The sequence below is a fragment of the Pinus tabuliformis genome, chromosome 1_2 (genome assembly GCF_031772625.1).
Source record: "Pinus tabuliformis cultivar Carrire ecotype Pingquan chromosome 1_2, CPIR1, whole genome shotgun sequence".
Taxonomy (NCBI): Eukaryota; Viridiplantae; Streptophyta; class Pinopsida; order Pinales; family Pinaceae; genus Pinus; species Pinus tabuliformis.
Window position 1 is genome coordinate 592,787,602 of NC_142298.1, and position 576,716 is coordinate 593,364,317.

The 576,716-nt window shown below is 39.5% G+C and overlaps 1 protein-coding gene across 3 annotated transcripts; it reads left to right on the forward strand.

Moving 5' to 3' along the window:
* The first annotated feature begins 15,654 nt into the window (after nucleotides 1-15,654).
* On the forward strand, nucleotides 15,655-428,315 carry LOC149207043 (sulfatase and phosphatidylinositolglycan class N domain-containing protein). Of its 3 annotated transcripts, none has more exons than XM_089395652.1 (18): nucleotides 15,656-16,064; nucleotides 73,033-73,224; nucleotides 144,398-144,553; nucleotides 182,242-182,535; nucleotides 218,386-218,603; nucleotides 218,722-218,796; nucleotides 219,050-219,116; nucleotides 219,906-220,234; nucleotides 229,919-230,152; nucleotides 230,288-230,475; nucleotides 287,909-288,053; nucleotides 288,154-288,262; nucleotides 328,433-328,535; nucleotides 328,658-328,880; nucleotides 366,505-366,603; nucleotides 366,708-366,766; nucleotides 367,424-367,529; nucleotides 427,588-428,315. In XM_089395652.1, exons 1-18 carry the CDS (start codon nucleotides 15,689-15,691, stop codon nucleotides 427,750-427,752), a joined length of 3,138 nt encoding a protein of 1,045 aa, XP_089251778.1. In that variant the 5' UTR covers nucleotides 15,656-15,688; the 3' UTR covers nucleotides 427,753-428,315. The 3 variants fall into 3 exon arrangements, with proteins under 3 accessions (XP_089251779.1, XP_089251778.1, XP_089251780.1); XM_089395654.1 differs by lacking the exon at nucleotides 15,656-16,064 and adding an exon at nucleotides 49,624-49,762; XM_089395653.1 differs by lacking the exon at nucleotides 328,433-328,535 and having other exon boundaries at nucleotides 15,655-16,064; nucleotides 328,747-328,880.
* Nucleotides 428,316-576,716: the final 148,401 nt, after the last annotated feature.

The following is a 576,716-nucleotide window of genomic DNA, read 5'->3' on the forward strand; positions in this document are numbered from 1 at the left end:
GTCTTTAGCAAGAGAGGAAACCTTCACGCATACTGCCGTCACTGCTTCCAAAGTTTCCTCTCTTGCTAAAGACAACAAAATTAAATATTTGGAGGAAATGGTGATTAAAGTAGGTTTTGATCCTGGCAATTCAAAGGCCTTGGAAGAAATTATCAAGAAGAAGAATGTTGACATAGCAGCCCTGAAGAAGCAATTGAAGCTCCCTGCGACTGAAGATCCCCAAGCAAAGGAGTTAGGAGAGACAAAGTTACAGAAAGAAGAAATGCTCAAGCTACTGGTGGAGCAGAGTGCACAAATCAAGGAAATGGAAGCAGAGATGGATAAGATGATCAAAGAGAAGGAGAAGAGATCTCAACTAGCAGTGGTTCCTCTTGATGCAATACCAATTGCATCCCTACTTCAAACAGGTATTCCTACAACAGCTACAACAGTAGGAGCATCCTCTTCTGCAGTACCTCCTTCTTCAACTGCAAATGATTCAATTAAGTTGGTTGAATCCCTGGAAAACATGTCTATACAGGGAGAAGAGATAAAGAAACTAAGATAGGAGGTGAAGACCTTACAGGAGCAAAAAACAAGATTTGAGAATTCCCTCCTAACAAAAGTACACAAATCCCAGACACTTTCCCAGAGATTGCAGCAGATGGAGAAAGACACTGCCATGGGTAATACCTTGGCCCAGGTCAAAGAAAATATTTGGAAAAGGATCAATGAAGATATGATAGACATCTGGCCTTCAATACAAATCATATTTGAGCAACAAGAACTAATTGAAAGATCTAATGAAGCCATTGAAGAAGTCAGAAAAAAAAGTTGGTTGACAAACCCAGTGAAGCTACTGAGCTCATCAAATTCCTTAACTCTAAAAACAAACAGGAATTAGAAGAGCTAGAAATTGAAGATGGAACATAAACTATACTAGAGGTCAAGAAGGTGCTGACCAAGAGAAATTTGGTGAGACAACTTAAAGAAAAGTGTCAGATTCTGGACACTGGTGTATAGAGATTCTTTAAAAAGTTAGAAGCCCTCTACAAAAAGGGACTTCCTAATTTATTAGTAATAAATGATAAACTCAGTATGTGGTTTGACTATAGTGAGAAATTGATGACCAAGGCCAAAGACAATTCCAAAATTACAGGTGGAAGAATCAGCATGACAAGAAAAGCATTCTTGGAAGCGTTGTCATATGACCTGGACATTCAGTACGAAATTAAACACTTATTCATTTCCAAACCAACTTTTGCTAATTATACTGAAGTGGATGAGGTTTACATAAAGTTATTGAAGACTTCTATTCCTAGTGAGGAGCGTTGGGATAAATTATGTGAATTACTGGAGTAAGCAGCGAATTCGATTGTACAACTCAGCATGAACAACATGGCAAAATTCAAAGGGCCAAACTGTAAGCGATTCCACGAATTTAGTGCAAGCACTCTAGATAGTTCAAATTTTCTTAAATTTTTGAAATAAGTTAGATAGATTTAGTTTAGGAATTCCTAAATACATCCTAGTCAGTTTTGACATGATTTTTTGTAAACATCTTATAAATACTTCTCTCTTAGAAGTATCAAGGGTTGATTACTGCATGGATTTTTGCATTCCAGAACGCTATTGTACTCTTTTCTATTTGATGGGTTGATCAGTAATAAAGAGGACATTCTTCACAAGATTCATGTGTTAGATTATCTGGTGATGTGCTTCTTATACTGTTAATGATTTACTATGCTGTTTCGATACTTGTGTCTTCTAAATCTGAATTATTTTACAAAAAATTGATGTATAGAATTTGTTGAAAAATACACTCTGTTTTTGGCTGAAAATAATTTCTATGTTTTCTTCTGATATCATGTTAAGGAATTCTTAATTGCTCTTTAACTTCTATTGAACTTATATATTTTCTTCCATTCCATTTCACTTATATATAAAGGATCCAGTTAGTTTAGCTACCCTGCCCTGTGAAACTCCTTTCTAAAAGCTGAAACAGACCCCCTTTAAACAGTAGAATCTATAGCCCAATAGGTTCAGGCACTTAATCAACGAATCAATTCAAAACCAAACTTTGAACACTCATAACTAGCCTAATATCTCAATATAAACAAAGCTAAATCTTACAGAGAGAGCCCTCTCTGAAGCTGGCAGGGATAGATCCCGGCTTCCAAAGTAGGTTTGTGGTTACCTTTGTGATTTTCTTTTGTAACCTTGGAAAATTACAGAGTGATAACACATATAACATAAGCACATAACCATATAACCATCATTCTACCTAGAGTTCAGTCATCAATGCATGACCATATCAACTACACATACCATGACCAAATGCATGACAACAACAACCATACCAATGTACGCTGACAATACACAAGCATAAACAACATGTAACCAATCATACACTCATGACGACACACTTCACAACAACAACATCCTCATTCACATGGTGACATCACTACAACCATGACCGATACCATGCATATGAAAAAAGCATATAGACCACAAGGAGGATTAACACACGTGCAACCAACATGAATGCATGACCAACACACGCCAGTCATCCAGTCCTAGGGGTGAACCATGCTCTAATACCACTCTATAACACCCTCCTCCCACATCTACCCAATTAACCAGCCAGCCGGGGTAAACATATGACGAGAAGTTACTATGATATGATTCAACCTCCTAAGACACCTTAAGGAAGTGGAACCAATAGAAACACACCATACATACCTTCCACATTAGCAACATGACTCCTAAGAACCATCCCAACCTCTTAGGTAACCAACCACTTTGTCTCACTGAGTTTTTAGGCCATTTAACTCCTGAACGCTCTCTTGATATGGGCATGCATGCGTCCAGGGGGCTTAGGACGCTCCCACAACATGGTATGCTAGTGTCTAGGGACTTTTCTGCTTAGTGTTGTGCCTGCGTCCCCGGGATTTGAGCCACTTTTTCAAGCCTAGAGCCCAAGTCACCATAACTAAATGACACCTTCAGAACAAAAAGATAACAATGGAATAATTATACAAATGCAATCACTTGAACAAGGGCTTAACTGGACCCCTACTAGCCATGACAGACATTTCGTCAAACATGTCACAAATATGTAATCTACAGATGCAAACAATAGATCTGAGCATAGGGGTCTCAAACTTATCTGAGAATCACTAAGAAGCATTGTTCCCTTATATCATTAGCTGCATTATCATATATTAGGTCATAGATACATTATTCATTCATTTACAAATAAAAACATGAGGAGAGCCATACATCATCATTGTCATAAAGCATGGTTATAACCAACATAATAACAACATAAATGTCAAGGATATATCAGCCATAGAATACACATAATAACCAATACATTTATACATAAGATATCAAGGAGAGAACCTCTTATTAATGAATGCAAAAGCTAACCCGTGATGGGACTACCACATTCCACCTGTCCATAGAATGGTTGAGCCAATTCTCTCTTTAGCCATTCACCCCTGTGGCATATTCCAAGCATGAATGTGGGACTCAAACCAAAAAAACCAACCAAGGCATCAACCACCTCACCCTCATCAATAGAAACCATGATTTAATGTAATCCACACCAGATCACTAGGCCAACGCAATAAACATGTAATAGAAAGCTTTACCATGATCTCCACCATATCACTAGGGCGAAACAAGCATGGATGCCACCAATTTTATCCACCTAGACCGTGAGGAATTTTCCTGTCTCTTAGACTCTCAGGATTTACCGCAATCCACAGTCTAATCCAGGGATCACTAGGCCCTAAACTGAGACACCACCTTCTAGGATTTACTATATATCTCGCCATTCACCGGTCGAGGATTCCTAGGTCCACCAAGGCAACACAAAATCTGGCTTTACTACAACCAACCGCCCGGTTCAGGGGTTACTAAGCCATGTGTTCTATCATTCGAAGATCCACCTCACTCAGCTTCAAATCCATCCGACAATCCAACTTAACCAAAACATGAGAACCCCATTACACCATGGCTATCTGGAAATGGCAAGGATAGGCTGAAAATATTATCACCCTGGCAAAACCCATGCCATAACAACAAAGAACCACATGCAATACCATGCATGCCAAATCTAGGAAGGAAAACACACATGTAAATCGATACTTGCAAAGAATCGTGCTGTAGCTACTTGATCATGCTCTTCCTTGCTTGCTCCTTCCTTCCTCTTGCCTTCTTTGCCTTTCTTGATCCAATTTCAAAGTGCTCCAAGAAAACTCTAAGTGTCTAAGAGTGGGAGAGAGAGAATAATGAGAGAGCTCCAAAACTAAACTGACAATAGGTACCAACTGATCCTCATAAGCCTTTTTATCAATTAGGCCTCTATTTTCTTCATTTTCCATTATTTTCCTTCATTTTACTCCTCACATGCAACTTGTGACCTTCCACCTTCCTTTTCTCCTAATTTCCATTATTTTCATAAATAAATCTGCCCAAAATGCCATTTTGTCTTTCAAAGCTTTAGCTGTTTCCTTTGCCAATTTCCTTAGCCATAATAAACTAATGAACACCCAATAGGATGTCTTGCCCAACACTCAACTTGGAATAAGTGTCCCATCAATCATGGATATTATTTTAGCCTTTATTAACTTTTATTACATGGATTTTTCACTAGGGCTATTACATTTTAGCAATTTTCTTCTTGTCTCTTCTAATTTTTTCAATTTAGTTTTCTTAACTCTTGAGAAGATGCCTTTTTTAGTCCCACTAAACAACAATATATTTTGCTTCTTTATTTGTACTAGATATTTTGAACTTACTATGCTCTCTCTTGCCCATTTTTCCACCACTTTCACGGCTCTTCTCAAATTCTTTATAAATTTAAAGATTGTCGTTTCTCCTACATTTTGTTCAAATTTCCTATAGTTAATGGTGATCAAACTTTGGATTCCCTCCTCTTCTATCCGGGTATGATTAAGTTTGAAGGAGCCTAGAGGCTTTTGGTCATCCTTTCCTATTTATAGCAATATAGTTAGATGGTTAGAGCCACTTCCTTCTCCCACCCATGAATTTAATCTATGTACTTCTTTCATAACATTTTTTTGTAGCTAGAAATCTATCAAATATTCTCTTCCACTTCTTTTCTCCACGTTGGAGCCATCTCATCATGTTCCACATCACATAGATCTAGGTATTCAAACAATTGGACAAAGTAGCTAGCAAGGAGATCCCATTTGGTTCCTCCTCCTTGTGTTTTCCCCTCCTTCATTCTCAAATTTAAATTACCTTTATAGGATTATACTATCATATTTGATCCTATGTAACCTTTTAAAGCTTTCCCAAAAGATTTTCCTATAACCATATGCATCGTACATGCTAATGGTAGAGAAATCTTTCCATGATTATTTATATTCTACATCTACCCTTGTCCTTACAGGTAAGAAGGACAAATTAGTGAGATCCATTGTGTCATTCAAGTGGGTGAGAATTCTTCTTGATCTTCCTTCAATTTTTTTAGAAGCAACACTAATATAACCTCTATTTTATTCCCTTTGCACATGGTTTCTTGTAGCAATATGACATCCAGTTTGAATTTGGTAAACATCTTTTGAGGGATAATTTTTTGTGGGAGAACCCCACCCCTCTCACATTTAGTGGCATCATAATCAAAATTTCATCCTCTATAGATTTCCTTGCTTTAAGGCCCCTCTTTATCATCACTTATTTTCATTGCTTAATCTCTTTAACGAATTTCTTCTTTTCTAGGGTCAAATGGGATTTTTGACCCGCTGATGGTATAAAATCATTTTATTTTGCTAGAACTCATACATCATCTTCTTTTTTTTTAGAATTATCTCTTTTAAGTCCTAAATTGTACATGGGATTCCCATAAATTTCCATTGAATAATCCTCAAACTCTTAGGACAAAGAAGCCTATAAAGTTTTCCTTGTAAGATTCTTATCATTAAAAAAAACCAAAGGAGTAGTTTCTATCTCTTAATATGCTAATGTGGGAATCCTTCTAGTCTACTATCCCCTCCCCTAACTTAAATAACAACTTGAGAAAAACATTATTCCATCTTTTGAATTATTGAATAAAAAATGGTTTAAGATTTGGAATTAGTTTTAAGTATGTTCATAATTTTTTTCATCATCTTATTTGTTATTGATCCAGGCACATCCTTATATTGGACTTGGCCAACTTCTTTTATGATTTCTTCCATTCCATATTCATTAAGCTCTCTAGTTATGAATTTTTTTATTTGTATTTTGTTTGGCTCACTTACTTCCATTATAACCCTTAAGACCTCCTTTGGCTCCACATATTTTTCTACATTATTGTAGGAGTCAATGGATATATGAGCTTCTTTGTCCCCTTCCATACCTAGTTCCTACTAGGATAATGACAATCCTTGTAGACATGGCTTATTGCATGGCTTCTTGAACACTTAAAGGGTGTTTTGCAATAATCAAGTACTTGAACAAATTAATATGTTACCCATGTAATTTCTAGAGCTTTTGGTAACCCTTCTCTCAGGTTGGTTTTGACTAGGATATTTATCACCCTTTTACCAACTTTTAAGTGAAATCCCTCATCTAAGTTAATTAATCTTCATAGTCCATCTCCCAAGACTTTCAACATCTTTTTATTTCACAATTTCAACTACAGGCCATGACGTTTGACCCAAATATGTTGTAGATATAGTTACTCTTTCCTTGGATTGAACCCCCAACTTTTACCTTTGGATGTCAAGGTATGTTGGAACCCAAATCTTTAACAAACTTGGTGAAAATTCCATGTAATAAAAGTTAATAAAGGAAAAATAATAACCATGGTTGATGAGACACGTATTCCAAGCTGAATGTTGGGCAAGACATCCTAGTGTGGGTGTTCATTTGGTTTATTATGACTAAGGAAATTGGCAAAGGCAAAGGCTAAGCTTTGTAAAGGGAAAATAGCATTTTTGGCACATTTATTTATGAAAATAATGGAAATTAGGAGAAAAGGAAGGTGAAAGATCACAGGTTGCATGTGAGGAGAAAAATGAAGGAAAATAATGGAAAATGAAGAAAATAGAGGCCTAATTGATAAAAAGGATTTTGAGGATCAATTGGTACCTTTTTGTCAGTTCAGTTTTCGAGCTCTCTCATTATTCTCTCTCTCTCTTTCTCTCTCACACACACACTTTTGGACACTTAGAGTTTTCTTGGAGCACTTTGGCATTGGATAAATAAAGGCAAAGAAGGCAAGAGGAAGGAAGGAGCAAGTAAGGAAGAGCAAGATTAAGCAACTACACCAAGATTCTTTGCAGGTATCGATTTGCATGTGTGTTTTCCTTTTAGTATGCATGGTATTGCATGTGGTCATTTGTTGTTATGGCATGGGTTTTGCTAGGTGTGACAGTGTTTTCAGCATAGCCTTTCCATTTCCATATATCCATGGTGTGATGAGGTTCTCGTGTTTTGGTTGATATGGATTGTCGGGTGGATTCGAAGGTAAGTGAGGTGGAGATTTGAACAATAGAACACATGGCCTAGTAACCCTTGAACTAGACTATGGGTTGTGGTAAAGGCAAATTTTGTGTTGCCTCAATGGGCCTAGAAATCCTCGAATAGTGAATGACGGGATATACAATAAAGCCTAGAGGTGTTTTCCCTTGATTAGGCCTAGGAATCCTTGTCGGTAAATGGCAAGATATAGGTAAATCCTAGAGGGTGGAGTCTCGATTTAGGGCCTAGTGATCCCTAGATCAAACTGTGGATCAAGGTAAAGTCTGAGATACTAGGAGACAAGAAAATTCCTCACGGTGTAGGTGGAGAAATCCGGTGGCATCCATGCTTGTTTTGGCCTAGTGATCTGGTGAAGATCATGTTAAAGCTTATTGTTACATGTTTATTGTTCCGCCCTAGTGATCTGGTATGGATTGCGACCTGGTTTCCATTGATGAGGGTGAGGTGGTTTAGCCTCTGGATGCCTTGGTTGGTTCTTTTGGTTTGAGTCCCACAACCATGCTTGGAATATGACATCGGGGTGAATGGATGAAGAGAGAATTAGCTCAGCCATTCTATGGTCAGGTAGAACGTGGTAGTCCCATCTCGGGTTGGCTTTTGCATTCATTAATAAGAGGTTCTTTCCTTGGTATCTTATGTGTAAATGTACTAGTTTATATGTGGATTTTATGACTGATGTATCCTTGTGTTGTAACAGCTACAACCACCCTCCAAAATTTTGCCTTAGCCAGTTTTGGAGCCTCCCTACCAACCTTCACAACAGCTTGCCTTGCTTCGTCAAGTCCTCAAGCTTCGGTGTCTTTCTTGCTCAAAGGCAGCTTGTCGATCACAGTTTGATCTTTCCCTTCACAAGTTGCTCACCCGGACTTGGTCCAGTTGCAGGCTGAGGAGCTTCCCCTTGAAAATTGCACATTTATGGAGGGAAACCAGCCTTCCCTCCGGAAATTGTGCTCTCACAACCTGTTGGGCTCTAGGATTGCGTAATCCTGCCAACCAAGCCTCCCAGTAGGATTTGCGCAAATTTTCCCATAAGCAAGCTCTTCAGCTTAGGATTTGTGCAAATCTGGGCAATAGTTAGCTGCTCTCCCCATAAATTGCACAAATCTCCTCGGCAGCCAGCCCAGCTCCCAGCGAGAAATGCACATTTTTCTCTAGCAGTTGAGCAGTGTCTTGCATGTGCAGCTGAGTTGACCGGTTCCCTCCGGGGCTGAGCAAAAAAGACTTGCATGCATGGGTTGCTTCTTCCAAGACAACATGCAAAGGCATCCCATGTTCCAGGGATCTATGTTTAGCAGTTGGAGGTTACATGCAAAGAGCAATTCTGAAACCTCCCACCAAGTGTCGCTTCCCCTAGATTCACGGCATGCGCATCACAACCTCGATGTGATCAAAACTCATAAACCGGACACTGCAGAGCTCATTCCTCACATCAACCTTGCAACTCTAACATCCCACATCGCATCTAAGAGCAGTCGGCATATTTAGCTCAACTGTTTTGGGGTAAGCCCGCTTCCCATGCCCTGTGTTGCATTTCTGTCGCTTTTTGTGTTTTCGCTTGTGTGAGTACTGTTTGCTTGATTCCTTTGAACGCTTGTTGTCATTTACATGTATTCTAGCTTTCCCTAATTCTGTTTCAGTTTTCGTTGCTATCTCATTGTTGTTGCATGCATGAAACTGTTTTGCACAGACGTTCGCCCAACATGTGAACTGCCTCACCCACATGCATGTTGATCTGTTTACTGAATCATTCATTCATGTTTTGCATGCATTGTCAATCACTTCTCTTCTGCTATCACTTAGTGTTGCCATGCATTTCATTGAATTTCTTGCTTTTAGTTGCCCGTCGGCGAGTCAGGCCAACCTTGGCCCGGTCTCTGTCTTCAGCAAGGCTGCATTACGCAATCTGGAGAAGGAAGGCTCACTTTCCTCTCCAGATTTGCGCATTTTGGCCCAGCACTGGCCTCCTAGACCAAATTGCGCATTTCTGGAGGTCAGTGGTTGCTTGGCCCAAAAAATTGCGCAAATCTGTCCCTGGGCTAGCAGTGTTTCCCAGCTGGAATTGCGCATTGTGCAACCCCAACAGCCAACTGCCCAACTGGATTGCACATTTCGCAGTTCCAGCAGTCAGCCAGTCTCCCAGCAGCCCAGACTGTGCCTTGAGCAGCCTTGGCAGTCTGTCTCCCGACCTCCCAGGCGAAATGGCACAACCTTCATGATCATTCACCCAGGTATGTTGCAAGTCAGTTCTCATGTTCATTTTGGTTTTCGACTGACAGATTGCTTGCTATGACTGTTGCCATGTCTCCAGGTATCACAGGTGTTCATATGCCTCTCAGCAGTACAAGTACAATGGTTTCCAGGAGAGCAGAGACGAGGACACCGTTCAGAGCACGCTTGGGGATGCAGTCGATCAAGTGTCTATGAGCTTGCCTACCCACAAAGACATCAAGTTGTTCGTAGACAAGGACATCAAAGTATGACAACAACAACATCACAACGAACATCATCATGAACAACAGCTGAAGACAGCATACCAAATGCAACGAATGCAAGATGAGGGTTGTTGACAACATGAAGGTGGAACAAGGTTGCAAGCTCAAGTAGGTCCATTGATGATGAAAGCAACTTTGAAGACTTCGGCTATGAAGTGACGACATGACATGAAGATCGCGCGAAGTCAAAATATGGATCAAAGAAAGAGTTGCATGTGCTGAAGTAGCAACTCAGGAAGAACATGAAGCTGCATAGACAGACGAATGAGTTGCAACAGAAACAAGAACAACAGTGGGTGCAACATGCACTCACGGATGAAACTGTGCCCGTACAAGTTAAGGATCCATCCCAGCAGCTGACATAGAGCAGATACGATGAGCAGTGTTGTTGATCACATGCAATGGATTCAACAACATGCATGTCGTTGATCATATGCATGCAATCCAACCCATTCAACACACTCACCAAGGCGAAGACAAGAAGTAAGTCCAACTGGGGCTAAACATGTACTTCGGCAAGTTGATGCGCATGACCACCAGCACACACTTGAAGATCAACACAGACACTATGCATTAGTGTGTTGCCGGTTCAACCATACCCAAGAAGACCATGCGCATGTTAGCAGACGAGTTGGATGAAGGGGCTGAACAAATGCACTGGTTGCAACGGAGGCAAGAGTTTGCTTCAACAAGATGTCACCATGAGGTGCATGCACACCGTCACAGACGACCAAGCTTGGCATCAACTCACCACCTTCACCATCACAAGCATGTCATAGAGTTGGTCTCACCACAATGGACTGGGTGTCAGTGATGTCTTGCTTGGCTTGCTCAAGCCATGTTGTTTCACATGAGTACATGTGCATTGTAATGTTGAGTCATGTCAAGTGTAAGTCTATCCATAGTTGGACGTAACAATCATAAAGTAGGTGAAGAGTCATGAGGGTAGTTGAACTGTCACAAAGGGGAATGTCAAGGGTCACCCCACCCTTTGCTATAAATAGTCCCTCATAACTCATTGTATGGGCTTTTGGTCAGCCAAGCTTCTACTAAGACTATCTTGAAGAAGACTTGGACAGTATTGTAATGCGCCTTGGCTTCTTCACTGCATGGAGCTAAAACATCTCTTTAGAGGAGCAGGCGGATGTGGCTGTAACGTTCCATTGTTGGGGCTAGCAGGTTTACATGGTGTATTGTATGATTGTGACTTACACTTCTTTAACAATAAGAGCCATCACATTTTCATGCATATGTTGTTGTTGTAGTTGGACTGTTCCGGTTGCCTTAATGATATATGTTGTTTAACTTACGCACTTGCATATGAACTGATTTGTATGCAATTATATGAATCTTGTTGTTAATGTGTTGCATATGTTGTTAATGTTGTCACCGTCTGTGTCGACTACTTTGCCAAACATCAAACAGACCTTTCTCATGAACCTTGCTATATCAACCATCACACTCGTCTCAGACTGATCCGTGAGTGTTGTTCGTGTTATCTTACATTGTTGTTGTGATTGCTGCATCCGAGTGGACTACTCCGCCAGAAGCTGTGCATGTCCTTTGTGTGGTGTGTTCCTAGCCGAGTTGGGATTGATCCCTTTCAACCTGGAACTCACCTTCACCTTCCTCTCCCTTTGAAGTGTTGGAACCTCTCGTACACATTCCTTGACTCTCTGCATCAGTCACACCCTTGCTACCGATAGGGTTATCTTACTTGCCTTTGTGCGACATCGCGGTCAAGGCATTACCTTATGAACCATTGTTGGGACTCCTGCACCAAATGGTCTGAGGTCTAATTGGGACTTCTTACCAGGGAGATCCCCTTGACATGTTGGCAGGTCCAACACCGTCAACACCTTGTATTTCTGTTGTTATTATGCTGGTTATGAATATGTATTATGACAATGATAATGTATGGCTCTCCTCATGTTTTGATTTGTAAATGAGTGGATAACGTATATATGACCTATAAGATGATAATGTAGCTAATGATATAAGGGAACAATGCTTTTTAGTGATTCTCAGATAAGTATGAGATTCTTATGCTCAGATTGGTTGTTTACACCTGTAGATTACATATTTGTGACATGTTTGATGAAAAGCCTGTCATGGCTAATAGGGGTCAAGTCTAGACCTTGTCCTTGTTTTTGCAAATGCATTATTGTTATGTGGGGTAAATACATTTTTGAAAGTGTCATTGAGTTATGGGAAGTGACCTGGGTTTTAGGCCTATAAAAGTGGCTCAAATCCTGGAGACGCAGGTACAACACTAGGCAAAAAAGTCCCTGGACGCATGCATCCCCATGCCATGGGAGTGTCTAGAGCCTCCTGGATGCATGCTTGTCCATATCAAGGGAGTGTCTAGTATTTAATAGTCTAAAACTTCAGTTGGTCTGAGGGGCTGGTTACCTGAGTGGTTGGGATGGCTCCTAGGAGTTTTGGTACTGATGTGGAAGGTCTGTATGGCATGTTTCCGTAGATTCCACTTCCTTAAGATCACATAGGAGGTTGAATCCCATTATAGTGGCCTCTCATCGTATATTTACCTCGGTTGGCCGATTACTTGGGTAGATGTGGGATGAGGGTGTTACAAAATCCACTTCCAAGCTAAAACTTTTTCCACATTGGAATTTGATTGGAACTAAAAGGCAAGCCACCCACTTATTAGAATGTGATATTTTGGTAAATAGCTAAAAAATTCCAACAAGCTATTTGCTCCCCACCACTTCATTCCATCTTCTAACACTGATTTTCCCATGAAATGGCTAGTGATGGCTTTATTCATTAAGTTTGTGATGTCCTCTAATCCCATGTCTTTGCCCCTTATGATATTAACCTTCTTCTTACACAATGTCACACATTTTGTTCCTTTTTTGTTTTTTCATCTAAATGGATTCCAATTTAGTTCGTTAGCTTTGGGCTCTCTCAAACCCTCTCCAACCAATTTCTCCAATGACAGATCTCCAAATCTCAACCTTGCTTTTCCTTTAAACCTTTCAAGTTGTAGATTTCTCCTTCTTCTTCCCTCAGTGGAAATTAGATTTATTGGTTGTGTCTCAACAATGAGATGAGCTAGTCAACATAATCCTTCATTTTCGAATTCATGCTTATGTGATCCATATTAGACAATTAAGAAAAAAAACTTTCGGCAACAATCACATAAGAGAAGTTTTATCGACGCATTTCGAACCATCCAATGTGGTTCATCGTCAAGACAAGATGGAGAAGCAAATATTGACACCTTCCATTTATCCAAGGGACCACTGACACGATTGCGAGAATCTTAAGGAAACATACAATTCCCTCAACCTTTAGGCCTCTAAATACCATCCAGAGCTCCCTAAGATCTGTAAAAGACCCAGTGGACCCTAAGAATATGAAAGGTGTTTCTGTTATCCCATGTTCTTGTGGGACTTCCTACATAGGTGACACTGGTCACTCAATTAATCAAAGGATTCATGAGCACACTGCTGACATCAAGCATGGTAGGACTAACATGTAGAAAAGACTAAGCATCACATTTGCATTGAAGAGACCCAAGTCATTGCTAGGATTAGTCATTTCCATCATCGAAAATTCAGGGAAGCCTTAGAAATCGAAAGAAGGCCTAGTAATCCTAATAGAGACGATGGTTGGAAAATTAACAGATATTGGGCCCCTGCCCAGTCTTCCTAATTTATTTTAATTTAACTTAATAATTTTAACTTAATTGAATTTATATTTCTTTCTATTTTAGTTTCTCTTATTTTTATTGCGGATTTTTATTTGTATGTTACATTGTATCTTATTTTATTTATTTATTTTTTATTTTTAACTACTTTATTTTTTTATTTTATTTTTATTGATTATTCAAGCGTTTTTATTAATTTTAATTATATTTTCATTGTTTTTATATTGTTTATTCAAGGAATTTTTACAATTTTAATTATTTTATTGATTATTAAAAAAAATCATTATTATGGTCTTGACTCCTTTATTTTTGATTATTTTTTAGGGTTTTAACTCCTTGTTTTAAGTTTGACTTTGAATTTTTAATTTTATTCTATTTATTTGACTAAAAATCGAACCATAACTTAATATTTGATTTGATTTAATATATTAAAATAATTGATGTTATATATTAATTTTTTCTTTCTTTAAAAAACTAGCTGTTTATTATAACTGTTAACATTATTAAGGGTCTCTACATTGCTCTCTCTATTTAATCTGGTGCCAATATATTCTTTTCCATTTTGTCTTGACGATGAACCACAGTGGATGGTTCGAAACATGTCGACAAAACTTCTCTTATATGATTATTTTTATTGCGGATATATATATATATATATATATATATATATATATATATTTACATTGTATCTTATTTTATTTATTTATTTATTTTTATTCATTATTCAAGGGTTTTTGTTAATTTTGATTCGTTTTAATTATACAAGGGTTTTTATTTTTTGGTTCAAAACACGTCAACAAAAAATTTCTCTTATGTGATTTCTACTGAAAAACTTTGCTTAATAAAATGATATTTATTAACCTCAAGAAAATGACATTTATTAACCTCAAGAGAATCCTGTATTAAACAATTTAACATTGTTACCACATTATCAATTAAATTACCAATATGGGTCTTAACGCTTTCCCTTAACAAAATCTAACTAGTCATCTGTAGTGTAATCATTACAAAAATCCTTAGACCTTTCTAGGAATCAAGTAACTCATGACTAGTCACGAAAATTGATCTTGAGAATGCTTCCTCTTCCTCTTTAAAATAAATTCACTATATTGTAGAAATAAAGAGAAATTATTTTAACGTCCATGAGGCTAAAGATAACCTATGGGACAGATTGCTTGATGTATTCGACCCTTTTTTTGCGAAGCTTCAAAATAAATGCTCCCAGGTTCTCGACAAACCCCTCGCTAAATAGATTATCCCAAGAGCTAGCTGCCAGCATATCTGCATAACTTTCCCTATTGTGTTTAAAGGCCTCACATTCTAAAATGAAATGTTTTTCTGTTTCCACCTTTCCGGAAGAACAAAAAATGCATACTCTTTCCTCCCACACTTCCTTTGGCCTTTTCCAGTGCCCTATTTCAAATCGGAGTTGATGAAAATTAGTCTTTAACTAAGCAATAAGAAATTTGGCTCTCCAAGAGATATTGGCCTCTATGTATGCTTTTGGTTGATGACTATGATTGAGATTAAACACTTCAATATAGTAATTTTTCTTTCTTTCTAGTTCCTTATCCCAAGTACGTTTGTGGAACTTTTCCATAACAAAAGCTTTTATCTCTTTGCTGTTTATGGGACACACGTTCAAGCAAATACCTTATTTACTAAACCATTTGTTATTTTGCTCTTGCACAATCTATCATTAAAGACAACCTTAGGCCATCTACCCTCTTCCATTTGCTCAATTTTTTTTAAATACCTTATGACTTGCACTATAGCAATTGCTTCAATAAGAGCAGTCCTAGTTTCACTTAACAAGATATCATAAAAAACTACTCTTTTAATCTTATTTTTTTTTTTGTAATGAAACTCTTTTGAATAATTATATCATTAACCCACAACTTAATACTACTTTGTTTAAATCCATATCAATCCAATCCATATTATTTAACAAGGTCACAAACCAATTAATCCAATCCATATTCTTTGACAAGGTCACAAACCAATTACACTTTCGTACTCTTTCGAAGGAAGGAAATGTGGGCGTATGGTGGTTTCTCCACAAAATAAATGTCAAAAAATTACTCATCGGTTCCCAAGACTTGAAGATCCAAACAAGGAAGACAAACGTATAAGCTATGCGCGGGTCCATAAGCGCATTTTGAAGCTTCTCGGCCCTGGAGAAATCTCAATGAGGAACGGATCAAGGATTTCTACGGCACTACCACTGAGCGCGCGGGACGAAACAGGCGAATCATGGCGGCAGAAAAAGGAGAAATGGCTTATTGTGATGGGTATTGTACTGCACGCGGTTTACATGATGAGTATTTTCGACATATACTTCAAGAGTCCCATCGTCCATGGAATGGATCCTGTTACTCCTCGCATCGACCCTCCCGCCAAACGACTCGTGCTTTTCATTGGTACACAACCCTCCATCTTCACATATTTTTAAATTCTTTCTTTCTTCAACAGATCAGGAGAGGAGAGGAGAACTATTGTTTTGATGCATACATGATATATTAAAGCTATACTCTCGCAAAGAAACAAAATATAGTGGTGATAGCCTGTAAAAATCGTTCACGTGGTCATGAATAAACTTAATGTAGAGCGAAATCCCAACATAGGGATATGCCATTATACAGATAATCTTCGCATCGACCGTCCCGCAAATCGATCTGTGCTTTTCATTGGTACACGGCCCTTCATCTTCACATATTTTTAAATGCTTGTTTTCTTCAACAGATCAGTAGAGGAGAGGAGAACTATTTTTTAATGCGTACATGTTATGCTAAAGCTAAACTCTCACAAAATAAATAATTTATATTAGCCATAGCCTGTAAAAATAGTTCAAGTTGTCATGACTAAAATAATGTAAAATGAAATCCCTACATAAGGGCAATGCCATTATAAAAATACCATGTAACATTACATATACTCTCCTACTCAATGACTCACTCATGCTTTTCATTGGTAGGTAACCCTCCATCTTCACATATTTTTAGATGCTTGCTTAAGCAAGTGGTCACAAATAGAATTAATGTAAAACGGAATCCCAACACAGGGTTATGCCACTATAAAGATAGTATGTAACACCACGTATACCCTCCCACTAAATGACTCATGCTTTTCACTGGTACACAACGGAGGAGTATGCTATTATAAAGATAGTATGTAACATCGGATATACCCTCCCACTAAATGACTCATGCTTTTCATTGGTACATAACCCTCCATCTTCACATATTTTTAGATGCTTTTTTTCTTCGACAGATCAGTAGAGGAGAGGATAACTATTGTTTTGATGCATGCATGATATGTTAAAACTGCACTCTCACAGAAAGAAAAATATAGTGGTCATAGCCTCTAAAAATCGTTCAAGTGGTCAGAAGTGGAATTAATGTAGAACAAAACCCTAATGTAGGGGTATGCCACTATAGAGATACTCTATTACATCACATATACCCTGTGATATAACATAAATAACAACCAAAGTCAGAGACTGTCCACAAGTAATGACAAACTACCATGTTAGTACCATAGATCTGTCATTGTTGTAACAAATCTTAGCATGTCATGATCTACATCTAACTCTTTAGTTTTAGTACCAGATGTTGTTTTTTGTATGGAACACTACCTTTTGGTTGAATGGTGATTCGGGGTACTTGCCATGAGGACACCTCGTTTCAAATTTTGCGGAGGCCCATTACCGGCCAATACAAACACTAAGAATTTAAACATTCATAGCCAAGCCATATACTGAAGATTGATCACTTTGCTTGCTTGGCATCTTATGCTACCTTTGCATGAGTTCCTAATGGTGCCAAGTTGTTGTGGCAAATAAAACTTCTGACGGTGTATGTGTATTTACTATTTGGCATCATTTCCAACTACGAGTGAGTTCATGTGAAGTGTTGTTTTGAGATTATTTCGAACTTTCACTAGTTAAGACCTTAATTAGCTTTTAGTTAATTGTGTTTGATTAGCTGATTGTACGTGCAACACATGAATCGTTGAAATCAAAGCAAGAGTTGTTCCGTTTATGTGTACATGCCACAAAGGGTACATGACTTGAGTGGATCACTTGGTTACAATTGGTCAACCAAAAAAACTCGAAATATTGTCCAGAGAGATTGAAGAGTGTTCAAAGCTACTTTACGAGAAGTATGAAACACAAGTAGAAACAAGGTTGAACTGAGAAACATCATGTCTAAGGTTTTGGGGACAAGCAATGTTTTAGGGTTTTGACCCTAGGGAATAGAGTTTTAGTTACCCAAGGGCCTTGTCACTGTAAAATCTAGCAAGCCTAGTGCAAATCCTCACTAGGCAACCTATGTCTTATTGCAACGAACAGATTAGCCACCATTGTCACCTCAACGACCTCTCTCTTACTATTTTGTGGTTGGATGTTATCCCCACAAGGGAGGTTTTCCTAGCAAGACTTAGAGGTTAAATGACTAGGGTTTCAAGCCAAATGGCTTCCTAAGGAGCTTGCAGATAAATCACCTAGAATTGTATCAAATAAAGGAGGGTTCAAGGGTGACAAGAGTCTAATGGTTATGGAAGAAGGTATCAGCTAAGCCTTAGAGGCCAAGAGAGGACTTACAAATGTTCGAATACACTTTTCTATCAACCTTAATAAACTAAAGAAAAAGCTATTACAAGCGAGTGCTTTTGTGATATGCAAATTTGCAACATGCAATAGTATATAACAACAAAGAAATAACCTTCTAAAGGTTAGGACCAACAAAGGACTATATGCTATTAAATATGTAAGCAAGGGATAGGTCAAATTTAGGATTTGAATGGTTGAAGATGCATGCGACAACCATAAATATCTTGACGTCAACCCTATTTTTAGGATAAAACATGCAATTAATGGTAGATTTTGCCTTCTAAATTTTATTAAATGCAATTTCTACCAATAGGACAATAACACATAGATGTAAAATTACTATAAAATGTAGATTTAGACCAAATCCTAACCCTAGTTACCAAGAGATAAAGAGGAGAGAATTTTTAAAGGTGATCCCACAACTAGACTTGTGCCTCTATTCAATTGGGCAATGGAGTCAAATAAGGCGAGGTCAATGATGGAAGGGCTTGGAGAGAGAGGGTGGGAGTTTAATTCGCTTCTTAGAAACCCTAATGACTTCTTTCATAGGAGATTTAAAGTTAAAGGATGCATGAAAACAAGTTTCTTTGATGGATTTTTCAATGACGGATTTTGCATAATTGCATAGAAACAAGAGTTCAAGAAAGATATTACATTTTTTAATATGGCACAAGATAAAACCTAATTTCAGATGATAGCATGCAAAATGGAAGAATATAGCATTAAACTTACACAAATCAAGCAAGAATCACGTCATCAATCCATAAGATAGTCTCTCCATGCAAACATTTAACATATCCTCCCCAATAGAATTTGCACCATCATTTAGCAATTGCATCAAAGAGAAAAATATAAAAGAGCTTGGGTGCACTTACTCTAGAGAAGAGAGACGAGTGTATGTGATGATGATCTAATGAAAATGACTGTCTTTTATTTACACGTGGGCAATCAAGTCATTTTTCATTAATTTACAATGAGAAAGCCTTGAAAGTTTGCTTGAAGTGTTCAACTAGGCTAATAGGTCACAAGTCGACCTAAAGATAGCTTTACAAATGATAAATCATAATAAATATGTCAGAAATCCTCCACATATGTGGGAGGAAGGGCTTTCTAACATGACATCATTCTCCAAATGGGCATTTACATCAAGCAAGTGACAAAGTGGGTCCATGAGTGCTCCTGACTCTAAGGGACATCATCAAAGTGCATGGGTACATCTCCAAGTAACACCTCCTCCAGTATGACGTCACCGTCAAGAAGGCTTATGTCATCCTCTAGGGCATGCATGGGTGACGTGCCAGCCTGTTGAAGGCTCGAAAATCTTTGCCTACAACATTATAAGGGATACCACCTGGTCGGGAACTTAGAGGAGCTCCTTTTTCGTTGAAATGGTGGTTCCCACTGGTTAAACTAGGTCGAGTTACCTTCTCTCTATCTCCACTGGCTTAAAAGATGACTTTTCCCTACCAATAGAGAAGAGACATCAGATCATCCTTCTTGCTGATTAGGCAAGAAAGTGATCCTTAAGCTGATATGGGGCTCAGCCAAGCCACAACTAAAGTTTGTCCCTGTATGAGGGGACTTCTAGAATGCAAAAAAAAGAACTAAATGCAAAGTATAATCTAAGATGCATCTAATCCTAGACCTATCTTGATTGAAGGAAGGATTAGTCCTTCTCTCAATCAAGAGCAAGCTAAAAGGATGGGAAAAGAAACAAAAGTATGTTGAAATTGGAATAAGATAAGGGAAATAGTTCCAAGATCTAATTCTTGTTCGAGCAAATGTAAGCAAATAAATGCCTATTCAATAGTTAACAGTCATCCAATTGCAAACACCTCCAATTTCTAATAAAGCATATGCATGAGGACCAAAAGATTCATGCCATAATAATGAAATAGTTCAAATACATGATATGTAGAAAGCAAGACATCTATAAGATTAAACTGTTAGATAGCTAGCAGCTCAAAGAGATAAAGGTCTGTCCTTATACAAGTTCCAGTTTTGAATCTCATTTTTGATTAACCCTGCAAGATAGCTTGACCAGATTTCTAAAGGGGCATTTTAGTAAACAGTCAACAGTAGTGTTGAAAAGCCACATACATACTCATACACCATAAATGATATTTGAAAGTTGAAGCATTTATTTTTAATAACAGAGCAAGCAATAGTGTTATGCAATCAATTACTAAAATAAATATTATTATAAAGATGAATCAAGTTATAGAAAACAATAGAGAATTACAATAGTGCAAGTCCTCTGTTGTCTCTAAACTTGATTCCTTGCCTGCAAAGATGGATCGACTCTCACTACAATAGTGTAAATGAATCCCAAACTCCCTTCTTACAAACAGGTCATAAGCCCAAGCATTACTCTACCTCTCTTCCTCTTGGATTCCAATCTTTTATTCCTGTCGAGGAGATTGTATTTATACAGAGCTTAAGGTGAAATCGTGAAAATAACAACAACTCCATGTATCTCTCAACAACCGAGATAATAATAAAAGCAATTAAATTAGGTGTCTGCTTTTGTTGAATCACAGGGCAAATGTAGATCGCCTTTGTTTGAAAAAGTGCCCAGTTTAGCTTGTTGTTGAGTTCGATTTATTTTTTGTTGATAACCACTGAGCAGATTGCCTGACAAGATCACGCGCTTCATGGTATTAGCCTTCGTTTTTGCTTTTGCTTCTGTCTATTTTGATCTGGATCTCAACACGTGGTTGAGTGGTTGTTTGGAAGTCTCGGATCGAGCGGTTACTTCCTCTTTATCGACCCTGGATTTATCCCAGTTTCAACTTTCAGCTAAACAGGGCTTATTAATTCTATTCAGACGAAAATAGATTTGAAATCAAAACATAACAAACTTCCCACAAAACCAATGAAAACAAACTTTTCAATATTATAACGTCGGCCCCCATATGGAAGTGACAAGTGGCAAGAACCATATGGTATCAGAGAAAGGCTCATCGCAACTTTTAAAATGAGACAACATGAAAAACTTGCGATATTGGGTAGCTCCGATATGGAGTGGATGCGAAACCATAATGAATTCGTTTTAATAACTATATCAGATCCATTATATTAGAGCTTTGTTTCGGCGATGTGATATTGGAGGTTTCATTCAAAAGTTCCGATTAGACAGGCGGACACAAAATTCTTATTAATCAACATTAAAACACATATCAGATTCGGATATCAGAGATGGGAGTAAATCGGAGGTCGGAGATCTTGATATATCGAAAGTCGGAGGTCGAAGGTGAAGGTTATATCGCTATCGGAAAATTGATGGGATTGGCATATCGCAATATCGACGATCAAAGGGAATCGGAGGTCGGAGCGGGAGATGCATCGCAATTCGTTGGAGTAACATATCGGAATATCGACGGGATATGAAAATCAGAGTTTTAAAGATGTGACACAGTTGAAAACCTCCGATCGCCGATATTCTAAAGCAGAAGTAATGACGTGGAAGTGGGTCCTCCCGTCGACTATATTATACTATGGTCAGGTTTTTGGTTTTACGAAGTTCGAACCATTTGTTTTATTAAACCCTTCCAATAAACTACAACCACTTTAAATGAGGTCAAGAACTTGGATATCAAAACTTTTAAGAGGTGACCCAAAACAAAACTCCAATATGTGATTTCTCCGATAAACTATAGCCACTTTATCAAAAGACATATCTGCTTTATAAGCGAAAGCCACTATTTGGAAAATATAGCCACTAATAAATAATAATGAAGATCTTGGTCTTGGGGGCTATGTTTTATTCATTAATCTAAGATGTTTAGAAAAATTTATTTATAAAGTTTATTAACAAACAAACTTAATCAAACTTAGGCAAACTATAAAAATAATACAAATGTAAATAAAAGGCACATTAGACTTGAAATGAAGTAAATACACTCAAAGCTTACATGCAATGCAAAAAGGGTCCCCATAATTTTATTATATGGCTAAAATAAAAAATTAAATGGGAGTTTGTTGAGTACTACAACAATTGGCGACACACCGGGCGAAACAATTATCTTTGGGCAAATATCAAGGAAGTTTAAAGAAAAAGGAATAGAGATGAGATGCTAGGACTCAACTTTTCCTTTGAAAAATATCTATATAAAAATCATTTAGAATTCAATATATGCATAAAATCTCTTGTATTAGATATAAGAGTATAATCATATTTTAGACAGCTATGTATAGATGTTAGCTTGAACTAAAGAAAACAAAGTTTATGTATGAGTTCATCTTAAAGATATACTCGAATGTCATAGGTGGTGCCACTACTGCCAGGAGGCATTCATAGTCTCGACAGGGTCACCTTTTAACCCTTGGAAGTATCAGTATCTCATCCATTAGTTTATATTTTAGAGGAATAAGTAATAATTATTTTATTTCTTTTTAGTTACTTTGAAAGCCACTGTCCTGACTTGGTGACCAGATATTGAGAATGCCATACACCAGTACTAATAATAGCGAACATGCCGGCTCGTGATGAGACCTCCGGTCTTATAACCGTTTGGCTACAAGCCATTATCTAGCCTCGATAGAGTCACCTTTTAACCCTTGCAAGTATCAATACCCCATCCATTAGTTTATACTTTAGAGGAATAAGTAATAATTATTTCATTTCTTTTTAGTTACTTTGAAAGCCACTGTCCTGGCTTGGTGACCAGATATTGACAATGCCATACACCAGTACTAATAATAGCGAACATGCTGACTCGTGATGAGACCTCCTGTCTTATAACCGTTTGGCTACAAGCCATTATCCTGGCTTGGTAACTAGCTATGATAATGTCACCACTATCAGTGCCTATGATCATGGTAGGCTGGCTCTTGGTGAGACCCCCTATCTTTCAAGTCTTTTATTATTTTTGAATTACACTCTAAAAATATTTTATTAATGGATGGGGAGACAAATCCACTCCTTAAGAGATCAAGATGACAAGAAGAGTCATAAGATGCTAAACTTTTATTGATGAACTTTGTTGCTTTAGTAGCTAAATATGTTATAACTTATCATATGATAGAATTAACCCTTAAAGTGTTAAGTTTAAAGATCATTTAGTAGAATGATGATTAAGTAGTCAGAGATTATAGTGAAGTGAAAATCTGAAAGATAACATAATGATGTTTCTTTTAATAATCTTCCTTTTGGAATGAACTCTGTTGGATCACACAGATGGAAATATAGCCCAAGTATAAAACCAAAAGAAATGGTACTTCAACAAACAGAAAACACTCTAGTATATACATATGATTATGTGAAAATGAAATAAAAAGGAAAGCACCAAATGTTAGCAAATTAGCAGGGAAGCCAATTGGGAGAATGAGCTCTATGTAAATTTTCTACAAGATATAAAAAGTATGTCAAGATTAGAGCTTTTATCTTGTAAAGAAATTTGTTAATTGAGGTTTATTAAATGATAACTCATTGATGTGCATTTCTGGGGACTTTTTCCTTTTACAAATCCTGTTCTAGAAATTTAAATTGAAAGTCTTTAAATATTGTTTTGTTTTAAGAAAAAGATCATCAATTAGAATGAAAATCAGAAACAAGAAAGGGAAGAGGAAACTCCTTGACTATTCTTCCTAGCTGCTTTTACTAATCTCTTCAAACAAAATAAATCCTTAAACCAATGAAAACCTGCAAAACAGAGGAGACAAGGATAAGGGAATATAATTGGAAGAGAAAACAGAAGTAAGGAATTCAAGCAAAAAGAAAAAATGTAGAAAATAAAAGGATGAGAATGGGCATATGAAACTTACCACTGGAGAATTTTGTTTGATCTTACCTGAGAAAAATGTTTTTTCCAGCCAAAGTAACCTCTTCTTTTAATTGGAAGTAAAAACATGAAGAAGTGGCTTTGAATGTAATTTTTATTGGCCCAAAATCATAATTTATTCAATTTAAAATGCTAAGTAATGAATTATTAATCATATCCACTTCAAATTTCTATCGGAGGATCAAAGTGATAGAAATTTTGGTAGGTCTTGATTAAATATCATAGTCCTTGTGCATTCTTCAATGGTTCTATTCTTCCTTTCTGCTACTCCATTATGTTCGGGGTTGTAGGTGTTAGAAAATCAGAAAGGCATAATTTTTTTCTTATACTTGATAATTTCTTGTGATGATCTTAACTTCTTATTAAGTTTTATACATTTTCTTTTAGTTCATCAAGCAATTACCAAAGCAAAAGCACATAAAACTATGGACACCAGATATAGGAACTATGGCAAGGCAAAACCCCCCTTGAGGGGAAAACCTAGTCAAAATTCTCTTCCTTTCAATAGTATTCTTTGAGACTCTTCACCCTAGACAAAGACCAAACCTTCCCTCCACACCAAGTCAGCCCCCCCAGATCTTCGACCTCTCTTCCAACAACTTCGACTATGTAGCAACTTCCGGCATCAGGCAACTTCCGACATCAGGAAAACTTGGAAGACTTTGATCTCCCAAACTAGGGCATGAAACAAAGAGGGAGAGGCACCAAAATTTCGTTTTTCTTCTTCTCGTTAGACTCCACCCAACTCACACTTCCTTTGGCTTCCTTAGACCCAATTCACACTTTTCCGGCTTCCTTAGAGATATCGAACTTGCTTGAGATGAGATCCTCCAAATGAATTTGACTTGCTACTATTTATAAGCTTCAAGGGAGGTCGAATTGATGTCTTTAGGCCGACTTCATCTCTTTTAGGCCGACATGATGTGGAGGATACATAAATTATATTTGACTCCAATACTAAACCTTTTTACATGATTCAAAAGCCCAAGAAGGGTCTCTTTAAAAGTATAATGACTCTATTGACTCAGAATAAATCCTAGAAGTCCTCAATAAGGACTTCGACCTAAAACATGGTGACACAAGCTTTAATAAGTTACAATAATAATAATAAAAATTCTTTTCTTTATTCTTTTGACGAGTACATTATATGATGACTCAAATACATTAAACGAACACTGAACGTAGTCACATTTTCCAACACTCCCTCTTAACTAGGGAGGTATTCATCATATACAAGTACAAGGAAGATCTCAACTATATGAACCATGAAGAACTTTTAGGCACCGCAATGCCACAGACTAGATTCCTGACTAGGGCAATCTATCCGGATGGGATTAAGATGGACTCAAGCTTTCAACCTCTCTAGGTGCCATTAGGATTACTTGCTAACCATCAACCCAAAGGTCCAGGTGTTATCCAAAAACAAAGCTCTATAATCAACACCACCTTTTTCAACTTCGGGACCTAGACATCAACACAAAGTGCGGGCCAGATGTCCTGCCAGCATTGATTCACTCACAAAGCCTCAACACTCCTAGATCCAACAAATCAAGGATAACCAATCTCTCCCAGTCAAACTGATTGGTAACCAACATGCTATCAACACCTTCGAGAGATTTACCTGTACAAACACAACCCCAATCAATAATATACTTTCATATGTACATAATCAAATACAAACCTCCAGGGTCTTCTAGACAACTTGATGTTGCTTCTCAACTTTTCATAGTAGGACTATCAACCGAATCTCTGACAGAATATTCCTCAATCATACACTTTCCTATTTCTCATGCAGCAACATATCCTCCGAAATTCATTCTTTAATCAAAACCAAGCTATGCCCTCCCTCTCAACCAGGGAGCATCTCTTTATCCAGACTCCCTCTTAATCTTAGGGAGATCAACTTCTTCTTTTCGTCATCAGAGAATCTTTCGTGGCTTCCAACCATTTCATCAGAGTTATCATCATCCTCATCATGCTTATCACATCAACGAACATCTTCACCATATTGAAGATTGTGTACCTGCACAACTTAGATAGCAAGTACAACCAAAACTATAGAAGCATGAAGTTAGCCATATTAGAATTATAGAAGCATTTCAACCTTACATATATCAGATACCCAAACTTAAACAAGAAACACATATTCTTCAACATCTTGCTAGGGACTTTGTCATAAACCCTAGAATACTTCATAACAACTTTTATTCCATCTAGGGTTTCAATGTTTCTTTCAAGGGTATGACATACCCTACTATAACATATAACAAACCCTAGAGACAATTCAAACAAATATAGATCTACAAGGCATCTAACAATTTTCCGAATTCATATGTTAGATTTTCCACTAGGGTTTCATACAAATCCTAGATTTCATACAAGAGAATCAGTCAAAACCAATCACAACTTAGTTATTAACATGACCCACTTCCACTAGGGTTAGTTGCAAACCCTAGATTTTTCAAACAAGCATCAATCCCAACTAAAAACTCAGATTTCAACAATCTTACACAAATCTCAAATTATCATATTGTCATCATTCATCAGACATTTTCACTTCTACTAAGGTTTAACTCCAAAACCCTAGAATTTCACAAATACTATCATCCTAGAAAGACAAACTTTGACTAGAGCTTAGTTCCAAACCCTAGGATTCATGGCCACTGATAAACAGGTCAGCTCATACATCTAGGACTTCATCATCATGCGTAGGCTTTTCATATCATGTGTTAGTTAATCCCAACTTCACTAAGATCAGTAAGAGTTAGGCATACAACAAACTTGATTAGACTAGGGTTTGATCAGACAAACACACACATACCAACGAAATCATTTCTAAGACATTATAAGGGTCTTGCTTGCACATTCCACCGAACCCTAATGAGTTAGGGTTTCAGTGTAGGAACATAGTAAACCCAAGATTACCAAAACTTTCAAAGGTTCAGGATTTTAGACTTTATCATTCAACCCTAACAAGTTAGGTTTTCTTGACCATACCAAAATCCTGAACATGACATCATCAACAAAAATTTCAAATAACATTTCTCAATAATCCTAAGCAGTTTTAGGGTTTTAGACATTAACATTAGCATATCCTTAGGTTAGAGTTTTCCAGATAAGCTGTCTAGGGTTCTATAGAATGAGTTAAGAGTAGGAGTGGGGTAGATTTATCAAGTGATGAATCTTCCAAAATAAGAATCAATATGATTCACTATAGCTAGTCACAACAATGTTAGTAATAGATTGTCAAATGAAAAAACATTCATTATAAAGAAATTAATGTTTCAAAGCATACCTTTGTTCCTTGACAAACCTTGTCTTGCGAGGTCCTCTTTCATACTCCTTGAGAATATAGCAAATGTTTTCCCAATCAAGACAATAGTGTTAAAATTGGCAACTAGGGCCAAACTCCATGTGGGTCATCTTATTCATGGCTAATAATATTTTTATTAGATTCCTCTTGTTGAGAGGTGTAGGATTGATTTAAAGATCATCCGATTCCGATAAGTATTTATGGAGATCTGAATTTATTTTGATTATGGAATAATTATCAAGCCGACCAACAACTCATGTAGGCTCAGAAGTCCAACAGTCGCATCTATTCAATCATCAACATTTGTATATAAATACAGGAGGTCTTTTCCTCATTTGGACACACTCATCTCATCACATCTCTCTCTCTCTCCTGCGCAGAAAAGAGGCTCTTCTCCTACTGCGCAGAAAGAGACTCTTCTCTCACACGTGTGGAAGGAAGGACATAGATTTAGGGCTGCAACTGCAGATCGGAAGTTTGACCAACGTTGACCATCAAACTCTCTCTCAGAACTGTGCTGTAGGTGGAACTGACTCTCCTCAGAAGGCCACATTTTTTGGTGAAGGAATCAAGCCGATCCGACGGTCGGTTTGCAAGATATTGTCTGCCCTAGTTGAGGGCTGATCTAGGGTTTGCTGCTGCTGATGTAAATCAAATTTATGTACTATTTCTCTCTGCTGAATTATTGAAGATAAAAGAAGATTTGACTAAAGGGTTCCCCATATTGAGGTTTGTCCTTGGCTAGCCGCCACATCTTGTGTCTCTTGTCTTGGCTTGTTTTCTGTCATTTAATGTTCTATCTGCACTTTACTTAATGTACATGTGATTGCTAATATGTGGATAATAATAAGAAAAAGAAGTAAACTGCTCTAAGCATAGAACATACCATAAGTTAACATGGTATCAGAGCTGAGGTGAAGACAAAGCCCGAGCAAGAGCAAGAGCAATCACTGAAGAGAAGATTGGCAAGGCTATCCTTCAAGAACTATGGGGTCCTCAACACTCTTCCTTGCCGAAGACAAGCTTCGTGAGAAAGCTGACTATCACGGATGGAAGTTGTCTCTCGATCTAACCTTAGAAGATCAAGGAGTGTTGGACCATGTGAGAGGCAATATTGTTGAGCCTCTATCAAATGCACCCGCTGTTGCCAGGAACAAATGGAAAACTGGCGAAGTCAAAACAAAGAAGATCATATGGGACTCTATCGACAAGCGCTTGGTGGCCTACATCTCTGACCTGAACACCTCCAAGGAATTCTACGATAGACTGGTGAGTTTATTTAAATTTAATGATGCAAATCAAGTCTTGTTTCTTAGAAATAAGCATAAGGAAATTAAGAAGGGCAAAGATGAAAGTATGCAAGCATACTTCTTAAGAATCACCTAGTTCAGGAACGATCTCCTATCTATTGGGGAGATTATTATTGATAGGGAAATGGCTCTCACGACTCTTGGAGGATTACCATCCGAATAGTATGTGTTCAGGACTACTCTTCTCAACAATAACGTAATTCCTGGTTTCGAGGAATTAATGGCAAGATGCATTCAAGAAGAAACAAGGATACAAGAGAAAGAAATGCCAATGCCTAAAGGTCCTCCTGCTGCCTTTTCTTCTCATGCTATAAAAAAGAAATAATTCCGGGACCAAATCAAAAGGAAAGGCTGGACCTAAGGGTGGAAAAAAAGGACGATGTTACATTTGCGATAAAGGAGGTCACTATGCAAGGGAGTGCCTTGATAGAAGGGACTCACACCGGGACGATGATCAAAATCCCTCTCATGGCAATCAAAGGAATGACAAATTTAATAACAGAGGTAAAAGGGGTGTTGGAAATCAAGGAAGAGGACAATCATTCAAGAAGGCTAGAAATTCCAGGTATGAATCTAACACTGTCGATAATAAGCAGGATGAATATTATCTACCAGCTACTCTATCTACTTGCTCCTTCAGACTCGTTGGGAATTTGGCTTATTGATAGTGGTGCCTCAAGGCACTTCACTGGTTACAAAGAAGCTCTCTATAATCTGATAGAGAAAGAAACTAACTTGGAAATTGTCCTTTAAATTGAATCAAGGTAATACGATCCACTTACAGGATGTATTATATGTACCTGACCTCAAAAAGACCTTGGTGTCCATCTCAGCAATGGATGACAAAGGCTACAAGGTCAGTGATGGCAAGGTACGTATATGGAAAAACAATGTTAAAGATGCCTTCACTCTTGGGTTTCGAGTTGATTCGTTATATCAGGTCGGAGGAAGTCTGCTAGGTGTCATGTCTTGTGACACATCTCAAGCCTTGATTGAGAATCAAACCGAAAAGAAGATCAAGATCATAAGGACTGATAATGGAACTGAATATGAATCTAACGAGTTTCATGACTTTTGTAAAGAGGCTGGCATTAAGAGGGAGACTGCTGCACCATATACTCCTGAACAAAATGGTGTGGCGGAAAGGAAGAATCGTACGATTGTGGATGCTGTCCGTGTCATGCTCCATGACCAAAGACTTCCGAAGTTTCTATGGGCCGAAGCTGCAAACACTGCCATATATGTACAAAACTGATGCCCTCATCAAGCATTGGGTTCCAAGACTCCTGAAGAAATGTTCACCGGTAAGAAACCTGACGTATCTCATTTTAGAATTTTTGGAAGCCCTGTATATTTTCATGTGCCGAAAGAGAAAAGGAATAAATTGGGTGCATCTGGAAAGAAAGGAATCTTCGTGGGCTATGGTGAAAATACTAAGGGCTATAGAATCTATGTAGCCGGTCAAAGGGAAGTCGTGATTAGTCATGATGTCACCTTTGACGAAGATATGGCTCTCAGCAAGGTGGACAATCTTCCTACTTTGAGGAGCTCTCAAGAAGCTGACACCAGGGAACCGAAAGAAAAAGATGATGTAACAATGCCTGATGTGGATGAACCCATGGATCCTATTGATCCACCCGAGCCTTCCTCTTCTAGGAAGAGGCCCTCTTGGCTTAAGGGGCTACTCGATGATGCCGAAGGACACACTGCACCCCTAGGAACCTTCCGTGAAAGTAAGAAACCTAACAGGTATTAGGGATACCTGACCATCATGAGCACGATCATACAAAATGAGCCTTCATCATTCTCAGATGTCGTCAAGCATCAAGTATGGAAGGATGCTATGACCGAAGAATATGAGTCTATTATGAAGAATGATGTCTGGGAAGTAGTTACCAGACCCCAGGACAAGATAATTGTCGCTTCTAAATGGCTTTACAAGATAAAGCATGTAGCAGATGGAAGTACGGAAAAGTATAAGGCTCGTTTTGTCGCTCGTGGCTTCTCCCAGAAGGAAGGTATAGACTATGACGAGATATTTGCACCTGTTGCCAGATATACCACCATTCGCTCAATCATAGCCCTTGTGGCTTCACAAGGATGGAACCTACATCAGATGGATGTCAAGACCGTGTTCTTGCATGGTTCGATCAAAGAAGAGGTCTATGTGGAGCAACCCGAAGGATTTGAGATGTATGATCGAAAATCTCATGTATGCAGGTTGAAGAAGGCTCTCTATGGGCTGAAGCAAGCACCCCGAGCATGGTATGAAAGAATCGATAGCTACTTGATGAAGTTGGGATTCACTAGGAGTGAAGCTGACCCTAACCTTTACTTTAAGGTTGAAGATGACAAACCTCTCATACTGGTGTTGTATGTGGATGACCTCTTTTTAATAGGTGCAGACCCTCTCATTTACAAATGTAAGAGGGAGTTGGCTTCTGAATTTGAAATGAAGGACCTAGGATTAATGCACTATTTCCTAGGACTTGAAGTGTGGCAAAAGCCAGGGGAAATTTTCCTATCTCAAGGAAAATATGTGGTGAAGATATTGGAAAGATTCAGTATGGTGGATTGCAAGTCTGTAACTACCCTGATGGAGCTTGACTTCAAGAAGTTAAGCGGTAGTGCTGCTGGACCTGTTTTACGAAATGCCACCGAGTATCGGCAACTCGTCGGAGCATTAATGTTCTTAGTGAACTCTCGTCCAGATATATGCTTTGCAGTCAACACATTAAGTCAACATATGGTTGAACCTCACCACATACATTGGATTGGTGCCAAGAATCTGTTAAGATATCTTCGTGGCACAATTACATATGGGTTAAGATACACTGCCGGAGATGTGAGACTACTTGGATACATTGATGCTGATTGGGCAGGCAGTGTGGTGGATCGTAAGAGAACTTCCGGGTGTTGTTTCTCCTTGGGATTTGCTTCGATATCCTGGATGAGCAGGAAGCAGAAGTCGGTGGCTTTGAGCACCGCCGAGGCAGAGTATATTGCTGCTAGCATGGCCTCTTGTGAGGCAGTCTGGTTGCGAAAGCTCTTCAGTGAGTTGTTTGGATTTACATTGGATACCACTGTGATCCTATGTGACAACCAGAGTGGGATTCGTTTGTCAAATAATCCCGTATTTCATGATTGCTCCAAGCATATCGATATCAGGTACCACTATATTCGAGATATGGTGCAACGAGGAGCAATAAGTCTCCAACATATCGGTATAGATGAACAGGTCGTCGACATTTTGACAAAGCCCCTAGGGAAGGTCAAATTCCCGACTTTCCGAGAACGACTTGGTGTTGTTCAAAGACCCTCTGATGAGGGTCTTATATGATGTATTGAGCTCTGGGAGCTCCGGGGGGGGAGGGGGCAGGGTACTTCTTGGAACGACATATGACTATAGGGTGACTCACCATCCCCTGGTGGTGTACGTGTACAGGGTAAAAGAATCAAAACTTTCCCTGTGACACCCCGTGGTGACTATGTAGCAGGATGATTAGTTCTCCTGTGAGGTTTGGATGATGTGTTCTCCATGACGGTTATGCAGCAGGTTGATTAGTTCTCCTGTGAGGTCTGGATGATGTGTTCTCCATGACGATTATGTAGCAGGATGATTAGTTCTCCTGTGAGGTCTGGATGATGTGTTCTCTATGACGATTGTGTAGCAGGATGATTAGTTCTCCTGTGAAGCTTGGATGATGTGTTCTCCATGGCGATTGTGGATAGGATGATTTGCTCTCCTGTGGACAAAATGATTCGCTCTCCTGTGGACAAGATGATTCGCTCTCTTGTGGGACAGGATGATTCGCTCTCCTGTGGGCAAGATTGATTAGTTCTCATGTCGTGGCATCCTACCCATGCAGTCTAAGACTCATGGGAAGGACCTCTCAGGCAGAATAAAGTAGAGCAGAGCAGGGGTCAAGCTGTACAGGGCAGTGCATTTGATGGATGAATAGTAGCGACCGACAGACAAATTGCAGATGGAGTTCTCCCTAGTTGAGAGGGAGTGTTAAAATTGGCAACTAGGACCAAACTCCATGTGGGTCATCTTATTCATGGCTGATAATATTTTTATTAGATTCTTCTCGTCGAGAGGTGTAGGATTAATCTAAAGATCATCCGATTCCGATAAGTATTTATGGAGATATGAATTTATTTTGATTATGGAATAATTATCAAGTCGACCAGCAACTCATGTAGGCTCGGAAGCCCAAAAGTCACATATATTCAATCATCAACATTTGTATATAAATACATGAGGTCTTTTCCTCATTTGGACACACTCATCTCATCACATCTCTCTTTCTCTCTTGCGCAAAAAAGAGCCTCTTCTCCTACTGCGCTGAAAGAGACTCTTCTCTCACAAGTGTGGAAGGAAGGACGCAGATTTAGGACTTCCGAAGATTGACTTACGTTCGAGATATCATCAAATCCACGTTCAAGAGAAAGATGTGCTGAAGACAACATTCTGATGCCACTATGGACACTTTGAGTTCTTGGTCATGCCATTTGGTCTAACCAATGCCCCCCCTTCCCACATTCCAATCTTGCATGAATAATATCTTCAACAAGCAGTTGACGGAATTCTTACTAGTATTTTTTGACGACCTTCTAATATACAACATGTTGAAATTTGGGCAGCATCGGGATGAATTTCCTCATCGTACCCTAAAGAGGATTTATGTTGAATTATTATTGTGAAAGGGAAATAATATTATTATTATCTTGACAAAAAATTGGGAAAGAAATTAATTGAAAAATATTTAAAGGAAAATTGAATTTGAGTTTTCCTTTCAATGCTCAAGTCAGCGTCACAAGCAAAGGCCCTCCATTGATTTGTATAAATAAATGATCTCTATGACTTATTTGGATTACCACATCATTGAGAACGATGGTTTCTGTGATTCGCTTTATTGGTTCGTTGACTCTGTTGGTTTGTAGATATCATATCTGTAGATCGTATTAACTCACTTTCTAAAGTTCGTATTAATTCCGTGACATCTCATATTGTGACAAAGGCCCGTATTATATATCTCAGAGATCACACTAGGATTCACAGAGGCTCGCATTATATATTTTTTGGGATCACACTATATTTATGGTTCAGAGGTATCTTTTGGTCGCATCCCATAGTTTGGACTACGACATCGCATTGTTCTACATTTCATGTGGCTCAATATTTCCGTGGCAACGCATAGTTTGGACCGCGACATCACATCGTTCTACATTTCTCATGGCTCAATATTTCCATGGCATCGTGATTCTTGGCTCGCTACGCATAGTGACATCACCTATGATGTTATTACAATGACATTGTGGCTTCAATTATGACATCGCATAATGGTATTGCATCTGTGGTTTAAGTATGGTTTGATCCTTATCTCCAGGGCTCACCTTATTATCTGAGGTTCGCTTTCCTTAAGTATCTCACCATTGTGGGTCACATTACTAATCTCTGGCTCACATTAAACGTTCTTTGGTGGTTCGAACTAACCTACAAAGGCTCGCTCTTCTGTTACATTACTTTATAGTGGCTCAGCTCGCTTTGTTTTTTCCCATAGATCGAAATTATGTGGCTCACATGCTTGTGGATCAACACTCTTATTTGTGACAATACCCCTGTCACTGATTGTGACTTGATCTCTCTCTCATTACCAATGACATGGATCTCACTCATGGTATATACCTTACTCTGTGGTATAGGTTCGCTCCATGCTTTGTGGCAGGCTCACACTATATCGTATTACAACATTATATTGTATTGCATTGTATTGCTTTGGTTCAAATAAAGTTACAGTGACCTACGATTTCTATGGCTCGGGTTGCATATGGCTTGTACATATCTCTATGATATATTTATATATGTTGACAGTGTCACTGTAGGAAACCCTACTTACAATAGTATATTTGGCATAGTTTCTTTTAGTAATAATCTTGATAGTGATGATGGTAGTAATCATGCATGACATCAGTGACCCTAATGCATGACAAATATCTTAACAGCAAACCTGAGGCATATGTGCTCTTGAAATCTTGATATATGACAATGATCTATGTGTATACCAGTGGTACATATGATAATGACTTGGAGATGTCTTTATACTAGTCACTTTGATGATATAACACATAATGATGACCCTACTCTCTTGATAAAAATGATACTCATAGTGGCAGTTACTAATATTGATACAGGACGTATGATGACAATATATGTTCAATTGTTACATGATGACAATGACCTTGCTTATGATACATGATGACAATATCCATGATACGACAACATGATTGTGACAATGACCCAAATGGGAAGACGCTCTTGATGATAGGGATAACATGATGGATGACAGATTTGATAGTGTCTCTATAGCAGTGATATGATAATAGCTCTCTTGGACTTCTTTTGTTCAATTCACAAATGAAGTTGTGAATTGACTTGGGTTGGCCTTAAAAGGCATGATGTAATTGATGTATCTCATTGTACTTTGTATCTTGGTTGAATAATTGATGAATATCTAATAGAAGAAGAAGAATTGATTATGGGTTTTCCCTTGTGTGGGGTTTTTCCCTGGTCTCTGACCTAACTCTTAGTGTCTCTATTGTGTATGCTTTTCTTCTGCCGTTCTTTATTGTACTGCTACAGTATTGATATTATTGTTCTTTCTACATAATTGCTAATGTTATGATGTTATGCGCTGAATGCAATATGCAAATGATGAAAAAGGTTGTAAATGCAATTATCTAATGCAAAGAACAATCTAGCCCTAAAAATTAACACAAGAAGGCATGGGAAGATCACTTGGGGCACTTGGATGAAATTTTGAGCATAATGCAACAACAAACACTTTATGCCAAATCATCAAAATGTGAATTTGGAATGACAAAGATTCTCTATCTGGGACACATAATTAGTGTGAAAGGAGTGTAGGTACATCAAGAGAAGATTCAGGCAATATTGGATTGGCCAACACCCAAGAATTTGATTGAGTTGCAAAGATTTTTTGAAATTTGTAGCTATTATTGGCTATTTGTCAAAGGATTCTTTCAACTAAGTGCACCATTAACAAATTTGACAAAAAAAGGAGCGTTCAGGTGGGCGGAGGAATTAAACAAGACATTCAATAAGCTCAAAGAAGTAATGAGATCATGTCCAGTTTGAGCACTTCCCGACTTTAGTCATCCCTTTTTGGTAGATTGTGATGCATTAGGGGAAGGAATAGGAGTAGTGTTAATGCAAAAAGGCCATCCAATTGCATTTGAAAGTCGGAAACTCTAGGACATAGAAAGACTTTACTCCATATATGACAAGGAAATGTTGGCTATTATGCACGCTTTGGCAAAGTTTAGACAATACTTGGTGGGAAACCGATTTGTAGTGAAGACATATCACAACAACTTGCAACACTTCTTAGAACAAAAATACTTGAACGAATGACAACAAAAGTGGGTAAGCAAGCTACAGGCTTATGGTATTGATATTGAATATGTAAAAGGAAAAAGGAATATTGTGGCCAATGCACTCTCCAGAAAACCAACAACATGTTCTCTCATGGAGCTCACATAAGACTGGAAGGATCACCTTTCGGTGGAATATTCCAAGAAAAAATTTGCCTGTGCTTTAACAGACAGACTCATTCAAGATGACAAGTACAAGATAGTTAATGATATTAAATACTATAAGGATATGATATACTTGGTTCTTGAATCTACGCTTAAGGAGAAGATCTTGAAGGCTGCATATGACATACCATTAGCTGGACACCAGAGATTCTTCAAAACTTACTCGCAAATCAAGGAATGGTTTTCATGGAAAGGTCTCAAAGAAGATGTATTAAAATACGGTAAGGAATGCATGACATGCCAACAGAATATGGTTGAACACTCATATCTTGCAGGTTTATTTCAACCTTTACCAATTCCAGAACAAAAATGGGAAAGCATTTCAATGGACTTCATTACAGGGATACCCAAAGCAGAGGGAAAAGATTACATCTATACAGTGGTTGACAAGTTGACAAAATTTGCACATTTCTTTGCGATTCCCACTGATTACTTGGCCAAATAGGTAGCAAAACTTTTCTTTAGGGAAGTTTTCAGGCTTCACGGACTGCCTAAAAATATAGTTAGTGATCGAGATAGCAGATTTATGGGGGCATTTTGGTAGGAACTCTTCAGGCTAGTCGGGATAGAATTAACCCTAAGCACCAACTATCATCCACAAACAAATGGCCAGACAAAGATCGTGAATAAATGGATTGAGGGATACTTATGTAACTATGTGACTGGTTAGTAGAAGGCATGGATCAAATGACTATACCTTGGGGAGCATTGTTACAACACCACTTATCATTTGTCTATTGGGATGACACCTTTTAGAGCACTGTATAGTTATGGTGCTCATCCTTTCTTGACGTTGTCTTTGGAGACAACATGGCCCCATTAGCTAAAGATTGGATATAAGAAAGCTAGGATTATAGGACACAACAAAAACATGTAGGTTGCCCAAAATTATTGAGATTTGGTAGCTTGGGAGGTACTCCAAGCCCTAGGGTTTAGGGTTTGGAGGTTGGAGCGCCACAAAAGTACTTTGTGGGCTTGCAACAAGGTGTGGGCTTTGCACCCACGCTTGTGGGTGTGAAACACTAGTGGATTTTTGACATGTGATGATTTGAGATGATAGAGGACCTCAAGAGGAGAAAAAAGCATAAAAAATCACTCAAATCCAAGCTCCAGAAGTGGAGAAAATAACTTTTATGCGTAGTTGGTGGGTTTTGTGGCACATAGAGCAGGTCCGCTCGGGTTATTATATGCCCCAAGACATGTTTCGATGACACCACATGAAGCCACACCTTAACATATAAATAGAAGGTGTGTGAGGAGGCAAAAGAGACATCAAAGTGCATCCACATCAAAGGAATAACTCTGAAACAGGACAACGATGGAGGGAACAAGGACACAAGGGTAGGAGCACAAGTTTTTGGGAGGCTACTTTTGTTTTGGTGCAAGTTTCTTTGTGAGGAAGAGCTACAGCTCTGAGGCACCTTGTGTGGAGGCCAGGAGGATTGTTTTGGGGCAGTGTATCTCCTAAATGTGGTGCGAATTCCTTGTAGGTCCTAGCCGTAGTCAAAGGTAAGTTTTTGGAGTGTTTTTTGGTGCTAGATTGTGTGTGGGAATCTCTGTTACAGGTTTCCGCAGAGTGATGTAGCAAACAATAACAGTTTGGATGAGGTTGGCAGGCCGTGAGGCCTTGTGGAGGAAGGTCTCTCTAGGCTGCAACCTCTAGGAGGACCAACGCAGGTGTACAAGGGTTAAGAAGCCTTCAAGTAATGTTTCTCTTGTGCCTTGAGGCAACCCTAGATTGTTGTAGTAGTTTGAGATAGTTGAGAGCCTTGTGAAGGTGCCTAAGGTGCCTTGAAGGTGAAGGAAAGGACAACAAAATAGGTGGAAGTTTGGACAAGGCAAGCAATGGTTTTGGAGCAGTGGTTTAGGGTTGTTGTGTGCCCTAACCAATCTTGTGAAAGCATAGAAATCGAGGTCAAGGAAGCAACAACACTGAGTTGTAGATGTCACCTTGTTGATGGATGGGTGTTAGTGGATGAGAGGTCCTAAGAGAGGACATTGGTATTAGACGCTCGTGGTTTGTTGGAGGGAAGCATAAGAGTGGACCAAGTGGAGCCAATTGCAACACCTTGATGGACTAAGGTGGTTGCTAGAAGAGGCAATGAAGAAGAGCTCAAGGTTTGGCTAGCCAAGAGCAGTTGTTGTCTAGCTCGTTGTCATTGTTGGAGAAGAAACATTTGATGATGATAGGTGCCAACCTTCCTACCCTATGTTAGTCTTCATTGGAGCAGTGCGAGAAGATTATAGTTGGAAGAAAAATCCCAAAAGAGCTGAGGAGCAACAATGGGTAGAAATCTCAAAGTGTTGTGGCCTTGGGACGAAGGAGCATCTAGTGAGCGCGAAGACCCTATGTGTTGGTTGTAGATGGACTTCTGATGAGCGAGAGGGAAGATTGGTAAGTCGAGTTCAGTGGCCTAAAGGAGGTGGTGCATTCATAGAGGCAGGTGCTACAAAGCAGAAGCAAAGAACCCGCAGTGTACAAGATATGACAAAACAACTATGATCGTCGACTACATCAGCTAGAACATTAATGTATCTTGTATATTATATTCTTGTATTAGTGGATGTATGAGGGCCATTATCCCTGGTACAGGAACCCTGGTCTGTTGTATTACTAGTTTGATTAATATAACGAAGTTGGGTTGTTGTATACATTTGTAAAAAGTTGTGTATATTTTGTGCACTATTAGATTTATTGTTGTACATAATTCCGCTGTGCAAAGTAGACTTGTTGTGATACTTGGATTGGTAGCATTAATGATTTAAGATTCTATCCTAGACTCCAGTATCGTGGAAAAACAACAAAAATCGAAAGATGTACACAGACCAATGCCAAACATAACACAGTTTTGAGGTAGGAGACCTCGTATTTATGAGATGGCAACCATATAGCGAATCTACACTCAAGAAAAGAGGTGCAAAAAAGTTGAAGCTGAGGTTTTATGGACCCTACAAAGTTCTCCGAAAAATAGGAGAAGTGGCATATGAGTTAGAATTGCGAAAAGAAAGTAGAATTCATAATGTCTTCCATGTTTCCTGTCTCAATAAGGCCGTCAGGTAGCTGGTCACTACTATCGATCTGCCTCCTTTGGATGAAGAGGGATAGCTGGAGCTAATCCAAGAAGCAATCATGGCAGTACGAGAAAAAAAATAAGAGGCAAAGTGATTTCATAATATCTTATTAGATGGAAGAAACTTTCGGAAGAAGACACAACATGGGAAGGAGAACAAGTCCGACAACATCCCAATTTACAGTTGCTTGAGGGCAACTAATTTCGGGAAGGGGAGAATGTAATGTCCTCTCCAAATTGATAGGCTAATGTGTTGATTTTTGGTAGCATCGGATGTGCTCTAAGTCTCAAAATTTGCAGGGAGGCTTAGACACATGCAATCTCCAATACCCATAAATCGTTTTGGGAAATTCCACTCGGAGACTGTTTTATTAAATTAATTAATTATTTTTAATGGGACCCTAGGTTTAAACTTAGGAAATTAAAATAATTAAAGGGTATTAATCTAACTGTGGGTGAAACTTCTAGAAGAAGACGATGATCAAGCCATTGATTAGAAGTTAATCTGGGCCGTTGGTTGTCCAACAGAAAGATATAAGAAGAGGCTTGAGGGGCACTTGGAGAACACATTGAGTGAAGATCAAAAGATCAATTTTCTGAAGCAGAGTAGCTACCAGAGAGAATTTCGAAATGATCTTTTGCAGTGAGGGGGAAGGATAGTATTCGGTGAGGAGTCTTCCTAGGTCGAAGAGTACAAGGCAGAGAGGATAGAACGACGTCCAGAGAGACGCTGACGCTGGCCCACGCAGTGGCAACACATAGCCTAGAGGGAGATCGAATTCCTGTTGAGGAAATCGAGTTTCAGAAGCCGGGAGATAGGGAGGCTGGAAAGCGAAGTTTCTGGCCAGCAGAGGGTCCGAAGGAGGACTTGCGCAGTCCCTAGCAGAGGTGATGCAAAGATTGCGTGGGGTTGACGCAGTTCTGCGTAGAAGCTGATGCAGTTTTACGTAGAAGCTGACGCAAAAGGGACGCAAAGCCTCTATTCCAGCGATATTAGAGTCAAATTCTTCCATTGACAGGGTGAGAGCATCTCACTACTTGTTTTGTCTAGTTTCTCTCTGTATAGGATAGCCAGTTAGGCATCCAATGAATTGCACTCATAATTACTACTGCATAATAATAAAAGCTCAACTGCTGCACTGGTTTTCCTACACTGGGTTTATCTGGGGACATTTGTCCAAAAATAACTATGTATATGTGTTGTGTATTTCTTTCCTGTTTAGTTTCTTGTTTCTGCATTTTATTTAAATGGTGAAGGTTGTAGTGTATTAGTTTTGGTGTTTACTATAGGAAATAATAAATAATTTTGGAAGAAATGTAATCAGTTGTTGTAGTAGAAATTTGGGCTTCCAAATTTTCACATGGTATCAGAGCCTCAGGTGAAACAAGAGAGCAGTGTCGGAAGAGGTCAACGCTTAAGGAAGAATGGAGTTCGAAATTCCTGCAGAGGCGGCAATTTGAATCCCCAGAGGGATTGTGCAGTCAGGCCTGGAGGGCTAGATTTTTGAGGTAAATCTCTCTCTGAATAAGTCGACAAAGAGGTAGGATTTCTAGATTGAAATCTATCAGCGAAAGAAGGAGTAGCGCAACAGTAGATTCAGCGAAGCGGGGTTTCTGGTGTGACGTAGTTTTCTGCAGGCAGTTGTTGGGCAGAAAGACGTCAAAGGGAAGAAGAGACACTTGAGGGAATTTCTTCCTCAGAGAATTCCTAGCCAGGGAATTCGAATTCTCATTTGCTGAGCAACAACAAGAGAGAGGAGGTCATTTGACTTTTTCGATTGGTAGAGATGGCAGCCAGTGGATTGAGAGATCAGGATCGGTTGGATGGTGCATCCAACTATGTGATCTAGAAGACAAGGATGTTGTGCCTTTTGGATAAACATTTTCTCAAAATCTACGTCAACAGCGTGGTAGTTGAGCCCGCGGATCCAGATCCGCTCAAGAAGTACAAGGGAGAAATGGCGAAGACCAAGAGAATGATCCTCGATGGAGTGAAGGATCATATAGTCTGTCACATCGCTGGCAGAGACATTGCCAAGGAGATGTGGGATGCTTTGTTGACACTATATCAGGGATCTTTCGAGCAACGAAAGATGTACTTGGAGCAGAAGATGAGATCTATGTAGATGCAGAAGGGGGAACACATTGATCTGTTCCTTACTAAGCTTTAGGAGACCCGAGACGAGCTGGCAGCTGTGGGGTCAACACCTCAAGGTTCCGAGATGGTAAGACTGGCCCTGAATTCAGTTTCTGAGGAGTGGCAAGTTTTTGTCCAGAGCATCCTGGGCAAGGTGACTTTGCCAGACTGGGATGGAATGTGGGCAACTCTTAAGCAAGAGGAGCTGAGGAGAGACTTGGTCAAGTGTAAACTTGACGGAAGCAGCAACAGTGGGTCGAAGCCCAAGGAGGAGGAAGAGAATGCAACCCTCGCATCCAAGGGGCAGCAGGAGCAGCGGAAGAAGAAGAAAGATGTTTCGAAGATCAAATGCTTTAGGTGTGGTGAATTCGGTCACTACGCAACACAATTTCCTCTTAGGAAGAAGAACAAAGATGAGAAGCATGATCTGTAGGTTGCAGCCATGTAGGTCGAGGAGAAGTTCGCCATGACAACCCAGGCATCTCTAGGAGGGAGGTGGGGAGATCTAGAGCTGTAGTTATAAAGGATTGCAGTTGGGTAGGATCCTTGAGGAGCCCACCTCTTAGATCAATTCCTTGCTCCGGGAGCCCAGATCAAAAGTAGCAAGATGGACCTGTGTCAGTTGATGCAGAGGAGTGCTAGGAGAGATAGTTATAGTGGTTAGGAGCGCCAGACACTGAGCAACATAGAGCAGAGTTGGCAGCAGTGCAGTGGGCACAAAGCAGAGGTCAGCAACAACGCAAAGGCTTCAGTGGGTCAGTGTAGAGACTAGTAGCCGTCAGAACTCTAGCAACGAGATGCATCATACTGAACACTTGTTCAATAATTTGGGACGCTTTTCCATTGCTGATGCAATAACAACAACAATTGGAAGAGGTTGCAGTGCAGATGTAGTATTGGCAGTGGTAGGGTCAACAACAATACAAATGCGACATTTTTGCAGTAGTTGGTGGGCCGTGATGTCAGACATCAGCAACGCAGAAGGAGATGTTACAGAACAGAGTGATGCTTCAAAAGGTTGCTTTGCTAGAGCACATTCCTCGCTAAGAGGGAGTGTTGATTTCTGGTAGCATTGGATGTGTTCTAAGTCTCAAAATTTGCAGGGAGGCTTAGACGCATGCATTTTCCAATACCCAAAAATCGTTTTGGGAAATTCCACCCGGAGACAGTTTTATTAAAATAATTAATTATTTTTTATGGGACACTAAGTCTAAACTTAGGAAAATAAAATAGTTAAAGGGTATTAATTTAACTATGGGCGAAATTCGTAAAAGATGACGAGGATCAAGCCAAAATTATCTAAGCCATTGATTAGAAGTTAATCTGGGCCATTGGTTGTCCAACAGAAAGATATAAGAAGAGGCTTGAGGGGCACTTGGAGAACACATTGAGTGAAGATCAAAAGATCGATTCTCTGAAGTAGAGCAGCTGCCGGAGAGAATTTCAAAGTGATCATTTGCAGTGAGGGGCAGGGATAGTATCCGGTGAGGAGTCTTCCTAGGCCGGAAAGTACAAGGCAGAGAGGACATAACGACGTCCAGAGAGAGGCTGATGCTGGCCCACGCAGTGGCAACGTAGAGCCTAGACTTTAGAGGGAGATCGAATTCCTGTTGAGGAAATCAAGTTTCAGAAGTCGGGAATCGGGGTGTGGGATCAGGAGGCTGGAAATCGAAGTTTCTGGCCAGCAAAGGGTCCAAAGGAGGAGCAACATAGTCCCTAGTAGAGGTGACGCAGAGACTGCGTGGGGTTGATGCAGTTTTGCACAGAAGCTGACGCAGAAGGGACGCAAAGCCTCTATTCCAGCGAGATCAGAGTCAAATTCTTCCATTAATAGGGTGAGAGCATCTCACTACTTGTTTTGTCCAGTTTCTCTTTGTATAGGATAGCCAATAGGGCATCCAAAGAATTGTACTCATAATTACTATTGCATACTAATAAAAGGCTCAGTTGCTGCATTGGTTTTCCCACACTAGGTTTTTCCGGTGACATTTGTCCAAAAATAACTGTGTAGATGTGTTGTGTATTTCTTTCTTGTTTCCGCATTTTATTAAAATGGTGAAGGTTCCAGTGTATTAGTTTCAGTGTTTATTGTAGGAAACAATAAATAATTTTGTTCAGAAATTAACAAATAGAAGAAACGTAATCGGTTGCTATAGTAGAAATTTGGGCCTTCAAATTTTCACATAATGGAGGACGAGATAGCCTATTTAAGCCCGTAGGCTATAGTCTTGATAAAAGGGTAAAATCTCAATTTTTCCTACGTTGGGGCAACATTAGGCAAAAGTTGGTTCATTTGGGGCTAAAAAACCCAAAATGAGGGGTTGCACACACAACCCATCGCATTTTGGAGCCCATAGAAAATCTATAAATAGAGGAGAGTTGAGATCAAATGAATCATCATCAATTGTGGATCAAAATAATCTGTTTTCTTGAGCTAGAGCTCTAAGTGTTTTTATATCCATACTCTTCTTCTAATTTCGGTGGTGAAAGATTCCACCCTAGTTAGTAACTTTGTTTTTTATCTTTTCTATTTGTTTCTTCTGGTAACAGGGAAGACAATCTACCTGAAGGCAGTAAGTTTGTGGTCGAAATCTGAGAAAGAAAAAGGACGGATCCATTTGAGGCTAGACATATTTTCCAAAGGGTCTAAAGACCTCAGGACCAAGTGCAGGAGGAAAAGAGGGCCGCAATTGAGTTAAGGAAGTTGCAGGCAAAGGGATTGAGGGTCGAGAGGCCTCAGGAAGCTTGTGGGACAAGGCCAAAGGGCTTCAGGCTTGCGAGGCTAGGATAAGGGATTTCGTTGAAGGATTAAGGCTGCTGTCCATGAAATGAGGGGGTTGCTGAGTGATATTTATGAAGTCTGTTTACTAATGGAGGTGTGAACAACAGTGTTCGAAGTTGATAAATGCAAGTGGTCTAAAGGATTTGATCTTTGTGAGCAACTGGGTATGTAGAGAAATCAAAGGAGCCATTTCCTTATGAGTTTGTAGGCAAAGGACAACCATGTAATAGTTTACAAAGAAGAACTTAAAGGACTGATTGTGAAGGGCTACATCAACAAGATTGTTTTGTCATTGTTTTGGGATTGAAGGTCTAAGGGAATTGACCTCAAACGGAGAGGCCTGAGGAAGCTTGTGGGACAAGGCCAAAGCGCTTCAGGCTTGCGAAGAGGCCCGAGGAAGCTTGTGGGACAAGGCCAAAGGGCTTTAGGCCTGCGAAGAGGCTTAAGGAAGCTTGTGGGACAAGGCCAAAGGGCTTCAGGCCTACGAAGAGGCTAGCGAGGCTAGGATAAGGGATATTGCTGAAGGATTAAGGCTTGTTGACCACTATGTGTCAACCACCCATAGCAGTACACTCCCTTTTTTCGCAAAAGGGATAGCGCCTGGTCGATGTCACTTGCAAGATGTTATGTAAACCCTTTCTGCATGTGTATAATGTAAATAATCTCAGCAGACCCGTGTCATGTATGTAATGACCTGGGTAAACCTACCTTTTTAGTGACGATCTCCATTTTGGGAGGTTTTTTGTCTCACCAATCCATTTTCCGGTGTTCGACAAAGTTTTCCTCCAGTCTTACCTCAAAGCTGGAATGGATTTTGTCGCTAGGATCTTAGGCGAGTCCTAGTGTTCTAGATTGAGTTCATGTAAAAGTGATTTGGGAATAATCCTAACTATTTGGTTAGGTTATTTTAATACAAATTGCTTGGTCCGCTGGATTATATTTGTGTCGCAGAAATGGGTAGTCTGTGAGGGTCTATTACAAATGGGTTTTCCCTTTGAGATGTAAAACATATGAAAATCATGATGTAAAGTGTTTTGAGGGTTGGAAAATAATTTATCCGCTCATTGGTTAATTCATTAAATTTTCTAGCCAAAAAGTAATTAAAATCCTAAGCCATAAATTTAATTAATTCTAGGTCCTAGGTAAATTTAAATTCTCCAAAGGCAAAATTTGTTGGTCCTTAAAAATTAAATTTTAAGAGGTCCAAGGACTAAGGTAAATTAAATATTTTGATAAATTTTAAACCTTTGATCTGTGGAGTTAAGTCAAAGTCAAAATTTTGGGGAAATTAACTCAAAAATTTATTTTGAGTTAATTAAAATGCATTTAATTGAAAATTTCGAATTTCCCCAAATATTTAAATATTTTGACGGATGAGATTAAAAGAACTTTTAATATTCATCAACAGTCGAGATTACTTTGACGAGGATCACTTGAACTAGCCATTGGAGGATTTATCTTTAAATAGGAGGTCATTTGTCAGTTGATCCATCCGATCTCTGAGTCGTGTGCTAAGCAAAAAGCTCTTGTGTAATTTTTTCCTGGATAATAAAGAAAGACTTTGGGGTTAAATTTTGCTGGTGTTACTCTTCATGGAAATACTGTAAGATGTGTTGTTTTCATGCATAATTCTTTTTTAGCCATTGATGATAGCTTCTGAAGAGTGATTTGAGTATATGTATTTTTCTCAGTTGCTGGGGTTTAAGTGATAATTTAAATTTTGAATGTAATAGTAGGTATCTCTATTTTAATGGTTGGATTGTGTTTTGTAGGAAAATATTGATTTTTTAGATCCTCGGGCGTTAGGGGAAGTTTCCATTTGGACCAGCCAACTCCCGATCTGTGTTTTCTGAAGAGCCCAACGAAATTAGCTCTGGGCTTATTATAAGATTTTATATGTGATATACAAAAGGTTCAGTTAACCACCTCCTTTAAAATTTAAAAAAATTAATTTTTGTGCGGGAAATTGATAGATCTGGTTGTTGAGAGCCTTAGATTATCAGATCTGAGAGCGGAGTTGGACTCATACTCCTCAGATCTGATAGATCTACCAATCTTGTGCATAGATTTGTAATTTTTTTTGGTTTTCTGACTTGGGTTTCTGGGGTTTTATTTGTTTTTTTTGTATATCTGAGTTCTGGGTGTTTTTGGTTTTCAGGAATAGTTTGTAGCTCTGAAAGAGAAGTTTGAATTGAATCAAGATCTAGGCCCTGGAGGGTAAGATCTGGTCTCAAAATCATTTTTACAGGGATATTATCCAACTTCTTTGCAGTCCAAGTTTTTTTTTTGTTTTTGTTTTCCTTAATTAGTAATCTGGAATTTTTTTTAAAGTTTTTTGGCTACCATTTTTCTGTCTGTTGCCGTATTAAGCCTCCATTTTGCTGCGTTTTTCCCCTTCGAAAATTTCGAAAAATTTCTTTTGTTGTGCGTTTTGAGGTTTTCTGGAAAATTTTAGATTTCTTTTTCCGTCACTCTCTCGCCTTTCTCGCTGCCCCATCAATTTGCAACTGCTGCCTTCAAAATATGCCTTCACTGCTCCTCAAAGCTGCAGCTACAGCTCTCGCAGTCTTTCCCTACGCCCAAACCCTTCGCTGCTTTCAAACGACTCCATTTGCCTTTCCATCCAAACCCTAACCTGCAACAAAATAACCCCATGCCATTTCGAGTCCCTTGCTCCTTCAAATTCTGCATACGTCCACACTGCCTGTCGTTCCTCCATCGAGCTACAAACCCTGTCCACAACCCTCCTCTCCTTCCGTTGTCTTCAGATCTCCTTCCTCGAGCTCCTTCCACGCATACCTGCAAACCCTTCCATGCAGACCCGCGGATACTCCATCAACCTGCAAACAATCCGCGTAGTATCCTCCATCCTTGCCGTCGTCGAGTTGCTCACTGCTGCCGTCAGTCTAACCTGCAAAACAAATTACATTTTTTCTTTTGTGTGTTAGGTTTAGACTTTAAATTTTTTAACATTTCGATTTTTTTATATTTTCATTTGTATTGTTATGATTTAGGTTTGATTTTTATTATTTCACTTTAGTTTAGTTAAATTCATTTTAGTTTAAAATTCTTTTGGTCATTGGTTTTTTGAATTTTTTTATGTTTTTTGATTTGATTTGATTTTAGATTTAGATTTTATCATTTTTTGATTTTTGATTTTCATTTTAAAACACATTTCAAAAACATAAAAATTTAAAAATTTAAAAAAATTAAATTTTTTTAAAAAATTAAAAAATCTAAAAATTGGAAATGAAATAAAATTAAAAGAGGATTTGCGCTTTCACATTAAAATTTTTATTGTGGCTTTTGGCCCATTAAAATTTCAGTTTATTAGCCCTTTTGATTTACTTTTGTCATACTAAAAATTTAATCTCTTCATTTTACCACATTAAGTTAATTGTTTAAGGGATAATTAAAATTAAAATTTAAAGTTCCTTGGCGCCCTTTCGTGGTAAGTGATTTATCTATTGTCTGGTGCGATTAATGTTTCAAAATCATTGACTATAGTAGAAAGATAAATTCTTCTAAAATATGGGATTTGATTGCTAGAAGCTCTTACATGATAAAGTTTTAAGTGTTCACATTTAATTGTTCATGATCGTCGCTTTGCCACACATATAAATTACTTGGGATATCTTGTTTCTGTTCAGTCTATGGATAATCGAATACTAAGGCACTAGTCTATAATCATTTCTATCCTATGGTTGTGTCTTGTGTTTAATTCTCTTCATTTTAGTTGACCAAGTTTTGTTCTAAATTCATCAGGTTGTCCATCTTCAGGTCTCCTAGAGCTTGTGTTTCATAGGCTATTCTCATTCATTCACCTTAGGGACTGCCTCCTTTGACTTGTCTAGGAGAGATTCTAAACGGAGTGAGTAAGGATTAGAGTGACAACCCTTACTCTGAGCATTGTTGTGGTGCCTAGACACTTTGTGCAACAACAAGGCTGTTTTCCATGAAATATGGGGGTTGCTAAGTGGTATTTATGAAGTCTGTTTACTAAAGGAGGTGTGAACAACAATGTTCGAAGTTGATAAATGCAAGTGGTCTAAAGGATTTGACTATTGTGAGCAACTGGGTATGTAGAGAAATCAAAGAAGCCATTTCCTTGTGAGTTTGTAGGCAAAGGACAACCATGTAATAGTTGACAAAGAAGAACTTAAAGGACTGAATGTGAAGGGCTACATCAACAAGATTGTTTTGTCATTGTTTTGGGATTGAAGGTCTAAGGGAATTGACCTCAAGCCCTACTTGTACATTAGTCTTGAATCAGGGTTCATAAAGGGCCATGATCTCTGGTATGAGGGCCCGATGTTTGTTTTATTGAAAGATAAATAATAAGAAGTTTTAGGTCATCTATAAATCTTTTTACTTTTTTGTTTCACTATTGTTATATTTCCGCTTTGCAAAATTGTTTTTGTTGAACACTGCTAGTGTGTTTGTGTGCTAAGTCTAGCCATTGACCAGACCTAGGGTGTAAGGAAAATTCAACACACTTTGTTTCATATATACTATCCAACATAGATATGCATTTCCCTTTCATGTGCCTTTCGAGTACATCCCTTCTATAAGTCACTACACTTTTGGTTTGTTATCCATTTATACACATGGAATGCACTCAACTTTCCCTACTTTCATTTGTCATCAATATTTCCATTTACTTGCTAGAATCACTCCCTTAGTGCTGCAATATATTCCCACTAAATTAAGTATCCAAATGATGGCACACTCTACCTTATCTCTTGATTTTTGTATACTTTGTTCCATTTTATAATTTTTCTTCACTTCATTGGATAATTTCCATGAAATCTGTTCTATTCACCAAGAGAAATCCATACACAATGGAGTGCTTTATTCCTCCACTGGCACCTTTAATGTGAATGGAAAATTACTTTCACTATATTCTTTACATTTGAGTTGCTAATTCATAGCCTTCAACTCTTCCAGGGATACATACACTTACCTACAAAGATGGTTTAGCCATCACTTTAGGAAGTCCTTGTGTTGGCATTGTTGTCATTGATGGCAAAGGAACAAAAAAGGAGCAACATCAAGGTATGTTGTAGAAGCTATATTGAAGGTATGCTTGATATGTTGATCAGAGATGTGCAACAAAGGAGCAACAACAAGGTATGTTTGATGTTTGTAATGTTTGAGGTATGAAGGTGATGGCAAAGGAACAAAGGAGCAACAACAAGGTATGTTTGATGTTTGTGATGTTTGATGCAAGACATCTTTGATTGAAGAGGTACAACACAAGGCATTATGTGGTCAACAAGGTATACTTGTACAATGATACATTTGTGATGCTCCATATGATGTCTTGGAGATGTCAATGAGTTGATGTCAGATGTTGGCTTGGTTATGTTCCTATATGCATATGATGGTTGAGCTGAGATGTTGTGATACAAGGCAAAGACAAAGACAAAGATGTTACAAAGATTGTTGTGATGCAAGGGAAAGACATGATGCAAGACAAAGGCAAAGGTATAATGCAAAGACAAAGGCAAAGGCATGAATAATGCTTTTATGTTTGTGATGTTGTGGTGTGTTATGGTTGCTTATGTATTTGCTAATATATGTTGCAAAGTCTATGGTGCTATATTGCTGATCTAATATTACAGGTGGGTGAATTTTTTTTTTTATCTAGTGAAGCGTTTATTTTTACAAAGATTGAAGAGGTACAACACAAGGCATTATGTGGTCAACAAGGTATACTTGTACAATAATGATACATTTGCGATGCTTCATATGATATGTCTTGCAGATGCCAATGAGTTGATGTTGGATGTCAACTTGGTTATGTTCCTATATGCATATGATGGTTGAGCTGAGATGTTGTGATGCAAGGCAAAGATGTTACAAAGATTGTTGTGATGCAAGGCAAAGACGTGATGCAAGACAAAGGCATGAAGAATGCTTTTATGTTTGTGATGTTGTGATGTGTTATGGTTGCTTATGTATTTGCTAATATATGTTGCAAAGGCTATGGATGCTATATTGCTGATCTAATTATTACAGGTGGGTGAAAAAAAAATATATTTAGTGAAGCGTTTATTCATTTTAATATTCAAAGTCTCAGAAGGTGTGAAGCGAATGAATGGAATGCAAAAAGAAAAGTCCTTTCACTTCATATTCATGTTTGGAATAATAACAACCATCAAAGCTTACTTATAAAATCTGTCAGGTCGCAAGGCTAAAGTGGAGAATTAGAGAATGTGAGAACTGATTAAGATGTTCTTCATTTATTACCTGCCACATATATAAAGCTAATGTGAAGCAAATTTGAGGAGAAGAAGAAGCAGGAACATAGATGTAGGTATGCAAATTTATAGACCAGGTAACCAACACACTGTTGTTTCTTGTTTCTACTAGGGGATTGTAGTCTCCTTTCAAGTTGTAGCTTGATAAATAACAGGTTGGAGCCTATTGAGCTAGGAGCCTCCCATTGAAAAATGTAACTAGGTTCAATCTTCATAATGACATATGTAATTGTGATTTTATGTAATTGACGTAAAGAAGGAAAAATAAAATTATTATTGTAATGCTTGTCTCATGGGTTTCATGAGCAAGGAATTTTATTTTTAGTAATGGCTCCCATTGTGAGCCCTTAGGATTGGTCATAAAGTCAAAGAGAATCAATGCCATATATGAAGGACCCTTCTTGGGCATGTTACATTTGTATATGAGTCAATGAAAGTGTCAAATAGCCCTCCAAGTCCAAGCTCAAGCATCCCCTTCAAGTCGGCCTTAAATGAAATGATGAATTTGCTCCAAAAGACATGTTGGCTCACCCTCAGTTCAAGTCCGCTTATTCTGGAGGCTCCAACGACTATAAATAGGGCAGCTTGGCCTCATTTCAGAGACATATTTTCGGTCAAGGTCTGAAGCTAAGAAGTAGTGCGAAGGTCATTAAGAAAAAGCCTTATAACCAACAAGGAGAAGGGAAGGAAGAGCGAGGTCTTTGGCATTGATTTGGGACTATTTTTGGGCCAAGTAAGCTCCACACATGCGAGATTACAGACCTGTCTATTGCAGGAAGAAGGCTGAAATATGACAGTCACAGTAAGAGAGTATTTTGGGTGAAGAACAAGGAAGATATCAGGCTGAGTTGTCAAGTAAGTAGTGTCCACCTAAAGCGAAGGGAATCAAGGTTCCAAAGTTGATACCTCATACGTGCTAGGGTTTCTGAAGGAAGCTGAAATCTGAAGTATAAGGAAGGCAAGCAGTTGGACCAAGTGTTGACTTGGGCACGAAAGAGAAGCAGTGAAAGGGAACTTGTGTCTTGGTCTTGGAGAGGCAAATAGGTCAAGGGTCATGGTCCTGGTATTCGTCAATTGAAGGCAATATAAGAAGACGATTTTTTTTGGGTTTTCCTCTCAAGTGGGAGAGGTTTTGGCCCTGATTGATAACCTACATTTTGTGTCTCTTGCCTCTTTATGGTTTATGCATTGGTAGCTGTTTGATGAAGAAAAACACTAATATCCTAAGTAAAAGAAGATCCTAATCTAAGAAAGTAAAAAGAATTGACAAGCAGTTATCGAACAAAGAGAAATCACTTAATATTGATGCCCTAGATTTCTCAACATGGTATTAGAGCTAAGGTGACAAAGTCAAGGAAGGGCGTCTTATCAAGGGACACTCAATGATCAATTCTCGAAGAAGGTATCAAAGCGAATCTAGAAGATCATCGTGAATTCAAGATCTACGAAGAACTATCGAAACCCTAGATCGAAGAAGAAATCTACACCAAAAGAAGTCTTGGGATCATCATCAAGAAAAGAAGGCTAAGACCCTACATCTACTTAAGAAGTTGAAGAGATCTACGAATCAAGGTAGCTTGAAGTTTATTCATCCAAAAGAAGCACTTCAAGATCAATATCACGTCATCATCTTGAAGAAAGTAAAACCCTAGCTCAATCAAAGGAGCATTCCTGGAATCTGCTCCTAATCATTTTGAAGTTGAAGTATCTTGAAGACTAGTCACCCAAATGAAGCTACATCAAAAGACACTATCATCATTAAAACGACAATCTCCTTTTTATTGAAGCAAGGATTTCATCTGGAAGAAGATCATCCAAAAGGCATTAAGACATCTTCATCAATCATCATCATCATAGGGATCAAGTTGAAGATTTCATCTTTACTTGACAAGTAAGTATCTTTTCTTCTATAATCTAATCTAGTAAAATGACTTCATTTTGCAAGGAGATCTATAAGCTGGTTGGGTCATCGAACTTCCTTGCATTGAAAAGGCGGATTATACATAGTCCTCAAAGAAAATGAAGTCATTGATCATGTCAATTGAAAAGTATCCATACAAGTACTATCTGAATACATGGAAATGGATCTAAAGGCTCAAGATATTCTTATGGAGTCTGTCAAAGATCCCCTGATTCCCTATATAACAGAGACAGAGACATCAAAAGAGATATATGATAAGCTGGTAGAACTATTCTCCGAAAGTGCGTAAGAAAGATCATATCACTTAGATCTGATCTATACAAATTGAAGGTATCAAAGGATGAAGGGATATCTACATGTCTCTCAAACGAATCTCAAATAAGCACTCAACTGCAAGATCTAAGAGAGATGATATCTGATAAAGAAATGGTCTCCATTTTTCTAAATACATTAACTGATGAACAAGGTAACCTTGTATCAAATGTCTGCATGGAGAAGAAAGCTATCCCATTCAACAACTTGTGGTTTCTATGCAAGATAGAAGAAGACAGGTTGAAGGCAAAAAGTGATGAAGGACCAAGTGAAAGGGGTCAAACATTTACTAAAAGGAAAGGGAAGTTTAGGAAGCATAGTTCTCAAGAAAACATGGCTAAGATTCAATGCTATGGATGTCAAGAATATGGGCATTACAAGAGATATTGTCCTAAGATCAAGAAGGACAATATCAAAAGAGGAAGAGAAGAAGCCCATATCATCGAAGAAGTGGAGGAAGCTGAAAAGAAGAAATCCAAGAAAGAGGAAGTAAGAGATCTCTACTATGACTGAGATAGTCTTCCTCACCTAAGTTCTTTTCAAGTTCTTGTTCTCAAGTATTCTGTTGTAAGATATGGCTATCATGATTCACTAAGAAAAATGATGGGATGCATCATGGCATCATAGAAGCATTGAAAGCGGGATCTCATGGCATCATCATAGAGAAGCATGAAAGATGGTTGAAATTGAACTTTATGGTAGTCAACTATGGAAGGATATAGCTCTTGGGAACCTCATTGGAAACATAAGTGGCACTTATGGAAAGGAAAAAATGATCCAGGACAAAGCTCAACATACACCAGTCAAAAGGAAACATTTGCTGGATGGGGATACTCTAGATCCTCAAGATTCTCTGATGGAATCTTCATCGAAAGGTTCACTGATCAAGAGGGGAAGCAAGTGTTTCATCAGGAAATCCAACTTGTGGAATTCATGGGATGATGGTATGATGAAAAAAGAGGTGAAGAAGATCAAGGGATTGGAGTTCCTTCAAATCAAGGAAGCTGCTAAAGGAAGTCTGGATGACATAAAGGAAAATGAGGTATGTATGCTTATATTCGATATTGTAGAGTCATGTCATATGGTTTCAAATAAATATGGATAAATGCTCTATCTCTAGAGCATGATCAATTATCTCCTTCTTCGTAAGGATGCAGGCAAGTATGAGTCACACATTGTCTAGATGAGATCAACATAATATGTCCTCATATGAAATATGAGGTGGTTGACCGTTATTGGAGGAACTCTGATTAAAATATCACGGGAAGAGAAATATGTGAAGAAAGAAAGGAAGGAAGAGATCATGGAATATGCAACCATGGAAAAGGCAATCAACATCCAAGGACTAGAAGATTTGACTAGGATATCTCAATGAAAGATATGAAGACTCTGATGTAGTCTGGAAAAGAAAGAGACCGTTGACAATATATATCTTTTGGAGATGCGTCAATGTGTATGCAAGATGCTGATGCAAACTAGAAGATGTCATGATGAAAGACCATCACAAAGGTATTTTTGATTTAAGTGTTCATTTTTTATTTTTGAACAAATATCTGGATGGGCTTATGCAGAGTTGTCGTGGGAAGATCTATGGATATCTTCCACCCATAACGTCCATGTAGAAGGATGAAAGATCCTTAAGGAAACATGACATGAAGAAGGCAACGTGGCATGAAGGAAGACTAAATAGGAACTAATGAATCACTTTCCGATGAAAGGAATGATGACATGAATAACTCATAGATGAAAGTGATGGATGGTCTATGCCCTATGAAGAAGTACCAAACACGAAGACTCCTGAATAACGAAAAGAAGTTCATGACACCGTGAGGAGAAGTTCTTCAAGCAGTTGGTTATCCCATCATCTCCACCTGAGGAGATACTGTAGGTCCCTAATCAAGAGGGAGCCTGGAAACAAGTTTCTTACTTGGTAGAAGCTTGGAAGCAAAATTCCTAAGCCAAGAGGGATCTTAGGCACATTCCTTCATTGGAATAGGTATGTCCTCCCTAATTAAGATGGAGAGATAGACACATCTTTTTTGTCTTCACTCGAGAAGACAAAATGGAGGATTGGGTAAACATCTGGCATTTGATGCTCCTTGAGGATGAGTTAGGGCATCCAGGATAAGAGTAGTCGTAGAGGACCAATATTCTTTGAGGACTGGGAATCCAAGATAAGAATAGTTCTGGTGGAACACACCTTGAGAACCTGGGTCGGGTATGTTCCGAGAGAGACAATGATGAGGGTGTCTATACATCATTGGTCTCGCCAGCATTGAGCTCAAATCTTGTGGAGAGATAGAGCTGTTAGTCAAGGCCTTGCTATATTACAATGCTGGTTGATATGATGCTAAACAGATGAGTTACCAATTAGATTCTTATGAGAAAATTTTCAGATTGACAATGACCAAGTATCATTATGAATACCTCCCTAATTAAGAGGGAGTGTTGAAAAATGTAACTAGGTTCGGTCTTCATAATGACATGTGTAATTGTAATTTTATGTAATTGATGTAAAGAAGGAAAAATAAAATTATTATTGTAATACTTGTCTCATGGGTTTCATGAGCAAGGAATTTTATTTTTAGTAATGGCTTCCATTGTGAGCCCTTAGGATTGGTCATAAAGTCAAAGTGAGTCAATGTCATGTATGAAGGACCATTCTTGGGCATGTTACATTTGTATATAAGTTAATGAAAATGTCAAATAGCCCTCCAAGACCAAGCTCAAGCATCTCCTTCAAGTCAGCCTTAAATGAAATGATGAATTTGCTCCAAAAGACATGTCGGCTCACCCTCAGTTCAAGTCGATTTATTCTGGAGGCTCCAACGACTATAAATAGGGCAGCTTGGCCTCATTTCAGAGACAGATTTTCGGTCAAGGTCTGAAGCTAAGAAGTAGTGCGAAGGTCATTAAGAAAAAGCCTTATAACCAACAAGGAGAAGGGAAGGAAGAGCGAGGTCTTTGGCATTGATTTGGGACTATTTTTGGGCCAAGTAAGCTCCACACATGCGAGATTACAGACTTGTCTATTGCAGGAAGAAGGCTGAAATATGACAGTCACAGTAAGAGAGTATTTTGGGTGAAGAACAAGGAAGATATCAGGCTGAGTTGTCAAGTAAGTAGTGGCCACCTAAAGCGAAGGGAATCAAGGTTCCAAAGTTGATACCTCATACGTGCTAGGGTTTTTGAAGGAAGCCAAAATCTGAAGTATAAGGAAGGCAAGCAGTTGGACCAAGTTTTGACTTGGGCACGAGAGAGAACTAGTGAAAGGGAACTTGTGTCTTGTTCTTGGAGAGGAAAATAGGTCAAGGGTCATGGTCCTGGTATTCGTCAATTGAAGGCAATATAAGAAGTATTTTTTTGGGTTTTCCTCTCAAGTGGGAGAGGTTTTGGCCCTGACTGATAGCCTACATTCTGTGTCTCTTGCCTCTTTATGATTTATGCATTGGTAGCTGTTTGATGAAGAAGAACACTGATATCCTAAGTAAAAGAAGATCCTAATATAAAAAAGTAAAAATTATTCAGAAGTAGTTATCTAACGAAGAGAAATCACTTAAATATTGATGCCCTAGATTTCTCAACATCTCTTCTGGGTTGTAGCTTGCAAAATTTTTTTGCGAGTTGGAGCTTCCTTGCATGTTTTAGCTTGTAGAAAAATTGAGGTAGTAGGCTTTTGTAGGTTGGAGCCTACAAAAAATTAGATGTAATAAGGGAGTAGGAGTTTGCCTTTGCATCACAACAATAACAAATCGTGGTTTTCTCCCTTTATGGGTTTCCACTTATATCTGGTGTCCATATGTGTTGATGTTATGTGTTTGTGTGATGTTTTGGATTACTTATTAGTTGCTGTTCACAAATTCAATCTGCTGCTCACTATGTGTTAAGTTGCTCATTTAAAAGTTCAGCTAATGAGTTTTAAAGAAAATAAATTAATGTCCCTGATTGTACTAAACTGATTCACCACTCCCCCTCAGTTTAGTCAATTTTCCATCAATCGGTATCAGAGCAAGTTCGTTCTGTGACAACCTAACAACTGGAAGGTAGATTTGGTTGAATATGGATTATCAAAGTGTACCTGTGCTTAGGACAAAGAAGTTTTTTGAATGGAGAGATAAGGTAAAATTTGAACTGATAGCTTGTGGACCTGATGTATGGAAGCTAGTATGTTGTGCAAGAACAATAGTGCAATGTATAACAATTTTTATAACAAGGATCTTGATACAATAGTAGATATAAACTCTGCAAAAGAAATCTGCAGAAGAAAAATCCTTGTCAAAACAAAAGTGTTCAGTTAAATGAAACCTCTGCATGTGTGAATGTAGATATCTGACTCTTATGAAGAAAAGACAGATGAAAATCAAGTTAGACCTGACTTAGCATTGGTCAGAATAGATAGACAAGGAAGAAATTGTTAATTTGAAGACACAACTTGAAGAGGCAAGGAGAGTAGAAGAGGAAATTGTTTCAATGAGGAACTCAGAAGAAAAGAGCAATAGCTCAAAGGCAAAATGAAGTAACTCTGAAAGGACATGTAGAAGAAGGTACCGACAACATGACTAGTAAGGAAACAAATAAAAACAAGCATCAAAAGCTAAAGAATGAGGTGAAGAAAGGGTTCTTTGCAAAAGGGTCATTTTCTCCTAGAGAGGAGTTGAACAAATTTGGAAGATCTCAAAGGAGATTCTTTGCTCATGTGAAATATATCAAGTGTTTTTCTTGCCATGGACCTGGACATGTAGCAACAGATTGTAAGAGAAAGCAAGTCAAGACTAATCAGCGTAAGGTGCAGTGAGCAAGAAGATATCCTTAAACAAACAATCAAAGAAAGTTCCCTCAAGCAAGTACGTAGAGAAAACAATCATCCACCAGGTACACAAATTATTTTTATGGTTACTGTTATCTGTGCAATGAATTTGGACATAAAGCTATTGAATGCAAATTGTACATAAAGAAAAACTGAATGCAAGAAGAAACACACCATTTTCTCTATTTCTTGGCCACACAAGATGTTTTGTGTGTGATAATATTGGTGGCCACAAAGCCGAAGATTGCAAGCTGACATATACCCTAAAGAACTCTAGACAGAAGATAAAAGCAATTCCAAGCAAACCAAACAATGAAGGAAATGCAGGTAAAAGAAGGCAACCAACTAAAGTATGGAAGTGGAAGAAAAATGAGAAACCTGTGACCTCAATGATGTAATAAAGTTATCATGGCCTCAGGGGGAGCTACTCATGTAAACCATGAAGAATCTTGTTAGAGAAGCAACATCTCAGGGGGAGAGCAACCCCAATAGTTTCTTGACAATATAATACATATGTTGGAATGATTTTGCAGTAAAACTTAAGCAAAAGGAATAAGAAAGCAACAATAAATCTTTCCTCTATTGAAAAATATAAGGAGTATTGGATATTGCATATGTTTGTTGAGCTAAGAGCATTGCATAATCGATTTGCTCATGTGAAATATATCAAGTGTTTTTCTTGCCATGGACCTGGACATGTAGCAGCAGATTGTAAGAGAAAGCAAGTCAAGACTAATCAGCGTAAGGTGCAGTGAGCAAGAAGATATCCTCAAAGAAAACAATCAAAGAAAGTTCCCTCAAGCAAGCAGAGAAAACAATCATCCACTAGGTACACAAATGATTTTTATAGTTACTGTTATCTGTGCAATGAATTTGGACATAAAGCTATTGAATGCAAATTCTACATAAAGAAAAACTTGAATGCAAGAAGAAACACACCATTTTCTCTATTTCTTGGTCACACACGATGTTTTGTGTGTGATAATATTGGCCACAAAGCCAAAGATTGCAAGTTGCCATATACCCGAAAGAACTCTAGACAGAAGATAAAAGAAATTCCAAGCGAACCAAACAATGAAGGAAATGTAGGTAAAAGAAGGCAACCAAATAAAGTATGGAAGTGGAAGAAAAATGAGCAACCTGTGACCTCAATGACATAATAAAGTTATCATGGCCTCAGGGGGAGCTACTCATGAAAACCATGAAGAATCTTGTTAGAGAAGCAACATCTCAGGGGGAGAACAACCCCAATAGTTTCTTGACAATATAATACATGTGTTGGAATGCCTTTGCAGGAAAACTTAAGGAAAAGGAATAAGAAAGCAACAATAAATCTTTCCGCTATTGAAAAATATAAGAGTATTGCATATTGCATATGGTTGTTGAGCTAAGAGCATTGCATAATTGATGCAAGTCAAGCCAAGGATGACTTGATTCTATATTGACCATTCTCCTATAATGCTCTTTTAGTTGATATTGCAATCAACTAAATGTTTCACAAGACAGGTTCATTCTCTTGTGGCAGCGGTATACAAAAAATGTCTTCAAGATGTGTGAACATTTGGGCTTGAAGATGTAACAAATGATAGACTCAAGGCAATGATGATATCCTCCTATACCTACAACAGTTCAACCTGAGATCAAAGAGCAAAGCCATTGGTGGTTAATAGAACAAGAGACTTGAAGTCCCTAATCTTGCAACCACAAGCTCTAATGTATAAAGCCTCAGTCTGATAAAAAGGGCAAGCAATCATCTCCTCCTATTATGTATGTAATAATAAGGATCTAAAGGTAGCAATATTAGATTATGACGATGATGAAGATGGAAATGTTTCACAATGCAAAGCAACACAACTGACATCTTGTTAGCATAATGCACATGGACATATTCTGGAACACAAATTAATATATATATATATATATATATCTCCAAGATGCAGTCAGATTGAAGTGAATGGAAGAATCCATTTTTTTGTGATTGAAGACAAAGTTCATCCATAAACTGAGGACATATATGCACATAGGCAAATGCTTGACAGAGGATCATCAACAACCATTCTCTGAATGGTTGTGCACTCATGGAGGCTTTTGGGCATTGTATCAATGCAAGAATCACAAGCCAACCATCTTGGGCACGCAATAGTTTAAGGATATCTCAAGTTTTAACCAAAAACTAGCTGGAAAGAATGAATGAATGAGAATGAGGTCTAGTATTTGAAGAAAATTTGACACTATATCACGCAATACCAGTATGCAGAAATAATACGTGTGAGCTAGGTGTGTGAACTAGAAATCATTGTGTACGGGCTAAACAAAGAACCTTGCGGAGAAATATGGACACTCATATTAAATCACAAGGAAAAAATCTTTTCTGATAGGAATACTAGTCCTCAAAGATTATGCAGAGCAAAAGATACTGATGTTAGCGGATCTATGGAAGTGAAACGGTTTAGTCAGAGGACAAATGACAGGACATAGAGGGACAGACAGAGGCAAAACGAATATAACGGACAATTGTGACAAAGAATTTGTGCATTGGCATTATATTATTGCAACATGCTACATGCGTTATGGTATCAAAGTTATTGGCAGTGTTTAATTATGGTGGTAGTCGCCGATATGGTAGCGTTTACAACGTTAATATGTTGATACAACGTTGACAGTGTTAATGCGTTGATATTACAACAATGTTTACAACTTATTGGATTGTTGGCATTTGTTATAAATGGTGCGTTTCACTAACATTAGGGTTTTGTGCCCTAATCCAGTTCAAAGATAGCATTGCATAACACTGCCTTGGAACGAGAATTGGTATATGAAATGCTTGGTGGTCGTTGCACTAAATGCAAATATTAATTGGAATTGAATAACTGAATCAGATATCTTCAAGAGGGCGAGGCTAAAGAGGGAAGTGTGATAGTGCTTGATGTTTTGTATGAATGCATGGAGACCTATCCAAATCTGGGTTCATTGATGTGATTTACGTCACATATATTCCAAGAGTTAATATATCATGCCAAGCGTTAATATAATGCTAATGCCAACTCATTGGTTTAATATTTGTTGTCTATGCGTTTGATATGGTTTGTAAATGTTTTCAATATATTAGCGTTGGCACATATTTGATATGGCAGCATTGGCACATATATGACAGTTTCTTGGTTCACAGCATTTTCACATATTTGATATGGTAGGGTTGGCACATATATGACATTTTTTTGGTTGGCAGCAGTTTCACATATTTGATATGGCAGCATTGGTGCATATATGACAATTTCTTGGTTGGCAGTGCTTTCACATATTTGCTATATATGACAATGTTATTTGACATATACACATCGTTATTTGACAACTTTGATATATATCCCTTGGTATATGGCTGTTATTTATGGTATGCTTTGGTATATGCTTATGGCTATCATATATGTTGCGTTATGGAGAGAGTTAATGCTGCGTTTATGAATTATGACTATAATATATGTTGTTTATTATGGAGAGAGTTAATGTTGCGTTCAAGATATAATATGTCATTTTCAACACATACAACAAGGAATGTGGGTTAATGCAAGCGTAATTGGTTAAGAGTGTTAATGCTAATATACAAGGAGTGTGCTTTCATTAATACAACATGGAGTGCATCGGTAAAAATAGGGTTTTGTGCTCTGATACATTCTTTCAGCAGTGTTTACCAAGGTTCAATATGCTATGCATTTATATATGCTATGTGTTCAATGCTTTGGTAATACACTCTCCAATGCTATTCAATACATGGTCAGCGCTCTTAATGGTTCAACCAACAAATAACCAATGTTCTAATGGTTAATATGCAACGTTAATCCATATTATGGTTAATATGCAGCACTGATGGTTAATATGCAACGTTGATTCATATAGCCAATGTTATACGTCAACAACACTCTTAATGGTTCAATGTTGATTCATATATATGCAGTGCTAATTCATCCCTCTTGGAGCAACATTGATACATTATTTATGCAGTGGTTACAGTCATTGCTTCTATCTGGGATGAAATCTAGAGGAGGGGAAGAGCTACGAGCATATGCCCTAGAGCAGCCAAAACCTCTTGTATGTTTTGCACTTTGCTCTGGGAGTTCCTTTGATCCAGCAGTACGTGTTTGCACAACAAAGAATGTCTACCAAGAGCCTGAATTTGCAAAAGAAGAGTACCTTCAAGTAAGCATTAGCATTAGGAAGGAAAACAAAATTCTGCTTCCAAGGGTTTTGGAGACTTTTCTCATGAATCATCTCTGAGATTATCCAAACTTGTGAATGTGGCATGCCAGACTCTATCTGAAGCACAAAGAAATGCTATAAGAAAATGTTCACAAACCAAGCCTCATAAAAGCATTGAATGGTTGCCTTACAATTTCAGCTTCCGATACATATTTTCTAGAGAATTAGCTAGATGGAACCTCCCCACTTATTCCATGATGTGAATGAGCAAAGTGATTCTTCATTTGCATATTGGGTTTTGTATTTGATCTGAGTCGAGAATGTTGCAGAATTCTTACTACTTTCCAACTACTTTGTGGAGTAAATATTGAAAATGAAAGCAGCACAAGAAGTTGTACTTCTACATCAAAAGTTGTACTTCAGAACAGTGGTCTTCAGACTGTTTTCTTTAGTGTAACATTATATATATATATATATGCAATGAAGTGTTAGAAGGTCACAAGCAACATTTTTGATGCTAATTTCAATGTGGCAGCATGGGGGTTTACCATGTTTTCAAATCAATGAAGGAATCAATTTTTGTGTGTTGGTGCTAGAAGGATTTCTTTGCTATAGGATTGAACTGCTAAGTGCCTGTTACACAATATTTCTTGGATTATGGAGCCCTGAAGAATACTATCATTTGATGAGCGCCTTCAGTTGTGTAACTCCATGCATGATATTTCTTTATTGCATCTATCCATAAATTTTATAGAAGATCTCCTCATAATTATGCTATGATTATTGGACCATGAAAAGCTTTGAACTTGAGTACCACTGTGGGGAATTTTTTTCTAGCCTCCTTGCCATTGATGTCAAAGGGGGAGGTAAGCAAAAGTTAGGAGCAAAGACGATAAATCTTTCTCAGGACAAAAGGGGGAAGACTGTTGAAGAATCTAGGGCGTCTAGATTAGGATGAGATTCTTCTGACGATGATAACAATTTGTGAAATACTTTTACTTTTCTTATCAACACAATCTTCTTATTATTATTAGTGTGTGTTCTTCTTGCTTCATCAAACAACTATCAAAACAAAAGAGACAAGAACACAAGATGTTGGCTCTTAGCCAACGCAAAACCTCTCTCTCCTAGAGAGGAAAACCCTTTCTACAAATTCCTCTTATTGAAGCTTCAATTGACAAATGCCAAACCCTAGACCCTTGACCAGTAGATCCTCCAAGTACAAGACACCGTCTCTCTTTCTTTATCCTTCAATTGATTCCTTCTTTTGGTTTGCACCTAGATCTTCTTCCTTTACACTTCTTCCTGCAACTGGCAGCTCTTTTTCCGGCAACTGCAGAAACCCTAGGTCTCCTTAGAGACCTCTTCTTTAGTGTCCTTTTTTCCTTCTCTACCTCGCTTGGTAACTTTCCTTCTCCTTGATACTTAGGTTGGAGAATGAGGCCTTTCTTGAGGTATGTCCTTGAGGTTAGAGGCTGATCCTCTTAACCCTTACTGCTGCTTTGTTTTCTTCGCACGTGTAGCTGATCTAGGGCACAAGATTTCCCTTCTAGCTTGCTCCTTTCCTTCGCTTGAGATGGGACCCACTTTGCTTGATATGGAGGCCTATTTGAGACCTCTTTTTAGACCTACTGAAACTTCTTGTAGGGCTGCAATTTCTCACTTGTTGCAGCAGCAGAATGTCCTTCTTTTCCTTCGCAAAACTTCGGATTTCTTTCCTTTCTTCTTTGCTGCCCTAGAAGTACCTTTCTTGCTTGTTTTGGCACCTCTTTCTTGCCTGTTCTCCCCGCTGACTTCAGAGATCACTTGATAGTCTAATGGTGAGGTCGTACTGCTTTATATATAGGAGTTTGTCCCTCCTTTTAGGCCGACTTGATCACGTGGTGAGGCCGACTTGACATTTGTGCATAAAAATTCATTTCTTGAGCCGACTTGAAGAGGAGACTTGTCGTTTGTTGATTTGGGGTAGTATCAGATGTGCTCTAGCCACGAAAATTGGTGGAGAGGCTAAAGCACATGAGATCTCCAATACCCAGAAATGGTTTGGGCAGATTCCAAACAGTTTGGGAGATATTAAAAGAATTAATATTTTTAATGGAGTCCCTAAGTCTAAACTTAGGAAAAATAAAATATTAATGTGAATTAATATAAAACTGTGTTAGAAGAGTCCAAAAGTCATGGATCAAGCCAAAGTTAATCTTAGCCGTTGATTAGGGATTTAATCTTGGGTGTTGAATTGTCAACGAGAAAAGTATAAGAGGAGGCTTGAGGGTCACTTGAAGAATACACTAAGAGGTCAAGATTTCGACTTTTTGGGGTTGGGTTTGCTGAGAAAGTTGAAAAAGTGATCAGAGTTGCCGCTAAGGGACAGTGAATACAGAAGCAAAGAGGCAGAGATAGTGCTGGGAGGATCAGTGTAACAACCGGGAAAGCTGCCGCAGAGGCAAAAGCCGGAACTATCAGGAATAGCCGGGAAAGCTGACGCAGAGGGCAGAAGTCGGAACTACTGGAACAACTGGGAAAGCTGACGCAGAGGCAGAAGCTGAAACTGTCGGAACAACTGGGAAAGCTAACGCAGAGGATAGAAACTGGAACTGTCGGAACAACCAAGAAAGCTGACGTAGAGGGCAGAAGTTGGAACTGCCGAGAAAGCTGACGCAAAGGGCAGAAGCTAGAACTGCCGGGGTTTTAGCCGGAACATTTGTCTCAGATTGAGAGGTGCTACTGCCGAGATTTTTTCTCTGTTGGGTGAGTGGGATTTGGCACACAGATTGTATTCTGAAACTGCTTAATAAATCAAACCCTCAGATAGTTGCACCGATTTTCCCGCATTGTTTTTTTTGGGGACATTAGTCCAAAAATAACGGTGTCATTTGTGTGCTTGTTTTTGTTTCCTTCAGTTGACGAACTGTAATGTGTTTGAGCATGTACATGTGTTTATTTTCAGTATTTACTTTGTAAATAACTTGTTAATTAATTAGAACAAGTAGGAAGGAATAAATCAAAAAGTACATGAAGGGTTTCTAACATCTGTCTCAGACTGAGAGGTGCTACTGCCGAGATTTTTTCTCTGTTGGGTGAGCGGGATATGGCACCCAGATTGTATTCTGAAACTGCTTAATAAATCAAACCCTCAGATAGCTGCACCGATTTTCCTGCATTGGTTTTTTTCAGGGACATTAGTCCAAAAATAATGGTGTCATTTGTGTGCTTGTTTCTGTTTCCTTCAGTTGATGATCTGTAATGTGTTTGAGCATGTACTTGTGTTTATTTTCAGTATTTACTTTGTAAATAACTTGTTAATTAATCAGAACAAGTAGGAAGGAATAAATCAGAAAGTACATGAAGGGTTTCTAACAGTTAGACTTATAAAATTCCAACATCTTTGCTTTGGATGATCTTTTTTGACATATTTCTTTGACTCTAATACATATGTTTACATAGTGTAACATGCCCACATGGGTCTTCAACAATTACATTGACTCTTTGACTTTCCTACAAACACTTAAACATGTGCTTGGCCTATAAAATGGGCAAGAAGCTCATTCTTGATAATGACAAAAATAATAATTCTTTTCTTTTACAAGTACAAAGATCAAAATTACATTTAGGAAGACTGAACCTAGTTACACTTTCTTCAACAAGGACGAATGTGTTTCCATCAATGCCAAAGGGGGAGATTGTTGGCATTGTTGTCATTGATGGCAAAGGAACAACAAAGGAGCAACAAGAAGGTATGTTGCAGAAGATATATTGAGGTATGCTTGATATGTTGATCAAATATGAACAATAGAGGAACAACAACAATGTATGCTTGATGTTTGTAATGTTTGAGGTATGAAGGTGATGACAAAGGGACAACAAAGGAACAACAATAGGGTATGTTGGATGCAAGACATGTTTGATTGAAGAGGTACAAGGTGAGGCATTATGTGGTCAACAAGGTATACTTGTACAATGATGCATTTGTGAGGCTTCATATGATATGCGTTGGAGATGTCAATGAGTTGATGTCAGATGTTGGCTTGGTTATGTTCTTATATGCATATGATGGTTGAGCTGAGATGTTGTGATGCAAGGCAAAGATGTTGCAAAGATTGCTGTGATGCAAGGCAAAGACATGATGCAAGATAAAGGCAAAGGCATGAAGAATGATTTTATGCTTGTGATGTGTTATGGTTGCTTATGTATTGCTAATATATGTTGCAAAGGCTATGGCTGCTATATTGCTGATCTAATTATCATAGGTGGGTGAAAAAAATAAAATTTAACGAAACATTTATTTATTTTAATATTCAAAATCTCAAAAGGTGTGAAACAAATGAATGGAATGCAAAAAGACAAGTCCTTTCACTTCATATTCATGTTTGGAATACCAACAGCCATCAAAGCTTGCTTATAAAATGTGTGAGGTTGCAAGGCTAAAGTGTTAGAGAATTAGAAAATGTGGGAGCTGATTAAGCTGTTCTTCATCTATTACTTGGCACATATATAGAGTTGATGTAAAGTAGATTTGAGGAGAAGAAGCAGGAACAAAGATGGAGGTATGCAGATTTATAGACCAAGTAACCAACACATTGTTGTCCCTTGTTTGTATCAGGGGGTTGTAGTCTCCTTTCAAGTTGCAACTTGATTAATATAGGTTGGAGCCTATTGAGGTAGGAGCCTCCCGTGGGTTGTAGCTTGTAGAAAACTTTTGGGAGTTGGAGCTTCCTTGCATGTTGTAGCTTGTAGAAAAATCGAGGTTGTAGCCTCATGTAGGTTGGAGCCTACAGAAAATCAGATGTAATAAGGGAGTAGGAGTTTGCTTTTGCATCACAACAGTAGAAAATCGTCTTTTTCTCCCTTTATGGGTTTCCACTCATATCTAGTGCCCATATGTGTTGATGTTAGGTGCTTATGTGATGTTTTGGATTACTTATTACTTGCTGTTCACATATTCAATCTGCTGGGCATTATGTGTTAAGCTGCTCATTTAAAAGTTTAGCTTATGAGTTTTAAAGAAAATAAATTGATGTCCATGAATGTACTAAATTGATTCACCCCCCCTCTCAGATTAGTTAAGTTTCCATTACCTTGTTCTCTTTTTCCTTTGTGATCCTAAACTACCATCACTTCCTTCTTTGCAATCACGCTCTACAACTATTATTACTTTTGTTTCTCTCTATATTTTGGATTGAGGAACTTTTATTACCTTATTATGCATTTTGATATCCTTCTTTACTTGTTGGCTTGTTCTATGATTTTTGCTCCTATCATTAGTACATGGTTTCACACAATTACCAATTGCAATGTTCACGACGCTTACAATTCTTCTCTACATGTTTGTATCTTCCATATTCTTGGTAATTATCTCTTGTGGCATCCAAATCCAACAACCAAGAGTTCTTATGACTCCTTGGCATTGTTCTTTGGTTCATATAATACAACTACCTTAGCTAGATCCTTTAGTAGCTCTTCTTTTTCAATTCAGATTGCACTTACTACTTACAATAAGTATTTGTATGCATCCTTATTTAAGACCCTAGCTTTTGGGTCCCTCCATTCTTCATGATTGATCCCAGAATCAATATTCAAAGAAGCCCTTAACAGTCTTCATTCATGGCGTTCATCCATCTTGATATTAACATTGCAATAACACCATTAGTTGGATCATCCTTGCTCCTTGGTTGAACCTTTAACTTACTATTAAACACAACCATTTTCACTGTAATGCTTGTGCACCTCTAAATGTGCCCTTACACCATTGCATAAGCACCATCATGAGGTATTTGCAATTTTCCTTGTTCAATGATCACATCTGGTATGCACCTCTATCATATAGAACTCTTTTTCCAAAATTAAAACTACTTTGGAAGTCTTGCACATTTGATAGTTGCATTGCTCACTCAAGCAAAAAGGTCCTGTTCCTGCAAATTTTTGAAACAATTAATTGCATCTTTTGAAGAATTAAACCTTCTATCATTTTCTCCTTTGAATTATCTTCCAATGGCTATAACCATGTTCCATATTAAGCTCCGAGCTAAAAGTTATGGCTCTCTAAATTTGCCACTTTTGTTCAGTTTCTACATTTCCTCCAAGCTCTCTCTCTCTCTCTCACATAGACACACACATATTTCAATTAACTCACAACCATCATGAATTTTTAAACATGGTTTCTTGATTTGACTCCTTTGTGCCTTAATTTACTCCCCAGATGGAACCTTGACACCATCTCTATGAATTCAAATTTATGCCATCATCAAAATTTTGGCATTTTAACTGGTTTCAATTTTTTTTCTCAATTTATCCATAACGCCTAACTTCACCCATTTCCCCATGAAATTAAACTTTGCAATTCAGGAGTTCCACGAGTTGACATTATAAAACTAGGAACTCTCAATTACGACTCTGTACAGTTTTTCTTCCTTGTGGACATTTTGTCAAACACATCTTGCAAACTGAATTTCTACTCAATTTTCCATGGAGCAGGACTCTACTATGAAAATTACATGAATTGTTCCTCCATATGCTTTAACAGGGATCCCATTTTGGAATTTGAGCCATCATTTCAACAATTGTCATCTTCAAAATGCTTACTCAGTTATTCTCGTTCAGGTATTTTGTCAAACACTTGACTAGCAAATTGCGATTTCTTTATATACCAGTTGACAACTAATAGCTTTGATACCATGTTGTAACAAACCGAAAACCCTTTGTGTACTTTGATGGTATGGGGTATTTTTTGAAACCACCAATTTCTATCCAAATTTGTTTCTTTGATACGTTTCCTCATTGTCGTGCTATTAATTAATTAACAGATGTAGGCATGGAAATACAAACTTACACAAGAATAATTAGCCATTTAGTCACATTGGCACCATAAATTATAATTGCCAACTTACACATGGAAAGAGGACTGAACAAACTAGAGAGTAATAAAATGCATGGTGTAAAATCATTAATTCAACACAATTAATAGGTACATTGATGAACACTTATTTGTTTGGAAATTGTCCACCATTGGTTGTAGAAGGAGGATGTTCCATGTAGCCATAGGCTCCTCGTTGGACCAATTCTCTTTGCAATAAAGGCAACCCTTGAGTTGAGGCTTGAATCCACAAGGGCAAACTTTTACTATGGATGCCTCTAATCCACAACCCTCTTTCTCCATCAACTTGCATAACCCAAGGAATGGGATCCCCTTCTTTGCTAAACAATCTCTCAAGCTATCCCACTTCCTTTTAGGGCTCTATTATAAGTTGGCTAGGAAATATCACTACTAAGGTTCCAAGGATTATCAACTGTAACTAAATTTCTCCATGAGAATGATTATCATTTCATATAGTCATAATTCTCTTATAATTCATGGTTGTAGCTTTTCATAACCCTTTATAGTAGGTCTATGGTTGTTCTAGCTTAGGAAGTAACTCTCTCAAATTTCCCCAACATGATGGCATTTTGAGTTCTCCCAAATTTGATAACTCTAATTTTGCCACCAAATGGTAACTTGAGCAACATGGAGATTCAAATTGGATTGATAGTCTTCAAAATGTAACTACTGTTGGTCTTCATAATTGTATTTTGTATCATAACTTGATGTAATCATTGTACTTGTCAAAAGAGAGAAAAAGAAAAATCTATTTTGTAAAAGAAAAACTATTTATTGTAAATGGGTTTCTTGCCCATAGTTTTGGTCCTAGGTTAAGCACCCATTGTGTGCTCTAGGGTTTGTACAATAAGTCAAGTCAAAGTCATGATGTAAAGTCCCTTGGAGGGCTCATGTATCAATGTAAAGAAATAATTTTATGTCATGGAAAAATCTAGAAACCACCCAAGAGATTAGGTTGGCTAGCCCTAAAGGTCAGCCTAGAAGAGGCTTGAGGACCCACCCTAAAGGCTATAAATTAAGGAGAATTCATCCTCCATTTACACACTTAAGCATTGCTTTGTTTTGGGCATATCCGAGGCAAGCGCACGAGGAGGAGAAGAAAGCCAACGAAGAAGGAAGAATCTCTCTGTTTGAGTTTTTGGTGGAACACTCTCTCTCTTGGCAGTCGAATTTCTTGAGGAAGGCTAGAAGTTGCACAAATCCAAATTTGTGCAAGAAGCAATAGATCTTGTTTTTCCATCTGTGTGGCTGGTCTAGTCTCTTGGTGAATGGTCTAGTGTCTTGGTCTTGGAAGTCTTCATTGAAATTCTATAAGGAGTTCTCTGGGTTTTCCCATGTGGAGGGGTTTTGCCCTCGCTTGGAGCCTATCTTTGGTGTCTTTTTTGTTGCATTTATGATCTTCTTGTTTGGCATTTATTTGATGATGAAAAGAACATAATAATGACGATGATGAAGTAATAATATATCACAAGTAAATGTCAATGTTAAAGAGAAATCATGTAATAATGTAACCCTAATGAATGCCCCAAATTTCTCAACAGATAGTTCGAATAGATTGGTCACTCACTCTTGGTACTTGGAACCAGTGTTGTGAAAATCGCGATTTAATGAAAAAATAGCGATTTTTTCAGCTTGCCAATCAAATCGCAATTTTTATACAAAAAAATCGCCTACCTTTTTTTTTGCCGATTTTTACTGAAAAATTGCGCTTTTTTCAAAAAATCGCGATTTTTACTGAAAAAATCGTGCGGGGTCAGGGCAGCACGATTTTATAAACTTTTTTTTTGGTTTTTTAGTTGCTCATTTGGACAGTGGCGCACGCGATCTTATATATTAGTTTTTTTATCGTATTTATGTGTCAATGTATTTATTTTATGTTGTAGATGGTTTAGATATTAAAAAGATTGAAAAAAATGAAAAAAAAGAATATTTTTGTACCAAACGATTTTTTCCCTATTTTTCCCGATTTTTCTGATTTTTTCTGATTCGTTCCCCGCGCCGATTTAATCCCGATCGCGCTTTTCACAACACTGCTTGGAACCCCCTAATAATAGACTCTTGGTTAATTTGAATTCCCCCCCTTGGACTCTAATTCAAACTGCTCCCAAAAACCTTCAAACTCTCTCCTCCCTGCATGATTGAAAAAGGCATAGTTAAAATTGCATGTGAGTGAGAATCCATGTTTTTTCATAGAAAGTACACTTTTCCCTCTTTTATCACTAATGCCAAGGATCAAGGAATACTAATTAAGCAAGTTAAAAAACTTATGCTTATAAAAAAAAACAATATTATCTTTCTTTAGTCCCCTTGAGCCCCTTAACTCCCCTTTCTTTCCCATCTAGTCCCCCATTCTTTTGTCCTCCTCCTTTGGCAGCCTATGATCTATTTTTTTATTATCATTCAATGTATGGTTTTACATATTATATTGTTCGACTTTTAATCATTCATCATGTACACATACATTACTGATGGGAATTAAAACTAGTGTATTATATTTTTAGGTAGAGCAATGTCCTTAATCTGGTCTAGCATGATGTCCATCTACTCATATGCCTCTCCAATGACTGGCTGATTTGAATTTGAAAACCAAATCATGTTATAAATTGGCTTGGAGAATTGTATAACATGCGTGCCTTATGACTAAAAATGACTATAAAGGCGTGTTTCCCTCATTGGATTAGCACCATCTTTATCACTACCATAGCACCATCACTCATCACCTTAGCACCCAAAGCTTGTCTTAGCTCTATTAGGCGTTGGAAGGTGTAGAAATAACTATCAGATCTAGTCTTTGCAGTCTAAGTAGCTGCAACCCAGAGTAAGTGTAATAAACAAGCAATAAGACCATGTTGCCCACTTCAAGCTCAAGCATGTAAAGATGAATGTAATGAGGAAAATAGTGGGGAGAAGTGTTTTTGTTTCCCCTTGTGTTTACCATAAAACTTGAACCTACACAAATCCCCGCCTTTAAAAGAAAACCAAAAAAATGGTCTTTTTTGCCATTTTTGTGGGAGTGGGCAGGTGGGGTTAGTAGGAGAGTGTGCAAGGACAAGGGTAGGGATTGTGTAAGGCCGTGGGGGAGCATACTACCAAGGGAGATGATGAGATTGGGCATTGGAAATGTGTTTTCCTCTTTTTGGAGCTAGTTATCCAGGCAGGAGGCGTTCAAAACATAACTGACATCCATTGCTCAGTGCTAACCTCTTAAACATGACTCACATGGTTGGCCACCAGTTCCAGACTTTACAAATAAACTATTCATTAACAGGATACACATCAACACCAAAGACATCTGGTTCTGTTAACTGAACTTAGCATTTGTAAAAGCATTCAATGTGGAGATTTCCTGGGTTGTTAATGAGGATCTTAAACTTTCATTAATTTCAGAAAACCACTGTGCAAAATTGACTGCTAGACTTTTGGATACTCTGGCTCTCACCCTTTTTCTCTTTCTTCCTCAGGTAAATACCTATTTTTATACATCCTTCTATCCTTCTACGTCAAAGTCAACTGCAAACTATTCCCATAGATAATATTCAAAATGCATATCTCAAGAACTGTTGTTATTTGAGTCCACACTGCCTGAGCTGCCATATTTCAATATTTTGTGATATAGTCGTCCAGAGTATTCTTAATCTGCATGCCACCATCCTGCCCTGCTACTGCTCATTTCAATTTGAATGGGTGATGAATCCACATGTACCAATCTGCTGAACAAGACAGTTTGCATCTTTATCGCACAATAATCCTATAATTTTGTACTATTTGGGATAGAGAATATGCTAACAATTTTACTTTTAGGTGATCATCTATAATGAACAAGTTCATGCTCTTTCTATCAATACCAATATTATATATGGCTATCTTTTGAAGCTATTATTAATTTACGACATAGCATGAGAAGATGCATATGAACAAGTTCTTGCTCTTTCTACCAATACCAAAATTATGTATGGCTACCTTTTGAAGCTATCATTAATTTATTACATAGCATGAGAAGATGCATTTTGATTTATGTAGTTCAAGACATATTTATTTTAAACAAACTTTGCATCTTCTTTGCTTTTGAATCTACTCTGTTTAATGAACAGTAAGACTAACATGCTTTATTTCAAGGCAAACCTTTGGGACCCAATACAAATTGATAGCATCAATTCATCTCTGGTCAGATACACATCATCAGACAGAGACTGGCTTGTATCCTCCTTATAGCTGTGCTATATCCCGAAGGACAAAATTTTATATTTCATCACATGAACAATTAGGCCGTAATCTGAATATTAAGCGTTACATTGTGGATCAAAGGATTTGCATTACATTTGTGTTGCGTAAATTGGTACTTACAAATGTCAAGATTCCCTTCACATTGATATCCTGGCTGTCTTACAGCGGATGGCTTGCGTGCTGACAAATTCTTTGAGCTGGAGAGTGATGGACAGCCTAGGGCTCCTTTTTTAAGAAGCATAATCCAGAAGAAAGGGCGCTGGGGTGTTTCACATGCACGGCCTCCTACAGAATCAAGGCCTGGACATGTGGCAATAATTGCTGGCTTCTATGAGGATCCTAGTGCAGTTACAAAAGGTGAGATGTTAGTATATAATTTCTAATATGCTGTTTGCTGAAGTATCCAAGTATCACTGATGGTCATTGGTAAGTACTTCAGAAAAAGTATTATCCATCAGATTATTTGATTCTGGCATGCATTGTAAACTGTGAAGGGAATCATCATGTTGGAACATAGTTTTTACCATTTATCATGTAATTCTGATTTTCATAGTTATAAAAAATTTAAATGATTTCTTCTGTGTCGTGTATATTTCACATTTAAAAGATCTTTCATCATATGTATATGTCTGTGTGTATGTTTTGTTACTAGCTGTATATGATCCAATTAATCATGTTTATTAGAAAGAACATAGAAACCTGAAAGTCTTGCAAGTATATTTGGAATGCAGATTCTTTTGGATTCTGCCCAGAATCATCCGTGGCCTCATATGAATGTTGAAAATACTTTCTTTCACACAAACATGCATAGATACGTACATACTACAGACATATACCTGTGTATATGTGTGCATACTAGAAAGTATTTGCATTATTCAGGTGTGTTTGGAATTCAGATTTTGCTATTGTGAAAATCTTATTTTCAATTTTGGGCTGGTTAGACTCAGGGCCCAAACATCACTCTAGTTAGTAGGCGTCCATGTTCTCTTTGTGGCTTGGGAGGTGTTGACCACTACGTGTCAACTACCCATAGCAGTACACCCCCTTTTTTCGCAAAAGGGATGGTGCTTGATCGATATGTCCGTGCCATTCGACAGTCATCGTTGACCCGATCTTGTTATGTTGTAAACCCAGTCTGCATGTGTAAATTGTAAATAATCTTAGCAGATCTGAGTCATGTATGTAAATTGCCTAGGCAAACCTAATTTTTTAATGATAATCTATGTTCCGGAAGGTTTTTTGTCTCGCTGATTCATGATCGGCAGAGTTTCCTTTAGCCTAACCCCAACGCTGGAATGGATTTTGCTATTAGAATCTTAGGGGAGTCCTAGTGTGCTAGGTCGAATGTATGTAAAAGTGATTTGGGAATAGTCCTAACTATTTGGTTAGGTTATTTTATTACAAATTGCTTGATCTGCTAGATTATATTTGTGTCGCAAGACTGGGTAGTCTATGAGGGTCTATGTCAAATGGGTTTTCCCCCTTGAGATGTAAAATTGTAAAAGTCATGATGTAAAGTGTCTTGAGGGTTAGAAAATGTTTTATCCCCTCATAAGTCCTAAGTCTTAGGTCCTAGGTGATTTTTCCAAAGGCTAAGTTCGAGGATCCAAAAATAAAAAAATTAAAAAAAAGAAGAAGTAAAAAATAAAAAATAAAATAAAATTAAAATAAATAAATAAATTAAAAAATAAATAAAAATTTGAAAAATGAAATAAAATAATAATAAGTCAAAAGTTTTGAGGAAATAAATGCAAAACTTAAATTTTTTGCATTTAAAAATTTCGACGGATGAGATTAAAAGAGATTTTGATCCTCATCGACGGTCGAGATCATTTTGACATGGATCACTCGAACTAGCCATTGGGAAATTTTCCTTTAAATAGGGTGTCAGGGGTCATTTGAGATCATTGGATCTGTGAGTCTTGTGCTGAAGAAAGCTCTCTTGTAATCTTTTTCTTGTACAATAAAAAAAGACTTTGGGGTTAAAATCTCGCTGGTGTTACTCTTCTGAAATGCTGTAAGATGTTTCATTTTTCTGCATAAATTTAATTTCAGCCATTGGTAATAGCTTAATGAAGAGTGATGTTGAACATGGGGATCTTGTTTACTCACTAGGGTTTGAATGGTAATAAAATTTCTGAAAATAATGGCAGGTATCTCCATTGGATTTGGATTTTAGTATTGTTTTCCCCTCTCTATTGACAGTCGAAGTGAGCTATGCAGGAAACCTAGATTGTGAAGATCAACGGGCGTTTGGGGAAGTTCTTGGGATGTGAAACCCAATAGTCACAACATGTACTATAAATGTAAATCATTTGTTAATAAAAATTGCACTCTCATGTTTTATCTTTCCTTATTGTTGTTGCCCATGTGTGTGTTTAACATGGTATCAGAGCAGGCGATCTCCTGCTCTGCTCAAGTGTGAGCCACCTGTTTCTGTGGCCTTTGCAAACCAATGCTCTCCTCCTGATTATACTTTTTTGAGCATTTCTTAGAATAGAGGTTGTTACCTCTATCAACGCGGCCATTCCTCTGCTGTGAGCAGTCCTGGCCCTTTGCGACTTAAATTCTCTATTCTGAAATCCTATCAGCCATATTTTAGCTGCATTCTCTGCGCACAATAACCCAAATAGAAAATCCTGGCAGCGCTGACGCTTCCACTGACTTGAAAGCATCATTATTCCCCTGCGACTCACTATTATTCCATTGGCCTATTCCTTTTGCTATGCTGCTCCCCCTGCATACAAAAAGCTGCTCTCTCCCATACGTTGCTGAAATTTCAGTGCTTGAAACGCTCCATACGCAACACTCATATATAGCCTGTTCCAGTTCTTAAAACGCTCCATATGTTGCTCTCTCCTATACGCATAGTGCTCAGCCTCCCTTGACTGCATTTATCATTGCTCGTACGCAGTACTCATATATTTGTAACTCCTACCCTGCCATAACGCGCCCAGGTTCATCGTCAGATATTGATTGCTCTGCTCCATTTTTTGAAGTTGTTGATGGGAAACCGATGGCCTCTTTCGTTGTGTCTGACTTGTACTTCTTATTCTGCTGCAACATGGTGATTCAGATTATAACATTTACAGTTCAAGAATAACCATCTAAGAATGCATAGAGCCATTTGAATTCTCTGTCGATTCTCTATCCCTCTAGTTGATTTATTAATTAAACTCTATCTCTTGTACATTGAATGTTTGCGTTTATTGAATGTTGGGACTGTGAACCCTCTACATTTGTTAAACGTTGAGACCGTGAGAGAAGCATTGAACCCTTTGCGTTTGAGCAAACTTTATTATGCTAATTGAACTAATTGAATGCTGCGTTAAATGTTGAACGCTGTTTTGTGGAAGAGCATGAATGTTGCATAGCCATGGTGCGGTGAATGTGCACTGAGACTCTGCGTGGCGTGGTTGCTGGCTCGTAGTCCGTGCATGTTGTATTGAAGACCAAACGACTCTACTACAGGCCAATAGTTGTTAATACTGGATTGACTATGGTATGCGTTGGTCTCTGCATTGGAAAGTTCATTGAAGACTCCAATGTATGATGCGTTGAGAACTGATAAGGATCGAAATCTTTGGATCCAGGATCGAAACCCCGACCAATCATTTCCTCCAGTAGAGAATTTGCCTGGTATATGTAATAACCACTCTTGTCTGTCTTCTTGGTTAATACTTTAATGATTGCTGAAAAAGTATAGGCATCATGTTGAAAACCCTCGTTCAGCTCCAATCATTCAAAGAATTTCAGAGATAATTTAGGGCCATGTATTCGTTTAATAACCTGAACATCTATTTTGGTGGTAAGTTGAGATGAAGCCACAGATAATATTCCATTTACACAGCTTTCCCACCGTTCTGTTCTTTCCACTATGAAGGCAATGCTCCTCACTAGAATATTTAGCGACATTTTATCTTCTTGCACATATTTTCTATGTTGCGAGGTTGAGACTCTCTAGATGTGGGGATTGGGCGAGAGCTGCCGGCTTTGGATGACCATGATGTTGAGGCTAAAGCCTTTGAAAGCTTGAGAGTTGAGGATCTCATTGCCTCTGAGTAACAGAAACAGTTGAAATTTGAAAGTAGAATCGAAAAAGACATACCAGATTGCCAGTGCTCGGTTGCCATGGTAGAATTGACCTTCTACCACCTCTCTCATTCATATACACGATTACAACAATGGGCTTTAGGTGTCTGTTTACCAGAGCAGGGTCCAAACTGCTGAGACGTGTCTCTGGACCAAAACTAGAGACCAAATCGAGTGGAATATCAGCCCATCTTGCTCGCTGATTGAACATGGAAGCTGTTGGTGCAATTCGCATATGACTGGGACGAGTTTTAGAGTTAATAACACTGCTGGACATGGCCAATTAAAAGCTAATATGTATGGTTGTTTGCCCTGAAAGGCACTGATAAGTTGGAGACATCTTTGCTGCCATTCACTACAGTCTTGCTTATTTTATATGAAGAAATTGATGATATTGTAAGCACTTCATCATTTGCCGTTTCAAAATTGGCAAATGTAAGGTGCTTCTTATGTGCTTTCAACTTTGCAGTTTATGAGATTATGTACATGTTTGTAAGCCACCTTTTATGTGAAAAAAAATTGGGCACTGTTTATTTTCTTTAAAGTTCCAGCAATTTGGCAATATTTAGGAGTTCAATGGAAATTGTTCCAGAGGCCAAGACTATCCTTTGTAGATCGAATTGATGTATTTTCCTAAAGGTTGTTCATATCAGAGATTGATTTGAAGTTGTTGCCTTAAGTTTATATAAAAGAGCAATTGGTGTCCATCTTTTCCTCATTGTTTTACTATTTTTGAGGTTAAAAATGGCTCCAATTGATGCAATATTAGAGTTACTCGACAATCTAATACTCTCTACTATGGATAATACAATCAAAATCAGCAAGGATTTTCTCACCGATATTCACAGTTGTTTACAAGATGTACATGACAAGATTGAATTTTTGTAGCTCGAATCTCAACTACAACAAGAAGAATTAAAACAGAGGAGTCATTCTGAACATGTTTCTGTTAAGAACATTGAGACTGCAACCCATCAGAAGCAAGTCAATAATGTTACAGTTGGTTCAGATTTAGTACCGAATAAAGCAGCAGTTGTACATGCAGATGCAGAAACTCAGTCTGCACTTCCCAAGCCCATCATCAGACCTTGGGAACAACTTGTCCACAACAAGCACAGAACTGGTCTTGGATATGAAAAGGACTTGTCCTTTCATATTCCAGACTACTCAAAGCCAATTCAATTTCAAAGTGCTGGATTTCTTGAGGATGATTCATCTCCACCTGTTCTTCATGATAGTTCACCTCCAGCTGTTCCAGATTCTGCCCCTCTTCCACAGCAACAACAACAACAACAGATTGTGAAATGCCAACACTGTGACCGAGTTGGCCATTTGAAAGATCACTGTTTTGATCTTCATCCATGTAAGCACTGTCATAAAACCAACCATTCTTCACACAAATGCTTAAGAAACAAACGTCCTGCAAGAACAAAGATTTATTTTGGATGGATCACTTCTTGGCAATGGGCATCAACAGCCAAGAAGATATTCCAGTCACATGTCAGAACTTGTTCCAGAGTATTGAATAGTCTTGCAGTTGAGTTTTCTCCATCATCTCACCTTGTATCTGACAGGGGGGAAATGATGGTCATCTACAAGCTTCAAAGCCACATCAAGCGAGCCTGAGCCACAACCTGCCATACCAGATTCAGAGTTGTAGCCAGAGACAAAGATGCCCCTGAGCATGCCTTCAGTTGGTAATCTGGGACACTTCCTCTAGTAGAAGACTTCAGCTTCTTGCTAGTTTCAAAAGAATTCCAGGAACAAAATTGAGAACACTTCCTCTAGCAGAAGACTCCAGCTTCTTGCCAGTTTTGGAAGAGTTCCAGGAATTGCATTAAGCATTCCAGAGTTGTTGGTCATCCTTAAACCATCACAGGTTGAGACTTCCCTTTTCAGGTTGAAGTTCTCCATTTTATGCGGGGTGAGACCTCCCTTTCATGGTTGAAGGTTTCCCTCTTTAAAACAATAGGAGCACTTCCTCTAGCCGAAGACCTCAGCTTCTTGCCAATTTTGGAAGAGTTTCGGGAACTGCACTAAGCGTTCTAGAATTGGTGGTCATCCTTAAAACACCGCCCTTTATACCAACATTTCAGAGAGCACATTCAGCCTAGTGCTGCCATGCATTTTTGCACATTTTGTATTATAGCTCTCTTCTTGGACTGATACATAACCCTTCGGATTAAGGGGGGGAATGTTGGACACCTAATCCTCAATGGGTTAGTGTGGAAGCCGAATAGACAAAAGCAGTCCAAGGGACCTTGGGATGTGAAACCCAACGGTCACAACATGTACTATAAATGTAAATCATTTGTTAATAAAAATTGCACTCTCATGTTTTATCTTTCCTATTTGTTGTTGCCCATGTGTGTGTTTAACACCAACCAACTCCTGAAAAGCATTTTCTTGAAGAGCCCATCCAGTTTTGATCTTGGGTTTATCATTTAAATTTATCTTTTGAATGCATGAGAAGTTTTCTGAAGTGTCTCATAGTAAATCTAAAGTTCTGAAAATATTTCTGTGCATTATTGACAAATCTGGCTGCTTAGAGTCGTAAATCTGTAAATATTGTAATTTTTTGACTGGTTTGTAGGGTTTTAGTTTTAATTCCTGCATATATTATTTCTAGGTGTTTTTCTTTTGCTGTTACAGGTTTCAGATCTGAAGATATAATCTTGTTCTGAAGCCAGATCTAGGCCCTGGAGGGTAAGATTTGGCCTCAACATCATTTTGCAGGGATAATCTTCAAAGGGTTTTTCAATTTTTCTGAAGAAGGTCGAAGCTATCTGCTTGCTGGGGTTTCATTTCCAGGAAAATTTTCGAAATTTTTTTTAGGGAGGCTGTGTGGAGCTCCTGGATTGTTGCCAAGTTTCAGCATTGCCATTTTTCATTCCAGCGCCTGCACTGCTCAGCTCTCTGCGTCCAACCTGCAAGCAGATCCTCATTCATCGCATCTGCTGCCAAAGCCTTGCTTCTCGCAGCCAATTTCTCTCCACGCGTGGTCCATTTCAAGGTTGCTTGTACGCAACTGCTTACTTTCTCATCCAGTGTTTTCATTCATCTGTTGCTGTCCACGTTTCACGCCTTCGCTGAAACCTGCAATCCCACCTGCGTTAAATCCCTGCATCCCCTCACCCTCTCTCTCTCATCGTTTTCTCCCACGCAGCCATATACATACGCTTCTGCCTGCGCCATCCTCTCCTCAATGCTGCCACAGTCACGCTCCATACTCTGCGTCCAACCTGCAAAATAAGCTTCAGCTCCTTAGTCATCTGTTGCCTTTCCTATCCAGCGTCATACTTGCCCGCAGCACCTTCAATCTGCATCTCGATCCTTCCCCTCCTCCGTACGCAACGTCCAAAACCTCCCTACGCTCCTCAGCAATCTGTCCACTCTGCATTTCCCTCACCCACGAGCTCCTACGCTGTCTTCTCATCTGCTCAAAAACCCTCAAACCGCAACTCTCAACCCTCTGCATCATGCATCCTCACGCTCTCCTCACCTTGGCCATCGACTGCACACACGCAACAGTAAAAAAACAAAAATTCGACTTTCGTATGTATGCGTTAATTCAAGTTAGGCTAAAGTTTGTGTTCCATTTAGATTTTAATTAGAATTGATTCTATTTTTTTTTATATAGTTTAGAAATCTAAAGTTCCGTTTCTTTTTTTAGATTTAGTTTTGATTTCAGTTTTATAAAAATCAATAATAAAAATAAAATTTTAGAGTTGATTTAGGTTTTAGCTTTAGATACTTTAGATTCTAGCTTTGTTCTATTTTGATTTTAAGTTTAGAATTTAAAAAAAAATTTCAAATAAAATAAATAAAAAATATAAAATTCCAAAAAGCATAAAGTATTTTATCCTTAGGTTTTATTTTAATCTTGTTTCATTTTTCTAGTTAAATTTTTTTTTTTTGAAATGTTTTGTCAGAGTTAGTCTTGGCTCAAGGATTTGTCATATTTACGATTTTAGTGTATCTTTTTCGTTAAGGCAAAAATTTTGATGTGGTTAAACATACGTAAATGTTCATTTGAAGATTAACTATATGAAAATGATAACTGGTTAGCATTTAAAATTGCGTGGTTATTTAAAGCATTTAATCTTTTGAATTTTAATTGCTGGATCATTATTAAAGCATTGTGAGTTTATTGAATAGCTTATATTTCTTGAGATATTTGATGACAAATGATTGTTAATGGTGGAATTACCAAGTTCATATTTCTGCAGCGATAAACAATTATTTAATCATTAACTCCATAAGGCACTGGTACATTAACTTCTAAAATCAATCAGGTGCTAATTTGCCTTGCTGTGTCTTCCAACCCAACTGGTCCATAGTTGGTCATCCTTTATCTCATAGGGTCTACCCCCCTTAAGGGAAACGAGTTAAACGGAGAGATCGGGGATCAGGGTGACAACCCTTGGTCTGAGCGTTGTCGTGACAATCTGTGCGACAACAGGAGGTTTGCAATAGCAGCTGCATCTAGGAGTGAATGGTTTTGGTGACTCGGGGCATATTACATTTGCCATCTCTTTTGAGAGGATGAATGGAAATGCATTCCCTAAAGGAAGGATTGGTATTTGGAGGCCCTGATAAATTCAAAGGGAGAATGCTATTCTGATAGCCATGGGCCAAAATGTCTAGGAATGAGGCTAGGACTAGCGAACAAGGGACAAACAAATGCATGGTAAATGGAAGGTCAAGAAGCTTGAGTAAAAATCATGGTGGGATTACACATTGAAGGGAAAAATTTGAGTAAGTACATGTGTTGTGGATATTGGGTGTCACAAAGAGCTGTTTAAAATTCCACAAGCTAGAAAGTCACATTTTGAAACTTTTGTGAAGGGGCACAAATGTTGAAAGTCAAGGTGGCAGGGAAATGGCAATATGGAAGTATCCAAATTATCAGAATGCTAAAAGTTCAATATGAAGATTATGGGAAATCAATGTGCAAGAAATTAACTGAAATCCCAAAGAGCAGAAAGTGCAAGTTGAGAAATTAATTAAGGACTTGAATTTCCACATATCAACACATAGGAAGTTGCACAAAAGCCCACATGCAAGACGTTTCACTCAACATTGGAGTTGTGGGAATTTATGCCACATGAAATTTGTCATCGATAAGTAACCTGAAATATTGCAAAGTCGAGGATTCCATGATGTACCAACATCACGAAGGTTACATAGTAGGAATAACACCAGAGTTTTTGTCCAAACATCAAAAAAGCGTTACTGAATATTTTTTTTTTACTAAGTATTTGTGCTACAAAAATCAACATCCCATTGAGTGTTTGAAATCTTGTAGCATAGAAAGCCGCAAGTTGTTGAATATTTTGATAAGTATGCATGCTGTGGAAAATAAGCTTTGCTAGCAATTTACCTACAATTTTTTTGTCAAAATCTCATGGCCAGAAACTCCCAAGTCAAGAATAATATTTTTGCTTAATATGGCATTGGTGGAGTGTCAAAGAGCATTGTGACAAAATAATCTAGTAGAAAATTCTTCCTAGTCTTGTAGACAAAAATACTAATGTTTCACCAAGTTTCTAGGATGAGGGAATGTGGGAATGAGGAGATGCATAGGGGGGGGGGGTGTCTGGGAGCACCCCCAAATTTTAGGGAAATTCAGGGGGGGCATCGGGTATATATATATATATATATATATATATATATGATTCAAATTCACATTCAATATTGAAATATAGTGATTCATACATCTTAAGGGATCCAATGAAATAGAAACAATAATATATTGTATACTTTGATTTAAATTCATCATTCATCATTCTAGAATTTACATTGATTTAAGTTTATCAGTCATCATTGTAGAATCTACAATGCTTTCAATACTGTATTCATCATTCTAGAATATATATATATATATATATATATATATATAATTTCAATTCATTATTCATCATTCTAGAATATAAATATATATATATATATATATATATATATATATATATATATATATATATATATATATGATTCAAATTCAAATTGAATATTAAAATACATTGATTCATACATCATAAGTGATCCAATGAAAGAAATAGTAAAATATTGTATACATTGCTTTAAATTCATCATTCATCATTCTAGACTTTACATTGATTTAAATTTATCATTCATCATTGTAGAATCTACAATCATTTAAATTCATTATTTATCATTTTAGAATCTACATTGATTTAAATTCATCATTCATTATTCTAAAGTCTAATTAGTACCAAGTAACATATTAGATACTAGAGTCTGAAGACTGGAATAATAAATTGAAAATACTCAAAATGAAAATTAGTAAAATGTGATGAGTGAAAGACTCGGTTTGTGGTCAGTAGTACATAGAGTCAAGACTCAAAAGTTAAAAATGAAAATGAAAAATGGACAATGAACCAATGTTATTAGAATTGGGTGTGTCATCTAACTGGTCGACTCTAGTGAGAGGGGGGGGTGAATCTGTATTTCTTATCAATTAGCACTTAATTAATCTTTTGAGAGCATTAGTTAATCTTCATTGATTCTTCAACAATATTACAATTATTTAGTAAAGCAATAAAGAACAATGCAAAAAGATAGAGACAGTAGGCATAAGATTTTTAGGTGGAAAACCCCCTCTAGGTCAAAAGCCACCGAACACTTCTCTTTAGCCCCAACTGAAAAGAAAGCTACAACTTCCTAGAATTCTAGAAAAACATTCTTCTCCAGCTCCCACTGGAAGGACACCCCAACGCGATGGTTTTATTAGCAGTCAGCTGAAAAGATGCCCCAACACCCTAGCGAGCCACAACTTGCCCTAACACCACCATACCACCTTGAAGTATTTATAAGCTCCAACCTGAAGGTGATTTCATTCCCCTGCCTAACACCATCCTGCCACCCTATAAAGACAAAGATTAAATACAACAAGTGTGGACTCCCGTACCAGGGACAATGATCCAAGTTACAATGATCTTTCAATGATTTCCTTTGACTGACCAATAACACTAGGGCCTAAACCCTTTGTCCCGACAAACCAAGAACCCTTGTCCCAACAACAAACTAAAGCTCTTTTCCCAAAACAAATTTTCCTTCTTCAACTCTAGGCAATGACATAGACTTTTATAATTACAATGATGTACATTGTTTGACTTCAATTGACAAAAAGGACTCTAGAACAAACTCTTTACAATGCTTACAAGACATGACAACGACTCTATAGATTATCCTTGATGCTGATGATGAAACTTGCAGTAGAAAGTGGTAAAGAATGATGGACTGCTCTGCCTGTTGATTGTTGATGTCGCTGTTGGCATTATGACATAGGTTTGGCGCTATGACACAGGTGTTGTCCTTGATGGAAACTCACTCAAATGATAGATCACAGTTCAGGCTCTCAGAATGAAGGAAAAAGAGATATACGCAGGTTCCTCTTAACCAAGTCGCGTATACACGTGGGATTGCCGATCAAAAGGTGCGTATACGTATGCACGCACTTTCATGCAAGGAAAAGCGCGTACATGTGGAAAACTTATTTTTAGTCCATGGTATTTAGTCCTTGGTATTTGGACCTATGGTTTTGGACCATGGTATTTCGTCCGAAGTGTTGAACCCAGCTATTGGGTCCATGGTATTGATTCTCTATGGTTTTGGACCATGGTATTGAGTAAGGCCTAAGACTATAAAAGGGGAAGGAGATCATTAGGCAAAGGCATTCACTCAAGGATTGAATATCTTATGAAGAGCAAGATCTAGAATACTGGTCATTGGGTTATGGTGCATAGCTGGATCTGAATCAAGGAGGAACCTGAGCGCAAGGAGAAGGATAAATTCTATTGATGGGTCAAGATCTTAAGGCTTGAAGAGAAGTATCTTTGTGTGATTTTGATCTGTTATATTTGGCGCATGACTTGATCTTTAAATCTGATGATCTAGATATTACTGATGTCTGAATAATTGAAAATGGTAAGATTATCTTTTATAGATCTGTACGCAGGTTTAGCATAGCAAAGGCGCGTATACACGTTGGTTTGGTAATTCAAAATAGCGTATACGCAGGTTGGCCTTAACACAGAAGCGTATGCACGTAGGTTCTACATACTGAAGTAGCATATGTCTCATGAAATATGTTTTAGCTACTTCTGTTTATTGCTGCAGTGTTCTGGGTTCAGGATTGGTTTCTGGTTACTGTTAATGTATTCTGGTTACAACATTCAGAGAAGTAATTGTTTGATTCAGTTTTGATTGAAGCAAAGGAGATTGGTTGATGCAGATGTATTTGATGTTTTGTTATTGATGGATCCAGTCTGAAAATTTATGAAACATGGTCCCTGGAAGAAAAGAGAAGGTTGTAGCCTTCTGTAGGTCAGCACCTACGTACTAGTACATCAGCTAGTACAAGAGCTTAGGGGGTAGTAGCTCCCTTCCAGGAGAGTCTGGAGAATGAGAGAAGGTTGTAGCCTTCTGCAGGTAGAAGCCTACGTACTGGTATAAGACTGCACCAGTACAAAACTATTGTAAAAAGAAGTTTCTCATTAAAAGAAGATAGAGACGAATTGCAGCAGGTGGTTTTCACCCACATTGGGTTTCCACCTTATATCTTGTGTTCTTGTGTGTGACTGTCTGATCTGTTTTACTGTTCTTGGTTACTGTCTATATGATTCTGATGCACAGATTAATGATCAACATCTGAAGAATAAATCAAATTATAAGTCTGCAGGTTATACGCTAGTTTCCTTAACTGTAGTTGCGTATATACGCAGTTTTCACTAACTGAAGTAGCGTATACAAATCTGATTGTGAAATGAAAAATAATTGACTTGATAACACTGATTCAACCCCCCTCTTAGTATTATTCCCAACAATTGGTATCAGAGCCAGGTTCTTCAGAAGAAGCTTGATCGCTTGAAGGAAGATCTATCATCATGAGCAACTACGAAAATGAGGCATCTATCAGGCCACCAATCTTTGATGGGAGCAACTTCGTTTATTGGAAGGTAAGAATCATAGCCTATCTTCAATCTCTTGGTACAGAAGTTTGGGATATTGTGGAAGGAGGATACACATTTCCATCAGCAACTCCTACAGATACGGCTGGTAAAAACCAGTATGAAACAAATGCAAAGGTTGTCAATACTCTATTGGGGAGTCTATCTCAATCAAAATTAGTCAAGGTTATGCAGCTCAAAACCGCCAAAGAAATATGGGACAAGATCGTTCTAAGCTATGAAGGAGACGATCAGCTAAAACGTGCAAAACTACAATCTTTTGGAATTCAATATGAAACTCTCAGAATGCACAATGATGAAAGTGTGGCTAATTATTTCTTACGTATAGATGAGATTGTTAATCGTATGAAAAACTTGGGTGAAGAGATAAAAAAAGTTACTTTGGTTGAAAAGGTTCTAAGATCTTTGTCTTCCAAGTTTGAATCAAAAGTTTCTGCCATAGAAGAAAAGTAGAATCTACAGAGCATTACCATGTCACAGCTGCATGAAATCCTAACTGCTTTCGAAATGAGAAAAGGGGGACCATCAGACAGGAGAGAAGCCGCATTCAAAGCTTCAGGAAAAGGAGATTACAATGAGTCAGGACATATGTCAGAAGGAGAGGAAGAATCAAACTTTGTCAAGAACCTTCAACGGGGTTCTGGAAGATTCAGAGGTAAGCTACCTTTCAAATTCTTTGCTTGTGGAAGAGTCGGTCACTATGCAGCCAAGTGTCCTCATAAAGATAAGCTTGACAAAGGTAAGGAACCAGTTAGATGGAACAGAAAACATAATGTAAGTAAGAAGAGCTATTATACTCATGAAGACAGTGATGGATTTTCAATTAGTGATGAAGATGAACAACGTAATGATTATTAGACTTTTGATGGCTTTTCAAGATGATGATTTCTTGGATGCTATAGATGAAGATGATCTCTATGAAGAAATTTCTAAACTTAAAATCTGTTTAGAAGAAAAGAGTATGATCATAGATACTCTGACATTCCAACTTGCTGAAAGGGAAAAACACAATGAAAAGTTAGAATGTGAAATTGTGGGACTTAGAAAAGATATTGAGAAAATAGAAGCTCTTAATCTTAGATTTGCTAAAGGATCTGAAACTTTAGATGAGATTATCAAAATGCAGCGTTCTCCTCTAATCAAGACAGGTCTTGGATATTCTGAAGAGGCATCTCAAACACAGAAGCCATCCACCTCCAAAAGTTATCTTGATGCAGCAAAGAGAAGTGAACAGGTTGACACTCGACAGCAAAGGCGTAAAGCAGATCACCAGGTAAATCAGGGTCAATCTACTTCAAGGATGAACATAGATCACCAAGTAAATCGGGGGCAATCTACTTCAAGGATGAACAGAAGCTACAACCAACCACAGGTAAATCATTCTCAATTTGCCTCAAGAATGAATGTCTATGGAAACTACAATCACCTGGACGGTAGGTTTGATAATCGCAGGAATTTCTTCAATGGCCAATGTTTCTCTTGTCATAACTTTGGACACAAAGCAACTCAATGTGTTGCCTACAAGACCATCATGACTAGAGAAGCACGAAATCAAAGGAGTGTGACTGGGATCATGAAAAGGACCTACAATAACTTTTCTGCTCTTGAAAATGAAATAGAATGTTCTATTTGTAACAACTTCGGTCATGAAGATTCTGAATGTAGGAGTAGGTTTCGGCAAACAACTCAGAAGGAGCAAGCTTCATTGAGTCCCAAAACATGGAGAAAGAAAGAACCGCAACCAGAAAGATGTGGTATAGCCTTATATGCAGAAGGATAGGAAAATCAGTGGTACATCGACAGTGGATGCTCGAAACATGACAGGTGATAAAGAAAAACTTCAGCCATATAGTGCCTTAGAAAAGGAAAGGAAGGTCTCATTTGGAAATGACACCTCTGCACTCATAAAAGGTAAAGGTTCTGTTCTTTTGAAAGAAAAGGTCAAAGCTGGAAATGTTATGTATGTTGATGGCTTAAATCATAATTTATTGAGTGTCAGTCAAATGTGTGATCAAGGAAATGAGGTAATATTTCGATCAAATGGATGTATTGTTCGTGAGCTTGATACAGGAGAAACAGTGATCAAAGGCATAAGAACTCCAAATAATTTATACATACTCAAGGGAGGACAACAACAATGCTATCTAAGCAAGAATGATGAACACTGGCTATGGCATAGAAGATTGGGGCATCTAAGCTTCTCTCAGATAAGGAAAGCATGCAAATATTAGGCGGTTCGTGATCTCCCTAACATCAGAATTCTAGACAATACAATATGCAAATCATGTCAGTTTGGTAAGCAAACCAGAACTAATTTCCCTGAGAAGGAAGGATCAGCTAGTAAGCCACTTGAACTTGTCCATACTGATTTATGTGGTCCATCCAGGAAAAAGTCACCTCGAGGAGAAGAATACTTCATATTGTTCATTGATGACTTTTCCAGGATGTGTTGGATAGGACTTCTGAAGCATAAAGACGAAGCTTTCGAAAAGTTCAAAGCATTCAAAGCCTTGGTTGAAAACGAATCAGATCGCAGAATCAAATGCCTCAGGTCTGATCGAGGAGGGGAATTTACCTCGGATGAATTTTTCAATTTTTGTGAAGAACATGGAATAAGAAGGGAATTCTCTACTGCAAGGACTCCTCAGCAAAATGGAGTAGTGGAAAGGATGAACATAACGGTTCAACAAATGGCTCGTGCTATGCTTGATGAGTCTGGAACTCCTGCAACCTTCTGGGGTGAAGCTACATTTGCTGCCGTTACTATTCTCAACAAAACAAACGTCCGGGTAAATAGCACTCAAACTCCTCATGAACTTTGGTATGGTAAGACTCCTACGGCAAAATACTTAAAAATTTTTGGAAGCAAATGTTACATCAAAAGGACTGATGAAACCTTGGCAAGTTTGAACCTAGAGCAAATGAAGGCATTCTCCTCGATTACTCTTCTCGAAGTAAAGGATATAAGTGTTACAATAAAAGACTTGGAAAAATTGTTGAAAGTATTCATGTAGTGGTTGATGAAGCAGGAAACAATCCAAGGCAGGTAAAATCCGAAGATTTCGAAGATGATGAGGACTATCCTTCAACATCAAATCAGACTAATGATGAAGAAGAAACCTATGAGGCACCAGAAGAACAGATAAGGGTAGAAGAAAAGACTCCATCCAGGTATGTCTAGAAGAATCATCCAGAGACTCAAATTTTGGGGTAGAAAGAGGCAGGTGTACAAACAAGAAGAACTATTTCAGAAGCTTCAAGCTATCTAGCATTGCTCTCCTCCACTGAACCACGAAATGTAAGTGAAGCATGCAAAGATGAATGCTGGGTCAAGGCCATGAATGAAGAACTTGAGCAGATTGAAAAGAATAACACTTGGGAGTTGGTTCCTAGACCAAATGATAAGAATGTCATAGGGACAAAATGGATATTCAAAAACAAGCTGAATGAGAATGGAGATGTTATTAGAAACAAGGCCAGACTTGTTTGTAAAGGGTATGCTCAACAAGAAGGTATAGACTTTGAACTTTTGCACCAGTTGCTAGACTTGATTCCATTAGATTGTTCCTTGCTCTTTCTAGCTTTCAGGTGTTCAAAGTATATCAAATGGATGTGAAATATGCTTTTCTAAATGGAGACTTAGAACAAGAAGTGTACATTGAGCAACCAGATGGATTCATCCTTGGAAATGATCCAAAACTTGTATGCAGACTCAAAAAGGCTCTCTATGGCCTTAAACAGGCTCCAAGGGCTTGGTATTTTCGGTTGGACAAATATCTCCATCAACAAGGTTTTTCATAGGGATCAACAGATAGCAATCTATATGTAAAAAGACAATTATAAATTGCTAATACTTGTTGTGTATGTTGATGATATCATCTTTGGTAGCAATGAAGAAACCATGAGTCAAAACTTTGCTTTGGTAATGCAGAAAGAATTTGAAATGTCCTTACTTGGTGAGCTCACATATTTTCTTGGTTTACAAGTCCAACAAAACAAAGACGGTATTTTTCTATCACAAACCAAGTACCTCAAGCAGATCTTGAAGAAATATGGGATGGAGGATTTGAAACCAGTATGTACCCCTATGGTAACAGGATGCAGCCTCGGCGCAAATGATGAATCAGCAGCAGTACATCAACCAACCTATAGATCCATGATTGATAGTCTGCTCTATCTGATAGGTACCTGACCAGACATCATGCATGCAGTGGGAATAGTTGGAAGATTCTAGGAAAATCCAAAGGAAGCACACCTTCAGGCAGTTAAGAGGATTTTCAAATATCTTCAAGGAACGCAAAATTATGGCTTATGGTATCCTAGAGATACAAATCTCACACTTCATGCATATACAGATGCAGATTGGGCAGGAAGCGTGGATGACAAAAAAAGCACTAGTGGTGGTGCATTCTTTATGGGTTCCAGATTAGTATCTTGGTTTAGCAAGAAACAAAGCTCAATCGCATTATCTATAGCTGAAGCGGAATATGTGGCTGCTGCATCTTGCTGCACACAACTCCTTTGGCTGATGCAAACATTGCAAGATATTCAATTCACTTGTATTCCACCTATCTCCATTTTTGTGATAATACAAGTGCAATCAGTATTTCAAAGAATCCAGTCATGTGTTCGAAGACCAAGCACATACCTATCAAATATCATTTTCTCCGGAAACAAGTGCTTGAACAAAAGGTCAAATTGGAGTATGTTCCCTCCAAGGAACAAGTTGCTGATATATTCACCAAACCACTATCCAGGGAAACATTTGAATACCTCAGACAAAAGCTGGGAGTAGTTGATGCATCATCTTGCTGTTGAAATTATTTGTTTCAGAGAACAGTGGTTGTACGCGAGTTTCATGAAGCGTATCCGCGTACGTACACCTTTTTCTGTGGATACAGTGGCGTATATGTTGGTTTGAAGACAAACAGTGGGGCCAGACTCAAGATGAAAAGAGTCTGATATGGGTTTGACAGAGACCATCTGGCACAGGTTCAGGGGGAGCATATAATTCTAATAATGCATTGTTGGCATTATCTTAGAAGATCTTGGTTCAATTTCACAGATGTTTTTGTTTCAGGTGGAACAGGTGCAGAGGGAGATTATGGTTACTGGTCTGAATGATGATTGATAGATGCTGCTGATGACTATCATAGTCTTGTCTTAGATATTTAATCTGTATGTCATGTATTTCTTTTATTATCAAGGTCATGTAACGGCCTATGTTGGTTTCCCCACTATCCCGGGGATGGATGATGTAATGTTCTTGTTTTATCATGTATAAACTTTTGGTGTATCTCCACTTGGTTGGGAGATGGATGTATGTATGAGTCTTTGGTGATAGGAAGGTCACTTATGATGTATAGAGTCATGTTCTTTCTTGTAGAACATCTTTTTACAGATCTTGCCTACAGTCAAGGGGAGCATGGACAACATAGCAGAGTAGAGATTTTAGTATGTACTCAGGGGGAGCATAACCCTTTGCACTTGATGATAAAGGGGGAGAATGAATTTGAGTGACTTGGGGTTGCCATAAAGTCCAAAAGGGGATATTGTTGGCATTATGACACAGGTTTGGCGCTATGACACAGGTGTTGTCCTTGATGGCAACTCACTCAAATGACAGATCACAGTTTAGGCTCTCAGAATGAAGGAAAAAGAGATATACGCAGGTTCCTCTTAACCAAGTCGCGTATACACGCGGGATCGCCGATCAAAAGGCGCGTATACGTATGCACGCACTTTCATGCAAGGAAAAGCGCGTACATGTGGGAAACTTATTTTTAGTCCATGGTATTTAGTCCTTGGTATTTGGACCTATGGTTTTGGACCATGGTATCTCGTTCGAAGTGTTGAACCCAAGTATTGGGTCCATGGTATTGGTTCTCTATAGTTTTGGACCATGGTATTGAGTAAGGCCTAAGACTATAAAAGGGGAAGGAGATCATTAGGCAAAGGCATTTACTCAAGGATTGAATATTTAATGAAGAGCAAGATCTAAAATACTGGTCATTGGGTTATGGTGCATAGCTGGATCTGAATCAAGGAGGAACCTGAATGCAAGGAGAAGGATAAATTCTATTGGTGGGTCAAGATCTTAAGGCTTGAAGATAAGTATCGTTGTGTGATTTTGATCTGTTATATTCGGCGCATGACTTGATCTATAAATCTGATGATCTGGATATCACTGATGTCTAAATAATTGAAAAGGGTAAGATCATCTTTGATAGATCTGTAAGGTTCAGCATAGCAAAGGCGCGTATACATGCTGGTTTGGTAATTCAAAATAGCGTATACACAGGTTGGCCTTAACACAAAAGTGTATGCACGCAGGTTCTACATACTGAAGTAGCATATGTCTCATGAAATATGTTTTAGCTACCTCTGTTTATTGCTACAATGTTCTGGGTTCAGGATTGGTTTCTGGTTACTGTTAATGTATTCTGGTTACAGCATTCAGAGAAGTAATTGTTTGATTCAGTTTTGATTGAAGCAAAGGAGATTGGTTGATGCAGATGGATTTGATGTTTTGTTATTGATGGATCCAGTCTGAAAATTTATGAAACGTGGTCCCTGGAAGAAAAGAGAAGGTTGTAGCCTTCTGTAGGTCAGCGCCTACGTACTAGTATATCAACTAGTACAAGAGCTTAGGGGGTAGTAGCTCCCTTCCAGGAGAGTCTGGAGAACGAGAGAACGCTGTAGCCCTCCGCAGATAGAAGCCTACGTACTGGTATAACTCTGCACCAGTAGAAAACAATTGTAAAAAGAAGTTTCTCATTAAAAGAAGATAGAGACGAATTGCAGCAGGTGGTTTTCACCCACATTGGGTTTCCACCTTATATCTTGTGTTCTTGTGTGTGACTGTTTGATCTGTTTTACTGTTCTTGGTTACTGTCTATATGATTCTGATGCACAGATTAATGATCAACATCTGAAGAATAAATCAAATTATAAGTCTGCAGGTTATACGCTAGTTTCCTTAACTATAGTTGCGTATATACAAAGTTTTCACTAACTGAAGTAGCGTATACAAATCTGATTGTGAAATGAAAAATAATTGACTTGATAATACTGATTCACCCCCCCTCTCAGTATTATTTCCAATAGTTGTTGCAAGTGATACCTTAAGGCTCTACTTATCTCCCTTTACTACTTGTGATAGATGGCCTTGGCTTCTACTCTTTGATGTTTAGACCTTGTCTAGCTATCAGTTAATGCTGTAGGATTCATTACTTGGAGAGACTTCAATTCGAATTTCTGAGCTGTAAATATCTTGTACTTGCAAGAGAAAATGCTTAAACGGACCTCCCAATTTCCAAAACAAAACAAGGAATACCTTTTACCCAACAATGCTCTCAACGACTACTAGGACCCAAAATACAATTGTGAATGGTATAGCATACAATTAAACCTTATAACTTAGTTCTTGGCATGTCCTATAGTATCAAACAAAATACTATGTGAAAACATACTTATGTAAATTTAAAAACCAAATTGATCTGGTATAAGATATATTCTACCTGCAACATTAATCACAATCCAGATTCGAATTAATAATAAATATATGTGAAAATTTCAAGTCTGAAATCCTATTGCAGTAACTGGAATTAATTCTTTTAATTGTTAATTAATTAACAATTTATTTGCTACGACAAATATCGAATAAATCACACTGCAACCTTCACAAATAAAATTGCGAAAAATAATAGCATTGGAAATTGAGAAATATGCTAGCGCACACGAAAATTTGACACTTATTTTTTGACTAAAGTTCCCGGTAAAACCCAACTTGGGAAAACTGGTGCAGCAGTTGAGGGTTTTATATTATTATGCAACAATGAAATAATCTCAGTACAATCTGGATGCCGAAAACTAGCAATCTTGTAGAGAAAATACTCACAAAAATTATCAGAGGGAAATTACCCTCACTTTGAGCAATTTTGGCACTATCTGACCTCTGAAAAGCAAGCTGTCCACCTAGCCCTACACAGGCCTTGCGTCACCTCTACGCAGTCCCTTAAACACTACAACTTGGGAACTTTTCCAAATCAAGTTGTCCTTCCTACTACTGATTGGGAAACTGTCTCTCTAGCGCTCTGGAAATATCTTCCTGCCTTTGGAATTGATAACCAACTTCACCCCAGCAAAATTGAATTGCTTACTTGAGGCTTCCATGCTGTCTTTGTGCAACATCCTGGAGAAAATCTTGGCTTCTTTGCAAAGTACTCACCGGATCTGGAAAACTTTCCTCCGACGTCACTGTCCTTGCCCCTCTCTGTCTCTGCTTCCCTTCTAAAGCTCGAACTCTTCCGACAACTGACTGCTACTCTCTGCAATATCAAGCTCTTCCAAGGAATCGAACTTTATGTGTGTGTGTTCTCTGTCTACCCATTGACTTCTTATAATCTTCTGTTGGGCATCCAACGACCAAGTTTAAAACTTAATCAAGGGCTAAGATCATATCTGGGTCGATCTGTGTGAGTTTCTAGATAATTCACATTTTCTCAATCAATTATGATTAATTAACCCCTTTTCCTAAGTTTAGACTAAGGAAATATTTAAAAATAGGCTAATAATCTAATTGAGACACTTCTAGGTGGAATTTGTAGAAACGATCTTTGGGTTATGGAAAACTCTTGTGCTTTAGTCTCTCCACAAAGTTTCGAGACTAGAACACCTTCGATGCTACAAAAACTAACACTCCTTGGCGAGGAAGGTGTTCTAGTGTTGCATCACTGCTACAACACCTTGTCTCTGTATCACCCTTTGTCACGTTGTTGATGTGATGTCTGGCCACTGTGACTGTCTACCACTGCTCGCCAACCACTGCGCAACTTTGATGCTGCATCCGTGCTGCTGCTGACACTGCTATATTGCTGCCAATTCTGCATCTGCACTGCAACTCCTTCTCTTGTGTTGTTGTTGCAACTGAGAAGCATCCTAAATACTGAATCAACTATGTTTGCTGCAACTGTCTCTTGAGTCCTGATTGCTACTAGCCACTGCACTGTCTAGTAAGGAATTCATGTTGCTTCTAACTCTGCACTGTGCCACTATGCACTGTTGCCAACACTGCACTGCACTCCTCAGCCCCTGACTGCTACTATATAGTAACTGTCACTACGGGATCTGACTACATCACTGACACTGATCCATCTTGCTACTGAATATTGTGGGCCCCGTAGCAAGGTAGTAAATGATCCATGTGGAGGACACCTCAATGGACCCTGCCCAAACTCTGCAACTTTGGGACTATAACTCCAGGTCGCCCCATCTCTCTCCTGGAGGTATAGCTGCAAACATCACGAAATCTTCCTCCAGCCTGGAGGACAACTTATCTATCTCTGCAGATGCTGCCGCCTAGTCCCGCTTCTCTTGCTTGTCCTTCTTCCTGAGAGGACACTGCGTATTGTAGTGGCCGAGTTTACCACACCTGAAGCACTGGACCTTAGATAGGTCCTTTTTTTCTTCTTCTCCCCCTGTCCCTGACTAGGACCCTTAGATGCTAGGGACACATTCTCCTCTTCCTTCTCACCTTTCACGCCCTTGCTGTTGCTCCCGCTGATGGAACTCTTCAATAGAGCATGCCTCAACTCCTCGTGCTGTAGGTCTGCCCACATCTTGTCTGTGAAAATTCAGAAACCCGAATCCTATTGCAGCAATTGGAAATAATTCTCCTAATTGTTAAATTATTTTTTAACAATTTATTTACTGTTTGCTACAACAAATATTGAATCAATCACACTACAACCTACACAAATAAAACTGCAGAAGAAATAAATGCTGGAAGAAATGCTAGCACACACACATAAATTTACACAGTTATTTTTGGACCAATGTCCTCGGAAAAACCCAACTTGGAAAAACCGGTGCAGCAGTGAGGGTTTTAGTTATTATGCAACAGTGAAATCTGAGTACATCTATGGATAACCAACTGGCAATCCAAACAGTAAGAAAATTTGAGTCAAATACTGAAGGGGATTACCTTTCTCCCACAGACAATCTCTGGTTGGACTTTCCCTATCAAAACTCGACCCCCTGGAGCACTGTGTCAGCCTCTATGCTGCTCCATGTAGCTGGCTGGACGACTTGCTCTGGACTGGGCTCAAATGAAGTCGTTTTGCTTATGGACGCTGAGAAAATCGCCTCTTTGGCCCTCTAAGACTCCTTCTCGACCTTTGGAACTGAGAACGAATTTTTCTCCTCACCAAATCAATCTGCCTGATTGAAGCACTGCGCAGTCCCTTAGTGCTGCCTCTCTGGGATAATTCAACTCACTTGTTGCTGCCTCCTTGGATCTGGAAAATCTTTCCTCCAGCTTACTGTCCCTGCATCTCAATCACTGCTTCGATCTCACTGACTCTCTCTTCGATAACTGATTGTTGCTACCTTGGAAATCGATCTGCACATGAAATTGAACTGCGGAAGTATATTTCCCCAAGCCCCATCGACTTTTTATAATACTCTGTTGAGACTTCAATGGCCAAGATCAGATCTTAATCGATGGCTAGGATTAACTTGAAGTCGATCCATGTGAGATTCTAGAACATTCACACCTTGACTTAATTAATTCTGATTAATTAGTCATATTTCCTAAGTTTAGACTTGGGAAATATTTAAAAATTGACTAATAATCTAATTAAGTCATTTCTAGGCGGAATTTACAGAAACGATTTATGGTTTTTGGAGATCTCATGTATTCTAGCCTCTTCACAAAATTTCAAGGCTAGAACACATCCAATGCTACAAAAACTAACACTGTCCCATCCAGGCTATGTGTCTCTGCCCAAGATACTTTGGACGAACACTTGCCAATCCTTTGAGACACTATTTAGTGCCAACCGTATGAGCTTTGTGGGTTGGGGTGTCTCCCCAACGACTGCTAACTAATCTTGGACCTCCTGAATCCTGGTGAGGAAGGGATCTATGCTTTCGCTTGTCTGCATCCTAATGCTTCTTAGCTTCTCCTGGACGAACATATTCCACTGCTCGGAAGTGCCCCGATATAGTTGGACGAGAGCATCCCACATTTCCTTCGATGTTCCTTTTTCTGCCACATGTGAGACTACATGATCTCGAACTCCATCTAGGGTCAATCTTTTCGCCTTTGCCATTTCCTTTCTGTACTCCGTGAGTTGATCGACATCTTGGGGTACTATTACCACATTGTCCACATAGGCTTTTAGGCCATGTTCATCTAGTAGGAAGGACATCCTAGCCTTCCAGATGACAAAGTTGGAGCCTCCCTCCAACCTATTTCGATCTCTAAGCCTAGTTGTGGCCATCTCTAAATCTGGTTGAAAATATCCCTCTTGACCTCTGCTTGGCTGTTGATTTGCTATTTGCATTCCTTTCTGGAGTGAGGAAATCTACTCATAGCTCTTGCCAATCTCCTACAAAAAAAAATGATTTCTAAAACTCGAAATCCCCTGAGAGAAATGTTCCCTCAGTGTGTGCTATTTGTCTTCCACCCGAAGTTGATTCTGCTTTTGCAAACTGTAGCAACACCCTCTACGCCTAAACAAAGAATCTACTCGGTGAAAATACTGGACTGCTGCTCCCTCTACTTGCTGGAATCACTCTCTCTAGCAAGCTGAATTTTTCTGCAACCTTGCATTGAAAAATTGAACTGCCCAACAATTCACACTGCCTATCTAGGCACTGCGTAGACCCCAGAAAAATTCGTCCTGTTGCTCCCTCTAAACAAAGAATCTTTCCGCTTCTGCTTCTGAGATTCCCGTTTGATCAAAATCACTCTGATACCATGTGAAAATTTCAAGTTGGAAATCCTATTGCAACAATTGGAATTAATTCTTCTAATTGTTAATTAATCAACAAACTATTTGCTACGACAAATATCGAATAAATCACACTGCAACCTTCACAAATAAAATTGCGGAAAATAATAGCGTTGGAAACTGAGAAATATGCTAGCACACACACACAAAAAATTGACACACTTATTTTTGGACTAAAGTCCCCGAAAAAACCCAACTTGGGAAAACCGATGCAACAACTGAGGGTTTTATATTATTATGCAGCAGTGAGATAATCTGAGTACAATTTGGAAGCTAACAACTGGCAATCCAATAGAGAAATACTGGCAAAAATTATCTGAGGGAAATTACCCTCACTCCGAGCAATTCCGACACTCTTTGACCTCTGAAAAGCAAGCCGTCCACCTAGCCCTACACAAGCCTTGCGTCACCTCTGCGCAATCCCTTAAATGCTATAGCTTGGAACTTTTGCAAATCAAGCCGTCCTCCCCGCTACTAACTGGGAAACTGTCTCTCCAACACTATGGAAATATCTTCCGGCCTGTGGAACTCATAACCAGCTTCACCCCAGCAAAATTGAACTGCCTACTTGAGGCTTCTGCGCTGTCTCTATGTAGCCTCCTAGAGAAAATCTCTGCCTCTCTGCAAAGTACTCACTGGATCTGTAAAACTTTCCTTTAGCTACACTGTCCCTGCCCCTCTCTGTCTTTGCTTCCCTTCTGAAGCTTGAACTCTTTCGATAATTGACTGTTGCTCTCTAAAAAATCGAACTCTTCCAAGGAAATCGAACTCTATGTGTGTATGCGTTCTCCGTCTACTCATCGACTTCTTATAATCTTTTGTTCGACCTCCAATGACCAAGATTAAAACTCAATCAAGGGCTAAGATCATATCTGGGTTGATTCGTGTGAGTTTCTAGATAATTCACACCTTCCTTAATTAATTCTGATTACACTTCTAAGTGGAATTCCCAGAAACGATTTATGGGTTATGGAGTACTCCTTTGTTTTAGCTTCTCCACAAAGTTTTGAGACTAGAACACCTCTGATGCTACAAAAACTAACAATATACACATAAAGCTTACCTTGATGCCATGATCAGTTCTTGAGATATTCGAGACTTGAAAAGTGATACAAAACTGAACCTATTGAAGCAAGACTTTGCTTCATAAACAGACCTAAATGGTAGCCCTAAACAAACCTAAAATTAGACTAAAAGCTAGTCCTAATAGAATTGAACGAACTCTATAATAAGCATCAATATAGGCCTAACACCAAACTGAGATCCAACCTTTTTGTTTTATTATTATACCTCAGGTCTGAGACCTGGAAGAGGTACATTACTCACTCTACCTATAGCAACAATAAGTCCAAAAGAACCTAGATTGAGACCTAAAAGGAACATACATGTTTAGGTGCTAAAAAGGATGATCATGCCAAATTTATGCCAAGCCAACAAACACGCACAACAAGAATCCTTTGCTTATGCTTCTATGATGAAAAATAAATTCCTCGTTGTTCTAAGATAGTGATCGTAGATCCGAAGTGGCTTGTATTTTGAAGCCTAAGACTTTGCTCTTCCCTTACAATGCATCCTGCAATGATTCGATTCTCAAAAGATCATCTAAGAATGACATACCAAAAAAAACCCTTCCTAATATTTATGCGTTAGATGCTCAAGAGTAGGTTGAAACTACAATTCACCTTCCTCAAGATATTCGTTCAAGTTCATATTTGAGAATGATGTGTAATATTAATTTTATAGGATAATGTTTGATTGGAAAGGGGCTCTAAAGGTGACCATTAGATATTACAAAGGGCTTCAATAGGAATGATCGTATTAAAACATTAATTTATTTTTGTCTTGTGTGCGAAGGAAGGGGCTTCATGTTAGGTTCATTAGAATCTTAACAATATATGGTTTGTAATTTAAAAAAATAAAAAAATGGCCACTGGCCTGAAGGGAGAATATCTTGTTCCATATTGAAAAGCTAAAGGACATACCCTAAATATATTTAAAAAATAAATAATATCTTATCATAATCATATCATAATAATAACTAACCCTTAAAACCCTATTTAATATTTGTGTTAAGGATCTTGCTTAGAAATATTTTCAATTCCACTAGAATTTGAAATCAATGATTGGCTTAGTGCATTTGGTCCTACCAAGGTTGTGAAGTCAATGATTGGGTTATTGCCTTTGGTTCTTGAAGTTATTCAACTTATACAAAATGAGATTGCGGTGAGAATTACTGTCATATATTGACAATTGTAGGTGAATAAACTTCCTATACACTGCTTCTTACTTTGTTGAGTACCTTCAGTTTTCAAGAGGAGACATCACTGTCAAGATGAGCAGGTCAAACCCTTAAATTAATGATAAAGTGTCATGTCACTACCCCCTGGGGTTTTAGCCCACAAAACTGGGTCTTCAACTTAAAATGCAAATATCTTTTGAACCATAAAGAATTGCGTGGGGTACCACATATCATCGGAAATATTTTTTTAAGGAGAATCTAACAAAAGTGATTAGGAGACAAGAAACCACGAATTTCCATGCCAAATTTGCCGACGAAGATCGGGGTAGCTCCTAGTGTTGCTTGGGTTGATATCAATGACAACCACTTACCAACATTCAGAATTGAGAACCGGGGAAAAAAGGTAGACCAAAAGCCAACCAACCAAAATATAGATAAGTATTCATGTGCGTCCATATGAATCCAAACCATTATATGCAAAATATGCAGAAGTTTCACATATATGTTGAAGTTCTTGGTAGCTTCAGAAGGTCTTCTACATCAACTTGGTTTCTTAGCATGTAGAAGATGGTTGATTGCCTCTTTAGGTGCTTGCCTTTTCTAAGTCTAGCTTAGGAAAAGTACAATAATTTAAAGTCAATTAATTATTGTAGACTATTGATCCAAAGTACTAAGGATAAATAATCAAATTATTTAAGTGACTTAGACATGATCTCAACTGTTGATCTCAAGTGAGGCGAGATTTATTTTCGGCAGTTACTCACTTTGGAGATTAAGGTTAGGGATTTGGCTTTATGAAGTTATAAAAGAAGCCTAATGGAGAGGTGAAGATACAACCTAACTAGATAACTTTGAGAGTGATTTTCTCAAGGGGAGCGATTTTCCAGAGCAAGAGGCTCAACTAGACTGAAGAGAAAGGAGGAAGAGTGTAGGGAAATTTCGGGAGTAATTTTAAGAGACCGAGTCGTTGAAGCGCAAAGGAGGTCAGTTTATCTAGTGGGCCAATTTCCTCGAGTGCACAAGGGTTGTGCGAGGAGGAAAAGGGAGGGCTGACTTGCTGGTGATGGGGGGCTTGTTGGAATATGTAACTAGGTTTGGTCTTCATAATGACACATGTAAACATGATTTTATGTATTTATTGTAAAGAGAAAAACAAACTATTATTGTTATTCTTGAGGCATGAGCTTCATGCTCAAGAAAAAATTATTTTATAGGTCAAGCACCCATTGAGTGCTTCTAGGGCTTGTCATTGAGTCTACAAGTCAATTGTGTCATTGTTATGTATGGAAGACCCTTTTGGGCATGTTACATATTGTAAATAAAATTTATTTGAGTCAAAAATAGAGTCAAAGACCCTCCAAAACCTACTTAAGATGTAAGCAACAAGTCAGCCCTAGGGACAGTGATAAGTCGGCCCACAAGCAGTGACAGGAAGCCTATATATAGATAGCTCAACGCAATTTGTAAGGGCATCAATCAAGTTTGTTTTTGAAGCACAAGAAATTTGACAAGGGCACAATAAGACAAGGAAAAGCCAACAAGAAAGAGGAGAGACAAAAGGAAGGAAGATCGAAGGTTTAGAAGGCTGTTTTGGTACAAAAATCTCACACGTGCGACTGCAATTAGGGTTTTCTGAAGTGAATAATTGCAGACTTCAAGAGGAGCCAAAATAAGCATCCAAAAGATTATTACAGTAGGCGGAATTTATAAGAAGAGAGATCCAAAGCAAGCGAAGGAAAGAAACATCTTAAATCTGCCCTTTACCTCTCACATGTGTGAAGTAACAATTATTGCAAAAGGCTGAGAATTGAAGGTTGAAATTGCAGTATTAGTTTGTAGGTCCGAAGTCTAGGTCGAAGGAGGAAGTGCAACTGCTACAAGGCAAGATTGACTTGGTTTGACTTTGCAAGAAGAAACGTTTGACTTTCTCCCCGAGGAGTCTTGGTCAAGGGTCATAGGTCTTGGAATTCGTCATTTGTGTTGATTTTGGGTGGCATCGGATGTGCTCTAGCTCCAAAATTTTGTGGAGGGGCTAGAACACATGAGATCTCCAAGACCCAGAAATCGTTTGGAGAATTTCCACTAGGATGAGGAGTTATTAAAATAATTAATATTGCTAATCGGTTCCTAGGTCTAAACTTAGGAAAATAAAAATATTAATGGGTATTAATAAAGATATGGGTGAGAAGCTTCTAAGAGATGAGGATCAAGTCTATTTTAATCTTAGCCATTGATTAGAGACTTAATCTCGGCCGTTGATTCATCAACAAGAAAAGTATAAGAGAAGACTTGAGAGTCATTTGGAGATACACTGGGCAAATACTCAGTAACCCGAGGGAAATCGATTCTCAAGGAGAAGGAGTTTGATTTCAGAGGGAGAGTTGCAGGGTGAAGGAAGAGGAGGGTTTCAACATTAGTCAGAGATTGAGGAGGAGGTGACGCAGTGCCTCAGAGAGACAGCACAGAGGGAGAGCTCTGAGAGACAGCGCAGGCAGGGACGAGATCTCACGCAGTCCTCACGCAGATGACGCAGTCCTCACGTAGATGATGCAGGGGTGACGCAGTGAAGGATAAAGGGTCTCTGTGGTGTCAGAATTTCTCCTAGCTGAGGAGGAAAATTATCTCAAGTGTTTTCTTGAAGGTTTCTCTATGTACTGCAAAATTATTCCTTGTAAAGAGATTGTTGTTGAAGAATAATAAATAAACCCTCATCTGCTGCACCGATTTTCCCGCATTGGGTTTTTCTGGGGACAATTGTCCAAAAATAATTGTGTTGATGTGATTGATTCTTGTGCTTGTATATCACTGTTATTTTTCTCTATGCTATTATGTGGTAACTGCTTTAGAATTTAGATATCATTTTTGGGATTCAACTGCGTTAAGTAAGTCATTCAAACGTATGACCATTTCCATGAGAGGTAGTCGTAACTGACTAATTTCTCATGATTTTTGAATAGTTCACTTAGCACTCATTGCATTGAGCCAGAGGAGTTCTGGGATGGGTGACCTCCTGGGAAGTCCTGGTTACCGGGTGCAAGCCCCGGAAGTGATGATTGATGCTATGTGATTCGTTCTCCACATTTCACTAGTTTCAATCCCACTTCTTCACCCCTGTGAGCATCACCCGATGCAATGAATGCTAAGTGAACTATTCAAAAATCATGAGAAATTAGTCAGTTACGACTACCTCTCATGGAAATGGTCATACGTTTGAATGACTTACTTAACGCAGTTGAATCCCAAAAATGATATCTAATATAATGCACTGCGTAAATCCCCCATACTTAAATTCAAAAAGAGTCAAGGGATCTCTACTTGAATGGTTCATGAGGCACAATACTTGCTAAGGTTTTGCAAATGGGGTAGCAAGCTAAGTGGGCTTGATTGTGGGGAAAAACTCCACAGTTAAGCGCGCTTGAGCCAGAGGAGTTCTGGGATGGGTGACCTCCTGGGAAGTCCTGGTTACCGGGTGCAAGCCCCGGAAGTGATGATTGATGCTATGTGATTCGTTCTCCACATTTCACTAGTTTCAATCCCACTTCTTCACCCCTGTGAGCATCACCCGATGCAATGAGTGCTAAGTGAACTATTCAAAAATCATGAGAAATTAGTCAGTTACGACTACCTCTCATGGAAATGGTCATACGTTTGAATGACTTACTTAACGCAGTTGAATCCCAAAAATGATATCTAATATAATGCACTGCGTAAATCCCCCATGCTTTAGAATTTATTTTAATGTTTACTGAAGGGTTTTGTAAACAACTTATTGTGAGAAATAAGTAGGAGAAATAAATCAGTTATTGAAGTAGAACTTCGTGTCATAAATTTTCACATGGTATCAGAGCAGAGATCAGGCAACAGGAGTAGAGACTCTGCTATGAGTTAGGAGCATGATGACGGGGCATCAAATCAGAAGGACCCATGCAGATCTCTAGAGGGAGAAGAGAGCACGGGGAACATGGATCATGATTATTCTATGTTAGCTTCCAGACTGGAAGTAGTCACTTGCTTAGCGAGTTTTGCCTCCTTTGAGGTTTGGAATATAGATATTGGAGCTTCTTGGCACATGACATGAATACGCGAATGTTTTTCGAATTATCAGGAAGAAAGGATGAACTTCCAGATCACCATTGGAAATAAGTCAAAATGTACCCCCGTAGAAAGAGGTACCATAGTATTTCAAACAGAAGCAGGGGATCGGCTTCGAGCAACCAATGTGTTGCATGTGTTGGGATTGGGTATGAACTTATACTCTGTAGCACAACTTCAAAACAAGGGCTATGATGTTTTGTTCATTAAGGAGAAAGTATATGTCAAACACCTGAGTTGGAAAAAGAAGTAATAGGATGTATAAATTACAACTAGAATCTCCAATGGCATTGATAGGCAGTAGTGGGGAAAAAGATTTGAATGAACAATGGCACAGGAGGATGGGACACTTACACCATGGGGCTCTAAGAATTCTTGGGAGAATAGTATCAGGAGTTCCAGAGTTGAATACTGAACGAGATGATGTATGCAGAGAATGGACACTAGGCAAGTATGCCAAAGTTTCATTTTCTAGAAGCAACAATAGGGCTAAGAGTGTTCTGGGATTGATATACTCAGATATCTGTGGGTCCATGTCCACAAGAGCTGTTAGTGGTGACGAGTACTTCGTCACCTTCATTGATGACCATCCCAAAAAAAACTTGGATCTACTTTCTAAAAGCCAAGGATGAGGGTTTTGGTCGATTCAAAGAGTTCAAGGCTCTAGTTGAGAATTTAAGAGGAAAGAAGATAAAGATATTGCTCTCAGACAATGGTGGAGAATACATCGACAAGGACTTCACTAATTTTTGCACAAGGGAAGGCATTAGAAGGGAGTGGACAACCCCCAATAATCCGGAGTAGAATGGAGTAGCAGAAAGGAAGAGCAGGACTATTGTTGAAGCAGCCAAGGCGATGTTGTATGATCAGGATATGCCCAAGTTTCTATGGGCAGAAGCATGCAACACGACAATGTATGTCCAGAACAGGACTCCTCACAGGGCATTAGGTAAGATTACTCCGGAGAGTGTCTTCACCGGTAAGAAGCCTGAGGTGAGTCATTTCAGGATATTTGGGAGTTTGGCATACTGCCATGTAGCCGAAGACAAAGGAAGAAATTGGATCAAACTGTGGAGAAAGGATATCTTGTGGGATATAGCGAGAATGCTAAGGCATATAGAATCTATCTTCCGGGGAATAGGAAGATCGTTATTCGACGGGATGTAAAGTTCATGGAGGATAGAGCTTTCAGGAAATCTCAAGAAATGCCTTTCGAAGAGCAGTCAAAGGATGATCCGTTGGTCCAGCCACTTTGTTTAGCAGAAACTAGCACCAGTGTTTCTCCTAAAGGCAAAACTCCAGAGATATCACAACAGGTGTAGTCTTAGGAAGAGGAGCAGCAGATAGATATACCCACTACCAGTGGTAGAACGAGCCGAGAACTTCGATAGATACTACGAGAAGCAAAGAATTTCGTCATTGTGCCCAGGAACGAGAAAAGGGAGTGTAGATAGCCAGACAGATACCAAGCCTTGGTGGCTCAGGTTGTAGAACCCTGTAGTTTTCAGGAGGCCGTTTAAGATCAAGTATGGGTAGATGCTATGGTGGAGGAATACAATTCCATAATGGTCAATAATGTCTGGGAAGTGGTACCTAGGCCTCAGGACATGTTAGTTGTAGGTTCGAGATGGCTCTACAAAGTCAAATACACTGCAGATCGCAGTGTGGAAAAATACAAAGCCAGATTTGTCGCTAAGGGGTATGCTCAGAAGGAAGGGATAGACTGTGAAGAAACGTTTGCCCCAATAGCCAGGTATACTTCTATTAGATCCATGATATCCCTTGTAGCACAAATGGGGTGGGAGATTCACCAGATGGATGTCAAGACGACGTTCTTGAATGGGGTGATAGAAGAAGAAGTATACATTGAACAACCAGAGGGTTTTGAGACACATGAGAAGAAATCTCATGTATGCAGGTTGAAGAAAGCCTTGTATGGGCTTAAACAGGCACCTAGAGCATGGTATGGTCGAATTGATGGCTACTTGCAGAAGATGGGATTCGTCAAGAGTGACGCAGATCCTAATCTCTACTATCTTGTTGTAGAGAATGAGCCTCTAATCCTGGTGTTATATGTGGATGATCTTTTCCTGACAGGCTCATCTAGGCTCATCAAATATTGCAAGGAGAACCTAGCCACAAAATTTGACATGAAGGATTTGGGACGGATGCATTATTTCTTGGGGTTGGAAGTTTGGCAACAGAAGGGTGAAATTTTCCTTGGACAAGGGAGATACACTACAAAGATTTTGAAAAGGTTCAAAATGCAGGACTGTAGACCTATGGCTACTCCAATGATCATCAACTGGAAGAAGATTGATGCATCTGAAGATAAAGAAGTTGATTCCACCTTGTATAGGCAGCTCATAGGGTCCTTGATGTATTTGGTCAATACGAGGCCAGACATTTGTTATGCTGTCAACACCCTCAGTCATTTCATTGTGGAACTAAAGAGGGCGCACTGGACAACAACCAAGCATGTTTTCAGATATATACGAGGAACAGTCGAGCATGGACTAATGTACACCCAAGGCAATGACATCAGGCTGAGTGGGTTCATTGACGCAGATTGGGTTGGATGTTCAGTAGATCGGAAAAGTACCACTGGGTATTGTTTCAACATTGGATTAGGAATGATCTCCTGGTGTAGTAGGAAACATAAATTCGTGGTTCTGAGCTCAACTGAAGCTAAATATATCGCAGCTAGCACAGCTTTGTATGAAGCCATATTGCTTAGGAAATTGCTTGTGAATCTATTCAGGAGAAAGATGGAAGCAATCAATATTTTGTGTGATAAGAGAAAAATGGAAGCAACCAGTGTTTTGTGTGATAATTAGAGTTGCATCAAGCTCTTTGAGAATCATGTCTTTCATGATCGGTCGAAGCACATTGATATCAGGTGTCACTTCGTTAGAGACTGTGTCCGAGGGGTAGTACAGTTGAGGTACACCCCAACAAGAGAACATGTGGTAGACATCCTCACCAAGGCTCTAGGAAGAACAAAGTTTGTTTATTTCAGGGAGAAGATGGGGATGGTGAAGAATCCATTTCAGTAGCAGAAGCAGATAGTATAAGGAGTTGCAGTGCAGCAGTTAGCAGTGGCAGTGCTATGGGCAACATGATGCAACACATTCAGAGGGAGCTGCAGTACAAATGTAGCAGTGACAATTGCAGTGTCATGGGCAACAATACAGGTTGCAGCAGCGCAGTAGGTGAGGGGCAGTAGGCCGAGCATCAACAACGCAGAGGACCGATGTCGTGGATCAGTGTGATGCTTCTATTGGGAAGTATTGCTAGAGCACATTCCTCGCTAAGAGGGAGTGTTGATTTTGGGTAGCATCGGATGTGCTCTAGCTCCGAAATTTTGTGGAGGGGCTAGAACACATGAGATCTCCAAGACCCAGAAATCGTTTGGAGAAATTCCACCCAGATGAGGAGTTATTAAAATAATTAATATTTTTAATGGGTTCCTAAGTCTAAACTTAGGAAAATAAAAATATTAATGGGTATTAATAAAGATATGGGTGAGAAGCTTCTAAGTGACGAGGATCAAGTCTGTTTTAATCTGAGTTGTTGATTCATCAACATGAAAAGTATAAGAGAAGACTTGAGAGCCATTTGGAGACACACCAGGCAAATACTCAGTATCCCGAGGGAAATCGATTCTCAAGGAGGAGGAGTTTGATTTCAGAGGAAGAGTTGCAGGGTGAAGGAAGAGGAGGGTTTCAGCATCAGTCAGAGACTAAGGAGGACACAACGCAGTGCCTCAGAGAGACAACGCAGAGGGAAAGCTCTAAGAGACAACGCAGACAGGGACAAGATCTCACGCAGATGACACAGTTCTCATGCAGATGATGCAGGGGTGATGCAGTGAAGGATAAAGGGTCTCTGTGGTGTCAGAATTTCTCCTAGCTGAGGAGGAAAATTATCTCAGGTGTTTTCTTGAAGGTTTCTCTATGTACTGCAAAATTATTCCTTGTAAAGAGATTGTTGCTGAAGAATAATAAATAAACCCTCATCTGCTGCATTAGTTTTCCCGCATTGGGTTTTTCCGGGGACAATTGTCCAAAAATAACTGTGTTGATGTGATTGATTCTTGTGCTTGTATATCACTGTTATTTTTCTCTATGCTATTATGTGATAACTGTAGTAGAATTTATTTTAATGTTTATTGAAGGGTTTTGTAAACAACTTATTGTGAGAAATAAGTAGGAGAAATAAATAAGTTACTGCAGTAGAATTTCGTGTCAGAAATTTTCACAATTTGATGTTCTATAAGAAGAGAAGGGTTCTTGTGGGTTTTCCTCTCAAAAGGAGAGGTTTTTTTGTTGGCTGGTAGCTTATATCTTGTGTTCTCTTGCCTCGTTGTTCTTTATGGTTTGGTGGCTATTTGATGATAAGAACATAATAATAAATAAGTGAAAGAAGAAGGTAATCAAGTTAAGTTTAAAAAAATAGAAATCATTAGGGTCAATGACCATAGATGTATCATAGTGGGCCATATTCAATTGTTAATGGCATAATAAAACTTCAAATTGTGATCACCTTCAAATATCTAACTAGACCAAGTCTTGTAGAAGTGTTCCTTACCTAGTAAGGGATGGCTAGATGGTCAACCCTATTAGGTGCTTCCAACACCTAAGGGTAGGAGGTCACATGTCCTAGTTCAACCCTTCAATTCATAAGTATTTGTGATTATGGTGGCAACAAAGGGAAAATGCTTCATGGAAGGATGCCATGGTCATGGGACCAACTGATGGAGGTCTGTCATCCTGAGTATATAGATGTATGGAGGGAGCAATCTTGAAGGTATGAGTTACTCCTTTCCTCGGCTTGCTTTTTCCACCCCTCTGGTGCACATTTTACTACTTTCAGATAATGCTTTGATAAGGAGGATAACTCAGGTGCCCAAGCTTGATTTTTAATGATATAACATTTATTTACCCCTTAATGATGAGTCAACTTTTTGCTCATTGTGGTTGGGACATGCAAGGGTTCCTTATTATGTGATGGAGCATGTAGTGCTCAAGAAACATGTGATGGCTAATGAGGGGGGTAGAGGTCATGTAAGGCTTTTGCCCACACACTAATTATTGTCTCGACCATCTTTTGCATTTTAACTTTTATTTTTCTTTTATTGTGTCCATTTTATGCTTTTCTCTTTCTTGTAGCTGCATCAACCTCTATGTAATGACCCACTTCAAATTATCAAGAACCATAATTACAAGGGATTTTAGTAACAAAAAGAAAAGTATATATATTGTTTATTATACATCAAATAAAATAAGGAAATAAGATAATTGATGATAAGGAAGATGAAAGTAATGTATGTATATATATATATATATATATATATATATATAGAATAAGTGAGTAAAACAGGTTAGAAGAGAATAAAGAATAAATAAGAAAAAGTATAAAGATAAAACAATAAGAATAAAATGAAATAATTATGTAAATCTTTAATATTCTAAAAAATTAGATTATTAATATAAAGGAACTAACTATAAAAGAACTACAAAGATTTTAATTGAATAAATTTTAAATTTAATATAAAAAAAGGAAAAAAAAGAAAATCAATCAAACATAAAGGAAGTACCAAATTAATAATCCTATCTAAACATACTCGACCTCTAACATAAAGGGTGGAGCACTTTGGACGCAGGAGTCTGCTCCATTTGTGACCAACTCAAGGCCTTTTTGTGAAAGGCAGTGAAAGGGAGATCTTATAAGTGAAAGGGAGGAGGACAAAAGGGGGGAACCAAAAGATAGGGAGAAGGGAACCGGGAGACAGAGAGAAGGGAATGGGAAGAACGTGATAGACAGTGCGAAAAATTGAGCAATTTTTCTTGGGATTTTTGGGCACAGGGGACAAATTACTTCAATTTGGAAGTATTTTCTAGTTGGGTACGAAGATTGTGCTCAGTTTGACTGGGTGGTTTTGTCCATTTGGTAACTTGAGCAGATTGGAGTTACAACAGTGCGGGATCGACTTCAAACTCGAAATCCAGGTATGTCTCTGTGTTTCAAATTGATAACTTCCTGTTTAAAGTTGACAGATTTAAGTTGTGGTTAAGGCATAAAAATTCATTTAAGTTGTAGTTAGAATGTTACACTCTAGGGCAAAGTTTTCGGCCTTAACTCAAGGGTGAAGATATGAGGGTACTAATCCCAATGAGCCATTGATAGTAAAGCGAAAGGATGGATATGGAATTAGGGGAATGGTGAAGATTATCAAGTATGGAAAGGTTATGGACACTATACTTCAAACCAAGTTTATGCAGTATTGCCCCTCCTATAATCCTAAGGCCTCATAGGAGGTCCCACTGGACTAGGGTCAAAGACTAACCTTGCTTGTAAGGTTAGGGAACAAGTTTATAGTCAAGATCGGTCAATCATCGAGATCACCCCTTAATACATGTTAGAATGCCCAAAACATTAAGTGAAAGCATATGATTGCAAAATGGTTAAAGTAGTGGTTAAATGGTGACCCACCTTCCTTTAAGAGGAACATTGGATGGTGAGAAGTGTTTGACTAGTGCCAATGGCAGAGGAATGTGACATATCATCATAAATTGAGCAGATATAAGGCCGGTGGCTGTCCAAAGTAGGAGAAAACTTTTCTCCTATGGGTTCACCCAATTTTGATGGGTAACATTTGGCTCCAACTTGGGGACATGTGGTCACCATAAAGCGCATGATCCATATGCTCAAAGAGGGAGGTCATGAGAACCCCAATAATCCTTGGGCTCCAGACATGTTTCCTGCACACTCAAATCAATTTGTTTTCTAGCATGTGTATATGGTACTAATCGTCACCCTTGCTTTTACATGATACATAAAACCATACTAAAAAAAAAATGTTAGCTAAATGCAATCTAATCTAAAATGTAAACACACAAGCATGAATATTGAATAAGTAGGATGCACACACAATAATGCAACACACAAATGCAATGCAACTACCAAAATACAAGTTCATCAGGTTCCATTGAACAAAGTAAGGTGCTTGCCTCCAAACCCTACTTTGGTATGGATCGTAAATGGATATGGGTTATTGTCAACAATGACTAAATCACCAACCTGAAAATATTTACCTTGTCTTTGAACCCATTGTTTCGTTTTAATGTTTTGGAATGTTGGTTTCTTATTCTTGTTTATGGAGGCATTTTTTATTTGACAAACATTCCCTGACGATGATTCAACATGTTTGGGTCTTTCAACTATCTTTGGCCCAAAGTGTTTTGGTTCCGAAGGTAGGTCTTTGGGAGGTATGTTGGTTTTGGATTTTCCAGTTGACATGGGAAGAGGGAATGGTTCTGTCTCTAGCATGCTCAGGCATGTGTGGCTCTCTATAGGGAAAGAATAGTTTTCCATCCATAGTGGGTATGGTAGCATAAGATAGATCCATCTGTAATTTCCCACCTATAGAGGCACGCCATTTCCTAGACAACAACATACTTCAAGCATTTGACACATCAATGACTATTAGTACTGAAATATCCTTATTAGTAGCCAATAAAACTTTAACATCTTTCATTAGACCATACACAAGGATAGACTTCAAGTCAAAGACACGCACATTCATATATGGTCTAGTGATTTGCATTTCCAATTGATTCATGACTCTTTAAAGGCATTACATTTGTTGAGGCACTAGAGTCAAGCATACAATTGTGTAGGATCAGATTATTCACCACTGGATACAATAAGAAAGGTGCATGCCCTCCATTTCTTCGGTTATTATGCATGTTTTAAAGGATCATAAGAGGGTCTTCAAATTCTTTTTTAGGCGTTAATGCTCTTTTAACTTGCCCCCTTTGGGTTTCAAGCTTAGCCAATTCCAAAAGAGGCACTCTCTATAGGGAATGAATAGTTTTCCCGACGTCAACATCCAGGGGCATATTAGGACTAGATGCACTGAGCTTTTGGATGCTCCTAGGAGGTGTTGGTGGCCTAGCACTCTTCTGGGGGACACTATTACTAGTAGCACTTGCTTGAGTGTGGTTTTGGTCATTATTTCTCCTAGAGTATTGCAACGCTTTGAATCTCCCTCCCTCTTCAATAGCCATTATTGGCTCATAATGATCACTATCATGTCTTCAGGGGATCAGATTATTCACCACTGGATACAATAAGAAAGGTGCATGCCCTCCATTTCTTCGGTTATTATGAATGTTTTAAAGGATCATAAGAGGGTCTTCAAATTCTTTTTCAGGCGTTAATGCTCTTTTAACTTGCCCCCTTTGGGTTTCAAGCTTAGCCAATTCCAAAAGAGGCACTCTCTATAGGGAATGAATAGTTTTCCCGACATCAACATCCAGGGGCATATTAGGACTAGGTGCACTGAGCTTTTGGATGCTCTTAGGAGGTGTCGGTGGCCTAGCACTCTTCTGGGGGACACTATTACTAGTAGCACTTGCTTGAGTGTGGTTTTGGTCATTATTTCTCCTAGAGTATTGCAATGCTTTGAATCTCCCTCCCTCTTCAGTAGCCATTATTGGCTCATAATGATCACTATCATGTCTTCAGGGGTCTCCTCATGCTGACCTTGAGAGAAGAATGATTATCCAAGCAAGGTATTAAATGGAGTATTATCATTTATCATGATAAGATGCTCTGGGTGTTCCTCCTCTTCCACTTGACTATATGGCCACTCCTCTTGACTATGAATTTCATTCATGTCTAACATCAAGAGGTTCCTTATTGGCCAGTCACATTAGTTGGGGCAAGAGTATTGGGCACACTTTATTGTGACACATTGCTTCCATTCTAGGGGATTTTCTTGGGAGGTCTTTGCTTATTGATGTAATATTCCTAAATGGAAATATTAAGTGTAAACCCGTAGCTTATCTGGTGATTCTGGTGCTTATCGACGATTCTAGTGCTTCTCTTTGATTCTGGCGATTCTGGTGTACCGTTGGCTTAATGACTTAATTGCTTATCAATATTTTCCGGTTTGTTTTTCTAAATTTTGTATTTTGTATATAGGAAATTAGTGGAGTGTCATGGGACTCTATTAACGATTTATTTTATTTTATTTTATTTACCAAAACGAAATCGATTTAAGGTCTAGAGGATAATGATATACATAGAGAACTTACGCTAACACTAACCAGTGCCACTGGTTAGGGCAAGTGCGTTTTTATTATTATTATTATATATGCTATCATGTTTCTGATTTACTTCTAACATAGAAACAAAAGACTAAATAGAATGTTGAAAATATCCACAGATTTTCTTCGGATTTTTGTTGTTGTTGTTGTAATTTTTATTTTTATTTTCTATTTCGTCCAAGCATTTTCTTTGGAATTTCTTTATCTGTTTCGTCGCTAGTCCAACCTGGCACAGGCCATGGCACTGCCTAAACATACACATGGAATTTGTAATATGGTATGCGTTAAAAGTTGGATAGTGAACGATTTTGTTTTGTTTAGGCTGACTTGATCACCTGGTGAGGCTGGCTTGACATTTGTGCATAAAAACTCGTTTCTTGAGTCAACTTGACGAGGAGACTTGTCTTTGCATTGGAGGATCTTCTTTGACATATTTCTTTGACTCTAATACATATGTTTACATAGTATAACATGCCCACATGGGTCTTCAACAATTACATTGACTCTTTGACTTTCCTAGAAGCACTTAAACATGTGCTTGACCTATCAAATGGGCAAGAAACCCATTCTTGATAATGAGAAAAATAATAATTCTTTTCATTTTACAAGTACAAAGATCAAAATTACATTTATGAAGACCGAACCTAGTTACACTTTCTTCAACACTCTTAACTAGGGAGGTATACATAAATCATGACAAGGTGTTTGGACATTTTCAATTTGAAGAATTCACATAAGAGTAATCAGATTGGCAATCCATTTGTTATAGCATCATAGTAACCAACATTGTTTTTCACAACAAGGCCTTGACTAACAACTCTATCTCTCAATAGATCAGAGCACAATGTTGGCGAGACCAATGATTATAGACACCTTCATCATTGTCTCTCAAGGTACATTCCTACCCGGGTGTTCACTGAGTATGACCTTCTAGGACTATTCTTATCTTGGGTTCCCAACCCTCAAAGAATATCAATCCTCTTGCCTACTCTTATCTTGGATTCCTACACATCCTCAACGAGCATTGGATGCTAGATGATTACCCAATCCTTCCATTCTTTCTTCCCAAGTGAAGACAAGAATGTTGTGTCTATCTCTCCCTCTCAACGAGTGATGATATTCCCATTCTTGTGAAGGAATGTACCCAAGCTCCCTCAAGGAATGTACCCAAGCTGCCTCGAACCAAGAACTTGCCTAAGCTCCCTCAAGGAATGTACCCAAGCTGCCTCGAACCAAGAACTTGCCCAAGCTCCCTCTTAATTAGGGACTTGTCAGAGCTCCCTCTTAACTAGGGACTCTCCTTGTCCATCAACAACTTCTTCTTGTGGGTCCTTCAGCTGCTTGATCACTTTCTTTCCTTGATGTCATGAAATTCAGTCGAGCTTCTTCTTTGTAGGGCATCAACCATCAATCACTTTCCTTCTTAGTTTGTCATGTCATTCCTTTCTCCATGGAAAGTGGCCTTCTTGATACATATCTGGAACCTTCGTCATATAACTACTTCTTTATGGAATTTCCATCCTCCACATGAATGTTAGTTGTACTTGTACTTACAACTTTTGTTCTAGTAGTCCTGCGTGACTCCATCCTCTTAGGGCATCACTTTCCTGACAAACCACCCATAGAAAAACTTCGATCTCTTGGCCTCTTCTACACTGGTGTGTCTCCTAGGTCCCCTCCAAATTTGAGGAGATTTCGACAGTGGGATTGTGAGATATCCCAAGCCCTAGCCTTGAGACCGAATTTTGCTCTAGGTTTCCCTAGGCTAGTACCTCATAGGGATCATTTTAGCACCTTTAAGTAAAGATTCTTTCTTTGATCCCCTTCTTTTCCTGGTTTAGGTCAAAATCATCATTGGTTGCTAAACTCCCTCCCTTTGACCTAACTTGGGTCGAGTTGGTTCCGTGTGGTCCCATATCTTATCAAAGTCAACTCTTCAAAAACCACTTGGGAAACCAAGTTCCACAAGGATTTTAGGGTTTAGGAAGCTCCTTTACAAGTCACATTCCTTAAGCCAAGCCCTCAAATCCCTATTCCCTTATCCTAGAGAACCTTGCACCTTGCTTAAGAAGCAAACAAGTCCCATTCTTGAGTCTCTCCTAGGAAAGGGTTATCGGGATCACTTCACATCTATCTTGGTTGATCTATCTTTCATAAGTGATTCTCTATATATCGGGTCTCCTCCCATCAGAAGCTTTAGCTGTAGTGACAATGGGATTTAGCTTCATTGTTGCTCTTGGCTTAGCGAGTGCCCCTCTAGGACACCTTTGCTAGTTTGAGCCGTGACATTTTGGCGCCGTTGCCAGGGAAGAAGAAGGTCTCCCTAGTGGATCATTGGGGAATTGATTCATTAATGACATCTATAAGCATTCCTCTGGCGACTCCATTCATTGTCCAAACCCCTAGTTTACTTGAAGGCATCAATATTCCTCCTTTAACTAGGGCTGTTGCAAGAAGGGGAGAACAAACTCCATCACCTGTTAGAATCACCCTTCTCCCTGAATTTGAAGAGGTCAGTGATCCTTCCCCAAAGATGGCATCTAGTTCTAACATTGACCTAAAACTAGACCAACCCAAGAATACAAAAAGTGAAAGACACTTGGTTAGTGTCTTTGCCCTTTTGAAATTGAGTGATGATCCCAAACCATTCCCTGAAAGGTATAACCAATGGTTACCCAAGTTCAAAGGGGATGCCACTTGGAGTGCCTGTAACTTTGTTGAAGAATTCTATTGGCAGATGTCCCCTAGGACGATTTTCGATGAAGATAAGCTCATGATGCTTTTTGTTCTATCACTTGAAGGACAAGCAAGAGAATGGTACCGTAGTTGTCCTCCAGCATGCATAGAAGACTTTGATGACTTCGAGGACTTATTCATGAAGAGATGGTCATGTAATGCCCAAGGAACCTTTAACATTGAAAAATTCTAACAAATAAATAAGGGAAGGGAAGACATTCGGGAATTCAAGGATATCCACAATCATTTAACCCTTCGAAGCTTACATCTTTGACAAATTCATCAAAGCTGTGAGTGGCGACTTAACCTATGCATTAAGGAACAAGAAACCTTCCATGTTGGTTGAAGACAAAGAGATAGCAATGGAAGTTGAGGAAAACTTATGAATATCGAAAGTAGATGTCACTGACCACCCTAGAGCTAAAACTGAGGTCAAGAATGAAAAATCTAAAGATCAACACCCTCCTGGCTATCCTCAAGAAAATGGAGAAGTTTAGTGAAGAAGTCAACTCATGTGACAGGATTATCATTAATAAAATCACTGCCTTGGAAAGGGCCCAAAAATCTAGTTATATTCCAAAAGGAAAACCCTTTCCAAAAAAGCAAAATGAGGAGGATAAGCTGAGCTCATCTCAAATCCCAAATACTTTGGCACCAACTAACGCAGTTGAGCAAGACTCATCTTCCGAAGATGAGGAAAGTGGGGCGGGGGGGGAGTGATGATGAAGAAATAGATGAGCAAGCTAACCTTGTGGAATCTGACATTTTCAACATTTTGCTGGGAGGCTCATACACGCATTAGTGAGGTCACCCTTAAGGAAGAAAAGGAAGAATCCATTCTTAATACTGATAGCAAGGGAAGGTTCAAAGGGGTCCAATATTCACGAAAGGACAATAATAAAGACCCTACAACCTCTAAGGAACCACCTAAAGAAGACCCATTGCCCAAGCAAGCCCCTCCCAAGGAGTCTCTCCCTAAAATTCCTCCCAAAAAGGATCCCCCAACCAAAGCCAATTCAAAAAAGGATCCTCCAAGGAGAGAAAACATCAAGAAGAAAGAGAAGGGAAAAGAGGCTAGGCTTGACATTGACGTAGGGGCTGCCATAGGGAAAATAACCATACCCGTTCCTTTGAAAGAGATTGCAAAACTTCCCAAGCAGCAACAACAAATCAAGAAGTCCCTAGGTATTTAGGAAGAAGAATTACCCAAAGACTTACAAAACATTCATATTCCTGATTGAAACCTTGGGTATGAACCATTTATGCTCACTTTGGCTATCAATGACCTCCTCTTACACAATTGTATGTTAGACTCAAGGGCTTCTGCAAACATCATGCCTTTAAAAGTTATGAAGCAATTGGGTCTCAACATCACTCGCCCATATCAAAGGTATGTGGTTTTTACTCTAAAGCCCGTAGAGGTGGAAGGTCTCATAAAAGTCCTGTTGTCGCATAAAGTGTGTAATATTCCTAATTAGCCATGGCTAATTGGAATATTCGATTTTGTTCAAATTTTGCCTTCTATAGTTATTTGTAAATTTAAAAAAAAAAGTGAGGAAAGGGGACATAACTCACTTTTAAATAAAAGTCACTTCCTAGTAGCACAACGTTGTGACTTAAAGGGGAGCCAAGGGGGCCAAAGGGGGATGCAGAAATGGAGCCCACGCAGACACATGGAAGAACTGCGCAGGAGGCAAGAGGGGAATCACGCAGGAGGAGGTGAGCCTTGGGATTGAGAGAGGCAAAGGCTATAAAAGAGAGAGGAGCCCCCTCATTTTGATCATTTTGTTATGAGCATTTGTGATAGTCATTTCGACTTAGAGCATGCTGGCTGTTTAGCTAGTCTGCAACACTGTTTAGTGCATTGAGTGTCTCCATTCGGAGATCTCATCCTTAGCCCCAGGGGATTTCTAGTGTCTGCTCGGGCAAGGTATTCCCATTGGCATTTCAGTAGTAGTTTCATCAGCCCTTTCGCAGCAGTAGTGGCAGCATTTTGGAGGACTGCGCAACACTCAGACACAGTTCTTTCTGGCAGGAGTCTGGGTTGAGGATTTGCAGGAGGTTTTGTGCTAAGAGGTAGAGCAGGGGATCAACCCTTGCATATTCGGGAGTTTTGGCAGGGGTTTCAGGCAGGTTTCTGGGGTATCTCATTTAGTGGCTGCGCAGAGCAGTGGGAAACTGCGCAGAACCCCAAGGGGGTGATTTTCGGGGGTCGGCCATTTCACGAAAGCTTTCTGGGTTTTTCTGGGTTTCTTGAGTAGAGTCTGATTCCATAGTTTCAGCTTTTTATGAGGAGGGAAGCAGCCCCAAATCCTCGTTTGATTTCTAGCAGCAACAACAACACAACAGTTTCCCAGCAGCTTGGACGCAGATCAGAGAAGGGCCATTCCTTTGCTATTCTGAGTGTATTTCTTCACTTGCCTTGTGCAAGTAGAGGTGCCATCTTCCTGATCACCTCCTGTACTCATTTTATTACTCAGTATAATAAAATGGCTTAGCATTCTCTCTGCATTTCTTGTGTCTTTGTTTATGGTTATTTGATATATATCGTATCACTGTTATTTGTATCTCTTTGAGCATTCTCGGCTATTATACCACTTGTGTGTTTTTATTACACTCTTAGACAAAGTCTGGAAGGGCCAGGTAGCCTTTGGATCTCGTCCTCTTTTTAGAGGCGACATATCTGGTAAATGCACTCCCAGTCCATCTCTGGTTGGAGTTTGTTTGTGTTTGGGGCATATTCCTGATAAGGGATATTACAGTGGTATCAGAGCATAGATCTAGTTGAGCCTATGGAGCTAGCAATCTATGACACCAGGGGCAAAACCCTATATCTGTTACAGAGATCGGAGATACAGAGACTCTGGACGTAGGTTGGAGAACACTTACGGAGAGGGAGACTGTGTTCCGGTAGTAGATGCAGAACAGAAGGAGCCTGTAGTGGACGCAGAGCAGAGGGAGCCTGTGGTGGACGCCAAGTGGGAGGCTCCTATGGCAGATGATGACTGGAAGAGATTTGCGGATATGCTCCTCAAATCAGTGCAGGATCTGTCGAGGCAGATTGAGGTGATGGGGCAGAGATTTACGGCAGGTGAGGCCAGACAGCGTGAGAGCCCACGAGTTTTCCAGGTTGGTGAGGGATCAGGCGCATCCCACCATTTGCCATAGCAGCGTGATACTGCGCAGCAGGTGGCCTCACATGCCCCTACACGCTCTACCATGCCCACTTTCTTAGGAGCAGACACGGGGGCCGTAGCCCAGCAAGAGGCAGAGCTCGGACATATGGGCGATTATTTTGCAGAGTACTAGGTCTATGGGTAGGGGTTCAGGGACGCCCTCTCATTCAGAGATTTTGTTCAACTCCAGCGAGATAGCAGACCCCGCGACCATCACAGAGGGTACCGACATTACCATGATGGTGACACCCACCGTGCAGCGAGTAGATTCCACTTGCCTATGTTTGATGGTTTATCAAACAGTTCGGCAAAGTCTTGGGTGGAGAAGCTGGACATTTATTTCCAGCTTAACTAGATGTCGGAGACAGAGGCCATCAAGGTGGCAACATTGCATTTGGATGGTGAGGCTCAGGATTGGTGGTTTCATGGGATGGTTACACTCAGGCACTTTACAGTGACGACATATGTTGAGTTTACCAGGAGATTGATGGAGCGATTTGACCGGAGGGATCCAGAGCAGCATTTTGTTGCGCTGACAAGGCTCAAACAGACAGGGAGCCCGAAAACCTACATTGCAGATTTCTTGAGGGTCTCCATGATGGTGCCAGACCTATCCACGGTGCGGAGGGTCTATATGTATGTTGAGGGGTTAGCAGAGCCACTTCGGGGTCTAGTTTGATCCATTAGACCAACCACACTTCAGGACGCTATCAGCAGGACCCGGGACTTACAGGATGTGTTACCCAGGACCCGGACACCTTACCCCCAGAAACAGACTTTCCAGTCTAAGGGGAAGGACGTGAGGGTTCCACCTCCAAAGGGGAATCCAAGACGAGTACAGCTTGATGACGATGCCAGGAGGGAGCTGAAGAAGAAGCGGTTGTGCTTCACATGTCAGGAGCTGTGGGGACCGGGACATATATGTGCTGTTGGTAAAGCACATTTTATTGAGGTCTTCTATGAGAGCAGTGGAGAAGAGGATGACGAGGATGATGGGGAGGTAGGAGATAGCCATGCCATATAGGGACCTTTACCACCTCCACCACCAGCAGCAGGAGGTGCATCTTTTGCACCCACCGGAGGGGCCCTTGCAGCATTGCGAGGAGTTCCCAAGTATCTGACGCTACGCGTATGAGGGACAGTACGTGGCCAGCGGGTATCAGTTCTGGTTGACAGTGGGGCGACCCACAACTTCATCGATGCACAAATGGTTGAGCGGAGAGGTATACAGACAAAGAGCTTCGATGGGTTTTCAGTCTTGGTCCCAGGAGATCAGACCATGACGTGTGCTCGTTATGTTCCAGAGCTTTCAGTGACGATGGGCACCTACACATTGACTGACCACTTTTTCGTGGTCGATATTCCGGACACCAACATGATACTAGGTGTTCAGTGGCTTATCACTCTAGGGAAGGTCACGACAGATTGGAAGACCCTAGAGATGGAGTGGGATGATGAGAAGACAGGGAGGCATGAGAAGATACGGGGACAACACACATATCCGCCTCAGACTGTTTCGGCTCATCGGATGGAGGCAGTCTTCCGGAAGGGAGACATAGAGTGGGCAGTGGAGCTGCGTGCATCAGAGGCAGGGACTACAGGGCAGACAGTACATCCAGAGATACAGTCTATCCTTGATCGGTATGCCATAGTGTTTGGGGAGATTCCACCAGGACAACCACCAGATCGGGGGTTTGAGCACACCATCGAGCTTGAGCAGGGTGTATAGGCCGTGATTACCACCCCCTATAGGCACCCCAAGGCCTATTGGGATGAGATTGAGCGGGCTATCCAGGAGTTGCTGGCTCTTGGGCACATCCGATCGAGCACGAGTCCGTTTGCTTCTTCTGTGGTGTTGGTGAAGAAGAAGGACGGTACATTGAGGATTTACATTGACTACAGGGCCTTGAACAAGAAGACCCTGAAGAACAGGTACCCCATACCCAGGATCGATGAGTTGATGGATGAGTTGAGAGGGGCACGTTTCTTTTCAAAGATTGATTTGAGATCTAGGTACCATCAGATTCCTGTGAGGGAGTAGGACATTCCCAAGATCGCCTTCAGGTGTCACTATGGGCACTTTGAGTTCTTGGTGATGCCTTTTGGGCTAACCAACGCCCCAGCTACATTTTAGTCTTGCATGAATCACATCTTCTGTAGTCACTTGAGGAAGTTTGTGTTGGTATTCTTCGATGATATTCTCATTTACAGCAGGACTTGGGAGGAGCATCTCCAGCACATTGAGACAGTATTGCGTATCTTACAGGAGCAGTAGTTCTATGCCACACTCTCCAAGTGTGAGTTTGGGTTGATGGAGATGTTGTATCTGGGACACATCATAGGGTTGGACGGAGTGAGGGTCCACGAGGAGAAGATCAGGGCCATCAAAGAATGGCCAGAGCCGAGAAACGTGACGGAACTTTGAGGATTCATTGGCATTTGTACTTACTACCGTAAGTTCGTCAAAGGTTTCTCACAACTTGCTGCACCCCTGACAGATTTGACGAGAAAGGGGGCATTCAGTTGGTCGGACACAGCACAGTGAGCCTTTGACAGGCTCAAGGAGGTTATGAGTAGCTGCCCAGTGCTTGCATTGCCAGATTTCACGCAGCCATTTGTTTTGGAGTGTGATGCGTGAGGAGAGGGGATTGGCGTAGTATTGATGCAGGGAGGTCACCCTATAGCCTTTGAGAGTCGGAAGCTCCTTCTGCACAAGAGGTTGTATTCTATATACGACAAGGAGATGCTAGCCATCATGCATGCATTGGCTAAGTACCGACAGTATTTGGTGGGTAATAGGTTCAGGGTGACGACTGATCACAACAACCTCAAGTTCTTTTTGGAGCAGAAGCAGCTACAAGAGAGGTAGCAGAAGTGGATCAGTAAGATCCAAGCATATGACTTTGACATTGAGTATGTCAAGGGTAAGAACAACGTGGTAGCAAATGCCTTTTCATGTAGACCAGCCACATTGTCTCTTATGAGCTTGGATACAGATTGGAGGGCTCGACTCTTAGTAGAGTACTCCAAGGACAGGTTTGCATGTGAGGTTCTGGATGGGCAGGTGGCAGATGATAGGTACAGGGTGGTCGATGAGATCATCTATTACAGCGACTGGATTTTCTTGACTGAGGGGTCTCAGCTCAAGAAGAAGATACTCTAGGCATCACATGATTCACCTTTGGCAGGACATCAGGGGTTTACCAAAACCTACAGGGCCATTAGAGAGAGGTTCTCATGGAAGGGCCTCAAGGAGGACATACTCCAGCGCATCCGGGAGTGCGATGTTTGCTAGAGGAACAAGGGAGAGATGAGCCATCCCGCGGGTTTATTGCAGCCTATTCCCATTCTGGAGGGGAAATGGGAGAGTATCTCGATGGACTTCACCACAGGGTTGCCCATGGTACAGGGCAAGGATTGTATCTTTGTCGTCGTTGATCGACTGACTAAGTACGCACATTTTTTTGCCATATCTGCACACTATACAACAACACAGGTGGCCAAGCTGTTCTTCAGGGAGATTTTTAGGCTACATGGTCTTCCTAAGACCATCGTCAGTGATAGGGACAACCGTTTCATGGGCGGGTTTTGGCAGGAGCTTTTCCGGTTGGTGGGGACGGAGTTGACACCGAGTACCAGCTACCACCCACAGACGGATGGGCAGACAGAGATAGTTAAAAGTGGCTGGAGGGCTACTTGCATAACTATGTCAGTGAGTAGCAGCGAGCATGGCTGAAGTGGCTGCATCTAGGGGAGTACTGGTACAATACTTCACATCACATGTCCATTGGTATGTCACCATTCTATGCCTTATATGGGTATCGTCCTTTATCTTTTGTTGACATGATGTTTGGGGATAGCAGGGATCCTAGAGCCAAGATTTGGATCCAAGAGAGTCAGGATATCCTCCGAGCTGTCAAGGATAACATGGCTACAACGCAGAACCAGAAGAAGCTGTATGCTGATAGGGGTCGGGTGGAGAGACAGTTTGAGGTAGGGGACATGGTCTACCTACGATTACAGCAATATCGACAGTCGTCACTGAAGCAAAAGGGGGCTGAGAAGCTCAAACCCTGCTTTTATGGGCCATATAGGGTGATACGCAGGATTGGACAGGTTGCATATGAGTTGGAGCTGCCCCAAGACAACGAGATTCATAACATTTTTCATGTATCATGCCTGAAGAAGGCATTGGGGCAACAGGTGACAGTGACAGATGAGCTACCACCCATGGATGATGAGGGGCATTTGGTATTGCAGCCAGAGGCTATCATTGATACCAGGGAGAGGCAGTTACGGAGCAAGATGGTCTGGGAATTCTTGGTGAGGCGGAAGATTTTGCCGGATGAGGATGCCACTTGGGAGAGTGAGAAGATCTTACAGCATCCATCACTTCAGTTGCTTGAGGACAAGCAACATTTTGCTGGGGGAGACTGTAATATTCCTAATTAGCCATGGATAATTGGAATTTTCAATTTTTTTCAAATTTTGCCTTCTATAGTTATTTGTAAATAAAAAAAAAAAGTGAGGAAGGGGGACATAACTCACTTTTAGAATAAAAGTCACTTCGTAGTAGCAGAACGTTGTGACTTAAAGGGGAGCCAAGGGGGCCAAAGGGGGACGCAGAAATGGAGCCCACACAGACACATGGAGAAACTGTGCAGGAGGGAAGAGACATGTGGCAAGTGGGGAATCACGCAGGAGGAGGTGAGCCTTGGGATTGAGAGAGGCAAAGGCTATAAAAGAGAGAGGAGCCCCCTCATTTTGATCATCCTGTTATGAGCATTTGTGGTAGTCATTTCGACCAGGAGCACGCTGGCTATTTAGCTAGTCTGCAGCACTGTTTAGTGCATTGAGTGTCTCCGTTCGGAGATCTCACCTTTAGCCCCGGGGGACTTCGAGTGCTTGCTCGGGCAAGGTATTCCCATTGGCATTTTAGAAGTAGTTACATTAGCGCTTTCGCAGCAGTAGTGGCAGCGTTTTGGAGGACTGCGCAACACGGAGGGGAGGATGCAGTTCTTTATGGCAGGAGTCTGGGTTGAGGATTTGCAGGAGGTTTTGTGCTGAGAGGTAGAGCAGGGGATCAACCCTTGCATGTTAGGGAGTTTTGGCAGGGGTTTCAGGCAAGTTTTTGGGGTATCTCATTCAGTGGCAGCGCAGAGTAGTGAGGAATTGCGCAGAACCCCAAGGGGGTGATTTTCGGGGGTCGGCCATTCCACGAGAGCTTTCTGGGTTTTTCTGGGTTTCTTGAGTAGAGTCCGATTCCAGAGTTTCAGCTTTTTCTGAGGAGGGGAGCAGCCCTAAATCCTCGTTTGATTTTTAGTAGTAGCGGCAGCACAACAGTTTCCCAACAGCTTGGACGCAGATCAGAGAAGGGCCATTCCTTTGCTATTCTGAGTGTATTTCTTCACTTGCCTTGTGCAAGTAGAGGTGCCATCTTCCTGATCACCTCTTGTACTCATTTTATTACTCAGTATAATAAAATGGCTTAGCATTCTCTCTGCATTTCTTGTGTATCTGCTTATGGTTTATTTGATATATATCGTATCACTGTTATTTGTATCTCTTTGAGCATTCTCGGCTATTATACCACTTGTGTGTTTTTATTATACTCTTAGACAGAGTCTGGAAAGGGCCAGGTAGCCTCCGGATCTCGTCCTCTTTTTAGAGGCGACATATCTGGTAAATGCCCTCCCAGTCCATCTCTGGTTGGAGTTTGCCTTTTTTTGGGGCATATTTCTGATAAGGGATATTACAAAGTGTCTAGGCAACACGACAACACTCAGAGTAAGGGCTGTCACTCTAATCCTTACTCACTCCGTTTAGACTCTCTCCTAGATAAGTCAAGGGGGTTAGTCCTTAAGGTGAATGGATGAGGGTAGCCTGTCTAACACGGGCTCTAGGAGATTTTAAGGATGAACAACTTGATGAATTTAGAATAAATTTCGGTCAATTGAGATAGATAAACACGATCACAAGATAAAAATGACTACAGACCAATGCCTTTAATTTGAATTAAAGTAAGAAAACAAGTTATCGAGAACAATTTTCCAATATGTGACGAATAGTGATAATCATGAATGATCAATATAAATGCCCAAAATTGTATCATGCAAGAGATTCCAAAAAACTGATTTTTGTTAGTGACCAAGATCTAGAATTAATAAACTTTCTCCTATAGCCAATATGATTTAAAACATTTATTGCACCTTGACCATAGAAGAATCATGAAAATTGCATTTAATTACCAAATAACACCAAGGAACTGTAAATTAGAATTTCAATTATTCCTTAGGCAGTAACTTGAATGAAGAAATCGAAATCTTTTAATGCGATGGAAAAATGAATCAAAGGGTTAAAATTAAAATTTTAATGCGCCATAGGCCACGTTAAATTTTTTAATGTGAAAGCCTAAATCCCTTTAATTTATTTTAACTCCTTTGTCACCAGAATTTTAAATTTTTTAGATTTTTTGATTTTTAGGATTTAGGATTTTTTGTTTGTTTGTTTTTTTTGTAAAATTAACCCCAAAGTCTTTTTTTATTACTCAAAAAAAGATTACACGAGATCTTTTAAGTTAGCACACGACTCAAAGGCCGGATCCCTCGACTGACAAATGACTTCCTATTTAAAGATAAATCCTCCATCGGCTAGTTCGAGTGATCCTCGTCAAAGCAATCTCGACCGTTGATGAAGATCAAAATTTCTTTTAATCTCATTCGTCAAAATTTTAAATTCTTGAGGAAATTCGAATTTTTCAATTAAATGCATTTTAATTAAGTCAAAAATAAATTTTTTGAGTTAATTTCCTAAAAAAATTGACTTTGAATTAACCCTCAGGGACCAAAGGCTTAAAATTTAGAAAAATAATTACTTTACCTTAGTCTCGAGATCTTTTAAAATTTGATTTTTAAGGACCCACGAATTTTGCCTTTGGAGAATTAAATTTACCTAGGACCTAGAAAAAAAAATCTCTGGCCTAGGATTTTGATTAATTTTTTGCCAGAAAATTTAATTAATTAACCTAGGAGGGGATAATTTAATTTTCTAACCCTCGAGACACTTTACAAGATAATTTTCATATTTTTTACATCTCAAGCGGAAAAACCCATCTGAAATAGACCCTCACAGACTACCAATTTCTGCGACACAAACATAATCCATTAGATCAAGCAATTTGTAATAAAATAGCCTAACCAAATAGTTAGGATTATTCCCAAACCACTTTAACATAGACTCGATCTATAACATAGGACTCGCCTAAAATCCCAGTGACAAAATACATTCTGGCTTTGGGGTAAGATTGAAGGAAAACTATGCCGACCATCTGAGAATGGATCGGTGAGACAAAAAACCTCCCCAAATGTAGATCGTCACCAGAAAAGTAGGTTTACCTAGGTAATTACACACATGACACATATCTGTTGAGATTATTTACATCATATACATGCAGAATGGGTTTACATAACATCTTGGAAGTGAAGCTGATGATGATAGTTGTATGGCACGAACACATCGATCAGGGGCTATTTCTTTTGCGAAAAAAGAGGGTGTACTACTATGGGTCATTGACACGTAGTGGTCAACATCTGGCTCTACTTGGGGAGACGTTGCTGCACCGTAGGAATTTGAGAACCCAGAATCCGCATCCAAGCAACACACAACATAACATAAGTAGCGTCCATCCAAAAATCATCATATAACGTTAAGCGCAAGAAATATATAAGCTCTTCATTTATTAACTATTTTAATAACATGAAAAACACAAATCTAACTACAAAATGAAATACTGAAATAACAGGGTATATGGTTAGAAATACAATACAAAGATGCCCCATGGCATCAGATGCGTTCAATATAGTGCATACTGAGCATTTCCCTGCTTTCAAGCAAACCTGTCAGCTGTTTCTCAGATGTGCCATGTCTAATCCTGCACACGGTAGGACTTTTTCCTATTCGAAAATCAAGATGCTCGCGTCCATCTGATGCATCAAATCGTTTTCTCATTCTCTTTCTCTTGCGTCTTTTCTTTGCTGCAAGCTATATCATTGATAATGTGGAACATTCTACTTGAAAACTCTCAGATGAAGTATGTAAGATATGCGTGACATGTCTTTCTTCATTCTGCATCTGCTCTGTCAAAAATGATGGATCAGTCTCATAGGTGTCATGAGTTATAACTTGATCTTTTATGACTGGTGGATTAACCATGTGAGCATCAACCTGATTCTTATTAATTTCCATTTTATCCGGGTCACCTTCAATTAGCCACTTTTCAATGGAACAAATGACCTCCTCATAATAAGATGGAGCTTGTTGCAGCAGACAAGGAGGCTTATGATTTGTTGACGTTTCCTTGTTTCTTTCATCCTCTGACTGACGCTGAAATTTCTGTACCTGTATTGTTATGGCATCCATCTGGTTCGAGTATTCAACCTTCATAGCATTGACTTCCTTAGCACGGTTTTCCTTCATGGTCAATAACTTATTTTGAAGACATATCTGACCAACGTCCATATCTTTTATTACTTTGTCCTTTTCTACTTTTATGGTCATCAAACAGTTTTGCATAGAGCTCATTTCTCTGTCATGATTAGCTTTCTGGTTTCCATTTCCTTAGCATGCTGACTCTGCATGTCGGTCCTCATAGCCTCCATTTTCTGAGCACACTTTTCTATTATGGTGGGTACGTGATCAGAGTTTTTAATTTTCATGATTTCCATCTCCTTATCACGTTTTTCCAGCTGGGTGTACAAAGTTCTCATATCCTTGATGTAATTAGTTATAAATTTTTCTTGATTAAGCTACATATTTTTTACCAGCTGCATTTGACTGAACTGCATGTCTTTAACCAACTGCTTTAGTTATTCTATAATATGCTTATCATTTTCCCTTTCATTGTTGGCACTGGTTTGACAACTTGTTCCAGTTTTTTCACTATCATGGATTCGTCTTGCAACAGTACAAGTGGATTCATCATTCTGATATGGAGAATTTTCTTGAAATAATTTATTGACAGTTGGATCCTTTACAAGATTATTTTCATCCTGTTGCCTAATATTATGGGCACAAGGCGAACCACCTTGGTCTTCATATCTATCTATAAAAGCATTGATGATGTCTTGTAAAGAAGTGAAAAAATCTTTAGGACAATTATGAAACAAATTCAAAGCATCACCCTCTAAAGAAAAAGGCAAATAGACACATTTTGACTTCATCATGTTTATATTTGGAAGAATACAATATCTGATTATTGTATGAGTAACCCTGCATAGATGCTTTCTAATAGCCACTGAATTACCACCTGAGAACAAAGGCAATTTATGAATGGACTCTTCCGGCAAATCATGGGGAAAGTTAGTAAAATGACACGAGGTAAACAAGTCATCCATGATGACTTGGACCAGATGGATGCTAGAGAGAGACCCTTGCTCAAGAAAATCAAGAGATCCACAAGAAGCGAACTTCTAGTAGAAATTCCTGTAAGAAATGAAAGCAGTGGGGTCGCCACTTGAACATGAATCTAGCTCTAAGGTCCAAAAGGCAAAAACAACTGGATATAAGGGAGGGCTTCTTGTCTAAGAAATAATGAATGAATAAGTGGAGTCGCCACCTAAACAAGAAACGAACCGAAATGTCCAGGTGCTAAAAGTACAGATGAAACGATTAATGAGATGATGAAAGATAAGGCGAAGAAAAGATCAAATGACGCCAAAAATTGTTGTGCCGCTTGATAGGATAATGAATGGCAGAAAAGATGAGATGATTAAAACGATATCGAGGAAACCAAGGACAAAAGAACTCTATCCCCGGCAACGACGCTAAGAAATGTTGTCGTTGTCGACTCAATTGAAAAGATGAGAAATCAGAATATTGATGAGGAAATGTCGTTGAAATGCCGAGAATAAAATGTCCCCGACGACGACGCCAAAAAATGTTGGTGTTGCCGGCTAAAATGAATGATAGAAAGATGAAAGATGAATGTCATAGAGCCAAGGCACAATAAATTGGTCCCCGACAACGACGCCAAAAAATGTTGTCACACAAAGTGTATAGGCAACGCGACAACGCTCAGAGTAAGGGCTGTCACACTAATCCTTACTCATTTCGTTTAGACTCTCTCCTAGATAAGTCAAGGGTGGTAGTCCCTAAGGTGAATGGATGAGGGTAGCCTGTGGAACATGGGCTCTGGGAGATTTTAAGGATGAACAACTTGATGAATTTAGAATAAATCTCGGTCAATTGAGATAGATAGACATAATCACAAGATAAAAATGACTACAAACCAGTGCCTTTAATTTGAATTAAAGTAAGAAAACAAGTTATCCGGAATAATTTTCCAATATGTGACGAATAGTGACAATCATGAATGATCAATATAAACACCCAAAATTGTATCATGCAAGAGATTCCAGAAAACTGAGTTTTGTTAATGACCAAGATCTAGAATTAATTAACTTTCTCGTATAGCCAATATGATTTAAAACATTTATCGCACCTTAGCCATAGAAGAATCATGAAAATTGCATTTAATCACCAAATAACACAAAGGAACTTTAAATTAGAATTTTAATTATTCTTTAGGCAGTAACTTGAATGAAGAAATCTAAATCTTTTAATGCGACGGAAAAATGAATCAAAGGGTTGAAAATTAAAATGTTAAATGGCCATAGGCCACATTAAAATTTTTAATGTGAAAGCGCAAATCCCTTTATTTTATTTTAACTCCTTAGTCACCAGAACTTTAAATTTTTTAGATTTTTAAAATTTTTTTTTTAGACTTTTTGATTTTTAGGATTTAGGATATTTTTTTAAATTTGTTTTTGTTTTTTTGTAAAGTTAACCCCAAAGTCTTTCTTTATTACTCAGAAAAAGATTACACGAGAGCTTTTAGCTTAGCACACGACTCAAAGGCCGGATCCTTCGACTGACAAATGAATTCTTATTTAAAGATAAATCCTCCAATGGCTAGTTCGATTGATCCTCGTCAAAGCAATTTCTACCATTGATGAGGATCAAAATTCCTTTTAATCTCATCCCTCGAAATTTTAAATTTTTGAGGAAATTTGAATTTTTCAATTAAATGCATTTTAATTAACTCAAAAATAAAAATTTTGAGCTAATTTCCTCAAAAATTTGACTTTGACTTAACCCCAGGGACCAAAGTTTTGAAATTTAGCAAAATAATTAATTTACTTTAGTCCCAGGACCTTTTAAAATTTGATTTTTAAGGACCCACGAATTTTTCCTTTAGAGAATTTAAATTTATCTAGGGCCTAGAATTAATTAAATTTCTGGCTTAAGAATATAATTAATTTTTTGCCAGAAAATTTAATTAATTAATCTATGAAGGGGTAATTTATTTTTCCAACCCTCAAGACACTTTACATCATAATTTTCATATTTTTTATATCTCAAGGGGGAAACCCATCTGAAATAGACTCTCACAGACTACCCATTTTTGCGACACAAATATAATCCAACAGATCAAGCAAGCTGTAATAAAATAACCTAATCAAATAGTTAGGATTATTCCCAAATCACTTTTACATAGACTCAATCTATAACACTAGGACTTGCCTAAGATCCTAGTGACAAAATGCATTCTGGCTTTGGGGTAGGACTGAAGGAAAACTCTGCCGACCATCCGAGAATGGATCGGTGAGTCAAAAAACCTCCCAGAATGTAGATCGTCACCAAAAAAATAGGTTTACCTAAGCAATTACATACATGACACAGATCTGTTGAGATTATTTACATCATATATATGCAGAATGGGTTTACATAACATCTTGGAAGTGAAGCTAATGATGATAGTTGTATGGCACGAACACATCGATCAGGGGCTATCCCTTTTGCGAAAAAAGGGGGTGTACTGCTATGGGTTGTTGACACGTAGTGGTCAACAAGACCTAAAGGTCTCTTTGGCTAGGAACCTTGATATATCACTTCTCATGGATGTTGTGGTCATAGATGTCCCTGATGTATGGGGGATGCTCTTATCTAGGAAGTGGGGAGCCACGGTTGGAGGCCATCTCCAAATGGACTTGTCATATGCTACTATCCCACAAACCGATGGTACCCCTTTTGTCCTCTATAGAGAGCCTACCTACCTTTCTCATGTGATCAAGCCTGGACCAATCCCATACTATGAAACACATGAAATCGAGAAGCCTTCTCCTATTCTCCCATCACAAGAAGTCCGCATTCTCAAATGACCAAATCACAAGACGAGTAAAAAGTGGAAGCCTAAAAAGGAATATAAGGTCGGGGACTTGGTCTTGGTTGATAGAGATCCAATGCCTATCAAGATTCATGGAAAAGTTGGGGAGGACTATTATTACATTGCTAGAATCAACGATGAACTTTGGCTTGAGCCGGTCAAGTTAAGCCGTATCACCCCCTTTTTTTGAGACTTGACATTGTACCATATGCATGGTAGAGTAGGATGCATTGCATGTTGGTTTTACATTAGAATTAATGTCATATGATATTTCTCATGATAGATTAGCTCCATTTAGATTTAAAAACTGTTATTGAAAATTACTTCTATGAGTCGATTTTATGGGTCTAATCCAAGCATGTGCGATGATAAGACGCCGCGAAAGCATGTTGCCCTGTGTTTTTCATTTATTATATGTGTACATAATAGGTCTACGGTAACCAAGAGATTGCAGGAGTTCTCGTGACCTCCTGTTCAAGTAGCTTCGTCCACTTTTCCAAGAGATCACATCCCAGTTGGAGGCAGATGTTACCCACCATTTTGTGGGTGATATCCCTAGGAGAAATTTTTTCTCCAGGATGGTCCTCAGCCGGTAGCCAACAACTCCTTGCAGCCGCCAACTAGCTCATTGTGCCATTTCTTCGCCATCTGAGCGAAGCATGTGGTCCCTCATCCATCTGTTATGATCGTATGTTTGAAAGTGGGGCTCTTGAACTTAATGACATGCCTTGTCATTTGGTAATTGAGTATTGTAGTTTGCTTATCATGGATACTTCAGGGCATGGATTAATGGGGGGATTCAGCGGAAAGAGTGGGCTAGGTCTGTGCTCTTGTCCCCTTGACCTCTTTGGGATGTTAACCTTGGACCCTAGTCCCTTGGGATCTCTTTTACCGACCTTTGGGCTTTAGGGGTGGTATTACATGGGAAACCTTGATTTTGGTTGTGTGGTCCCCTTAGTTGGTAGCCAACAGCGCCTTGTAGCCACCAACTAGCTCGTTGTGCCATTTTTTCGCCACCTGAGCCAGCCATGTGGTCCTTCACCCATCTGTTATGATCATATGTTTGAAGGTGGGCCTCCCGAACGTAAAGGTGTGCCTTGTCATTTGGTAATTGAGTATTGTAGTTTTCTTATCATGGATACTTTTAGGCATGGATTAATGGGGGGATTTGGTGAAAAGAGTGGGCTAGGTCTGTGCTCTTGTCCCCTTGACCTATTTGGGATGTTAACCTTAGACCCTAGTCCCGTGGGATCTATTTTACTGACCTTTGGGCTTTAGGGATGGTATTACATGGGAAACCCTAATTTTGATTATGTGGTCCCTCTCCCTCATCCACATATATCACTCCCCTTCCACTCATTATAACCCCATTCCTCAGCTCTCCCACTTGGGTCCACATTCCTCCATTGGGTCCACATTGGGTTAACCTTCCCCTTCCCCTTGCCCACATTTTGGGTCGGGCCTGGAATGCTGCCAAGGAGGTTGATGCAGCTGAAAAGAAAATAAAAGCGTAATTTGCCACATTCAACAAGAAGGTGTACAACAAAATGCAAAAGAGGGTCGGGACAAACACATTTAGCACGTGGGAAAAAGCCAATACATGAGCTCAACCCCATCATCATGGCCATCACCCTAGTTCCTACAGGCCCTATATGAGCCTCCTTTATCATTCAACAATCCATGATTGTCCCAACCCCTAGTAGGTAATAAATTGCCCTACCTTAAAGGGGGTATCCACCGCTGTATCTTACTCATCATGCTCTTATCCCTTGAGTCCCGACTAGTCAATTAAAGAAAAATCATAAAAGGCGAAAGACATAAATAAGGTTGGAAAAATCAAGGCTGGGGCACCTCATGTACCATGATTGCTCCCTCCTATACATTATATACCCAAGTGTGGGCTTCCCTTTATTAACTACCCTTGTACCCCAACATGTGGCCCAAGGCTTCCCCTTTCACTCCCTACTCCATTCATCTCTTTATCACATGCCACCACCCTTTAAAGGATGTACCTTGGACATACTATCCCCTCTAAAAGTAGAAAACACCTAATATGATACTTGGTTAACCCCATTTGTAGCTTAGAGACATTAGCACATGCCAAAGCCCACTATGGAAGAGCATGCCATTATGAAGTGCCCACTTGTTGTCCATGGTTTGTAAGCTCTTTTACTTGATTTCCTTTGATGACTTGTTGTACAGGTTGGCTAGGGGATGCATTGGATCTTTATGCAGGATTGCAGATGGTCTCCATTTTGGGTTTGGTCTCTCTATACGAGGTCCTAACCCTCCAGAGGGCTACATTGGCACATGTAGGGTGTGTGTTGAGAGCCATGGGCCTCCATAGTGTTGAGAAATCTAGGGCAATGATTTTGGTGCATCCTATTTTATTTTCAAATCTTCCTATCTATACTACAACAAAATACCTTTTAGTGAAGGAGATTCTCTCAGTCATAGTAGGGATCTTTCACTTTCTCCTTCTTAGGCTTTTTTGTCTAAAGCTCTTGTACTTCTACGATAATATGGGCTTCTTCTTTATTCCTCTTGTTATTGTCCCTTTTAAGCTTAGGACAATCTCTTCGATAGTGTCCATATTCTTGACATCCATAGCATTGTACTTTAGCCCTATTTTTCTTCTTCTTTTGAGGACCAAATTTTCCAAACTTTCCTTTTCTTCTTGACATAGTAACATATGCTTGATTCTGCTCATTTGTTCCAACATCCGACTTTGCCTTATAATGCCCATGATCTTGAAAGGGAGTGGCTTCTTTCTTGCCATAGATACTTGAAGTGAAGTTGCCCCATTCCTCTGGTAGTGCATTTGGTACTACAGTGGTCATTTCCTTGTCAGACATTATTTCACCCAGATCTTGTAGTTGATCTCTTATCTTAGAAATCCTTGTAAAATATGAGGCTATTCCTTCTTCCCTAGAGTTCTTTAATTTGTAGAGTTCTTGCCTTAGAGAGATTACTTCTCCGGTAGTACTTACGGAAAATAACTCTACTAATTTGTCATGCACCCCCTTTTTTTGCAAAAGGGATAGCGCATGATGAATGTGTCCGTGCCGTCCAACTATTATCATCAACCTGACTTCCAAGATGTTATGTAAACTCTTTTTGCATGTGTATAATGTAAATAATCTCAACAAACTCGTGTTATGTATATAATGACCTAGGTAAACCTACTTTTCTAGTGACGATCTCCATTCTAGGAGGATTTTTGTCTCACCGATTCAGTTTTGGATGATCGATAGGGTTTTTCCCTCCAGTCTTACCTCAAAGCTGGAATGGATTTTGTCGCTAGGATCTTAGGCAAGTCCTAGTGTTCTAGATCGAGTCTATGTAAAAGTAATTTGGGAATAATCCTAACTATTTGGTTAGATTATTTTATTACAAATTGCTTGGTCTACTGGATTATACTTGTGTCGCAGAAATGGGTAGTCTGTGAGGGTCTGTAACAAATGGGTTTTCCCCCTTTATGATGTAAAAATGTGTAAATCTTGATGTAAAATGTCTAGTGCATGGTCCCTCATAATTAAAAAACCATGGCTAAACATTTGAGGGTTGGAAAAATAATTTATCCTCTCATAGGTTAATTAATTAAATTTTTTGGCCCAAAATTAATTAAAATTCTAAGCCAGAAATTTAATTAATTCTAAGTCTTAGGTAAATTTAAATTCTCCAAAGGCAAAATTTGTCGGTCCTAAAAAATTAAATTTTAAGAGGTCCTGCGACTAAAGTAGATTATTTATTTTGATAAATTTTAAACCTTTAATCCCTGGGGTTAAGTCAAAGTCATTTTTTTGAGGGAATTAACTTAAAAATTCTATTTTGAGCAATGTTGCATTAATCGTTATAGAGATAATATCGGCGAGAGGAAAAAATCGTAATTATCGGAAATAATCGGGAAAAAATTGTTTGGTACAAAAATATTCATTTTTTTTTCAAAATTTTTAATATCTAAACCATCTACAACATAAAATAAATACATTGACACATAAATATGATAAAAGAACTAATATATAAGATGTTTAATATCATTTCTAGTGCTAAAATCACACATAACATTGAACCATGTCCTGAATAGTAAGTCCTGACTCTTGAGTCCCAACTCAGCCTCAAAATATCAACAAAAAATATAATAATGTATCTCATCATGTCATAATGTCATATACAATAAAATGAAGAAAATAACTAAAGTCTAAACCTATTGATTTCCTCTGCCCCTCTTGCGAGAAAATGCCACAACTTTCCCTTTTCCTTTAGATGTAGATGCTGGTGCTGGTGGAGTTGGCAATGGAGTCTGCTATGCTCTAGAAGCTGAAGAACTAGAAGTAGGAGCTATAGGAGGTAGATCACGTCCTCTACTGGTGGCAGGGATAGCTTGGGCAGGTAGTGTCACCTGGAAACATTACAATCTCCCAATCCTGAAATCCTGAAAAACTGATAAGTCTGCTAGATTTTGAATGAAATCTAAAATTCTATTTTCTCCATATGAAATCCAATGAGGCCGGAACCACTCTCAAACATTCTGAGTCGTTTCATGGTAATGTTAAAAATTTAAGTAAAAGGATGAAAATGAAGATTAAGGAGAATGTCACTTTTACTTTAAGAATTTAACATTACCATGAATATCATATCAATGCTAGTGCCTAGACTTGATCATTAAGCTGCACCACTCAAAAATTATTTGTTTCTTTAAAAAAAAATTGCATTTCAAACATTTAGTATCCTTTAAAAAACAAAAAAAAAACATTATAAAACTTCGCTGCTGGAGACCCCCACGATAATTTCGATTGTTATCGCAATAAATTCGAATTTATCGCGATAATTTCACAAAAATTGGCTAAAAAAATTTCTAACGATAATTCCCTATAATAATCGTGATAAAATCGGCATATCGAAAAAATCGCGATAATTTCAATTTATCGGGATTTTCACAACACTGATTTTGAGTTAATTAAAGTGCATTTAAATGAAAAATTCGAATTTCCTAAAAAAAATATTTCGACGGATGAGATTAAAAGATATTTTGATCTTTATCAACGGTCGAGATGACGTTGACGAGGATCACTCGAACTAGCCGTTGGAGGATTTATCTTTAAATAGGAGGTCATTTGTCAGTCGATCTATCCAATCTCTAAGTCGTTGATTTTGAGTTAATTAAAGTGCATTTAAATGAAAAATTCGAATTTCCTAAAAAAAATATTTCGACGGATGAGATTAAAAGATATTTTGATCTTTATCAACGGTCGAGATGACGTTGACGAGGATCACTCGAACTAGCCGTTGGAGGATTTATCTTTAAATAGGAGGTCATTTGTCAGTCGATCTATCCAATCTCTAAGTCGTGTGCTTAGCAAGAAGCTCTAGTGTAATCTTTTTCTGGATAATAAAGAAATTCTGCTGGTGTTACTCTTCATGGGAACGCTGTAAGATGTTTTATTTTGTGTATACTTTTTTCTATAGCCATTGATGATAGCTTTTAAAGAGTGATCTGAGCACATGTATCTTGTTCAATTTGCTACGGTTTGAATAATAATTTTAATTTTGAACGTAATAGCAGGATCTTTATTTATCTAAATTTAATTATCATTTTCTCGCTCTATTTTTGATGGTTGGATCGAGTTTTGCAGGGAAGTCTTGAGATAGATTATCGGGCATTAAGGGATAGTCTTCAGTTGGACTAGCCAACTCTTGATTTGTGTTTCCTGAAGAGCCCAGCTAAGTAAGATCTAGGCTTATCATAAGATTATGTTTTGTGATGCATGAGGGTTTCGAGTTAGCACCTCCATTTTTTTTTTCAATTTTTTTGCAGCATAATGATAGATCTGGCTACTTAGAGCCTTCAATTTGTAAATATTGTATTTTTCTGACTTGAGTTTTTCTGGGTTTTTAATTTCATCATTGTATATATTGTTTGGGTGTTTTCTTATTGTCATGCAATTGCAAATCTGAAGGAGAATTTTTATTTGAAGCCAGATCTAGGCCTTGGAGTGTAAGATCTGGCCTCAAAACCGTTTTGCAGAGTCATTATCCCAATTTTTTTCCAGTTTGAGGGTTCCAAAATTTATATTTGTGGATTTCATGAGTTTTTCTTAGAGCATATTTTAAAGTTGGAGTATACTGGTTTAACATATAAATTTCTAGAAATTTTTTGAGGGTTTCTCATGATACCATTTCTTTTTCTATCGGCTGCCTTGTTGAACCCTCCTCCTCTACATTTTATTTTGTTTTTGCTTCCAAATATCAACCCTTTTCCTTGCCTGCGTTTTGTTTTTTGTTTTTTATTTGTTAATTAAACTTCAAATCACAGTCATCTATCTCTCTCTCGCTCTCTCGCTCCTGCAATTGCTGCTCCCTGTCGGCTGCCTTTGTCTGCGAATTCTCACGCTTCACGACTTCTTTCCTTGCTGCTCGAGCTTGCATCAAGCTCCTCGTCCCTTTGCTGCCATCGAAACCTGCACTAAACCACTGCGTCCTTACTTCTTTTATGTCTACATGTTGATTTCTCCATTGCCTCAGCTCCCTCTGCTGCCACTCTTCCTCTTCGACTTGCATACTAGCCATCGTTGCCATCCCTCTACTCGCACTTCTCTTTCCCTTTGGTTTTGAATTTTTTCTTGACATTTTGATTTTGTTTAAAATAGAAACTAAAAAGTTAAAAAAATTTCATTTTTATGTGACTTTGAAATTTCTAAAGGAATTAAATCAAAAGAGGACTTACGCTTTCACATTAAAAAATTTAATTTTTTTATGTGGCCTATGGCCTATTAAAAATTTAATTTATTAACCCTTTTGATTTTTTACTTTTGTCGCATTAATTTTTTTTTGATTGATCATTTATTACATTAAATTTTCTCATAAAAGTTAGCACATTAAAAATTGTGTAAGAAATAATCAAATTTTTAATCTAAAGTTCATTCTTGGGTTTTTATTTGTGTTAAGGGTTTTTGGACTATAAAATTTAAAAGGAAAATTTTGCAGTATTGACATTTTTATCTCTATAGTCAAACACACTTAAAATCATATCTAAGATTGACTATAGGAAAATTAACAAATTTTCTAGATCTGGGTCATTAAAGAAAATCATTTTAATTCTAGGATTGTGAATTGCTTAGCATTTGAATTTCATGGTATTTAAATTTTTCGAAATTTAATTGCTAGAATATTTTTGCATGCTAAGGTTTTGATCTAATTGTTCATGATCATCACTTCTATTACATTTACAAATTTCTCTGAATAACTTGTTTTCATTTGGTTTATGGTTAACTGAATATTAAGGCACTGGTCTGAAAATCATTTCTATCTTGTGGTTGTGTCTTATTTGTCTTAATTGTTAGATCTATCCATCTCGGTTAACCAGGACTTGTTTTACATTTGTCAAGTTGTTTATCCTTAAGTATCCTCATTCATTCACCCTAGGGATTACCCCTCTTGGCTTGTCTAGGAGAGGGCCTAAACGGAGTGAGTAAGGATTAGAGTGACAACCCTTACTCTAAGTGTTGTCGCGGTGCCTGGACACTTCGTGCGCCAACAAATTCTATAAGAATCCTCTTGGCTCTTACTTCCCCCTTAATGAATCTAGCATGTGCTTGAGTATCTTCCTTGGGAGGTTGAGTTATTGACCCTTTGATGTGGTCCATGACTTTATTCTCCATGAGATTTAGGTCTGTACTTTTCTTCCATCCAAGGAAGTTTGCAGCCCCAACCAATTTGTTGCTTTCCTTGCAAAAAGACATTTTGATAGTATTAGATGAAGTCATAAACTTACTTGAGTATTTGCTACTTGCTTCCTCCTTAATCTTGATGTTGATAGAAGATTATTCCTTGAAAGGTTGAGAGAGAGTTTGCTTCACGATCCTTCTTGAATGTTCTAGCCTTCTTAAGATGATGATCTTGGAACTGCTTCTAGGGTTTTGGTTTCTCCTTCTGCTTCATTCAAGACTTCTTGCTAGAGTAGATTTCTTCAATCTAGGGTTTCGGTGTGTTGAAGATCTTGATCTCTTGCTTGGTGTCCTTTGACTTGCTTTGCTCCTTCTTTGAAACTTGATTCTTGTGTGTCTTCTTGATTAACTGCCCCTTCTTGACTTTAGCACCTAAGCTTTGATACCATGTTGAGAAATCTAGGGCAATGATGATTAGGAGATTTCTCTTCTTGATAATTGCTTGTGATATGCTTTTACTTCTTGTATTATGATCTTCTCTTTGTTATATTATCAATGTGTTCTTTTCATCAAGACAATTACCAAATAAACAATAGAAGACAAGAGACACAATATGTAGGCTTGTCAGCCAGGGCCAAAACCTCTCACTCTTTGAGAGGAAAACCCAATCAGAAAATTCTTCTTATAGATCTTCAATTGATGAATACCAAGACCATGACAAAGACCCTTGACTCTAGAATCCTCCAAGACCCTTGTCACTAACCTTGATGTTTTGCCTCTTCACTTACTCGGCTTCCTTCTTCTCTTGAACTTCTCTTCTCGGCTTCCTCTAGAGAATCTCGGTCTCTATCCTTTCACACTGCTCTTCTCGACTCCTTCTAGAGAATCTCGGTCTCTACTGCTCTTCTCGACTTACCCAGAGAAAATTGGTCTCCTAGATTAGAAACCCTAGAATAATGTTTCTCCTCGGCTTCCTTATTGCAAGATCTATGCCCAAACAAGGTCACAACAACAAGCTCTACTTTGATCTTCTCTTGATGCCTTCAGTCCTTCTTCGTTCACATGTGGGAGAGTATATGACCCAAGACAAGAAACCCCAAAAGAATTTTTCCTTCACTATCCCTTCTTCGCACTTCTGCTTGTAGGCCCTTCTTCGCACTTCTGCTTGTAGGCTCTTCTTCGCACTTCTCTTCACCAAATTGCTTGCTCCTAAGTGAGGCTGAGTGTGGCTATTTATACACATTGTCTCATGTCCTTTAGGTCGACATGATCACTAGGAGGAAGGCCGACATCATCTAGCAAGTTCTCCATTCGTTGTAGGCCGACTTGAAGAGGATAAGTGACAAGGTCTTGGAGGAATACTTTTCATAGACAAGTTTGACTCTTTACAATGTGTAACATGACTTCATTACATGACAATGACTCTCTTATTTTATGACTAGATGACAAATAATTCTTAAAGATTCTCAATGGGAGTTTTGACTCAAAAATACAATATTTTATTTTTCTTCTTTACATCTCTTTACTTAAAATAACAATTACATGTCATTATGAAGACCGAACCTAGTTACACTTTTCAACACACAACAGTAGACAACATTCCATGGATCCCTAGAGATGTTCAGAGATTACTCGAGATTCACCAATTAGATGAGGAAGATGCACTTGGTTCACCATGGCCAGCTAGCCCCACAGTTTTACCATGCACTTGGCAGATGACCCAGGACTTGGATGCTGATGTGGCATCACTTACACCATGATCTGAGCCCTTACAGATGGTCTACAAGCATCTTTGACTTACTTGGTGACCCATGCGGTCGCTTGTGTGCCCCCACATCCATTGGGAGCACCACAGTCTTATTATTTGGAGAACAAGGTGCCAACCCCTTGTCCACTACTTTTGGGAGTCCTATACATCATTGTGGCACTTATGGACTTCATCAGGCTTCTTAGAAGGCCCAACGACATGTATTGTTGGTCATTCAACCTCTTAAGAGGCTTATTATTTTGTTTATGAGCTAGTTTGGTGGTCTTGTGACCAAAAATTAATTAATTTCACATTATCTTTATTTTAGGGGCTAATGTAGGCCCAAGTAGCTAAATCGAACTCATTAGAAGTGTATAAATAGAAGTGATGATGATTCATTTTAGCATCATCACTTGGATTGGATCATTATCTCTTGTGAGATTTTCGCTATTCCTTCTTTGTGGACGAAAATTTGGAGCATGGATGAATTTTGATGTTTGGATTATCTTTTCTTATCTTGGAGCTTCTTGATTGGAAGTTTGTTGATGGTTGGATATAGTTTTCGCTCTACTAGGGGTGATTGCTACATGCATTTACTACGAACTTGTGAATTATGTTTCTATGTAGCATCTCTCTATGTATGGGCCATGTATGTTGAACGAATTTTCCTCGGGATAATTCTATGATTGAATTTATCTTGATAAGTCATCTCATCTTGCAAAATGAAGTATAAAAGCTTTTAAGGTCACTCTCCTTTGTCCTAATGCTAAGCGAAGTTGTCTTTGAAACCTCCTTGACCTAGAAACGAAGTCCATTCTCATTATTCTTCTTGAATCCAATCTCCCCAAAGGATTAGGTACTGTTCTACCGTAAGGTGATCATTTTAAAGAACCATTTTCTTCACCTCTTCTTCTTTATTCTAGGTCTAGCCACATTAGGCCTCCTAGGGTATCACTTTCCTGACAAACCACCCATAGAAAAACTTATATCCCTTGGCCTCTTCTATGCTGGTGTGTCTCCTAGGCCCCCTCCAAATTTGAGGAGATTTCGATGATGGGATTGGGAGATATCCCAAGCCCTAGACTTGAGAACGAATTTTGCTCTAGGTTTCCCTATGCTAGTACCTCATAGGGATCATTTTACCACCTTCAAGTAAATATTCTTTCGTTGATCCCCTTCTTTTCCTGCTTTAGGTCAAACCACCATTGGTTGCTAAGCTCCCTCCCCTTGACCTAACTTGGGTCCACTTGGTCCTGCATGGTCCCATATCTTATCAAAGTCAACTCTTCAAAAACCACTTGTGGAAACCAAGTTCCACAAGGATTTTAGGGTTTAGGAAGCTCCTTTACAAGTCACGTTCCTTAAGCCAAGGCCTCAAATCCCTATTCCCTTATCCTAGAAAACCTTGCACCTTGCTTAAGAAGCAAGCAAGTCCCACTTTTGAGTCTCTCCTAGGAAAGGATTATCGAGATCACTTCAAATCCATCTTGGTTGATCTATCCTTCATAAGTGATTCTCTATATATCGGGTCTCCTCCCATCGGTGAAAGTCCGTAGAGAGTAGGAAGTTTTAGTTATGGCGACAGTGGGCTTTAGCTTCATTGTTGCTCTTGGCCTAGTGATTGCCCCTCTAGGATCCCCATGCTAGTTTGAGCGGTAAAACTGATATCACCCAATCTTTGAAATCAGGATTGCTCAGTACAGAATAAAAGGCCTTTTGGAAGTCCACAAAATAACAAATGACTTTGGAGGATTGCTATCTTGCTTCTTCAACAATACCATGAAAATAAAGATGCGATCAATACTTTGGTAGAAATTTGCTTTGCCCTTAGCCCTACGTTTCCAAAATCTTGGAAAAACTACATAATCAAGAGTCAAGACCATAGCATGGCAAAGGTGTCTTTAATCATAATAGTCTTGTAATTATTTGACTAAGGCTGACGCCTGATTTAGAAATAGGGTGAATGATATGTGATGGCCGTGAATAAGTGAAACCTAAGCAAACCACGTCATTAAACATGCCAACAATAAGAAGTGCAAATGAATTAGCATAATACTTGAGAAATTGGCTCTAATGCCCTTCTTGTTCACTATACTAGTTTTCAAGGTTCAAATATTTCTTGTAATGCCCCTGGGGGTACATAGGTGACAAGAAGTAGGGGTAGAGGGGATTAGAATTGGTGGTTGAGCCGATAGGTCATGGAGGGAGGTGGCATGAGAGAGATACGAAAGACTATTGATTCTCAAGGGGGATGCAGGAGAGAGATGAGAAAGGCTATCGATAGGAATGGTTTTCATTGGAAGGAGAGTATGCCAAAAGGTTTTAGGGGAAGAGTGGAGGGCTAAGAAAAACTCATATCTCCACAAAGCAAGAAAGATTATTTCTAGCACCAAACCCTTGTTGTGCAAATGGAATAGAGGATGGGTCATGGGTGAGAACAAGGTGGGGGTGCTTTTGCATAGTCTTCCAATCCTCATCATAGTAGTGGTTGATGGGATAGTTACATTGGGATTGGATGAGATGGCCAAGGTAGATGGTGTGCAAGTAGGAATCCATGGTGGTTTCTGCAAGGATTATGTATAAGAAGTTATACTTGGCATATGCATTGATGTAGTCAATGTTGAAGTGAACCATAATATCTTGGTTGCCACAAGATTTTGGTGAGGTGAAACTGGGAAAGCGAGGAAGAGGCAAAGGTAAGCATGGTTCGCTATGTGGAGTTGGTGGGAGACAAAAGGAATCCAGATATGGGGGATCAAAGTCTGGCTAACCAGAACATAATCAGCCATACTTGGCCCATCATTGTGGGGAAAGCTATCAATATATTTAGTTAGAAGATGAGAAGAAAAGGGATGAAAATCTGAAAAAGAAAATGAGAGAAAAAGGAGAAGGAAACATCATATCCATCTTGATAAAAAAGAATAAGGAAACCAATTGTGTGTTTGTATATGCATATGGGTGCACTCTTGACAAATCTTCTGCATGCCCCCAAACTGCAAAACTGAAATTTTAATAACACTGCACTAAAACATAAACCTGGTCCTGATATTGCACTTGCACTTGTGAATCATATTAATCTGGTTATTCTTGGTCTGTCTGGTCACAGATTAGAATTTGGCATTGTTTTTATATTTTCCATGATTCAGCTAGTAGCATGGCACAATTGATAATCACTTCATATCAACTTGCTGAGTCTTTTTCCTCTCAGTTCACAGACATTTTCTATTTGATTACGGAGACTATTTCTTATTAAGAACATGAAAAGGCAGATGAGAATGTAGTGTAATATAGATTGCTTTGTTTGATGTAGACATTTATAAATTTGTTGCTATATTTAAGGAATTTATTCATTTGGACTCCAGTTCTAAGATGATTAAATGCTAAAAATAGATCTTGCTGTTTAGAAAATTGAAAAACACCTTGGCTATTTGCCCCTCTATATTTTTAGGTAGATACTGACTCATATCTCTTGCCTATCATAGTGTAGTATTATAGATATATAGTGGCATAAGCTTTGCATTATTAGTTTATCTGATTATTGAACATGCCCATCTATGTTGGATAGATATGCTTGGTGATTGGTTATTTCATTCGCATTTTATAATTTTGCATAATATTGACGTTCAGAGTGTGATAATATACTCTTTACAGGATGGAAGGCAAATCCCGTTGAGTTTGATTCAGTTTTCAACAGGAGCAGGCACACATTTGCTTTTGGGAGTCCTGATATTTTACCTATATTTTGTGGTGGTTTGACTCATAGCACCTGGCATTCTTATCCACATGAATATGAAGATTTTGCTGCAGGTTAGTCTGGTTGTGATATTGGTAGTCTATTTATCCTCTCTTATTGGTCATAGAAATATCTACTAGCATACTTGATGCATAAAATGGCATAAAGAACACACTACAACTGGTGGTGGGAAATCTCCAACGAAAGTTCTTGTATACTGCAAGATTCGCCAAGATTTCTAGTTTATTATTGAGTACTGCCATTTAAAAGGGTCCTATGCATGGTTTCCATTTAGTTTTTAATACTCATTATGTGCTTTTTGCAACAAAGCTTAACATTTCTAGCATTGTAATGCAGATGGTGCTAAATTGAAACTCCTTTTTGCATTGAATTTCTTGTGGTGTATTGTAATTTTTATTATCTTGCTTATCGAGGATTGCTGAAATTTAGAATTTATGACAATTGGTTGTGGTAAGTCTCCAATGAAATTTCTTTCTTCCTTTATACTACAAGTTTTGGCAAAATGCTTGATTTATTATTGGGTACTATTGACCTATGCATGATTTTTTCCATTTATGTTTTGATATTCATGACATGCCTTTGCAACAAACCTGAGCATTTCTAGATTTGTAATGCAGATGGTGCTAAATTCAATTTTCTTTTTGCATTGACTTTCTTCTGATGTATTGTAAATTTTAATATCTTCCCTATCAAGGACTGGTGATATTTTAGGGATGGAACAATTCATTTACTCATTTAATGTTAATTTTTTCTCATACCTGAGTCCATGGGGGCAACTCAATTGGTGATCGCTGTGTTATGAAGTATTATGTAAACAAGGAGATTCAAAGTTCAAATTCCCGGTGGGTCGAGCCAAAAAAAAAATCTCATACCTGATTTGATTTATTTTACTTCAACAATTTATTAAAACCCTGTAAAATATTTATCTCAAATATTTCTGAATTTGCCAAAAAATTAATAGATTGGTATATTAACTTAAAAAAATGCGGTGGAAATAAAAATGAAGACATCAATCACACCACAATAATACTTTTACACCTAACCTAATCTTCCTTTATTTATTTAAATTTCATCTTCGGATGCCCTGCATACTACGAGATCCGTGGCCGTTTCCATTGTCTCTTCAGGTCTTCTCAGACCTTGTCCAGCTTCCTTAGATATTTTGATCCGAGATGCCTAGCACTTTATCTCCAGGAGGCTTTCATATTTCGGGCCCGTTTTCTTCAGCCTCCCACCAGATCGGACACTACGCAGAAGATCACAGACTTCTTTAGGGTGCTACCCTCAGCACGGGGCACCAAAAGAACCATGGACCATCCCACTAATACTGAAAACAGATCAGTGCGGTCCCAGAGGGGCCGACCCACCAGACTGCACCAGCGCTCCAGGATTAGTTCCACCCCAAGGAGGCGCCTTAGAACTTCCAGGCGACATCATCGACAACCCAATATATCTACAAGACAGCAGACTTTGACAAGCTTCCCTCAGTTTTCTTCTCTCGACCTCGGATGTTAGGAGTAGGGGATAGACAGGAGTTCCTTCCCCCCCTCTTCTTCTTTTTCATCTCTGCTTCATCGCAACGCTCTGTTTCGAAGCCGAGAGCTCCTTGCTTCTTCATTTACATTTTAGATGTATTTCCTGCTTTTTAAAAGAAATGTTAAAGGGGACCGTTTGGTCCACCGACTTGCATGATGTAATAATTGTAACCGACAGTCCCGTTGACCTACTATGGTCATTTGTTGGACATTAATAAAATTATCTTATCTCATCTTATTAGGAAAATTCTGGGCTGGACCCAAATCTTACCACTATAAGGCACCATTGTTTGCTGATAGTGTAAAAAAGATACATCTTCAGAGGGATGTCTTGAAAATGCAAATGAAAACATTAGCACTCGAGCAAGGTCAGGGAAGCATAGCTATTGCAAAGTTGGGATTGGAAAGCGGTCTTGGTGAACCAAGGGATTATGAACTAAACCTTCAAGTATGTGTAGGTTGTGGTGGCTTCCACTTCACCCCTATGGAGAAAGAAGTGAAATTCTTCTAAAGGCTTGCTGGAGGTGTTGAGAATATCGAGCTTAGTTTTGCTAAGGTTGACCACCATTTACATAAGATCACATTTGTTGGTAAAAGCATCCAATTGTATCTGCTAGCCTTAGGGAGAGGAAGACAAAAGAATCATGTCATTTGCAAACAAGAGTATGGGAGTCAAGAGTCAAGACGTGCTGTAGGTTGTAATAGTGATTTTTGTAAGTGCTCTCCCTATGAAACTTCTCTAGCTCATCAATGCAGATCCCAAACAATATGGGAGATAAGGGGTGGCCTTGTTTGACCCCAATGGTGCTCCTGATGGGCACAGAGAAACCGTATCTTGTGTCGAGGTGTTTGACCACTGCCTTGTAGAGCCTTATGACTGCCACAATGAAGGACAAGAGGGGACCAATTCCCCTTAATCTTTGGAATAGCATGCCTTTGACACTGACTCAAAAACCTTGTGAAAATAGGCAGACAAAAGAAGACTTGGATGATGGTTGAGGAATTATAATGATTATATGTAATGTTCGCAATTTTTTGTGAGTGCAAAATTCACTCAGGAGTAATATTCCCATATTTTTGTGAGTGCAAAATTCACTAAATATTCCTATTTTTTGTGACTACAAAATTCACTAAGGAATTTTGCCAATTTTTGGTGATATTAAATAAAAAGGAGAAAAATATTATTTTGAGGGAGAAAAGCGAAATTATTATTTTAGTGGAGAGTGGCGGCAAATAATATTTTAGTGGAGAATGGAGGAAAATTATTATTTTGTTGGAGAATGATGGCAAAATAATATTTTATTGAGAAATGGGGAAAATTATTATTTTATTCAAAATGGCGGCAAAAAGTCTCCTAGTGGAAATTGGGCCCCACCAATAAAATAATAGAAAAAAGGAGGATCTAGAAGCTAGAGGGAGGCTCCATGAAAAATTATAAAAAGAGGGGGAACCCAATTGCAAATCATTCTATTCCTATCATTTCTATTTAACATTGAGAAGAAGCTCAAGCGAAACTCAATAGCTAATTTTGGTGGACTTTGAGTGCCACCCTAGTTAGCATTTGGGGAAGATTATTTCAGATCTTCCAATTGCGCGTATTGCAAAGAGTCTTCATCATTTAACAAATTTGCTTGCAGTAGGCTTCAGTTGGTGTTTGTTTGTAGGGTTAGTAAATCTCCAAGATTTGTTGAAGGCTGAATTATTTAGTTTCACGTACCAATATTTATGCCTAGAGATAACAGTGCCAAGGAGAGTGATTCCATTGCATTCATTAAGATGGATGAGTTGATATATTTGCACCCAAAATTTGGAGACAATTTGGTGGGAGAGTTTTTGGTGGACTGAATACCAAATAGGAGGCCATATCATAGATCCCAAGGGAGGCCGAGTTGCTTCATGCTATGATAGCCAGCTCAAGGGACGAATTGAAGTCATCTACAGAAATTCCATTGCCATAGAAGTGGTCGATTTCTCACTGTTTTATGACCAGAGATTATCATCAAAGAGGGCCGAGTTATTTCTATGAGGAGTCTGTATTTTATGTGGTTCTAGCACCCAATTTTTTTTTAAGGGGCTAAGTTATTTCTATGAGGAGTCCGTATTTTATGTGGTTCTACCACCCAAAAATTATTCACGGGGCCGAGTGGGTATTGAAATAAAATTGCATTGAGTTTGTAGTGTGATTTTTCAAAAAATTCTTTGAAGAAAACTAACACATAAAATAAACTCAATAAAATAAACACTTAGAAATATAGAAACCAGACATGGCGGAAAAGGCCTCAGCGTTACAACATTCCTCACATTCTCATTACTAATCAATCCAATGTACAAAGAATGATAATAGTACAAATAGATACATGAGAAAGTTGGTCTCAAGATAGTACATCTATCTTGGACACTATGGTTGAGATATTTTCTCAACAAAACACTAATCTAGGAGAACTAGTTGGAGAGAATCTCTCATCCTAACTAAACTCCCTAGTTTGAGGAACTAACTCCTAATTCTAAAGATTTGATTTATTTAATTATGATATTTGGATTTATAATTGTTTTATTATGAGAGTGAGGCTGACATCCCCCCCCCCAATGATAAATCCAAAATAAGAACAAGGAACCCTCTTCCAAGTTCTCAAGTTGATCCTCAAAAAACATTTGCCTGAAAAACCGCCAAAGCTGGATGCTGAAGAAACTGCAATATGAAGAGACCATGAGTCAGCTGCATGTCTGATTCATCTCTGAATGTCGCTTGACAACTCCATCACATGCCAAGCTGCAAAAGGATCCAACTGTCCTTTGCTTGAAATCAACATCCTTTGTCCATTGACAAAATATAGAGAACGCCCACTAGCTGATGATGTTGAAAAACAACTCACTGTTGCTTTTGTTGTGTTTGAAAACTGCTCACTGCTGACTTTGCTGTCGATCGCCCATTGGCGAATTTGTTGATGCTCACTCGCTGATGAAAATGCCCACTGGCTGCTTTGCTGATGTTGTTGAGACTTTCAGCCTGACAACCAATGTCGGTTTCATTGACTCTTCCCCCCTTTGTCAGCTGAAAGGAGAGACGATCTTCAAATTATTTTTGAACTCCCCCCCTTCAGGTGTAGGAGTGTTTCACTGGTGTACTCCCCGTTCAACTGCACGAGAGTACCATCTTCATTTTGGCTGCAATATGTGTGAGTGAATTCGATTGTAAAACTTATACAATCTTCTGACTGTGGATGACCATTCCTAGGGATCAATCCATGAATAATCGATCTTCAATCTGGTTGATTGTTGTTGTTTGCTGCATTGTGCTGATGAATGATTTGACTTGCCACAATGGTGACAAAGATGGAGATCAAAACACTGATCTTCTAGATGACCGATTCTTTGAAAATGAAGGTAGTTTGGTTTGACTACAACTTCAGTTTGCACACATGTCTATTTGTCTGCAACTTTCTTGTGGCTTGTTGATGTTATTTGATCAAGAAACCCTGCACTGATGAACTTGATCGGCTTAGAATAATCGGGGATATGCAAGTTGTTTTCATCTTTGTCATATCCTAATCCTCGTCGATTTTTGTTACTTTGAAGTTCTTCCCATGGCTTGATGATGGGTTTGGAAGAAAGTTGAACTGAATTAGGGACCACTTCGATACTTGAAGTTGGTTGGGCCAGTGACTTGGAATCAACATCTTTATCTTCATTTGTATGGATGAAAGACTTGGAAACATCATTCTTCTCTAGCAACTCATCTCTTTGAAGTTGCGACTCTAGTTGAAGGAACTCAATTGTTTCATGTGCTTGTTGTAGATTCATTGAAATATCAACAAGAGTTGCTTTGCTAATTTGCACCATGCCTTCATTAGTTGAGAGGATCAAATTGTTAAGAATCTTTAACAACTGAATGCTTGTCACCATGTGAACTTGTTGGAACTCACGCTCGCTTGCTTTTAATACTTGCTGGATTTTTAGAACTCGCTCGCTTGAACTTGTTTGAACTCACACTTGCTTGCTTTCGCGCTCGCTTGCTTTGTTGTTTGAATAAAGAATACTAGAATTCACACTCGTTTGATGATGATTGCTTGCTAGATGGCTTGCTTGACACTTTGTGCTTTCTTGAATGTACTCACTGAATGCGCTGATTTTAAAAAAGGAAGGGTGTCGAACACTGTTGAAAATGCACCCAAGAGACAAATGACAAATTCAAACTTGATGACTCAGTTGAAGACTTACTTGACTTAATGTATTCACCTTAACAATTCAAATTAGGGTGTCGGTTACAAACGAGAATGCACCCGTACAATTCAGTTAAAAAATGTTTATCTGCAAGTGATACAAAAAATGTTGATGATGTTGATGTCGTCTTGGCTTGAAATGCTTGATTTTGTAGCGTCCTTAACTTGATTGCTTTAATTACATGATGTAAAATGTGCTTGCTTGGAAGATCATCTTATCAAGTTGATGATGTGACGCTTTGTGCTTGTGTACTTAAGCTTGATTATAGGAGCTTGAATTGAATTGACTATGTGCATGCAATACGCTGATTTGTTGTGTACCATATTAGAAAGATACCACAGGAAGGTTAGTGTCAAAACTAGACACAAAACAAAAACAATATCAAGAATAATGCACCATCACAAACATACACATGGTGTACCTAAGATCCCCTTATTCAATTTCGGGCGGATCTAGGACACTTCAACACCACAAAAAATTATGTCTTTATTAAGTATTGAAGTACATCAACCTTTCATCTTTGAGTCAAATTGTCTTCGAAATTTGGATGTTCACTTACGCAATCCCTCTCAAAGTAAAATATTACTTTGAATTACAACAATGACTTTCTCTCAAACAAATTCACTTATCGCTCCAAATACTAAGTATGCATCTTATGACTTCACAAAATCACTTATGAATCTATGATTACATTACATAAAGAATTAGAAATACTCCTTATCCCTCCAAAATGTACAAAAATCACCTCTTACTTCTCACTGGAAAAAACTTAGCACTCCAAAATAATATTTGGCTGAGGCGAAATGTGAAGATTACACCCTTAATGTCAACTATAATGAATATGAAGATAACACAACTCTGAAGAAAAGCAATGGCCCCTTGCAAACAAATTGGCCTCCAATCAAAGATTTATCACAACTCATGAGAAGCAAGGCTTTGAAAGGCAGTAAATGGGACTTAAACAATCATCTATCAATGAGAGAGAGCTGAAAATGGGTCGGTCAATCTTGTAAATGCATTCTTGATCTGCAATAGAGAAACTGAAGATTCTTCAACTTCATTCAGATCAGACTGCCCATTTCTATAGAGAAGCTCACCATCCTCCTTTGCAAGATTCATTTGAAAAAAAGCTTATTCCTATCCACCACTATCAAGAAAAAATAGCTGAAAATGCAGTCTTACTCGTTTGACGGTCTGCCATACATATACTCTTGTCCACGCATTGCACAGGTTACACTCCTTGCAGATTGTCACCTCTACAAACAGCAGCTTCAACACAGGATCCACGTAGATGCACACAGGCTCATCTTACTTCTCGACATAATATCAGAAGACCGGATCCTCCAGAGGATATGCACAGTGGACAAACTGTTGTTCCAGAAAGGACAAATCAGATACCAAGCACACAATCAGCTGCCATTTCTTTAACAACTGAGCTGATTGCTAAATTAACATCTTCACACCTTTACGGTTCACACCGCCAGCCTTTCGCTGCAGGGCTGCCACCTCACTGCCAATCAAAGATTCCCAGCGGAGTTAATGCGATTTTTTGGAATGGGCTGATAGTGAGACACTTGTGTACATTACTATGGATGATATACATCGACCTTTCAAGGTATGGCGGCACCATCTGTGTTCAGATCAGTACTATGATACTTGCCTATATCACGAAAAGGATGAAGAACTATCTTTAAATCTTCGCGAATCTGAAAGCAAAGAGTACCATTTTGTTGAATCTGGAAGTCGAACCACGCAATTTGTCCTCTACCTAAATCTTTCTGATCCACAGAAAGAACTGAAATACTTAACTCAACGCGTTAATGGAGTTGACATGGAAGTAAGCCATCGAGGAAACCACTTTTTTTAGCAAAAGGAGGAGCGAAGAGATCTTCAACTCTGAATTACTTGTTTGTCCCATAGATGATTTAACTGCTACAACTGTGCTACTTCCTAACAGACCAAGTATAAAATTGCAGGAGTTGCAGGTATTCAAGGATCATCTTTTTGTGCCTTGCTGGTCAAATCCAGTACTGTCACACCCACATACGGCTCCGTCACTCCCACGGCAAATGCACAAACAGGACCAGAAACTCACAGACGATGGCAATATTTGAGTCGATAATCAAGAGGGCTGTCCGATCCCCAGTTCTAATCCGGGATGGACACACGACAACTTCTCTCAACAGTCACAAATGCACTGAACGAAGATCCAACACTCTGCGGATTTGCCTCTAAACCTTCCACCGAATCGAGCTCACTGTTGATTATGTGCTTTCATGGGGACCTCTCCTCAAGGATGTTTCACGACTGGATGTTGCTGATGAGGACAATGCCACCAGAGTTGCTGTCCGCCAAGAAGAACTCCGGAGGATAAAAAACACAGCCATTTGACTTTGCAGCATTCATGAATGGTGTGATCCGTAAAAAACTGAAAGATTAATTTTAGCATCAACTTCCGAACAGCAAGCTAACGCTTCTTTCCAATGCAGCTCAAGTCCTCACGTTGCTGTGTCAACTTCAGGGGCAGGTGAAAATGGTCCTCTGGCTCATGCTGGTTTCTGTTGGATCTGGCTTTCTTCCGTTCCACAAGCATCACGACACTTACGCTACACCATCACAACACTGCGCCATATCCATCGTTGCACCAATCGAATCACCATGCCCTAGTGCTCGATTTCTTCAATTCAGCTCAGATCTACAAGAAAGTAACATCTGGGAGAAAACCAGTAGCTCTGATACCACATGAAAAAAACTAACACACATAAAATAAACTCAATAAAATAAACACTCAGAAATATAGAAACCAGACATGGCGGAAAAGGCCTCAGCCTTATAGCGTTCCTCACATTCTCATTATTAATCAATCCAATGTACAAAGAATGATAATAGCACAAATAAATACATGAGGAAGTTGGTCTCAAGATAGTACGTCTATCTTGGACACTTTGGTTGAGATATTTTCTCGACAAAACACTAATCTAGGAGAACTAGTTGGAAAGAATCTCTCATCCTAACTAAACTCCCTAGTTTGAGGAACTAACTCCTAATTCTCAAAATTTGATTTATTTAATTATGATATTTGGATTTATAATTGCTTTATTATGAGAGTGAGGCTAACATTCTCCTCCATTTTAGATTGATTTTCCTATGCTCAGAACTGATATCTATCATCCCTTAAGGAGGCCGCTTCATAAAAAAGGAGAGATATCTGATATCTATAGTCAGCTCCAGGTGTGTGTTTGAATTGGGTTTTTTGCTCAGATTTGTGAGACTGATTTGTAGAGGGTCTGCAGAGGGTTTTCAAGCCCAATAGATGGTCAAATTACTGATCACAAGAAAGGCGGAATTTATCTTTTGCATGCTGGTCGAACAGCTGTATGAGAAGGTCTGATTTCCAGTGTAGTAGGGGACGAGTTCGCTTCCTTGGTTGAGGGACGAGTTGCACTTTTGTTGGCCGAGTTATTACCCTTTGTATGGCTGATTTTTTGTGTGTCAAGACAACCATGTGTGGGGACTGATATTGCTGATTTTTTGAGTGTTAAGACAGCCCATGTGTGGGACTGATATTTGTGGAAGAGGGTTCCATTACTGTTGCTCCTGATGCTCATTCCCTGAAGTAATGGTATTGCTGGTACAGTGCCTCAAATGCATGATGTATTGAAGCCCATGCTGCTGGGTTATAACCAGGTTCTTCTACCCCATTCACTTACTGTATATGCTGTTGTTAAATTAATGGGATGACTGTTATGTTCAGATTATCGTTAAGCGCATTTGTATGGTCAGTTTGTGTGATTTTGAGTTACTCCATGACAAATAATGTTGTTATGAAGTATTTCTTTGGCATGCCTTGTCACTGTGTGTGTTTAATTGGAATTGGAATACCAAAATGTTTACCTACAGCCAAACACACACAAACTATTTGACAAACACCTCACCTAAAGACTCATTGAGACTCATTTAAAATTCATAAATTTTAAGTGCAATTTGGCAATATTTCAGTTGGGAACATTAAATTATATGATGAAGGGAAGCGCAAGGTATGTGTGTTTAATTCGCTATGTAATAAGGCTCAACAACTGGGTTCAAGGCATTATCCTACAAGTACAACAAGCAACAAAATGGGTGTGCCCATTGATGATGCCAATTTCCAACAGGTTGGATCAACTAGTGAGCCATAAATTGGACCTACTAGTGAATCTTGAGTTCGAATCCACAAGTAGGCAACTAAGGGGCAAATACCACAAAGAAATAACTCACAGAAATCAAAGATAGAGGCAACAAGATTTGCATGATAAAACCTTCACAAAAGGAAACATCCATGTAGCAACAAAAAAAAAGTATTATTACTCAAGAAAGAATTGTTACATCTATTACCCCTCATATTGTTAACCCTCCAAGGTGTTGGATAATGGTCGTGGGAGATGTGATGTAACATACTTTATAATGGATGATAGTTGGTGGATATAGGAGCATTGTTATGATGCACATACTCTTGTTGTCTTTTCAAGTTTTCCCTTATGGCATGTCCAACCACTAGTGATGTTGGTTGTGTGGTGTCTAGAGGAGAGTATCTTGCTGATTATACTTGTTTGATTACCCCCTTAGAGCACATCACCATGGTGGAATTACTTGGAATGAACAAGTTCATTTATTGAAGTGTTAATTTTCTAAGTACCAGTTTTGGTTTAATCTCTCATGTAGTTATTGTAGCCTCAGGAATTATTTTGTAAATGATTTTTTTTTTCATTAAATAAATTCTGAAAATTACAAACAGAAAATTCTTTGGCACTTTAACTTAGCAAATACCAACGGAAAATATTTTTGAAAAATAACCCAGAAAATTTAGACAAGACAACAACAAAAATTAACTCTCCAACTTCTCATCTTTTAATTTCTCAGAGAAATCATGGGCGCTCTAACCAGGGAAAATGGCCCTAAGAATAAAGAAGGAAATTACAACAAAACTTGAGATAAAATATTCCAGCAAAATCAACAAAATCAGCAACCCAGTCAGCCTTCTCAAACCCCTGTGCATCCACCAAAAAAAAATTCACTCATTGTCTCACTCTTGCAGGTCCCTGCTAATTTATTCAGCTACAGAAAATTCTCCTGCTATCTTTTTCCTTCTTCCTTAGCCCCTGTGCACCTCACAAAAAAATCTGCAATATTACTCTTGCAAATTATTCAGAAAATCTCTTTTTGAATTTCTCTCTCACTTGTGTTGGGTCTTCATCCTCACCCTTGTGCTGTTTTATAATTTTCCTTGTAATGGAATAATTTCCATTTGGATTGTTGTAAAGTGAGGAGGTTCTCCCTTCTATCCTGTGTCGCTATTATATTTCTGAACGTATTGATTTTGAAGCTATCAAATAATTGTTGCTGGAATTCATATTTCATGGAGGATGACACCTTCATAACCTTATTTAGGAGTGAGACCAATATTGCTCTCCAACACTATATTTCTGCATTCATTTTGAACATTATTAAGGTTGATTGTGGAATGCTGTTCACAGCGATTTGCTCCTTAATCATTCACAAAACTCCCCGCTTTAGATTGATGTTTCTTGACTCTTTTTGAGCAATAATTTGATAGGCACTTGTCCTGGTCCTACATCACCCCATTTTGTTATTCTACAATGTATTTGGTTTACTAAATCTAACTCTTCATATTCACCTTGTTATGCCTTTAGTAATCTTACCTTAGGGAAGCTTCTCTTGCATTGGAGGAGAGCTAACCTAAAGTGATAGGAAGAGTTGTTGTGGTGACACTAGGTAGCCTTCTGGAGTTCCCTTGGGATGAACTTTGTGTTTTGGTACTTTAACACATTGAGTGCAAGTTTGGGAGGTAACAACATCCAATCCAATACTCTACTATATATGGTGGTATCATTGAACAAATGAACCTCCATAATGTTTGAATTGAAATCATGGAACAAGAAGGTGAAAGGGCACAAACCATGTGTTAATACAATTAAGAATATGTGGATTGTTAGAGCACACATGCACAAGATTGAATGGTGAGTGTTATAGCAAAATTTTACAAGTCTAGTGCAAAGCCTCAATAGGCAATCTAAGTCTTATGGCAACAAAGAGATTAGCCACCATTGTCACTGCATAGTAAAATTTTACAGGTCTATTGCAAAGCCTCATTAGGAAATCTAAGTCTTATGGCAACAAAGAGATTAGCCACCATTGTCACTGCATAGCAAAATTTTACAGGTCTAGTGCAAAGCCTCACTAGGCAATCTAAGTCTTATGGAAACAAAGAGATTAGCCACCATTGTCACTGCAGTGGCCGCTCTGTTTTTGTTCTATGGTTGGATGTTATCCCCAATAGGAAGGCTTCTCAGGCAAGACTTACATGTTAGATGACTAGGGTTGCAAGCCAGATGGCTTTCTGAGGAGCTTGCAAATAAATCACCGAGAAAGGTCTTCAATGGTTCAAAGGTGATAGAAGTCCAATGTGTTAGTTTTTGGTTGTAGCGGACATGTGTTCTAGTCTTTATGGTTTCTAAGAGGCTATGGAACACAGGATCTCCAAAACCTAGAAAAGGTTTCGCGAGAAAAGCCTTAGAAACACCTCAATTAGATTAATTGACCAATAATTAAATATTACCTAAGTCTAACTTAGGAAAACTAGTTAATTAAATCAGATTAATTGAGGGAAATTGATTTTTCTCAAGAGACTTCCGGAAAAGTTACTTGATGTGGTCAAGATGATCTTAGCTATCAATTAAGATGTGATCATGACCATTGGTAGCCCAACAAAAGATTACAAGAGCAAGTCAATGGGGTACGAAGGATACACAAAAAACATTTGAGTAGTTTGACTTCCTAGTTGTAGTGATTCAACAAGGGTGCAGTGAAGCTAGGGAGACATCTATAGTGAGGTATTCAGCAGTGAGTATTTCTGGAGAAATTCTTAGGAGGTTACAAGTAACCAGAGTCAGGAAAGAACGCAAAGTTTTCTAGTAGAGGAGGCTAATTCAACTAGTGCAAGCAGCTAGTTCCCCAGTACGAGTAGCAGGAGCAGTATATCACTTCCAGTTGTCAGGAGAAGGTGCGAGTAGCTCTAGGAGGTAGAGTGAGGCAAAAAGAATTGCAGGGAGGAGTCTCGGAGGCAGTGCGGATTTCCTAGAGGTTGCAACGTGTATTCTTGGTAGCATGTGCCAGAGAAGAGTGCGAGTGGCCAAGAGGAGGCTAGATTAATTTGTTGAAGGTAAGAGTGATTTCCTAGTTATTTTTTAGTGAGATAAAATTGTATGCCGGAGCTTTGCCAACGAATAGGCAAGCAGTTGTAATTCTCTATTTTGCTAAAGATAATAATAAAACCCTCATCTACTGCACTGGTTTTCCCTTCAGGGTTTTTCTAGAGACAATTGTCAAAAAATATTGGTGTCAGATTTCTTTTGTGTGTGTGTGCATTATTTTCTTAGTTCCAATATTTTATTTTTTGCAGCGTTTTTATTTGTGAAGATTGCAGTAGTCAATTTATCGATATTTGCCGTAAAGTAATTTACAGAAGACAAATAAACTGCATAAGTTAGGAGATAAATATCCAGTAGCTGCAATCGTGGAAATTTCACATGGTATCAGAGCATATAATATTGGAGCAACTCTAGAGCAAAGTTGATGCAAATCAGAGGGAGATCAGAAGCACTGAAGAGTAGATTTGTGTAGGCCAGCCAACCAGTGCGTGCCAGAGGTAGCAACTTGATTTCCAGCCCTGGGAGGTGATCCATATGAAGTGTGAGTTGTTTCAGTCAGTAGCCACAAGCAGTAAGGTTGCTGGAAAGGGTTTCTGGAAGTAGATTGAATTTTGCACAACATATATAGTGCATAAGGGTTTGCAAGAAAAGGGTTTTGCAATGTAAATCAACACAGGGCTTGGAAGAGAAAACACGAGGGTTTCAACCTAGTTTATTAATTTCTCCAGTTATTTGAGTTTGTAGATTTTCCAGAGATGGCCGCAATAGGATTGAGAGATCATGATAGGTTGGATGGAGCCTCCAACTTTGGCATTTGGAAGGCCATGATGCTGTTTCTATTAGACAAGCAGGGTCTAGGGAAGTTTGCTACAGTAGTTATTGTTGTGCCAACAGATCCCATCTAGTTTCATGAATACAGGAGGGACAATGCCACATTGCCAAGTCTAAGAGGATGATCCTCGATGGAGTACGGGATCATAGTGTTCCACACATCACAGAGAAGGGAACAATGAAGCAGATGTGGAATGCCATCGTCATGTTGTACCAGGATCCGTCTGAGAACTAGAAAATGATCCTCACAGAGAAGGTGAGGACCGTTAAAATGAACAAGGGCAAAGATGTTACCACCTATATCATCAGTGTTCAGTCTGTCAGAGATGAACTTGCTGCAGTTGGAGAGAAGCCAATAGATGAAGAGTAATGTCTATAGTACTCAATGGGTTTACCAAGGAGTGGCGTGTGAAAATTCCTAAACCCGGAATCCCTACTGCAACAAACCGATGTTACTTCTTCTACTTGCTAATCCATACAAGTTATTTACTATGACAAATATCAAAGTAAATACAACTGCAACCTAACTTAATTAAATTATATGCGGAAACAAGAAACTGAGCAAGAAGGAAAATACCATACAAGTGACACAGTTGTTTTTGGACAAACGTCCCCGGAAAAACACAGTGTGGGAAAATCGTTGCAACAAATTTGAGGGTTTTATTATTATGTAGTAGTAATTTCTGAATACATACTCTGGATGCCTTGTTGGCAATCCAATACAGAGAATATCACTCAGCAGAAGAAATTAGTGAGATTACGTCACTCTGCACTGCAAGTGCCGACTGATCCAACCGCTGAACCAACTAATCCCCAACTACCTCTATGTTGCCCCTATGCAATCACTGTGTGGGCCTACGTCACTGCCTTTGAGGCACTGCGTCACCTCTCTGCTGGATTGATTTGCTCTCAAGAGCTTTGACTTTAGCTCTCCCAGCTCAGAACGCCAAACCCCTAGCAAAATCTCGGACTTCTACTTGGAAGGCATTGCACTGCTCTACGTGAGCCCTTCCTGGCTCTGCGTCAACCTCACTGGGCACTGCGCTGCCTCCTCTGCATCTTTCTCTGCCTCTTTGCTATGTATTCTTGGCTTCGGAGAAGATTCTCTAGCCAAAACTATCTCTACCCCTCTTTGCGTGATCACCACGAAATCAATGCGCTGCTCTCTGGCTCAATAATTCGATCTGACTGATCAACTCTCTATGTGTCCTCCAAATGACCCTCAAGCCTCCTTAAATAATCTTCTCGTTGACATTCAATGACTTAGATTAGAAGCTAATCAATGGCTAAGATCATTTCTGCTTGATCCTCGTCTTCTTCTAGAAGTTACACCCACAGTTAGATTAATACTCAGTTATTTTAATTTCCTAAGTTTAGACTTAGGGTCCCATTAAAAATAATTAATTATTTTAATAAAAATGTCTCTAGGTGGAATTTCCCAAAACGCTTTCTGGGTTCTTTGGAATACATGTGCCCAAGTCTCCCTGCAAAATTTGAGACTTAGAGCACATCCGATGTTACCAGAAATCAACATGGCGTACATTCGTCCAAGTAATTTCTGGGCGAGACACACTTCCAGGATGGGAGCACCTATGGAGTAACTTCTCTCAGGAGGAGTTGAGGCTCAGCTTGGTTGAAGGCACTACCAACAACAGTTGCAAGGCAGCAAAGGTGAAGGAGGAGAAAGAAAATGTCGCTCTTGCTGAAAATGTAAAGTGAAGAAGGGTCCCACTAAGGGACAAGACTCAAAAGGAGAAAATAAGAAGAAGGACTTGCCGAAGGTCGAGTGTTTTGGTTGTGGTGAAATTGGTCACCACATTAACCAATGTCCTAAATAGAAGGACAACAAGGGAAAGCAAACAACTGCTTCAACAAAGATCGAGGATTTGTCTTCCAAATTGGAGGATGAATTCGCACTTATAGCGACAGTATCCTTAGGAGGAGGAGGAGCATGACACTCTAGTATGCCAGATTAGGCAGGGTCTGAGGAAGGAGCAACAAGGAGATCTAGATCATAGCCAAGGAGGGATTGATCAATAGATCAAATCCAGTTGCTGAGTATGTGATTCCTTAGTTGGACCATTATCCTTGTGACGAGAGCCCAAGTATTAAAGTAGCAGTGAGATCTGTGAGAGATCTAGACTCACTATTGTAGTGACAACAACAAAACAAAATGAACGCAGGGGCATCAATAGTGTGAGATCAGAATAGAATCAGAATAATGCAGGGGCATCAACAGTGTGAGATCAGAATAGAATTAGAATAACGCAGGGGCATCAACAATGTGAGATCAGAATTGAATCAGAATAACGTGGTGGAAGCACAGATCGGTTCAGCTACAACATGTAGTAAGAGAATCAGAGTAGCGCAGTGATAACATGGTGGACAGTGATTGCTGGAGGATTTTCTTCATAGATATTTCCAGTTTTTCAGTGGGAGAGGGAGATCGATTTTATTTGTAGAAGAGCAGTGTGAATTGTTCCACGGAGGATGTAGTCTCTTCAGTGGTGCGAGTTGACTGAGGCAGATGGAGTTGTCTTATTGATTTACTGTGATCTACACTGCTTTATATTGTTCATGGTTGTAATTTTTCATGTTTAGCTACTTGATGATGATTGGAATAATCTAAAAGTCAAATTGAATGCTCTAAAGAAGTCTATTGTATCATAGGAAGTAGTTACCGAATTTGAAAAATTGTTCTCGCCTTGTTTGCACTAGAAAAACAACACCTATCACATATCCAACAACTGTTTCACTCGTCATTAATTCTAACAATTGTCTTTAGAATTATTCAATTAACTTGACATTCTATCCTTATTTTCTATTAGTTTGTCTCCTTTTTTGGCCCTTAAACTCTTTTCCCCCATCCACTAACTTCTTTGAAGCTTCTTAATCTTCTCAATCCCATCCATAATTTGTTTGATGAGGTGCTATTAGTTTTGTCTTCATAACTATAATCCTCAGCTCATAACTTGTCATTATTTTTTTATTTTGGCAATGGCTTTTTTCTTGCATAGTCCAAGTTTTATTTGTTTATATGTTGTATACAAAGCTTGCTAGTAAATTCCACTTTGAAAATGTTTTGGAAAGGTGGAACTTAGTGAAAAAAGCAACTGTAGGGGCGTGCAAGATATACAATGTACAAAAGCGATTTTATGCAACAATGTACAAAATTTAATAAATAGGGGTTGTATAGAAATGTAGGAAATCGATCACTACAATACACAACAACAATATAGATGTGTATAGTAGATCATATGGAAAATTGATTGTTGTAGTGGCTGCAAATTGTACGACACAATAAACAAATGTATTGGTGTATGAAATTAGCTTCTATGGCAGCATAAGAGCTATACAATATGACAATAGTGGACTATGAAAATCTATAGGTAGTACGAAAAAATTATACAAAACTATAGGATGTGGTTTAGTATGATGGATATGATAGTATGGTGTGTGGAGATGGTAGTGAATTAAAATATGTTAAGACTATTAATGAGAGGAATTTAAGCGTAGAAAATTGTTGTGTGTATATATGATGAAGAAATTGAGAGATTTTAAGCCACAAAATTGGCTATGTTTGGCTTGGAAACAAATTGCTTATCAATGAATTGCAAAATATATATGTGTAAATATATGTGAATATATTGAGTAATAAAAATTTATAAGACGATGTTACAACCAGCCTAGATCTATCTTAAATTTGGATCTACCAAGCGTTGAGAGGGATCAAGTCCATAGTTAAGATGGATCTAAGCTGGTACTCTTGCATTCCATAATGGATTTCCTAAAGCCCTTAAATAGGCTTCATCATAACAAATACCATGGGCTACGCAATACCATGGGTCAATAATGTAGGGTTATTTTTATTATTTTATTATTTTTGTTTACATAACAAGACAAGATAGGACATTAAAACATCTTTTCCATACTGGGCTAGGGAGCGCTTCTTGACACAGTAAGCCTTGTGACAATTTACTTATATGCATTGACTGGTTACGCTATGAATGGGTGTGTGTGTTTTGATTTTTCATTAGTGTAATTAATGATATTATTATTTTATTTTATTATATTTATGTTTATGTTTATTATAGTGGGCATAAGCCCTTACAAGAAATCTACAAAGCCACATGTAGTCTCACACATGGAGTGCTACAAGTCATGGGCACACATGTCAAACTCCAAGGTGATGTCATCCACAAGCAAGGCTTCAATGCAAGGGCACTCCATGATATGTGTCCAATCCTACAAGTTTCCAATGGTTCCAATGAACCTGCCAAGTCATGTATGTGAAAATTCCTACACTCAAGGAACCCCTATTGTAGCAAAACTGAATTTACTTCATCTACTTGATTTTAATATACATTATCAAGTTATTTTCTGAATAATACTGAAGTAAATTACTTCTGCAACCTACACCAATTTAATTTGATTACATGAAACAAGAAACTGAGCAAAGAACAAGATACATAGGACATAGTTATTTTTGGACAAAATAGTCCCTTGAAAAACCCAATGCGGGAAAACCAGTGCAATAGCTCTGAGGGTTTTCTATTATTAAGTAGTTGTTCTGAATACAATGCTGGATGCCCTCCTGATAATCCAGTGATAGAGAAAAATATAATGGCGGAAAACTGAGTGAGATTACCTCACTTCACCCGGCAGTCTCCCACTGATCCGGCTGCAACACTGGCTAACCCCAGCTATCTCTACGTTGGCCCTGCGTCAGCCTTACAGGCTCTAACGTCAGCCCTGCGTTGTCTCTTTCGCCTTTTGGAACTTCTGCGTCAACCTCTCCCGGTTGTTCTGGTAGTTCCCCGATAGTTTCAGATTCTGTGTGGAGGGAAGCTTCTTCTTTGCGCTGGCTCTTTTGGCTCTGTTTCAGGCTTGTGTGGGCCCAGACTGGCCCAACGTCAATCCCTCTAAATGCCGCGCTGCCTCCACTGTTGTCTCTCCACCTCTCTGCCCAATATTCCCGAACTATCCTTGCCCCTCTGTTGCAGAATGATCACCTAGTTCGATTTTCTCAGCTTCCTAGCCCCATAAATCGAACTCCAGATCAATTCTCTCTCTCTCTCTTTCTCTCTTTGTTTTTCCAAATGAACCCCAAGCCTCCATTTTATACTTTTCCTGTTGAGTCTTCAACGACCGAGATTAAGTCTCTAATCAACGGCTAAGATTAAAACATGGCTTGATTTGCCTTCTAGATCATTCTCACCCATATTTTGATTAATACCCATTAATATTTTAATTTCCCTAAGTTTAGACTTAGGGACCCCATTAAAAATATTAATTATTTTAATAAAATACAATTCGGGTGGAATTTCACCAATGGTTTTTGGGTTCTTTAGAACTCATGTGCCTTAGCCTCTCCACAATTTTGAAGGCTAGAGCACTTTCGATGCTACCAAAAACTAACAATGTATTCCATTGTGTTGAGACTTGATACATGAAGCTTTTGGTAACCAAGGCATTCGTAAGTTAACTTCGACCTCCATAGAAGCATCCAGGCTACCCCATGTTATCTAAGGCCCAATGTGTTGAAAATATGTAGCTACGATCGGTATTTGAAGTCAACAAGTCAAAAAGAAAAAATGTTACTTTTATATGGTTCATGTAGCGTATTGGATAGGTCGGCCCCACCACACGAAGGGGTTTGACCAATGGGTTAATCACACTCGTATATATTGAGAGCTCGTCCTCTACATTTGGCATCACCAACACAACTCGGATCACCTACAACAAGAAGATTTCTGCTCACATGTGCGAAGGAGAAAAAGACTCTTTGACCAGTGAAGTTTGATTGTCTTTGACCAACGTTGACCTTGGCATATTTTGGCTACTTTTACCTAGAATCCTTGATTTATTGGTGGACGATTATTCTAGGCATCTTTGACTTGATGTTGACCAAATCATTGAAAGCAAAAGACTGGACGTTGACTGCACCTGTTGATTGGCTTTGACTGCAGGTCAAATTGAGCAGGTTGACCGAACTTTTTTGTGGAGTAGTAGGGCCGAAATTTAGCCGCTTGACCTCAGTTGACTAGGAGCAGCAGCAGGCCAAATTTCGACATCTTTGACCAGATTTGACTTGTGAGCAGAACTTTGAATTTCTCTCTCCTTTGACTGGTTTGACTTGGAATTTGGTTTGGTCAATGGAATGATATTTTGACTGGGAATTCAGATGTACAAATTGATTGAATTGGACAATTTCTCCTAAGAAAAGGTTGTTGGGTTTTTTCCCTGGTTTTGGGGTTTTCCTAGGGTAAATTTTGCATCTCTTGTGCATCTTTATTTTATTGTGATCTCTACTGCCCTACTGTATTTATGGTTGAAATTTTCTGAAGTGTAATTGCTTAATGATCTAAATGTGTTAAAGAAGTAATTGTATCATTGGAAGTAATTATCTGGCAGAAAATTTGTGCTTGTCTTAATTGCACTATAAAAATCAACATGGTATTAGAGCTTTGGTGAAGGAAAGGGCATTGAGATCACTCTTAAGAGACCTACTTCTGCAATCTGATTTGACTTATCTGTGACCATGGGTTGCTACACTAAGACAAAAAACAAGTTGGAAGGTGCTACAAACTTCAGGGCTTGGAAGAAAATGATTGATCTTATTCTTGCAGAAAATGATGTCTTGGATTATGTAAAGGGCAATGTGATTGAACCTCAAGACAATGATGGAAAGGCAAGATTCAAGAAGAATGAGATCACAACCATGAGGATCATTGTTGAATCCATCAGAGATCACTTGATCCCATATATTTCAGATTTGGAAACTCCAAAAGCTATGTATGATGTTGTAGTAGGATTGTACTCTGTGAATAACGTTGGTCAGAAAATGAGTTTGAAAAATCAGCTCTGTGATGTTTGAAAGACAAAGGATGATATTGTGGCTTCTTATTTCATAAGGATCCCCCAATTGAGAGATCAACTTAAAGCTATTGAGGAACCGTTTTTGATGCAGAGCTTGTTACTACAACACTCAATGGTTTGCCTTTTTCACGGGATCCATATGCAGCTAGCATTTGTCGAAGAAAGTCACAAGTTTTGATGAATTATGGGCCTCTTGTACTCGAGGAATCTACACTTGTCTTAAGAGGAAGGGTTCAAAGACCTTAATATGTTGATCTAGTGTTTGTTGCTCAATCTCAGAATGGCAGAGAAAGAAGGATTTTTGGAAGGTTTCAAAGGAATGCAGGAAGAAGGCTTGGTCTAGGAAGAAGACCTCCTCCCTGTCAAGGAAGGAAGGATATGTCAAGAGTTCAATGTCTTTGCTGTCAAAAGTATGGCCACTATCAAGACAAGTGTTTTGAAAGGAACAATAACAGGAAGAAAAGGGGCAGACCACATGCCTCTTGTTGAAGAATGTAACTAGGTTCGGTCTTCATTATTGTACTTGAGTTAAATGTAATATATTTGTCAAAGAAAGTGAAAATAATTTTATTATTTGACTTATTAAAGCATGGGTTTCATGCTTGGGTCAATTATAGGTCAAGCCTCCATTATAGGCATTAGGTTAATTGTCAAAGTCAATTATTGATTGAAAACTCCTCCTCCATCAAGGTCTCCCTGCGGTTGGCTTCAAAAGAATCCTCATCAAGTCAGCAACCCTCAAGAGAACTCATGTCAGCTCAAAATAGTGACACTGCTCTTCAAAATGTCATGTCGGCTCATTTATGGACAAACAACTATATATATAAGGATGAGGGCTTTGCATTACTTACACAAAATTTCACATAAGACTTTAGAGAACAATTTTGGTACTACTATAGGACACCTCAAGTTCGGATTTCAGATAGTCTACTTTCAGTGATCACAAAGAGTTCGTATAGGGCTTTTTAGAGACATATATTCAGTATCTTTACAGTAAAAGGTTCGAATATCATGGAGAGCTCGGTGCTATTTTAGAAGGAAGCGTTCATTGTTATAATAGAGTTGAACTCGCATTTCAGTGACAACATGATTCAGTATCACAGTGATCTTATCTCGGTGCTCTTTCTACTGTGACATCATCTCAGTACTATTACAGTGACCTCATCTCAGTGATATTACAATGACTTCAATTTGGCACCTGAAGAAGCTCGGATTGGTTGCAGAGGTGATCTCTTCAAGGACAAGTATGAAGAAGACTGACTACTATAGGAGCAATGGAATTGAAGCATGATAAGGTTGACTTGATGGATGGAGGTAGTCTCAAGTCTGAGTTGTAAGGGCCTTGGTCGTCTCATCTTGAATCTATTAAAGGAAGAATTTGTGACTGGGTTTTTCCCCTCGAGGGGGGTTTTGCCTTGGTAGTGTGCCTACATCTTGTGTTCTCATCTATTTGTTGTTTGTCATTAATCTTGATGATAAGAAAAGATAATTAAAAGATCTAATACTAATAATGAAAACCTCACAAGTTAATGTCATAATCAGGAAAATCATTTAACTGCCATCTATATGGATTTTCCAACATGGTATCGGAGCTATGGTCAAAAGTCAAAGATAGTTTGAAGAACATGTATATGTCCTTGAAGCATTCTCAGTTCTGTCAAGATCTGTCAAGGTGACAACACAGTGATATTCCAGTGCTGCCACAGAGAGAAACAGTTCGGTCTTTCCAGTGAATAGGTTCCAAATTATTTCGGTGGTGACACAGTCTCTTCATTTCGTTTATGGCACAGTCTCTACATCTCGGTAAAGGCTATACCTCGCTTCACAGTTCAGAGAAAAGCTCACATATATCTCAGAAGAATAACATCAGAAATCTCTAAAAGAAGGCTCTGTATGTTTCTAAAAGGAAGTTCAGATATGTCAGAAGATGAAGCGAAGATTATCTCATTTTCAGTGCTACTACTATAACATTGTTTTGATACCACAACAGTGTTAAGGGTATATTTACAGTGATGGTGGTTCGGTCTAAGTTAATGGTATAACTACTGTGATAAGGTTCGATGTTACAATAGAGAAGATTTTAGTGCAATTTCAGTGATAAAAGTTCAGAGGAAGAGACATATAAACCGAGATATTCAAGCTGTCATAAAACCTTTTCTATATTGCCATCACAATAATAAGGGACCCAATCATGCCTACATTGCCATCACAAAAATAAAGCACCTAGTCCAACTAAAGTATGACCGAAGTGAAGAAGCTATCTCAATGTATCATTAGGATCTCAGAATTGGAGTATGAAAAAGGCTGACATACTACAAAGAACAGATTGAAGTCCAAATTGCTAAGCTGATCCAAGTCTGGTCTAAAAATTCTGAGCACTAAAAAAACATTCATTTGGAGACTATGAAAGGAATTCGAAGGTTGTTCTATAGGAACTCAAGTCCAAGGTACTAGTTCAAGGAATTCAAGTAAGAGGTATGAAACCACAAGGTACGTATGCTCATGAGTTCTTAGATTTTCAATATATCTAATGTTAAATGGTTCATATAATCCTTGTTGATATCTAGTTTAGGCTAAAGAGTGTACTCTCTAGATAACATATTAGAACCTCAATCCTCTCCTTGCAAGATTTACAAAGTAATCTAGGATTCCAAGGAAAAGTCCTTGATTGAGAGAAGGAATAACTTTTCATAGGATTCCATCCTCCATGTTTTCGTAGGAGATCTAACTTGAGAAATGAAGTCATGTTCTTGGTATCACATGTTTTGCTTGAAAGCATGCATTACAGGTATAGAGGATCAGGGCTTACACTTCAAGAAATACATACAAGGTTTGTCAAGAAACATCTCCAGGTATGTCTATATATCTCTTTATCTTATTTTTGTAGTTTGCGTTACATTACTAACATCTTTATGACTAGCTATCTTGAATCCTAATGATTCTTGTTCTAGGTGATTCATCACTTGATAAATCTATCCCTCCTCATATTCTTAATTGATTTTATAGAACCCTAGACATGTTCTCTAGAAAACCCTAACCTAAGGGTATGCTAATGTCAATGTTTGAAACCCTAAAACTGCTTAGGGTTCTTGGGAAATGCTATTTGAAACCTTAGACATGTTTGGGGTTTTGGTATGATCATGAAAACCCTAACTTGTTAGGGTCGAAATGGTGTTGTCTGAAATCCCGAACCTTTGAGGTTTATTATAGTAGGGTTTTCTAAGTTATGAAACCCTAGATCTTTAGGTTTTGGTTGGGTCTATAAGCAAAACCCTTGTTATATATTTAGAGCCCTAGGAATGAAACACTAGGTATGTGTCCATTTGCTTAAAACCCTAGCTTGTTCTAGGTCGATATATGTCTAACATGTTGCTTGACATAGGATATGCTTGTGCATGATGATGAATTCCTAGATATATGTGTTGACCTAATTATTAATGGTCATAAGTCTTAGGGTTTAATATAACTTATATAAGTCCTTGTCTGAATTTTATATTCTAGGATGATGCTGAGATGAGAAAATCTAGAGTTTGTAATCAACCCTAGTGGATGCTAGTCATGTTGTTGATTGAAGTTGTAATTGCTTCTTGGTTGCCTAGGGTTTGTATGAAATCCTAGTAGAAAGTCTAACATATGAAATTTGAAAGTTGTTAGATGTATTAATCTGATTTGTCTGTAGGATTTGCTATATGAAAGATCGTGTCATGTCATTGAAACCCTACATATTATGAGTTTGATATCTTGATGAGCTGTGGTTGTGATTTAGGGTTTGTAACTAACCTTGGGCAAGAAGTTGAAGTATAGTCTCTTGCTGATTTTGTCTAATGCTTTTGTTGTTATAAGATTTGTGTTGTGGCTAACTTCATAGTTTTTGTTGTACTTGCTATCTAAGTTGTGCAAGTACACAATTTTCTAGGTGGTGAAGATGATCGAAAGAAAGGTTGATGTGATAAGCATGATATGAACAGTGGTGACTCTAATGATGGAAGCCACAAAAGATTCTCCGATGATGAAAAGAAGAAGCGAATCTCCCTAGGTTAAGAGGGAGCCTCGATAGAAGAGATCTCCCTGAGATTTAGAGGGAGTTTGGATAGAGAAAATCTCTCTGGTTGAGAGGGAGAGCATAGTTTTGATTGGAGAATGAAGTTTATGTTGCGGTATGTGAAGTTGAAAAGGAAAGATTCGATTGATAGGCCTATCGTGTTTGAAAAGCAATATCATGTAAACCTCGAAGGTTTGTGTTTATTTATGAATATGTAAAAGTATATTATTGATTGGGGTTGTGTAAATCTCTCGAAAGTTTTGATAGCATGCTAGATACTGATCAATTTGATCGAGAGAGATTTGTTGCCCTTGATATGCTGGATCAAGGAGAGGTTATGTGAGTGAAGCATTGCCTGGGAGGACATCTAGCCGAAACTTTGTGTTGATGTCTAGGTCCCAAAGTAGGGAGGGTGGTGTGGGTTATAGAGCTTTGACCATGGATACACACCTAGGTCCCTGGGTTGATAGTTAGCAAGTAAACCTGATGGCACCTAGAGAGGTTGAAAGCTTGAGTCCATCTTAGTCCCACCCAGATAGATTGCACTGGCATGGAATTTGGTCTGTGGCCTTGCAGTGCCTAAATTGTTGAAATACCAATGGATAGATTGCGTTGGTCAGGAATCTAATCCATGGCATTGCGGTGCCTAAAATTCTTTGTAGATGGCGTGTTTTGAGATCTTTCATGTACCTCCTTGATTATATGTAAATATGAATACCTCCCTAGTTAAGAGGAAGTGTTGAAGAAGGTAACTAGGTTCAATCTTCATTATTGTACTTGAGTCAAATGTAATATATTTGTCAAAAAAAAGTGAAAAGAATTTTATTATTAAATTAAATTGACTTATTAAAGCATGGGTTTCATGCTTGGGTCAATTATAGGTCAAGTCCCCATTGTAGGCTTTAGGTTAATTGTCAAAGTCAATTTTTGTTTGAAGACTCCTCCTGCATCAAGGTCTGCTTGCTGTCGGCTTCAAAAGAATCATTTCATCAAGTCAACAACCCTCAAGAGAACTCATGTTGACTCAAAATAGTGACACCGCTCTTCAAAATGTCATGTCGGCTCATTTATGGACAAACAACTATATATATAAGGACAAGGGCTTCACATTAATTACACATAATTTCGCATAAGATTTCAGACAACAATTTCGATACTACTACGGGACATCTCAAGTTCGGATTTCAGGTAGTCTACTTTCGGTGATCACAGAGAGTTCGTATAGGGTTTTTCAGAGACATATATTCGGTATCTTTACAATAAAAGGTTCAAATATCACAGAGAGCTCGGTGCTATTTTAGAAGGAAGGGTTCATTATTATAATAGAGATGAACTCGCATTGCAGTGACAACACGATTCAGTGTTCACATTGATCTTATCTCGGTGCTCTTTCTACAGTGACATCATCTCTATTACAATGACCTCATCTCGGTGCTCTTTCTACAATGACATCATCTTAATACTATTACAGTGACCTCATCTCAGTGATATTACAATGACTTCAATTCGGTACATGAAGAAGCTCGGATTGGTTGCAAAGGTGATCTCTTTAAGGACAAGTATGAAGAAGACTGATTGCTACAGGAGCAATGGAATTGAAGCATGATAAGGTTTACTTGATGGATGGAGGTAGTCTTGAGTTTGAGTTGTAAGGGTCTTGGTCGTCTCTTCTTGAATCTATTAAAGGAAGAATTTGTGATTGGGTTTTTCCCCTCGAGGGGCATTTTGCCTTGGTAGTGTGCCTACATCTTGTGTTCTCATCTATTTGTTGCTTGGCATTAATCTTGATGATAAGAAAAGATAATTAAAAGATCTAACACTAATAATGAAAACATCACAAGTTAATGTCATAGTAAGGAAAATCATTTAACTGCCATCTATATGGATTTTCCAACACCTCTACTGCGGACTTTGATGATGACCACGCAAATATGGATAAGCCAAAGACTGATGATGATAACTTTTTCTTTTATTTTGCTCTTAGAGGTGTTGAAATTTGATTGCAAGTAGAATTTCTAATCATGATAATTACTTGTGACTGATATATATGTTTCGTTTTAGCATTTACTACATTCAATTATGTCATCAAAGCAATTATACATTCAAAATACAAGTAGTGATCACAGTGCACAAAAGACAAGAGACACCAAAAATTAGGTGAGAGGCCATGGCAAAACCTACAAGGAGAAAACCCATCAATTCTTTCCTTATAGAATCATATCAAAATGAGATATATCCAAGTCACAAACACACTGACCAGTAGAAGCATGACAACTAATCCCTCAAATGCCAAGTCAACCCTCCAAACAAATATTCTCTTAGCACAAAGACAAGAGCATATTCATGTTTCATCACAGAGCAAGAAATTTAGACATCTGATGCTTCCACAAGAGGAAATAATTTCGGAGTTTAGAGAGCCAAAATATCGCACCACAAAGAACCATAAATTCAGGCTTTTGATGCTTCTATTGATAGACAAAACTTCATACTTGTATGTCTTTCCAGAACTTCGGACTATATGGTTTCCTTAGACTTGTGGCTTCCATAGAGAAAGGATTTTCAGATTTGTAGTTTTCCTAGAGACATAACTTCATACCACATAGAGGTAATCTCAACCTTCCACAAAGAGACAGATGTTACAGACTTGTTCTTTTCCACAGATAATGCAGACTGCTTGATTTGCCACAGAGAGAGATATATTAGCCAATGCGAAGTGCCCATTTTGGAGGAACCTTATGGGCTATTTATAGCCTTCCATATATGCAAAGGGATTTCTCTTGAGGGCTGAACCGACTTGGCAAATTGGAGGGACAAATGACACTTTCAAAAATTCAAATTTACTTCTTTTACAAGGGTCACGAAGAACATGCCCTTTTACATTTTCTTTTGACCAAAACAAAGCATGGAGAACATGCTAGAAAATAAAAATAATTTTTCTTGTGTTTTTACATAAAATACATATTGTTACAAGTATAATGATGATTATGAAGATTGACCCTTGTTACAATGTCAACACTTCCTCTTAACTAGGGAGGTGTTCATAATGACTCATCAAGATATTCTCAAGTTGAAATATTCTATAAGAAAGGATCCAGATTGATAAGCATCATCGATGATAACATCATCATAACCAACATTGTCAAAATACCAAGGCCTTGACAAGTAAGCTCTATCCCTCCACTAGATCAAAGCACAATGCTGGGAGGCATTTAATAGGACACCACATTGCCTCTCTCAGGTACATACTCCACCTAGGTTCACCAGAGTATGTCCTCCACAGGACCATTTCCTACTTGTCACAAGGAAATGTCAGTCCACTGGACCATTCTTTAGCCAAGTCCATGTACTTGACTTGGGGTGTTAATCGTAATCGGTCACAATACATGACACAAGAATGTCAGTCCAAGATGCTTATCCAATCCACCGTTCTCCCTATTGATGTCCATGTACTTGACTTACAACTGTTAGTCCTACCCACAGTAGAACTAGGTGTCCATCCTCACCTCCTCTTAACTTGTGAGGAGTAATCCGCAAGCCCAAGCTTGTCTCTGCTAATTTTTAGTGCTAGATTGTTCTCTATTGTAGATAATTGCATTTTTAAACTTTTTCAACAATTTACACATTACATTCACCCCATAGCATCATATCACCATTTGCAATTATGTAGAAAGAACAATAACATCAACAATGCAACATAACAATAAGGAACAATAGAAGAAAAGCATGCACAATTGAGACACCAGGATTTAGGTCAGAGACTAGGGCAAAACCCCACAAGGGTGAAAATCCAACCAAATTCTTCTTCTTAGATATTCATCAAATGTTTAGCTGAGATACAATGTACAAATATCATGAATCATAAGTCTTTCATCATCAATCACATTAGGCCACCTAGGGTCAATCCTGGATCATACTAGATCCTCATAAGATAGAAATAGACTTACCTCTCAAGGAGGTATTCACAAGCCCTCCTATTCTTGTACTAGAATTACTATCAACACCGTCAGAAGCATCACTGTCATACACATCACAGCTATATCATGAACATAGACATCACTATCATACACATCAATGTTATATACATCAGTGTCATAAAGCATAACCACACATCTCTGTCATAGAGGCACTGTCACATCTGTCATAGAGGTACGGTCACACCTATCATAGAGGCGCTGTCTCCCATCGCTGTCATAAGGCACAACCACACATCTCTGTCATCGAGGCACTGTCACATTTGTCATAAATATCACTGCCATCTTTGTCACATGGACACTGCTGTATATCATTGTAATAAGCAATGTTAAGGATCACTGTTATATATCACTGTCAAGAATCACATCACTGTCATATATAACTGTCATCCAAACTATACATCACTGACAAATCTCAGTTGATGACCTCTTTGCAACTTATTGAGTTAGGGCTTGATAACTAGCCCTTTTCGGGTCCTCCAAAGAAAAACAAATCCAGAGCTTTCAAGGCTACCCATTTGACTGTAGTTTGTCACATAGAAGACATATCACCTTGGGCACACATGGAAGGCCAGTGACACAGTTACCAGGGCACATGTTTACTACTGTTCTATAGCCATGGAATAGCCCTATCACCAAATATTACTAATCAATCATATATGCTGAAGACTGAACATAATACATAACTTGTTGACTTCTACTCAAACCTTAGGTAACTCGGTCCTGAGGTCACTTTATTGAGGTGTACAACGACTCCCTCAAACTATGGTCTGATCTACCTACGACCACCTCAAATCATACCTTATTTGATTATTTCAGCCTGCAGTCATTCCTACTAAGCCTCGGCCCTGTGCTTAAGGTAATGCTGCCTCCTTTACAGCTACTCCAGACCTCAACGACAGACTCCTACTAGGTCACGGTTCTGTGGTTAAGGTACTGCATAGATCTGATCTGGGCCTTAATTCTCGTGAAATCCTCCTTAATACCTCTGCGCTAATTCCTCTATAGATGTGGCTATACTCCAACAATACCCCAGATGTTTTGACCCTCCAAAATAGGCCTTTCAACCCTCTCCAAACATCTGCCATAGGGGTCAACCCATTTTTAAGTTATCACACTTCTGCGACCAAGACTCACAAGGAGATACACCTTAAACATAGTTCAAAATTCGTCTCACAAATTCAGCCAACTGCTCTTAGAACTTGTCCAGACCAAAACACAAGAAAAGACCAAAGCATGACTCCTTCTCCAACTCAGCTAGGGCATTCAAAGCCTGTAGCTACCTCAGATCATTTCACTTGGACGAGTTGCACTTGATGTCATTGAATGAGCACCAAAGGCTCTCGATTTATACAAATTGTTGGAGGAGGATGGGAGTGCCATATTAGTTAATGTGACCCTTTAAATTAGAAAAGCCGACTTGATGAAGCATTGAAAACCCTTTCAATTTACACATATATTTAAAATAATTTATCAATTACTTTGATGATTGGTTGCCCAAGTAAAGTTGTCACAATAAAGAGGAGTGCCAAGAACATATCAATAATAATATATTCCTTTAACCAATTTGAATTCTTCCTTGGGGCAGGATGGGCTTCTTTTCGGGTAATTGGATTTCTCTTGGGGAAATTCATCCCAAAGCTGCCAATTTTCAATAGTCTCGGAAGTACTCATACTTCCCTTACATCAGCTACCTGTTCATGTGTGGAGATCTGTTGTAACTTCTTGGCTCCTATCTGCATGACATCTCGAATCATAATGTGCTTTGACCTTCCATGAAAAACCAGGTTCTTTGACAATCTTCAAACTGCTTTGATCATTACAAAATGTTACAGTTGAATCCATCAAACTTTTTACAGAGCCAAACTGCTTAACTGCACAAACATCCATATCTTTTGCCTCCTCAGTGCTTAGTGCAACAGAATACTGCTTCATGCTTTTCCAAGAAACCATAGCAAATCCCATGTAGAAACAATCACTAGTAGTACTTCTTTCATCATTAGCACTGCCAGCCTAGTAATCGAATTACATACATCAGAGAACCAATCAACTTCCATCATTCAAATTCCAGGAGGATCTTGATTGCATGCTTCCCTTGACTAAGGAAGTTTTTACCAAGTTTCTGTCAAACCTCAAGTCTCAAGTAGTAATGTATCAATCCAAGATTCTTCATGTCGAGTTGTGCTCCTGGCTCCCTTTGAAGGCAACGTCTTTTCCTCTGACTCAAGAGTCCTATCATTAGAAACAAATCATTAAGATCATTCTTAATCAATCAATCTTGAGGTCTTCTTCAATCATGAGGTGATCTCAAAATCCATGGGTAGCGCTTCCAACTGAGAGAAACATCTTATCATGAACCTTTCCCCCTTAGGGACCACTTGAACTTAGTTTTTTTTTCCCTATGTAAATCAATAAAATAAGAAAACAGAAACACTAAATCTAACCTTAAGCTCCCGCTAATGCTATTTAAAGAAGTCTCCACCCTCCATTTGAATCACACAATTCATTTGAGGAACTTGGAGTTTTTGAGTTGAGGTTCTTGGGCTGATTTGGAAAACTGATTGAAGTGTTGATTTGAAGAATTTGTTGGGCTGATTTGGACAACTGATTGAAGGGATGATTTCGAGAGTTTTGGCGTTGATTCAAGGGTTTATTTTCAGAATTTCTTGGGCTTTTTTACAGAACTGTGTTTTTGACTGTTAGGAGCTGTTTGGGATTGTTGCAGTTGTGCTTCTTCTCTTTAATTTGGAGGGCTTGTGAAAATATATTGATGATGCCTTTTTTAAAGCCTAGTTTGTACTCTCTTTACAATTGCTATATTCTTCTTAGTATTTAAGAATTTCTTGGGTTTTACTGGTGGACAATTTTTTTATCAGTGTAAAAATTGCCATGGCTTCTAATGAAAAGAAGGATCTGGCATGAGGGGAATGATATGCAACTATTGTTAGAAGGAAGTTGGTGATGGTGTTGGTGGGGGGTTTATTCATAACTTGAAACAACTCTTACTACGTGCAAGAGGGATTGTGAAACCTCACCTAAAAGGCTTCGAGGATCTAAAAGATGAGATCCTAAGCTTTCTTGAATCCTACCAAAAGCAGATAAAGCCAAGTCCAACAAGATTCAAAAATAGATAGGGAGAAGTTTAGGTTCAATTCATAATGATAATCAAAAGCAAATCCCTAGTTTGGAAGAATCCTCTACTTTGAAGAGGCTGTGTATGCTTAACTAATTCTTTGTACCCTGCACCACCCCTGATGCTATATGGAAGACGATGGAAAATGGGGTTGCTTGGGAATGCATTACTAGATGGTGGTATGATGCAGACATACCTTTCAATGCTTCTAATTCTGTATATTATCAACCTATGTTATATGTTTAGCATTATGTGGTTTGGGCTTCATAGTTCCTAGTTTTCATGGTTTTAGAGGGCCACTTCTACAAAACGAGGCTCAAAGAATATATGGACACCTCACAGAGTTCAAGGATTCCTAGAGTAAATTAGCGTGCACAATCATGTCTAATGGATGGATAGATAGAAGATCTCCTACCTTTTTTAATTCCTAATTGCTTGCCTAGAAAGAACTATGTTTATTGAATCTATGGACACATCTGATTAGGTGAAGGATGCTCCCTTGCTATATACGTAAGAAATTTTGTATATTTGTGTATAATGATTGGAATTCAAATGGATACACATCAATATATATATATATATATATATATATATATATGAATATTTTATGTTTTTTGGTTGATCAATTTTGTGGTCTGGTTTCTAGTTTTTCTCTGGCGATCAATCTAGTTCTAATAACATTGTTCACGATATATTATCATTGTGGAATCTAGATGATTCACAATAATGAATCTTGAAATACATTTACTACCTTTTTTTGGTTTCAGGCTGTCAAGACATGGGACAACTATTGGGATTCAATATTGTTGTTGCTTTAGATGTTTGAAAAAATGAAATAAATGAATATTTTTTCTTAAACTTTGTTGATACTTTCCATGATATTGCCTGTTGACCACTACATGTCAACTACCCATAGCAATGCACCCCTTTTTTCGCAAAAAGGGACAATGCTAGATCGACGTGTCCGTGCCATTCGATTTTCATCATCAGCTCGATTATGTTATGTTGTAAACCCAGTCTACATGTGTAAATTGTAAATAATCTTAGCAGATTTGAGTCATGTATGTAAATTGCGTAGGCAAACCTAATTTTCTAGTGATAATCTACGTTCCAGAAGGTTTTTTGTCTCACCGATCCATGATCGCCAGAGTTTTCCTTCAGCCTAACCCCAAAGCCGGAATGGATTTTGTCATTAGAATCTTAGGGGACTCCTAGTGTACTTGGTCGAGTCTATGTAAAAGTAATTTGGAAATAACTCTAACTATTTGGTTAGGTTATTATAAGTTGCTTGATCTGCTAGATTATATTTGTGTCGCAAGCCTGGGTGGTCTATGAGGGTCTATGTCAAATGGGTTTTCCCCCTTGAGATGTAAAATTGTAAAAGTCATGATGTAAAGTGTCTTGAGGGTTAGAAAATGTTTTAATCCCCTCATAAGTCCTAAGTCCTAAGTCCTAGGTCCTAGGTGATTTTTCCAAAGGGCTAAGTTCGAGGATAATAAAAAAGAAAAAAAAAAAAAGAAGATATAAATAATAAAAAAATAAAATTAAAAAAATAAAAAAATAAAAAAAAATTGAAAAATAAATAAAATAATAAAATAATAATAAGTCAAAATTTTGCAAAGTTTTAATTTTTTAATATATTAAAATGCATTTAAAATTTCGATGGATGAGATTAAAAGGGATTTTGATTCTCATCGACGGTCGAGATCATTTTGACATGGATCACTCGAACTAGCCGTTGGGAAATTTTCCTTTAAATAGGGTGTCAGGAGTCATTTGAGATCAGATTGGATCTTAGAGTCTAGTGCTAAAGAAAGCTCTCTTGTAGTCTTTTTTTCGTGCAATAAAGAAAGACTTTGGGGTTGAAAATCTTGCTGGTGTTACTCTTCTGAAAATGCTATAAGATATTTTATTTTTCTGCATAATTTTATTTTCAGCCATTGGTAATAGCTTGATGAAGATTGATTTAGGCACAGGTATCTTGTTTGATCTCTGAGGTTTGAATGATAGTTTAATTTCTGAAACATAATGTCAGGTATTTCCATTTGATCTAAATTTCACTGTTGTTTTCTTCCTCTATGTTAATGGTTGATTTAAGCTGTGCAAGAAATCTTCTTTTTTTAGTCTACTGGGCGTTACGGGAAGTTCTCGGCTGAACCAATCAACTCCTGGATTGCGTTTTCTGAAAGAGCCCAACTAGTTTTTGATTCCGGGCTTATCATTTGATTTTTTTTTTTGAATGCATGAAGGGTTTTCTGAAGCACTTCACATTAAGTTTAAAATTCTGAAAATATTTTTGTGGCATAACGATAAATCTGGCTACCTAGAGCCTCTGAGTTGTAATTACTGTAATTATTTAGCTGGTTTCAGGGTTTTTAGGTTTTGTTTCTTGCACATTTTATTTTTGGGTGTTCTGTTTTTTGCCATTGCAGGTTGCAGGGACAGATTTTGAAAATTTTTTGGGGTTTTCATTAGACGAATCTGAATGCAGGGCAATTTAAAATTTACTGGAGAATTTGTAGGGTTTTTCTAAAGAAAGTCGAGGTTCTGTCCAGGCTATCTGCTTGCTGGGGTTCCATTTACAGGAATTTTTTCGAATTTTTTTTTAAGCTGTGATTGCCTGACTGCTGCCAGCAAACCCTCTGGCAGCCTCAGTTTTCCTGCAAGGACGTTTTTTTCTATGCATCCGCAGTCTTCACGCTTCATCTTTTCCTTGCTGCCATCAAACCTGCGTTTTCTTCATTTAAGCTCCACGCATAACCCTCAGCACCTCTGTTTCATGCAAAAAGTCCCCACGCAGTCACCTCCTTCACGCTGCTCTCCCTCTCTCGTCGAGCTATCAAACCTGCAAAATAAAACCTCTGCCCCTTTCAACGCAGCAAAAGCATTCCCACGCATTTCCCCTTGCTGTCTACAATCTCCAGCTCCAAACCTATATCACGCTGCTGTCAATCCTCCAGCAAACCCGTAGGCGGAAAATCTCCCACGTTGTTCTCTCTCTGCTGTCAAACTTCATCGAACCTGCAAACTTTAGCCATCTTCACGCAGCTCTCTGCTTACATCTGTCACTCCTTCGTCTTATACGCTGTCAGCCTCAACGTATCTCTGCCATCGAACTAACCTGCAAAACAAGTGTTGCCCACGTCCCTCAAATACCCTCACGCTGACTTGCAGTCACTTCTCTGTCCAGACAGCCATCTCCACGCCGCGAGCAAATCCATAGAAGCACCCCGCCACAAACCTGCATATTACAATAGCTAAAACAAAAATTCAATATGCGTGAGTTTTTCTTTGTTCTTTTTTTTTCATATGCGTTGGTTAGTTTTAGCTTAGATTTTTTTTTTTTTTTTTGTTAATTTAGATTTGAGTTTTGTTTATTTAAAATTTAGATTTTATAAATTTCACCTTTTTTATATATATACATACGGAATTGGCATTTTATTTTTCGTATAGTTTAGATTTTTATCTGATTTTCATTTAGATTTAAATTTCTTTTATTTAGATTTTTAGAATTAAATTTTTAGTTTTAGATTTTCATTTTACTTTTTCTATAGTTTAAAATTTATAGTTTAGGATTTTATAATTTTTGTTAAAGTTCCGTTTCATTTAAATCAAAATTAGATTAGACTTTGATTTTATTAAGTTAGATTTTAGCTTTTAAATTTAGAATTTTAAAATCATAAAGAAAAAAAATGATAAAATCATAAAAAAGTTTCTTTTTCAGATTTTAGATTTAACTTTGGTTTAGATTTAGATTAGATAAATATTTAGGATTTTGAGTTATTTTGTTTAGTTTTTCATTTAATTAAAAAATATAAAAAATCAAAAAAATAAAGAAATATAAAAAGATCATAAATGGTTAAGAAATAAAAAGGTTCCTTTTCTTTTTTTTGGGATCTTAGTTTAGAATAGATTTTAGCTTTATTCTGATCTTTTAATTTTAGAATTTAAAAAATAAAAAAGTTCTTTTAGTATTTAGTTTTAAATTTCATTTCGTTTAGTTTAGTTTAGTTTTGTTTTATTTAAAAAATATAAAAATATATAAAAATTTAAAATTTTTGAAAAAGCTTAACAAAAAATTGAAAATTCATTTTTGGTGTCTTTCGTGGTATCTATGTTCCACTTTTCTATAGTTAAATGCACTTAAATGTTTATTTACAAGTTAGCTATATGAAAGTGGTAACTAGTCAGCGTTTAAATTTTATGATCACTTAAAGCATTTGATTTTTCTCGAAGTTTAATTGCTGGAACATTGTTAAGCACTGTGCATCTTGTATCGCTTGGATTTTCGATGATAAGTGATTGTTTTACATGGTTTATATTTATGCAACATTTAATAAATAATCATTTAATCATTAACTCCATAAGACACTAGTACATTAATTTCTAAATCAATCAATTGCTAATTTGCCTTGCTGTGTCTCCCAACCCAACTGGTCGATAGTTGGTCATCCTTTATCCCATAAGGTCTACCCCCCTTGGCTTCGGGAGACGGCTTGAATGGAGAGATCGGGGATCAGGGTAACAGCCCCCGGTCTGAGCGTTGTCGTGGCAATCTGTGCAACAACATTGCCAATAGGTTATATTCCAAATCCTTTTCTATATATTCATTAACATGATCTTTGCAACATTGTAATAGACTTAGATGATCATAAGGAATAAGAATGTGTTGTCGAATCTGTATGATCTCCCTAGCACTACCTGCTAAAAATAGTAGTCTCCTGAAACATCTCGTATGTCACCAAAAAATGGTCTCAATGGCAGTAAGGAAATTGGTTATATCATCATACTGCATGCAAGCTTTGGAATCCTAGACGAAAAACCTGCTAAAACATTAAAACTAGCTCTATCTTGTGTAATTGAAACCATGGAATCTGAAATTTAACAACTTTGGTGTCAAAGATCATAGCCATAAAATCCACTGAGTTATGTGGCCATGAACAGTCAATGATGAACAATTAAGAGGGACTAAGGAGAAGTCCAACCTGATCTGGAATGTGCTCTCAAACAATAATAAATGTTACACTTGATGTCACCAAGGGTAAATTTAGTGTTAATTGGGCATATTGGCACCTTATCATGGGCTCCACAATCTTAAAAAAATAAAGAAAATATTTTCTGAATGTGTGGGAGTGGCACCTGAATGTTTGGGGAGTGCGGGGGGAGTACAGGCAGAGCAGAGGCAAGTGTGCTCCCTTATAGTCAGGGAGCACATTTTAATGGATTCTAGGAGCAGTCCTGAAACAGATTCGTTTTGGGTTTGTGCTCATGCGACTGTTTTTACGAGTCATCCTAGAGTGCGACTCGGGAGTGAGATATGTAAAGCTTGAAGAGTTTTACCATGTTATATTTGGTCTTCTCTAGTTCCATAGTGGAAGGAGAAATGGCTTTTGAATGTGTAGTACGTATTGTGTTGGAAATCATTTATTTTGATGATTGTAATTTATTTGACTATGGACCATTTTACCTCTTCAAACCGTGCTAGTTTTTATGGTTCAGCCAACCTTAGAAACTTTTACATTGGTTTCTTGCATTATATAAATTTTAGTGGCAAATGCTGTTCAGAAATCTTTGACAATCAATTAAATTATAAATGAATTTATTGAACATACATGATAGACAATGATGTTGTATATGCATACTCAAGAAGATGATGTCATTTAGTCACACTCATTGTCAGTTTGTTTGGCTGAAGTCTGAAGGAATGTTATCACTGATCAGGCTTTCTACATGAAATAGAGTCAGGGATGTGTATATTAGCAGCAAATCTCCATCACTGTTAAGGCATGAACTTGAGGTGCAGCAAATGCTTTAGATACTTTATGACTGATTTAAGATTAGATATGTTTTCTTTTAGAGTCTGGGCCTTGCATATGTCAGAAATATGATACTTCACTAAAGGAATGTTTGTTCATTTGCAGATGCATCATTTCTGGATGAATGGTCTTTTGATCACTTTCACAGCCTGTTAAACCAATCAAACGAGGACCTACAATTGAAGCAGTTGTTGCATCAAGATAAACTAGTCATTTTTTTACATCTCTTGGGTTGTGATACAAATGGCCATGCACATCGACCCTACTCGTCAATCTATTTGAATAATATTAAGGTGGTTGATGACGGTGTTGAAAAAACATATAATCTTATTGAGGAGTTCTTTAAAGATAATCAAACTGCATACATATTTACAGCAGATCATGGAATGAGCGACAAAGGTTAGTCTCATTTTGCAGATCCTAAAAGTTTTTTCAATTTGGACCATATTTAAGTTTACCAGAAAATCATTATATGGGCTTATCCCTTTCTCTCTCTCTCTCTCTCTCTCTTCCACATTCTTTCTTGTATCTTTCCTGTGTACTGCATATATTATAGTTTGTTATTCTCTTTTTCTTGCAATGCATTCAATTGATTGATGTCCAACATTCAACATGTAACAACTTTTGTACGAGAATAGAATAAAGTCACTTTTGCAATACCTTGGGGGGGTTGTTAAAAAAGGAGGTAATTATGCAATAGGATAGATTATAAAATAATTATGCATCCCCTTTTAGACGGTTGTGTCTTTTAATCCCCCAAGGTCCTCCAATCCCATTAGGGACGAGATCGCCTAGGTGAACTTTTCAAGGGACAGGACATGGTCTGACCAAACAAAATGGATATAGACTCAAATTGACAAGATACAGGTCTGGGAGAGCTAATACAGGGCTTCACTTGGTTTTTACATGGCTTTAACTGGTGACCTTGGGCTTACAATGGTGGTGAATGATGCACTGAAAAAATTTATATACCCGCATTGACAAAGGTGTAACAGGACGTGGCCATGTAACCTTGGGAGGGAGTTGAGAATGATCCATCAAGACTCTCCTAACCTATGCTGTGAGGGAGTGCCCCCTCGCACTTCTCATCCAAAGCACACTCCCATTGGGAGCATTTAGGAAGCATGTTCCCTGAATACTCCCTTCTGGAAGCTAATTTTTGGAGTGCTCTTTGTTCCCCAAAAATTTGCTTCTTGCCTTTGTGGGGAGCATTCAAGTAGTGCTTAGGGATTGACCCTCCCATGATACTCTCAGGATGTTCTTGGGAGCATAAAAAATGTTCCTTGAATGCTTCTTGAGAGGACTTGTTTGGTAACATTGAATTGATTTTTTTCTTGTTTTTGGGAAACAAGAAAAGGTTCCAAGGGGTTGATTTAGGCATGGGAAAGGTTCCTTAAGGATTTAAACATTCTCACTCCATTTTCTCTCATTCTATTTCTCTTTTCCCTCATTTCACTCATCTTTGCTAGGGTTTTGTGTGTGTTGCATGCTAGTCATTGAGGAGCAGCTTTGTGAGAGTTTGGAAGGGAGATTGTAGGCTACCATTTGTGAGATCTTGGAAAGGAGGTTGAGGTTGCCATAGTTTACATTCAACCACCATTGGGCAGTTGAGGCTATAAAGCTTATTCTTTCTTCTTTTTAATTTTTTTCTATGTCCTAAACTAGTATAGTTTTTGTGTTAAATACTTGAATGTTCTCTTCTCATACTCCAAGAATTAAGCTCTTTCCTCCAAGGGTTTTCGTAATGTCCCTTTTCTTGGACATGGGCAACAGAGACCATTTCAGCAACCTAGCCATCCCCATAGGCTACAAATTGAAATAAATTGGGGAATCTCAAAGGGAGGAATTAATTAATCAAGGTGACTAAGGAAAAGCATATTAAAAGGTCACTTTATATAATAAAGGAAAAGGTGACCCATGGTATTTGGATGACCCATGGCATTTGGGGGACCCATGGTATTTCGATAAACCATTGTAAGAAAAAGAGTAGGAGCTCATTCATGGATGTGATTGGATATTTAATGAATTGATTTTGTGGGCTCTGTTACCTGCCACCTGTGGGTGACACCCATAGGAGAAAAGTTTCTCCTAGATGGTCTTCAGTGGACAACCAACAACCTCTTGCAGCGACTAGATAACTCAATGTGCCACCATCTCTGCCACTTGAGCCAGCCATTATGGACCCTCGCCCATCTGTGATGATCGTATGTTTGAAGGTGGGCCTTCCAACCCCGAAGTTATGGCTCTTCATTATGTAGTTGGATATATTTGCTTATTTTTAAAGGACACTTCTGAACATGGATTAGTGGTGGGTGTTGACCACTGAAGTGTACCCAAATATTTTGGAAGACTCCATGCCCAAGGATGCATCAGAGGTTTCATGTACCATCGGAATTCACTATATCATCAAAGTTTTTCAACTCTACTTCTTCTTCTCATCTTCTTTGTTGTACTTAGATTCCACAAGCCCTACATGGATGATGTAAAGTGATGCTAGTATGATGAGTTGAGTCATGTAACAAGCCTAGGTAACTTGGGACCTTGTCATAAAGTGAGTTTACCTGGGAGGCATTTTTCACTTGGTTAATTATTAGGTCCTTACCAAGACTTAATAATTAATTGAGTTTTTTCTCCCAAGGATAACCTCAAAACAAAAGTGCAGTTTAATGGCTGCGCCTTGGGTGAGTCCTAGCATCTAGAGTTATTGTATATTACCATACTAGATCGCTCATAAAATTTCGTGGAATTTGATTAGGTCTAAGGGTCATTTTTTGAAATTTTTAAGTTTCCTGTAGGGCGAAATTTGAATAAAATTTGAATTTATGATGTAATAAGTGATGTCTAGAGAAGTTGTATGGAATATGTGTGCTCAAAGTTACACCTCTCACCCTCAACTTTCTATTATGACACATGTTAAAGGGTAAACAATAAGTTCTAGACCCTGGAGAGTCAAAACCCACGTTTCCTAAGTCTAGTGGAAAATGTGGCAATAAATTGAGCCAACAATTAAATAAATGGAGAAAAATAAATATCCACACATGCTAAATGATGTGGAAATGAGGTGGAAAGTCATTGAGGGGTCAAAGTGAAGTTCCAAGGTGATGTAGACTCCTTGATTTAAGGAAAATACATTTTCTCTAAAGAAATCGAATTCTCATGGAGGGGACCACGAGTTTCTTAAGGAAAACACATTTAATGAAGCAAGGAATTTGAGTTGGCTTGATGAGTGATCATTTGGTGGGCTTTGGACTTGGAATTCCACTAGAGATGAGTAAAGAGTGGTCTCCTACTGCTCCAATCTCACATACACATGACCCTTCCACCTCAACGAGTTCTCCTCCTCAAGGATTGTGTGGGCCTCTCTAGAGGGAATCGAATGGCCACTTGGGGAAAATCGAATTGCATGAAGGAGCCTTAGGATTGTCATCATCACACTTGTCACATGGTTTTTCATTGGGATTTGCTCCCATTCTTCTATATATAGAGCTTTGAGCTCCCACTTAGTATCATCGAAAACGAACTATTGTGCTTGGGGAAGCTCTACTCTTGTGTACACTCTTCTCAATTGCAATAAAAGACTTTGGGGGTTTCATTCATGAGTTTTTCTTCCTTTGGAATGTGATGAATAGTGGATTATTGGTATAATTTCTTTTATTCATGCTTTGATCTAGTTTATTTCCATATGCTCTTGTAGACTTGTTAATGTAAAGATATTTTGCATTGACATTTGATTTTGAAGTATGCTCTAGATATATAGTGCTCTAGTTATTTTCCAATAAATTTCTAGAGTTTCTTGTCATTGTTTATTTGTTAAATCTGTATGGGACTAATTCTTGAAAAATTTGTTGTAGTGGAAGCATCTTGTTGAATCAAGCATGAGGGGAAGTCTTTGGAGAGACCAACCCACTCTTGATACTTTCTCAAAGGAGCTCTCATTCATTTTTTGAGCCTTCATAGTTCATCTTAGAAAGTGGTTTTGTAGGAATTTTTCTTGGACATAGCTTGTACACAAGAAAAATATTTCTATCGTAAAACTATTCCGATGGAGATGATATTTTTATTGGATTCCTCTTTTCGGGAGGTGCAGGATTGATCTAAAGATTATCTCATTTTGACAAGCAGAAATGGAATTATGAATTTATTTCTTCTATGGACAAATTGTCAAGGTCGGCCAGAAGTCTAATGTAGGCTCATAAAGCCTAACAGACGTGTCTCTTCACCCTCAACATTGTGTATAAATAGAAGAGGCAGTTTCCTTTTTTGGACACAACTCAACACACATCTTTCTCTCTCTTCCTCTCATTGGTTCGTACAACAAATATGAGCATCTTCTTCTCTAGGTGTTGACCGAAAATTTTAGGCTGGAATTTCATGATTGTTTTTGGGCTATCTGCAGCAACGTTGACCGAGGGTCAAATCACCTCTTTTGACCGCGATTTTCAGGCAAAAAATCCGATCTCTTGACACTGCATCTCCTGGCATGAAAATCGAGAAATTTGGAGCAGCTTGACCTGCATTGACCCCATGCCCTTTGACTGCAGAGTTGACTGTGTGTTGACCGAATTTTTTCAGGATTGTTTTGGGTCTTTTTTGACTGTCTTTCGACTGCAGTTTGACTAGACTGTTTTATAGTGATTGGGCAAGTAAATTTTGCATATTGTACTCTCTCTCTGCTGAACTTTTGAAGAATAATAATAAGATTTGATCAAAGGGTTTTCCCCACATTGGGGTTTTTCCCTGACATTCGCCAAATATTTTGTCCTCTCGTCTTGGCTTGTCTTCTGCTTATTGTTTATGTTCTATCTGCATTTACTGTCAATGTTAATGTGATTGCTAATCTGGAATTTGATATTGGGCTTATAAGAAAAAATAAAGTAAATTGCTCTAAAGCATAAAACATACCATTGCTATCCAAAATTAACATTTATTGACATGGTGTTTGTAGACAGCAGGGCCACAGGGGCCAAAGATTAGATCCAAGAGAGTCAAGAGATACTTAAGGCTCTCAAAGACACCCTACAGGCTACGCAAAATCAACAGAAGGTTTATGTAGATCGCCATTGTGTTGAGAGGTAGTTTGAGGTTGGAGACCTGGTTTATCTACGCCTGTAGCCTTACAAACAGTCAACCCTAAAATAGAAGGGGGTTGAGAAGCTTAAGCCTCGCTTCTATGGTCCTTATAGGGTGACCAAGCATGTAGGAGAGGTGGCATACAAGTTGGAGCTCCCACCAAGGACCAAGGTACATAACGTTTCCCATGTATCATGCTTGAAGAAGACACTGGGGCAACAAATAACAACTTCAACAGAGCTACCACCCTTGGATGAGGAGGGACATCTTGTGTTGGTTCCTGAAGCCATTTTGGAGGTTCGAGAGATGAGGCTTAGGAACAGGGTCATCAGGGAGTTCCTTGTCAGATGGAGGGATTTACCTGAGGAGGATGCTACATGGGAAGGTGAGCGGGTGTCGCAGCACCCAACATTACAGTTGCTTGAGGACAAGCAAATTTTGGTGGGGAGGACTGTGATATCCCCAATTGCATAAATTTTAATAAGTATGGCCATTTTTGTGATTTTGGTGTTGAAGGCACACTTTAACATTCTTGGGATTTAGGAGAAAAAGGTAAATTGATTTCTTAGTAGAAGGTGGGGGCCACCTAAGGGAGGCAATTCAACCCACAAGGAAAGGGCAACAAATTAGTGGATTATGGGGACCGCTAAGGGGTACGCATGGGCTAGAGCACTTGAGGCGAAGGGGAGGCATCCTTTGACTATCTCTCTTACACAAGTCGACCTCTCTTGGAGCTGTTTAGCATAGGAGTTGGAGCGTTGTTTAGCACAAAAATTTCAGGCGGAATTCTACCCTCATTTCAGAGAACATCGAATGTATCCCTAGTTAGGAAATTTGAGAGTCCACTTCAAGGCTTTCACAAGGCTTTACTTGTAGGAGGTTTCTAGTTCTACGCTCTTCTTGGGTGCAGAGGAAGTTCATGTGGCACAATTTGGGTCAGCGAGAACAACTTGGGTTTTGCATAGCTTGCATAGTAAGGTTAGGTTTCATTGTTCTTACTTATTTGTACCCCGATTTCCAATTTTAATAAAATGGCTTAGCTGTTCTGCTTATTTCCGTTGTTGTTTTGATTTGGGTGTTTGATTTTATATTTTGCATTGTTGTTCTTAGTTCGTAGTTTTTATCTGGACAAATCTCGTTGTCCAGACATAACAAGATCTCCCTAGGCTTGGAAACCAAGGCTAGTAACAATCAAACAAATAAATGAAAACATTCCCTAATTTATAATGGAATCACTGATATGGAGAGGATGCAAAGCTCATACGTTTTTATGAAATGTTCATTGATGACGCTCGCTACTGTCCTTTGTTGCTTTCAACATTTCTCCCTTGATCCTCCAAGAGGAAACCTGCAAAGACAGAACCAAACAAGAGATCAAAGCATAAAATATATCAAAGATTCAATCATAAACCATGTAAGAGATCAAGGAGCCTTACAATAAACATTAAAACATATGCCTATGGGAAGAAACTGTTGATTTTTGGTAGCATCGGATGTGCTCTAGCCATGAAAATTGGTGGAGAGGCTAAGGCACATGAAATCTCTAAGACCCAGAAATTGTTTGGGGAAATTCCACCCGGATGGAGAGATATTAAAATAATTAATATTTTTAATGGGGTTCCTAAGTCTAAACTTAGGAAAATTAAAATATTAATGTGTATTAATATAGAATGGGTGAGAAAGTTATAAATAACGAGGATCAAGCCATATCTAATCTTAGTCGTTGATTAGGGGCTTAATCTCGACCGTTGAACCGTCAACAAAAAAAGTATAAGAGGAGGCTTGAGGGTCAGTTGGAGATACACCAAGTTGATAAAAAATTTGATTTTCTAGGGCAGGGTTTGCTGAGAAATCGAGTTAGTGATTTGTTGTAGCGAGGGGCAGTTTGACAAAAGGCCGAGAATACATAACATAGAGGCAGAGAAAGTGCCAGAGAGATAGCACAGAGCCTTAGAAGGCTTACGCAAAGGCAGCTAGGACTGACACATAGGCTGAGGAGGCCAGCGCAAAAGACGCAGAGGGCTGCAGAGCTGACGTTGGGCTAAAAAAGCTGCGATGAGGAATCTTCGTGGGGCAGACTAGAGCTAAGAGGCAAATGCAGAGCCCTAGAGGGTGACACAGTCCTTTGAGGGTGACACAGTTCCGAAAGGAATCTTGGAGCAGCTTTTGCTGTCCAGCTGAGGAAAAATCGAAGTCACTGTGGGGCCAATCATCCAGTTGCTGATTAGCCAGAATATCTGTCTTCGAAGAGAGGTAGTTCTGCCAAGGAAAATCCCTGAAGGGTGAGCCATTTCTGGCACCCTAGTTGTATTTAGAAATTGCATAATAATAAAACCCTCATATCCGTTGCATCAGTTTTCCAACATTGGGTTTTTTTGGGGACGATTGTCCAAAAATAACGGTGTCCCTTGTGTTGTCTCAGTTTATTTCAGTTGCTGATCTGTATATGTGTGAAGGCTGCATTTGTGTTTATTTCGATATTGTTTTAATAAATAAATTGTTAATGGAAAGAACAAGTAGGAGATAATAAACCAGATAATGCAATAGGGATTCTTGATGTGTCAGACTTAAAAATTTTCACATGGTATCAGAGTGACTGCAGATCACAGGAGGACTGAAGACACCAGCGGAAGAAATCTGAAAAATTTGCAGCAGAAGCAATTGTTCTAGAGCAGAAGCAACAAGAGAGGAAGTGACGCAGAGCCTGTGTCATCATTTTGAGCCAAGGGAAGAGCCAGCACAGAGGAAGAGAGAGGTAGAAGAGGCTCACGAAGAGCCATGTTATCTTGCTCAGCCAGGTAGGATTGATGCAGTTGGCTAGAGGGGCAGATTCAGCGTTTGCCAAGATTGCGCAGAGCTTGAAAGGCTCAGTTTCTTCAGTTGTAGGGGCTTGGGGAGCTGTGGGTAGATTGTGATTTGAGGAGCTGGTGGGATGCTATTTCTGTTGATACAGAACAATGTCTAAGGAGACTGAACCAGAGGGAATCACTACCTCGATGGATTTCTAAGCAAGGAATCCAGATCCGAGTTGCTATTGCAAGGAGGATTAAAGAGGAGCGGTTCGACAATTGGCTAAAGGATTTCCAGGAGGGAAATTAGGACTCAGTGGGAGATTTCCAGGGGGGAGTCAAGACTTAGAGGGAGTCCAGAAGAGGAGTTGAAATGGCAGTCAATGGATTGAGGGATCAGGACAGATTGGATGGAGCTTCCAATTTTGTCATTTGGAAGGCCAGGATCGTGACAATCCTGGATAGACATCGCATCAAGGACTTTGCCTTGAAAACCGTAGCTATCCCAGTTGACCCGAATGTTAATGAGAAGTATGAGGAGGCTGAGGCAAAGGAAAAATGCTTGATCCTAGACGGGGTCAAAGATCATGTCATACCACATATTGTTGAGAAGAACACAGCAAGGGAGATGTGGGAGGCGCTGACCACCTTATACCAGGGCTCTTCCGTGTAGCGGAAGATGCTATTGGAGAATCAACTGTGGTCATATCAGATGTAGAAGGGAGAGTTGATAGATCCATTGCTTCTTAGGTTGTAGGAAATATGTGACTAGCTTACTTCCGCGGGGTTTGCACTGGATCCAGAGTTTATGGTCAGGACTGCCCTGAATGCAGTTTCCGAAGGGTGCGAGACATTTGTCCAAAGTATTTTGGGGAGACTTTTCCTAGTTGGGAGGAGATGTGGGCAGCTCTTAGCCAGGAAGAGATCAAAAGGTTGACCAAGGCGGGGAGTAGTGGCAAGGGAAGTCAGATCAAGAAAGAAGAGGAGGAGGATGTGGCTGTAGCATTTGCGAGACAACAAGGGGAGAAGAAGAAAAAGGATATCTACAAGGTTAAGTGCTTCCATCGTGGGGAGTTGGGACATTATGCATCCTAGTGTCCCAGGAAGAAAAACAAGGGAGAGGCTTCCGATTCAAAGGAAGCTCCAGCTAAGGCAGAGAAAGAGGTCGAAAGTGATGACGATTGTGCCATGAGTGCTCATGCACCTATAGAGAAGAGGTGGGGAGACATCGAGTTGTAGTCAGGAGGACTACATACTAGGCGCAGGATCCTTGAGGTACCCAAACACTTGGATCACATCCGGTTATGGGAGCCCTTAACGACAGTAGCATGATGACAGGTGTCGGGTGGAGCAAAGTGTGGTAGAGCAGAAAGGCAGCTAGAGTGCAGAAGTCTGTAGCAACACAGTAGAAGTTGCAACAGTGCGAGAGGTACAGAAGAGGTTGCAGCAGCACAGTGGCAGCAGAGGGAGCACGGGTTTGCAGCAGAGGCAACTTCAGCATCACGAGGCTTTTAGACTGACCAGGATGTCATTATTTGGGGGGAAGTCAGTTACCTACTTCTTAGTTACCGAGTTGCAGTGCAGCAGTTAGCAGTGGCAGTGCTATGGGCAACTTGATGCAGCATGTTAAGAGGGAGCTGCAGTACAGATGTAGCAGTGGCAGTGGCAGTGTCATGGGCAGCAGTACAGGAAGCAACAATGCAGGGGATGTGAGGTTGTAGGCCAAGCATCGACATAGGTACTGGTGCAGAGGATCAGTGTGATGTTTCAATGGTGAAGCATTATTAGAGCACATTCCTCGCTAAGAGGGAGTGTTGCTTTTTGGTAGCATCGAATATTCTCTAGCTATGAAAATTGGTGGAGAGGCTAAGGCATATGAGATCTCCAAGACCCATAAATCATTTGGGGAAATTCCACCCACATGGAGAGATATTAAAATAATTAATATTTTTAATGGGGTTCCTAAGTTTAAACTTAGGAAAATTAAAATATTAATGTGTATTAATCTAGAAAGTTCTAAATAACGAGGATCAAGCCAGATCTAATCTTAGTCGTTGATTAGGGACTTAATCTCGACCGTTGAATCGTCAACAGAAAAAGTATAAGAGGAGTCTTGAGGGTCAGTTGGAGATACACCAAGTTGATCAAGAATTCGATTTTCTGGGGCAGGGTTTGCTGAGAAACCGAGTTAGTGATCTGTTGCAGCGAGGGGCAGTCCGACAGAAGGCTGAGAATACATAGCAGAGAGGTAGAGAAAGTGCCGGAGAGACAACACTGGACCTTAGAAGATTGATGCAGAGGCAGCCAAGACTGACGCAGAGGATAAGGAGGCCAATGCAAAAGATGCAGAGGGCCAAGAGGTTGATGCAGGCAGCGCAGAGGGCTGTAGAGCTGATGCTAGGCTAAAAAGGCAGCACTGAGGAATCTTCATGGGGCAGACTGGGAGTTGAGAGGCAGACACCGAGTCCTAGAAGGTGACGCAGTCCCTAGAGGGTGACACAGTTTTAGAAGGAATCTTGGAGCAGCTTTCGTTGTCCAGCTGAGGAACAATCGAAGTCACTATGGGGCAATCATTCGGTCGCTGATTAGCCGAAATATCTGTCTCCGAAGAGAGATACTTCTGCCAAGGAAAATCCCTGAAGGGTGATCCATTTCTGGCACCCTAGTTGTATTTAGAAACTGCATAATAATAAAACCATTATATTTGCTGCACCAATTTTCCTGCATTTGGTTTTTCCGGGGACGATTGTCCAAAAATAATGGTGTCTCTTGTGTTGTCTCAGTTTATTTTAGTTGCTAATCTGTATATGTGTGAAGGCTGCATTTGTGTTTATTTCGGTATTTATATTAATAAATAACTTGTTAATGGAAAGAGCAAGTAGGAGATAATAAACCAGATAATGCAGTAGGTATTTCTGATGTGTCAGACTTGGAAATTTTCACAGAAACAAGTATTTTTATTAATGATAACGAGTTGGAGATTTACAACCATGTGCCTTGATGTTTGGATCTCCATTCAACAATCTCCAATCCTCCTTTGCGCAATGAGCCTTCACTCTCAATCTCAAATGGGCAGCATAAGGGCATAAATTAAGTGCTAAAAAAGTCAACCCCTTCTCCATTGAGTAGCACTGTATTTATAGGAGAGAAGAGGGAGGTTGGAGATCCATATCTCATGGGATGAGATCCACATAAGGAGGAGTAGGTTCCATGATAGGTGGGATTAGTTCCATGAATCCTGGGATGAGGTCCAAATAGGTAGGAGCTCGAGTCTAGGTGGTTGAGGATAAGATTCCTCAACAAGAGTTCTAGACTTTACTTTTTATTTTCACCTAGTTAGAAAGGTTGTCGCACTTTTTAGTGGAAAACAGTGCGACACTCTGTGAAGGTTACAATGAATGGACTTGCGATTACGCAGTTTGTTGCTAGGAAAAGTGCGACACTGCTTGAAATTAGGGTTTTAAAGCAATGTAATCCAGGATTCTTGTACTCCAAATGGTTTTTTCTTCAACTTTGTAGGGGATTGCTGAGAAGGGTTTGTCAAATAGCGAGAAATCCGGTTTTAAGGTCTTTTGCCTTAGTGTGACAAAATGACTTGTAACAATAGCTCTGTATTTACTGTTAATTTCCTTGTAGGAATATTACAGTGGTATTAGAGCATGTTCTTGGCAAGCTGTGGGTGCAGGAACTGGTGATGCTACCTCGTTTTGGGGGAGTTTTCGTTCACAGAGGAAAAGACCTAGGCAAAAGAGGGCGTGCTAGAGACTGGGTGCTTGACCCCTTTTCAGACATTGAGCTAGAGCATGCTAGAGAGTGTGAGGATTGGGACGAAGAGCACATGGAGAACCAGGAGCAACTTGAACATGGAGGACAAGAACCCACAATTGCAGTACGATGCATTGGACCCAAGGATCAAAATGGCTATGTCCTTTGGGGAGTTTTGTCACGTGAAGGGGAAGTATATAGGTGGAGCTGTGCCATCACACCAGGGAGGTCTGCTAAATAAGGATGTGCAGAAGGTAGTAGGGAAGATTACACTCTGTAACTTTGATGGGTCAGCCAAGAGTTCGGCTAAGGCATGGGTACACAAGTTGGACACTTACCTTTAGCTAAACCCCATGAGGGAGGCAAAGTCGACCAAGTTCGCCACTTTGCACTTGGATGGAGATGTGTAGTGTTAGTTTTTGATGGTTGGGTAGCATTAGACAGGGGTTCTAGCCTCGACTTTGGTCGGAGAGGCTTAGAAACACAATAACTCAAGAACTCGGAAAAAATTTCATGAGAAAACACCTAGAGATGCCTCAATTAAGTTAATTAGTCAGTGGTTAAAGTTTTCATAAGTCACTTAAGGAAAATGATTAATTAACATGAATTAATTGAGAAAGGTGAAATTTCTCTAGAAACTCACATGGATCAACTCAAAAATGATCTTAGCCACTGAAGAGGACTTAATCATGGCCGTTGGTGAGCCAACGAGAGATTATAAGAGGAGGTTGATGGGTTTGGAGAAAAACCACACTTGAGGTCGAGCACCTTGGTAGAAATTGAGCTTCCCAGTTGCAGTGATTCAATAGAAAAGAATTCGAGCTAGAGAGGGGACGCCGAGTCAGTGAGGGGTAGAGACAATGATGCCGAAGGAGATTCCAGTTCCGGAGAGTCAGTTACCAGGGGGCCGAGTTTTCCTTAGTGAGGCTGTGTAGGCAACTTTAGAGGAGGAGTTCGATTCAACTAGAGTGAGGGTTGATTCAGTTGCTGGAGGCCAGGAGAAATTCCAGAAGGGCTAGTGAGTCATTCTCAGAGGCTGAGTTGAGTTGGATGACTTGATCAGAGCAACTTCCAGACAATGAACTTCCAGACAATGTGTGTGAGGGACTATGCAACATCTGTGCAGAGGTTGATTCAGGGGTTGTGAACATCCCAGTTTGTGCCAGATTTGGAATTGGATCAATGTCGGGTGAGGCAAGATTTGTCTCACTAATTTTTGTGGCCAATTTATGTTTTAGAGGATCGCCAATTTTGGGCATACAGATTGTACTCAGAATTTCACTGTTGCATAATAATAAAACCCTCATCTGCTGCACCAGTTTTCTCGCATTAGGTTTTTTCGGGGATAATTGTCTAAAAATATTTGTGTCAAATTTTGTGTGTGTGCGCATCTATATTTCTCAGTTCCTATTTTATTTCCACAACGATTTTATTTGTGAAGAATTGTAGTATGATTTATTCGTTGTTTGCCGTAGCAAATAAACTGCATAATTAATCAGTTAGAAGAATAAATTTCCAGTTGTTGCAATTTAATGAAAATTTCACTTGCAAGAGTGGTGGTAGCACAGACTTATCACCCTGGGTCATGCAGCTATTAGTTCCTACACGAAGTTCACTCGGAGGCTCATAAAGCGTTTTGATAGGACGCCGAAGGACCTAGACTTGCATTTTTGGGAGTTAGCACATCTGAAGCAAATAGGTAGTGCCGAGGTCTACATGGAAAAATTTCAGAGGATGTTTGTGATGGTTATTGATATTTCTGAGGCCACGATAGTTCACCTTCAAAGCAGATCATGCATGGGCAAGCGTTAGCGATCAACCACCAACAAGGAGGCAAGCGTAAATGCCTTCATGCGGGAAAGAGAATGCGGGACTGAAACTGTCCTTCCATTCAAGGGTTCGTTCTCTCGTCGTGTCAGTTGGTCACGCGGGTGTCTTTTTCCCTCCTCTCTTGTGCGGGAATGAGACTCCTTCTTTCTGGGTGAGTGTCCAGGGCAGGCGGACTGAAAGCGTACTGAATGCGGGCAGATTGGTTAATGTGTGAAACCGGCCAGCAGCAAACCTTCGCAGACATCATCTGGGTACCACCCCTCTGTCGAAATATCTGGGTAAGCGGCATATTCTTTCTTTTTTCTATAAATCCACCTAACACGGCTACATCATCCGTCCGTTGGTCGACCCACCAATCTCGAAGACCTACCCAGGCATGCCTAGTCCCGGCCCCCCCCACCCAATAAGTAAAATAAAGTAAATAAAAGCAAGCAATTGCCAACACAAATAAATCGTTCATGGCGAATCAACATCAACGTCGAACTCGAAATGATCGTGTAACCAACATATCACGCACGAAACTTGTGTACGGGGGAAAAACAACTGGTCACATCGAACTGGTAAAACATGACCATTTCAATCCAGGGCACGGGGTATCGCAACTGATGGGGACAAGAACCCTCCTGGGCACGCCAAACTGTTCACATCGAACAGGGCAAGGGGTATCGATCAAATACCACACAGATAATCTACCCCACCTCCCTGACTGAAACTACCTGACTAGCGTGAATGAAACTAGCTGACCTGCATGAATGGCTCAACCTAGCCTCTTTCGCTGAAGGCTCTATCTATCTGCCCTCCCCTCTCTGAATATCTTTATGTGTCTGGCGTATGATCCTCACCCACCTGGCGAATCGTATATAACAAGCTGTAGTACCTCACTCTTGGTGTGAAGATATCACCGCTGCAATAGCCCCCCCTGTCCCATGCACATCGTCGTTCACCGCACCCCATATTATATATCTGGGTCCCCTTGCCCCACCCACGAGCTATTCAACTCACTCTATCAACAGCACAAGCTAGGCAACTAACTCTATCAACGCGTCTATCCATTCTCTCATATGTTGCATGGGGTACATCTCCTTAGCTATGATGGGAAACTTCTCTCGTTGTCTGTTGGCAACTTGGCTCAACCTCATCTCCATCTCTCTTGTCCAACCCCGTCTGCCTTACTCCCGGCAAGTATCAAAAAGCAAGCAATCCACTTCCATTTCCTTGCCCCACCCACGAGCTAGTCAACTAACTAACTCTAGCAACAACACGAGCCATTCTTTTCTCATATGGCAATGGGGTACATCTCCTCTCTCGGGTAGTAACGATGGGGTGGTTCTTTCTTCGCGACTGTGTGACTACTCTGGGGGACTTGGTTGGTCTGGCTCTCTCGGTGATCCGTTTGGTTCTATCTCCACCATATGGAAGGGGAGCTTGCCTCATTACTTGTCCCACCTTTGCGTGGTTGGGTGAGGGCCTATAGTCCCGTATTTTTGAAGGATGCTATTGCTCAGACTAGGGACATGCTTGATACAGTCCCTAAGACTAGAGCACCAACACCTCCCAAACCTACCTTTCCTCAGAGGGGTAGGGACAGTAGACCTCCATAGAGGGAGTTGACAGGATGGGGGCAACTTGATGATGAGAACAATAGGGATCTCCATAGGAGGAAGCTTTGCTTCACCTGGCAGGAGTCATGGGCCTCAGGCCACAGATGTACTAAGGGCAAGGCCCATTATATAGAGGTCTTTTTCAAATAGCAAGCCAGAGGAGGAGGCGAAGCTTGAGGTTGTTAGAGGGGAGGATAAACCTTAGGGCGCAGGAGACACGAGTTTCACAGTTCCCAGAGGAGGTGTGATTGCTTCACTCATCAGGGTTCTGAGATACTTGACATTGTAGATCAAAGGCACTATTCAGGGGCAATGTGTCTTTGTGTTGGTAGACGGAAGGGCCACCCACAATTTCTTTGATGCGCAGATGGTAGAGTGGAGAGGGTTACCCACCCAACCCTCTTAGGGCTTCTTAGTACTGGTGTCGGGGAACCAAACCATGTAGTGTACTAGCTATGTCCCCAAGTTGACCTTGACTATGGGGAACTATTTAGTAACCGACCATTTGTTTATGGTGAACGTGCCAGACACCAACGTGGAGATGAGTGTCCAATGGTTGTACTTCTTGGGCGTGTTTTCGTAGACTATAGGACACTAGAGATGGAGTTTATGGGGCATGATGGGAAGTTGGTTGTGTTGAGGGGCATGCACTCCTATCCAACACAGACTGTGTCAACCAACTGGATGGAGGCAGACTTATGACACAGGGATATAGCAATGACAGTGGAGCTCAGGATTTCAGAGATAGGAGCCCAGGCAAGGCAACCACACCCAAACATTTTAGTAGTGTTGGAGAGGCACTTGACAACTTTTGGAGACATTCCTCCAGGCGATCCACCAGATAGAGGATTTGAGCACTCTAATGAGCTGGAAGAGGGGGTCTACGCAGTCATCACTACCCCCTACAGACATGCCAAGGCTTACTGGGATGAGATAGAGCAAGCCATACAAGAGTTGTTGGCCTTGGGCTATATTAGGTCGAGTTCTAGTCCTTTTGCTTCTTCTGTGGTGCTGGTGAAGAAGAAGGATGGGACTCTGCACATGTGTATAGACTATATGGCTTTGAACATGAAGACATTGAAGAACAGATACCCCATTCCACACATTGATGAGCTAAGAGTGTTAAATTGGCAACTAGGGCCAAACTCCATGTGGGTCAACTTATTTATGGCAGGTGATATTTTTATTGGATCCCTCTCGTCGAGAGGTGTAGGATTGATACAAAGATCATCCGATTCCGTTAAGTATTTATGGAGATATGAATTTATTTTGTTTATATAATTATTATCAAGCCGACCAGCTCTTATGTAGGCTCTAGAAGCCCAAACGTCATGTCTATTCAATCATCCGCCTTTAGTATAAATAGAAGAGTTTTGATGTCAATTGGAACACTCATTCTTGATGTGATCTCCTCTCCATGTCTTGGGTTTTTGGAGAAGGAGTGAGACACCAAGAGTAATACGCTAGCCTAAAGATGATACCCTAACTCACAGTTGATGCCCTAGTTTGCACGCAGATGATGCCCTAGACTGTACGCTGTAATGGAAACACCAAGCCACTGTAAGGGAAGGATTTCATACGATGTAATATGCATGGACACCTTGCACGCTGTCATAAAGACACTATCCAACGCAGTCATGAAAAGACATATACGCAGATCAGGGAAGGCATGTAAAACACAGTCACATTGAATGCAGATATATACTTCAGGGACGCAGTCATATTGAACGCATTATGGGACGGCAGCAACGTAATCCAACGCAGTCACATTGAACGCAGGGACGCAGTCATATTATATACGCTGCAGTAATGTAAATGTTGGACAGTATATACGCTGGGCATTATGTAAATACACTGGAAGTATATACGTTGGATATATACGCTGGGCACTGGAAATATATACGCTGGGCATTCATATAATATGCCATGCAGTCATAACATATATCTTGGAACGCAGTCATAACATATATCTTGGAACGCAATACATGCACAGCTGAATCAAGAGCTGCAGTCAAAAGCTACAGCCAGATATGAACACAGTTCATGTCATGTCTTGACACGCTGTTCATAAGCTACAACGAGATATGAGGGAATCTGGAATGAAGTATTAGGTGCAGTCACATTCGGATAACTGAAGCGTATAGGTAATCTTAGCGTTCTAGTATTGGGTTAATCTCGCATGAATAAGAGCAGTCCTTCGGTGGCATAGAGATAAGAACGTTGTGTGATCTGGGCACATATATATAATGCAGTCTTGGGCAGCAACATGATATATTGTAGATGGGCTGTGAAACGAATACATGGAGCATGGGCAACAGCATGATGGGAAGCACTATGAAATCATGTGCATGAGCAGCACAATGATACATTAGCATGGGCAGCACTATGAGATCATGTGCATGGGCAGTGCAATGATACATTAGCAGGGGCAGCAGCATGATGATGACGCACATTAGTTTGAGCAAGATCATGGACATGGACAACTCCATGATGTAGTATGCAGTGGTGCAACTAGAGAACCAGATGCAGCATGATCATAGGTATCAGTTGAAGCAAAATGTCTTCAACTGATCTCATCGTTACAGGAGATGATCTATGCTTAGATCTAGATAAAGTCAAAGCGTTGACTTCTGTTGTAAATGTACTCTCTCTCTCTCTCTCTGCTGAATTTTGAAGATAAAAGAAGATTTGATCAAAGGGTTTCCCCACACATTGTGGGGTTTGTCCCTGGCTTGCGCCATATCTTGTGTCCTCTTGCCTTGGCTTGTCTTCTGCGTTTTATATTTATGTTCTATCTGCAGTTTATTTTAATGCTGATGTGATTGCTAACTGTGAAAATTTAAATAAATTGCTCTAGCATAGAACATACCTAATCTTAACAAAGAGGAACCAATTACTTCTTTCAGATAGATTTGCGTTCGGGGTACCATCATATTCAGGTGAGAGAGCAGGATATCCCGAAGACAGCTTTTAGATGCCACTTGTTGAAATTTCTAAGTCTGACACATTAAAAATCCCTACTGCATTATCTGGTTTAATTTCTCCTACTTGTTTTTTTTTAACAAGTTATTTATACATATAAATACTGAAATAAACACAAATGCAGCCTTAACTCATATACAGATCAGCAATTGAAATATTGAGACAAACACAAAAGGGACACCGTTATTTTTGGACAATCGTCCCCGGAAAAACCCAATGTGGGAAAATTGGTGTAGTAGTTCTGAGGGTATTATTATTATGCATATTCTTGAGTGCAACTAGGGTGCCGGAAATGGCTCACCCAACAGAGATTGTTACACGACAGTAATACCTCTTCTCAAAGACAGATATTCAGCCTCTCATCTCTAGTCTGCCCCACGAAAATCCTTCTGACGCTTCCTCTTGGCCCTGTGTCCACCCTGCTAGCTTCAGGGTAGCTCCTGAAGCCTTTACGTCAACCTCCTGGCTCTCTGTGTCAGCTCTAGGACCCTCTGCATCACCTACGCAGGTCGCTTTGCCTTTGCGCAGTCCCTAGCTTCCTCTGCGTAGCTCTAGCTTATTTGGGGCCTGACACACTTTACACTTTTACCCATTTTTTGGCTTATTTGGAGCCTGACCCAGGTTCAGAGTTAATTAGCCAAACAAATTCCGGTACCACTGGCCCTTTTGGCAACAGCCCGCGGAGCGCGGACTGAGGTCTCACCTGAAGTAGTATGGGAGGGTGCTAGAACCAGGTTTCCGCACCCTTGAGATGTCTGAGAGATTCGACTGGTCTCACTGTGTGTCCCTACGCTTAGGTCGCTTCACGCACTTCCCTGTTCCTTATGCCTTGATATACTGCCTTTGCGCAACCCTAACCAGGGAGTGTGGAGCTTCTGTGTTGCTAGAGCCACGCTCTGTGCTATTACCCGCGATTTTACTTATCTTCCTATACCAGTTAATTACCTTCACGTACTTGGATGTCTTATGTTATAATTTGTTATACAAAACATTCAAATAAGTTCACACAACATATAAACAGTATACTTGCAAATTATACCCAATCATATATTAAAACCGGAAAAGATGCATAGAAATATGGTAAACTTTCTCTCTATTGATTCTTCCAACAGTTGTAGACTCGATCTGCCCTGCGCACTCAGCTGCAGGGGTCTGCGCACTCAACAGTGGACTACTAGGACTTTGCGAGTTTGCGCACTCAGTTGTAGAGCCTTCTCCTACTCTACGACCCATAGACACACTTTACATTGTTACCCAATCACTCAGACTTCTATCTGTGTCAGCCTCTTCAGTGTTTGTGCTGACCCTCTGGCACTATCCCTGCCTCTCTGCTATGTACTCACTTGCCCTCGTTGCAATAGACCACTAGCTCGAATTTTCTTAGCGAACCTCGCTTCAGAAAATCGATCCTACTGATCAACTTGGTGTATTTCCAATTGACCCTCAAGCCTCCTCTTATACTTTTCCTATTGAGTCTTCAACTATTGAGATTAAGTCTTCAATCAACGGCTAAGATTAGATTTGGCTTGATCCATGTCATTTAGAACATTCTCACCCAGTTTTATATTAATACCCATTAATATTTAATTTTCCTAAAGTTTAGGCTTAGGAACCTCATTAAAAATATTAATTATTTTAATATCTCTCCAATTGGGTGGAATTTCCCCAAACCATTTTTGGGTCTTGGAGACCTTATGTGCCTTAGACTCTCCACCAATTTTCATGGTTAGAGCAAATCCGATGCTACCACAAATCAACACCACTATGGGCATTTCGAGTTCTTGGTTATGCCCTTTGGGCTAACGAACACTTTGGCTACCTTCCAATCTTGCATGAACGATGTGTTTCGCAAGCAACTGCGTAGATACGTGTTGTTGTTCTTCGATGACATTCAGATTTACAACAAGACTTGGGAGGAGCACCTGCAACCTAAGTTGCAGGAAACGTGGGCAGGGGGTCCGTTTCCCCAGGGGAAACGAAACGAAACTCGTTTCCCCGTACCGTACGGCCTGGAAACGCGTTTCCGGCCGTACGGCCACGTTTCTCGAAACGGAAATGGAAACGCGTTTCCAGGCCGTACGTGCCACGTTTCCCCAAAAAAAACACTTGTTTTTAATTTTTTTTTAATTTGTTTTTAAATTTTTTTAGGGTTTCCAGGTAGTTCTAGAAACCTATTCTAAAGTTATAAAAGAGCAGCTTGGCTCATTCTCTCATCACATCATTCATGCTTTATGATTGCACATATATATAATAATAATTTTTAAATATTATTAATATATATATATATATATATTATTATATATATTCGCGTTTCCCCGTTTCCAAAATTTGGGGAGGTTGCGTTTCGTTTCGCTTCCCGTTTCGGAAACTCGTTTCCGTTTCCCCGTTTCGTGCAACTTAGCCTGCAACACTTGGAGGAGTCGCTGCGTAGTCTGGAGGAGCAATAGTTTTATGCCAAGATGGCTAAGTGTGAGTTCGTCTTGATGGAGATGCTGTATTTAGACCATGTGACTGGAGAGGATGGTGTGCGTGTACATCAGGAGAAGGTCCAGGCCATTTTGGATTGGCCTACCCCCAGTAATGTGATGGGGTTGTGTGGATTCTGCTAAAGAATCTAGGGTAGTTAGCATTAATAAGATTCTTCTAGGCATGATAACTATTTGAGAGGCATTTTTAATTTTCTTATTAGCACAATCTTCTCTTTGACGTTGTTAGAGTGTGTGTTTCTTATTTCATCAAATAGCTACCAAAACAAAGAAACAAGAACACAAGATGTTGGCATTCTGCCAGGGCCAAAACCTCTCCCTCTTGGAGAGGAAAACCTGCACATAATTCTTCTTATATAGATTCCAATTGACGAATACCAAGACCATGACCCTTGACCTACTAGGCCACTCCAAGACCAAGGCACCAATCCTCTCCTTACTACTGAGATCATCATCAACATTGTTGCTTCACCATTGAGGCCATCACTTCTGCACCACTTGCTGCACCATGACTATTCCTTCATTGAGATCTTCATCACGACCTTGATTCCATGCACTGAAATCTTCATTATGACCTTGTCTTCATTAGGATTATGATCGAGATGATGACTGTCATTATGCTGAGGTCTTGACTGTGTTTAGTATGCTGAGAGTATATTACTTGTGAGATCCCAATTGTGCCGAGACAGTGAGTGTATCCTCTCCATCTGATATGTCGAGACAGTGATTAGCACTGTGGTCTTCATTATCTTATTTATACCGAAACAATGACTGTACTCTTGCACCGAGATTATCATCATAGTTAGGCTAAGACTGTAATCTGTTCACTGAAGTTTTCCACGAGACTGTCCTCCTGTAATGCAGATTATATCCCTGTACCCATCCAAAAGAATCTGAGTTACTTATCCGAAGTGTCTGTCCTCCTATGGTTGACCGAGATTCCTACACCATCCGAAGTTTCAGAGGTGTCCGAATATATCTTTTTTGTGGTGACCCCAGCGGGGTATATATAGTGGTCTGTGTGTAGGTAAGCCGACTTGTATTCATGACTAGACATGTCACTTTAACTGAGCCGACATGACTGTTCTTCAATATACATTTTGAGGCCGACTTAATTGTTTTCTTCATTGTTTTGCAAGCAGACTTCTTCATGCTTGTGTTGGAGGATTGTGCTTGTCTTGGAGGGCTGTTCTTGACTAGTATACATCTTACATATATGCTCAAGAAGAGCTTTTTACACATGACTTTGATTCTATAAATAAAGATAAGGGTGAGAAGCTTCTAAGAGACGAGGATCAAGTCTATTTTAATCTTAGTCGTTGATTAGAGACTTAATCTCAGCCATTGATTCATCAACAGGAAAAGTATAAGAGAAGACTTGAGGATTAGTTGGAGACACACCGACAGATATTCATTATCCCAAGGAAAATCGATTCTCAAAGAGAAGGAGATGGATTTCAGAGGGAGAGTTGCAGGGTGGAGGAAGAGGAGGGCATCAACAACAATCAATGACTGAGGAGGAGGTGACGTAGGGGCATTGAGAGACAACGCAGAGGGAGACACAATCCTCACGCAGGCTGAGGCAGAGGGACGTATAACCACGCAGAGTGGTGGAGAAGTGACGGAGAAGTGGGAGAAGGGTCTCCAGGCGTCAGAAAGTTTCTAGGGGAAAGTCTTAGGTGTTTTCTCTCAGTTTCTCTGTAAAATCATTCCTTGTAAGCGATTGTTGCTAAAGATTAATAAAACCTTCACCTGCTGCACCGGTTTTTCCACATTGGGTTTTTCCAGGGACAATTATCCAAAAACAACTCAGTTGATGTGATTGGTTCTTGTGCATGTATATCGCTTTTATTTTATTTGTGTAATTATGAAATAACTGCAGTACAGTTTATTTTAATGTTTATTGAAGGGATTTCATAAATAACTCATTGTGAAGAACTAGTAGGTGAAATAAATCAGTTGCTGCAGTAGAATTTCGGGTTAGAAATTTTCAAATGGTATCGGAGCAGAGATCTGGCAATAGGAGAGAGCAATCGGCTATGGGTCAGGAGCATGATATAGAGGCATCAACTCAAAGGAACTCACACAGATTTCCAGAAGAAAACAAGAGGGACATGGATCACGATTATTCTATCTTAGCTTCCAGATTGAAGAAGAAGTCGCTTGCCTAGCAAGCTCTGCCTCCTCTGAGGTTTGGTATATAGATAGTGGAGCTTCCTGGCATATGACAAGAATTCGAGAATGTTTTTCAAATTATCAGGAAGAAAGGATGAATTTTCAGATCACTTGGAAAATAAGGCAATGTGTACCCCTGTAGGAAGAGGTACTGTAGTCTTTCAAATCGAAGCAGGAGAGCAGCTTCAAGCAACCAATGTGCTGCATGTGCTAGGATTGGGGATGAACTTACTCTCTGTATCTCAACTTCAAAACAAGGGCTATGACGTTTTCTTCGTTAAGGAGAAAGTATATGTCAAACACCCGAGTTGGAAAATGAAGGCCCAGATTGGAATCAAAAGTAACAGGCTGTATAGATTACAACTAGAATCTCCAAGCACTGATAGGCAACAATGGAGATAAATATTTGAATGAACTATGGCACCAGAGGATGGGACACTTACACCATGGGGCTTTGAGAATTTTCAGAAAAACAGTATCAGGAGTTCCAGAATTAAGTACCGAATGAGATGATGTATGCAGAGGGTGTGCTCTAGCCAAGTATGCCAAAGCCGCGTTTTCCAGAAGTAACAATAGAGCTCAGAGTGTTCTCGGATTGATACACTTAGACATCTACGGACCTATGTCCATCGAACACTTTGTCACCTTCATCGATGACCATTCCAGGAAGACTTGGATGAGGTTTTTGGTCAATTTAAAGAGTTCAAGGCTCTAGTAGAGAATCTGACAGGAAAGAAGATGAAAGTGTTGCGCTCAGAAAATGGTGGAGAGTATGTCGATAAGGACTTCACCGATTTTTGTGCTAGGGAAGGCATCAGAGGAGAGTGGACAGCTCCCTCCGGAGTAGAATGGAGTAGCAGAAAGGGAAAACAAGACTATTGTGGAAACAACTAGGGCAATGCTGTATGATCAGGATATGCTCAAATTCTTGTGGGCAGACGCATGCAACATGACAGTTTATGTCCAGAACAAGACTCCACACAGGGCATTGGGCAAAATTACTACGGAAAGGGTCTTCACCAGGAAGATACCTGAAGTCAGTCATTTAAGGATATTTGGGAGTTTGGCGTATTGCAGTATACTCGAAGAAAAGATAAAGAAATTAGATCAAACTGCTGAGAAAGGATATCGTGTGGGATATAGTGAGAATGTTAAGGCATATAGAGTCTATCTTCCAGGGAGTAGGTAGGTAGTAGTTCAGTGGGATGAAAAGATCATGGAAAACAGAGCTTTCAGGAAATCCCGAGAAATGCCTTCTGAGGAGCAGTGAAAAGACAATCCATTGGTCCAACCACTTCGACCAGCAGAAACTAGTACCGACAATTCTCTTAAAGGCAAAGCTCCAGAATAGAGGAATCTCAGGAAGAGGAAGAGCTGATAGTTGTAACCACTACCAGTGGAAGAATGAGCCGGGAATTCCGACAGATTCTACGGGATGTAGAGGACTTCATTGGTGCACCCAAAAATGATAAAAGGGAGTGAAGAAAGTCAGACAGATTCCAGGCCCTAGTAGCTTAGGTTGGGGAACCTTCTTGTTTTCAGGAGGCTGTTCAACATCAAGTATGGTTAGATGCCATGGTGGAGGAATACAGTGCTATAATGGTCAATGATGTCTGGGAAGTGGTACCTAGGCCTCAGTACAGGTCAGCGGTAGGTTCGAGTTGGATCTACAAAGTCAAATATGATGCAAACAATAGTGTAGAGAAATACAAAGCTAGGTTTGTGGCTAAGGGGTATGCTCAGAAGGAAGGGATAGACTACGAGGAAACCTTCACCCCAGTAGCTAAGTATACTTCTATTAGAACTGTGATATCCCTTGCAGCATAGATGGGGTGGGAGATTCACCAAATGGATGTCAAGATGACGTTCTTGAACGGGGTGATAGAAGAAGAGGTATACATTGAACAACCAGAGGGTTTTGAGACACATGAGTAGAAATCTCATGTATGTAGATTAAAGAAAGCCTTGTATGGGCTTAAACATGTACCTAGAGCATGGTACGGTCGAATTGATGGCTACTTGAAGAAGATGGGGTTCGTCAAGAGTGATGCAGATCCTAATCTCTACTATCTTGTCGTAGAGAATGAGCTTCTAATCCTAATGTTATATGTAGATGATCTTTTCTTGACAGGATCATCCAGGCTCATCAAAGACTGCAAGAACAACCTAGCCACAGAATTCGACATGAAGGATTTGGGACAAATGCATTATTTCGTAGGGTTGGAAGTTTGGCAGCGGAAGGGTGAGATCTTCCTTGGACAAGGGAGATATGCTATAGAGATCTTGAAGAGATTCAGGATGCAGGACTGTAGACCTATGGCTACTCCAATGATCACCAACTGGAAGAATATTAATGCATCAAAAGATAAAGACGTTGATCCCCCCTTGTACAGGCAACTTATAGGGTCCTTGATGTATCAGGTCAATACCAGGCCAGACATTTGTTACATTGTCAACACCCTTAGTCAGTTCATGGTGGTACCCAAGAGGGCGCATTGGGCAGTAGCCAAACATGTTCTCAGGTATATACAAGGAACAGTCGAGCATGGACTATTGTACACCCAAGGCAATGATATCAGGGTGAGTGGGTTCACTGATGCAGATTGCACTGGAAGTTCAGTAGATCAGAAAAGTACAACTGGGTATTGTTTCAACATTGGATTAGGAATGAATTCCTAGTGTAGTAGAAAACAAAAATTTGTGGCTCTAAGCTCAACTGAAGCAGAATATATGGCAACTAGCACAGCTTCATGCGAAGCCATATGGCTTAGGAAATTGCTTGTGAATCTATTCAGGAGAAGGATGGAAACGACCAGGATTTTGTGTGATAATTAGAGTTGCATCAAGCTCTTTGAGAATCCAATATTTGTTAAAATTGGCAACCAGGGCAAAACTTCATGTGGGTCATCTTATTCATGGCTAATAATATTTTTATTAGATTCCTCTCGTCGAGAGGTGTAGGATTGATATAAAGATCATCCAATTCCGATAAGTATTTATGGAGATATGAATTTATTTTGATTATGGAATTATTATCAAGCCGACCTACAACTCATGTAGGCTCAGAAGCCCAACAGTCGCATCTATTCACCCACCAACGTTGTGTATAAATATAAGAGGACTTTTCCTCATTTAGACTCACTCATCTCATCACATCTCTCTCTCTACTGCGCAGATATGAGTCTCTTCTCTACTGCGCTGAAATGGGTCTCTCTTTCTCACACATGTGAAGCCGGAAACTGCTGAATTTGAAGCTGCAACTGCAGAAGTAAAGATTGACTTGCGTGGCCTAGAAGATCTCCTCTTTGGAACTGCGCTGTAGGTTCATCTGAACCTCCTTTGAAAGCCGCAACTTTTGGTGGTGGAATGAAGTCAATCTGACGAATGGTTTGCAAGATATCGACTGCCTTAGTTTGAAGCCGGAAACTACTGAAACTGAAGCTGCAACTGCAGAAGTAAAGATTGACTTGCGTGGCCTAGAAGATCTCCTCTTTGGAACTACGCTGTAGGTTCATCTGAACCTCCTTTGAAAGCCGCAACTTTTGGTGGTGGAATGAAGTCAATCCGACGAACGGTTTGCAAGATATCGACTGCCCTAGTTTGAAGCCGGAAACTGCTGAAACTGAAGCTGCAACTGCAGAAGTAAAGATTGACTTGCGTGGCCTAGAAGATCTCCTCTTTGGAACTGCGCTATAGGTTCATCTGAACCTCCTTTGAAAGCCGCAACTTTTGGTGGTGGAATGAAGTCAATCCGACGAACGGTTTGCAAGATATCGACTGCCCTAGTTTGAAGCCGAAAACTGCTGAAACTGAAGCTGCAACTGTAGAAGTAAAGATTGACTTGCGTGGCCTAGAATATCTCCTCATCTGAACTGCGCTGTAGGTTCATCTGAACCTCCTCTGGAAGCCGAAACTTTTGGTGGTGGAATGAAGTCAATCCGATTGTCGGTTTGTGAGATATGGTCTGCCCTAGTTTGATAATGAAGCTGCTAATGCTGATGCTACTGATCTAGGGTTTGCTACTGCTGATATGAATCAGATTTATTGTACTATTTCTCTCTGCTGAATTATTGAAGATAAAAGAAGATTTGGTCAAAGGGTTTCCCTACACATTGTGGGGTTTGTCCCTGGCTAGCCGCCACATCTTGTGTCTGTTGTCTTGGCTTGTTTTCTGTCGATCGTTTAATGTTCTATCTGCACTTTACTTTATGTACATGTGATTGCTAATCGGTGGAATATAATAAGAAAAAGAAGTAAACTGTTATAAGCATAGAATATACCATAACTTAACATGGTATCAGAGCTGAGGTGAAGACAAAACCCGAGCAAGAGCAAGAGCAATCATTGAAGAAAAGATTGGCAAGGCTATCCTAAAAGAACTATGGGGTCCTCATCACTCTTTCTTGCCGAAGACAAGCTCCGTGAGAAAGCTGACTATCACGGATGAAAGATGTCTATCGATCTAACCCTTGAAGATCAAGGAGTGCTGGACCATGTAAGAGGCAATATTGTTGAGCCTTCATCAAATGCATCTGCTGCTGCCTGGAACAAATGGAAAAATGGAGAAGTCAAAACAAAGAAGATCATCCGGGACTCTATCGACAAGCGCTTGGTGGCCTACATCTCTGATCTAGACACCTCCAAGGAAATCTACGACGGACTGGTGAGTTTATTTAAAGTTAATGATGCAAATCAAGTTTTGTTTCTTAGAAATAAGCTGAGGGAAATCAAGAAGGGTAAAGATGAAAGTATGCAAGCATACTTCTTAAGAACGATCTCCTATCTATTGGGGAAACTATTACTGACAGAGAAATGGCACTCACAACTCTTGAAGGATTACCATTTGAATGGTATGTGTTCAGGACTACTCTTCTGAACTATAATGTAATTCCTGGTTTCGAGGAATTAATGGATAGATGCATTCAAGAAGAAACAAGGGAAGAAGTGTAAGAAATGCCCATGCCTAAAGGTCCTCCTGTTGCCTTTTCTTTTCATGCAAAGAAAAGAAATAATTCCGGGACTAAATCAAAAGGAAAGGCTGGACCTAAGGCTAGAAGAAAATGACGATGTTACATTTGTGATAAAGCAAGTCACTATGCAAGGGAGTGCCCTGATAGAAAGGACTCACTCTAGGACGATGATCAAAATCCCTCTGATGGCAATCAAAGGAATGACAAATTCAACAGCAAAGGTAAGAGGAGAGCTGGGAATCAAGGAAGAGGACAAGCATTCAAGAAGGCCAGAAATTCCAGGATGTATTAAATGCACCTGACCTCAAAAAAAACCTAGTGTCCATCTCGGGAACGAAAGACAAAGGCTACAAGGTAACCTTCAGCGATGGCAAGGTATGTATATGGAAAAATAATGTTAAAGATGCCTTTACTCTTGGGTTTAGTGTTGATTCATTATATCAGGTCGATGGAAGTCTGCTAGGTGTCATGTCTTATGGCACATCTCTTCAGTCCGAACTTTGGCATTAAAGGTTTTCCCCCCTTCATTATAAAGCTATACTCGGTGTAAGACAAATGGTGATAGGGATGCCTGAATTCTGAATAGAGAATGAAGGTGTATGTCCAGTATGTGCTGAAGGAAAGCTCAAAAGGGGACCATTCCCCTCAAGCCAAAGCAAGACCTCTGATATATTACAATTGGTTCACTCAGGCTGCAGGCATACCTGAGGTTGGCATTAAGAGGGAGACTACTACACCACATACTCCTGAGCAGAATGGTGTGGTGGGAAGGAAGAACCGCACGATGATGGAAGCTGTCTGGGCCATGCTACATGATCAAAGACTTCTGATGTTTCTATGGGCTGAAACTACAATCACCGTCGTATATGTACAAAATTGATGCCTTCATCAAGCATTGGGTTCCAAGACTCCTAAAAAAAGTTCACCGCAAGGTGAACAATCTTTCGACTTTGAGGAGCTCTCAAGAAGCCAACACCAAGGAACCGAAAGAAAAGGATGATGAATCAATGCCTGATGTAGAAGAACCCATGGATCTGATAGATTCTCATCCACATGAGCCTTCCTCTTCTAGGAAGAGGCCTTCATGGCTTAGGGGGATACTTGATGATGCTAAAGGACATGCTGCACCCTGAGGAACCTTCCGTCAAAGTAAGAAACTTAATAGGTATCAAGGATACCTGACCATCATGAGCACGATCATACAAAATGAGCCTTCGTCATTCTCAGATGCCGTCAAGCATCAAGTATGGAAGGATGCTATGATCGTAGAATATGAGTCTATTATGGAGAATGATGTCTGGGAAGTAGTTCCCAGACCCTGGACAAGACAATTGTTACTTCAAAATGGCTTTACAAGATAAAGCATGCAGCAGATGGAAGCACGGAAAAGTATAAGGCTCGTTTTGTTGCTCGAGGTTTCTCCCAAAAGGAAGGTATAGACTATGATGAGATATTTGCACCTGTTGCCAGATATACGACCATCCACTTGATCATAGCCCTTGCTGCTTCACAAGGATGGAACCTACGTCAGATGGATGTCAAGACTGCGTTCTTGCATGGCTCGATCAAAGAAGAGGTCTACGTGGAGCAACCCGAAGGATTTGAGATTTATGATCGAAAATCTCATGTATGCAGGTTGAAGAAAGCTCTCTATGGGCTGAAGCAAGCACCCCGAGCATGGTATGAGAGGATCGATAGCTACTTGATGAAGCTGGGATTCACTAGGAGTGAAGCCGATCCTAACCTTTACTTTAAGGTTGAAGATGACAAGCCTCTCATACTGGTATTGTATGTGGATGACCTCTTTCTAACAGGTGCAGACCCTCTCATTCACAAATGTAAGAGGGAGCTGGCCTCTGAATTTGAAATGAAAGACCTAGGACTGATGCACTACTTCCTAGGACTTGAAGTATGGCAGAAGCCAAGGGAAATTTTCCTATCTCAAGGGAAATATGTGGTAAAGATATTGGAAAGATTTGGTATGATGGATTGCAAGCCTGTGACTACCTCGAGGATCTTAACTTTTAGAAGTTATATGGTAGTGATGTCGGACCAGATTTGGGAAATGCCTCTGAGTTTCATAAACTCATTCGCATTGATGTTCTTGGTGAACCTCTGTCCGAACATATTTTTTGCAGTTAGCATTGTGAGCTCATATTTGGTTGAGCCTCACTGGATTGATGCCAGGAATCTTCTGAGATGTCTTCAGGACACAATCTCTCATGGATTAAGATACACTGCCGGAGATGTGAGACTACTTGGATATACTGATGTTGATTGGGCAGGCAGTGTGGTGGACCGTAAGAGCACTTTCGGGTGCTGTTTCACCTTGGGATCTGCTTCGATATCCTGGATGAGCAGGAAGCAGAAGTCGCTGGCTTTGAGCACCGCCGAAGCAGGATATATTGTTGCTAGCATAACCTCGTATCAGGTAGTCTGGTTGCGAAAGCTCTTCAGTGAGCTGTTTGGATTTACATTGGATACCACTGTGATTCTCTATAACAACCAGAGGTTGGATTCGATTATTGAGGAATCCCGTATTCGTCGATTGCTCCAGCAGATAGACATCATCTTGGATATGGTAAGTTGATGAGCAAGGAGGCTCCATCGCATTAAGATGATGTACAGGTTGATACACCTTGTCAAAGCCCCGAGGAAAGATCTAATCTGTGATTTTCCCAAACGACTTGGAGTCGGTAAGAAACCCTTGTACAAGGGTCCTGCATGTTGCATACATTGAGCTCTGGGAGCTCTGAGGGCTTGCGGTTATTACTGGAGCAACATACGACCACAGGGTGACTCACCCTCCCCTGGTGGTGCACACTGGAACAAGATGATTCGCTCTCTTGTGGGACAAGATGATTCGCTCTCTTGTGGAACAGGATGATTCGCTCTCCTGTGTAGCAGGATGATTAGTTCTCCTGTGAGGCCTGGATTGATGTGTTCTCCATGGCGGCCTGGATTGATTTGTTCTCCATGGCAATTGTAGCAGGATTGATGTGTTCTCCTGTGAGGCCTGGATTGATGTGTTCTCCATGGCAATTGTAGCAGGATTGATGTGTTCTCCTGTGAGGACAGGATTGATTAGTTCTCCTGTCGAGGCATCCTACCCATGCAGTCTGGGACTCATGGGAAGTACCTCTCATCTGATCAATGAGCAGGGAAACGAAGTTAGGGACCATAGTAGTACCGATGGACGCATCGTTGTAACTACCGTACTCCCTACGCTAGGATGACCTCCATTGATCTGGGATCAATGATACTGGTCTGGGACCAGTGGTAGGAGTTGTACAATACTATGACGCTGACTTCGGGTCGGTTGAGACTGGTCTGGGATCAGTGGTACATACTCTGAGACTGACTTTGAGTCAGTGGAGGATGATATTGGTCTGGGACCATTGGAGTTGTACTCACTATGGCGCTGACTTTGGGTTGGTTGAGACTGGTCTGGGACCAGTGGTACATACTCTGAGACTGACTTTGAGTCAGTATGATACATCCTCGATCATTTCTTCTTCTTCATAATTCGGACAAAAGCAGAGTAGAACAGAACAATGCAAGAGCAGAGCAGAACAGAACAAAACAGTACAGATCAGTGCAGGGCAGAACAAGACAAAGCAGAACAGGCAAAATAGAGCAGAGCAGGGCAAGGGTCAGGCTGTACAAGGCAGTGCATTTGATGGATGAATAGTAACGACCGATAAACTGATTGCAGATGAAGTTCTCCATGGTTGAGAGGGAGTGTTAAAATTGGCAACCAGGGCAAAACTTCATGTGGGTCATCTTATTCATGGCTAATAATATTTTTATTAGATTCCTCTCGTCGAGAAGTGTAGGATTGATATAAAGATCATCCAATTCCGATAAGTATTCATGGAGATATGAATTTATTTTGATTATGGAATTATTATCAAGCCGACCTACAACTCATGTAGGCTCAGAAACCCAACAGTCGCATCTATTCACCCACCAACGTTGTGTATAAATATAAGAGGACTTTTCCTCATTTAGACTCACTCATCTCATCACATCTCTCTCTCTCTACTGCGCAGATATGAGTCTCTTCTCTACTGCGTTGAAATGGGTCTCTCTCTCTCACACATGTGAAGCCGGAAACTGCTGAATTTGAAGCTGCAACTGCAGAAGTAAAGATTGACTTGCGTGGCCTAGAAGATCTCCTCTTTGGAACTGCGCTGTAGGTTCATCTGAACCTCCTTTGAAAGCCGCAACTTTTGGTGGTGGAATGAAGTCAATCCGACGAACAGTTTGCAAGATATCGACTGCCCTAGTTTGAAGCCGGAAACTGCTGACACTGAAGCTGCAACTGCAGAAGTAAAGATTGACTTGCGTGGCCTAGAAGATCTCCTCTTTGGAACTGCGCTGTAGGTTCATCTGAACCTCCTTTGAAAGCCGCAACTTTTGGTGGTGGAATGAAGTCAATCCGACGAACAATTTGCAAGATATCGATTGCCCTAGTTTGAAGCCGGAAATTGTTGAAACTGAAGCTGCAACTGCAGAAGTAAAGATTGACTTGCGTGGCCTAGAAGATCTCCTCTTTGGAACTGCGCTGTAGGTTCATCTGAACCTCCTTTGAAAGCCGCAACTTTTGGTGGTGGAATGAAATCAATCCGACGAACGGTTTGCAAGATATCGACTGCCCTAGTTTGAAGCCGGAAACTGCTGAAACTGAAGCTGCAACTGCAGAATTAAAGATTGACTTGTGTGGCCTAGAAGATATCCTCATCTGAACTGCGCTGTAGGTTCATCTGAACCTCCTCTGGAGGCCGAAACTTTTGGTGGTGGAATGAAGTCAATCCGACTGTCGGTTTGTGAGATATGGTCTGCCCTAGTTTGATAATGAAGCCGCTAATGCTGATGCTACTGATCTAGGGTTTGCTACTGCTGATATGAATCAGATTTATTGTACTATTTCTCTCTGCTGAATTATTGAAGATAAAAGAAGATTTGATCAAAGGGTTTCCCCACACATTGTGGGGTTTGTCCCTGGCTAGCCGCCACATCTTGTGTCTCTGGTCTTGGCTTGTTTTCTGTCGATCGTTTAATGTTCTATCTGCACTTTACTTTATGTACATGTGATTGCTAATCGGTGGAATATAATAAGAAAAAGAAGTAAACTGTTATAAGCATAGAACATACCATAACTTAACATGGTATCAGAGCTGAGGTGAAGACAAAGCCCGAGCAATAGCAAAGAAGTGTGCAAAGATAGGAAGAGATTGTGATAATATGCAATGATGGTAGAAGGCATTCAACATCCGAAATCCAAGAAGATTTGACTAGAATACCTCTCGGAAAGATGTGAAGACTCTGATGGAAGTTGGAAAAAGATAGAGACCATTGACAATGGATATCTATGGGAGATATGTCAATCTGCATGCAGGATGCTGATACCTACAAGAAGATGTCATGGTGAAAGACCATCACAAAGGTAATTTTGATTTAATGATTATTTTTGAACTAATATCTGGATGGGCTTATGTGGGACTGCCAAAGGGAAATTTGTGGATGACTTCCAAGTGGACCATATAGAAGGATGTAATCTCCTTCCGAAAAATATGGCACGAAAGCAGAATGACATGAAGCAACGCTAGATGGAATATCTGATGGATCACTTTCTGATGAGTTGAGGACATGACTAACTCATGGATAAAAGTGATGGATGATCTGTGCGTTATGAAGAAGTCCTCGAAAGATGAAGACTCCTTGACGAAGAAGAAATTCATGACATCGAAGGAAGGAGCTCTTCAAGCAGTTGATTGTTCCAGGATCTCCACATGAGGAGCTGCGGTAGGTCCCTAGTTAAGAGGGAGCCTGAAAAGAAGTTTCTTACTTGGAAGAAACTTGGAAAATTCCTAAGCAGGGAACTTAGGTACATTACTTTGTGATAGGAATGAGTACATTCCTTTAATGGAATATGTCCTCGTGGTTTGAAAAGGAGAGATAGACATGTTGTTTTGGTCTTCACCTGGGAAGATAGAATGGAGGGTTGTGTAATCATTTGGCATCTGATGCTCTTTGAGGATGAGATAGGGCATCCAACAGTAAGAGTAGTCATGGAGGACCGATATTCTTTGTGGGGCTGGGGAGTCCAATATATGAATAGTTCTCATGGAACATATCTTGAGAGAACCTGGGTGGGGTATGTTCCGAGAGAGACAATGATGAGTGTGTCTATAAATCATCGGTCTCGCCATCATTGAGCTCTGATCTTGTGGAGAGATGGAGCTGTTAGTCAATGCCTTGCTATATAACGATGCTGGTTGAGATGATGCTATACAAATGAGTCACAAATCCAAATTCTTCTAATAAGAGATTCTTCAGATTGAGAAAGTCCAAGTACCGTTATGAATACCTCCCTATTTAAGAGGGAGTGTTGAAAAGTGTAACTAGGTTCAGTCTTCATAATGACATGTAATTATGATTTTCTGTAATGTGATGTAAAGAAGAAAAAAGTAAATTTATTATATTGACTTGCTTCATGGGCTTCATGAGCAAGGGATTTTCTTTTCGAGTGAAGACTCCCATTGAGAGCCTTTAGGATTTATGTGTCATCTAGACATAAAATGTTAGAGTCATTGTCATGTAATGAAGTCATGTTACACTTTGTAAAAGGTCAATCTTTTCTATGTAAAGTATTCTCCAAGAACTTGTAATCTATCCTCTTCAAGTTAGCCTACAAATGATGAAGGAACTATCTGGAACAAGTCGACCTACCTCCAACAATCATGTCAGCCCAAAGGACATGTGGTGAGGTGTATATACACACAGTCGTCCTCCATTTGAAAGTAAGCAACTTGACATGAACTCGGTAAGACAAAAGTGCGAAGAAAGGGTTAGGAGAAGTTTGAAGAAAGGAGAAAGAAGTCTCTTCTGGGCAATGCGAAGATAGGTATCTTCTGAGCAAGATGAAGGAAGTTTTCTTCTGGGCAACGAAGAAGAGATTCTTCTGGGGCATCGAAGAGGAGGTTTCTTCTGGGATAGCGAAGGAAGGTTTCTTCTAGGGCAGCAAAGGAAGATTCTTCTGGTTGACTGAAGTAGTGATCTAGAGATCAAATTTCTCTAGAGGAACCAACGAAAGCCTAGAGACTGAGATTCTCTAGAGGAAGCCGAGAAGGAGCAATGTGAAGGATAGAGACTGAGTTTCTCTTGAAGGAGCCAAGGAGGAGAGCAGTTTGAGATCAAAAAAGGCGAGGAAGGGAAGAGGTAGAGCATCAAGTTTAGTGACAAGGTTCTTGGGAGGATACTAGAGTGAAGGGTCTATGTCATGGTCTTGGTACTTATCAATTGAAGATCTAGAAGAAGAATTTTGATTGTGTTTTCCTCTCAAGAAGGTGAGAGGTTTTGGCCCTGGCTGAGAAGCCTACATATTGTGTCGCTTGTCTTTTATTGTACGTATCGGTAATTGTCTTGATGAGGAAAACACAATGATAACATAATGAAGAAAAGACTATAAGCTAAGAAGTAAAAGTACATCACAAGCAATTATCAAGCAGAGAAATCTGTTAACTCTGAATGCCCTAGATTTCTACAGTTTCCTACAACATAGGTTTGCAGTAATCTAAAAACCTTCGTATACCCATCTGTATATGCTGCCATCAGAGGAAGACAACAAACTTGTAGCCACCGGTTCTATGTAAGAGGAGAGAGAGGTCTGCTACTGCATAGTGCAGTCCAATGTTCACAGGTCAAGGGTTCGATGCCCCCAGTTGGGCATACCATGATTGCCTCTTGCTGGGCATACCAGAGGTTTGTGTCCTGCTTTCATTGACCTCAGAAATATGGGTGTTCTCAGCTACCTCCAGTTACTATGGATGAGTAGGAGGCTCCGGATGAGAGTGATCCCTCCCTAGGGAGCCTGTTGACTGGAGCTTAGTGATGTTGATGACATGGATACTAATGACACGGCTTAAGGAAGCCTAATCTTTTTCATTGTTCAGTTTCATTTTTTTTTGGAATTTTGAAAATTTCTATTTCGTGTTTGGAAATGCCTTAGGGAAAATTTTGAATGTAGTATGACAATGACATATACTTCTGATTCTAATATCTATTATCGTGATTCACATCAATATATAAATTGCAATTTCCACTTGATATCAAATTTGAAATTTTGAAGTGAATGTTCATGTTTAAGTCTAAATGATTTATTTTTCTTGTTGTAAATTGGTAGATTTCAAAATTCATATATATTATAATTTATAAAATATATAAATTATATTATACCCCCGATGAATGCACATACCCTGTTTCAAAAAGTCACCCACCCATCTCCACACCCGTCCCCGAACCCACATTTCTTGGCAACGTAGGTGCAGATGATAATATTTAGTGCATAAATAATTAAAAGGAATGGGATTGAAAATGAAATGATTGATGAAGGCAGTGTTTTCCTTATCCAGAGTTAAAGATTCATGTTCTCATGTTTGGGAAAGATTTCATTTTAGCTTTACAGGATCTCACTCACATATATTTGAGTGCAAATTGAGTTATTATATGATTATATCATGGAAATAAAAGTGTCATCTCAGTACCTAACCATTAAGCATCTCTATTATGGTTACAGGAAGTCACGGGGATGGCCATCCTGCAAACACAGAAACTCCCCTTGTAGCATGGGGAGCTGGCATACAGAAACCAAGTCTTTCAACTCCAGAAAGCAATGCAGATGATGGCTACAAATTTGTCGATGAACATACACATGATATGCCTACACCATCTGAATGGGGCCTTGAAAGCATCGAGCGAGTAGATGTTAACCAGGCTGATATTGCTCCTCTTATGGTAATATGAAACTCTCAATTAGCATTATATATTACAATCACAGAGTTAACACAATAATAGCTTTCTGAATCCTATCTGATCTGTGTATTTTTTTATTTTGTGAATCAATCTTGGTCAGACAATTCTCCTAGGCTTACCTTCTCCGATGAATTCTGTTGGAAGTTTGCCTCTGGATTATTTAGATTTAGACAAGGTGAGTTACCTCTCTTTGCTCACTGGTAATAGATTGAAATTGGTTGCAAGGGAATTTTGATTCAACAGGATGGACCGGTGATATGGTCGCTATACTTAGTACTTACAGACTTTGGCTATGATTTATTATCTTTGCGGGGAATGACATCAAGGGTTCAGAATTGTATAATATATGATTTCATTTGAACTAAATATTTTGAAAGATGATATATTTATGAACCAAATACAATGTAATCCTTGTTCATGTGTACCAGGAAGCACAAGCAGAAGCTGCTTTTTCAAATGCTAAACAGATTCTTAACCAGTTTCTTCGCAAGTCTCGTATCCAAAGAAAATTTAAAGAGATATTCTGTTCTAATAATATTGATGCTGGTTTGATAATATTGATGATGTCTTTCTAGAGTGTAAAAGCTATGTTTTAATGAACTGAACCTAAATAATTTAGAAGCCGTTGAATCTAATTACTTGTTCGGGTTATATCAGGAATTCATTCTGAGGAGTTTAGTTATGTACATCCCTTGGCCTGTGCTCAAATGGAAATAATGAAAGTTTAGTGTTTTAAACTTGTCAAGTTGGATTGAAGATATGATATTTATTATTATGATATTAGACATTTAAACAATATTGCATATGCTTGTATAGGTTTTATCAGGCCTTCATTCTGAGGAATTTAGTCCTGTATGTCCCTTTGGCCTATTCTGAAATAGAAATAGTGAAAGTTTCGTGTTTCAATCTGCTCAAGTTGGATTGAAGATATGATGTTTATCATTATCATATTAGACATTTGAACAATATTGGATACATGAGCTAACTACTAATGCTTGTTTTTAATATTTTTCTTGGAGGTATCTCAGATAGCCAGGAGGGAAACTTTATTACTGACATTGAATACTTCTCCATGGTTCAAGCATTTGTTATTTTGATTTTTCTGAACGTTCTTACTTTGCTGTAATCTCTGAAGCTGTCTCCTAATCCTGAGGATCTTGAATTGCTTGGGCTTCATATTGTCTTTATGAAATATTCTTGTTTATTTGTATTGATTTTGTTGGAATGATATGTATCCATTTCTGGGCTTTCTTGTATTAGTATTTTCTTGACAAATTGTGTTAGAGCTGAAGCAGTCAAGATCCTTAAGTTTCAAACCATTTGGGCTTTTATCAGAGCATCATACTCTTGTCAAAAGTATTGAGCAGCTTATATCAGTGAAACAGTATGAAACTGCTTTACACTTGGCACAAGATCTTGTTACTCTCTCTCTTGCAGGTCTTCATTATTTTCAGACGTATGACTGGTTTGCTTTGATGACAACAATTACAATGGGTTACTTGGGCTGGATGGTTTATATTGTTCTTCATGTCTTGAAATCTTACACTTCTTTCCTGGCAACTCAATACCAGACAAGGTGGAAGGCTGGGGCTAATGCTGTCAGAAATAAACAAGTAAGAGGTTTCTTTGGCAAGTTAGTAGTTTTTGCAAAAGTGAACAAACAAGCAGATACGGAGATTGAAAACTGGTTCTTTTCTGTTCAGCATCTCTTCCTTAAGTTCCTAACATTGATGGTTGTACATATGATTCCAAAAGAATGTTCAATTGTTGGAGAATATTTGGACCTGACTAGTAGTATTTATTTCAGCATTTCTGATCCATCATCAGGATTTTTTAAGCCTTCCAAAGAGGAACTGTTTAGCAAATATAGCTAGTCCATCCAGCCTGTTAATTTTTGAATTTGGTACTAAAAATCAAAATACAAGACAATTCAAAAACTTAGAGTAGAGGGACTTAGTAGTGTAAGTCCTTTATTTCCGATTCTTCGGTTTTGTTCTTCTTTGGCAACATTTGCTTGATCCCTATTTCTCTTTCTATTCCTCGGATTCTCGGGACAATCGCTTCTATAGTGACCCATCTTGTGACAATTGTAGCATTCAATCTTGGATAGGTCTATCTTCCTTCTAGGCCCTTTAGACTTCTTGAAGGTTCATTTGTTCTCGTGATGAGCGGAATAGGCATTTGAAACTTTCTCCTCTTAATTCTCTTTGTTGCTTACTAATGAAATTTTGACTTCTTCTTGACTGCATGCATTCCATAACTATTCGAATGTAGGAGTTTCGTTCCAGCTGTTGAGACCAGATGAAAAAGCACTCCAAGATGTTGGTAATCCTAGAAGTGCAGTGATTACAAGCTCCATTGTAGGTACTATCTCATCTATTGCCTGGAGTTCATCTCTGATTCTAGCTATTCTTACAAAGAAGGATGCCACAATGTGTTCCATTGTCATCTTTATAGTTCTTAGTTCATTCTTAAGACTTGCAATTTGACCAAGATTCTTGATTGTGAATAATTTGGATAAGGCCTCATACATCTCTTAAGTAGAATCTATGTTGGATATATATGGGATGAGGTTATCCTTTATTCCATTCACCATTAGGGTCATGGCCAATATCTCTGTTTCTCTGAACATTGCCTTTTATGTATCACTTGATTCATTTGTAGGCTTCTTTACTTTTCCTTTGACTAGATCCAAGACTTCATTCTTCTCGAGGATGAGATCTCTCCTATTTTTCCATGCCTTGTAATTGGATGCTCCTTCTAATTTGTTTTCTTCCTTCATTGAGTTAGACATGGCAGGCTTGACTTCTTATATTATCCTTTTCCTTGATGACCCTTTATTCAAACTTCTTAAAACTCCTTTCAATAGATCTTCAGGTTTCATTTTTCCTTTTTTTTCACCTTAGCTCTCAAACCATGTTGGAAAAGAAAGGCAGAAAGACTTTCTTTATGTTGATAATTACTTGTGATATTCTTATGTTCTTCTTTCAACTTAGTTCATCAAGTAATTACCAAAACCATAACACGAAGATCAAAGACACCAGATGTAGGCAGACAACCAGGGAAAAACCCTTATCTAGGGGAAAACCCAGTCAACAACTCTTCCTTTATTAGTTTCACGAGATGATCCAAGACTCCTTGACCTAGACACAGACTTGTCCAATCACCAAGTCAGCCCTTCCCTTCTTCCGTAGATGATAACCTTCTAGTAACAACTTCGACCTTGCAGCAACAACTGGCAACAACAATTGAACTTCGACTTAGATGCAACACTTTAGCACTTCGACCTAGAAGCAACAACAAAATTTCAACCTCCCTAGCAATAGAAGTTTGATCCGACAGAACTTTGACCCAACAATAGAACTTCGATCTTGATGCACTACTTCGACCTTCCAACAATAGCCTAGAAAATTCACACGTGTGAGAGAGAGACAACCCAAAAACTTCGACTTTTATCCTTATCTAGCAATTCTCCTTCTTCTCTTGGAATTTCACACTTTTTCTGCTTCCTTCTCTTAGATATCGAACTTGTGTGTGTGTCCTCCAAATGAATCGAACTACTTTGTATATATACCCTTTTCCGAAGTTTGAATTACCCTCATGTAGGCCGACTTGATCAGGTAAGGGCCGACTTGGTGTGGAGGTGACAAATGACTTATTTTACCCAATAATAATTCTTTTTACATGATTCAAAAGCCCAAGAGGGTCTCATTAAATGAACAAATGACTCATAACTCAAGACAAAACCTAGAAGTCCTCAATGGGGAATTTGATCTAAAACATGATGACCTAAGCATGAAACCCATGCTTTAATAAGTCATAATAATAATAATAATAATAATTTCTTTTTCTTTCTTTTGATAAATACATTTTCATTATGACTCAAATACAATTATGAAGACTGAACCTAGTTACATTCTTCAACACCTTGTTCCTTAAAGAGCCTTGGGTCTAGGATATCTTTTTCAAGCAAATATCCCTATTCCCTAGGTCTAAGCATCCCTTGAGCCTTTCTTTGAGAGCCCTTATCTTGCTCTTTGAAGCAATCCAGTGATTATTTGCGCCTCTCCCTTGAATGGGCTTTGGAAATCACATAGTTCTTCATCGACATTATCCCTCCTAGTGATTTCCTTTATATCAAGACTCCTCCTGTCGGTGAAAGTCGGTAAAGAGCAGGGGACATCAAGTAGGTGACAGTGGGTCCTTGTCCCATTGTTGCCACTTGGTCTAGTAGAAGTCCCTTCGTATCCCCTCCTAGGACCCTTGCTAGATTGTGTGTTAACAAGCACCAAGCCTTGTATGTACCTTGAATTAGGTTGAAATATAAATGTGAAGACCGACCATAGCTACAAAATTCAACATTCTCAAGGGCTCTGCTACTGTGTGAAGGAACACCTGGCAAGACCATCTCAAAATCAAGTGAAAGTTACCAATCATTAGGGACAATGACCATAAATGCATCATAGTGGACCATAATTAAATTTTAGTGGCATAATAATACTTCAAAGTTGGATCACCTTCAAATATTTAACTAGACTAAGTTTTGTAAAAGTGTTCCCTACCTATGTTGGGGATTGTTAGATGATCAACCCTATTAGGTGCATCCAACCCCTAATGGGAGGTGACATGTCAAGGTTGACATTTCAATCCATAGGTGTTTGTGATAATGTGGCAATGGAGGGGAAATGCTTCATGCCATGGTGCCATGGTCAATGCCACCGGTTGATGGAGGTCCATCATCCTGAGTGTATAGATATACAGAGGGAGTAATGGTGGAGGCATGAGTTAGCCCTTTCTTTGGCCTGCTTTTTCCACCCCTCTAGTGTGCCTTTTACTTCTTTTTGATAATGCGTTGAAAGGGAGAATAGTTCAAGTGTCCAAGCTTGCTTTTAATGATATAACATTTACTCACCCCTTGACGATGAGTCAACTTCTTGCTCATCGGGGTTGGGACATGCAAAGTTTCCTTTATTATGTGATGGAGCTTCTAGTGCTCCAAAACTGTGTGATGGCTAATGAGGGGGCTAGAGCTAATGCTAGGCTTTTTCCAATGTACTAATTAATGTTCCTACCATCTTTTGGATTTTGACTTTTCATTTTCTTTCATTGTGGCCATTTAATGCTTTTACCTTTATTTTGGTTGCATCAACCTCTAGGGAAAAGTTTCCAGCCTAGACTCAAGGATGATGAGATGAGGGTACCAATCCCAATGAACCAATGACAATAAACCTGAAGGATGGACATGAAATCAGGAAAATGGTGAAAAGTGGTAAGTATGGAAAGGCTATGGACATGCTACTTCAATCCAAATTTCCTAGGTAATGCCCATCCTATAACTCTAAGGCCTCAGAGGAAGTCTTATTGTTGCTTCCTGTCTCACACACTTAATTTAGTGAGAAATGCCTTTAACTATTAATTTTAGGTATGTTCTATGCTTAGAGCAATTTACTTCAATTTTTCAGACAAGCCCAATGACAATATTCAGATTAACAATCACATCAGCGTGATAGTAAAGTGCAGATAGAACATAAACATAAACAACAGAAGACAAGCCAAGACAAGAGGACACAAGATGTGGTACCCGCCAGGGACAAACCCCAATGCGGGGAAACACTTGATCAATTCTTCTTATATTCTTCAATAGTTTAGTAGAGAGAGATAGTACAAATATGCAAGACTGATAATTAATGACAGCAGTAGATAAGGCCTTCAACAAAAAGCCCAATGTATTCTCCTTGTTGTTTGGAAGATGGCAACAACAAACTGCTGCAATCATGATTCAATTTGGTCAACACATTGACCCAACACTCCTTCACAAAGTGTTGCTGTCCACCATTGTTTGCTTGCTGCTTCTGCAAGTCTGGTTAGGGCCGAAGAAGAAACCCCTTTAACTAAGCCTTTCAAGGGCTGCAGTCCACCTAGGAGAGTCTCTCCTAATCCACACTGCTTCCTGTGATCAACGTATACTGCAATGCTGCCTTGGGACAACCTTATCTGCTTGCTATGGCTTGCAGCCTAGCAAAGCAGCTAGCTGTAGCTTCAGATTCTAAATGAATCCTTAACTCATGCCTAGTCATAACCTTTGTCACCTACAACAATTCATGCCTCCTTCAAGCTATGGATCAGACCCTCCTTGGCTGTGGATAGACCACTTTTGGACAACATCTAAAATCCTCTTTTCTGTGGCTAGGTGACCTTACTTTTGCTGCAGATAAGGGCTATACATTACACCGTATGGGAGCTTCACTTAACAGTATATTGTGGCTCCCTTTGAACAGCATATTAAGGGCCTTCAAGGACTATGTAATCGCTGCGTTTGAAACCTCATTTCTCTGTGAAATTGAGTCTATTCTAGACTGTGTATGGGAGCCAACACTATGACTGCGTCTAGGGTTTCCACTGACTGCGGTTAGGGCACATTAGGACAGCGAATTGAACCTCTTTTTACTGCATATAAAACCCTCCTTAAACTGCGGCTAGGAGACCCTTAAACGCTGCGGATATGGTGCTTTCTTAACTGTAAGTAGGGCTTCTCTATGACAACGTTTAGGGCTTTTGTAGGCAGCATATAAGTCCTCCTTTGACTGCGTCCTAGTCTCTTTCAGAATTGCGGATTAGGGCAAATTGTGACTGCAGATTAGGGCATGACAGATCCCCTTCAACTACGTCTAAATAATCCTCCTTGATTGTGGCCAGACTGCTGCTAGGGCTTCTACTTTTTAGATCTGCGGCTAGGGATAGATCTCCTCTAGGACAACGTACTCTCTAAGAGACTTCTCCTTCCACCAAAACCCAAACAAGTGGAGAGAGAGAGACCACAAGAGGTGTGTGTAAAATGACTTGCAAGCCACCTCTATTTATAATAAAACGTTGAGGATAAGTTGCGGTAATTTGGTTGTTGGCCGACCTTGACGAATTTTAAATAAATTCAATCTCCATGAATACATGCCAGAATTGGATGATTTTTAGATCAATCCTACACCTCTCGATGAGAGGAATTGAAGAAAAATATCAGTTGCCATAAATAATAGATGGAGTTTGGCCCTAGTTGCCAATTTTAACACTCCCTCTCAACTAGGGAGAACTCCATCTGCCAGTCTGTAATCTTTGCCATCAACGCAATGCCTTGCACTGCTTTGCTGAACTATGAAGAAGAAGAAGTGATTGAGAATGTATCATAACTTTTTCTACTGACCCAAAGTCAATCCCATATAAAGAGAGTGTATCATACCACTCTTACTGATCCGAAATCAGTGCCAAATAAAGAGAGTGTCTCATACCACTCTTACTGATCTGAAATTAGTTCCAAATAAAGAGTGTTTCGTACCACTCTTACTGACCCGAAGTCAGTTCCAATTGATCCCAGATCAATATCATCCTAGCGTAGGGAGTACGGTAGTACACGATGTGTTCATCGGTAGTACTATGGTTCCTATCCTCATTTCCCTGCTTATTGGCTAGATGAGAGGTACTTCCCATGAGTTGCAGACTGCATGAGTAGGATGTCTCAGTAGGAGAAGGATGAATCACTCACCCTGTACACAACAAATCACTAGGGGAAGGCTTAACCACTCACCCTATGATTGTGTCTTAGTAGGAGAAAGGTGAACCACTCATCTTGCCTACATAGCAAACCACTAGGGGAAGGTTGAACCACTCACCCTATGGTTGCTCATCGCTCGAAGAAGTAACCCATGCCCCCGGAGCTCCTAGAGCTCAATATCCATATCATACAAGAGCCTCACGAGAGGGTCTCTCCCCGACTCCAAGTCATTTTCGGAAAGTCACGAAATTGACCTTTACCAGGGCCTTCGTTAGAATATTGGTGACCTGCACATTAGTCCTAATGTGATGGAGCCATCTTGCTCCTCGTTGTACCATATCCCAGATAAAGTTGTACCTGATGTCTATATGCTTAGAGTGATCATAGAACACAGGATTCCTCAACAATCGAATCCCACTCTGGTTGTCACAGAAGATCATGGTGGTATCCAGCACGTGTCCAAACAACTCACTGAAGAGCTTCTTCAACCAGACATATTTACACGAAGTCATACTCGCAACTATGTATTCGGCCTCAGCAGTGCTCAAAGCAACTGACTTCTGGTTCCAGCTCATCCAGGATATCGTAGCAGAACCCAAAGAGAACTGACACCCAGAAGTGCTCTTACGATCCTCCACACTGCCTGCCCAATCAACATCAGAGTAACTATGCAGCCTCACATTTCTGGTAGTGTATCTCAGTCCATGAGAGATTGTGCCCTGAAGATATCTCAAAAGATTCTTGGCACCAATCCAGTGAGGCTCAACCATATATGAGCCCAACATGCTAATTGCAAAACATATATCTAGACAAGAGTTCACCAAGAACATCAATGCTATTATGAGTTGACGAAACTCAGAGGCCTTTCCCAAATCAGGTCCAATAGCACTATCACATAATTTCTTAAAGTTAAGCTCCATCAGGGTAGTCACAGGCTTGCAGTCCACCATTCCAAATTTGGAATCCAACTCCCTCTTACTTTTGCAAATGAGAGGGTCTGTACCTGCTAGAAAGAGGTCGTCTTCATAGGGTACCAGTATGAGAGGTCTATCATCCACAACCTTCAAGCAAAGGTTTGGATCGGCTTCACTCCTAGTGAATCTCAATTTCATCAGATAGCTATCAATCCTCTCATACCAAGCCTGGGGTGCTTGCTTCAAGCCATAGAGAGCTTTCTTTAACCTGCATACATGAGATTCCTGAACATGAATCTCAAACCCCTCGAGTTGTTACACATCTGTGGTCTTGCTATTACATGAGGGGAAAGGTCCCCTATTAAGTTTTCCTTCAGTACATCTCAGACATGTACCTTCATGTTCTTCTTTGAATTCAAGCCTCCCTATCACTATCTGTCTCACATCGGGTAAGGCTTTACAATGAAGATGGGCAAACCTCCGATGCCATAGATCAGACATGGCCCCCAATGGACCTTCTGCAACTTGATACAAATTGCCAACCCTGAACCCAAGAGTAAAAGCATCTTTAAAATTTCTTTTCCAAACACGTACCTTTCCATCGATGAATTCCACCTTATAACCTTTGTCTTCCATTGCCGAAATGGACACTAGGTTCTTCTTGAGATCAGAGACATAAATAACTTCTTGTAAATGAATCGTGTTACCCTGATTCAATTGAAGGTTAACATTCCCTACACCCTTTATGGGATAGGTGGCATTGTATCCAAGAATAATCTCCAAGTTTGTTTCCTTCTTTATTAGATTAGAGAGCGGTTGCTTGTATCCGGTGAAGTGCCTTGAAGCATCACTACTAATAAGCCAATTTCCCAAAGTATCTGGAGAAGAGGTAGAGGAGAGGGCCGATATAAGATAATACTCCTTTTGCTTATCAGAAATAACATTTGATTCTTCATACCTGGAGTTCCTTGCTTTCTTGGAGGGTCGACCATTTCCCTGATGTGCTACATTCCCTTTTCCTTTGCCATTGAAATTGCCATTCCTTCGATCATTGAAGTAGCCCCTAGAATGATTGTGATCATCATCATGTGATGTGTCACTTCTATTTGGACACTCCCTCGCATAGTCGCCAAACTTATTGCAAGCAAGGCATCTGCTTTTCCTTCCACCCTTAGATCCGGGCTTTCCATTGAAATGATCTTTAAACCCTGCATTATTTCTCCTTTTAGCATGAGCGGAGAAAGCAATAGGGTTGCCTCTATTAGAAGGCATTTCTTGCTCCACCATCTTGGTTTCTTCTTGAATGCATCTTGACATCAATTCTTCAAACCCTGGAATTCGATCATTATTGAGAACAGTGGTTTTAAATATATACCACTCGGGTGGGAGTCCTCCAAGGGTAGTGATAGTAAGTTCCCTGTTAGATATGATTTCGCCAATTGATAGAAAATCATTCTTGATCTCGGTGATCCTTAAGAAGTAGGATTGAATATTCTCGTTCTTGCCCTTTTTAATATCCTTCAGATTATTTTTGAGGAACAAAATTTGATTTGCATCATTAACCTTGAACATGCTTATCAATCTATTGTAGATCTCCTTGTAGGTGTTCAAATCGGAGATGTAGGCCACCAAACGCTTGTCAATGGAATCTCTGATAATCTTCTTCGCTTTGACTTCACCCTTAGTGTACTTGTTCTTTGTACCAGCTGGTGCATTTGAAGGAGGCTCAGGGATTTTACCTTTCACATAATCCAACACTTCTTGCTCTTCCAATGTCAGATCCAAAGACATCTTCCATCCGTGATAGTCAGATTTTTCACGGAGATTATCTTCAGCCGGGAAGTGGGATGAGGAGCCCGTTGAGCCTTTGACCTTGTCCAACTGTCTTCAGTGATTGCTCTTTCACTCTTTCTTGGGCTTTGTCTTCATCTCAGCTCTGATACCATGTTAATTTTAGGTATGTTCTATGCTTAGAACAATTTACTTCAATTTTTCCTATAAGCCCAGTGACAATATTCAGATTAGCAATCACATCAGCGTGATAATAAAGTGCACATAGAACATAAACATAAACATCAGAAGACAAGCCAAGACAAGAGGACACAAGATGTGGCACCAGCCAGGGACAAACCCCAATGTGGAGAAACCCTTGATCAATTCTTCTTATATTCTTCAGTAGTTTAGCAGAGAGAGAGATAGTACAAATATACAAGACTGATAATTAATGACAGTAGCAGATAAGGCCTTCAACATAAAGCTCAATGTATTCTCCTTGCTGTTTGGAAGATGGCATCAACGGACTGCTGCAATCATGATTCAATCTAGTCAGCACATTGACCCAACACTCCTTCACAAAGTGCTGCTGTCCACCATTGTTTGCTTGCTGCTTCTGCAAGTCTGGTTAGGGCAGAAGAAGAAACCCCTTTAACTTTTCATGTTGTCTGTCAACTAAGCCCTAGTCATAACCTTTGTCACGTACAACAATTCATTCTATGTCAGATAATTGTGACTCTGTGTTCCACAGCATAGTGTCTTGTGACATAGGAAGAACTTAGAAGACATTGATGGCCTAGGTTGGTTGATATTCTCTTTCCTTCTTCTTGGGTTTCCCATCTCGCATGTTAACTCTGAAGTGCATCTAGAAGTTAAAAGCTGCTTTTGTTCTTTTATTTTATAGTGGAGTTGGATTAAGCAGTTCCTTGGCTTTGGTAACTATATACTGTTACAGTCTTGTTAAAGGTTCATTGGTTACTAGTGTACATGAATGAAATTTTCATTTTCTTTTATTTCATCTCATCTGTTTCAATCTAAATTATGTTATGCTTTATTGTGTGATTCAGGTGCGCATTTTTGGGGGTCTATTAATGGGAGCCTTTTCCATTATCTTGCTGATACAGAATTCTCCTCCTCTTTATCACATTTATCTTGCACTGGCATTATTTCTTTGGACAGAGATCTTTAGTGATACAAGGTTTATACATGCAATGTGGAGAGCTTTTAAAGTTGCTAAATTCATGTCCATCGTGAAGCTTTTGGCAACATGTTTTATATCCTTTCTTATTCTTGAGCTTCTGGTACAGCATAATATTTGTTATTATTTTTTCTACTGTCTAATTTCATTATCTGAAATGAACATATGTTAAACATGTAACATTTTATAGTTGTTGTAGCTGTCTTTTAGATGCTTATTCAGGTGCTATTTTCCCCAGGTCACAAGTTTTTTTGAAAGAAAAGTATATACTGGGGTATTTTTGGTTGCGGGAATTGTTGGTGCAGTAGTTATTTCATGCAATACTCCTGGACTTTCCATGGTGCCAGCTTTTATATGGGCATCTTGCTGGTTTTTATCAGGTTTCACTTTAATGCCTGCTCAGATCCCTGATAATACACAACTTGTGTGAGTTACTCTACCGCATAAGTATTTTTGTATTTTCCCCATTGTAATGTACCCTGTTTCCTGTCTATGAAACTAAATCGATGCTTCCCATTACTTCTAATCTGTAAGATAAGTTGAGACTGCTGCATAAGACCAGAACGGATTTTAACATTTTGTCAGATGTAAGCATTACTTTTTCTGTTTTGTTACATGAACTTCTTAATATCTAAGCTCTTTCGGTAGCATCAAGACAATGCATGATGCTTTAAGGCTGTGTTAGGAGCAATAAACACAGTTTTTCTTGTGTGGAAAATTGCCTTCTGATTTTCTTGATCTTATTTCTTCTCTATATAAGGTTTTGATTTTCTCCCATCAAAAAAGTTTTTTTGCCTTAGAACTGTATCTTTAACTATAAATCTTTATCAAGTATTCATTTTTTCCTTTCATGGTCCTGAATTTTATTTTTGTGGACTAAGAAGAAAGCTATTTTGCAATCATCTAAATGATCCATATTTGGCATTGGGTATCCCAACGCATGAACTGTGAGAACAGATATTCTGAGAATTTATCCACTTATAAAATAAACTATGCGATTCCCACAGTTGGTAATCTACAATGATGGTATTTGAACAATATGGAATTAAATAAAAAATAGAGCAATCAATCACACCATTGACATGAGATTACTATTGAGAACCTGATGTTGGAAACTCCATTACTTAAGAAGACCAGCATGTTATGCACACTGATGGAGTTACATTCAAGAGCAATACACTGCCGTTGAGATTTTGTGCATTTCTACTCTTGTTTTGCTGCCCACCCATATCAAAAGGTTTGCCCCATTTTTTGGGATATTTCTTTTGAAGTCATGGCAGCTATTTTCTTGCCATTGTTGGTCTTCCTTGTTCCTTTGTTTCCCCATCTTTTTATCCAAATTGTGATAGAGACCTTTATTGCTTGCTATCTATGCTTTTGACGTTTAGAAACTGTAGCTGCCATCAGATAAGTTAAATTTCTAATTCAAGATCTGATTTATTATTCCTTGTAAATTTATAACTCAGAAATTTAAATATGCACTTATTGAATAAAAACACACTGGAATTTCAACTCAAATTTACAGCGAAAGGAAACACAAGAAATAATTCTCACACAGAAATAAGCCCTCCAACTGAACCTCATTTTTATTATTCAATACAGTGATGGCTCCCTAACTAGGAAAATGACCCTATTGAAAAATAGAAGCTATAGAAATTGCAAAGATTTTCTAGGTAACTATACCAGCCGTACGACCCTACAAATCTCCTCTGAAACAGCTCAGCGACCTGCTGTTTGCTTCAGCCTGCAACCTGCTCTTAATTGTGTCGCTGATTTGGACTCCTGCACACTGGGGACTTATACTATCTGTGCTGTTGATTTTTGGTAGCATTGGATGTGCTCTAGCCGTGAAAATTGGTGGAGAGGCTAAGGCACATGAGATCTCCAAGACCCAAAAATTGTTTGGAGAAATTCCACCTGGATGGAGAGATATTAAAATAATTAATATTTTTAGTGGGGTTTCTAAGTCTAAACTTAGGAAAATTAAAATATTAATGTGTATTAATATAAAATGGATGAGAAAGTTCTAAATAACGAGGATCAAGCCAGATCTAATCTTAGCCGTTGATTAGGGACTATACTCGGCCGTGGAATCGTCAACTGGAAAAGTATTAGAGGAGGCTTGAGGGTCAGTTGGAGACACACCAAGTTGATCAGTGAATTTGATTTTTTGGGGTAGGGTTTGCTGAGAAACTGAACTAGTGATCTGTTGTAGCAAGGGGCAGTTTGATAGAAGGCCGAGAATACATAGAAGAGAGGCAGAGATAGTGCCAGAGAGATAGCTTAGAGGCAGCCTGGGCTGACGCAGAGGCAACTAGAGCTGACGCGGAGTTGACATAGAGCTGACACAGAGGCTTGGAGGGCCAGCACTGAGGACGCAGGAGGCCAAGAAGTTGACGCAGGCTCACGTAGAGGCTAGCAGTGCTGACGTTGGGTAGAAAGAGCTGCACAATGGTGTTTTAGTGGGGCAGACTGAGTGCTGAGAGGCAGACGCAGAGCCATAGAGAGTGACGCTATCCCTGGAGGGTGACGCAGTTCCAAAAGATGGCTTGGAGCAGCGTTCGTTATCCATCTAAGGAACAGTCGAAGTTGCTGTGGGACCAATCCTCTGGTTGCTGATTAGCTGAAATATTTGTCTCCGAAGAGAGGTACTTTTGCCGAGGAAAATATTTGAAGGGTGGGCTATTTCTGGCACCCTAGTTGTATTAATAAAATTGCATAATATTAAAACCCTCATATCTGCTGCACCGATTTTCTCGCATTGGGTTTTTCCGGGGACAATTGTCCAAAAATAAAGGTGTCCCTTGTGTTGTCTCAGTTTATTTCAGTTGCTGATCTGTATATTTGTGAAGGTTGCTATTGTGTTTATTTGGATGTTTATATGATTAAATAACTTGTTAATGTAAAGAACAAGTAGGAGATAATAAACCATAAATAGCAGTAGGGATCTAATGTGCTAAATTCAGAAATTTCCACATGGTATCAGAGCCTTACAGATCACAAGGGGACCAAAGGCACCAACAAAAATTTGAAATTTGTAGTAGTAGCAGCTGTCCTGAGAGACCACACTATTCTAGAGCAGAAGCAGCTAGAGAAGAAGTGACGCAGACCCTGCATCAGCATTTCGAGCCAGGAGGAGGGTCAGTGCAGAGGTAGAGGGGCAAATTAGACCTATGCAGTGCTCGATCATCTTTCTCAGTCAAGAAGGACCGACGCTGTGGCCATGAGGAGTAGATTCAGGCTTTGCTTGGATTGCGCAAAGCCTCAAAGGCTCAGTGTCTTCGATTGCTGGGGCTTGGGGAGTTGTGGGCAGATTGTGATTTTAGGAGCTGGTGGGACGCTGTTTTTGTCAAAGCAGAACAATGTCTAAGGAGGCGGGACCAAGGTAGAGGGAGTCACTACCTCGACGGATTTCTAGCCAAGGAATCCAAATTCGAGTTGCAGTTGCAAGGAGGATTGGAGAGGAGTGGTTCGACAGTTGGCTAGAGGATTTCCAGAAGGGAAATCAGGACTTAGAGGGAGATTTCCAGAAGGGGAGTCGAGACTCAGAGGGAGTCCAGAAGAGGAGCTAAAATGGCAGTGAACGGACTAAGGGATCAGGACAGGTTGGATGGGGCTTCCAACTTTGTCATTTGGAAGGCCAGGATCTTGGCAGTCCTGGATCGACATTGCATCAAGGACGATGCTTTGAAAACTGTGGCTATTCTAGTTGACCGAGCTGAGAACAAGAAGTATGAGGATGCAATGGTAAGGGCGAGGTGCATGATCCTAGACGGGGTCAAAGATGATGTCATACCACATATTGATTAAAAGAACACAACAAAGGAGATGCGGGACACCTTGACCACCTTATACCAGGGCTCTTCCGTGCAGTGGAAGGTGCTATTGGAGAATCAACTGTGGTCATATCAGATGCAGAAGAGAGAGCAGAGAGATCCATTCCTTTTCAGGTTGCAAGAGGTTCGCGACCATCTTACCTTCGTGGGGTCTACACCGGATCCAAAGTTTATGGTCAGGACTGCCGTGAACGCAGTCTCGAAGGAGTGGGAGACATTTGTCCAAAATATTTTGGGCAGGGCTACTCTTCCCGGTTGGGAAGAAATGTGGGCAGCTTTTTGACAGGAAGAGATCAGGAGGATGACCAAGGCGAGGAATAGTGGTAAGGGAGCTCGAGTCAAGAAAGAGGAGGAGGAGGATGCGGGTCTAGCATCTGCAGGACAACAAGGGAAGGGGAAGAAGAAGGACATCTCCAAGATTAAGTGCTTCCATTGTGGGGCACTGGGACATTATGCATCCCAGTGTCCCAGGAAGAAAAACAAGGGGGAGGCTTCTGATTCTAAGGCAACTCTAGCTAATGTGGAGAAAGAGGTCGAGACTGATGACGATTGTGCCATGAGTGTTCATGCACCTCTAGAAAAGAGGTGGGGAGACATTGAGTTGTAGTCAGGAGGACTACACAGGGGCAGGATCCTTGAGGTGCCCAAATTCTTGGATCACATCCAGCTACGGGAGCCCTTAATGACAGCAGCACGATGACAGGTGTCGGGTGGAGCAAGGTGTGATGGAGCGGCAAGACAATGCTAGAGTGTAGATGTCTGTAGCAGAACAGTGGATGTTGTAGCAATGCGAGAGGCACAGATGTGTCTGCAGCATCGCAGTGGTCGCAGAGGGAGCATAGGATAGCAGCTGAGGTAGCTTCAACATCACGAGGCTTCTAGACTGACTGGGATGTCATTATTTGGGTGAAGTCAATTACTTACTTCTCGGTAATTGAGTTGCAGTGCATCAGTTAGTAAGGCAAGGCTATGGGAAACATGATGCAACATGTTAAGAGGGAGCTGCAATACAGATGTAGCAGTGGCAGTGTCATGGGTAGCAGTAAAGGAAGCAACAGTGCAGGGGATGTGGGGCAGCAAGCTTAGGAACAGCGCAAGTACCGACGCGGAGGATCAATGTGATGTTTCAATGGTGAAGCATTACTATAGCACATTCCTCACTAATAGGGATTGTTGATTTTTTGTAGCATCGGATGTGCTCTAGCCGTGAAAATTGGTGGAGAGGCTAAGGCACATGAGATCTCTAAGACCCAAAAATCGTTTGGAGAAATTCCACCTGGATGGAGAGATATTAAAATAATTAATATTTTTAATGGGGTTCCTAAGTCTAAACTTAGGAAAATTAAAATATTAATGTATATTAATATAAAATGGGTGAGAAAGTTTTAAATAACGAGGATCAAGCTAGATCTAATCTTAGCTGTTGATTAGGGACTTAATCTTGGCCATTGAATCATCAACAGGAAAAGTATAAGAGGAGGCTTGAGGGTCAGTTGGAGACACACCAAGTTGATCAGTCAATTCGATTTCCTGGCGCAGGGATTGCTGAGAAATCGAACTAGTGATTTGTTGCAGCGAGGGGCAGTTCGGTAGATGTAGCAGTGGTACTTATGTCGAGGAAAATCTCTGAAGGGTGAGCCATTTTTAACACCCTATTTGTATTCAAAAACTGCATAATAATAAAACCCTCATATTTGCTGCACCGGTTTTCCCGCATTGGGTTTTTCCGGGGACAATTGCCCAAAAATAACGGTGCCCCTTTTGTTGTCTCATTTTATTTCAATTGCTGATCTGTATATTTGTGAAGGCTGCTATTGTGTTTATTTCGATGTTTATATAATTAAATCACTTTTTAATGTAAAGAACAATTAGGAGATAATAAACCAGAAATAGCAGTAGGGATTTCTGATGTGTTAAATTCAGAAATTTCCACATGTACAAACCCTTCCCGCATGGCACTTGTGAGATCTCTCACTGAATACGGCTTGACATGTATGGCTGCTACTTGCTGATTTGCTAGACTTGCTGTATGGTCTTGTTGAGAATGATCTCTTGCTGCTGAAAGCTGTCTTGATATTTTCCTCCCTTGGCCTTGACCTCTAGATGAAAGTCCCCCTCCACCTTTTGCTGGGATATCTCACCTAAGAAAATGCTCTTCTCAAATCTGTGTCTTCTTTCCTTAGTCCGTCTTTTGTAATTCTTCATTGCACTAAAGTTTAAACCCCTGCTGAAATTCAAGTGTCAACTAGAATTTCTTATCATGATAATTACTTGTGACTGTTTATATATATTTTTCATTTAGCATTTACTTCATTCATTAGGTCATCAAGCAATTATACAAGTACAATGCACAAAAAGACAAGAGACACCAGAAATTAGGTCAGAGGACAGGGCAAAACCCACAAGGGGAAAACCCAACAATTCTTTCCAAGTCATAGATAAACTGACTAGTAACCCAAGTTCCAAGTCAGCCCTCCATCAGTGGCTCAAACTCTGACAGAATTCTGTCCACAAGATCTTCAATAAGTCTGCCATATCTCTGTCCATGTCTTATAGAGATAGAGTGCTTTAGGTAGCTTGCATTCCACAGAGATAACAGTCCTTCCTGTAGCTCGGATTTCACAGAAATAATGGTCCTCCTGTAGCTCACAATTCATAGAGAGAGTGGTCCTCCTATAGCCCGCATTTCACATAGATAGTGGTCCTCCTATAGCTCGCATCTTTCAGAAAAGTATTGCCTTTGGAAGCTTGCCTGATGTGTACCATAGAGAAATATGCCTCAGACATCCGAATTCTTCTTTCACAGATGAACACCTAATTGCTTGCCAAATGGTGGAGAATAGATGCCAATATATAGTTGTTTCCATGTCTGAAAAGGTGCCTCTAAACGCTGAGCTGACTGTCATCTGGAGGGCCAACTTGGCAGTTGGAACTTGACCAAAATGTACATAATTTTTTTTCTTCTTTCAAATGTCCAAATTGGACAAAAATAATTTTTCTTTAGACTTAAATAAATTCTTTTTGACTCTTTACGATATAATACATTATGAAGACTAAACATAGTTACAATTTAAACAACCCTAACCCTAATCTCCAAAGTGGTTGATGGTTGAGATTAGATGTCACGGCACTTTGATTAAATCTAAGTGACTAATGTAATTAAATTACATTTCCTTCGATTTTTCTAGCTCATAAGCCAAAATTAATTAATTAACTTAATTAATGTGCTTTACCTAAGTTAGGAATATCATAAAAAACAACTTACCTAATAGATTAAGCAAGCTTCGTAAGCGAGACTTTGGATGACTCCTGCATGCTTGACCTGCTCACTGCTAAATTTTAACAAGATATAATGATGTAAACTTCCAAGGCACTTTACTACTGCCCTTGGTTCTTTAGACAAGATGCCCATCAAAATAGCTTGGTTCTTCAATGTGGGCTTGTACACTTGAATACTTTTCCCCTATTCTTTATGAAAACATTGCCATGTTATGAGCTGTTCTCCCTCACATCCAATGGGATAGGATTGTGATTTAATCAATTCCTTTAAGTACTCCCATTTAGTTACCAGTCGTTTCTTGCCCAACTATAATGCATCAACATAACTCTCCCAGCAGATTAAGGCATGGCCAAACATCTTCAAATGAGCAAAGGAAATCTTTTGTTCCTCTTTCATTTGGTGCAGCTTGAACTATACCTCATGTTGTATAAGCAATTCATTGAGTTCTTAGCATTAGTTGTTTCATCATAAGGTTATCACCATTTTGGATTCCAGTTTAAAAAGTGTACATGGGATCACCTCCCTTGAAACCTCCTATTTCTTGAAGGCTTCATTGTTGCCCTTTCCTTCTTGCTTTCCCTACTTCTTCGTGAGGATATCTGACAACACCTTGAGCGTACTAGCAATGTCTGCAAATTTTTCCACTAATTTTGCAAAGCAACCTTCAATATCATTCCTTTGATTTCCAATGACTATTTGTTGGACTTTCACTTGAGCATTCCATCTGTCATTCTCTGTTGAATTTTCACACAACATCCAATTTATTCTTTCTCACAATTATTTTTTTACCCAGAAAATAATTTATGTTCAAATTAATTCTGAGACTGTGACAATAAATACACCGGTGTTCTCAACTCTAGAAATAAAATATGCAGTGGAAAAATAAATAGTAAATCACTACAAGACAACATAAATTTTGCCCAATAAATTTCCCTTCACATTCTATTAAATCTAGAAAATTTTAGGACCTGAAATTACACAGAAAAATTTAACAATATTATAGCCTGAAATTTGGCCCTAAGATTTTTGGCCCAAGGAAGAATTTGGCCCCTTAAATATAAATCTAGAAGATGAATTGGCCTTGACAGATCTCATCCTGCACCTGCAAAAATTCGGCCCTCCTAGCAATACAACATGTGCACTGGAAATCACGGACTGCTCAAGGAAATTCAACATAGAAGTCTCGGCCCTTGAGCTGGAAGTTTCGACCCTCTCACAGTCTTTGCCTGCTCAAGATTTTTTTCCCTATTGCCTCCTCCAAGTCTCGCCCCCCTGCAAGATTTATGACCCTCACACAAATTCTCCTTTCAAAATCTATTGAACACTTTTCCTCTTTCTCCTCAGTCACTTGAGCCTGAGAAAATCACTTCTTCAAATAAAAATATGTTTTTTCATCCTCTCCTTGTGAAAATTTCAATATATTACAGCAACTGGAAATTATTTTCCTAATTGTTAATTTATTTAACAATTTATTTGCAGTTTGTTATGACAAATATGAAATAATTCACACTCTAATTTTCACAAATAAACTGCGGAAGAAAATAGCACTAGAAACTAAGAAAATCTGGCACAGACACATAAAAAATTTACACAGCTATTTTTGGACAAATGTCCCTAGAAAAACCCAACTTGGGAAAACTGGCGCAACAGTAAGGGTTTTAATTATTATGCAGCAGTGAGAAATTCTAAGTACAATAATTTGGATTCCGAATCTGGCAATCCTACAAAGAAAAATATTGGCAAAATTCTACCAAGGAATTTTCCTCACCCTAGCGAAGTCCCTTCCCATGCACAACCTGAACCAATTACTCCTCTAGCTGTCCTGTCTACCACTTGCTGAGAAACTATCTTTCTGGCCTTTCGGGACCCTTTCCCGGTGTCTGGAACTGAAACTCAACCTCTCTCCAGTAAAATCGAATTGTCCTTTAGATGATTCTGCATAGGCCCTGTGTCAACCTCAGTGTGGTTCTTCCACCTCTCTGCAAATGCACTCGTTGGATCTGGAAGACTTCCTCTAGTCTCACTGCCCCTGCCCCTTACTGTCTCTGTTTCCTCACTGAAGCTCCAACTCTCCGGCAACTGACTACTGCTACTCTGGAAAATCAAATTCTCCAAGTGTCTCCGATGTGTCTTCTCCATCACCACATCGATCCCTTCTTATATCTTCGTGTTGGGACTCCAACGACCAATATTAAATCTTAATCAATGGCTTAGATCATTTCTGGATCGATCCGTGTGAGTTTTAGGGAATTCTCACCTTGACTTAATTAATTCTGATTAATTAATCAGTTTTCCTAAGTTTAGACTTAGGAAACATTAAAAAATTGGTTAATAATCTAATTAAGTCATCTTTAGGTGGAATTTCTAGAAATGATTTATGGGTTTTGGAGATCTCATGTATTCTAGTCTCTCCACCAAATTTCGTGGCTAGAACACATTCGATGCTACAAAAACTAACACTCCCTCTTAGCAGGGAAACATTAAAAAATTGGTTAATAATCTAATTAAGTCATCTCTAGGTGGAATTTCTAGAAATGATTTATGGGTTTTGGAGATCTCATGTATTCTAGTCTCTCCACCAAATTTCATGGCTAGAACACATTCAATGCTACAAAAACTAACACTCCCTCTTAGCGAGGACTGTGTTCTCTCTAGTGCTACACATCCTATCACAACACCCTGTTTCTGTATTGCCTCCTGTCATGCCGCTGATGTCTGGCTGCTGCTGCCCACCAACTACTGCGCAACTCTGATGCTGCATCTGTGCTGTTGCTGACATTGCCATACTGCCAACTCTGCATCTGCACTGCAACTCCCTCTCATCTGTTGCTGCTGCAACTCCCTCTCATTTGTTGCCACTGCAACTAAGAAGCATCCAAAATACTGAATCAACTGTGTTGAGTATGATACATCTGTCTCTCGAGTCTTTGATTGCCACTAACATCTGCACTGTCACTGAAGAGTTTGCGTTGCTGCCAACTCTGCACTGAGCCACCTGCTCTGCTGTTAACACTGTGCTCCTCAGCATTTGACTGCTACTAGTCTGCAACTGTCACTCTGGTACTGACTACATCAACTGCCATTGATCCATCCTGCCACTGAATACTGTGGGCCCTCGTAGCTAGGTAATGATCCAGGAGGTGGACTGTTCAAGGACCCTGCCCAATCTCTATAGCTCTCTAGGGTTACAACTCCAAGTCACCCCACCTCACTCCTGGAGGTATGGCTGCCATCATTGCAAAGCCTTCCTCCAACCTAAAGGACAACTTGTCGATCTCGGCTGATGCTGCTTGCTGGTCTTGCTTCTCTTGCTTGTCCTTCTTCCTAAGAGGACACTGAGTACTGTAATGGCCAAACTCGCTGTTGAATTTTCTAAGTCTATCCGTTAGAAAGTTAATCTATATTCTGCTGGTTTATTTATTCTACTTGTAAATTCTGAACAAGTTATTTAAAACATTTAAATACCGAAATAAACACAATACAGTCACAACATCTATAGATCATCAGCTGAAAGAAAACAAACACACAAGTGACATCGTTATTTTTGGACAAATGTTCCGGGAAAAACCTAATGTGGGAAAACCGGTGCAGCTATTCAGAGGGTTTATTATTATGCAGTATTTCCTTGGGTACAACTGGGTGCCTAACTGGCTCACTCGACAGAGAAAAAATACATAGCAACAATACCTCTCTATTCGGAAACAAGTATTCAGAAAACCTGTCCCACGAAACCCTCTCCGACGACTCTAAAGCTCAACGTTGGCCCTTTTGGCCTCTGCGTCAGCCTCAAACCTCTCTGAGGCACTGCGTAGCCTCTGGGACCCTCTACGTCACTTCTGCAGCCTTTGCATGGATGACGCAGTCCCTCTGGCCTCTGCGCTGTCTCTGTTGGGCTATGCGTGGCCTGAACTGGCTGCTGCCTCTCGCTCTCTGCTTCTGCGCTGGTCTCTTGGCACTGTCTCTGCCTCTCTGTCTAGTACTCACTGCCCCTCACTGCTGATCATTGATTCAACTTTGCTTAGCAACCCCGCTTTAGCAAATCGAATGACTAATCACTCTAGTGTGTTCTCCAACTGACCCTCAAGCCTCCTCTTATACTTTTCTCGTTGGTCCTTCAACAACCGAGATTAAATCTCTAATCAACAACGAAGATTAGATTTGGTTTGATCCATGACTTTTGGAACCTTCTAACCCAGTTTTATATTAATACCCATTAATTTTTTATTTTTCCTAAATTTAGACTTAGGAACTTCATTAAAAATATTAATTATTTTAATATCTCCAATAGTGAGTACAATCTGTCCAAACCATTTCTGGGTCGTGGAGATCTCATGTGCTTTAGCCTCTCCACCTATTTTCATGGCTAGAGCACATCCGATGCTACCCCAAATCAACACTCCCTCTTAGCGAGGACTGTGCTCTAGTAATAATCCTCACTGAGCATCACTCTGATTATCCGGCGCTGGTACCTGTGCTGATGCTAGGCCTTCCCGCCCAACATCCTCTGCATCGCTGCATCCTGTACTACTTTCCATGGCCCTGCCACTGCCACTGCTACATCCATATGACAAATCCCTCCACATTCGTGTTGCTACTGGTCCATCCTCCCAGCACTACATCCCCCTCTCATCATGCTGCATCGTGCTACTGCATACTGTGATTGCACTGCAACTTAGTTATTGAGAAGTAACTGATCCACCCAATTTTTGACATCCCTGCGAGGCTAGAAACACTCCTGATGCTGAAGGTCCCTTTGCCACTAACAAGTGCTCCCTCTGCTGACCTTTGCGCTACTGCAACAACTCCCTGCATCTTGCATCGTTGAACACCTTTCTATGCCATCCTGCACTGGTGCAACACTCCCGTGCCTCTCGCACTGTTGCAGCCTACTAGCCTCGCCCTGCCCAAGGACTCTTGCACTATAGCACTCTCTGCCGCTTCATCCGCATCCGTCTCTACCCACATCTGCCAGTCCTGCTACTCCTCTTCAGGTCTCCCGTAGCAAGGTATAATCCAAGAGGTTGGGTACCTCAAGGATCCTGCCCCTCATCGCTTGTAGTCCTCCTGACTACAACTCGATGTCTCCCCACTTCTTCTCTAGTGGCACATGAGCACTCATGGCACAATCGTCATCCTCCTCGACTTCTTTCTCCGCCTTCGCTGGCACTGCCTTCGAGTCAGAAGCCTCTCCCTTGTTCTTCTTCTTCGAACACGGTTCACATAGTGATCCAGTTCCCCACAGTGGAAGCACTTGACCTTGGAGAGGTCCTTCTTCTTCCTCTTCTCCTGCTTTCCCGCAGATGCCAGAGTTGCATCCTCTTCCTCTTCCTTCTTGATCCGGACTCCTTTGCTGCTACTTCCCGTCTTAGTGAGTCGTCTAATCTCTTCTTGACGAAGATCCGCCCTCAATTCTTCCCAATTTGGAAGACTCGCTTTGCCCAGTATGCTCTGGACAAATGTCTCCCACTCCTCGGAGACTGCGTTTAGTGCAGTCCTTACCATTAACTCTTGATCCGGCGTGGCCCCTATGGAAGTCAGTTGGTCTTGGATCTCCTTCAACCGACCGAGGAAGAGATCTATCTGCTCCCCCTTTTGCATCTGATATGACCTTAGCTGATTCTCAAAAAGCATCTTCCTCTGCATGGAAGTATGTTGTTACAATGTCTTCAAGGTGTCCCACATCTCCTTTGCCGTTTCCTTCTCGGCAATATGTTGGACCACATGATCCTTGACCCCATCAAGGATGATGCATTTTGCCTTGGCCAATGCCTCCTTGTACCTTTCATTAGCTACCGGGTCAACTGGGATAGCCATTACTCTCAAGGCGAAGCCCTTGATGCGATGTCTGTCTAGAATGGACAGGATCCTGGCCTTCTAGACCACAAAATTGGATGCTCCGTCCAGCCTATCCTGATCCCTCAGCCCATTCACAACCATCTCTCTGCTCTTCTCTGTCGACTCCTCCGAGTCTCTCTACTTCTCGCCTGGAAGTTCTCGGTTCGACTCCTGCTAAGTCTCTCTACTTCCCGTCTGGAAGTTCTCGGTTCAACTCCTCCGAGTCTCTCTACTTCCTGTCTGGAAGTTCTCTTCTGGATTACCTCTGAGTCCCGATTTCCCTCCTGGAAATCCTTCGGCCAACCATCAAGTTGCCCCTCTGATCGTCTATGCAACTGCAACACTGGTCCGGATTCCTTGGCTAGAAATCCGCCTTGGCAACAACTCCATCTACCTTGGTTTTGCCCTAGTAGGTATTGTTCTGACCACAGTACCCGACCAACTTCGCTCCCGCAAACTGCCCCCAGCTTCCTTCGCCCCAGCAACTGAAGGATTGAGCCTCTTGGCTCTGCGCAATCCTGACACCGGCAAAACAACTCCCTCAGCCAATTGCGTCAGCCCTCCTGGCCTCTGCGTGAGCCGGTTTCTGCCCTCCTCAGCCTCTGCACTAGCCTCTCTCAGGCCCGGACTGATGATGTAGTCCCTCTGCGTCAACCCTTCCTCTGTTGCTTCTGCAAGGATCAATTTTTTGTCACTCGGGACAACTGATTTTGCTGCAAATGCTCTGCTTAGCTGATGCCTTCAACTCTCTAGTGATCATCAACCACGTTCTGATACCATGTTGAATTTTCTAAGTCTATCCATTAGAAAATTAATCTGTATTCTGCTGGTTTATTTCTTTTACTTGTAAATTCTGAACAAGTTATTTAAAACATTTAAATACCAAAATAAACACAATATAGTCACAACATCTACAGATCATCAGCTGAAAGAAAACAAACACACAAGTGACACCGTTATTTTTGGACAAATGTGCCCGGAAAAACCCAATGCGAGAAAAACGGTGCAACTATTCTGAGGGTTTATGATTATGCATTATATCCTTGAGTACAACTGGGTGCGTAACCAGTTCACCCAACAGAGAAAAAATAGACTGCAACAATACCTCTCTATTCGGAAACATGTATTCAGAAAAGCTCTCCCACGAAACCCTCTCTAGCGACTCTGAAGTTCAGCGTTGGCCCTTTTGGCCTCTGCGTCAACCTCCTGTTGCTCTGCGTTAGCTCTCTAAGGCACCGCACAACCTCTGGGACCCTCTGCGTCACTCCTGCAGCCTCTGCATGGCCTGAATTGGCTGCTGCCTCTCGCTTTTTGCTTCTGTGTTGGTCTCTTGGCACTGTCTCTACCTCTCTGTCCGATACTCACTGCCCCTCGCTGCTGATCACTAATTGAATTTTGCTTAGCAACCCTGCTCTCGCAAATCGAATGACTGATCACTCTAATGTGTTCTCCAACTGACCCTCAAGCCTCCTCTTATACTTTTCTCGTTGGTCTTTCAACGGCCGAGATTAAATCTCTAATCATTGACTAAGATTAGATTTGGCTTAATCCATGACTTTTGGAACCTTCTAACCCAGTTTTATATTAATGGCCATTAATATTTTTTTTTTCCCTAAGTTTAGACTTAGGAACTCAATTAAAAATATTAATTATTTTAATATCTCCCAAACCGGGTGCAATCTGTCCAAACCATTTCTCGGTCTTGGTGATCTCATGTGCTTTAGCCTCTCCACCAATTTTCATGGCTAGAGCACATCCAATGCTATGCCAAATCAACACTCGCCACACCTGAAGCACTTGATCTTTGACAGGTCTTTCTTCTTCTTCTTTTGCTCGCCCTGCCCTTGACTGAGAGCCTTCGATGCAAGGGCCACATTCTCCTCTTCCTTCTCACTCTTCACAGTCTTGCTGCTGCTATCACTGATGGTGCTCTTTACTAGAAGTTGCCTCAACTCCTGCTGCTGCAGATCGACATCTATGCCTCACCCTTTTGCATCCCGATGGTTCTCAACTTCTCTTGGAGAAACATCTTCCGTTGCTCGGACAAACTCTGGTATAGCGTAGAGAGAGCTACCCACATTTACTTGGCAGTATTCTTGCCAGAAATATGTGAGACTATGTGATCCCAGACTCCATCCAAAATCATCCTCTTCACCTTCGCCATTTCCTTCCTGTATTCCTTCAGCTGATCTGCATCCTGGGGAACTCCTACCACACTGTCCACATAGGATTTCAGGCCATATTCATCTAGAAGGAAGGGCATCCTAGCCTTCTAGGTGACATAGTTGGAGGCTCCCTCCAACCTATCCTAATCTCGAAGCCCTTCCGTGGCCATCACGAAAGCTGTGGAAAATTCCCTCTTTCCCTCTGCTTGACTGCCACTTTGCTATATGCACTCCCTTTTGGAGTGAGAGAATCTGCACTCATCTACTACCAATCTGCTGCTAGAAAATCAGATTTGTTGGCTAGAAACCCTCTGAGAAAATTTTTCTCTCTGCTATGTGTGCTTTTCTCTTCCATCCAACACAGATTCTTCAACTGTAAAGTGCTGCAAAACCCTCTGCTTCTGACCAAAGAATCTGCGCAACGAAAATCTGAGCTGCTGCTACTCCCTCTGCCTGCTGGAATCACTCAATCTGGAAAGTTGATTTTTTCTGCCACTTTGCACTAAAAAATCGAACTTCCCCAAGCAACTCGGTTTGCATGACAATGGATTATGCTGCCTCTAGGAAATTCGGTCTACTGTTCCCTTGAGCAGAGAAATTCTCTCCACCGCTTATGAGCTTCCTGATTGTTCACTCACACTCTGATACCATGTGAAAATTTCTTTTTTTTTGTAAGCTGGGGTGGGACTCTCCGATTTACATGTCCATTATGTACCCCTCTACGGGGGAAGGGTAGCCCAAGATTTGAACCCAAGACTTCCAGTTCGGTGAGACTTCATTTCCACGACCCTTGCCACTTGAGCTACCCCATGTGGACGATACCATGTGAAAATTTCAATCTATCACAACTGGAAATTATTTTCCTAATTGTTAATTTATTTGTAGTTTGCTACGACAAATAGCAAATAATTCACACTGATTTTCACAAATAAATTGCGAAAGAAAATAACGTTGGAAACTGAAAAAATCTATCAAATTTACACAATTATTTTTGGACATATGTCCCCTAAGAAACCCAGCTTGGGAAAACTGTTGCAGCAGTGAAGGTTTTAATTATTATGCAGTAGTGAGAAATTTTGAGTACAATAATCTGGATTTTGAATCTAGCAATCCTACAAAGAGAAATATTGGAAAAATTCTAGTGAGGAATTTTCCTCACCCCACATGCAAATCTGGGCTCTGGCTGCAGCTCCAAGTGAGCCGTCCAAACTACCTTTGCGTAGGCATGTGTCGCCCTATCAAAATCTCTTCCTGTGCACAACTTGAATTGGTTTCTCTTGTAACCGTCCTGTCTGCCATTGGCTGAGACACTGTCTCTATGGCCTTGTAGAACCTTTTCTCAGCCTTTGGAACTGAAACTCGGTTTCTTTCTAGCATAATCAAACTGCGCTCTAGAAGCTTCTGCACAGTCCCCACGTCAGCCTCACTTTGGTTGTTCTGCCTCTCTGCAAATGCACTCGCTGGATCTGGAAGACTTCCTCCAACCTCACTTCCCCTGCCCCTCATTGTCTTTGCTTCCTCACTGAAACTCGACCTCTCCGACTACTAACTGCTGCTACTCTGGAAAATCGAATTCTCCAAGTGTCTCTAATGTGTCGTTTCCATCACCACATCGATCCCTTCTTACATATTCCTATTGGGACTCGAACGACCAAGCTTGTATCTTAATCAATGGCTTTGATAATTTCTGGATTGATCTATGTGAGTGTCTAGAAAATTATCATTTTGACTTAATTAATTCTAATTAATTAATCAATTTTCCTAAGTTCAGACTTAGGAAACATTAAAAATTAGTTAATAATCTAATTGAAACATTGCTAGGTGGAATTTCCAGAAACAATTTCTTGGTTTTGGAGATGTCATGTATTCTAGCCTCTCCACCAAATTTCTTGGCTAGAACACATCCGATGCTACAAAAACTAACACTCCCTTAGGTTCTCTTTGTAATTTCATTTGAGCCAAATCCCTAATCTCCAAAGTGATAAAAGGCTAGGATTAAATCCTAACCTAGTTAGATCAACGGTGGAGATTAGATCTAAGTCATTTAAATAATTAGATTATATATCCTTCTAAACTTTAGCCCATTAGCCAACATTAATCAATAAATTAATTAATGTGCTTTTCCTAAGTTAAAACTTAGGAAAGAAATCATAATACTTGCTCCTCTTGAATAAACACTCAAAGAGGACTCTCTCGTATATGCTAGACACTTAGCCTGTGTAAAAGGCCTTCCGATGCTACAAACATCAACACTCCCTCCTAGCAAGAAGGGATTGTCAAATTATCATGATAAGTACTGCCGATATTATTCTGGAGGTTGGTTTTGGTGATATTATTGTAATAATTCCAATATTATTGCGATAAGTGCAACATTGCATCCGATACAACACTAGAATGAGTGGATCATCTCCAACAAGTATGAAGTGCAAGTTGGGATCCACATCACTCTTAGTGAAGCGCATATTGTTGGAAAATGGTTTCTTGATCTACAAATAATTACTTGTGATCCCTACTTGCAAAGACACTAACCAAACATCAACACTCCCTCCTAGCAAGAAGGGATTCTCAAATTATCATGATGAGTACTGCCGATATTATCGTGGATGTTGGTTTTGGCAATATTATTGTGATAATTCCAATATTATCGCGATAAGTGCAACATTGCATCCGATACAACACTAGAATGAGTGGATCATCTCCAATAAGTATGGAGTGCAAGTTGGGATCCACATCACTCTTAGTGAAGCGCATATTGTTGAAAAATGGTTTCCTGATCTACAAATAATTACTTGTGATCCCTACTTGCAAAGATACTAACCAAACACTTTTCGCTTCTAGTCATTTTGGGTTGGTCTTGGCTTGGGTCAGTGCTAGAACCAGATGCCATTTTTGGGGTGGGATCACTGACCTTTTCAAATTCAGGGAGAAGGGCAGTTCTAAGAGGTGATGGAGTTCGTTCTCCCCTTTGCAACCCAAGTTTGAGGAGGAATGTTGTTACCTTTGAGCAAACTAGGGGTTTTGACAATGAATGGAGTCGCCAAAGGAATACTGAATTGTCGTTAATAAACCAATTCCTCAATGATTCACAAAGGAGGTAGAACTGCTTCCTCCCCGACAACGATGCCAAAATGTTACCGCTCAAACTAGCAAGGGTCCTGGGATGGGATCCTATAGGGAAACTACTAGGTCAAGGGAAACAATGGAGCGGTAGACCACTGTCACCTCAACAAAGGCTCCCTTCTCTTTACGAACTTTCATCGATGGGAGGAGATCCGGCATGATGGAATCTTGAATATATGGTCAATGATAAGCTAAGGAGGTGATTCCTAGGCCTATTCACAAGTGAGACTAAATTAAATGGGTTGCTTGCTTTGGAAGCAAGGTGATGGGCTCTCTAGGAAGGGCCATGGGGACCCTTAGGGATAGGTTTTGGGAGTATGCTTTGTTAAGATAGTTCCTAGACCTAAAGATCTTTATGGAGACTTGGCTTTTATGTGATCTTTGTGAAATTGAATGAACAAGTTGCGGGACCACAAAGGGCCAAATGGACCAAAAATTAGGTCAAGGATATGGAGTTGATCAACCAAGGATGTACTTGACCTAATTAGGGAAGGGAAGAGGATCAAAGAAGGAATCTTCTTTTGATAAGTTAATGCTATGATCCCAATGAGGTTACTAGCCAATGGGAAACCAAGGGCAAGAATCGATCTTTGAGCTAGGGCTTGAAATATCTCAATATCCCATTATCGGAATTTCCTGAAATTTGGAGAGCTTCTAGAGGACACACCAACGCAGTTTTGACCAAGAGATTGATTTCTTTTGATGGCTAAATCGTGAAAAAAGTGATTCCCTAGGTGACCTTTGGAGGCTAGGCCTAGAATAAAAGGGCGAGGTGAGAGAAATAAGCATTGAAAGTGATCACCAATGGAGAATTATTGCCTTGTCCTTTGGGAGAGATGGAGTCAAGGAGAATTTATGGTTTGGAAAGAGTTCACCCAATCAAGTAGGCCTTCAAACAACTTCACATGGCATTAGGGCATGAGAGCAGTTGCTTCAAGGTCTTTATACTTCAATTTGCAATAAATGATGGCTTTTCGAGATGTATTTAACATAAATATCTCTAGAAACATTCATCCATTCATAAATGGCCCATGACATGATGCAATGCTATAAAAGGTCATAATTTCCACCAATTCATATAGAAAAACAATAAATTTCAGACTTGTATAGCGAAAATCTCAGCAACATTCATGTGAAAAAAGTCAATAACAAGAATAAGCATGAAAATAGCTCTGACATGTATAAAAGGGTATATCCTATGATCAAATTATGCCAATAGTGAAGCTCCAAGACAAGAGAGACGTATCCAAACATCAAAATTCATCCATATCATCCACATCGTCCTCCAAAAGGTATAGCGAAAATCTCACAAGAGATAATAATCCAATCCAAGTGATGATGAATGAGAGAGAATGCCTCCTATTTATACAATCCTCTAAGGGATTCAAATGGCTTAATTTGGACTAAAAATGCCCCTAGAATAAAATAATGTGCATAATAACAATACCTTTAGTGACAAGGCCACCAAATAGCTCAATTTTACAAGAATAAGCCTCTTAAGGGGGTCAAATGATCAATAAAGTGAGTCGTTCAACATTTCAGGAGGTTGAATGAAGTCCAAGGGGTTCCATGTTGTAGAAATGGACTCAAACTTAGTGGACTAGGGGTTGGCCCCTTTTTTTCCAAGCTAGAACTTGTGGTGCTCCCTAGTGAGTGTGGGGGCACAAGGACATCCTCATGGGTCTTCAAGTGGATAAAAAATGCCTGTAAACTATTTATAAGGGCTAGGATGATGATATAAGCCCTCCGTCTGCAGCAGGAGACATCCTTTGGACCATGGAACATCTGCCAAGTGTATGGTGCAAGTGTGGAGCTCACTGGGTATGGTGAACCAGGTGCATCATCCTCATCCAAAAGGTAGAACACGAGCAATCAATGAGTGTTGCTGGGGATCCATGAAGTAATATTTGCTACAGTTGAGGGCCATGGCTCTCAATGCTTATCCTACAAGTGCCAATGTGGCTCTTTGGAAGATTAGGACCCCATACAAGGAGACCAAGTTGTTGAAGAAAGTATAACTAGGTTAGTGTTGATTTGGGTTAGCATTGGATGTGCTCTAGCCATGAAAATCGGTGGAGAGGCTAAAGCACATGAGATCTCCAAGACCCATAAATGGTTTGGGGAAATTCCACCCGGTTAGAGAGATATTAAAATAATTAATATTTTTAATGGGGTTCTTAAGTCTAAACTTAGGAAAATTAAAATATTAATGGGTATTAATATAAAACTAGGTGAAAATGTTCTAAATGACATGGATCAAGCCAAATCTAATCTTAGTCGTTGATTAGAGACTTAATCTCGGCCGTTGAAGACTCAACAAGAAAAGTATAAGAGGAGGCTTGAGGGTCAGTTGGAGACACACCAAGATTGATCAGTCAATTCGATTTTCTGGAGCGGGGTTTGTTGAGAAAATTCGAACAAGTGATCTGAGTTGCAACGAGGGGCAGTGAGTGCATAACAAAGAGGCAGAGATAGTGTCGGAGGGTCGGCGCAGTGATTGAGGAGGCTACACAGAGTTAGCTGGAACCACGCAGAGGCCAGAGAGATTGCACAGAGGCTAGTAGGGCCTGTGTGGGTGACGTAGAAGGCCAGAGAGCTGAGGCAGAGCAACAGAGGGCTATCGTAGGGGTTCCAGAACTACCTAGAGACCAGTCGGGTTGACACAGAGCCTCAAAGAAGTGTTGGAAGGATTTTCGTGGCGCAGACTTGCTGAATATCTGCTTCCGAGGAGAGGTATTACTGGCAGATAGAAATCTCTGTTGGGTGAGCTAGTTTGGCACCCTAGTTGTACTCAAGAAAGCTGCTTAATAATAAAATCCTCAGAACTGCTGCACTGGTTTTCCCAAGTTGGGTTTTTCAGGGGGCGATTGTCCAAAAATAATGGTGTCCCTTGTGTGTTTGTCTATTATTTCAGTTGATGATTTATAGATGAGTTGAGACTGCATTTGTGTTTATTTTTAGTATTTATATGGTTAAATAAATTGTTAAGGAATAAACGAAGTATGTGAAATAAACCAGATAATGTAGGAAGAATTTCTGACGTGTTAGAATTAGAAATTTCAACAGTGGGGTCTTCATAAATGTACTTTTGATATTTGTATTTATTCAAGAAAAGAAATATTATTTTTGTTATATTTATCAATGAGTTTCTTGCTCATTGAAGTAGGTCAAGCACATATTTAAGTGCTTCTAGAAAGTCAAAGAGTCAATGTATTTATTGAAGACCCTTAAGGGCATGTTACACTATGTATAAACTTGTATAAGAGTCAAAGGAAATAACTCCAAGCAAAGTCAAGTCCTGTCCATGCAACAACATCCTCCTAGCAGCAAAAATTATGAAGAAACATTGAATCGGCCTAAAGGAGGGACAATCCTCTATATATAGAGGCTGTACACTCCCTCATAAAGACCAATACTCACCCCTTAAATCAGCGAGCAAGAGAAGTCAAGAAAAAGTGAAGAAGGACGAAGTTTAAGGGATCTCCAAGTGCAGCGAAGAAAGAAGGAAGAAAAGCGAAGTTTTGGGACAGTTTCTAGGGCAAGTACAATCACACATGTGAGAAAAAGTGTAGGAATTTACAGGGTAAGTTCCTCAGATAGAACACCAAAGGACACCGTGTTCATTTGGGGTAGCATTGGATATGCTCTAGCCACAAAAATTGGTGGAGAGGCTAAAGCACTTGAGATCTCCAATACCCAGAAATGGTTTGGGTAGATTCTAAACAGTTTCGGAGATATTAAAATAATTAATATTTTTAATGAAATCCCTAAGTTTAAACTTAGGGAAAATAAAATATTAATGTGAATTAATATAAAATTGTGTTAGAAGGGTCCAAAAGTCATGGATCAAGCTAGAGTTAATCTTAGCCGTTAATTAGGGACTTAATCTCGGCCGTTGATTTGTGAACGAGAAAAGTATAAGAGGAGGCTTGAGGGTCACTTGGAGGATACACTGAGGGAGACTAGTCAGTTCAATTTTTGGAGGGGGGTTAGTTGAGAAATTCAAACTAGTGGTCTGGTGAGAAGTCAGGAGGCAACAAGTACGGAATAGAGAGAAGGGATCAGCCACTGGAGACCAGCGCTGAGGCAGATGCAGGGAATTTCAGGCAAATGCAGAGGCAGCAGGAGATTGCGTAGTCACTAGAGGGCCTGTGTGGGTGACGCAGAGAGGCCTAGGGCTAATGCAGTCAAGCAGGGGCTGACGCAGAGTGTCTAGGAGACATGTAGAGGTCAACCACGCTGACGTTGGGTCTAGGAGAAGTGTTGGAGAATTTTTCTCTCTATGGGTAAGCGAGTTTGGCATCCTGTTGTATTGAAGAATCGCTGAATAATAAAATCCTCCCTTGCTGCACCGGTTTTCCCACATTGGGTTTTTCTGGGGACTATTGTCCAAAATATTTGTGTCAATGTGTTGATTCTTGTACATGTGTTTGTTTTTGGATTATGTATGCAGCGTAATTTATTTTAATGTTTATTGAAGGAATTTCATAAATAACTTATTGAAGAATAAGTAGGAAAAGTAAATTAGATGTTGCAGTGATAGGATTTTCACATGGTACCAGAGGGAGTAATTAGAGACAGGAAGGGAAAATGAGTTATGGGTCGAGACCACGATGCAGAGGCATCCACGTCAGGGGACTCGCATAGATTTTCAGAAGATTGCACAAGAGAAAAGAGACTTCGATCTCTCTATATTGGCTTCCAGGCTAGAAGAAGAAGTGGCGTGTATGACTAGTTCAGCATCATTAGAAGTGTGGTATATAAACAGTGGAGCCTCATGGCATATGACGAGAATCAGGGAATGTTTCTCAGAATATCGAGAAGAGAAGATGAACTTTCATATCACCATGGGGAACAAGGCAAAGTGTACTCCAGTAGGGAATGGTACCATAGTTTTCAAACAGAATCAGGAGAACGATTCCGTGCTACAAATGTGTTGCATGTACCAGGATTGGGGATGAACTTACTTTCCGTGTCGCAACTTCAAGGCAAGGGCTATGACATCTACTTCATCAAGGAGAAGGTATACGTCAAACACCCGAGTTGGAAAAAGAAAGTGCAGATCGGGATCAAAAGTAACAGGTTGTATAGATTACAACTAGAATCACCAATGGCACTAATAGGCAGTCATGGAGACAAGGACTTGAATGAACTATGGCACAGAAGAATGGGTCATTTGCACCATGGAGCTCTGAGAATTCTCAAGAGCACTGTAACAGGAGTTCTGGATCTGAGTACGGAATGAGATGATGTATGTAGAGGATGCACTCTAGGAAAGTATGCCAAGGCAACATTTCCTAGGAGCAAACATAGGGCTAAGAGTGTACTAGGATTGATCGACTCAGATATCTATGGACCTATGTACGTCAAAGCTCTGAGTGGTGCCAAGTATTTCCTTACCTTCATTGATGACCACTTAAGCAAAACTTGGATTTATTTTTTGAAAATCAAGGACGAGGTTTTCAGTGGATTGAAAGAGTTCAAGGCTCTGGTGGAGAATCTGACTGGGAAGAAAATAAAAGTTTTGCGCTTAGATAATGGTGGAGAGTATGTCGATAAGGACTTCACTGATTTTTGTGCTAAGGAGGGCATCATAAGAGAGTGGACAGCTCCTTACAATCTAGAGCAGAATGGAGTAGCAAAAATAAAGAACAAGACTATTGTAGAGGTAGCTAGGGCCATGATGTATGATCAAGATATGTCGAAATTCCTGTGGGTAGAAGCATGTAACATAGCAGTCTATGTTCAGAGCATGACTCCTCATCGGGCATTGGGCAAGATTACTCCAGAGAGTTTTCACAGGGAAGACACCTGAAGTTAGTCATTTCAGGATATTTGGGAGTTTAGCATATTGCCGCATACCAGAGGAAAAGAGGAAGAAGCTAGATCAAACTGCGGAAAAGGGATATCTGGTGGGATATAGCGAGAACGCTAAGGCATACAGAATCTACCTTCCAGGGAGCAGGAAGGTAGTAGTTTGACGAGATGTAAAGTTCATGGAGGACAGGGCTTTTAAAAAATCTCGTTAGATGCCTTCCGAGGAGACATCAAAAGAGGAGCCGCTGGTTAAGCCTCTTCAACCAACGGAAGTAAAAAATTCTTCCTCTGGTCAGGAAGATTCTCAGGATGAGGAGGAGGAGCTAACAGAAGCACCTGCTAGCAGAGGAAGAACTAGCAGGGAACTTCGTTAGATTCTGCGAGATGCAGAGGACTTCATCGGTGCACGAAGAAACAATAAGAGGGAGTGAAAACAACCAAATAGATATCAGGCATTAGTAGCTCAGGATGGGGAGCTTACCAGTTTGAAGGAGGCAACTCAACATCAGGTTTGGCTAGACGCAATGGTAGAGGAGTGCAACTCCATAATGGTGAACGATGTCTGGGAGGTAGTGCCAAGGCCTCAAGACAGATGATCCAAATGGATCCTAGAACACTCTCTAAGTTTCCATAAGCTCTTTAAAAATCATGCCAAAGATTCAAAGTCTTATAAAGATCAAGCTATTGGAGGGAATCCTCAGACAGTTGCAATGGCGATCAACGCAAATCAACGAGGGCTGTCGATCTAGCGCGCAGAGCGGCAGACCATGGTAATGCGCGTTGATACCAACCAGCGAATGTAGGGACAAATTTAATCAGTGGAGGTAGTTTCTGATATGCGATTAGTGACAAGTCGCTAATCGCATATCGCAGGGCAAACCTCTCAGTGAAGAGAAGCCTCGAGCACCCGGACCTGAAATAATTATGAAACGTGGAAAATATTGTTTCGGTTCCGTCGGAGCGGGATTCCACAAAACCGGCAGGATATCGGAAGGGCTTCGAGCGTTTCAACCGAGTCCCGCTCGATGCCACACAACGATTGCCATGTGTCCAGCGGAAGAGAGAGAAAACCGTTCACATCGGGTGGGTAAACATCATCCTACTTAGCCGCCCGATATGAACGACTACCGTAGGATCTGGGGCCCCTAGATCAATGGCGGAGACGCGTTCCGATGGATGACCGGATTTGACAAGATTATAAAGCAAGATCACATAGGATTTGAAGTCCGATAAGGACGATGTGTTGGCAGAAGGTCGTGTTTCGTGGGCATTCTTGGAGTTAACGGAAAAAACGCCGTTTCAAATATGTCCAAGAGAACTGACACTCATCTGTTATGAAATAGGTGGCCACCTCCCTGTGAGGCATTATACAGTGACTGATTACACAAGATAGAGGGATTCAAACGGACAGAGGCAGGGGAACTGGAAAGCCAAAAAACGGAAATGAATAGTCAGGAAGCAGATTGATTTTAAAGCCACAAATTGACAGAGAGAGAGGCAGAGCAGTAAGAAGTAGGCAGTAAACCGAAGGTAGAGAGAAGAAGCAAGTTAGGAGCTGACCTGAAGAAGCAAAGGCAGCGCCGAGCCAGAGGTAAGACAAAGAGAGTCAGAGAGTCTGTGTACTCCAGAAGGCTTGAGAGGTTCAAGCAAACTCCTCTGCACGCCTGTCATGTATTGAGTCTCAGATTGGGCTCATACTATTGTGATCAACAGAGACCGAGAGTCAGTGAGGAGAGTCTGTGTACTCAAAGGAGACTTGCAGGATCCAAGTATAGTCTTACTGATTTGTATTTGTTGTGTGAGACTCAAATTGAGCTCACTGTTGTAAAAACTCTGCTACGAAGACATAATAGAGAGGCCACCACTGAAGGCTGGACTAGGAGACGTAGCCCAGGAGTATTGGGTGAACTCCTTATTAAACTTGTTGTGTTTATATGTGTTGTCTATTATGTTTTCTTTTACTGCTTCATTTCCTGTGTATTTCGCAATCTTATCGATCCGTTGCACAAAATAACATGGGCACATCCATGCACATGAGTTTGTAATACCTTATTAATTGTCTTAGATCAATTTCAGATCAAGTGGTATCAGAGCTTTAGGTTGCTAAGGTTAGACAAGCTTGTGCTAGATTTTTTTTGTTGAATGCTAACTAGGACAAGGCTCAAATTAGGAGAAGGAGAGTTGGTTGAAGCTAACCCAGAAATTGGAAGAGTCTATCCTAGGAGGAAAATGGCAGAAGAAACTCCCTTGAAATCAAACTCCCAGTTCATGGACAATTTCATGGCCATGAGAGCCATGGTAGAAGAAATGTATAGAGAATTTAAGAAAGGTAGAGGTGAAGATTCTTCAACCTCCAAACAAGATAAAGGAGTAGAAGAACCTCTTCTAGTTGCCCACCCAGAAGGCAAAGAAAAAGAAGAAAAGCCCTCTCCACCATCTCCCCCATCATCACCTTCATCATCCTCATCATCTTCTTCACATAAAGAAAGCCCTGAAAAGAAAAAGAAGAAACCTTCTTTGATTAAATTAGATGTGAAGTTTGATTTGCCAGTTTATGACGGAGAATTGAATGTAGAAAAGCTAGATAACTGGATTAGACATATTGATGTATATTGCAGGGTGCAGAACATTGATTCGGAAAGGAGAAAGATTTAGCTGGCTAGCCTACGCCTTGGAGGAACTGCCCTAGTGTGGTGGGAAGGCAGGACACAAGCTAATTTGAAGAAGCATGGTAAGATTCTTTCTACCTGGAATGAATTTGTTTCTGCCATTAAAAAGCAATTCTATCCACTAGCTTATATGCAACAATCTATGATGAGTTGGAAAAATCTTCACCAATTAAAAGGGCAAAGTGTACAAAGTTACACCAAGAATTTAGAAAAAGAACTTTGATTCTAGGCATTTTTTTAGACTCACGTGAAACTCTGCTGAAGTATATAGGTGGTCTACACAACTCTTTAAAGCACACCATTCTCATGTTTAATCCTACTAGCATAGATGAGGTATCTGTTCAGGCTACACATCTAGAGGCTAGAGGCAAGAATGTGAACCCAGAGATTGGGGGATCATCAAAACCCAGTGCAAGTAAGAAAAAGGAAAAGAGAAAGCAGAAATGGAAAGAGAGGAAGGCAAATGCAGTACAGAAGACCAAACCTTCGTGCACTCATTACAAGAAGGATGGACATGATGATGAACACTACTGGATTTTGCATCCAGAGCTGAAACCCAATAAGTTTGGTGGCAAAAAGAAGAAGATTGTTGCAGCTATTCAGAAGGATTTGGGGTCAGACTCAGGGGATGAAACAACAATCACAACCACAGGTATAAAAGGTAAAAATTCTAAAGCATCTACTAGTAATTTTGCACAAACTATTGATAATGAAGAAAATGGGAGAAGGAGACATGAGCTTTTTCATAGTAGAGTTATTGCCAAGCATCCAAAGATTGATACTTTATTTGATAGTAGTTCATAATTAAACTTAATTTTTGAAGCAATTGTAAAGAAACTGGGATTACTAACCACACCTCACAAGAAGTCATATCCATTGGGTTGGTTATGTGATAAAGCAAAGCTACAAGTGACTAGACAATGTAAACTTAGGTTTTCCATTGGTTGAACATTTGTAGATGAGGTTGAGTTAGATGTAATTCCCTTGGATATATGTGGAATTGTTTTAGGAAGTCCTTACTTGTATGATAGAAAAGCAATTTTCTATAGAGCAGAAAATAAGTATCAACTTGTTAAAAATGGAATAGAATATATTGTAAGAGCTCATCAGCTAAAAAATAACTACACTCTCATAAACTCAGGGCAGATGAAAAGAACTGTAAATTCATGCAAACAATTTTTACTAATGGTTGTAAAGGAAGAAAAACCTGATAAAACCAATGTATTTGAAGGCTGTGATGCTAAACAACAAGCTGATTTAGAAAAAGTTGTTTCAAAATATGATATGTTATTTGAAGAACCTAAAAGTCTGCCACCCAAAAATGAAATAGTACATGATATTAATTTGCGGCAAGATACTCCATTGCCTAACATTAGAATGTATAGGTTGTTTGCTTTAGAGAATGCAGAAATCAAGAAGCAGGTACAGGGGTTGCTCGAGAAAGGGTTCATAAGACCTAGCACATCACCATGTGGGTCTCTAATTGTCTTGGTGAGAAAGAAAGATGGCTCATGGAGAATGTGAATTGATTACCGAGCACTAAATAAGATAAAGATAAAAAATCGTTATCCCCTTCATCGCATAGATGATCTATTAGATCAGTTGAAAGAAGCTGTTTACTTTTCCAAGTTGGACTTGCATAGTGGCTTAACTAATGCTCTTGCCACTTTCATGAGAGCAATGAATGATGTACTTAGGGCTTTTATTGATGATTTTGTCATTGTATATTTAGATGACATTCTTGTATTTAGTAAAACATGGGAAGAACATTTGAAGCATGTAAAACAGACTCTAGATGTTTTTAAAAGAGAAAATCTTTATGTTAAACTATCAAAATGTGAATTTGGCAAAACATCTTTGAATTATTTGGGTCATATTGTAGGGGGTGGTGAATTGAAGATAGATTCCTCTAAGGTTGCAGTCATTGTAAACTGGCCTAAACCCAAATTTGCTATAAAGGTTAGAAGCTTCCTAGGAGCAACACAGTATTGGAGAAAGTTTATTGCTAACTTTTCCTTGATTGCAACTCCCTTACATGATTTAACAGGATTGAACAAGGTGTTTCAGTGGAGAGGCAAACAACAGAAAGCCTTCGACACTTTAAAAGAAAAGATTAGTACAACACCAGTACTAGCATTGCCAGATCTTCAAAGACCATTTGAGATTGAAACAGATGCTAGTGATAATGCCATGGGAGCAGTGTTGATGCAACACGGTAAACCCATATGTTATCATTCTGAGACATTTAATTCTACAGTAGTTAATTATCCCACATATGATAAAGAATTGTATGCATTAGTACAGAGTGTGAAAAAGCGGAAACATTATCTAATGGGCAAAGAGACAGTTATACATACTGATTATCAACCACTTCAATATTTACACTCACAAACTAAGTTGTAGCAATCAAGACACTATAGGTGGATGGGTTTTCTACAATAGTTTCATCTTGTCATCAGATATAAAAAGGGCATACACAATAAAGTTGCAGATATGTTGTCCAGACCAATCATAAATGCGTCTACTATACTTAAGCATAACTCAGTATTGCATGAAAGCTACATTGAACAATATGCTCAAGATATAGATTTTAAATATGTATATGCAAATTTAAGTCATGGGAAACAAGTAGAAGAATGGGATTATCATATTAAATACCAACTCTTGTATCATTTGGGAAAGCTATGCATTCCTCAAACTGAAAGAGTAAAGATAATTCGAGAAGCACACCCTTCTCCAATATCAGGTCACTTTCGTGTAAGTAAAACAGTTGCGCAGTTGCAAAGATTTTGTTATTGGCCAAAAATGCATGAAACAGTTTCTAGATATGTAAGAGGGTGTACCATGTGTGCTAAAAGCAAGCCCAGCAATAGAAAACTAAGCTTGTACACTCCACTACCAGTTCCTTCTCATCCTTGGGAAAGTGTTTCCATGGACTTTGTTGGGGGACTGCCTAAATCTAGAAAAGGTCATGACTATTTATATGTTATTGTGGATAGGTTCAGCAAAATGTGTATTTTAATACCTTATAACAAACAGATTACAACTGAACAAACAACAAAGTTGTTCTTTCAACATGTATGGGTTCATTTTGGATTACCCACTTCCATTGTATCTGATCGAGATTCCCGATTTGTTGGTAAATTTTGGTCGAGTCTGTGGGAATTAATGGACACTAGACTGAAGAAGAGCACAACTTTTCATCCGCAAATGGATGGCCAAACAGAGGTAGTCAACAGGACAATGATCCAGTTGCTCAAGGGCTATTGCAGCAAGCATCCCAAGCTTTGGGATGAACATTTGTGTTATGTGCAACATGCTTACAACTGTGCTAAACATTCTTCTACACAGAGATCTCCTTTCGAGACCTGTTTTGGTTTCGTACTAAGGTCTCCCTTGGATTTTGTCTTTGGTAAAGACACAATGGTTGATGGACACAGTGATGTGGACAAAGAAACCAAGTTCATTGAACAAATCCAAGAGATTCACTAGGCAGTGCAGGAACAACTGGAAAAGAGCCAAGCCAAGTACAAGGCAAGGCATGATAAGCATCAGATTGAGCATAGTTTCCAAGTTGGTGATCAAGTCTGGCTGTATATCAGCAAAGACAAAATGCAAGGTGAAGGTAAGAAGCTGAAGTCAATAAGGTATGGACCTTTCAAGATACTTGAGAAAATCGGTGAGAATGCTTTTCGCCTTGATTTGCCAGCTTACATGCACATCTATTCAGTAGTTAATGCAGAAAGCTTGAGATTGTTTGAACCTTCATTGATTTAAGATCTTGAAGAGCAGAGTCAGTTGCCTTCTATTGATGATTTGTTGCCTGAATATCTCAATGAATTACCGGAAGATATAGTTCTGGACAAGAAGGTGAGAACTATGCGCAGAGGGGATGTTAAGTACCTTAGGATTGGACTCAAAGGTTCAAAACGAAGCAGTGCAAGATGGATAGAGATTGGGCAAGCGAGGAATGTATATCCTCACTTGATCGATGCTTAAAAACCAACTTTTGGTGGTCCAAAAGCTTTTTCAGTGGGAAGGCGTGATCCAAATGGATCCTAGAACACTCTCTAAGTTTCCATAAACTCTTTAAAAATCATGCCAAAGATTCAAAGTCTTATAAATATCAAGCTATCGAAGGGAATCCTCAGACAGTTGCAATGGCGATCAGCGCGGATCAATGAGGGCTGTCGATTTAGCGCGCAGAGCGACGGACCATGGTAATGCGCACTGACACCAACCAACAAATGCAGGGACAAATTTAAGTAGCAGAGGTAGTTTTTGATATGCGATTAGCGACAATCGTATATTGCAGGGCAAACCTCTCAGTGAAGAGAAGCCCTGAGCACTCGGTGTCGCTAATTGTATATCAGAGGGAAAACCTCTAAGTGAAGAGAAGCTAGAGCACCCAGACCCAAAATAATTTTAAAATGCGGAAAATATTGTTTCGGTTCCGTTGGAGCGGGATTCCACAAAATCGGCAGGATATTGGAAGGGCTTCGAGCGGTAAGCGGTTTCAACCGAGTCCCGCCCAATGCCACACAGCGATTGCCATGCGTATGGCAGAAGAGAGATAAAATCGTTCACATCGGACGGGTAAACATCATGCTACTCAGCCACCCGATATGAACGACAACCATAGGATCTGGGGCCCCCAGATCAACGGCGGAGACACGTTCCGATGGATGACTGATTTGACAAGATTATAAAGCAAGATCACATAGAATTTAAAGTCCGATAGGGACAATGCGTTGGCAGAAGGCCGTGTTTCGCGTTCATTCTTGGAGTTAACGAAAAAAATGATCGTTTCAAATATTTCCAAGAGAACTGACACTCATCTGTTATGAAATAGGTGGCCACCTCCTTGTGAGGCGTTATATAGTGACTGATTACGCAGGACAGAGGGATTCAAATGGACAGAGGCAGGGGAATTAGAAAGTCAAAAAGCGGAAACGAACAGTCAGGAGGCAGATTGGCTTTAAAGCCACAAATTGATAGAGAGAGAGGCAGAGCAGTAAGAAGTATGTAGAGAGAGAGGCAGAGTAGTAAGAAGTATGTAGAATGAGCTGCTAATCTTAGTATTGTATGTAGATGATCTCTTTCTGACAGGATCATCTAGGCTCATCGGGGACTGCAAGAAGAATCTAGCCACTGAATTTGATATGAAGGATTTGGGACGAATGCATTATTTCCTAGGGTTGGAAGTTTGGCAGCAAAAGGGAGAGATCTTCCTTGGGCAAGGGAGATATGCTACAGAAATCCTGAAGAGATTCAGGATGGAAGATTGTAGACCCATGGCTACTCCAATGATCACCAACTAGAAGAAGTTTGATGCATCAAAAGACAAGGATGTTGATTCCACTTTATACAGGTAGCTCATAGGGTCCTTGATGTATCTGGTCAATACCAGGCCAGACATTTGCTACGCTGTCAACACCCTCAGTCAATTCATGGTGGAACCAAAAAGGGCACACTTGGCAGCATCCAAACATGTTCTCAGGTATTTACTGGGAACAGTCGATTATGGACTCTTGTGTTGTTTTGGGGTAGCATTGGATGTGCTCTAGCTATGAAATTTGATGGAGAGGTTGGGGCACATGAGATCTCCAATACTTAGAAAGGGTTTGGTTATATTCTAAACAGCTCAAGAGATATTAAAATAATTAATATTTTTAATGGAGTCCCTAAGTCTAAACTTAGGGAAATTAAATTATTAATGTGAATTAATATAAACTGTGTTCGAATGGTCCAAAAGACATGGATCAAGCCAGATCTAATCTTAGCCGTTGATTAGGGACTTATTCTCGGCCGTTGATATGTCAACAGAAAAAGTATAAGAGGAGGCTTGAGGGTCACTTGGAGAGGACACCAGAGTGATCAATCATTCTATTCTCTAGAGCGGGGTTTGCTAAGAGAGATAGAATTAGTGATTGCGAGATGCAGTTGAGGGGCATTTGAGTACAGAGAGACAGAGAGGCAGAGATAGCGTTGGGAGAGCAGCGCAGTAGCCAAGGAGAGTGACGCAGAGCCAGCTAGGGCTCACGCAGGGCCACGCAGAGGCAGCCGGGAGCTGCACAAAGCTTCAAAGAGGCCAGTGTTGCTGATGCAGAGGGCTAGAGGGCTGACGCAGGGCCTCCCAGGGTTGACGCAGACCCATCCGGGGTGACACAAGCAGTGTTGCAGGAAGTGCCCCACCCGCGGATCCTAGGCCCGAAGCGCGCCCCGTACGGAAGCGCCCAGGAAGCGCGCTTCGGCATTTTTAATGCGCTTCCTGGAAATTAGGAAGCTCCGGCCCCGAAGCGTGCTTCGGATGGCGCTTCGGGCCTCCGAAGCGCAGCGCTTTGGGCCAGGAAGCGTGCGCTTCACGCAGCGCTTCGGAGCGCTTCCTCCAAAACCGCGCGCCCAAGGGAAAAAAACCTCATTTTTTTATTTTTTTTTTAAAGTTAACTTAAGTTAGCATTGAGGGGGTGGGTTAGGGTGAGGTTAGAGTGAGGTTAATGTGAGGAATGAAAAGAATAAAGCCCCCATTCATTCCTCATTTTCTCACTTTGAGTTTATGAGAGTTGGAGAAGAGAAGAGAGGAGAGGAGAAGAGAAGAGAGGAAAAGAGAGGAGAAGAGAGGAGAGCTTGGAGGAGTGAAGAAGGAAGAGCAAGGAGAAGGAGGAGGAGCTTGGAGCAAGAGCTTGGAGGACTTCATCTACAAGAGCTAAAGAGGTAAGTTCAAACCCCAAACTCCCTTATTTTTTATGACAATTTTTTTGTATTTTTCTCCTCCCTCTCCTACTCTTTCCCATTGTTTCTACTTGCTCCTTTATTTACAGGTTGTCCACCACCTATATCCATATTCCAAGATGGTGTTCTTTTGGCTTCTATGTATCATTCCACTCTTGGTTTTAATGATGGCAAGGGTGAGGAATAGAAGGGAAGAAACAGAAGAGGACATTGGTGATGGTCCTAATAGTAGTGACCCAATGTATGATGAGGAGGAAGGGTTTGAAGAGGAAGGGGATGAACTTGAAGGGGACACTGAAACACAAGATGGGAAAGCTACATCAACACCCTTGTGGAACTATGTGACCAAACTTGATGGGGGAAAGGGTGGTGGATCTTACAAATTTGTGTGCCCTCATGGTTGTCATGGAGGAAAACCATATTGTGGTTCATATACCTGTCTGAGGAGGCATCTTTGTGGGGTGTTGGACAGTGATGAAAAAAAGGGTTCTGTGGGGGTACAAATTTGCCCAAACATTTCAACTGAAGAAAGAAGAAAATACATCCAAATAGAGATGGCTGCACAACAAAAAAACAAGAAACAAAAAACTCATTCTGAATCAAGTGCAACCTCTAAATTTGGTAGTTGCTCATCTCCTCATGGTACTTCTGCAAGCTCTGGAGGTAGAAGAACAATAGGGGATTTCCTTAATGTTGCTGGGAGGGATGATGTGGATGGAAAGATAGTCCGTTTTCTTTGTGCTTGCGGTGTACCATTCAATGTGCTTCGCTCTCCCTATTGGCATGAAATGGTAAAGGCCATCAATGAAGCCCCAAAAGGATACAAGGCCCCCAACTATGAGAAAGCTAGAACAGTGTTATTAGAAAGAGAAAAAGCTAAGGTTCAAAGAGCTTTGACACGTTTTACAAATGAGTGGGTAGATTCTGGGGTATCCATTGTATCAGATGGGTGGACAAATATTAGAAACCAACATTTGATAAATGTTCTTGGTGTTTCTTCTAGTGGTGCAGTATTTATTGCATGTCATGACTCCTCCTCCATCACTGCATCTGCACAAAACATTGCAGATCTCCTATTGAAATCAATCAAAGATGTTGGTCCGAATAATGTGGTTCAAGTGATCACAGATAATGCAGCAGGAAAAATTATTGAGCGTACTCATCCACACATCTTTTGGTCTGGGTGCCTGGTTCACACATTGAACCTTTTGATGCATGATATTGTGAAACACAAAGATTGTGGGTGGATTGCTGAGGTTTACAGGAAAGGGAAGCAGCTCATTAAATTCATCACAGGGCATACAAGGGTAAACTACTTCTATGGCACCTACTCCAAGTTGCAATTGCTTAAAATTGCAAAGACAAGATTTGCTAGTTATTACCTCACCTTTAGGCGGCTAGTGAGGGTGAGACAAGCTTTAACTAATCTGGTGTGTGCTGAAACATGGGATGAAATTAACACTGACACAGATGGTGCTAATGCAGTCAAGGACACTGTTCTTGACAGTTACTTTTGGTCACAGGTTAAATATGTTTTGCAATTCACCAAACCAATTTATTACATGATCAAGTTTGCAGATTCAGATCGACCAGTAATTGGGGAGGTGTATGAGCAAATGGATAGCATGTTGGGGCAGATTAAAGACATTGTTGAGCCTAGAGATACCACCTTGTACAATTATATTCGTGTAGAGGTGCAAAACCGATGGGAAATGCTAAATATTCCATTGCATGCATTAGCATATGTTTTGACACCTAAATACTATCATCCATCATGGCTTTCAACACCAGCACCTGGGGGGGGAAGCAGTAGAAAACCACACCAAGATAAAGAGGTTCACGAAAAATATATGGCTGCATTGAGTAAATTAATCCCTGATGAGGAGGACGCTGCATTGGTACGGAGACAGGTGAGCAACTATACGCTCAACACTGGTCCATTTGGGAGCATGCATGCAATTAAAGATCGAGAGACTTTTTCTGCTCTTGAGTGGTGGAACATGCATGGAGGGGGTACTCCACTTCTACAGAGTTTGGCATTGCGGGTGCTATCACAGGTGGTAAACACTTCTTCTGCAGAGAGGTGTTGGAGCTCTTATTCTTTCATCCACAGTGTTAAAAGGAACAGGTTGAGTTTAGACCGGGCAGAGAGCTTGGTTTATGTTCATTACAACTTGCGATTGTTGTCCCATTACTGTGAAGATGCAAAGTCTAATAAAGACTTGTTGATTTGGGACAAGAATCCAGAGGAGCCCAATTTGGAGGATGGAGTGTTGCGACTAGAGCAATTAGAGGATGCTCTTTTCCAGGTATGTCCATTGTGGTATTAATTTTCCAATTTTCCCTTATAAAGCATTTCTCTAATTCATGTTTTTAATTTTTTTGTTAACTAGTGTTTTTTTTTTGCATGAATTTTTTGAGCGATTCTAGGATGATGATGACCGTGTTGATATGCCACCACCCCCATCTGGTCCCTTGGTTCCTAGGTTCCATGGTTCAACACCAACAGCAGGGGGTTCTTCTTCATCAGTTTCAGTGCCACGACTTCCACAGGCACCATCTTCTTCATTGCCACCACGTGGAGGCCCGCCACCACGTTCTATTCGTGGTGGAAGGAGGAGAGATTAGTAGATATATTCACAATCTACTACTTTTTGTCATAGATTACTCATTAGACTTGTAGACTTGTGAATTTGAATTTTGAACCTTTTTGGCTTGGCGGTGACCAAGTGACATATTTTGTAAACATTATTATTTGAATTTTGGACATGACAAATGTTGACAGTTGCTCACTTGCTAGATAAATCATAATATGCTCTATGTTTTATGTTTTATAATATTCTTAAATGTTTTATGTTTTATAATATGCTTAAAAATTTGATGTATGTTTGTAATAGCTAGAATATAGATGATTGTTGTACATACTAGTAACTACAATGGAATCATGGATGCCATATCTATCTTGATTTATGCAAAAATATGCATGTTTTCATGTCTTCTACAATTAATTTGGTATTTGGGATGTTTGTTTTGAGTATAAATGCAAAAAAATATAAAAAAATATATATATATAGCAGACGCTTCCGCGGACGCTTCGCTTCCTAGATTTTTGGAAAATGACGCTTCCGCGCTCCCGCTTCCGCTTCCGCGCTCCCGCTTCCGCTTCCGCGCTCCCGCTTCCGCTCCCGCGCTTCCGCTTCGCTCCCGCTTCGTGCAACATTGGACACAAGGCCAGCGTGAGGCAGAGAGGGGCTAACGCAGTCCAGAGAGAGGCTGACATTAGGGTTTCTGGGGCAGATTTGTGCTAAGTAGCTGCCCGAAGGATTATCTGGGGTTTCAGTCGGAAGATTTGTCAAAAATTGAGAGGTATTACTGCCAAGGAAATTTTTTGTTGGGTAGGCCAGTTTCGGCACCCAGATTGTACTCTGATATTGCTTAATAAGAAAACCCTCAGATAGCTGCATCGGTTTTCCCACATTGGGTTTTTCTGGGGACATTAGTCCAAAAATAATGGTGTCATATGGTGTTTTTGTTTCTGTTTCTTTTATTTGCTGATCTGTAATATGTTGAGCAAACACTAGTGTTTATTTTCAGTATTTACATTGTAAATAACTTATTAAGAAAAATAACAAGTAGGTAGGAATAAATCAGAGAAAGTGCATGGAGGGTTTCTAACTGGGTAAACCTAGAAACTTCAACATGGTATCAGAGGGTGATTGCAGATCATAGGAGGACTAAGGACATCAGCCGAGCAGAGTAATAGCAACAGAAAATAGTTGTCCCGAAGTCACAAAACATGTTTCTAGCAGAGCAGCAACAAGGGAAGGGTGACGCAGTGCCTACATTATCAAGGGTGAGTCGAGAAGAGGCAATGCAGAAGCTAAGGAGGTAAAGGGAGCCTCACCCAGTAGTTGGGAAGGCTGATGCAGTTGGCTGAGGAGGCCAGATTGCTGGTGCCGGGATTGCACAGAGCCTAGGAGGTCTCACCTTCAAGTTGCTGGGGTTTAGAAGGCTGTGGGAATATTGCAGAGTGGAGTTGGTGAGGTACTGTAGTCAGAACAGTACCTGATAGAGAAAGGCCTGAGGAGTTGCTACCGAGGGTTTCTAACTGAGGAACCTGGATTAGTGGTGTGGTTACATAAGTCGATCAGAGTACGGAGCATCTCGACAGCGACAGAAGGATTTCTAGGAGGGAAATTAGGACTCAGAGGGGGTCCAGAAGAGAACTTCTAGACGGGAAGTAGAGACTCAAAGGAGTCGAATAGAGAACTCCCAGGAGGGAAGTAGAGGAACATCATGGCACTACACGGAGTAAGAGACCAGGATAGACTGGACGGAGTGTCAAACTTCGTAGTTTAGAAGGCCATAATCTTATCAGTGCTCGACAAGAATCGTGTCAAGAACTTCACCTTAAAGGTAATAGGTGTCCCAGTCGACCCCACTGATAAGCACTGGTACGAGGAGGCGATGGCAAGGGCCAAGTGCATTATCCTTGACGGGGTCAAGGATCATGTGGTACCACGTATAGCCGAGAAGGAAACAACATTTGAGATGTGGGAGGCTCTTAAGAAGCTGTATCAGCATACTTCTGTGCAGAGAAGAATGCTGCTTGAGAATCATATGTGGTCATATCAGATGAAGAAGGGACAATCGATTGACACCTTCCTTGGAGGACTGAATGAGATTCGAGATCAGTTGACTGCTATAGGGGCGACACCGAATCAGGAGCTAATGGTGAGGACATCCCTGAATGCTGTCTCAGAAGACTGGGAAGTGTTTGTCCAGAGTATACTGGGCAGAGGAACACTTCCACCTTGGGACGAGATGTGGGCAACTCTTTGCCAGGAAGAGATCAGACGGTAGTCGAAGACGGGTAGCAGCAGCAAGGGGATCAAAGTCAAGCAGGAGGAGGAAGATGTGGCCCTAGCATCTTGAGGGAAAGTAGGAAAAGCGGAAGAAAAATGATCTCTCCAAGATCAAGTGCTTCCACTGTGGGGAGCTGGGTCATTATGCGACCCAGTGTCCAAGGAAGAAGAGTAAGGGAGAGTCTTCCGAGACTAAGGTAGCGCCAGCACGGGCAGAGAAGGAAATGTTGACAGACGATGGCTGTGCCATGAGTGCACACATGACACTTGAGTGGAAGTCAGGAGACATCGAGCTATAGTCAGATGGACTACAGGCGATGAGGGGCAGGATCCTTGAGGTACCCAACCTCTTGGATTAGACCTTGCTACGGGAGCCCTGATGAGGAGTAGTAGGACTGGCTGAGTGGGTAGAGACGAATGCGGATGGGGCAACAGAGAGAGCTACAATGCAGGAGTCCCGAGACAGCGCGAGGCTAGCACGCTACAGTAGTGTGAGAGGCACAAGAGTGTTGCACTAGTGCAGGACGATACAGAGAGATGTGCGACAGTATGAGATGCAAGGAGTTGTTTTAACAGCGCAGAGGTCAAAGAGGGAGCACTTGTCAGCGACAGAGGGAGCTTCAGCATTAGTGGGTGTTTCTAGCCCAACAGGGAGGTGAGTTGGGAGATCTGTTACTTACTTCTCACTATCTGAGTTGCAGTGCAGCAGTGGGCAACACGATGCAGCATGATGAGAGGAGGTGCAGTGTGGATGTAGTGTTGGGAGAAAGGACCAGCAACAACACGGATGGAGAGGGAGCTGTCGTATAGATGCAGCAGTGGCAGTGGCAGAACCATGGGTAGCAGTACAGGATACAATAGTGCAGGGGATGGTGGGTAGCAGGCCTAGCATCAGCACAGGGACTGATGACGGATGATCAGGGTGATATTCAGTGAGGAGTATTACTAGATTACACTCTTCGCTAAGAGGGAGTGTTGATTTGGGGTAGCATCGGATGTGCTCTAGCCACGAAATTTGGTGGAGAGGTTGGGGCACATGAGATCTCCAATACCTAGAAAGGGTTTGGGAATATTCTAAACAGATAAGGAGATATTAAAATAATTAATATTTTTAATGGAGTCCCTAAGTCTAAACTTGGGGAAATTAAAATATTAATATGAATTAATATGAAATTGTGTTAGAATGGTCCAAAAGACTTGGATCAAACCAAATCTAATCTTAGCCTTTGATTATGGACTTAATCTCTGCTGTTGATATGTCAACAGGAAAAGTATAAGAGGAGGCTTGAGGGTCACTTGGAGAGGACACTAGAGTGATCAGTGATTCTATTCTCTAGAATGGGGTATGCTAAGAGAGATGGAATTAGTGATTGAGAGATGTAGTTGAGGGGCATTTGAGTACAGAGAGACAGAGAGGTAGAGATAGTGCCGAGAGCGCAGAGCAGTAGCCAAGGAGAGTGATGCAGAGCCAGCCAGGGCTCATGCAGGGCCACGCAGAGGCAGCCGGGAGTTGCGCAAAACCTCAGGGAGGCCAGCATTGCTGACGCAGAGGGCCAAAGGGCTGATGCAGACCCATTAGGGGTGATGCAGGGCTAACGTGAGGCAGAGAGGGGTTGACGCAGTCCAGAGAGAGACTGACGCTAGGATTTTTGGGGCAGATTTGTGCTGAATAGCTGCCGGAAGGATTATTCGGGGTTTCGGCCAGAAAATTTGTCAGAAATTGAGAGGTATTACTGCCAAGGAAATTCTCTGTTGGGTAGGCCAGTTTCGGCACCCAGACTGTACTATGATATTGCTTAATAAGAAAACCCTCAGATAGCTGCACCGGTTTTGCCACATTGGGTCTTTACAGGGATATTAGTACAAAAATAATGGTGTCATATGGTGTGTTTGTTTCTGTTTCTTTTAGTTGTTGATCTGTAATATGTTGAGCATGCACTAGTGTTTATTTTCAGTATTTACATTGTAAATAACTTGTTAAGAAAAATAACAAGTACGTAGGAATAAATCAGATAAAGTGCATGGACGGTTTCTAACTGGGTAAACTTAGAAACTTCAACATCTTGTACACTAGGAGTAAGGATATCAGATTGAGTGGATTTATTGATGCAGATTGGGCAAGAAGTTTAGTGGATCGAAAAAGTAGCTCTGGACACTGTTTCAACATTGGATTAGGAATGACCCCCTACTGCAGTAGGAAACAAAAGTCCATGGCTTTGAGCTCATCTGAGGCAGAATATATGGTGGAAAGCACAGCTTTGTGTGAGGCCATATGGCTTAGAAAACTGCTTGTGAACCTATTCAGAAGGAATATGATCATGTGCGATAATCAGAGTTGCATCAAGCTCTTTGAGAATCCAGTGTTTCATGATAGGTCGAAGCATATTGATATCTGATGTCACTTTGTCAGGAACTGTGTCCAACGAGGCGTTGTACAGTTGAGCTACACTCCTACAGGAGAATAGGTGGCGGACATCCTCACGAAGGCCCTTGGAGGGACAAAGTTTGACTACTTCAGGTAAATGATGGGAATGGTAAAGAACCCGTTTCAGTAGCAGAAATGGGAGTGATAACAACAGAGATGCAGAGGGAGTTGCAGTGTGGATGCAATGTTGGGAGAATGGACCAGTAGCAGCACGGATGCAGAGGGAGTTGTTGTACAAATGCAGCAGTGGCAGTAACAGAGCCATGGGCAAGAGTACATGATGCAACAGTGCAAAGGATGTTGGGCATGGAGGCTTAGCATCAGCACAAGGACCGATGCTGGATGATCAGGGTGATACTCATTAAGGAGTATTATTAGAACACAGTTCTCGCTAAGAGGGAGTGTTGATTTGGGGTAGCATCGGATGTGCTCTAGCCACGAAAATTGGTGGAGAGGCTAAAGCACATGTGATCTCCAATACCCAAAATTGTTTGGGTAGATTCTAAACAGTTTGGGAGATATTAAAATAATTAATATTTTTAATGAAGTCCCTAAATCTAAACTTAGGGAAAATAAAATATTAATGTGAATTAACATAAAACTGTGTTAGAAGGGTCCAAAAGTCATGGATCAAGCCAAAGTAAATCTTAGCCATTGATTAGGGACTTAATCTCAGCCGTTGATTTGTCAACGAGAAAAGTGTAAGAGGAGGCTTGAGGGTCACTTGGAGGATACACTGAGGGAGACCAGTCAGTTCAATTTCTAGAGTGGGGTTAGCTGAGAAATTCGAACTAGTGGTCTGGTGAGAAGTGAGGAGGCAACAAGTACGGAAAAAAGAGAAGAGATTAGCCACTAGAGACCAGCGCTGAGGCAGGAGAGGTAGACGCAGGGAATTTCAGGCAAATGCAGAGGCAACAAGAGACTGCGCAATCACTAGAGGGCCTCCGTGTGTGATGTAGAGAGGCCCAGGGTCGACGCAATCAGGCAGGGGATGACACAGAGTGTTTGGGAGCCACGTAGAGGTTAGCAAAGCTAACGTTGGGACTAGGAGAACTGTGGGAGAATTTTTCTCTCTGTGGGTAAGCCAGTTTGACACCCTGTTGTACTGAAGAATTGCTGAATAATAAAATCCTCCCTTGCTGCACCGATTTTCCCACATTAGGTTTTTGCGGGGACTATTGTCCAAAATATCTGTGTCAATGTGTTGATTCTTGTACATGCGTTTGTTTCTAGATTATGGTGTGATATCTGCAACAGATTTTATTTTAATGTTTATTGAAGGAATTTCATAAATAACTTATTGAAGAATAAGTAGGAAAAGTAAATAAGATGTTGCAGTGATAGAATTTTTACACACCGCTCACAAATAGATCATAGATCAATACAACAATATTCTTGACGTGGTTAATGCCCTCAAAGAGGGAAACAGTCCACGACCTGAGCCAACGTGACCACTTCAGGAAATTTATTAGTGTTGAATTTTCTAAGTCTGACACGTCGGAAATTCTTAGTGCATTATCTGGTTTATTTCACCTAACCATATAAATACTGAAAATAAACACATGAAATATCAACTCATATACAAATCATCAATTGAAATAATAGACAAACACACAAGGGAGACCGTTATTTTTGGACAATTGTCCCCGAAAAACCCAATGTGGGAAAACTGGTGCAACAATCTTGAAGGTTTTATTATTAAGCAACTTTTCTTGAATACAACTAGGGCAACAAACTGGCTCACCCAACAAAGATTTCTACATGGCAGTAATACCTCTTCTCAGAAGTAGATATTTATCTTCTTAGCACTAGTTTGCCCCACGAAAATCCTTCCGGCGCTTCTCCGAGGCTCTGTGTTAGCCTTGCTAGCCTATGCATAGCTCTGGAACCCTCTGCATCAACCCTTTGCCTCTCCGTGTCAGCTCTTTGGCCTTCTGCGTCACCCATGCAGGCCCCTCAGGCTCTGCGTAGTCTCTAGCTGCCTCTGCGTAGCCTCGTCAATCACTTTGCTGGCCCTCTAGCACTATCTCTGCCTCTCTACTATGTACTCACTGCCCCTCGCTGCAACTCAAATCACTTGTTCGAATTTTCTCAACAAACCCTGCTCCAGAAAATCGAACTAACTGATCAATCTTGGTGTATCTCCAACTGACCCTCAAGCCTCCTCTTATACTTTTCCTGTTGAGTCTTCAATGACCAAGATTAAGTCCCTAATCAACGACTAAGATTATATTTGGTTTGATCCATGTCATTTAGAAATTCTCACCCAGTTTTATATTAATACCCATTAATATTTTAATTTTCCTAAAGTTTAGACTTAGGAACTCCATTAAAAATATTAATTATTTTAATATCTCTCTAACTGGGTGGAATTTCCCCAAACCATTTCTAGGTCTTGGAGATATCATGTGCTTTAGCCTCTCCACCAATTTTCATGGCTAGAGCACATCCGATGCTACCACAAATCAACACTCCCTCTTAGTGAGGAATGTGATCTAGTAATGCTCCACCACTGAACATCACATCGATCCTTACACAATGGTACCTGTGCTGATGCTTGGCCTGCTGCCCAACATCCACTGCACTACTGCTTTCTGTACTGCTGCCTATGACTCTGCCACTGCCACTGCTACATCTGTATTGCAGCTTCATCTACATCTGTGCTGCTGCTGGTCCTTCCTCCCAACACTGCATCTGCACTGCAACTCTCTCTCAAATGCTACATCGTGCTGTCCATAGCACTGCCACTGCTAGTTACCGAGAAGTAAGTAATTTATCTACCCAAGTCATGACATCCTTGTCAGTCTAGAAGCGTCTTGATGCTGAAGCTACCTCTGCTGCTATCTTGTGCTCCCTTTGGTGCCTCTGCGCTGCTGCAAGCACCTCTACGCCTCTCACACTGCTGTAACCTCCTCAGTGCCTTTCGTACTGCTGCAACGACCTCTGTGCCTCTCGTACTGCTGCAACACCCACTGCGCTGCTACAGTCCTCTCCACTCTAGCACTGCCTTGTCACTCCATCCACATCTTGCTTCTACTGACATCCATCATCTTGCTACTGTCATTTCAAGGCTCCCATAGCCAGATATGATCCAAGAGTTTGGGTACCTCCAAGATGTTGCCCTTCGTCTTCTGTAGTCCTCCTGACTACAACTCGATGTCAGCCTCACCTTTTCTCTAGAGGTGCATGAGCACTCATGGCACAATCATCATCAGTCTTGACTTCTTTCTCTGCCTTAGCCGGAGCTGCTTTGGAGTCAGAAGCCTCTCCCTTATTCTTCTTCCTGGGACATTGGGTTGCATAATGACCCAGCTCCCCACAATGGAAGCACTTCACCTTGGAGATGTCGTTCTTCTTCCTCTTTCCCTATTGTCATGCAAATGCCAGAGCCGCATCCTCTTCCTCTTTCTTGATTCGATCTCCTTTGCTGCTACTCCCTGCCTTGGTCAGTTGTCTGATCTCTTCTTGGCGAAGAGTTGCCCACATCTCTTCCCATCCCGGAAGATTAGCTTTGCCCAAAATACTTTGGACAAATGTCTCCCTATCCTCGGAGATTGCATTCAGGGCAATCCTCATGATGAACTCTTGATCCAACGTGGCCCCTATGGAAGTAAGTTGGTCACGAATCTCTTGCAACTTGTTGAGGTATAGATCTATCTACTCCCCTTTCTGCATCTGATACGACCGCAACTGATTCTCTAATAGCATCTTCCGCTGCACGGTTGTGCTCTGATACAATGGCGTCAAAGTATCTCACATCTCCTTTGCCATGTTCTTCTCGGCACTATGTGGTACTACATGATCCTTGACCCCATCAAGGATTATGCACTTTGCCTTCGCCATTGCATCCTCATACTTTTAATTATCAGTTGGGTCGACTGGGATAGCCATGGTTCTCAAGGCGAATCCCTTGATGCAATGTCTATCCGAAACAGACAGGATCCTTGCATTCCAGATGACAAAGTTGGAGGCCCCGTCCAACCTGTCCCGATCCCTCAGTCTGTTCATTGCCATCTCCGCTCCTCTTTTGGACTCCCTCTGAGTCTCGACTTCCCTCCTGGATGTTCTCTTCTAGACTCCCTCTGAGCTTCGACTTCCCTCCTGGAAGTTCTCTCCTAGATTCCCCTTGAGTCTCAATTTCGCTGCTGGGAATCTTCTCGCCAATTGTCGATCCACTCCTCTCCAATCCCTTTTGCAACTGCAACTCGGATCTGGATTTCTTGGCTAGAAATCCATGAAGGCAGTGACTCCCTCTACCTTGGTTCTGTCCCGTTGATCTGGGCTAGATTCAGTCCTCAATATTTCCACAAGGCTTTCCAGCTGTCAATGTAATGACTACGACCAACCCTAAGCAATGTTATACTCTTGTTTGACCCTGATTAAACACCTAAAGTCTGTGGCTTGCCTAAATTAACCTTACATTGCTGCGACCTACTTGAATGAGTGAAATGTTGATTTTTGGTAGCATCAGATGTGCTCTAGCTATGAAAATTGGTGGAGAGGCTAAGGCACAAGAGATCTCCAAGATTCAGAAATTGTCTGGGGAAATTCCACCCGGATGGAGAGATATTAAAATAATTAATATTAGATATTAAAATAATTAATATTTTTAATGGGGTTCCTAAGTCTAAACTTAGGAAAATTAAAATATTAATGTGTATTAATATAATATGGGTGAGAAAGTTCTAAATAACGAGGATCAAGCCAGATCTAATCTTAGCTGTTGATTAGGGACTTAATCTCGGCCATTTAATCGTCAATAGGGAAAGTATAAGAAGAGGCTTGAGGGTCAGTTGGAGACACACCAAGAAACTTGAGAGACCAGTTAGTTCGATTTTCTAGGGTGTGGTTTGTTGAGGAAATCGAACAAGTGATCAATTGCAGTGAGGGGCAGCTCGGCAGAAGGCCGAGGAATACATAACAGAGAGACATCAGAGTGCCTGAAGAGGCAGCGCAGAGCCTTGGAGGGATAACGCGGAGGCAACAGGGGTTGACGCAGAGGCAACAAGGGTTGACGTAGAGGCTGAGGAAGCCATCGCAGAGGATGCAAAGGGCCAAGAGGCCGATGCAGAGGCCATAGAGGTTGATGCAGAGGGCTTTAGAGGCTGTGTTGAGGTGATTCAGTGGGACAGACTGAGAGCTGATTGGCTGACGCAGAGCCAGAGAGGGTGACACAGTCCCTAAGGGGGTGACGCAGTTCCAGAGAGTGCGTGGAGCAGCGTTCGCTATCCAACACAAGGAATAGCTAGAGTCACTGTGGGATCGTTCATCTAGTTGCTGATAAGCCGAAATATCTGTCTCCGAAGAGAGTTATTGCTGCCAAAGAAATTCTCTAAAGGGTGAGCCATTCCTGGCACCCTAGTTGTATTCAAAATTTGCTTAATAATAAAACCCTCTTATGCTGCACCAGTTTTCCTGAATTGGGGTTTTTCCGGGGACGATTGTCCAAAAATAATGGTGTCCCTTGTGTTGTCTCAGTTTATTTCAGTTGTTGATCTGTATGTTTGTGAAGGCTGCAATTGTGTTTATTCGATGTTTATATTGTTAAGTAACTTGTTAATGTAAATAACAAGTAGGAGATAATAAACCAGATATTGCAGTAGGGGTTTTTGATGTGTTAGCTTAAGAAATTTTCACATGAAACCCTTTCTTCAATAGGCTTGAAACATCTCCCAAACAGTCTTGAGGCCTGCAACTTCTTTCTTGAGGGATCTCGACCTGTAGAGGATGATGAAAGCTACCCAAAACAATTTTTCAATTGGCCCAGATTAGGCCTTAACATATTCGGTCTTGTTTGCCTAAGAAATTCAACCCACTGTCCTGAGGGATCTTAGACCTGCAATAAGAGAGATATGCCCAGATTCTTCCACGCCCAATCAATTTCGCTGCCTCAGAGATTTATTATCACAAGAATGAGAGCCCAAGAATATGTAAATGAGATTGGAAACCACTCCTTTATATACAAATCTTTGAGGTCAAGAGTCATGTCGTTTGGGCTCTCATGAGCCTACAATAGGGTGAGTCTGACCTTGAACATTTGCACATGAGAGAGTTTTAATTCAAAAACACATTTTTCCTTAACCAAATTTGGCGATCTTTAAGTCGATTTTGATCCTCTCGAGAAGAGGAATTTAATGCAATGATTATCTCCATCAGATGAGCTGTCCAGAGTGGAATTTGGCCCTAGTTTCCAATTTTAACATACTGCTATCATTGTATAATTACACTCTGACAAATCTCAAATAGTAAATATAGCGGAAACAATAAAGATCATAGAAAGACAACCATGGAGAATAGAGACAATAATTTTACCCTGGGAAACCTAAGCTTGGGGGAAAACCCAACAACTTTTCTTAGGAGAAATTACTCTTGAGCAAGGTTTACAAATCAACAATTTGTCTAGAAATTTATTCCAATAATCCAAGTCAAATACCAGTCAAACCTGGTCAAACATCTGCAGGTCAATGTTGGTCAAACCAACCAAAAAATAAGAAATTCAATGCTAGTAAACTCAGTCTAGTCAAATTGGCCTGCATTTTAGTCTTTGGCGCTATGATCAATAGTTCTCATGTGCTACCCTCCTATGGTCAACTACCACGTGGTTAATTCTGGTGCACTTGATCCAAAAATCAGCTCGGTTAGCCGTGGGCATTCAGTGATAAAGATCAAACTTGCTTGTCAAAGCTTCTTCACATGTGCTGCCAAGAGAGAGATAGAAATGAGGAAAATGTTCTCCAAAACCGATTTCTGCTTTGCTTAGACTTGCTGTTCAAATGAGATATCACATAATCTATTTATATGTGTTAAGGGGGGTGACAACTCAATAGACACATCCCTTCACTAGTTGATTGTCTTGTCTTCTTTCTAGGCGAAGTTGTCTTCTTCCTAGGCCGACTTGTAGGTATGTGGGAATACCTCCGATGCTACACACAAATCAACAACTTGTAGTTGATGTTTTGGGCATTTAGTACAGATGAAGAGGTGATCTGGATGATTGACTGATCTTGACTATAATTTTGTTCTTTCACCTTACCACGGGTTAGTTTTTAACCCTAGTACAGTGGGACCTCCCTTAAGGCCTTAGGGTTATAGGAGGGACACTACTTGGAAAACCTAGATTGAAGTAGTATGTTCATTCTCCCTTTCACCATACTTCACCCTTTCCATGCCACATTTTAAGCTCTTGGTACCACATTCATTCTTCAGGTCTAACTTGTCATTGGGATTTGGCATCCTCTTATCCACAACCCTAGGTAGGGCTGGAAAACATTACCTTGGAGGTTGATGCGTTTGAAAGAATGGAAAAGCATAATATGGCCACAGTTGAGGAAAAAGATAGTCAAAATGCAAAATATGGCTGAGAGATAATTTAGCATGTGGGAAAAATCCTAGTTTGAGCTCCTCCCTCATTAGCCATCACGTAGTTCCTGAGCACTAGAGGGTGGAGAAAGCAGGCTGTGCAGGGTAACTCATGCATCCACAATTGCTCCCTCCATTACATGTATACACTCAGGAAGTGGAGTCCCATGAGCTAGTCCACTAACTATGGCACTTGGCCATGAAGCCTCTCCACTCCATTGTCACCCACTTATAGTAACCCCTATTGATTGAAGGGTTAACCTTGAAAATGCCACCTCCCCTTAGGGCTGGAAGCACCTAATAGTGTTGACTATTAGCCACCCCTACCAAGGTAGGGAACACCTTTATGGGACTTGGTCTAGTTAGATATTGGAAGGTGATCCCAGTTCGAAGTATAAGTATGCCCTTAACATACAAGATTGATCCACTTAGATGCTTTTATGATCTTAGTCTCTAATGAATGGTTGCTTTCACTTGATTTTAAGTTGGTCTTGCTAGGTGGCCCACAACAGAATAGGCCTTGAGGGCACCCACTCCACGTGTTTGTGCCCTATAAAGAGATTGATGACTTCGCAGATCAAACGTTGATGCTGATCTTATTTTGCCTAACACAAAGGACTCTTGATGATTGCACCACTGGACCTAAGATGCCCCCAGGTTGGCCTTGACACTACTTGATGGGCAAGCCATTATTTGGAGCCTAGATGAGGATGGGCTTCCATAGGATGACTGAGGGGGGGTTGTTGTGCTTGATGGAGCCCCAACACTAGAGAAAGAGGGCACTAAATTGACCATGGGAGGCCCATGGAGATGACATGGGGGAACCCCAACTTGATTTGGCACTGTTGGAGTTCCTTTGAAGTTTTTTTTGAGGATTATTCCTCAAATTAAGGATGATCATGATGCATGGAGACACCTTCGACCTTCATTTCACCATGACAAAGCATTTAGAGCCCAAAAAGGTAATGACACCATCATATTAGAGGCTTATAACTCACATGTGTGGGTCTATGTTGGCATTATTTCATGTTTGAGCTAGTCGGTTGGCTTGTAACCCAAGGTTTATGTTATGTTTACCGAATACTCATTATCAAACTTGTTTAGGGGGTTTTTAGAGGTTAAATGGAGTGATAGACCTCATATTTACAAAGGATCACTCCATTTCTTGCATCATGACTTGTGGATTTATTCAGCCTCTTCTAGAGATTCGACATAGCTCTTGTACCTCGCTACTTTTGTGGAGATGTGATCTTTGTGGATTTTTGCTATTGGAAACTAATCCTTGTTATGGAGAGAACATTTTGGGATAAAGGATTGTTGATTGATATTTTATGAGTACTTTTCTTATTGATTATCTTTATGGTTATTGGATGCTATCTTGCTAGGGTTCCTATATTCCATGTCTAAATGGTTATCTTTATATGAAATTCTTGGTGAAAATATCAGATGCTTTAATTAAGAATCTTGAACTTCCCTTGAGAACCTCCTAGAGAAATTCTCTTGTTTTTATCCCTGTATTGAATGATAACTAGGGTTTTAAAGTAAAACTTAGGGTTTTCCCGCTTACTCCCTTCGACGCTTTGATATTTCCATAGTAAATTTCAGTTAGACTCCATCACCCAAGTAGTTAGAAGGCACTAACATCCACAGAGGTGGTCAAAACTACAAAAAACTTTGTCCTTTTTTCTTTCCTCATCTAATTGAACCTTTTAAGGCAAGTTGCTAGGGCTAGGGCTTGAGGTTGAATTCAACTAGGGTTGAAGCGTTGGGCTATTTTGATGTTGCTAATGCTTGTTGCACTTTTTCTCACATAAATCTTGCATTTTGCATGGTTGGAATAACCTCCTTAGGGTTGACGTCACAAACACTAGGCAATTCTAGGCTAAATAACACTAATCCTACACTCAGGCTTCATCTTACGACTAATTAAAGGTTTCCTGCTCCCATTTGTTGATCATATCTTTCTAACAAACCTTTTCTTTGTCTTATATGCCTAATTGTGTTATTCTTGCATCATATCATTCAAACCCTATGCTATAAACTCTCCTTTGTAGGTTTTTTTTAGGGTACATTTTTCCTTATTACATAGAATTGATCTTTGTTATTAGTTTGAGTATCCTATTTGAGCTTGTTGCATCTGTCACCTTTGTGCTATTGATTTAGAATATCCTTTAGGTGACTTATACTGGGAAGCCTCCAGTGTGGTGAAATACCTTTTCCTCTGTTCTTCTTTTCCTTACTCTTCCTTGCCTAAATGGAAAGGGTAGGATTCTCATCATCACCCTTCAATTGCACTTGCTTTCGAATGACTCCTTTTGAGTCTCCTCCTGTATGAAGTCATCCCAAAACCTCTCCTAGTTGGGTAGATTCCCACGTGCTATGATCCCTTTGATGAAGGATGCCCATGTCTTAGAAAAACCATTCAGGTTTGTCTTGACCATCTCTTCATTTGTCACTTTCTCCTTGACTGCAACCAGCTCATGTCGTACTGGTGTGATCCTAATGAGATATGAAATAACACTATTTGACTTGGTCATTTTGGTGGTTCTTAGCTTCTCCCTCAACACTATTTTTTTGTTTGCATTACTGTTTTGATGAAGTTTAGTCAAAGCCTCCCACATTTCCCTGGATTTATTCTTCACAGAAGGATGAGGGATCACATGATCCTTCACTCCATCCATGGTAATTCTCCTGGCCCTCACTTCTTTTAGGTTAAAGATGGCTACTTTTGTAGCATTAGTAGGAGGATTGAGAGTGCTACTTACAAACTCCCAAATCACATTCTGCATTAGTACTAACGCTATCCTCTTCTTCCAGGCACTTTAGTTGGATGTGTGAAAATTTTTGAATCTTAACAAACAAAAATCCTACTACAGTTACTGGTTGAACATCTCCTACTTGTTATTTCATTCAACAAGTTATTTAATTTATAAACAGTGATGAAAAGCTCTACTGCAGACTTCATTGACATATAGATCATAAACTGAAATAATAGAGGAGACAACCACACAATGGACACCGTTATTTTTGGACAACACGTCCCTGGAAAAGCCCAATGCGGGAAAACTGGTGTAGCAGAATGAGGGTTTGTATTATTAAGCAAGCAAAATCTGAGTACAACAGGTTGCCTCTCACACCGGCTAACCTTACAGAGAAATCATGGCAACATGAAATACATATGAGGGTTTACCTCGTTCCTCAAGTCACAACTAATCCAATAAGCGATCTAGCTCCTCTCGGCAGATACTGCGAAGTCCCTACGCAATCATTGCATGGGGCAACGTCTTGTCTTCAAAAGACTGCGTCACCCTTTCTACTGGATCGATTTGTTGGAGGAACACTGTTGTTCAGCTCTCTTGGCTTAGAACCTCGCTTTTCCAGCAAAATCTCAGACTTCTGACGAATACTCTGCACTACCACTACAAGAGACCCTCCTGGCTTGCGTTAGCGCCACGTGAGCTCCTTCTGGGTTGCGTAGGCCTCTGCATTGCCTCTCTGATGCTACTGCTACCTCTCTGCCACATACTCTTTGGCTCGGAACTCCTTTCTGATCCAAATCTCTGCTTCTGCCCCTCTCACTGCAACTCAGATCACTGGTTCGATTTTCTCAGCAAACCACGCCCCAAAAAAATCAAACTGATTGATCAACTTGGTGTATCTCCAACTGACCCTCAAGCCTCGTCTTATACTTTTCCTGTTGATAAATCAACGGTCGAGATTAAGTCCCTAATCAACGATTAAGATAAAAATAGACTTGATCCTCGTCTCTTAGAAGCTTCTCACCCATATTTTTATTAACACCTATTAATATTTTTATTTTCCTAAGTTTAGACTTAGGAACCCCATTAAAAATATTAATTATTTTAATAACTCACAATCCAGGTGGAATTTCTCTAAACGATTTCTGGGTCTTGGAGGTTTTATGTATTCTAGCCCCTCCACAAAATTTTGGAGCTAGAGCACATCTGATGCTACCCAAAATCAACACTCCCTCTTAGCAAGGAATGTGTTCTAGCAATACTTCTCAGTAGAGGTATCACATTGATCCACGAAATTGGTCCTCTGTCTTGTTGATGCTCGGCCTATTGCCCATCATCCACAACACTGCTGCAACCTGTACACTGCCACTGCCACTACTGCATTTCTATTACAGCTCCCTCTGAATATGCTGCATCATGTTGCCCATAGGACTGCCATTGCTAATTGCTGCATTGCAACTCAGTTGCTGAGAAGTAAGCAACTGAAAAGTCACCCAAAGGCTGACATGCTGGTTAGTCTAGATGTCCCTGGATGCTAAAGCTAGCCCTACTGCTAATCTGTGCTGACCCTCTGATGCTACTGCATTGCTGTTGTGTCTGCTCTGTGCCTCACACACTGCTGCAACATTCCACTGCGTTGCTTCAAACTTTGGCACTCTAGCTCTGCCATTGTCTCTCCATCATCCCTCACATCGACTCCTGTCATTCTGCTACTGTCATTAAGGGCTCCCGTAGCCATATGTGATCCAAGAGTTTAGGCACCTCAAGGATCCTGCCCCTAGGTGTAGTCCTCCTGACTACAGCTCAATGTCGGCACACCTCTTCTCTAGAGGTGCATGAGCACTCATGGCGCAATCCTCATCATCATCCTCCTTGTCAGATTTCGTTGGAGCAACCTTTGAGTCAAACTTCTCTTCCTTGCCCTTTTTCCGAGGGCACTGAGTGGCAAAATGTCTCAGTTTCCCATATCTGAAGCATTTGACTTTGGTTATGTCTTTATTTTTCCTCTTTTGTTGCCTTTCTGTCCTGTTGATGTGAGAGTTGCATCCTCCTCTTCCTCCTTGACTTTGACTCCTTTGCCGCTACTTCCTGCCTTGGTTAACTGCAAGATCTCTTCCTGTCGAAGAGCTGCCCACATCTGCTTCCAACTGGGGAGAGAAGCCCTGCCCAAGATGCTCTGGACAAAGGTCTCCCAACCTTCTGTGACTGCATTCAGGGCAATCCTGACCATGAACTCAGGGTCTGGTGTAGACCCCACAGAAGTCAACTGGTCTCAAATCCCTTGCAACCTGAGAAGGAAGGGATCGTTTTCTTCTCCCTTCTGCATCTAATACTGTCTTAGCTGGTTCTCAAAAAACATCTTTTGTTGAATGGAAGTTCCCTCATACATAGTGGTCAAGGCCTCCCACATCTCCCTTGGTGTTTCCTTTTCAGCAATATGTGGGACGACATGATCCTTGACCCCGACCAAGATCATGCATTTCACCTTTGCTTGGGCCTCCTCGTATTTCTTGAGAGGATCATCATCGACCGGAACAACAGCCACCTTCAAGGCATCATCCTTGATTCGATTCTTGTCCAAGATTGCTAGGATCCTGGCCTTCTAGATGACAAAGTTGGACGCCCCATCCAATCTGTCCTGATCTCTCAGTCCATTAACTGCCATCTCTACTCAAATGAGTGTCGAACAGGTTCTCTTCTCCCTCTTTCGCTGTTGCTCAACAAAACGTGGATCTAGATTTCTTTGGCGCTAGAAATCCTCGAAGGAACAAGTTCCCACTAGACTTCCTCTAAGTCCTGATTTCCTTCATGGAAATCCTTTTGCCAAACAATGTCAAATCACTCCTCTCCAATCCTCCTTTGCTGCTGTTCAGCAACCTGGATCTAGATTTCTTTGGCAAGAAATCCATTATGGAAGTGACTCCCTCTACCTTGGTTTCGTCTCCACAGAAATTGTTCTGCAAAACAAACAACAACGTCCCACCAACACCACAGATCGAATTTGCACTGCTCCTATTGCCCCGACAACTGATTGATCTGAGCCCCTCAAACTTTGTGCTGGGCCATAGAGCTGACGCAGTCACTGCGTGAGCTCCTCTTGGTTACTGCGTCTCCTCTTCCTGGCTTAGAAAGCTGACACAGGCACTGCGTGAGCATTTGTGTCACTCCTCTGGCACTATGTCACTCCTTCAGTTGCTCCTTCGGCTCTGAAACAACGTTGTCACTTGAGACAACTGTCTCTCTGCAGACGATTTACTGGATCTCCCTGCTGATGGCTTCTGTGACCTATGATCTGCAATGCTCTGATACCATGTGAAGATTTCTGAATCTTTACAAACATAAATCCTACTGCAGTTACTGGTTGAAGATCTCCTACTTGTTATTTCATTCAAAAAGCTATTTAATCTATAAACAATGATGAAAAACACTATTGCAGACTTCACTGACATACAAATCATAAATTGAAACAATAAATGAGACAAACACACAAGGGACACTGTTATTTTTGGACAACACGTCCCTGGAAAAACCCAATGTGGGAAAGCCAGTGCAACATAGAGGTTTTGTATTATTAAACAAGCAGAATCTGAGTACAACAGGTTGCCTCTCACACTGGCTAACCTTACAGAGAAATCAGGACAACGAGAAATACATATGAGGGTTTGCCTCGTTCCTCAAGTCGCAACAGATCCAATGAGCGATCTAGCTCCTCCCGGCAAATACTGCGAATTCCCTATGCAATCACTGCGTGGGCCAGTGTCTTGCCTTCAGAAGACTGTGTCACCCTTCTTGTTGGATTGATTTGTTAGAGGAAGACTGTTGTCCAGCTCTCCTGGCTCAGAACCTCACTTCTTGAGAAAAATCTCGGACTTCTGACGAATACTCTGCACTGCCACTGCAAGAGACCCTCCTGGCCTGCGTCAGCTCTGTGCGAGCCCTTTCTGGGCTGCGTAGGCCTCTGCGTTGTCTCTCTGATGCTACTGTTGCTTCTCTGCCACGTACTCTTTGGCTCGAAACTCCTTTTCGATCCAAATCTCTGCTTCTGCCCCTCTCACTGCAACTCAGATCACTGGTTCAATTTTCTTAGCAAACCACGCCCCAGAAAAATCGAACTGATTGATCAACTTGGTGTATCTCCAATTGACCCTCAAGCCTCCTTTTATACTTTTCTTGTTGATAAATCAACGGCCGAGATTAAGTCCCTAATCAACGGCTAAGATTAAAACAAACTTGATCCTCGTCTCTTAGAAGCTTCTTACCCATATTTTTATTAATACCCATTAATATTTTTATTTTCCTAAGTTTAGACTTAGGAACCCCATTAAAAATATTAATTATTTTAATAACTCACAATCCAGGTGGAATTTCTTTAAATGATTTCTGGGTCTTGGCGATCTTATGATTCTAGCCTCTCCACAAAATTTCGGAGCTAGAGCACATCCGATGCTAGCCAAAATCAACAGGATGCCCCCTCCAACCGGTCTTCATATCTCAAACTTGTTGCGGCCATCCCTGCAAACCTCAAAATCAGATCTCTAAAACCCCCATAAATTATACTATTGGTAAAATAAGTTTGATGCTCTATAACCCTTGTGCTATATGATCTCCCCCACATAGTTTCTAGTGCTCTGATACCATTTTCAATTTTAACACCAGATCCATTTTTTTCTTTAATATTTTTCACGATTATTTTATTACCCAGAAAATAATTTATGATCAAATTAATTTTGAAACTGTGAAAATAAATACACTGATATTCTCGACATCATAAATAAAATATGTAGTGGAAAGATAAATAGGAAATCACCACAAGACAACATAAATTCTTCCCAATAAATTTCCCTTCACTTTCTATTAAATCTGGGAAGTTTTAGGGCCTAGACCCAAAAAGAAATTACATAGAAAATACAACAATATTAGAATCTGGAATTCGACCCAAAGTTTTTCTCCCTAGGAAGAATTCAGCCCCTGAAAGATCTTGGTCTGTACCTACAAAACTTCGACCCTCCTAACTGTACAACCTACACATTGGAAAATTCGGCCTCCAAGTCTCGACCCACCAGTTGGAAGTTTCGACCTTCTCTCATAGTCTCAGCTTGCTCAGTATATTCGCCTTCTCTCCTCCAAGTCTCGCCCCCTTCAAGATTCACAGCCCTCACACAAATTCTCTTTCCAAAAATTGTTGTGCACCTTTCCTCTTTCTCCTCAGTCCCTCGATCCTCTCTTTCATGAGAAAGTCACTACCTCAAAATTAAAAAAAAAAGGTTGTCTCCATCCAATCCTTAATCTCGTAAGTGATAGAGGGCTAGGATTAAATCATAACCACTTAGATCAATGGTGGAGATTAGATTTAAGTCACTTAAATAATTAGATTATTTATCCTTAGAAGCTTTAGCCCAAAAGCCAACATTAATCAATAAATGAATTAAGGTGCTTTTTCTTTAGTTAAAATTCAGGAAAGAAATCATAATATTTGCTCCTCTTGAACAAACACATAAAGATGACTCTTCCTTGCATGCTAGACACTTAACTGATGCAGAAGACCTTTCGATGGTACAAACACCGACATTCTCGATCTTTGGCTCCAATGGGTGTCAAATCCATCTTCCTGTTTTTTCTTTTGTTGGGTTAGGATACCCCTGAAAACTGTAAAGCCAAGGATCTTGCTTTAATACCAATATGATCCATAATCTGGCCTGGGTATCCCAGTGATCCTTGATTTCAGGTACCATTGGATGTAAACCTTCTTATTTTTTCTTTCACCGGGCTTGGCATACTGCTGAAACAAGACTCGACCATAAATCCAAGGAACCTGCTCCGATACCAATATGATCCATAATCTGGCCTGGGCATCCCAATGCACATATTGTCACAATAGATCTTAAGAGAATTGACCTGATGGAACTTGGAAGTTGAAATACTATTGCTGCTATCCACTTCAATGTCTAGAAGTACATTAATCATTCCATTCTTATTCTTAATAATCTAAAGCAATGGAATCTAAACAATTCAGTAAAATAAAACAACAGAGCAATGAATGACACCATTGGCACAAGAGATCGCCATAGGGCCTAGGGAACCAAATATTGGAAAACTTTGTTATTTAAGAACAACAATATATTCTGCACTCTAATGGAGTTACATTCAAGAGTAATGCAGAGTTTAGAAAATTGTCTTCAGGATCCATCACATGAGTGTATTAGTTGCCGACTCATTGCCAAATGCAGAGTTGTTGAGATTTGTGTATTTCTACTATCACCTTGCCTCCAAACTTGAACCTTCGTTTGTTTGCTGGTACACAATGTCCTTTGAGAATTCATACACCCAGTTCATGCTCTGGACTATGTTGTTTCATTGTAGACAGGCTCAGGTATTTTGAACTTGTTCTGCCTTTAGCACGGAATGATGCTTTTTGTTATTAGGTTATCATGCTCCCTTTCTTAGAATTTCCTTGATTATCGTGTTGCCATGGTCCTACTTTTCTTGGAACTTATATGGTGACTTGCATTTATTGTTTATGTAGTTGTATTTCTTTATACACATTTCAATAAAGTTTATATTTCATATATTTTTCATACATTGTATTCATTTTTAACAATAACGAGAATGTATCTAGCAGCTAGCCTTTGTACACAAAATTTCATTCCAGAATAGGAATGCGTGCTTTTTTCACTTTTTTTTTTTTAAATTTCTTGATCTTTGTGAAGAGAGTATTACAAGATCTGTTCAACAGAAGAAGTGCACAACAATTTTAAAAGATTTGTCGAAGAATAGAAGTAATATTTGTAAACAGTGTAAAATTGAAAATGAGCTAAATGCTATCAGACACTCTAGATGGTATTCTTTTAGTTGATTTTCACATTATTATATCCATGTTGTGGAATTTCTGTAGGCATGGCATAGACATATAATGTTTGCATTATAACTGGTAATCCTCCTATTTTCTAATAGATGATTGTACTCTTCCCATGTTTTTACATCGTGTACTATTTTGCAGTGTTGGAAGTGGCCTCGTTGTGGTTTTAATTGCATCAGCTGCTCGGTTGTTTGATTGTACGCTTCCTAGACAAGATGCTTGGCGCTTTATTGTATCTGGGTTGAAACACAGAATGGATGGATCATGGAAGCTATTTTATTTACAAGTAATTATAAGTGCTTTGTGACATTATTATTTTCTTTATTCCGTGTAATCTTAGTTTTTGACATTTGTTATTATCTTGCCTTAACCGTTTAAGATTACAGGTATCTTTGGTGATGCTATCATCTGGAATGGTGTGGATATCCACTGCTCACAGAGCTGAAAGACGGGAACTTTTGGCATTCCATCAACTTATAAATTGGTCATTGGCTGGTCTCTTTCTTTCTCTCTTTAATCCCCCACCTTAGTTTCTATGATATCTTGCTGATTTGGCAATTCAAGGTCTCTTATATCCTAAGTTCTTAAGAACATTAAGAAAACCTCCACTTCGTTTTTTCTTTCTTTGATACATTGTTCAAGTTACTCAATAAGCCCGTTTTTCCTAGGATAGTTTTTGATTCGTACTTGTGATTGTTTGACTAGGCTAGGCACACATGCACATGTACAGACGGTGCAATCAAAGGCAGTTCTATGCTATTTAGCATTGTTGAAAATGTCTGTACCAGCAATATTTTTTCAAGGGTCTGGGACTTTAGACATTAGAACATCAGATAAATCGACAAATATTAAATATACAAAATTAAAGTCAGTTTTTCATTGTTTAAGAAATTGTAAACCAAGCACAACACCAAACAAGCACTTAGATATGGAAAAAACAGCAATATATATGATGTAGTAGATGCCAAATCCTTAATGATACATCAAAGCTGATATTGTATCCTCGATCCTCATAGTTGTCCATTTAAGGACTCAAAACTGGACAACCAATACAAAATGAGTTAATATATATATATATATATATATATATATATATATATATATCAAGTCTCAACGTTAGAAGTCATTTAGTCACACATGAACATGTACAGATGGTGCAATGAAAGGGAGTTCTATGCTATTTAGCATTGTTGAAAATGTCTGTACCAGCAAAAAGTTTTCAAGGGTCTGGGACTCTAGACATTAGAACATCAGATAAATCGACAAATATTAAATATACAAAATTAAATTCAGTTTTTCGTTGTTTAAGAAATTGTAAACCAAGCACAACACCAAATAAGCACTTAGATATGGAAAAAACAGCAATATATATGATGTAGTAGATGCCAAATCATTAATGGTACATCAAAGCTGATATTGTATCCTCGATCCTCATAGCTGTCCAATTAAGGACTCAAAACTGGACAACCAATACAAAATGAGATAAAATATATATATAATGTATATCAAGTCTCAACGTTAGAAGTCATTTACAATGACAAATCTAGCAACTAGCTATCAATTTCCTCTCCCTTGTTTATGAGAAAAAGTAATTGCTAATATGCCAATATAAGGTCCTGCGCCATGTGTTTGAAGGCGATTGGTCAATGTATCTGTTGTAGAAGTTGGTATTGAGGCTGTCACATCACCCTCCTTAGTGTCAAGGTGCTCCTTCCATAATGGCTGTGGGTCAACATCCTGTGCCCCTATGCTTGCTGTTTCTCCTTCTCTTCCTCTAACCACGTAGTGACTTTCCCCATAATAGGCATCTCTTTCTCCATAATCCACTGAGACATTATGCTAATGTTTTGGAATGAAATGGTGTCCACATCAAGAATTTTCTCAAGTTGCCCTACACAAGAGAACATAGTGGACATAAACAATATTATTCATGCAATGAAACTCTAACCTATAGGAGGGTCATAATAAATTGAATGGAATTTGAGAATGATACATATGTTAAAGGGTCATAAATTATAATAATTGTAATATCTTAGATGATATGAATAAAGTTTGTTATCACACAAATATTCAGAATATCTAGAATATGAGAATATCATAGAATAAATAATATTTATATATAAATGTTTGAATGTACACTTGATGATATGCTGATATAAATGAGGGCCTCATATATATACTTTGGTGGGATGCCCTTTCATGAAGAATCATGTCTTTTGAGACATGTCCTTTTATAAATATTAATTATTATTTAATAAATATTTATGTTCATAATATTGCCTTCCCCTTTAGAAATGCTTCGTACTCAAAGCATATGGATGAAAAGGCGTGTTATTTTTTTCTTTGTCTTGTAATCTATTCACATCTTTCCAAATTCTTGTAGTTGTCGTCCTTGATGGTACAAAATGGTATGAACTTTTAATTGTGGCACATAATCGTCTGATTGTGGAATGATCTAAGCATCTCAAATCAATCTTTTGTAGAACTTTGTGCATATATGCTTCGAAAGAAGAATTGTTATCATAAGAGTTAATTATGTTGACATCGATATTCTTTGAAACATAAATTAGTTGTTTCTGTCATGAGTGATATGTGCTGACTGGTTGAGATATCTTCTCTTATGATTTGTGTGTTGATGAGGAGTTCTTGTATCTTGATTTTCTCTTAATGTATTTGAAGCATTTTATTTATTATTTTTGGCATACGATCTTTGTGTGCTTGTAATGTACCCAAATTTCTTGTGCATGAGGGCTACATTTTTGCTTGCCTAGTTATCTCCTATAGGCTAGCGAGAAGGAAAATTGATCTAGGAGATCCATGAAAAATTTACCCAATTTTGATATTATTAAATAAAAAGGGTAAATAATAAATAATAAAAAGGGGCAAAAGTATTTTTATTAAAAAGGGGCAAAAGTCACTTAGGAGGAGAAAAGTGACTTCTTCAATAAAATAATATTAAAAGAAGATCTAGAAGCTTGGAGAAGTCTCAATGAAAGATTATAAAAGGAGGATGGAGCTCAATGATTGATCATTTTATTCTATCATATTTTATTGTCATTGGTGAGAGAATCAAGCAAGTTTCTTTAGGGTTTCAGGTGGCATCCTCTCTCTAGTTTCTGTGAATTTTTCTTAAATTGCAGCCACTGGAAATTTATTCTTCTCACTGATTAATTATGTAGCTTATTTGTTACGACAAATAATGAATAAATCACACTGCAATTCTTCACATAAAAAATTATGTTGTGAAAAATAAACTGGAACTATGAAAAATAGATGCACACACACAATAAATGACACCAATATTTTTGGACTAATAGTCCCTGGAAAAACCCTGAAGGGAAAACTAGTGTAGCAGATGAGGGTTTATTTTATTATTATGCAACAATAAAATTTGAGTACAAAAATTTGGATGCCTGAATAGCAATCCTCTAGTGAAATAATTTGGTCAAATAATTCGTGAGACAATTTGTCTCACTCGACAACTGAATTTGCTCCAAAATCTAGTTGTGTCTGGGCCACTCGAACGCCCCTACGTTAGCCTCTACGCAAGCCTAGCACATGCTTTACTCACCTGTGGAACTGCCTGAAATTTTTCGTTTTGCCTGACTTTGCCTTTGGAGATGACTTGCTTAGCCTCTTGGAAATTTTCTTGGCCACTAGCACCTGGATCGACCTCCTCTTCAACTGAATCGAACTGCCCTCCAAAGCTTCCGTGTAATGTTTCAAAACAGGAAAAATAATGATATGCAAGCAAATAACAATTTTTACCACATAAATTTAAAAACAATTAGAAAACGTCCATAACTATAAGAAATATGGAAGCAACTGAGCCATTTTATTATAAACTGGTATAAGAGTACAAAATATGGAAGGAATGCACTTAGGCTTGCCTCAAAGGCAAGCAGAGCAAAGCCCGGGTGAAGTAATGACAACCCGGAGCTAGAATCAATTGACGAAATACTGCACTGTGCAGTCCCCAACAATTATGCACCGTCTGCTGCAATGATATGGCTGAAAACCCTACCTCTGGTGCTTAGAAAATTTTGCAAATTTATATCTAGGCTCCTTAAGGAAAACCCACAAAAACCTAGAAATGGTTTGGCCTGAATTTTGAGCTCCCAAAATTGACCCCCAAAAGTCATTGTGTAGTGCCTAACAATTCTGCATTGTCTACTACAAAGATATCGCTGAAAACCTCACCACCGGTGTTCAGAAAATTCTTCAAAATTATTTCTAAGGTCCTTGTCAAAAACCTAGAAAAACCCAAAAATAGTTTGGCCTAGTTTTGACCTTCCAAAAACGACCCCCCAAGACCCCATGCTTTCAAATAGCTGTTGAAGCACGTTGTTTGTCAAACCACCAGCAAAATCCTCCCTAGACACCCCTAAAATGTAGCAATCAACTCCACCAATACCTCCCTTATTTCTCCTGGCAAGCAATAGCCCCAATGGCTGAAACTGTATCTCCCACGTATGCCTAGTTTCTCTCTTTTGCGCTGGCCATAGAGTTTGCAAAATCATTCTTGAATATTGCTGCCACTTCCAGCCTTCAAACTCACCCAATATGCCAACAAATCTATTGAGCCTTCTTCTCCTAATTTCTCCCGACAATAGCCCTCCGGATAAATGCTACAATGGCCACACTATATCCACCACTGCGTCCTCCAGAAATACGCACTGTTGGGGTGAACTGAATACAAATGATGGAAATCTCTCTACAAATATCCTTCGAATGATAATGGATGAAACTCTCTAGGGTGGCACTCGAAGTCCCCCAAAGAAAGGTTGAGTTCTCCGCTTGGAAAACACTTGTGAAACAATAAGTGACCCGACTAAACAGCGCGAGCAACAAAATCAAATTCGATAAGCCAAGAATGCCAAATGAAGTGTGCTGCCCTCCTTTTATAACTTTCATGGAGCCTTTCTTCTTGCCTTTTCTTCCCTCTCATGCATTTCGAATCATTGGCTTAGAGAGTGCGTATTTCTTATGTGGGTGGTCCCCGCATATCATTAACAAAACAAAATAAAATAAAATTAACTTGCCTCTGGCTCCTCAGTCTTCTATCAAAAATCAAATGGACCCTGACTTCACCAAAATTGGCCCCCAAAAAGTAGAAATAAATCTTGTTTCAAAATAATTTAGGAAGAAACATTACAGTTCTCCCCGCCAAAAATTGCTTGTCCTTAAGCAATGCCTGAACAAGTGCCCTCTTTGACTATTGATTACCACTGTAACCACCAATAATACCAGGGTCCCAAATGTACCATTGAGTCATCCCCAATCTCAACACTGTCCCGACATGAAGGAATCCCTCGATACTAGGACCCCAAGCCATTCTAAACAGTGTGAAGCACACCTTGCTTCACTCACTATCCAACCAGATATAGGTACCAGAAGCCCTCTGCATATTAGCAATAAGTAGAGCATCATGATAATGTAGGGCTTTGCCCAACTCCCCATGAAATTTCCCAACTGAGTAGTCCATCTCATGTACTATAAGAGTAAACTCCTGAAGATGCAATCCAATCTTGGTGGGATTGAACCCTCGTCTACCCAGGCCTCCCCTGATCTCCTCTTGCCGATCACCCTGCCACACCAGTGAAGTTCCCCACACCATCGACGAATTACTAAAACCAAATGGAAGATCTGGATGACCCTCGCCTATAGAAACCAACTCATCTCTACGAGTAGCTGAACTGGTCAACCCTGTTATGCCAGAATCCCTTGTTCATCGCAAAAGGAACCTATGTTGTTGACATTGTGACACTCTGGTCATGACTAACTGCCTAGCATGCTCGTATCGAGCCTCCTCTCCCATAACTCTCGACCATAATCTATAAGATGATCGAGGCTAGGCCAATCTTGCCAAAGCGACTCAACAGTGCCAATGCCTATCACTCCATGGCTAGCCCCAATCCTGAGCAACAATCTTCCTCGTCCTATGGTGAGGGCTTCGGTGATCCCCCATGTGTCCGCTTGTGAATGAATCAATCTGCCTGTTATCCCTACTATTGTCACTAAGGAGTGGAGTATCCCACCAATCCACTGGATCCCTTAATCCCATAACCATATTGGAGGTCCTCAACCCCCAATCCTCTCTGCCTGCCGCTATGATATGCTGCTAGCCGTTGGGACCCCTCTATGCCCCGTCTCTGCCTCCTGTAGGTATCCAATAGGTAGGCACTGAGCATCAAGAACCTGTGTCGCGAATATCCAACTGCTATGTGTATGCCAAATCACATAGCGAGATTTGTTATCCCAGCTCCTATTGATGTGCTTGAGTACTGCCAAAAGCCTAGGCATCATCTTGCCAACAAGGACTACCATCCTCTACACCTCATGCTCACCTAATGCCTCAAGCTGTCTAGCTGAAAAAGCACCATGTAACTCCCTCTCAGTCACCTCCCCAAGTGTGAGCCTAGGGGTGGAACATATGCTACCTCGACAATCAACCATGCCATCCCTAAGCCTGTAACCATCAACTCGTGCACCTACCAAGTGTCTCAACTGGAGAATCTCCTCTCGGCCCATGACACATGGTGTATCACTTAGGGTGAGCCTCCCATGCCCTGCTACTTGAATGGAGAGTGTCAAAGGGCAACAGCCAAACCCTCTGTGACTGTAAGCAACACTGGAGGATGATGGGTGGGTATGTCCCAAAGAGTATGATCAAGAGTCTGTCGGAATGCTCAAGAGTAATCCTACGGATGACCCTCTCTCCGCCTCGGATCTGCTGATAACCCCTTTGAGGCCCTGCCTCCACTAAACATGGTGTCCCTAGATGCTCAACAATGTCCTCATTGATCCTAAGTGAGTTGCATCCAATGGTACACCTACTGTCCCTGTCCATAAGTCTCCCTGGAGGCAATGCTCCAAGAGCTCGCTGCGTTGCATCATGTGTCACTGCATACCACCAAGTACCACCGCACTCCTCGACATGCCACTGTATGCTGCAACCTGTCCCTGTACACCACTGGATACCCCTGGCTACAACTATACCATCCTGTGTCCTGCCTGTGTTGTTGCACTTGTCACTCCTCGCACCTCCTCAATGCGATGCAAGTCACTCCTCCAACCCCACAGTGTAAACCGGCATGTTGTCGTATACCACCATACATCTCCATGTTCTTTGTAAATGATGTAAATTGTATCTAGCAAAATATTTTGTAAATTTGAGTCATGGGTTTCATGCTCAAAAGTTGTTTGTAGTAGCTCCCATTGAAGAGCTCTAGGCTAGGTGATAGGTTTGTGTCATTGATGTAAATAATTACACTTGTAAAGTATATAGTTTGTGTCTCCAAGATCAAGGGCAGAACCATGTGTAATGTCTCCTCCAAGTTCAAGTACAAATGGCTAATAAAAGTCTCCTCCAAGCGAGGATCAAAAGGCATTGAAACTTCGACTGTCAGCTAAATTAATTATGTAAGTCGGCCTAATGAGAAGCCTTGAGAGGACTATAAATAAGGGCCTCTCCTCCCTCATTCGAACACACTCACAACACATCAATTCGGTCTCTCTCCTATGCGAAGAAGTCTGTCTAAGGGTGCGAAGAAAGGGTCAACTCAAGGAGTCGCAGGTCAACAAGAAGAAGGTTTGTTCTGCCATCTATAACCGCAGGAATTCTGTCCACACGTGCGAGGCTAGGGCATCATCTTATGTGCTCTCATTAGCAAGGAAAGAGTTCGATCTTGGGTCTATTTGAAGGGCATATTTATTTGAAGAGTAGAGACAAGTAGAGTGAAGGTTTAGGAGGGCTAGAAGAGCCCTAAACCTCTCACACGTGTGAAGGAATAGGTCACAATTAGGGCTGCATTACAGTCCTAGGTCATCTTCATGAAAAGGGTTGATTTGAGGCCTAAAGAGTTTGGTTGTTGGTCTAGAAGGAAGCTCCAAGTATAGCGAGGCAAGGAGGAGGCTACAAGATCAAGTAGCTCACTCACACGTGGGAAGACAATGACATCTTCAGGTCTGCTGCTAGGGTTGCTGAACAATTCACATCAAGGAAGCAGATCATCTTGTTTAAAGGCAAGCGTTGAGGACAACAGCTGGACAAGTGAACTATTTTGGACAAGTGAAGCTTGGAGGAAGGAGGAAGGGAGAGGGAAGCTAATCCTTCCATCTATAGTTGCAGATCTGATCTATGGTACAACAAGTCAGAGGACAACAGTAGCAGAAGGTTCTAGCCTTGATCTTGGAGACACTTTGGTCAAAGGGTCTTTGTATGGGTCTTGGAAATTTTGTCAAGTGAAGATTCTATAAGAAGAATTACCGTGGGTTTTCCTCTCAGGTTGGAGAGGTTTTGCCCTGGCTACTGCCTATATCTTGTGTTATTGTTCTTTTGCTTATTATGCATGATAGCTGGTTGATGAAGTTAATAAACATACACATATGAAAAGATCTTGTTTGAATAAGGAAAAAGATAAAAATACTTCACAAGCAGTTATCTAAGATAGAGAAATCATTAACATATCAAGCCCTTAGATTTCTCAACAAAGGGAGTGCGTATAGCAGATCCAACAACCGAGCAGAGGGAAAGAGGGAGATTTTCGACCAGATTTAGAGATGGCCACAACAGGGCTTAAAGGTCAGTATAGGTTGGAGGGAGTCACCAACTATGTCATCTAGAAGGCTAGGATGTCCTTCCTTCTGGATGAATATGGCTTGAAAGCCTATGTGGAGAATGTGGTAGCAGTACCCCACGATGTTGATCAGCTCAAGGAGTACAGGAAGGAAATGGCGAAGGTGCAGTGGAAGATGTTTCCCCAGGATAAGTTGAGGAGCATAAGGATGCAGAAGGGCGAAAGCATAGATGGCTTCCTCACTAGGATTCAGGAAGTCTGAGATCAACTAACAACCGTTGGGGAGGTATCCCAACCCACAGAGCTTGTAGGACTGGCACTGAATAGTGTCTCAGATGACTGACAGGTGCTTGTCCAAAGTATCTTAGGCAGAGACACATTGCATAAGTGGAACGCGATGTGGTTCGATCTACAGCAAGAGGAGTTGAGGTGGGCTCTAGTAAAGAGTACCATCAGCGGTAGCAGTTGCGAGCAACAAGGGCGTGAAGGGTGAGAAGGAAGAGGAAAATGTGGCCCTAGCATTTAAGGGTCCCAGTGAGGGGTAGGCGAAAAGGAAGAAGAAGAGGGACATGTCAAAAGTCAAGTGCTTTAGATTGGTGAGTTCAGCCACTACAATACCCAATGTCCTTTCAGGAAGAAGGACAAGCAGGAGAAGAAGGACCAGGAAGCAGTGTCTGTAGAGATCGATAAGTCGTCCTCCAGGCTGGAGGGAGATTTCATGATGTTCGCAACAATACCTCCAAGAGAGAGGTGGGACGATCTAGAGCTTTAGTCCCAGAGCAACACAAACATGTGCAGGGTCCATTGAGGTGTCCTCATGGATAATTACCTTGCTACAGGGGCCCACAATATTCAGTAACTGTATGGATTAGTGTTAGTTGATGTAGTCAGATTCCAGAGTGATAATTGCAGATTACTAGCAGTCAAATGCTGAGGAGCACAGTGCAATATTGGCAATTGTGCAGAGTGGCAAAGTGTAGAGTCAACAACAACACAAATTTTTCAGTGTATAGTGTAGTAGCTAGTAACAGTCAGGACTTGGGAGACAGATGCATCATATTGAACACAACCGATTCAATATTTAGAATGCTTCTCGGTCGCAGTTGTAATAACAACAGATGAGAGGGAGTTGCAGTGTAAATGTAGAGTTGGTAGCAATACAACAATATCAGTAGCAGCACAAATGCGACATCAGAGTTCCGCAGTGGTTGGTGCTAGGTGGGTAGTGGCAGGCAATCATAGTGGCCAGACATCTGCAGTGTGATAGAGGGTGATACAGAGACAAGGTGTTGTAGCAGCAGTGAAACACTAGAACACCTTCCTAGATAAGAGGGGGTGTTAGTTTTTGTAGCATCAGGCGTGTTCTAGTCTCGAAACTTTGTGGAGAGGCTCATACACAGGAGTTCTCCATAACCCAGAAATTGTTTCTGGAAATTTGTAATATCCCTAAGGGAAAATTAATAGTAAATATGCAAATAAAAATAGACAAACACAACATGAAATAAAAACAAATAATCAAACCATGAATTTGCATCCAAAATCAAAATCATTTTATTAATGGAAAGAGGTGTACAAGGTGCTGGAATGAGTGCACCCGGGCTTGCTCTAGGCAAGCTAGTAAAAGCCCAAAATGATCAATAAATCACCTTCCTCCAGTTCGCTGCTAATATGACCCATGTGCTGCGCTGTAGATGCCTAGGAATGTGTTGCTGCCTGAAATGGATTGCTGCTAGAGCCCTTTCCACTGCTCAGAAAATTCCGGGCAATTTATTCCGACCTCCACTCAAGAAACCCATAATAACCCATCAAGGGTTTGGCCAAAGCTTGACCTCGGAAATTCGACCCTCTTGGGCTTGACTAGCTCTCCTACTGGGTAAATCAATCCACCTAAAGATTCTGTTGTTGAATGCTCCAAAAATGTTTGCAAACCCTGTTAGAAGGCTCCCCAAGCCTTCCCTCCGAAATTCCTCCACAAACTCCCCTCGCTCCTCAACTTCTTGGAGTGCCTCTAGCTATGACTGCATAGTCCCTGCGCTGCTGTAACTCGACTCACTACTGCTGGTACGAACTGGGATGAAGTAGAACTCCCTCCTTGGGATGGCACTCAAAGTCCACCGAATCAAGGGCTGGGATTTCCGCTTGGAAACACCCAGTGTGCTGAACAACACATGCAGACTTGGCTCACTACTCAAGCGTGCTATGTCAAAAGACAATTTTTAAAAATGATGGATGATGAGCAAAATGAGAGCCCCTCCTTCCTTTTGACGATTTGCCTCCAAGGTTGCCCATGTGGGTCCACATCGAATTTCCCTCACCATTTTCGCTCCAATGAGAGCGTATTCTCCATGTGGGCTGAAATTCCTTTGTGGTGGCCCCCACACTCCACCAAAGCTGCAATCTTTCCATTGAACTCTAATGTTGGGGTGCTTCTCATGCCAAAAATCGAATGTGGGTCCCCTAAGCCCACTTCTCCTAAGTGAAACAATGTAATATGCCAAAATTGAGCAAAATTTGATATTCACTTAGTGAAACACTAAGTAGAAATATCACAGTCCTCCCCACCAAAGTGTTGCTTGTCCTCAAGCAACTGCAAAGAAGGATGCTGTAGTATCTGTTCCCCCAATCAGGGGGCATCCTCATCTGGTAGATTCCTCCATCGAATAAAAAACTCCCTAATGACCCTATTATGTAGATGTCTCTCCCTGGTGTCCAAAGTGGCCTCTGATTCTAGCACTAAATGCCCCTCATCATCCATAGAGGGTAACTCTGTAGTATTTGTAACATGCTGTCCCAGTGCCTTCTTTAGGCAAGAACGTGAAAAATGTTGTGTACTCGACTCCCAGGGGTAGTTCCAACTCATATGCTACCTTCTCCATCCTCCGAGTGACATGATAAGGCCCATAGAAGCGCGGTTTGAGCTTCTCTGTCCTCTTCTGCTTGAGCGTAGACTGCCTGTATGGCTGGAGCCTAAAAAATACCAAGTCCCCTAGTTCAAATTGCCTCTCAACTCTGCCCCTGTTTGCATAAAGTTTTTGCTGATTTTGGGTCATTTGCAGGTTGTCCTTCAGAGCCCTCAAGATATCTTGGCTCTCTTGTATCCAGTCCTTGGCCCTTGGGGCCTTGTTGTCTCCAAACATAATGTCAGCAAAAGATAATGCATCATAACCATACACAGCTAGAAATGACAACATACCTACAGACATGTGATGTGTAGTGTTGTAGCAATATTCACCTATATCCACACTCTCTGTTGCCCTGTCAGATAGGTATGCAAGTATCCCTCTAGCCACTTGTTAGCTATCTTCGTCTGCCTGTTTGTCTGAGGCTGGTAACTGGTACTCGGGGTGAGCTCAGTACCCACCAACTGAAATAGCTCTTGCCAAAATCCACCCATGAACCTGTTGTCTCGGTCACTGATGATGGTCTTCGAGAGACCATGTAGCCAAAACACATCTGGAATGACGAAGAAGTGAGCGTACTTCGTGAAGCGGTCCACCACTACATAGATGCAGTCTTTGCCCTATATTGTGGGTGGACCGGTAATGAAATCCATTGATATGCGCTCCCATTTCCCCTTTAGAATGGGAAGCAACTGCAATAGGCTTGCGGGGTGTGTCTGCTCTCCCTTGTTACACTGGGATGTGTCACACTCCCGGATATGCCTCAGAACATCATCCTTGAGGCCCTTCCATGCAAAGCGCTCCCTAATGGTCTGATATGTCTTTGTGAACACCTGATGCCCTGCTAATGGTGAATCATGAGCAGCCTGTAGAATCTTCTCCCTCAGCGGGGGATTGGGTACCAAGTAAATCTGGTCTCGGTAGTAGATCACCTCGTTCATCACTTGATACCAATCATCTATCACCAATCCATCAAGGACCTCACATGCAACTTGTCCTTGGAGTACTCCACTCATAGTTTTAAAATTCGGCCGTTTCGAAACCGAAACGGCCGAGTTGATCCGTTTCGTTGCCCTCAGAAGTGACTCGGTAGAAGAAACAGTTCGTTTGGCCGAGTCATGGCTGACTCGGCCAACTCGGCCATTTCCATACTGACTCGGCCGAGTCACAAACAGCGGCCCTTAACCCCAGTAAAACAACGATTTAACAATTTTTTAATGATTTTTTAAGGTGTTTGCTGATTGGTTTGGACTCCAATGTGTTTTATGAATTAGTTAAATGTTATTTGGGGTCCATTTCACCCTCCCAAAACCTATTTAACACATTCAAATGCTCTGTACTATTAATATGCTATTCAAATTTCATGGTAATGTTAAATTCTTAAAGTAAAAGTGACATTCTCCTTAATCTTCATTTTCATCCTTTTACTTAAATTTTTAACATTACCATGAAATGACTCAGGATGTTTGAGAGTGGTTTCAGCCTCATTGGATTTCATATGGAGAAAGTAGAATTTTAGATTTCATTCATAATCCAGCAGACTTATCAATTTTTCAGGATTTCAGGATTGGAGGATTGCAATGTTTCCATTGAATTTTGTCATGTATTAGGGTATGGAATTCGTATTTAATCAAGAGCACCAATCCCTCTATGAACCTTGATGTTAGTGACATTGGTTTCCGAACTCCTTTGGGATTCGCTCCCAAACCAGGAACTTATGAAAATGTCACTCCTGCTCCCGTTTTCGCTCTCGCTCCCCACTTTCGCTCCTGCTCCCAAGTAACACTGAGCCAGATGATGTTGGCAACTCTAGCAGTAGCCACTAGCCAGTAGTAGTGGTCATAGACTTTTGTTGTAGAGGCCATTTATAGCCTCCTTGGTTATGTGTTTTTGTTTTGATATCTATATCATCATCGTGTATGTATTGGACAATGCACTGGGTGCCATTTTGATATAATGGATATATTCATGAGCCTACTTTGATCATATGTTGTCTTCTATCTATATTCTAATGCTGTGTGTTTGGAAACATGAATGAAAATCTTTAAAATTATGTGTTTTTATAAAAAATAAATGTTTAATGTATTTTTTACAACGACCAAGTCATTGAAATCGAGCCGGCCGAGTTGATACCGAGTCGGAGTCGGAGTCGGAGTCGACCCTTGGCCGAGTCAGAGTCGGAGTCGGAGTTTTAAAGCTATGACTCCACTAGTAACTGCGCCCTCCAATCCGGGGCGATGCTCAACAAGGAAAGAGTGGCTGGCCTCCTGGACAACGCATTAGCCACTATGTTGTGCTTCCCTTTGACATACTCAATGTCAAAGTCATACACCTGTAGTTTGCTCACCCACTTCTGTTGTGTCTCCTGCAACTGTTTCTGCTCCAACAAGAACTTGGGGCTGTTGTGATCGGTCTTGACCTTAAACCTATTCCCCACCAAATACTACCTGAACTTGGCCAACATCTCCTTATCATATATGGAGTAAAGTAGCTCATGGGGCAGTATCGGCTCTCAAACGCTATGGGGTGCCCCCTTGCATCAATGGAACCCCCACACCCACTCCTAATGCATCACTCTCCAACACGAAAGGCTGAATGAAGTCAGGAAGTGCCAACATGGGATAGCTACTCATAACCTCCTTGAGGCGATCAAATGCCTCTTGCGCTGTAGTGGTCCACTCAAAGGCCCCCTTCTTTGTCAAGTCTGTGAGGGGTGCAACCAACTAGGAGAAGCCCTTGATGAACTTCCTATAATAAGTGCAAATACCCACGAAATCCCTCAGCTCGGTCACATTCTAGGGCTCTGGCCAATCTCGGATAGCCCTGATCTTCTCCTCATGTACTCTAACACCATCCTACCCAATGATGTGCCTTAGGTAGAGCATCTCAGTTAACCCAAACTCGCACTTGGATAGTTTGGCATAGAATTGCTGCTCCTCCAAAATATGCAACACTATCTCAAGGTGCTGCAAATGCTCTTCCCACGTCCTGCTGTCAATCAGTATGTCATCAAAGAACACCAACACGAACTTCCTCAACTGCCCACAAAACTCGTGGTTCATGCATGATTGGAATGTCACAGGTGCATTGGTTAGCCTGCAGGGCTTAAGCAAGAACTTGAAGTGCCCATAATGGCACTGAAATGTTGTCTTCGAGACATCTTGGTCCCTCACCTGAATTTGATGGTACCCTGACCGCAGATCAATCTTTGAGAAGAACTTAGCTCCCCTCAACTCATCCATCAACTCATCTATACAAGGAATGGGATAGCGGTTCTTCAACGTCTTTTTGTTGAGGGCCCGATAATCGATGCACATCCATAAGGACCCATCCTTCTTCTTCACCAACACAACTGATGAAGTAAAAGGGTTAGAGCTGGGCCTGATGTGCCCAAGTGCTAATAGCTCATGGATGGCCCTCTCGATCTCATCTCAATAAGCCTTGGGATGTCAATAAGCGGTGGTGATGACGGCCTGCACCCCTAGCTCCAACTCGATGGTGTGATCAAACCCTCGGTTAGGTGGTTGACCAAGTGGTATGTCCCCAAATACTACTGGATACCTGTCAATAATAGCTTGTAACTCTGGATGTGGTGGTTTGGGCTTTACCCCAGCCTCTGAGATCCTCAACTACACAGCCCACTCAATGTCTCCATGTCTCAAGTCAGCTTCCATCCTATGGGCCGAAACAGTCTGTGGTGGGTATGAGTGCATCCCTCGAAGCAATACGGTCTTGCCATTTGGCCCTACAAACTCTATCTCCAACTTCCTCTAGTCTGTTGTGAGTTTGCCAAGCGTATAGTACCGCTGGACTCCCAACACTATGTTGGTATCTGGTACATCCACCACAAAGAAATGATCTGTCATGGAGTAGTTCCCCATGGTCACTGTCAAGGCTGGCACATAACGAGGGCACTGCATGGTTCTGTCCCTAGGCACAAGAACTGAGAATCCCTCAAACTCCTCAGTTGTGATGCCCTTCCTCTGAACCAACTGAGCATTAATGAAATTGTGGGTAGCCCCACTGTCCACCAGGACTGATACATGTTTCCCCTGCACAGTGCCTCTAATCCTCATAGTCAAGAATTTGGGTACCCCACGCAGTGATGCAAGGACCCCTCTAGTAGGTGCGAAGGAAATTCCCCCTGGTGGTGGTTGTGGTCCTCCCCCCTAAGGTGTTGCACTGTCCTCTTCACCCATCTTCAAATAGGTCTCATCCTCTGCATCACTCTCAGAGAAGACCTCAATATAGTGGGCCTTGCCCCCTGCACACCTATGGCTTGGTGCCCACGGATCTTGACAAGTGAACCACAATTTCCTCCTCCTGAGGTCTCTCCGGGTCTCCTCATCCAGCTGCCCACGCCCCTGATTAACTCTCAGTGGTGGAACCCTGGTGTCTTTCCGCCTCTGCTGGAAACCCTATCTAGGGGGTAATGGTGCCTGTGCCCTAGGTAGGGCATCTCGTAAATCTTGGGCTCTCCCTACCGCATCCGGTAATGTAGTGGCACTGTTGGACCTCACTAACTCATGCAATGGCTCTACTAACCGATCCACAAACATGAAGATCCTCCTAGACTCTGACAAGTCAGGCACCATCACAGACAATCGCAGAAACTCTGGATGTAGGCTTCTACACTCCCGATCTGCTTGAGCCTTGTCAGCTCCCCGAAATACTCTTCCAGATCCTTCCTCTCAAGCCAATCCAACACCCTCCTGGTGAAATCATCATAGGCAATTACTCCTACATGTCCCAACGTGGTGAATCCGTGGAGTCACCAGTCGTGGGCTTCCCCTTCCAAATGCAACGTGGGAATCTTGATTGCCTCTCCTTCTGTCATTTGGTTCAAATGGAAGTAAACATCCAGCTTTTTGACCCATGCCTTGGCCAAGCTCTTGGAGGACCCATCGAAGGTTGGGAGAAATAGCCTTCCTATCGTGCATTGCAAATCTGTCCCTTGCATGTAACCTCCTCCACTCTGTCCCTTGGGCTTATTGTTGCCCTTTAATTGACATAAATCTTTTAAAGTAATAGCCCTCCCAAAATCAGGCCCAGAAGACTGATACTTCGAGAAATAGTCCCCATAAGCTGCTTCCTCCTGCTCTGGCTGCCTACCTACCCCATATTGTAGGAATGGTGGATCTAGGGGGTGTTTTATGAATCAATGGCATGTTGGCATGGAGAGATGCATGGTGTTGTGAGGTGCCAGAACCTTCAACTTAGTGGAAATCCCCTTGGACTCCCTTACCCTTATTGCCATTGCCATTTTGTTGGCCCATTCCTTCAATGTTTCGAGATAAATCCTACATTGCCTTCAGTAGGAGTTGGGAAAACTCCTTCTCCTCCTCCCCTCCTTCATTGTTCCCCATGTTGGTTTCTTCTACCTCCGATTCTGTAGTCACAGGATCTGGGGTGATCTCTAACTATCTTTCCTTGCTTCTATACCTTTGCCTCCGGTATGTCAGGTTTTGCCTATCCTCTGGTGTCATAGACTGCGCTTCTCCCACAGGCTCTACCAAGTCTATGAGCTTTGATACCATTGTAATATCCCTAAGGGAAAATTAATAGTAAATATGTGAAGCAAAATAGACAAATGCACCATGAAATCAAAAGAAATAATCAGACCATGAATTTGCATCCAAAACTGCACTGTGTACTCATTTTATTAATGGAAAGAGGTGTACAACAAGGTGCTAGAATGAGTGCACCTGGGCTTGCTCTAGGCAAGCTAGCAAAAGCCCAAAATGATCAATGAATCACCCTCCTCCAATTTGTTGCTAATTCGGTTCTAGTGCTGCGCTGTAGATGCCTAAGAATGTGCTTATGCCTGAAATGGACTGCTGCCAGAGCCGTCTCCACTGCTCAAAAAATTCTGGGAAATTAATCTTGACGTCTACTCAAGAAACCCAGAATAACCCATGAAGGGTTTGGCCAAAGCTTGACCCCGAAAATTCGACCCTCTTGGGCTTGATTGGCTCCCCTGCTGGGTAAATCGATCCACCTGAAGATTCTGCTGCTGAATGCTCCAAAAATGTTTGCAAACCTTGTTAGAAGGCTCCCCAAGCCTTCCCTTCGAAATTCCTCCACAAACTCCCCTCACTCCTCAACTTCCTGGAGTGCCTCTTGCTATGACTGCATAGTACCTGCACTGCTGTAACTCTCCTTGCTCTTGTAACTCAACTCACTGCTGTTGGTACGAATTGGGATGAAGTAGAACTCCCTCCTTGGGTTGGCACTCGAAGTCCACCGAAGCAAGGGTTGGGATTTCCGCTCGGAAACACCCAGTGTGCTGAACAACACATGCAAACTTGGCTCACTACTCAAACGTTCTATGCCAAAAGACAATTTCTAAAAATGATAGATGATGAGAAAAATGAGAGCCCCTCCTTCCTTTTGTTGATTTGCCTCCAAGGTTGCCCATGTGGGTCCACATCGAATTTCCCTCACCAATTTCGCTCCAATGAGAGCGTACTCTCCATGTGGGTCGAAATTCCTTTGTGGTGGCCCCCACACTCCACCAAAGCCGCAATCTTTTCGTCGAACTCTAATTTTGGGGTGCTTCTCATGCCAAAAATCGAATGTGGGTCCCCTACGCCCACTTCTCCTAAGTGAAACAATGTAATACGCCAAAATTGAGCAAAATTTGATATTCAATTAGTGAAACACTAAGTAGGAATATCACAAAATTCCACCTAGAAGTGTCTCATTTAGATTATTAGCCTATTTTTAAATATTTCCTAAGTTTAAACTTAGGAAAAGTGGTTAATTAATCAAAATTAATTGAGATAAGGTGTGAATCATCTAGTAACTCAGACAAATTAACTGGGAAATAATTTGGGCCCTTGATTAAGTTTTAATCTTGGTTGTTGGAGGTCCAACAAAAGATTATAAGAAGTTGATGGGTAGATGGAGAACACTCGGGTGAGACACACTTGAGATCGATTTCCTTGGGCAGTTTGATTTTCCTGAGAGCAACAACAGTTGTTGGAAAAGTTCGAGCCAGAGAAAGGAAGTAGAGACAGAGAGGGGCAGGGATAGTGAGTCTAGAGGAAGAGTTTCCAGATCCGAAGAGTAGCTTGCAGAGAGGCAAATGTGAAAATTCCACAATCTGGAATCCTATTGCAACAACTAGTATTATTTCTTCTAACTGATAAATTAATTATTTAGTTTATTGCTACAACAACATTGAAACAAACACACTGCAACCTTCACAAATAATACCGCGGAAAATAAATAGAGTTGGAACTGAGAAAATACTAGCACACACACAATAAAAATTACACCGTTATTTATGGACAAAAAATCCTCGGGAAAACCCAATGCTGGAAAATTGGTGCAGCAGATGAGGGTTTTATTTTATTATGCAACAGTGAAATCTGAGTACAATCTATGGATGCCCAACTGACAATCCAAACAAGAAGAATATCTGGCCAAAACCATCGAAGGGATTTACCCTTCTTCCGCAAGCAATCCTGACACAACTACCCTATAGGACACTGGTCGTCCAAACCCCAACGTGAGCCCTTCTACGTTGCCTTTGCTCGAATTTTCCTTTGATGAAGTTGTTCTTCCTGCCTCTACTGAGGAAATCATGTCTCTGACACTCTGGACCCTCTGCCCGACCTCTGGAACTGAGAAAAAATTTCTCTCCAGCAAAATTGAGTTGCTTCTGAAGCAACTGTGCAGTCCTCTGTGCTGCCTCACTGGGAATAACTCGGCCTCCTTGTTGTTGCCTCTCCGGATTTGGAGAACTTCCTTCGGATCACTGTCTCTGCCCGTCACTAACCTTGCTTCGATCTCTGGCTCTCCGGCAATTGTTACTGCTCTCAGGAAATCGCTCTGCCAAGAAGATCGAACTGCCGAAGTGTCTTCTCCAAGTGCCCATCGACTTCCTCTTACAATCCATTGTTGGAGCTCCAACGACTATGATTTAAACGTAATTGATGGCTAGGATCATCTTGGATTCGATCCATATGAATTTCTAGATGATTCTCACCTTGACTTAATTAAGACTGATTAATTAACCAATTTTCCTAAGTTTAGACTTAGGAAACATTAGAAAATTGGTTAATAATCTAATTAAGTCACTTCTAGGTGGAATTTCCTGAAATGATTTGTGGGTCTTGGAAATCTCATGTATTCTAGCCTCTCCACCAAATTTCGTGGCTAGAACACATCTGATGCTACAAAAACTAACACTCCCTGTTAGCGAGGAATGTGTTCTTGTGCTGCACATCTTGCCACAACACTATCTCTATATCATCTCTTGTCACGTTGTTGATGTCTAGCAATTGCTGCCCACCAACTACTGGGCAACTCTGATGCTGCATTTGTGCTACTACTAACACTGCCATACTGTTTCCAACGCTGCATCTGCACTTCAACTCCCTCTCATCTGTTGTTGCTGCAACTGCAACATCTGCAACTGAAAAGCATCCAAAATACTAAATCAACTGTGTTCTATATGATGCATCTATCTCCTGAGTCTCTGACTGCTACTAGCATCTGCACTGTTACTGAGGAATCTGCGCTGTTGCCAACTCTGCACTGAGCTAGCTGCTATGCTGTCAACACTGCACTGCGCTCCTTAGTATCTGACTGCTACTAGTCTGCAATTGTCACTCTGGTACTGACTGCATCAACTGCCACTAATCCATCCTGCTACTGAATACTGTGGGCCCCTGTAGCAAGGCATTGATCCATGAGGTGGACTCCTCAAGGACCCTACCCAATCTTTGTAGTTCTTTGGAACTATAGTACCAAATCTCCCCACCTGACTCCTGGAGGTATATCTGTGAACATCGCGAAGTCTTCGTCCAACCTCTGCCCGACCTCTGGAACCGAGAACGAATTTCTCTCTGGCAAAATCGAGTTGCTTCTGAAGCAACTGCGTAGTCCTTTACATTGCCTCATTGGGAATAACTCAGCCTCCTTGCTGCCGCCTCTCTGGATCTGGGGAACTTCGTTCAGATCACTGTCTCTGCGCCTCACTGACCCTGCTTCGATCTCTAGCTCTCCGACAACTGTTGTTGCTCTCTGGAAAGTGATTTGCCAAGAAGATCGAACTGCAAAAGTGTTCTCTCCAAGTGACCATCGACTTCCTCTTATAATTCACTATTGGAGCTCAACAACCAAGATTAAAACTTAATCGATGGTTAGGATCATATTGGAATTGATCTGTGTGTGTTTCTAGATGATTCTCACCTTGTCTTAATTAATACTGATTAATTAACCAATTTTCCTAAGTTTAGACTTAAGAAACATTAAAAAATTAGTTAATAATCTAATTAAGTCACTTCTTGGTGGAATTTCCAGACACAGTTTCTGGGTCTTGGAGATCTCACGTATTCTAGCCTCTCCACCAAATTTTGTGGCCAGAACACATCCGATGCTACAAAAATTAACAACAGAAATAGCCACAGAGAGGCTGACATAGAAACCTCTAGAGGCAATTTGATTTTGCTGAAGAGAAGTCGAGTTTCAGTTCTAGCGGCTGGAAATATTTACAAGAGTGTCAAAAAGATTGTTTCTTAGTCAGCAACAAGCAAGATTGCTTGAGGAGCAGCAAAGAAGATTGCTTGAGAAGCAACAGACAAGATTGCTTGACGAACAACTATTTCAAATAGAGCGTTGAAGGGACTATGCTAGGTTGACGTAGGCCTGCGCAAAAGTTGTTTGGACGACCCACTTGGAGTTGCTAGTTAGAGCCCGAATTGTTCGTGGGGTGAGGAAAATTCCTCATTGGATTTTTGCCAATATTTTTCTCTGTAGGATTTCCAGACTTCGGCATCTAGTTGTACTCATAATTTCTCACCGCTGCTTAATAATGAAAACCCTCAATTGTTGCTTTGATTTTACCATGTTGTGTTTTTCCTGACACTTTTGTCCAAAAATAACGGTGTCATATTTTTATGTTTGTGCCAGTATTTTCTCAGTTTCCAGTTGATCTTTCATTTGTGGAGGTTATAGTGTGATTTATTCGATATTTGCTGTAGCAAATAAACTGTTAATTAATTTGTAGTTAGAAGAATTTATTCCAGTTGTTGCAATAGGATTTTAGTGGTGAATTTTCACAAACAATAGTGACATCATAAAACGTTAAGTGGAAGAACGAATTGGTCTTTGATATGGTGAAAGGTATGTCATTCCAAAAAATACACCTTCCCCTAACTTTGTTTGCTTCTTGCTTCTCCTTTCTTTTGACCATTGGCCAAATGGAAGGTTGTGCCCCGTCTTTAGTTCTTGGAACAAAGAAAAGAAGGTACTCATAGAAGGTGAACCTATGGATTTGCTCTCATTGTCCCCAATCCCAGATATGCTGTGGTTCTTATGGATCAAGCTATTGCACCTACGACAATTTGAAGTTTGAGAACTAGCTAGTCTCCCTTATTTTGTTCCTTTTCATGTATAGATTTGTGGGTAGGTTATGTAATTTCTAGGTTTTGACTTAATACAAATCACAACCTCCTTCCTAGTGATTTTAGCAAGGTGGTATTTCATTCGACAAATTCCACTTGTCATGGTCTTCCGACATAGCTTACAAGTTATTTATCTCATTTTTTGGTTCAATGTATTGCTAAAATGAGTCAAATTTTTTTTGACATATTGGTAAGGTAATATTCAACTTTGAACCTAGGGCACAAAATAACGAAGAAATGAGTGTGAAAGAATGCTCATATAAACAAATTGTTGGTAATAAAATAGAACTATAAATTGTTTCATGACCCATGAAGAAATGATAATAAGACGTAAACAACATCCATATTGGAAAATTGTTGCTTAAACATGGGGGAAAACTAGCTCGAGGGTGGAATTTTAACAAATATATTTGAATATGAAAGCCATAGGTAGATAGAGCAACTACTAGGTCAAGTGGCAACAATGGAGCAGTACCCCACTGTCACCTCAACTAAAGCTCCTTGCTCTTTACGGATCTTCACCAATGTGAGGAGTCTTGGTATAGGGGAAATCACTAAGAATGGTATTCAATGAATGGGACATAGTGATTTCAATAGCCTATTCAAAGGAGAGAGTCTGGTGGTAGGGTTTACTTGCTCAAGAAGCAAGATGGATGGCTCTCCAATAAGGGCTAAAGGTAAACCTAGACCTAGGGAAGAGGAGTATTTCTTGATATCATGTACCCTAAACCTAAGAATCCCATAGAATAGGGTTTTCTAAATGATCCTTGTGAAATTAGAGTGACACGGTTGCGGGACCACAAAGAAACCCTAGTGGACCTAAACATTGTCAAGGGTTTAGGGTGAAACTTCAAACAAAAGGTCTTGATCATGCAAGGGAGAGGAAGAGGATCAAAGAGATTGGATTCGTCTTGAGATTTAGTGCAATGATCCTTGATGAAGCCACTAACCAAATGAGCCCTGTTGACTCTGCCGCCTACACCTACCTACAAGTCAGTGAGAAAAGCCTTCAACCCCACAAGGTATGGTTGGTGGCAGGGAATTCAGAGAAGGGGCTTTCACACTAAATCCCTTCTCTCTTTGTTTAAGCTATCTCCTAGGTTAGCTAAGGGGCTGGTCCCTAATGAAAAGTTAAGTTAAAAAGAATGTGTGTTTCTAGGAGAATTGTTAGAGTTAAATATATTCTCTTTAAGATTTATAAGCAAAAAACTGATGCGAGCAATAACCATCATAATATAAGCATGAAATACATAAACAACCAGTGCCTTCCAAGTATTTGCTCTTTAAGAAATGAAATTGTATTTTGCTTAAAATGAAGTGAAATGCTTTCAAATGGAAAGCCAAAATAACCTTGCACTTGAGTTTCCAAAAGGAAAATGGTTACTTAGCTTATGCTTCAACTCACTTTCTTCAAACTTGAATTGCCTCCAAGAACACCTATAGGAAAGCAAGCAAAATAGTTAGCATGCAAAAGAAATAGTGCTGAAATATGTGAGATGAAATCACATGCATGAGAAGGAAAGAGTTAGAAACCCAATGCAAGTATAAAATACACTTTATATTACACATTCCTCACTAAGATCAACTTGAAAGAGCTAATTTTAGTGAGTGAGAGTTAGGATTTAAATCCAACAACTTAGCCTCAAATGCTAGATAAAATCAATATGCACACAAATGAGAGAAGAAAATATATGATATTTTTCAAGATGGAAAATAAGCAAAGGGCTCATGAAATCCTCTTTTAAATAAATCTCTTGATGTCTTATGAGATTGTTGGCTTGAACAACTTGTGGGATCTTTGATATCCTTGGTGGTGAATATTCCAATCGAAGAAGTTCTTAGTACTTACACTCCAATATACTTAGCAACCTTTTCTATGAACACACAAATGTTTGCAAACCAATTGTTAGTGCAAAAGAGACTTGGCATATAGAGGCCAAGTTGAGTTTGTCATTCAATCGAAAATAACAAGCTACAACAAGAGCACAAAATATACCAAGCCCAAAGGAGATTTGAGATAGTTGCAAATCTCCTCCCTAGACAATAGTGCCCTAAGGCAAATGCACAAAAAAAAAACAATTAGATAGCAATGTAAAATCAAATGAATAATAACATCAAATGAAATAGGTATACCTCATCAACCAAAGAATGCACCACAAGAGAAACTAGTAACCCCAAAGACTTTCACTTTATTTAGCTCAATAACAATTTCAGTATAGTAACAATAAGCTCAAGCTTCCCAAAAAAATTACAATGAGAGTTGCGTTACATTTATAAGAACCTGGGAGAGAATCCCAATGAAGAACCAAATGCCAAGTGGTGAGAGGGAGGAGATCACAAGGCAAATTCGAATTTGCTTAGTGGCTGTGATGTTTGACCAAGTGTCCAATGAATCTCTGAGTGTAGTAGTGAAAATATCCTCTATGGCTGAACATAGATCCCTATGGAGTAGTTGTGTAACAAGTGTGAAGAAACTAAAGTAAATTGGAGACAAATCATCCACCAAATCTGGAAATAACAGCCACTTCAAATTTGTGAATAAATTGTTGAACATGTTCCTTCCACCTGGCTGTACATATCTTTTTAACTGCTGGTGGGTATGAGAGTTGTCAACCATGTGAAAACAAGTGTCCAAAGTGGAAGACAACTCCCTCAAAATCTGCTGTTAATTTAGCTTTCAGATTGCCAACCCAATTTGCATGCCAACTGTTGAAGAATGCAGCTAACACATATCCGTCTTGGAGCTTCTGTAGAGGATCTGCGTGTGGGCTGCCAACAATTCTGCAAACAAGTGGATGTACGGGTGAAGAAATGGGGAGACACACTCCCATAATATCCTCAATCGAATATTCCAAATAGTGTGTTGATCCTTTGTGACCTGCGTGGAGATATCTCTGTCCAGCGTGGAGGTAGTTTCTTTGGCTGCATGGTCTTTTATTTGGCATGTGCATAATTCATTTTTATTTCAGTTATACGTATTCAAAAGAGGAAGAGAAGTGGGTCCCCTCCCCACTCATTTACTTTAACTTTACACTTTAATCCATACCATTAAATAAAAAATGAACTTTAACCATACGTATGAACTCAACGTTGGCCCATTTGACTAGCTTGGCACTTCGACTTTGATTTTCTATTGTACCTTATGTGGTGGGCCCCACATTGCTGCTACATCACCTTTGATATTCCTTTAACTTTCCATGTCAAAATTTGACTTATTTTGACTATGGAAAAAATTCTAAAATTTTTCAATTTTTCAAGTCAAAGTGGGTCCTAGGATGATGATAAGCCTCTGAGGATGAATTTCGACTAGTCACACGCCCCAGACATTTCTGAAGGCCAATTATTATACGCTTACACAAAAAATAATTAAAAAATCCCGTTTTCTGGGAAGTTTTAATTGTTAAAAAATCCTACTTCGACCTAGTCAAATTCCACAATTTTTTTTGTGTGATCTAGTATGGTAATATGCATCGACTCTAGACACTAAGATGTGTTAGGGGCTCAACCTTCAAACCGTCACCCCGGATTTGAGGTAAAAAATGAATGAAAAAACCTAGAAAATAATGTGCCTCTAAAAAAGAAGGGATACTTAACCGGATAAAAAAAACACTCCAAGGTGTACTCGTTTGTTGATCGAGTCCCAACATCCTAGGCCTGTTACAGACTCAAAAGACTCATTATTACTAGTATCAGATATTACAATTCCCCGCAGGGTGTGGAATCTGGGTACAAGAAAGATGATGAGAAGATAGAAGTAGAGTTACAAAACTTTGTTGACTGATAATATCTGATGGTACAAGTGTCCTCTGGATCATCCTTGGGCATGGAGTCTTCATATAATCATCAGGTGCCACTCTAGTGGTCAACATTTGGCTCCATGTGGGGATGCATGCTAGATACAAAGTGAAAATGTGCAAGAAGCTGGAATCTGCATCCACTGACAAAAGACATATATTAGCAATATCCATTCAAAATATCATCAAATGAAATAAAGTAGAGAAACAAAGAAATGGAAATTTATTCTAAGAGCATAAATGACAATTTATCCATGAAGTAAAACTAATTAAACAAAAATGACATGAGATAAGGTTAGAAAATTATACAAAAAGATGCCCCATGGCATCAGAGTCTTCATATAATCATCAGGTGCCACTCCAGTGGTCAACATTTGGCTCCATATGGGGATGCATGCTAGATACAAAGTGATAGTGTGCAAGAACTTGGAATCTGCATCAACCGACAAAAGACATATATCAACATTATCCATTCAAAATATCATCAAATGAAATAAAGTACAAAAACAAAGAAATGGAAATTTATTCTAAGAGCATAAATGGCAATTTATCCATGAAATAAAACTAATTAAACAAACTCGACATGAGATAAGGTTAGAAATATGATATAAAAAGATGCCTTGTGGTATCAGATATTTTCTTTATAGAACAATTTGAGTAGTTGGCCATTCACAGGTAACTCGAGTGGTTTTCCATCCAAAGTGCTCAAATGGTAGGAATTTTGTCCAACTGCTTCTCTAATAATGTATGTTCCAAGCCACAAACTGCCAAACTTACCATGATTTCTTGGCTTTTCATTCCTGCTATCCGGTAGCAAAACCATATCATTGTTAGAAAGCATTCTATTCTTAGATGATTTGTCAAAATTTCTTTTTACCTTAGATTGATTTTTACAATAATGCTCAAAGGCTCTTCTTCTAGTTTCATCCAATTCTATAATTTGGTCAATCCTACATTGCACAACATCTTTATCAGATGTAAAACTTTGTAGCAATTGGTAAGTTGGTAACCTCAGATGCACAGGAAGGGTAACATCCAAGCCATAAACTAACTCAAAGGGACTCTTCCCAGTAGAACTCTTCTTTGTTATCCTATCAACCCACAAAGCATATTTAATTTTACTATCCCATGCTCATTTGTTATCCCCTACTATCTTCTTGATTATGGTTATCAAATTTTTATTACTAGACTCTGCTAAGTCATTTACCCTGAGCATAGTAGTTTGATGAATGGGATAAAACAATGCCATACTTAAAGCAAAACGATGAGAATTCAGCAAAGCTAAAAGCCTTGGCATTGTCGGTGGTAATCTTGGCAGGGACACCAAAACGAGTGATAATCTTATCTTTAAGAAAATTTATCACTACTTTGTCGGTGGCGTGTTTTGTTGGGATGGCCTCTATCCATTTAGTAAAATAATCAGTGGCAGTTATAATCCGTGAGTAGCCATTACTCAAATTTTCATTAAATTTCCCTATAAAATCTAGCCCCCAATGTTGAAAGGGAGCCTCCATGACCACCGGCTGAAGAGGCAAAGAAGCTAACTTCTGCTTGCCTATGAATAGTTGACAAGCTTGGCAACCTCTAACATACTTGTGCACATCAGCAAAAATAGAAGGCCAAAAATAACCAGCTCTCAAGATTTTGTGGGTAGTAGTCTTAGTAGCATAATGCCCTCCACAAAATCCTGAATGTAACTCAGATAGAAGCTTTTTGTCTTCAACTTCATCAACACACCTAAGTATTACCACCCCTAGATTTCTCCAACCCAAACCATCCTTCATAATGCAATACTTAGTTGCTCTAAGCCTTAATTCTCTTCTCTTATGGCCAACTAAATGGTTAGGACATGACAAATTTTGCAAATAATAAATAATGTCTTTATACCATTCAAGTTGACCCAATCTTTGAAGTTCTGATGAAGTTAGTTCCAAATCATTTTGACAAATCATTCCTTGTGCTTTCTCATTTCCTTCAGTCAAGATTTTGGCCAATCCCTGGCCTTTGACAAGCTTGGTAGGTCTATTATCCAAATCTTACTCTTGAATTTTCGAGACCCACCTAGCTCGAGTTCCTAAGCAATCAGCTTGGACTAAAATATCCTTTACAACAAAGTGGGGAACAAATGCAATTATCCTAGAATATCCCACATAAACTCTGAACTGTTTAAGAGATTTGACTAAAGCATAAGCTTGCTTCTCCATGGTGGTATACTTCAACTTAGAACCTTGAAGGGACCTACTCATAAAAGCAGTAGGTTGCTCATGCCCTTCATTATTCTTTTGAAGCAACACCCCAACAATAGTATCTTCAGATGCAAAAGAGAAAATCAAAAACTCCTTTGAATAATTAGGGCTTACTCGAATAGGTGCTTTGACAATAGAATCCTTTATTTCCCGAAAATCTTTTCTACCCTCATTTCCCCAAACAAACTTAACATCTTTCTTTAAGAGGGTTTGGATGGGTTTGGCAATCTCAGCTTAATTTGGAATGAACCTTCTAAGAAAATTAATCTTTCCTAAGAAGGATTGAAGGGTTTCAATATTATGAGGCAAAGGAATCTTTTGAATAGCCTCAACTCTTTCAAGGTCAATCTTGATCCCATCCTTTGAATTGATGTGACCAAGTAACTTCCCTTCAATCACTCCAAAAATAGATTTAGCAGGATTGAAGGATATTCCATACTCTCTACACCTCTAAATTTTTTTCCTTAGATGGCTTATATGGGAAATTCCATTTTTAGAAAAAACAATTAAATCATCTTGATAGATCTCAATAAATTTCCCAATTAGACCCTTAAAGGTGTAGTCCGTAGCCCTTTGAAAAGTTGCTCCAGCATTCGTTAATCCAAAAGGCATCCTCAAATATTCAAAAGTACCCCATGGTGTGGTGAATGTTGTCTTATGTCTATCCTCTTTCTTCACCATGACTTGGTTGTATCTTGAAAATATATCTAACAAAGACATCATTCCAGATCTTGTTACCCTTTGCAATAATGTTTCCATATTAGGTAAAGGGTAATTATCTTTTTTACAAGCTAAATTAAGATTTCGAAAATCTACACATAGCCTGATTGATCCATTCTTCTTCCTCACAATAACTAACACCATGTTGAATGCCTAGTGTGAGCAATAATACCAGCCTGAAGCATCTTTTGCAATTCCTTTTGCACCAAGGGGGCTAACTTAGGGTTGATTTGCCTAAGTTTCTGCCTAAAGGGTTTGGCATTTTCGTCCTTAAGAGGGATAGTATGTTCCATAACATATTCCTTATAACCTTTCAACTCATCATATGAAAAAGCCAAAACATCTCTATATTCATGAAGTAAATTTATCAAATTCTTCCTTTCTTGCTTATTGGTACCCTTGCCTATTTTAATAATCTTTGGGTCATGATTCATGAGGGGTACCAATATTCACTTCAATGAATTCCCCTGGGTCAATTTTCTTATCATCTTTTCTCTTTGATGCATCATGTCTGTCAAACACTTGCTTCAATGCTACATGTTCCCTAGGAGTGGGATTTGTCACCACATTACACTTCTCATAATCACATCCTTCCTCTTTGTAGCCAACCTTAAATTCAGAAAATTTCTCCATGTTATTTAAAAAACGAACCACCTGGCTTTCATCATTAAAGATTTACCAATGCTCTAGATTATCAGGAACTGCTGGCCTAAAGATAATCTCCATCTTAATTTTATCATCCACCAAGTTCTCTCAGAGCTGTAATGTAGATGCAACAACAACCAACTCATTAGCTTGTTTATTTCCTTCCCTAGGAATTGCTTGAAGGTCTAATACATCAAAATATTCCATATTATCCCAATCATCATTTCGATACTTCTTTAATCTATCATTCTTGCATGCAAATTGATTCTTAGTTTGAAGAATGAAGAAATCAGAATCCCCCTTGATACTAAGCAAATTTATCCTCAAGTTTTTTGCCAACTCAAGACCCAACAACAAAGCCTCATACACTGCTACGTTGTTGGTTGCATCGAATTCCAATCTATAGGCAAACTTGAATATGTGACCAAGAGGGGAGGTAAGGACAATTCCAACACCCTTACCATACCTAGAATGGGCACCATCAAAATTCATGTGCCAAACTCCATGTTTCTTACAATCCACCTCCTTCTCCAAAGGAGGAAAAGAATTAGCCAGGATAGCATTGTTTTCCAAGTTATCAGATTCATACACAATTTCATTATGAGGCTCCTTGGGATTTTCTATATGAAACTTTCTCTCCAATTCCCTATTGAATCTAACCATGATGCCCTCACTATTAGGGATGGTAGCATAACTTAAATCCATTTGCAAACTACCCCCAATATCAGCTCCCCACTTTCTAGACAATAACATCCCCCAAGCATCAGACACATCAATCACCACAATATCCATGGTGATCATAATGTCAGGATGTACAACTAAGTGGAATTGAAGGTCTTTTATCAAACCACACACTTCAATGATCTATGAATCCATTGCACAAATGTTGTGGTAGGATGTAGAAATCCTCAAATTTAACTAATTCATGACTTTCTTGGTCATGACAGAAGATGATGCCTCAGAGTCAAACATACAATTGTGTAAAAGCATTCCATTGAACAACATAGTGATGAAAAAAGGTTGGTAGTCTCTGTTATCTCTACACATATCACTACTTTGCAGAGTGATAGGGGCATCCTCATATCTATCCTTATTAGAAAAAATAGACATTGCTTTTCCATTGGGAGCATCAATGGATTTCAACATTTTATATTTTGGGAGGGAATCTTCATGATTTCAGTGACAGGAACTAAAATCTTAGCATTATTAATCCATCCTCCCAAGTCAATATTCAACTTCGATGTGGGTGGAGTGAAAGTTTTACCATGATTTCTTTCTTTGTTCTTTCCCCTTTTCTTATCCTTGGCTATCTCTAAAATCTGAGTTGATGAAGGCTTCTCTCCATATAATTCAGCGATCCTATTCAAATCTTCAAAATTATTTGTACTATAGGAGGATGGAGACTTTTTATTTACCTTTTGACTACTTTCCATAACTCCCATCCAATTTTCCAAGGACATATGATGCTCTTTTCCAACTACATTGATTTGCTCACTTGTTCCCACCATATCTCCTTCTAGGATCCTTCCTGGATAAGAACAAGTGAGTTCATCATGTATGTCATCACAAGGTCTACAATAAGGCATGGAATCATCAATTAAGTTTGTAGACTTGAGTGGATTAGGTGGCCTATGGTCATTGGGATGTCCTCTCTTTTTCCATCTATCATTTCCTCTATTTGGGAATTTCCCACCTTGATTTCTTTCCATGGTCACTAATCGATTTTGGATAGCATTCATTTGACTAGTGTGATTTGCCTCCATACTCTTGATGAGTTGGGTTAACTCCTTAATAGGATCATGTGTAGTCTCTTCTTTGGCCTTGCCTTTGAATCATTCGGTTTCGATGGCCCTCTATTGAAACCAGGGAGTTCAGACTTTCCTGATTGCTTTCTGGCCTTTTCCATTTTAAGGCTTCAGTTTGAGCTACACCTAAATTCACAGACTCCTTCCTCCTCAACTTATAACCAATGTCAACATCAAAAGTGTCCAGATATGAGCATAAAAGAAATTCATCAGGAGGTTTAACAGTAGCAAGCATGTTTTTTACTAATCCATTGAATCTCTTGTTAAACTCCTCCATGGTTTCGTTCTCATTTTTCTTCATATTGCTAATGGCGTTGATCAAATGCCTATTTTCCTTCTTCTCTCCAAACTTATCTAAAAATGCAGTTAGAATGGCTTGTGAAGAGTTATATGAGTTAGCAGGTTGCTCAGTGAGCCAATCAAGAGCATCCTCTTCTAAAGATAAAACAAAAAGTCTCATCGTCACTACCTCATAATTAGCAATGTTACACCATTTAAAGATACAAACATTAAAGTTTTTCACATGTGATGTAGCACTAATGGCATTGTTACCTTGAAAGGAAGGCAACTTTTCAATAGCCTTGTAAGGGATATTGTGAGGATAGCCATTTATGTTAGTGAAGTCACAAGGAGCAAAAAGATCATTCATGATGGTAGGCTCCACTTGTTCTTGAAAAAGCAAATGAATATCAGAAATAGCCTCTTGCCCAAGACTAGCAAGAGCTCTACTACGAGAAAGTCTATTCAACCTCTCTCTAAAAACCCTTTCAGGATCAGGAGAGTGGCTAACTAGACCACTTGAATTTCTCCTAGTAGAGACTCTTGCAAAATTTGGATTGAGTGGAGTCGCCACTTGAGCAAGAATCTAAATCTAAAGTTCAAAAATGCTAAAACCAAAAGATTAGCCTATTTCTCAGGTACAAGAAAGCTTGTCCCTGGCAACGACGCTAAAAATGTTGACCCTACCGCCTACACCTACCTACAAGTCAGTGAGAAAAGCCTTCAAAAGTTCAATCCCACAAGGTGTGGTTGGTGGCAAGGAACTCAGAGAAGGGGCTATCACACTAAATCTATTCTCTCTTCGTTTAAGCTATCTCCTAGGTTGGCTAAGGGGGGTGGTCCCTAATGAAAAGTTAAGTTAAAAAGGATGTGAGTTTCTAGGAGAATTGTTAGAGTTCAATGTATTGTCTCTTTAAGATTTTTAAGCAAAAAAGTGATATGAGCAATAACCATAATAAGATAAGCATGAAATACATAAACAACCAATGCCTTCCAAGTATTTGCTCTTCAAGAAATGAAATTGTATTTTGCTTAAAATGAAGTGAAATGCTTTCAAATGGAAAGCCAAAATAACCTTGGACTTGAGTTTCCAAATGGAAAAGGGTTACTTAGCTTATGCTTCAGCTCCCTTTCTTCAAACTTGAATTGCCTCCAAGAACACCTATAGGAAAGCAAGCAAAAGAGTTAGCATGCAAAAGAAATAGTGCTAAAATATGTGAGATGAAATCACATGCATGAAAAGGAAAGAGTTAGAAACCCAATGCAAGTATAAAATACACTTTATATTACAAATTCCCTCACTAAGATTAGCTTGAAAGAGATAATTTTAGTGAGTGAAAGTTAGGATTTAAATTCAACAACTTAGCCACAAATGCTAGATAAAATCAATATGCACACAAATGAGAGAAGAAAATATATGATATTTTTCAAGATGGAAAAGAAGCAAAGGGCTCATGAAACCCCCTTTTAAATAAATCTCTTGATGTCTTATGAGATTGTTGGCTTGAACAACTTGTGGGATCTTTGATATCCTTGGAGGTGACTATTCCAACCGAAGAAGTCCTCACACTCCAATAGACTTGGCAACCTATCCTTTGAACACACAAATGCATGCAAACCAATTGTTAGTGCAAAAGAGACTTGGCATATAGAGGCCAAGTTGAGTTTGTCATTCAACCGAAAATAACAAGCTACAACAAGAGCACAAAATATACCAAGCCCAAAGGAAATTTGAGATCGCTGCAAATCTCTCCTCTCTAGACAGTAATGCTCTCAGGGAAATGCACAAAAAAAAAATAACTAGATAGCAATGTAAAATCGAATGAATAATAATATCAAATGAAACAGGTATACCTCATCAACCAAAGAATGCACCACAAGAGAGACTAGTAACCCCAAAGACTTTCACTTTATTTAGCTCAATAACAATTTTAGTATAGTAACAATAAGCTCAAGATTCACAAAAAAATTTACAATGAGAGCTGTGTTACATTTATAAGAACCTGGAAGAGAATCCCAATGAAGAACCAAATGCCAAGTGGTGAGAGGGAGGAGATCACAAGGCAAATTCAAATTTTCTTAGTGGCTGTGATATTTGACCAAGTGTCCAATGAATCTCTGGGTGTAGTAATGAAAATATCTTCTTTCGTTGAACGTAGATCCCAGTGTAACAAGTGTGAAGAAACTAAAGTAAATTGGAGACAAATCATCCATCAAATCTGGAAATAACAACCACTTAAAATTTGTGAATAAACTGTTTTGCATGTTCCTTCCTCCTGGCTGTATGTATCGTTTTAACTGTTGGTGGGTATGAGAGTTGTCAACCATGTGAAAACAAGTGTCCTAAGGTGTTAATTTTAGGTATGTTCTATGCTTAGAGCAATTTATTTAACATTTTCACAGTTAGCTCAAAATCTTTTCCGGATTAGCAATCACATCAACATTAAAGTAAATTGCAGATAGAACATAAACATAGATCGCAGAAGACAAGCCAAGACAAGAGGACATAAGATGTGGCGGTAGCCAGGGAAAAACCCCAATGTGGGGAAACCCTTGATCAATTCTTCTTATATGTTCTTCAATAGTTCAGCAGAGAGAGAGAGATAGTACAATTACAACAGAAGTCAACACTTTGACTTATCTAAATAAGAGCATAGATCATCTCTAGGAAGATGATACATGAGATAGCTGAACTCAGTTGAAGACATGCTACTTCCACTGATTCTCCAAGGTGACTCCTTCACCTATCGTTGTGCTGCACCTCGTCATTATGCTGCACCTTACCGTGCTGCACCATGCCGCACCCATCATCACTACGCTGGACCTCATAACCATGCTACACACATCATACTGCTGTACCTTATGATGCCACTGCTGTCCCATGTGCCATTGTTGCACCATGTTGCCACAACTGTCCCATGTGCCATTGCTGCACCATGCTACCACAACTGTCCCATGTGCCATAACTGCACCATGCTAGCCACTGTTGTCCCATGTGGCATACTGCTATCCCACTGTTAGTGACATTGCCATTCCATGTTTGCTTGCTGTCCCATTGTTTTGTTGTTGTCCCATCACAACTTGCTATCCCAATTGTGCCATCATTGCACTATGCCATTGCTGCTAGCACTGCTGTCCCATCACACTGCACTGCTGCATTGTTGCTCTCTGGTTAGGGCATCACCTACAACCCTATTCCTTCACACAACTCAGCAATCAACCCTCCAAAAGACTGTGGTTTACCAAGGGAATATGCCTCCACTCCTATGCTGCCTTTGTCTACTTGTTTTACCTCAAACGCAGCACATAGATGGCCTCTAGCTGCTGGCTATGGCCTGCGGCCTAGCCCAACAACTAGCTGTAGCTGCGACTCCCTTATACACCACCCAAACAGCCCTTAAACAACACTGTTTTCTCCTCCAGATTTGCGGCCTTCCTTGCCCAGCAATCTGCACCCAAGATGGCTCTCAAACAAGCCTCAAAGCAACCCGCTGTAACCTACAACAACTCGACCTCTCCACAGAAATACCACGCTGCTCTTTAAGCTCCCCCACGCTGTCCCTTTGGCCCTTCAAACTACAGCTAAGACTCCTGCAATCCCTGCTCTAAATCTGCACTTGAAACAACCCCAAACAGATTTGTCTAACCCTTAAACTTACCTCAGAAATACGCTGTCCATACAACCCTTCCACGCTGTCTAGGGAAGCCTCCTTCTCCACGCAGATTTCAGAGCTATACTTAGAGATATATATCCACACATGGATGTGTAGAGCTGTCATAGGTTAGGGCTTGCTAGGATTGCTGCTAGGGCTGCTAAGACCTCCTGCATAGATGCGTAGATCCTCCTCCATAGCTGCGTAGATCTTCCTTCTTAGGACTGCGTTAGGGCATCCTTCCTTAGAACTGCGTTAGGGCTTGTAGAGACTACGTTTAGGGCTACATACTAGGGCTCCATTACCTTCTGTGTTTTACGGCTTCCTCTCTTAGATTTCTCTTCCACTAAAATCTAGAAGAAGTGGAGAGAAATCAAGAGTGAAGTGTGTGTAAAATGACTCTCAAGTTATCTCCTTTTATACTAAAACGTTGAGCACATGTGGGGTTTATTTGGTTGCTGGCCGACCTTGATGAATTGTCTATTAACACAAATAAATTCATAACTCCATGAATACTTATCGGAATCATATGATATTTAGATCAATCCTACACCTCTCGATGAGAGGGATCCAAGAAAAATATCAGTTGCCATAAATAAGATGACCCACATGGAGTTTGGCGCTAGTTGCCAATTTTAACAAAAGGGGAAGACAACTCCCTCAAAATCTATTGTTAATTCAGCTTTTAGATTGCCAACCCAATTTGCATGCCAACTGTTGAAGAATGCAGCTAACACATCTGTGTCTTGGAGCTGCTATAGAGGATCTGCGTATGGGCTGTCAACAATTTTGCGTACAAGTGGATGGATATGTGAAGAAATTGGGAGACACACTCCCATAATATCCTCAATTGAATATTCCAAATAGTGTGTTGATCCTTTGTGACGTGCGTGGAGATATCTCTGTCCAACATGGAGGTAGTTTCTTTGGCTGCGTGGTCTTTTATTTGGCATGTGCATAATTCATTTTTATTTCAGTTATACGTATTCAAAAGAGGAAGAGAAGTGGGTCCCCTCCCCACTCATTTACTTTAGCTTTACACATTAATCCATACCATTAAATAAAAAATGAACTTTAACCATATGTATGAACTCAACGTTGGTCCATTTGACTTGCTTGGCACTTTGACTTTGACTTTTTGTTGTACCTTATGTGGTGGGCCCCACATTGTTGCTACATCACCTTTGATATTCCTTTAACTTTCCATGTCAAAATTTGACTTACTTTGACTATGGAAAAATTTCTAATTTTTTCAATTATTCAAAATTTTGAATTTTTTCCTCATTTTTGCCACTGACATTAGGAAAATCGACTTTTGAGGGACTATAAGTCGTTTTTTGACCCTCAAAGTGGGTCCTAGGATGATGATGAGGCTCTGAAGATGAATTTCGAGTAGTCACACGACTTAGACATTTCCTAAGGCCACTTATTTATACCATTACATAGAAAATAATTAAAAAATCCCGTTTTGCGAGAAATTTTTAATTATTAAAAAATCTTACTTAGACCTAGCCAAATTCCACAATCTTTTTATGTGATCTAGTATGGTAATATACATCGACTCTAGACACTAAGATGTGTTAGGGGCCCAACCTTCAAACTGTCACCTTGGCTTTGGGGTAAAAAATGAGTGAAAAAACTCTGAAAATTATCCACCTCTGAAAAAGAAGGGATAATTAACCGGATAAAAAAAACACTCGAAGGTGTACTCGTTTGTTGATCGAGTCTCAACATCTTAGGCTTGTTACAGACTCAAAAAACTCATCATTACTAATATCACTTATTACAATTCCCCGCATGGTATGGAATCTGGGTACAAGAAAAATGATGAGAAGATAGAAGTAGAGTTAAAAAACTCTGTTGACTAATGATATCTGATGGTACAAGTGTCCTCTGGATCATCCTTGGGCATGGAGTCTTCATATAATCATCAGGTGCCACTCTAGTGGTAAACAAAACCTAGAGCCAAGAACAAAGTTGGAGCTAGGGCTTGGAATAATTTCATATACAACCACGAAATTGATCTCAAAATTTATGGAGACCTTGAGGACACCCCAGTGTAGCTATGGACCAATTCACTCACAAAATTGATGGCTACAATGAATTTCGTGTGATGCCCTAGGAGGCACTAGGGTTAGGGCTTAGAAAAAGAGAGAGGGAGGTCAAAAGATTTTCGTTAAGATGATCACCAAGGATTAGACCAATGCCTAGTCTATTGGGAGAATGCAGTCAAAATGAGATTGACTTAGGTTTCCGCTCTAATAAGGAGCCTAATTGCAACTTTACATGCCTTAGTGGAGTATCTACCCATCTACAACAAGTATTTATACTTCAACTTGTCAAATAATGGAGTTTTAAGGTTAGATTTTCAAAACAACCCCCAGGTTGCCCAATGAATAACACATGCAATAGATGAACACTACCATAGTGATTCAAGATTTTCGCATAATTTAGAGCACAAGCAACAACATGATGCAATATTCCTTACATTAAACATATAATGAAAGTTTCGCATAAGAGAAACCTACATGGCAAAAAAGGTATATCCATCCATCACATTTGTAAGAGAGAAGCTCCAAAATAGAATAACATTAACCCAAACATCAAAATGCATTAAAGAATCTTCAATTTGTCCTCCATAAGGAAAATCCCAAAAGAGGGAAATGATCCAAATCCAAGTGATGGTGAGAATCAAATGATTCTCTCATCACCTTATATCATCCTCTAACGGTTCAATTTGCCTAATTAGACCTAATGATGCCCCAAGTAATAAAATAATGTACAAAATAACATTACTTGGTAAGAAGCCCACCAAGATAGCTCCATAACATGAAAATAAGCCTCTCAAGAGGGCGAAATAATAGATACACTAGGTCAAAGTGCCATTGAGAGGCCTAGTGGAGTCCAATATGTGCCCAAATGAGTGGAAGGGCTCCAAAAATAATTATAAAGGCGCTGACCCCTTGATCTCCAAGCAAGGGACCTGTGGTGCTCCCACGTGGCTGTGGGGGCACAAAACATCCTCATGGGTCTCCAAATGGATCAAGCTTACTTGTATCCTATCTATAATGGCTAGAAGAATGATGCAAGCCCTCCCTTTCTCTCCCATGGTGAGACAAAACCTTATCTGGGCCTTGGATTAGTTGCTGAGTGTGTGGTGCGAGAGTGTCGTTGGTTGGGCAAGGTGGTCTAGGTGCATCATCATCATTATCAAATTGGAGGAACATGAGCGGGCAATGGATAGTAATGATGGATCCCATGATGTGGCAATTTGCTCTTTGCTATGGTGGAGGCCCATGGCTTTCAATGCTCACCCTACAAATGCCAATATGACCCTGTGGATGGCTTGGACCCCTTATAGGGAGACCAAACCCAAGATGAAGACCCACCTGCAATCCTGTATATGATCCAATGTGTCTCCTCACCTTCCAGTACTACAAATCATTATTGCAATTGAGTAAATGAGCTTACAAATCATGGAACCAAGTGGACACTTCATAGTGGCATGCCCTTCCATAATGGGCTTTAGAGTATACAGGTGTCTCCAAGTTCAAGGGGGAGGTTAATCAAGGACCCTATTAGGTGGTTTCAACCTCTAAGGGAGTGACAGGTCCATGGTACATCCATCATAGGGCAAGTTTCATGTGATATAATGATGGAATGGAGTGGGGCATCAGGGGAAGGCTCCAGCCCACATGCCACAGTACAAGGGTAGCTATGATAAGGGAAGCCCACACTTGGGTATATAGATGTAGGAGGGAGCAATCGTGGTACATGAGTTAACTTGACCTTTGTTTTTCCACCCTTCTTCATATGCTTTTTTGCCTTTTATTTATTTTCTTTTATCATTGCTTGGGGCTCTAGGGGATGAGAGCATGATGTGCGTGATATAACAGTGAATATCCCCTTAAGGTTGGGCAGTTCATCACCCACCAGGGGTTGGGACAATAATGGGTTCCTTATTGATGTATGGGGCTTATTTGAGGCTAATTTTTTTGGGCTTGCCTAATTTGAGGCTAGTGCTTGGTTTCCCTCATAGACTTAGGGGAGTGCTAGGCCTCATATGAATCATTGTCACACTTGGAGATCACACATCTTTTGGATACTAGTCTTTTCTCTCTTATGCGCTATGGAGCACTTGTTGAGCAATTTTCTCTTGGAAGACTTTTTTGTGGATAGTTCTCTTTTCATGGATGATTATTGGTGAGCTTTGATGATATGTGCTATGCTATGTAAGTTATCTTCTTCCAATCCTATTTCTTGTTGATGGATTAGGGTTATTAAATATTCACCAAGGTTTTGTTGATGCTTTTATCACTAAATTTAAAATTTTCCTTGAACAATGATTTCCATCAAGTTCTCTTGAGATGATCTAGGTTTAATTCTCTCCCTTTACTTGTCCAAAAAATAGGACACTAGAGTTAGAGGATTGAGGGACACTTGTTTGTCTCCCTTAATTTCTTTGAATCCACATCTATTTGTTTTCTTCCAAGGATTATTACTCCTAGACTCCGTTAGCCTTAGATTGATAAGGCATTAGTCTTACCTCTTGTTAATCCTTAAAACCCTAATATATATATATATATATATATATATATAACTTGTTCTAGGTAAATTAGGGTTTAATTACAGCGAAATGATGTATTTCAGAATCTGTTGTGTTGCATGTTATTGTCCTATGGTTAGGGTTTGTTTGGAATACATTGGATAAGTAAAGCTTATATTTCATGTGCATTTTCAGCCCTAAATTAAGGCTAATGTCTAGGTTTAAGTGCTGTTTCATGCCTTTTTAACCATGGAAAATTGCTGTAATTTATCTTCATATTTGCTCATTAATTTAGCTCTCATTTTACATTTTTTTAATCAGTGTTTCTTGGGTGAAAATTGCTGCTGTCAGATACCAATATATTGCTGCAATTTCTGATTTTCAAGCTAGATTATGATACCCAAGTGTAATTTCTTTATTGTGTGTGTTTGGAAATCTATCTTGAGCTTCTATTGGTTAACCTAACCCTTTAGATTGTTGCCATGGGAACTTTTGAACTAAAATCTGGAAATTGCTCTCTAATCCACCCTAAACCCCAATTTCCTATCTTCATCCAGGGGTGGAAATCATTGTAGAACCTTTGGGGGAACTTAGCTTGAGTTAATTGGGTTATTTGATTGCTAGGATCTACTAGGGAAGCCTCCTTTGTGTTGGTTGTGCCCATTACTGAAACAAGGGCATTTGTTACCAAGGTGACAATCATGACATTCCCATTGTTGCACTTAATTTAGGTAGACATCTGTTATGGAGTACATAAGTTATTAAAAATAATGCTTACTTGTATCCTCTAGTGGTGTTTAGAGGTTGGCTTCTGTTATGGAGTACATAAGTTATTAAAAATAATGCTTACTTGTATCCTCTAGTGGTGTTTAGAGGTTGGCTTTTGTTCCTTTCCAGTGTCTCCTTTGGAAACTCTTTGTTGCCTCTCCTTCATTGTTATGTAATGAAAGAATATGGCTGAGAAAACTGCAACACATATTATATAGCATTGGTCATAAGTATTATTCTTCTTGCATTTGGCATGTACACGAGATCAAGCAACAAGCTTTTCTGATATAAATTTTAAATACATTCATTGGACAGGGTTTTCGATGGTCTTACCTCTTCTTTCACCTTATGGATTGCTGGCCCGCCTTACCTCAATTTTTCTTGGTTTTGCTCCTCCTTTTCTACTTCTTTCCATAGGGTAATTAATCATGATAACTTGGACATCCTTGTACAGTTTTGTGTTTTGAATCATAAATAATCTTGATTTGTACCTGATTTTTATAATGTATCTATAGTTACTTTTATTTTATCTTGTTACAGATATGAAGCCCTTTTCTACAGTGCCCTTGCAGTGGTACTCATATCTTGGATCTTGATCGAATGTGCAATTTTATATTTACCATTATCAGGAATGCACTCTAGTCAAATCAACGCCATGAAGGGTGTCAACTTGCATAATGAGTCTTCTTTACTTGAAGAAGATGCTAGGCTCAAAGGCCATAGATATCTGAGACTGTCAGACGTGAGAATAGCATTATGTTTTGTACGTCATTCTCCCCTTTGAGCAAGTTTTAATTCATTTATTTCTATTAACTATTTGATGTGATAGCATTCTGAAAATAATATTTTCCATTATGTGCATTTAATGTTTCATAGCTTTTGAGAAACAGGATTTTCAAAATGTAGGACAGACGGTAGATAGAGTTCTGTAGATTTTGTTTGTGGCACTTTTACTAGGTAGCCATGCTCTTGTGTGGTTTGAAAATGCCTTTCTTCTATATTTGTTGGGTCGACACAGGAAAATCAATATGGAGTTTTACTGGAAGAGGAAAACTGCTGTTTGGGCACACATGATCCGAAAATTCTATCCCTACCGTTTCCACCAATTATTGCAACTTTTATTTGTATTGACCTTAGTTCCTCCAGATATTGCATTCATGGCAATGTCAGATTAAAAGACACAATTACAATCCATCTTTTATGATGAGCTGTTATCTCTACTTTGATATACATAATTGAAATGGTTTCTTTAATTGAAATTCCCTTGTGAATTTCACTTTGAAGAAAAACAAAGATTCACTTTAGAAACTAAAACATGTACATGATGATGATACAAATTCAATCATACATTACACATCTAATCATCAATGATACAACGGATACTTATTACTAGATCAACGATGGTAAATTGACAAACACAAGAAATTAACCATAAACTACAGTTTTCTTACTAAGTAATCAAAATCAAAATGTATTACATAGATATTGAGTCCCAACTCACTGAGTCACATATATTATATGTGGGAATGCCAATGGAAAATAGTAAATACAAAACAGGGTAGATACTAGAACTATAGATCAGATGGAAGAATCTCATAGGCTATAGCTCATCAACATCAAAATCAACAACACTACAACCACTGCTTTCTTCTGCGTCCTCCTCCTTTGTATCCAATCTAATCTCTGCATCTGCTGGTGTGGAGGATGATCCCTTAAGAGGATCACCATCATCAAACGTGACAGGCTCTAGCAATGACTTATTAAGATCCAGTTTGACCAATGCCAACTCAACACTGCTGTCCAAACCCATATCATCAGGAAACACATCCCATATCTTTGTCTTTCCCTTCAACCACTCCTCCCTTTGCTCGTAAATAAGGTGAAGATTGGTGTGCACATATACCATTTTCTTTGCCCTAGACTACTCAAGCTTGCTCTTCTTCAAACTATACAGATTCCCATATGTGCTCCAATTCCTTTCGCAACAAGAGGATGAAGTAACCTAAGAGAGGAGCCTCATGACTAACCACTGTAAAGGAGGGCATGTTGCCCCATGAGTTTCCCTCCAAGCATAGGGATTCATAACCTCCTTGTCCCTAATCACATCATAACCCGCAAATCTCCCAGTGCCAATTGGAAACTTTGCAAAGGCATCTTCCACCTGCTCAAGGGATGCTCTATCCCGAACCGTCTAAATGCATTTGTCCTCCCTTTTGAAATCTCAGCGTCCAGGTGGGGGGGGGGGGGGGGGGGGGCATCTGCGTGAAGGTCCACTATTGTGCTCCTTGTTGATTTCTAGTGCGATGATGATCAGTACAATTTTTTTCAAGTTGATAACTACTTTTAATACTACAACTAGACTTCTTTAGCTCTTTCCAATCATTGAGTAGTTATACATGAAAAATTTCAACTATTAACTTCTTCAATAGAGAAATAGTGATAAGAGTAAACAATACGACAAGAGACACCAAAAATTTAGGCTAGCGGCCAGGGAATAACCCACAAAGGGAAAACCTAGCAAATCTCAGCCTTATGAGAGAGAGTTCAATTCATCAAAATGTACATCAGAGTATTACAATCAAAATGTGAATCTCTGACCTCAATGTTTGCCAAGTCAAAACCAATCAAAGGAGAGAGAAATAGTCAACGTTGGTTCCAGTGTTTTAAAAACCGTTTTCAAAAACCGGTTACCAGTCAAACGGTTAGTTAGCAAGCTGGCCGGTCCGAACCGGCCAAAAAACCCGGTTCTACATGGCATTTCGCCTTTTTTGGGCCCTAACCGGTGAAAACCGGCTGGTTCCGTCCTAAACCGGCCAGTTTTTGACATGCCCACCGAACCATGCAAAAGGGCAGATTTGGTTTGTGGTTTAGGGGTTTTGGGGGGGGGAGGTAAAGGTGTTTTCCCTCCAAAAACACCCTCTCCAAGATATAAGAGACCCCTCTCACTCTCATTTGTCTCACACAACTGATTTGGAGTGTTTGTGAGTTTGTTTGTGAGCTTGGAGAGTGTGGAGTTTTTGCTGAAGTAGTCATCTTGGAGTTGGAGTTGGAGCTATTTTGGAGATAGTGTGTAGCTGTCAGTGGAGTTGCCATCTTCAAGAGGAGGCTAAGGGAGCTAGTTTGCATTTCAAGGTAAGGATTTGCACTTGATGATTCCTCATTTGAGTCTACTGTCCATGAATTTTTTTTTAATGTGTTATAAACTTCTCACTTCTATGATCTATCATGTATGCTATAAACTCTGTAGCTCTATGCTATCAAATTTTGTAGCTTGAGCCTTGCATGTGCATTTGTTTTCCTACATTTATCTTTGGTTTTCCATTTTGCTTAGCTGCAATTTTTTTAAATGGCAGATTTCTTTGCAAATTGTTATTATTTCAAGCAAACATGGCTCCAAAAAGAAAGGACAGTGCATGGGCTCATTGTGATGTAATTGATGGAAAAATGATATGCAAATTATGCCATAAATCTATTGGAGGTGGGGGTATTCTTAGGTTGAAACAACACTTGGCTGGGATAAGAGGCCAAGTAAAGCCATGTGATGCACCAAATGCACTGTTAGGTCCCATTAGGGCAGAATACATTTCCAAGCTTGAAAATTTTTATGAGGATAAGGCTAGGGAGAAGGCCATCCAAGATGACATTGCAAGGAAGAGGGAATTATTTGAAGCCATGAAAGAGAATGGGTATGATGATTATGAGATTCAAGACTCCACTTCTATCCCTTCCACCAATGACCCCTTTCACTATGTTCATCCTTCTATTGGCCAACCATCAAAAGGAACAAAGAGAACAAACATCCAAAGTTATTTCTCATCTTCTGCCAACATTGCCTCTTCTAATCCCACTTCCTCCCAGCCAAGTTCTCAACCCACTTTGGATCAACATTGGAAAAGACAATGCAAAGAAACTTCTCACCAATACATTGCTAGATGGTGGTATGATTCAGATATCCCATTTAATGCTGCTCGCTCACCTTATTACCAAGCTATGTGGGACTCTGTTATAGCTACAGGAAAGGGCTTCAAAGGCCCTAGTATGCATGACTTGAGGGGAGCTCTTTTGCAAAAAGAGATATCTTCCATTGATGAGTATTTGGTTGATTTTAAAGATTCATGGCTCAAAACAGGTTGTTCCATTATGTCAGATGGAAAGAACCGCACTATCATTAATTTCCTTGTTTCTTGCCCTCAAGGAACCATGTTTTTGAAATCAGTTGATGCATCTGATAAGGTAAAGGATGCAATCCTTCTATTTGAGCTTTTGGATAATGTTATTCAGGAAGTTGGGGAGCAGCATGTTGTGCAGGTCATCACTGATAATGCCTCAAACTATGTTCTTGCTGGAAAGATGGTTGAGGCCAAATATAAGACCATATTTTGGACTCCATGTGCTGCACATTGCATAGACCTCATGCTTGAGGATATAGGCAAAGTGGAGTGGGTAAAAAACACTGTAGAGCATGCCAAGTGCATTACAAAATACATTTACAACCACTCATGGGTATTGAACCTAATGAGGAAACACACTGGAGGCAAAGAGCTTGTTAGGCCTGCAATTACGAGATTTGCAACTCACTTCCTCACGTTGCAATGTCTCAATGGTCAACATAAAAACTTGCAGAAAATGTTTTCCTCTAAAGAATGGTTTGAATCTTGGTGGGCTCGTAGACCAAATGGAAAAGACACCAAAAAGAAAGTGTTAGACACTTATTTTTGGAAAAGGTCTGTAGAGCTTGTGAAAATTACCGAGCCCCTTGTTAAGGTGCTAAGGTTGGTGGATGGGGAAAGATTGGCCATGGGCTATATTTATGAAGCTATGGATCAGGCAAAGGAGCAGATACGGGCAGCTTACAAGGACAGGTTAACTAAATATGGCCGTATATGGGAGATCATTGATAACAGATGGAACAATCAACTCCATCGTCCTATACATGCAGCGGGGTATTTTTTGAACCCAAGGTATCACTATAAAAATCGGCTAGGAGATCAACATGATGGGGAGGTCAGAGCTGGATTGATTGATTGCTTGGAGCGCATGGTCCCTAGCCATGTAGACCAGTTGGAAATACATAGACAACTTACTATTTTCAATATGGCAAGTGGTACTTTTGGCAAAAACTTGGCAAAGATGGCAAGAGATGTGGACCAACCAGGTAAGCAATTCCAATTTCCATTTTGTTTTTCATTTCAAGTTAAAATTGTTTACGTTCTTTACAATTCAAATTATAAACTAAGTTACTAATTAATGTCTTTTTCTTTGCAGCACATTAGTGGGAGTCATTTGGTGGCCAGTGTCCTCAATTGCAAAGGTTTGCAATTAGAGTCCTCAGTCAAACTTGCAGTGCTTCAGGTTGTGAGCGCAATTGGTCTATTTTTGAGCGCATACACACGAAGAAGAGAAACCGTTGGAACAAAAACGGTTAAATGATCTTGTTTTTGTGCAATACAACCTTCGACTGAGGAGGAACCAAATGATGAGCAAATCACTTGATCTAGATCCCATTGTGTTAGACGATATTGATCCAACATCAGAATGGGTGGAGGAGACTGAAGATCCTGTGTTTGAGGCTGATTTTGATATCGACATGGCTTTAGCGGGGGATGAGGCAGATTATGTGGCGGCATCAGAACCAGGATCAGTAGCGGCATCAAGGAAAGGCAAGGAACCAATGGAAGGCACTAGTCGTGCAGGTCGACAAACTCGTGCTTCCATTAGGTCCACTTCTATTGTCATTGGTGGCATTGATACTGAGGTTGCAGATCAGGCTGAGGCATCCTCAGACTCTGAACCAGATGATGTCTATGTAGCTCCTGATGATGATCCTATGTCTAGTAGTGGTGATGGACATGATGATTGATCATGTGTACACTGTAGACTTGTAGTAGGCCAATGGCCTCATAGCTTGCAACATTGTTTTTGGACTTAATAGGGCATTTAGAGCGTCATTTCTTATGTAGTTTGCTATTTTGTCGATGATATGTATTGTACTCGGTGCCATTTTGATATATTCACCTTTACATGGTATATAAATGAGCAAACTTTGCATATTTTGTCTCTATTGGCTTGGAATCATGGTTTTACATCTTAAATATAGTTTTGTTTCATTAAAAATTAATTATTTAATGTATTTTTTTAAAACCGGTTCGTTTAGACCAAACCAGTCCTGGTTAGACCGATTCCGGTCGGTAAACCGGTTCATTAGGTGGACCGGTCCGGTCACCGGTTCCGGTTTTAAAAACATTGGTTGGTTCACAATCAAAGTCTGCAATAGAGGGGTACAGAACAATCAGTGCCTCAAACTTGCAAGGTTACACAAAAGTTTAGTGCCATAGGTCCGCACTATTCCACAGAACATTAGTGCCACAAGTCTACAAGGTTCCACAGAAGTTTAATGCCACATGTCCACATTGTTCGACAGAATATTTGTGCCTAAAGTACACAAGGTTCATGTTAATTTTAGGTAACAATGGTATGTTCTATGCTTTAGAGAAATTTTACTTCAATTTCTTTATTAGCCCAATATCAATATCTAGTTTAGCAATCAAATCAACATGATAGTAAAAAGCAGATAGAACATAAACATAAACAGTAGAAGACAAGCCAAGACAAGAGGACACAAGATGTGTTACCAGCCAGGGACGAATCCCATTGTGGGGAAACCCTTGATCAATTCTTCTTATATTCTTCAAATTTGATAATTTATGGCAACAGCAAAAGAGCCCTAACCAGAAAAGTCAATGCTGGTCAATAGGGCATAATTATTCCTCAATTCAACTTGGTCAAACCCAGTCAAATCTGGCCTCCAACAACAAGTCTAATCAGCCCAAAACAATCCGAAAAAGTCCAACCAAAATTGGTCAGCGAAAGTCAACTCTGCGGCCAGCCCTAGTATAGTCAACATTGGTCAAAGGAGAGGTCAGATTGCCTCGGTTTTTGTGCCCAGATCTGCGGCCTGCTAGGACATAGATACCTCACCCAAACCAAAGTCAAAACAGGTCAATGCATCAAGTCAACGTAGTCAAACAACCTCCCTGCAGCTCGGTCAACGTTGGTCAACACAGTCAACAGAAATTTGTCCTCCTTTCCTTCGCGCGTGTGAGAGAGAAGATTGCCCATGCATACCCAATCACAAGAGGAGAGAGAGAGAGATGTGAGATGAGATGATGGTAAAATGACTTGAGATCTCCTTCCTTTTATATGCAATGTTAAGGATGAATTGGGGGTTTGAGTGCTTATTTTGCTTGCTGGCCGACCTTGACAATTTGTTCATAATATAAATAAATTCATATCGTCATTTGTATATGTCGGAATTGAATGATCTTTAGATCAATCCTACACCTCTCGGAGAGAGGAATCCAAGAAAAATATCAGCTGTCATAAATAAGATGACCCATGTGGAGTTTGGCCCTAGTTGCCAATTTTAACACTCCCTCTCAACTAGGGAGAACTCCATCTACTAATCCATCTGCCAGTCGGTACTATCTCTGCCATCAATGCATTGCTCTGCTCTTCTCTGCTAAACTATGAAGAAGAAGAAGTGATCGAGAATGTATCATGCCATTCTATACTTACTCGAAGTCAGTCCCAAATAAAGGAGTGTGTCTCATACCACTCTTACTGACTTGAAGCTAGTTCCAATCAAAAGAGAGTGTCTCATGCCACTCTTACTGACCCGAAGTTAGTTCCAATTAAAAGAGAGTGTCTCATACCACTCTTACTGACTCGAAGTCAATTCCAATTGATCCTAGATCAATATTGGTCATCCTAGCATAGGGAGTAAGGTAGTAGATGATGCGTCCATTGGTAGTACTATGGTCCCTATCCTCATTTCCCTACTCATTGACCAGATGAGAGGTACTTCCCATGAGTCCCAAACTGCATGGGTAGGATGTCTCAATAGGAGAAGGATGAACCACTCATCTTGCCTACATGTCGCCAAGGGGTATTACATGGGAAGGCTGAACCACTCACCATGTACACAACAAACCACTAGGGGAAGGCTGAACCACTCACGTTGTACACAACAAACCACTAGGGGAAGGTTGAACCACTCACCTTGTACACACCAAACCACTAGGGGAAGGTTGAACCACTCACCCTATGGTTGCTCATCGCTCCAAGAAGTACCCCAAGCCCCCAGAGCTCCTAGAGCTCAATGTCCGTATCATACAGGACCCTCATTAGAGGGTCTCTCCACAACTCCAAGTCGTTCTCGAAAGGTCAGGGACTTGACCTTCCCCAGGGGTTTTATCAGAATATCGACAACTTGCTGATTAGTCCCAATGTGATGGAGCCTTATTGCTCATTGTTGTACCATATCCCAAATAAAGTGGTACCTGATATCTATATGCTTGGAGCGATCATGAAACACTGGATTCTCTGATAACCGGATCCCACTCTGGTTGTCACAGAGGATCACGATGGTATCCAACACATGTCCAAATAGCTCACTGAAAAGCTTCCTCAACCAGACAACTTCACAGGAGGCCATACTAGTAGCTATGTATTTGGCCTCAGCGGTGCTCAAGGAAACCTATTTTTGCTTCCTGCTTATCCAGGATATCGAAGCAAAACCCAAAGAAAAACAACATCCAGAAGTGCTTTTGCAATCCACTACACTGCCAGCCCAATTAGCATTAGAATAATGATGCAACCTCACATCTCCAGCAGTGTATCTCAGTCCATGAGTGATTATGCCCCTAAGATATCTCAGAAGATTCTTGGCACCAATCCAATGTATATGATGAGGCTCAACCATATATTGGCTCAAGATGTTAACTGCAAAACACATGTCCAGACAGGAGTTCACCAAGAACATCAGTGCTCCTATGAGTTGACGATACTCAAAGGCATTTCCCAATTCAGGTCCGGAAACACTACCATATAACTTCTTAAAGTTAAGTTCCATCGGGGCAGTCACAGGCTTGCAGTCCACCATCCCAAATCTTTCCAATATCTTCACAACATATTTTCCTTGAGATAGGGAAATTTCTCCTAGCTTTTTCCACACCTCCAACCCTAGGAAGTAGTGCATCAGTCCTAGGTCCTTCATCTCAAATTCATAATCCAACTCCCTCTTACATTTATGAATGAGAGGGTCTGCACCTGTCAGAAAGAGGTCGTCCACATAAAGTGCTAGTATGAGAGGTTTATCATTTTCAACCTTAATGTAAAGGTTCGGATCGGCTTTACTTCTAGTGAATCTCAACTTCATCAGATAGCTATCAATCCTCTCATACCAAGTCCGGGGTGCTTGCTTCAAACCATAGAGAGCTTTCTTCAACCTGCATACATCAGATTCTCGGTCATGAACCTCAAACCCCTCGGGTTGTTCTACATAGACTTCCTTTTTGATCGAACCATGCAAGAAAGCGGTCTTGACATCCATCTGATGTAGGTTCCATCCTTGCGAGGCAGCAAGGGCTATGATTGAGCAGATGGTGGTGTATCGGGAAACAGGTGCAAATATCTCCTTCCTTTTGAGAGAAGCCTCGAGCAACAAAGCGAGCCTTGAACTTTTCTACACTTCCATCAGCTCCATGCTTGTTTTGTAGAGCCACTTAGAGGTGACAACCGATTTGTCTTGGGGTCTAGGGATCACATCCCAGGAATCATTCTTTGTAATTGACTCGTATTCTTCATTCATAACATCCTTCCATACTTGTTGCTTCATGGTTTCTTCAAATGATGAAGGCTTATTTTGAATGATAGTGCTCATGACGGTCAAGTATCCTTGATGCCTGTTCGACTTGTTGCTTTCACGGAAAGTCCCCCTCGATGCAATATGTCTCTCGGCATCTTCGAGAGTCTCCCTAAGCCAAGAAGGTCTCCTCTTGGGCTCTTGAGGAGGAGGATCAATAGGATCCATAGGTTCATCAATATCTGGCATTGTTTCATCTTCTTTTGCACCCTGTTTTCCGGTGTCAGCTTCTTTTTCCTTCCTTGGGATAGGAAGGTTGTTGATCTTGCTTAAGTCTATATCTTCGTCAAAGGTGACATCATGACTTATCTCAACTTCCCTCTAATCAACCACATAAATTCTATAACCCTTAGAATTTTCACTATAGCCCACAAAGACTCCTTTCTTCCCAGATGCACCCAATTTGCTTCTTTTTTTTTTTAGGCACATGAAAATATATGGGACTTCCGAAAATTATAAAATGAGAGACATTGGGTTTCTTACCAGTGAACATTTCTTCGGGAGTCTTGGAGTCCAATGCTTGATGAGGGCATTTGGTTTTGAACATACACCATGGTATTTGTAGCTTCAGAGCATAGGAACTTTGGAAGCCCTTGATCATGAAGCATGGCACAAACAACTTCTACAATAGTGCGATTCTTCCTTTCATCCACACCATTTTGGTCGAGGGTGTATGGCATTGTAGTCTCCCTCTTAATGCCAACTTCTTTGCAATAATCATGGAATTCATTGGATTCGTACTCGGTCCCATTATTATCCTCAATATCTTGATTTTCTTCTTGGATTGGTTTTCGATCAAGGCTTTGAAGTGACGGAATTAGGTGAACACTTCATCCTTCTTTTGCAAGAAGTAGATCCATGTCTTGCGAGAATAATTATCCGTAAAGGTGAGATAATATAAGTATCCTCCCAAACGAGCATCATACCAGATATGTTGGAGTGGATCAATTGCAATATATTTGTGGTCTTGCTATTACTTGAGGGGAGTGGTCCCCTTGTAAGTTTTCCTTCGGCACATTCTGAACATACACCTTCATGCTCTACTTTGAACTCGGGCATACCTGTCACCATCTATCTCACATCGAGAAGGGCCTTATAATGAAGATGGGAAAAACTCTGGTGCCATAGTTCAGATTGTAGAGATGTGTTGTAAGACATGGCTGGACTTCCTCCAACTTGATACAAAGTGTCAACCTTGAACCCAAGAGTAAAAGCATCTTCTAAATTTCTTTTCCAAACACGTACCTTTCCATCGATGAATGGCACCTTGAATCCTTTGTCTTTCATTGATGAAATGGACACCAGGTTTTTCTGGAGATCAGTTACATATAGTACTTGTAAATGAATAGTGTTACCTTGATTCAATTGAAGGGTAACATTCCCTACTCCCTTCACGGGATACGTGGCATCATCTCCAAGGATGATCTCCAAGTTTGTCTCATTTTTTATCAGATTAGAGAGAGCTTCCTTGTATCCGGTGAAGTGCCATGAGGCACCACTATCAATTAGCCAATTCCCGAAAGTGTCTAGTGGAGAGGGCCAATATAAGATAGTATTCCTTTTGCTTATTGTTAACAACATTTGATTCTTCATACTGGAGTTCCTTGCTTTCTTGGAGGATCGACCATTTCCTTGATGTCCCGCATTCCTTTTTCCCTTGCCATTGGACCTACCATTCCTTTGATCGTTGTTGTTGAAGTTGCCCCTAGAATGATTGTGATCATCATCATGTGATGTGTCCCTTCTATTTGGACACTCCCTTGCATAGTGGCCAAACTTATTGCAAACAAAGCACCTGCCCTTCCTTCCTCCTTTAGATCCAGTTTTTCCATTGAAATGACCTTTAGAACCTGCATTATTTCTCCTTTTGGCATGAGCAGAGAATGCAGTGGGGTTGCTTCTATTAGAAGGCATTTCTTGCTCCACCATTCTTATTTCTTGTTGAATGCATCTCAACATCAGTGCTTCAAACTCTAGAATTCGATCATTGTTGAGTATATTGGTTCTAAATATATACCACTCAGGTGGTAGTCCTCCAAGGGTAGTGATAGTAAGTTCCCTGTTAGGAATGACTTTTCCAATCGAAAGTAGATCATTCTTGATCTTAGTGATCCTTAAGAAGTAGGATTGAATATCCTCGTCCTTAACTTATTTTTGAGAAATAAAATTTGATTAGCATTACTAACCTTGAACATGCTAATCAACCTGTCATAGATTTCCTTGGAGGTCTTCAATTCGGAAATGTAGGCCACCGGATGCTTGTTAATGGAATCTCTGATAATCTTCTTGGCTTTGACTTCAACCCTATTGTACTTGGTCTTCGCAGTAGCCTGTGCATTTGAAGGAGGCTCAGGGATTTTACCCTTCACATAATCCAACACTTCTTGTTCTTCCAAGGTCAAATCAAGAGACATCTTCCATGCATGATAGTCAGGTTTTTCATGGAGCTTGTCTTTAGCCGGGAAGTGGGATGAGGAACCCATTGATCCTTTTGCCCTTGTCAACTGTCTTTTGTGATTGATCTTTCACTCTTGCTTGGGCTTTGTCTCCACCTCAGCTTTGATACCATGTTAATTTTAGGTAACAATGGTATGTTCTATGCTTTAGAGCAATTTTACTTCAATTTCTGTATTAGCCCAATATCAATATCTAGTTTAGCAATCACATCAACATGATAGTAAAATGTAGATAGAACATAAACATAAACATAAACAGTAGAAGACAAGCCAAGACAAGAGGACACAAGATGTGGCACCAGCCATGGACAAACCCCAATGTGGGGAAACCCTTGATCAATTCTTCCTTTATTCTTCAATAGTTCAACAGAGAGAGAGAGATAATAAAATTTACAAGTATGATAATTTATGATAGCAACAAAAGAGCCCTAACCAGAAAAGTCAACTTTGGTCAACATGTTAGAATTCTTCCTCAATTCATCTTGGTCAAACCTAGTCAACTTTGGCCTCCAACAACAAGTCTTCAGCCCAAAACAATCCAAAAAAGTCTAGTCAAAACTGGTCAATGAAAGTCAACTTTGCGACTAGCCCTAGTACAGTCAACGCTGGTCAAAGGAGAGTTCAGATTGCCTCGGTTTTGTGCCCAGATCTGTAGCTTGCTAGGACAGAGATATCTCACCCAAACCGAAGTCAAAACAGGTCAATAGATCAAGTCAATGCAGTCAAATAACCTCCCTGCAGCTCGATCAACGCTGGTCAATTCAGTCAACAAAAATCTGTCCTTTCCTTCGCAGGTGTGAGAGAGAAGATTGCGCAGAAATGCATACCCAATCACAAGAGGAGAGAGAGAGATGTGGGATGAGATGATGGTAAAATGACTTGAGGTCTCCTTTTGTTTATATGCAACGTTGAGGATGAATTGGGGGTTTGAGTGCTTGTTTTGCTTGTTGGCCAACCTTGATAATTTGTCCATAATATAAATAAATTCATATCTTTATTTGTACATGTTGGATCGGATGATCTTTAGATCAGTGCTACATCTCTCGGAGAGAGGAATCCAAGAAAAACATTAGCTGCCATAAATAAGATGGCCCATGTGGAGTTTGGCCCTAGTTGCCAATTTTAATAGTTCAACAGAAGTTTAATGACACAGATCTGCACTATTCCACAAAAGATGAGTGCCATAGTTCTGTAAGGTTGCACAAAAGTTTTAATGCCACAGGTCTTCATTGTTCCACGAAAGATTAGTGCCACAGGTCCACAAGGTTCCATAGAAGTTTAATGTCACAGGTTCAATCTATTCCATAGAAGATTAATGCCACAGGTTTGCAAGGTTCCACAAATGTTTAATGAGCCTTAGATCCAGAAGGTTCCATAGAGAAAAAGATTGATCCGAAGTGTGTCTTGGAGGAGAGAAAATAAGCTCAACATATAATGGTTCGTCTGTTGATTTTTGGTAGCATCGGATGTGCTCTAGCCATGAAAATTGGTGGAGAGTCTAAGGCACATGAGATCTCCAAGACCCAAAAATCATTTGGGGAAATTCCACCCAGATGGAGAGATATTAAAATAATTAATATTTTTAATGGGGTTGCTAAGTATAAACTTAGGAAAATTAAAATATTAATGTATATTAATATAATATGGGTGAGAAAGTTCTAAATAATGAGGATCAAGCTAGATCTAATCTTAGCCGTTGATTAGGGACTTAATCTCGGCCGTTGAATCGTCAACAGGAAAAGTATAAGAGGAGGCTTGAGGGTCAGTTGGAGATACACCAAGACACCAAGAGAGATCAGTTAATTCGATTTTCTGGGGCGAGGTTTGCTGAGGAAGTCGAACCAGTGATCAATTGCAGCAGGGGGCAGTTCGAAAGGAGGCCGAAGAATACATATCAGAGAGGCAACAAAATACTGGAGGAGGCAGAGCAGAGCCTTGAAGGACTGATCCAGAGGCAACAAGGGTTGATGCAGAGGCTAAGGAGGCCAGCGCAGAGGACGCAGAGGGACAAGAGGCTGACACAGTGGACGCATAGGGCTTCAGAGGCTGCGCTGATGTGATTCAGTGGGACACACTGAGAGTTGATTGGCTGACGCAAAGCCAGAGAGGGTGATGCAGTCCATAAGAGGGTGACGCAATTCTAGAGAGTGCGTGGAGCAGCGTAGGTTGTCTAACACAAGGAATAGTCGGAGCCACTGTGGGATCGTTCATCCAGTTGCTGATCAGCCGGAATATCTGTCTCCAGATAGAGGTATGGTTGCCAACAATATTTTTTGAAGGGTGAGCCATTTCTGGCACCCTAGTTGTATTTAGAATCTGCTTAATAATAAAACCCTCTATATGCTACACTGGTTTTCCCGCATTAGGTCTTTTTGGGGACGATTGTCCAAAAATAACAGTGTCCCTTGTGTTGTCTCAGTTTTTTTCGGTTGCTGATCTGTATGTTTGTGAAGGCTGCAGTTGTGTTTATTTTGATGTTTATATTATTAAATAACTTGTTAATGTAAATAACAAGTAGGAGATAATCAACTAGATATTGCAGTAGGGGTTTCTGATGTGCTAGATTCAAGAATTTTCACATGGTATTAGAGCGATTGCAGATCACAAGAGGACTGAAGACACCTGCAGAAGAAATCCGAAAATTTGCAGCAGAAGTAGTTGTCCCGAGAGACCACACTGTTCCAGAGTTGAAGCGACAAGAGAAGAGGTGACGCAGTGCTTAGAGGGGGACGCAGATCCTGCATCAGCGTTTCGAGCGAAGGGAAGGGCCAACGCAGAGGTAGAAGAGGCTCACGCAGAGCCACATCATCCTTCTCAGCTAGGTAAGATTGATGTAGTTGGCAGGAGGAGGAGATTCAACCTTTGCTGTGATTGCACAAAGCCTAAAGGACTCAGATTCTTTAGTTGCTAAGGCTAAGGGAGCTGTGCAGATTGTGATTTGAGGAGCTGGTGGGATGCTATTTCTGTCGGTGCAGAACAATGTCTAAGGAGATGGAACCAAGGTAGAGGGAACTATTGATTTCTGGTAGCATCGGATGTGCTCTAGCCACGAAATTCGGTGGAGAGGTTGGGGCATATGAGATCTCTAATACCCAGAAAGAGTTTGGGCAGATTCTAAACAGTTGAGGAGATATTAAAATAATTAATATTTTTAATGGAGTCCCTAAGTCTAAACTTAGGGAAATTAAAATATTAATGTGGATTAATATAAAACTGTGTTAGAATGGTCCAAAAGACATGGATCAAGCTAGATCTAATCTTAGCCGTTGATTAGGGACTTAATTTCGGTCGTTGATATGTCAACGAGAAAAGTATAAGAGGAGGCTTGAGGGTCACTAGGGGAGTACACCAGATGATCAGTCATTTTATTCTCTAGAGCGGGGTTTTCTAAGAGAGATAGAATCAGTGATCGGAGTTGCAACTGAGGGGCAGTGAGTACAAAGAGACAGAGAGGCAGAGATAGTGTCGGGAGATCAGCGCAGGAGCTAGAGAGAGTGATGTAGTAGCAACCAAGGCTCACGCAGGGCCATGTAGAGGCAGCTAGGAGTTGCGCAGTGCTTCAGAGAGGCCAGCGAAGCTGACGCAGAGGGCCTCTTGAGGCTGACTTAAGTCTATTTAGGGTGACTTAGGGACAGCGCTAAGCAGAGAGAGGTTGACGCAGTTCAGAGAGGCTGACACTAGGGTTTCTGGGCAGATTGGAGCTGAGGAGCTATCGAAGGATTTATTCAGGGTTTCTGTCAGGACATCTGTCTCATATTGAGAGGTACAACTACCAACAACATTCTCTGTTGGGTAAGCTAGATTTGGCACCCAAATTGTACTATGAAATTGCTTAATAAAAAAACCCTCAGATCGCTGTACTAGTTTTCCCGCATTGGGTTTTTCTGGAGGCATTGGTCCAAAAATAACGGTGTCATTTTGTGTGCTTGTATCTGTTTCTTTCAGTTGATGATCTGTAATATGTTGAGCATGCACTAGTGTTTATTTTCAGTATTTACATTGTAAATAACTTGTTAAGTAACGAAACAAGTAGGTAGGAATAAATCAGTAAAGTGCATGGAGGGTTTCTAATTGGTAGATTTAGAAACATCAACATGGTATCAGAGTGTAGTTGCAGATCACAGGAGAAATGAGGACATCAGCCGAGCGGAGCAATAGCAGTAGAAAACAGTTGTCCTAAGTGACAGAAGCTGTTCCTAGCAGAGCAGCAACAAGGGAAGGGTGATGTAGTGCCTGCGTCATCAAGGGTGAGCCAGGAAGAGGCAGCGCAGAGGCCAAGGGAGGCAAAGGGAGGCTCACGCAGAGGGCCAGAGGGCTGTGATGCAGTGGGCTAAGGAGGCCAAGTTGCTGGTATTGGGATTGCGCAGAGCCTAGGAACTCTCACCTTAAGGTTGCTGGGGTTTAGGAGGCTGTGGGAAAGTTCCAGAGTGGAGCTGGTGGGGCACTGTAGTCAGAACAGTACCTGACAGGGCAAGGCCAAGGAGGAGGAAGTTGCTACCGAGGGTTTCTAGTCGAGATATCCAGATCAGTAGTGTGGTTGCATAGACAATCAGAGTAGGGGGCATCTCGACATCGGCAGAAGGATTTCCAGGAGGGAAATCGAGACTGAAAGGGAGTCACATCGAGAACTTCCAGGAGGGAAGTAGAAGAGCAGCATGGCACTAGATAGAGTAAGAGACCAGGACAGACTAGACGGAGCCTCAAACTTCGCAGTCTGGAAGGCCAAAATTTTATTTGTACTTGACAGAAATCGTGTCAAGCACTTTGCCTTGAGGACGATAGCTATCCTAGTCGACCCAACTGAGTGCGACAAGTACGAGGAGGCAATGGTGAGGGCCAAGAGCATCATCCTTGACGGGGTCAAGGACCATGTAGTACCACACATTGTCGAGAAGGAAACAACAAATGAGATGTGGGAGGCCCTAAAGAAATTGTACCAGCATACTTCTGTGCAGAGAAGGATGTTACTAGAAAATAAGATGAGGTTATATCAGATGAAGAAGGGAGAACCAATTGACACCTTCCTCGGAGGATTGAATGAGATCCGAGATCAATTGACTTCCATAGGAGCCATGCCGAATCAAGAATTGATGGTGAGGACAACCCTGAATGCAGTCTCAGAAGACTGGGATGTATTTGTCCAGAGTATACTAGGCAGAGGGACACTTCCACCTTGGGATAATATGTGGGCGGTTCTTCGCCAGGAAGAGATCAGACGGCAATCGAAGACGGGTAGCAACAGCAAGGGGATCAAAGTCAAGCAGGAGGAGGAAGATGTTGCCCTAACATTTGAGGGAAAGCAAGAAAAGTGGAAGAAGAAGGATCTCTCCAAGATCAAGTGCTTCCACTGTGGGGAGCTGGGTCATTATGCGATCAAGTGTCTAAGGAAGAAGAGTAAGGGAGAGTCTTCCGAGACTAAGGCAGTGCCAATAAGGGCAGAGAAGGAAGTGGAGACAGATGATGACTATGCCATGAGTGCACACGCACCACTTAAGTGGAAGTGGGAAGTCGTCGAGCTGTAGTCAGGCAGACTATAGGCGATGAGGGACAGGATCCTCGAGGTACCTAGCCTTTTGGATTAGACCTTGCTACGGGAGCCCCAAAGAGGAGTAGTAGGACTGGCTGATGTGGGTAGAGATGGATGTGGATGGAGCAACAGAGAGAGCTACAGTGTAGGAGTCCTGAGACAACGCGAGGCTAGCAGGCTGCAACAGTGTGAGAGGCACGAGAGTGTTGCACTAGTGTAGGATGGCAAAGAGAGGGGTGCAATGATGCGAGATGTAGGGAGTTGTTGCAGCAGCATAGAGGTTAGAGAGGGAGCACTTGTCAGCGGCAGAGGGAGCTTCAACATCAGGAGGGTCTCGAGCCCAATAGAGAGGTTAGAGTTGGGAGATGAGTTACATATTTCCAGTAATTGAGTTGCAGTGCAGCTATGGGCAGCACGATGCAGCATGATGAGAGGAGTTGCAGTGCAGATACAGTGTTGGGAGAAAGGACCAACAACAACACAGATGCAGAGGGAGCTGTCGTATAGATGCAGCAGTGGCAGTGGAAAAACCATGGGCAACAGTACATGATACAACAGTGCAGAGGATGGTGGGTAGCAGGCCTAGCATCAGCGCAGGGACCGATGCCGGATGATCAGAGTAATACTCAGTGAGGAGTATTGCTAGAGCACAATCGTCGCTAAGAGGTAGTGTTGATTTGTGGTAGTATCGGATGTGCTCTAGCCACGAAATTTGGTGGAGAGGTTGGGGCACATGAGATCTCCAATACCCAAAAAGGGTTTGGGTAGATTCTAAACAGTTTAGAAGATATTAAAATAATTAATATTTTTAATGGAGTCCCTAAGTCTAAACTTATGGAAATTAAAATATTAATGTGGATTAATATAAAACTGTGTTAGAATGGTCCAAAAAACATGGATCAAACCAGATCTAATATTAGCCGTTGATTAGGGACTTAATCTCGGCTGTTGATATGTCAATGAGAAAAGTATAAGAGGAGGCTTGAGGGTCACTTGGAGAGTACACCAGATAATCAGTGATTGTATTCTCTAGAGCGGGGTTTGCTAAGAGAGATAGAATCAATGATCGGAGTTGTAGCTAAGGGGCAGTGAGTACAGAGAGACAGAGAGGCAGAGATAGTGTCGGGAGATTAGCGCAGGAGCCAGAGAGAGTGACATAGTAGCAGCTAGGGCTCACGCAGGGCCATGCATAGGTAGCCAGGAGCTGCGCAGTGCTTCAGAGAGGCCAGCGTAGCTGACGCATGGCCTCTTGAGGCTGATGCAGTTCTATTCAAGGTGACACAAGGCCAGCGCTGGGCAGAGAGAGGCTAATGCGGTCCAGAGAGGCTGATGCTGGGGTTTCTGGGGTAGATTGGAGCTGAGGAGTTGCTGAAGGGTTTATCTGGGGATTCAGCTGGGACATCTGTCTCACACTGAGAGGTACTACTGCCAAGGGCATTTTCTGTTGGGTAAGCCAGATTTGGCACCCAGATTGTACTCTGAAATTGCTTAATAAGAAAACCATCAGATAGCTGCACCGGTTTTCTCGCATTGGGTTTTTTCCTGGGACATTGGTCCAAAAATAACGGTGTCATTTTGTGGGCTTGTATCTATTTCCTTTAGTTGATGATTTGTAATATGTTGAGCATGCACTAGTGTTTATTTTCAGTATTTACATTGTAAATAACTTGTTAAGTAATAAAATAAGTAGGTAGGAATAAATCAGTAAAGTGCATGGAGGGTTTCTAACTGGTAGGCTTAGAATCTTCAACAGGAATCACTACCTCGATGGATTTCTAGCCAAGGAATCCAAATCCGAGTTGCAGTTACAAAGGAGGATTGGAGAGGAGCAGTTCGAAAGTTGGCTAGAGGATTTCCAGGAGGTAAATAAGGACTCAGAGGGAGTCCCGAAGAGGAGCAGAGATGGCAGTGAACGGACTAAGGGATCAGGGTAGATTGGACGAGGCTTCCAATTTTGTCTTCCAGAAGGCCAAGATCCTCGCAGTCCTAGATAGACATCGCATCAAGGATTATGCCTTGAAAGTAGTGGCTATCCCAATTGACCCAACTGAGAATGAGAAGTATGAGGAGGCCCAGGCGAGGGTGAAGTGCATGATCCTAGATGGGGTCAATGATGATGTCATACAACATATTGCTGAGAAGAACAAAGCAAAGGAGATGTGGGACAACCTAACCACCTTATACCATGGCTCTTCCGTGCAGTGGAAGATGCTATTGGAGAATCAACTAAGGTCATATCAGATGTAGAAGGGAGAGGAGATAAATCCCTTCCTCCTTAGTTTACAAGAAATTCGGGACCAAATTACTTTCGTGGGGTCTACGTCGGATCCAGAGTTTATGGTTAGGATGGTTAGGACTGCTCTGAATGAAATCTCCAAGGACTGGGAGACATTTGTTGAAAGCATCTTGGGCAGAGCAACTCTCCCCAGTTGGGAGGAGATGTGGGCAGCTCTTCGACAAGAAGAGATCAGGAGGATGGCCAAGGTGGGGAGTAGTGGTAAGGGAGTTCGAGTCAAGAAAGAGGAGGAGGAGGATGCGACTCTAGCATCTGTGGGACAACAAGGGAAGAAAAAGGAAAAGGACATCTCCAAGGTCAAGTGCTTCAACTGTGGGGAGCTCGGACATTATGCATCTCAGTGCCCCAGGAAGAAAGGCAAGGGAGAAGCTTTTGATTCAAAGGTAGCTCCAGCTAAGGTGAGGAAGGATGTCGAGACAGATGACGATTGTGCCATGGGTGCTCATGCACCTCTAGAGAAGAGGTGGGGAGACATCGAGTTGTAGTCAGGAGGACTACGTGCTAGGGGCCGGATCCTTGAGGTGCCCAAACTCTTGGATCACATACGGCTATGGGAGCCCTTAATGACAGTAGCATGATGACAGGTGTCGGGTCGAGCAAAGTGTGGGGGAGCAGAAAGGCAGTGCTAGAGTGCAGAAATCTGAGGCAACGCAGTGGAGGTTGCAGCAGTTCGAGAGGCACAGAGGTGTTTGTAGCATCGTAGTGGCAGCAGAGGGAGCACAGGATAGCAGCAGAGGTAGCTTCAGCATCACGAGGCGTCCAGGCTGACCGGGATGTCAGTATTTGAGTGGAGTTAGTTACCTACTTATCAGTAACTGAGTCACTGTGAAGCAGTTAGCAGTGGCAGTGCTATGGGCATCATGATGCAACATGTTGAGAGGGAGCTGCAGTATAGATGTAGTAGTGGCAATGGCAGTGTCATGGGCAATAGTACAGGGAGCAACAGTGTAGAGGATGTGAGGCAGCAGGCCAAGCATCAGCACAGGTACCGATGCGGAGGATTAGTGTGATGTTTCTATGGTGAAGCATTACTAGAGTACATTCCTCGCCAAGAGGGAGTGTTGGTTTTGGTAGCATCGGTTGTGCTCTAGCCATGAAAATTGGTGGAGAGGCTAAGTCACATGAGATCTCCAAGACCTAGAAATCGTTTGGGGAAATTCCACCCGGATGGAGAGATATTAAAATAATTAATATTTTTAATGGGGTTCCTAAGTATAAATTTAGGAAAATTAAAATATTAATGTGTATTAATATAATATGGGTGAGAAAGTTCTAAATAACGAGGATCAAGCCAGATCTAATCTTAGCCGTTGATTAGGGACTTAATCTTGGCCGTTGAATCGTCAACAGGAAAAGTATAAGAGGAGGCTTGAGGGTCAATTGGAGATACACCAAGACACCAAGAGAGATCAGTCAGTTCGATTTTCTAGGGTGAGATTTGCTGAGGAAATCGAACTAGTGATCAATTGCAGTGAGGGGCAATTCGGCAGGAGGCCGAAGAATACATATAAGAGAGGCAGCAGAAAACCAGAAGAGGCAGCGCAAAGCCTTGGAGGGCTGATGCAGAGGCAACAAGGGTTGACGCAGAGGCTAAGCAGGCCAGTGCAGAGGACGCAAAAGGCCAAGATGCTGATGCAGAGGTCGTAGAGGCTGACGTAGCTGACGCAGAGGGCTCCAGAGGCTGTGCCGAGGTGATTCAGTGGGACAGACTGAGAGCTGATTAGCTGACGCAAAGCCAGAGAGGGTGACACAGTTCCAGAGAGTGCGTGGAGCAGCTTTCACTGTCCAACACAAGGAATAACCATAGTCATTGTGGGATTGTTCATTTGGTTGTTGATCATCCGAAATATCTGTCTTTTGATAGAGGTATTGCTACCAAGGATATTCTCTAAAGGGTGGGCCATTTCTGGCACCCTAGTTGTATTCAAAATCTGTTTAATAATAAAACCCTTTATATGCTGCACCAATTTTCCCACATTGGGTTTCTCTGGGGACGATTGTCCAAAAATAACAGTCCCTTGTGTTGTCTCAACTTATTTCAATTGCTGATTTGTATGTTTATGAAGGCTGCAATTGTGTTTATTTCGATGTTTATATTATTAAATAACTTGTTATTGTAAATAACAAGTAGGAGATAATCAACCAGATATTGCAGTAGGGGTTTTTGATGTGTTATTTTCAGGAATTTTCACATCGTGCATGTGAAAGGACATGTCCCTTGGGCAGGCCGACTTGATCTTGGAGTGGCTGACTTGAGCATTTGTGGGGTCATCAACTAAAATATAAATTCAAATTTTCTTCTTTGATTTGCATGATGAAAATACCGATTGAAGCTACCAATTTTCAACAATCGCTCTTAGCTAGGGAGGCACTTTTCATTCTCAATCTCTCTCTCTCTCTCTCAAGATCAATCTCCCCGACCAATCCATTGGTCTCTCAGTAATAACTCAAGGGAGTGATCATATGTACAAGTATCATTATTAGGAAAGATACATAGCATCAAACTCATCCCATAAACCAAATCCTAATGGCATCAATATCTTTCTTGAGGCCAAAGTCTCCGACCATAAGCAATGGTTTCTCAATCAAGCACAATGACCTAAGAGAGTAATCAAGATCAAAGTCTCTGACCATACCAATGATTTCCCGATCAAACCCAATGACCTACGAGAGTACACAGGGTCCATCTCCCCAACCATAATCAAGGCCTCCCAGTTCCTGACCCAAGGGAGGAATCCCTATCTCAATATCTAACTCCCCGACTATATAGTCTCTTGGTCAATGGCCCAAGGGAGGAAAAACAACCAATCTCCTCGACCACATGGTTTCCCAGTCAAATAAAACGACCCAAGCGAGAGTACTCAAAATCAATGTCCCCAACCTACTGGTCTCTTAGTCAAACACAATTACCTAAGGGATAACTCTAGGGCTTAGAAAACTCCCTGACCATATTGGTCTCTCAGTCAAACACAATGACCCAAGGGAGTAACAAAAACAATTTTCTCGACCAAATCATGGTCTCTCAGCAAAGCCTAAGGAAGATTCATGATGCTATCCAATCAAAGCTCTCTCTGTCTCCAAGAGAGGGATTCTTAGCCATTCCAGGTTTCTTTAAAAAAAAACTTCATCCGGGACAATGGATTAGACAAAACGTCAACAACTTGCTCATCAATAGAAATGTATTCGAGCCTCACAACTCCACATAGGACAACAACTTGGATATAGTGATACTTGATTTCAATGTGCTTTGACTTGACCATGAAAAACAATATTCTTAGAAAGATTTAGACATCTTTGATTATCCCAATGTACAATAGTCGATTCCAGCACTTGATCAAACAAACCAACAACTAGCTTATGAAGCCACATAACTTCACAATAGGCTAAACATGCAACTATATACTCAACTTCAGTCGCACTAAGAGCAATAGAAGTTTGCTTCTTACTTGACCATGAAATCGTAGTAGAGCCCAAGCTGTTGGAAAATGTAACTAGGTTCGGTCTTAATTAAATGTATTTGAGTCATCTTGTAATAGACTTGTCAAAGAATAAAGAAAATAATTTTTATTATTATTATTGCGACTTATTAAAGCATGGGTTTCATGCTTGGGTCACCATGTTTTAGGTCAAGGTCCCCATTGAGGACTTCTAGGATTTATTTTAAGTCAATAGAGTCATTGTACTTTTAAAGAGACCCTTCTTGGGCTTTTGAATCACGTAAAAAGGTTTAGTATCAAGTCAACTATAATTTATCTATCCTCCACATCAAGTCGGCCTAAGGACATCAATTTGACCTCCTTTGAAACCTATAAATAGAAGCAAGTTGAATTCATTTGGAGTATCTTATCTCAAGCGAGTTCAATATCTCTATGGAAGTCGGAAAAGTGTGAAGTGGGTCTAAAGAAGTCAAAGGAAGTGCGAGTTGGGTGGAGTCTAGGGAGGAGAAGAAAAGCAAAATTTTGGTGCCTCTCTCTTTCTTTCGTGCCATAGTTTGGGAGATCGAAGTCTTCCAAGTTTTGTTGATGTCAGAAGCTGCCTGATGCCAGAAGATGCTACATAGTCAAAGTTGCTAGAAGAGAGGTCGAAGATCTGTGAGGCTGACTTGGTGTGGAGGGAAGGTTTGGTTTTTGTCTAGGGTGAATAGTTTCAAAGAATACTATTGAAAGGAAGAGAATTTTTACTGGGTTTTCCCCTCGAGGTGTGTTTTTGCCCTAACATAGTGCCTATATCTGGTGTCCATTATTTTATGCGCTTTCGCTTTGGTAATTGCTTGGTGAACTAAAGAAATAAGATATAAAGAAAACTTAATAAGAAGTCAAGAACATCACAAGTAATTATCAACTATAAGAAAATCTTTCTTCCTTTTTGATTTTCTAACACAATGCTCTTTCTATCATCAGTACATCTAGCCCAACCAACATTAGAAAAGACATGGAATTGCCATTTTCCATCAGAGACATATCTCAAACCATAATCACTGGTGCCACGTAGATATCTCAATATATGTTTCATTGCAATCCAATGCACATGTAGTGGGTCAACCAAAAATTTTGGCTCAACGTGTTCATAACATGGCAGATATCAGGTTTTTTGTTCACCAGATAGCTCAACGAGCCAATTAATTTGTGATACATAGAGGGATCCAATGAGCGGGTGCTTTTTCGTTAACTCCTTCTAAAGTGCATCATGTCGTTTCTCCATCTTGGTCAACCTCATGTTGAATATGTTATCATTGATGTCAAAGCGGGTGTAGGATGTCACAGTGGGTGTAGAATGCTAAACCAGGTGTACGATGTCATCATTATGTTGGCATGCATGGATGAGATGATGCATTGGTGAAACCCTAGTTCTAGGGTTTGGATCCCTTAGAAGATCAGCACATCCCACAATTGTTGGAGATTTTGAAGATACAGATCATTGAATTTTCCTTGGAGACCCTTGCCATTGGATTGTCCTCGTCATGTCGATTCTGTTGATATGTGGAGCTCTTCGTGGGTCCTCACAATTTGGGAGATATGCCTTGTCAAAGTGCAAGCCCCATCTCGTGGTCTTAACCCCAATCTAGTTAATGATGTGGCAATTACTCATTTGCTAGACTATGCCACATGTCAAGGGGTAAAGTTAATTATTAAATATATGGTACAGGAGGATTCTTCATCAAATTTAATTATTTGAAGATTTTGGAGGAAACATTATATGTTCCAAAATTTAATTTAATTGAATGGTCCAAATTGGAGGGAATTTTTTTTGGGGTCCATTGAAATTAAAATTTCAAATCTTGATTTCCCTCTAAAACCCCAAGTTGGATGACTTTGCAAAAACTATATAAAGTGACCTCATCTCACCTACTTGGTAATGAAATTGAATGCCAATCAAATGTGAAATGTCTGAAATTGGTGTTTGGACCTTGTGGTTTTGATATGAGGAACAACGAAGTTCCTTTGTGGGTTAAATGGCTTATATTTTTTTAGCATAAGGGTATCGTGAGCTTTTCTTATCTTTGCAGGTGGCATCCCAAACATGACTTTCATCCCTTTTTGAGATATTCAAGGATTCATTCGGATCTTCTCTCTTGATTCGTTGGGATTTATGCACATTTTTGCAGGACCATTTTTGAAGAAGCTCAAAAATTCCCTTGTTGCCAAGAGGAGCTCTAGTTCGCATCTTTTCTGGTTTGCAACCTATGAATATTCATGAGAAGATTTGTGATGTATTTCTCATCTATCTCTCTAAGAAGTGCGGGCTTGTAAACTATCTTCTTGGGAGGACGTATTTCTACATTGGTTGACTAGGGTATTGTTGGCTTGTTTTCAAGCTTATTGCAAGTCGTTTTGAAGAAGCACATATGACATCCCATTCCCATGTCTTTGAAAATTCTGATTTGAAGCAATCTATGTGAAGCAGATTTGGCAGACTTCTATTAAAGTATGTTTGCGGCCTATCTTTGTGATCTAACCTCCGATCTAAAGAAAACTCAGTAGCTTGTACTAATCTAATGACCAAGGCTGTGTGGATAAGTATGGAAGTCGATTGATTGTTTGGTATAGGGTTGCCAAGGCTATTCGACCCTCTCCTTGGAGCAAGACTGGAAGTGTAGTGAAGAGACTTGGTACTCTGCCTATTGCAAGAGCGTAGATTCTTATGTGGAATTCAGTAGAGTCACTTTAAATTGTGAAAATTCCTTAAATCGAAATCCCTACTGCAACAATTGATGATATTTCTCCTACTTGTTAGATTTACATGAACAAGTTATTTGCAATTTTCTACGACAAACATTGAAATACATACACTACAACGTACACCATTTAATAATATGCCGAAACAAGAAACTGAACAAGAGAAAGATACAACACAAATAACACAATTGTTTTGGATAAACGTCCCCGGAAAAAACCAATGTGGGAAAACCGGTGCAACAGATCTGAGGGTTTTTCTTATTAAGCATATATTATTTCTGAATACAATCTCTGGATGCCTTGCTGGCAATCCAGTACAGAGAATATCACTCGGCAAAAGAAATTAGTGAGATTACTTTAGTCTACACTGGAAGTCCTTACTGATCCGGCCGCTGAACCAACGAGTCCTCGACGACTTCTGCGCTATGCCTACGCAGTCACTGCATGGGCCTGCATCAACCTCTAAGGCCTTGCATCACCTCTTGTTGGATCGATTTTCTTTCAGGAGCTGACTCCAACCCTTCTCGACTCAAAACATCAAACCCCCAACAAATCTCAAACTTCTGCGTGAAGGCTCTGCGCTGCTCTGCGTGGGCCCTGCATAGCCCTTCCTAGCTCTGCATCACCCTCTCTGGGCACTACATTGCCTCCTTTGTGTGTTCCTTTGCCTTTCTACTGAGTATTCTTGGCTTCGAAGAAGATCCTCCAACCAAAACTCTCTCTCCCCCTCTCTGCGTGATCACTATGAATTTGAAATCACTATGCTGCCTCTAGCTTCAACAATTCGATCTGATTGATCAACTCTCTGTGTGTCTTCCAAATGACCCTCAAGTCTCCTTAAATAATCTTCTCGTTGACATTCAACGACCCAGATTAGAAGCTAATCAATGGCTAAGATCATTTCTACTTGATCCTCGTCTTCTTCTAGAAGTGACCCCCACAGTTAGATTAATACTCGTTAATTATTTTAATTTCCTAAGTTTAAACTTAGGGACCCATTAAAAATAATTAATTATTTTAATAAAACTGTCTTTGGGTGGAATTTCCCAAATCACTTTCTGGTTTCTTTGGAATACATGTGCCCAAGCCTCCCTGCAAAATTTGAGACTTAGAGCACATCCAATGCTACCAGAAATCAACATAAATTATGTATGATACCTAATCCCTGAATTTCATTGAATCAAGGAGTGTCCCCTAGCTCACTTACAAATTTGAACAAAGTTTAAGGACTGGTGCATACTACTAAATACTACTTGCAAATAAAGGTGCGATGGTATGGTTCGTTAGAGAGACTTTCACCTTGAATGCACTTCAAAAGTATAGTTGGTCATTTCTAACAAAACTGTACACTGATATGAGAAATCACATTATCTAAGGCCAAAGGACATTGCAAGTACTCTGGGTTTGAGAGATTGATAAGACTAGTAAAATTTTGGTAACTTTATATATGTTGAAACAATGCATGCCTTAGTATCATAATCTATTGCTAACAAGATTGGGCAATATTGATAATGTTGTTGTGCCCTTGAATAATCATATCAGTAGGATTTTGTCAGTGAAAGAAAGATGTTGGATGCATTGCTACAACTGAAGTATATGTGTACTACTATTGTGACTGTTAGTTTTTGGATTGTATGGTAGCAGTGAACATGAGCTCTAGTCTGAGATTGTGTTGAGAGGCTAAGGAACATAGGATTTCCAATACCCATAAATGGTTTCGTGAGTTATGACTTCGAAACACCTTAATTAAATTAATTAGCTAATAATTAAATTATTTCCTAAGTCTAACTTAGGGAATTTGGTTAATTAAAGTTAACTAATTAAGGATGTTCAAGATTTCTCTAGAGGTTTCTATTGATGAAGTCTAATTAATCTTAGCTATTGATGAGGATTTGATTTTGGCTGTTGAAGGACCCAACAAGAGATTATAAGAGCAGCTCGAAGGGATGGAGAGAGACACATCGAGCATCAGTTTTCTTGCTAGATTGGGCTATCCAAATCTACAGAAAGTGAGGGCATAGTTCGAGCTAGAGGGAGAGCATCGAAGAGAGGGAGCAATAGGAAATTCACGAGGAGGATTTTGGGGAATTTTCCAGTGTTTCTCCTGTGTTGCTTTGGAAAGAGAAAGTGTTGATTTTGGGTAGCATCTTATGTGCTCTAGCTCCGAAATTGTGTGGAGGGGCTAGAATACATAAGATCTCCAAGACCCAAAAATAGATTGGTGAAATTCCACCCGATTTGTGTCTTATTAAAATAATTAATATTTTTAATGGGGTTCCTAAGTCTTAACTTAGGAAAATAAAAATATTAATTGGTATTAATAAAAATATGCGTGAGAAGCTTCTGAGAGACGAGGATCAAGTCTTTTTTAATCTTAGCCGTTGGTTAGGGACTTAATCTCGACCGTTGATTCATCAACAGGAAAAGTATAAGAGGAGGCTTGAGGGTCAGTTGGAGAGACACCAAGTTGATCAATCAGTTCGATTTTTCTGCAACATGGTTTGTTGAGAAAATCGAACAAGTGATCTGAGTTGCATTGAGAGGGTCCAAAGTAGAGATTTGGATCGGAGGGGTGTTGATTTGGGGTAGCATCGGATGTGCTCTAGCCACGAGAATTGGTGGAGAGGCTAAAGCACATGAGATCTCCAATATTCAGAAATGGTTTGGGTAGAATCTAACCAGTTTGGAAGATTTTAAAATAATTAATATTTTTAATGGAGTCCCTAAGTCTAAACTTAGGGAAAATAAACTATTTATGTGAATTAATATAAAACTGAGTTAGAATGGTCCAAAAGTCATGGATCAAGCTAGATCTAATCTTAGCCATTGATTAGGGACTTAATCTCAACCATTGAATTGTCAACGAGAAAAGTATAAGAGGAGGCTTGAAGGTCACTTGGATAACACACCGAGCTGATCAAGAATTCGATTTTCTGGGGCAAGGCTTGCTGAGGAAATCAAAGGAGTGATCAGATTTGCAGCTGAGGGGCAGTGAATATAGAAGCAAAGAGGCAGAGAGCATACCAAGAGCATTAGCGCAGAAGCCGAGAGAGGGTTGATGCAGAGCTAGCTAGAGGCCACGCAGAAGCAGCCAGAGGCCACGTAGAGGCAGCCAAGAGCTGCGGAGTGCCAGAGAGAGCCAACGTGGGTGACACAGAGGCTCTAGAGGTTAACGCATGGCTAGTTGGGGTGACGTTGGGATGACGTTGGGCCAGAGAGGCTAACGCTGGGAGATTTCATGGGCCAGATTGGAGCTGAGAGCTATGGGATTGTACATCCGAGGTTTTTTGCCAGAATATCTATCTTCGACTGAGAGGTACTATTGCCGAGGGCATTCTCTGTTGGGTGAGCCATTTTTGGCACCCATATTGTATTCTGAAACTGCTTAATAATAAAACCGTCAGATAGTTGCACCAATTTTCCTGCAATGGGTTTTTGTGGGGACATTAGTCCAAAAATAACAGTGTCACTTGCGTGCTTGTTTTTCTTTCAGTTGATGATTTGTATGTGTTGAGACTTTACTTGAATTTATTTTCAGTATTTACATGGTAAATAACTTGTTAATTAACAGAATAAGTAGGAAGAGATAAATCAGAAAGTATAGGAAGGATTTCTAATTGTTAGACTTAGAAATTTCAACAAGGGGAAGTTCCAAGCCAAAGAATACGTAGCAGAGAGGTAGCTTGAGCATCAGTAGAGGCAGTGCAGAGGCCTTCACAGCCCAAGAGGGGCTCACGCAGAGCTGACGCAGTCCAAAGGGGCTCTTGCAGTGGCAGTGAAGAGTATTCATCAAGAGTCCAAGATTTTGCTAGAGAAGCAAGCTTCTGAGCTAGGAGGGCTGAACAACAATGTTCATCCAGCAAATCATTCCAACAGAAAGGGTGATGCAGTCTTCTAGAGGAAGACGCTGGCCCACACAGTGATTGCACAAGGGCTACACAGTGATTACGCAAGGGTTACATAGTGTTTGCCAGGAAGGTCAAATCACTCATTGGATCAATTGTGACTTGGGGAACAAGGTAAACCCTTGAATGTATTTCTTGTTTCCGTGATTTCTCTGTAAGGTTAGCCGGTGTGAGAGGCAACCTATTGTACTCAGATTTTGCTTGCTTAATAATACAAACCCTCTATCTGCTGCACCGGTTTTTCCGCATTGGATTTTTCCCAGGACGTGTTGTCCAAAAATAACGGTGTCCCTTGTGTGTTTGTCTCATCTATTGTTTCAATTTATGATCTGTATGTTAGTGTAGTCTATAGTAGTGTTTACATCATTGTTTGTCTAATTAAATAACTTGTGGAATGAAATAACAAGTAGGAGATGTTAAACCAGTAACTGCAGTAGGATTCATGTTTGTAAAGATTCAGAAATTTTCACACAAAGGAGGTCGAATATTTGCAAAGACAATCGCAAAAGCCAATGCGAGTAGCCAAAAACCCTAGTGTGAGTTACTGAAGAGGGTTTGTTTCAGTTTCCGGGGTCCGGGAGATCATCTGGAAGGCAGAGCGAATGTTTTCTGAGGGCAGAGGGAGGCCAGACAACTCACTTGGAGCCAATTTGTAGGAAGTACGAGTTATTCCACGCCAACAGGGCGCATTTCTAGTAGAGTGCAAGTTGCTAATGAAGACTGCAAACAGGCCAGTGGAGGCTGAGTTGATTTGCAGAGGGGAAATTATCTCCCAGATATTTGCCAGTGTATTTTCCGGAGGATTACTAGCCGGCATCTCGATTATTGTACTCTCGAAATTTGCTACATAATAAAATAAACCCTCATCTGTGTAGAAAACTATAGGAGAATGTAGCCTAACCCAGTTTTCATGTTTTGCATGGTTTAATACCCAAACCCATCATAAAACATGTGACTAATAATCTATATCAGATTAGCATTTACATGAAAATAAGGAGCTACTCTACAACTTCTTTTTAACAACTGATACAAGAATAAATTTCAAGCACACACACTCATAAAATAGAGACAATATTTTGGTCTAAAGACCTTGGAAAAACCCACAAGGGGAAAACCAGTTCTAAGGGAGGATTTTATTTGCTTCTTAAGGAAAATATTTACACAGAGAAAAGTCAACATATCTCTTCCCTTAAGAAGTGCCTCTGAGGACCTCTTTCCTTTGAGTTCAGGGCTGATATTTTTTACTCACATTCAACTCTCCTTAGGCAAGGAATTTGGGCTTCATATAACCTCTGAATACATTGAAACTCAGGCCACTTGACATTTTATAATTCTACCTAAAAACACAGTTATTCTCAACTGAGAATATGCCCTCATGTTGGAAAATGTAACTAGTTTTAGTCTTCATAATTGTCATTTGACTCATGTCATAATGTAATTTCTATGTATCAATCAAAAGAAGAAAGAAAATGATATTTGTAAAGCATGAACTTCATCTCAAGTATTTTTTTCATTAGGTCAAGCATCCATTGAATGCTCATGAGTGAAAGTGTCATTGTCACGTTGTAATAGACCCTTTCAGGCACTTGTATCAAGAAAAGAAAAATTATTTTGAATTTAGAAGTGTTTAGAAGGATCCCAAGACCAAGTTGGCCCACCAAGGAGAAGTTGGCCTGGAGAGGGCCAATGGAGCCTCTTGGAAGGCTATAAAAAAGGAGGAACTTCGACTTGTTTGGAACACACATCAAGCATACATCTTTGGGATTCTATCTATGGCCAGAAGAAGGAACACAAAGGTCTCAGGAGGCTAGAAGAGCCTCAACAAAGAAGGAGAAATATCCTTAAATAATTCAGAGGTCTGAAATTCTACTTGCATAGGTCACACGTATGAGTGGCCTAGGGTTTTTGGGCATGTAACAGGTTTGAAATTGCAGGAATGTATTGTAGACTTGGTGTGTAAGATCTAAAGGCTAGAAGAGCTCTGTCATGAAGAAAATTTTCCTCGCAACACTTGGAGACTGTCTTGCATTGAAGATGAAAGATTGGTTGGTTGACTTGGTTCTTGGTGGTAGGCCTGGTCTAAGTTTTGGTCTTGGAAGTCTCCTTTGAATTGATTCTATGAGAAGAGAAGTTCTTTCTAGGTTTACCCCTTGTAGGGTGTTAATTTTAGACAACAATGGTATGTTCTATGCTTTAGAGCAATTTTACTTCAATTTCTTTATGAACTCAATATCAATATCTAGATCAACAATCACATCAACATGATAGTAAAATGCAGATAGAACATAAACATAAATAGTGGAAGACAAGCCAGGGCAAGAGGACACAAGATGTGGCACCAGCTAGGGACAAACCCCTATGTGGGGAAACCCTTGAGCAATTCTTCTTATATTCTTCAATAGTTCAGCATAGAGAGAGATGTACAATTTACGAATCTAATAATTTAGGACAGCAATAAAAGAGCCCTAACCAGAAAAGTCAACGTTGGTCAACATGGCATAATACTTCCTCAATTCAGCTTGGGCAAATCTAGTCAACTTCGAACTCGAACAACAAGTTTAATCAGCTCAAAACAGTCTGAAAAATTCTAATCAAAACTAGTCAACGAAAGTCAACTCTACGACCAGCCCTAGTACAATGAATGTTGGTCAAAGGAGAGGTCAAATTGCCTTGGTTTTTATGCCCAAATCTGCGGCCTGCTAGGAAGGAGATACCTCACCCAAATCGAAGTCAACATAGGTCAACACATTAAGTCAACGCATTCAAAGAACCTCCATGCAGCTTGGTCAACGTTGGTCAACACAGTCAATAGAAATCTGCCCTCCTTTCCTTCGCACATGTGAGAGAGAAGATTGCCTGGAAATGTGTACCCAATCACAAGAGGAGAGAGAGAGATGTGAGATGAGATGATAGTGAAAATGACTTGAGGTCTCCTTTTATATGCCACGTTGAGGATGAGTTGGCGGTTTGAATGCCTACTTTGATTGCTGGCCAACCTTGACAATTTGTCCATAATATAAATAAATGCATATCTTCATTTGTACATGTCGGAATTAGATGATGTTTAGATCAATCCTACACCTCTCGGAGAGAGGAATCCAAGAAAAATATCAGCTGTCGTAAATAAGATGGCCCATGTGGAGTTTGGCCCTAGTTGCCAATTTTAACAGTTTTGCCTTGGCTTGGAGCCTATATCTTGTGTTGATCGTTGTATGATTGTGATCTTCATTATTTTTGGCATTTATTTGATGATAAGAACATAAGCATAATCAAGAAGAACATGATATCACAATTAATTGTCATCTAAGGAAAAGTCAAACTAAAATGCTGCCGAACGTTGACTGAGATTTCAGGGCTAGGGTTTTCATAGGAAACTTTGACTAGATTTGCAAGCATTATTTTAGGACTATTTTTGGTTGACTTTGAGCAACAAAGGAGGCCACATTTTTTTACTCATGGCTGAGTCACTTTGGAGGTGATTTGATCATTAACTGTTGACTAATTAGGGTTGATACTGTTGTTGTTGACTTTGACCAAGATTTCTAGATTTGACTTTTTTAGGGTCATCATTGGATATTGGTTGGTTGGTTTGGATAGTCAAAGTTGTTGACCTTTGACTCATTGATGTACTTGGATTATGTATCTCTCTAATTAACATTTGATGACAATCGAATTTGGTTATATGGTTTAATCCATGTTTTTATGCTTTTTATGTCTAATTCATCATTCTACATGTTTTTTTTACATATGCATCAAAATATATAAAAATGTATATTATATAAAAATTCACTCCCGACCTGAGAGCTTTTGAAAATGTCGCTCCCCACTCCTGCTCCCAAGTAACCCTGGTTGAGCAATCAACAACCACGATCTAATCACAAACAATGGCTAAGATCATCTTGACTTCTTCAAGTCACTTTTTAGAAGTCACTAGAGCAAAATTTACTTGTCTCAATTAATCTCGATTAATTAACCACTTTTCCTAAGTTAGACTTAGGGAAATAATAATTAAACTGGCTAATTAAATCTAATTAAGACAATTTTCCTTGGAAACATTTTCTGGGTATTGGAGATAATTAATCAATTTGTGTTTCTAGCCTCATAAACACCATCTTAGACTAGAACACATGTCTGTGTTACACAAACTAACATCAAGCACCCAAGAAGGGTGTGTGGCCCTTCTATGGTGAAAAAAATTAAATCTACCACTGTAATTTATCTCCAATCACACCACAAACTAATTTATCTCCAATCAATCCATGCTCTAGTTCTTCTAAACAAGCACCTTGTTCTATTTTTGTTGATGAGGATGAGGAAGGGGATATTAGGATATGTAATTGTACTTGTCTTTAGCTCATGTTTTATTTCATTTTCAATGCATATAACCGTGTATAAAGGTTGATTTTGAAATTTTGGATGTCTAGCCTTGTCTATAAAGGATAATTTCTTTTTCATCATGTGATCATCTATGAGTGCTAATATAGACTTGGTTTTCCGTCAAAAATGTCATTTGTGTCTCATCTTTTTTTCCTTGCGAGATAGTGTTATTAACTTTTATATATCCTTTATAGATGAGGCTATACAACCTAAATTCCAAAATCAGCCTTAATAGAATTAATAGATTTCAAGATTTTAAGATTGGAAGAATTGCAATGTTTCCATTGGATTCTGTCATGCATGACGGCATGGAACTTACATTTTATTAATAGCACGAAGCCCTTTATTTACCTTGATGTTGGTGCCATTGATTGTTGAATTCCTCTATCATGACCTTGGTAAAAATGTACTCTTCACTCAACCAACATCACCGATTTGGATGTTAAGCTTTTTCTATCTTATTTTAATGCATAAAGGGTGATATCTATGTTGCAGGAAACGTGGGGTAGGAGGGCATTTCCGTACGGAAACGAGTACGAAACGCTGAAACACGTTTGGTACGACCTTGAAACGAGTTTCAGGCCGTACTGCCATGTTTCACGAAACTGAAACGTGGCCAGTACGGCCTGAAACTCGTTTCAGGGCCGTACGACCCACGTTTCAGCATTTACTTGTGTTTTTTATTTTTATTTTATTTTTATTATTTCTTTTCTAATCTATTCTTACGTTAGCCTAGTGACTTCTAGTTGCTTCCAGATGCCTGTCTAAAGTTATAAAAGTGAACTTTTGCCCTAGTGTTGATATGCAGTTCATGGTAATGTTAAATTCTTAAAGTAAAAGTGATATTCTCCTTTATTTTTCATTTTCATCCTTTTACTTAAATTTTTAACATTACCATGAAATGACTCAGGATGTTTGAGAGTGGTTTTGCCCTCATTGGATTTCATATGGAGAAAGTAGAATTTTAGATCTCACTCAAAATCCAGCAGACTTATCTGTTTTTCAGGATTGGGGGGATTGCAATGTTTCCGTTGGATTTTATCATGTACTAGGGTATGGAACTTGTATTTAATCAAGAGAGCAAAGCCCTCTATGCAGGGGAGACTCCCAATAATCAAGAGAATGTAAGGTACTAGGGTATGAAACTTGTATTTAATCAAGAGCACTAAGGTCATTCGACTATGTAGGAGGAGACTCCCAATCAAGCACGAGACAAAAAATTAGAAATTTCTCGTGGCTGATTTTGGATATTTCTATTTTCATTATGTGATTATTCATGAGTAAATGTGATGTAAATTTAGATACCTATAGTTTATGCATTGACAATTGACAATTTTATCATAATGTAATAAATTAGAATGTATCATTTATGCTTTATGATTTCACATATTTCTTAAATATGCTTTATGATTTCATTTATCGCTTTCCGAAACGGGAAGCGATACGAAACGCGACCTCCCCAAATTTTGGAAACGGGGAAACTCGTACCCGTTTCCCCGTTTTGTGCAACCTTGGGTGATATTGATGATGAGGATACCATTATAGGTAGTATTTTGATGATATGTATTTACCAGTTATGGCATAATTCATTTTGGATTCTAGAGGCCATTTAGAGCCTCTTTGTTGCTGTATTTTTGGTTCAGAGATGTATCGCACTTGGTACTATTTTGGTTATATACACCCTTTCTATATACACTACAAAATTGCATATTTGTGTATAATGGTTTGGATTCATATGGATGCACATGAATATATATGTTTTTTCACAAAATTCGATTATTTTATATATTTTTGGTTGACCAGTTTTGTAGTTTGTTTTTCTGTTTTGTTCTAGTCTGGTTCACATTTTTTGGGTCGATTGGGTTGATACTGGTCTAATTCTGGTAGCATTGATATGTGCATATAAACTTGTTCTTTTTCTGTACAAGTTTTTGCTACATATAGTAAGATCTCTGCTGCCATATTTGGCAAGAAGTTTGGTATCAAACTCTTAAGCTTTAAATAATCTAAAATTGTATGAGCTTGTTCATCGTTCTATGATGGCATTGCATGTGGATTTCGTACTAATTATTAGTGTTAGCTTTTAGGGTTACTTTGAAAGTGTTTACACCATGTGTAGGGTGCTTCATGAGATTTGGGGTAGATGGTGTATATTCAACCCCTGGATGGTCCAAGAAGGATTAGCACATGTGAGATGGTCTATTGTTGACACCTAATCATCAGGATTGGGTGAATATAATTAATGTAAATAAATAATAAGAAATATGAACAGTCATCGGGAGATGAAGTGAACAGTCTCTCCCTTATCTATATAATAAAGACCAACCTGAAAGAATAATACGAATTAATTTATAGAGTTACTACCTGGCCTGACATCTATGGTGGACGTGCATGGTAGAGATATCTTGCTTAGTAATTGAACTTAGATAGCTGTTGGCTTGGTACTCTTCCCTTAGGCACTAGAGTTCTCTTGACAAATTGGCAACACCCTTCATTATGGTCTCATGGAGAGTTTGCTTGCTTGGAGAATGCCTTACTTGGGAGGAGGAATTTCGTGCATCATGGAGGAGGGCATTGGGTCATAGATAGTGGGTGGTTGTTTGTAGGCTAAGAGGTGGTTTGGGGATGGTTGGGTTGTGATATTGTTCTTATAGGGGACAATTGACCTAGTGGAGTACATTACTTAGGAGGATCAACATTGTTCATTAAGGCCTGTGATAGAGGGATGTGGGCTTACCTCATGTAGCTAAATCATCTTGGAGCCCTTATTATGTACTTTGGAGTGCCACAATTCATGTGTGTTGGCCTACAACTGCTCATTGTAGGTCGCTTGTAGGGACATAGGCCACATTGTATTGTCGGTCTCCCTTAACTCTCATATATATAGAGGAAAGAGAGAGTCCTGTGCATAATCATCACATCACATTTTTGTATCTTCTCTTTGTATTTAGTTTCTTGGAGGAAATCACTAGGATTTCCTCATCATAGGTGGAGTTATGAAGTCTAGAGGAGATGTTCATTTGAAACTTGTCCTTGTGACCAGGGTTTGCTCTTGTGGAGGAGATGCTAGCGATGATCACTGTTCTTTCTCTTTCATGGCTCTTCACTTGTACTTGATCTCTCTTCCTCTCTCTCTCTCGTAGTCACTAAGCTTTTTGGGTCTTCTTGGAGTATCTTGGAAATCTAAAGTGAGGCTTTATCCATTGGAGATTTGATATTAAGTTTTGTGATAAAAATATAGGGTATCTTTCCTGGCTAAGAATAAGAGAAAATAAGGGAGAACATGTTGAAGTGATTCTTGCATGTTGTACTTTGTTTGTTGAGATAGGGTTTTCTTGTTTTCCCTAGCTAGGGTTTTGGAGAGCTAGTAGAGTCATACTAGGCTTGAGAAAAGGCTATGGTATGTTACAACTTACTATGTACATGTACCTCATCTTGAGCATATTAATGAAGTTTTCAGCTGTCCAAAGTTTGTACATTTTCCAGATTTAATTTTAAGCCATATATGTAAAAGGACAACTGTTAAGTTATTTGACATCATTATTGAGTAAGCTAAGGGTTTCTTTTTCTCCCGCTATATCTTCTGTTTTACTGCTGTCATAGATACTGTAAAATTGAATTTTCAGATCTGGCTTGTGTGGGATAAGTTTCCCTAGGGGTCTGAAACTTATCTACGTTGTTTGGTATTTATTTCTCCTTGGATTGCAAAGAATATTGGGTTGTTAGAAAGCATAATATTGCACTCTTTCCATTGCTGTTTTATACTCTATTTCATAACAGCCCTAAGGCTAAAAATTCAGTGTTAATATCTGGAAGTCCTCTAGTCAAAGAGGTAAAATTTGTGTTTTGCATTACAACCCGATTTGGGCAGAAATTTCTACCATTAGATTGACAGAGTTTGATTCTCCAAGGTTATTGACAGATGTTGTTTTCTCCTTCTTTTGCAGTTGATTTTGATCAATGTTGCATTTTTTGGAACGGGCAATGTTGCAAGCATTGCAAGCTTTGAAATTTCATCAGTGTACCGGTTCATCACCATTTTCAATGTTCGTAATAGCATTCTTCTATTGAACTAAAATCCTCTTAAGGGAAAATGCATTTATAGACATTTACCTATGTGGCTGACTATTGTTTTCTGTCTTTCTTGCAGCCATTCATTATGGCATCACTGCTTCTCTTCAAATTGTTTATTCCATTTATACTTGTCACGTAAGTTAATTTTCTAAAACCTGATGTTTTCTAATGTTTATTGACTGTATTTTGAGAATAGGTAAATCACAGCTATGCATGAAGCATTCTTAAAAGTTAATAGTTCATTATGATCTGTTTGTATGGGTAATATATTCTCTCAAAACATCAAGACCTAATGATGATTACGAGACTAGAAGTGGACATTCACATTAGTAACAGTTCTAGGCGATTATGTTCTACTCCATTCCACGTTGATAGCTTTTTGTTTGTTTCTGTCTCCTCTGTTATTTCCAAGTGGGGACATGCAATTTTTTTGTTTAGACAGACATGTCAGTCACTTAATATTTGGTCATGGAGTGTGTGCAATGATCACTAGTCAGCAACTTCTTTTGCACATATCCCTACAGTTGAGGCTTTTCTGTGATGAATTTTATTTGGTCATAATTATTACAGTTGACTTTATTATTACCAGAGACTGTTAGCTGTTTATTTACCTGAATTCCTCTGCTGATTTTCATTGGTGTTTCTGGATATTAGTATTGTCACCAAATTGAAAAGATTACCCTGTTGTTTCATTGCTTATTCACCACATACTTTTTTGGTCATATTTCCCATGCATTTGCTATTTTGTGCACTGATTATTGACATGAACTGGTATCTTGATTCTTGATACAGGTGCGCATTCAATGCCATCACGAAACTTGTCAGGTTACCAAGATTGGGTTGTTATTTTATGGTGCTCTTATTCTCAGATGTCATGACCATCCATTTCTTTTTTCTTGTAAGTTCTTTTCTCTATATAATGTAACTTTATTTTCTACATTATTTGTATATGCTAATGCATGATTTTGATTGAGGATGGTTGCTGGAGTTAAATGATTGATATTCTCTTTTAGACCATTTATCCTTCTCATTTGTTTTGACTTGGGATATTTTATGACAAGATTTAAGCTTTAGAATTTTTACAAAATGCATGGGCGGGTTTGCATGCCATTCACTTTATATATTATACTATTAAAAATAAGATGAGATAAGATAATTCTATTAATACCCATTGTCCACAAATGACCCAGAAATCAGTCGTGTTACCGCTCAATTTAGCAGGGGTTCCTATGGGACTGCTACTAGATCAAGTGGCAACAATAAGACAAAGACCCACTGTCACCTCAGTCGATGTCCCCTGCTCTTTACGGACTTTCACCGATGGGAGGAGTCCCAGTATGAGGGAAATCACTATGAATGATAAGTCAATGATTGGATAAGCAGTGATTTCTAGAGCCCATTCATAGGAGAGACTCAAATGATAAGGTTTTCTTGCTTTAGAAGCAAGGTGTGGGGCTCTCCAAGAAAGGCTCAAAGGAGGCCTAGACCTAGGGATTAGAGATATATTTCTTGATAAGGGATGCCCTAGACCTAAGATTCCTAAGGGAAGAAGGCTTTCTAGGTGGCCTTGAAAAATAATGAATGATGAGGGTATGGGACCACAAAGAAGCCCAAGAGGACCCAAGCAAAGTCTAGGGTTTCGAGTGAAACTTCAAACAAAAGATCTAGACCAAGCAAGGGAGAAGAAGAGGATCAATGAAATGTGGATTTCGCTTGAATTGTAATGCAATGACCCTTGAGGAAGCCACTAACCAAGGAAAGCTAAGAACAAGAACAATTTTGGAGCTAGAGCATGGGATATCTCCAAATCAAGTCGTGGAAAATACTTCAAAATTTGTGAGGACCAAGAGAAAACCCCAACACAAGTGTAGTCCAACTCGCTCTCAAAATGGATGGCTCAAATGAATTTCACTTGATGCCCTAGGATACCTCTAGGGTTAGGGCTTAGAGAGTTTAGAAAAGGGAAATAAAATTTCTTTGAGGTGATCACCAAGACAAGGATCAATGCCTAGCCTATTGGGAGAATGGAGTCAAGAATGATATTTGATTTTAGACCTTTTGCTTCATCAAGGAGTCCAATATGCAACTTCACTAGTCTAGGAGGTGCTAGTTAGGTTACACAAGGAATTTACACGAGAAATTTTGATGTTCTATGATGTAACACTCACTTATTACAAAATGTCTTTATGCTGGAATATTAGATAAGCAATTGTAGATAGAACATAAATCAAATACACAATAGAAGACCACCAAAAATACAATGAGACAGAGAAAATTTAGGTCCAATGCCCAGGGCAAAACCCACAATGGGAAAAACCAACCAGATTCTTCTTCTATTAGAAATCAATTGTTCAACAAAGATGTAGAGTACAATGAAAGATCAAGAGAATGAGTAACTTCAACCAAAACAGAACAAGCTATAGCATGAAGATCACTGATAGCAGCAGTAGATGAACACACTGAATTAACCTTCCCTTCAACTGAATCAACACTGAAACATTGAAGCACTAAATCGACCTTGGCTCACCAAGTTCTGCTCTTACTCTCCAAGCCTCTCTCTCACATACACACAATTTTTCTCTAAACTCTCTAAGTCTCTCTTTCTCAAGCTCGTACTCTCCTTTCACAATGCACAAGTAGTGAGAAGAGAAAGAATGAGGCACACATGTTGAAATTTCTATGTCTGACATGTCAGAAATCCCTACTGCATTATTTGGTTTATTTTCTCCTACTTGTTCTTTTCATTAATAAGTTATTTAAAAATATAAATACTGAAAAGAAACACAAATGCAACCTTAACACATATACAGATCAACAACTGGAATAACTAAGACAAACACACAAGGGACACCGTTATTTTTAGACAATCATCTCTGGAAAAACCCAATGCAGGAAAACCAGTGCAGTAGATATGAGGGTTTTATTATTATGCAGTTTTTGAATACAACTAGGGTGCCAGAAATGGCTCACTCAACAGAGAATGTCCTCGACAGTAATACCTCTCCTTAGAGACAGATATTCCGACTGATTAATCACCGGATGAACATCCCACAGTAACTATGGCAGCTCCTTAGCTGGACAACGAAAGCTGCTCCAAGCTTCTCCACTGCTCTACATTACTCTAATAGGGATTGCGTCACTCTCTCAGCTCACCAGCATTCAGTCTGCCCCACGGAAATCACCCAGCGCTGCCTCTTGGTCATGTGTTAGCTCTGCTAGCCTTTGTGCAGCGACTGATGCCTCTGCGTCAACCTCTTGGCTCTTTGCGTGAACCCTTTGGCCCGTTGCGTCACCCACGCTGGCCTCCTCAGCCTCTGCATAGATCCCAACTGCCTCTGCTTTAGGCTTCTCAGGCTCTACGTTGTCTCTCCAACACTTTCTCTGCCTCTTTGATATGTATTCTTGACACTCTGCCAAACTGCCCCTCGCTGCAACGGATCACTAACTCGATTTCTCAGCAAACCCTGCCCCAGAAAATGGAATTGACTGATCAACTTGGTGTATCTCCACTTTACCCTCAAGCCTCCTCTTATTCTTTTCCTGTTGAGTCTTCAACGGCTGAGATTAAGTCCCTAATCAACAACTAAGATTAGATTTGGCTTGATCCATGTCATTTAGAACATTCTCACCCAGTTTTATATTAATACCCATTAATATTTTAATTTTCCTAAGTTTAGACTTAGGAACCCCATTAAAAATATTAATTATTTTAATATCTCTCCAACTTGGTGGAATTTCCCCAAACCATTTCTGGGTCTTGGAGATCTTATGTGCCTTACCCTCTCCAATTTTCATGGCTAGAGCACATCTGATGCTACCACAAATCAACACTCTCTCTTTGCGAGGAATGTGCTCTAGTAATGCTTCACCATGGAAACATCACACCGATCCTGCACACCGATACTTGTGCTGATGCTTGGCCTACTGCCTCACATCATCTGCATTGTTGTTTCTTGTACTGCTGCCCATGACACTTCCATTGCCACTGCAACATTTGTACTGCAGCTCCCTCTCAATATACTGCCCATGTTGCCCCTAGCACTGCCACTGCTAACTGTTGCACTGCAACTCAGTTACCGAGAAGTAGGTAACTGAATTGTCCCAAATACTGACATCCTAGTCAGTCTGGAAGCCTCGTGAAACTGAAGTTGCCTTTGCTGCTATTCTGTGCTCCCTCTGTTGCCACTGCGCTGTTGCATACACCTCTGTGCCTCTCGCACTACTGCAACCTTCACTGCGCTGCCTAAGATTTCTGCACCCAAGCATTGCCTTGTTGCTCCACTACACTTTGCTCCACCCGACCGCTGTCATTCTGCTACTGACGTTAAGGGCTCCCGTAATCGGATATGATCCAAGAGTTTGGGCACCTCAAGGATCCTGCTCCTAGTATGTAGTCCTCTTGACTATTGATTTGGGGTAGCATTGGATGTGCTCTAGCCATGAAAATTGGTGGAGAGGCTAAAGCACATGAGATCTCCAAGACCCATAAATGGTTTGGGGAAATTCAACCCGGTTAGAGAGATATTAAAATAATTAATATTTTTAATGGGTTCCTAAGTCTAAACTTAGGAAAATAAAAATATTAATGGGTATTAATATAAAACTGGGTGAGAATGTTCTAAAAGACATGGATCAAGCCAAATCTAATCTTAGCCGTTGATTAGAGATTTAATCTTGGCCATTGAACTTCTAGGAGGAAAGTCGAGACTCAGAGGGAGTCGAGGAGAAGAGCGGAGATGGCAATGAACGAACTAAGGCATCAGGACAGGTTGGACGGGGAATCCAACTTTGTCATCTGGAAGGCCAGGATCCTGTCTGTTCTAGATAGACATCACATCAAGGGCTTCGCCTTGAGAACCGTGGCTATCCCAGTCAACCCAACTGATAACGAAAGGTATGAGGATGCAATGGCCAAGGCAAAGTGCATAATCCTTGATGGGGTCAAGGATCATGTAGTTCAACATATTTCCGAGAAGAAGACGACAAAGGCGATGTGGGATACCTTGATGACATTGTATCAAGGCACTAACGTGCAGAGGAAGATGCTACTGGAGAATCAACTGTGGTCATATCAGATGCAGAAGGGAGAGAAGATAGATCTATACCTCAACAGGTTGCAGAAGATTCGGGACCAACTTACTTCCATAGGGGTCACACCGAATTAGGAGTTCATGGTGAGGACTGCCTTGAATGCAGTGTTCGAGGAGTGGGAGACATTTGTCCAAAGCATTTTTGGCAGAGCTAATCATCCAGGATGAGAAGAGATGTAGGCAGCTCTTCGCCAAGAAGAGATCAAACGACTAACCAAAGCAGGAAGTAGTAGCAAAGGAGGTCGAATCAAGAAAGAGGAGGAGGATGTGGCTCTGGCATCTGCGGGACAACAGGGGAAGAGGAAGAAGAAGGACATCTCCAAGATCAAGTGCTTCCATTGTAGGGAGCTGGGCCATTATGCAACCAAGTGTCTCAGGAAGAAGAATAAGGGAGTGGCTTCTGGCTCCAGGCAACTCCGGCTAAGGCGAAGAAAGAAGTCGAGATGGATGACGATTGTGCCATGAGTGCTCATACACCTCTAGAGAAGAGGTGGGGTGAAATCGAGCTATAGTCAGGAGGACTACAGGGGATGTGGGGCAGGATCCTTGAAGTACCCAAACTCTTGGATCATATCCGGCTATAGGAGCCTCGAGAGACAATAGCAAGATGACGTATGTCAGTAGAAGCAAGATGCGAATGGAGCGGTAGAACAATGCTAGAGTGTAGGGATCTGTAGCAGTGCTGTGAGGGTTGTGGCAGTGCGAGAGGCACAAAGGTGGTTGTAGCAGTGCAAAAAGGCACAAAGGTGTTTGCAGCAATGCGAGAGGCACAAAGTTGTTGTAGCAGCGCAGAGGCAACAGAAGGAGCACATAATAACAACAGAGGGAGCTTCAACATCAAGAGGGCTTCTAGCTTGACGAGGATGTCAGTAGTTGGGTAGATCAGTTACTTACTTCTCAGTAACTAAGTTGCAGTGCAACAGTAGCAGTGGTAGTGCTATGGACAGCACGATGTAGCATGATGAGAGAGAGCTATACTATAGATGCAGTGTTGGGAGAAAGGAGCAGCAACAGCACCGATGCAGAGGGAGCTGCAGTACAAATGTAGCAGTGGCAGTGGCAAAGCCATGGGCAGCAGTACAGGAGGCAATAGTGCAAAGGATGTTGGGTAGCAGGCCAAGCATTAGCACAAGTACCGATGTCGAATGATCAGGGTGATGTTCAGTAATGAAGCATTACTAGAGCACATTCCTCGCTAAGAGGGAGTGTTGATTTGGGGTAGCATTGGATGTGCTCTAGCCATGAAAATTGGTGGAGAGGCTAAAGCACATGAGATCTTCAAATGGTTTGGGGAAATTCCACCCGACTAGAGAGATGTAAAATAATTAATATTTTAATGGGTTCCTAAGTCTAAACTTAGAAAAATAAAAATATTAATGGGTATTAATATAAAACTGGGTGAGAATGTTGTAAAAGACATGAAGACAAGCCAAATCTACTCTTAACCGTTGATTAGAGATTTCATCTCAGTCATTGAAGACTCAACAAAAAAGGTATAAGAGGAGGCTTGAGGGTCAGTTGGAGACACACCAAGATTGATCAGTCAGTTCGATTTTCTGGAGCAGGGTTTGTTGAGAGAAATCGAACAAGTGATCAGAGTTGCAACGAGGGGCAGTGAGTGCATAGCAGAGAGGCAGAGATAGTGCCGAAGGACCAACACAGAGGCAAAGGAGGCTACACAGAGCCAGCAGGAGCCACGCAGAGGGCCAAAGTGACTGCGTGGAGGCTGCCAGGGCTTGCGTGGATGACGCAGAAGGCCAAAGAGCCAAAGCAGAGTAGCAAAAGGCTGATGCAGGGAACTTCTTAGTGACGCAGAGGCCGGGAGGGCTAACGCAGAGCTTCAGAGAAGCGTCAGAGAGATTTTCGTGGAGCAGAGTTGCTAAATATTTGCTTCTGAAGAGAGGTATTACTGCCAGATTGATTTCTCTGTTGGGTGAGCTAGTTTGGCACTGTATTTGTACTCAAGAAAGTTGCTTAATAATAAATCCCTCAGAATTGTTGCACCGATTTTCCCAAGTTGGGTTTTTTTGGGGACAATTGTCCAAAAATAACGGTGTCCCTTGTGTGTTTGTCTATTCTTTCAGTTGATGATCTGTAGATGGTTGAGACTGCATTTGTGTTTATTTTCAGTGTTTATATGGTTAAATAAATTGTTAAGAAATTAAACAAGTAGGTGAAATAGACCAGATAGTGCAGGAAGAATTTCTAACAGGTTAGACTTAGAAATTTCAACACTGACTACAACTCGATGTCACCACCTCTTCTCTAAAGGTGCATGAGCACTCATGGCATAGTTGTCATCAGTCTCGACTTCTTTCTCTGCCTTAGCTGGTGCTACCTTAGAATCAGAAGCGTCTCCCTTGTTTTTTAATCTTGGGACACTAGGATGCATAATGTCCCAGCTCCCCACAATGGAAGCACTTCACCTTGGAGATGTCCTTCTTCTTCCTCTTCCCTTGCTGTTCTGCAGATGCTAGAGCCGCATCCTCCTCCTCCTCTTTTTTGATTCGACCTCCCTTACCACTGCTCCCCGCCTTGATCAACCTCCTGATCTCTTCTTGGCGAAGAGTTGCCCACATCTCCTCCCACCCGGGAAGAGTAGCTTTTCCCAAAATACTTTGGACAAATGTCTCCCACTCCTCGGAGACTGCATTCAGGATAGTCTTGACCATAAATTATGGATCCGGTGTAGACCCCACAGAAGTAAGTTGGTTGCGAATCTCCTGCAACTTGAGAAGGAATGGATCTATTTGCTCTCCCTTCTACATCTGATACGACCGCAACTAATTCTCCAATAACATCTTCCTTTGCATGGAAGAGTCGTGGTATAAGGTGGTCAGGGTGTCCCACATCTCCTTTGTTGTGTTCTTCTCAACAATATGTGGTATGAAATGATCTTTAACCCCGTCCAGGATCATGCCTTTGCCATCGCGATTGCAGCGTCATACTACTCATTCTTAGTTGGGTTGACCAGGATGGCCACAGTTCTCAAGGCAAAGTCCTTGATGTGATGACGATCTAGGACTGCCAGGATCCTGGCCTTCCAAATGACAAAATTGGAAGCCCTGTCCAACCTATCTTGATCCCTTAGTCCATTCATTGCCATTTCAGCTCCTTTTCTGGACTCCCTCTGAGATTCGAATTCCCTCTTAGAAATCTCCCTCTAATTCCTGATTTCCCTCCTGGAAATCCTCTGGCCGGCTGTCGAACCACTCCTCTCCAATCCTCCTTGCAACTGCAACTCGGACTTGGATTTCTTTGCTAGAAATTCTTCAAGGTAATGACTCCTTCTACCTTGGTTCCGTCTCCTTAGGTATTGTTCTGTTCTGACAAAACCAATACCCCAGCAACTTCTGAACCACTATCTACCCACAACTCCATAAGCCTCGACAATTGAAGAAACTGAGCCTTTCATGCTCTGCGCACTCCCAGCAACAACAAAATTTGCTCCTCCTAGCCACAGCGTCGATCCTTCCTGGTTGAGAAAGATGACTGGGCACTGCATAGGTCTGATCTGCCCCTCTTTGCCTCTGCGCTGACCGTCCTTCTAGATCGAAATGATGACGTAGGCCCTTTGCATCACTTCTTCTTTGCTGCTTCTGCTCTGGAACAATGTTGTCTCTCGGGGCAACTGCTACTGTTGCAGATTCTTCAGATTACTGTTGGTGCCTTCAATTCTCCTGTGATTTGCAATCCTTTGATACCATGTTGAAATTTCTAAGTCTGACATGTCAGAAATCCCTACTGCATTATCTGGTTCATTTTCTCCTACTTGTTCTTTTTATTAACAAGTTATTTAAAAATATAAATACCAAAAATAAACACAAATGCAGCGTTAACGCATATACAGAACAACAACTGAAATAACTGAGACAAACACACAAGGGACACCATTACTTTTGGACAATCATCCCCATAAAAACCCAATGCAGGAAAACCAGTGCAACATATATGAGGGTTTTATTATTATGCAATTTTTGAATAGAATTAGGGTGCCAGAAATGGCTCACCCAACAAAGAATGTCCTCGGCAGTAATACCTCTCCTCGGAGATAGATATTCCGAATGAACGATCCCACAACAACTATGGTAGATCCTTAGCTGGACAACGAAAGCTGCTCCAAGCTTCTCCACTGCTCTGCGTTACTCTGATAGGGACTGCGTCACCCTGTCAACTCACCAGCCCTAAGTCTGCCCCACGAAAATCACCCAGCGCTGCCTCTTGGCCTTGCATCAGCTCTGCTAGCCTCTGCGCAGTGACTGATGCTTCTGCGTCAGCCTCTTAACTCTTTGCTTCGGCCCTCTACCCTCTGCTTCACCACGCTGGCCTCCTCAGCCTCTTTGTAGCTCCCAGTTGTCTCTGCTTCAGCCTTCCCAAGCTCTGCGTTGTCTCTCTGCCACTTTCTCTGCCTCTTTGATATGTATTCTCAGCCTTTTGCCGAACTGCCCCTCCCTACAACAGATCACTAACTCGATTTCTCAGCAAATCTTGTCCCAGAAAATCGAATTAATTGATCAACTTGGTGTATTTCCAACTAACCCTCAAGCCTCCTCTTATACTTTTCCTGTTGAGTCTTCAACGACTGAGATTAAGTCCCTATTCAATGGCTAAGATTAGATTTGGCTTGATCCATGTCATTTAGAACATTCTCACCCAGTTTTTTATTAATACCCATTAATATTTTAATTTTCTTAAGTTTAGACTTAGGAACCCCACTAAAAATATTAATTATTTTAATATCTCTCCAACTGGGTGGAATTTCCCCAAACCATTTCTGGGTCTTGGAGATCTTATGTACCTTAGCCTCTCCACTAATTTTCATGGTTAGAGCACATCCGATGCTACCACAAATCAACAATACATATATAGGAGGAGCAACGAATCCATGCCATAAAGGAGGAGTAACTCGCATGCCTTGAGGAGTGTAACTTATACCCATCTAGGAAATGTAACTCATGCCATTAAGGAGGTACACATGCCTTTGTAACTTATGCTTTTAAGACAGAGTGTAACATATGCATTAAAGAGTGCATGAGAGGAATCTTTTATGACATGCTTTAATGAGAGCATAAAAGAGTGTAAGAAGAATCTTTTATGATGAGCTTTTATTGAGTGTAAGAGAGTGTAAGAGAAAATTATTGAGAGCCATGATTGAGTGACTAGAATTTATTTTTAATTATAATATAATAGTATCATAAGAATAATAATAATAATAATATTAATGATAATAATGATGATTAAGTCAAAATTGAACTATTAGGATTGATTGATGATCAAGAGGGAGTTTCCATCAACAATACTTGATTACCAATTGATGCAAGGTGATTTACTATTTTTGGAAAGGCACACTTGTGACTTTCTAATTTTAAACTTTCTATTTTTGGAAATTCTATTTTTAGACCTTTTATTTTTAGAAATTCATCCCTATGTTGCCAAATTTTCAATACTCCCTCTCAGTTAGTGAGGAATTTCTTTCTGCAACAAAAGATCTTCACTTCTTTGCTCATCTTTGTTTATCTCTGCTCTATATCCCTTTGCTCATCTCACACAAGCAAGGCCCATCACTGGTTGGGGGGATCCACTTGTCAACATATGACAAGGATCTTCATGTTGCACATCCAAGGCTTATCACTGCTTGGGGGGATCCGCTTGTCAACACATGACAAGGATTTCGTACATCCAAGGCTTATCACTGCTTGGGGGGATTCACTTGTCAACACATGACAAGGATTTCGCACATCCAAGGCTTATCACTGCTTGGGGGCATCCACTTGTCAACACATGACAAGGATCTCGCACATCCAAGGCTTATCATCCATGACCACCCTCTCTAGTAAGCGTCACATCTGTCAGTCCAAGTTGCACTCTGAAAACCAAGAACTTTCCTTTCGACAAAGGCTTGGTAAGCATGTTGGCGATCTAGTCATCAATCGCTACATGATGGAGTCTTACTGCTCCTCTCTGCACCATATCCCGAATATAGTGATATTTGATCTCAATATGTTTGGACTTATCATGGAACACGAGATTTTTTGAAAGTCAAATCCCACTCTTATTGTTGCAGTAAATTACTGTTGTGTCTAGAACATGCTCAAACATCGCTCTAAAGAGCTTCCTCAACCATATTGTCTCGTAGCTAGCCATGCTAGCAACAATGTACTCAACCTCACTAGTGCTGAGGGCTACAGACTTTTGCTTTCTGCCCATCCAATATACCATGGCAGATTCTAAGATGAAGAAGTACCCATATGTGCTTTTTCTATTAGTAGAGTTAACATCCTAATCAACATCTAAGTATCCACGTAGTTTTATATCACCCACTGTATATTTCAATCCCAGATTGATTGTCCCATGTAGGTATCTCAGCACATGCTTTGCAGCAATCCAATGTGCATGAGATGGTTTAATCATATATTGGCTCAAAGTATTAACCGCAAAACATATGTCTGGTCTAGTGTTCACTAAGAACATCAGTGCCCTAATCAGTTCACAATACTCAGAAGGATTTGCCAAATCAGGACCTGTAGCTTCACCACATACCTTCTTGAAGTTCATCTCAATTGGAGTATTCGTGGATTTACATTTTGTCATGCCAAATATTTCAAGCAACTGGACAACATATTTTCTTTGAGAAAGGAAAATCTCACCCGGTTTCTGCCATACTTCAAGATACAAAGAGTAGTGCATTGAGTGAAGATCTTTCATTTCAAATTTAGAAGTTAACTCCCTCTTACACTAGAGGATAAGAGGTTCACTACCGGTCATTAATAAATCATCAACATATAATGCTAAAAGCAAAGGCATACCTTGGACTGTCTTGAAGTAAAGATTTGGATCAACATTGTTTCTAATAAGACCAAGCTTCATCAAGAAGCTATCTATGTGAACATACCAAGCTCTTGGAGCTTGCGTCAAAACATAGAGGGCTTTCTTTGGTCTACGCACATGAGTTTTTCGGTCATGTACTTCAAAGCCTTGTGGTTGCTCCACAAATACTTCTTCCTTGAGGAAGCCATGCAAAAAAGCAGTCTTCACATCCATTTGGTGAAGGGACCATCCTTGGCTAGCAACTAGAGCCACAATAGATCGAATGGTTGTATAATAGGCAATAGGTGCAAAGATTTCATCATAGTGTATTCCCTCTTTCTGAGAGAACCCTCTGGCCACAAATCTAGCTTTATATTTTTCAATACTATCATCAACACCATGTTTAATTTTATACAGTGATTTAGAAGACACAACCGATTTACCTTGGGGTCTTGGAACCACTTCCCATACATCATTATGAATGGACTCATATTCTTCAACCATTGCATCTTTCTACACTTAAGCCTTCACAACTTCTTCAAAAGTGCATGGTTCAGTTTGAATAATGTTTCTCATGGTTACAACATATCCTTGAAACTAGCATGGTTTCTTGCTTTCTCTGAAGGTTCCTCGGGGAGCAACATGTCTATCAACATCCTTAAGGGTGTCATGAAGCCATAAAGGTCTCCTTTTAGCAGGAGGATCACATGGAGGAGGATACAAAGGATCCATGGGCTCCATGGGTTCATCAACAAGATCACTTTCAAGTCATGATTTTCTTGTATCTCAAATGCATCATATTGACTACTAATATTAGCAGAAGGAAGAGGAGTGCCTCTTACATTTCCGAGAGATGCATCTTCATCAAATGTTACATCTCTGCTAAATTCTATATTTCTTTTGTCTAGGTACATATATTATGTAAGCTTTAGAATTCTCACAATAACCAACAAACATACCTTTTTTACCTAAAGCTTCCAGCCTGGTCCTCTTTTATTTTGGAACGTGGAAGTAAGCAAGGCAGCCAAAGATCCTTAAGTGTCCAACCTCAAGTTTTTCACCAAAGAAGACTTCTTACGGAGTCTTGTTGTTTAGGGCATAATGAGGAGATCTATTTTGAACATAGATAGTTGTGTTAGCAGCTTCTCCCCATAGAAACTTTGGTAGTTTCTAATCATGCATTATAGCTTTGATTGCTTCATGATATTTCTATTCTTTCTCTCAACCACTCCATTTTGTTCTTCGTTATACAATACTTTGGTCTCTTTCCTGCTTCCAACTTCTTTGTAGAAGTCTTGAGCTCTTTTCCACTTCATGTCCACTTAAGTCATGGGATGGCTCGACATCTTCCTCAATCTCGATACAAAGGACTTAGTTCTCACATTCATCAAATGTACCTGTTGATCCCAAAACAAGAGCAAGAGCAATAGTAGTAGAGTAAATAAACATAATGAAAGCATACCTGTTGATGAGGTAGGTCTTTCCTTCTTTTCTAGATGTGAGAGTGGCTCCTTCATTATCCTTGCAACAACTTCCTCTTGGATTTTACTCTTCGTGCACTATTTTGCAGCTTGCTGATCTTCGGGATTTGTTTTTCTTGATTGCATCCTCATCAAGAAGTTAGTGAAAGAATCATTCAAATACTCATGCAGGAAGAATAACCAATGATCTATAAAGATAAATCTAAACAAGAGCAGTGACACAAAGAAACAACATAAGACTTGAAAATACTTATTTTTTAATGGGGATTGAAGGAAGTTGTTAGCTCCCTCTTGATCTGGCCTCTATAAGTTACCACTGTCCATCAGTCATATGTCATTGGCAGAAGAAATGCATCTTCTTGAACACCACTTGGAAAACTCCATCATGATCCACTCTAATCTCAGGCATTTCGAAAACCATCTTTCTCACATGAGGTAACGCTTTATAGTGAAAATGAGTCAACTTTCGATGCCATAGTTTACATTGATGATTACATATCATGAATCAATGCATGGATAGATATTCCATTGATTTTATAAAAATCTTCAAATCTTTATCCCCAAGTGAAGGGATGTAATAATAATTATACATATTGACTTCATTGCTTGCAATGATTTTTGTTATTATCCATCTTTGATCGCTGCAAAATAGGTTAGTTTAGAAAACTATCATTCAATCTTTTGTAAAAGTCATGATCTTACCTATAACCACTATTGTTAGTAAACTCTAATATCAATATTACCAAAACCCATAAGATTATGACCTTTCTCATATAATGTGAGAGAGTCAAAATCCCTCTATCTTCAACATTCAATTTCTATCAATTATTCTTTCGTAACCTTTTATGCAATATACTTCTTTTGAAGACGATACTTTCTTTCACATGCATAAACATAAGTAAAATTACTTTTTACTTTTGCATGCATCAACAAGTACCAAAACCACACTATTAAACACATGAAACACCTTCATTACTATATGAAAAATTTCTATCATACCTTGGGTTCTTTGAAATCTTGGAAGAACAGTAGCAGCAAAATTTCAGCAGAAAATGAGTAGCAAGTAGAAGGAACAACAAGTGATGTTTCAATAGAAAATAGGTTGCAAACAAAGTGGACAACACTTGATATTTCAAAAGAAAACGGGTTGTAAATAGAGTGGACAACAAGAGATATTATAGCAGAAAATGGTCTGCAACATCACTTGTCTTCTTGAGTTTGTCTTCACCAAAGCTCTGATACCATGTTGAAATTTTGATGTTCTATGTTCTAACAATCACTTATTACAAAACTTCTTTATGCTGCAATATTAGATAAGCAATTGTAGATAGAACATAAATCAAATGCACATAAGCCTTGTTATAAAGTTCTCTTCATGCAAAAGGCATAAAAGAAGTTATGTTGCAATGCAAGCCCTTCAAGGATTGATGTCATACAAGGTTTGTTAAGGAACAACTCGAGGTATGTCTTAAACTATAAGCCTTGTTATAAAGTTCTCTTCATGCAAAAGGTACAATGATTCTTCTTTTTAAATTTGCTTTACATTATTGACATTGTTATGTCTAGGTTTTTGAATCATAAAGATTCTTGTTAGGGTGATTAATCATTAGATTGAATCTACCCTCATTACATTATTATTCTTGTGGAACCCTAATATGGTTCATTGTAAAACCCTAACCTAAGGGTGTATCAATATTGATTATTTAACCCCAATCTACTTTGGGTTGTGGATGAAATCTAGAATTTCTATTATTTTGATGTTTTGGTATTGTTATGATAAAAACCTTAGCCCTTTTGAGTTTGTTGTTAACGTCTATGTTATGTATTGAAACCCTAGATCTCTAGGGTTTAGCGAATTAGGGTTTGTGAACAAAGCCCTTCTAAGTAAGATTCTAGGAATGAAACTCTAGGTGTATATTAGTCCGATCAAAACCCTAGTTTAAATGAAATTTTTGTACACCTAATTTTGATGTATTGATGTTTGTGTTTGGGGTTTACCTAGTAGATATTGTTGTGATATGCTAGTACGTGATTATGAAATCCTAGATATGTATATGTGAGTACGCTAACCTAATTATTAATGCTCATAAACTGTGAATTCTAGGGTTTGTGACAAAGCCCTAGTAATTGATATTCTAGGATATGATTATATTGTTTTCTGATATGATTTAGTTTTGATGATAAAATCTAGGGCTTGCAAACACACCCTAGTAGTGTCTAACATTGTTGAAACCTTAGATGCATGGTAGGATTGTTATTAACTGCTAATATCTAAGGCTTTATGTCTCAAAGTTGGAATCTAGGGTTTGCAGTAAATCATAGTAGAGTCTGACATATCTTTGAAAGTAATATTGAGGCCCTAGATATAGATGACACTAATTTCTTGTTGATGTAGTCAAGGGTTTATGACAATAAACCTAGGAAGAAGTATGTGTTTCTTGTTGATCTTGACCTAACTAGGTGTTTGATGTCTAAAGTCTAATTGCTTCCATTATATTGAGATGATTCGGATGTAGTTAACTTCATGCTCTTATATTTGGTTGTACTTGTTTAAGTTGTGCAAGGACATCATCTTCAAGATGTTGGAGATGTTCGTAAGTAAAATTGACTTGATAATATTGGTGAGCATGATAAAGAAAGTTATGATGATAATCGTGGTATTGTAAGAAGGAATGAAACCATGATAGGTTCTCTAATGTTACAGAAGAAGTGGTTGATCTTCCCAAGTTAAGAGGGAGCATGGTTAGAAGTACATCTCCCCAATTAAGAGGGAGGGCATATTATGATGATCATAATGGATACCTTGAAGAAGAAATCATAAAATAAATGAAAGTACTACAATGAATTGAGGATGTCTTGATGCTGCTAAAGAAATGAAAGAAGAAAAGATTCCAATTGGTTGCATATGAATAAGTGGCATCAGGATGATTGAGGACCGTGAAGGTTTGTGTTTACTTGTATATGTATATTTGAAAGTTTATTGTTGATTAGGGTTTGTGTTTGAATGGGTAAGTCTCTCCATGAAGAAGGATTTACACTTGGGAAGCATGTTTGGACAAATGGATATATCTAGTCTCTTAGGGAGAGATGAAGCATCTAATGGCAGATGCTTGGGAGGACATCTAGTCGACCTATGTGTGTTTGACCCGAAGTGGAAGGGTAGCATTGGTATTGGAGCTCTGACCTTGGATACACACCTAGATCCCTAAGTTGATGGTTAGTTAGTAAGCCTAATGATACCTAGACTGTCTGAAAGCTTTAGTCCATCTTAGTCCCACCTGGATAGATAACCCTGGTCAGGTATTTAGTTTGAGGCACTGAGTGTGCCAAAACTCTTCGTAGTTCATTTTGGAGATCTTCCATGTACTTCTATAAATATAGGTAATTATGAATACCTCCCTAGTTAAGAGGGAGTGTTGAAGAATGTAACTAGTGTCGATCTTCATAATTATATTTAAAATGTATTTATCAAAAGAAAGAAAAATAAATTTTATTATTAAATAAATTGACTTATTAAAGCATGGGTTTCACGCTTGGGTTAATTGTTTTTAGGCCATAGTCTCCGTTGCAGGCTTCTAGGGTTTATGTCAAGTGTACTTGTCAATGTCATATTGTAAAGAACCCCCCTTAGGATTTATTTGTCAAAGAAGAAATTTATTTTATTGTATTTTAGGTCTTCTAGGCCTCCTCCACCAAGTTGGCCTCAACAAGAGAATTCGACCTCACAAGAAACCTATATATTGGAGCAACTCGACCTCATTTGTCTCTCACTCGCAATAAGTTCGAATTGTAGAAGCTAGAAGTATTAAAAGGTACAAACTCCAAGGAAGAAGAAGGAAAGGGCTAGCAAAGGAAGTTGAAATTCTATCTCTCTTGTCTCACACGTGCGAAGGAACTGAAGCTGCAGGAGAGCCGAAATTGTAGTCTTGAAGCTAGGCTGAAATTCTGATGCAATAGGTTGAAAATCTGTCTTTGATGCAGTATTGAAGCAGTGTTGATGCAATATTGTTGCAGTTGATCTTTGAAGGTTGGAAGAACAGTTTGAGGTCTGACTTGGTGGAGGAGGAAGGTCTATTGGTCTAGGGTCTTGGTCTATCCCATCTTGACTTACTGAAGGAAGATTTCTTGACTGGGTTTCCCCCTATATAGGGTTTTTGTCTTGGTTGTGCGCCTACATCTGGTGTCCTTGATCTTCGTGTTTTAGTTTTGGTAATTGCTTGATGAACTAAGATAAAAGAAGAACATAAGAAAGATAATAATAATTCAAGGAAATGACAAATAATTATCAACAAAGAAAATCTTTCTGCCTTTTTGATTTTCTAACAGGTTTTCCTTGGCTTGGAGCCTATATCTGGTGTTCTATTGTCTTTTGTGATCTTCTTGTTTATATGATAATTGCTTGATGAAGTAGGAAAACATACTAATAAAATGCTAATAGTCTCACAAGTAATTATCATGTAATGGAAATCTGATAATAAGATATAAAACCTCTTGATTTCTAACATGGTTTCAGAGCTGAGGCAATTTAAAGGCAGAGGTTGAAGATCACTTTTGTTGGCATGTATCATAGCTCGCTCTATGATCCGTATTGTGGTTCGTTGTCATATATTAGAGCGTTGAAGGCTTGCTCCGTTATGACAAATTCGCATACATTGATTTTTCTATGAACGAACTCCAATGAATTATGGCTCTATTGCATGTCGCTCTTGGATTAATTAACTCACTTTTATGATTGGAGATTTTATAGCATCAAAAATCATGTGAGTTGTTGTTTATACAATGATTGCAATATCTTGGATGTCTACCATATGATGTATTATGACTCGTCCTGTATATAATTACAGAGAACTACATTACTGTGTATAGATCGCACAACCCTCTATATGATCGCACTACCTGCATATATGATAAAGTTCAATCAGATTTCTTCAAGGAGGATCACTCAACTATATACAACATAGTTCGATATGCTTTGGCATGAGGATATTTTTATTGATTCGGAGGCATATTGCTTGATCTATTCATAGTGTGGAAGTTTATACAGTGGTATTGACACTATGACAAATATAGTGGCTTGTATTGGCTACTTCATGTGGCCCGCATATAGATCGAAACTATACTTTGACATGTATCAACCTACTTATGGTTGATCGATAGCCGAAATCTTGTATTGACCTGTATCTATGTCGGATCAACGTATATGTTTGTATACATGAACATACTTTGTGGCATCGTTTTTAAATGATTCACTCTTGCACATATTTCAAAGCCTGTAATCCAAGATGGATTGTATATCAGTGGGATTGCATGACATCACCTGTAAGTTAGTATTTTGAGAATTGAGATCGCAACTTATGACCAACATCCCAGATAATGACTCACAAGATATGATCTCGCTATATATTTTTACTTGGGATCGTATGATGACCTGTAACTTGTAGATAGTAGCTCAGAGTTATGTTTGGTAGTAAAAAAGAGGTTGACTTACTCTGCTTGCTTTAAAGTAACCAATATCAAGGTTTATGGCATCGCTTTCCACAGGAGCATCATAGCATTGACATATTGAACTCAATACAGTAAGATAGTAACAATGGCAAAGCCTTATAAGAGATCTCAACATATTTATGATGTATCAAGTGGATAAAAGTCTGTTGTTGTGGCTCGCTTTCCTGTAGCTACTATTCTCAGTAGTTTGGACGAAGTTTTGACAAAGACCTGGGCATTGGGTGAATGCCATGCTATGGCTCATTGGTTTGTGTACCATCTATGATGACAACCATAACAGTGATTTAGAGACATATTGGTGACCAGATATGGTATAGTTGTAACCTTCATAAGGAAGGAACCAGGATTATGATTTTGTAAATCATCGTTGTTGAAAGATGATTGACCCTTGACATCATTGCGAAGAAGAGAAGGATATAATGTTTTGGAACTAAATGCAGTTTGAATGAAGCAAATTTCGGTGATCATGGAAGACAAAGGTACATTGTTTTTTAGATTTATGCATATGATGGATAAAGGGTCTAGACTTCGCACGATGCATATTAGATCCTAAAATAAAATATATATTAGGGTTTTGTAGCATGTTTTGTGGTGCTAGAGTCTAGGGTTTATAGAATTTGCATGTTTGAAAGTTTTGGTATCTAGGGTTCATAAACCCTAGATGAAACTTGGATCGGAAAACCCTAAGAAAGGAAACCCCATATAATTGTTCCCTCTTTGAAAAACCCTACCTCTTGATGGCTTGACATCTAGAGCTGGAATCTAGGGTGTATGGAAAACCCTAGCGAGGGTTGAATTAGATAAATCCTAGGGTTGTGGGTTTGTAACTAAAACCCTAGAAGTTCACCCTCTAAGACACCATGGAAACCCTAGATTGACATAATTGACATCATGCTTTTGTCTTTGTATATTTTTGCTTGGTTGTAGTTGTCGATTAATATTGCAGGTACAAAATAAAGGAAGCAAGACGAGAAGGATGGCAATGCAAAGCAATTTGTGTGCTTGTTAATGACTTCTTGAAAACGATGAGCATGATGGAAAGAGGGAACTATAAGGACCCTGATGGACATGATGAGCTCATAGGAACACATTGATGATATGAAGATGAAGCATGGCATTGTGATAGTAAAATTAGAGTCTACATTATCAAGTTGCTTTGGACAAAATCATCTAGCTCTCAAAATTAAGAAGATTGGGACCACATTGCATATTATTGTTCATCTGAACATTTTCTAACATAATGTTAGAGGTAGTCATTTTGCAAAGATGGATCATCAAGATCTTATAAGAACCATTATTTAGGAGGTTCTTGGAAGAAGCATTATGACATGATTGGTATATATTCCATCTAGTATGGAAACAATACTTTTGAAGGATGAAGGAATGCAAATGGTCAAGTTGCAGTCTTTCCACTCCTAGGAAAGAACTCTATCTTCAACAGGTATAAGAAGCAAGCTCATTTAAGATCGGTGTCTAGATGGTTGTATGGAAGCAAAGATTGCATAAGATATTGATCAACATCAAGAGTAGTCTTCAGAAGAAAGAAAGGGAGTTAACAATAACAACTCCAAGGAAGATATTGTAACTTGGTAATCAAGTTCGATCCATGGGCACTCTGATTAAAATGAATGCATGAAGAAGGATTCATGTGGAGATGGATCATACAAAAGGATGTTGATCTCGAAGAACTCAAGAAAATTGATGCATTGATGAGAAAGCCATCATGATAAGGTAAATCTGATATTAACATTTTTATTGGTAATCTGGCACTCATTGTTTTGCTACCTAGAAGGATATTGCAGGAATACATGATGACAGTCGAGGCAAGTTCAACTGTATGGATTGAATATATGGTTTTGGCAATCATGTGGTCAAGATGTTCACATTATCATCTTGAGATTGAAAGGCAACAATGAGAAGATAACCTGAAGTTCATCACTTTCAGAAGGAGCTATGATTGGCTTAAAGTATGATAAGGCTCAATATAATGCCTTCACTGATGATAAGGAAAGGAAAGTAATTTGCAAGGTTGATGGCCCGAACCCTATCACTAGATTGAAGGAAGAGATACCAAGGAAAGAAGGAACCATGCAGCTATCTCCATAAAGAACTAGTAGTTGATACTCTTATGGGAACAAGCTAGAGAGCTTGTGGTTATGACTTCCCAATGGAAAGGAAGTTGGGGATCTTTTCTCTGGTTGAGAGGGAGTGATGATAAACATCACATGTGCATTTTTTCTTCATGTGTCACGCACTTGACGAGTACTAACAACCATAAGTCTAAGTGAAGGCCATGAAGGGAGGATGGTGGTGTGAAATTTCTTGAATCTAACACATTAGAAACCCCTACTGCAATTTATGGTTTACAATCTCCTACTTTTTCTTTACATTAAAAGGTTCTTTAATTGCATAAATATCGAAGTAAACACAAATGCATCCTTCACAGATATACAAATCATACACTGAAATAAATAGAAACAATAACACAAGGGACACTGTTATTTTTGGACAATCGTCATCGGAAAACCCAATGTAGGAACACTGATGCAACATATAGAGGGTTTGTATTATTAAGCGGATTTTTGAATACAACTAGGGTGCCAGAAATGGCTCACCCTTCAGAGAATATTCTTGGTAGTAGTACCACTGTACCTCTCTCTGGAGACAGATATTCCGGCAAATTAGCAACCTGATGATCAACCCCACAGTGACTCTGACTGTTCCTTGTGCTGGACAATGGAAGATGCTCCAAGCACTGCTCTGGAACTGCGTCTCCCTCTCTCAGCTCAGGATGTGCTGATCAACTCCCAGTCTGCTCCACAGAATCTCCCAGCGCTGCCTCTGAAGCCCTCTGCGTCCTCTGTGTCAGCCTCTACAGCTTCTGCATCAGCCTCTACAGCCCTCTACGTCCTCTGTGTTGGCTCCTCAGGCCTCTATGTCAGCCCTTCTTGGGCCTGTGTTGTGTCTTCCGACACTTCGCTGCCTCTCTATTATGTATTCTTCAGCCTTGGATTGAAATCCCTTGTTGAACTACCCCTCACTGCAACTGATCTCTAACTCGATTTGCTCAGCAAACCTAGCCCCAAAAAATCGAATTCTTGATCTCTCTTGGTGTGTCTCCAACTTACCCTCAAGCCTCCTCTTATACTTTTCCTATTGACGATTCAACGACCAAGATTAAGTCCCTAATCAATGGCTAAGATTAGAACTGGCTTGATCCTCGTTACTTAGAACTTTCTCACCCATATTATATTAATACACATTAATATTTTAATTTTCCTAAGTATAGACTTAGGAACTCATTAAAAATATTAATTATTTTAATATCTCTTCATCCGGGTGGAATTCCTCCAAACGATTTCTGGGTCTTGGACATCTTATGTGCCTTAGCCTCTCCACCAAATTTCATGGCTAGAGCACATTCGATGCTACCAAAAATCAACATTCCCTCTTAGTGAGGAATGTGCTCTAGCAATGCTTCACCATAGAAGCATCACACTGATCTTCCACATCGGTCCTTTGTGTTGATGCTTGGCTTGTTGCGCCACATCCTCTGCACTATTGCTTCATGTACTGCTGCCTATGACACTGCCACTGCTACCTTTGTACTGCAACTCCCTCTCAAAATGTTGCCTCATGTTGCCCATAGCATTGGCATTGCTAGCTGCTGCACTGCAACTTAGTTACCGAGAAGTAAGTAACTGACTTCACCCAAACACTGACATCATGGTCAGTCTGAAAGCCTCGTGATGCTGAAGCTACCTCTGCGACTATCCTGTGCTCCCTTTGTTGCCACTGCGCTGCTACAACCTCTTCTGTGCCTCTGGCACCGCTACAACCTCCACTGCGCTGCTACAGACTTCTGCACTCTAGCACTGCCTTGTCGCTCCATCACACCTTGCTCCACCCGACACCTGTCATCATGCTACTGTCGTTAAGGGCTCCCGTAGCCGGATGTGATCCAAGAGTTTGGGCACCTCAAGGATCCTGCCTACATCTGTAGTCCTCTCGACTACAGCTCTATGTCTCCCCACCTCTTCTCTAGAGGCGCATGAGCACTCATGGCACAATCGTCATTAGTCTCGACATCCTTCTCTGCCTTTGCTAGAGCTGCCTTTGAATCGAAAGCTTCTCCCTTGCCTTTCTTCCTGGGGCACTGAGATGCATAATGTCCCAACTCCCCACAGTTGAAGCACTTGACCTTGGAGATATCTTTCTTCTTCCTCTTTTGAACCCCCTGCTATCCCGCAAATGTTAGAGCTGCATCATCCTCCTCTTTTTGCATTTGATATGACCTCAGTTGATTCTCTAATAACATCTTTCGCTGTACGAAAGAGCCCTGGTATAAGGTGGTCAACGCCTGCCACATCTCCCTTGTTATGTTCTTCTCAACAATATGTGGTATGACATGATCCTTGACCCCATCTAGAATCATGCATTTCGCCTTCGCCTCGTCCTCTTCGTACTTCTCATTTGCATTAGGGTCAACTAAGACAACTACGGTTTTCAAGGCATAGTCCTTGATGTGAGGTTTATCCAGGATTGCAAGGTCCTGACCTCCCAGATTGCAAAATTGGAAGCCCCGTCCAATCTGTCCTAATCCCTCAATCCATTTACTGTCATCTCTTCTCCTCTTTTTTGGATTCCTCTGAGTCCTGATTTCCCTCTCGGAATTCCTCTGGCCAACTGTTGAATCACTCCTCTCTAATCCTCCTTTACTGCTGCAACCGGGATCTAGATTTCTTGGCTAGAAATTTGTCGAGGTAGTGCTTCCCTCTACCTTGTTTCAGTCTCCTTAGACATTGTTCTGCACTCACAAAAACAATATCCCACCAACTCCTTAAATCAAAATCTGCATAGCTCCCTTAGCCCCCGGTAACTGAAGAATCTAAGCCCTTCTAGCTCAGTGCAATCACACTAAGAGTTGGATCAGCTCCTCCTGGACACAATGTCAATCCTTCCTGGCTAAGAAAGATGACTTGGCACTGCGTAGGCCAAATCAGCCCTCCCTCTGCCCCTGCATTGGCCTGGACAGTTGACGGAGCTACTGCGTGGGCTCCTCCCAGCTACTATGTCTTCCTCTCCTGGCTCAAAATGCTAACGCAGGCTCTACGTGAGCCTCTCCTTCACCTTCTCTGCACTATGTCATCCTTCCTTCTGCGTCTCTGGCTCTGGAACAACGTTGTCTCTCAGGGCAACTACTTCTCTGCTGCAAACTTGCAGATTTCCCAGCTGGTGCCTTCAGTCTCCTATGATCTGTAATCGCTCTGATACCATGTGAAAATTCCTAAATCTAACACATCAGAAAGCCCTACTGCAATTTCTGGTTTACTATCTTCTACTTGTTCTTTACATTAACAAGTTATTTAATTGCATAAATATCGAAGTAAACACAAATACAACCTTCACAGATATACAGATTATACACTAAAGTAAACAAAAACAATAACTCAAGAGACACCGTTATTTTTGGACAATCGTCCCTGGAAAAACCCAATGTGGGAAAACTGGTGCAGCATATAGAGGGTTTGTATTATTAAGCAGATTTCTGAATACAACAAGGGTGCCAGAAATGGCTCACCCTTCAGAGAATATTCTTGGTAGTAGTACCTCTCTCTGGAGACAAATATTCCGACAAATCAGCAACTGGATGATCAACCCCACAGTGACTCTGACTGTTCCTTGTGCTGGACAACAAAAGCTGCTCCAAGCACTGTTGTGGAACTGTGCCACCCTCTCCCGGCTCAAGATCTGCTGATCAGCTCCCAGTCTGCCCCACAGAAATTCCTAGCGCTGCCTTTGAAGCCCTCCGCTCCTTTGCGTCAGCCTATACAGCTTTTGCGTCAACCTCTATGGCCCTCTGTGTCCTCTGCGTTGGCTCCTCAGGCCTCTGTGTCAACCCTTCTTGGGCCTGCACTGCCTCTTCCGGCACTTCACTGCCTCTCTACTATGTATTCTTCAACCTTGGATCGAAATCCCTTGCTGAACTACCCCTCACTGCAACTGATCTCTAACTCGATTTGCTCAGCAAACCCAACCCCAGAATATCGAATTCTTGATCTGTCTTGGTGTGTCTCCAACTTACCCTCAAACCTCCTCTTATACTTTTCCTGTTGACGATTCGACGACCGAGATTAAATCCCTAATCAACGGCTAAGATTAGAACTGGCTTGATCCTTGTTACTTAGAACTTTCTCACCCATATTATATTAATACACATTAATATTTTAATTTTCCTAAGTATAGACTTAGGATCTCATTAAAAATATTAATTATTTTAATATCTCTTCATCTGAGTGGAATTCCTCCAAATGATTTTTGGGTCTTGGAGATCTTATGTGCCTTAGCCTCTCCACCAAATTTCATGGCTAGAGCACATCCGATGCCACCCAAAATCAATAGGTGGAGGATTGGATAAGTATCTATGATTTCCTTGAGGACAATCCAAGAAAGGAAAGGGTACTGACACTCTTTGAGGATAGGACAGGTATCCAAGATAAGAGTGGTCAAAGAGGACTGATATTCTTTGAGGATTGACTATTGAAAATCTAAGATCAGAGGATTGACTGTTGAAAATCTAAGATAAGAATAGTCCTAAAAAGGACATGCCTGGTGAACATTTGAATGGTGTATGTGCCTTAGAGGTAGTGTGGTATCTCATATAAATCCCACCAACATAATGCTCTCAAAAGAATTTGAGCTTGTCAAGTTAGGCCTCAATGATAGTGTTGGTCATAATGTTGATGCTTACAGATGGCTTACCAATCCAACTCTTCTTATGAGAATATCCATGTACTAGGTGTGCAATTATGAATACCTCCCTAGTTAAGAGGGAGTGTTAGAGAATGTAACTAGTTTCGGCCTTCATAATTTGTACCATTATGTATTTTATGTAAAAGGAAAATGAAAATAAAAAGAAAAATTATTGTCATTTTCTAGATAAGCATGTCCTTCATGCTTTTAGGATTTTGAGTCAAATAGTTAAAGTCCTATTTTGGACAAGAAAAAGAAAAAGGAACTTTTAATGTAATTTTTGGGACAGAAACCCCTCTAGATGCCAAGTTGGCCTACATGTCAAGTCTTCCTTTCCCCAATGGACATGTCTATTCGCACCCCTCTAAACTATGAAAGTTCCAAATTGGAATCCTATTGCAGCAATTGGTATTATTTCTCCTAATTTTAAATTTATTAACAAATTATCTGCTATGGCAAATATCGAAATAAACACACTGCAACCTTCACAAATAGAATTTTGCGGAAAAAATAAAACGTTGGAAGCTGAGAAATGCTAACACACACATATAAAATTAACACAATTATTTTTTGGACAAAAGTCCCCGAAAAAACCCAACTTGGGAAAACCGGTGCAATAGCTGAGGGTTTTATTATTATGTAGCAATGAGAAATTTCGAGTACAATTGGATGCCACAATCTGGCAATCCTACAGAGAAAAATACTAGCAAAAATCTAGTGAGGAATTTTCCTCACCCCACAAGCAAACTCCCAACACGACTTGTATTCAAAAATTCAGCCCTCTGACCCTCTCGTCAACCTTTGTGCTGCTCTGCACAACTTGCTGGACATCTAGCCTCATACTGGTCTTTGATGAAGTCATTCTGCCTTCTACTGACTAGAAATATGCTTCTCTGACATTCTAGGACTCCTTCCCGGCCTTTGGAACTAAAGATGTCTGTCCCAATCTGCAAATCGAACTTGCCTCTAGAGGTTGTTGTGTTGCCTTAGCGTCAGCCTCTCTGTGGCTCTTCTACCTCTTTTCAAATGCACTCGTTGGATCTGGAATGCCTCCTTCAGCCTCACTCTCTCTGTCCCTCTGTCACTGCTTTAATCTCTAGCTCTCACTTTGGCAACTGATTGCTGCTATACTGGAAGTCGATTTGCTCACAAATCGAACTATTCAACTGTCTTCTCCATCCCCACATCGACCTCCTCTTATAATCCCCTGTTGGGGCACCAACGACCAATATTAAAACATAATTGATGGCTAGGATCATCTCTGGATCGATCCAAGTGAGTTTCTAGATGATTCTTGCCTTGACTTAATTAACACTGATTAAGTAACCATATTCCCTAAGTTTAGACTTAGGAAATATTTAAAAACTGGTTAATAATCTAATTAAGTCATTTTTAGGCGCAAATTCCAAAAACGATTTCTGGGTTCTGGAGATCTCATGTTTTCTGGCCCCTCCACAAAATTTCAAGGCTAGAACACATCTGATGCTACAAAAACCAACACTCCCTCCTAGCGAGGAATGTGTTCTAGTCCTGCGCTCCCTACAACAACACATTGTCTTTGTATCATCTCCTGTCACACTGTTGATTTCTGGCCATACTTCCCACCGACCACTACACAACTCTGATATACACTGCATCTTTGCTGCGACTGACACTGCCATATTGCTACCAACACTACATCTGCACTGCAACTCCCTCATCTGTTGTTGTTGCAATTGCAACATCTGCCACTAAAAAGCATCCAAAATACTGAATCAACTGTGATCAGTATGATTCATCTATCTCCCGAGTCTCTGTCTATTGCTAGTATCTGCACTGTTGCTAAAGAATCTGCGCTGCTGCTGACTCTGCAGTACACTACCCAGTATCTGACTACTACTAGTATCTGCAACTGTCACTCTGGCATCTGACTACATCAATTGTCACTGATCCATCCCGCTACTGAATACTATGGGCTTTCATATCAAGGTATTGATCCATGAGGTGGACTCCTCAAGGACCTTGCCCAACCATAGTGCTCTGGGTCTACAACACCATGTCACCCCACCTCACCCTTGGAGGTATATTAGCGAACATAGCGAAGTCTTCCTCCAGCCTAGAGGAAAGCTTATCAATCTCTATTGAAGCTGCCTATTGGTCCTGCTTCTCCTCCTTGTCCTTCTTCCTGAGAGGACACTGGGTACTGTAGTGACCGAGCTCACCACACCTGAAGCACTTGATCTTTGACAGGTCCTTCTTCTTCTTCCTCTACTTCCCCTGCCTCTGACTGGGACCCTTTGATGTGAGGGCCACATTCTCCTCCTCCTTCACCTACTTTGATCATTGTTGCTACCACTAATGGAGCTCTTTAGAAGAGTTCGCCTTAATTCCTCCTGCTACAAGTCAACCCACATCCTGTCCCACTCTGGTAACTTGTCTCTACCCAATATGCTTTGGACAAAGACCTACCAGTCCTTGGAGACACTGTTGAGTGCCAATCTCACTAGCTTTATGGGTTGAGGCACTGCCCCAACAACTGACAATTGGTCCCAGACCTCCTGAATCCTGGTGAGGAAGGGATCTATGCCTTCCCCCTTCGGCATCCGAATGAACCTCAGCTTTTCCTTGAGGTACATCTTTCGTTGCTCGGAAGCACCCTGATATAACGTGGCGAGTGCATCCCACATCTGCTTGGCAATATCTTTGCCAGCTATATTCGAGACTATATGATCCTGGACTCCATCTAGGATTAACCACTTCGCCTGCGCCATTTCCTTCTTATATTCCTTCAACTAATCTGCATCCGTGGGAACTGCTACCACTGCATCAATATAGGATTTCAGACCATATTTATCTAGAAGGAAGGACATCCTTTCCTTCTAGATGATGTAGTTCAAAGCTCCATCCAATCTGTCTTGATCACTAAGCCTATCAATGGCCATCTCAACGAACTATTGAAAATTTTCTCTTTCCTTCTACTCGGTTGTCGCTCTGCTATTCGCACTCCCTTCTGGAGTGAGAAGATATGCTTACAACCACTGTCGATATGTAAGGAAAAATTGAACTTCTTGAGACTAGAAATTCCTTGAGGAAAATTTTCCCTCTATGTGTGCTCTTCTCTCTTCCACCTGACGTGGATTCTGCTTCTGCAACCTACAGCAAAAACCACTGCATCCAGCTAGAGATATTCTTAACGAAAAATCTAAGTTGCTCCCTCTGCCTCTGGAATTATTCAATCTAGTAGGATTGAATTTTTCTGCCCCACTCAGAAAAATCGAACCTCCACAAGTAACTCAACCTTCTGGCAGAATAATTGCACTGCCCTTGAGAAGCTCGGCCTGTTGCCCACACTAAGCAACGAAATTCCTTCTTTCGCTTTTGAGCTCTCCGGTTGATCAACTGCGCTCGGATACCATGTGAAAATTCCAAAGTGGAATCCTATTGCAGCAACTGGTATTATTTCTCCTAATTGCTAATTAATTAACAATCTATTTGCTACGGAAAATATCAAAATAAACACATTGCAACCTTCACAAATAAAATTCTATGATAAAAATAAAATGCTAGAAGCTGAGAAATGCTAACACACACATAAAATTAACAAAATTATTTTTTGGACAAAAGTCCCCAGAAAAACCCAACTTGGGAAAACCGGTGCGGCAGTTGAGGATTTTATTATTATGTAGCAGTGAGAAATTCTAAGTACCACTGGATGCCAAAATCTGGGAATCCTAAAAAGAAAATACTAGCAAAAATCTAGTGAGGAATTTTCCTCAACCCACAGGAAAACTCTTTGCACGACTTGTCTTCAGAAATTCGGCCCTCTAACCTTCTTCGTTAGTCTCTGTGCAGCCTGTTGGACGTCTAGCCTCAAATTGGTCTATGATGAAGTCGCTCTACCTTCTATTGACTAGAAAGATGCTTCTCCGACACTCTGGGACTCCTTCTCGACCTCTGGAACTAAAGACGTCTCTCCCTTTCTGCGAACCGAACTTGCCCCTAGAGGCTGCCGCATTGCCCCAACGCCAGCCTCTATGTGGCTCTTTTGCCTCTCTGCAAATGCACTCGCTGGATTTGGAATGCCTCCTCCAGCCTCGCTGTCTTTACCCCTCCCTCATTGCTTCGATCTCTAGCTCTCTCTCTAGCAACTGACTGTAGCTACACTGGAAATCGAACTACTCAACTGTCTTCTCCATCCCCACATGGACCTCCTCTTATAATCCCCTGTTGGAAATACCAACGGCCAAGATGAAAATGTAATTGATGGCTAGGATCATCTCTGTATCGATCCGAGTGAGTTTCTAGATGATTCTCGCGTTGACTTAATTAACGCTGATTATTTAACCATATTCCCTAAGTTTAGACTTGGGAAATATTCAAAATATGGTTAATAATCTAATTAAGTCATTTCTAGACGGAATTTCTAGAAAAGATTTCTAGGTTTTGGAGATCTCATGTATTCTAACCTCTCCACAAAATTTCAAGGCTAGAATACATTTGATGCTACCAAAACTAACAAGAACTATATAAATAGATGATAAAAGAAGCTCATTTGGACACACACACTTGGATGTTTTTTTTGGTCTGAAATATCGCAGAGAAGATGGAGGAGATGAGGAAGGCCGAAGTCTAGAAGATCTGCCTTGGTACATCTCTTGTTGTTGGTTTCTCACTAGTGAATCTGCTTGAAGGAAGAATGATTTGACTTGGCATCCGGAGGCGAAAACTTTTGTTGTTATGGGTCTTGGATATCTCATTTGATTTGATTCTATAAGAAGATATTTTTTGGGGTTTTCCCCTTGGAGGGGTTTTGCCCTGGCTTGGAGCCTATATCCCTATATCTAGTGTTTGATTGTCTTCTGTGATCTTCAAGTTTTTATGATAATTGTTTGATGAAGTAAGAGAACATAATAATAAAATGCTAATAGTCTCGCAAGTAATTATCATGTAATGGAAATATGATAATAAGATATAAAACCTCCTGATGTCTAACATAGTAACAATATGATGATCCTCCATATAACCTAGGGTGTTCACTCTATAAAGTCACATGTCCTCGTATATCATCAATTCCTATCATGAAGACTAGAACATCACATGACCAAGGGTAATGCTATCTCTCTATGATAAGCAAGTATACCAAGCAAAAGACCATCAAGACATCCATGATCATATCATCTCATCAACTATCAACCAAGGCATGAAAATCATCAAGTGGATTCACAACCCCTAGGCCATCCAAAGCTCCATCAACCTGTAAACCTACCTTTGTGATAAAAATACTAAGGTGCTAGGAAACAAAAATAGATATGGATTCGGATTCGGATCTGGATACGAATACACTGGCTTTTTGAAAACCCAGGATCCGGATATGGTGGGGAAATGCCACGTATACAATACGATAATATTTTTCTAATTTAAAAAAACATATTCAAAGTTAAAAATCAAAACCATTCGTGAATCACAACATAGGACTGAAATAATTAGATAACATATAAATCTGAACACTAGAATCAAGATGTATCATGCTTTATACAAAAAAGATAACTAATACAAAATTGAGTGTCTGATCAATGATCACTCTATTGATATGATGATGTAGACTAGGTATAACTACATGTCCAAAAATGGGTCTACATGCTCATCATTTAAATATTTCAACTCTACATCACGATTGACATGTCATCTTCTTTGAAATTAGCCTCAAAATCTGACAAGTCCCATCTAGTTACAATGGTAAATGAATATTATACACTATTTGAGCACATGTTATAGTCTATGTATCATATTTTTCTAAGAGAACTCCTCATCTAGAGTTGGAAGGGATTGATCTAATTAAAGTATTAATAACACAACAATTCTTTGTACACTATACATGATTATCTATGTATTGTCTCGAAGCGTTCTTGTTAGCTTTATCAAAAATTAAAAATTAAAATTTTGATGTGTCAGATGTTTCCTACTAGAATTATCATGTTGTTAGAAAATTGGAAAGGCAGAAATATTTTCTCTTGTTGATAATTACTTGTGATTTCTTTGAGTTATTATTATTTTTCTTATGTTCTCTTTTATCTTAGTTCATCAAGCAATTACCAAAACCAAAACACGAAGATCAAGGACACCAGATGTAGGCGCGTAGCCAGGGCAAAACCCATATACTGGGGAAAACCCAGTTAAGAACTCTTCCTTCAGTAATTCAAATGAGATAGACCAAGACCCTAGACCAACAAAGCTTCCTCCTCCACAAGTCATTTTTCCAATATGTTTAAGCACACTTTAGTAGTCTCTACTTGGCCAGCAACTTCAACCCAACATCAACCTAGAAATTTCGGCCCCAGCTTCACCAACAACTTCAGAATTTCGGCCTTCCCAACAACTGCAAACTTTTGGCCCCTCCAGCAGCTTCAAACGTGTCGGAAAAAGAGTGAGAATTTCGACTTCTTATGCTTGTGAGAGACCTCCTTCTCCTTTTCTATTCTTCTTCTTCTTCTTCCTTGAAATTCACACTATTTCTTGTTGTGAGTGAGTGACAAATGAGGTCAATTTGTGGCCTTTATATAGTGATTTTTTTTTCTAGTTTAGGCCGACTTGTCCAGTTTTGAGGCTGACTTGGTGGAGGAGGCCTAATTGACCTATTTTACAATAAAATAAATTTCTTCTTTGAAAAATAAATCCCAAGAAGGGTTCTTTACATTATGACATGGACAAGGACACTTCACATAAACCCTATAAGCCTTCAATGGAGGCTTTGACCTAAAAACAATTGACCCAAGCATCAAACCCTACTTTAATAAGTCAATTTATTTTTCTTTCTTTTGATAAATACATTTCATTATGACTTAAGTATAATTATGAAGACCAACGCTAGTTACATTCTTCAACACACATGGTATATAACCCAATGTTGTAGGAACCATCCCCCCACAAAGGATCCAAAGGCAAATCCGCGTCCCATACGGATCTGCCACTGATCCTTCGGCGGAACCGAGGATTGGAAAATCGGATCTGCAGTTCCTCCTTTTTTTGGCGATTCCTGCAAAATTGAATCCATGGGGGACCAATCCGCGGCTCCTACTGCCTGATCCGCGATCCGGAAAGGATCGGGTGCAGATCTGTGGAGATTCGGGTGTGTATCCACCACGGATCGTGAGTGCATTCGAGAGAAGGTAGACGATTCTGTGAGGATTCTTTTCTTTGGAAATTTTGAGCTGTTCTATGAGGAACTACACTTTCCTGTTGAAGTTTCGAAATTTACTTAGTTAGAAACCCTCCATGCACTTTGTCTGATTTATTCCTACCTACTTGTTATTTTCCTTAACAAGTTATTTACAATGTAAATACTGAAAAATTAACACTAGTGCATACTCGACATATTACAGATGAGCAACTAAAAAAACACAGAAACAAACACACCATATGACACCATTATTTTTGGACCAATGTTCTCGGAAAAACCCAATGTGGGAAAACTAGTGTAGCTATCTGAGGGTATTCTTATTAAGCAATATCAAAGTACAATCTGGGTGTCGAAACTGGCCTACCAAACAGAGAATTTCCTTGGCAGTAATATCTCTTGGTTTCTGACAAATCTCTTCTTTGAAACCCTGGATAATCCTTCCGGCAACTCCTCAGCACAAAACTGCTCAAAAGCCCAGCACTGGCCCTGCGTCAGCTCTCTGGGCCTCTGCATTAGATACGCTGGCCTCTCTGGTGCTTTGCGCAGCACTTGGTTGCCTTTGTGTGGCCCTGCGTGAGCACTAGCTGCTCCTGTGTCACTATATTTGGCTTCTCTGCTGCTCTCCCGACACTATTTTTGCCTCTCTGTCCCTCTGTACTCAATGCCCCTCAACTGCTCTCCGATCACTGATTCTATCTCTCTTAGCAAACCCCGCTCTAGGGAATAGAATCACTGATCATCTAGCGTACTTCTCCAAATGACCCTCAAGCCTCCTCTTATACTTTTCTTGTTGACATATCAACGACCGAGATTAAGTCCCTAATCAACGGCTAAGATTAGGTTTCGTTTGATCCTTGTCTTTTGGACCACTCTAACACAGATTCATATTAATACACATTAATATTTTATTTTCCCTAAGTTTTGACTTAGGGACTCCATTAAAAATATTAATTATTTTAATCTCCTTATCTGTTTAGAATTTACCCAAACCCTTTCTGGGTATTGGAGATCTCATGTGCCTCAACCTCTCCACCAAATTTTGTGGCTAGAGCACATCCGATGCTACCCCAAATCAACACTCCCTCTTAGCGAGGACTGCGCTCTAGCAATACTCCTCACTGAGTACTACTCTGATCATCCGACATCGGTCCCTGTGCTGATATTAGGCCTGCTGCCCACCATCCTCTGCATTGTTGTATCCTGTACTGCTGCTCATGGTTCTGCCACTGCCATTGTTGCATCTGTACGACAACTCCCTCTGCATCCGTGTTGCTTCTGGTCCTTTCTCCCAACATTGCATCCGCACTGCAACTCCTCTCATCATGTTGCATCGTGCTGCCCATTGTTGTACTGCAACTCAGTGATTGAGAAGTAAGTAATCTTGCAACTTTGACCTCTCTATTGGGCTAGAGACCCTCCTGATGCTGAAGCTCCCTCTGTCACTGACAAGTGCTCCCTCTCTGACCTCTGCGTTGTTGCAACAACTCCCTGCATCTCGCACCGTTGCACACCTCTCTGTGCTATCTTGCACTGATGCAACACCCCTGTGCCTCTCGCACTATTGCAGCCTGCTAGCCCTGCACTGTTTTAGGACTCCTACACTGTAGCTCTCTCTGCCGCTCCATCCGCATCCGTCTCTACCCACTGAGCCAATCCTACTACTCCTCGACGGGGCTCCCGTAGCAAGGTCTAATCCAAAAGGCTGGGTACCTTGAGGATCCTGCCCCTCATCGCCTATAGTGCATCTGACTATAGCTCGATGTCTCCCCACTTCCGCTCAAGTGGCGTGTGTGCACTCATGGCACAGTCATCGTCTGTCTCCACTTCCTTCTCTGTCCGTGCTGGTGCTGCCTTAGTCTCGGAAGACTCTCTCTTACTCTTCTTCCTTGGACATTGGGTCGCATAATGACCCAGCTCCCCACAGTGGAAGTACTTGATCTTGGAGAGATATTTCTTCTTCCGCTTTTCTTGCTTTCCCTCAAATGCTAGGGCCACATCTTCCTCCTCCTGCTTGACTTTGATCCCCTTGCTGTTGCTAACTGTCTTCGACTGCCGTCTGATCTCTTCCTGGCAAAGAGCTGCCCACATCTTGCCCCAAGGTGGAAGTGACCCTCTGCCCAGTATAATCTAGACAAATACTTTCCAGTCTTCTGAGATAGCATTTAGGGTTGTCCTCACCATTAGCTCCTGATCTGGTGTCGCCCTATAGAAGTAACTGATCTCCCAACTTTGCATCCACACTACAACTCCTCTCATCGTGCTACATCGTGCTGCCCACTGTTGCACTACAACTCAGTTATTGAGAAGTAAGTAACTGATCTCCCAACTCTGACCTCTCTGTTGGGCTAGAGACCCTCCTGATGCTGAAGCTCCCTCTACCGCTGACAAGTGCTCCCTATCTGACCTCTGCACTGCTGCAACAACTCCCTGCATCTTGCACCGTTGCACACCTCTCTGTGCCATCCTGCACTGGTGCAACACCCCTGTGCCTCTCGCACTGCTACAGCCTACTAGCCCTGCGTTGTCTTGGGACTCCTGCACTGTAGCTCTCTCTGCCGCTCCATCTGCATCCGTCTCTACCCACTCAGCCAGTCCTGCTACTCCTCGACGAGGCTCTCGTAGCAAGGTCTAATCCAAGAGGCTGGGTACCTCGAGGATCCTGCCCGTCATCGCCTGTAGTGCATTTGACTACAGCTTGATGTCTCCCCACTTCCGCTCAAGTGGCGTGTGTGCACTCATGGCACAGTCATTGTCTGTCTCCACTTCCTTCTCTGCTTGTGCTGGCGTTGCCTTAGTCTCGGAAGACTCTCCCTTGCTCTTTTTCCTTGGACACTGGGTCGCATAATGACCCAACTCCCCACAGTGGAAGCACTTCTTCTTGGAGAGATCTTTCTTCTTGCGCTTTTCCTGCTTTCCCTCAGATGCTAGGGCCACGTCTTCCTCTTCCTGCTTGACTTTGATCCCTTTGCTGCTGCTACCCGTCTTCGACTACCGTCTAATCTCTTCCTGGCGAAGAGATGCCCACATCTCGTCCCAAGGTGGAAGTGTCCCTTTGCCCAGTATACTCTGGACAAATACTACCCAGTCTTTTGAGACAACATTCAAGTCTATCCTCACCATTAGCTCCTGATCCAGTGTCGCCCCTATGGCAGTCAACTGATCTTGGATCTCATTCAGTCTTTAGAGGAAGGTGTCAATCGATTGTCCCTTCTTCATCTAATACGACCTCATCTGATTCTCAAGCAGCATTCTTCTCTGCATAGAAGTATGTTGGTATAGCTTCTTAAGAGCCTCCCACATCTCAAATGTCTATTCCTATACTACATGATCCTTAACCCCGTCAAGGATAATGCTCTTGGCCCTCGCCATCGCCTCCTCGTACCTGTCATTATCACTGGGGTCAACTGGGACAGCTATTACCTTCAAGGCGAAGTTCTTGACGCGATTCCTATCAAGTACGCATAAGATTCTGGCCTTCCAGATTGCGAAGTTCAATGCTCCGTCCAGTCTATCCTGGTCTCTTACTCCGTGTAGTGCCATGATGCTCCTCTACTTCCCTCCTAGAAGTTCTATGTTTGATTCCTCTGAGTCTCTACTTCGTATTTGGAAGTTCTCTTCTGGACTCTTTCTAAGTCCTGATTTCCCTCCTGGAAATCCTTTTGCTGCTTGTCGAGATGCCCCCTACTTTGATCCTCTTGTGCAACCGCACCACTAATCCGGGTTCCTTCGCTAGTAACCCTCGGTAGCAACTCCTCTGGCCTTGCTCTGCCAGGTACTTGTTTGACTGCTCCTCTTTGCAATATTCTTGCAACCTTCTAAACCCCAGCAATTGCCTATCTGTGGACGTCAGCCCCTCTCTGCCTCACGCTAGCCTTGCGTCACCCTGGATGGGTCTGCATCAACCCTGGGATGCCCTGCATCAACCCTCTGGCCCTCTGCGTTAGCAACGCTGGCCTCTCTGAGGCTCTGTGCAACTCCCGGTTGCCTCTGCGTCACACTCCTTGGCTTCTGTGCTGCTAGAAACAACTTCTGTCACCTCAGGACAGTTGTTTTCTACTGCTATTGCTCCGCTCGGATGATGTCTTTTAGTCCTCCTGTGATCTACAATCACGCTTTGATACCATGTTGAAGTTTCTAAGTTTACTTAGTTAGAAATCCTCCATGCACTTTATCTGATTTATTCCTACCTACTTGTTATTTTCCTTAAAAAGTTATTTACAATGTAAATATTGAAAAATAAACACTAGTGCAGCGCAACATATTACAGATCAGCGACTAAAAAGAAATAGAAACAAACACACCATATGACACCATTATTTTTGGACCAATGTCCCTGGAAAAACCCAATGTGGGAAAACCGATGCAGCTATCTGAGGGTTTTCTTATTAAGCAATATCAGAGTACAATCTAGGTGCCGAAACTAGCCTACCCAACAAAGAATTTCCTTGCTAGTAATACCTCTTGGTTTCTGGTGAATCTCCTGGTTGAAACCCCAGATAATCCTTCCGGCAGCTCCTCAACAAAAAACTGCTTAGAAACCCCAACGTCTGCCCAATCTAGACTATGTTAGCCTCTCCTAGCCCAGCGCTGACCTTGCGTTAGCCTATCTTGGCCTTCGTCAGCCCTAGGAGGCCATGCATTAGCTCTCTGGGCCTCTGCATCAGATATGCTGACCTCTCTGGTGCTCTGCGCAGCACTTGGCTGCCTCTGCAGGGCTCTGCATGAGCAATGGCTGCTCTTGCGTCACTATCTCTGGCTTCTCTACTGCTCTCCCGGCACTATCTCTGCCTCTCTGTGTATGTGTACTCAATGCCCCTCAATTGCTCTCTGATCACTGATTCTATCTCTCTTTGCAAACCCCACTATAGAGAATAGAATGACTGATCCTCTGGTGTACTTCTCCAAGTGACCCTCAAGCCTCCTCTTATACTTAAAACAGTGCGAAAACCTCATGTAAAAGAATATTGAATGAATTAATTAGCAAAGAGCCAACAGCTCAATGATAATACAAAGATATTTACAATAATAGAAACATCAGGTTTCTATGTAGAATATGGAAACAAACAGTTTCATCTAAGAAACTGCTAAAAGAATAAAAATAGCAACAGCTAAAAGATTGAGCATTAAATACTAAATAGAGATATTCTAATACCCTCCCTTAATGCTCAATCTATTTACAACACCAATAGACCCTCGGAATTTTACAAATTTATCAAGACCAAGAGGCTTGGTGAAAATGTCGGCGGGCTGCTCTGTTGTGGGAACATATTGCAACTGAACTGAGTCGTCTTCAACCAGCTGGCGAATGTAGTGGCAATGAGTTTCCACATGCTTTGTTCGTTCATGAAAGACTGGATTCTTGGCAAGTTTGAGCACTCCCTGATTATCACAAAACAAAGAAATAGGCCCTGTCTGGAAAACATGCATATCTGCAAGCATACGACGAAGCCAAACTGCCTCACAGGATGCCTTAACTGCTCCCCGATATTCTGCTTCTGTTGAGGAGAGAGCCACTGCCTGTTGCTTCTTACTAGTCCAAGTAACAGCACCAGATCCTAGACTAAACACATACCCAGCTGTAGATTTACGGTCATCAACCGAACCGGCCCAGTCAGAGTCAGTGTAGCCACTGAGAATAGGATTGGAGCTACGAGTATATAAGAGGCCATAATCAGAAGTACCACGCACATATCGTAGCACCCGCTTTGCTGCTATCCAATGATCAGCTTTAGGAGCTGACATAAAGCGAGAAATGTAGCTTACTGCAAAACTGATGTCAGGTCTGGTAGCAGTAAGATAGATGAGACTGCCCACTAATTGCCTGAATAAAGTTTCATCCACAAGGGGAGAGGATGACTGTTCTGAAAGTTTGAGCCCTGGTTCCATAGGAGTCGTGGCCGGTTTGCAATCCTGCATTTTGAACCTTTCCACAAGATTTTTGGCATACTTGGACTAAGAGAGAAAGATCTGATTTTCAGTCTGCCAAACTTCAACCCCCAGACAGTAATGAAGAAGTCCCAAGTCTGTCATCTCAAAAGTTCTGCATAGATCTTGTTTGATCCCATGGATCAAATGTGCAGAGCTGCCAGTAATGATAAGGTCATCCACATAGACAACCACAAACAAGATATCATCACCAGTATGCTTGATATACAGGTTTGCATCAGATGGGCTCCGCTGAAAACCCTGATCTGTCAGGTACTGATCAATTTTCATGTACCAAGCCCGAGGAGCTTGTTTCAATCCATAGATTGCTTTAGCTAACCGACACACTTTCTGTTCTTGACCAACAACCTTGAATCCTGGAGGCTGCGTCATGTAGACTTCTTCTTGAAGATCACCATTTAGGAAAGCACTCTTTACATCCATCTGATGAACTTTCCAATTGAACTGAGCTGCTAGGGCAAGAACAAGCCTTATGGTACTCATCTTGGCTGTAGGAGCAAAAGTCTCCTCATAATCGATGCCTTCCTTCTGTGAGAACCCTCGAGCCACAAGACGAGCTTTATACTTGTCTATGGTTCCATCAGCTTTGTATTTCACTTTATACACCCATTTGCAGCCTATGGGCTTTTTTCCGGTAGGAAGATCAGAAAGTGTCCAGGTGTGATTCTTCTGAAGACTCTGGAATTCGGCTTCCATAGCCTGTTCCCACTCAGATGTACCCTTAGCCTCTGAATAGGTTTGAGGCTCAAAAATACTGTGTAGGTTAGCCATAAGAGCAAAATTGACTGTAGACTGTTGTCTGTTCTTATGTCTAGAAGTTCTACCTTCAAGGAGCTCATCATCCCAGAGATCACCTATGGTTTTAGCCCACCATTTTGGCCGAAGAGAAGAAGAACCAATATCAGGCGTAGAGGAACCAATATCAGGAGGAGGTGGAGAAGGCTCAAGAGCAATAGGGACAGCAAGAGGAGGGTTAGCTTCTGGAGGAAGCTCAGATAGAGTATTATCAAATACTGATGCTACATCATCCCTCCCATCAGGTGGACTGACCGGAAGAAGAACACTGTGAGGCTGATCCTCAGAACGCTGCTCAGAAGAAGACTGAAAGAATCCTCTGTCTTCATCAAATACTACATCTCGACTGAAGCTAAGACGACCAGTGGCTATATCTATCAGTCTATAGGCCTTGTGATGATCACTGTAACCTGTCATCATGAGTTTCTGACTTTTGGAATCCAACTTAGAGCGCTTAGCAGATGGAATCCAAACATATGCAACTAAGCCAAATACTTTGAGATGACTGATCTTAGGCTTACGACCAGACCAAACTTCTTCAGGAGTTTTCCCTTTAACAGCCTGAGTAGGTGATCGGTTAAGAAGGTAAACAGCAGTAAATACTGCTTCAGCCCAGAATTTGTTTGGAACACTCCTGTGTTGTAACATGGAACGAGCCATTTCAACAACCGTGCGGTTGCGACGCTCGACAACACTGTTCTGCTGGGGAGTGTAAGGTGTGGTTAATTGACGTTTGATGCCATTAATATCACAGAAGTTGGCAAAAGCTGAGGAACAAAATTCCCCCCCATTGTCGGTCCTAAGGGTCATGATATTACAACCAGATTCCTTTTCAACTAAGGTTTTAAACTTCTGAAAGGTACTAAGAGCATCAGATTTATTTTTTTAAAAATACACCCACATCTTTCTACTGAAGTCATCTACAATAAGTAAAAAATATTTGCAAGCAGTGATAGAAGCTGTATTCATAGGACCACAAATATCAACATGAAGTAACTGAAGTACCTTAGATGCGTGCCAAGATTCTCCATTTTTGAATGAAGACCGATGTTGCTTTCCCGCTTGACAGGCGCTGCATACCCCCAACTGCTGAGTCTGAATATCAGGTAATCCTGACACAAGTCCCTCCCGAGAGAGCTGAGAGAGATACTGCATATTTAGATGCCCATATCGCTGATGCCATAGAGTGCTGATGGGAGAGACACGTGCTGCTAGAGCCACTTCTGGAAAGTCACCGGTGTCAAGTAGCCTGTATAGACCATGGTCCTCTAGGCCAACAGCAACTGTTAGACTGGTCTCCCTGTCAATGATGGAGCACTTGTGTGCACTGAACACAACATCAAGCTGAGGAGAATTCCTCATAATCTGGCTGACAGATAGCAGATTAATCTCCATACCAAGAACATAGTATACATTTAGAAATATGAGCGTGCGTCCACCAGACTGAATTTGAACTGTACCCCTGCCAGCTACATTGTACTTTTCACCTCCACCAAATACCACTGAATCACTGAAAGGTGAGAAGTCAATAAACCAGTCACACTTGTGAGAGAAGTGGCGTGATGCACCAGAATCAATGTACCATGCAGAGGAAGGAACATGTTCTGAAGACCTTTTAGCCATAAAGGCGTAAAAGGCAGAATCTGTCTGCTCGGAATGTTCTGCAACATTCGCTGTCTGATTTGGCCCTCTCTGTTTCTTCTGTTCAGAAGCAATCCTCTGTCGGCAATCTTTCTTCATGTGACCGAACCTGTGACAGTAATTACACTGCACACTTTTCTTCCTAGCAGGATCAAAAGACTGAGGAGAGCCTTTCTGCTGAAAAGACTGAGAGGACTGGTATTTTGCAGCAAATGCATTTTCCGAGGACACTGATGAAGTACCACTACCAAACTGCTGTTTCCACCGATCCTGCTGCAGAAGTTTGGTACATAAATCTGGAAACTTCAGATCAACATTTGTGGTTGTAATGTTGAGTGTTTCTATGAAGTGTTCATAAGATTTTGGTAGACTCTTCAGAGTAATGACTACCATATCTTCTTCCTCCATGGTCCGACCAATGGCTTCGAGCTGATCTCGAATGTCTTTAATTTTGTTGAGATGTTCCTGTAAAGACATATGTTCATCCATCATGATGGAGAACAACTGATTTTTGAGAAAAAATGCTCTGCTTTTGTCAGATGTCTCGTGCAGTTCTTTCAACTGTTGCCAGATTTCGGCAGCGGTCTTGCCAGAAGGAATCTGTGGTAACTGATCATCAGCGACAGAGAGCTTGAGAAGCATAACAGCGTCCCGATTTCGATCATCAAATTTATCTTGATCGGTACCAGCTGTACCGGGACGAGGCTCTTTGCCCAAAATGAGCTGATCAAGACGCCTGTATTCAAAAATGGTCAACATTCTTTGTTTCCAAATGTTATAGTTGCTGCCATTAAAGCGTTGATTTCCTTCTAACATCAGATTGGTGAGCGTGGCCATTTTCCCAAAGTTAATACAGAAGTCTGACACACAACAAAGTGTAGCTGCCTGCTTAAAAATCTTCTTTCAAGATGACTGTACCAAATCTTAACAAATTCTGTTGTGAAAGAAATAGGCTTGCACACAAAAAATTACTCAGATCTGTATCAGTGCACCAGATCAAAAACACTAGACCAAAAGAAAAAATAACTCAGATCTGATCACGCCACTTTAAAGATGACTGTGATGCTGGTTTGATCACGTGCACTGATGATAACTGTGATGCTGTTTTGATCAAAATACCAGATCAAAACCAGATGATAACTGTGATGCTGTTTTGATCCCACTTCAAAAATAACTGTGATGCTATTCTGGTCCCACCGCTTCAAATAAAATCACAATAAACTTTAATCCAATTGCTAAGCAAACACGTGAATCTGGAAAATACCTTTACGTGAAACTGCCGTCACGTGATCTGGAGGATCTCGATCTGTTGAAAACGTGAGCCAACGCTTCGGACGCAAACGCTTTGGCTTTGGTTCAGGCCCTCGAGACAGCCAATGTAATACCACGGGACCAGTCAATGTAATACCACGGGAGCTGATTCGTGCTTACTGTAACTTTGATTTGATTCGGGCGTGCGATTCCTCACGGATATATTCCCGTGTAGCTAACACTGATATATTCCCGTGTAGCGAAGATTGTGTGAGCGTCGGGCATGTAGACTGTGTTGCCACGTTCCCGTGTGGCAAAGCAAATCGGAGGATCGATACAGCGTTCAGGTGCTTTCGCCGGTTTTCTCCTCGCAACTCGGGTCGAATTTGGTGCCGCTGGAAAGTGCCTTACTGAATTTGATATGTTTCGGGCGTGCCTCGATTCGAAGCTGGTCTAGTCCGATCTCTCAGATCACATGTTCTAAAGACTGCTCCGACGATTGGCTTTCATTCCCCTCTATCGATTGATAGTAATTTTTGCCCTTTGCCGTTTTAGAACTTGGGCCCCCCCGGGGTTTCGAATCTTGGTTCTTCGAAGGCGTCGGCGGTCCTGCACGGCTTCCAAATTCGTTGATCGGGTGGCCACGAAATAAACAAGACTTCAAAACAAATAAACTGTTCACGATTCTGAGCACCGCCACAAAGTTAATTCCTCATAAAATGATAATGCAGGAGAAGAATCCCTTTCTGTATCGAGATTGACGACTGTAAGCTTTTACCACAATGAGCAAAGCCGAGGCTAAGACTCAGTGAAGGCTACCTGGCTTACAGAGGGCTCGACCTTAGAAAGGAATGAAGGAACTCACAAGATTAGGATACGAGGAGGATAGCTGATCAAGAAATCTACAGACCCTGACAGCAGTTTCGAAATGAACTACTGAATTTTTCAAACTATGAAAAATTATTTCGAAAAAAAAATCCCTGTGCTCTGATACCATAAAACAGTGCGAAAACCTCATGTAAAAGAATATTGAATGAATTAATTAGCAAAGAGCCAACAGCTCAATGATAATACAAAGATATTTACAATAATAGAAACATCAGGTTTCTATGTAGAATATGGAAACAAACAGTTTCATCTAAGAAACTGCTAAAAGAATAAAAATAGCAACAGCTAAAAGACTGAGCATTAAATACTAAATAGAGATATTCTAATAATACTTTTCCTATTGACATATCAACGGCTAAGATGAAGTCCCTAATCAACGGCTAAGATTAGATCTGGCTTGATCCTTGTCTTTTGGACCACTCTAACACAGATTCATATTAATACACATTAATATTTTATTTTCCCTAAGTTTAGACTTAGGGACTCCATTAAAAATATTAATTATTTTAATATCTCATGATCTGTTTAGAATTTGCCCAAACCCTTTCTGGGTATTGAAGATCTCATGTGCCCTAACCTCTCCACCAAATTTCGTGGCTATAGCACATCCAATGCTACCCCAAATCAACATTTCCAAATACTGCCAAGGTGCCCCTTAATGCTCCCTAGACGCTTCTAGATGCTCCCTAATGGTAATGTTAAATTCTTAAAGTTTCCTTTATATTTCATTTCCATCCTTTTACTTAAATTTTTAACATTACCATGAAATGTCTCAGGATGTTTGTGTTAAAATTGGCAACTAGGGCCAAACTCCATGTGGATCACCTTATTTGTGACTACTGATATTTTTCCTAGATTCCTCTCATCGAGAGGTGTAGGATTGATCTAAAGACCATCCGATTCTGATAAGTATTTATGGAGATATGAATTTATTTTGATTATGGAAAAATTGTCAAAGTCAGCCAGCAACTTATGTGGGCTCAAAAGCCCAATAGTCATGTCTATTCAACGTCAATGTTTTGCATATAAATACAAGGAGCATTCTCCTCATTTGGACACGTCATCATCACACACTTGGGATCTCTTCTTCTCTCTACTTGTCTTTGGGTTTTAGTAGGAGGAGAGATCCTAAGGAATAATGTTGCCCTAATCCAGAGGGCAGAAAGCCAGAACTGTCGGAAAAATCGGAAAAGCTGGAATTGCCGGAAAAGCTAGAAAAGTTCGAACTGTCGGAAAAGCCAGAACTGCCGAAAAAGCTGGAACTACCGGAAAGGTCGGCACTGCCGAAAAAGCCGGAATTGTCGGAAAAGCCAGAACAGCCGGAGCATCTGTCTCCAAAAGAGAGCAGCGTGCAAGGGACAACTAACTAACATTGGGACAGCTATATGGTACTTAGCAGCAAATAAACCAAGCATGCAACGTTACAACTAGCATGCAACAACAAGCATGCTAAGGACAACAAGCATGCTAGGGACAACAAGCAAGCAAGATGCAGCCAACACATAGGTCAGGATGGCAACATGGTGCAGCAATGGCACATAATGTAGTACAGTGATGGGTACAGTCATGATTAATGAAGCGTGATGAGATGCAGCATAGTGATGATGGGTGCAACATGGTGCAGCGTGGTGAGGTGTAGCATGATAACAAAATGCAGCACAACGATAGGTGAAGGAGTCACCTTGGAGAATCAGTGGAAGTAGCGTGTCTTCAACTGATCTCATGTATCATCTTCTTAGAGATGATCTATGCTCTTATCTAGGTAAGTCAAAGTGTTGACTTTTGTTGTAAACATACTATCTCTCTCTCTCTCTCTCTGTGCTGAACTATTGAAGAACATATAAGAAGAATTGATCAAGGGTTTCTCCACATTGGGGTTTGTCCCTGGCTAGCGCCACATCTTGTGTCCTCTTGTCTTGGCTTGTCTTCTGTGATTTATATATATGTTCTATCTACAATTTACGTTAATGCTGATGTGATTGCTAATCTGGAAGCAATATTGAGCTAACTGTGAAAATTGAAATAAATTGCTCTAGCATAGAACATACCTAAAATTAACATGGTATCAGAGCTGAGGTGAAGACAATGCCCAAGCAAGAGTGAAAGAGCAATCATCGAAGACAGTTGGGAAAGGACAAAAGGATCAGTGGATTCCTCATCCCTCTTCAAATTCACCAAGGGTGAAGTCAAAGCAGAGAAAATTATTAGAATGGCACAGTGGAAGTTTCTGATGGCCTACCTAAAGATCACTTCATTGGGAAGTTCGGATCTAAGGGTGGAAGGAAACGCGGATGTCTTAGTTGCAATAAGTTCGGCCATTATGCGAAGGAGTGTCCGCATGGCAGAGACACATCTCTTGATGAAGATAACAATCATCCCAGGGACATCTTCAATGAACAAAAGAATGACAGGTAATGCAGGTCATCAAGGAAATGGTCGACTCTTCAAAGAAATCAAGGAACCCCAGATATGAAGAATTAAATGTTGTTTCTAATAAGATAAAGAAGCGGTATCTTGTATTGGCCCTCTCCTTCAGATTCTTTGGGAATCTGGCTTATTGATTTTAGTGCTTCAAGGCACTTCATCGGATAGATGGGTGCACTCTCTAATTTGGTAGAGATGGAAACAATTGTGGGATTATACTTGGAGCCGATGCCACCTATCCCGGAAAGGGTGTAGGGAATGTTATCCCTCAATTGAATGAGGGTAACTCAATTCATTTATAGAATCTCTTTTATGTACCTAATCGCGAGAAGAACCTAGTGACCATTTCAGCAATGGAAGTCAAAGGTTTCAGGGTGGCACTCATCAATGGAAAGGTATGTGTTTGAAAATATAATTTTCAAAGATGTTTTTGTGTTCAGGGTTGTATCAAGTTGCAGGAAGTCCACTAGGGACCATGTCCATTGACACATAGCACCGAAGGTCTGTGAGTTAGATGGTGACAGGGATGCCTGAATTCAAAAAGAGCATGAAAGTACATGTCTGAGATGTACCGAAGGAAAATCTTACAAGGGGACCATTCCCCTCATGTAGCAGGTCCACAGGTTTGGAACAACCCGAGGGGTTTGAGATTCATGATCGGGAATCTCATGTATACAGGTGGAAAAAAGCCCTCTATGGCTTGAAGCAAAACACCCCGGGCGTAGTATGAGAGGATTGATAGCTATGTGATAACGCTGAGATTCACTAGAGTGAAACTGATCCAAACCATTACTCGAAGGTTGTGGATGATAGACCTCTCATACCGGCACCTTATGAGGATGACCTATTTCTGACAAGTGCAGACCCTCTCATTTGCAGAAGTAAGAGGGAGTTGGATTCCAAATGTGGAATGATAAACTGCAAAGCCTGTGACTACCTCGAGGACCTTAGCTTTCAGAAGTTATATAGTTGTGATGTCGGACCAGATTTGGGAAATGCCTTTGAGTTTCATAAACTCATTCGCGTTGATGTTCTTGGTGAACTTCTGTCCGAACATATGTTTTGCAGTTAGCATGGTGAGCTCATATTTGGTTGAGCCTCACTGGATTGGTGCCAAGAATCTTCTGAGATATCTTCAGGGCACAATCTCTCATGGATTGAGATACACTGCCGGAAATATGAAACTGCATGATTATTTGAATACTGAGTGGGCAGGCAGTGTGGAGGATCACTAGTGCACTTCTTAGTGCTAGTTCTCTTTGGATTTTGCTTAGATATCATGGATGAGAAGGAAGCAGAAGTTGGTTGCTATAAGCACTGTCGAGACCGAATACATAGCTACGAGTATGATCTCGTGTGAAGCTACATGGTTGCAGAAGCTCTTAAGTGAGTTGTTTGTACACATGATGAATACCACTGTAATTCTCTGTGACAACCAGAGGTGGGATTCGATTATTGAGGAAGCCCGTATTCGATGATTGCTCCAGCAGATAGACATCAGATACTGCCTTATCTGGGATATGGTAAGTCGATGAGCGAGGAGGCTCCATCGCATTGAGACTGATGTACAGGTCGTAGACATTTTGTCAAAGCCCTAGGGAAAGGTCAAATCTATGACTTTCCCAAAAGACTTGGAGTCGTTGAGAAACCTTCTTATAAGGGTCCTGCATGTTGCATGCATTGAGCTCTAGGAGCTCTGGGGGGCTTGGGGTACTCATTGGAGCACCATACGACCACAAGGCGACTCACCCTCCCTTGGTGGTGCGCTATGGATAGGATGATTAGTTCCCCTGTGGGCCGGGGTGATTAGTTCTCCCGTGATGACTATGGACAGAATGATTCGTTCTCCTGTGGGCCAGGATGATTCGTTCTCCGTGGCAACTGTGGAACAGGATGATTCGTTCTCCGTGGCGACTGTGGACGGGATGATTCGTTCTCTTGTGGGCCAGGATGATTAGTTATCCATGGCGACTGTGGAACAGGATGATTCGTTCTCCGTGGCGACTGTGGATAGGATGACTCGTTCTCTAGTGGGGATGATTCGTTCTCCATGCCGATTGTGGAATAGGATGATTCGTTCTCCTGTGGACCAGGATGATTCGTTCTCCGTGGTGACTGTGGATAGGATGATTCGTTCTTGTCAGGCCAGGCAGTAACTCCATTAGGCAGAAAACTGATTCGTATATTCATTCAATCAGGTAGGTCTGTTATATACATGATGGAGAGACTGTTCAGTTTATCTCCCGATGACCGTTCACATTTTTCATTTATTTATTTACATATATTTACCCAATCACAAGGATTAGGTGTCAACATTCCCCCCTTAATCTGAAGGGATGTTGGTGAGTCCAAGCATCGTTCTGAATCGTTCAAGCTTTTCTCTTCCAAGCGCTTTGGTGAAGATGTCTGCAATATTCTCATTTATGGAACAATGACGGAGATGGATTGTTTTGGCCTCAACATGGTGTCGAATCATATGATATTTAGTATTGATGTGCTTTGTTCAATCATGGAACTTTGGGTTCTTGGCCAGCTTTATTGCAAAGGTGTTGTCAATCATGAGTGGAGTTGATTGTACTTGTTTTACCTGCAAATGTTCAAGAATTTTCCTGAGCCACACAATTTCTTTTGTTGCTTCAGCTGCTACCATGCATTCTGCTTCTGTTGTGGAATCTGCTGGAACTGATTGTTTGCATGATCTCCAGGGGACAGCTCCTGATCCAAGACTCATAGCATATCCTAAAGTAGATACCCCAGTTTCTTTGTCTCCATCAAAGTCTGAATCAGAGTATCCGATCAAGCTGAAGTCATCCACATGTGTGTACTTGATTCCAAAGTCTTGAGTTCCCTTCAAGTACTTTAGAACTCTTTTTGCAGCAGACCAATGTCCCTCACAAGGCTTTTGCCTAAACCTGGAGAGGACTCCAACAACAAATGAAATGTCTGGTCTGGTAGTAGTTAGGTAGTTGAGACTTCTTACAAGCTGTCTATACTTTGTTGCATCCTCAAATTCCTTTCCTTCAATAGATGTGAGCTTTAAGTTTTGTTCCAATGGAGTAGTGAGAGGATTGCACTCTGTCATGCCAAACCTGTTCAACAAATCTCCAATGTATTTCTTTTGAGAAAGAAATATGGACTTTGGATGTTGGGTTACTTCAATGCCAAGATAGTAATGAACATAGCCCAAATCAGTCATTTCAAAACTTTTCCCCAATTCCTTCTTTATGGATGCAATGTAGCTTTCATTGTTCCCTGCCATTAAAAGATCATCTACATATACCACAAGATATACAACCGTTCTGAGCTGCTAGTGCAAAGAGTGTCCGGATGGTAGCCCATTTTGCTGTGGGGGCAAAAGTCTCCTCATAGTCGACCCCTTCCTTCTGTGCAAAACTTTTTGCCACAAGCCTAGCTTTGTGCTTGTCAAGTTGGCCATCAGCTTTATACTTGTTTTTGTAGACCCACTTGCAGCCAATTGGTTTGGTTCCTAATGGAGGATCAACCAGCTTCCAAGTGTCGTTCTTTATGAGGGCATCATACTCCTTTTGCATTGCTTCTTTCCATTCATCATGAGAAGCAGCTTCTTTGAAGGAAGTTGGTTCAAAATCTGTAGACAAGTTCAATTCACAATCATAAGAAACATCCATATCAACAGGTGAATTAGAGTCATCTACATCACCTCCATTTTGCCGATTTGAATTTCTGGTTCCTGTCTTTCCAACTTCATCGGGATGAACACTTTCAAGTGTCTTTGTCAGCCACTTTGGGGGACCTTTCTGGGATGGTCCAGGCTGCTCTGTTGATTGAGTTGGGACTGAATCAAGATTGAGTCTCCCAATTCTATCAATTACATCACTTAAAGCATCATCTGTTGTTGGAGTTTCATGCGGGGGAGAGTGTTCTTCAAAAGAAGATTCCACATGTTGATCTAGTATAGGAATCCCCCCTTCAAGATGTGGAATTTAATTATCAAATTCTTGAAATGATTTTTCTTTTGCGAATCTATCCAAGCGATCAAGTTGCCGCCCAACAACATTGTCAGTTTTGGATGATTCAAGAAAAAATACATCTCTAGATACAACAAACTTTTTATTTACTTCATCATAGAGGCGGTATGCTTTGGAGGTGTTTGAGTACCCCAGGAAGATACACTTACGACTTCTAGCACCAAGTTTGTTTCTATGTACCTTTGGTATCAAAGCATAACAGGTGGAACCAAAGACCCTGAGATGTTTTACCGAAGGAACATGTCCATACCACAATTCATAAGGAATCTTGTTTCTTATAGCATTAGATGGACATCTATTCTTTATATACGCAGCACATAGAACAGCATCAGCCCAAAACATTATCTTTACATTTTTGAAGAAAAGCATGGATCGTACCATATTCAAGATTGTTCTATTCATTCTTTCAGTTACACCATTCTGTTGGGGATTATAAGGCACAGTTGTTTGATGTTTGATCCCATGTTGGCGAAGATAGTTTTCAAATTCATTTGATGTGTATTCTTTTCCATTATCAGTGCGAATAGACCCAATATGAGATTGTGCATCATTTTCAATCCATTTATGAAAATTCTTGAATGTTTGAAAAGCATCAGATTTGTTCTTCAATAAATAAACCTAGCACATTCTAGTGTAGTCATCAATAAACGTCATGATATATTTATTTCCATTTGCAGAAGGAAGAGGCATTGGACCACATAAATCTGAATGAATGAGTTCAAGTTTCCTATGTGCTCTTGAATGTGAATCATGAAAAGACTGTTTGCTATGCTTTCCTAGAATGCAAGCATCACATTGCTTAAGGCTTTTAGGAATTGTAGGCAAACCAGCAACACCATTTTTCTTCAATAAGCGGAGACTGTCATAGTTCAAATGTCCAAATCTAGCATGCCATAATAAACTTGATGGAAGTGTACCTTCTTCATGATGAGAATTGTATGAGAAATGTTGTGCATAAGCAGAGGTTCCTTGCAGTTTGAAAAGTCTTTGTTCTTCTATTCCCCTCATGACAAGTGAGTGGTCAGATGCTTTTCTTACCTCAAGCTTGCCATCAAACATATGAATGGAGTGACCTTGCTGGCGGATGTGGACCAAGGACAGCAAGTTTCTCTTGAGCTGTGGGAGATATAGAACATGATCCAGAAGAAAGTCTGGAAGACCAGGCAATTTAAGCCTGATTGTGCCAAGCCCTGATGGCTTGATTTTTGATTGATCTGCAAAATATACTGCTCCATCAACATTGTCAGTGAAATCTTCAAAAAAATCTTTTCTATGAATCATGTGGCAGGTTGCTCCTGAATCAAGCAACGAATCATTTTTCCATGAAGCAAGTGAAGCATTAAAAAAATCTTCATTTACTCCAATGATACATTGTGCCTCAACATAGTAAGCGGATTCAGGTGCTTTACCTTTGTCAGTATCATCAGTTTTACCTTTCTATTGGTTTCTTTTCTGCTCAATTTTGTCCCATGGTAGCTTGCATGTAGAGGCATCATGTGATCCATTTCTTTTGCAGCGAATGCAGTGCAAATCTGCCTTTTCTCCTTGAGAATGTTTGCCCCCCCTGCCTCTGAAATATCTTCCTCTTCCTCTTCGTCCACCTCTTCCTCTTGTAGAATCTTGAGCAAGATGCTTTTCTTTATGAGCAAGGCACACAGTCACTTCAGAAGATTCAGGGGTTGTCTTCTTTCCAAAAGCTTTCTCTCTTTCAGCAAACTTTTTCACAAGAAAGTCAAAAGTTATATCTTTGAGATTTCCATTTGCTTGCAATGACTCAAGATAATTGGAGTAAGTAGGATAAAGTGCCTTGAGAAAAGCGATAAGAGGAATATCCAATTCAACCTTAGTAGATTTGATATCATGCATTATAGACTTTACTTCAGATGCAAGAGCAAGAGGATCATTATTTTGCAATTCAAGAGTGAAGAGTTTAATCATGTGTTGAACAACTTCAAGTGCAAAATGTGAGTCATAGAGTTCTTTCAGCTTTTGTAAGGCTTCAAAGGCAGTTGAATATGACGAAATATGGCGACTCACCTTTTCATTTACAGATGCTGCGATTAATGCATAAGCTTTGTTGTTCTTGTTTTCCCAAATGACGAGCTCTTTGTCTGAGGTAGGTTGTACTGGGTCATTGTCTCCTTCTCCGACACACACTCCTTTCCACAACTCATTGAAAATGAGGGTGTGTTTTATCATCCGGGACCATTCAGGATAGTTCTCCTTGCCAGTGAGAACTATTCCCACCATAGATATGATTGAATGCATTGTAAAATCCAAGAGCTGTAAAAATACTTCTGCTGCTAAAAGAAAATTGATTCTGATATCAAAATGTATTCTGGCCTCAAACAATATATTAAACACAGTCAAACGCAGGAGCATTAACTATGTTAGTCACTTTGAAAACAGCTTTATGAAAACAACACTATGGTATAATACATATGTATGTATTCTCAAATAATACAAACATTATACCTCGCTGCCCTAAAAATCTTTACTGCATATAACATTTTAATGCATTATATTTTAACACCATTCAAACACTCATCGGTCTCCATGTCCACGCATCAGCAACATTACAAAGGTATAAAACACTTAATGGTTCATATTAGTGTCCACGCATCACAGGTATTATGACCATAATAACCATGCAAATCCATTAACAAAACATTACCACGCATACGCATATCAGGTCTATTAACAAAACAAGACAGCGTTCCAGCGTTCCACCTTCTCACAAAAAACGCAATAACAGCAGTGAATCCGGGCCAATCGTTCAACTATTAACAAAACAGGACAGCGTTCCAGCGTTCCATCTTCTCACAAAAAACGCAGTAACAGCAGTGAATCCGGGCCAATCGTTCAACTATTAACAAAACAGGACAGCGTTCCAGCGTTCCATCTTCTCACAAAAAAGCAGTAACAGCAGTGAATCTGGGCCAATCATTCAACTATTTGAAAGGAATACAACCACCGTTCAACTATATTTCACCATTGTAAGAACAGACTTGGGCCCCAGCTACATACAAAAATATAGCTGGAAATCAGCAGCATCCTTGGCATCCATAGCAATGAATGGATCTGCGTCTGTTGCTGGAGCAAGTTTTGGAGTAGCAAACTGCTCCAGGTCCACCCCTCTGTCGCCTTTGCTAGCTCGGTTTCTTGCAATAATCGATGAAGACCTGCATAGGCCACCAGAGAGCAGAGGAACGTTTCAGGCTTCCACCTAATACGTGGAGCAAGCTACCAGGACAGCGCTAATAATTACCATGAAACGCTAGGACAGTCAGGACAGTATGGAGGGGCAGCGTTGGCAGTGTCAGGCAGAGGGGCGTTTGCAATGTCAGGTGCAGGTCTGTATAAAAAGAATATGGCAGACAGGCAGAGGAGTTACAAGGAGCATGAGAGCTAAAAAAGGAGCTGGCTCTGATACCATGTCAGGCCAGGCAGTAACTCCATTAGGCAGAAAACTGATTCGTATATTCATTCAATCAGGTAGGTCTGTTATATACATGAGGGATGTAGTGACCCATCATTAATATAGAGAGCTCGAGAATATTAGCATGCATACGATGCATGCATATGATAGCTACATATGCATGTATCGCATGCACTGCACTAGTAACTATATTCTAAATTACCTAAAATATTAAATATCCTGACACTCCTTCAAATAGAAAAGTCGCATTCACCCATCAGCACATATTACTTAATCGCATATGCCCTTGTAGGCATGTTACTTAATGCCTCATTCGCAGGAATGGCACCATTCCTAGCCGATTTTTTTTTATTAGTTAAGCCTGTTTTTAGTTTTGGTTTGATTCTTCGATGACTCCATGGCGTTCCTTACGACCAACAGCGAACGGAACAGGGAACATACATTCTGAACAGGAAAATTGGTCACCAGAAAGTTTCTGTCAGTAAAATAAGTGGTATTGCTAGAGAAAATATTGAAATGGGCCAGGGAAAGAGCAAGAACAAATTTGATTGGGAAACTATATCGAAGAATACAAATGTAGAAGATTGTAGATTAAAAAGAGAAAGGGACTCAAATACCAAGGATGCTGTGAATTGGGATGCAGTCAGATATGCTGATCTTGAAGATATTGCAGATGCCATCAAGGAACAAGGGATGAACAATGTTCTTGCAGGGAGAATAAAACGGTTTCTTGAGATGCTTCACACAGACATTGGCAGCATTGACCTAGAGTGGTTGAAGGATATTCCACCTGATGATGCAAACTGGCCTTTCCTGCCGATAATGATATGGACTCCTTAATGCTGTGAATTCCTTGATGATATGGACTTCCTTATGATGATAATATGGACGAGATTAACTCCTTGAAGAGTTGAACGAAAAGGAGTTGACGTATTCTCTAGAGATAAGTACTTTCTTGAATATTTTGATATTATGCTTTTAATTATTATTAGTCTCTTGTAATTGTAAATTTTGCTTGGATGGATTCGTTTTTATTATTATTTATGCTCCAATAACAAACAATTGGTAATGATGTTTATATTCTTACAATCTTCTAGATATTCATTTTAAATGTTTAGTCATCCTCCTTTATAATTACTAGGGGACTCACTCTGTACCTGTCAACCACGTAGATATTCCTCTTTGATAATTGAGTTTGTATAAGTTCTTCTATGAGACCTTTCTTCAATTTTGTATGAAAACTTCTGTAGGTGTTTTCTTAATAGTTTTACTTCAGAAAATATATATATACAGTGGACAAATAACATTCAAATGAGACCTCTAAAGAGTCACATATAATATCTTCCTTACTCAAAATTACCCCCGCTGTTATACATAATTTAGCCATATTATTATCACAATACCACAATAAAAGATGTAGGATTCCCTCCTGTATATTCTCTTAATTTCTAATAAATTTATGAGTTCGTGTGAAGGTTACAGTGACCCCTTTTTGCACATCAGTTGTTATCTGTTAGCTGTAGGTGAACAGTTTTCCACTATACTTCCAGTTAAATGATAACGGAACCAGACAATTGAGCTCAAGCGGTTATATATACCATTCACAATTATTCAACAAGGAATACACTGCTATTAAACACCATGTGATGAGGAACTAACTCAGAATTGCAAACAGCCATTAACTCATTCATATAGAGGCATATAAATAACTGGTATAATGCATAGAACTTAAGTTCGGACCCTGGAATGTGCGCTGGCAAAAGATCTGGAAACAGTAGTTCACTTGGCATGAATATCAACTCCTTGGTAGTGAAACAGTCAATAGGAACAGATGCATACGCAACATTCAAACCTAATTTAGCAATTCTCATAAGTGATGAATACAACTTGAGCAAAGGTTCCATGAGCATAAATTCAACCCATAGGGCCAAGGTATTGAAAGAGTACTACCATTTAAACATAGAGCAATGTTCGGTGTATTATTGTTAAAGGAAATGTTGAGTTCAAAATATGTTCCCCAAATGTGTTGCATACCATACTTTGAGCTAGGTATTTCAAACAATTTATATATAAAAGAACACAACAAATAACAGTATTGTTAAAAAGAAGGAATTGAGACTTGTCTTTGCTAATGACTGTACATATGATGCATTTTGTTACCAAGTAAGACAATAACCCAGTTAGTTGTTACTGGAGCAAACACATACAGATCAATGAATGTTTGGAACATAACGATATGTGCTCGTAAGATCAAATATCAAGTGTCAGTTAGCAATCTAAAGTCATGAGTTTTATGCACAAACAATACACGAAAGAATGATTATATTTTAATATAAAAGCTAATGACATGAATAGATTATGGCAAAGTATGTTAAACTTTAGATGACATGTATGAAATATACATAAGCTATGTGTTTTTGAAAATATTAATGCACATGTTATAAATGCATGGACTAGTGTTTATGATTGCAGATAAAATCCGTTACCAAAATGACCACGTAATGACAGAAACTTCAGAACAATTAAGGCTCAAAGAGATTCCATGATAGGGTATTAACCCTGATTCTACTGGGAGGGGTGGAGGTGTTGCCCACCGTTTATCCTTCGAACCCTGGAGTCATGGGAGGACTGTGCGAGTCACGCTCCCCTAGACGTGTGATGATGACTGCCAAATGCCTACTAGGGATCAGGTCGGCATAGCCAACGCTGTCACCCTTGGAATTTATGAATGGTTAGGTCAGTATAACTGACGCCATGGCATACTCCCGTAGAGGACGGATAGGATGGGAGCGGAAGAGATTAGGAAGGATAGGATGATGTAGTGATAGCCTGGGGAGCCTAATGAAGTAAAACATGATCATTAAAGTTATAGACCTAAAAGTATTCAAAACACCAATTTTATAGCGTCCTCACATTAAGTAAGAATTTAACCTCAATACACAGTCCGAACAAGAATGTATTAATCACTATTATAAGTATTGATAAAAACTCTAACTTCGGGACGAAGTTTTCTGAAGGAGGGGTGTATGTAGTGACCCATCATTAATATAGAGAGCTCGAGAATATTAGCATGCATACGATGCATGCATATGATAGCTACATATGCATGTATCGCATGCACTGCACTAGTAACTATATTCTAAATTACCTAAAATATTAAATATCCTGACACTCCTTCAAATAGAAAAGTCGCATTCACCCATCAGCACATATTACTTAATGCCTCATGATTAATGAGCGATTACCAATGATATTAAGTTTAAAAGTATAAAGTAGAAGGGTTATAAAGAAAATAAATGTAAAGAATTATGTAAATTCTTAAAAATCAGGGTATATAATTATCTATCTCAGAATTTTAATAAAGTATGTCAATAAATTATTAAAGGGATAAATTAAATCAAAGTAAAGTTCCTATGTATGAACTTAGGACATATTAATTAAATAAATAAAATTTTAATCAAAATAAAATCACACATGTCAAATTATCCTTAAAAGAAAGATTCGACTGAGCATGTTGAGGAGGTGTCGCTGAGAAAGGAAGCGGTGGGCTCGTAGGTGGAGAGAGAGCTACCACCGCTAATGACCAGTACATAAGGAGATGGCGAGGAAGAGTTTCGGGGGGGCTGGGTGTTCTTTGCCTTTGGATGGCGGAGATTGTAATTGCTGTAAGTGGAAAAACTGACCCGGGTGCTGTTGAAGGAGGAAGGAGAGGAAATTTATTCATACTGCTTATAATTCGGAACTATTGAGCCTTACTTGTTTTGAAGTCTCTGGGCACAGGGGAACGGTATGCATCGGTTGAGAAGCATACTGGATTGAGTATCTAGGTATACTCGGTTTGGCTGGGTGGTTTTTGGTCATTCGGTAACGAGAGCGCTGAAGAAGTTCTGCAGCATCCTCATCGCAGCAGCCGTAGCAGACCAGGTAAGTACTTCATCAAATCAATTAATACCATTTCAAACAGTTTCACAGATTCACCATCTTTACAGTTTTACAGATTCACCATCTTTACAGTTTCACAGTTCAGTAATGGCTCTTTATTTAGTACGGCCACTACAAGGGAGAGACTGTTCAGTTCATCTCTCGATGATTGTTCACATTTTTCATTTATTTATTTACATATATTTACCCAATCACAAGGATTAGGTGTCAACAGTTCTCCTGTGGGCCAGGATGATTCGTCCTCCGTGGCAGTTGTGCAACAAGATGATTCGTTCTCTTGTGGGCCAGGATGATTCGTTCTCCGTGGCTTCCACTGACGAGATGATTCATTCTCCTGTCGAGGCATCCTACCCATGCAATTTGGGGCTCATGGGAAGTACCTCTCATCTGATCAATGAGCAGGGAAATGAGGATAGGGACCATAGTAGTACTATCGATGGACGCATCGTTGTATCTACCATACTCCCTATGCTAGGATGACCTCCATTGATCTGGGATCAATGATACTAATCTGGGATCAGTGAGAGTGGTACACACTCTGAGACTGACTTTGGGTCAGTGGAGGATGGTATGATACATCCTCGGTCATTTCTTCTTCTTCATAGTTCGAGCAAGAGCCGAGCAGAGCAAAGCAAAGCAGAACAGAGCAGAGCAGGGGTCAAGCTGTATAGGGCAGTGCATTTGATGGATGAATAGTAGCGACAATCAGACGAATTGTTGATGGAGTTCTCCCTAGTTGAGAGGGAGTGTTAAAATTGGCAACTAGGGCCAAACTCCATGTGGATCACCTTATTTGTGACTACTGATATTTTTCCTAGATTCCTCTCATCGAGAGGTGTAGGATTGATCTAAAGACCATCCGATTCCAATAAGTATTTATGGAGATATGAATTTATTTTGATTATGGAAAAATTGTTAAAGTCGGCCAGCAACTTATGTAGGCTCAGAAGCCCAACAGTCATGTCTATTCAACATCAACGTTTTGCATATAAATACAAGGAGCATTCTCCTCATTTGGACACTTCATCATCACACACTTGGGATCTCTTCCTCTCTCTACTTGTCTTTGGGTTTTAGTAGGAGGAGAGATCCTAAGGGATAACGCTGCCCTGATCCAGAGGGCAAAAAGCCGGAACTGTTGAAAAAGCCGGAATTGACGAAAAAGCTGGAAAAATCGGAACTGTCGAAAAAGTCGGAACTACCGGAACTGCTGGAAAAACCGGAAAACCCGGAACTGCCGAAAAAGTTGGAACAGTCAGAGCATCCGTCTGCGAAGGAGAGCAGCATGCAAGGGACAACTAACTAACATTGGGACAACTCTATGGTATTTAGCAGCAAATACACCAAGCATGCAATGTTACAGCTAGCATGCAAGGGGTAACTAGCATGCAACAACAAGCATGCTAAGGACAACAAGCAAGCAAGGTGCAGCGAACACATAGGTCAGGATGGCAACATGGTGCAGCAATGGCACATAATGCAGTACAGTGATGGGTACAGTCATGATTAATGAAGTGTGATGAGATGCAGCATACTGATGATGGGTGCAGCATGGTGTAGCACAGTGAGGTGCAGCATGATGACGAAATGCAGCACAACGATAGGTGAAGGAGTCACCTTGGAGAATCAGTTGAAGCAGCATGTCTTCAACTGATCTCATGTATCATCTTCTTAGAGATGATCTATGCTCTTATCTAGATAAGTCAAAGTGTTGACTTCTGTTGTAAATGTACTATATCTCTCTCTCTCTGCTGAACTATTGAAGAACATATAAGAAGAATTGATCAAGGGTTTCCCCACATTGGGGTTTGTACCTGTCTAGCGCCACATCTTGTGTCCTCTTGTCTTGGCTTGTCTTCTGCGATTTATATTTATGTTCTATCTGCAGCTTACTTTAATGCTAATGTGATTGCTGATCTGGAAAAGATATTGAGCCAACTGTGAAAATTGAAATAAATTGCTCTAGCATAGAACATACCTAAAATTAACAGTTTGAGAGTGGTTTCAACCTCATCAGACTTCATATGGAGAAAATAGAATTTCATATCCCATTCAAAATTCAACAGACTTAACAGTTTTCAGGATCAATGGGATTGTGGCGTTTCATTGGATTATATCATGTATGAGGGCATGTGATTGGCATTTAATCAAAAGCAACAAGCCCTATATGTACCCTAGTGTTGGTGTTATTGATTGTTGAACTCCTTTGTCGTGGCCTTAGCAATTATGTACCCTTCAATCAAGTCAAAATCATTGATCAAGCATGTTAAGCTTTCTCTACTATATTATAAGGCTTGGATTACGCTGTTTGATCAAAATTAGGCAATGTTGACTAAAATCCCTATAGAATTGAAATAGAGGCAAAGGCTAGACAAGAGAAGAGGAATCTAGATTGTAGATGGTTGATGCTGGAATAATTAATCATTGATGTACAATGGATGCCATATCTATCTTGATTTATGTAAAAATATGCTTGTTTTCATGTCTTCTACAACTAATTTGGTATTTGGGATGTTTGTTTTGAATATAAATGCAAAAAATATATATAAAAATATATATATAGTAGACGCTTCGCTTCCTAGATTTTTGGAAAATGACGCTTTCACATCCCCGCTTCGTGCAACATTGATATAACCTATGGGTAATTAATAACTTATACGACTATAGAGCCTACAGATTACTAAGAAGTAATCTAACAAAAAACTTTAATAGAGTGTTTGCCTTTTATGGTTTCAAAGAGGTGGAAAATATCTTAAAAAAATGAAAAATAAACCAAAATCTTTAAAGTTATTTGCTTGGGATCTGATGTGTGAGGGCTAGCTGGCACAGGATCCATTTCAGTAGTATGTGATAGGTTTCCAGATTTGAAGGATCTGTTTACATGGTGGATCCTAAGCGGATCTGGGTGGATCTATATCTGAAACGTTGGATCCGTGGATCCAGCATCAAGAGCCCATGGATCTGGTAACACAATAAAAATCACAATGATAAAAAAATTTCAGTAGTGTAGATCTCACGCAAAATGAGGGTATCATGAAGCAAACTCAAAATCTAGCATCCACTGCTTTTCTTGATCTGGTGCTCCATTGTTTTCCGCTTCTCCTCACACTTCACCTTCAGCTTGCTACTCACTATTCTTAAAATTTTCTAACTGCTCACAAGTTTCCAGTGTCACAAATTGTACTATAGTTTTCTCGGTTTCTAAGAATTCATTGACCAGAGAAATGTCAGCGGTCAGCCTCCAGCCATGTGGGTTGCAATATGGTTAATGCTGTGTTTAGTCTAGGATTACTTTTAAATGTCTCAATAATTCCTTATCCATTATGGTTGTCGATTTGTGAAACCCATCCTAATACTACTGAAACCATTTTCAGATTCTATAGATTTTAAGTAGCTCCCTGAAAATGGAGGTACACTTTTGTGTAAATATCATAACTAATGAATATGCGAGTTCCATGTATCAATTTTCAAAATCAGGTTTTACATTTGATTTTACTTTTACAGTAGTTGTGTAAAACATGCAACTGCATTCTATAAGCATGGATCAAATAGTAGATAAGATGGGTCAAACTGTTTCTTTTTTTCCATAATGGTTCTTAACTTTATTTGAAAATGTAGCTTAAAGTTTAAACGTACATCAGATATCACTTTCAATTGACCTTCTTATTTTAGTATATTCCCAGTTCCCAATGTGTAGATTTTGATCATGTCAGAAAATATGCATGTCATTTCAGTAGGGAGCTTTTGCTACTCTGAGACTGTGGTTGTATATGGCTTAACTTGTTGCAACTCCCTCATCTGTTGTACATTTAACCATTGTGTGTTTGGCAGGTACGCAACACTGGCAGTTGGATGGAAATAGGTAACACCATCAGCCATTTTGGTATTATGAGTGCTCAAGTTGTCTTCGTTCTTCTTCTCTTTGCTATCACAAATATTTATACAAGAGATATTACAATAGAACCGAGTCAATGGTCATCTCATAAAGCACGTTAGGCTTGCGTTGATAGCTGGCAGATGTATTATAAGAGTTCACCATTGCCCTTGTTTCATATACATTCCTCAAAATTTATCTGCTACAAATCATCAACAGGCATTCCTTTCTGGAATTGGCATTCGTGTGATTTTGACAAATCTTATGAAGGGTGATTTTAATTTGCTCTTCATGGGTTTCTCAGAAGACAAATACAACTGCATGCCTACAGTTGGAGTAATGTTTCTGCGAGTCTGCAAAACATGGGAGAACTGAATTGGTGAAGCAAGTCTCTATGATAGTGAGTACCCTTGCTGAAGAGCCCTGTTTGGTCACGGAAGATCTTGGAAATTAATGGGGCATTATCTTGTTATGTGAACAATCAATCAAGGCTTCCTATTTCTTGTAGGATCTAAAGTTTACTGGGGTGTCTGATGCAGCATTTGTATTGTGAACCAGTTGCTTTGAGATGTTGGAAAAATTAAACGTTCATATTGGACAGCAGTTCCCCAAATTTTTGTCACCAGATAATAGCCATTGAATGTTTCATAATATACATTGCCATTAATTGGCATTTCCATGGTAACCTTGTATCTTCAACAGAATGAATTATATGTTACTTAGCATCTAAATCAGTAGAGGATCTGGAGAAATATGAAAAGCTGAAATAGAGCATGATGAGTCAAAATTAGAATGCAAATCATTATTGGATTGTAGGAATATCATTATCCATTTACCAGGCATCTACATATGTAGTCTAAGCACAACTAAGAAAAGGAACTACCTAGTTTCTGGCTAAAACGTACACTACAAACAATAATATTTAGGACTAGAAATCATATTTGTTATAAAAATTATTAACGCTAAAACTGGAAAATTTCATGACCTCAATTTCCATTCAATATGCTCATATGGATCATAAAATCAAGCTTTTAGATCTTGCCATCTTGGTTAAATTTCTAAATCCATATCATGTAAGATTGGATCCTATACACTACAGGGTGTCTAATAAAAACATGCATGATTCTATAGGACTGGAACTAATGACCTTATCAATTACAAATTGACCATCTCTGCCAGTATATGAGACCTTTATTAATAAAGTGCATCTTTCTCCACTTTAAATCTGATGTGTTATTTGTAGAAGTAGGCAATACCTAGCAATTTTGTCAATTTTGTCTGGTCATTTTAATAACTATTATCTTCGTAGATGAATATGGTAAAAATGATGTGTCTAAATTTAAACAACCCTGAAATATGTTGGCCACAAAGTGGAGGATAAAGTTATTGATAGCTAAGTTACTTGACAACCTCCCCCCCCTCCCTGCCCCCGAAAGACACCAACCTTCGTCTTATTTATAGGAAAAGGGAGGAGTGGTTAAAGGGAAAGACAAAAAGTGTGGAATGTGTTTCCTGATGATATGGGTTTGGACTATAGGGTTGAGTTGGCATTGGCCAACTTGGCCTTAATGAACCAGTACTAGAACCAATCACTTTTGATGATGGTGATCCTCTTGAGGGTTCATCCTCCACACCAGAAGATGCAGAGATTAAATTGGATACAGAGGAGGACGATGGAGGAGAGCGCAGTGGTTGCAGTGATGTTGATTTTGATGCAGATGACATGGAGGACTACTGACAGTCATGAGCGAGATTCTTCTATCTTGATTTACAGTTCTAGTATCTACCTTGTTTTATATTTGCCATTGCCATTCCCACCTATAATAGCAGTGACTCAATGAGTCAGTGTCTATGTAATACATTTTGATTTTGATGACTTAATGAGAAAACTGCAGTTTATGATTTCTTGTTTGTGTCACATGTCAGATACTTGTATTTCCGTCTCCTCTGTGTCCCTTGTCATTGTGTCAGGCCACTTAGATTGATAAACATCAAGCTATTGACAACAAGATTTCTTTCTCAAAGTCAACAATTATTTATTGGCTGCTGCTATATGCATTTGCAACATAAGTTTAAAATAAATATCATTCTTAGTCACTTAGAATCTTGAAAAGCTTTTTTTCCCAGAAAAAAACTTATATTTCCATTAATAGAAAATATAAATTGTCGAGTCAGAGCTTCCTCCTTATCTGTTCTTCAAAAACATCATAAAATATACAGTCCATATATAATCATCCTAAAATATATACATAAAGCAAAGACTAAAGATGGATCTCCATAGCATTGATTTCTTGCCTGTCTAGAATTTGGTAAATGCCAAAAGAACCTGTCAGAAATTGTAAAGATTCCTTTGATAAGCTGTATGGTAGGAAGTTCAGTTCTCTATGCACCATTCCAGCTTTCTTAATTCATTAGTGATATGCATCAGGATATGCTCCAGGCACGGGGCTTCAGTAACAGTTTTCCTTTCCACCCAGTCAGTAATCAGTTTCGAATCTAGAAAAGCTTATATCAATTTCATTGCAAAATGTTTAGAAACACATTTGTTGAAGGCATCTTGTGAAACAGGGGAAACGATAGATGTCAAATATGCATTAGTATATTTCTTGTGTGCCAAGAAATTTTTTATGGAATTATATGAATTCTATATGTTGATCAAAATATACCCATATACTCCAATTCCCTAACATAATAAACCATGCGTATTGAATCTAAAGTGATAGAATGCACTATGATTGAAATAATAATCAATAGGAGCGAGTTAAAAGATGGACAAAGTCCACCTACCAGTGATGACTTGTTTTTTAAAACTTGTCCAGCGTACCTCCATCATTGCCCATTGGTCTTGTCGCTTAGGCAACAACATTCACATTTCCCATGAGACTTCTGGGACTTCTACTAACGCCATCCACCTGACAAGCTTCTGCCAGTGAACTTTTCATTGGCAAATCGTTGAATGTGCTAACTTACATATATTACGTTGCTGAGACTCGAGAGTGCTATTTCATCATTCAACATTTTTTAATGTCATTCATCTTTCATTATTATTTCTGTCATCTTGGTGCACTTCCTTGCAGCACATATACCAGAGGATATCGCAGATGAGGACCATGTTTGGCATAACCAGGATGGCATGACCATGGGTTTATGGAATTATATGAATTCCATATGTTGATCAAAATATACCATATACTCCAGTTCCCTAACATAATAAACCATGCGTACTGAATCTAGAGTGATAGAATGCGATGACTTGTTTTTTAAAACTTGTCCAGCGTACCTCCATCAATGCCCATTGGTCTTGTCGCTTAGGCAACAACATTCACATTTCCTATGAGACTTCTGGGACTTCTACTAACATCATCCACTTGACAAGCTTCTGACAGTGAACTTTTCATTCTCCAATCGTTGAATGTGCTAACTTACACATATTACGTTTCAGTGCTGATTCATCATTCAACATATTTTAATGCCATTAGTCTTTCATTATTATTTCTGTCATCTTGGTGCACTTCCTCGCAGCACATATACCAGAGGATATCGCAGATGAGAGCACCATGTTTGGCATAACCAGGATGGCATGACCATGGATGCCTAATTTCAAATTTAACCATGCCATAAAAAAATGGTTTTCCAAGTGGACAAGGTAAACCTTCTTGTTTTCATGCAGGTTGATGTGGAGAAGAGTTCAAGAAGACAAGATTGCAAAGACTCAGGCATGAGGATTTGTTGATACTGCATTGGTCAAGACTCAAAAGAGACAGATTGAGGTAGCTACTAGAGATGAGAATACCAGAAACGAAAGATTCAATTCGAGAAGTGTAAATATCAATCTGAAGGTTCCTTTTTTAATAGATGAGCTCTTTTTAATCTACAAGTCTACAATGCTGTGGCAAGGGCTCTAATTCGCAATGGATCAGCCACCTTGGACAGGATCTAAAGCAAGGGTCCATCACCTTGCAAGAAGAAAAACGTATTATTGACCTTCATTGAATTGTTGAATAAAGGTAATACATATATTGAATAGCTCTATTTCATTCTACTCACTTCCCCGGTTTATTTTCTTCTCATAGATCCCTGTTTTAAACTATAGATTAAAAGATTAAAGTAACTAAGGTAAGAATCGATTTATATCTGATGAAGCTAGCATTTCTAATGTTAATGTTAATATTGTTATCATATTTCATTGATTTCACTAATCTATTTAGCGAGGGGTTTGTCGAGGGAGCATTTATTGTGAAGCTTCACAGAAAAAGGGCCGAATACATCAAACAGATGAAGAAGCAAGAAGCTATCTGTCACATAGGCTATCCTTAGCATAATTTCTTTCTTTCTTTCTTCTAATGCTTGTTTTGGTACACTACATATATAATAAGATTTCATTTCTATAGATGGGCTAAAATAGCAAAGCATTTTCTTTGATGAATAGACATGAAGTAAATGACGTGTTGATCTCGTCCAATGCGTAAAAAAGAAATTCAATGTGAAGGGAATCTCAGCGACATCATAGCATAGAAAATAACAAGTTTTAAGGGATGCTGAATCTCCTTTATATCATTTTCTACAACCAATGTGATATGTTTAGTATGCACAACATTAAAGTAGTATACCTTTTTTCGGAAAAAATATGTTAACGAAACTAGTAGTAAACTCTTGTAAAACACTATAGGGGTTGTCGTTTCCCTTTTCAAAACTTTTGGTTGTATGACAGCAATGTCATTTAAAACACTGAACAAAAAAAACCTAATGAAGCAACATTTTCTATAAAGCTTTCCTGCAGTGAACTCCAGTTTTGACCTTTATAAATTGTATTTAAAGGCACATTGTTTGTGGAAAGTAATCCAGCCTTGTGGAGATATTTCGAGTCAAGTGAAGGACAGAGATGCAAAACAGAAAATTATTTTTTAAAGAACAGTAGTGTATAATTCTGCTGAGAACAGTGTAATCCTCACATTTGGCAGGGTTTATTCATGTTATACCATTTGAGCAGTGTTTCAGGCATTAATGTAATCTTTTATTATAATATTAGATTATGGTTAATGCTGACTTAGCGAACTTAGATGTGAGGTTATAACCCTTCTTGAAGAGGGCATTCTACCTCTTGAGTTGCTTATAAATACATAATCGAATAATTTTGTAAATATTCATCATCTTGTAATTTTATTGCTTATTCTTTAACCTGTGGACATCATTTGATTATAAAGTGTTTTATGCCCAAAGAGACCTATGTTTTTGACGTTCACTTGTGCATGAGTTTATCTCTCTAACAGTCCTTTGGATTAGCTTCAGCACTGTTGTTTGGTGTTATCTTGGTTGTTAATGGTTGGATTTTGTAGGGAATGCTTTTATGTTTTACATTTACAGCAGGTTTCCGGTTTTCTGGTGGTTCCATCCGATCCTATTCTCTCATGGATATCAAGAAATCCACTTAATCTTGTCTCATTTATGAATCCTTGGTGTTTTAAGGATTTAGACAATTTCACAAAGTTTATGTAGCTTTTTCCTAATACAACCTTTAATATAAACAAGGAATCCATGAAGGGAAAAGTAATGACCATTGGTGGAATATATATATATATATATTACCAATGGGTGAATCAATAAGAATGACAATATTGTGGTGGAATATATATATATTACCAATGGGTGAGTCAACAAGAACGACAATATTGCCATGAACTTGTTAAGTACTCAATATATGTAGGGTACTATTTTGAAAGTGCAATATTGACTCAAATGATTAGCCTTCAAACACAAAAAAAATAAATCAATTTGTTCTCTTTCAATTTCGAATTTGACGCAGAGCATCATTTAAAATTGTATTTTCTTAAGGTTGTAATAGGGTTTAGAGTTTTCTCGCTGCTCTATGCAGATAGAAGTTCGTTTTTCTCATTGGTATATAATATAACTAGATATGATTATTTTAATATGCAGTTAGAGGATTAAAGTAATTTTAGGGAGAAATTAGAGGCTAATTATATTTCCTCCAGATTTGGAGGATACCAACCAAACTTCTCTAATTCGATTCATTTCCTCAGGAAAATGTATAAATAAACTTGTTATAGCGCATAAACTTAATTGGACAACACTTAGAGAGAGAGAGAGGTTCAAATGAAATCAAAGAGTTGTAGACCCAATTCAGTGTCTAAATTCTTCTTTTAGCTCAATTTTGTTTGAATTTACGTATGCTTTGTGTGGAAACTCTTTGTATATGTTTATCTCTGAAATCCCTTGTATGTAATTGACAAATTGACAATTAGAGATCAAAGGCGAGTGTCTATTGAATAGTTGTGAAGAACACGTATTGTTTTGTAGCAAAGCTTGAGGAGTGGTCGAGTCTGAAGTTACAGAGAGCACATAAGTCAAAATAACCAGATTAAGTCAAAGTTCCAAATATCCATTCATTCCATCATCCGATGGATAACCATTATCTCATACCCATGCATAATTCAACAGTAATCAGGACCATTCATTTTCTAAGATCAACTATCTAGCCTTGAGGAAAGGTCAACATTTGGCATTTGAACTTTTTTATAACGCATCCTTTTTAATTTTTCTTGATTTCTGCTATTTGGATAGCGGTCCTCACATCTAGCTCATTGCAAGTAACGAGTATTGTGATGTGTAAGTTGACGTGGGAGGTGATGTGGAAGTTGGGATGGATGTTGATGTAGAAGGTGACATGGAAACTAGAATGGAAGGTGATGTGGACTTGATGTGTACAATTATGATGTGGCATCCAACATCCATGTTTTTCATAAACTATCATTTTTAAGATTGCTTGGATTTTCGCTAGTTTCAAATCAGGGGTTCCATAGCAAGGTTTCAACATTCAGAGGTTTGGGAAAGATCTAGATTTGGATTTCTGATTTTTTTCAAGTCACTTTTTTAAAGAGGTTTCATTTTCATACTTCAAGATCCAGATAAATATAGTACTTCTAGATCATCAAGGTTCCCTCTCTAGGTTCCACCCAGGCTCAATGAAGGATTTGGCTTCAAAGAATGAGTTTTTTGGTTGTCAAGAAATGATACTAGCCTTCATTCCCCTATTTTAGATATTTGAATAAGTTTTTCCAACATCTAAACTTTTTAAGTCACTAACATTTGGATTTGGACTTCTTTCGGCTCATGATTTATTAGAATTTTTGGATCTCGAACATCCACCTTTTATTTAATGACAAGAAAACATTTGACTTCTGTTCAGTGATGGATCTTGGACTTCTGATTTTTGTTTAGCAATGGAAAAACATTTGGTTTATGTTTAGTGACAAGTCTCAGACATCCTACTTTTATTTACTGACAGGAAAGGAGCTAATAAGTGAAAAAAAAGGTGAAATGAAGGGAAATTGTGTGGCTTAAGTGATAGTTTCAGCCATTTGGATTCTACCTATTGATGATAAAGTTGCAGAATGAAGAAATTCATTTGCAAACGAATTCGTAGGTCACGCAGGAGGAAAGTCTAGATTGATAGAAGGTTTGAATTGGCAGTAAATTACAGATCAAAGTGTGCAAGAGAGCACACATAGGCAGAAAAAGAATTAGCAGAGATAAAGAAGAGAAGTGACCATGATGGGAGATTGGTTGTTGTAAGAGTTTAAAAAATGAGATAAAGTGAGAAGATCCAGTGAAGATCTTCATAATATCATTTTTAGTATCAAAGCTTAGGGAAAAGCTCTTGTAAAATAATAGGTAACAACAAAAGATAGAAAAAGGAATTGGTGACAAGAAAAAACCCTCAAGCTATTGAAACTTGAACAATGAAGATAAATATCACAAGAGAGAAGGTGAAGAGGCCCTACAGCTAGGGTAGCTATAATAGTGAAGAGTGGGGAGCAAAATCCCTAAAAGAAGGTTCTAAGTGGATAATAACCAAAGATTCCAATAGACTAGGTTTAGAGGAAAATTTAGGTGAGGTATTCTTAGCAAAGGTGAAAAATACTTGTGAAGGAAGAAGAGGCGCATTGTGGCTTGAAGTGAAGTAAAAATGAGAAAAGAAGATGAGAAAAATGAAGCTCAAAGGAAATTGATAGTGAAATAGAGGGCTTAATAGCAGGAGAATGCCACAGAAACATGAAAGAAAATGTCAACGAGAAAGACAGCTAACTTAAAGGAAATATTGGATATTATTATGAAGCTACTACAAGAACAAGAAAGAAAGGAAAACCTTGAGCTATGGTTGGAAGTTGAGAAAGAGAGTAAAAAGGCCAATAGTGTTGTTAATTGTAAGGAGATTTAAACAAAGATTGAATGTTTGGATTAAACAAGAAAAGAGACTCAATAAAATAATTGAATGCAGGAAAACTGAAAATTAGTCTTTGAAGATAGAGCGAGAAATATTTATTTGTGAACCTAAGCAAGGACCAATGTTTGATGAAGAAGTGAATGAGAGAAAAGATAAATGTAACATAGAAAATTTAATCTAACGAAAGGAAGAGATGCCAAAGCTATCAAGAGAGACAAAGAAGACCTAAGTTTCTCAAAATAATTATTTGTTTGAGTACATGTTTATGGGTTTTGGAACATATAAAAAGGAACATAAATAAGTTGTCAAAAAGGAGAAAGATGCATAATTGTCTTATGAAGACAAAGACAAGGCAAATGAAGATCATGAATCTTAGATAAGCATGGATGAGGAAAAATCAAAGGGAAATTTAAAGATTCCGAAGGATGGGATAGAAAGCAATAAAAGTTGCAACCTATTAATAATTACTATGGAGGTTAGAAGCAGTTTGCAAGATTAAAGGAAGGAGGTTTTAAATAAAAGAAGTATTCTAGTTGTGAAGGGATCTCCAACAAAGGAGATTTTAGAGTTTGAATAAAAAGAATATTCAGAGAAGTCAACAAGAAGGCAAAAGAATGAAAGACATTCAGTATAAAACATCATTGGAGATGATTGGAAGTTTACCTAAAGATAAAATAGGAAGAGGAATGAAATAAGAGGCTAGTAACATGTTACAAGCTATACAAGGAAGAAAAATTAAAAAGAAAACAAGGAAAAGAGGGAATTTTCATAGTTAGGAGAGCATATGATGAAGGCATGTTGATAAGTTAGCTAGAAGGAGATTTAAAAGGTTATAAGGGAGAAGAATATCAGTTTCAAATGGAACAAATGGAGTTCTAGAATGGATTATGCATCATGAATTTTTCTTTTCACTATATTATGAAAATGATGATTATGTAGGTGTTGTAGCTCCCAGAGACAACCTTGGATTGCTTACAAGACCAGTGATTGGGCACATCTAGATTCTATGTGACTCATGATTTTCTAGGAATGGAGACATCACATATAGTTTATATATACATATTGGGTTGGTTCATTCTCCTAAAGGAGTAAGACATGAATTTATGGTACTTCTTCACATGTACAAATCTCATAAATACGCATAAAATAATGGAGGTCGAGTAGTCCAAGGACTTATAGTTTAATAAGTTTTTGTAGAGCAATGACAGAGGATAAGGAGATGGAGTAACTCATCATATGGAACTTACAACATCAAGAATTCTATGCTTAACACACAGAGCTTGCAGCTTTAAGAATTCCTATACTTATTTGAGTTAGAAGTAGATTTAATGGGCAGAAGAGAGGTTGTATGTTATGATTCATGAAGAGCAACTTTTAAAGACATAATTTCAATAATCAATATAGGCACTACCATTTAACAATGTCGATACAAATGAATATGTGAGGAATTTACAGGCACGTGCATAACATTTTGATACCAGTGAATCTATGATGAAGTTTTGAAATATCTCTAATAGTTGTGATTGCATGAATTAAGAGAAGAAACGTGAACATAATGGATTTTAACACAGGGATAACATATTGTAATACTTGAAGGGGGAATCACCACCATTTATTCTTAATCTGAAAGATCTCTGTTCTATAGTTATACAGTCTAAAAACTACATGTAGCGTTTTCTTTAGAATTTTTTAACCTTTCTTAAGTCTTTCTTTCCCCTATTTGTTTGGAGAGGGGAGCAAGAACATTCATTACAACAAAATATCTCTGGTCTAGGCTATTGGGTCGACTCGCTGTCTCAAACATAGATGGCTCTATGGCCCAAAAACATTACAAAACTAAATGCCTCTTTGAAAGGAGGCACATTACAGTACAATAAATTAGTAAACAATTAGATAAAAATCCCTCCTTCCCCATCATGTGATCGTCTTTGCTTCAAGAGCTAGTCTGCTCACGGTATGGCTTCCTGTGATGCTTAGCCGACTTCTGTCATTTCTGTCTTTATTGCATTCAGCGCCGACCTCTGAATCTATGTCACAAAAGACCCTTTTGGGTCTGCCCATGCCTGGTTTTGAATGCTCCATCTCCCTTATTGAAAGCCATGACTACTTTCAGCGTTGACCCCATCATTTCCATGTCACAGTAAACCTTTTTGAATTAGCACATCCTAGCTTTGAATGCACCACCTGATTCCCTTAAAGCCACAGCTACCGACTCGTCACGCCTTTAAAGCCCTGTCTTGCACTATCGGCGCCTTGATGTACCTGGTCATGCTCTCTTGGTGGCAATATGGAGGACTTTCTCATACTAGCCTTTGGTTGTAAAAAAGCATTGTGAAACAGACGAATCTCGATCTCCCTTAGCCCTTTACGTTGTTGCTTTCTTTATATTACCGAGGACCGTGACCTTTAGACCTATGTCTTGGGTCCTATTTCCTTTGTAGCGCAAAATCTCACATCCTAACAGTTTACAGTGCTTGCCCCTAAGACTTCCCTTTGAACCCTGCGACTGTCGATCTGTAGGGTCGGGCCCACCGGATATATCGCAATTGCACTGCGGGACAGGAAAGGCCCATTACCTTTTTTCAATAGTGTGGGCCGACTTGTCCGAACGCGAAATCCTCATGAGGTAGAACAAATAAAACATCGCATCCGGGAGGATTTCTCGCATATCGCAATCGCAAGCCGAGAGAGACTGAGGTGCAGGAGTGCCTTAACCTATGTGATCATCGATCATCGATCTACAAGGGGTGACACCATTACTGTCACGTGTCACCCTGTGAGTGGTGACATGTGTCACCCAGAAATGCCCCTATAGGACCCTTAAAAATGTCGAAACTGAGTGATATGTGTCCCCCGTATGGTCAGATCACCTTTTGTACTGCCACGTGGAGGACAGAGAAAGGGTCTGCCCGGCCTTGGTTTTTTCATGAAATTCCTTTGTAAATTGATTTCGACCTTCCTCGACGCTTTTACGTTGGATCGCAAAATCGGCAGTTCGCAGGGTTTTTTTTGTTTTGTTTGGATGGTAGTCCCTCAGGTCGTCGATATGTGATATCCTGGACTTCGTTGATATGCCCAATGCGTCGTATTGCCATGTGGAGGAGAGAGCAAGGGGGTTGCCCATTCCTGTTCTTTCATGCATTTCCTTCATTAATCGGATTTCGGCCCTCCTCACACTTTAGCACTAAGGCCCAAATTTCGACAATTTTTAGTGTTATTGGCATCGACGGCTTCATGATCTGGTGTTTGTATGCACCCCTTTGTTTCTGCTATCTTCGATATGCGATATCAGTGATCCACATTGCGAACCCCCAACCTGCTATGTGCCACGGGCCCCCAATATGTGATTTGCCTTTATACTTGGTCATTTTCATTGTTTTCCGGGCTTTCCAAGGGTAACTTCAACATGCTCTAACTTTTGATCCAGAAGTCTAATCTTGGACTTCCATATACCGTTGGAAATCTCTTTCCGAGCACTGTGGAATGGAGAGGGTTTGATTAAGCTCTAAGATCTTTTGTGGCCTAGGAAGGTGGCTTCAAACTTCACTGCTCTTGGGCAACCTTGACCAACTGAAACCCACAATGCAATGAGTGACAACATTGGCTCCAACTGGGGACAATGCCTTGCTGGCAAGGTGTTGAGAACCTACAGACCAATAGCTTTCCTTCCATTGGGCATGGAGTCATTCTTAAACAAAATATAAGTCTGTGAAAATGGACTTTTTCAATCATAAACTAAAAAATTCAAATAACAATTACAATACACACACACCGGTATTTACAATGAGTGTAAAACATATACCTCTAATTTTGAAAATAAAATTTGAGGAACTGACCATTTACTAGCAGTTCCAGCAATTCACCATCCAAGTTTTCAAGTAGGTAAGTGTTCTTTCCCCTCTCTTTTGCAATCTTGAAGGGGTCGAACCATAGCGAATCAAATTTCCTATGTTTTCCTTTGTCTTCTCGTCGGACATCCCACCTGAGAACTAAATCTCCTGGTTGAAGAGGTCAGTCCTTTTCCCTCTTGTCGAACAAAGATTTCATTTTTTGTTAGTAATTGGACAGCTTGGTCCCCACCTGTTCTCTATTTTCGTGAAGCTCCACCAGCGGATTTATCAATCTAGTCCAAGCGCTCAGCTCTTCCTCAGCTTCTTGTAGCAACTTCATTATCGGCATTGCTAATTGGATAGGAAAGACAATAGCCTTTCCATACACTAGCTCAAAAGGTGATTTCCCAGTGGATTGTTTAGGTGTTACACGGTTAGCCCAAATAGCAAACTTCAATTGGGAGTCCCAGTTCCTTTGATTTTCAGTGATAGTCTTCTTCAGTGTTGATTTGGGGTAGCATCAGATGTGCTCTAGCCATGAAAATTGGTGGAGAGGCTAAAGCACATGAGATCTCCAAGACCCAGAAATGGTTTGGGGAAATTCTTCTCGGTGAAGAGATCAAGCCAAATCTAATCTTAGCCATTGATTAGAGATGTAATCTCAGCCATTGAAGAATAAACAGAAAAAAGTATAAGAGGAGGCTTGAGGGTCAGTTGGAGATACACAAGAGTGATTAGTCAGTTCGATTTTCTAGAGCGGGGTTTGCTAAGAGAAATCGAACCAGTGATCAAAGTTGTAGCGAGGGGCAGTGAGTACAAGTTAGAGAGGCAGAGATAATGTCGAAAGACCAGCGCAGAGGTAGAGAGGTAGACGCAGAGCCAGAGGGAGCCACACAGAGGCTAGCAATGACTGCACAGAGGCCAGAAGGACCTGCGTGCTTGACGCAGAGGCGGCATAAGTGACGCAGAAGGCCAGGGAGGCTGCGCAGAGCCTCAGAGGGCTGACGCAGAGCCTCAGATTGTGCTAGAGAGGGTTTCGTGGGGCAGACTTTCAGAATATCTGCTTCCGAAGATAGGTATTACTACCATATTTTTTTATCTCTGTCGAGTGATCCAGTTTGGTACCCAATGTACTCAGAAAAGTTGATTAATAATAAAACCCTTAGAACTATTGCACCAATTTTCCCGAGTTGGGTTTTTCCGGGGACAATTGTCCAAAAATAACGGTGTCACTTGTGTGTTTTTCTATTTCTTTTCGCTGTTGATTTGTATATGGTTGAGACTATATTGTGTTTATTTCAGTGTTTATATGGTTAAATAACTTGTTAGTAATTAAACAAGTAGGCGAAATAAACTAGAGAATACAGATAAAATTTCTAACATGTAATACTTAGAAATTCCAACATGGTATCAGAGCGTTGCAGATCAGAAGAGAGTTGAAGGCGCTAGTTGAATCAGAGAATTTGCAGCAGAAACAACTGTCCCAAGTGACAAAAGTTGTTCCTAGGGAGAAAGCAATAGAGAAGGGTTGACGGAGAGGGCCTGCATCATCAGTTCGAGCTAGAGAGAGGTCGGCGCAAAGGTATAAGAAGCTCACGAAAAGCCACGCAGAGACCAGGAGGGTTGACGCAGTTGGCCAAGGGAGAAAATCATCCTTACTGACGAGATTGCACAGAGCCTAGAGGCTCAGTTCTTCAGTTGCTAGGGCACAAGAAGTTGTGGGCAGATTACGAGGAGTGAAGCTAGTGGGGTGTTGTTGCTGCTAAGACAGAACAATACCTAATGGGGCAAAACCAAGGTAGAGGAGTCGCTACCTAGGCAGATTTCTAGCCAAGAAATCCAAATCAGTGTTACAGGTGCATAGGAGATTAGAGAGGTGCGATAAAACGATTAGCAAGAAGATTTCTAAAAGGGAAATCGAGACTCAGAGGGAGTCTAGCAGAGAACTTCCAGGAGGGAAGTAGAGACTCAGCGGAGTCAAGAAGAAGAGCAGAGAGATGGCCATGAATGAACTGAGGGATCAGGACAAGCTGGACGGGGCATCCAACTTTGTCATCTGGAAGGCCATGAATTATGTACTTTCTAGATAGAGATCGCATCAAGGCCTTCGCCCTGAGAACCATGGCTATCCGAGTCAACCCAGCTAATAACAAAAAGTATGAGGATGCGATGGCCAAGGTGAAATGCATAATCCTTGATGTGGTCAAGGATCATGTGGTCCAACATATTGCGAAGAAGGAGATGGAAAAGGAAATGTTGGATACCTTGAAGATATTATATCAAGGCACTTCCGTGCAGAGGAAGATGCTACTGGAGAATCAGATGTGATCGTACCAGATGCAGAAGAGGGAGTAGGTAGATCACTTCCTCAGCAGGTTGTAGGAGATCCGGGACCAACTAACTTCCATAGGGGCCAAGCTGGATCAGGAGTTGATGGTGAAGACTGCCCTAAATGCAGTCTCTGAGGAGTGGGAGACATTCGTCCAGAGTATTTTGGGTAGAGCGAATCTTCCAAATTGGGAAGAATTGTGGGCAGCTCTTCATCAAGAAGAGATCAGACGGCTGACCAAGACGTGAAGTAGCAGCAAAGGAGCCCAGGTCAAGAAAGAGGAGGAAAAGGATGCAGCTCTAGCATCTACGTGGGAGAAGGGGAAGAGGAAGAAAAAGGGCCTCTCCAAGATAAAGTGCTTCACCTGTGGGGAACTGGGCCATTATGAAAACCAGTGTCCAAGGAAGAAGAATAAGCGAGAGGAATCTGACTCCAAGGCAACGCCAGCGAAGGAAAAAAATGAGGTAGAGGATGATGTTGATTGTGACATGAGTGCTCATGTACCTCTACAGAAGAGGTGGGGAGACATCAAGCTGTAGTCAGGAGGACTACAGGCGATGAGGGGCAGGATCCTTGAGGTACCCAAACTCTTGGATCATACCTAGCTACAGGAACCCAGAAGAGATAGTAGCAGGATGGCGGATGTCGGTAGAAGTGGATGAAGTGGAAGAGAGTGCTAGAGTGTAGTAGTCCCAAGCAGCGCAGAGAGGTTGCAACAGTGCGAGAGGCACAGAGGAGGTTGCAGTAGTGCAGGATGACACAGAGAGGTTTGCAGTTGTGCGAGAGGCACAGAGTTGTTGCAGCAGCACAGAGGGAGCACAAGATAGCGATAGAGAGAGCTTCAGCATCGGGAGGGTTTCTAACCTGACAAGGATGTTAGCAGTAGCACGATGCAACATGATGAGAGAGAACTGCAATGCAGATGCAGTGTTGGGAGAAAGGACCAGCAGTAGCACGGATGCAGAGGGAGATTCTGTACAGATGTAGCAGTGGCAGTGGCAGAGCCATGGGCAACAGTATAGGATGCAGCAGTGTAGAGGATGTTGGGCGGGAAGGCCTAACATCAGCATAGGTATCAGTGTTTTATAATCAAGGTGATGCTCAGTTGTGGAGTATTACTAGAGCACATTCCTCGTTAAGAGGGAGTGTTGATTTGGGGTAGCATCGGATGTGCTCTAGCTATGAAAATTGGTGGAGAGGCTAAAGCACATGAGATCTCCAAGACCCAGAAATGGTTTGGGGAAATTCTACCCGGTATATTAAAATAATTAATATTTTTAATGGGTTCCTAAGTCTAAACTTAGGAAAATAAAAATATTAATGGGTATTAATATAAAACTGGGTTAGAAGGTTCTAAATGACATGGATCAAGCGAAATCTAATCTTAGTCATTGATCAAGGATGTAATCTCGATCGTTGAAGACTCAACAGAAAAAGTATAAGAGGAGGCTTGAGGGTCAATTGGAGATACACAAGAGTGATCAGTCAGTTCGATTTTCTAGAGCACGGTTTGCTAAGAGATATCGAACCAATGATCAAAGTTGCAGCGAGGGGCAATGAGTACAAGTCATAGATGCAAAGATAGTGCCGAAAGACACAGTGTAGAGGTGTTGGATAAGGTTGTCATTGATGTCAATATGATGTCATGTCCAGCATTGTTGAAGCTAACCCTATGTGTCATTGATGATGACAAACGCTAGAATCACTTAAGTCAATATGATGTCAAGCCATTAATGAAGTTAACCCCAGGGAAATTAATATAGTTGAAGATAAAGGAAACCCTAACCTTAGATGTTGTGCATTTATGTCAAACACTTGCTAAAGATGTTAAAGATACCCTAAATGCATATATGAAACTCTAGATTCATATGCTACATGCATGAAAAATACTAAATGCATATGAAGCCTTACACACATAAATGATGCCCAACTAACCTTGCAAATGAAGAGCATTTAAGGAACAATTTTGGAAGGCCCCTATATAAGAATTCATGAATGAGGCAATCAAGAACATGAAGAGGGCACATACATAATGACATGAAGACAAGGACATGAATTGTGAAGACAATTAACGAAGGAATCATTGATGAAGAGGAAGGCCATCTATGAAAGAATGTAGGTGTCCTATATTTTTTCACTCATAAATATCAGTCACATTAAAAAATACTTTTTGCTACCTTAGAGGAAGAATTATTCTATGAGACCTACACTATCTTAAAGAGCATAATTTTTCCTTTCCAACGAGCCATTACACGTCCCAAAATTCCAAGCGGTCAGAAAGTTATTGATTTTTTAAGTTAAGGTATAATTTCTGGCCAGCAAGCCAACCTAAACGTGTAAATTCAAGTCGGTCTACCTTTATGACGTGACCATTCAATTCATGAACGAAATGTGTATATATAGAAACCACAGACCTCATTTCTGCTAAACAATTTCAGTGATTATTTCAGAGAAGGAGCACAGAATTAAAAGGAGGACGAGGAGCACATTATAAAACATTATTTGGACAACTTTTTAAGGAGGTCGAGGAGGAATACCTATGTGGTATTCTGGATCTATGGAGACACCATTGCAGTAGACTTCGGATTTATGACCAATCTGCTTGAAAGCTTGGATTGCAATCATGTGGAAGAATTACAATCTTGGATCTGTGGTTATTTGGGTTAGGTTATCGCTCAAGGTTCGTAAAGAAGCACAAATTGTTGACTAGTTAAATTGCAGTCCTATGGTGGTGGACCTTGGGCTTAGTGTTGAAGGTTTAGATCTGTTACGACCATTGTGGAAAGGATTTTAATTACTTTTGAAGACTAAATTTAAACAAGACCTATTCAATCCAGGAGCAGTCTACTATTAAGGGCTTCCTTGTAGATTTTCTGAAGTAACCTTTAAGTGGAACTTGAAGTAGTGTTGGGCAGAACTTTAAATACTGTTATAGCAGATTCAAAGCAACCTTTTGTGCCTGTTGTAGAAGATCTTCATTAACTAGATTTGTGGGCCAACTTGTGAAGCATTTATCGGTGTTCCTAGATTATTGCTTGGACCATCATTGAATACAACTTGAAGCATAATTTGAGGCTTTATTGAAGACTGATTTTGAATCAGACATTGAAGCAGAATTGAAGTACCCTTCAAGTCTTGTTGAAGAACATTGTAAGAGTGTTGTGCAGATCCATTGAGAATATCTTGGGGAAGCCTATTAAAGACATCTTAAGCATTGAAGACTTGCTGAAGAAGACTTAGTTGAACAACTCATTGAAGACTTAGAAGTAGCCTCATTGAAGAACTTGTGTAGCAGCAGTGTTAAAGCATTACTAAGGCAATTGTGTTGAAAACATCTTGTTGGGGCGAGCATTGTTGAAGACATTTTTAGAAGCTGACTTGGAGGCATTAGTGAAGACCTTGATGCATGATTGAAGACCTCATGGATAACCTTGGAGAATTTTGTTTGGGTAACATGAAGAGAAATGGTGACACCTTCATGTGAAGAACAAGGTTGCCATTGATTACATAACGTGGAGACTAAGTGAAGGCATTGTTGAAGATTGATAGGGCTTGGTGAAGAATACATTGGGAGACGTGAAGTACAACTAAACACATATTGATGAAGTAACGCAAGGGTTGGAGCCCAAGAGGTTGGGGCCTCGAAAAGACAAGGTTGGTGCCTTGGAGGATAGGGTTGGTTCCCTAGAGGATTGGTGTCCTCAAGAAACCAGGTTGGAGCCTGTACCAAAGAAGGGTTGGTGCCCTAGGGGTTGGAGCCTCACAAAAGTCCAAGTTGGTGCTTGGAAACAGGTTGGAGCCTGGGAGATTGAAGATTGGTGTCTTCATCTAGGGTTGGAGCCCTATATACATTGTACATGATTTATTGTAAATAAGAAAATAATAAAAGCATTTATTCTTATTGTTCATTTTGTGTTCTAAATATAAGTGATCTAACTAGTAAAAATAACAATTGAAAAGAAATATTGATTCACCCCCCTCTCAGTATTTCCAACAAGAGGCATAGAGGCCAACGCAGAGCCAGAGGGAGCCACACAGAGGCCAACAGTGACTGCACAAAGGCCAGAACGGCCTATGTACTTGATGCAGAGGCTGCATAAGTGACGCAGAAGGCTAGAGAGGCTGCACAAATGGTTTCAAGCTGACGCAAAGGCCAGGAGGGTTGACGCAGAGCCTCAAATTGTGTTGGAGAGGGTTTCGTGGGGCAGGGTTTCAGAATGTCTGCTTTGAAGAGAGGTATTACTACCATATTTTTTTATCTCTATCGAGTGAGCTAGTTTGGCACCCAGTGTACTCAGAAAAGTTGCTTAATAATAAAACCCTCAGAACTGTTGCATCGGTTTTCCCAAGTTGGGTTTTTCCAGGGACAATTGTCCAAAAATAACGGTGTCACTTATGTGCTTGTCTATTTCTTTCAGTTGTTGATATGTAGATGGTTGAGATTGTATTTTGTTTATTTCAGTGTTTATATGGTTAAATAACTTGTTAGTAATTAAATAAGTAGGCGAAATAAACCAGAGAATACAGATAAAATTTCTAACCGGTAATACTTAGAAATTTCAACATTCAGCACCCTCACCACAGTTTTGTTTAAGGACTCATCCAAGCCATTACCTTGAGGGTAGTATGTAGTGGAGTGCCCAATAACGATATTGAATTTATGGCAGAAGCTAGTGAACTTGGTAGATTTGAAGACCTGAGAATTATCTGTGATAATTTTGAAAGGACACCCAAAGCGGGATAGTATGTTCTCCTCCATGAATTTTATCACCACTGATTTTATAGCATTTCTAGTTGGGATGGCCTCTACCCACTTGGTGAAATAGTCAGTATCCACTTGTGTTGGCCACTGGACCGTGGGTTTATTTATCCAATGAAGTCCAATCCCCACTATCTAAAAGGTTCCTCCACATGTACTAGAATCAGGGGAGGGGAGAAAACTTCTGTCTTTCAACAAACAATTGGCATTTATGGCACGACCTGACTTGGGAATGAAAATTCCCAAACAGTGTAGGCCAAGAGAACCCTGCCTTAAGAATTTTATGCGTCGTGGTCTTCCAACTGAAGTGTCCTCCACAAACTCCTCCATGAAAATCCTCTTAGGCTCGATATTTGGATTTATCTACCCCCAGCAGGCACCTTAGGAATAAGAGATAGTGAACAACGTTCTTATACTAGGGGGGTCCCTCATATTTGGCATAGATTTTCTGCTCAGATGCTCTAATCCCACTATGATGATCCTCGGTTCTGCCCTCCTCTGTGATTAGGTTTATCCCAAGAGCTTGGAAGTTGGACTCAAATAAAATCTTGGCCAACCCCTGGCCTTTGATGAGCTTGGTAGGCTTTATTTCTAGCTCATATTCTTGTATTTTAGCTATCCACCTGCCCCTCTTTCCTTCATTGTCTCCTTGCACCAGGATGTCCTTAACTGTTGTCGTTGGGGGAAATGCTATGATTTTCGATTGTAGCACATACATACAAAATACTTTCAGAGCCTTGAACAATGTGTAGGCTTGTTTCTCCAATATATTATATTTCAGCTCAGGCTCCCTTAGGACCTTGCTGAAAAAGGCGATGGGCTGCTCATAACCTTCTTTGTTTTTCTTTAGCAGCACGACAGCAATAATATGTGGAGAGGTGAAAGAAAAGATGTAGAAAGGTATCGAATAGTCGAGGATGGATAGTATCGGGGCGTCAGCCAAAGCTTCTTTGATTCTGATGAAGGAATCTCTGGGGCCAGAGCTCCACTTGACTTCATTTTCCTTCTTGATCATGTTCGTAATACCCTTGACAATTTCTACGTAGTTGGGTATGAACATCCTCAAGAAATTTATTCTCCCCAGAAAGGCTTGAACTTCTTTCTTATTTCTAGGCAAGGGAATAATGTTGATGCCTTTGACTCATTCAGTATCGATCTTTACTCCTTCATGTGCTACGATGTGTCCAAGTAGCTTCCTTTCGCTCAGGGCGGATTGAGATTTCTTAGGATTCAGAGAGAGACCATACCTCTTGCACTTCTCAAAGGTGAGCTTTAAATGGAGGATGTGCTCTTCATCTGCTTTGGAGAAGATGGTGATTTCGTCCAAGTAGACCACCACGAATTTGTCTTACTCCCCTACAAAAGTTATGTCCATGGCTCTCTGAAATGTGGCCCCTGCATTAATAAGGTTGAAAGGCATACGAGCGTACATGAACGTTACCCACTCGGTGGTGAAAGTAGTTTTCTTTTGATCCTCAGGGTGGACTGCCACCTGGTTGTAGCCAAAGAATCCATCCATCATGGACATTCTGGTTGAGCCAACCACTTTCTGCAATATATAATCCATCTTGGACAGCGGGTAGTAGTCTTTCAGCGACGCCCTATTTAGATTCTGAAAATCAACACATAGCCTTATTTCTTTGCTCTTCTTTCGGACAAGAACTAAGTTGGCCACCCACTCAGAGTACCTTAAAGGCACTATGATCTTTGCCTGTAGCAGCTTTCTCACGTCTTTTTCAATGGAGTGGAGTAAGAGTGGATTTATCTGCCTGAGTTTTGTTTGCATGGCTTTTTTCCACTCTTCAAAGGAATCTTATGTTAAATGATATTAGTATCAAATGCTTTCAAATCCTCATAAGACCAAGCAAATACATCTTTGTAAATCTTGAATAGACTTAAATACCTTTTTCTGTATTGCTCGGAGACTCCTTTTGATAGCTTAATCATCTAGGGTTCCTCCTCTGATCTGATGTTGCAGCCTTATACTTGATCATCTATCTTTGGGGCCATTGGTTTGGAGACTATGTTGTCCTTATTAAAAAGTATCTCTAGTGGGACCAGTCCACGTGGGATGGTGTTCCCTTTCAATTGCAAATTTTTGCGCCCAACCACTGTGTCTTTCCACGGAGTGGCTTCTCGATCTTCTTCTTCTTCTTCTTCTTGATCGATGGTGGAGTGGGCGAACTCCCCAACGAATTCTATGAATCTTTTCACTTGCTCGTCATCCTTGAATACCTGCAGTGCTTGACATTATTAGGTATTGAAGGTCTGTATCTGACTTCTACCTCATATCTGAGGAGTGATTTTGCGGGGGCCTGAAAGTGCTTGCCGCTACTGCAAGAGAGTCAACCATCTTGTTTTCTTCCCTAGGTAGAAACTAGATATTAAAGGCCAGGGAGAAAATATCAATTAGATCCCACACTTGATTCTGGTACGTCCTTAGTCTGGGGTGTTTGGCTTGGCATTGATTTCCGATTTGCCTCATGACCAGCTCAGATTCTCCATAGACTGCTAGGAATTCTATATTTATCTTTTTGTCGTTTGTAATCCAAGGAGAAATGCTTCATACTCTGCTACGTTGTTGGTCGCCTCAAATTCCAGTTTGAATGAGACGGGTATCGAGCTACCGTCCGGAGATACCAACAATATTCCAGCTCCATTTCCCTCTTTTGAGTTTGCTTCATCGAAGTACAATTTCCATACTTCATTTTCATTTAAGTGTTGGTATGCCAACTGCCTTGTCAGGTGTACTGATGCTTCTTCTAAGAGGTTCTCATCTTCTTCTAAGAATAGGCAGGAGAGGTCGCTTTCTTTTCCATGAGATGGGGAGTTTTCTGAGCCTTTAGTTGGGGTCACATTTTTCACAAACCTGGATTCTTTGTACAACCTCCTTTGCTCGCCTCCAAAAGTGGGAATTGTGGCATAAGTTAGATCTAGCTTGATAGAGCCCCCCACCTTGGAACCCCAAGATCTTGATAAGAGCATTTCGAACCGAGGAGGAATATTGGCCACCACTATGTCCATTACCACACTCTTCACCGGGATCTGAGCTAGGTTCACAACCAGGTCCTTTATCATCCCTAAGCACTTGACTCTCTTGGATTCGAAGGAGTACATGTCCTTGTATGGTCTGGTGATCTCCAAGCCCAGTTGTTCCATTACCGCTAGTGGCATGAGGTTGTGTGAGGCTCCGAAGTCCAACATGCAGTTGTGTAATAAAAGATCATGGATCACCAAAGTCACATAGAAAGGTGCAGTAGAAGGATCAGGTTCTTCTACATGCGGCCCAAAAACAACCATTGGCCTCTCCTCTTGGAGGTTTAAACTATCATGGGTTGGTGCTGAGGTAGAGGGATGCATGAATTGAGAGACTTGAGCTTTATAAGTAGGCTGCTTTAGAAGCTCAATCAGAGGGACAAGAATCTTTACCTTTTCAAGCTCCTTCTAGAGATTGAATGTAGGTTGGACTTTTTCTATACCTCTGGGCTCTGTTCCTTCTTCATTACCACTGGCAGTTTTCAGCGGAGCAGGTGCCTCCTTGTCAATGTGTCCCTCTACACTATTGATTTCCTTATTTGCAGAGACTTTCATCTTGGAAGGGTCAGGATTTAGCTTGCCTTTCCCTTTGTCTGGTACTGGAGGAATAACTTGGGGAGCAGTTTCCTCCTGTTGCTCTAGTTCTCTTGACCTCTTCTTTGAAGATCTTAGATTATATTTACGTTGTGGTTGTGCTTGCATGAACTCTGCAAACTATTTTCAATAATAATCTATATCTTCCTCATCTGTTGCTTCTCCATCATGACTGACCTCCTGGTGAACCATATTCTCCTGTTCTTCTTCAAGGAAAGCGGAATATAAGTTTCCCTACATCTCCTGTGTATTCGACAATTGCTCATCGGGACCATATTCTAAGTATAAAGGATGAGGGATCTAGTCGAGCTACTCCTTTCTCTCCCTTGGAAGTATTTGCTATGGAGGTCTTCTATACTGCAGGTTGTAACGCCAGTTGTTGACTTGAGATTCTCTTTGGAGACACTCTTGTTCTTAATATCAAGCTTTCCAACCTTTTGTGACAAACTCCTGATGAGTTTTTCTAATTCATCCAACTTCAGGTCTGGTGATTCTCTATCTTGACCAGAGGAAGATGCCTCTTCTTTCCCTCTTATGTTCTCAGTAGGTTCTTTCTTTCCTCTTGACTTTCACGTGGAGGCAAAATATACCTCCACCTCAATTGCATCGGTTTGGAGTTGATCTAGAGTGATAGAATTCCTTTCCCTTAGAGTAAAGCCAAATTCAGACTCAAATGCTCCCAAAAAGGCTACTCGCGCAGCAGCTAGAGGAGGCTTTATCTCAGCTGACAGGTTATTGTATTTCTTATTGAACCTCTTTATAAATTATGAGATATCCTTTTTTGGCTTCTTCTTTATGGCGTTAAACTCTGTGAGGAGGTACTCAGGGTTTCTCTTTTCACCCCATTTCTGTGTGAAAGAGTTTTCAAGTTCCTCCTAGGTAGTGATGGAGGAATTGGCTAGGGATTTGAAACACTTTCTAGCGTCTCCATTGAGGGATTTTACAAAAAATCTCATGATTACATCTAGTTTTTCCACGTTTATGTTCTCGCAAGAGCATTGAAGGTTTCAATGTGACTGAGTCTATGTCGTGTTATCATCTTCCCCATTGAACCTAGGTAGATGATTTAGCTAGTCCTGGGGCATCGCACTTAGAGGCTGAGGTAAATTACGAGGTTCATATTTATTTAGCAAAAAACCTAGAAGAGCCATCTAGATTAATGGAGGGTGATTGAGACTTGACTGAGGAACTTGGCCCGAAAACACAGTGGTAGGAGTAGCTAGACTAAATGCAGGGTATGTCAGGGCCTTAGGAACAAATCCTAAGTAGTGAGTAACAGCAGGCTAAGAGCTGGATGAGGAAGCTTCAAAGGCTAGTGAGATGGTAGCACGGGCCGGGGGAGTTCTCTCTTTCCAATATTTACTAAAAATTAATCTTTCTAGGTCAGATACAAATGGGGATTTATGTTGAGATGTATCTGAGAGAGTGTGGGGCCTTTTAAAAGACAAGATGATAAAATGATGATGGGGTATGTGGAGGTGCCAAGGTGATGTGATTGCAATCAGAGCTTCTTTGCTCACCTACACAAATAGTGTTCAGTTTGTCGTATCCCAAGGGAAAAATCCTGCAATACGTTCCTCGGCAATGGTGCTAGAGGATGTTGTAACTCCTAGAGACAACCTTGGATTGCTTACAAGACCAGTGCCTGGGCACATCTAGATTCTGTGTGACTCATATGATTTTCTAGGAATGGATACATCACATATAGTTTATATATATATATATATATATATATATATATATATATATATATATGGGTTGGTTCATTCTCCTAAAGGAGTACGACATGAATTTCTGGTACTTCTTCACATGTACAAATCTCAGAAATATGCATAAAATAATGGAGACCGAGTAGTCCAAGGACTTACAGTTTAATAAGTTTTTGTAGAGAAATGACAGAGGATAAGGAGAAGAAGTAACTCATCATATGGAACTTACAACATCAAGAATTCTATGATTAACACACAGAGCTTGCAGCTTTAAGAATTCCTATACTTATTTCAGTTAGAATTAGATTTAATGGACAGAAGAGAGGTTGTATGTTATGATTCATGAAGAGAAACTTTTAAAGACATAATTTCAGTAATCCATACAGGCACTGGCATTTAACAATGTCGATACAAATCAACCTGTGAGGAACTTACAGGCACATGCATAACATTTTGATACCAACGAATCTATGAGGAAGTTTTGAAATATCTCTAATAGTTGTGATTGCATGAATTCAAAGAAGAGACATGAACATAATGGGTTTTAGCAGAGGGATAACATACTATAATACTTGAAGGGGGAATCACCACCATTTCTTCATATTCTAAAAGATCTGTGTTCTGCAGTTATACAGTTTGAAAATTACATGTAGAGTTTTCTTTAGAATTTCTAAACATTTCTTAAGTCTTGCTTTCCCCTATTTATCTCAAGAGGGGAGAAAGAACATTCATTACAACAAAATATCTTTGGCCTAGTCTCAGCTGTCATGTTGACTAGCTATCTCAGTCATAGATGGCTTTGTGGCCCAAAAACATTACAGAATTAAATGCCTCTTTGAAAGGAGGCACATTACAGTACAATAAATAAGTAAACAATTAGATAAAAATCTCTCCTTGCCCATCCTGTGATCGTCTCTGCTTTAGGAGCTAGTCTGCTCACGGTATGGCTTCCTATGATGCTTAGTCGACTTCTGTCATTTCTATCTTTATTGCATTCAGTGCCGACCTCCGAATCTATCACAAAAGGCCCTTTTGGGTTTGCCCATGCCTAGTTTTGAATGCTCCATCTCCCTTATTGAAAGCCACTACTACTTTCAGTGTTGGCCCCGTCGTTTCCGTGTCACAGTGAGCCTTTCTGAATTAGCCCATCCCGACTTTGAATGCACCACCTACTTCCCTTAAATCCATAGTTGCCGACCCATCATGCCTTTAAAGCCTTGTCCTGGACTATCAACACCTTGATGTACCTGGTGATGCTCTCTTGGTGGAAATATGGAGGATTTTCGCATACTGGCCTTTGGTTGTAAAAAAGTGTTGCAAAACAGATGAACCCTGATCTCCATTAGCCCTTTAAACTGTTGCTTTCTTTATATGACCGGGGACCCCGACCTTTAGACCTGTGTCTGGGGGCCTGTTTCCTTTGTAGCACAAAATCCCGCATCCCAGTGGTTTACAGTGCTTGCCCCTAAGACTTCCCTTTGAACCCTGTGATCGCCGATCTACGGGATTGGGCCCACCGAAGATATTGCAATCACACTACGGGAGGGGAAAGGCCCATTACCTTTTTTCAATAGCGCGGACCGACTTGTTCGAACGTGAAATCCTCATGAGGTAGAACAAACAAAACATCACATCCAGGAGGATTTCCTGCATATCGCAATTGCAGGCTGGAAGAAACTTAAGTGCAGGAGTGCCTTAACTTGTGTGATCGTCGATCGTCGATATGCGGGGGGTGACGTCATTATTATCACGTGTCACCCTGTGAGTGGTGACATGTGTCACCCTAAAATGCCCTATAGGACCCCTGAAAATGCCAAAACTAAGTGACACATGTCCCCCATATGGCCACGTCACCTTCTGTACTGCCACGTGGAGGAGAGAGAAAGGGTTCGCCTGACTTTGGTTTTTTCATGAAATTCCTTTGTAAACTAATTTCGGCCTTCCCCGGCGCTTTTGCACTGGATCGCAAAATCGGCAGTATGCAGGGTTTTTTGTTTTTGTTTGGATGGTAGTCCCTTAGATTGCCGATATGCGATATCCTGGACTTCACCGATACACCCGACACGCCATATTTCCACGTGGAAGAGAGAGAAAGGGGGCCGCCCATTCTTGTTCTTTCATGCATTTCCTTCATTAATCGGATTTCGGCCCTCCTGGTGCTTTAGCACTAAGGCCCAGAGTTCAACGATTTTTAGTGTTATTGGCATCGATGACTTCATGATCCAGTGTTTGTATGGACCTCTTTATTTATGTGATCACCGATATGCAATATCAGAGATCCACATTGCGAACCCCCGACTTGCTATGTTCCACGGGCCCCCGATATGCGATTTTTCTTTATACTTGGTCATTTTCTTTGTTTTCTGGGCTTTCCAAGGGTAACTTCAACATGCTCTAACTTCTGATCCAAAAGTCCAATCTTGAACTTCAATATACTGTTGGAAATCTCTTTCTGAGCATTGTGGAATGGAGAGGGTCCAATTAAGCTCTAAGACCTTCTATGGCTTGGGAAGGTGGATTCAAACTTCACTTCTCTTGGGCAACCTTGACCAACTGAAACCCACAATGCAATGAGTGACAACAGTAGGCATGGATCTTGAAAACCACATCAGAGATTAGATGAAGGTGAGAAGAAAGTCATTAGGAAAAGAGATTTTCAAGATTTTCTAAAGGATAATAGAAAGACTGAAGCAATGATGGGTAAGAAGCAAAGATTAATTTATCACTACTACATGATCATAAATTTGGAGAAGAATCCACAAGCATGTGGAGTTAACGGTCAACTTGAAGGGATGGAATGTTTATTACCAACATTTTTATTTGATAAGAAATGAATTAGCCCATAAGGCTATATTTTTTTTGTACAATTTTTGTTTAAGATAGATGGCAAGTTGACAAGATAGAAGGAGTTGCATTTATGTACCTTATAAATACATGAAAAGATGCATTGTGAAGATAGGAGAGATTTTATAGGTTTTTAGTATTAAAAAGTTGTTGTGACAATGTCAAAAGCATGGAAACCTAGATTAGAACAAGTTTCTATTGATTTATGGATGCATTAGAAGGGAGGATTTAAAGAATTATTTTTTTATGTATATCAAGGATCTTAGGTTTCGTCATGAGATGAAATAGATAAATGATAAGCTTGATTCGATGAAGTGTATAATAGAATTGAGAATACGAGTATACAAGGATGTACGGAAAATGGAAGATACGAAGCAAAATCCAAAAGACATTGTTGCATTTATAGAAGTTGCAGATCAAAAGTAGGATGAAAAATTGATTGATAAGTTTTAGGAAAGATCAAATAGTTATACGATAAGTCAAAGGCAGAGAAAGTTCCCTAGGAGAGTTCTTAAAGACAAGATACTAGCATAAGACAATAGTATGTTAGAATGAAGAGAGGATAAAGAGGAAGGAGCAAAGCAAAGTACGATTGAAAATGGGCATTTTGAAGTCCATTAAGGATATGAGAACAATAAAATATGTATCAACGCATAAGAATGGAATAAGGAGCATACTGAAAAAAATTATTTTCTTTAACATGTTTATTATATTGTAGGTAAAGAAAGATTAAAGAGAAGGATGATCCTTAAGATGGATGTATGTTGTTCATCTTGAATACTCCTATTTGATTCAAAGTTGGGAACCAATGTAAATTTCACTTTAGCTTACCACCTTTAGACCTACAAACAAAGAGTGGTGATTAAGAGGAGATTTTATAATATCTTAGGGAGCCTAGTAAGAAAGCATACCAAGTAATGGGATCAAGTGCGCGTACAAGTAAAGTATGTTTGTAATAATTTACCTAGTAGGAGCATGGGTTTGAATTCATTACAAAATGTGAATAACATGCATCTTAGAGGGAATTTTGAATTGAGGAATTTCAAGAAGCAAGTGATAAAGAAATGAAAATGGTGAAGAAATTGCAATAGTCATGTAGGAATTACACGCAAAGATGACGTGACAATTTCAAGAAAGAAACAAGTACAAGAAAAAGGTAGTTATGAGGAGAAAAGTGATGAATTTTGAACTTGAAGATTTGATATATTGACACGCTTGAGAAAGAATAAGTTTCCTAAGAGGAAATACAATGAACTGAAATAGTGGTGAATTGGACCATGTGTGATGTTGAGAAATGTTTATGGAAAAGAGCTTCCACACATCATTGGGATCTCGGAAACCTTTGAATGTTTCATATTATATATTTTTAAGGGAAAAAGAGAAATCTCAATGAATGCACCTAAATTTGATAGAGTTCAAACATTAGAGAAGGATTTACAACTACCTAATGTATAGGACAATAGATTAGAAGATGGTGAATAGGAAGAAGATGAAGGGAAAAAAGTGTTGAGGATGCACATGGAAGATAGGATTAGAAATATTGCATTAGTATTGAAAATAACTCATGGATAGGAATCCATGAACAAATCCCTTGTTCCCTAAGATTCTATTGCAAGAGTATCAATTAAAATTATATTTTTCTAAGATTATAATAAGGTCTAGAGTTTTCTAGATGGTCTACAAAGAGAAGTTGGTTTCTCTCATTACTATGTAATGTAACCAAATATGATTATTTTAGTATGTCGTTATAGGTCTAGAGTAATTTTAGGGACAAATTAGAGTTTGTTTATATTTCCTCTATATTTGGAGGATATGAACCAAAATTGTGTGGTTCAAATCATTCAAGTCAAGAAAATGTATAAATAAGCATGTTGTAGTGTGTAAAGGTAGTCAAACAAGATTCAAAAAGTTAGAGAGAGAGAGAGAATTAGGAGAGTACAAAAAGTGTAATTATGTACATAGAGCTAGATGTAAGTAGTTTTGGGGTTTTAATGAAATCAAAGAGTTGCAAACCCAATCCATTGTGTAAATTCTCCTTTCAGTTCAATTGTGTTTGAATTTCTATGTAGTCTATGTGGAAACTCTCTCCATATGTTTATCTCTAAAATCCCTTGTAGATGTGCATATAACTGACAAATTGACAAGTAAAGATCAAAGGAAAGGGCATATATGGAATAGTTGTGAAGAAAGTGAATTTATTTGTAGCATGACTTGAGGAGTAGGCGAGTTTGAAGTTACAAACTGCACAAAAATCAAAATATCTAGATTAAGTCAAAGTTTCAAATATCCATTCATTCCAGCATCTGGAAATTAACCAAAACCTCATATCCAAGCATAAAGTAGGAGGTAACTAGGAGCATTTATTTTATGAGATCAACAACTATCCAGCCTCGAAGAAAGGTCAAAATTTGGTATATGGACCTTTTTGTAAAGTGCCCTTTATAAGTTTTTTCAAATTTTTTTTATCTAGATGTGGTTCCCACAATGCTAATCCATGTTGAGTCATCTTCTAGATCATCATAAGAAATGAGAATTGTGACATATGCGCTGATGTGGAAGGTGATGTTGACGTGAGGTGGAAGGTGGCATGGATGTGATGTGGAAGCTGATGTGGAAGGTGACCTTGATTGTGAAGTGTACAAGTGTGATGGGGCATCCAACATCCAATCTTTTCATAAAGCACCATTTTTAAGATTTATTGGATTTCCACTAGTTCCTAATCATGGATTCCACAACAAGGTTTTAACATCTAGAAAATTGAATCTGGATTGGGATATTCAAAAAATTTCAAAAGTCCCATTTTAAAGAAGTTCTAGATTTTTGAACTTCCAAATTTGGATAAATAAAATAAATTGGGATCCTCAAGGTTCCACCTAGGCTTATTGAAGATTTTTGCCTCGAAGAACATGATTTTCCAATTATCAGCAAAAAGAAGATTCTAACCTTCATTCCTCCTTTTCCGGCATATAGATAAGTTTTTTGGATATATTGACTCTTTTAGTTACCAACATTTAAATGTTGAATTTTGTTAGTTCATGATTTAGTAGAATTTTTGGATCTTTAATATTTGGCTTTTGTTTAACAATGGAAAAACATATTACTTCTATTTAGTGACAGATCCCAGACATTTGGTTTCTATTGAGTGACGAGAAAACAATTAGCTTCTATTTAGTGATGGATCTCAAACATTCTACTTCTATTTAGTGACGAAAAAGGAGTCGACAAGTGACAGAAACGTGAAACAAAGGGAATTTTTGGAATTTAAGTGATAGATCCAGCCATCAAGATTATGTTTGTTGACGACAAAGTTGTAGAATAAATAAATTCATTCGCAAAAATATTCGCAAGTCACTCAAGAGGAATGACCATATTAACAAAAGGTTTGAATTGGCATCAAATTATGAATCAAATGTTAGTTTTTGTAGCACGGATGGTATGCTAGTCTCAATAGTTGTCAAAGAGGCTAAGAAATACTAGGACTCCAAAACCTAGAAAAGGTTTCAGGAAAATCCACCTAGAAGTTCCCTAATTAAGTTAATTAATCAGTATTAAATTTTTCCCAAGTCTAACTTAGGGAAAATGATTAACTAACAACAATTAATTAAGGAAGGTGAGATTTCTCTAGAAACTCACACGGATCGACTAGGAAATGAATTTAGCCATCTATTAAGTTTTAATCTTGGCCATTGGAGTCTCAACTGGAGATTATAAGAAGTCAATGGGTAGATGGAGGAACACACTTGAGATGAATTTCCTTGGGTAGTTTGACTTTCCATAGAGTAGCAGCATTCTACCGAAAGAGTTCGAGATAAAGAGAGGGCACAGCAGAGAGACTGAGTTTGAAGGAAGTTTTCCAGTTTCGAAGGGTCAGAAAGAGGAAGATGGAAATATTCTCCCAGACGATGCGCAGAGGCAGCGCAAAGTGTCAAGTGAGCAATTTGATTTAGCTAAAAGGGGGGATGTCTTTAATTACAGAAGCCATGAAGATTTTCCAAAAGGTCGAAGAAGCATTTTCCCAGTGAGCAGTAGACAAGACAACTAGATTGGCAATTGATTTAGGCAGAGCATTTGGTAGGCAATGTAGGGGTGATGTAGAGCCTGCACAGACCAGTTTGGATGGCTAGCTTTTCAGAGATCAAATAGTGTCGGGATTGCTCGGAGAGAGGGTAAAATCCATTAATATATTTTCACCACTATTTCTCTTGGGTAGATTCACCAGTTTGGCGACATTTATTGTACTTGGAATTTTCTCACTATTGCTTAATAATAAAAACCCTCAGTTGTTGCACTAGTTTTCCCACATTAGGTTTTTCTTATAATTTTGTCCAAAAACAACAGTGTTATATTCTTTTGTGTGTGCCAGTATTTTTTGAGTTTCCAGTTTATCATTTGTAATAGTTATTTTGGTGAAAATTGCAGTTGTGAATTATTCGTTGTTTATCATAGCAAATAAAATGATAATTAATTTACAATTAGAAGAATAATTTCCAGTGGTTGCAATAGTTGAAATTTTCACACGGTATCAAAGCAAGTTTGATCAGAGAGGAATCTCAGAAACAAAAGGAAGAAATCATCCAGATTTAGAGGGAGTCCTATAGTTCCATTTCTAGATCTGCGCAGAGGCTCCCTTAGCAGTTCGAACTGCAAAGCAAAGGGTTCAATTTTTTCTAGTGCAGTTGGCAGGAAAAAATTGCAGAGCCCAGTATTAGTTCCAACAAGCAGTAGTAAAGTCAAGAAGCAATTTCAATAGAGAAAATCAGTCTTTTCGCTTAGTAGATTCCTTGTTTGGGCACATAATGGTTTTGCAGTAGTTGTGTTAAAGTAGAATCAGTGTTGAGTGGAAGAGAAAAGTGCACACAGAGAGGTAATTTCTCTCAAAGGGTTTCTAGTCTAGAAATCCAAATTTCCAATTATAGTCGGCAATAGCTGCAAGCATATTTTATCACTCCAAAAGGGAGTGCGAACAGAAGGATCAACAGTTGAGCAGGAGAAAGAGGGATATTTCCATTCCAGTTTCAAAGATGGCCATAGTTAGGCTTAGATATTAGGATAGGTTGGAGGGAGATTCCAACTATGTCATCAAGAAGGTGAGGATTTCCTTCCTGTTAGATGAGTATGGCCTGAAAAAATTTGCAAAGAGCATTGTGGCGGTACTGATCGAAGCAGATCGAATGAAAGAGTACAATAAATAAATGGCCAAGGCGAGGCAGATGATCCTGGATGGAGTCTGGGACCATATAGTCTCACATATATTTAGGAATAACATCGCCAAGGAGATGTGGGATGCTCTTGCATAACTATACCAGAATCCTTTTGAGTAGCAGAATATGTTCCTAAAAGAGGAGCTAAGAAACATCAATATGTATAAGGGTGAAGGCATTGATCCCTTTCTCACCATAATTAAGGAAATTTGGGATCAACTTGCAGTCATGGGAGAGGCGCCTCAAAACATAGAGCTTGTACATTTGGCACTGAACAATGTCTCATAGGATTAGGAAATCTTCATCCAAGGCATTTTGGGACAAGATACTCTACCTAGGTGGGACAGGATGTGGTCAGACTTGTAGCAGGAGGAGATGAGGCAAGAACTTGTGAAGACCTCCATCAACGGCAACAACAGTAATGGTTCGAAAGGTGAGAAGGAGGAAGAGAATGTGGCCCTTGCATCAAAGGGTCTCAATCATGGACAAGGTTCACAGGGGGAGAAGAAGAAAAAGAAGGACCTATCTAAGGTCAAGTGCTTTACGTGTGGACAGTTTGGACACTACAGTACTTAGTGTCCTCAAAGGAAGAAGGAAAAGCAGGAGAAGTAGGACCAGGCGCAGCATCTGCAGATATAGAAAAGTTTTCCTCCAATATAGAGGAAGTCATTGTCATGTTTGCAGTTATACCTCTAGGAGTGAGGTGGGATGATATGGAGATATATTCCCAGAGTTATGTCAAGGTTTTGGAAAGGTCCATTGAGGTGAGAATTAGTTGATGTTTTCTCATGGATCATTATCTTGCTACAGGGTCCCATAGTTTTCAATAGTAGGACGATCAATGTCAATTGATGGAGTCAGATTCCAGAGTGACAGTTGCACAAAAGTAGTAGTCAGGTACTGATGAGCACAAAGCAGTGTTGATAGAAGAGAACGAGGGTCAGTAGCAAAGTCAATAGCATCGCAGATTCCTTAGTAGACAGTGTAGAGACTAGTAGCAGTTACATGCTCAGGAGATAGATGCAGCACAAAGACACAGTTGATTCAATATTTCAGATGCTTCTTAGTTGCACTAGTTGCAGTAGCAGCAACAACAATTGAGATGGAATTTCAGTGCAGATGCAGAGTTGGCAGCAGTATGGCAGTGTCAGCAGCAGCACAGATGCAACAGCAAAGTTGCGCAGAGGTTGGTGGGTAGTGATAGGCAATCATAGTGGCAAGACATCAGTAACGTGTATGGAGGATGATAGAGAGACAGGGTGTTGCAGCAGTACGACACTAGAACACCTTCTTCGCTAAGAGAGAGTGTTATTTTTTGTAGCGTCAGATGGTGTTTTAGTCTTGACAGTTGTCAAAGAGGCTAAGAAACAATAGGACTCTAGAACCCAGAAAATATTTCAGGAAAATCCACCTAGAAATGCCTTAATCAAGTTAATTAATCAATAATTAAACTTTTCCTAAGTCTAACTTAGGGAAAATGATTAATGAAAGACAATTAATTGAGGAAAGTGAGGTTTCTCTAGAAACTCACACAAATCGACTAGGAAATGATCTCAACCGTTGATTAATTTTTAATCTTGTTCATTGGAGTCCCAACTGGAGATTATAAGAAGTTAATGGGTATATGGAGGAACGAACTTGAGATCAATTTCCTTGGGCAGTTTGACTTTCTAAAGAGCAAAAATATCCTATCGAAAGAGTTCAAGCTAGAGAGGGGACGCAGAGACAAAGACGGGTAGAGACAGTGAGTCCAAAGGAAGTCTTCCAATTATGGAGGGTCAGAAAGAGGAGGCCAAAAATATTCTCCAAGAGGTTGTGCAGAGCCTTAAGTGAGTACTTTGATTTAGCTAAAGGGGGGGACATCTTAAGTTCCATAGACCAAGAAGATTTTCCAAAAGGTCGAAGAAGCATTTTCGCAATCAACAATAGGCAGGATGGCTAGATTGGCAGTTGATTCAGGTAGAGCACTTGGTAGGCAGTGTAGGGGTGATGCAGAGCCTGTGCAGACTGGTTTGGACGACTAGCTTTTCAGAGTTCAGACAATGTCAAGATTGCTTGGAGAGAGGGTAAAATCCCTTATTATATTTTTGTCACTATTTCTCTTGGGTAGATTCACCAGTTTGGCGATATTACTCAAAATTTTCTCATTGCTTCTTAATAATAAAAACCCTCATTTGTTCCACTAGTTTTCCCACATTGGGTTTTTCCAGGGAATTTTTTCCAAAAACAACGATGTTATATTTGTGTGTGTGTGCGCCAATATTTTCTCAGTTTCTAGTTTATCTTTTGCAGTATTTATTTTGGTGAAAATTGTAGTTGTGAATTATTCATTGTTTTTCTTAGCAAATAAATTGATAATTAATTTACAGTTAGAAGAATATTTTCCAGTTGTTGCAATAGTTGAAATTTTCACATCAAAGAGTGTAACAAAGTATACAAAGGGTGTTAACTTTTATGGTAAGGTCTATGCTTGCAACAACTACTTTAATGTCTTATTAGCCCAATAATAATTCCACTTCAGATTCTAATAATAAACTTTAGTATCAATCACTTATCATTTACTTATGATAGTAATTGTAGATAGAACATAAACAACAATGCACAAGAAGACAAGCCAAGACAATGAACATAGAGATTTAGGCTAATGCTAAGGCAAAACCCCACAAGCGGGAAAACCAACCAATCCTTCCATTGATCAATATCAAACATCTAGCAGAGAAAAAATCCAATTTAGTACAATAATCAAAGTCGAAGTATTGACTTGTCCAATAAAGTTGACCAACAATATCCAATGCTAAAATAAGTAGCCCAATCTAATCTGTCAAAGTTTGGAATGTTGAGATTAGTCAAAAATAGTAAATATGCCCTAACTAGTCAAGTCAAACTTTGTCAAAGCCCAGTCAAACATCCTCCAAATAAATTGGTCAAATAGCCAATCAATGCAACCTCCCAAGTTGGTCAAACGAGGGTCAAAGCAGTCTAGAATTCTGCGATCAAAGGAGAGAGAAACCACCAACCAACTTGCGGTCAAAGTCTACGATCAACACTGGTCAACCTACCCATAAATCCTCATAATTTGTGCTAGAAGATGTGGCTTGCCCAAACAAAGAATATTCCACAAAAATCACAGTCAAACAATGTCAAAATCACCATGGTCAACGTTGGTCAAAGTTAGCCATAGAAAGTCAACGGAGAGAAAAATAGAGTGTCAGGAAACCCTTCACACGTGTGGAGAGAATATGTTTCCTCAGGCTATACGAACCAATCAGATGATGAGAGTGGAATATGTGATGTGATGATGGAAAAATGAGGTGACCTTAGGTTATATTTATAGAGGTAAAGGTGGGGTCAAGAGACATGTATTTTCACCAATGGGGCCAACTTGAAGAAAGGGCATTTACAGGTGAGAAAAATCTAATTTTGGAGGAGAAGGGAGATGCCATTAAGGGAGATCCAAATGTCCAATGAGTCATCAAAGGAGGGGCTTCCAAGTGTGGTAATTAGCCCCTAGTTTCACTATTTAACACTCCTCAACTAGGGAGGAATTCCACTGTCAACATCCATTCAGTGTTATTCCATCATGTACCATCTCTACTTCTTGTCTCGCCTCTACTGAAGATTGATATCATAGACCAATAAGAAGGATCAAAACAAGGTGGGTCACAAGACCCTGCCACCCTCACTAAGAGTGACAGAGGCAAGTCCTCATGTCCAGGGGTAAAACACCTACTAGGCTTGATCCTTAGTAATCAAGTTGTGGAACATCATACATCCTAGTCATAGGGAATACATTAGTACCTAACGCATCTACCAGTAGTACTAATTAACCCTAACCATGTTTTCTAACTCATTGGCCAAATGATAGGTACTTCCCAAGAGTCCCGAACTACAAAGGTAGGATGTGTTTTGGGGTATCCATAGGGGAAGGTGAACCACTCACCTTGTTCTCATATAGTGTACTCCATAGGGGAAGGTGGACCACTCACCCTATGCTCACATGTTGGGGTATGTACTCCACAAGGGAAGGTGAACCACTCACCCTATGCTCATATAACTCCAAAAAGTATCTCAGGCCCCCAGGAGCTCCCAGAGCTCAATGTCCAACTCAAGCGGGACCCTCATGAGAGGGTCTTTCCACAACTCCAAGTCTCTCTTGGAAGGCTAAGAAATTGACCTTCCCTAAAGGCTTCATGAGGATGTCAACAAGCTGTTCATCCATCTTGATGTGTTGGATCCTTATTGATCCCCATTGTACCTTATCTCGAATAAAGTGGTACCTAATATCAATATGCTTGGATCGTTCGTGGAACACGAAATTCTATGAAAGGTGAATCCCACTTTGATTATCGCATGTGCTCAAATATTTCACTGAAGATCTTCCTCAACCAACTAGCTTCATAATAAGCCATACTAGCTACAATATATTCAACCTCAACAGTGCTTAGTGCAACAAAAAAAAAAAATCGACTCATCCATGAAATTGAAGCGGACCCCAAAGGGAGGCAACACCTAGATGTGCTTATTCTATCCACCAAACTGCCAACCCAGTCAACATCAATATATCCAAGTAGTCTTATATCCCTTACAATGTACGTTAGTTCATGGTTGATAGTACCATGAAGATATCTCAAAAGATTCTTTGCAACATCCCAATGTATATGATGAGGCTCAACCATAAACTGACTCAATGTATTAATAAAAAGCATATGTCCGATCATGATCCAGATTTAAACAGGAACACAACAAATTACAGATATGACCACAAATATAGAGATGCAACATAAATAATACTTCATTTCATTGATGTAAAATATTGAAATATGCTTACAAACATAAATTGAAATAAACTAGCTCTAGCGATGGTAGCTTATCTCTAAGAAGAGATGTGGCAGCTACATGCCTCTAAACTATCTTACAATGACGCTCAAAGGCCTATTTATTGTTGAGAAACAATAGAAAACCCTAAACATACAAAAACCTAACTCTAGGAGATGAAGTGCCAAACTATGGACCCCCTTTTGGGTAAATTGGTACATCAACTTCCCGGGGTCGTAACTTTGGCTTACGATCTTCGTTTGACATGCACAATACCTCGTTAGAAAGATCTATCCAAGGACTAAAACTTTTGAGTGAGAAACATTGGTTATGGACCCATGTTTCTCCTATTTTTCCAAAAAAAACGTCGTTTAGGGCCTCAAAACGGCGCTAGAAGTTCAGGACTTGAAAAACTACCAAATAGTAAATTGTGCTACAAATAAGGAAACTGAAAAATTGAAAGAAATAATGGTGGAGGTACAAGTGGAATAGATTGGTGGCCACCACTATCCACCTAGATCGTTCCTTCCCCCTTAGGAAACAATGGTCCCCATTGCGTTGAGTTCCTCCATGAGATGAGGAAACTTCTACTGAACTTGGTCCCTGGTGAGCCACTTTCCCTGGTGAAGGAGTTGGCCTAATTTGACAACTCGATATAGTTGGATCTTTTGTTGTCGGTTGTTCTTTCTCTGTGTGTTTCCATGAACCAATCAATTGTGGCATGTTCCATGCAATCTAGATTTAACTCTGTAGGTGTGAGTTGTTCTGCAATGTCTGATGTGTCTAGCAATGGTGGGAAGTATGGTTGAAGGCAGTCCACATTGAGCACTAGGTGGAGGCCAAGGAATGGGGGAATGCTAAGCTCAAATGCATTGTCTCCCATAGCCTTGGTAATGATGTGAGGACCATATCGAAGTTAAGGTGTTCCTTTTGCAAATGCAACCAGAGTTTGTCACCCACCTGAAACTTGTGTGGCACCCGATGTTGATCATGCCACTACTTGTACTTGGCATTTGATTTCTCCAGAATGTCGTGTACTTGTTGGCAGATATGTTGGATGTGCTCAATGAATTTGTTTTCCTTATCAGTTTCGAATTGGACATGAGCCGAATCTGCCTGAGTAGCTGCAAATGGCATGGCCACATCAATCGGACATAGTGGTTGGAATCCCAAGCCCACCTGAAAGGGGTTGTGGCCATTTGAGCTGTGGAGAGCCCAGTTATAACTGTGCTAGACATAGGGGAGGCTCTCATCCCATGTGCGTGGGTGCTTTGAGTTGTACATGCGCAGAATGTGTGCAATCATCCTGTTGATGACCTCTGTCTGACCATCATTTTGGGGATGGAAAGCTATGGACTTAGTGAGCTTCATGTCAAGCATTGACCAGAGATTGGAACAAAATGCACTAAGGAACCTTCTGTCTCGATCTAAGATGATATATTGTGGGATCCCAAAGTGTACCCACACTCGTTCAAAGAAGAGTTTAGCAATGGCTTCTACTGTGATATTCTTCTTGCAGGCCACCATAATGGTCATCTTCGAGAATCTGTAGACGACCACAAAAACACAGTTGTTGCCATACTTAGTAGAAGGAAGGCCCGACATGTAATCCATGGAGATGGATTCCCAAGGTCGACTAGGGGTAGGCAGTGAAGTATAGAGGCCTTGCTTCTTGATGGTTGGTTTGGCAATGGCGCATGAAGTGCAGGATCTGATGTACTTCTCGAAAACCTGTCGAAGATTCGGCTAATAGAGATACTTTTGCAGTATTGCCACCATTTTCTCGACCCTGAAATGCCCAACAGCTCGACTATAGTGCACTTCACAAATCATATTGGCATGCTCGCTTGAAGGAACACAAAGGTGACCTAGGTGGCATAACAGGGCATCCTGGAGGTGAAAATTTGGAACATGTTGACCCTCCAAGAGCGTCTGGTATGTGTGGCCGAATTCTGGGTCGCTTTTGAAGAGAAGTGGCCAATCAAAAGTCTCATGCCCACAAGAGTTGAGAATGGTGGTTAACGCCATGATCAATGGTCAGTTGAGGCAATCTGCAACATTATTGGTGATGCCCTTCTTATACTTGATAATCAAATGGAACTATTGCAGGTATGTGGACCACTTCTGATGGCGATCGTTCTGCAACTTCCCTTACATTTGTATGAACTGCAGGGGTTGGTGGTTTGTGTGGATGACCATTTCCTTCCCCAAAATGTTTTGCTTCCATTGTCGATAGGCCTGCACAATGGAATACATCTCTTTTTCGTAAGTGGGATACTTCCAGACTGTGTCTGAAAGTGTCTCACTATGATATGCCATTGGATGCCCATGTTGATTAAGGACTGCCCTAATAGCATAGTCAGAGGCATCTGTCTCGATCTCAAATGTTTGTTGCAAGTCTGGTAATGCGAGCATTGGTTCCGAGCAGAGGCGATGTTTCAACTCTGTGAATGCCTTTTGTTAAGATTCAGACCAAAATAATTTTTCTTTCACTCCTCCCTTGGTGACTTGACTCAAGGGCCAAGTGATATAAGAGAATCCCAACACGAACCTGCGGTAGAAATTGGCAAGACCCAGAAAGCTGCGGAGCTCTGTCAGAGTGGTTGGAGCTGGCCAATCCTGAATGACTTGGACCTTGGCTAGATGCACATGCACTCCCCATTCATCAATAATGTATCCCAGATACTAAACTTGGGTCATGCCAAAAGTGCATTTCTCCAAATTGGCACATAGCTTGTGTTGTCGCAGTGTTTGGAGACCCTGTCGGATGTGATGGAGGTTCTCTTCCCAACTCTGGTCAAAGATCAGGATGTCATCCAAGTATACCACTACAAATGAGTTGGTGAATGGCCACAATATGTCATCCATTAGCATCATGAAGGTTGCAGGAGCATTCATCAACCCGAAAGGCATAACCAGCCATTCGAAAAGGCTCTCCTTGACTTTAAAAGCAGTCTTCCACACATCATAGGGTTTGATTGGTACCTGGTGATATCCTGACTTCAAGTCGATCTTGTTGAAATATTTTTCCCCCTTTAGTTGGTCCAGAAGGTCATCAATTCGTGGGATCGGATACCTATTCTGGACAGTGATCTTGTTCAGCGCCCGATAGTCAATACAAAGTCTCCAAGTCCCATCCTTCTTCTATACCAACACAATCGGGATCCCACAGGGTGATGAACTCGATCAGATGTGACCTTTCTGCAGTAGTTCCTAAATCTGCCTCTTGATTTCATCGCTCTCCAGAATGGAGCATCAATAGATTGGTCCATTGCATAGTGGTGCACCTAGGGTCAGATCGGTGGAGTGCTTGACCTGGTAGCGCAGACGCACCCCTACGGGGGAGGTGAAGATGTCCTCCTACTCCTCCACGACCTTTTTCATCTATTTCTATTATGCAGAGGGGCCCTGTCTAGAGGTCATGGCCATCGTCTTCTTCTTTCCTTGAGGGCGTATCATTAGGAAAACAAATTTCTCGGTTTTGGAAATGAGCTTACTGCATTGTTTTGCAATAACCAAAGAGATGGTGGTAGGCGGTGCTACCTCTGGTATCCTGTACAACTTATTTCCCAAAGTAACAATAACAGCACGAGGCCTTGACTCATACACAACATGTCACTTCCACAAGTATGGTTGGCCTAATAATACATCACAAACATCAAGGGGAGCAATGTCACACAATACCTCATCCATGAAGGGCTTGATGTTGTATGGAAGGCGACACTGGTGGCTCATGTGGCGACACTGTTGGCTCATGTGAAGATCATGTCCTTGGTGAAGCCACCCAATGGTGTACAATTGTGGATGTGTTGTGGTCAGTAAGCCTAGCCCCTTCACGACCTCTACCGAAATGAGGTTATTTTGGCTCCCGCTGTCGACAATGCACTGTAGCGGGGAACCCTTTACCCACATATGGGAGTGAAAGAGGTGCTCCTCCTCCTCTGGATCTTTGGGTTCCTCCTTCTGGATCTTTGTGGTGGCAACAATAGCATTGGGCTCCGCATCGATAATCTTCTTCCCTTTGTCATTCCCCTTATCGGGTTTTGACACAGAGTTGGAACATGCATCTGATTCTAAAGACTTGAGCTCGGCCACCAGTGATGGCTTGGCCTGACACTCACTTGTGTTGTGAGTGGAGCTTTTATGGAGCTCACACCACTTTCCCATGTCCTTCTTCGACTTCGCGGTGTTGTTATTTTCTTGTGGCTTTGGCGGGTTGTCCTAGGGCACCCCGCCTTGGCTTTGTCCTTTGTTCACCGGTTTGGAGGCACCTTTCCCTTGCTTCGGAATCGTAGATCCAAAGTCTCGCTTCTTCTGTTCAAACTTCTACTCGATCTTGACAGCGTATCGGTACGTCGTGTCGAGCGAGGAGATGTCCAAGAACTCCATCTCGTCCTGGATGTACCTATGTAGGCAGCCGCAGTATTTGAGTACCAAATGCAGCTTAGAATCTTTGATACCCAACTTTGTGCGAAGGGTATGAAAAATATTGGTAAACTTTGACACGTCTTGGTCCCTTCCCTGCCGCAGCGTGGTCCACTTTATGTATTTATCCTCATAGCTTTTGACAGGGTAGTACTACTCCTTGATGGAATTTCAGATCAATTCCAAGTGGGTGTCGCTGAAAACAATGAGGTCATACTTTCATCCTTCTACTCGTAGTAGGTTTCCCACCAGTCCTTGATGTGTGGGGCAACTTTGACAAGAGCGAAAGTAATCTTTTCCCAGCCGGAAAAATCATGAATAGAAAAAAACCCTTCTAGCAAATTTAACCATTTATCTACAGCGTTTGCATCTATCTAACCCTCAAATATGGGAATGTCAAAGTTAACTTGTACCTTAAAAGGTGTGGTGCTTCAAGAGTAGCTGTTGGAAGTAAATGTGTTGCCCCTGGGTCGTTGCTAAAGGATCTGGGAAAGTTGTCCATCATCGCATTCCTTTGTCACTCGAGGGCCTCTTCGAGCAATATTTTGATAGGATCTATTGCCCCCTCATCTTTCTTTTCATCCGCCATGGGAGGTCATCGAGATTTGCAAGGTTGGTCTTGCAAAGGTTCCACCAGTTCAAGCCCTAACTCCTTATATCTCGACCTGGTTGGGGACATGCAAAGAAATACAGAGAAAGAGCAGACCGCTCTGATACCACTGATTCAGATTTAAACAGGAACGCAACAAATTATAGATATGACCATAAATACAGAGATGCAACAGAAATAATACTTCATTTCATTGATGTAAAATATTGAAATATGCTTACAAACAGAAATTGAAATAAACTAGCTCAGGCGATGGTAGCTTATCTCTGAGAAGAGATGTGGCGGCTACATGCCTCTGAAATGTCTTACAATGATGCTCGAAGGCCTATTTATTTTTGAGAAACAATGGAGAACCCTAAACATCCAAAAACCTACCCCTACGAGATGAAGCGCCAAACTATGGGCCTCGTTTTGGTAAATTGGTACATCAACTTCCCTGGGTCATAACTTTGGCATATGATCTTCATTTGATGCGCACAATACCTTGTTAGAAAGATCTATCCGAGGACTACAACTTTTGAGTGAACAACATATGGGTCCATGGACCCATGTTTCTCCCAGTTTTCCCAAAAAAACGTCATTTAGGGCCTCAAAATAGCTCTGGAAGTTCAGGACCCGAAATACTGCCAAAAATAGTAAATTGTGCTACAAATAAGGAAACTGAAAAACTAAAAGAAACAATGGTGGAGGTCCAAGTGGAATAGGTGGGTGGCCACCAATATCCACCTAGATCAGGTCGTTTATTGACCAAGAACATAAAAACTCCCACAAGTTGTCTATATTCAGAAGGATTTGCCAAATTTGGACCAACAACACTTCCACATAGCTTCTTGAAATTTAGTTCCATCAGTGTAGTCACTAACTTGCATTCCACCATGCCACATCTTTCTAACAACTTCACAATATATTTTCCTTGAGAGAGGAAAATATCACCTAGCGTTTTCCAGACCTCCAAGCCCAGCAAGTAATGCATCAGTCCTAGGTCCTGTTGAAAAGTGTAACTAGGTTCAGTCTTCACAATGACATGTAATTATGATTTTATGTAATGTGATGTAAAGAAGAAAAATAAATTTACTGTATTTCTTGCTTCATGGGTTTCATGAGCAAGAGATTTTATTTTTGAGTCAAGACTCCCATTGAGAGTCTTTAGGAATTATTTGTCATTTAGTCATAAAATAATAGACTAATTGTCATGTAATGAAGTCATGTTACACTTTGTAAAAGGTCAATCTTGTCTATGTAAAATACCCTCCAAGAACTTGTTACTTATCCTCTTCAATTCAGCCTAAAACGATGGAAGAACATGCTAGAAGAAGTCAGCCTAACTAGCTATGATCATGTTGGCGTAAAGGACATGAGATGAAGTGTATATATAGCCACACTCGGCCTCACTTAGATGCAAGCAACTCAACAAGCATTTGTTTAGGAAGAAGTGCGAATAAGAGGATACCAAGAGAAGTGTGAAAAAGGATAAGGAGAGTTTCGTCTGGGGCAGTGAAGAAAGTTTCTTCTGGGGCAGCGAAGAAGGTTTCTTCTAGAGCAACGAAGAAGGTTTCTTCTGGGGCAACAAAGGAGATTCTTCTGGGTCAGTGAAGTAAAGTTTCTTCTAGGACAACGAAGAAAGGATTCTTCTGGGGTAATTGTTCTGGGTAACCAAGATAGAGATATAGAGACCGAGAGATCTTAGAGGCCTAGTTTCTCTACAGGAAGCCGAGGAGAAGACTGTGAATAATAGAGATTGATTTTCTATAGAAGGAGCCGAGGAGAGAAGTTCGATATCGAGAAGAAAGTCGAGAGAGGGAAGAGGCAGGGCATCAAGGTTAGTCACAAGGTTCTTGGGAGGATACTAGAGTCAAGGGTCTTTGTCATGGTCTTGGTACTCATCAATTGAAGATCTAGAAGAAGAATTTTGATTGGGTTTTCCTCTCAAGAGGTGAGAGGTTTTGGCCATGTATGACAACCCTACATACTATGTCACTTGTATTTTATTGTGCATATTGGTAATTGTCTTGATGAAAAGAACACAATAATAACATAACGAAGAAAAGACTATAATATAAGAAGTAAAAGTATATCACAAGCAATTATCAAGCAGAGAAATATTTTAACTATTCATGCCCTAGATTTCTCAACATGGTATCAGATTTGAGGTGCTAAAGTCAAAATAAGGGCATCTAATCAAAGAGACACTCAAGAATTGAGTTTCAAGAAAAGCATCTAAGCAAGTCGAATGTTATCAAAGCAAAAGATAAAGATCTACATTGAAGAATAAAACCCTAGATCGAAGAAGCAATCTACAACAGCAAAAGTTTTTGGATCCTCTAGTCATTGTCAATTTATCTACAATGCAAGGTAGCTCGAAGGAATTTAAAGATTAATATCACATCATCTTGGAGAAAGTTGAAACCCTAGAAGAAATTATGATCTATACTCATTCACTACCAAAGTAGTTGAAGTATCTTGAAAGCAAGAAGGCATTATCGTCATCTTCAAAGCTATGAGGAAAATTCCCTCACATTGAAGTAAGGATGTTATACTTGCCCTTGAAGAATATCATCCAAGGAAGAAGCAAATAAATCCTCATCAATCACCATCATTAAAAGGAGGCATTGTCTTCTTTATTGAAGTAAGGATTTTTCATTTGGAGGAAGATAATCCAAAAGGGAGCACTAATACATCTTATTCAACCATCATTAAAGTGGTCAAGATGAAGATTTCATCTTCGCTTGTCAAGTAAGTATCTTTCATTATTTAATCAAATTTGGTAAAATGACTTCGTGTTTGCAAGGCGATCTATAAGCTGGTTGGGTCATCGAAATTCCTTGCATGAAAAAGGAGGCTAGACATATTCCTTGAACAAAGTGGAGTCATTGAACACATCAATGAAAAAGGTCTCCTATGAATTCATGAAAAGGGATTCTTATGAAAGGACCCCTCATATAGCAATATTGGAGACATCAAAGAGATGTATATGACAAGCTCGTAAGAATATTCTCTGAATATATGATAAAGATCTTATCTACACAAAATTGAAGGTATCAAAGAATGAAGGGATATCTTCATAAGATATCAACTATGAGATTTGGGAAAGATGATAAGAAGATAATCATCATTATTCTAAATGCACTCGCTGTTGAACAAGGTAACAAATGAACATGCAGATAAGAAAGTTACCTCATTCGATAACTTGTGGTTTTTATGCAAGATAGAAGAAGAAAAGTTGAGGGAAAAAGTGTTGAAGGTTAAATGTCTCAAACATTTGCAGGAATGAAAGGGAAGTTTGGAAAATTTTGGTCCTCAAAAAAGAAAGAAGAGCATAGTTGAGATTCAATGTTATGGATGAAAATTATTGACATTATAGGAAAGATTGTATTAAAGGAAAAATATCAAAAGAAGAGAAGAATCCCATATCACCGAAGAAGTGGAGGAAGTTGAAGAGAAGTCTAAGAAAAGAGGAAATAAGAGATATCTACTATCACTGAGATAGTCTCCCTCACAAAAGGTCTTGACATAGCTTCTAAATCTTATGTTATAGTATATGGATATAATAAATAATAAGATGCATTGTGGCATCATGGAAGCATTAGAAACAAGAGCTCGTGACATCACCATAGGAAACATGAAGGATTTCTAGAATAAAATCCATGGCAATCAAATATGAAGGATATAACTCTTGGGAAGCTCATTGCAAACTTAAGGAAAGGAAGAAGGCATCCAGGACAAGGCTCATTATACATCAAGTCAAAAAGGAAACATCTATCAGATAGGGATATGCAAGATACTCAATATTCTTTGATGGAATCCTCATCGAAGGGTTCACCGATCTAGAGAGGAAGCAAGTGTTTCATCAGGAACTCCAACTTGTGGAGTTCATGGGATGATGGTATGATGACATAAGAGATGAATCATATCAAGGGGTTGAAGATATTTTCAATCAATGAAACTTCTCAAAAAAACCTAGATGACCTAAAGGTAAATGAGGTATATATGCTTGTATTTAATATTACAATGTTGTATGTTACAGGTAACATGAATCACTACTTCTATTTTGAGAAGCATGATCAAAGGAAAGGAATCTCCTCCTATGAAAGAATGTCGAAAGGCATAACTCACACTAGATGAAATAAACATAATATGTACTCATATGAAGTATGAGGTGGTTGACTACAATTGAGGAACTTTGGTTGCAAGCTCCTGGGAAAGAAACGTGTGAAGAAAGGGAGGAAGTGATCGTGATATATGAAACCATGGTAAAGGAAATCAACATCCGAAAAACCAACAAGATTTGACTAAGAGATCTCCTGGAAGGATATAAGACTCTGATGGAAGTTTGAAAAGGATGGAGACCCTTGACAATGGATATCTTTGGGAGATGTGTCAACATGTATGCAGGATGCTAATGCAAACTGGAAGATGTCATGATGAAATACCATCACAAAGGTAATTTTGATTTAAGTGTTCATTTCTTATTTTTGAACTAATATTTGGATGAGCTTATGTAGGATTGCCAAAGGGAAAATATGTGAATGACTTCCAAGAGGACCATATTGAAGGATGTAAGATCCTTCTAGAAAATATGGCATAGAGAAAGCAGCATGACATGAAGCAAAACCAGATGGAAAAACTGATGGATCACTTTCTGATGAAATGAGGACATGACTAACTCATGGATGAAAGTGATAGATGATTTGTGCCATATGAAGAAGTCGAAAAAGATGAAGACTCCATGACGAAGTATAAATTCATGACATCGAAGGAAGGAACTTTTCAAGCAATTGGTTGTTCCATGATCTCCACATGAGGAGCTATTGTAGGTCCTTAGTTGAGAGGGAGCCTGAAAAGAAGTTTCTTACTTAGAAGAAACTTAGAAATTCCTAAGCCAAGAGGGAGATTAGGTACATTCCTTTTGTGGGAATGAGTACATTCCTTTATTGGAATATGTCCTCCCCATTTGAGAGGGAGAGATAGACACACCATTCTAGTCTTCACCTAGGAAGATAGAATGGAGGATTAGGTAATCATTTGGCATCCGATACTCTTTGAGGATGAGATAGGGGATCCAATAGAAGAGTAGTCATGGAGGATCGATATTCTTTGAGGGTTGGGGAGTCCAAGATAAGAATAGTCCTCATGGAACACACCCTGAGTACCCGAGTAGGGGATTTTCCGAGAGAGACAATGATGAGAGTGTCTATGAATCATTGGTCTCACCAGCATTGAGCTCAGATCTTGTGGAGAGATGGAATTGTTAGTCAAGGCCTTGCTATGTAACAATGTTGGTTGATATGATGCTATACAAATGAGTTACCAATCTGAATTCTTCGTATGAGAAATTCTTAAGATTGAGAAAGTCCAAGTACCATTATGAATACCTCCCTAGTTAAGAGGGAGTGTTGAAAAGTGTAACTAGGTTCGGTCTTCATAATGACATGTAATTATTATTTTATGTAATGTGATGTATAGAAGAAAAATAAATTTATTGTATTGCTTGCTTCATGGGTTTCATGAGCAAGAGATTTTATTTTTGAGTCAAGACTCCCATTGAGATTCTTTAGGAATTATTTTTCATATAGTCATAAAATAATAGTCATTGTCATGTAATGAAGTCATGTCACACTTTGTAAAAGGTCAATCCGGTCTATGTAAAGTATCCTCCAAGACCTTGCCACTTATCCTCTTCAAGTTGGCCTATAATGATGAAGAACATGCTAGAAGAAGTTGGCCTAACTACCTATGATCATGTCGGCCTAAAGGACATGAGGTGAAGTGTAAATATAGCCACACTCAGCCTCACTTATATGCAAGCAACTCGACAAGCATTCATTTAGGAAGAAGTGTGAAGAAGAGGCTACTAAGGGAAGTGCAAAAAAGGATAACGAGATTTTCGTCTGGGTCAGTGAAGAAAGTTTCTTCTGGGGCAGTGAAGAAGGTTTCTTCTAGGGCAATGAAGGAGGTTTCTTTTTGGGCAGTGAAGGAGATTCTTCTGGGTCATCAAAGTAAAGTTTCCCTTGGGGCAACGAAGAAAGGATTCTTCTGGGGTATTTGTTTTGGGTAACCAATATATATATCTAGAGACTGAGTTTCTCTATAGGAAGTTGAGGAGAATCCAGTGTGAATAATAGAGATCGAGTTTCTTTAGAAGGAGCCGAGGAGAGAAGTTCGAGATCAAGAAGAAATTCAAGAGAGGGAAGAGGCAGAGCATCAAGGTTAGTTACAAGGTTCTTGGGAGGATTCTAGAGTCAAGGGTCTTTGTCATGGTCTTGGTACTCATCAATTGAATATTTAGAAGAATAATTTTGATCAGGTTTTCCTCTCAAGAGGTGAGATGTTTTGGCCCTGGATAACAAGCCTACACACTGTGTCACTTGTCTTTTATTGTGCATATTGGTAATTGTCTTGATGAAAAGAACACAATAATAACATAAAAATAAAAGACTATAAGCTAAGAAGTAAAAGTATATCACAAACAATTATCAATCAGAGAAATATTTTAACTATTCATGCCCTACATTTCTCAACAGGTCCATATAAAATTCAAAATTCAACTCCCTCTTACATTGATAAATGAGAGGGTTTGCACTAGTAAAAAATAGGTCATCAACATACAAGAACAAAATAAGTGGCATGTTATTTTCAACCTTGAAGTATAAGTTTGGATCAACATAACTCCTTGTAAATCCTAGCTTCACAAGATAGCTATCAATCCTCTCATACCAAGCCCTAGGATCTTTTTTTAACCCATAGAGGGATTTCTTCAACTTGCATACATGTGTTCTTCTATCCTGCTCTTCAAACCCCTGAGGTTGTTCCAAATAAACTTCCTCCTTAAGTGATCCATGTAAGAATGAGGTCTTGACGTCCATGTGATGCAGGATCCATCCTTGATTTGCAACAAGAGAAATTATGGATTGTATAGTGGTGTATCAAGCAACTGGTGAAAATATTTCGTCATAGTCAACTCCTTCCTTTTCAGAAAATCCACGAGTCATGAACCTTGCCTTATATTTTCTTCACTTCCATTAGCTCCATGTTTAATCTTGTAGATCCATTTTGAAGTGACAACAAACTTGTGCTTGGGTCTAGGAACCACTTCCCACACATTGTTCTTCATGATTCACTCATATTCCTCATCCATAGCATATTTCCATACCTGGTGCTTCACGACTTCTTCGAAAGTGCAAGGTTTGGTTTGAATGATTATACTCATGGAAGTAAAGTATCCTTGATACCTGGTGGGCTTCTTACTTTCCCAAATTGTCCCTCTTGGAGAAAAATGATTTTCAACATCTTGAAGTGTATCTAGGAGCCATAGTGGTTTTTTCTTTGAGTTATAGTGATCACAAGGAGGTGGATCATGTGGATCCATCGAGCCATCAACATCAGGCATGGGCTTATCGATCAGAAGTTCTTCTTGACTTTTAGTAGCATCATCTGACCTTCCTTGTGATAGGGTGATCTGAATTGGATCCTTAAACACTCTTAAAGTTCCTTGAACTCTGTAAAACTCATACCGAAGTTTCAAAGTATTATGGATGTTGAAGCTTATCAGAAATTACCTCTGAACAATGGCAATTTGTGGTCAGCACGGAACAACGAGGACCCTCGGTCAAAGCACGCAGACCATTGGCCCATGGTGACCGCGCACTGGCACAAATTGACAAACGAGAGGTCAAATAAAAAAACAGAGGCAGTTTCTGATACGCGATTAGCGCTAATCGCATATCGCAGGGCATTCCCCTCAGTGAAGGAAAGCCCCCAAGCGCTCGATCATGAGGAAAAGCATAAAACCGTACGGAAATCGCCGATTCCGTCAGAAGGCGGGTCCCACGCTAAAACCGACAGGATATTGAAAGGGCTTCAAGCGATAAGCGGGTTCGGACGTGTCTCGCCCGATGCCATGCACTGGATGACACGCGTTCAGTGGATGAGAGAGAAAACCGCTCACATCGCACGGGTAAAGGTCATGCTACTTACCCACGCGATATGGATGGAGACCGTAGGATTTGGAGGCTCCAGATCAACGGCGGAGAAATGATCTGATGGATGACCGGATTCGACGGGGAAATAGGCTGAGTCATATGAGATTTGAGGTTCGGCATGACCGATGAGTTGGCAGAGGAATCAGTTTCGCAGGCAATCTTGGAGCAACGGAAATAACGACCGTTCAAAGAGAACTGACACTCAGTTCGTGAGAAAATAAGTGGCCACCTCTCTGTGAAGCGTTACATAGTGATGATGACGCAGAGCAGGGGAATTCAAGTGGACAGAGGTAGGAGATCCAAAGAGCCGGGAAGCGGAAATGAATAGTCAGGGAGAAGATTGGCTTTAAGCCACGAATAGACAAAGAGTAAGGGAAGTAGAGAAAGAGAAGCAAAAAGCCGAAAGGCAAGAAAGAAGTGAATTGCAGAGAATAGAGAAGTCGAGCTGACCTGCAGAGAAAAGGCAGCATCGAGCAGATAGAGACAGAGAGAGTCCGAGAGTCTGTGAACTCCAGAGAATGCTTGAGAGGTTCAAGAAACTCCTCTGTGTTTACCTGTCAGGTATTGAGTACCAAATTGGACTCATACCACTGAGACCAGTTGAGGTCGAGATTCAGTAAGGGGAGTCTGTGTACTCTAGAGACTTGGGGAATCCAAGTACAATCCTACTGATCATCATCTGTTAAAGTGAGACTCAAATTGAGCTCCTTATTGTAAAAACTCTGCTTTAAGACACAATAGAAAGGCCACCACTGAAGGCTAGACCAGGAGACGTAGCCCAGGAGGATTGGGTGAACTCCTTATTAAATTTGTTGTGTTTATGTGTTTGCTTACTGTGTTCTCTTACTGTTTCAGTGTCTGTGTATTTCACAATCTTATCGATCCGTTGCATAAAATAACATAGGCACACCCCAGCACTTGAGTCTGTAATACCTTCATTATTTCTCTGAGGTCATTTACAGGTGATTTTAGAACAAGTGGTATCAGAGCTCTAGGTTGTTAAAGTTAGACAAGCTTGTGCTGGATTTTGTTGTTGAATGCTAACTAGATCAAAGCTTAAATTAGGAGAAGGAGAGTTGGTCAAAACTAACCCGGAAATTGGAAGAGTCTATCCTCAGAAGAAAATGTCAGAAGAAAATCCCTTAGGACCAGACCCCTAATTTATAGATAGTTTCTTGGCCATGATATCCATGGTAGAGGAAATGTACAGGGACTTTAGGAAACATAAAGATGAAGATTCATCAAGCTCCAAACAAGATAAAGAAGAAGAAGAGTCTCTCCTCCATGACCACTCAAAAGGAAAAGGGAAAGAAGAAAACTTTCTCACACCTCCTAATAGCCCTGAACATAAAAATAAGACATCTTTGATTAAATTAGATGTTAAATTTGATTTACCAATATATGATGGAGAGTTGAATGCAGAGAAGCTGGATAATTGGATCAGACAAATTGATGTTTATTGCAGAGTGCAAAGTATTGACTCAGACAAGAGTAAGATTCAGCTGGCCAACCTACGCCTCGGAGGCACTGCCTTGGTATGGTGGGAAGGCAGGACACAAGCTGACATGAAGAAACATGGTAAGATTCTTTCTGTCTGGAGTGAATTTGTTTCTGCAATCAAAAAGTAGTTTTATCCACTAGCTTACATGCAACAAGCCATGATGAGCTGGAAAACTCTTCGCCAATTGAAAGGGCAAAGTGTACAAGGTTACACCCAAGAATTTAGGAAAAGAGATTTGATTCTAGGAATTTCATTAGACTCACCTGAGACTCTGTTGAAGTACATAGGTGGTCTACACAGCTACATGAGGCACACTATCCTCATGTTTAATCCCACTAGTATAGATGAGGTATCTGTTCAAGCTACGCATCTAGAAGCTAGAGGAAATAATGGGAACCCAGAAGTTGGGGGATCATCCAAGCCCATTGCAAGCAAGAATAAGGAGAAAAGAAAACATAAATGGAAAGAGAGGAAGGCCAACACTGCATAGAAAATCAAGTCTTCATGCACTCACTGTAAGAAGGATGGGCATGATGATGAGCATTGTTGGATTCTGCATCCGGAGCTTAGACCTAAGAAGTTCGAGGGCAAAAAGAAGAAGATTTCTGCAGCTATTCAGAAAGATTTGGGGTCGGACTCAAGGGATGAAATAACCATTGCAGCCACAAGTATAAAAGGTAAAAATTCTGAAGCATCTACTAGTAATTCTGCACAATCTACTAATAATGAAGAAAATGAGAGAAAAAGACATGAGATTTTCCATATTCGAGTTATTTCAAGCATCAAAAGATTGATACTTTGTTTGATAGTGGCTCACAAGTAAATTTAATTTCTGAAGCAATTGTAAAGAAGTTGGGATTACTGACTACACCTCACAAGAAACCATACCCATTAAGTTGGTTAAGTGATAAAGCACAACTACAAGTGACTAGACAATGTAAACTTAAGTTTCTTTTCTGTCAGCGTTTGTAGATGAGGTTGACTTAGATATAGTTCCTTTGGATATATGTGGAATTGTTTTGGGAAGTCCCTACTTGTATGATAGAAAAGCTATTTTCTATGGAGCTGAGAACAAATATCTCCTCGTTAAAGATGGAATCGAATATATTGTAAGAGCTCATAAGCTCAAGAATAATTATACTGTCATAAACTCAGGGCAGATGAAACAATTTGTAAATTCATGCAAACAATTTTTACTAATGGTTGTAAAGGAAAAGAAACCTGATAAAACCAATGTATTTGAGGGCTGTGATGCTAAACAGCAAGCTGATTTAGAAAAGGTTGTTTCAGAATATGATATCTTGTTTCAAGAACCTAAAGGTCTGCCACCCAAAAAGGAAATAGTGCATGATATTAATTTGCAGCAAGATGCTCCTTTGCCTAACATCGTAATGTACAGGTTGTCTGCTTTAGAGAATGCAGAAATCAAGAAGCAGGTGCAGGAGTTGCTCGAGAAGGGGTTCATCAGACCTAGCACATCACCATGTGGATCTCCAATTGTCTTGGTGAGAAAGAAAGATGGCTCGTGGAGAATGTGCATTGATTACCGAGCACTGAATAAGATAACGATAAAAAATCGTTATCCCCTTCCTCGCATAGATGATCTATTAGATCAATTGAAAGGCGTTGTTTATTTTTCCAAGTTAGACTTTCATAGTGGATATCATCAGGTCAGAGTTGCAAAGCAAGATGCATGGAAGACTGCTTTCAAAACAAAGCAGGGATTGTATGAGTGGCTGGTTATGCCTTTTGGCTTAACTAATGCTCCTGCTACTTTCATGAGAATAATGAATGATGTACTCAGACCTTTTCTTGATGATTTTGTTATTGTATATCTGGATGACATTCTTATATTTAGCAAAACGTAGGAAGAACATTTAAAGCATGTTATGCAGACATTAGATGTTTTGAAAAGAGAAAAACTTTATGTTAAACTCTCAAAATGTGAATTTGACAAAACATCATTGAATTATTTGGGACATATAGTAGGAGGTGAATTGAAGATAAATCCCTCTAAGGTGACATTCATTGTAAACTGGCCTAAACCCAAATCTGCTACAGAAGTTAGAAACTTCTTAGGAGCAGCACAATATTGGAGAAAGTTCATTTCTAACTTTTCCTTAATTGCAGCTCCCTTACATGCTTTAACAGTGTTGAACAAGGTGTTTTAGTGGGGAGGCAAACAGCAGAAAGCCTTCGACACCTTGAAATAAAAGATTAGTACAACACCAGTACTAGCACTGCCCGATCTTCGAAGACCATTTGAGATCCAAACGAATGCCAGTGATTATGCCATGGGAGCAGTGTTGATATAGCACGATAAACCCATATGTTATCATTCTGAGACATTTAATTCTGCAGTAGTTAACTATCCCACATATGATAAAGAATTGTATGCATTAGTACAAAGTGTGAAAAAGTGGAAACATTATTTAATGGGAAAAGAGACAGTTATACATACTGATCATCAACCACTCCAATATCTACACTCCCAAACTAAGTTGCAGCAATCCAGACACCATAGATGGATGGGTTTTCTACAACAGTTTCATTTAGTCATCAGATATAAAAAGGGCATACACAATAAAGTTGCATATATGTTATCTAGACCAATTATAAACGCATCTACTATACTTAAGCATAACTCAGTATTGCATGAGAGCTACATTGAACAATATGCTCAAGATATAGATTTTAAAGATGTATATGCAACTTTAGGTCAAAGCAAATGAGTAGAAGAATTGAATTATCACATTAAGGACCAACTCTTGTATCATTGTGGGAAGCTATGCATTCCACAAACTGAAATTGTAAAGATAATTCGAGAAGCACACACTTCTCTAATATCAGGTCACTTTGGGGTAAGTAAAATGGTTGCACAGCTGCAAAGATTTTATTATTGGAAAAAAATGAATGAGACAGTTTCTAGATATGTAAGAGGGTGTACCATGTGTGCTAAAAGCAAGCCCAACAATAGAAAACTAGGCTTGTACACTCCACTACCAGTTCCTTCTCATCCTTGGCAAAGCTTTTCCATGGACTTTGTTGGAGGACTACCTAAATCTAGGAAATGTCGTGACTATTTATATGTTGTTGTGGATAGGTTCAACAAAATGTGTATTTTGATACCTTGTAATAAACAAATTACAGTTGAACAAACTGCAAAGTTGTTCTTTTAATGTGTATGGGTTCATTTTGGATTACCCACTTCCATTGTATCTAATCGAGACACCCTTTGTTGGGAGGTTTTGGTCGAGTCTATGGGAATTGATGGACACCAAACTGAAGAAAAGCACAACCTTTCATCCACAAACATATGGCCAGACAAAAGTGGTCAACAGGACAGTGTCTAGTTGCTTAGAGGCTATTGCAGCAAGCATCCCAAACTTTGGGATAAACATTTGTGTTTTGTGCAGCATGCTTACAACCGAGCAAAACATTCTTCTACACAGAGATCTCCTTTTGAGACCTATTTTGGTTTCACACCAAGGTCTCCCTTGAATTTTGTCTTTGGTAAAGACATAGCAGTTGATGGACACAGTGATGTGGACAAGGCAACCAAGTTCATTGAACAAATCCAAGAGATTCACCAGGCAGTACAGGAATAGCTGGAAAAGAGCCAAGCCAAATACAAGCAAAGCATGACAAGCATCGAATGGAGCATAGTTTCCAAGTTGGTGATCAAGTCTAGCTATATATCAGCAAAGACAAAATGCAAGGTGAAGGTAAAAAGTTAAAACCAATAAAGTATGGACCTTTCAAGATACTTGAGAGAATTGGTGAGAATGCTTTTTGCCTTGAATTACCAGCTTACATCCACATCTACTCAGTTGTTAATGCAGACAGCTTAAGACTATTTGAACCTTCATTAATTGAAGATCCCGAAGAGCAGAGTCAATTGCTTTCTATTGATGATTTGCTACCTGAATACCTCAATGACTTGCAGGAAGACACAATTTTGGACATGACGGTGAGGACGACGTGTAGGGGAGATGTTCAGTAGCTCAGGATTGGACTCAAGGGTTCAAAGCCAAGCAGTGCAAAATGGATAGAGATTGGACAAATGAGACAGATATACCCTCTCTTAATCGATGCTTGAAAACCAACTTTTGGTGGTCCAAAAGCTTTTTCAGTGGGAAGGCCGTGATCCGAATTGGATCCTTAAACACTCTTAAAGTTCCCTGAACTCTGTAAAACTCATACTGAAGTTTCAAAGTATTATGGATGTCGAAGCTTATCAGAAATTACCTCTGAACAATGGCAATTTGTGGTTAGCACGGAACAACAAGGACCCTCAGTCAAAGCGCGCAGACCGTTGGCCCATGGTGACCGCGCACTGGCACAAATTGACAAACAGGAGGTCAAATCCAAAAACAGAGGCAATTTCTGATACGCGATTAGTGCTTTGCGCTAATCACGTATCGCAGGGTGTCCCCCTCAGTGAAGGAAATCCCCCAAGCACTCAGTCACGAGGAAAAGCATAAAACCGTACGGAAATCGCCGATTCCGTCAGAAGGCGGGTCCCGCGCTAAAACCGACAAAATACCAAAGGGCTTCAAGCGGTAAGCGGGTTCAATCGAGTCCTGCCCGCTGCCATACACTGGGTGACACGCGTTCAGTAGATGAGAGAGAAAACCGCTCACATCGCACGGGTAAAGGTCATGCTACTTACCCACGTGATATGGATGGAGACCATAGGATCTAGAGGCTCCAGATCAACAGCGGAGAAATGATCCGATGGATGACCGGATTCGACGGGGAAATAGGCTGAGTCATATGAGATTTGAGGTCCGGCATGACCGATGAGTTGGCAGAGGAATCAGTTTCACGGGCAATCTTGGAGCAACAGAAATAACGATCATTCAAAGAGAACTGACACTCAGTTCGTGAGAAAACAAGTGGCCACCTCTCTGTGAAGCGTTACACAGTGATGATGACATAGAGCAGGGGAATTCAAGTGGACAGAGGCAGGAGATCCAGAGAACCGGGAAGTGGAAACGAACAGTCAAGGACCAGATTGGCTTTAAGCCACGAACAAACAAAGAGTAAGGGAAGCAGAGAAAGAGAAGCAGAAAGAAGTGAATTGTAGAGAACAGAGAAGTCGAGGTGACCTGCAGAGCAAAGGCAGCATCAAGCATACAGAGACAGAGATAGTTCGAGAGTCTGTGAACTCCATAGAAGGCTTGAGAGGTTCAAGCAACTCCTCTGTGTTTACCTATCAGGTATTGAGTACCAAATTGGACTCATACCACTGAGACCGGTTGAGGTCGAGATTCAGTAAGGGGAGTTTGTGTACTCTAGAGACTTGGGGAATCCAAGTACAATCCTACTGATCATCATCTGTTAAAGTGAGACTCAAATTGAGCTCCTTATTGTAAAACTCTGCTTTAAGACACAATAGAAAGGCCACCACTGAAGGTTGTACCAGGAGACGTAGCCCAGGAGGATTGGGTGAACTCCTTATTAAATTTATTTTGTTTATGTGTTTTCTTACTGTGTTCTTTTATTGTTTCAGTGTCTGTGTATTTTGCAATCTTTTCGATCTGTTGCATAAAATAACATAGGCACACCCCAGCACTTGAGTCTGTAATAGTTTCATTATTTCTCTGAGGTCATTTACGGGTGATTTCATATCATAGGGAGATCCCTTGATTTTCGCAAGGCAATGTCTTCATCAAAAGTAACATCTCTACTTACTTCCATATCCTTTTGACCAGGTACATAAATTTGATATGCCTTTGAATCTTCGCCATATCCAACAAATACACCTTTCTTCCTAAAGGCTTCCAACTTGTTCCTTTTCTCCTTTGGTACATGAAAATACACAGGGCAACTAAAGATCCTAAAATGAGAAACATCAGGTTTGTTACCAATGAAGACTTCTTCGGGTGTCTTGAAATCCAAGCTTTGATGAGGAATCCTATTTTGAATGTACACAACATTGTTTGTAGCTTCTCCCTACAAAAACTTCAGTAGATCTTGATCATAAATAATGGCACTAGTGGCTTCCATAATAGTTCGATTCTTTCTCTCAAAAAATCCATTTTTCTGTGGATTATATGGAAGAGTGGTCTCCCTCTTAATACCAGCCTCTCTGCAAAAGTCATTGAATTCATTAGATTCATACTCAGTTCCATTATCATTTCTTAATGTCTTGATATTCTTTCCTGTATGACTCTCCACCAACTATTTGAAAGAACGGAACCATCTGAATACTTCATCCCTCTTCTTTAAGAAATAGATCCAAGTCTTGTAGGAGAATTCATCCACAAATATCACATTGTATAAGTATCCTCCTAATGAAGTCATGAGAAAAGGACCAACGATGTCAAAATGGATCAATTGAGGAATATCAGTTATCTTGCTCTCACTCGAAGGGAATGGTCCCCTTATAAGTTTCCCAACTTCACATCCTTGACAAACTCCTTCATGATTCATATGAAACTCGGGCATCCCAGTGACCATCTTCCTTACACCAAGTAAGGCTTTGTAATGTAAGTGAGCAAATATTTGGTTCCCTAACTCACATTGAATAGAGGTGTCATTTACCAAAGATCCCAAAGGACTTCCACCAACTTGAAAAAGATCATCAACCCCAAACCCAAGAGTAAAAGCATATTCAAAGTTCTTATTCCATGCACGTACCTTTCCATCGATGAAAGCTACCTTGAAGCCTTTTTCTTCCATCGCAGAAATAGATGCCAAATTATTCTTCAAATCGGGCACATAAAAAACATCTTGAAGATGTATGGTTTGACCATAGTTCAAGTGAAGAGTAACATTACATATCCCTTTCACGACGTAGGTGGCATTATCTTCAAGAATAATATTTAGATTAGTCTTCTTCTCAACTAAATTTGAGAGAACCTCCTTATATCCATTGAAATGCCTTGAGGCTCCACTATCAATTAACCAATGATCCAAGGCGTCCGGAGGAGAGGCAATAGACAAAGAATAAATGAGATAATATTCATCATGTTTTTCAACAACATTATTTTCATCATACCTGGAATTTCTTGTCCTCTTGGGAGGTCGATTATTTCCTTCTCGAGCAACAGGAGCATTTCTTTTTCCTTTGTTGTTAGACCTGTTGTTTCTTTGATTATTGTTGTTGTCCCTTGGAGGATTTTTCTTGTTAGGAAATTCTCTAGCATAGTGGCCAAACTTGTTGCAATTGTAGCATCTTCCTTTTCCTTTTCCTTTGAATCCCTTCTTAGATCCTTGACCCTGCTTTCTTGAATTAGATGGACCAACATCATTCCTCCTTCTAGCATGTGCAAAGAAAGAAGTAGGTTCACTTCCATTGAAATACTTATCTCTCTCCATCATCCTTATTTCCTCTTGAGTGCATCAAGCCAATAGTTCATCAAAACCAAGTATCCTGTCATTTTTGAGAATGGTGGTGACAAATTTTTCCCACGGCCTTGAAAAACCTCCAAGTGCAATGAGGGTGACTTCCCTATCAACAATAACTTCTCCAATAGATAGAAAGTCATTCTTTACTTGAGTTATTCTCATGAAGTAAGCTGACATAGACTCCCCTTTGTCCATTTTGATATCCCTCAACTTGTTTTTGAGAAAGAGGATTTTATTTGCATTGTTGACTTTGAATGTCCCTATTAACTTATCATACGTTTCCTTAGAATTTCCCGGATCAGAAATATAAGTGATTAAATTCTTTTGAATGGAGTCAACTAGGATTTTCTTAGCTTTGACCTCACCTTTTCTATACTTCATTCTAGCATGAGCAGGTGCATTTGAATGAGGCTCCACCATTTTCCCTTGCACATAATCCAACACTTCATGTTACTCAAAGGTTAAATCAAGTGTCATCTTCCAAGCATAATAGTTTGATTTTTCATTGATTTTATCCTCATCCTTGAAATAAGAGGTAGTAGCCATGGAGACTTGTCCAACAGTACCTGTTCAACAACAGCAAGTATTCCAATAGTGATTGCTTACTTCTTCCTTGGGATTTGTCTTCACCTTAGCTCTGATACCATGTTAACTTTTATGTTATGTTCTACGCTTGCAAGAATGACTTCAATGTCTTATTAGCCCAATAACAATTCGACTTCAGATTCTAATAATAAACTTCAATAGCAATCACTTAGCATTTACTTATGACAATAATTGTAGATAGAACATAAACAACAATGTACAAGAAGACAAGTCAAGACAATGAACACAGAGATTTAGGCTAATGCTAGGGAAAAACCCCAAAATGGGGAAACCTATCAAATCCTTCTTATTGATCAATATCAAATGTTCAACAAAGAGAGAAAATCAAATTTAATATATTAGTTAAAGTCAAAGTATTGACTTGTCTAATAAAGTTGACCAAGCAATATCCAATGCCAAAACAAGAAGCCTAATATGATCTATCAAAGTCTGGAATTCTAATATTAGTTAACAACATTCAATGTCCTAACCAATCAAGTCAAACTTCATCAAAGCCTAGTCAAATAGCCTCCAAATAAATCGTTCAAACAACCAATCAGTGTCGACTCCCAATTTGGTCAAAGGAGGGTCAAAATAGTCCAGAATTACGCTGTCAAAGGAGAGAGAAACCACTAGCCAACCTGCGGTTAAAGTTTGTGGTCCAACCTGCAGTCAACATTGGTCAACCTGCCTAGAAATCCTCAGAATTTGTGCTAGAAGATGCGGCCTGCCCAAATAGAGAATATTCCACAAAAATCACAGTCAAACAGTGCCAAAATCACCTTGGTCAATGCTAGTCAAAGTCAGCTGCAAAAAGTCAATGCAAAGAAAAACTGAGCTGGCAAGAAATCCTTCGCACATGTGGAGAGAAGATGTTGCCTCGGGTTGTATGAACCAATCAGATGATGAGAGAGGGATGTGTGATGTGATGATTGAAAAATGGAATGACCTTAGGTTATATTTATAGTGGTTAATGTGGGGTCAAGAGACATGTCTTTTCACCAATGAGGTCGACTTGTAGATGAGGCAGACCTGAAGAAAGGGCATTTGCATGTGAGAAAAAATTATATTCTTTTAGGATAAGGGAGATGCCATCAAGGGAGATCCAAATGTGAAATGAGTCATTAAAGGAGGGGCTTCCAAGTGAGGGAATTAGCCCATAGTTTCACTCTTTAACAAAGGGAGATAGAGAAGATATCAGAGATAAAAGAGACGTGACCATGATGGAATATTGGTTGTTGTAAGAGTTTCAAAAACAAATAAATCAAGAAGATCTGGTGAAGGTCTTCAGAAGTATAGAACCTACATCAAGGTCTCATCCAATAAATCATATAGTACGATGATTCCATGGAACCACCATCTAACAACAGTAAACATGTTTGGGAAAATATCATTCAAGTTTATTTAGGGAAATTGTAATGTCCCCATTTTCAGTTTCCTCTATAATACAGCTAGGGTGGATTTCAAGGTTACGTGATGGCCACGTCACTGGAGCAAGAGTATTTCATCAGGGGTTCCAGAGGGTCTTTGAGGAGGTTTATGGGAGATGACGACATTCACTTGTCATATTCTATCATATGCACAGATTTATTTTGGTTCCATTGCATTCTGATAATTCTCGTACAATGGGATTATTATTGAGCCTAACTTAATTAATTACGCTTAAGGTGGCATTCTAGGAAGAATATTTGATGGAACACCTTAGTGTAATAGCTCATTGGAACCGGAACGAGAAGATATGAAAGATGGGATAATTAGAAGTGATTTTCAGTGGCTAGAGAAAGTATGGTGGATGATTTACCATTTTCTCATATTAAAAGTGACTTTAATTAGTCGCCTAATTAACTAAAAGAAGGGGAAAATGATTAATTAAAGGAAAAAGGTCAAAAGTGACTTAAGTGAAAAATAAAATAAAATTAAAAGTCACTTAGATGAAGTCAAGGGGGAGCTTCTAGAATAATAATAAAATAATAAAATAAAATACTTCTAGAAGATTGGAGATCTATCTACCAGGCCTTTAAAAGGAGGAGGAGATCATTTGAGGAGATCTTGGATTTGTGTATTTGTCTTTGTTGAGAGTTGGAGAATCGATTTCTCTGCTTCAGTAGCCCCAAGACATAAACCCTTGGGTGATTTGGTGAAAGTGGATGAAAACTCACCTCATCTCTTAGTGAATTCATTTAGAATTCACAAGAGATCTTATTGGTTGCAGTTCTATTTTAGGAGGTCAGGTTCAATGATATATCCTGAATCCAGATTCAATTGGAGGATCTCATCTCAACTATCCTCTAGATTTGCAAAATAAGTTTTATATTAATCTAAATAAAGCTAAGATTTCTTGCATGCGTTTATTGCCTGTTATGAGATTGCAGTTTATATTTCCATTTTGTCGTTGATTTTTTATGGTTCAATTTGTGAAATTTGTTTATTTAATTAACGACAATAAAGTTTTGAAACAATATTCTACTAAATTTGTATTTGGAATATTACAGTGGTATCATAATTGTACATCCTATCAGCCTGAGAGTTTATTGCAGATCAACTTCGGAAAAAGCTTGTGGAATTAAATCAAGGGTTTCAAGAGAAACTAGTTTCGATGATCTTCGGTAATCATCCTAGCTAGAATCTCATCAATTTTGGTGGTTCTCTATAGCCACCCTAGTTGACTCGTTATGGTGAAATTTTCCCGAGTTTATTGTTTTGCAGGTGAACTTGGAAGAAGCCCAAATACATTGTGATAACCATTTTATATTGTAGAAGATATGATTATAACGAGGCTTATTGGTTTGCCGAATTACATATTCTTTATAAGCCCAAGAGTTAAATTTAAAAAAAAAGGAGGCCAAATAATATTTAGCGAAAAGTTCATTGGTTAGCTGAATTATTTAAGGGTTATTGTATTCCTCGCATTTATCAACAAGTGCTACATGGTAGCTTGTCCCTACTGCTTAGTAAAAAAACAGTGAAATTACCTAAACGCTATTGCTATATATTAAAACAATTAATTACTATGCTTTGTAAAAGAAGTTTTAAAATGTACCTTTGGACTCATGCTTGATAATGGAGATAAAAAACTTATATTGGTTGAAAACCAAATTCATGGTATTCGAAATTACACAACATCAAATTTGTTTTGAATTACAAATCCCAACTCTCCTTGCTCTTGCTTAGGTCACAATATTTGCAAATTGCACCTATAGAGTAAAAATTAAAAGGGTGAATTTATTCTTTCATAGTATAAATATATTGTGTGACTTTGTGTTTTACTTAAAAATTTATGTCTATTTTTTTATATAAATTAAAAAATATAAAGCGATTTTTTTTAATCTTTGAATTAATTTTCAATTATGTGTGGTTTTTCATATGTGGCGCGGGGGGTTAAAATGTTAATGTAATGTGTAGTGTGATAAATAAATTATTTTATGTTATTGATTAATTGTAAATTAATTTTATATTATTTTTGAATTTAATATAATAATTATGTTATTAAATTTTTAGTTTGTGAAAGTCAGAACTTAAGCAAATAAAAGCCAAGTCAGAACTTAAGCAAATAATGTTGATACATAAACTCTTTAAATGGTCAATGAATATGATTTCATATTGTCTCATAGTTTGTCCAACTATTGAAAATGTACATGTAGTTGGGTACAAAATCTTGTCCTTTTCCGCTCGTTTTCAACAGTTTCGAAAGTAGGGTCTCATGTATTCAATGACCACGCGTTGTGGCTAAGATTTGGTGGATGGAAATTGTTACTGTACAATTGAAAATCGTGTGAGACATAGCATTAATTAAATAAATTTATCCACAGGTCAAGTAAGATGGAAACCTATCATAAATATATTTTTTGAATTTTTAAAATATAATATACTTTTGAAATTCCAAACATGGACACAAATTATATCAAAATTCCACCACCTTCATTTAATTCATTAGGCATAGACATGGGTGGATAGGAGTTGTTGAATGGGTGGGTATAGCGGATCGTGTAAAGTTGACAAAATTATACACAATGGAGTAGTCTACTCAGGTGGCTTTTTCGCCCAGGAATTGTTGTCGGTCTATACCTTGATGTTTGTGTTCATTGTTTCAGCGACATTTGCCATCTCCCTTTTTTGACTAATCAGACATGTCCCGTCTCCTCCTACGAGCTTTGTCGGCCATCCCTGTCTCCCACAATTTTCCAACCTCTATTATCCACTGTTTTCCAACGTCGTTATTGAATTTGAAATTTGAAATTTGAAAGGGTGGCAAGATCGAAATTTGACTTGAAATTCAAATTTATTTAGACTATGTTCAGATTCTCTTCAAATTATGCAGAAAACCAATGCTTACTTTGTGGATGTTATGCGTCTGTAGAATTCATTCTTGTCATTGCATCAAGGGCTTTATTTTTTAGGAAGCCCTAGAATCGAATGTAATCGCCCTTAGTCCCAGACATGAGCATCCGAGAGACCTGTCATTCCTCCCAAGCATTGGTGCTCCTTTTTTCAAAAGACAACTGTTGGTGCTCCTATTACCAATGCTTGTGCAACAAGATTTGAATTTTGATCACACCATCGCTTGTGGTGTTTTGTACTTGATCTTCTTGTTGAAGATTCCCAAATCCTCTATCGAGAGCATCCAGACTACTAATTTCACCATCAGTGGCGACTTCATACAAATTACCAATTCGTTGTGGCCCAGAATCCCAGTAAGAAGACCACCCATCTCATTGTTTTGTGCTCAAGCATCGAGCTCTGCATGGGCTCTCTGTCGATGTTCTACTAGGGAAAGAACACCACTTTCTTGGATATGGAACTCACCGGGACTAGTGCTCAGCTCACCAACGACATGGTCTCTACACTCAACATGCAGAAAAATCAGGTCAGCATTCCCCTGAATTTGAAGGGAGATGTTCCAGTGAAAATAAAGTTGGGGAAATTTAAATTTGATGAAGATAATAGTTCACATGCAATGGGACCTTATGGTTGAAAAATGCCATGCCAATGCCAAAGTTATTGTTAAGAAGACAAAGGTGCGAGTGAAGTTGTGAGAATTGAGGGGTACGTTTTGTTGCGCGACTTCAGATGTATTGAATTCAAGGTTAAATGTTTTTATGCTACAACTACTTCTGAAAGAAGACGTTCTCTAGCTAGCCAAACAATGAAGCACCCACCAAACCATGCTTAATGCAGTTATAAGCTATGATGACTAGACTGCACTTAAGCTAAAACTGTAAAAAGAATACACAAATCAAAACCCACAACTTTTAAGAAGGCAAAGTGTTCGATACACAACAAAAATCAAAAGGGATATCATAAATTCGAGAGGAAAAATCCACCCATAAGAAAAGAAATACCAAAAATTGGAAATAAAAAAACAAACAAGCAACTTATTTTCTCCTTTATTAAGCCATCCATATCAAAAGAAATACCATAAATTTGAAAAAAAAAAACAAGCAACCAGCTTATTCGTTTATTAATTTACATAGCCAGATGTCAATCTCTAAAGGGCATAATTTTGTTAGAATTCAATCTTCATAATATTCTCATTAAAAGCCAGGCTCACCACACCGCATAGAAATGTATTTGAAGTGCTCAAAACTAGAGCCAAATACTTTTTCTAATTCTTTATGCAAAATTATTTACGTAATATTAAAATGACAGTGCCATCAAACTCATAGCCTGTGCACATTCCGAAAAGGAGCAATCTTTATAACACATGGTCAAATCTATATTGATAAGCTGATTTTCTTTGAAATGCAAATCATTTTCATTTTAACAGCGTAAATATTGAAGGAAATGATTGGGAGGGATTGAAGTGAATGATTTTAAATTTTTGGTTTATATGTTAAAAATTTTATTTATTAGTGATTGATTTATGGGATAATAGGTTAAAATGTTTAATAGGAAAGTTTTTATTTATTAGTGATTGGTTCAAAATTTTGAATATAAAGTTTTTATTAATTTGATAGATTTATATTAATATATATATATATATATATATATATATATATATTTTAGATTTGGAAAATAATTTTTATTTAAAGGAGGTTGAATTTTTTCAGAGGTTAATTTACTTTTTGGACTGAGTTGATAAGTGAATGAATTCAGTGTTTTAGGTAGGTCTCTTTTTGTAATGGAGGTAATGTTCTCCTTTGATGTATTCAATTTTTCAAAACTATGAGTAAGAATTTGAATTATCTTAAAATGGACCAAAACTCTTTAGATATATATATAACTTTTTAATTTATCAATGGAGAAGAAGAAATATTTTTATTTTTATTTTTCTTGTGTCATTGAACATTACATAGGAGATAGATGTTACAAACTCTTCTTCGTACATTTATATTGTGACTTTTTAACTTTTCAATAACAAGCAGAGATATTTTTATTTTTATTTTTTGATGCAAATGAACATTACATAAGAGATAGACGTTACAATCTCTTCTATAGGGGTTGTAAAATGAATTTCTCTTTGAATAAAAGAAAGTCAAATCCATTTGGGACATATGAAACTATCCAAATTGAGATGAACTTATTTGAGTAGATCCATATTAACTTAGGATTTATTAAGCATGGAGATAGATTGAATATCTAGCCTCTATAGTAGAGCCTGAGCAACTTTTTATACGTCAGTATGAGTGTGTAATTTTATTAGTGTTTGAAAGTGGAAATGACAAGTCACACTTAAACATTTTTTAATAAAATATTACAATGTCAAACCTAACTTCCAATTAAAAACTAATATGCATATATGTTTGCATACATGCATGTCTGATTGCTGGTAAGAACGATGGTTATTCTTCCATGCAGAAGTTTGAAGAAGGAATCACATTCTATACAAGATAGTATAGAAAAATGCAATATAAATTTAAAAAACAAAAACCAACTATAGTTTATTAATTCAAAGCCTTTTTCATTCTCTATATAGAGTTATTTAGAGAGCTTTCAATTCATAGGTTGAATACATGAAGAAAAGAGGGGTGGAGTCAAACTCATAGGCTACACACATTATAAAAAAAAGATGAGCAATTTGGATAACATTTTCCCAGAAAGAGAGATAAAATCCTTTTGAGATGCAAATCATTTTAACAATGCAAAAAACTTGAGGAAATTATTACACTTGAGGGATTAGATTAATCATAGGTTAAAATGGATCTATGCTAGTGGGTGTGTATACAGAACGAAAACCCTATAAATCCAATTGTGAGGTGCACTTTGATCCACTTATGTAATCATAGGTCACCAAACCATCATTATAATCTCTATAGGTGTTCTCACACATTCAACTACTATCTCAAAATGTCCCTAATTTTTATTTTATTTATCAAAGCTAATTGAGAAAATTCTTTATTTATTTATTTACTTTTAAATTTTTTTATGCAAATAAGTGATACAAAGCAAAAAATGTTACAATGTCTTCTATATTGGGCGAGTTGTCTATGCATAAGAGCATTTGGGACACATGAAACCCTAAGTTTCAAGTTGAGTTCATTCAGGGCACATGCAACTCTTAATATAGATTTATATTAAGAATAAATTTGTTAAGAATGGAGAGAGATCAAATCTCTTGAAGTGTACATTTTTTGATAATTTAAGTTAGATTTAAGTTGGTTGTAATCTCATTCAATTTTGAGAGAACTCAAAAATCACAATTATGTAGATAATATGTAAAAATGCAGTTTTATTATAATTATTAGATATTTATATTTACATTATTTTAATATTTCTATATAAATATCAAATCTATAATATTTCTTTTTATATCTTTCAATATAGCCATTTTTATAATGTGTGTACTACATAATAAATTTTTCTCTCTAAAATTCTTTTTGTTTCCATTTATATCTATATTTAGTTCACATCCAATGTTATTATATTATTATTTATTATAAGTATTATATAGATGTCCTTAACTACTTATTTATTATTATTATTTTACATGGCTCAAGTTTTATACATGTATTTACTGTATTATTGTCTTTTAAATGGTTGATGAAATGTATTTTTACTAAAATGTATTACTGTGATTGTATTTTATCTTTATGTTATGGTGGATATTGTAATTATTTATGATTTTTTTTTAAATTACCATAAGTAATTTCCATGTTTATTAGAAAATGAATTACATACCTCCTTCATAACACTTAAATTTCATGTTCAAATAGAATATTTTTACCTATTTTGAATGTTTTATTTTTATGGCACTGGAAAGGAAATCAATACAAATGTAAACAAAAATTGCCAACTAGTAAACTTTAGGGTAAGAAAATGACATCCAATCATTTGTGTGAATTGGATTACATGCCACAATATAAGGAGAATACATTAAATTATTGATTTATTCATTGGCAAAACTTGAAAGTGTCAAGGAAAAAAAGAAGTTGAAAACTTCAAATATTGGAAATATTTGTACTAGAACAACATAGCTTGTTTAAGTTTCAAGGGTTTAGTATACCACTCTAATGGAATGCTTGCAATGACATATGTAAAAACTAGAAAGAGAAAATACTTCCTTGAAAAGAAAAACAAACAATGTTTGTGGGATCATTGATTTTCTTACATGGGATGAAATGCACCATCTTTGAGAATCAAACAACCATAAATTTAGAATCAATATCTCATTCCATTCTTGACATTACAAAAATATGATCCATACTCAAGTATTCCCATAGTTTATGTAGTACAAAAAAGGTGTATACAATCCATTGTTTTGGCTTCCTCCCTTTTGCATGTTGACAAATTTGGCAACTTTCACCCATTTCTTTGTGCATCACTAGAAACTTTGGGCAAATATCACCTTTTTCTATTAAATCCTTTGCCTTATCTATTCCAAATTGAGCTCCTAAGACACCCTGCTGAGGTTTGATGAGGTTTTCATTCATTGATCATCCTAGAGTAACTATTGATCTCAAAAGACTAGGCATTATTGGATTAGTATACAAACCCACTAGCATAGATCCATTTTAACCTATGATTAATATAATCCCTCAAGTGTAATCATTTCCTCAAGTTTTTTGCATTGTTAAAATGAATGGCATCTCAAAAGGATTTGATGCCTCTTGTTAAGATGATTATGGAAAAATGTTATCCAAATTGCTCATCTTTTTTTTTAAATGTGTGTAGCCTATGAGTTTGACTCCACCCCTCCTTTCTTCATGTATTCAACCTATGAATTGAAGGCTCTTTAAATAAATCTACATAGAGAATGAAAAAGGATTTGAATTAATAAACAACTATAGTTGGTTAGTTTCTTTTCTTTTTTCTTTTTTTGAACTTATATTGCATCTTTCTATATTATCTATGTATAGAATGTGTATACTATCTATGTATAGAATATGATTCCTTCTTCAAACTTGTGCAATTAAAGATAACCATCGTTCTTACCAACAATCATACATACATGTATGCAAACATATATGCATATTAGTTTTAAATGGAAGTTAAGTTTGACATTGTAATATTTTATTAAAAAATGTTTAAGTGTGACTTGTCATTTCCACTTTCAAACACTAATACAAAAAGTTTCTCAGGCTCTACTCTATAGGCGAGATATTCATTCTATCCCCATGCTTAATAAATCCTGAGTTAAAGATGGATATCGGCTTGGGCTCTGTACTCAACTTCTGGCGGGAACAAACTTGAACCTGCTACCTTCCATATGGCGTCTGCGGAGAGGGCCTCCCCCCTTCTCCTCTGGATGTTGAAGTTGCCTTCCATTCTATGGTGACCTCCCTCCCGAAGCATCCTCGTCCTGTAGCGTCTGCGCCCACCAAATTTGTCAAGAAGAACACAGAGGTCACAGAAGTCTCCTTATCAGGCCATGCTAGGTAGACTTCTCTGGTGCATTCTAAAAGGGCTCTTATTGGGAAATTTACTGGTATGTGGCCTTCTCCCAAATCTATGGAGACTTGGATAAAGAAAACCTGGGCTCCTATGATGACAGGTGAAATTTCTCTCTCTGTTGTTGGTAATGGCTTTTTTATCTTTCTATTTGAAGTCCAAAAGGATAAGGAGGTCATCTTTTGCAATGGACCATATTTCTTTGGCTCCAAAGGGATGTATCTTAATAAATGGACTCTGGATTTCAATCCCAATGAGGACATTCCCATTGCCATTCCTGTCTGGGTCAAGCTCCCTCATCTTCCCATCTCCTGTTGGAGCGATGATTGCCTTTGGGCTATAGGAAATGGAGTTGGGAAATACTTAGACAAGGCTGAACCAAAAGGCTCTCAGTTTTCCTGTGCTAAAATTTGTGTGGAAGTAGACTTGGAGAAAGGACTTCTAGCTGAAATCAATCTAAATTTGGGAGAATGGAAGCACAAACAAGTATTAGACTACGAACAAATACCATTCAAATGCAAGCATTGTCATGACTACGGTCACTTTGCTAGAGATTGCACTAAAAGTGTAAGCGAAAAAAGTCTAGAAGCTCAAGCAGTTCAAAAGGAGTAGTGGCAACAGCCCAAGAAAGCTCTGAAAGGAAAAGGAGCGTCGTTAAAAGCTCAGAACCTTCCAATCCCCAACGTGGTTCTTTCCTCTTTGAACTCATTCAAAGTTCTAAGTGTTGGGGAAATGGAAACGGTAGTCTAAAAAATAGTCTGAAAGAGGTAGGAGGTGAAGTTTCCCCTCCAAAGTTAGCTCCTATCCCTGAAGCCTCTCTGAGTAGTTTACACAAAGGTCTAGATCGGGTGGTAACATGGAACTTATCCCAAACTCTAACCTGGGTTGATGAGTGCAACAGCCAGGAAACTGACTCCAACAAGAAAGATGGAAGACCAAACAAAAGGACTCAAAGAGAAAGGGAAGCATAAATAAATAAGAATCTGGGGAATCAAACAATCATTTCAGATTTGTTGAAAGGGAAAAAATCAAACAAGGATGGTATGGATGGTGGTCGCTCTTCCCCCACCCTTAAATAATGAAAGTTATATCCTGGAACATAAGGGGACTAGGAACCCCTGCAAAAACCTAGCAGTCAAGGACTTAATTAGAAAATAATCTCCTACAGTAGTATTTCTTCAGGAAACCAAGTTAGAAGAAGCAGAAACTTTGAAAGAAATAGGAAAATTTTGGAGAGACAGTGCGGGGTCATCACAACCTTCAAGGGGAGCTTCAGGAGGATTAGGAATATTTTAGTTGAACAACAAATTTACCCTGATAGAGGAAATTAAGACAAAATCATGGATAATGGCTCTTTTGGAAGAAAAGGAGACAGGGAATAGAATCACCTTCATAAACATCTATGGCCCAATTCTTCACAGCGACAAGGCAGACTTTTGGGCCTCTTTAGAGGGTTTAAAGGAAATGAACCTCCATATTAATATTGTAATGGGAGGGGAATTTAATACAGTCCTGAATGCTTCATAAAAAGGAGGTGGATCTTCAGTCAAGGATTACTTACGAGATAGAATGGAGGAAGTATTGGTTCGTTGTGATCTAATCAATATCAATCCCAAGTCCAAGAATTACACTTGGTTGAACAGAAGGGATGGTGATCATTTCATTGTTGCTCGTTTAGATAGGTTCTTGTTGCACAACCATTGGATCCTTAATGGCTTAGACTACTCCTCATTTATAAAATCTCTTGGAGACTCAAATCATCACCCCATTATGATCTCCATGGAAAGATAGAAAACCTCGGACCACTTCCATTTAAATTTAATGCAGATTGGTGCCAAGATGAAAAAATTGGGAATATGATAAAGCAATCTTGGACTCGGAAACTACAAGGCTCCCCCAAATTTGTTTTGGAATCCAAACTAAAAAATGTCAAGACAAATCTAAGGAAATGGCTCAAAGAAAACTATCAGCCCCCAAGGAAAAAAGGAAAGAAAAAGTCCAAGAATTAGAAGAACACTATAATATGATGGAGAAAAGTCACATATTCAAAAAGAAAAATACCACTCCTCTCGGATTTTCAATCTCAGTGGGAAGGAGGAAAATCTGTGGAGGCTCAAGTATCATAGTCTATGGTTGAAAGCTAGAGACTCAAATACTTCTTACTTCCACAAACAAGCAATGTCTCGTGAGAACAAGAATCGTATCAAGGAAATAAAGGTGGTAGGTGGGCGGACAGTCAGCACCTCATCAAAAATCAAAGAGGAGGCATTCAATCATTTCAATTCTCTCCTCAATCTGGTGTACACGCCTTTGGTTGGGGCCTTTGGTTGGGGCCTTTGAATTCCTTCGGTCCCTTCCCCAAGTTGTCTCTTCGCTCTCTAATGTGTCTCTTTCTGATGTTATTCTAGAATAAGAAGTACACAATGATATTTGGCATCTAGAACCTGAGAAGGCTCCAGGACTAGATGGTTTTTCTATCATCTTTTATCGTTTATTCTAGAATGTTATTAAAAATTAGAATGTTGAACTACACCAGGGTTAAAAAAAGGTTGTGGGTAGCACCAATTCTGCCTTTCTTGCTCTGATTCCAAAGAAGCCAATCCTACCAGCTTCTACAGATTTTATCCTATCTCTCTCTTCAACTCTTATAAAATCTTGACGAAAATCATTACCAATAGGATTAAGCCCTTACTTCCCTCCATTATTTCTAAAAACTAGGGTGGGGTTTTGCAACATAAAAATATTCTAGATATTATCATCCTAGTACATGAAGTTATGCACTCAAGCAATGAAGAGGGAGAATTTTGAATGGTTATCAAATTGGACATGGAAAATGTGTTTGATCAGGTAAACCACACCTTCATCTTCCTTGTCATGGAGAAATTAGGATTTAATATTGATTTTATCTCTTGAATCAAAGCTTGTATTAGATCTCCTTGGATTTCTTCTCTCATCAATGGGCACCATGTGCCCTTCTTTGCTACTTCAAGTGGGTTGCATCAAGGATGTCCCCTTTCCCACCTACTTTATATAATCATGGTTGAATCTCTCAATTGCAACCTTGAGGTTGGGCGGCTCGATGGATCCCTTCCAGGGCTCAGTATTGCAAGAAATGTCAAAGGAATCAATCACTCCCAGTTTGCAGATGATACCCTCCTAATTGGTGGAGCCTCCATAGTGATTGCATCAAGATTCAAAAAAATCTTAGATGGGTTCCTTCTTCACTCTAGGGGTATGATCAACAATTTGAAATGTCAGTTAATTGGTTGGAATTGTCAAGGGGACTTGTTGAATGAAATTGGTCGGTTGCTTGGAATTTCGGTGGATCTCCACCGCTCTTCATTTAAATATCTTGGGATTCCAATCTCCCTAAAACAATCACCTGCGGAAGAATGGGGGAATGTTCTTCAAAAAATTAGGAACAGAGTGCAATCTTGGGGTGTTAGATGGATCAACCTTGCAGGGGGGTTACTCTCATTAAATTAGTGTTTTTCTCCCTTCCAGCTTATTTCAGAGCAGGCCTCTTAGCACTATGCTACATCAATCAACAAATAATCAAGCTTATCAAGAAATTCTCATGGCAAGGAGGAAAGGGTAATGAGCATAAATTCCATATGGTAAATTGGAATTTGGTCAAAAAACCTAAGAAATTGGGACTGGAAATAAAGGATCGTGAACTAATGAACCTGGCGTTGGGGGAAAAATTGGTCTGGAGACTCCTTTCAGAGTTTGATGAGTGGTGCAAAAAAGCCTTTATCAGAAAATGTTTCCATAAAAACCATTTCACTAGACCAGAGGATGAATCCTAGGAAAATAAAGGATAAAAAATTATGGATATGATGCAAAGCCTCATCCCCTCTCATCCTGAATCACCTTGGCTGGTATCTTGGAAACGGGAAACACATTCAAATTGGAACTGATTGTGCTAAAGGTATAGACCCAGCTCTCTCTGGATGGTTGGTTGAGCATGGGATTTCTCATCTAGAAGACATCTCTTGCTGGGACGACCATGGCAAATGGAGTGGGTGGCGCTCTCCAGAATTACCTGATCATCTCCAATTTCAGTGGAATCTTCTAATCGAAAGCCTCTATGTGTTTGCTCCTATAATCACGAGTAAAGTGGACAAATGTGTTTGGTTGGGTGGGAAATCAAAAAGTATTGTGCCAAGGATGGCTATGCCCTTTTATCCAATCATGCGCCCTCCCTTCATCCCTCCTCTGTGTGGGGGGAATTTGGAATGGTGATGGTATTCCTGAGATAAATATTTTATGTTTACAGCTAGTCCATGAGAAAATTCTGACAACTGAGAATTAAAAAAAAAGGAAAATTAGTGGTCCATCCTGGTGCTTTTTGTGTGGCAAAGCGGAGGAATCAATTAAGCATTTGTTTTGTTCCTGCCCCTTCTCGCTGGAAGTTTGGAACTATGCTCTTGCTCCAATGGCCCTTGTCCCCCAAATTGCGGATGACTGGAGCGACATGTTTATTCATTGGGGAAATAAAATTCCTTTCTCTCCAAATCCTTTTCTCTGGCGATGCTGGATGGCATTCCCTAAATACATGTGTTGGTCGATATGGTTGTGTCGTAATCTGGCTATCTTTCAAAATCAACGTCAAAGTTCGGAAATAGTTGCAATTAAAGGTGTGACGCTGCTTTTCGAGGTCATCTCTTCCTAGGGATTCGATGACTCGGACATGAAAGATTTGTCTAGTTCCGAAAAAAGCTGGCTCAAGCTCACCCCACCCACCCTAAAATCTTCATGTTTAAGATCCAATGAAATCCCAAATTTTTGTATTAGATTGAAAGGAGATGATTTCACCAAATGGCAAAGGGAAGTCGGGAACATCCAATTGTATTTTGATGGTGCATCAAAAGGTAACCCCGGGAGGCTGGAGCAGGAGGGGTAATAATCAACCTCAAAGAAAAAACATAAGTAAAATATGCATGGGGACTTGGGGTCACATCCAACAAACAGGTGGAGGCTCTAGCACTCTAGCAAGGAGTTAAAATATGCTTGGATAATGTTGTCAAAACTATGAATATAGTTGGGTCTCGGCAGAATGAACAAGAAACTGTGGATAATCTAGATCATGACACTACAAAAAACTTCCACAGAAGCTTAAAATCTAACATAACTTCCTTGTACGGAGGGGAAACATGGAAGGAGATCTGTCTTCTCGAAATCTTGAGGATAAAAATTGAGAGGAGAATTGTGAACCTGCAATTTCTGAAACAATGTAGGAACAAGAAAATCATTCCTCCTTTTGCTAAGGTAAATCATAGACTATTTAATCATTATAATAATAAGTCATTTTTGAAATTAAGTTTGGCCCTAATTCGAAGTGAAATTAAGAGAACCAGGGCAGCGTTAGACAGGCTCAATCGCTTGGCCCTTTCCTCCCATCTAAAACTAACTATGATAATTAGCTTTGATCTTTGGAAAATAATTGATGCAAAAGCTGCATTGAAGGCCCAGTCAGAGGGTAGAATCGCCAGGGAAAGACAGTCCAGGAAGCTGGCCAAGTTAGAGGAAGGCGTGGGTTTATCTCCTGTGGAAAGAGACAATGCATATTCACCAGCAGAAACAAGAGACAATGAGGATACGATTTCGGACAGCACTGAGATGTTAGATGATCCAAAAATACAATTTTATCATAGGTTATAAAATTAGAATAAAATAATTATTAATTTAAGATATTAAATTAATAATTATTATTCTAGAATGTTTAATTATTTAATGGAGACTTTTAGAATTAGCATATTGTTGTAACTAGATATGACTCTCCAAATGTGTCGTATCTTAGGCTCTATTTTAGGAGATTAGTTAGCTAGTTGGTTTGAATAGCATTTATTGTAAATGGACACTTGTTATTTAATAAGTGATCCATAATTAGAGGTAGTTAGGACATGGAGCTTATATATAGCTCATTGCAAGAGTGTTTGTGTTGTTCGGGTGTAAACTCTTGCAAAATCAATTATGTAAATTTTTTTTTTTATTAATAAAATTATGTGTCTGAGGACACTTCTGCCATTATTGTGGTATCAGAGCTCCAGTAATGCTGCAGTTGATTTGAGGAAGAGATTCCAGCTCTATCAGATCGTGGAAAACTCAACTCCATTGAATTGATCAGCAAATGATTGGTATGAAAATTTTCCAATTTTGTGTTCAACCAAAAAAAAAAGAGAGGAATTTTATTATCTTATTGATTTTAGATTTTTAATCTGCAAATCAATTTTTGTATTATTATAAGATTGCTTCCACTGTTATTCATTTTCCGTCATCTCCACGCTATTTCTTTTTGCTTCTCCCGTGGTCTCTAAAAAAATACGCTAAAGTGGAGCGCTTTAGTGGGCGGCTATGGGTTTAGCTTGGCCACTAGAATATTCCAGCAGCAGTCACGGCAGCTGGCCTTCAAACAAGGGATATCGATCTTTTCGAGATTAATGAAGCCTTTGCTTCACAATTTGTATACTGCGTCCGAAAATTAGAATTGGATTCTGAAAAAGTGAATGTTAATGGAGGAGCGATGGCTTTTGGTCACCCACTTGGTGCAACGGGTGCTCGTTGTGTTGCCACATTATTACATGAAATGAAAAGGCGTGGCAAAGACAGCAGATTTGTCTTTCTCACACAGTACTCAACCAGTTCATGAAAAAACCATCCGAATGATCCGTATTTACAGCACAAATTATCCCAAGGAGCATCTCATGTTCACTAAGAATTGGCATCCCTACAAAAGTTCGAATCGCAGCGAAAACGCACGTTTAAGCAGTTTGTAAAGTGAGAGGACGGACGGAGAAGTCCCAAAAAGGATTATAGATTTTGCACTGGAATGGGTAGCTGCAACTGTGGTTCGACACTAGAACGGCAGCTAGAGGCAAGCCGTCTGTTTTATGCCGGGAATTATTGAAAAGTTCGGCCTTGAACGACTCTCTGAAGTTGCGGATCCATCACTTGGTGAGGATCAGAGGTGATTGTCCTCGTCTAATATTTTTGCGAATCCGAGCTTCTGTAGATTCATCTTAGGTTTTGTAATTTTCCATATTTGATTTGTAAGTTGGAAGGTATATATTTTACTTGAGTAATAAGTGATGTTTTTGGGAGAAATAAGGTGAGCTTTATAAAAGTATTTTTTTAAAGCTTTGTAATAGAGTGATGAGTGAGATTTTAAAAGTATTTTTTTTTAAAAGCCTTGTAATGGAGTAATAAGGGTGATGTTTTGAAATTTTTTGGAGTAATGAGTTTTATTTGTAAATTGGAGAGATAAGGTGTGTTGGGTAATTTGTTTTTAAGAAGTTCTTTGATATCATCACATTGTAACTCAAAGTAATTTTACTTTGAGGGGGGTAATTTCTTTTTTACCATATTGTGCAAAAGCACCATTGTAAAAAGTCAAATTTTGAAAGTTGCCTTGTAAAAATTTGAGAAATTGACTAGAGCCAAGTGCAAAGCTCAGTCAATTTTCTCCTGTTTTGACGACTATTTGAGGGTCAAGGCCAAGCCCCGATAGATCGTGTTGTTTTTGCGTGGTGTGTTGTGTTGACTATCTTGTCATTTCTGTTCTGATTCTTGGTGTGACGCTTCAACGCTAAAATGTCTAAGTTGATTAATTTGTTTTCTGATTCCGACAAACTTGAAGGCACCAAATCTTATAAAACATGGCATCGTCTCATCGAAAGCACACTCATTTACAATGAATTATGGCAGGGAATATGTGATGGAGATGTTAAGCCGAATAAACCCACAGATGCAGCTGCACTAGCAAAATGGGAAATCAAGAATGCTAAAGCCTTAGCTCTTATTAAATCGTCTGTGAATGATGAAATGTATGTCCATATATAAAATGCTTTAGATGCATGGACTGCTTTGAAAAATTTTAAAGACCTCTTTGATACTCAGCCTGAATCAAAGAAATTCGATCTATAATTAAAATTGTTGCAACAAAAATTAACTGAAGACGGTGATGTTCTTGAATATATCTCAAGACTTAAGAATATCAGGCAAGAAATTATTAATGTTGGTTTTCCCGCAATTGATGATAGCTTTATGGTCACAATTGTAATTGCTGGACTTCCTTCTTCCTACACACATTTTTTAGAGACTCTACAAGTAACTGGGAAATTAGAGAAACTAAAGTTTGATGAGCTTTGTGAAATGTTGAGTCAACATGATAAAACTTTTGGGAAGAAGAAGAAAGTTGGTGAAGATGTTTTTCTCACAGAGGCCAGCACTAGTAAGTCATCAGCAGATAGTTCTCGAGGAAGAGGCAGATGGAATCAGAATCAAGCAGCACATAATCGAGGTCGAAGCCAAAGCAAAGGAAACAATTTTAACAGAGGAGGAAGAAATAATTTTCAAGGTAGAGGAAACAACCAAGGAAGAGGCAATTTTCAAGGACAAGGATATAATAATCAAGGTAGAGGACAATCTCAAAATAGAAGTCAAAGCAGAGGCAGAGGACAATCTTCAGGAAGAGGAAGAGACTTAAGTCAAATTGTGTGTCGAAGATGTAACAAAGTTGGCCATTATGCTGAAGATTGTCAAACATCACTTAATAAAATTCCCAAGTTTCAGCAGCATTCAGCGCAATTTGCCAATGATCAAGATGAAGATAACTCGGAATATGTTTTTACTTCCTCGCCAGCATCACAACTTTCATCCCATCTTAGAAGTGACTATGAAGATGCCTGGATCTTGGATTCTGGGGCAACTCAGCACATGACTTGTCGACGTGATTTTTTCTGGAATTTTCAAGATTGCCAACTTAATTCCATTTTTCTTGCTGATGATACAAAACATACTCCTTATGGAAAAGGAGTAGTAAAAGTTTTTCTCCCTGGCATTGGAGAAAAAATGATTTCCAATGTATGGTATGTACCGAGTTTTAAGAAAAATTTGCTCTCTTTAGTCACGATTCGACAAGCAGGACATCAGGTGATTATGGAAGATGGTTTAGTCAAGATTAATTCAATCAAACAGAACTTGAAAACAGTCATGATAGGTTATGAAGATGGAAAACTGTTACGGATGAAAGGGACAGTTATTCCAAGGCATTCTGATTTTGCAGGGGCAGTGACTACAGGTATTTCACCTATAAGACTATGGCATGTAAGATATGGACATTTGAATTTTGAGAGTCTTTCTCAATTGCAGAAACAAGGAATGGTTAAAGGACTTCCCACATTCAAAAGGGAAAATGCAAAATGTGAAGCTTGCATTTATGGCAAACAAAGTCGAGAAAGTTTTCCAACAAGTTCATGGCGTGCAAACAGGCGGCTACAACTAGTTCACAGTGATGTTTGTGGACCACTACAAACTTCCTTTGGTGGATGCAAATATTTCTTACTATTCATTGATGATTTAAGCAGAATGACTTGGGTTTATTTTTTGAAGAACAAGTCAGAAGCATTTGATAAGTTTAAAATTTTTCGCCAACTTGTTGAAAATGAAGTCAAAGAAAAGATAGGTACTCTCAGGACAGATAATGGAGGAGAATTCACTTCAAATGAATTCAAAACTTATTGCAGTGAAAATGGAATCAGACGACATCTTACTAATTTTTACACTCCACAGCAAAAGGGAGTAGTCGAAAGAATGAATCACACCTTGTTAGGAATGGCGAGATCCATGTTAACTTTCAAGAGGTTAAGTCCAACATATTGGGCAGAAGCAATACATACAGCTGTCTACTTAAGAAACAGATCTCCAACTGCTTCTTTAGACGGAATCACACCTTATGAAGCTTGGTTTGGTTTCAAACCTCGAGTTAAACATCTTAGAGTTTTTGGGTCAGTGTGTTATGCCTTAGTTCCGAAAGAAAAACGAACTAAGCTTGACTCAAGGAGTTTAAAATGCACAATGATTGGTTATTCTGATGAGAAGAAAGGGTATCGTCTTTTGACCAATGGGAAATTTATTGTAAGCAGGGATGTCATTTTTGATGAAACTGAAAGTAAGAGTGCTGAAGAAATTGAAAATCTTCTTCACAAGTTAGAAACTAAGGGAAGTAAAAGAAATGGAAAAATGCAAAGTCAACCAACTTCACCAAATTGGTATGAACTTCATTTTCCTTCCTCTGAAGATGAGTCATCCAGTCCATCTACATCAACAACATCATCTGGGTCTTCTAGCAGTTCATCTGCATCTCCAAGCAGCAGCGGTTCTTCTGACAGTGATTCTCCACATTCTTCACCTGAACGACGAACATCAATTTATATTAATCCTCTTTACAATGATGGAGACTTTACAGAAGCACAAACAAGTGAGCACCAACTACCAAAATGGGCAGTTCAACTTTTGAAAGATGTAAAGCCTGATGAGCAGAATAAAACAGGCACTAGAAGGGCACATAGAAGTGAAGGCAATTTTGCCTTGATAGCAAATGATTTTACTGAACCTTCCACATACAAAGAAGCAGTAAAACATAAAGAATGGCAACAGGCTATGGTTGACGAATATCAAGCAGTAATTGATAACAACACTTGGAAACTTGTTGATTGTCCAGCAAATGTTAAACCCATAGGATGCAAATGGGTTTACAGAATTAAGTATAATCAAAAGGGTGAACTTGAAAAGTATAAAGCACGACTTGTCACAAAAGGTTTTGTGCAACAGGAAGGCATTGATTATGAGGAAACTTTTGCTCCTACAGCTAAATGGAACACCATCCGATTAACACTTGCATTGGCCGCTCAAAAAGGATGGAAAGTTCATCAAATGGATGTGAAAAGTGCTTTTCTCAACGGGGATTTACAGGAGGAAGTGTATATGACCCAACCACCAGGTTTTGAAGTTGAAGGACAAAAACATAAAGTCTGCAAATTGATCAAGGCTTTATATGGATTAAAACAAGCTCCCCGAGCTTGGTATGCAAAGATGGATGAATACCTTAAGAAAGTTGGTTTTCAACGAAGTGAATCTGATGATACTTTGTATGTGCGACAACAGGGAAAATATCTGGTAATTCTTGTTATGTATGTAGATGATTTGATCATTACTGGCAACCATGATGATCATATTGCACAGGTGAAAAAGGAGTTACATGCAAGTTTTAAGATGACAGATTTGGGATTACTTCACTACTATCTTGGAGTTGAAGTCTTCCAACATCCACATCATATTTTCATTTCTCAGAGTAAGTATGCAGCAGAGGTTCTTCAGCATTTTGGCATGCAGGATTGCAAGCCCGTTCTTACCCCCATGGAGTAAAACTTGAAACTTTCAAAATTTGAAGGGGGGGAAAAGGTGGACAGTACAACTTACAGACAGTTGATTGGTAGCTTGATTTATTTAACAAATACTCGTCCTGATCTATCTTATGCAGTCAGTATTCTTTCACGTTTTATGCAGGAACCACGAGACAGCCACTGGAATGCAGCCAAAAGAGTTCTTCGATATATCCAAGGGACAAAAGATTTTGGTCTTCTTTACACAAAGACTAAAAATTTTGTACTTGGTGGATATTCTGATGCCGACTTTGCTGGGAGTATTGATGATCGAGCATCAACATCAGGTTATTTAATGAATATGGGGTCAGCAGCAGTATCTTGGAGTTGTAAGAAACAAGCTACAGTGGCCACTTCTTCAGCAGAAGCAGAGTACATTTCAGCATGGGAAGCAGCATGTGAAATTGTTTGGTTGCGCCGAATTTTGCAGGACTTGGGCATTTCTCAGGCAGAAGCTACATCGTTATTCATTGACAGCCAGTCAGCCATCAAACTTGCCAAGAACCCAGTTTTTCATTCAAAGACAAAGCATGTGGACACCAAGTATCATCATATCAGATCTCTCATTGCCAAAGATGTCCTCAAGCCAGTTTATTGTCCTTCCGAAGATCAGATCTCCGACATTTTCATGAAACCGCTTGGCAGAATAAAATTTACTAAGTTCAGGGATGAACTTGGTATCTGTTGTAATGTATCTTTGGATCATAGGGGGGAATGTTAGATGATCCAAAAATACAATTTTATCATAGGTTATAAAATTAGAATAAAATAATTATTAATTTAAGATATTAAATTAATAATTATTATTCTAGAATGTTTAATTATTTAATGGAGACTTTTAGAATTAGCATATTGTTGTAACTAGATATGACTCTCCAAATGTGTCGTATCTTAGGCTCTATTTTAGGAGATTAGTTAGCTAGTTGGTTTGAATAGCATTTATTGTAAATGGACACTTGTTATTTAATAAGTGATCCATAATTAGAGGTAGTTAGGGCATGGAGCTTATATATAGCTCATTGCAAGAGTGTTTGTGTTATTCGGGTGTAAACTCTTGCAAAATCAATTATGTAATTATTTTTTTCTAATTAATAAAATTATGTGTCTGAGGACACTTCTGCCATTATGAGAATGTTAACGCTGTAAGCAGAATGGGGTTGAAACTATACGTTCCAATAGAACGCATCTCATGCGCTGTTCAGGCTTCCTACGTTGTTCCCAACGCCATGAGAATAGCAGCAGAATGGGTGATCTCCTACGATGTTCAGCAAAGCAATCCGGATAGCGCTTCACCAGCAGAAACTAAAGATAGGGAAGAAACAATTTCGGACAGCACTAAAAGCAGATCGAAATTAGAACCATACGCTGGAATTAAGGATAAAGAAATGCCATTAGAACGCAAGATCTCCTACGTTGTTCATGCTATCTCCTGTGCTGATCAGCAACCAGTGGCTTCCTGCGCTGCTCCCTACAACAACTGCGCTGTGGACTCCCATGCTGATACCAGCTGCAATATGGAGCACGCAGGCAGCAACAGCAGCATGAACGTGGTCTCCTGCGCTGTCCCATACGGTGATTCCAACAGCGATGAGAAGAAGCGCATCAAAGCCTGCACTAGCACTAACAACAATGCTATCACATCAGGATTTGACAATAATGGAATTGAATTCGTTAGTAAGGATGTTGAAATTAAGGATATCAAGAACATTAGCGTGGATGCTAAAAGAATCATGGAGGATGCGGCACACTATTATAATATATATAAGAACGGAAGCAGCTTGGAAGGTAAGAATCTAGATGCTGAAGCTAATACAAGCTATAGAAAGAAGATGGTACTTTGGGACACCAGGTCTATAGGAAGAGATTGAACACTTAACCTCTGTCTTCAAAAACCTTGGATACAAGGAGTGGAGTATCAAGAGAGCTATAAGAAGAGCTCAGGATAAGGCCCTCTCTAAGCGTCCCCCTGAAGACAAGAAAGAAAATCATGGGAAAGTTTACCTTCCTTTCATCCAAGGGATTACGGATAAGGTTGCAAAAATTTTAAGGAAGAATAACATAAACACTCAATTTACAACATGTGGAACTATAAGGCAAAAGATGAGGTCGGTTAAGGATAACATTGATCGTCAACAACTCAAGGGTGTGTACAAAATCGATTGCTTGTGTGGCAAGAGTTATATTGGGGAAACAGGTCGGTCTCTGAAAATAAGACTAAAAGAGCACACGACTGACATAAAGAATGAGAGATCTTGTACATCAGCCCTTGCAGAGCACTCGTCCAAAACCAAACATCATGTGTGTTTGGAAGACGCCAAAGTAATTGCAAGAGAGGACAACTATCATAAAAGGAAAATCAGAGAGGCCATTGAAATTATGAAATTTCCTCAGAACCTCAACAGGGACAATGGGAGTGAAATCAGTGGAAATTGGCTTCCCCTGATCAGACAAATAAACCCCTCCGGACCTTTGGAAGCATAAGATCAAAAAAGGGGGTTTTTCATTTCAAAAATTTAATTAATTAGATGAGTTAAAACAAATTAATTAATTTAATTTAAATTAATTAAATATATTAATTAAATTAAATTAAATTAATTTTATTTAATTCTAAATAAAAAAGAAATTAAACAAAATTACTCAAATAATTAATAATAACCAAGAAAAATAACTTTGATTATTAAATTAAATTAATTTTAATTAATAGAAATAAGAATTAAATAAGATCACTCAAATAAATATTAATCAAATAAAATTTTTTAAAATTAAATAAAATAAAAGCATTGGAAAGAATTATGAATTAATTTCTTAATGGATTTTAATTAAATTTAATTAAGATTATTTAAATCAAAATTAATTAATTAAAATGAACTAATTTAATTAATTAATTATATTAGAAGAAAGAGAAAAAAAATTAAATATTAGTAAAAAAAAATTAAAATAAAATAAAGCCTAAAGCATAAGAGAATTATAAATTAATCTCTTAATTGATTTTAATTAGATTTTAATTAAATTTAATGGAGATTAATTAATTAATTAAAAACAAATTAATTTAATTATTTATTTATATTAGTTTATATTAATTCTAAATAAAAAATGGAAATTAAATAAAATTAATTTATTAAACAAATAATAAATAACCAAAAACTAACATTTAATTTATAAATAAATAAAGATTAGAAATTAACAAAACTTTTATAAATAAATTTTTTTATAAAACTATTATAAAAATAAAATAATAATTAATAAAAATAAAGTAATAATTAATAAAGATAAGAAATCATGTGTCGGTTTCTTTATAAAATTAGGGTTCTTGGTTTATTTATATCCAGGTCGCAAGGCTCTCTTCTCTCAATAAACTTTCATTCATATTCCATCCGATTTAGTCCTGATGATAGACCCCCTTTGGGGTTTGAAATGTCGGCAGAATGAACAAGAAACTGTGGATAATCCGGATCATGACACTACAAAAAACTTCCACAGAAGCTTAAAATATAGTATTTTTGTTATTTGTTTAATGAACCTCAGCCCCATATTTTATTATTGACCCTGTTTTATTTATTGATTAATTTTATTTGAATATATATATATATATATATTTCTTTTGAATTGTGTATATTTTTGTTTTATTTTATTCATTTTCCATAAATTATTTTATTTATTAAATGATCTTGTCTTGATTCCTTTTTATAATTTTTTACTTCCCTCATTGTTTAGAGTTTGACTTTGATTTTGTTTTAATAAATTAATTTAAATATTATTTTTCAAAAACTAGGATTATTTGGTTTTAATAAATTAGTTTAAATATTATTTTTCAAAAACTAGCCATTTAATATAGCCCTTACTTAATAGTGTTTTTTAAATTAATAAAATAATATCATTATTTAAATATTATCTTTCAAAAACTAGCCATTTAATATATCCATAACTTGGATTTCAGAGATCTGTGGTTTGTGCTTCTTGAATTTTTGACCGGAGAATCCACAGTAGTAGAATTTTTACACCAACGTTTCAAATCCCAAATGGGATCCATCATCAGGGTAAAGAGAAAGATGATGAGAAAGATGAAAAAGAAGAGCCAGATGGAGGAAATAAATACTCATGAGGGCGAATATATTAAAGGAGCAGCACAGGTCGGCCAGAGAAATTTATGATGAAACCTAATGTTAATTTTAAAATAAAATCATTTATTTAATTTTTATTTTTAATGTTTAAAATTAATAATATCACTTATTTAATAACCCTAAAAAAACCAAAAACATTACACTAAAATCTAAATTAATATTTATATTAAAAAACTAATATATATATTATAATATTAATATCATGAAACATTATATAACTTAAAATCTTTGATAATAATATCTCAAACTAATATATAAATTAAAATTAACATCAAAAATCCTAAAATATGACTTTAAAATTATAATATAACCTAATATTACATGTTCACTAAATAACATAATATTTATATAATATTTATATAACCTAAAATATATATAACTTAATATAAATAATAGAATAATATGAATAGAGTAATTTATATCAATGTCTAGAAATTAATAAATTTATTAATATTTTATTAATATTTATTAATGTCCTAGCCTTTATATATAACATAAAATCTGAATTAATATTAAAATCTTAAAAAAACTAAAATGTATATTAGTATTAATATCTTAAATCCTAAAACCTATATAATATTAATATTTATATAACCTAAGGACAATAAAACTTAATATATTTATAAAACTTGATCCCAACCTAACCAATATTTAACCTAAAATTTTTATAAAACTTAAAATAAATAATAGTATTAATATTAACAAAACCTAATATCTATATTAATAATTAAATAAATTAATTAATATAACTTAAATTCTATATCAATTTATATTAAATTCTAAATTCAACCTATATTAAAATCTTAACTATTTTAAAAACAAACAATAATATCTAAATTAAGATCCAAGTTTGTAGTAATTATTAGAGATTTAATAAAATATGAATAACCTAATGACCAACTTAATACTATAATCAAAACTATGCTAATATTTATAATAATATGTGAACTAATGTTAATATCCATAACTTATTAATATATTTTTTAATAAATTAATAAACTAATATCATTATTTAAATATTTTTTTTAAAAACTAGTCGTTTAATATAATCGTCACCTATTAATATTTTTTAATAAATTAATAAAATAATATCATAATTTAAATATAATTTTTTAAAAACTAGCCATTTAATATAACCATTACTTAATAATATTTGTTTTTAATATATTAATAAATTAATATCATAATTTAAATATTATTGTTCAAATATAGCCATTACTTGAAATTATGTCTCTACATTGCTTTCTATTTAATCATTTGTTATGATTTGTATCTTCATCTTGTCCTGATGATGAAACGTCGTCCAAAAATTTTTCTTATATGATTTCTACCAAAAGAGTTTGCTTAATTCATTATGGATCACAAAAATCTGAATATAAAGTTTTCCTTCATATTAAATGAAAATAATTTGCATTTCCAAAAAATGTGCTTGTCAATATAGATTTGACCAGGTGTTGTCAAAATTTCTACTCCTTTAATGTGCACATCCTGCACTGTCCTTTCTTCAAGTATGCAACCTATGGCTTTAGTATTATGTAAATAACTTTGCATAAAGGATTAGAAAAATTATTTAGCTCAGCGAGAGATTGTAATCCTGAATCTAGTTTTGAGTAATTCAAATACATTTTTATCCTGTGTGGTGAGCTTATCTTTTAATGAGAAGAGTACGAAGATTGAACTCTAACAGAATTATACCCTTAATAGATTTATTCAAATACCTCTGTATTGATTCCTATGGATTTTTATTTCCCATTTATGGTATTTCTTTTCCTATTGGCCGCTTTTTCCTCTCGAATTTATGACATCTCTTTTGATTTTTGTTGTGTATTGAATGTTTTGCCCTCTTAAAAGTTGTGCGTTTTGATTTGTGTATTCCTTTCACAGTTTTAGTTTATGTGTAGTCTGGTCATCCTATAGTATAACTTTATTAACTACTCTATTGTTTGGCTAGTTGGAGAATATTTTCTTTTAAAAGTAGTTGTAGCATAAAAACATCTAACTTTGAATTCAATACATCTGAAGTCGCGCAACAAAAAGTGTTTGCAATCCTCATACCTTTGTTTTTTGAGCAGTGACTTTGGCATTGGCATGGCGTTTTTCAACAATAAGGTCCCATTTCATCAAATTTAAATTTCCCCAGCTTTATTTTCACTCGAACATTTGCCTTCAAATTCAAGGGAATGCTGACCTAATTTTTCTGTGTGTTGAGTGTAGAGACTATGTCGCTGGTGAGTTGAGCACCCGTGCCGGAGAGTTCCACGTCCAAGAAAGTGGTGTTCTTGCCCTGGTAGAACATCGACAGAGAGCCCATGTAGAGCTTGACGCTTGAGCACGAAATGATGAGATGGTTGTTGTGTTCTTTTTACTGGAATTCTAAGCCACCACGAATTGGTAATATGTATGAGGTCGCCAATAATGGTAAAATTAGTAGTTTGGATGCTCTTGGCAAAGGCTTTGGGGATGTTCAGCTAGAAGACCAAGTACATAATGCCACAAGTGATGGTGCAATCAAAATGGAAATCTTGCTACATAACCAGTGGCAACAGGAGCACCAGCGGTTGTCTTTTGAAAAAAAGAGCACCGAGGAATGACAAGTACCTAAGATGATCTTGTCTGGGACCGAGGGCGACTACATGCAATTCTGGGGCTTTATGAAAAATAAAGCCCACGGGAATGAATTCTGCAGGGACAGAGCATCCACAAAATAAGCATTGGTTTTCTACATAATTTGAAGAGAATCCGAACATAGTCTAAATAAATTTGAATTTCAAGTCAACTTTTGATCCAACACCCTTTCAAATTTCAAATTTCAAATTTCAAATCAGATAAGTTCGTTGGAAAACAGTGGATAACGAAGGTTGAAAAACTGTGGTACACGGGGATAGTTGTCGAAGCCCACAGGAGGAGACATGACAAATCTAACTGGGCAGAAAAGGGAGATGGAAAATGTCACTGAAAAACTGAACACAAACATCGAGGTGCAGACCGACAATAATTCCTTGGCGAAAAATCTGCCTGGGTAGACTCCACAAACAATAATTCTCAGCAGAATCAACTATGAAAGAGTCCCCTGACAACCTGTGCAAAAGAATTCAAGGGAGGAGGGTCGCTGGGAAATATATGAAGTAGCGAGAGTTCCCTGACAAGTTGTATGATTGTTTAAGGGAGAATAAGGGAAGCGGGAGAATGATAAAATAACTTTATCATATTGTGATATGTCAGCGCAGGACTAGGGATGGGACTAGTGTACCTTGGTTCATTAATTTATAGTAATTTATAGAATGGCTAATAACATGTTCAATAGCCCATGTTCAATATGATAGCCAATCAAAATGCAAAAAAAATAAATAGTCTAAAAACACCCTTTGGGATTGATGTCGACTTGTCGCAAGAAAATCCTCCCCTATTGGGCCCACTCGCCTTCGTCTCTGCTCCACCGCTCCATCACCGTCGCCTTCTCCGTTTCTCACCGCTTGTTAACGTCTATTTTCTCCGTATGTGCTCCTTAGTTTATTCGATGACACCCATTAACATCCTTGAATCCATATGATTTGAATGGCATAGAAAGGCGGGATTTCAAATTTAAACTTGAATGGCACAAAAAATGCGGGCTTTCAAATCTAAACTTGAAGGGTACAGACAGGCAAGCTTTGAAATTTAAAGTCGGTAAATATTAAAAATTGAATTTAGCAAACATCTTTGTGAGATTTTTCTTTTGCAGTTGTTGACATGCTCAGTGGCAATCTTCTTCCTGCTGGTTTTGTTGTTTGAGAGAACCAACAATGCAGAGACAAGGAACTTTTTAGCAACATCTGTTTCTGGGATCCAACACGATAATAGCCCCTTTTCTTTTGCAGTTGTTGACATGCTCAGTGGCAATCTTCTTCCTGCTGGTTTTGTTGTTTGAGAGAACCAACAATGCAGAGACAGGAACTTTTTAGCAACATCTGTTTCTGGGATCCAACACGATAATAGCCCCTTCTTCTGCTATTTTTCTGGACTAGCAGCACACGTTGGATCCATCTGCTGAACACTTAAATCCATTTACTTGGAGTGATCACAACAACAACATTAGTTGTGCATGAGTGGCAGCCTATGAACTGTAATAACATCATTGATGGAGTTGACGCAACAACAACATCAGTTGTGCATGAGTGTTAGCCAATGAACTACCAACAGATGTGGGGTGCATATTGGCTTTTGAGAACTGGGGTTGCTTTGCAGTCTCCATTCTCTATTATTTTTGTCTACTCTTTCCACTGGAAAAAATGTCACTGAAACTAATGTCGTTCTCCAGAATTGGCAACCAGTTGCTACCTACAGACCAGTCATCAACTTTGACTAATGATATCGTCTGATAATGTATTAGTTGATTTTGTTCAATTCACTTTTATAAGATATATGAAATAACTCCCAAATAATTGTTGTTAATAATAATATTGCAAAATTGGAGGAAAAAATATGTTTTGGATCTCTAATAAAATGATTGAGAACCTCTATAAATCCGTTGTGGTCATTAAGTTTTGCACTTTAATCCATGATGTTTGTTGACATTATGTTTAATAAAGGGAAAAGGAATTTTGATTGAAGTAAGACAGCCAATTTCATGATATTCAATTAAGGACCAACTCACAACAATTTCTGTGTGAAATAGGATGATGGAAAAGGCCTAAAGAATCTTGGGAAGAATGGGTGTGTACATTTTGCACGTCTAAGGCTGTGAAATTGGAAAAACATTTCATTTTGGAATGTGTTGCATTCAAAGACATCACAGAAAGTTATGAGAACATGTTAGCATCAGTGTCTTGGTATTGTTTTTTTAGCGAGGGGATTCTTGAAAGGTTAGACCAGCTTATCATCAATTTGAATTAGAAAAAGATTGAATTACAAAAAGCGAAAAACAAAAAACTAATAATCTCATAAACTAATTTTAATCTCGTAACCTTAAAATATCATTTCATTTCATTTACTTGAAATACCCACAACAATAACATCAATGGTAAATAAGTGTCAACCTGTAAATTGTCGTTACATCATGAAGTTGCGGCAACAACAACATCAATTGTGCAGGAGTGTTAACCAATGAACTGTCGTAACATCATTGGCGATATGCAACTCAGGTGATACTTTCATAGCCTGCAATTATGATTCACCAAAGAACTACGTTGTGGTCAGTCCTCACTGAAATTAAAGGGATCCTGTAAATATAGCGGCCATGAACACCAACCATTCATCGCTACTATACCCATTTATCGGATCCCTCTCAAAATGAATTCATTCTCTTTTCATAAACGTACAACCGTCTAAAACATTCTGAATTATTTCACTATAAATATCCTTTGCCCTTCTCATAAGTAAATTTCACAACATTTGCAGGTATTTATTTTATTCTCACATTCTTTTCACCGTTGCAATTAATACAATTTCTAAATGGTATTTCAGTTTATATGGTCTTAAAAATCAAATTTAATATTTATATTATATTATTTAAATTATAAGATTTTTTATGGTAATTAATATAATTTTTTGGGAAGTTTTTTAACAAATTTATTGGAGTTTTTTTTAAATATTAAATAAATATAAATACAAGATTATATATTTCAAATACAAAGATTCATATTCAAATCTCTTGATGGTCTAACTCAAAGCAAATTGTTCAAACGGTTAGGTAAGAATCTGGTAGCCTCAATTAGACATTATAGTCATAACGTTTGTGGAAATGTTATTTCAATCTTAACATAAACCAGGAAAGATAATAATGATTAAAAGTAGCTTAAAATTATCATAAATATTATAGATGAATAACGTTCCAAAAATTTCAAGAATGTGTATATTTTGAAAGATGGGAAAAATTGCTATTGGTATTTTTTTAAATACGTAGTTTTTTGAAAAAAAGATAATCTAAATTTTTAAAATTTAAAAATATGTATAAAAGCATAGTTATTAAATTTACCCAATTTAATATATCATGATAAGGTTATATTACTTAATAATTATTTAATTTTAAAATATATATATAGGAAATTAATAAAAAATAAAATAAAAACTATATTTTCTTTAAAAAAAAAAAAAATGATTTATAATTATATATTTTAATTAATAACATAGTATATTTTGTATTCAAGTTTATGATCCATAATGAATTAAGCAAACTTTTTTTTTGGTAGAAATCACATAAGAGAATTTTTTGGTGAACACTTTTTGAATCAACAAGTGTGGTTCATCATCAAGACTAGATGAAGAGACAAACTATGGCATAGTATATATTATATATAGTTATTTTAATATAATTTTCATGTTAATTTTAAATTTGATATGAAAAATTATATATATAATCATATTTTTGTTACTATTAATTACATTAACATAATTATTTATTAAAAAAATAAACAAAAAAATCTTCACAATTTAAAAATACAAACAAACAACAAAATTAATTGATATGATGATTGTCTTCTTGATGAACATTACTTATATCAAGAATTTAAATACTTGTATAAAAGGATTAATAAATACATATTAAGGCTCATCATGTTACTTCAATTCTCTTTGTGTAATGAGATTTTTCTACTAAAATTTTGTTTTAAAATTATATATTTGAATTGATATCATCTTGAATTTGAGTAAGCATAACTTATGTCAACAGAAAAATTTTGTTTTAAAATTATATATTTGAATTGATATCCACTTGAATTTGAGTAAGCATAATTTATGTCAACATACTTTGAATTATATGTAGTTAATTTGGATTAATATTTTTTTTACTATTTTCATTTTAAAGTTTACTAAATTATATTAAAAAAAATGATTTCTTTTGAAGTAAAATAAAGATATAAACAAACAACAAAATTAATTGATATGGTGATTGTCTTATAATAAATATTACTCATATAAATAATTTAAACTGCATAGATATGTGTATCTTGTACATAAAACTAGTGAGTTCAATATTAAAACACTTCAGATTTCCTTGAATGTTGTTTCTATTCATTGTTGTAGGCAAACACACTTTTCCCTTTTAACATTAAGGACTCTGCAAATAATGAAAGGGGATAACAAGTCATGTTTAAATGGGAGTGTATATATTTAATTTACCTTTTTATTAAAAATGTAGTTTATATTACATAATCTTGATAGCTAAGGTATTCAATGTAAAACTTGACTAAGACACTTCTAACTGTGAATTCAACCTCAATACCCGCCTCTCAACCCCACAAAGTGAAAAAAATATGGCCCAAAATTTCGGAAATCAAATGAAAGCAATTGATGTATGTTGATATATTCACTAATAGTCGCGGCTAAGTAAGAGAAGACATAATGCACTGACTAGTTGTATCTCGGTTGGTTGGGATCAAAATTAAACTTCTGAGAAAACAAGTGGCTAGTAAGGCTAGCTCAAAAAAATCTTGCACAACTACTATAGTTCCTTACAAAGAGGCTAGAAACCTATTGTTAAATGGATATTTTGCAAGCATGACACAACAGGGTAAAATGATTGAGACTTCAACATTTGGAAAGAAAAATAAAATGTGTTATAACAGAGTTGAAGGATTGAGACTTCAACATTTGGAAAGAAAAATCAAATGGGGTACAACAAGGTTGAATGATTGAGACTTCAACATTTTGAAATAAAAATAAAATGTGGTGGAAAATATAACAATCTAGAGCTAATCTTCCAACCATACATGCCAATCATGCATGAGTCTCGACTTAATTTCTACATAGTTATTTGCTAACCAATGTCATCATTATCGCATAAGGGAAGACATATCCTTGACCACTAAGCTTGAAGAATAGGGAACTATAGCATTTTTCTAGTGATTTTGAATTTTACTTAACTCATCTAGCTCATAGTGTGTAAATGACACCATTACTATTACACTTATGGACATATTTGAAAATTTGGCACTCAAAATAGCTTTGATTTCTCTAATTTCATTCTTGAAATAGAATATAATTAAGTGCATGCATACAAATACAAGACATGGAAAATGTATGACTTTGCAATTCACATATTTATCTAGATTTTCCAAATCTAAGAGGTTTTTTAATAATACCTTTTAAATTTATGTATTAATATAACTATAAGGATATGAATGTGTGCATCTTTAAATCTTTAGTATTCCTTTTCCATGAAGCATGGCTTAGTGAAAGTGAGACTACCTTAAAATAATGTATTGTAGATGCATAATAATAATAGAAACACTAAGATCAATAATTGGTAACAAAATCCAAAAATAATATTAGTGTAATTCTTATTGGATCACATGAGTTTTATATTGTAAAAAAATATCGAATAAATTTGTCCAAAAAACTTCCCAAAAAATTATATTAATTACCATAAAAAATTATATAATTTAAATAATATAATATAAATATTAAATTTGATTTTTAAGAGCATATAAACTAAAATACCATTTTTCCCCATAAATTGTATTAATTGCAACATTGAAAAGAATCTGTGTCATTTAAAGAATATAAAATAAATACGTGCAGATGTTGTGAAATTTACCTATGAAAAGCACACAAAATATTTATATTGAAATAAGTTAGAATGTTTCAGATAGTTGATAGTTGTATGTATATGAAAAGAGAATGAATTCATTTTGAAAGGGATCAGATAAATGGGAATAGTAGTGACGAATGGTTGGTGTTGATCATGGCTGCTATATTTATACAATTCCTTTAATTTCAGTAAGGCTTGGCCGCAACGTAGTTCCCTGGTGGGTCATAATTGCAGGTTATGAAAGTATGACCTAAATTGCATATCGCCAATGATGTTACGGCAGTTCATTTGCTAACACTCTTGCACAATTGATGTGGATGTTGGAGCAACTCCATCAATGATGTTACGGCAGTTCATAGGCTGATGACACTCTTGCACAATTGATGTTGATGTTGGAGCAACGCCATCAATGATGTTACGACAGTTCATAGGCTGATGACACTCATGCACAACTGATGTTGTTGTTGTAGCCATTCCAAGTAAATAAACCAAGTTGCAAATAAACCCATTGAACATCATGACATTGACTCCCCTTTTTGCTTCAACGAAAATTTATTTTCACTTTATTGGACACGCATCTACACAATGTCAGCAAACATCCTCGACTAGACTGAAAAACTCAGTGACAACAATGGATTTACATTTTATTAAAGATCCAAAACATATTTCTTCCTCCAGTTTTGCAATGTTATAATTAACGACAATTATTTGAGATTTATTTCATATATCTCTTATAAAAGTGAATTGAACAAAATCTTTCATATATCTCTTATAAAAGTGAATTGAACAAAATCAGCTAATACGTTATCGGATGAGATCATTAGTCAAAGTTGACCACTAATATGTAGGTAGAACCAGGTTGCCAATTCTGGGAAACGACATTAGTTACAATGACAGTTTTTCCAGTGGGAATAGTAAACAAACGAGTAGAGAATGGAGCTTGTAGAGCAACCCCAGTTCTTAAAAACCAATTTGCACCCCACGTAAACTCATGCACAATTGATGTTGTTGTTGGGGCAACTCCATGAGTGATGTTACGACATTTCCTAAGCTGACACCCATGCACCACTGATGATGTTGTTGCAACTCCATGAGTGATGTTACGACATTTCATAAGCTGACACCCATGCACCACTGATGATGTTGTTGTTGGATGCAAGTGTTTAGCTCATGGATCCAACGTGTGCTGCTACTATAGAACGATGGCAGAAGAAGGGTTATTACCGTATTGGATCCCAGAAACAGATGTTGCTAAAAAGTTCCTCGTCTCTCCATTGTTGGCTCTCTCAAATAGCAAAAAGTGTAGGAAGAAGATTGCCACTGTTGGAGCATGTTAACATATGCAAAAGATCATAAAGATGTTTGCTAAATTCAATTTTTAATATTTCTCGACTTTAAATTTCAAAGTCCACGTATCCATACCATTCAAGTTTAAATTTAAAAGTCCACCTATCTGTGCCTTTCAAATCATATGGATTCATGGATGTTGATGGATGTCATCGAAGAAACGGAGAAAATGAAAAACAGAAAAGGCAACGATGATGGAGTGGTGGAGCAGAGACGGAGACGAGTGGGCCCAATGGGGTGGAAGATATGTCGGAGAGGTCTAGCAGGCGACAAGTCGGCCCAAAACCCAAAGGGTGTTATGTCCACTTATTAGACTACTCCGAAAATAAATTAAAATATTATAAAATAATATTAAATTTCAATATGAAAAGTTAACCCATGGAAATTTTTCATTTTTTTTTAGTGAAACCCAAATTAATATGGATTTGGAAAAAAAAAAAATCAATACAATATTGCAGTGCTTCTTATAAGGATAATTACGCGTGTTGCACTCAAATTGTCAAGGTTTCAAGGAAGCGCAAGCACCAATTTTTTCAACATAATCAAATCACATTGTTCGCAGTCCATGTGTCATGGTGATCTCATTCTGCAAGTTGTGTAATGTAAATAATTTTAGTAAAACCTTGAGTCTACGTAACAACCTAGATAAGCCTATAATTTGATGGCAAATTCCATCCTAGGAGGTTTTTTAACCTCGTCGATTACTTGTGTTTTTCAACACGGTTAATCAGAAGAGTTTTTACCCTCGAGCTTAAACCCCAAAGCTATGGTGAAATCTATTGTCGAATTATTAGATGAGTCCTAGTGTTTTTAGTCGAGTCTGATGTAAAAGTGGTTTGGGAATAATTTAAGCTAATTGGCTAAATTATTTTATTACGAATCACTTGGTTTACTAGATCATATTGAGTCGCAGAATAGTTATGTGTCTTGAGGGTCTAAGACAAATGCGTATTCCCTCTTTGAGCCTTGTAAATGAAAAAATATATGTATTAGACGGTTGGAAAACTAATTAATCCCCTCGTGTAAATTAATTAATTTTTCTGCAAAATAAAGTTAAATCATAAGCCAAAAAATTAATTAATTAGAGTCAAATTAATATGTCTTAGGAAAATAAATTCTCCAACTGGAAAAATTCCAAGCCAATTTTTTGAAGAAATTATCCCAAAATAATTAATTTTGAGCTAATTAAAATGGTATTAAATGAGAGATCGAAAATTCCTCAAAAATAAAAAATCAAGGGCCAAAATTAAAAGATTTTGAAGTGTTTATCAACAGCCAAGATTATTTTAATAAGGATCAAAGAAACTAGTTGTTATTTTTTCATTTGGAGGATTTATCTATAACTTAGAGAGTCATTTGAGTCTCTAATCATCTTGATCTCTGACTATAAAAAATTTACTAAAGCAACTTTGTAATTATTGTCCCGTTGGGAACTATTTTTTCAATTATAATAAAGACTTTGAGGTGAAATTCAAGGTGTTTTTGCTTATTGATTTGCGGTATGTGCTGACTACGGGCATCTCTATGTTGTGCTGAATATTGGTAAGATTTGTTTTTTCATTATATGGAGATATAACCATATTATTGATAGTTTTGGGATAATCTTAGGTGATTTGATTCCCCATGTGATCCAACTAATTATTTTGAGATAAATTCATAGTGTTCGCAGGTATTTCAGTCCTTAGCCTGCAAGTTCACAAACTTGGGCAAGAATCATTGTTGCTGGATTCCAAATATTTATATGGTGGATTAAATCTTCGCTAAGGTTATAGTATACATTGGAGTTTCTAAAATATTTTAGCCATTCTTTAAAAGAAAAAACTCCATAAAAAATATGTTTCTCAAAAATTTAAATTTTTAAAACCCTTGTATGTTTGTAGATCTTATAAATAATTTTGTAGATCTAACTTGTAAACTATTTTTTCTAACTTGGGTTTTGGGGCTTTTTAGTATTTTGTATATATTTGGGGTTTTGGTGTTTTTATTTTAATTTTTGCAGGCTGGATCAAGGAATCAAGTGAGAGAAGAGCTAGATCAAGGGCCTTGAGGGTAAGATCTAGTCTCTAGACAATTTTGCAGGGACATTCACTGAAGATTTGACAGAAAAATTTAGATCAAAAAAAAAAAAAAAAATTGAGACAAAGGTTTTCAATTTTTGGCCTCTTGTTGCCATTTCAACCCTTGATCTATCATCCTAGCCCATTTATCCCTGTAAATTTGCTTCACTTAACTTTGTTCTCCAATTATTGGCCTCTTTTGCCCCAAAATTGACCTGAAACCCTAAACTGAAGTTTGAAAGCTAAATACTTGGTGGTTTTGCAGGATTAAGGTTTCAAAATTCTTATTTTCAAGCGATAAAGTGATCCCAAAGTTTCATCGATTTTCAATGGTGAGACCTTTAATTCCTTGGGCCTAGGGTTTGACCTGTAAACCTTTATTTTCTGCAGATTTATTACAGCAAACAAATTACTAATAATTAGGCCTTAAAATTACAAACTTAACGGTCAAGATCATTTAAAATTGCAAAATTTTCATTTTCACAAAGGTATTTGAGTTTTGGCCTAGATCTAACATTTAAGTTTACTGGATTTTTTTTTATCACTGAAATTTTCTGCAATTATGAAATTTCTGAATCAAATACTTAATAAGGGTCCAAGAAATGATTTTTTCAATTTCTGGAAATTTTTACTAGTTTTTGAAATATGAGGGCTTGTTTTGAACATTTTTGGGTTGCTGACTTATCATTGTTTCACTGTTGTAATAACATATCAATTATGAAATTTCTAAAATACATTCTCTAAAAAAACTCAAAAAAAAATATTTTTTTCAAGTTTGACAAAAAAAATTCTATTTTTAGAAGTATTGGTCATCTATTTTTCGCTTGATTAGATTTTTGATATGTGATTAACTCATTGCTATAATAATCATATCACATCTGAAAATTGCTAAGGCAAACTCTTTAAAATCCCTAATATTAAAATTTTCAAGTTCAGGTGCATTTCGCTATTTTTTGGCATATTAGCCATCTATTTTTGGCAGTTTTATCTTGTTGATCTGTCTTTACTTACTACTGTAATTTCAAAATCAGATTTGAAATATTGTTGAATACACTATCGTAAAGTGTGTTAGAGAAGTTAATTTACATTGTTGATTAAATTGGAAATTTTATGTTTCAATGTGTTGGGCAAGTTTCGTCATTTGAAGTAGTTTATGCAATGCTACTACAACATTGATAAATCTGAATTTTCTGAAGTAGTATTTCTCATATAAACTATCATAAGTATGTGATCATCATCTTGATTAACTATTGTTAGCATTTGGCATCTTTGGTTACTTGGTATCTTGTGAAATACTGTTGAAATTTGCACTTGTATTTGTAAGCAAATTATCTTGTTTAAGATCACATTTCACTGTTGATAAGTACTCTTAAAAGGTTTCTAATCAAAGTACGTAAACAACTTAAGAAAATATTAACTCAAGATAAATCTCACTCATAATATCTTGCATAACCATTCTTGATCTATATTTGCATTAATAATTTACCTCTTAACATAAGCTAGGTTGATAGAGATATAGGTCAACCCTTCTTATCTAGCTTGAGGGGCCTCGGAAACTCTTCGGTGGTTAACATGGTGACCTTGCAGTTGTTAGATCCACAGTGTCTGCAGCACCGGAGACATCGGGTGATAGAAATCTAACAGAAAGTATCATTAATCAGGCCCTAGCCTGCGTCCTATTAGTCTCCTTCCCACAACCTACCTTGGAGTCCAGCTTCAAAATAGTTAAAGGAAGGTTACACTTAGACTGAGTATTTAACTAAAATTTACCAAGATCACTGCATCTCACATAGGTCCTAGGATTTTCACATTATATAAGTAAGTCAATCATTCAATCAGCGGGTGTACATCCGGTCATTTGGTTCCAATTCATAAGAAACAAGAATTTGTGACTCCATTAAAGCACTGATCTCATAATCGAAAATATAATTTAATCAATAACCTTGCTTAATTTCAACCAAGTGGCTAGTCCACTCATCCCTATCTCCCAAGTAAGTTCATTCTCAACTTTCTTTCCTTTACTTCATTCCATAGGGACTCTCCCCCATAGCCTATTGTTAGGAGACAACTAAAACGGAGTGGGCAGGGATCAAAGTGACAACCCCCCCGAGCATTGTCGTGGTGCTTGTACAATCTGGGCGACAATATTTTTTGGCGTCGTTGCTAGGGATGAGGTTTCTTGTTGTCAGGGTTTACAAAATTATATCATCTTGTGATATTTCATCTTTCATTTATCTCGCCAACGCCACATCATTTTTTGGCGTCGTTGCTAGGGATGAGGTTTCTCGTTGTCAAGGTTTATGAAATTATATCATTAATCTTCATAATTCTCTAATCCATTTTCATGACACCGCATTCACTAATCTCCTTATTGTTTTATTCACTCCTCTATCTGCACTTTAGCACCTAGACATTTGGGTCAGTTTCCTATTTGGGTGATGACTCCATTGTTTCATCCATTCACAAGGCTTACATTAGAAAGAATCCTCGTATCTTGCTTAACACTACTCTCAGAGCTTGGTTAAATAAATTACATTATAGTAAGCATTCATTTTTCTCAGAATGGAAACATTCATTGATATCCGCCTGTTTTTTCCTGGCTAAATTTTCAATTTTTTCCTTCTAGATTTTGGAGACAGGGGTTCAAGTGGCGACTCCACTTCTTTCATTTTTTGCAAGAATTTCTGCTAGAGGCTCGCTTCTTGTGGATCTCTTGATTTTCTTGAACAAGGATCTCTCTCTCTGACATCCATTAGCTTCCCTTTCCCCTTAAGCAAGTCATCATGGATGACTTGTCTGTCCCTTTTCATTGTACTAACACTCAAGGTTATCCTCATGACCTTCCAGAAGAGGAAGACAAGGTTAAAGAATTAATAGAGATCATTAAAAGTATGCAAGTTAAGAGGAATAATCAATTTGTTGATATGCAGAATCTCATAAAGAAGATACAAGAGAATCAATTACACCATGTTAGTGATCAAGAAGCACCATATTGTAGATATTGTAATCACTATCATGATGAATCCACTTGTGCCATAGAAAGAAGAATCCTCGATAGTGGAAAGGCAGGAACTAGTAGCCAAATTAATCATTTTGACGATAGAAAAGAAAATGATAAGCATCTTGTTGAGGAATTAACTCAGATGATCAAAGACATGCAGTCTAGTCAAGCAAAATTAATAGCAGATCACGCCAGAGAAATGACTTCCATGGGAAACAGGTTACAGGCAATGGAAGTTGCTCAATATAATCAAAGGATCAACTTTCAGAACATGGTGGATACCATAGAAGAGGAACATGTTGAGGAGCTAAGTTCCATAAAAGAAAATCTTAAAGAAATGAATTATATTCAAGAAGATCATAATAGAATGATAAAGGACATGGAAGCTAATCAAATATCTCTTCAAAACAAGTTATTAGCTAGAGAAGAAAAACATATTGGGGAGCTGAAAATCATGTAAACTAATCATTCTAATTATATGACCACCATACAAGACAATTTGATCACCATGGAGGAAAATAATTTCAAGGAAATCAGTGTTATTAAGGATAAGCATTCAATCAAATGAAAGCCATTGAGGATAGACTGCAGAGCATGATTAAGACCATGGAGGTTGATCGGATACAAAAAATTAAAATTATGAGATCAGGACATTTTGACGAAATAAATGCCATAAGAATTGAACAGGTCACTCTTCAAAGTAAGCTACAAATGTTGGAAAAATCACAACTCCAACCAAGACCGAAGGATCTAGTACATGAACCTCCTAACCCGCCCAAACAACCTTCATCTTATTATGAAGAAGTCATTGATTCCATTGAGAAATGGTTAAATGAGGATGATACAGGCAAGAAGGAAACTGAAGAAAATCAAATCGATGGTTGCAACACTGATCCAGTGGGCCTTGACAGAACAGGGTCACGAAAATAAGGAAGAACGGGTCACAAAAATCAGTGGCATTCCAAATTTTCCAGATGAATGTTATCTGAATCATATAGAAAGTTGCATGTCGATCACGTCAACATCAACATCAACATTGCATCCTACCAAGAGAAAGCATAAAAGGTGAAAGAGAAGAAGGAAAAATTTTGAAGCATCTGATGGTCGGGAGCAACTCGATATTCAGCTAAGACAGAGTCATAGCATTATCAGAATTCAGCATGGCACATCCGAGAAGCAGCCCACAGACTTTCTGGAAAGTCAGCAAATGCTCAGTATGCACTATGTTGAATACATATGATTCCATGGGCATCATTTTGTATAGTATATATAACCCTACTCCCTTTTCATTTCATGTCATTAAATAGTTTATTTCACGCATTTATATTATGTCTTTTATATTTCAGTTTATTAGAGTTGATTTTTTATATTTCAACGATATTTTATATATATGCATCATGATTTTGATGTTGAATGGATATCTATTTGATGGATTTTTCTTTTCTTGAATGCAGGATTCGCGTATTCTCACATTACTTCTTGGAAACAACGTGTCCCCATATGGAGCCACATGTTGCACTCAAATTGTCAAAGTTTCAGGGAAGTGGAAGTACCAATTTTTTCAACACAATCAGATGACATTGTCAACAGCCCATGTGTCATGGTTATCCCATTCTGCAAGTTATGTAATGTAAATGATATTAGTAAAACCTTGACTCTATATAACAACCTAGGTAAGCCTATAATTTTATGAAGAATTCCATCCTAAGAGGTTTTTTAACCTCGCTAATTACTTGTGTTTTTCGACACGGCTAATCAGAAAAGTTTTTTCCCTCCAAATTAAACTCCAAAGCTAGGGTGAAATTTATTGTCAAATTAATAGGCGAGTCCTAATGTTTTTAGTCGAGTTTGATGTAAAAGTGGTTTTGAAATAATTTCAGCTAATTGGCTAAATTATTTCATTACAAATCACTTGGTTTACTAGATTATATTGGGTCGCAGATGGGTTATGTGCCTTGAGGGTCTAAGACAAATGTGTATTCCCTCTTTGAGCCTTGTAAATAAAAAATCATATGTATTAGAAGGTTGGGAAAATAATTAATCCCCTCTTGTATAAATTAATTAATTTTTTTGGCAAAATTAAAATAAATCCTAAGCCATAAAATTAATTAATTAGATTCAAATTAAAATGTCTTAGGAAAATAAATTCTCCAAATGGAAAAATTCATAAGTCTTGAAAGAGTCAATTTTTAAAAGCCCTCCACCAAGGGAATATTGTATATTTCAAAACAAATTGGACCCTTAGACCTTAGCGGTTAAGTCAAAGTCATTGTTTTGAGGAAATTATATCAGGATAATTAATTTTGAGCTAATTAAAATTGAATTAAATGATAAATTTGAAAATTCCCCAAAAATAAAAAAATCAAGGGCCAAGATTAAAATATCTTGAATTGTTTATCAATGGCTAAGATTATTTTGACAAGGATCAAAGAAACTAATCGTTATTTTTCTATTTTGAGGATTTGTCTATAAATTAGAGAGTCATTTGAGTCTCTAGTCATCTTTATCTCTGGCTAAAAAATTTCTTTTGAAACAAATTTGTAACTATTGTCTCATTAGGAACTAATTTTTCAATCATAATAAATACTTTGGGGTGCAATTCAAGGTGTTCTTGCTTATTCATTTGTGGTATGTGTTGACTACAGGCATCTCTATGTTGTGTTGAATATTGGTAAGATTTGTTTTTTCATTAGATGGAGATAGAATCATACTATTGATAGTTTTGAGCTAATTTTAAGTGGTTTGATTTCCCATGTGATCTAACAAATTATTTTGATATAAATTCATGGTGCTTGCAAGTACTTCAGTCCTTGGCCTCCAAGTTCACAAACTTGGGCAAGAAGCATTGTACTTTGGATTCCAAATATTTATATGGTGGATTAAATCTTCGCTAAGGTTATAGTATACATTGGGGTTTCTAAAGTATTTTTAATCATCCTTCAAATGAAAAAACTCAATAAAAAAAAATTCTCAAAAATTTAAAATTTTTAAAACCCTTATATATTTGTAGATCTTGTGAATAATTTTGTAGATCTAACCTGTAAACTATTTTTTCTAACTTGGGTTTCGGGGATTTTTATTATTATTATTATTATTAGTATTATTATTATATATTTGGGTTTTTGGTGTTTTTATTTTCATTTTTGCAGGTTGGATCAAGGAATGAAGTGAGAGAAAAGCTAGATCTATGCCCTTGAGGGTAAGATCTAGTCTCTAAACAATTTTGTAGTGACATTTACTGAAGATTTGACGGAAAAATTCAAATCCGAAATAAAAATAAAATAAAATTTGAGACCCAAGTTTTTAGTTTTTGTCCTCATCTTTCCATTTCAGCCCCCAATCTATCGTCCTAGCCCATTTATCCCTATAAATTTGTTTCTCTTAGCTTTCTTCTCCAAGTATTGGCCTCTTTTCCCCCAAAATTGACTTAAAACCCTAGACCGAAGTTTTAAAGCTAAATACTTGGCAGTTTTGGAAGATTAAGGTCTCAAAATTCTTATTTTCAAGTGGCAAAGTGATCCTAAAGTTTCATCAATTTTCAACGGTGGAATCTTCGAGACCTTGGGCCTAGGGTTTGACCTCTAACCTTTATTTTATGCAGATTTATTACAAGCAAATTACTAATTATTAGGCCCTAAAATAACAAATTGAATAGTCAAGATCATTTAAATTTTTAAAATCTTCATTTTCACAAATTTTGGCCTCTTGGGTATTTGAGTTTTGGCCTAGATCTAACATTTAAGCTTGCTGGATTTTTCTGCATCACTGAAATTTTCTGCAGTTCTAAAATTTCTGAATCAAATTTAATAAGGCCAAGAGTTGAAATTTTTCAATTTCCGGAAAAGTTTACTATTTTGTGAAATATTAGGGTTTGTCTTAAACATTGTTGGTTTGTTGATCTATCATTGTTTTACTAATGTAATAACATATCATTCTGAAATTTCTAAATCACATTCTCTAAAAAACTCAAAAAAAAATATTTTTTTCATGTTTGTTGAAATTTTTCTATTTTTTAAAATATTGGGCATCTATTTTTGGCTTGATTAGTTTTCTAATTTGTGGTTAACTCACTACTGTAATAATCATATTAGATATGAAAATTTCCAAGTCAAGCTCTCTAAAAGCCTTAAAATTGAAATTTTCAAGTTTTCGTGCATTTTGTTATTTTTGGGCATATTGACCATCTATTTTTGGCAGTTTTATCTTGTTGATTTGTCTTTACTTATTGTTGTAATTTCAAAATAAAATCTGAAATATTGTTGAATACACCGTCATAAAGTGTGCTAAAGAAGCTAATTACATTACTGGTCAAATTGGAAATTTTAAGTTTCAATGTGTTGGGCAAGTTTCGTCATTTGAAGTAGTTAAACAACTTAAGAAAATTTTAGCTCAAAGTACTTAAATAGCGTAAGAAAATTTTAACTCAAGATAAATCTCACTCATAATATCTTACATAAGCATTCTAGATCTAGATTTGCATTAATAATTTACCTCCTAGCATAAGCTAGGTTGATAGAGATATAGGTCAACCCTTCTTATCTAGCTTGAGGGGCCTCGGAAGCTCTTCAGTGGTTAACACAGTGACCTTGTAGCCATCAGAGCCACAATTTTTGCAGCACCGGAGGCATCAGGTGATAGAAGCCTAACATAAGGTATCGTTAATTAGGCCCTAGCCTACTTCTTGTTAGTCTCCTTCCCATAACCTACATTGGAGCCCAGCTTCAAAATAGTTAAAGGAAGGCTACACTTAGACTAGGCATTTAACTAAAATTTACCAAGATCACTTCATCTCACGTAGGTCCTAGGATTTGCACATCATATGGGTAAGTCAATCATTCAAGTAGTGGGTGTCCATCCGGTCATTTGTTTCCAATTCATAAGAAGCAAGAATTTGTGACACCATTAAGGCACTGGTCTGTAATATTCCTAATTAGTCATGGCTAATTGGAATATTCAATTTTGTTCTATTTTTTCCTTCTATGGTTATTTATAAATTAAAAAAAGTGAAGAAGGGGGACATAACTCACTTTTAGAATAAAAATTCACTTCCTAGTAGCACAACGTTGTGACTTAAAGGGGAGCCAAGGGGGCCAAAAGGGGGACGCAGAAATGGAGCCCACGCAGACACATGGAGGGACTACGTAAGAGGGAAGAAACACGTGGCAAGAGAGGAATCACACAGGAGAAGGTGAGCCTTGGGATTGAGAGAGGAAAAGGCTATAAAGGAGAGAGGAACCCCCTCATTTTGATCATTCAGTTATGTGCATTTGTGATAGTCATTTCGACTTAGAGCACGCTGGCTATTTAGCTAGTCTGCAGCACTGTTTAGTGCATTGAATGTCTCCGTTCAGAGATCTCACCCTTAGCCCCGGGGGACTTCGAGTGCCTGCTCGGGCAAGGTATTTCCATTGGCATTTCAGCAGTAGTTTCATCAGCATTTCAGCAGCAGTTTCATCAGTGTTTTGGAGGACTGCATAGCACTGAGAGGGGGATGCAGTTCTTTCTGGCAGGAGTCTAGGTTGAGGGTTTGCGGGAGGATTTGTGTTGAGAGATAGAGAAAGGGATCAGCCTTTGCATATTGGAGAGCTTTGGCAGAGGTTTCAGGCAGATTTCTGGAGGGTTTCATTCAGTGGCAACGCAGAGCATTAAGGGACTGTGCAGAACCCCAAGGGGTGATTTTTGAGGGTCGGCCATTTCAGAAAATATCTCTGGGTTTTTCTGGGTTTCTTGAGTAGAGTCTGATTCCAGAGTTTCAGCTTTTTCTGAGGAGGGGAGAAGCCTAAAATCTTCATTTGATTTCTAGCAGCAGCAGCACGGCAGTTCTCCAGCAGCTAGAACGCAGTTCAGAGAGGGGTCATTCCTTGCTATTCTGAGTGTATTTCTCCACTTGCCTTGTGCCAGTCGAGGTGCCATCTTTCTAATCACCTCTTGTACTCATTCTATTACTCAATATAATATAATGGCTTAGCATTTCTCTCTGCATTTCTTGAGTATCTGTTATGGTTATATTGTTATACGCTGCACCATTGTTATTTTTATCTCTCTGAGCATTCTCGACCATTATACCACTTGTGTGTTTCCTCCTATACTCTTAGACAGATTCTAGAAAGGGTCAGGTAGCCTCCGGATCTCGTCCTCTTTTCAGAGGCAACATATCTGGTAAATGCCCTCCCAGTCCATCTCTGGTTGCAGTTTGCTTGTGTTTAAGGAATATTCCTAATAAGGGATATTACAGTGGTATCAGAGCATAGATCTGGCTCAGCCTATGGAGCTAGCAATCTATAACACCGAGGGAAAAACCCTATATCTGTTACAGAGGTCGGAGATACAGAGACACTGGGCGTAGGTTGGATAACACTTACGGAGAGGGAGACTGTGTTCCGGGGGTGGACGTAGAACAGGAGGAGCCTGTGGTGGACGCAGAACAAAAGGAGCCTGTGGTGGACGCAGAGCAGGAAGCTCCGATGGCAGATGATGACGGTAAGAGATTTGCGGATATGCTCCTCAAATCAATACAGGATCTGTCGAGGCAGATTGAGGTGATGGGGCAGAGATTCACGGCAGTAAAGGCCAGACAGCATGAGATCCCACAGGTTTTTCAGGTTGATGAGGGATCGGGCGCATCCCACCATTTGCCAGAGTAGCGTGATACTGCGCAGCAGGTGGCCTTGCATGCCCCTACACGCTCTACCATGCCCACTTTCTTACGAGAAAACACGGGAGTCGTAACCCAGCAGGAGGCAGAGCCTGGACATATGGGCGATTATTTTGCAAAGTACCAGGCCTATGGGCAGGAGTTTAGGGAAGCCCTCTCATTCAGAGATTTTGTTCAGCTCCAGCAGGATAGTAGACCCCACGACCATCACATAGGGTACCGGCATTACCATGATGGTGACACCCACCGTGCAGTGAGTAGATTCCACTTGCCTACGTTTGATGGTTCATCAAACAGTTCGGCAAAGTCTTGGGTGGAGAAGCTAGACATTTATTTCCAGGTTAACCAGATGTCGGAGATAGAAGCCATCAAGGTGGCAACATTGCATTTGGATGCTGAGGCCCAGGATTGGTGGTTTCACGGGATGGTTACATTCGGGCACTCTATAGTGATGACATATGCTGAGTTTACCAGGAGATTGATGGAGCAATTTGATCGGAGGGATCCAGCGCAACATTTTGTTGAGCTGACGAGGCTCAAACAGATAGGGAGCCCAAAGACCTACATTGCAGATTTCTTGAGGGTCTCCGTGATGGTGCCAGACCTATCCATGGTGCAGAGGATCTATATGTATATTGAGGGGTTAGCAGAGCCACTTCGGGGTTTAGTCCGATCCACTAGACCAGCCACACTCTAGGATGCTATCAGCAGGACCCGAAATTTACAGGATGTCTTACCCAGGACCCGGACACCTTACCCCCAGAGATAGACTTTTCAGCCTAAGGGGAAGGATGTGAGGATTCCTCCTCCAAAGGGGAATCTGGGACGAGTACAGATTGACGACAATGCCAGGAGGGAGCTGAAGAAGAAGCGGTTGTGCTTCACCTGTCAGGAGCTGTGGGCCCCAGGACATAGATGTGCTGCTGGCAAGGCACACTTTATTGAGGTCTTCTCCGAGAGCAGTGGAGAAGAGGATGACGAGGATGATGTGGAGGTGGAGATAGCCATGCCATACAGGGACCTTTCCACCTCCACCGCCAGCAGCAAGTGGTGCATATTTTGCACCCATCGGAAGGGCCCTTGTAGCATTACGAGGAGTTCCCAAGTATCTCATGCTACGCATACGAGGGACAGTACATGGCCATCGAGTATCAGTTTTGGTTGACAGTGGGGCGACCCACAACTTCAGCAATGCACAAATGGTTGAGCGGAGAGGTATACATACAGAGAGCTTCAATGGGTTTTCAGTCTTGGTCCCAGGAGATCAGACCATGACATGTGCTCGTTATGTTCCAGAGCTTTCAGTGACAATGGGCACCTACACATTGACTAACCACTTTTTCGTGGTCGATATTCCGAACACCAACATGATACTGGGTGTACAGTGGCTTATCACTCTAGGGAAGGTCACGACAGATTGGAAGACCCTAGATATGGAGTGGGATGATGAGAAGACAAGGAGGCATGAGAAGATACGGGGACAATACACATATCCACCTCAGACTGTTTCGACTCATGGATGGAGGCAGTCTTCCGGAAGGGAGACATAAAGTGGGCAGTGGAGCTGCGTGCATCAGAGTCAGGGACTACAGGGCAGACGGTACATCCAGAGATACAGTTCATCCTTGATCGGTATGCCATAGTGTTTGGAAAGATTCCACCAGGACAGCCACTGGATCGGGGGTTTGATCACACCATCGAGTTTGAGCAGGGCATACAGGCAGTGATCACCACCCCCTATAGGCACCCCAAGGCCTATCGGGATGAGATTGAGCGGGCTATCTAGGAGTTGTTGGCTCTTGGGCACATTCGACCGAGCACGAGTCCTTTTGCTTCTTCTATGGTGTTGGTAAAGAAGAAGGACGGTACATTGAGGATGTGCATTGACTACAGAGCCCTGAACAAGAAGACTCTGAAGAACAGGTACCCCATATCCAGGATCGATGAGTTGATGGACGAGTTGAGAGGAGCAAGATTCTTCTCAAAGATTGATTTGAGATTTGTGTACCATCAAATTCACGTGAGGGAGCAGGACATTCCCAAGACCACCTTCAGGTGTCACTATGGGCACTTTGAGTTCTTGGTGATGCCTTTTGGGCTAACCAACACCCCCACTACATTTCAGTCCTGCATGAATCACATTTTTCGTAGTCACTTGAGGAAGTTTGTGTTGGTATTCTTTGATGATATTCTCATTTACAACAAGACTTGGGAGGAGCATCTCCAGCACATTGAGACAGTATTGCGTATCTTACAGGAGCAGCAGTTCTATGCAAAACTTTCCAAGTGTGAGTTTGGGTTGAAGGAGATGTTGTATTTGACACACATCATAGGGGTGGACAGTGAGAGTCCACGAGGAGAAGATCAGGGCCATCAGAGAATGGCTGGAGCCGAGAAACATGACAGAACTTCGAGGATTCATTGGAATTTGTACTTACTACCAGAAGTTCGTCAAAGATTTCTCATAGCTTGTTGCACCCCTAACAGATTTGACGAGGAAGGGGGCATTCAGTTGGTCGGATATAGCGCAGCAAGCCTTTGACAGGCTCAAAGAGGTTATGAGTAGCTACCCAGTGCTTGCGTTGCTAGATTTTACGCAGCCATTTGTTTTGGAGTGTGATGCGTCAGGAGAGGGGATCGACGCAGTGTTGATGGAAGGAGGTCACCCTATAGCCTTTGAGAGCCGAAAGCTCCTTTGGCACGAGAGGTTGTATTCTATATACGACAAAGAGATGTTGGCCATCATGCAGGCATTGGCTAAGTACCGAAAATATTTGGTGGGTAATAGGTTCAGGGTGAGGACTGATCACAATAGCCTCAAGTTCTTTTTGGAGCAGAAGCAGCTACAGGAGAGGCAGCAGAAGTGGATCAGTAAGATCCAAGCATATGACTTTGACATTGAGTATGTCAAGGGTAAGAACAACATGGTAGCATATGCCCTTTCACGTAGACCGGCCACGTTGTCTCTTATGAGCTTGGATACAAACTGTAGGGCTCGACTCTTAGTAGAGTACTCCAAGGACAGGTTTGCATGTGAGGTTCTGGATGGGCAGGTGGCAGATGACAGGTACAGGGTGGTCGATGAGATCATCTATTACAAGGACAGGATCTTCTTGACTGAGGGGTCTCAGCTCAAGAACAAGATACTCCAGGCATCACATGATTCACCATTGGCGGGACATCAGGGGTTTACCAAAACCTATAGGGACATTAGAGAGAGGTTCTCATGGAAGAGCCTCAAGGAGGACGTACTCTAGCACATCTGGGAGTGTGATGTTTGCCAGAGGAACAAGGGAGAGATGAGCCATCCCGTGGGGTTATTGCAGCCTCTTCCCATTCCGGAGGGGAAATGGGAGAGTATTTCGATGGAATTCATCATAGGGTTGCCCATGGTACAGGGCAAGGATTGTATCTTTTTCATCATTGATCAACTGACGAAGTACGAACTTTTTTTTTCCATATCCGCACACTATACAGTAACACAGGTGGCCGAGCTGTTCTTTAGAGAGATCTTCAGGCTACATGGTCTTCCTAAGACCATCGTCAATGATAGGGACAGCCGTTTCATGGGCGGGTTCTAGCAGGAGCTTTTCCGGTTGGTGGGGACGAAGTTGATACCAAGTACCAGTTATCACCCACAGACGAATGGGCAGACAAAGATAGTTAACAAGTGGCTGGAGGGCTACTTGCGTAACTATGTTAGTGGGCAGCAGCGAGCATGGGTGAAGTGGCTACATCTGGGGGAGTATTGCTACAACACTTCACATCACATGTCCATCGGTTTGTCACCATTCTATGCCTTGTATGGGTATCATCCTTTATCTTTTGTTGACGTGATGTTTGGTGATAGCAAGGCTCCTAGAGCCAAGATTTGGATCCAAGAGAGTCAGGATATCCTCCGAGCTCTCAAGGATAACATGGCTGCAGCGCAGAACCAGCAGAAGCTGTATGCCAACAGGGGTTGGGTGGAGAGATAGTTTGAGGTAGGGGACATGGTCTACCTACGATTACAACCATACCGACAATCAACAGTGAAACAGAAGGGAGCTGAGAATCTCAAGCCCCGCTTTTATGGGCCATACAAGGTGATACGCAGGATTGGACAGGTTGCATATGAGTTGGAACTGCCCCAAGGCAGCAAGATTCATAACATTTTTCATGTATCATGCCTGAAAAATGCATTAGGGCAGCAGGTGACAGTGACATATGAGCTACCACCCATGGATGATGAGGGGCATTTGGTATTGCAGTCGGAGGCTATCATTGATACCAGGGAGAGGTAGCTGCGAAGCAGGACGGTCCAGGAATTCTTGGTGAGGTGGAAGAATTTGCCGTATGAGGATGCCACTTGGGAGAGTGAGAAGATCTTGCAGCAATCATCACTTCAATTTCTTGAGGACAAGAAACATTTTGCCAGGGGAGACTGTAATATTCCTAATTAGCCATGGCTAATTGGAATATTCGATTTTGTTCTATTTTTGCCTTCTATAGTTATTTATAAATAAAAAAAAGTGAGGAAGGGGGACATAACTCACTTTTAGAATAAAAAGTCACTTCCTAGTAGCACAACGTTGTGACTTAAAGGGGAGCCAAGGGGGCCAAAAGGGGGACGCGGAAATGGAGCCCACGCAGACACGTGGAGGGATTGCGCAGGAGGGAAGAAACACGTGGCAAGAGAGGAATCACACAGGAGAAGGTGAGCCTTGGGATTGAGAGAGGCAAAGGCTATAAAGGAGAGAGGAACCCGCTCATTTTGATCATTCAGTTATGTGCATTTGTGATAGTCATTCTGACTTAGAGCACGCTGGCTGTTTAGCTAGTCTGCAGCACTATTTAGTGCATTGAGTGTCTCCGTTTGGAGATCTCACCCTTAGTCCCGGGGGACTTCGAGTGCCTGCTCGAGTAAGGTATTTCCATTGGCATTTCAGCAGTAGTTTCTGTTAGTTTCGGTCTTTCCAGCCTTCCTCCAGTGATCACATATGCTCTTACAAAGTGGTCTCAGAGTGTCCAGGTCAAATTTTGTCATTTCAAAGAGTTTTCAAGCAAAATTTGGTCACTAGGCTTTAGGTCTAGGGTTTGCTTTCACTCCTTCTAAAGTTGTCCAAATGTCGGTCCATTTCATCATTCTGCTGAGTCTATCATCATTCATAGGGTTTTCATTATCATATCAGTGTCTAATGAGTCATTTTACACCTTGTTCATGCTTCAGTTGCGCCTAGGCAAGGTCATTTCCCTCTCCTAGGGTTTTGAAAGCTAATTTCTCTTGGATGGTCAAATCACTAGCAAAACTTGTATCCAGATGTTCATACACCTTCCCCTATCTTTCATGTACCTTATCAAACACTTCCCATCACTGAGATCCCCCAAATTCCTCATTTTTCCACAAACCCTAGTTTCTTGCTACAACCTGGCAATTTTCTAGGTTGGGCCTGTGTTTTGCCCTTTTGGACCCCTTCCCCTCACTCGATCTCCACGATTCCACTTTCCCCTGCTTCCTAACATCCATCCCTACTTCCAAAAATTTCCCCAAGAATTTAGAAGCCTCTTATCCCCTTCATTTCGCTTCATTTCCACAAAATTCCTTGTTTCACACATCGGGATAAGTTTCACTCAAAAGATGTTTCAGAGCAATCAAAGATGAATTTTGGAAAACTGAGAGAGGTTTTTGTCCACAACATGCCAAAGAAGAAAAACCTCCTTCACTTTTTACACAGGTGTCATGGTTTTAGAGAAATGTCAAAAATACAATCGCCAGATCCAAGGAGGTTGAGCAAAGCACTAAAACGGAGAAAAAGGCCCGATCCACTCCAAATTTTGGCCAAAGCCTCTTTGACTGAGCATGGTACTTGATTGGGGACTCCCAGCCCAAATTTCAAGAAATTTGGAGAAAATTTTGTCAATTGTGAATTTTTTGTGCCACACACAGGTTTTTGCCCTCAACGCGTAGCGCGCCGCGCGCTACCCTGAAGATGGGCAACTCCATTTCATGAAAACTCAGCATTTTTTGATTTTTCATGCAAAAACACATTTTCTCAGCAATTGCCAAGAAATTTCACCAAGTTTTGAGCCTCCAAACGGTCAAAAAACATGCAAAAAATGATTTTCTGCCACGTTTTTGACACACAGGAAGTAGTCTTGGGAGATTGCAATTTTGGAGGGGCAAATGGTCACCAAATTCAGAAATTCCACTTTGGTCGGAAAGTAGACATCCAGACCTTTCCAACAAGCCCACTTTTGCCTCATTTGGACTCCGGGAAGTGCCTCAAAAGCAGGCCCAAAGGCGCGCTATGCGTTGAGATTCAGGGTGCTACGCATCAGGCTATTTTCACAGAAATGCACCTACAGCTCAGCAAAACGCAGTTTTGACTAGGTTTGAATTTTTGGAGTGGGTTTTGATCCTCCTTGATGTAAATGATGTAATTTTATGATACTTTGACACTTATTTATCTCTTCTAGAAGATTCATTCATGAAATAGGCAAAAATTTAATGAATGAATTGGTTTCCTAGCTTATAGAGGCAAGTTGTTTTGACTGCCTAGATTCTAGTGCTCAGTTTGGAATTGGTTGAAACAGCTCCTAGGATAGTGAGCTCGACTCCTAGAGGCAAGGAAAGATGTTAGATTGCCTATATTATGTACTTTCTTGGTCATTTTCATGGTTGGACTCTTGAGGGATAAGCTTCTATTGTATTACACTTTGTATCTCTGCAATTTTGGCAAAGGAAAGACCAGGGTTTTGCAGTCCTTTTTTGGGATTCCTGTGGTTAAATGTATTGATGGTGTGTTTCTCTTTGTACTTGTAAGTTTTTTATGTGAATCATCTTCTTACTTTTCCTTCTGCAAATTAGGCAAATGAAGTGTTAAAGTAGAATTCATGATTACCATGCTCTGCTTTTAAGTTTGCTTAATATCAATGTTTTCATCTGTTTAAGGGGAATTCAAGGTGATTGCTTGCTCTCCTTAGCTCCTCACCAGTCATTCTCATCCATCCAACTCTTTCAAAGGCATCAATACAGTCTCCTATCTTGCCCCAAAGAGCCCCCTGCGAAAACTGTGTCCAATCCCCGCACCCAAAATTGCCTTTCCCCGATTTTCCACCAAAATCCTAAAAATCTCAAATCAAACCTTTTATCACTTTACTAGCCTAAAATCAGTGTTTTTTATTGGTTATCTCCGCCCTTTGAAGATCTTTGCCGAGATATACCGGAGAGAGCCCTCTCCTGCCCCGTAGGGCTAGCTACGAGGCTAAGTGGTTTGATGTTGCCTTGGAGTTTGCCTTTCTCAGCCTGAGGTGAAATTTCAAGCGCTAACAGTTTCATCAGCATTTCAGCAGCAGTTTCATCAGTGTTTTGGAGGACTGCGCAGCACTGAGAGGGGGACGCAGTTCTTTCTAGCAGGAGTCTGGGTTGAGGGTTTGCAGGAGGATTTGTGCTGAGAGATAGAGCAGGGGATCAGCCCTTGCATATTGGAGAGGTTTAGCAGAGGTTTCAGGCAGATTTCTGGAGGGTTTCATTCAGCGGAAACGCAGACCATTGAGGCACTGCATAGAACCCCAAGGGGTGATTTTTGGGGGTCGGCCATTTCAGAAAATCTCTCTGGGTTTTTCTGGGTTTCTTGAGTAGAGTCTGATTCTAGAGTTTCATCTTTTTCTGAGGAGGGGAGCAGCCCCAAATCCTCATTTGATTTCTAGCAGCAACAGCAGCACGACAGTTCTCCAGCAGTTGGGACGCAGTTCAGAGAGGAGACATTCCTTGTTATTCTGAGTGTATTTCTCCATTTGCATTGTGCAAGTCGAGGTGCCATCTTTCTGATCACCTCCTGTACTCATTCTATTACTCAATATAATAAAATGGCTTAGCATTTCTCTCTGCATTTCTTGAGTATCTGTTATGGTTATATTGTTATATGCTGCACCATTGTTATTTTTATCTCTCTGAGCATTCTCGACCATTATCCCACTTGTGTGTTTCCTCCTATACTCTTAGACAGAGTCTATAAAGGGCCATGTAGCCTCCAGATCTCGTCCTCTTTTCAGAGGCGACATATCTGGTAAATGCCCTCCCAGTCCATCTCTGGTTGGAGTTTGCTTGTGTTTGAAGAATATTCCTAATAAGGGATATTACATGGTCTCATAATCGAAAATCTAGTTTAATCAATAATCTTGCTTAATTTCAATGAAGTGGCTAGGCCACTCATCCGTGTCTCCCTAGTAAGTTGATTCTCAACTTGCTTTCCTTTACTTCATTCCATAGGGACTCCCCCCACATAGCCTGTTGTTGGAAGACAGCTAGAATGGAGTGGGTGGGGATCAGAGTGACAACTCCCATCTTGAGCATTGTCGTAGTGTCTGTACAATCCAAGTGACAACAACACCGATAGGCATTTTCGTTGTTGGCTTGGGGTGAGCAGACATTTTTCACCCTAACCAATAAAAATCTTTATTTTCGTCGTCCACACTAATCAGAATTCGACACGTGGTAAAATCACCGAAAAGTTTGCATGTGAATGTATTCCACCTTCCCTTTTAGTCATTTTTGTTCCTCTTCTACTCGCAGTAGTTCACCTCCCCTTCTACCTCCTTTTCGTTCCTCTTCTGCTCGCAATTGTTCACCTCCCCTTCTTCCTCCTTTTCTTTCCTATTCTGCTCACCGATGATGTTCAAAACTTCTCATCTTCAATTTGAACCTTCACAATGCCCAACAACTTGAACCTTCACATCTCACAACAACACATCCAGCTAACGTTTCAGCAATAGTGAGTGGCATCACTCTTTGTGGAGTTATGGTGGGATAAGTATGAAAAAGCTACTTGACTCTACTAGGGTACTCTAGACATTACTAAAGAGACTTCCCATTTTCATATTCTTCTCTTCGTCCGCTTGTTTGTGCAGAAGACAATAGTTTTGTTCTCTACAAATCCATCGTGTCATGGCAGGAACGGGGCTTCATCATCAGTACCATCAGCCATGGGCATCTATCCCTTCAATGGCTTCTATGCAAGTGAACTCACCTTACCCATCTCACAACCTCATGGAAGAGGTACGCATCCCTATTTTGTAGGACACTCTGCATCATGTCCTTGTTTTCAAAGCACACTTTGCTTATATATGCAACTGGCGATTTCTCCTCTGTGTTTGCGGGTCACTGAACTTTTTTTTTTGAAATTTTATTTTATACAGTTACATTTAATAACCTCCCTTTCTGGGATTCTGGTAGAAATTCTTGTACAATTTTTTCTTGGTTGTTGTATTTCTCTTTCTAGATTTTCGTATTTCATTTTTTCCTCTGAGGGCTTAGGGTGTATGCATATGAATATGAAATGGTTGATATGGAAAGAGTTCGAGTCTCTATAAAAAACTATTCCAATTAGGTGCCAGGGTTTGTGGAAAGTCGAGGGTCAGTGCCTGCTATGGGTGCCCACAATGATTTTACTGCTCAAATACATACATAAATTGTTTAGAATGGGATATTTGTTTAATTTAGTCTCAAGTAAAACCTCGCATTAGTTAAATTTCGATGACATTGCATTTCATAACATTTGAAAGTTGTGGTCAAAGAGTTAACCACAACCTTCAAATAAAGACCCTTTAAATCGGGAAATCATGGATTTTACATAAAATTAGTTGCTTCTATCATAAACGAGATTGAAGGGTTGGCTATTTGGAATTCCTTCGGCTTCAAACCCAAGTCTAATGGTACTATTTCACTAAAATTGGCTGGTACTTGCACCTGGTCTCATCCCTTTTATTTTCGGGACATATAATTTGGGTGGGGTTGACCAGGTGCGAGAATGGAAACCGATTGGTGGCTTAATACTCTGTCGACTTCTCAAATGAACTAAGGGCCTCACAAATGAACCATGGTCCATTGGCATATAGAAATTACGAACAGTTAACGCAACTTTGATCAGTGTCCCATCAAGTCTGGCACCCTGTCTCATCTCTGTTTTTTTGAGACATGCGACTCGGGTAGGCAGACTATAGTGAGAATGGAATCCTTGGGAATGGATTAATGTTCTGTTAAGAATCCATGGGAATGTTTAACTCAGACGAAAATTATGATCAGCTAATGCAACCTGGGATCAATGTTCCAGCGCTTGGCCCATTTTGAACTACCACTCGTATTTTGGGTTGTATGTGATCTCTTCTTACATGACAGAGATTTCTGACCTGGGACTTGATGGATTGCTTCAAGAGACAAGAGGAAACATTTGTCTGTCTCTTGGATGCTTCCTATTTGGCTGGAACAATTGTTTCCCAAACACATTTTTTAAACACTTGCAACTAATTTTTTATTTATTAGCAATTACATTTGCTTTGATTTGTTCTTTGAAGTATCTGCATATGTAAACCCACAACTTTAAAATCGAATATGATTTTCAGATCTCTGAAATATCTGTGTGTTGCAAAACTGTTGTTTACTTTTTAATTTGGCTAAACTAGAATTCTGTCAAAATCTCTCGGTACTTGCAGTCGGTCTCATCCCATTTTTGAAACATGCCATTTGCGTGGGGCAGAAAATGGTGAGAATGGAACCCTTGTGGGTGGATTAATACAATGTTGACCTCACCAATAGGGTGAGGTACATTGGCATATTGACAACTTACAAATAGCTGAGGCAACTTTGCGTTGACCTCACTGATAGGTCGAGGTACATTGGCATATTGACAACTTACAAACAACTGAGGCAACTTTGGATCAATGTCTAAGCAAACCTGGTCCATTTTGAGCCATGACTTGCATCTCGTGCTCAAATGTGATCTCTTTAAATGTTCATACATGACTAGTCACTAAACATTCCAATGAAATTTTGGCACTTGATGGAGGAGTTCTTTAAGATATAAGAGGAAGCCTATGTCTCTCTCTTGATTGCTTCCCGTTTTTCTTGAACAATCTTCTTTCCAAATATATTTCTCCACCACTTGCAACTAGTTTCTTTATTGTCAGTTACATTTGCTTAAGTTTGTTCTTTAGAAATATTTGCATTTGTAGCCACACACCATTTTAAGATTGAATTTGATTTGTAGATCATTGAAGTCCTCTTTAACAGGGATTTGAAAGTACTTTTTAATTCAATTGACAATGCACTGCATTGCATAGGCTACTTTGTTGAGATTTAGTTTTGATACATACATTCCATAATCATTGTTATTGCAAAGTCAGAGATGCTAATTTATTAATTTGACTGCTACTGCATACTGGTCACAGGGAGAATGCTAGTGAAGTAAAGGCCAAATTCATTATAGAGGCAGCCAATCATCCCACAGATCCAGAAGCTGATGAGGTGAATTAGATAATCAGTTAAAGTTGTAGAGGTTTTGGAGTAATTTGACTTCTCTCAGGCTTCTTAAATTCAGCTCTGTTATGTAATATTGGATGCATGATATCGGATGCATGACATGCATTTAAGATTGGAGTTGTCTTTAGTGCGACTTTTTGGAAGCTTTTACGGTGGGTTTTTCTGGTCAAATTTCTCTAAAATCTGGTAGGAACTTATTGAAAACGCAAGATTGATGGGTAATCATGTGCAATGGAAGTGCCCTAGGGGTTTTCCAGGGTGTTGAATCCATATATACAATGAAAAAATAGTTTAAATAACACAAATTTAGAATCCATCTCAAATTTTTCCACTGGATTCAAGCACCGGAAAGTCCAAAAAGTCGCACTAAAGACAACTCCTTTAAGATTGTATACACGGGTGTTGTAGTACTACCAGACATATATGCAAATGTTGGTGGTGTGACTGTTAGCTACTTTGAGTGGGTTCAGGTATGTATCCTTGAGGAAACTATTTTTTTGGACTTGATTATACAAACTTCAGTCATGATGCTTTTTCATCTACATATGATTGACTTTCCAGTTTGCTTGTGTTTATTTGTCTGTTATTTGATGATTCTGTTATTGAGGTTGGTGAATTGATTCTTTACAAGATAGGAATAGACTTGTATTTGTTGCCTGAATTATTTTTTAGATCTCTAACAGTGATATAGGTTGAGTTGGGTACATTGATGATATATTGAATTGAATATTGACAGTCCATTAAATTTCTTGCAATATTGCCTCATATGAATTGATAGACTTGCCAGTTTGCTTTTTATCCCAAGAAAAACATCACAATTTTTATTCAAAAGAGAAAAAATCACGTTTCTCATGTGTTTATAGCATGATACAAAAAAAAAGTAATCCATGACTGCACTTTGGAAATGTTGTGCACTGTCTATCTCCTTTTATATTCTTTAGAAAACAAAATATATAAAATAGAACAGGAAACAACTAAAAGCATTGTTGTCCTACAATGTCCAAAATGACCAACAGAAATACATGCTTCTTGCCAGTTTTGTTGTGTTCATTTGTCCATTATTCGATGATTCTATTATTGTGTTTGGTGAGTTGATGCTTTACTAGATTGAAGTAGACCTGTTTTTGTTGCCTCACTTATTTCTTCAGTTCCTGAACAATGATATATGTTGGGTTGGGTAAATTGACGATTTAAAAGATGGTAGAGCTGAGTAATGACCATTATATTATTACAATTCTACCCCATATAAATGTGAAGGATTTATATCAGTGACCTTGAAAATTACCAGTTCATTAATTCCCATGTATCTATGCCTTTTACTATGTGACAAGGATTTTGGTGATGGGTTTTCAGTGCTACCTTTCAGTAAAAAGTTGGTATAATCATGGTCTGAGTGAGGTGGTTGAATTTTGGGCAAGTTTTTTAATTTTAGTTCCTCTTTCTAATTCTATCGCTTTTTCTTGCAGAACATCCAAGGTTTTATGTGGGATGAGCAGAAGGTTAATGCCAAGCTGAAAAACTATATGACAAGCGCTTTTCAACATCTCAAGGAAATGTGTAAAACTCATGATTGTGATCTCCGAATGGGAGCTTTCACTCTTGGAGTCAATCATGTTGCTCGTGCCACTCTCCTAAGAGGATGGGAAGCTTAAAATACATCTACTGACAAACATCAGATTCCTTTAGATAATCGGTCTACTTCGTGGTTATAATTTCAATAAATGGTGCTTGGAGGAAATATATGTGAATGATGATCTTACCTCCTCTCCCAGCTGGAGATTTCCATAGAGATTGATACTTCTCTTAAGACTAGAACCGATTAAGAGAATTGATCATCCAATCTGTGACTAGCTTTGAATCTTCAAACATGTTGAGGTCATTTAATCTATGCTCTTGTGCAATATTCATTAAAATAGTTGTTTCTTACACTTCTGCATTGTTATTTTCCTGCTCTGAGGCCACTGAAAAAAAAAATAAAAATAAAAATTAATTAATTAATTAATTAAATTAATAATAATAATAATAATAAATAACAATAAATAATAATAATAATAATAAATAAAAATAAATAAATAAATAATAATAATAAATAAATAAATTTGGAAGGAGGAGAGATGTGTAAAATACCCCAGTCCCACAGCCATTGGGATATCTATTTGTTGCACAATCAAAGTAACCAAAAGGGATGGAAGAATCTATATCCGGCGGCTCAGTCCTTTTCTGTTTTTTCTTCTTTGATTCCTCAAAAGTTATGTATGCTCCTTTGAGATTGTAAAGAGATCCTTGGTGGGAGATGTGAGTATCTTGAGGGATATTCATTTCTTATGACCCAAACTACCCATAAAACAAAAACAAGGTGAGAATGTTGGGTCTTATTTAGGTCCTTTAGCGAATCTTCTAGGGCCTCTTCGACTGCTACACCTTCCCACCAGTGATTGATTTGGTTGCAACCCAGATTTCCTTGGTTAAATGGCATAGAGTGAATGATTTGGTTGCAACCCATATTTCCTTGGTTAAATGGCATAGAGTGAATGACTTGGTTTCCTCCCAGATTTCCTTGGTAAAATGTGTTGAAAATAGCAACAATAAATGTTAAAAATAGCATCAAGAAAAATCCTAATTTAATTTTGTCCTTAAATTAAATTGGGAATTAAATTGTATTTCCACATCTCATGACAACTTGTAATAGTTAACTAACTTAATTTGACTTAGTTAGCTCAGTTAATTTGAGTTGAGAGTCTAACTAGAGTCATGTAGAGTGTCTCCTATAATTAGGAGCACTAATTGAGTTTATTTTGAGTTGTAATTATTTAATTCAATCCAACTGAGTTAAATTCAATTAAACTAGTTCCAAATAATAGAGGAATTAGTGGGAGGTCTTGTAGTGGGTGTAACTTACTGTAGTGATGGGGTGTAACCTATTATAGTGGGGTGTAACCTGTAGTGATCAACCTATAAACTGAAGATTCACTCATAATTAACTCATGCATGTCAAATCAGAGAAAAACCTAGTTGAAATTACAATTCAGGGACAATGTACTATCCATTGTAAAATCATCTAAACTAAACCGATGGTGCATGTAGTTATAGAAAGGCCTATGAGGATTGCGCAATTCATAATTAAGGAATTTCCTTATTTGATAGAGGCTAATTCCCAAAGGTAACAGGGCAATGAAATAGGAGCGTGGAAGGAAGCAGAATTGGCTAAGTATTGGCTTGAGATTGTCTGGGAAGTAGTGAGATAGATAGAGATAGTGTAGGGATTGCTCGGGCTTGAGAAAAGCATTGTAATATTCTCATATTTTCTGATTAATGTAATATATAGATAGCAGGGGTTTTTAGTTGTGGCTTTCACCAGAAAATCATTGTGTTATGTGCGATTGAATTATTTCTCTTATATGCTTCGTGATTTCGTCGATTGCTTATTGTTTCCGCTGATGAGTAGAGCATATTCAAGTCAATTATTTTAGCATATTACAATTTTTAGTTTGAATCTATAAGGAATTTCTACATGGTATCAGAGCTAGATTTGTAGAAATATCTACATGGTATCAGAGCTAGATTTGTAGAAATTACTGCATGGTATCAGAGCTATATTTGCAGAAATTTCTACATGGTATCGAAGCTGGAATCACAATAGAAGAGAATAATTTGAAGTTGTCCTTGCAGATTGATGGAGCTCTAGTTCAAGGCAGATCTAGAAGACCCTATGTCTAGACTTATTCATGGAGCAAGAAGGTTGATAGTGGGTAGATCAACGAGCCAATGTTTAGTGACACAAAAAAAGAGTTGTGATCATTGATATTGGCAGATTGAGGGGAAGAGAGATTTCCCACAGGGAGATCGAGACTCGGAGGGAGTCTAGTTTCAGAGGGAGCAGCCCTATGGAAGCTAGTACTTCAGGATCTGGGGAGATCAAACTCATTATTGCAGTAGTTGCAGCAGTAGTGTGGAAGTAGCAACAGAGTAGTAGTAACAACAGTATGAGTAGATCAGATTTATCTCATGCATGCAAAGCCTTGAGGAGAAAGGCAAAGGTTAGAGACTTGGTGTTTGAGAGGGAGCATAAATTACCTCTCAACATGCAACTTCAGAAGCAGCCTCAACAAGTTGTGGGGCAATCACAATTGGAGAAGCAGAGAGGAGACCAAGTGGAAACATCCACTCAAGCGGAGACCTCCAGTAGGGGGGAATTTCAATCCAAGTGGGCGGAAGGAGCACATGCAACCATATCTCCAGGTGTGAGGTGGGGTGATATGAAACCTTAGTCTAAGAGTTTCATAAATTTGGTAGGATCTATTAAGGTGTTTTTTGTCTCAAGGATCATTACCTTGCTACGGGGCCCATAGTATTTAGTAGCAGGGGAATCAGTGTCGATCAGATACTGAGGAGTGCATATCAGAGTTGACAGCGGCACATGAGACTCAGTAGCAGATTCAACATCAACACAATTTTCCTAGTAGATAGTTGTAGACACAATTGATTCAGTTTATTTTGTTTGGATGTTTTTTTTTTGTTGTAGATGTTGCAGTAGTAACAATAGCAGTGGCAAGAGTTGCATGCAGAACATTCTAAAGGTACCGGATCGGGATAGAGTTGAATTCCTTTCTTGTTGAGAGGGAGTGTTGAAAATAGCAACAAAAAATGTTTAAAATAGCATCAAGAAAAATCCTAATGTAATTTTGTCCTTGAATTAAATTGTAATCCACATCTCATGACAACTTGTAATAGTTAACTAAGTTAATTTGACTTAGTTAGCTCAGTTAATTCGAGTTGAGGGTCAAACTAGAGTCATGTAGAGTGTCTCCTATAATTAGGATCACTAATTGAGTTTATTTTGAATTGCAATTATTTAATTCAATCCATTTGAGTTAAAGTCAATTAAACTAGTTCCAACTGATGGAGGAATTAGTGGGAGGTCCTGTAGTGGGGTGTAACCTACTGTAGTGGGTTGTAACCTGCGGTAGTGGGGTGTAACCTACAATAGTGGGGTGTAAGCTGTTGTGATCAACCAGTAAACTGAAGATTCACTCATAATTAACTCATGCATGTCATATCAGAGAAAGACCCAGTTGAGATTGGAGTTGAGGGACAGTGTACTATCAGTTGTAAAATCACCTAAATTAAATCGATGGTGGATGCAGTCAAAGAAAGGCCTATGAGGATTGCACAATTCATAATTGAGGAATTCCCTTACTAAATAGAGGCTAATTCCCAAGGGAATAGGGCAAGGAAATAGGAGCTTGACAGGCAGCATAATTGGCTAAGTATTGGCTTGAGCTTGTCTAGAAAGTAGAGAGATAGATAGAGATAGTGTAGAGGTTGCTCGAGCTTGAGCAAAGCATTGTAATTTTCTCATATTTTCTGATTAATGCAATATATAGATAGCAAGGGTTTTTAGATGTGGTTTGACCCAGAAAAATCATTGTGTTATGTGTGTTTGAATTCTTTCTCTTATATGATCCATGATTTCTTTGATTTTTTAGTGTTTCTGTTGATGAGTAGAGATTCAAGTCAATTATTTTAGCATATTACAATGTGCAGTTTGAATCTACAAGGAATTTCTACAAAATGGCATAGAGTGAAGTGGTGTTTTACACTTTTAGAATTTTCTTTGCAAGGTGGACAAAGGCTTGGACCATGACAGGAATTTTTCTATAAATTGTGCCAAGTAATAATTTTATTTTATTTAATGTTAACTTAAAAAATCAATTTGAGTAATGCCTTGAACTTCCAAATGAAGAACCATTTCCAATGTGCTTCTCCTCTGGAGGTCATAACCTAAGTCATTAGAGCTTGAATTCGAAGACATTGAAGTTGTAGAAAATTTTGATAATGAAATGTCTGAGAATAAACTTTGACATTAAATTCAAAATATATATATATATATATATATATATATATATAATTATATATATATATATATATATATATAATTATATATATATATATATATATATAATTTAATTAAAAAAATACATATTATGATATATAAAATTACTTATAACAATTACTAAATGCACCGTAATTAATGAAGATAAGTTTGTGTAACCATGATCATAAAATGGGATATAGAGATTCCCTTTTATAATTTAAATTATGTATAATGGCTTCATCATACATGGTGATTGAGATATAGTCTAGTGATTTCCTAAAAATATAGTGTGTTATAAATTAGGTTTATATATATGTGTGTGTGTAGAGATATTATTTAATTAAAAAGAAGTGGATGTTATGATATATAAAATTATTTATAATAATTACTAGTACACTTAACTAATAGATGAAATAGTTTGAAGGATTTTTTTTTGCTTAATTTTAACCAAAATTTGGTAGAGATTTTTAAAAACTTGAGTTGTTGTTTAATCTGTAGAATTTGAGTACTCCAATGGTTTTTCAGGGTGCTGTAGAATTTGAGTCCTTTGGGAATTTTTCAGGGTGTCAAATCCATTTATGTATTAAAAAATGTAATTTAAATAATAAAAAATCACAATATTGCTTGAAATTGTATCTTCCAATTCCAATAAAAAACTCATTTAATATATAAGTGTGTGTAACCATGTAGAGATGTCCTTTTATAATTTAAATTATGCATAATAATACCATTAAGCCCAATAATCATACATGGTGATTGAGATACAATCTAGTGACTGAATAAAAATTAGGTTAAGCCCAATAATCATACATGGTGATTGGTGATTGAGATATAATCTAGTGACTGAATAAAAATTAGGTTTGTCACTATTGTAGGGGTACATGTCAGTGAAATATTTTTGAAACAAAAGAACCGACTGGAGGCTGGTGTGAATCACAAATGAACCTTCAATTCGTGCAATGTAACCCTCAGCGCGTGCCTCAATGATAGAGGGAATTGCTCCCCTAGGGCTTTTTGGGTTGAAACCCTAGCAGACTGAAAGTTATCTATTCAAAGAAACATACATTCATACAGCCATTATGCTATTATAAGCAAATTCTATGATAAGGGTACGTAACTTTGGTCCTACGTTTGAGAAGGCCCTTAGGGTCCAAACCCTTCTTGGAGTTCCCTTCTTCTCTTTTGTCCTACAAAACAAACAATTCAAAGAACACAGCAGTACATGGACAAAACTTATAAAGAAACCATCTTCATGTTATAAAGAAAGGTAGTTAGTTATGAAATCCAAACGACCATTTACATATGAACTCAAACATGAATATCATTAACATAAAGAAGATTCATTTCGGGAACCAAGACATGTGTTTCTTTTATTATAGACAAATAAAGTACATAAAAGGGAATATTTTCACCTGAGTCACCTTCAGCAGGCTCCAAGCAAAGCTTCCTTCCGGATCCGTTCCAACCTCAAACCTCTAACAAACTCCTTCCATGACTCTCTCCATGATGTCATAAATAGTGGATGAATATCGACACACAAGGAAACAAAGGTTTCCTGTACAAAATGGGGGGAAGTGTAGAAGGCACAAGGGACTTCAGACCTGGTCAAGGGAAAAATCTCAGCATAATAACCTTTCTCTCTCTTCTCTCCTCCTTTAGGCCTTCCCATTGAGGTCTTTTTATACCATCTCCAAAGTAGTTTTTTAGTTAGGAGTTGGTTGGGAACAGTTGGGCCACGGGCACTAACAGGTGATCAGCAGGTAAAACCCACGATCTCCGCCCGAAAATAAGGAGTTTTATATTTTTTTTAAGTGTTTTAATACATACGCGCGGGTTGGCTATACACATACCCGCGTATACACGCATTTAACTCAGGGCAATGTCGCGTATAAGGGATAAAATATTGTTTTCTAAATTTTAGGACCAGGTCTGGAAGGAGGGGTTGCCCTAGGCCATGAGTACAGCATCACAAACCATAAGAGTGAGATTTGGAGCTATAACAGATGCCCCCTAATATATGAGGTCAGAAGGGGTACATGATGGCCGAAATATATTATGCGAGTACATGGAAAGGAAGTCTGTCAAAAACCGAGGAGGACTTCACCAGAATTCAGCCTGCCAAGCCACCAAAGGAGATCAGAAAGAAACATTGTCTGAGGCGGGCATACCCATGCTCATAAAAATTAAAGCATGTCCGCATATCAAGTACAAGCGGATCCACTAAGTATACAAGTATAAATGACTGAAAGATACATAATGGATCATCCGATCATAATGAATAAGTACATGTCTGAATATCACATATAAGACTGTCAATGATGCTGAAAGATGCAACGGATCGCTGATATCAAAGACTGATCCCCAAAAGGTACCAACTGAACATGATGGAATAGGATGGTACTACACTGCAAACTCAGGTGCCAACATATAGAATGTCGCCATGACTGACTGCAACATATAAAGTGGAGTGGTATCAACTAGCAGCAACAGGAGCAACTGTCAAGTGAACCAATGAATGCTGATACAACCTGAGGTCTTCACCGACCGCTGTGGTACATTTCTACACCATGGGAATAAATGATCTGAAGTCAACCATGTGAGAAATCGTTTGATTACCGGTCATTGATGTATACCGTTAACAAACGCGAGACTACTCACCGATAATGATAATGAGCGTCAAGGTACCCAGTACAATCTAACAAGTGTGAATAGATGAGCTGGAGTCGAACACCTGTAAGAATCTATCGATCAGGAGACAATGATGGTTTCCCACTGTCGATAGCGAAGGATCTGCCACTAATGACTGCAAACCCCAAGGTACTGCCAAATGGACTCTAGATCTTTGCCCCAGAGCAATGAGTCAGAGTCGATAGGGAAAGATCCGCTAGAAGGAAGGCATTAAGGCATCCTTCATCAATCTAGCGCGAGTGTAACCCGTAGGTCAATAATGTGGAAGGAATTGGAAGAAAAAGATGTAGCAACCCAACCGAAGTACGTTTCCGGCATACACAAGATGTGGCTAGCACATGGCAGAAACCCTCTGAACCAACCAATAATGAAAGCTGACACAGAGGCGAGGTATCCACCAATAGGATCAAATGGAAACCAAGGTACTGCATGAATCCCAATGTGTGATAATGTAAGCTGACGTCGAACACAAGGGAAACCACTCAGTCAAAGACCCATGATACTGATCGATGCTAAGCACAAGGTGACCTATCAATAATGAAAATAGGGCCAGGGTGCGGCCCTAGGCCTTTCCTCAGAGCAAGATGTCGTCGTCGATAAGGACAAGACCCGCCAGCAAGAAGTCAATGGGGACCTTCTCAAACCGGCACGAGTAAAGGACCAATATAACTAATGTGATGATAGACATGATACTGACAACCAGGGATGGCCGACTGAAAAATGAGTCAAGAGACACCGCAGAGAGGCCGACTCAGGCTAACTTCCCTTAAACAAAAGCACGACTCAATGTGACTATGTGGCAGCATATGATGACTCTATATAAGTTCGCCATGCAGGAGGCACGAACGAACCCTCCATATGATTGGAAGAGATAACCAATCGGTGGAGAACTGACTCAATGACAAGGTTATGGTGTACCTAAGTCAAACTAAATCCCACCCATACGGAGGAGACTTTGTTTTGAGTGCTTTGTTCAAGGGCGACACGACTAACTCTAGCTGCCAACAATAAATGGAAATAATGTCCCGTTCCCGCTCTTTTTGGAATATTTAATTTTTTTTGTCTTTTTCTGTTAAGCCGGAAAAAGAATAAAAGAATGCTATGGTACAGTGGAAAGAACGAGTTTCGGTGAAACAGATGATCTAGTTCCTGGGAAAGGAACGTTCCTATGCTCAATGCAGGGAGGTGAAAACTGGTCAGTGACACTCAAAGGTATGTTCCTTCCACGGGTCAAGGTGTGTCAAGCTGCAGAAGTCAAAGGTATGCAAGGATGATTTTGCAGACATCATGGTCAAAAGTTGGCTTAAACACGAGTCCAAGTGAAGCCGGCTCTAGGCCAAAAGGTGCAAGTGGTCAACATGCAATGCAGTAGTACAACTCAACACAAAGGAGCCTCTAGGGTATAAGGCTAGAACAAAGCAAAGAAGCTAAGAGGAATGAGTCTTCAACGGATAAGTCATGGCGGGACTACAGAGGACTCCCGAGCCTAGGGACGAAAAATCTGCATGAGTGCCAAGTGATAACAAGGTACTAACTAGGGCACCCATGATAAGATAGGCTCTACCACACAAGTCATGATACTTCTAAGAAATGAGAAGGTTCTGCACCATAACTTGGTGGGGTCGATCCTAAGGCCAAATGGGAAAGGAAACTGATAAGTGCACAATGCAGGTGGAAAAACCTAACCTATATGCCAGTTTCGAGAACCAATACCTGTCAGAACGGACCAACCATAAACTTTCCAAAGGAGAAATCTTCCAAGTTCTGTAAACATAAATAGGAACACTAGACACGAAGTTAATACATCCCACATATAAACTTCATATAAAATCTTTGTGTTATAGAATACAAGACTTGAAAATGCGTACCTCATATATACAATATGGTACAGGGAACCACGCAGCCTTGCGGCTTACGCATAATAGTTCTGCTGAACAAACCCCTTGCAGGGCTCAGGCCAAGGACTCCTTTGGTAGTCAAAACTCATGGCTTCAAAGAGTTCCTCCTGTGAAGGCAAAACAAGTTCTAAGAAATCATGAGAACTATAAGGATCAAAAGAGGGAATTAAAGGGTCCCATGTCCCTATAGGAAGAATCTCTTGGTCAACTGCCGGGACCAAGTCCCAAGAAGGAGAATAATAAGTCAAAGGATCTTTCTCAGAAGCGATTGAACATTGAGGACTCAATGCCACATAATTCACCCGTGGCGGGGTAGAGTCTATTTGAACACTTGGAACAAACCAAGGGGCATTCTGCAGTAAAGTCGAATTAGGGTGGTGATTATCAGATGCAAGCTGATCAATAGTGACAATATTCTCGTCATGAGGAAAGCACATTACTCGAAAGAGTGAAGACACCACAGCATTCATAGCATAGACATAATCACGCCCAAGTAGCATATTAAAGTCTAAAGGGCTATCAACCACCATGATATCGATTAAGACAGTCTTCCCACCTAAAGTGATAGGCAATTGAGGAAGAACACCCATAGATTCACCAGGTCTTCTATCATAGGCTAACAACTGACTCTGAGCTGTCAACAATTTTGGGGAACCCAAAGCTTTCCAAGTCAATGAGGATATAATACTTGCAGAGGATGCTTCATCCACCATACATCGATAGACATTTGTGGAATTAACTCTGACCTTTATTTGGAAAGGTGCAGCAGAAGGAAGACGAGGCTCAACAAGACTATCCCAATCAAAGGAAACACTCTTAGAACTTGGAGGGGGAACATTTGAAGAGACCGGAAAGCCCCCTATACCGGAAGACTCTGTGCTAGAGATCAAACAGATTCTTTTGTTTGGCGCTTCACCCCCCAAAAGAGGAGTGTAATCGGCCAGCGATTGCACTGGCTCTACCACATTATCAACCAATGGTTGATGGGATTGATGAGAAACCATATCAGATCTAGGAGTAGAAGTACTTTCAGACTCGCACCATATCCTTTGAACCTCTGGAATACCAGGGCATAAATGAGTAAGATGGTCTCCCTCGCATATCTTACAAGGGAACTTAGGTTTAAAACTTCTACGTCCAGGTTTCTTATCAACCTCCATTCCGCCAACATGACTAGCAGTGGTTTGCAGAGAGTCCTGAACATGACTTGCAGAGGTCGGTGACTCTTTGCTAGTATGACTCGCAGTGACTAGACTTGTGCCCCCAGCATGACTTGCAGCGGCTGAAGACTTATCTTCAACATGACTCATAGAGGTTGATGATGAAGGGCTAGTGTGACTTGCAGTGACTAGACTTGTGCCCCCAGCCTGACTAGCAGTGGCTGAAGGCTCATCTCCAACATGACTTGCAGAGGTTGAACATGAAGTGCTAGTGTGACTCGCAGTGACTAGACTTGTGCCCCCAACATGACTAGCAGTGGCTAAAGGCTCATCTCCAACATGACTTGCAGAGGTCGAAGATGAAAGGATAGAATTATTCTTCTTATTTGACTTCCTCTTTCTCCTCTTTTTAGATTTCTTGTGACAAGAAGGAGGAGAAGAAGGAACCCCAGATTTCTCTTTGAGAGAAGATGAACAATTAGCACCCATGTGATGCCCTTGAAATAAAGCATTCAACTGAGAAGCTTCAAGAGCATTTGGAATATTCGGAGTGGACCACAACCAAACGGGTAGTCCAACATTCAACCCAGGAATATTCAAAGTGGCCATCAAGGGAGTACCAACATTTCCAAAGAAAGGAAAAGCACAAGGATCCCCTTTTGGGAGGGCACCTTGGTTGGTTTCCACAGGAATATTGGCCATATCTAACTGATCCAAAGACCCTTCCCCTACGGGAATATAGAAATAACTTTTCAAGGAATATGGATAAGCAATCAAAACCTTTGCCCTTGAGGAGGCAACTCCACAACTTCTGAAAGAACGACCAAAAGCCTTTCAAGATTGGTAGAATGGAAAGCCGGTCACTCAGAACACAAAGTCCAAACGTGACTAGACAAAAATACCTAAAGCCAACTATATACAAGGAACAAAGAGCACACACTATAAAGTCCCTAAAGATATCAGCCAGTCAAACAACTTCCAAGTATTTCCGCTCCGGGTGATGAGGACCGGACACCAAAATACAAGAAAGTGGAGTCAGGGGCCTTCCGAAGATAGTCTGGGATAATGACGGCCCAGTCCTATCAGCAAAGGTAATAGAGGAAGTTACGCTGACCTCCTAACAACAGCTTGCGCCGGTGCAAGCCCCCAAGCTTCGCAAGGGTGCCCTCCAGTAGTACTGTCAAGAGTGATGCAACGTCAACCTCAGGTGCCACAGGATTCCCCTCCGCAGCCACATGTGTAGTTCCCTAGGAGCAGCAACTATGGATACCAACTCGTTGCAAAAGCCAGGCGGAACAGTTGTGAGGTAAGTTCGGACAAGTAGGAGAGGGGGTATCTCTCTTCCCTGTCTTCACAAACCCTCGTGCTTAACTCCCAGATCCGGAGCTTTCCTGGTCTTCCTAACCCTATTGGATTTTCTCTCGTTATTCAGACTCCTACGTTTGACGTTTATATGGCCTTGGAGAGTTAACTCTCCACTCGCCTAATCCAAGGCCCTAAAATCCTAATCTTGTTGGTGTAACTGACTAAAACAAAAAGTTCTAGTGAATTTTAGTTAGCGCTTGATTTTATTAGGCCGTTCTTTAAGTCACAAGGTAACGGAAGTGAAACTAGTGGTGTTTTTTGACGCAAAAGAAATTAATAAAAACTTAACTACATGCACATGCACTTTTTCGTTTTTCGATGAAGAGCAATTTCTATAGGGTTCAAAGGTACTTCTAATAAAACAAATTTTTCTTTTCTTTTCGTTAATACACACTTCACACTCACAAAAGCTAACAAAACTATATATGCCTAAAAAGGGGATGCAAATCTATCCTAATGCAACAACTATATGTGGATGCAAGATTTAAAACTACTCTAAAAACAAAAAATGAAAGTTGCTTGCTTATCAATCTTTATCTTGCCACTTAAAATGCCTAGATGGAATATGAGATGTTACCATTCATTTTGTCTAAACACTAAAAACAAGTTCTAAGACAAACATAAAGCACTTTCACCTACTAAAAGGAAACCAAATGAAAAGCAAGTTCAAGAAAGCAAAACTAAGATTTTCAAAAGATTTTCTTCAAAGCAACAAACAAAAAAGTCTTTTCAAAAAATGCTCTCAACAACACTGAAACTTGTGATTGAAGAACAGGCAATGAAACACTTTTTCGAATTGACACCACACAATGGATGAAGACTCAACAAAAATAAATGTGTTTGAAATCGCTCTTAACAATCAAAAGCAGCAATGAAAGCTTTGGCAATGAAAACCAAAAGATCAAAAAGATAAATCCCAAGAAAGTGTCAATCAACAACTTTCATGAAACAAAGAAGTGGATGGTCACAAAGCGGTTTTGTCAAGCAAACAAAAAGTCACCCAAAAGCAAGATTAACACAAAGATTGAATTCAATCTTCCTACCCTGATGAAACAGAGCAGCCAAGATTCCTAGCAAGAAATCTTGTGTGCTTTAGCAAAAAACGATGATGCTTGCAATCAACAAAAAACAAGACCAATACTCCTTATAATCAGAGAGAATTCAGAACAAGATGCTCGCTGTAAAACAAATAACTGATACTGGAAAATGACTGTTTCAGACTGACTCAAACCACCAGACAAACCTTCAGAGACTAAAAAGATTTATAGATCTTGAAAATTGCAATATATACGCGACTGTACTTATGTACAGATTGCGTGTATACACGACTGTGTTTGAGGAAACCTGCGTATACGCGGGTTCACTCAAAGAAACAAGCGTATATACGCTTCTGTATCTAAGAAAAACAACGTATATGAAAAGCTTCAAGAAAAATAAAAAAGACAAACTGAAGAAACTGGCAAAACTTAAAGTTCAAAAACAGACCAGACAGTAACAGCAAGCAAACAAGGCAGCTGAGCCCTTATTGGCTTGAAAAACACCCAAACTAGGAACAACAAGAATGTTGTCCCCAGTGGAGTCACCAATTCTGATAGAGGGAATTGCTCCCCTAGGGCTTTTTGGGTTGAAACCCTAGCAGACTGAAAGTTATCTATTCAAAGAAACATACATTCATACAGCCATTATGCTATTATAAGCAAATTCTATGATAAGGGTACATACCTTTGGTCCTACGTTTGAGAAGGCCCTTAGGGTCCAAACCCTTCTTGGAGTTCCCTTCTTCTCTTTTGTCCTACAAAACAAACAATTCAAAGAACACAGCAGTACATGGACAAAACTTATAAAGAAACCATCTTCATGTTATAAAGAAAGGTAGTTAGTTATGAAATCCAAACGACCATTTACATATGAACTCAAACATGAATATCATTAACATAAAGAAGATTCATTTCGGGAACCAAGACATGTGTTTCTTTTATTATAGACAAATAAAGTACATAAAAAGGAATATTTTCACTTGAGTCACCTTCAGCAGGCTCCAAGCAAAGCTTCCTTCCGGATCCGTTCCAGCCTCAAGCCTCTAACAAACTCCTTCCATGACTCTCTCCATGATGTCATAAATAGTGGATGAATATCGACACACAAGGAAACAAAGGTTTCCTGTACAAAATGGGGGGAAGTGCAGAAGGCACAAGGGACTTCAGACCTGGTCAAGGGAAAAATCTCAGCATAATAACCTTTCTCTCTCTTCTCTCCTCCTTTAGGCCTTCCCTTTGAGGTCTTTTTATACCATCTCCAAAGTATTTTTTTAGTTAGGAGTTGGTTGGGAACAGTTGGGCCACGGGCACTAACAGGTGATCAGCAGGTAAAACCCGCGATCTCCGCCCGAAAATAAGGAGTTTTATATTTTTTTTAAGTGTTTTAATACATACACGCGGGTTGGCTATACACATACCCGCGTATACACGCGTTTAACTCAGGGCAATGTCGCGTATAAGGGATAAAACACTGTTTTTTTAATTTTAGGACCAGGTCTGGAAGGAGGGGTTGCCCTAGGCCATGAGTACAGCATCACAAACCATAAGAGTGAGATTTGGAGCTATAACACTCAAGACAAGTCTAGCGTGAGCAGGGATGAAGTCTGAAGTGTTAGTGACAGGCAGAGAAGAAAACAACATCAAGCTTTGAAGCGTGTGTGTTGCGGAGTACATTCCAATGAAATCTAATCTAGCATCAGGTGAATCCAGTGGAAACGAAAACCATGCGGGGTGGGTGATATGAGTTTAATTATTTTTTCACTTTGCCGAATTCCTGGTCGGATTTCAACAAATCCTACTAGTTACAAGTTAATTTATTCACCTCGGAGTTAGGGTTCGAGATAAATTTGAGATTTCTTGAACAAAGGTTGAATTTGTTCAAAGATCATTCAGATTCGACGATTTTCGAATTTCAAACAAAAAATGCGTTGAATGCGGTGACACAGGTCATAACTTTGCCCTCTACACGTTTTTCCTTCAATCGTGATTGTCAGCTTGCTCTGTGGAATATCTCATGGGAGAACTCATAAAGCCCTTTATTTTAATAGAACAACTTTCCAGCAACATATTCCTCACTTTATATCATATATTGATAATAAATATATCATCACAGAAAAGATGATATATTAATAACACTTCAATAATGTTGTGATAATAGATTAGCTTATGATAGTTATACTGCTTAATCTAGCTATATCTTTTATACTCAAATTAATAAAATATTAAATTATTATATTAAAAAATATTAAACGATAGTTTTTTAAAAATAAATATGTTCTAAATATAAATAGAATTATTTTATTTAAATTTAAATATAATTAATATATTATTAAACAAATATATCATATAATAATAATAAAATAAATGATGATGATGGTTAATGTTCACAAAAGATCAATATTTCATTTTCATATATATATATATATATATATATATATATATATATATATATTATAAAAATTACAAATTTAATAAATAGATACATTTTAGAGTTTTTATTCAATCCATATATAAACAAATAATAATTTAATATTTATATTTTATTCAAATATTTTATAACATATAAAGCATGATATTTACCATCCATATATATATGCTTTATATTTACCATCCACACACACACACACAGATATATATATATATATATATATATATATATAGATATATTATTTAATATTTAATATTTATTCAAACATTTTATATCATATTGTTTAGGATTTATTCAAATATATTAAATAAGGTATCATAGATAAAGAATAAAATATAATTTTTATTTTAATTATATTTTAGATTTGAACATACTAATTTAAGGGACCACAAATCATATTTCTAAAATTTTAGCCAAGAAAAACAGACAAGTTTGTTTCAAACTCTACAAGACATAACCAATACGTATGATTTTCAAAATCAAAATTTGTCGAACATGCTTATAAATCCATCCACCTCATATTCTTTGGCCAAACTAAAACCCTTGCCCCCTGCTCCCTTCCATTCCACCCAAATCATCCACTAAACCCTCAAATTTATCCTCTTCTTTTTTTAGGGGTAAACACCCACAGGGGATTTGAACCAGTGATCTTTTCACATGGAGTGCCTTAATAATGCACTCATTCCTCATTAATCCAAAGCTTGGTGGGGTTATTCACCTTTCTCTTTAATAACAAGTTTAATTGTGATTTGATATTCAAGAATGTGCCTTATTTCATAAGAGTTTAGTATCTATATTTAGATCAATGGAATCCTTATTCTAAACTAGGAAATGATGTTCCCTCAGTCGTTATAGTCTAGGTTAAATTCTATCATATTCCTCTACATTGTCAAAATGATGAAATCTTAAATGTATAGGGAATTCCCTATATATATATATATATATATATATATATAGAGAGAGAGAGAGAGAGAGAGAGAGAGAGAGAGAGAGAGAGCTAAGCCTAGAGAGGTTATGCTAGCTTAAGCTAGGATTTGTATGGAGGTGGACTTAGATAAAGGACTTCCCCCTGCAATTCTCTTAATTCTAGATAAATGGTCTTTCCTCCAAGAGATGGCTTATGCCTAGTTTCCCCCAAAGTGTAAGTTTTGATATGAATATGGGCATTTTGCTAGAAATTGTAAAAAATCGGAGGAACATCAGATTCACGATGAACAACAAGAACAATGGTAGCAACCAAAGAATAAGAGGAGTTGGTTGTCAACCTGCAACATCCAATGGAATAGAGAAAAACAATGGAGGAATAAAACCCCCATAGTCTCCCAAAAATCTTGTTCCCCCTAAAGGAGCCCAAGCTTCTTCCTCAGGAAAAAATAAAAGCCCCTTTCCTCCATAAAATAGGTAGGAAGTTCTATCCAATCTTAAATAATACAGAGAAATTCATGGGGATTTTAATCTAGAAAAAACAAATAGATTTCTCTCCCAAAAAAATACAACGAAGAACGATAGCCATTATAGAATTCCCCAATCCTAGAGAAAAATGAAGAAGAGTCAAAAATTAAATAGAAAGAGGAGGAAATACTTATATCCTGGAAAAATCAATGATCACACCATGGAACTTTCTAAGGAGACTCTACATATGAGAGATAAGAAGGGGATAAAGGGAAATAATAGGGGGAAAATAGAGTATATAAAAAAGTATGTAGAAAATCTCACAAGGATTTGATGAAGGAGAAAGCTAACAAAGACAAACATTTAGGGACCAAGCAAAGAATAGATGTTGCCTTCTCAAAAGGGGAAAGAACAACTAGGAAAGGTGGTGGTCCTTCTCCTTCCCATGGGGGATGAAAATATCATAGTAAATAATGAAAAGTAATCTCCTGGAACTATAAGGGATTGGGTTCTGAAAAAAGAATAATAGAAATTAAAAGTTTGATTAAACAAGAAAAATGTTCAATCCTCTTTCTTCAAGAGACAAAAATGGGGGACCAATAGATTCTCCAAAAATGTGGATTTTTGTTAAGAAAAGGCTCAATTTTGACTTGTGCCTTTGTAAAATTGAGTAATTCGTTTTTCCACATCAGTAGGATGACTTGGATTTCAGTTAGCTAGAGTGGCATGGTATTGTCTCCCAGTTAGATGAGTAAATTCGAGTTTGTTGGCTAAGAGTGGAGTTGTGTATGTAATGATTGCTATTATTTAGAAATATAGTTGAGTTATTGTTAGTTTAACTTTGTTAACTCAGCTCCAGTCACTATTTGAGTCAGTTGAGTAGTGTTAACTCACTAATCTCTAAGTTAACTAGTCAATCAACTAAAAACAGACCCAATCATGCATGGAATTCAAATTGCCTAGTTGAGTGGACGGAAAAGGCATATTTGTATTTATAATTGTATATTGTTGAGTGTATAGTGATTTCGCACTGAGCAGGTGATCAATTCCTCAAGCTATTGCACAAGGAAATACGGAATTTCTCCAATTGTTTAGGGGCTAATTCCTCCAGGATTACGCAAGGAAATAGGAGGTTGGTTGAGGCTTGAATTGACTAAGTGTTGTCCAGAGCAGGTTAGGAAGAAGGAGAATAGTTTTACAGTGCAAGGTGTGCTTTAGATTTGAAGCAAGACATCATAATTGTTTCTCTTTTCATCTGAATCAATGCAAAGCAATCGAGGGGTTTTTCCCAGTTAGGTTCCCCTGTAAGTCATTGTGTCCTTGTGGTGTTTTGATGGTTGCATGGCATTGCATGTGTTTCTAAATTGTGATTTCCATTCCGTAGAATAGTAGAGAAGAATTGTGTCTCCTTATTTCAGTTTGATTTAGCAAATTTCTATCAAATTTCTACATGGTATCAGAGCAAAAATCACACTAGAAAGAAGTCAATAGATATTCTCCTTTACAAATTTCGAATCGCAGATTCAGTGAAGCAATTTCTCTTCTGTGCAGGAAAATGTATTTCAACGGATTGAGATTGGAGTATGCCCTGGAGGGGAGCTCGAATTTCATAGCTTGGAAGGATAGGATGGAAGTTTTTCATAGTGATAAAGGAGTGTAGGAAAAGTGAGTGTGTGAATGCAAGTGCAGGCAGAGCGAGTGAGAGAACGTGAGTGCAGACAAAGCGAGTGTAGGAACGTGAGTGTAGGAACGCAAGTTCAAAATCGCAAGTACATGAGTTTCTTCAGTGCAGGGGGGACAATGCAAGTTGTCAGGAGCGAGAGGATATATTTCCCACGGGGAGATCGAGACTCAAAGGGAGTCTAATTTCAATGGGAGTAGCCCTATGGAAGCTAGTACTTCAAGATCTAGGGAGATAAGACTCATTATTGCAGTATTTGCAGCAGTAGAACGCGAAAGTAGCACTAGAGCAGTAGCAACAACAGTATGAGTAAATCAAAGTTTTCTTTGCATGCAGCTATACCTCTAGGAGTGAGGTGGGGCAATCTAGAGCCTTAGTCCTAGAGTTGCAAAAATTGGGCAAGATCCCTAGGAGAGCAGTAGCAGTGGTAGTATACTTTCCTCGTGGATCCTTACCTTACTACAAGGGGCCACAGTATTTAGTAGCAAAACGATTAGTTCAGTTGATGCAGTTAGATCTTGAGCAACAGTTGCAGACTAGTTGCAATCAGATGTTGAGGAGCACAGAGCAGTATTAATAGCAATACAAGAGGCACAATGCAGAATCAACAACAATGCATTTTTCCCAATAGGTAATGTAGATGCTAGTAGCATTCATATGCTCAGGAGACAGTTGTGGCTCAGATACACAATTGATTCGGTATTTTGGATGCTTCTCAGTTGTAGTTGTTGCAAATAGCAATAGAAACATTGAGAGGTAGTGCTACAATACATTCCACGGGAGCTAGATTGGGGTTGTGTAGAGCCCTTTTCTTGGTAAGAGGGAGTGTTAAAAATGTATCAAGAAAAGTCTCAATTTTTACTTTGCCTTATTCAAATTGAGTAATTCAATTTTCCACATCAGCAGAATGACTTGGATTTCAATTAGCTAGAGTAACATGGCCTTGTCTCCTAGTTAGATGAGTAAATTTGAGTTTGTAGGCTAAGAGTAGAGTTGTGCATGTAATGGTTGCTAATATTTAGCAATCTAGTTGAGTTATTGTTAGTTGAACTCATTTAACTAAGCTCCAGTCACTAGTTGAGTCAGTTGAAGGTCGGTTGAGTAGTTAAGATTGTCGTTAACTCACTGCTCTCTCATTTAACTAGTTAATTAGCTAAAAATAGACTTAGTCATCCATGGAATTCGAATTTCTGTGATGAGTGGATGGAAAAGGCACATTTGTATTTATAATTGTATATTTTTGAGTGTACAATTCTTTTAAACTGAGCATGTGATCAATTGCTCAAGCTATTGCACAAGGAAATAGGGGATTTCTCCTATTTTTTAGGGGTTAATTCCTCCGAGATTGTGCGAGGAAATAGGAGGTTGGTTGAGGCTTGAATTGGCTAAGTTTTGGCCAGAGCAAGTTAGGAAGAAGGAGAACATTTTTACAGTGCAGGGTGTGCTTCAGAGTTGAAGCAAGACATTGTAATGGTTTCTCTTTTCATTTGAATCAATGCAAAGTAGTGGACTTGTTTTTCCCAGTTGGGTTCCCTTGTAAATCATTGTGTTCTTGTGGTGTTTTGATGGTTGCATGTCATTGCATGTGTTTATAAATTATGATTCCATTCCGCAGAATACTAGAGGAAATTTGTAATCTCTTGTTTTCAATTTGAATTCATCAATAGTAATAAATTTCTATTAATTTCTACAAATTTTATTGTGAGGAAGCTCAACTTAAGCTATGAGTTCACATGGGGCTTCTAGGGACCTTTACACCCTATGCCCAGAAACATTTTTCAATATCTTCTTGTGTTCCATCACTCACCTCATTGTTTAGCAACTCACCTTCTCCATATTCCCACCTAGAAAATATGTTATGTTGTAAATGTCTATTTGCACGTTCTACACTAGTAAAAGGTGTTTTGTTGGAACTCGTTCATCAATATAAAGGATCCAAAGTTCAACCTTGGTATAATTTTTGGAGGGGACCTCAATGTCACCCTTCATTCCTGGGAGAAAAAGGGGCCACCCCTGTAAATATTCTTTCAGAGAATATAGGGAGGATTTTATCTCCTCCTTTGAATCAGTGGATATCAAATTGACTTTCAGAAAGTACAAATCGAGCAACAAGAGAATCATTATTGGGCATATAGCGACTTGCCTTGATAGGTTTTTAATTGACAATGAAATTCTAAGCTAGAAACTTTCCTTCGCATTCAATATCCTCACCTAGGGAGCTTCGGATCACTAGCTAATTTATATTTTCATGTGTCTAGAAGTAGATTATGGTCCTATGCCATTTTTGGTTCAATCCAATTTGGTTTAATCACCAAGGAGTCATGCAAGTTTTTTCATCCACTTGGAACAAATGGATCAGTGGCTACCCTATCCACATTTGGGAATGAATAATAAAATAAATAGAGCTTTCACTTAAGAAATTGGCCAAGGAAAACTAAAAAATTGGGGAAAGGAAATAAGGCTTCATAAAAACAACCTAGAAGACATTCAAAAGAGAATGGAAAATGAAAATATAACTTTTGAAATTTTGCAAGAGGAGAGGAAGGATTTCGATCCATACCACCCAAACCTTAATAAGGAAGAAGAGAAGTGGAGAATAAAGTCAATAAATTTATGGATCAAAGTGGGGAATAGGAACACAGTTTTTTCATAATTAGGAAAAAATTAGACAATGTAGAAAAAATATGAAATCTGTAATAGTGGATGGAGAACACATTTTTTATTTTAATAAAATTAAGGAGGCAACCTATGATCATTTCAAATCTATTTATAATAAGTTAGGAGACATAAATTTAGCAGTTGTTCAATATATATTAGAACATATCTCAAGATAGGTCACCTCCGAAGATAATGAAGCTCTCCTTAAAGCCACTTCAAAAGAAGAAACTTGAAAAATTGTGACCTCATTTGGACCTAACAAATTTGTGGGTCTATAAAGTAGGGGAATTTTGAGGTAAAAAATGGACCTCAAAAAAAAAATTAACTAAAAAAATTAACTTTAAAAGAACCAATAGGATCCAAAATGATGATGCCATATCCAAGGGTAAATATTTTTTGAGAGAAAAGGAAAAGGTACCTTGTTATTATATTTTCATCGTATCTCCTCATAGAGTTACTCAAATTTCAAGTGTAAACACTCTTTGGATGTGGAATTAAACTCCACATTGAATGAGTACCCACTCAACATATTTCTGAGTAGACCCGCGTCAAAAAAAAAATGAAAATACATGAAAAAAGTGTGTTCATGTATTCTCACATGCTCTTTTCATGTATTTTTTTCGACATGGGACTATTCAAAAGTATGCAGAGTGGGTACTCGTTGGATGGAAGATTCAATTCCACAACCAATGGGTGTATACGCTTGACATTTGAGTAAACCTATGAGAAGATAAACAAAAAATACAATAAAAAGATAGGTTACTTTCTTTTTCTTTAAAAAAATCATAGCTCTTATTTTATTATTTTAACTATTATCTTATAATTTTCCTTGGGAGGTTTAGACCTCAAAATTCCCCTAATGTGGATTCTCTGCACATTTCTTCCAAAATTGTTGGTGAATTATAAAGGTGGATCCATTCTTTGAAGCATGGCTATGTTGGTGGGTGGGAAGGATAAACTCCTTCCTAGCTTTTTTACCCATGAAGTTAATTTGTCTTCATTTGTGCACTTCCATCACATCTCTCTCTGCAATGTCTCATACAAGTTAATTTCAAAGATTATAGTGCTCAAAATCAAGCCTCTTTTGCCTAAGCTCAATTTGGAAAATCAAGGGGGCTTTATAGGAGACAAGTAGCTTGTGGACAATATCATTTTGGTTCAAGAAGAAATACATTCAAGCAAAGTGGGGAGAAAAAGGAATGGATATAAAATTGGATATGGCCAATGCCTTTGACAAACATGACCATTATTTTATATTTGATGCCCTTTCAAAAGATGGGCTTTGATGATTGTGTTCTCTCGAGGATCCTTACATGCATCTCAAACACATGGATTGCTCCATTAGTTAATGGGTGGCTTGCTAGATTTTTTTAAGTATGAAGAGAATTAAGCCAAGGATGTCCTCTCTCCCCTATGCTATATATTATCATGGTTGATTCTTTGAGAAAAATTCTAGATTAAAAATAATTGAAACGTTCCCTGAAATAACTTGTGGAACCAATATTGGAAACATCAATTCGTAATTTGTGGATGATACTTTGTTGATTGGGGGTGCATAAAATATAGTAGCTGAAAGGTTCAAAATTGTCCTGGAAAAGTTTTTTGAGACATCTGGAGGTTTGATTAACTCAAAAAAGAGAAAAATATACACTTGGAACGCTAGGAAATGATAAAAATATCAACTAAATAGTTTGATGGGATTTAAATCAGTGGATAATTGGTCAAAATTTAAATATTTGAGAATGCCCCTTTGCATTAATCCTTTCTCACACTCGTCCTGGACTCTATTTTTATCTAAACTAGCAAAAAAAATTGAACAATGGGGTGCCATATAGTTTAACTTGACAAGCAAGATAATCTAATCAAATTTTCTCTTTCATCCCTCCCCCTCTTCCAATTATTGGCATTATTAGACCTAGTTGGAATTATTCTTAAAACCTCCCAAGTAATCATGAAACTCCTATGTCATTGGGGAATAATCCTATATATGTATGTGTATATATATATATATATATATAGATATGCTCAAATGAGTTGTTGAGTGCACTCCAAAAGGTTGCAGCAGCTTGGGGAATTAGACATCCCTCCTTAATGAATTTATCCATTGGTGCGAAGCTGGCTTGAATACTAGTCTCCTAGAAACATGAGTGGTGGAAATATATGATATTTCATAAATACTTAACTGGGAATAGGCTGACTTTCCAAGACTCTCCTCCTTCTTACCGAAGAGGCTCCAAAATTTATAAATTATTTTCTTCAGCCTCTTCTCTAATCAAGAATCATCTAACACGGGTCCCAGGAAATGGATGATCAATTAGTATCTAGAACTACAGTATTATGGGGAAACCTCTGTTGGGCAATTCAAACTCCCTTCTTCCCATTTATGAATGGTTGGTGCAAACATGGGTCCCAGGAAATGGATGATCAATTAGTATCTAGAACTACAGTATTATGCGGCAACCTCTGTTGGGCAATTCAAACTCCCTTCTTCCCATTTATGAATAGTTGGCGCAACAATAGGATATATTTATCTAACATATCACATTGGGATGAGGATGGAAGGTGGTTGGGATGGGCCTTCCAAGGAGTTCTATAAAATCTCAAATAGGTAGTGTGCTCACTCCTTGGTTCACTTTTTAAGTGTGCCCACAACCATTTGGATGAAGAATATTCTAATGGCTAAAAAGAGTCGGAATATATAATCAAGGAAGGATATACAGATTAATGTTCTCAATCCTTGAAGCTTCTCTTGCTTGGTTTTATTTGGTGAATAAGGATTAATGTTGGGATGTTCAAGTCTTCTGTAAGCCTTTCAAGGTCAATCTATTGAAGGATAAATTTATCAATTGGAAGGAAAAAGTTTAGGGTTTATCCCCCTATATCCTTTTTTGATTTGGTAATAATTCAGTACCATGCTTTGTCTTTCTTCATGACTCCTGGGCTAAAGTATTAAGTAATTTCAACAAGTCATAATTTATTTTGAATGGTGAAGGTTATTCCATTGATGGTTACCTTACTGTAGATCTTGATTTCATTATTGATCTTAAAGGGGTGAGGGATTATTCTTCCTCTTGGTTTTAAACGCAAACCCTAATCCTTAAAGAAAATCAGACAACCCTTGGAGAGCTTCTTCTTGACCTCATTGCCATTTGGTTCACCCTGACTCCATTTCCCTAGTTGGACTTAGCACTAATTTCTAACTCCCTCCATCACCTATTCTAAATCCCTAAAAATCTCCAAACCTCATTTCACTAAGGCTACTCTTAGCTTCATCTTGAGCTTCATTGCTTGGTCTTTGTAATCCTAGTAGGAATAACATCCTTGAGTTAGAGGAAAACCAACCTAAATTGTGATTGATAGGTTATTGAGGTGATAATGGTGAGTTTCTAAAGGTTTCCCTTGAATTGTGCATTTTGTATTATGTGAAAATTCTATCACTGCAACAACTAATTTATTTTACCTACTTATTTCTCAATAAGTTATTTACGAAAACCCTTCAGTAAACATTAAAATAAATTTTGTTGCAGATATCACACCATAATATAGAAACAAACACATGCACAAGAATCAACACATCAACATAGATATTTTGGACAATTGTCCTTGGAAAAACCCAATGTGGGAAAACTGGTGCAGCAGAGGAGGATTTTATTATTCAGCAATTCTTCAATACAACTGGGTGCCAAACTAGCTTACCCAATAGAGAAAAATTCTCCAGCACTTCTCCCAGTCTTAGTGTCAGGCTTGCTGGCCTCTGCGCAACTCCCAGACCCTCTGTGTCAGCTCCTACCTCTTTACGTCAACACTGGGCCTCTCTGCGCCACCCACGCAGGCCCTCCAGTGACTGTGCAGTCTACTGCCTCTGCATCTGCCTCTCCAACCGATGCGCTGGTCTTCTAGTGTTGTTCCCAACTCCTTGTTCCGTACCCGCTGCCTCTTGTTGCTCTCCAAACCACTAGTTTGAATTTCTCAGCTAACCCCGCTCCAGAAATCGAACTAACTGGTCTCCCTTAGTATATTCTCCAACTGACCCTCAAGCCTCTTCTTATACTTTTCTTGTTGGTCCTTCAACTGCTGAGATTAAATCTATGATCAACGACTAAGATTAGATTTGGCTTGATCCATGACTTTTGGAACCTTCTAACCAAGTTTTATATTAATACCCATTAATATTTTAATTTTCCTAAGTTTAGAATTAGGAACTTCATTAAAAATATTAATTATTTTAATATCTCCCAAACTGGTTAGAATCTTCCCAAACCATTTCTGGGTCTTGGAGATATCATGTGCTTTAGCCTCTCCACCAATTTTCATGGCTAGATTACATTTAATGCTACCCAAATCAACATATTAGGATTTTTATCATTATGTACAATTTGAGTGGTAACCATCCCCACAAATTGACTAGCACACCTAGATTGGCCTCATAGATGACCTCAATGCCCTACTGCACATGTTTATACCAATGTGATGGATCTTGTTAAATAGAATCAATGCAAAAAATAGAAAAATAAAATGGACAAAATATAAAATAGAAAAAGGAAGAAAAGGCATGTTATCAAAGACTTTGTAGTACAACCAAGCATGGCATCAACAATTAAATGGGACAGACTTTAATTCCATTGGTTACTGGCTAAATGTAATGTCGCCAATGGTGTGAGGGAAAAAATTCACTCTCTAGCAATAAATTGGCTACATTTGTTTTTGGAATTATAATAGAATCTTAGAAGTAAATGGTTAAATAGTCAAATCACTAAAAAAGGGTCTATTACCCACCAAAATGAGTAACCCCATAGGAGGAAAAACTTCTCCTACATTTAACAGCCAACCAGAAAGCTAGCTAGCCAGCAGCCCCTGAAAGCCACTATTTGGTGATTATATGTCATGGGGCCTCTGCCATTTGCATCAGGCACAGACCTCTCACCATTTGGCATTTATGCTTGGATGAAGGTAGGCTACTATTCAAAAGGTACTTTGGTCATTTTTCAATCAGGTGATTATACTTGTTTGTTTTTGTTATTTAGTATGGATAAACAGGTGATCTAGAAGATTAGCCAATCTTGATTGTAAATATGTTTTCTCATCTTACCAGGGGGGTTAATCTTTAGCCCTAGTCCAGTGAGACCTCCCTTGAGGCCTTAAGGTTATAGGAAGGGTACTACTCAGAAAACCTGGATTGAGATAGCATGTTCAGTATCCCATATAAACCATACTTGACACTTTCCATGCCAAATTACAAGCCACATATACCATCTCCATTCTTCAGGTCTAACTTGTTAATGGTTCTTTGGGATTTGCCATCCTCATGTCCACACTCATTGAGTGGGGCTACAAAACTATTTCCCTAGAGGTTGATGCAGGTAAAAGAATAAAAAAAAGCATAACATGACCATAATGAAACAAAAAGAAGAAAATGAAAATGAAAAAGATTGGCAGGGACATAAATTAGCACATGGGAAAAATCCTAGCATGAGCTCTACCCTCCTCATTAGCCATCACTTGATTCTTGAGCACGTGATGCTCCTTCACATCAAAAGGAAACCTTGCATTTCCTAACTCTGATGAGAAATAAATTGTCTCATCTTAAGGGGTAATATAAATGTTACAACATGAAGATCAAGGTCTAACCCTTTAGCCATATGCGGTAATACAAAGGATTGTCAAGAAGAAGTAAAATGCACCCAAGAGGGGATGAAAAAGAAAGTGAGCAAGGTAACTCATGTGTCCACGATTTCTCCTTCCTTTACATTCATACACTCAAGATGTGGAAATCCCATCAGTTGGTCCCCTTTGACCATGACACTTGGCTATGAATCCTTCCCCCCCCCCTCCCACTATCATACATTTGCACTAACACCTATTAGTTAAGGGGTTGACCTCAAAACTATCGCTTCCACTTGAGGGTTGGAATCACCTAATATGGTTGAGTATTAGCCACCTTTATCAAGGTAGGGAACACCTTTACGGGACTTGGTCTAGTTATATTTCGCAAGGTGATCCTTCTTTGAAGTATCAATATGCCCTTAACATCCAATTTTGGTCCACTTAGATGCATTTATGATCTTAGTCTATGATGGATGGTTTATTTCACTTGAGTTCATGTTTTCTTTTTAGGTGGTCTACAACAGCCTAGGCATTGAGGGCACCCACTCCAAGGGTACTCGGGCCTCTTCAGAGAGATAGATGGCATAGCAGATGTAGCATTGAGAGAGTTTGGCCTCCTAATGACTTAAGCAAATGTTACATATCCCAGAGAACCCTCAGAACCCAATACATTGGTCTATTGTATCCTAACACATAGGATTCTTCATGATGACACTATTGGACCCAACATGCCCCCATGTTGGCCTTGACACAACTTGATGGGCAGGACTTGATTCAGATCCCAGGTGAGGATGGTCTCCCATGGAGAGACTTAGGAGGGCTTGTTGCACTTGGAGAATCCCTAACACTGGACAAAGGAAACCTTATTTTAACAGTTGGAGACTCGTGGAGCTAACACGATAGCACCCCAACTGGACTTGTGACCCCATAGGAGGATTTGAGGTGGATTTGACGGATCTTCCTCAAATTTCGGATGATTATAAAATAATCGCACTTTTTCACACCTCATCACACCTTGAAATGGAATTTGGATACGACTCACACGTGTGGCCATTTGTGGCTTATTTTTTCACTTAGTTAGTGGGTTGGCATGTAACCCAAGATTATTTTGTGTCAAACTTGATTTAGGGGCTTCATTAGTCACAAATTAGTTGAGGTATACCTCATATAAATAGAGGTCACCTCATTTGTCTTCCATCAACACTTGTAGAAAAATTCGGCCTCTTTAGTGTAATATTCCTAATTAGCCCCAGCTAATTGGAATATTCGATTTTGCCAAATTTTGCCTTCTATAGTTATTTTGTAAATAAATAAAAAAAGTGATAAAGGGGGACATAACTCACTTTTAGAATAAAAGTCACTTCCTAGTAGCACAACGTTGTGACTTAAAGGGAGAGCCAAGGGGGCCAAAAAGGGGGACGCAAAAATGGAGCCCACGCAGACACATGGAGGGACTGTGCAGGAGGGGAGGAACACGTGGCAAAAGAGGAATCACGCAGGAGAAGGTGAGCATTGGGATTGAGAGAGGAAAAAGCTATAAAAGAGAGAAGAGCCCCCTCATTTGATCATCGGTTATGTGCATTTGTGATAGTCGTTTTGGCTTAGAGCACGCTGGCTGTTTAGCTAGTCTGCAGCACTGTTTAGTGCATTGAGTGTCTCCGTTTGGAGATCTCACCCTCAGCCCCGGGGGACTTTGAGTGCCTGCTCAGGCAAGGTATTTTTGTTGGCATTTCAGTAGCAGTATCTTCAGCATTTCAGAAGTGGTTTTACAGTGTTTGGGAGGACTGCGCAGCACTAGGTGAGGGACGCAATTCTTTTTAGGAGCAGTCTGGATTGAGGGTTTGCGGAGGCTTTCAGCCGAGGGATTGAGAAAGAGATCAGCTCTTGCATATTGGAGGAGTTTGGCAGAGTTCTGCGCTGAGTTTCGGAGGGTTCTATGCAGTGGCAGCACAGAGCAGTGAGGAACTGTGCTGAACCCCAAGGGGGTGATTTTCGGGGGTCGGCCATACAAGGAAAGATTTCTGGGTTTTTCTGGGTTTCTTGAGTACAGTCTGATTCCAGAGTTTCAGATTTTTTTGAGGAGGGGAGAAGTCCCAAATCCTCATTTGATTTCTAGCATCAGCAGTAGCGCAGCAATTTTCCCAACAGCTTGGACGCAGATCAGAGAGGGGCCATTCCTTTGCTATTCTGAGTGTATTTCTTCACTTGCCTTGTGCAAGTAGAGGTGCCATCTTCCTGATCACCTCTTGTACTCATTTTATTACTCAATATAATAAAATGGTTTGGCATTCTCTCTGCAATTCTTGTGTATCTGTTTATGGTTTATTTGATATATATAGTATCATTGTTACTTGCATCTCTGTGAGCATTCTCAGCTATTATACCACTTGTGTGTTTCTATTATACTCTTAGACAAAGTCTGGAAAGGGCTAGGTAGCCTCCGGATCTCGTCCTCCTTTTAGAGGCGACATATATAGTAAATGCCCTCCCAGTTCATCTCTGGTTGGAGTTTGCTTGTGTTTGGGGTATATTTCTGATATGGGATATTACAGTGGTATCAGAGCATAGATTTGGGTCAGCCTGTGGAGCTAGCAATCTATGACATCGGGGGAGAAACCCAATATCTGTTACAGAGGTCGGAGATACAGAGATGTTGGGCATAGGTTGGAGAATACCTACGAAGAGGGAGACTGTGTTCCGGTGGTGGACACAGAACAAGAGGAGCATGTGGTGGACGCAGAACAGAGGGAGCCGGTGGTGGACGCAGAGCAAGAGGCTCCAATGGAAGATGATGACGGGAAGAGATTTGCGGATACGCTCCTCAAATCAATGCAGGCTCTGTCGAGGTAGATTGAGGTGATGGGGCAGAGATTCACGGCACTAGAGGCCAGACAACGTGAGAGCCCACAGATTTTCCAGGTTGGTGAGGGATCGGGTGCATCCCACCATTTTCCAGAGCAGCGTGATAATGCACAGCAAGTGGCCTCACATGCCCCTACATGCTCTACCATGCCCACTTTCTTAGGAGCAGACACGGGGGCCATAGCCCAGCAGGAGGCAGAGCCTGGACACATGGGTGATTATTTTGCAGAGTACCAAGCCTATGGGCAGGAGTTCAGGGAAGCCCTCTCATTCCGTGATTTTGTTCAGCTCCAACAAGATAGTAGACCTCGCGACCATCACAGAGGGTACCGACATTATCATGATGGTGACACCCACCGTGCAGCGAGTAGATTCCACCTGCCTACGTTTGATGGCTCATCAAACAGTTCAGCGAGGTCTTGGGTGGAGAAGCTGGACATTTATTTCCAGCTTAACCAGATGTCATAGACAGAGGCCATCAAGGTGGCGACATTTCATTTGGATGGTGAGGCCCAGGATTGGTGGTTGCATGGGATGGTTACACTAGGACACTCCTTGGTGACGACATATGCCGAGTTCACCAGGAGATT

What these genes read in the sequence shown, in the direction of transcription:
- LOC149207043 (XM_089395652.1), top strand. Translation starts at nt 15,689, where the DNA reads ATGGTGGTTTCTCCACAAAATAAATGTCAAAAAATTACTCATCGGTTC. An exon ending in CTGATATTGCTCCTCTTATG is followed by an intron (nt 218,604 to 218,721) that starts GTAATATGAAAC and finishes AATCTTGGTCAG; the next exon opens with ACAATTCTCCTAGGCTTACC. An exon ending in TGAGAATAGCATTATGTTTT is followed by an intron (nt 328,881 to 366,504) that starts GTACGTCATTCT and finishes CTTCTTTTGCAG; the next exon opens with TTGATTTTGATCAATGTTGC.